Here is a 554970-nt window from a genome sequence, read left to right on the forward strand (position 1 = left end):
TCCAAAGGCAGGACCTCACACGTGCAAAGCAGCGCCCTGCTCCCCTTCCACCTCTCCCCGCCGTCCTGTGAGCCCTTGGGCCAGGCCCACACCTGTCTTCAAATCCTCTCTCAGCCTATGGACATGGTCACCGCAGCCCCCTCCTCAGCTGATCACAGCGTCCCCAGAACAGGGGCCGAGGAAGGACCACAGGAAGAAAAGATCTAAGACTTGAGGAAAGAGGGGGTTCTCCATAGGCTCCCAGCAGCTGTCGTCAAGCTGTCCCATCTCTCCCTTGCTGGGCACGGCAGGTGGAATAATGGCCCCCCAAATGTGCATATCCTAATCCCCAGAACCTGGGAGTGCGTGGCCTTACAGGGCAAAAGGGACTTTGCACATGTGGTTAAGGATCTTGAGATGGGGAGGCTGTCCTGGAGTATCCAGTGGGCCCCCAATGTCTTCACAAGGGGTCCTCATAAGTGAAAGAGGGAGGCAGGGGGGCCAGAGTCAGAAAGAAATTGAGGACATTATGCTGCTGCCTTAAGGGTGGACGGGCCCAGGAGCCAAAGACTGTGGACAGCCTCTAGAAGGTGGGAAAGGCAAGAATTCTCACCTAGAGCATCCAGAGGGGGTGCCTTGCCAAAATCCTTGCTTTTAGCCCGTGAAAGCTGTTTTAGATTTCTAACCTTTGGAACTGTAAGATATTAAATCTGTGTTGTTTTAACCCACTATGCGTGGGGTCATTTGTTAGAGCAGCGACAGGAAGCTAATACACCATGTGACCCAGCAAACAACTCCCCTCTCGGGGCTGCAGCCTCCTGGGCCCCGCAGTGGGGCCACAGGAGCACCTGCCTCCCAGGCCGCAGTCACGACAATGATTCAAAGTGTGTGAATGTGTGGGACAGGGCCCGGCACGGGGCAAGCGCCACATAAAGTCTTGTATAAAAGTCTCAGAATACGGAGAAAAGGCTTGTATTCTGCGTGCTTTTCACAAAGGCTCGAGGGGTGATGCCTGGTGCGGGGGGGTCCTCTCAGGAGAGAGAGGTACAATCCACACTCTTTTTAACCTTGAGACAACCCTGCTCCTACCTTTCAGAAGCAAGTGCACATCATTCAGGCGCTTTAAATTTAAAAATAAAATAGTGATGGAAATTCCCAGGCGGTCCAGTGGTTAGGACTCCACACTTTCACTGTCATGGCCCGAGTTCAATCCCTGGTTGGGGAACTAAGATGCCAAGAGCCGCGCGGTGTGGCCAAAAATTTAAAAATATATAAGTTAAAAAAAAATCAAACAGTGACAAGATATAGGCACTTCTGGTATCCTCTGTGGCTCTGTGAAATCGGCACCGGCCTCAGCTGTAAAACTCCATGATTTGATGCTCATAAAAATCATACTCTCTCCCTGCAAGGCTATCTGAAGCGTGAAGTATGGCGCTTTCCCAAATGTGTGCAGGGGTTTGCTGAGCACCTACTGTGCGCCAAACACCTACTGTGCGCCAGGCCCTGTGTGAGTCGGATGAGGCACAGTGCCTCCCAGGGCTCTTCTTGTGGACACCGAAGAGGAGAGAGGATGAGGCAGGCGTGTGAGGGGCTATGGACATGGGTGCTAAGGTTTTGGGTGGTGTCTTTAGGTGGAAGGGCCGGAGGGAGGGAGGGGCAGCCTGCTACTGGTCTCCATCCCCCCACCCCACCCCCAAGAAAGAACAATTCCCAAGCTCATGGGCAGGGAGGGCTTCCTTAGGAGGCAAAGCCTTCGGTGCAGAGCTGGGTACCACCATCCTTCTCGGGTCCCCCTGAGCCTCCTGGCACAGCCCCAGTGCACATTTGGGGCCCCATTCTGGCCGGATCTCACTCCCCACACTGGCTGCCAGCAGAGGGGACAAGGCTGACCTCACAGACTAGGCCAGGAAGCTGGAGCTCTGGGCACCGTTTTCCAAAGGGCCCTGGTGGAAAACAGCTAAAATCTGCCCCACCTGGGAACACGATACAAGAGAGAGAGGAAGCCTCTGAAAATCCAGACGCAGGCTGGCATCCAGGGGCCCCGGGGGCGACGAGACAGCTCAGGCAGTCGCTGCCGAGGCCTGAGGCTGCCCCCGCAGGGCTCCAGGGACCAGTGGCAGTTCCGGCCGTCCCGCAGCCGCCGGCCTCCGGAAGCTCAGAGCCGAGTCTTGCAGCTGCAGCGGTGTTTTAACATCAACATGGCAGCGCTGCGCGCGGAGCCCGGCCAGCCCCGGGAGCCGGCCAGGAAGGCACACCGCTGGCCCTGCAAGGGCAGCCCTCCAGCCACGCTGGACTCACATTCCCATCGGAGCCGCCGGCGTGGGAGGCGGGCCGAGGACGGGGCTTGGGCTCCAGCTCCCAGGGGACCCCCTGCTGCTGCCGCTGCACCTGATGGCCTGGCCTGGGCCACCTGGAGCAAAGAAAGCTCCCAGGCGCCCTGCTCCCCTCACCGACCCCCAACCCTGGGGCAGCCACATCCCACCTCGTTTCCCCAAAGGCCCTGGTGCTTGCTTCCCTCTGGAGAGGACCCGTCGAGAACCCACCTGTGCCAGCCACCTGCGCACAGTGCCTCAGTTTGCTCGTCTGTTCGAGGAGGCTGATGCCCGGCCGCGAGCTGGCTGGTGTCCGCGGGTCCCCTCGCAGCCCTGGGCTGCAGGGGCAGGGGAAGGCACGGGGAAGCTGAGAGCTGAAGGCCAGACCCCAGACTCCCAGACGCCCACCCTGGGATGGCGACACAGCTGGGCCAGCCTCCAGCCCCCAGCTCCTTCTAGGGACCGGGAGAGCCCTGTTCTAGCCTGGGGAGGGGGCTGGTCTGGCTCCCTGGTCTCCTGGGCAGGCATGGGGTGTGTGTAGGGACCAGGGAGTGCTTCTGAGAGAGTGGGACCCAGAGAACAGCGGGCTGCCCTCCGCCTACCATGCCCCGCCCCCCACCACCGCCTCACCCAGTGATTCACACGCCTTCCCTGGAGCTGCCGGGTGAGGATACATACTCCACGCCTGGGAGTAAAAATACACCCCGGCGTCTGGAGAGCTCCCCCTTCCTGGCTGTGGTACAGGGCACGGCCCACAGGACGGCAAAGAAAGATAAGTCCTCCGTCGTGAGAGCTCCGTGCCGCGCGGTGACAGCCCAGCCCCACCGGGGGTCCGGGCCTGGCTGGCAGTGACAGGTAGGGATGGCGCAGTGCTGCGACACACGGCGGTCCCCCACCTGCCACCGCACGGGACGTGGCTGAAGCCACGTGTGACCCACAGAACCTTCCGCTTAGGGAGCATCAAGCCCCCATCAGCAGAGGGTAAGTGGCAGGAGGAAGGGTCCGGGGAGACCCCACACTGACATGGGAGAGGGGCGTCCTCACCAAAGCCACAGGGAACCTTTGTAAGGGCTGAAACAGCCTTTCTCAGGCCACTGGCCTCACTGGCGGGGGATGGCTTCAACCACGATTGGAATTAAACTGAATATCTTCGGCGTGTTTGGGGATTTGAGACCAAAAGCTCCCATGCTGGGCTAAGGGGACGCTGACCTGCACCCGTGAGGAAAGTGATCCAAGGAGGGACATTTAAGCCCCAAGAATTCTTATCCTTTTTATGAAAGGCTTCGGGTATTGGTGGCAAATCCTGGGGTGAGGGGAGGGACTCCAAAAGGCTCGTTGCACAACACGGCACGACAGAGGCAGTGAGTGGGCCAGGCTCGGGGAGCCCAGGAGACCCCAAACAGCGCAGGCGCAGGGTCTGGCACTCAGAGCAGTGAAACTGAGCAAACCCATACATCACAGGTCGGAGGCAGGGCTCAGGGACGGGCCTGCTCCCCAAGATGCCCTTGGGTGGCCGATGGACCCAAGCCAGCAGGATGGTGGTGGGTTGGTTTGTGGCCTCCACAAAGATATGTTCACGTCCTAATCCCCAGGACCTGTGAATGTGACCCTCTTTGGAAACAGGGTCTTTGCACATGTGATCAAGTTAAGATGCGGTCCCACTGGACGGGGGCGGGCCCTAATTCAACATGGCTGGTGTCCTTATAAAAAGAGGGAACTTTGGACACGGGACACACAGAGGGAAGAAGGCCACGGGGGAACGGAGGGAGAGATGGAGGGGTGCATCTCCAAGGTAAGGCACACCGAGGATGGCCGGCCACCACCAGAAGTTGGGACAGACACAAGGGATGGATTCTTCCCTAGAGCCTTCGGAGGGAATATGGCCCTGCTGACACCCGGATCTCAGACCTCAGGCCTCTTTGTACCGTATCTGTTTCCCCCACCCCACAGCAGGGAGGCCAGGAGTCCCAAGGGCACAAAGGACAGACCAAGGAGAGTCCCTGTCAGTCCCTGCCTAGTGGCATTTTCCCAGGAAGGTGGCTCCTGTTCACTCCCTCGCCCCCAGAGCACCTGGCAGGGCATGGGCTTTAGTGTGACTAAAGCTACAGGTAGAACTTCTCACTCAGATGAGCCTTTCACAGAGACGCAAGGCTGTCAGACACGTTGCTGAATTTCTGCTGGAGGCCACTTCATCCAGGATTAAGCGGACGGGGGCTGAAAGGAGGCGCCAGGGTTTCTGGCCTCATGGCCTTCCTTTCCGCCAACAGGCTCCTCCCTCCGTGGCCTGACACACCTGCTTCTCTTGCACCTCAGCTTGCTCACAGGCATCTTCGCTGGTCAGGGACACACCGTGAGCCTGCAAGGGGGCCATGGGGGCTGACCCCTGTCTCCTCAGTTCACCTGTCCATCCATCCATCCATCCATCCATCCATCCATCCATCCATCCGTGTGTCCATCCATCCATCCATTCATCCATCGGTCCATTTATCCATCCATTTGTCCATCCATCCACCCATCCATCCTTCTGTCCATGCATGTGTTCATCTGTCCATCCTTCCGTCTGCCCATCCATCCATCCACCTATCCATTTGTCCATCCACCTGTGCTTCCATCCTTCCTAATGCCGGGCACTAACTCCCTAAATTCCTAACTCCCTTCCCTCTCTGCCCTCACCCTTGGTTTCACCATCATAGACCAGAAACAGAGAAATGAGAAAATCCAGGTGTCCTGGGTTAGGGGCAGGGGTGGTGACAGCCAAGATCCTAAGAGTTGGCAGTGACAAAGATTTCCAAGAGCTGGGCAGCCCCGGGAGATTTTCGAGAATGGGCAAAGACAACCCACTCCCCACCACCAATTCTACCTGGTTCCGGCCCCAAGGGCTTCCCTCGGAATCTGGGTCCGGGGAACCAGCACCTCGTCCTTAGGGAAATTCCCCAGTGTGCCACTCGGACATACACTCGATGTGTAAACAAACCCCAGGAGATCAGATGGGGGTGACGGGGCAACGCACGATGGGGCCCAGGCCACTGGCTTCTAGAGAACCCATATCCACATCTGAGGGGGTAACAGCTCAGATTGTCACCTCCAGTCACCACTCCACGGAGGGCCGAGCCCCTCATCTGCCACAGATGGGTGATCTGTCCTCATCTCACCCACCCCAGTGGTGGCTGTTCCCTCAAAGGTGCACCCCAGAGAAGACGACTTGTGATCCCAAATGCCATCTGTGCTCTCCCTGAGGGTGGTAAGAGGGGACAGGGCTAGTTCCCTGAACTGGCCATGTTAACCTGGGGAGATGGGTATCTGCCACACACACTCACTCATCCTTCCTGGCAGCACGACCTCTCCCCACAGCTCTGTCAGGCAGGACGGGGAGGGGGGAGGAAGGACATGGGGTGTTCCCTCAATCTGGAGCCGGAAGTCCAGGCCCCGAGAGCTCAAAGGTGACACAGACAGCGGCTGTCCTGTTCACAGCTGTATCCCTCGCCAGGCCTGGCTTAAATATTTGTGGGATGAATGCAGCTGACAGGCAAACCCTGGCTGGCCCGGCAGGCGGCCTTGGCTGTCCCGGTGTCCTGCAGGCGACCAGGGGCCCACTGCAGGGAGACAAGCCCTCCACAGAGCCTGTTCTGCACAGGCACTTCTCAGTCAAGTCTCTGATTTGGGTTTCTAATTTGGAGGGTCTGGGAGCTCATGAGACCTTTTTAAAAAATAAAAATAAAACAGTCACAAGTACATTTTGGAAAGACCAAATGGAATTTTACTTTCTGGCCTCAGCTTAGCCTACAAGTCCCTGCACTGCCCTCCACCAGCCTCACGGCTGCAACTCAACCACGCCTCAGGACCTTTGCACTTGCCATTCCCTTGGACTGACACTCTCTCATGTTTTCTGGTTTCCATTAAATGTCACTTCCCTGACCATCCAGTCTAAAGGCGCTCTACCTGAGCCCAGCTCTGTGTCTTACGGGCACTTAACAATCCACCTGGTGTTTTATCACATGTTTAAGTTGGTGACCGTCTCTCCCACTAGAATGCCAGTTCCACAAGGGCAGGGCCCCTGAACATCTTTTTCACCACTATGTCACCCATGGCCCAAAACAGCACATGGCATATAGCAGGTGCTCAATAAGTACCGGTGGGACGAATGACCGATTCCTAGATCTTCCTTTGGTTTGGGAATTACCAGGAACGGTACCATCGTTGGTCCACAGAGTGGGCCAGAAGAAAACCTATGATCAAGTTAGGGTGGGGTTGAGGAATTCATTTACACCCAGCCTGCTCCCCAGTGCCTTTTACGTCTTGGGGGGCAATGTCGCAGCCAGCCAGTTACCCTACATCCACGGGGTACTGCCCAGAAGTTAAGTCCAGCTTATTAAAACAAAGTGGGGGGAAATGGAGCCTCTTTCTAGAGGGTGAGCAAGTTTAACATGCACTTGCATCATAATAAATACGGTGACAAGCTAGCGAGGACCTCGGTGGCCAGGGGGCTGGGGACAGAACTGCAGCTCATCCCCCTGGCTGGGGTGTGCGCCACCAGTGTCGCCCAGGAAGGCAGTGCTGGAAACTGGGTGTCAGAACAAAGATGCCTACCCCAGGCTGAACCCCAGGCCCACATGGTCTGACAGGTGCCATTAAGGGTGTGCCAGAGCAAAGCGGCCCTGCTTGCAGCCAGCCACTTGAAACCATCAACTCCAAGACGCAGAAGAGCAGCCGAAATTTTGCCTACCTCTGCGCCTGGAAAGCATTGTCAGTGAGCCGCCCGCCGGCAGGGTTTTGTTAAACACCAGATTAGCAACATTTAACAGGAGTTAACCTGCAGGGGGTGGGGGGGATGGAGGCGGCCAGTGTGATGATAACTTAGGTGCCCGGGGCCCCAGCTGCAGGCCCCGGGGCTGAGAAGTGGCAACCATTCCCTCTCTTTTTATTAAAAGCAGCATTTCCAAATCCTGTAGGTTCAGAGGTATTTTGTTTCTTTAAAAAAAATCAAAACAAAACAACAACAACAAAACTCAGGTAGTTAATTAGCTGCACAGTGAAAGGTAGGATCACGCAAGGTTCAAGGGTAGAGACTCCGGAGCCCAATTCCCTGGGTTCTAATCCAGCACCGCCACTTAGTTTAGGCAAGTCGCTAACCTCTGTGCCTCAGCTTCCCCCTCTGGGAAATGGGTGTAATAAGAGCACCTACATACTTCTTGGGACTACTGTGAAAATGAAATGAGTTGATGCAAGTAAAGAGTTTAGGACGGCTCCTAGCACCTGGGAAGGCTATCTAAATGCAGATGTCATTACCTGTGTGGAAACAGCCCCAGGTCTTGCCTTCAAGCCAAATTAGAAAGATCAGAGACAGCTCAGTTCCATACCTGGCATCTAGTTAGCAAGGAGGGGGAAAAAATAAAATCAACTAGGACAGCCAAGACAAGTAAGCCAGGCCCACTGTTCTTATGGCCGCCCCTGGCTGGCCTGGCCGGCAGGGAAGGCCTCCAAAAATCCTTCTATAAGGGGGATTCCGGGTCATCCAAAGAATAAAGGGGAAGGCTGGTTCCCTGTCCCTTTTCTCCAAGGCCCACTGTGTAGGACACCACAGGGATTTATTCCCAACGCGAGAGCTCAAATACCACCCCCTCCATTCAACTGTGCCAAGTCTGAGACACTCTTTCAGGAAAGCTGGTACGTTCAGACAGTGGGAGCGATTTCACTGCCAACAGCCTGGGTCACATCTATCAATCCCTGGAAGTCCGGAACGCCTCTCCTACCCCCAGCCCCCAAAAGAGAGACCGAAGTTCAAATTCAACGCATGATTTTGGTCTAAGCCAGCGGTTCCCAAACTCTGCTGCACATGGGGATAACCCGGGGAGGTTTTAAAAATCCTGATGTCCAGGTGGCAGGCTCTACCAATCAAATGACACTGTCTGGAGGTATGAGGTGGGCATGGATATTCTTGAAAGATCTCCAGGAGAGGGATTTCCCTGGTGGTCCAGTGGTTAAGACTCCACGTTCCCAATGCAGGGGCCTGGGTTCGATCCCTGGTCGGGGAACTAGATCCCAGATGCCGCAACTAAGAGTCCGCATGATGAAACTAAGACTTGATGCAGCCAAATAAATAAATACTTAAAAAAAAAAATCTCTGAGAGATTCCCGAGCCCACTCAAGTTTGGGACCCACTGGACCAAGGAGCAAGGGAGACACCAGTGACTTTCCCATCAATAGGCCTGTAGGCAGGGGAACCATTCCTTTCTGCTCCTGGGAGGATTTCCAACTGGGGGGAAGCATTTACTGCCCTGTGAGGTACCAGGTGGGCATTGCCGGGGCCCCAGGAAAGCGGCACCGGGCTGCAGTCGTGCTAGGACACCCGGCAGAAACAACGTGAAGGCGTGCAGAGAGCCGCAGAACAGGGAAATGCCACTGGGATTGTTAGCAGACTCCGGATCTCAACTTGTCATTTCCTCAAGTCCAAAGGCGCCCGAGCCCGCCTGCCTGGCTCCCGCCTGCTGGGGAAGGGGTGCAGGGAACCCAGTCTCAGCCCAGCCACCAAGCTGGGTGACCCCCGGAGCCCACCTGAGGGCCCCACTAAGTCTGGCAAGAGGGAAAACTCTTGCGTCTCCTGCCCTGGGGTTCCAGCCTTCCCCAGGCACCGCCTCAGCTCCACGTCAACATACCTCAACACCCCGGGAAGGAAGGGCTCCTGTCTGCGTTTGGTTAAAAAAAAAAAAAAAAAAAAAAAAGTCTTTCACGTTGGCAGCACAGGGGGAAGAGTAAACAGGGAACCTGGGTACACTGCTTCGGCCAGGGGCTCCAGCTCACCTAGCCTGAAGCCAGCCTCTTGGAGGATTTCGGACAGTCCTCAACCCCTGCTCTTTCACTGCTGACAGTAAGACAGACGATCACTCCTTAGGCCCACAGCCAGGGAGAGGGCTGCTGGGGTCAGGCTGGACCATCCCCACCTGCGGAGCGTGGCTGTCACTTGGCCACCTTCTTGGCTGGGGGGATGGCGGGGGGAACCCAGTACCGGCTCCTGAAGTACCCCATCCGGGGGGCTGGCTCTGTTCCCGGTTTCTGCGCGAAGCCGCGTGCTTACCGCTTTGGCCTCGCCGGGTCCGGGGGCCTCCGAGGAGGCGCCAGAGGCCCCCGCGCGGGCGTCGAGGATGCCAGGCGCCAGGGAGTAGAAGGGCGGGCTGGGGCTGGGGCTGGGGGGCAGCCCGGAGTCAGGGCTGTCCAGCAAGCCCTCCCGGCTCTTCTCCTTGAGGCTCTCCTCCATGCCCTGCAGATGCAGGTGGCCCACCATGTCTGGGGGGCGCCGGGCGCGGGCCCCCGGCTCCTCGGAGGGCTCCTCCACCGCGCTCCGGGGCCCGGGGCGGGCGGCGGCGGGGCGAGGGCTGCGCGCCGGGGACCTGCGGGCAGAGCCGAGAGGCGGTGCGTCGGGCCCGGCGCCCACCCGCACCCCCCGCCCCCGCCCGAGTCCCCGGTTCCCCGGCCGGCCCGGCCGCGCGCGCGCGCCGCGCCCAGGAGGGGCCGGCGGTCGGGCGCCCGGCTCCGTGCGCTCGGGGCGGCTGCCCCTCCGCGCTGCCACGCCGGGCCTGCCGCCCGCCCGCCCGCCGCCGCAGCTGGCCGCGCTCCAGCCACGCCGGGCCCGGCCTCGCCTTCGCGCTCCGCCGCCCGCCGCCCGGCCCAGCCCGAGGCGCACGCCGCCGCCGGGCCCTCTCCGCACCTTCCCGGCCGCGCCTCCTTTTCTAGGCGCCTCCTCCCGGCCCACCCCGCCCCCGGCCTCCTCCGCGGTGGGCAACCGCCCCGTCTGGCGCCTCCACCCCTCCAGCCCGCGCCCGGGGCGACTGCACAGCCCGGCAATCCTCCGGAATAAACACCCCAGCGGCGGCACCAAGGGGTGACTCGTGGGGTCCCCAAGTCATCCCAAGTAACAGTAGTAGGAGTAGTAATGTCTGAGGTGACCTTTCGAGGTTTCTCCAGCTCACTGTAGTCCGAATAAAAGAATCTTCAGAGACCTCTGTTTTAGAAGATCTGTAACTTACAAGGGAGGGGGCGGAAACCAAAGGCTTCAATGCTCCTCAAGCTTCAAGACCTGTTCCTTAGCTCCCCTCTTTCCAACGGGCCGGTCCGCCCCTTTGTTGATGTTCTAAAACACGAACCAACAGTCCCGGGGTATTTGTGTCTCCATCATTTGGGTACCCAAGCCCAACATACTGGTCCTCTGGGGTGGAAAGCCTTGGGTGGAAATGGGGCTGGGGCAGGTGACAGGGAGATTAGAAACATTTCCTGAATTCTCCAGCACCTGGCTCTTTCCCCAATTTCTTCCAAGCAGGTTCTTGCGCACTGACGGTCTCTCCCATCTTTCCCTTCTTTTCCTTCCTCGGAAGGGAGAAGTCACTTGCTTCCGTTTCTTCAGATGATTGACAAGGAGGTCCTTGTCAGTCCAGCTCCCACCCACTCATCCACCCACACAGACACCCCCCCCCCCAGCCAGGTGATCCAGCCTTCCATTCTGAAAGCAGGGAATCCAGGGGTACCTAGAGGTTGCGCTGTAGAGCAGGAATGTGGGAGAGGCTCCTGGTCTAGCCAAGGGAGCAGAGGAGGCAGGGAAGGTGTGAGAGTGTGGACAGATATACTAGTTTGGTTTCCCTTTGGTGTCTGCTCTTCAGACACCCCCAAACTGAGGGCACCAGGCTAAAGCATGGTCATTCCATCAGGACTGATCAAGCCGCCACTGTGCCCCCAGCGCTGGGTCCACTTCAGAGCCGCCCACGAGCAAGATAGCCTGGCCCCCGGGGCGCCCAGTCAGATGAGGGGGGAAAACACACCAGGAAGCAAAGGCTGTGAGTTTCAAGGAGGGCATTGACAAGGCACTGCCAGCAAGAATCATCAGAGGGACAGTTCATTGCTGGGGTGTTCATGAAAGCCCGCTCTGAGGAGGGGACGTTTTAAGATGAGTCCTGAACAGCCCCACGTGAGCTGGAGAAAGAGAACTAGCCTTCCAGGCAGGGGAACGACAAGGACAAAGGTGCTCTCAGTAGTGAGAATGAGTTGCATTCCAGGAAGGGACAGAAGGGTTGGGGGGCTTCCTAAGAGTGCTGCGGGGGGGGGGGGGGGACACAGAAGGACATGTTATCAGGTGAATTTGCAGCCCATTTCCATACCAACCAGGAAGACCAGGGGAAGTCTGCTGCCCAGACAGAATTAGCCAGAGCTTTGAGTATCTGGAGCATTGTGGAGGAACAAAACAAAACAAAACCCAACACAGAACAGCTGACTCCGTTTGCTTCAGTTCTTAGGCAAGAATTCAATTCAATTCTTCCTCAGCCTTGGGTTCCGTGACCAGAAATACGTGGGTGACTTATCATCTCACAGGACAAAAGCGGGGGCTGTGATTTGCAGAACAGACACACATTAAGATGCTTCCCAAATGCTCACTCACTCAAGCCCCCAGAAGCGAGGTCGCCTTCACTGCCTCACTGCCGGGCTGCCCTGGGGAAGAGTCTTTGATAAGAACGGATTACTTCTCAGCCCAGGGAAGTGAATCTGGCAGCAACATCCACCGAAGGCTGGTGGGGAATTAGGTGGAGGCATGTGGGGCAGGGTTGCATCATTGAAGTGTCATCTTGACTTTATTTAAAATGTTGCTATTTTCATCATCTGGAATTTTTTGCATTCATTTTGGCCTTTACAGCACAGCAGTAAAATATAGTACGTGCCGCGATTTCCGCATCTGGGACATTTCCTTAAATTTTGGACTCCAGGTGAGGGCCCTACTCTCCTCACCCTAATCTTGGCCCCCTTGTGCCATTCATGCTTATCAGGGGTGCCTTCATAACCATGCCCACTCGGGTTCTGGAAATTTCCCTGCGCCCACACACAACTTCCCCTGAAATGGAATAACGCTGGAGATGTGTCTACACCCAGCAGCAGGAAAAACATGACCGCACTACAAATGTCAAACACGCAGTTAGTGGCCCACACAAATGACCCCAGTGACCATGACCTCTGACCTATTTGGATCCACTGCCACCGGCTGGGGGCTGCCCATCCACTGAAAGCTGGTACTGTAAAAGCTTCTGTTTCTCACTGTGTCAGATGGTCCGCAAATGTCAAAGAGGGGAGAAAAAGCCGAATTTCCATAAGTTAGCTTGAGCCGGGAGCTAGCAGTGGGTGGGGGGCTGTCTCGGCCAGTCTCTGGAGGAAAGGAGGCTTGACTCTCTGTAACGTGAGGCCAGTAGAGCAAGCAGGGCGGGGTCTTTGCAGATCCGAATGCCTGCTCTGGACCAGGTGCTGTGGGCGGAGGGCGAGATCAGGTCTGCAGAGACCCGTATGTGGGGCTAAGGTATTTGGACTTTATCTGCCAGGGGATGGGGAACCTGTGGAGTTTAGGAAAGATCTGATGCAAATTGCTTCCGAAGTTGGATTACGGAGAGGAGAGTGGAGGGACTTCCCTGGTGGTCCAGTAGTTGGGACTCTGCGTTTCACCGCAGGGGGCACGGGTCCGATCAGGGAACTCGGATCCCTCGTGCCACGTGGTGCAGCCAAAAAAAGAGAGGAGAGTGGAGACTGAGAAAAATCGGGCAGAGAAAGTCGATATTTAACAGAAAAGAAGTTATTAGGGTACCCCGACAAGGGGTCCTGAAGTGGGTGTCCCGTGCTGGAGAGAAGGGGAGACCCCCCCCATACCACACACTTCCGGGAAGGGAGACGTTCGTTCAGGAGCTCGTGGAGTCACCTGCTTTTAAGAAAGGTGACCTAGGGCTTCCCTGGTGGCGCAGTGGTTGAGAGTCCGCCTGCCGATGCAGGGGACACGGGTTCGTGCCCCGGTCCGGGAGGATCCCACATGCCGCAGAGCGGCTGGGCCCGTGAGCCATGGCCGCTGAGCCTGTGCGTCCGGAGCCTGTGCTCCGCACCGGGAGAGGCCACAGCAGTGAGAGGCCCGTGTACCGCAAAAAAAAAAAAAAAAAAAGAAAGGTGACCTAGAATGGTCCCAAGCTCCATGGGGCTCACCCAGCACCCCGGCATCAGGGGGGGTTTCCCAGGCTGCTTTGTGAGGGGGAGAGAGAAAGGCCAGAGGATGAAGGGGAAGGGCACAGAGGAGAAAAGGCTTTTTCATGGAGAGCCATTAGCCACTTGTTCCGAGCAGCAGTGAAGAACATTCATGAAGTGGGGCTGTGCCTTCAGGGACGGCTGACAAAGGCCTCTGCTCACACACTGTCTCACCCTGGAACCCCACAAGCTACACTGACACTCCAGATGCATGCGTATTACTTCTAATTTAAAATAAAGGAGATCAACCCATGGAGGCTCAGAGAGGTGAAGTGACTTGCCTGCGGTCACACAGCTACTAAGCAGAAAGGCAGAGTGGAGGCCGCGAGGATGGACGTGGGGGAAAGCTGTCAATGGGTACTAATGTATCGTGAAATGGGGGAGGCAAGACTCAGGTCCCAATGCCTGACAAACAGGCATTTCTGTGACCTGCACAGAAAGTACCAAAGCAAACGGCCCATCTGGGGAGCACGTTGAAGACCCCAAAGGACCAGGCTGAACTGGAGGCAAAGATCCTGGTCATGTGACATGGTGATTGTTCACGGATCACCTCCTGCTCTTGCCAACTGCACTGGAAGTCCCCTGAGGACAGGGCTTGGCAATCCTGTTTCTTGGTGGGCTGTGCACGCCACACACAGGAATCTGAGTAATTGTACTTACGTGACACACCCAGAAGGGCCCTAGTCACTCACATAGCAGTCCCTGGGGAGGTGGTGGCTGGTTTATTTAATCAGATCTGTATAGTTCCCCATAGTTCCTCAATGGTTGACATCATATTCTGGACAGATTAGCAGAATATGGAGAATTACATCACCTTTAGAGATGAGAAAATGGAAGCACAGAGAGGGTAAGCGTTTTGCCTAAACTCACACAGCAGAGCCCATTCTTAAAATCCTCATCTGGGACCTGTCTTGGTTATCATTCAAGAGTCTGTCTGAAACAAGGAGCTGTCCCTTTGCGGGGGCCAAAGTCAAAACCCACTGAAAAGCCCCCTTCTTTTCCCAATGAGAATGCAGGGCTGTGGGCAGATCAGAGCTGTCTGCTCTTATTTCAGGAGCCTCTGTCAAATTCCAGATGGGGAGCTCTTGCTGGCAGGAATGGGGTGCACCCATGGGTGGGGTGATGGGGCCCATGAGGCGCAGGTTCTCCTCACCGCTGGGTATGGTCACAGCTTTAAATACTGCCTACCCCCAGGGAGAGCTCCGACTCGAAGGAAAGGGGATCTTCTTGCTGTCGGCATGCTCAGCTGCATGGGTTTGAATCCCAGCCCCGTGTGATTTGGGCGATTTGCACGCCCTCTCTGTGCCTAAGCATCCCCGTCTATAAAGCAGGGATGTTAATAAAGGGATTAAATGAGGATTAAATCTACTGGGATTAAATATAACTAGAGTCTGCTTCCAGGCCTGCCAGTGCCAGGCTGAGCCCTCGGCACAATGCCAGCGAAAATTCTCCAGGCTTGGCCCGCCTGTGCTCTTAATCCCAGCACCTCACTTCCTCTCTAGGTAAAGTGACCAAAGTAATTAACATATTAAATACATATGTGTGCATGTATAATCAATATATCAACATATAATCAATATATTGAATATATATGTATATAAGCACACATACACACACACATATATATATATATATTTTTTTTTTTTTTTTAAAGAGAAGGAGGTGAAATGTGAGCTAAGTCTTTATCTTTTGTGTGCAAAGTGCACAGATATTGTCTACCTTTAGGGAATCCAGGAAATAACAGTAATCACACATTATTTAGTTTTTTTTTTTTTTTGCGGTACACGGGCCTCTCACTGCTGTGGCCTCTCCCGTTGCGGAGCACAGGCTCCGGACGCGCAGGCTCAGCGGCCATGGCTCACGGGCTCAGCCGCTCCGCGGCACGTGGGATCTTCCCGGACCGGGGCACGAACCCGCGTCCCTTGCATCGGCAGGCGGACTCTCAACCACTGCGCCACCAGAGAAGCCCCATTATTTAGTTTTTGAAGGTAGCCACCAGGACTTTAATTGAAGTTCAGAGAGGCAGAGGGCTGAGAGGTGAGAAACAGTTGCTTTGGTATCATAAACTCTGGACAAATCCCATTAGATTTTTTTTTTATTGAAGTAGAGTTGATTTACAATGTTGTGTTAATTTCTGATTTACAGCAAAGTGACTCAGTTATACACATAGAGACATTCTTTTTTTTCACGTTCGTTTCCACGATGGTTCATCACAGGATATTGAATATAGTTCCCTGTGCTCTACAGCAGGACCTTGTTGCTCATCCATCCTATATATACTAGTTTACATCTGCTGACCCCAAACTCCCAGTCCATCCCTCCTCACCCCCCTCCCCCTTGGCAAGCACAAGTCTGTTCTCTGTCTGTGAGTCTGTTTCTCCCATTAGATTTGTTCCCAAGGGCATGGGATCCAACGGAATAGGTTTTCAGTGAGAAGCACGGTGCCATACAATGACAATGATATTCGGGCTGTGAGTCCAGCCAGGCCCAGCCCTGGGGCCCGGCCAGTGGATGCCCTGCCCACCCCTGCTGGCCATCTGGCCTGAGAGTTTTCCATAGCGCCCTTGCTCAGTCCTCAGCGCAAGCTACAGGTGTCCCAGCCGGGACATAGCTTCACCAGTGACTCACCTCTTCATTTTTAGTACGTCCTCTGAGCCTGCGGCTCTGTCTCGGCAGCAGCTGTCTGTCTGGGGGTCAGGGCCTGCTCTGGCCTCACCGCCCTCGGGCCCGTGCACAGAGGGCAGGGACCGAGGTCCGCACCAGGACCAGTTCTTGACAAGCTGCCCCACTAGGAGAGGGAAGTGAGGACAAAATGCACCCAGAGTGTATCTGGACCCGGGACTGCGTTCTTCTGCTGACCTCCGAATGCGTGGGTCTGGACCAGCCTCAGGATCCTCAATGCCTTGAGCGATATCATTAAAACTCTGCTTTAAGGGTCTGTGGGCTGCCTTCCCAGCTTGGTATTTCTGCTGCTCTTCCCCTCTCTCCTTCCAGAAGGGGGTCGACCGCATCACTTCACAGCCACATGCAGAGGCGCCCACAGCTGAAAGGGTTTTTGCAGCTGTTAACTTACTGGTTCACACCTTCGGGTTTACGGAGCTTTTAGCTGAAAAGGCCTTTTCTGCCAGCCTCTCCCAAGCTTGAGTAAACAAAAAACCTATTTATGTCTTCAGAGCACTTAATTAAGGCAGGGCAGGGATAAAATCAGTGACAGAGTGTAGTAAAAACACAGTCCTTTAAGTCAGGAGAAGGGGGGGTGGGGTCAGGCCAGCTGCGTTCCTGGGGAAGCCGTGTCCCCTTCCAATCTTTGTTTTGTAAAGTTGAAAGAATATCATGAAAGCCCAAACACCCTTCTCCTCCACACCTCAACTGTTAATGCAATGATATTATATAGCCTTGATTTCATATCAAAATTCCCCCAATTATCCCAACGATGTCCTTGAAAGCTGCTTTCTTTTTCAATCTGGCGCCCAAGCATACGACGTTCTTAGTTGTCATTGCTGAGGGTCAGTTCTCCGGGGGTGTCTTGTGTTTCAGAACACCTTGGGAGCAGAAGCCCTGGCTGCCCTTTGTCTGGAAAGGTAGAGATAGTGTGTCCTTCCAAAGCAAAGTGTAGGCAGGCTTACTGTCCAGTATAAGAAAGATAATATCTCCCTCTGGTCCGGGGCGGGCAGGGTAAGATCAGGCAGGCATACTGTCCATTATAAAATACTTGGGTTCCTTCAACTCAAGGTTCCTCTGCTATAATGCAAGGCACTGTGTGTGCGGGTGTCACTTGGCCTTCTTTGAGTGGCCCTGTGGGACCTGGGGCTCGGGAAAAATGCTGGCACTCTGTCTACTGCGAAGGCTGTGAGTCACGACATCCTCTGTCTCTGACCCCGGAATCTCCTGTGTTTTGCCAGGGCCCAGGTGACAGTGGCAGACTAACTTCTTAGCTGGCCGGGAAGGTGAAATCTCACATCTTTATAGTGTTTGATAATCATTTTCAGACAAGAGCATGAGTCACTTCACACCCTCAATAGTCATTTCTCTTTTGTCCTTTCTTCTAGAATAATCCCTTGCCTTTCGGTCTGTCTAGGCACTGACAGTTTCAAAGCGTTCAGGCCAGTTGTTTTTCTGTTCGTTTTTTTGTTTGTTTTGGCCGTGCCACGCGGCATGCAGGATCTAGTTCCCTGACCAGGGATCAAACCCGCGGCCCCTGCAATGGAAGCACAGAGTCCTAACCACTAGACTGCCAGGGAAGTCCCAATACATTCATGTTTCTGTACCACTTTTGTTACCATTTTTTCAATTTAGGGGTTCACAGTTGTCTTGCTTACAAGCTGCACTTAAAAGTAAACGCAAATATCTTCAGGGTTTGACGCATGTGGACCCGGGGCCCACGCACAGGGGACTAAAAGCTGTGGAAGCGGCCCCTTCTTCACGCCTCTCTTTTGGCGAATCTACGCAAGGCAAAACGTTTTGGGGTTTTCCAAATGTGGCACACCATCCAAATGGGTTTCAAATGATTTACTCTGACTAGAAAGCATGATGTCACGTGCATTGGTGTGTATGTGTGCCTGGATCCATAATGCCAAAACATCACTTCTTGATTTAGAGGGTTTGGGGGATGAAAAAGTTGTTATGCTGAGAAAAAAGTCCTCCTAAAAACACTATGGCTTTTCAAGAGCCGGTATGGCAAACACTCTTTAACTGGACAGTCGTTCTCAGCTACATCTGAATAAAGAAGCAGACAGGATATCTGTGCACATTAAACATACATAAGACTAAGTCTAACCTGGGTAGAGCCAAAGGGAAGCCAGAGTAACTAAGAGGGGTGCAGAGGAGAGAACAAACTCGGAGCTCTTTCTCTGCACCTCAGAGGGACCGAGGGAAAGCTGCCAGGGGCCCTGTATCTCCCCCCGCGAGGGCCCCGGGGTGAGCACACTGCGGAGAAGGGCAAACAAATACCATTTCTATTCATTCCTGGAGGAAGACACAAGTCCGGACAGATTTTTTGGTTGTGTGGTTTGCGGCTGAAATGGAGACCAAGGGCATTGCGTAGGAAGCAATGGAAAGGCTCCAGGCTCCTGGCGTGATGCCCGGGGGCTCTGGGGAGGCAGAGTCTGGGTACCAGACTCGAGGGAGGGCATGGCTGTGGGCGGAGAGCTCAGCAAAGCTCCCGGTTCAGCCCCGAGACACTGAGGGAAAGGGAGAGGGCCTGTTGTCTGCTATCCCTTCAATCAGTAGTTATTAATTGAGCACCTACTGTATGTGTGGCATTGGGGATACAGTGCCATGGACAAGTCAAACTTGGTCCCCATTCTTACGGAATTTCCAATCAGGGCTGAGATGGGTGGTAGAGAGAATAGTTCATCAAGATAACTTCAGAGACTTATGAATGCTATACAAATACAATAGGATAGAGAATAACCAGTATGGAGCTGCTGTTGATGGGGTGGTGAGGGGAGTCAAGGAAGCCCCTTGGGTGGTGGGTTTGAATGGTGAAAGGAGCTGGCCCTGAGTAGAGCCTGAGGAAGGGCATTCCTCACAGAGGACACTGAAGGTGCGAAGGCCCTGAGGCCACCACAAACTTAAGGTGCTCTTTGTAAAGGGAAGAATGTAGAGAGAGACAACAGAGAGAAGACTGGGGGAAAATAAACAGAGAAAGGGAGACAAGATACAGGAGACGGAAGGGGTAAAGTGAAAGAGACCAGTTGTGAAGGACTGGAGGGAAAGGACAGGAAAATTCATGGAGGGTGTGGGGAAGAAAGCCACTGCCTACAAAAATGAATCGATGCATCGTGTGCACATGGGGGAAGGAAGGAGACAGGGTGCGTGCAAAGAAGGCCCACATCGCCTTCACTCCTGAATGATCCCTACTTGTCTCTGCCTGTGTGGACTTGGCATTTTTGCTGCCTTCGTGTGTGTTTAGTTCTTATTTCCCCAATTAGACTATAAACTTCACAAAGGCAGAGAGCATGCCTTGTAAATATTTTTCCCTCTTTCTGCACAGCACTTACCACAATGCTCTGTATACTGTGGGCTCACTAATTATTGTTTGAACAAAGGGATGGATAGATGGATTCTCAACCTAGACCGTGTCTCTCTGCAATTAGCCATGCTGTTTATATTTTGCAAAGGTTTGGATAAATATTTTGCACACGCACATGTGCCCACATGGAGCACAAGAATGAACATGCACTCTAGCTTAACTTAAAGAACATCTCTGGGGCTTCCCTGGTGGCGCAGTGGTTGAGAGTCCGCCTGCCGATGCAGGGGACACGGGTTCGTGCCCTGGTCCGGGAAGATCCCACATGCCGCGGAGCGGCTGGGCCCGTGAGCCATGGCTGCTGAGCCTGCGCGTCCGGAGCCTGTGCTCCGCAACGGGAGAGGCCACAACAGTGAGAGGCCCGCGTACCGCAAAAAAAAAGAAAAAGAACATCTCTGACACTTGAGATTAGCAAGCTGGCAAACTGATGCTAGGAGGTTTGGGAAGAGGTAAGGATTACCTGCTACATCGGGGTGAACATGGATGCCTGAGCCAGACACACCAGTGTTTAGCAGAGATGAACAAGAACAGGGAGGAGATATTGAAAAGAAGAGGAGAAAGTAGGTTAAGTGCAGCAAGATTGCTAAAGCTCACTAGTTTTGAAGTTTCACTCTTCTTCCAGGGAACAAGGCTGTACTATATTCCCCAGGCTTCTGGGCAGTTAGGTGTGGCCACAGGATTGAGTTCCAGCTACTGGAATGTGGGTGGGATCCACGTGTGCTACTTCTAGGCCCAGTCTGTAGAACTTCTCCTGCATACCTTCTCCAGCCACTGGCTGAAACGAGAGGACTCCAAGGACCTAAAGGAGGGAGAGCCACAGGATGGACAGAGCCTGGGTCCCTGAGTGACTGTATGGGGAAGAGCCTGCTGACTGACGGCTCTGCAGCCACTGAGATGTGGAGGCTGTTTGTTACAGCAGCTAACACTGCTTATCCTGACCCATTCAGAAGAGATGGGGAAGGTGAGAAGTAGGGCTTTTCCTTCACACAGAAGAATCCAGAAGAAGGAGCTCTCTACCCAGTGGTATCTAGAGGCCAGCTACAGGGACATCGCCCAGGAGCATGAAACGCTTCTCCCTGTGACACCAGGGTAGTGGACAAGCCCAGGAAAGGAAGGACAGAAGGGCTTCATTTCCCACAGGTAACAGGTAACAGAACAGGGGCATCTGAAGTCAAGCCACTTGACATGGGGGCCACAAAGTCCATATTTTATTTATTTATTTATTTATTTATTTGCAGTATGCGGGCCTCCCACTGCTGTGGTCTCTCCCGTTGCGGAGCACAGGCTCCGGATGCGCAGGCTCAGCGGCCATGGCTCACAGGCCCAGCCGCTCCGCGGCATGTGGGATATTCCTGGACCGGGGCACGAACCCACGTCCCCTGAATCGGCAGGTGGACTCTCAACCACTGCGCCACGAGGGAAGCCCAAATTCCATATTTTAAAAACAAGAGGAAAAAAAAGGTATGATAAACAAATAGGAAAAAAGAGGTTTGATTGGAACTTCATCCTGAAAAATAAATCTAAAATGATAAAAACTAAAAATAAGCCAAGTTCATTTTTATTTACCAAAGTGTGGTAACCGCTTTAATGCTTAGAGCAGACAAATGACCAAGGATGATTTTTTTCTTTTACTTTCTATGTTTTTCTCCCAAGAAAATTGTCTAAAAGCACGATTGACATCCTTCCCTTCACATTTGACCTTTTCACAGCCCTTGTGGTTCAGAGTTGATCTTTTTTTTTTTTTTTTTTAAGTTCAAGGGTTTAGTTCATTACAGCACTATTTACAATAGCCAGGACATGGAAGCAATCTAAATGTCATAGACAGAGGAATGGATAAAGAAGATGTGGCACATATATACAATGGAATATTACTCAGCCATAAAAAGAAACAAAATTGAGTTATTTGTAGTGAGGTGGATGGACCTAGGGTCTGTCATACAGAGTGAAGTAAGTCAGAGAGAGAAAAACAAATACCGTATGCTAACACATATATATGGAATCTAAAAAAAAATGGTTCTAATGAACCTAGGGGCAGGACAGGAATAAAGGCGCAGACGTAGAGAATGGACTTGACATGGGGAGCGGGAAGGGTAAGCTGGGACGAAGTGAGAGAGTGGCATGGACATATATACACTACCAAATGTAAAATAGCTAGCTAGTGGGAAGCAGCCACATAGCACAGGGAGATCTGCTCGGTGCTTTGTGACCACCTAGAGGGGTGGGATAGGGAGGTGGGAGGGAGACGCAAGAGGGCGGAAAAATGAGGATATATGTGTATGTATAGCTGATTCACTTTGCTGTACAGCAGAAACTAACACAATATTGTAAAGCAATTATACTCCAATAAAGATGTTAAAAAAAAAAGATGTGGTACATATATACAATGGAATACTACTCAGGCATTAAAAAGATGAAAATAATGCCATTTGCAGCAACATAGATGGACCTAGAGATTATCATACTGAGTGAAGTAAGTCAGACAGAGAAAGACAAATATCTTGATATCACTTATATGTGGACTCTAAAAAATGGTACAAATGGACTTATTTACAAAACAGAAATAGAGTCACAGATGCAGAAAACAAACTTAAGGTTAGCAGGGGGGAAAGTGGGGGAGAGAGGGAGATTGGGATTGACATATACACACAGTACTATATATAAAAGAGATAACTAATAAGGACCTACTGTAGAGCACAGGGAACTCTACTCAATACTCTGTAATGGTCTATATGGGAAAAGAATCTAAAAAGAGTGGATACATGTATATGTGTAACTGATTGACTTTGCTGTACAGCAGAAACCAACACATCACTGTAAATCAACTGTACTCCAAGAAAAATGTATAAGTAAATAAATAGCAAAAAAAGTTCAAGGGTTTAGTTGCCATTTCCAAGGGCTTATATTAATCCTTTCAAATTCCAGTCACAGTCCTGCAGGCGCGATTTAGTATCGCTGGGTGAAGTTGGATCAGCCACTGTCCCTCAGGTGACTGAGGATACAAGATGCTCTATCACCAACTTCATCCAGCAGATGGTTCCAAAGTGTGTGTCTTTCTTTGTTCCCTACAACAGCGGTCCCCAACCTTTTTGGTACCAGGGACCAGTTTCGTGGAAGACAATTCTTCCATGGACCGGGGGTGCGAATGATGGTTCAGGCGGTAATGCGAGCAATTCCGGGGGCGGGGGGGGGATGGTTCACGCAGTAATGCGAGCGATGGTTCAGGAGGTAATGCAAAAATGGGGAGCGATGGGGAGCCGCCGATGAAGCTTCGTTCACTAGCCCACCGCTCACCTCCAGCTGTGCGGCCTGGTTCCTAACAGGTCGCGGACAGGTACCAGGGATTGGGGACCCCTGCCCTACAGGACGCGCTAAGCCAGGCCTCTGCAATTGCCACGCCCCACCTGAGGGACTTAAAGAAGCAGCATCTTGCAAGGGGGATCCCCTCCATGGAACTTTAAGCCATTTTGGCTTTGGAGCCACTGGCTGACATGAGCTGAGTTTGGAATGCTGAACCTGGATCTTCTGGAATGTTCCCAGGCTGCTGTTTACCCTGATTCTGGCCATCCACTGCATTTCCTACTACTGTTTTTCCAGCCCACTTAGCTATTCATGGGGAAAATATCACAGTGGGTAGAAAGTTTTTGCTCAAAAGCCAAACAAAGAGAAGAAAAACCAGGGCAAAGGGAAAGCAGCTTATTAAAAAAGAGACTTTGAGAAATACCGAACGCTCTCGTTAAGCAAATAATTTCCCAGGGTTCCTTAACGTACAAAGAAACTCAGGAGCTGCAAAAATAATCCAAGTTCAAGAAAATACCCCCGTTTCAGATTTGCTTTCTGTACATTCGCTAGAGTTTGCCCATGGTGAGGCTCCTGGCACCTGCCAGGATCAAGGACCCCGGGAAGACTCTACTTTGAAGCCAGCTGGACAGAAAGCGGGACATCTGGAATCTCCTTAGAATCTCTCCTCTTGCCCGGACCCAAAAAAGTGGCTTCTCTATAGTCATACTTTTTGCCTAGGTTTCTAATCAAAGAGGAAGTGGAGGGGGAGGAAATGTTTTTTCTTGGAACCAACAGCTGGATTCTTCTTACCATTCAGGGCTCTGCTCAGATGTCACCTCCTCTGGATGCCTGCCCTGATTAGTCTGCCTAATCGCCCCACCCTCCTCTCCCAGTCACTCTATTCGGGTACCTTGCTTTGCGGTCTCCATATAATGTATCGTCACCTAAAATTATGAGGTTCACTGTTTTGTGTCTCTCACGCTATTAGCCAGCAACGCCATGGAGGAAGGAACTTTCTCTGTTTTATGCACCAATCAATCCCTAGCCCCTGGAAAAATGCCGGGCACATAGTAGATGCTCAGTAAAGGTTTGGTGAATTAAATTGAATCCTCACGTTAGAAACATTGAAGAAGAAATGGTAGAAAACATTATTGCATTCCAGAAGGACTGGACCCTACCTCCTGGGAGTTTCTTTACAGAAAAATGGATATATATATGCTTTTTTTTTTCCATAGGAGATGCAATGAATGCAACTCTTGTGCAAAGCATGGCATGAAATAACCAGGGTCATTGTGAAGAACACAATGAGATAATTGTGTAAAGTATTAATACTTAACGGAGTGTCTGGTATATTGTGAGTGTTCAGTGAATATTGGCACTTAATAACTCATACTGAGCTCAAGGTCAACTAAGTTCTGTCTTTTCCACAAGTGCTGTTATAAATTCATATCTTCCATTTCCAGTCCTTCTGTTTTTTTAAGGTGTGGTTTGATCTCTGTACAATTCATCTTACTATGCTTTGCTCAAAGCATTACATCATTCATCAGACTGTTCTTCCCAGCTTTGTATCATTTTTTAATGTGATCAGCACATCTTTGAAGGTCTTGTGAAAAATCACTCATAAAAATGTTGACGTGAATGAGACAATGGAATATTATTCAGCGCCGAAAAGAAACGGGCCACAAAAAAGACATGGAGGAACCTCAAAAGCTAAGTGAAAGAAGCTGATCTGAAAAGGCTACATGTGGTATGATTCTAACTATATGACACTCTGAACAAGGCAAAGCTATGGCGACAGTAAAGGGATCTGTGGTTGCCAGGAGTTGGGGGGAGGGGCTGAATAGGTGGGGCGCAGGGGAATTTTAGGGCAGTGAAGCTATTCTGTATAATAGTGTAAAGGTGGGTACACGACCTTATACATTTGTTAAAACCCGTAGAACCATACAACAAAAAAGAGTGGCTCTTAATGGGCTTTAGTTAATAAAAAGAGACCAATATTGAGTCATCGATTGTCACAAAGGTACTCCTCTAGTGCAAGATGTTAATAACAAGGGAGGCTGTGGGGAGAAGACAGGGTAGGTGGTGCACTCTCTGTACTTTTGCTCTATTTCCTCTAACCCTAAGACTGCCCTATATAATAGCTTTTTAATTTTTAACAAATGCCTTCTCTACCTAAGGAGTCTGGGTTTGAATTCTGTCTCTGCCACTGACTCCACCGTCACCTCTAGTCATCACTTGGACAAGTTACTTAGCCTCTCTGAGCCTCAGTTTCCTTGTCTGTAAGATGGGGATCATAATAGCATCTACCACATAGGGCTGTTGTTAGAACTGAGTGGGCTGGTACGTGAAAAGTACCTAGAACAGTGGTTGGTGCAGAAGCGTTCTGTAAGTGCTACATAAGTGTTAGCTGATATTATTATTATTATTATTGCCATCATCACAGGGATACACTAGAAGCGTCAATGGTAATTGTAACTTGAGTTAATTAGAGGAAGAACAGAGCTGGTTGGGGCACCACTGATCAGCACCCCCCCAATCAGACAGAACCCTAGGACACTGGCTGTCGACAGCGCCAAGTTCTCTCCGCCTGAAAAATCATTAAACGTGCGCAGTGCCAATTTCCTTCCGGGCTAAGCCAGTTGGGAAACCACTGGTGTCTGGTTCTCTTCACCAAGAGAGTAAGCTTTTGCAGTCCTCCTGGGGAGAAGGTTTGAGGTTAGGAAGCCCCAGCACCCCATTCCCTTTGGCTGAAGGGGGCCAAGCACTTGTTCACTTCAGAGCAAGGTTCCCAATGGGCTGCAGCGGTGGGAAGAGTAGAATCCCATGATGACGCAGGGCAGGCGGGCTCAGACACCATGACCCAAGCCGGTTGCTTTGCACCCCTCTTCTCTGCCACCTCCCATCACCTCGACCCACCGCATCACCTCGCAGGCTCCGCCCAGCTCCGCGCAGGCGCAGTGGGGCTGCTCTGACCTCAGGGCACTGCTCAGACGTCTGGATGCTTCCCTGGGGTTTCTCACACCTGTAGGGACCTGCCTGGCCCTCGCGCATTTGAAACCCGAGAGGGTGGGGCATTCAGATCCACGGGGTCACCAGTGGAGACAGCTGCTGATGCAGGAGCACTGCCCCTTCCCATCCTCCCGGGGGACAGTTGTGAGGCTGCCTCTCGTAAGAATGTCCTACAGGACAGAGCTCCGGCTGATAAGGACGGGACCCCTCCTGCCCTTCTCCCTCAGTTCTGTTCCCTGGGACCACAGTTGCAAACAAACCACCTTCTTGCAAGCCTGAAGCTCTGCTTTAGGACTGAACCCAGGCTAAGACACTGGCTGTCTGCAGGTGGCATCTAATCTATCCCCACCTTTCATGCATGAATGTGGTCCACGGACACACACACACACACACACACACACACACACACACACACTGCTGTGTTCCCATCACCCTCCCAAACGCCATCCACAGGGAGAGGCTCTCCCAAGCAACAGCCATGAAGAACCAAAGCACCCAGTCCCCAGGGGTGGAGTCGGGTGTGCTCTGTGCTGTCTGCAACACGCTAGCAGCACCCGAGGGGCTGGGTGCAAGTCAGCCGGGACACGGAGGTTTCTGGGGGCGGGGAGGGGTGATGTCTGGTGGAAGAGCTGCAGACGTGCACCCCTAAATTACAATATTTTCCTTCTCGAGGCGGAATGAATGCAGCCTCAGACAGAAGCTGCCCTGCAGCTGTTTGCGGCCGGGCCCCGGGGCAGGCTAGTGACTTTGACAAGGGGGATTGGGATGGAACCTGACAAAGGGACCACTGTCTCTGAGGGAACTTGACATGAGCCCGGCAGAGCCAAGCGGCGGGAGTTTGCACAGCTGCGGCTGGAAGCAAACATGTACTTTTAGCTGACCTGGGCCCGTGGCTTCGTGCATTAAACCTGACACTTTCCAGATGTACGGCGCCCTCCCTCTGGCACCGTCCACAGCACCAGGTCCCCGGGTCCACACGCACTCCCGACGCGGCCCTGTCAATGCCGCATTGTGCTGGGAACCCCGGGCCTCTCCTGCAAACTCTGCACCCCGACCTGAAAGCGAGTCCCCCAGGCTGAGCTGGAGATTTACAAGCTGGATTTCAAACTAGTTCAAGTTCAAAGTCAGCTCAACAGCAGCTGCCACTCTGACTGCCATCACCCTTCGTGCCTGGCTCCAGGTTGGGAGGTGAGGGGATACTGAGTATGCCTTCCAGAAGGTTCTTTTCAACCTGCCTTAGGGTGAACCCCAAGATTTCCACCACCAAGGGGGAGGCTCAGCTGGAGTTTGGAGGTACAGGCGGGTATCCCGACATGGCCACTGCCTCTCAGTCCCACCTGGGCTGAAGGAAAGCACGTGACCCTGATACATGGACACAGGCAGGCCACTTGGGGACCCCAGCTGCCGTGGGCGCCCCAGGAGAGGGGCTCACAAACCCGCGCCGCGGCACGAGGCTTCTCCAGCACCATCCGTTCTGGAAATTACGCCACTCGGCAGTGCTAACTGGAGGGTAGGGGTAACAGATGCTCTAGGGCACTACAGTGATGGAGGCCAAGTGACAGAGGCATGACAGAGGTGCGCGGGACACTTGGACATTCTCTTGGGCAGGAGGTGACTTGCTGAGCTGGGGGACTCCCCCGCCGTGGCGTCTCTGAACTCAGGCAGGAGAAGCTGGGCTGGACCCCCAAGTCCACGGAGGGTGTGGCCGCCCTGCTGGGTGCAGATACAAGAGGAGCCATTGTCCCACCTGCTCGTGGTTGACGAAGGGTAAAATGAGGTGACCAGTGGTGGGGAGAGTGCTTTGCTGAGTCGACAGGGCCGACTCACAGGGTATTTTTCCTCCTGGGACAAACCTGAGGAATTGAGGACACACTTGCTCAGGGGAGCCAGAAAGGGCACCCGGAGGCTCAGAGGCCCCAGAGCTCACCCCTCAGGCAACCCCAGGAAGCAGCGAGCACCCTTCAATTCCTTCCCTTATTAAAGCATTTACTAATGTGTGCTCTTCCATGGGCTCTGAGTGTAGAGCGCATCATTTCTCTGCATCTTCATTTTTATTGGGGTACAGTTTTCACATGCAGGGAGCACACATCTCAAAGGTCCAGCTCTGTGCATTCTTACATATGTGTACACTCTGTGACCGCCGGCCAGGTCCAGATGTAGAAGATGTCACCCCGAGGGCTCCCTCAAGCCCCCTCCCAGTCAGTAACCCCAGAGAACCCTCCACATGGACTTTTATCATCACTGACCACTTTTGCCTAAAGATGAACTAAGATTCATCGTTTTGTCTCAAGGCGGAGAGACTGACAGCTTGGTAAAATGTAAATGGTGTCATATAATATGTCATCTTGATTAACCCTTCATTTGTTTTATTCCCCTTTCTTCTTCTTGATCTCTTTTTCCATTTCTGACACCATGGAGGACGAGGCGATGGGGAAGGGGGCGGGCTGTCTTGGGTCTTGTCGTCTTGCGGGGTCATGTGCTGATGGATTACTGGGCCACGTAACAATCAGCCACAGTACCTCAGAGAGGGGCCAGCTGAGTGACTTGGCTGGGCTCGCTCACGTGTCTGGAGGTCAGGTGGCCACTGGCTGCTCTGGGTTGACCTTGGTGGGGAGTTGACCTTGGTGGGCTAGCCTGGGCATGTTCTGCAAGTGGAAATCTGCAAGACCCCTTGAGGTCTGGCCCGGGAACTGCTTCACTATCACATCTACCTCATTTCTATTGGCCAAAGCCCAGAGTTAGAATAGGAAAGCACCACAATGTTCCAAAGCGAAGAGCTCATGACCTAATCACCCCAAAGACCCCGCTCCTAACACCATCACATTGGGGGTTAGGGTTCCAGCCTATGAACATTGGGGGGACACAAACATTCAGTCTATAGCAGTCATGGTGCAAGGGAGTGTCTGGATCCTTGAAGATAATCATCAAAGAGGGTCGTTATTAACTGAGAAGGGGGGTTAAGCCTTTTATCTCCACTAACTTCTGGGGAAGAAGGAAGGGGGTGCCCTCAGAACTCACTGCAGCATTCCTGGGCCTCCCCATCGGCTGTGAGGCCCCCGGTTGTGAGTCCTGAAGCTCTGTTCCTTTTGTTCCGTGGTGCGGAGCCCTGGCGTGGGCTGGGTCCCTGTCCTCCCGGGGGAGACCGTGTCCCGGAGGCCCTGCGGAACCACTATCCCGGCTCCCTGTTCTGCACTCCTCTGGATTCTGCAGATCTGGCCTCATTTCCATCCGCCCTGTGAACTGGTCCATTCTCCTACCCACAGCCTGATCACACGCTCCACCTGTCTGGTTACCTCCACAGCTCTGAATCCTCCCTTTGTGGAGCTGGTGGGGAAAGGAGCTCTTTGGAGCACCAGAGGGATGCTCTCTGAGCCCTGCCTGAGGACAGCAAGTATGGGCTTGGTGTCTTCGGGGAAAGGAATGAACAAAAAGAAATCCGGAGCCGTGGCTCTCAGACCGGGAGAGGTCGGGTGGCCCGGCGCACTCCTGGCCACGGGAGGAGATGCCAAGGAAGGGCCCTGTGATGCGGCTGGCAGCCTGGACAGCATCCACGAGTGTGAGCTCCTGTGGCCGGGGCGTCTGAGAAGTGCAGCCCAATTAAACACTGAGGTTCTAGGGACTTGCCTGGCGGTGCAGCGGTTAGGAATCTGCAGGGGGCACAGGTCTGATCCCTGGTCAGGGAACTAAGATGCTGCATGCCGCACGGTGCGGCCAAAAAAACAAAAACAAAAACAAAACACTGAGGTTCTTGGAAGTGTAAGCTGGTGAGATGAATTCCCCATGAGTTAGTACACACTCACACACGTGCACACAGAGGGAGACAAGTAATAGGCAAAGCAGAGTCCTGTAGTGGATTGAATTGTGTCCCCCCAGAGAAAGGTCCTAACCCCAGGGACCTGTGAGTGTGACCTTATTTGGAAATAGGGTCTTGCAGACGTGACCAAGCAAAGATGAGGTCGCCCTGGAGTGGGGTGGGCCTAACCCTAATGTCAGGCGTGTTCAGGAGAAGGTCAGAAGACAGACATACAGAGGAGGAGGCCGTGTGCAGATGGGGGCAGAGACTGGAGTGATGCGCCTACCAGCCGAGGGGCCCGAGGATGGCCGGTGCCACCAGAAGCTGGGGGAGAGGCCTGGGACAGATCCTTCCCTGGAGGCCAGAGGGAGTGGCCCTACCCACTACCTTGATTTCAGACTTCTAGATTTGGAGCTGTGAGAAAATAAATTTTGTTTTAAGCTGCCTCGTTGTAACTTAGCCGTCCTAAGAGGCTAATACGGGGCCTTAGGAGGGGCAGGAAAAGGAAGAAACCCCTCCCATCTCCTGCCGCCTTTGCATACTGGCGTTTGAACACAATGTCCTATTTGCCCAAACATACATTTACCTGCTTAAACATTTGCCACATGGCCAGCGGCCTGGACTTATGTGAAGCACCAGGGTTACACTGCTCTGCTCAGAGGTGATACCAATGTCATTACTACGCCCAGAAGGCCCTGCAGGATCTGGTCCCACCCTCGTGCTCTGACTGAGGCTACAGCTCTGGCCTTTGCTCAAAGCTGCGCCAGCCACCCGGCCCTCTTGCTGATCCGTTTCTGGGAATTAGGATGTGGCTGTCTCTGCGGGGCCTTTATTCATCCTACCACACACAATAAAGCAGACTGTTGATACTTAAGATTTATTTGGGTGGCTGGGGAGGGGGGGTGTCAGTGGGGATGTTGGGAAGGTTGTCCTTGGAGCATCTCCAAGTCCGTGCTCAGTAAATGTTTGCTACCCTCGTTATTAATATTGTTATTGATGACCCAGGGAGATCTGAGCTCACCCTCTACAACTGGCGAGCTCTACAGACAAACCATTGGAAGGAATATCGACATACATACACCAACATAATGCATAAAATAGGGAGCCCCTCTGAAGATGTTCACAAGGGAAAAATCATTAGAAATCCCTTAATAGGGAAAATGTCACATAAAGGAAGTAGAGGTATGGGTCCTGAGCTAAGACGGCAGTTTGGAAAGAGCTTAAGGACTTTCTTCACGAGGGCTTCGTTGAAGCAGATAAAACAAAGATTCTTCTTGCCAGCAGGTTCAGGACATGCCAAGCTCCAGCCATTCTCCTGTCCCCAGGAGTACAGGACAGCCCTACCCACCCACCACGGCCCCAGTGCACACGCCAGCCCCAAGAAATGCAAATTCCAAGCATCACGGAAACATGACTTGCCCCAGGGTCTCAGTGACAGAGATGATGGGTCATGATTTCAAGAAAGCTGACCTCGTGCTTCTGAGATTCCACACAGAAGGAACTACCTCTGTTTCTCTGTGATGTAATCAATACGGAGGCTCTGCTTACTCTGTTTGGTTCCCAAAAGCCTGGTCCAGGAACTCCTGGAGGATGGGACGTGGTCGGTGGTGGGGAGAGGGCGGAGATAACGGCCATATCTTTGTTTCCTTATTTCTCCGCGTGGGAACCCACCTTCCCCGCACCGTCTCCCCTTCCCAGTCCCCACGCGGGAGAAAGAAGGGCTGAACATCCCTTCAACCCGGCCAGCCCACTCTTCCAAACCCGTCCATTTGCCCACGTGAGGCCCACGCGGAGGCAGCCGACACTGGGCTGGGATGTGTTAGGATTCTGCAGAGCAAACAGGCTGGAGGGGGCCCTGGATCACCGCTGGGTTCCTACTCGCTGGAGGCGGGGTCTGCTCGCTCCTGAGAATGGGGAGGGGGTGACTCTGATGACTAATTTTTTGGTTCTTGGTTTTTCGATAAATTGCTGCCCAAGGTTTCATGGAATCTGGCGCACGTGGAAGCGTGGAGCTCCGTACAGACTTCCTGGGATCAGGCGGGGGAGGCAGTGTGGCCACCGACAGGGAGACCTTTACGGAATCTGGCGCACGTGGAAGTGTGGAGCTCCGTACAGACCTTCTGGGATCAGGCGGGGGAGGCAGTGTGGCCACCGACAGGGAGACCTGGGGGTTGTCTGAGACCCCACTCTTGTCTCTCCCCTTGGCGTCCTAGGTCAGGGGCATCACCAGACCAGGTCCAGGCCCCCTCCTCTGCACACCCACCCTCTGCTTTAGCTCCAGCCCTCACACATAACCTGGATGATGACCCCAATTCCTCTCCCTAAATAGTTCCCGTTTATTCACCTCTTACCGTGTGCCAGGTGGCTGCTAAACCTTCCAGGTTTTTTGTTGTTGTTGTTGTTGTTGTTTTTGTTTTTGTTTTCTCTCTGCGGTACGCGGGCCTCTCACTGTTGTGGCCTCTCCCGTTGCGGAGCACAGGCTCCGGACGCGCAGGCTCAGCGGCCATGGCTCACGGGCCCAGCCGCTCCGCGGCATGTGGGATCTTCCCGGACCGGGGCACGAACCCGTGTCCCCTGCATCGGCAGGCGGACTCTCAACCACTGCGCCACCAGGGAAGCCCCCTTTCAGGTTTTAACTCTTCTAAGCCTCCTCATAACCTTATAACGTAGAGACTAATTTTATCCCCATTTTACAGGGAAGGAAACTTAGGCACAGAGAGTAAACTCGCCCAAGACCACATAACAAGGGGCAGAGCCAGGATGTGAACCCAGGCTGTTTCCCAGGCCTACACTGTAACCACTACCCTATACTGCCACCCTCTACTCTCATCCTGGTGTTTTGTTTTGTGTTGTAGTGATTTTCTTTTTTTAGAGAGCAAATCTATGCATGTCAGTTTCCTCCTTAAAGTCTTCAAAGCTCCCCCGTGGCTTTCAGGGTCTCACCTCCACGGCATGACAGGTGAGGCCTTGCGTGATCTGGCCTCCGCTGGCCCATTGCTTGTTATTTCCTCTCACGGTCCCCTGGGCGAGCCTCTGGGCCTTTGCACAGGCTCTTCCCCATCTTGGCAGTCCCTTCCCCCAACACCCACCTGGCTAATTGGTGCTGGTCTTTTAAGGCTCAGCCCAGAGACCACTTCCCTCCCCCACTGTCACCTCTACGGCCCCTGTCTCCCCGACCTCAGTGAGGACCCACCCTCCTTACGGTGCTTAGAACTCAGTGTCCGAACTCTCGTTGTCTCTTTACGACTGTTTTGCCCATCAGACTACCGGCTCTACGGGACAAAACAGTAGTTTATTCACCTCTGAATCACCGGAGGCTCAGAGAGTTGCTCCAAAAGGTTTGTTGATACCTGAATCGACGACGTTCCCCATCCCTCCCGAGGGCTCAGCTGCTCAGATGGAGCACAGAGTAGCGCTTGATAGAAGCTTGTAGCTGAGCCGGGAGGGAAAGCGGCTGGCCGACCGCCAAGACACCCTCCGCGAGGCCCAGGGCGGGTCTGCATTTCCCCCAGGTCTGTGTGAAGGGCTGAAACGCGGACTTGTCCTCACTCGAGCTGTAAGAGGAACACTCCATGCCAGTCACGTCCTGTCCTGGGCCTCGGTTTTCCTTGGAAAGGTCGGCTGTATTCGTTTTCCTGGGGCTGCTGTGACAAGCGACCACGAATGGGGTGGCTTAGAACAGCGGCAGCGATCCTAAGAGCAGCTCCCTCCAAAGTGCTCTCCATCAAAGTTCAACACACTCCTACCCCGAGCCCCGAAGCTCCACTCCCAGGTAATTACCCGAGAGGATGGAGCGAGGATGTTCACGCGAAGCTCTGTGTGTGAATGTTTACAGCAGCTTTATTTGTAACAGGCTGAATCTGGAAACTACCCAAATATCCGTCAGCAGGTGGGTGGATAAACCACCGGCGGTGTGTCCACACAATGAAGGCCTTAGCCAGTGATCCAGATGAGCTGGAGGCACACGGCGCGGATGGGTGTCCGATTCACGAGGCGTAGGGAGAGAAGCCGGGTGCAAAACAACCACGTGATTCCATTCATGGGCAATTCTAGAGCGGATGAGACCTGGCTTAGGTGATGGAGGTCAGCCTAGCAGTTACCTCTGGGGGGAGTAAGCGGAAGAGGCTGGACTCTCTCTGCGGGGGTGGGGGACGGGATGTTCTAGATCTTGACTGGGATGTTAGTGATCCAGGTGTAGACGAGTGTCAAACGCAGATCTGTGCATTTCATTATATGTAGATGACGCTTCACCTTTGAAAAAGCTCCTTTCCAGATTTAATCCGGAGGAAACTGCTGAGGTTGAAGCTGTGCCCCCAGGGCGCGCCTCCTCCGCCTAGATTGATCCTTTGCTCACAGCTCCGTGCGGGGGGTTTGGAGGCAGCAGGTGAAGCTCTGGGCTCATGGAATCGCCCCACCTCCAGCTGCCACCTCCTGGCCCTCGCTCTCCTCCCAGGCTGTTATTCCACTGCTGTAGAGATGCCCTGAACAGACTGTAGGCAGGAAGCAGGTTCGAATCCTGAGCGGGGTCTGCTCCCTGCTGCCCTGAGGCCCTTGGCACCCCCTCCCCTTCCAGTCTAGGATTTGAGTCCCTGGACCAGGGAAGGGCAGATTTAGCCTGTTTTCCCAGCCCTGAGCCCGCAGCGGGGTGCTCTGTGAAATGACACCTGTAGAGATGCTAAATCTTAAAATCCTTTCAGATTGCCACCCTCGGTGAGTCCAGCCTCCTCAGTTCAAACCAAAAGGCTGAGCTATTTTACTATGTTTTCACTCCTCTAAAAACTAAAATCCGAGTAAGGTCTATGCCAGAGTTCATAGCATCTTACTTGTGTGGATTCCCTACACTGACACGTGCTCTTGGTGTCAGAGGTCAGCACTGGGGGAAGCTGGGTGAAGGGTACATGGGATTCAGGAGAGCAGGCAGGACTCTGTACTTTTTTTTTTTTTTTAGCCACTTCTTGTGAGTCTTAACCTATGCTAAAATTAAAAGTCGTAATAAAATGAAAAAACAAACAGTAACAGCAGAATCTCTGGGCTCCTGCCATGCAGGTTGTCCAAGGAAGGAATCTTTTATTAGTGTGTGTGCTTGCATGTCTGTCTGTCTGCCCAGGGGGGTGTGCTTCTCCATGCTTTCCTCTGTGTGAAAGCATCAATATTTTGGGCACACGTGTAATGCAGGATTTTCGTGCACGGGCTCCCAGACTGCCTGGTTTTGAATCTCATATCTACGGCTTACTATCTATGTGTTCTTGGGCAAGTTACTTAACCTTTCTGTGCCTCAGTTTCCTCATCTGTAAAATGGGCGCTCACAGTGCCTGCCTCCTTGGTCTGTAGTGGGGATGAATCGACTTCTAATAATTGTAAGTGCCTGGCACTTGGTGGGCACTCACACGGCGTGTACGGTCACCTTTGAAGCACGATGCTAGCTTGCGATCAGTCCCCTGGGAGCTGAGCATGACTTGGTGGTGTCCTGGGTCCCCTACTTCATTCGAATCTTCAGGGAACGTTCATAATGAGAGCGCCTTATGTGCCTGGTGTTAAATTCCCAGAGTCGTGAGCACGGCGCCTACAGAATTACCCAGAGCCCAGCCCACCACACCCTTCTCTGTCTATACTGTGCAGAGACCTCCATGAAGTGTGTGGTTAGGGGGACAGAAGAGTCAATGGTGATTTCCAACCTCTTGAAAGCCCCCAAGCCCCTTCCTATAGGTTTGACTAAATGTGCCCACTTTCCCTCCGCCACAAAAGTTTCACAGGCCTCTATTTCTTAAAATGAAAATTATTTTGTTTTCAAGCCACCTGAGATAAAGAAGCAGGCAGGGGATGGGGTGGGGTGAGGGGAGCTGTCACCACAGAATTAAGGGGAGACTCACTGTTCTGGGGGCCCCAGTTAAGCAAGTTCGACCCCTTGTAGCAGAACCCAAGCCCCCTGCCCTAGCTGGCAACCTCAGCCCTGCCTGCGAGGAAAGACCCATCTCAGTGCTCAGAGCTGGATCCACAGTTGTTCCCGGCTTTGGTCCTGCCTGTTCTCCTGAGCCATCAGGCTGTGATTCCAGTCTTATGGGGGCAGGGGTAGGGTGAGGCTTTGCCCTGGAAGGGCCTCCATCTCCCCACTCCACGGTGGCTCCCGGTACAAAGCTCCCTTTGATTCTCCACAGCCTGGTTTTCTGGTTTCTTAACAGGAGGTGGGGATTTTTTTTTTCTCCTCTGGCAGCGTGGTGCTGAAATGTTTACACTCGAGGGGTAGAGGAAAGGGGTTCTGCTCTCCTTCAGTGCCTTCAGACATTCCCGGGAGGAAATGAAGTGAAGGGAGATCAGAAAAGGCTGCCTCTGTTCAGAGCCTAGTGGGAAAAGCACGCCATGAACAGCGTGCTCTCACTTGGTCTCCATAGGTCTGTGGTGAATCTACCCACTAATGTAGGGACCAGAAAGGAACAGGGACCAGGAGAAGACACAGCAGCCTGACAGCAAGGTTCACATGCCAGCGCCTCCACTTACTGGCTGACTCTGAGCCTCAGCGTTATCATCTGTGAAATGGGAGCAATGACAGTACCTACCGTGAGGGCTGCTGAGAGGTTAAATGTGTTCACTGTGCCCCGTGAACAGCAGCCACACAGGGAGGGCTCAATAAAGCATCACTTTGTGTGTGAGAACGGGCACTACTTGGGTAGATTTTACATTTTCTCAACTGAATATTGGGAAGAAAAACATTAGAAGGGGAGGGACAGAAGTAAGAAAGTAGAGAGCGAAGGAGGGAGGGAGGAAGGGGGAAGGGGTCCTTCCCATGCAGATGCCCATCAAAGGGGTGCCTGGGGCAGGGGTTGGGGGGGTGGAGGGCTGATAGAATGTCCATCACAACTACACACTGTCCACCCAGCTTCCTTGAGGGCCGTCCCCAGTGTGGAGAGGGGAGTTCCATACACCAAGAGCAGAAAGGCCACTTTTCTTCCCATTTAAAAAAATTGTCATAAAATACACATGACATAAAATTTACCTTGTAAATCCTTTCTAGGTGTGCAGTTCAGTGGCATTCACACATCCACCTGTCGTGTAACCATCACCACCGTCTATTTCCTTTTGTCATCATTGCAAACAGAAACTCTGTCCCCATTAAGCAATAACTCCCCATTTTCCCCTCCCCCAGCCCTCAGCAACCTCTCATCTACTTTCTGTCTCTATGAATTTACATATTTGGGGTATTTTATGTAAATAGAATCATACAGTTTTTGTCCTTTTGGGTCTGCCTTCTTTCACAGGACATGATGTTTTCAAGGTTCATCCGTATTGTAGCACGTGTCAGGGCTTCAGCCCTTTTTATGGCTGAATCATATTCCACTGCATGCATGGACCACATTTTGTTTATCCATCCATCCATCAAGGGACATGTGGGTTGTTTCCACTTTTTGGCTGTTGTGAAAGGAAGGCTGTACCGCTGAACACTTCAGCGTTCTCGAATCCCCAAATGGTGTGTTGGCTGGTTTCCTACAATGCACACAAGGATGAATTTATTTCTGATCCCCAGAGAAAGCTGCCTCTTCATGAATAAGCATGACACGCCTGGGACAGGACGAGAGCCAACAGCTTGGGGAAAACAGGAGTGAACCATGAAGACAGGTGTCAGGGAGAAAACAAGGCGTGTTGGGGAGTTTGGGGCCTGGGGCTGCCTCGGAGATGTTTATATTCTGAATTCCAAATGCCTGGAATGATTTCTGAATATCAGCTCCTTGGAGAGAGGGAAAGAGAGGTCTCTGAGTAAAAGACTTGAAAAATATTTAGCTCACTGTCAGAACGGAGGACCAGGGAATTGTGCTGGGGTGGGGGGGTTGGGGAGGGTGAGGGAAAGGAAAGGATGGAGATCAAATTTCAGGCTGGTTTCAGCTTTATCTTCTCAGCAGTGCGACCCAAAGCTGGGTTATTTGGTGCTAAGAGATTTTATCAATATGGAGGGACCGACCTGAGGCTTTGCCCTTGAAAAGTCTCCCTCCTCTGAAGAATTCAGTGCCTCGTCTGCTTTACTTGCTTTGTGTCCCTCCATCTCTCCCAATCCTGTTCTCTCTTCTGCATTTTCCCCCTCACATTTCTTTTTCTTTTTCTTTTCTTTTTTTTTTTTTTTTTTTTTTTTTTTGCGGTACGCGGGCCTCTCACTGTTGGGGCCTCTCCCGTTGCGGAGCACAGGCTCCGGACGCGCATGCTCAGCGGCCATGGCTCACGGGCCCAGCCGCTCCGCGGCACGTGGGATCCTCCCGGACCTGGGCACGAACCCGTGTCCCCTGAATCGGCAGGCGGACTCTCAACCACCGCGCCACCAGGGAAGACCCCCTCACAGTTTTGTCCCGCTGTATTTCTAACCTCACCGTGTCCCTTGTATACGGCGTGCAGTTGGATTTCGTTTCTTGACTCAGCATTACAGTCTGTCTTTGTGTGGCTGAACCAACTTGTGTTTATTTTTACAGCGAATACACACTATCTCCCTTCTCTCCTCTTGTTTTAGGTTCTGTTTCAGTCAGCCTTGCAATTTCTACTCTTTAATACCCTTTATCTACGGATACTACTGCCTTCTTTTTCCCTCTAGTGATGTGAAAGATGTCAAACGGTTTTGGTTACACTAATGTCAGCCTTTAAATAAAGAGGATTCAAGTCTCTGTAATTATCAAGATCAGGAATGAAACGGTCTCTGTAAAACGAGACGAAGAACATTAAACTAGTTTCCACTTTCTGCTGTCAGTTCCCAGCTTTTGTCTGTATGTAAACTGTGATTTTAGAATATTATTTCTATTTTCAAACATAATGAGATTTTCTTTCAATGACCATTTTTGACCAACATATGTGATTTTGTTGGCGGCCGTACTTTTGCCAGTTACTTAGATCCCGTCATCCGTCTCTACCGACATCCTCTTATCTGTTTATCTTTTCCTTCTGCAATCTGGGCAAACCCTTGTTCATTCTCTGTCTCAGATGCTGTCTCTCCTTTGATTTCTCCAAAACACTGGTTTTTATTTAAATTTTTTTCTATTTTTGGCCACACCGCGCAACTTGCCGGATCTTAGTTCCCCGACCAGGGATTGAACCCAGGCCACAGCAGTGAAAGCACTGAGTCCTAACCACTGGACCGCCAGGGAAGTCCCGCCAAAACACTGTTTTAACTAGTCATCGTAGTTTCCCTTTTCTTAAAACGTCCCCTTCTCTTACCCAGATCACTTTTTGTCATTTTGGTTTGTTGTCTTGCTTTTTATCTCTTCTCGTCAAGACTGTGGTCCTGTGAGTTATGCTAGAGGTTGGATTTTTTTCCTGTAGGCCAGTGGCTCCAAAGGCCTCTGAGGACGAGAAGCACACAAGTGATTTGTGTTTTACAAAGCACTGGGGCTGCAGTGGCGATGTACACTTCAAGGAGAGGAGAGGTAGCTGGCGGGGGAGCGGGACCAGCTAGGAGGCTGCTGAAGGGAAGGACATTTCTTTCTGCCCCTACGTGATTTTGCCAGAAAAATCACACCCGCTCCCAAACCCCTGTAGAGTTATCCTTTGTTTTTTTGGTTTTTTGCGGTATGCGGGCCTCTCACTGTTGTGGCCTCTCCCGTTGCGGAGCACAGGCTCCGGACGCGCAGGCTCAGCGGCCATGGCTCACGGGCCCAGCCGCTCCGCGGCACGAACCCGTGTCCCCTGCATCGGCAGGTGGACTCTCAACCACTGCGCCACCAGGGAAGCCCTATCCTTTGTTATTTTTAAGTCTTAGTGCATTAGTACAATTATCATCTGATAAACGTTTATTACCTTGTTTCATTTTTCAACATAAAGTCCCAGGCAAAAATCCCCCTCCTCTGCTCTTCTCTATTAAATTTGGTTCCTGGCTTAAGGAGATGACTTCAAGCAACTTTTATTGATACTGGTTTTCTTCGGCTAACAAGAAACTGACAACAACCATAATAGTAGCTGAACTTTTTGAGCACTTTTTACGTGTAAAGCATGATTCCAAGTGCTCGACCTGTATCAATTCATTTAAACCTCAAAACAATCCTATGAGGCTAAGGTTACACCCATTTCACAGATGGGGAGATAGAGGCACCGAAAGGTCACACAGCTTGAAAGCTGCAGAGCTGGGATTCCAAGCTAAGCAGCCCCTGTTCTTAACCAAGAGAACAAACTGTACAGACTAAATGCCCAACAGATATTAACTCTACATCATGTTTAATGTGTTGCTGTGGGTCCTCCCCTCACCCCCAATACCACCTCCTGGCAACGGTCCTGTGGGTGCCTCTGAAGGAAGGTTGCCAGATAATACAGGACGCCCGGTTCAATTTGAATTTCAGATAATCAATGAATACTTTTTTAGTTTAAGTGGGTCCCGACTTGTGGACATTTGGGTTGTTTCCAGTGTGGCACTATTAGGCGTAAAGGTGTAAGCCTTTGTGTGGATATGTTTCCATTTCTCTTGGGTGAACGCCTATCAGCGGGACTGCATCCCGACCAGCTGAGAACAGGCGTTCCAGCTGCTCACATCTTTTTAACATTAATCGCTCTAGTGGCTGAGAAATGGTGGCACCTTTGACTTCTGCCCCACCTACCTCCTTCCCCTGCCTCCCAGCCCCACTCAGTACTTCAGCAATTTGATAGCTGGATTCTTTGAGTCTCACGTCCACCCAAACACAGCCCATCAGGAACAAATACAGAGGGTTAGAGGGCAACCTGGGCTGCTCAGCGGAGGAAACATTAGTGCGTCCGCTCTCGAGATGAAGGATGTGCAGAAAGAAAGACCTAGACCTTTTTATTTTATGCCGGTGCTCAGGGAGTTGGATTCTCCTGGGAGGTAAGCTCTGGAATGAGCCCAAAGCCATGCAGCTTGAGTGTGTGTCAGACACTGGTCTGTGTTGAAGGGGAAAGAGGATGCAGAGAAAAACAGCACACCCCACTCCCGCCTCAGGGCGCAGACTCAAGTGTGAGGGGCACACTCCCTGCTGGCCCTGGTGCTGCCCAGCCTCTCCCCAGTCACTGGGGCCCCTCTGTTCTCTTCCAACGATAATGAAGCTGGTGTTTACTGAGCACCTGTTTACAGCCCGGCGCTCTGCTCAGGGCTTCAAGTCCGAGATCTCACTTAATCCTCTTCGGCCCCTGAGATGGGTACTATTATTGTCCCAACATACAATATGGCATACCGTAAATGCCCAAGGTTATACTTGGCCAAGGTCATCCTGCCAGGGCGGGGCATTCTGTCTCAAATCTCCTTTCTTAGCCATTTCCATGCTCTGCGTGTCCACCTCACCTTCCTCTCTAGGGACCCCAACCTCTCCTGCCTCTTACCTCGATGGAGGTCGTGGCACCAGTTCAACCCGTTATGGAGGCAAAGTTTTTGTCCCAGAGCTGATGTGACAGTTCCAGCATGATCAATATTTTGCCTGAGATAGGTCACCGGGGGCGAGAACCCAGGGTCTCAGGGTCTGTGCCTGCGAGGACGGGGCCTCCGAGAGTCGAGGTTCCTCACGTCACCCACCTGGGAAGATAGGACCACAGAGGCAGATTTTCAGTAAGATGAGGGTTGACTTTGCTGTCTACCAAACTGGGCAACAGAAGCAGGATGGAGGGCCAGCATTCAGAGATGTGTGCTAGAGACCAATCAATGTCCTAGGGAAATGGTGGCATTCCTGTGGGTCGCTCTGGCCGACCACAAAGAAGCCAGTGAAAGATGGGAGCAGAGACGGGGCCGGTTAAAAGCGAGATCGTTCCTGCCTACATCCACTCTCTAACCCCCTAGTTTTCCACACTTGTGGGGCCTTATTTCTGTTCTTGGAAACATTCCAGAATCCTCCCAAGCTGGGTCAGTGCACCACGTGATGCCTCCTGCCTTAATTTTCTCTCCAAGGAGACCCAGTTATAGCCACACTTTCCTCCCTGGTCCCTTTCTCAGGTGCTTTAGCTGCTCGGTCAGTAACTTACTCCACAGTACCTAGCTGTGCTGTTTATAAAGGCCAGCCTGCTCAGGATCTCTATTCATTGGTTCACCATGAAGCCTTTTATAAGAGAACTGGAAAGAATTTCTTGGAGGGAAAAGGGGTGGGGTCAGAGTCATAGTAAATTTAAGTTGAGGTCCCTCCCCCAGCCCCCTCTCCTTTTCTTCATTCCTTAGGCCATTAAAAGCACTAAAGACTGCATGTTTCTGAGCAGTCTTTCTTAGTTATGGGCCCAGGGCCAAGGGGCGTGCTGCAGATTTTCCCTTATAAATTACTGTATTTTAACATAGACAGTGAACTGAACATGGTGGAGCTGCCGTGCTCGCTGGGTCTTCCACGCAGCGTTTGTAACTTAAGATTTTATAAAGGGTTGGAGCAAATTCTTAGTTAATAAGGGTTGGAATGCAGCAGAAAATACTCAAACTGCAGGCAAAATGGCAACTCGGCAGCCGGAAAAGAAATGAACATCAGGTTCTCAATCCTGTTATCTTTTCTTTTTTTTCTTTTCCCTATAGGCTGTTACAAGATCCTGAATATAGTTCCCTGTGCTATACAGCAAGTCCCTGTATTTTATCTCCTCTATATACAGTCGTTTGCATCTGCTAATTCCAAACTCCTAATTTATCCCTCTCCCACCCCGCTTTCCCCTTTGGTAACCATAAATTTGTTTTCTATGCCTGTGGGTCTGTTCGTGTTTCATAAATAAATTCACTTGTGTCAGGTTTTAGATTCCACATAGAAGTGATATCATATGGTATTTGTCTTTCTCTGTCTGACTCACTTCACCTAGTATGATCATCTCTAGGTCCACCCATGTTGCTGCAAATGGCATTATTTCGTTCTTTTTTAGGGCTGAGTAGTATTCCATTGTGTATATGTACATCATCTTTATCCATTCATCTGTTCATGAACACTTTCTTTATCCCTGTCCAAACTACATATTTAACCCACATTTGCCTCATTGTTTTCCTTGATCATGTTAAAAAAACCCAAACACCTCAACCCTATAAAGTAGGAAGCAACCCTATGAAGCACTATGTCTTGATGGTCAAAATGTGGCTCTGAGGACAAACCCTTCAGCTTCACAATCTCTCCTCTGTAGTCTATTAGCTTTAAGACTTCAGGTGTGTTACTAAGAAGACTCAGTGTCACCAGCTGTAAAATCAGTCGATTTGGTTATAGAAGCCTGAACTAAGACAGCAGTTTTTCTCAAACTTGTCATCATGACTCACATTTAGGAAACTCTATATCTCAAACCAGGCAGCACACACAGACACACACACACACACACACTCACATACACACACATTTCTGATATAAAAGTTTCATGAATCCATGCTTAGTCTTACTATGTGTGATGCACTCTAATACTTTGTTTCCTCGTCCCCTTTCTTCATGGCACAGCGGACTTGGGCTCACTAACTTGATTTCAATCCTCTTTAATGGGCACCACCCTCATTTTGAAAAAATAACTGCCCTAGAGAAACTAGGAGACGCGGATAAGAGTATTCCTAGCAGCTTTGTTCGTGATAGGAAAACAAACCAAAGCACTGTGAACCAAACCAGGGAACAACTCAAGTATCCACCAACAGGAGGATCGATAAATACCTGATACTACATTCAAACAAGGGGCTATTGTACTTAGTGAAAATGAATGAACTAACATAACATGTATCAACGTGGATGAACTTACAAAGACAATACTGAGTCAAAGACACAAGTCATGGAAGAATAGATACAGTGCTATATATATATAAGCATATATATGTACATATTATATATGTATATATATAATAATATGTATATATATATGCTTAAACACAATGTATAGTGTTCAAGGAGATGTTCATCCATATGTAGAAATGTTTAAAAAATGCATAGGATTAACTAACACCAATTTCAGGATAATTGTTAACTCTGGTGAGACACCAGGATTTCAGCTGTTTGTTTGGTGATGTTTTCTTTCTTAAGCCAGTGGCAGGCATGTGGCTTTTGTTATATTCATCTTGAAATCTTCTTGATCATCTCTAGTTTTAATTTTTTCAAAAATCAAATGAAAGATAACAGGATTGAGAAGCAACCTAAGTGTCCATTGACAGATGAATGGATAAAGAAGATGTGCTATATATATATACAAGGGACTATTACTCAGCCATAAAAAATGAAATATTGCCATTTGTAGCAACATGGATGGATCTAGAGTTCATCATACTAAGTCAGACAAAGACAAACATCATATGATAGCACTTATACGTGGAATCTAAAAAATAATACAAATGAATCTATTTACGAAACAGAAACAGACTCACAGACATAGAAAACAAACTTATGGTTACCAAACAGGAAAGGGAGGGAGGAGGCATAAATTAGGAGTTTGGGATTAACAGATACACACTGCTATATATAAAAACAAGGATTAACTGTATAGCACAGGGACCTATATTCAATAACCTATAATGGAGAATAATCTGAAAAAATATATCTGTATAACTGAGTCACTTTGCTGTATACCTGAAACTAACACGATATCGTAAATCAACTATACTTCAATAAAAAAATTAAAAATAAAAGAAAGTTCCTTCTTCCCTGGAAGGAAGGAGGAAGAAACGATACAGTTGTGGTGCGTTGTGAGGAAATGCAGATTCATTGTTTGTCTACATTTACCCAACAAACAAACAAACAAAAAAGGAAAGTAAGTCTGTTAGAAAAAAAACATAAAATGCATCCCAAGAAATGCCTTTTTTAAAAAAAAATTAATTTATTAATTTATTTATTTTTGGCTGCATTGGGTCTTCGTTGCTGCATGCAGGCTTTCTCTAGTTGTGGCGAGCGGGGGCTACTTTGTTGTGGTGTGCAGGCTTCTCATTGTGGGGGCTTCTCTTGTTGCAGAGCACGGGCTCTAGGCGCGTGGGCTTCAGTAGTTGTGGCATGCGGGCTCAGTAGTTGTGGCTCACAGCTCTAGAGCACAGGCTCAGTAGTTGTGGCGCACGGGCTTAGTTGCTCCGTGGCATGTGGGATCTTCCCCGACCAGGGCTCGAACCCGTGTCACCTACATTGGCAGGCGGATTCTTAATCACTGAGCGACTAGGGAAATCCCAAGAAATGCCTTTTTAAAGATTCACCTTTGAACATCAACGTCATAACTCCTGTATTAGTTTCCTAGCGCTGCCACAATGACACACTAAGTGGTTTAAATAACAGGAATTTATCGTCTCACAGTTCTGGAGGCTAGAGGTCCGGGATCAAGGTGTTGGCAGGGCCCTGCTCCCACTGGAGGTGCCAGGCTCCTGTCCTGGCTTCTGGTAGTTCCTGGGCTTGTGGCAACTAACTTCAGCCTTCACAGGGCCATCTCCCTGTTTGCATGTCTGTGTCCAAATTCCCCTGTTTATAAGGACACCAGTCATATTGGATTAGCACCGCCCTACTCCAGTATAACTTCACCTTGACTAATTGCATCTGTAAAGACCGTACTTCCAAATCAGGTCCTATTCTGAGGTGCTGGGGGTTAGGACTTCAACCTACGAATCTGGGGAGGGGGACACAGTTAACCCATCACAACTTCTCTTTACTATAGAATGATATAGTGTCGACTTCAACCAGTTTTTCCAACTTATCCTTGTTGAGTGCCAGAGGGCCATGGAAACTGAGATGAATTCGTTACTTACAATTCTCTATGGTGCTAAGTTCCCAAGTTCCTATTCTCTGTCCGATTCCCCTGTAATATGTGTATGCAGACAGGCCTACCCATGCATGCACACACATGCATATATGCACACACTCACACACCCGTACCCACACAAGGTTAAAAAGCCCGTGGAGTTACGAATAAGGTTAAAGTGAGGGGGAAAAAGCATAATCTGGAAAAACTGACTTTGGATTTTAACCAATCCCCCAGTGTTTGAAAAATAGTGTGAGGATTTCAGGGAGTCCAGAGCGGCCCCCGAGGCCCGGGACCTTGCCTCTCGGTTTTGCTCCAATTCTCTAGCACAAGGGCCCAGTGTGGGTGGGTGGGATGTCTGGGGCAAAGACACAGATACTATTATTCTGGGCTTCTCCTCGTGCTGGCAGCCACAGCTCCCACCGCCCCCCGAAAAGCCAGACTGTAGGTTCAAACCAGAGGTGTAATTGATGGCCTGGAGTGGCCAAGATGCCCCATCGCCCTCAAAAAAATACCACTTTGTTTCTGCGCTAGAGCAGGGCAGACCAGACGCCGACCACACCAGCAACTTCCCAGGTCTCGGCTGGTCGAGGATCTGTTGCCCACCCTCCGTTTAGGCAAGGTGCCCCGGCGAGCGTTTGAAGAGCTGGGGGAAGAGCTCTAGACTTTTTCTCTCTTCAAAGTTCTGCTTCAGCTGGGAACATTCATTTTTAACTCGTGTTTTTCTAGTTGGTGAAACAAAGTGGGCTTTTTGCCAAAGACCGACTCCAACTCTTAATCTAAACTTCTAGAGATTAGGGACCCTATGCGAATTTTCTTTTTTGTTCACAGTATTCCTTGTAATTTTTTTTTTGTTTTTGGACCGGGTGGAGGAAAATAACTGGTGTCTGCTAATACCCCTTGTGATGGCTGGAATCATTCTGAAGCATCGTTCATGCTTGTCTAACTTCTCTCTCGGCCCCAGTTGCCATCTGTCTACACCTGGCACAAACTCCTCACTTTGGTCTCCAAGGCGCCCTCACGGGGTTCCCGCAGATTCACCAAGTGTGAATTTCCATGCATCACCTTCCTTGGCAGGACTTTTCTTTCTCCTGGGTTCTCAGTCCGCCAGCCCCACGCTAGATGCGGCCCCCTCTCTGTCATGTCCCATGTCTCGTTCATTACCAGGTGGTGATCATTTTATTGCCTAACCTGTGCCTGCTTCTCATCCCTGTCTCCACCCGCTGACTTAGGCTCCTATTATGTCTCGATCACAGATGTTGAATCAGACGACATATGAGATTAGCTCACTGCTCCAACAACAATCTCAAAATCTAAGTGGTTCGACAGCAATGAAAAGGTGTTGCTCGCTCATGCTGACATAGGTTGGTCTTTGCTCTTGTGATCTAGGGGCCCAGATGCCTTCAGTATTGTGGCTCCATCCAGCATCCTCCGTTGGATCTTCTGTGTTCAGCCGGGAGACTGGAAAGTGCTTGGAGCTTCTCTAGGGACGTTTTAGGGGCCAGGCCTGAAACTGCTGGCATCATTCTTGCCCAGAACTAGTCACATGACCCCACTGATGGGGCAAAGGGTTCTGGGAAATGTAGTCTTGTTGGGGGGGGGGCACCCAGGAAGGAAAGGAGCACAGGGATATAGGGGCAGCTGGCAGTCTCTGTCACCAAGCCCTCAAATTCACCCTCCACCACACAGAGTGACTCATAGAAGATGCCAGGATGGACAGCACATCCTTCAGGGACTCTCTTATCACTTGCTGGATGCTGAGCCAGCTTCTTAAAATGGCATAAAAGTCCCTCCAGACCCATATCCTGCCTCTTTGGTTTATGTCACAATATCCCCAACACCTCCCCACCCAAGAAGTGTCTCTCAGCCTCTCTTCTCTCACAGCACAAGTCCGGCCGCGCTCTGACCCGGCCCCCAGAACTCGGGTGGTCTTCACTGCCCCTTCACCCTCTCTCCCAGCGCACCCCACCTCCACCTCACTCACTCATTCGGGAGATCGTCTTAGAAGCTTCTGCTTCTCTCTCCAGACGGAGAGCTCCTGCAAGGCAAGGATGGTGTTTAATCCTTGTGAGTTTCCCTGTCTACTGCTCAGCACCCAAAATGCTTAATGAATGTTGATGGAGTGAATGGAGACCAAGAAAGGGCCCCCTCCCCGTACAGGCAGGGGATATCCAAGGTGGGGCCAGCATCACCTTCCAGGCCCCCATCCCCCCTGCAGCCTCCACTTCCCCGAGGCTCTGAGGTTCAACTTGCCTTTATTTCTAAATGCAAAATTTGAGAGGCTAGTTGTTGGTTGAGAAAACTGGTGCTGTGTGCTTTCATTTCTTAGGGGCCTGGGACCCTCAGATTTGGAGGTGTTGGGATTTGCTGACAGGGCCTGGACGGCTCTTTCTCCCTCACATTAAGAAGCCAACTCATGAGAAACCAACTTGCTTGGCTTGGCTTGCTGTAATCCTGTGGCCTTGCAGCTTTCGGAATTGGGTTTATTTATTCGTTTAAATTGCATTCTGGCATTTACTCGTGTTTGTTCTCTCCATAAAGACCTTTTTATTTTGGTCCCAGAGAGCTGTTTATTGCTTAGCACATGTGGCAGAAAAAGATGATTGGACTGGAGATGCTAATTTTGCTCTCCAGGGACCGTGGGCTGGAGGGGCCCCAGGATGGGGTTCTGCCCCCACACAGGGCACCTCTTGCCTCCAGGCCACTGGGAAGGGCTCCATCCAGAATAAAAACTGCCATCTGCAAACAGGAATGTCCTCATGCCCCACATGCAAGGAGGTTAGAGATGAAGATAGAGGCAGCCTCCACCACCCATCTCCAGGAAGTTGCAACCTCTCAGACACCCTTTGGGAGAAAGCTGGATTGCCGTAATAAAAAGTATGTGTAAAAAAAAGAGCATCCCTAAGTTTGTTTTTTGTTTTGTTTTTTATTCTAAAGGGTTGAGAACGATGGGACTGGGCAAGAGGCATGTGAGATAAAAGTCACTGGCTACGTTTTAAGATGGTTTTGGCCTGAGGGGGTGAGCGGAAGCTGGGTTTGCCAGGGATCCTGAAAGTGGGTAGATGGATCAAAAGTGGAGGAGCGAACCCACCATCCAGAAGTCGCACTCCATAATATTTACCCAAAGGAGTTGAAAACTTACGCCCACGTGAAAACCTGCACATGGATGTTTATAGCAGCTTTATTCCTTCAAACTTAGAAGCCACCAAGATGTCCTTCAGTAGGTGAATGGATAAAGAAACCCTGGTACGTCCAGACAATGGAATATTATTCAGTGCTTCCAAGCTATCAGGCCATGAAAAGATGCGGAGGAAACTTAAACGCATATTACTACGTAAAAGAAGCCAGTTTGAAAAGGCGACACCCTGGAAGATTCCATCTATGACATTCTGGAAAAGGAAAAACGATGGGGACAGTAACAAGATCAGTGATCGCCAGGGGTTAGAGGGTAGGGAGTGATGTATAGGTAGAGCATAGAGGGTGTTTAGGGCAGTGAAAATACTCTGTACGAGACCATAATGGTGGATACATGTCATTATACATTCGTCCAAACTCACAGAATGGACAACACCATGAGTGAACTGTAATTGTAAACCATGCATTTTGGGTGATAATGATGTGTCCATGTAGGTTCATCAGTTGTAACAAATGTACCACCTGGTGGGGATGTTGATCACGGTGCGGCTGTGCCTGTTGGGGCAGGGGGCACATGGGGAATCTCTGTACCTTCCCCTCAATTTTGCTGGGAACCTAAACTGCTCTAAAAAAAAATGAAGTCTTGAAAAAAAAAAAGTAGGGGAACGGAATGTAGGCACTCATGTGAGTTGCAAAAGAAAGGAGAGAAATTGGACAGTAAGTAGTAAAACAAGTCCAGATAAAGGTATTTTTCCCTTGAGACCTGGGGGAGACCAAGCATCTTGGAAGATGGAAGCGTTCACAGGGAAAGAGGACCAGGTGCTACCAAGGAGGGATCAGAGAGAAAACCAACCTCTGAAGGAAAGTAAAAGGAGTCAGACTTAAGAGTAGGTGAAAGGAAGGGGGTTCAAGATGAAAAACAACATTTTATTTATTTATTGAAGACTTGCAGTATGGCAGACAAGGCACTAAGCACTTTACACGTAACACTTCTTTTAATCCTCATAACAGCTCCCTGATGTGGACACTATTATAATACCCATTTTCCAGATGACGAAAGCGAGGCTCGCACAGGTTAAGGGATCTGTCCGTGGTCACACTGGGTGGATTCAGAATGGGATCTCATGTGCCTCCATCAGAAGGGAAACATCTCCCCCACCAAGGATGGAGGAAGGACCCTCTGGAGCAGCTCCAATAGAAACAGGATAAGAACCAAGGCGCAAATGCGAACCACGTGAGTATTTTAAATTTTCTAGTAGCCACGTTAACAAGGATAAAAAGGAACAGGGGAAATTCGTTGTAATATATTTTATTTAACCCAATACATCTAAGCTATTATCCTTACAACATGTAATCAATGTAGACAGATTATTAATTAGACACTTTACATTATTTTTTCATCCTAAGCCCTTGAAACGTGATGCACTTTACAGTGTGGATCAAGTACTCAACAGCCACCCGTGGCCAGTAGCTACCATGTTGATGAGTCAAGGGCAAGAGAATGAGTCCTGTAGAAAGTACTAAGCCGTATGTTGCGGACATAAAATAACGGGTCTTCTGGTTGGTTTCAAGTCCAAAACTTGTTATATACTTTTAAAAAATAAACTTTTAAATTTGAATAACTTTAGATTATGACGTTGCATCCCCGAGCAGGCACTCAGACTTGGTTTTCTCATCATCCTTCTTTCCTGGCTTTGTACCTTTCACACAGACAAGGTTTTGCCAAAACGGTTGGCTTAAGCCAACGGCTTCTGCTTTGGAGATGGAGACTTGCCTGGGGCAGGCCTTGCCGTTGTTTGCCTAGATCCCGGTTTGACCTGTGGTGTAAAAGGGCCCTGATGTAGTCTGTAGGTCTTCTGCCCACTGGAGGGGCACTTGGCAATGCCACGGGCATTACTGGCAGAGAAGTTGGGGAGGGAAATCGTTCTCTATGTTGATCTCTTGATTGTCTTTCCTATCCCCCCCCGCTTTGGCACTTGAACAACAACCCACTGCTTCCCAGGCAATGGCTACGAGTGTGTTTGTCTTGGCATCTGGATGAGAGCCCTCTGAGCCTTGGTCATGCTTCTATTCTTGGTGCTTGATGGGGACTCACTCACTGAATTCTGGGTCTTTTCTAAGTGCCTAAATTAGAGTAAGCAAATACATAAAAGGAAAAAGGAGTTTTAGAAAATGTATTTGTGGGCCACTCAAATATAAAATACAGGGGCTTCCCTGGTGGCGCAGTGGCTAAGAATCCACCTGCCAATGCAGGGGACATGGGTTCGAGCCCTGGTCCAGGAAGATCCCACATGCCGTGGAGCAACTAAGTCGTGTGCCGCAACTACTGAGGCTGCGCTCTAGAGGCTGCGAGCCACAACTACTGAGCCCACGTGCCACAGCTACTGAAGCCTGTGCGCCTAGAGTCCACACACCACAACGAAGAGTAGCCCCCGTTCACTGCAACTAGAGAAAGCCAGCGTGCGGCAATGAAGACCCAGTGCAGCCATAAATAAATAAATAAATTTATAAAACTATATATATAAAATACAACTTGCTCAGCCACAGATACTTTTCCTGGAGAAGTTGAGCAAAGCCGAAAGAAGATTTATCTTCCTGACAGGGGACAGCCCTGACCTGTCTGTTTCCAGCCTAGTGGACATTGCAGAAGGGGGCTGGTGCTTTGGCAAGATAGGGGTTCCCTAATGTTCTTGAGAAGCTTTACCTCTAACACTGTTTGTGGTGCCCTTGGGGTATTTCAAGCATTGAGGCAATTTCAGGTTGGCTCATTTATGTGATAGCAATAGTGGAGGTGATGGTGGTGATGGTGGCAGTGATGGTGGTAAAGACTGTGGTGGTGGTGAGTTCCACAAGGTGTGAATTGTCCACAAGGTGTGAATTGTCCACAAGGATAGGTCGTGTCTTTCATTTTTGTATCTCCAACTCAGAATTTAGCTCAATAACTGCTTATTGAATGGGAGGCAGATACTGTAATTAAATAATTAACTGGGAAAAGAGGATTGCTCAGAGCTACCAGAGGACTAAATGGGAAACCAGGCATAGGTCTAGAGCCTTAAGTTAGTAGAGAAAATTAAAGTCTAACCAGACAGGAAAAGAGAAGGAGAAATTGAACATTTACACCCCTGTTCCCAATACCAGCTGCCCAGAACCAGGGAAGGATACATAACACATGGAATTCCAGCTCATGTGGTCATCATAGCAGTATCTCAGGATGATAAGTAATCAGACAAGCAGACGTTTGGTAATTTTCTATGATTACCCAAGGCCCTGAAACTCACACTTAGTTTCATCAATAATTTCCAAATTTTAGCCCTTTGTTTATCACTTCCAAATTTTTTGCTCTATCAGTGTACCAGGGATCAGTGAACTTTTCCGTAAAGGGCCAGATGGTGCATATCTCAGGCATCGTGGGCTGGATGGTCTCCGTTGAAACTACTCAACTCTGCAGCTGTACTGTTAAAGCAACCAGAGCAATATAATGTGTCAATGGTGGGTGTGGCTAAGTGCCAATAAAACTTTATTGACAAAAAACAGGCTGCAGACTGGATTGGGCCCAGGGCCACAGTCTGTAGACCCCAATTCATACTACTATTTACAAAGTATATGAAGGACTCAGTGTAAGAATAAATAAAGTAAAATAAATTAATCTAAATTTCTTTTCATATCAATCCTCTAAATGGAAAACCATGCCATGCACACACGACTACAAAAGTAAATTCGATGAGAATGAAACAAGGTTATTAAATTCTAACCAGGTGGATGGACTGTGTAAGACTTGCAGCCCGAAGCCTAACCTTTCTTGTTAAAAAAAAAAAAAATTAGGAAGTTCTAGAGAGGCAAGACTCATTAGCGCCAGGCTGAGGTTTTTTTCCTTGTAAGAATCAGCTGGATTAAAGAGCATTGGAGGGGGGATAACTTTCTCAGGATGTGACTTAATCTCATTTAAGTCCGTTCAATTTTCCACCTGAAGTCATCTGCTCCCCTGCAGTGACTGTTTCTGAGAAACCCTGGTTTCATTTGCTGTTAAACTCTGACAATGAGAACCCCGCATTTAGGGAAGGTAACATCCCAAACCATCAAGGCTGATTATATTCCAAGAGGCAGGAGCCCCCCCCGCCCCCCAGGAGGACAGGCCCCCGGGCAGCAAGCTCTGCTGGGATGTAGGCTCTGCCCTCCCGGATCTCGGATCTCGTGCAGAGAAGGCAAATAAACCCTCCTGCTGGGTTATTACCCTTGACAGGCCCTGCTGGGGAGCTTCCCCCACTGCCCCCCAGGATGATCCAGGACAGGCAGGCCCTGACACCTGGATGACCAAGCAAGGTCCAGCGTGACTCACCCAGCCCCGCCTGGTCTGGCAGCACGCTCTCTGGACCGTGCTGGTGAACCGTCCATCAGTTGTCTCCAGACCAGCAGGGGCTCCATGTGGGAAGTGGTAACCCAGCAGCAGAGGTTGTAAAGCCTGAGCCCTGGGGACCCAGATGATCCCAGGGCAGGAGGGACCAGGGGTTTCCATAGGCAGCCCTGATGCTCTTAAGCTCCAACCTATCATAGATAATAAACGAGGGATGCAAACCAAACAAGGCCTGGGAGCCAAGTGGATGTGGGTCAGCTCGGGAATTATCAGCCACAGTCGCTGTGAGTCAAACACCTGATTCAGAGACAAACTCAGCTGCTGGGCTCACACGCCCTGCAGGAACAGCTGGGGTAGAGGTGGAGGGCCCAGAGATGCGTGGGCACCAGGCCTAGGCCCCACCCTGTCTGGAGCCTGGGAGGCTCCTGCAGGCCTCGTGGAGCTCATGAAACCGGGTATTGAAGATATCAGAGGGCGACAAAGGGGGATGGGGATTGGGCCTGAGGACTCCGAGGCCCAAGCAGGGTTCCCACCTACTCAGCATCCTGGTGCTTCCCTATTGTCAACCTCCAGGGACAGAAGGGGACCAAGAGGGGAGCAGATGCTCTGGATGCTACATACTCATGCCCTCGGCGCTCCTGGGCTGGAAGTACCGGGGAGTTCGTGCCCCTCCCCCAGGGGACGGTGTGACCAGGGCAGCCCCCTAGGGGGGTGGCTCTAAGGCAGGCTCCATCCTGGCTTCCAGGGCTCCCCAATGGGTACTGAACCTCAGTAGCCCAGCAGTGACCTGCCTGAAAATGCATCCTTTCCTGCAGCCTTCCGGTCCCCGTCTCACTGCCCACACTTCCCTCTGGCTGCTTCCTGGGCTCGCCTCCCAAATCCTTATCCCCTGGTACTCAAATCCTTGTCTCAGAATTTTTATGGTTTCACGTCTTATGTTTAAGTCTTTAATCCTTTTTGAGTCGATTTTTGTGTATGGTGTAGGATACGGGTCCAATTTCATTCTTTTGCATGGGGATAACTGGTTTTCCCAACATCATTTATTGAAGAGACTATTCCTTCCCCATTGGGTGTTCTTGGCTCCCTTGTCAAAGATTGGTTGACCACATTTGTGTGGGTTTTTTTCTGGGCTCTCTATTCTGTTCCAAGGGTCTATGGGTCTGTTTTTATGCCATGACTGTACTGTTTTGATTACTATAGCTTTATAATATAATCTGAAATCAGAAAATGTGATGCCTCCAACATTGTTCTTCTTTCTCAAGATTGCTTTGGCTATTTGGGGTCTTTGGTGGTTCCATATGAATTTTAGAATTATTTTTTCTTTTTCTGTGAAAATGCCAGTGGAATTTTGAAAGGGATTGTGTTAAAGCTATAGATCACTTTTGGTAGTATGGACATGTTAACAATATTAATTCTTCCAATCCATGAACCAAAAAGTTTCTGTACAATAAAGGAAACAATCAACAAAATGAAATGGCAAATTATGGAATGGGAGAAAATAGTTACAAACTATATATCTGACTGGGAGCTAGTATTCAAAATATATAAGGAACTCACACAACTCAATAGCAAAAAAGAAAGAAAGAAACACACACACACACACAAATAAACTGATTAAAATATGAGCAGAAGCTCTGAATAGATATTTTTCCAAATAAGACATACGAATTGCCGATAGGTATATAATAAGGTGCTGATCAATATCACCACTCATCAGGGAAATACAAATCAAAACCGTAATGAGGGCTTCCCTGGTGGCGCAGTGGTTGAGAGTCCACCTGCCGAGGCAGGGGACACGGGTTCGTGCCCCGGTCCGGGAAGATCCCACATGCCGCGGAGCGGCTGGGCCCGTGAGCCGTGGCCACTGAGCCTGCGCGTCCGGAGCCTGTGCTCCGCAAGGGGAGAGGCCACAACAGTGAGAGGCCCGTGTACCGCAAAAAACAAAACAAAAAAAACCGTAATGAGATATAACCTCACACCTGCTGTTAGAATGGCTATTATCAAGGAGACAAGGAATAGCAAGTGCTGGAGAGGGTGTGGAGAAAAGGGAAACCTCACGCACCGTTGATGGGAATGTAAATTGGTGCAGCCACTGTGGAAAACAGGATGGAGGGTCCTCAAAAATTAAAAATAGAACTACCCTATGATCCAGCAATCCCACTTCTGGGTATATATCCAAAGTATCTCAAAGAGCTATCTGTACTCCTACATTCATTGCAGCCTTATTCACAAGAGCCAAGATCTGGGAACAACCTAAGTTTCTGTCGACTGATAAAGACGTGGTATAAATACATATAATGGAATATTATTCAGTCACAAAAAAGGAAATCCTGCCATTTGCGACAACATGGATGAACCTGGAAGACATTATGTTAAGTGAAATATAGTCAGACCCAGAAAGACAAATACTGTATGATCCCGCTTGTATGTGGAATCTAAAACGGATGAACTCATAGTAACAGAATACGATGTTACCTGTCGGGGGCTGGGGATTGGAATAGAGGGTGACGTTGGTGAAAGGGTACAAAGTTTTAGTTATGGATAACTTCTGGATATCTAATGTACAGCATGGTGACTATAGTTAATAATACTGTATTGTATACTTGAAATTTGCTAAGAGTAAATCTTGAGTTCTCTCTACATGCACAAGAAGGTAATTACGGGAGGTGATGGATGTGTTAATTAGCTTCATGAGGTCATCATTTCACAATGTGTATGTATATCAGAGCATCGCATTGTACATCTTAAATATACACCATGTTATTTGCCAATTATACCTCAAGAAAGCTGGAAAAAATAGACTAATTGTTTAAGGCCATAAAGGCTCATACGGCATGAATTTGTTTATATGAAATTCTAGAAAAGGCAAAATCATAGTGACAGAAAGAGATCACCTGGGGTTGGAGGCTGGGATGAGGTTTGACTGCAAAGGGGCACGAAGGAACTTTGGGGGTGATTGGAAAGCTCTAAGTCAGGATGCCAATTTGGTATACAATTACCAAAATCTATCAAACCGTACTCTGAAATAAAGCCCAGTAAAGCTGGGAAAAGAAGTTCCAGAGCACAAAGCGTGGCTACAAAGAGAGATGAAGAATGGGAGCCATTAATGCAATCCACCGGCAGGGTGGGATGGGGATGCAGCACATCCTAAGATCTGCCGTGAGTGCCTGAGCCCCAGAACAGGATGGCTTTGAGGAGGGTTGAGTCAGGCCCCCGCCAAGAGCCCCCCACCATGGAGTCTCTCCTCCCCTCTGCGGTCCTGGAGATGGTGGTCACGTGCGTGTTGTAGGCAGGGGCTGGCTGGCTTGCAGGGGGCTCAGAGCTGGGGCACACACAGCCCCGTTGTTACCTGGAAATCCAATGTGCTGAGGTCAGAAGGCTTCCCGCCTCCGCCCTCCTCCCCAGCAAGTGCAAACGCTGTGTGGACCCGCACAAACCTATCCCAGCCCTCTTCTCTGACAGATTCAAATCAACAAAACCCTGTGGGGCGTCCAGAGAGCTGCAGGGGTCCTCCAGGTCACCCGTCCCCCGGACACGCAGCCCCAGCTCTTCGCTTGCTGCTGGTTCCCAGCCCACCGTGAGCAGAGCTGACCGCGGTCTCCCGCCTTTTCCCAGGCCTTTTGTGTTTCTGACTCTGCTCCCACCGATGCCGACTTACTCGAGCTGTGACAGTGGCCTCCCTGCCCCGGGTCCTCCTTGCTGCCTCGGGTCCTCGGATCACAAGCAGAATGATACAAAAGGGTGGTGTCACCTGGCTTCCCCATCACCACCGGGACGAGAGTCCAGACTCGGCTTTATCGTCCAGCATTTCTGTACTTAAACCGCCCCCGTTCCCTCTTACTCCTTGACTGCCAAACACACCTACCTCATGCCTCCTTTCACAATGATGATGATATATTTCAAACATTCAAGAAATATATATATAACAAGCCCTTCTGTGCCTACGACCCACGTTTAGGAGATAAAACATTTCAAATCGCTTGAGGCCCTCTGGGCACCCTACTCAGAGGGCACCCCAGCCTACCTGCCCCTCCCCCTCTCTGGCCACGCCCACCGCCTTGAATTGGGGGTTGAACATTCCCAGACGTGCCTTAGCCATTTTGCTACCTGTGTGTGTATCCCCCAAGCAATACCTATAGTACTGTTTTGCGTGGCTTAAAACCTTACCTGTGTGATATGATATCATGGGCGTTTGTCTTAAGTTTGGGTTCCCTTAAAAGCAGAGGCTAAGAGGATTTGGTGCAGAGTTTACGTGGGAGGTGAGGCCAGGAAGGCTGGTGAGGAACTGGGGGTGGGAGGAAAGGCAGTGAAGGCTGAGCCAGCCACGGGCGGCTAGGCAGCTGAGGCTGGGTCCCCGGGGGGCTCTGAGTGTGTAGAGCGACTCTCAGAGCGTCCGCTGAGGGCGGGGATGCTGGAGTACACATCCCCTCCCACCCCTCAAGGTTGAAGGTCACTCCCACAGGCAGAGAGAGTCCTTGGGGAGGGGTCTCAAGTGCCTGGGTCATGGGGAGCGGCAGGCAAGGGCCCAGGGAGGCCAAGGGGATGCGGGCTGCTGACTGCTCCATGTTCTCCTGCAGCTGGGTTTTTCCTTCCAAAGTTCTTTTGAAATATATTCATGTTCAGTGAAATGTAGCTCTAGTAATCACCCTCCCACACACTTTTTTTTTTAGTCTTTAAAAATATACATAACGTACAATTCACCATTAGTGGCATTTAGTACCTTCACAGTGGCGTGCAGTCACCGCTTCTATCTAGTTCCAGAACACTGTCATCACCCCAAAAGGAAACCCCATACCCGTGTACCCGTTAAACCGCCACTCTCAATTCCCCCCTCCCCCGGACCCTGGCAACCACCAAATTCCTTTCTATCTCTCTGGATTTACCAGTTCTGGACATTTCATATAAATGGAATCGTGGAATATGCAGCCTTTGGAGTCTGGTTTATTTCACTTGGAACAACATTTTCAAGGTTCGTCCATGTGGTGGCCTGTGTCAGTGCTTCACTCCTTTTAATGGCTGAATACTATTCCATTGTATGGATGGACCACGTTTTGCTCCATTTTACGTGCCCACCGGCAATGTACAAAGGTTACAACTCCTCCACACACTGACTGACACTTGTTATTTTCTGCATTTTTCATTTAGCCACGACATGGGTATGGAGGCTAGTATTCCTTTGTATGAATCCACCAACCAATCCCTCTGTTCCTCTGTTGATGGACATGTAGGGTGTTTCTGATTGGGGTTGCTACAAACCACAGAGCTGTGAACACTCTCCCACATGACAGCCTAGCTTGTGTGTCTTCATTTAACATTTTATCCTATACCGTTCTCATTTGGGAAAATCTTTCCTACCCTTTCACATCCTTCCTGCCTGATGGGTTCATCCAAGGCAGTGTTCAGGGCAAGCAAGCACCCATCACTTAGACCCACACTGTCCAATTCTGCAGCCACTCACTTCACATGGCTATAAGGCACTCACAGTGTGGCCAGTCCAAACTGAGGTGGGCCATGAACGTAAAACACACACTGGATTTCAAAGATGTAATCTGAAAAAATGTGAAATATCTCATTAATAATAATGGTAATGTTCCGTATCAATTAATAATGTTGAGATGATAATGTGTTAAATAAAACATTTATTAAAATTAATTTCACCTGTTTCTTCTCACTTTATAAAAAGTGGGGCTACTAGAAAATTTTAAATATGTGGCTTGCATTTGTGGCTCATATTATATTTCCAGTGGACAGCGCTGTTCTAGATTATTCATTTGCCCTGTCATGTGTTCCCTCAACAGGGTTCTTTTCTGTTTCTTCACCTGGATTGTGAACTTCTTGAGAGACAGGCCAGGTCTCATACACCTTTCTTTCCTCCAGCCCAGAGCAGCTTTGCAGTTGGTGGGAATTTAGCAGAGTGACCTTTCCAAGAGCAGATCTGATCATGTCCACACTGTTTCAACACCAGCTGTGTCTTCCTTTCACATCTTTCAATGATTTCTGTTGACTTTAGGATAAAGCAAAACTCTTCAATGTGGCTGCAAGGCCCTGTGGGGTCTGGGCCCCACCCGCCTTTGTGTACCCCCTGTGCCCCGACCACCCTGGGCTTCTTTCCTCCTTGCTCCTGCCACAGGGCCTTTGCACATGCCAATCTCTCTGCTGGTGATGCCCTTTCTTTCCTTCATCACTGGTACCTTCTATTCATCCTTTGGATCTGCGCTCAAACAGATTAGGCTGACTCTAATCAAGGCTCAGGACCACAGAGAGCTCCCGCACACCTAAAAATAGGCAAACTCCGCAATGCATCTTCTTGAGCTAATTTGTATGTGCCCTGAGAATCCCTGGCCCTGTGGACCATCCAGGTAACACCCCTGCAACATGCTCCCCACACTAGCTGGAGGAAGACACGTGAACTGGGGAATTCTATATCTGGGTCTCAAGTGTCTTTGAAACGAAATTTTGGTCCAAGAATAACACTGGTAACAAGATGCCTCATGTCAATTTTATGGGCTGCAAATACCTTCCAGTTAGACCATGAGGTAAGTTAAAGGCTTGAGCAGACCCCGAGAAGCTGCCAAAATGTTTCTCAGTTGCTCTTCTAAAAATGTCTTTGTCCTTGACTTTGGGTTGGCCACCCCTGGCCAGGGGGCAGAGGGAGTAGCCAGCGGTTTCCAGCTAGGACGTGACCGGGGCCAAACAATCGCTGTTGTCCAACACTGGGACATCTGAGCCACTGTGGGGATGGGAGCTTCTTTCAGGCCCATACAGCGTGCCAGCTTTTGTTAGAATTGATGCCAGATTTCACGTGGAGACAAAGGAAACTTTTCCCCTGAGGCCCAAGGGAAGACAGATGAGCTGCTTTCATATCTGTAAATGAAAGCAGGCTGAGAGGACATCACCCCAAATCAAGTCACGCGGCGGCACTGGGCCACCACAGCGCTCTGTGTCTCTCTTTTCACACTCCCTAATTTTTAAAAACGTTTAATTGAAGCATACCATATACATAAAAGTGTACAAATCAGATACATACAGTTCACTGAATTTTCATCAAGTGCACATACCCATGTAACCAGCACCCAGGTGGAAGACCAGCACCTTCCCAGTTCCCCAAATGCCCTCCTTGGGTCCCGTCCCAGTTCTAATGTACACCCACCGCAACCACCATCCTTGCCTCCTGACTCTGCGGGGACACATGCTGGCTTCTGACCTCAACATAAAAAGAATCAGACGGGGGCTTCCCTGGTGGAGCAATGGTTGAGAGCCCGCCTGCCGACGCCAGGGGACGCGAGTTCGTGCCCTGGTTCGGGAGGATCCCGCATGCCACGGAGCGGCTGGGCCTGTGAGCCATGGCGCGTCCGGAGCCTGTGCTCCGCAACGGGAGAGGTCACAACGGTGAGAGGCCCGCGTACCGCAAAAAAAAAAAAAAAGAAAGAAAGAATCAGACGGCACGTGCCCCGCCCTGTCCCACTCAACATCATGTCTGTGATTCTTCCACGTTGTGTGTAGGAGATGTTTGTCGATCTCACATACAGCACCTCACACAGAAACCCCATTTGTCCTGTTCACCTGTTGATGGATCTTTGGATGACCCCCAAGCTTGGGGCTATTTCAAAGAGTCCTGCTCTGCATGTTCCAGTACGTGATTTTTGGTGAGCATCCGTGAACGTTTATAGAATGACTGGATCATGGGGTAAGTGTATGTTGAACATTTGAAGAAATGCCCAACTGTTTTCCAAACTGACTGCACCATGGTCCATTCCCACCTGCACTGTAGGAGAGTTCCAGTTGCTCCACATTCTTGCCAACACTTGGTATGGCTGGTCCTTTTCATCTGGACCAGTCTTCCGGGTGTGCACTGATGGGTATGAACACTCAGTATCCCTAATACAAAAAAGCCCAAGGACTTGGAAAGTTTGGGGACGGGTAAGACCACTTCCTTTGTGTGTGTTGCGGGGGGGGGCAGTTAGAAAGACGCATAGGGCAGTTTCTCTTGTGTGTTTGTTTTTAATTCTTAGTTTATTTGAGCAGGTAATATACCCACATAGCTCAGACCTGGACAAGTATAAAAAGGATATGTTGAATAAGATGTGTCTCTGAGGAAAGCAGAAGGACAAGCTCCCCTGCTCTGTCCCATCCCCGGGCTCCCAGACCCAGGCGGTGGCTGTCTCCCTAGGGAGACCACGCTGGTGGGTTGGGCGAGCTCCCGGCAGGGCACCCTGCCGCAGTCTCCCATCCTGATGGGAGCGTGGGAGCCGTTCCAAGCCAGGGGAGGGCAGGCTCATTCTCAGCCCATAAACTTGCTCCCTGGCATTTACAGTCAGCGTTTGATCTTTCAAAGGAGTCCTCCTGACCGCTCACGAGGTTCCCCATTTTGCAGAATTGTTTATGGTCTGTGCCACTTACTATTACTTTATGCATTTTATTTAGTTAGTTATTTATACAGGCATATATTTTTACCAACTTCATTTGGAACCAGGGTGATGAAAACGAAATAGGCACGAGCTCATGGGCCGAAGGAGTCTTGGCAGCCGCAGGGGCCTCAGGGCCTGTGAGCTGACAGGCAGCCCTGCTTTGGTCGGCTTCTTTGGGGTCCTCTCTCTGGCCAGTGGAGTGGAGAGCTGGGATTTGAGTGCCTGATCAAGAGGCAGGCTGGAAGTGGGGCTAATGGCCTGGACTTTGGAGGTGAAGTGCATGGACTCAAAGCCTCTCCCTACTACCTAACTCTCTGTGCCTCAGTTTCCACAGCTGCCAAATGGAACCACCATGATGATTACATGAAGTGATTTATGTGAAGTGCATAGAGCTAAGTCTGGCATTCAGCAAGGGCCCTATAAGAGTTAGCTGCTATTATTACCAGCGTGGATGACAGGGCTAATGAAATCACAGCTCTTAGGTGGCAACCCTCCCTGTTTGCCAGAGACCAAGGACACTGGACTTTCAGTGCTAAGCCCGGGAAAGTCTCAGCAAACTGGGGCAAGTCAGTCACCCTACAGAGCCTTGTCATTGGATGAACCAGCTGGGACCCTTCTCTTTATTTCAACAGAAAGTCCAAATGAGGAAATAAATATTGATTAGGCATTCGTTCATTCAATAAACATTTATTAACTTCTGTCCTGTGTCAGGCACTGTTCAAGCAATGTCCCAGCTGCCCTCATGCAGTTGACATTCTAGTGGACAATGTAGGTAATGAGCAAACAAACAAATAAATATTATAACATCAGGTAATAGACAGCCGACACACAAAGCTAAACACGGTGAAGGAAGAAAGCATGATGGACGCTAGCTAAATAAGAAGCTTAAAGAAATACCCTTTAAGGAGATGATATTTGAGCAGAAAAATAAAGTCAGAGAGCAAGCCATGAGACTATCCAAGCAAAAGCCACAGCAGGTGCAAAGGCCCTGAGGTAGGGATGTGCTATCAATGAAATGCTTTGAGAAGGCAATAGTTTGGTTGGTTTCATTTCAACCAACCTTAACCATCATTTGGAAGCCAATGCCAGGTGTTGTAGGGATAAGCAACATCAGTCCCATCTCTGGGAAGTTAGAGGCAGTGCTCAGGAAAGCGTACCTGAGAAAGAGAGTATGGCATCATGGAAAGGGCAATGCTCAGAGAGGAGGGGAGACTAGAGCCTCCTCGTGGATGCTGGGTGACCCTGGTCAAGTCATTTACCTCTCTGGACTCCCTTTTTCTCAGGCTTAACATAGGGAATCAGAGAAAAGTCCTCACTCTGAATAGGCCATAAGACCTGATTTTAGGATGCCACTTTAGAGGACACAGCAGGAGAGACCTTGGTTTCCTAAGAATGTTTGTCCCTGGCAGTCACTGAAGCTGGGGCAGGGCTGTGGATCTGTGTTCATGGCCCAGCTCAAAGGCTCCAAGCTTTCTCAAGTGGGCCCAAGGGTGGCTATGCCCATTTGAAAAATGGGATAATTGAGGCTCAGAAGGGGAAAGTAGCTTTCTTACTACCAAGATGCTTCTATTTGTTGGGGTCTCCTGGGCAGAGTAGAATAAATTGCAAGTTGGTTTCAAAAATCTCCTTCTGAGAAAACCTGTAAACAAATATCCCATGGGCTTGATGCTCAGGTTCTAGATCTAGCACTTGCTGGTTCATCCAAAGCTGCTTTTTGTGAAAATTCATAGCTCTGCCTGTGTGTGAAGTGGGTAAGAAGTCTAATTTCCTGGCTTGGTTTTCACAATGGAATGGGAGCCCTGCCCCTAGTCAGTTTGGTTTTCAGACAAACGGATCTGTTGTCTGTCATTGCATGGCCTATTTCTGGCTCTACTTAGGGAGGTGAAGTGGGGCTGGCTGAGTCAATGATGTGCCCCATGATTCAAGGAGGGAGAGGCTGCCTCACCTACAGACCTTTTCCAGGGCAGAGCCTGTTTTGTACCATACACCTTTCACCTCATGGGTTCAGCTGATTGGACAGAGGTGACAACTCAGTGTCAGTGGTCAAGACATTAGCTGGTTGGCAGCCAATGAGGAAGCTGAGCATGAAGATTCTGCCCAAATAGGATAAATGAGACCAAAACGATTTTCCCTCTGGGGAATTTGAATTGGGAATGTGGAGAGGACTTGGTGACTGGTGACAGAAACAAAAAGGCACGAGGTTGAGAGAAGATGTGGGCAGGTGGGGTGCTAGAGAGCCACGAGCAAGACAAAGCTATGACCAAGATCACCTGAATAGAAGTCCAGGTTGTCTGAATGATAGAGAGAGGACACACAAGAAGACCCAGAGAGAAAAGTTGAAACAAAGAGAGTAGTTGAGTCCTGCCAGTGGGTGTGCCCTGGAGGGAAAAGCCTCAGGTCCTGCAGCTGGGGTCTTTGCACCTTCTTGGGAATTAGGGCTTTCCAGTTCCCATCTCCAAGAGGACCCAATACCCCATGGTTGCTGCACATAGCTGTGTAAGGTGTACAGTGAATGTCTTAGGAAGGGGAGTGCCGTACATAAGTGGCAGCACCTCCTGCAGTTGTTGTGCAGTGTACAACATCTACAACTCTACATGACAGCCTTGACCAGGGCTCACATGCTGGGCATGAGACAACCAAATATCCATTGTAAGTTTATTTATTCTTTCATTCAACACATCATTTTTAGGCATGTTTTAACTGCCTGGCACTGTTTAGGGCACTGGAGTAAGAGACATGATCCTGGGTCTCATGAGGAGAAGAGACAGAAAATAAACAAGTAAACAAGATAATTTCAGAGTGACAACTGCTATGAAGACAAAATGAAATAAAGTAATATGATGGAGAATGACTTGAAGGTGAGAAGGGCTGCATTAATTATGTGGTCAGGGAGGGCCTCTCTAAGGAGGGGACATTTGGGCACAGATTTAAGAATAAGTAGGAGCCTAGCAATTGAAGAACTGAGGAAGGGGTGTTCTGTGTGGAGGAACAGCAGGTGCAAAGGCCCTGAGGCAGGAATTGCCCCAGACAGGGCCTGATCATATAGGGCCTTGTAGGTTTTACTCTAATTGTGATGAAAAGCATTTAGAAGGCATTAAGCATTTATTGTAGGCTTGCAATGGTCATTACTTGAGAAAGCCAGTGTGGGTCCCTTTTCTTTGCAACTAAAATAGCTAAAGTAGCATGGTTTGTTGGAGTATTAATATCATTCCTCCACTCCTCAGAAAGGATCCATTTTCAGATCAGATGAGGTCACAAGGAGTCTTCACACATGCACCATGTCAGATTAGCTCCTTGAAGAATTACCTTCATCATACTGGCTTTCATCCAAGATTATTTCAAGAAACCATCATAGGAATTCTATATTTGCATTTGCTCTAAAATGGTTGTAAAGAGCACTGTAACTTGATATCCTTTATATGAAGCCCCCAATATAAGAAATTTATTTCAGAACTTGGTATCAGAAGTAAACTAAAGATTTGCTGTTTACCTTCTTTCTATAATGAGAGAGATGAGACTTCCTGTGTTTCCCTTTTTGACCTGGATACCAGGAAGCTCAGGGCTGAATCATATGCTTTATCACATAGAAACTGCTAAACCTTGTAGTTGGCATAGTCACTCCCTCTTTCAGTGGACCTAACTTGCTGTTTCTGTTATACTAATCTTTTAAATTTTATTTTTTTAATGATATCCTTTGCTGTAAGCTGTCTCATTCTTTTCTGGAGAGAAGTGGGGAGAGACGTAAACAAAGGCTTTATTCAACCAAGGTGAAAGCATATGCAAAGTCTGGTTGACCTAGTTCCCCAAGTCGTAAGACTTGTAAGTTCAAGCATACCCACCTAGAGGGGTGGGCTAGGGAGGATGGGAGGGAGATGCAAGACGGAGGAGATATGGGGAGATATATATATATATATGTGTATAGCTGATTCACTTTGTTACACAGCAGAAACTAACACACCACTGTAAAGCAATTATACTCCAATAAAGATGTTTAAAAAAATCAAGCATACCTAAAGAAAAGCAAACACGAATTTCATTTCTTACAATTAGCTTTCGTGTTAGAAATGAAAACAAATACACCTCCTGGAATAGCTCATAATTCACCCATGCCCTGACATTTGCTGCTGTTTGTGAGCTGATACAAGCCCACTTTATTCCTCACACCACCCCCCTGCGTGGCGTCTGTGTCCCAGCAGAGTGACGTGACCCTTCTAAAAGAGAACGGTGGACCCAGCAAGCAGAACAGATACCTTTTTCAATTAAAAAGTCACTCGTGCTCAGGCTGACAGCTCACCCGAGCTACCTCTGACAGCCTGGTAACCCGTAATTTTTCCACTTTGCAAGGACGATTATGTACCTTCAGATGGCAGCGTAATTAACCAGGTCTATTACAGGCTCCCACATTTGTATAGCTTTGCTGGGATGTTTCTCCAGAGCTGGGGCCAGCAGAGACCCATCACTGTGCCTGCTAATGAGCCCTTGCCTGTCGGGCACCACTCACCAAGGAGGTGAGGCCATGGGTGGCATTTCCTCTGGCACAGGGACCACCACCAGGCTGCCCCTCTCCTGCAGCATCTCAGTTCTCACCCACGGGGAAGAAAATAGCACAGCAATTCCATTCGTAGTCCCAAGGCTGCTATCTTTTATCCTACGAATGCTCCCCGCCTCCTCCAAATTAAGCAGGCAATTAAGATTGAGGAATAGTCCAGCAAGCAAACCATTGATGCTTATGAGTTCAAACAGGCCAGTGGTTCTCAGAATGTGGTCCCCAGCCCAGCATCATCTCTTGGGAACTTGATAGAAATGCAGCTTCTCTAGCCCCACCCCAGAACTGCTGAGTCAGAAAATCAGGCTTGGCCTGGCGATCTGTGTTTTCACAGGCCCTCCAAGGGATACTGATGTACGGTCAAGTTTAAGCATCACTGGAATGGAGCATAGCATCATTGGTTTGTTAATTTTGGAAGGTTCAAGACCTGTTAATCTAACCCATGCACAGAGCCGAAATGAGGATCCAGGAGGTACAGAAAAGATTGAGCTTTAATTCTGGTCTTCAGCTTGCTTTATCATCACTTCTCTCTACATTTGTTAAGAGAAGGAAAAGGCAGGGGAGGCAGGAGAAGGATTTGAAGGGATGGGGGGGGAAAGGATGTCGAAGAATATGCAGCCATGTTTTAAAACCTCCTCAGACAATAAACAGAAGACAAATGAATAAACAAAAGAAGTACTGATGATAGCAACTGCTATGAGGAAAGGAAAAAAAGAGGGGAAAGACCACATTTCATCAAGCAGGGTTCTCATCTAGGGTGATCATGCCCCCAGGGGACACTTGGTTACTCTGGTCTCCTTTCTGTTCTGATTTATGCCTTTTGAAGGTCACTTTAGTGGTTGGAAGGAGAATAAATGGAATGTGGGAGCAAGGGATGAAGTGGGGAGATTAAGGTGAGGCTGTCACTGCCACCCGGGTGAGCAGTGTTGGTGGCTTTCAGGAGAGGGCTAGGAGTGAATGCTTCTATTTGTTGGGGTCTCCTGGGCAGAGAAGAATAACTTGCAAGTTCATTTCCAAATCCCCTGGGCTTATGCTGAGGTTCTAAATCTAGCACTTGCCAGTTCATCCAAAGCTGCTCTTTGGTGAAAAATCATAGCTTTGTCTGTGTGTGACATAGATGGGTAAGAAACCCGATTTCCTTGTTGGGTTTTCACGATGGAATAGGAGCCCTGTCCCTTGTACACCTGCTACTCTGCTAGTAGCAGGAAAGATGGAGAAGGGAGATGTGTGACAGAAAACTTTCCAGGTTTCCTGATGTGAGGGGTGAGGGAGAGAGTCCCAGATGACTCCTGAGAGCAGCAGGGGTGGACATGAACCTATAAGGCAGCCCATATGCCAGGGACTGATGTCTGGGGCAACAGATGAGGGGGACAAGATGAAGGAAACCTAAGAGTAGACCCCCTGGAAGAGAAGTCACTAGGATGTTCACAGCTCCTGATAGCTCACTCACTCCCTGAAGACTAGGAAACTCAGCTGTCCCCACTGGAGCCTGGCATTCATTACCAAGCTTACAGACAGACACCGCCCCCCCCAGGGAGACCTAGGTCCCCTTCACACGCCAGGGAGGGTGTTGAGAGCACCCCTGAGTTTCACCAACATCCGACACAGACTGGAGAGCCAGCATGGCTGTCTGGCGCCTGCAGAGACCATGGATGAAATCCAACCATCATCCGTCATCTGTAATATGTGGAGATTAGGAAGCCAGTGAGGGCTGCGCGTGTTTTCACATTCATCCCGCAGCACGATGAGGCCCCCCTCTGCAGCCGACAACGGCGCCAGGAGACCTTTCACAAAAAGATGTGAGTGAGCGAAATTTTCCATTCCTTTCATTGCCCTAAAATCGTACGTACAGGCTCTGGTCCACATTTGAACTTTCCAGAATAAGGTGATTATTGTTTTTCTTGGTTACCTGCTGCTCGGTCTCTGGGCTGGGCTTTTTTGGAATTTTTGTAGAAGAATTTGTAAGCACGTGTGACAATTCTGGTTTGTGGTGACAACGGATGTGCTCAGGAGAGAAAGTTCCATGCCAGGGGGTCCTCCTTAGCCCAAGCTGGGCATGTTTCAGAATCAAACCAAAAGCATCTCCCACAGACCATCCAGCAGGCTGCCATTTATCCTCCGGGTCAAGTCAAGCCGGTGCAACTTTCATGTTATCATTCTCATGCCTTGGAGCCCAGAGAGGGTAAAGGGGTTGTCTGAAGTCACACGGCAAAACAGTCTACATACCTTCCTAATTCTAGTTTTCTGCACTAAGGAGGGAGGAATCCTTCTGCTCCAAGGAAGACATTAGTCAATTGTATTTTATATAAGTGTCTGGTAATAATGGGAACAGTTCAAAAATGGAATGAATTGTTTTTTGATTCTCTGAGCACTTCCTTGAGAGAGAGAAAGGGTGTCACGGAGGGCAATCAGTGATGTGCTAAAGCTGGCTCCCACAGCTTGGTGAAGGCCATCCTGTGCCTCTCCCAATGCCACATGTGGTGACATCTCATGGGTACCTTAAGATCAGTCACATGGTGAGAGCATTTACACCATGGAAACTGGTAAATGCTACAAACCAAAGCTTTTCTTCTTTTTTTTTCAATAGAGTCAGTTGTTCAACTAAATTTTACCAGCACACTCCTAGGACTAACTCATTCATTCATTCATCCATTTATTCATTCATCCCACAAACCCTGATCAGGCATCTACTGTACGCTTGATACTGGGTGAGATGTTGGGTCTCAAAGAAATGAAGGAGAGTCTGCTTTTTAAAGAGATGCACATGGGAGGGTGGAAGGGAGACGCAAGAGGGAGGAGATATGGGGATATATGTAGCTGATTCACTTTGTTATAAAGCAGAAACTAATGCACCATTGTAAAGCAATTATACTTCAATAAAGACGTTAAAAAATAAGTAAATAAATAAAGAGATGCACAGTATGGAAAAGTGTGTGTGGGGTAAATACCCGCCCCCTCACCTTCATTCAGGAGGCTCCTTATTTATTTGTTTGTTTGTTTGTTTGTTTAGGCAATGCCTAATGCTTGCAGGGTCTTAGTTTCCCCACCAGGGATCGAACCTGGGCAGTGAAAGCGCCAAGTCCTAACCACTGGATCACCAGGGAATTCCCCCCTTAATTATTTGTAAACAACAATCAAAAAAGTAGAACTGACAAGAGTTCCATTGTACTGCCCCAGCTATAGAAAGCCACCCAGCCCACCAAATGGATGTTTTCCCCCCTTCTCCTCTTGTATCTTACTATCAGAAGAAAGAAAACTCAGAGTGAGCCCTCAGCTAGGGCACTGGGTAATGATGGAGGGCAAACTGACCTGGGGGCAATGTCATGATCTGAGTGTAATAATATCCAATGAGCACTGATTCTGTGCTATCACTGTGCTAAGTGCTCTGCATGCAATATTATCTCATGTGCCCCCTACCACAGCTTGTAAGGTCAATGGAGAAGTGTATGATTGTAATACATGCTGCTCCCCCTTCCAATTCCCCCACTCCACACCCTCACCCCACCCCTCCGTGGAAGAACCATACATTCCCATGCTGTTGAACTTAGGTGCGGCCATATGACACATTTCAGCCAATGAAATGTGATTATCAGGGATGTGTTTCACTTCCAGGTGAAAGCCTTAAAAGACAGTACGGGCTTTGTCTCATAATCTGTTCCCTCTTTCAGGAGGCTGGTAATGTTTCAGATTGAAGCTCTATCAGCCTGGTCCTGAATTGAGGATGAAATGGAGCGAAACTCTCTGCCTCCCTGGAAGGACGCGGGTTAAAAGGGAGAAATAATCCTTTGTTATAAGCAACTGAGATTTTTAGGGTCATTTGCTACTGCAGCATAACCTAGCATATCCTGAGCGATACAAGGGAGGTAATAATTCCTTTCCCCACAATATACATGAAGAGACTGATACCCAGAGAGGTTCAGTTCTATTCCCACGCTCACACTGCTAGCAAAGAATAGTACTAGAACTTGAACCCAAGGAAGCTGATGCCAGAATTTGTGCTATAAATTACACCATGGAACAGTGGGAAAGGAGTCAGCTGATTTTTACTTCTAATCCTGATTGACACTTTGGGTCCTAGCAAGAACCTAAAACTCATTGCCCTGAGTCTCTTTCCAATCCACTATTCCTAAAACCCATGTTTATTTTAAAAGGAATCTATTCCATATGTTTCTGACCCTCCGTTACTTAAGCCACTCTAACTGCATTTGGAGAGAGTTTGATATTTGGAGAAACTTCTGGGTCATCTTTCTTTTTTCTTCAGTAAGAGAAAGTCAGATGTCGCCTAGAGGCAAAGTGGCCCAAGCAGGCTCCTGAGGGTGAGACAGACAGTAGGGTTTCTCCACTCACGTCACCATCCACTGCAGCTTCAGAAATGAGGGGAGAAAAAAAGAGTATTTTCAGACAAATTCTAAGGAAGCCAGAGTTATAGTAGATGCTAAAGGATCACACATATTCTGCAGGGGCACGGGGAAAATGTACATTTGCCTGGCGCTGAATCCTTGCTTGTTGATCCCATGAAGGGTGTGAGATCTTTATCCCTGACTGTCTTTTTTTTTGGCGGTACGCGGGCCTCTCACTGCTGTGGCCTCTCCCGTTGCGGAGCACAGGCTCCGGACACGCAGGCTCAGCGGCCGTGGCTCACGGGCCCAGCCGCTCCGGTCACGTGGGATCTTCCCGGGCCGGGGCACAAACCCGCGTCCCCTGCATCGGCAGGCGGACTCTCAACCACTGCGCCCCCAGGGAAGCCCCTCCCTGACTGTGTTTTGAAAAAACAAATGGAGGGTGGGAGAGGATGAGGATCAGATGAGGGCGTCCTGAGTTGAACAGGGCCCCTCAAAAGGTGTGTCAGCGTCCACACCCCTGGAGCCTGTGAATACGACCTTATTTGGAAAAAGTGTCTCTGCAGATGTAATTAATTTAAGGATCTTGGGATGAGATCAGGCTGGATTATCCAGGTCGACCCTAAATCCAGTGACAATTGTTCTTATAAGAGAAAGGCCTGGGGAGATTTGAGAGAGAGAAGAGAAGGCCCTGTAAAGATGGAGGTGGAGCCTGGAGTGATGTGGCCACAAGCCAAGGAACAGCAGGGACCACCATAGCTGGATTCTCCACTAGAGCCTTCGCCAGCAGTAAGGCCCTGCTGACACCTCGATTTGGGCCCAGAGATACTGATTTTGGACTTCTGGCTTCCAAGACTGTAAGAGAATAAACTTCTGTTGTTTTCAGCTGCCAAGTTGGTGGCAATCCATTATGGAAGCCCTAGGGCAGTAATACACAGGGCCTCTTTACATTCTTAAAACGTACTGAGGATTCCCAAAGAGCTTTTGTTTTCTACGTGCACTGTGTCTGTTGATAACTCACTGTATTAAGAATTAAAATTGAGAAATTAAAAGGAAACCTATGTATTAATTCATGTAAAAATAACAATAACCTATCTATTGCATGCTGACACAAATAATGCTTTTTTTTCAGAACAAATAAGTTTTTCTAAAACAAAAACTGCAGTGAGAAGGGTGGCATTGGTTTACATTTTGCAAAGTTCTTTAATGTCTTTCATTTCTTTCTACCCAAAGAAAATCTAAATTTCTTGAATCCAAAGAAAGCTGGATTCTTACCTCTGCTCCTGCATCTAATCTGTTGTGATACGTTGTTTTGGTTGAAATACGTGAAGATCCTGCCACACAGATAGGATGTTGGAAGGAGAAAGCAGCCTTCTTAGATAATCGTGCATGTGTTGTGCAGCCTCTGGAAGGCTCCACTGCACACTCATAAGAGAATGAGTGCGACACAGGCGATTCTCTTAGCACTATTACAAAAATGGTATTGACGTCACGGACCCCAGAGAAGAGTTCCCTCAAGGGTTCCCTGGACCATACTTTGAGAATCAATGCCATAGAGGCAGGAAGTAAAGGGATAGAGAAGAAACCAAGATTCTCCTACATGAGCTGTGGGGTAAACCAAGGGAAGGAAATGGTGCTGGCTTGAAGTCAGAGCCCTCCTCACCCTCCTGCCACGGAAGAGTGAAGGGCAGGCACGGAGCCCCAGCCAACGGGGAGGGTGTTTTTCCTCCAGCAGTTCTGGTGGAGAAAGTCCTCGGTCTTTGTTTTGGCACCAAGACTAATGAGCTATGCAAGCTTCTGTTACACATGGCAGGGAAGCCGAGGGTTCTGAGCCCAGCTGAGACCTGTATCCCAGGTCAACATGGCGGCCTGGAGTTCCCTCCAAGACAAAGCAGGGTGACAACACCTGCCCCCTCCTCCACAGAATTAGCAAGAGGGCCGCTGAGATACACAGGTGAAAGCACATTCGAAAAACATGAACATTTCCCCACATAGACGAGGCTCCCATTTTCAATCTGCAATAAATGGCATCAGGTTTCCTGGTTGGTTTTGGTGTTGGTTATTTTGCTTCTCTGGACAAATCACCAAGCCATTCTACCTTGGTTTCCTTATCCATAAAATAAGGCTGGTGACAAATCATCCTTTCTCCTTCCTCTTGCAACAATCCAATGAGATAAAATATGTTAAAGTGTTTTGAGGAGCTGAAGACAACAGAGAAATAAAAAACCCCTCCTTCCCTTCTTTCCAGAAACACGTGTGGAGCCCCTAGCACATAGGTGCAGTGATACTGAGTGAGTACCAGGTGCAGAGTTGAAATGTATGCAAATGACATGAAAGTAGACACCTCCCACAAACCCAGTTCTTCCACCTGGGAGTCCTGGCTTTCACCCAGCTGTCTGAGGCAAATTAGCAGAAGCATCAAAATAACGTGCTCAGCCAGAACAATCCTACCCATCCCAGCGACACAAGGTTATGCTCACTTGTAGTTCTGTTGCATGGGTGTTGTCAACCCTATTTGTGACATGGGATTCATGTTGGAAAAGCGAGAATCAAGTCGTGACAAGATAAGGACATTAGCCTCAGCTCTGGGGACTGGTCTCTCTGACAAAGCTCGGGGCGGTAAGGGGAAGAGGGAAATATGGCCAAGCCGGCTTGCCTCTCCGTCCTCACATCCAGAATTATCCTGCTCGGAATCCTGTCTCTGCTAAAACCTGTCTCAGGCTCCAAACCTTTAACGGCAGCAGCATTAAAGAAGAGAGGAGAGGGGATCTCCAGTTTTCCCACATGGTTGGCTTTCCAGATCTCAGGATGACCTAGATCTGCCTATTCAGCACCTCAGCAAACCCTCTCCCAACCCCAAACCTTCCAATGACCTTCCATCAAATTAGCATGTGGAAGAATTCAACTCAAGCCCTAGTGGAACTGGTCTTGTGGGATCAGCGTATTGATTACAAGGAAATCTGACTATTTGGGGAGGGGGGGGCGGTGGGGAAGCTGGCCCTAATGAAAAGTTTCTTTAGTAAAAGAAAAAAGAAAAGAAAGAAGGGAAAGGACCCAGAAAATGCCCAGAGGTCAATCCACCCATGAATCAGAGATCATCCAGAGTGAAGACCCAACAGTTTTAGGAAAGAATTATAATCCTTTCAGGGTCTTTGACTGTGTTCCAGGCACTGTTCTAAATGCTGTACGTGTCGTACCTAATCTAGTCCCTGAGCACAGAATTTCCACTGCTGCATTAACAAGGATATGATCACAGCGGGGCAAGGAGCAGACCAGGGTAGAATTACCAAAATAAAGAAATTCAAATCATTACAGAAAACAGTACACATGAGACCAAAGATGCAGAGAATTGATAAAATGGAAGAGCCTAAAAGCACAGACTAAGATTCAGGAAGAAATTTACAGAGATAAGAACGGGAGAAAGGATGAAAGTTCTTCAAACTCCCAAGTAGAAAAGACAGATTTCTCTCAAAGATGTCTAAAGCAGGATATTCCTGGGGACCCTCCTGCTGCAATGACCAAATCAGAAGTCAATCTTCAAAAACATTAAAGAAAAAAAAAAAACAAAGAAAGTGATGATAGCTAAGAAAGTGGTCTGCCTTGCATTATTCAAATGTGACTGCATTAGAAGGATATTCTCACCCTAGCAGACTTTCACAAAATTTACCACCTAAGTACCATTTCGTGAGACATCAGTGGAGAAGACATTGTCAAGAACTCCAAGGACTAAAGAAAGGGGAAAATAATTTTTAAAACTCTTGCTGTGCTAGAAAAGTATGTATGAAGACCAGAGTAGTTTAGACAGAATAATGTAAACTGGGATGGAGCATTTTGGGGTTAAGATGGTTGATGGAACATATACATCTAACTTTGTTCCCTCCCAAAACCGCACTAAAACTATAGAAAGGCAGTTTTTTGGTTTTGGTGTTGGTTTTGGTTTTTTAGAGTCTTAAACCTTCAAGGAGGGGAGGAGGGAACAGCAAGAACATTTTGGAAGTCGAGAGGTGGATGGATGAGTCATAACTGACTTAGACTCAAAAAAAGCCAAATCCTAAACCAACAATGGGAAAAGCTGAGAACAAAAAAGAGCCTACTTCTTATGGGTGATGTTCAAATGCAGGTATTTGCCATTTAAACATACTATTTTTGAAAACAGAAAGTTCACAAGTAAAAAATCATTCTAAGAATGTGAGACTGAAGAAGCCAACAAAGAGAAAACAAAATCAATTAATCAACAAGAAAAGAAAAACCATTATAACAATAAATGTAAATAGTCCGGATTCATTCATTAAAAGCATAGGGTTTGAAACAGGTTGTTCACAAGAGACACAAAAAGCAAATAGAAAGGCAGAATATAATGGCAAATGACTTTCAATAAAATTCATATAAAAGAAAAGGGATTAATACTCAATAATGTAATGTATAAAGCAAAATATTTGTCAAAATAAAAATTGGTTATTATTAAAAGTTATAGTTTGTAATGAAATCAAGATAAGGATTCATAAACTATCAACTAAATAATGTTAGTATAAAATGAATAGAATAAAAACTAGTAGTAACACAGGGACAAATTAATAAAAGGGAGTATGTTTAAAGATCTGCAAGTTCGTGCATAAATAAAGGAAATAAACAATAAATCAGCTGCACAGAACTTACAGACTTGCCAAACATATACCATATAAACAAGAATTAGACCCTCTTTTGAGAGTTCATTGCTCTTATATAAAAATTACCCACAAAGGCTCAATTTGTGCAACAGAAAAAAAATATGTATGTTCAGTGCAGCATCCTCTATAAAGTAAAAACTTGGAAACCATCTGCATGTCCCATCTGCATGAGAAGAATAGTTTCATAATTCATGTTCTAGCATCATGGTGAAATATCATGGAGCCATATAAGGTCACTCTGAAGACCATGTGGAAACAAGGGAAAATGTTTGCTATGCCAAGTTAAAAATGTATGAATAGTTTTAAAAAGTATGAATACAAAATGTTACGGACACTATTATTTCATAGTGAGTGAAAGAAAATGTCCCCAAATAAAATTAGTTTTATATAGGGTGATCAGATTATTGTGGCTCTTCTATATTGATATTATCATTATATTGGTTTTCAATTAAAAATAGATATAACAAGATAGGTCAAAATAAGACAAAAATCCAGGGCAAAGAAAATAGGACTTTCTTACCAGATCTTGTATTCTGTCAGTAGGTTTTTGAATGTTTTATAAAATCCCTGGGGGTGGATAAGGTTTTGGCACAAGGGATAATCTGAATGTTTTTATCTGTTGGAAAGGGTCAAAAGTTGCTGATAAATACTCCTTTGGGACAGAAATTAAATGATTTAGTAGATCTCAAACCAAAAGGTACAAATAGGAGAGATCCGTTTCCTCCAATCCAGGGACCCAAGTAGCTTGGGGATCCTTCCAAGCTAATATTCTCAGGCTGCTCCTGTGTATCCTGCTGTGTGTGTGTGTGTGTGTGTGTGTGTGTGTGTGTGTGTGTGTATGGGCCCAGACAGGAAAGCATCTCTGTTTCTTTGCATCCTCTGCCCCTGATTGAGGTCTGTTGTTCAATCCCCGCCTAAGCAGCTCATTTTGTATTCCACTTGGCGGACGCGAGTTTGATGCACACAGAGAAGGTTCCCTGGAACTGTTGACCCATTGGGAAGAGATTACAACTTTCCAGTGAAGACAATGAGAAATGTTATTTCTGGAAAAGGGGGCCTGTGAATATTTTGACATTTTCTTACAAGGTTATATTCTCCACAGACAGTAAAGAGGTGAAGGGGTAAGAGAAAGAAAAGAAACAGATGTTTGGCACCCACCGTTTTTTGGAACAATGTTTAAAACACTTTCTCTATTCTTGTGAAAAATTTGGGAGTCTGACAAATCTTCAACCTTTTTGAAGGTGGACTCAGTTTTTTGCAAACAGCCTAAAGTAATTCAGAGCTCAGTGTAGTGAATAAGTGTGGTAATTTATCTTGTTAATGATGTCATTATTAAAGCAGGTATAGCTCTATAAGATTGATTTTCATGTGTAATTTATAGGCTGCCTCGAAAAGGAATTTATAAAGATAATATTAATAGCAGAGCCGTTGCTGGAATAAGCATAGAAAAATCCAAGGTCATTCTTTTGAAGGAAAACACTTGTTTGAGTTAAAAGACTTCATATATTTGTTCAAAAAGTATGGATTTATTATTTTATAGGTTATTTCATCCTTTAAAAACAGAGCTATCGGTTTTTCTCTAATTTTAAAAGCGATACATGGAAATCATACATTGAAAAATACAGAAGAGCATGAAGAAGAAAATAAGATTCCCACACTATCCTCCAGAGATATTCATAGTTGAAATGTTGGTGTGTATCACTCCTTTTTTTCACTTACGGACTTTTTATTGGGAGGTAGATCTTAAAATTTAGACAGCCGGGGAAGCGACACTTGCTGCACCTTGATCCATCTATCAGTGGGATGACGTAAAATTCCTCCACGGCCACCTTAGGTGGCCCCAATTGCATGAAGATCCAGAGCCTACATGGTAAGGGATTTAATTAATCTTGAATGGAAGGTTCTAGAAGAATTCAATTAGCACTAAATCATTGGGAGGAAAAATTGGTTATGGGAGGAGTGTCTATACATCAGTGTTGACCCATAGAACTTTCTGCAGTGATGGAAATATTCTACCTCTGTGCCGTCCACTATGGTAGCCACTTGCCCCCTATGGCTCTTGAGGCCTTGCAATATGGCCAGTGCAACCGAGGAACTGAATTTCACATTTTATTTAATTTAAATGTAAAGAGTCACGTGTAGCTAGTGGTTCCTGTATTCGCACGGCTCAATGCAAATACCCAGGCCTGAGATAGCAAAGAGGAACGTCGGAAAATTATTAACTTGGGGATTTGTTTTCCTGCTGTAGATGCTTCCCCTTTCAAGTAATTTAACCATGAAAATATGCCTTTAAGTTCCCTTCCAACAGCTTTGACAGATCAAAAAGATTTTTACTTAGAGCTACTGTTATAGAGGATGCTCATTTGGACTTCATAAACACTGGATTCCCCAAGTTGGACTCATTAGTGCTTAAGACGTTTAAACCCATTGAGAGAGAGGAAACAAAAGCTTTAAATATTTCTAAAAATGTACACCAGCTTCAGTTCAAACAGACAATTGAAATATCCAAGTGACAAGGATGGTATCCAAAGCCGAATATTGGTGGCGTTAAATTCTTGTTTTGCATGCATCGTTCTGATTTTCCTTATGGAGGTTGCCTTTCATTTCCTTTGAAAGAAGAACAATGCTTAGAGGAAGCACAAAGCCACATCTTCCTTTAACTGGACCTGCTTTTCTGGGTTTCGTGGACGAGTTAATAGGAATTCAAAGCCAAAGGAAATGAGGCTCAGATCCCAAATGTCAACCTAGAACTATGTTCGCCTAAAACATTTCTTTGTGGGTTGAGGGAACATGGATAGTGGGTGATGGCGCAAAGGGGAAAAGTGAGACCGGTCCCCGGTTCTTTGGCCAGAAGAAATGCCTCAGAAAACGCACAGAGTTTGGTTGAAAGTGGGTACTGAGTACAAATGCAGCAACTGCTCTTCTTAGAGCCTTTTAACATCCCTTGTTGAGTTATCCGTGGTTGGTCTCAACAGCCTCACTATCCCCTGAAAATGAAAAAGAGTAAGACGGTCGGAAAAGCCGCGTAAAGTAGACAAGAGGGTCACTTGGATTCTAAGCCCGAGAGAAAGTCGAATCCAGGCATATGACTTTCCACTTTCTGTGTGTTCTCCCGGGGCCTGAGAGGCAAATGGCGGTATTGATCTGAATCCGTGGTTGGTTATATACAGGAGGGAAGCTGGCGGAAGCTTTCTTTATTTGTGGAGGAGACGGAAATGAACTTGGGATAGCTGGCTGGCCTGGGTTTAGAAGTTGCTGAAGTCGATAGATTTCTGGTGCCACCTCGGAGGACTTTCCACTGGGCGGTGTGTATTCTGCACCAGGCCACGTCACACAAGGTGACAGTCTCTGTTTGCGGGGCAGAGGCCGATGTCTCTAGAGCAGCCTGGGCAAAGCCCCAGGAAGGCAGGGCTTCAGCTCAGGACACAGTTGTTCCGTCCCCAGCCTAGCTCAGAGCAAATCAGGTGACTTCTTCAGGGCCCCCAAACCCACCCTACCCCCTTCAGGTAACTCTCTGGGGTGCTTGATAAGGAGATCCAGAAGATGGAGAGGTTTTTTGTTTTTTTTTTTCCCATAGAAGCAGCATCAGCAAGTGCAAATGCTAAAGCATATACCTCTAAGCCAAGTTTATAGCATTAAGATTAATTAGAGACGGTTTCCCCTGTTAACTTGCAAAGTTTACACTCTAAGATATTTATGTTAAAGAAATTCCAAATAACAATACCTTACATAATATAAACATATAATAGAAATCTGCAGTCAGGTAATTTAGGATTGCTAAGTTACCCCTGATATCAAGGACCTATACTCCTATCTTGTTTCTCTGCCATTCTTTGCACTGGACTTCCGCCTCAAGATACAAAATGACTGCTTAAGCTCCAGCCATCATATCCTTATTCTAGCCAGCAAGAAGGAAAGAACAAATATCAGAGTGCCCTCTCCTTTGAAAGATACTTCCTGAAAATTACACATAATTCTTCCACTTGAATCTCATTGGCCAGGACTTAATCACTTGGCCACATCTAACTGCAAGAGAGGCTGGGAAATGTAGTTTTTATTTCAGATGGCCATATGCCCAGCTGAAAATCAGGAGTCCTTATATTGGTGGAAGTGATACTTTCTTACTTCCAAGGCTATGTCAAGGATGCACCTTCCACTTGGCTTTCTTTGGATGCTCGCTCTTGGGAACCAGCTGTCATGCTGTAAGGAAGCCCAAGCAGCCATGTGGAGAGACTACATAAAAGTGTCCCAGCTCATAGTGCTGGCTGAAGGAGCGTCAACTCATAGAGACATGAGTGAACAAGACTTCAGGTTATTTCAGACCTGAGTCATCAAGTCACTGCCAAACTTTAAGTCCCCCCAAGCTGGAGCCCCAGATGTCATGGAGTAGAGGTAAGCTATCTTCCCTTTAATTCCTTGAACCACTAACTTTAGGGTGGTTTGGTCCTTTTTTTTTTTTTTTTTTTGGCCATAGCGAGCGGCTTGCAGGATCTTAGTTCCCTGACCAGGGATTGAACCCGCGCCATGGCAGTGAAAGCACCAAGTCCTAACCACTGGACCACCAGGGAATTCCCTGGGGTGGTTTGTTATGTAGCAAAAGTAACTGGCACAGAGGGCTACAGAGTTTGGCTATTTTTCTGTAAGTGGCAGATGGAGGGCTAAAATAGGCAAGGAGCCCACTGCAGCCTCTCCCCCACACCAGGCCCGCTTCCATCCCTCCCTCCAAGGGAGTAGCAGCTGTTGATCTGGTCACGAGCACTGACTCAGCTAACAACAAAGCCGATGCTAATTCCTCCTCTGATACCATATCCTATGTGTATAGCAGCCCGAGGGCACGACACCCATGGATAGGAGAGGTGGCTCCAAGGACACGATGCAGACATTCTTGGTTATAAGTCCAAGTAACATCATAAAAGTCTTTACTTCTTATCAAGTGATATTGTCAGGGTGTGTCTTACATGCATGCCTCTCTGGCGTAAAGGATGGGCTTACTGATTTAATGCAGGGTGTGGGAGGAAGGGGACAAGACTAGAGGTGGGGACACAAATAAGAGGCTGCTGCTCTGCCCAGCTGAGAGGCCGAAGGGTTTCCAAATGGAAGCAGTGTTAGAAAGGAGGTTAGAAAAATATTTTGGAGGTAAAGTTAGAAGAGCTTGGATATAGGCTGGATTGGGGGCGGGGATTAGAGGAGAGTGAAGGGTTTTGGATAATTCTGATATTTCTGGCTTGGGTAGGTAGCTGGTGATGCCATCAACTGAAATTGAAGTTTAGGAAAGTTGATGACTTCGTTCTGGGATATGCTGAGTTATGTCCAGCCAGACAGGTGGAGATGTCTTGTGTGTGTGTGTGTGTGTGTGTGTGTGTGTGTGTGTTTAGGTGGGATTCTTCACCTGGGGAGGGAGGAGGTAAGATGTCTACATGATGGCCTGAATCATATTTGTCATGATTTAATAGAATACATCAAAGGCTTGAGGAAATATAAGTGCCACTTTCAAGGGTGGCTCAGCACATCCCCAGCTGCTAGCAGAATTAGGGAAGTTAGGAGTTGGGGTGGGAATGGACAAAACAGCTCTTCCTATCCACACCTCCCTATCCACAGCCCTTGGCAAAGTCACTTTGCAGCTTCTCCCCTCAAGAAGTAGAGTCTATTTCCTCTCCCTTTGATTTGAGTTTAGCCATGTGACTTGTTTTGGCCAACGGGACACGGTGGAAGTGATGGTATTAACCTGCAGGAAGAAGAAAGACCTATGGAACTGAATCACGTCGTCCCAACTGAAGCCAAGTTCAACCAGCCAACCCCCAGCTGGTGTATCAGCTGCCCACAGATAAGCAGAGGTCAGCTAAACCCAGCCCAAATCAGCAGAAGTGCCCAGTTGACCAACAGAGTCATGATTCATAACAAATGACTGTTGTTTCAAACCATGATGTTTTGGAAAGTGTTGTTACAGTCTGTGTAACTGATACAACGACTCTAGGAAGTAAGTGGCGGGGGGCGGGGGGGGTTCTGTAACATACAGCTTGTTTACTTGGAAATGTTATACACAAAAAGGATAAGCCAGCTATGTGCACAAGCGTTAGTCAGCCTTTCCTTGCCACCTTCCTTCATACTCCCAGGACTTTGGTGATATCATCTATTTCTTGGTACCAGTCTCACCTGGGCACCTCAGAGTTGAAAGGACAGAATGGCTGGTGGAGTTTCTCAACCTCAGCGTCACTGACACTTTGGGCTGGGAGATTCTTTGTGCATTGGAGGATGTTTGGCAGCATCCCGGCCTCCACCCACTAGATGTCAGTAACATGCCTCCCCCGCCCCCAGTTGTGACAACCAAAAACGTTTCCAGACATTGACAAACGTCCCCTGGTGAGTAAAAAAGATCACCCCCAGCTGAGAACCACTGGGCTAAAGGATTCCAGAAAAACCATACGACCAGCCCTCATAGAACAAACTGGCAAATGAAGCCCCCCCCAAAATACGCCAATATGGCTGCTACAAGAGCTTCACGCACTCATTCACTCATTCTTGCAATCACTGCATGCCTGCCGTATGCTGGCTGCTGTACCAGGGGCTGGAGATCCCAGGCTCTGTCTGGGGGAACTCATAATCCAGTGGAACACGACCACTAGACAAGTGCAAGCCCTGAGAAGTCATAAAAGAGGCATTTAATGCAGGTTAGTGGAAGGCATTCAGGGACAACTTCCTGGAGGAGGTGGCTTCTTAGCTGAATGCTAAACACTGAGTCACACTTCTTTCAGATGAAAAGGGGAGTGTTTAGAGCACATGAGCAGGTTCTGTAGGGAATTGGGTATAACTGGTGTGTGGAGCAGTATCTTCAGGGAAACACGACTATTGTCCTCGGGAGCTGTGATGATCCAACCACTCCCAGCCACACGTCACTTCCCACGAATCTGCCACAAGACAGAAAGCAGACTCAGGCATCTAAGTCTCTGCAACAGAGCTGAGCCAGGCCCCGGGGAGGGCTTTGCCCAGCCGGCAGGGTTCAGGCAGAGGACAGAGGAAAACAAGGCTCTACTGTGGGTCCTGCCGTGTGGGAAGGCCCCGCCCAGCTGCTCCTAAGGGCTGGCACAGGGCTGCATCTGAAAGACGTGAAAAGCAACACTGTGGACGGCCAGGCAGGAGGGGCTCCGGGTGCCTCACATCCCTGCCTTCATCCTCCCTTGATCGGAAAGACCCATCATGCTGAGAGTCTGACATCCTTGCACCCCAGCTCCGTCTCCAGGTAGGTAAACAGAAATACCATTCATTCAGCAAATATTGACCAAGAGCCCGTGTACACAAGGCCCTGTATTAGGTGTGGCTGAGAGTATAGTCTCCAGGTTTATTGGGAGGCAGGCTGATAGTACAGAGCATTCAATAGTAACTTCCAAGAAGTATTTATTGTGCATCTGTTATGTGCCAGGCACTGTATTAGGGATCCGATGTTGAACAGACCCTGAAGTTTCCTGGCATCATGGCGCTCACATTCCAGCAAGGGGAACAGACAGTAAACCAGTAAGTCAATAAACAGGATCATTATTAGATAGCAGTAAGTACCTCTCAGGACACAATGAAATACCTCATTATCTCATTAGAAGGATTTGAATGCCAGAGAGTTTCAGTGGAAGGGCCACAGACAGCTTCTCTGATCAGGTGACAGGTGGGCTGCAACCAAGAGGATTTATTCATTCATTCAACCAATGTTTATTGGGCACTGCCCGGGTGCCAGGCATTGGAATACATCAATGAATGAAATTGACAAAGACCCCTGTTCTCAGGGAGCTATTATCCTGGGAGTGAGGAGAACTAAGGAAATAAAAATTACTTCATGAAAAAAATATCTTACATGTTAGAAGGTGATGAAATGCAATGAAACAAGAAAACATGGGGCAGGAGAAATGAGACTGCAGTGCCAAGGCTAAGGGCTGGGGTGGAACAGGGTAGGGCAGGGAGGAGCTGGTCAGAGTAAACCCCCTCCGGGTGACATCTGAGCCCAGAGACAAAGGACGGAGCCACATGAATATCTGGGGAAGTGTGTCCCAAGTGAGCCCAGGCGACTCACAGAACTGTGAAGGCAATAGCAAATTGTTTTTAGCAACCAAACTTGGGGATGTTTGTTACGCAGCAGTAGACAACAGGAAAGCTAAGATAAGCTCAGTACCTGGCCTAGAATCTGTCCCACCTCCAACTCCTTCCACTGTGCTGGGCTACGTCAGCTCTCTGTTGCACATGAGCAAACACCTAAAAGTCTCAGGTCAAATTTCCTTGACTTTTTTCTCTCCCTTCCAATCTGCTGCAGCATCTACTTCGTGAGCCCACGTTCCTGACTGGGTCAGCATCCAGACCTGTCCCACCTCTGGAGTGTCCCACTGGTGGCCATCACCTCTGCCTCCCTGCCCCCCTCATTGCTTCAGTTTCTTCTTTTTCGGACTTTTCACCTGCCCCTTCCAAGGCCCTCAGAGCCTCAACAACACTTCTCCTGTTGGTCACACTTTGTAAACCTTCACTGATCTCACCTCTTTTTCCATTCTCACCGCCCCCCTCGGGACGAGGCTTCCTCATTTCTCCCTGGGTTATTGTAGAAACATCCCTCTGTCTTCAATCCTCGCAGTCTGGCTTTCTCACAGCTGTGAGTGTGTACTCGCTAAGGCACAGGTGTGGATCACCAATGGGATACAAACACCAGTGCATCCCTAAGGCCCCCCCACAAGAGGCCCTTCTTACTGTTCCTGCCCTCATTCCACTTCCCCACAGAGACTGTGGTTTCTCTGAAGACCCAGAGGTCCCCAGGTGGGTCAGCCTCACATTTGCACAAGACAGCCCCTTGCCTAGATTCCCTTCCCCCACTTTGTCTTGGGTGCATGCCTTCCCCTCATCCAACATCACCTCTTCTGGAAAGCCTTCTTTGATATCACCAAGAAGCACTAGGATCCCCTAAGCAGAGTTGCCAATGCATTTGCATTATAGTACTGTCCATGTTGATTTGTCCCTGCTCTTTACTTGTGAGTCTATCCCATTAATCAGACTGTGAGCACCCTGAGGACAGAGCTCCTGCCTCATCCATCCGTAGCCTAATGCAGCACCCAGCATAGGGTAAAGATTTATCTGAGAGGTCAGCAAACACGGCCCACAGGACAAATCCAGCCTGCCTGTCCCACTGCCTGTTTTGTATGGCCCGTGAGCTAAAGATGGATTTTACAGATGAACATTTGCCATCAATCTGATGACAGGGAACACTAATTTTGTACTCCAGTTGGACAAAATGTTATCCCTCCCCCCAAAAGAACTCCATTCTTCTCATTCGTAGATTTGTTATCATAAAACATTGTATTCAATTGTGATGATTATTTTTAAAATTTTATCAATAAAAAATTTGTGGAAATGTGTTCTATCTCTTATTATATAAGAACCTGCATTTTATCCTAGATTGTGCCTCTCAGCTCTCAAAGTCTAAAATATTTATTTGCTGCCCCTTTACTGAAAAAAGTTTGCTGACAGTGTTTGTAAGACCTAAATTTTCAAGTGCTTCCTTGACATCTTTGAACCTCACAGAGCCCCAAAGCCCTGCGTGTCCCTGCTCTTAACCAGATACACTCCCCACCCAGCCAGCTGGTCCTCAACCTGATGGATTTCACCCCTGATCAACCTGTGAAATGATTCAAACAAGCCATCATATCCTCCTGTGGAAACTATGGATCATCTCATCCTCTTGTTACTAGGAAGCTTGCCACCCGCAGCCCTTGCTGCTTCTGCTGCCCCTGCGTACTGGGTGGCATCCTTCTCCATGAGGCTGTGAATATGTGCGATTCATAAGCTCCTGCCAACCTCCTCTGTCCGGGGTCGGGTGTCGTGTGTTTGGCCACCTCATACCATTTAGGGCCGGGGATCCCTCCTTCATCAATGGGGTGCATAAGAGGTGATTGGCACACCGATCCCTGGTCTGAATGAATGAATCTGCCTGATTCCGGATCCTGTTTCATCTCCTTTGTGCCATCTCGCCTCCCTGAGCCCCACCCCCAGCCGTCAGGCCCCTCCCGCTCCCTTGCTCTGAAACCCAGCCCCAGATTTCACCCCTCCTCGTCTTGGCCCTTTCACACCATCACACTACTTCTCCTGTGTGTCCTTCTGCCTGGAAGAATAAACCACCACATCCTGCCAGCTCGTTCTTAAAATCTTCTTGAAAGCTCGCCTCAGCCCCTCCTTTGCCCAGCTTGATCCAAGAAAAAGAAGTGATTTTTTTTTTTTAACGTTTTGAGTTGGAAGTGTTCGCCGGCTGGTCTGTCTGGACGCTGCATCAATAACCTTCATCCTCTTATGAAAAGCCCTGTATGTGAAGGTGGGTTGGGGGTGCTTTTTTAAGGCAAGGCTGCCAGCTCCCTTCTTATTAGAAGTCTGATAGGTTTACATGACACCTGAGAAAATAAAGCAGGAACTGTGCGTGCGGCATGTTGATAAAGTGATCCGAAGGGGGGAAAAACCCCGGAATGTGCCTCAATCCCGGGGACAGAACTTTGGACCCTTTGTGTTTCTTTACAGCTTGAAGCCAACTCAAAAGCAACAAACTTTGCTTTGCTCAACCCAAGAAAACCCAGTCCGCCACTGTGTTTATTCTAGAGCAAATCTGAAGGGACTGTTGTCTGAAAATTTGCAAATGTGGGCATTTATCAAACGTCTTTGCGTCTCCCTGAAAGAGACTGGGCTCCCCTGCAGCCGGGAGAGGAGCAGGGCGTGCTGTGCATTTGTGTGGGTAAAGCAATTCGAAAAGAAAACTCCATGAACGTGCCTGCCTGAATCATGGGAACTGGACGTTGGACGCTTTGGACCCTGTGTGGGTGGGTGGGTGTGCAGGAGGAATGGAGAGGGACCCCTCTGCTCTTGTTCTCAGGCATGGGGGCTCAGCTCTCTTTCACATACGGCAAGTATCAGTGCATGTAGTTGACCAGATGGCCCTTTGAGGTTCTGGTGGAGAGAGGCCAGGGCAGATGTTGGCTGAAAGTGGCCGGAGCTTGCGATTCCTGTGCCACGCAGAGAGCACGGGCTGGATCCTGTGTGGAGAGCGACGCCACAGACCAGGCAGTAAATTGTTCAGTGGCCGCAGATTCTTCGCCTCTCAGGGCACACGCCCCTTTGCGGTGTTTGCAATGTCACTTTGTCCCTCCTCCTTCCCAGAGGCAGAGTCTACTTCGCCACCCCCTTGAATCTGAGCTGCACATGGGACGTGTTTTAACCAGCAGGATCTGGTGGAAGTGATGCCATATTGGAGCCTAGGCCCTAAGAGTCTCTGCAGCTTCCTGTCTACTTGGAACGCTACTCTAGGAGCACCAGGCAAGGAAGCCAGTCTAGCCAACTGGAAGACGGGAGGCCACATGATGGAGACCCAAGGCCAGTGCCAGCTACCTGTGAGACCCATGAGGGAGGCCATCTTGGACCTTCCAGCCCAGCAGATCGTCTAGCTGAATGCACTTGAGTGAACCAAGTAAAACCAACAGGGAATCTCTGAGCCAACCCCCCAAAGCACAAGAAATTTGTTATTTTAAGCCACTAAGTTGTGGGAATGGCCTATTACGCAGGCATATCTATATCAGATGGATGGACAGTCAGAGACTGATACACTTCAGACCAGTGCTGTCCAATAGGTATATAGGGCAAGCCATATTTATCATTCTAAATTTTCTAGTCATGTTAAAAAATGCTAAAATGAAACAGGCATAATTCATTTTAATTATGTATCTTATTTACCCTAATGTACCCAAAATGTCATCACCTTCAATATATGATCTATACAGAAAATATTATTGGGTATTTTACAATTTTTTTTCATACTAAGTTTACGAAATGAATGTGTCCCTTACACTTATAGCACAACTCAAGTCCAACTAGACACATTTCAAGTGCCCGATCGTCACATGTGGCTAGTGGCTGCCATACTGAAACACAGCTTCCAAAATTTGGAAGATGGCTTGGAAGGAAAGAGACTAGAGGCAGGATGAGAAAGTGGGGAACTTCTGAGAGGCTCAGACAGAGACGATCAGGTCTGAACTGGCGTCCACTGGGGTGGAGAGAAGGTGACGGGTTCCAACGACATTCCTGAGCTGGAAGTTGATGGCCGTAGTGGGTTGAACGGTGGCCTCCCCAAAAGATGTGGCTGTGGATGTGACCTTATTTGGAAAAAGCGTCTTTGCAGATGTGATTAAGCGTAGGATCTAGAGATGTGGGGATCCTAATTTATCCAAGTGGGCCCTAAATCCAATGACAAGTGTCCTTATAAGAAGAGGAGAGAAGGGAGACACCAAGGGGGACACAGAGGGGGGCAGGGGAAGGTCCTGTGCAGACGGAGGCAGAGACTGGAGGGATGCAGCCCCAGGCCAAGGGGCACCCAGGTGCACTAGAAGCCTGAAGAGGCAACAGAGGATCTTCCCCTGGAGCCTTCAGAAGGAGCACCGCCCCGCTGACGCCGTGATTCTGGACGTCTGGCCTCCAGAACTGTGACAGAAGACATTTCTGCTGTTATAAGCCCTCAAGTCGATGGTGATTTGTTACAGCAGCTCCTGGGAAGCTCAGACACTGGCCTCTTAGATCTGGGTGGTTAGCGGACTCCGGGGCTTCAGGGACCAGCAGGCGGAGGGCGGGCGCTGCGAGGAGTTGCATCTGGAGCCACGGGGGCGGAGCGAGTCCGAGGGCAGCCGGAGCTATAGCTCGGCTGCGGAAATACAAACAGCTGGCGTTCAGCAAACAGGGAGTGTGCCACTACTTTAAATGCCTCTTTTTGTTGTTGTTGCGGTACGCGGGCCTCTCACTGCTGTGGCCTCTCCCGTTGCGGAGCACAGGCTCCGGACGCGCAGGCCCAGCGGCCGTGGCTCACGGGCCCAGCCGCTCCGCGGCATGTGGGATCCTCCCGTACCCGGGCACGAACCCGCATCCTCTCCATCGGCAGGCGGACTCTCGACCACTGCGCCACCAGGGAAGCCCCTAAATGCCTCTTTTTATGAGCTCCATTCATCCCCTCAACAGCCAGCCCTATGAGGCAGACGCTACTGTAATCGCCATTACACAGAGGACAAAATTGAGGCACAGAAGAGGTACTTCACACAAGGTCACAATCTGGTAACTGGAAGAGCCTGAATTTGAACCCCAGCTGTGTAACCTCATTTCTGCCGGGGCTGCAGAGAGGGACGAGGGACCGAGGCAGACGCAGGCAGATCTGCGGTAAAGGACAATTTTATCGATATTCACATCCAGGCCGTTTTAGGTGGATGAACTGTCCATCAGTTTTCCTGTGTCCACCCACTCAGAGGTCATCGCTGAATGACCGGGAGCCACACAGGACATGGGAAGTCTCCACGGCTGCCGGCAGAAATCAACCCAGTCAGCCCCAAATGGCAAGCAAGGCTGCATTTTCCATTTCCAAAATGCAGCCTGCTCCCCGGCTTGGCTCCCTCCAGGAAATCCTGTTTGTAGTATTTCAGGAAAATTGTTGGCTTTTTTTTTCTGGCCCTTCCAGAAGCCCGACAGATGGTCTCAGATTTTCATGCTGTCTCCAGGGTGGCGTCTGAGACACCGCCTTGATGATTCTTTCTACTGTCAGGCATTATAACAATAGGTGTTGCTTCAACAGATACTTTTTGAAAGCCTGCTTGTATGCAAAGTACTAGGTCTTGGGAGATGAATCAAAATGTATTGATTGCACATGTATATGTTCTGGGGCACGTGGGAGTCTGCAAGATTGTAGGGGAGATCCCAAGCCATTCCTGGGGGGGGGCTTGGGGCCTCCAACAAAGCACATTTATGTGCTCCACGCCTGTTACCCCAGCATATGTGCACACCCTCAGAACACTTTTATCCAAGCAAGAGCAGATTAAAAGAAATAACCATGGAAGCCTTAAGATGGAGAAAAAGTGACAGAAGAGCAAGTAGAGGGCTTGCCTTGGTGAGAGGAAGGTGTGTGTCTTACAAAGAGGAGTTTCTCGAACTTGCTGGAGATTTAATTCCTTTTCCTGTGTCTGGGGGGAAAAGGAGGGGCACCAAATAGGGCAGACAGGAGCCCGAAGGCACAGACTGCTTTGTGGAGAAGATGCTGTTCCAGCTCTCAAGGAAACTGTATTATAAGAAAGTCCAATGAGAAATGACACAAGTATTCCATGGCAATTAAGCCATAGACACTGCGTGGATTCTGCCATGACGGCCACCATACATTTTTGGCAGTAAGAGGGCTGGTTCTGGATCCCACAGACCAGATCCCACAGGTGAATGCCAGCTCCACCTGTCCATATGACTTCACATAAGTAAATGCTCTCTCGGGGCCTCAGTTTTCCCATCTGTAAAGTGGGGGTTATAATGGCGCCAACCTCATAGGGCTGGGGTGGGGTTGAATGTGATGACGCTTGTCTCCCTGGCCCACAGCAAGTTCGTTGCCAGCATTATGCTTGGACTTGGCCAGGTCAAGACTGATAAAAGGCAGCCTCTTCCTCCAGTGAATTCCATCGGGGATCGGGCTTCCTGGGGAAGATCAAATTTCCAAAGCAGAGTGATATTGTAGTCTAAGGAGAAATGGTTTCTGGACGTATGGAGCAGACTATGGCCTGTGTTGAATTTCAAGGTCAACAATCATCCTAGCTCACGCCAACCCAACATTTTGGAGGTGTTTAGGCAAAAGAGATCAGGAAGCAAGGCCGTGCTTGCTGTCCACGCTGGCCCCAGATGCCCAATCTAGTTCCCAAAGCTGATTCTTCTGCTACCTGCCTCAATGCCAGGCTGGCGCCAGGAGATACCAGAAGCTTCTATGATCTTGAGGCTCTACTTTAGAAAACCCCAAAGGATTTTTTTCATGCAACCTGTTAGATTTATTTTTTAAGCCGTTTCCCCCCAAAGCATTAAAAATATTTTTTTACCGTGAACATTTTCAAGCACAGAGAAAACCAGAAATACATCTACTACCGAGAGTCAACAGTTGTTAACATTTTGCTTTCTATATTCTGCCTCTCTCTCTGGCTAAACTGTTTTAAAGTAAATTACAGATAAATTACATGGCACTTCACCTTGATACTGTGGCATGTGTCTCTAAGAAGAAAGAAGAGGATTCTCCCACACATCTGCAGTTCCTTTATCATATGTAACTAAATTAATAATAATTCCCTAATAGCATCTAATACCCAGTCCATATTCAAATTTCCCCAATCTCTCACAAACTATCTTCCCAAAGGATTCTTAAGTGGGGTCTAGACAAACAGAGCAAATAAGGCTTATCAGCCATCGAGGCGCATTCTGAATCTGACATTAGCCTGAACGGCCAGGAGCTGTCCACCGGGGTCGACTTTGCCAAGAAATGAGAGGCCACACCACACCATGGGGCTTGGAGACTCGGGATAGAAAGGGGAGAATCATTCTATGTTTCTTTATGACTTTAGTTTCTGTGAAAGCCGTATCTTGCATAGGCGTTGGCCCAGCCCACTGGCTATGAAACTGGACCCCTTGGTCTCTGTTTTATATTAGGAAGGTAGAGTCCACAGCATGGGGTGCTTTTCTTTCCCCGCCCCGTAAGAATCCAGACAAAATTCTTTGGTTATCAACTTTCTTTTCTGTGGCTGAACTCCCTGGGTCCACCACGCTTCTCTCCCATCACTCCACACGGCTGCTCCCCAAGTCGGCTCTACCTCAGCAACACGCCCAACACGCAGACACACACACACGCATGCATGCGTGTATGCACTTGCACACACATGCACACACAGGAGTGCACACCACACATGCATTCAAGCAGTGCACACACAATCACACACACTGAAGGCACACACACGTGCATGCACTGCACACATGAGCATACACACACACCTACACGTACACACACATTGCACACACAGGAGTGCACATGCGTGCATACACACGTGCTCACGCATGCACAGTGCGGACACACTTGCGCACACACATGCATGCACACATACACACAAGCGGTGCACACTGAATACACACGCGTGCGCACACACGCACACCTACGCACACATGAGCATACACGCTCATACACGTACACGCACATACATACACACACACTGAATGCACAGGTCCTTCCGTCCAAGGACGAATGGAAACACCAGCTCCCAGAATGAGGCTTCCCCACCTCCTCCCTCCCCCTTCAACTCCACTGCCTCCAAGTCTCCCCCCAGCTTTTGATAAGCGCCCCCCACCCCCACCCCCCGCTCCCTCCCACCAGAAGGAAGGTTGCAGCCTGCCAACCTCTGCTTGTAAACAAGCTGACCTGGCATCCCCAGCTGGGCTGGCAAAAGAGAAGCCAAGCCTAAGAAACAGGAGGGACTCATTGGTTTCACGGCCCCGGGCGGGTTCCCTCAGCCTCTGCCCCCTTCCGGGCCCCCTCCCCTGGCAGCCCACTGCGAACAGCGAGAACGCAAGCCCTTAGCTGCAAGGAGAAAGCCCCATAAAAGAGGATGTGGACCCAGGCAGGCTGTTGCGGGGGAGGGTTTAACGAGAGGCCTGGGGCCAGGGGCAGGGAGGAACTAAGGGAAAGGAACTGGAGTGCACGCTTTTAACAGGAATTTGATTCAAAACAGTAAGGGTCTGTCTCTAAATTGGCCCGCAGCAAACGCTGGAAAGCGAGGGGCGCCTCAGTTTTATAGGCTTTTAACAGTCCGGCATCAGCCACAGGTATGCTGTGTAATCACTTCCCTCTTAGCGGGAGGTGGGGGGGGGGGTGACACTGGAGCCCCGAGGGAAGGAGGGCCTCTCGCAAACATGGAATATTTCAGTCCATTCCAGAAACCAAGCCACATGCAGCCTTCAAGTCTCAACTCCGACAGGTTTGCCCGGAGATCGTGGGCACCAAGGATCCACTCCACAGTCAGTAACGGGGTTTACTGAGCACTAGACCCTCGAACTTGACCCTGCGCTCCGGCATCCAAAAGCCGAAGAAACTGCGGTTCAGGCTCACAGAGAACCTGTAATTCGATTGGGGGCATAAAAGAAATACAGTTGATTCTCATTATTCCTGGAAGTTCTGTTCTATGAAGTCACCCCAAACACTGAATTAACAAATACCAAACCACTGCTCCCAGGGGAGGATCCGGGGTTGGGTTCCGGTGAGCCTCTGGTCACAACCGTTTCATCAACCAATCGGTGTGTCTCTGTTTAAAGATGATTTAATTACTATATATTATGGATTCATTAACACTGGACTCAGCCAACAGCACTGTCACTCACGCTTGAATGAAGCGTATGTAACACAGGTATTTTCTGCGTAAGGCACGTCACAGCCTTCTTGCACTCACGGACACTAAAGGTGCTTTTGGACTACACGTGAGGCCGTTTTAAACAGCAGTCACCAATAGAAAGCAAAAGACGTGACACTACACAGACTGCAAAAAGGATGCCGGTTTACAGCAGGACGTGAGACAAGGAGACAGAATTGCCCTGTTTGCCCTCAGCTGGAACACGCACACTGGGCAGCTCTGCACGTGTCTGCAAACGACCAAAAGAAATTCCACGAGCATCGACTTGGGGGTGACCGATAGATGTTAGCAAGTAGGTGAATTCGCAAATATAGAAACAACGAATGAGGATTGCCTGTACTTTAAAAACCGTGATGGAAGATCTACACGTGTGGAATTCCACCCCTGCCTACACATAGCTTTGCAGGGCTAACCAGGAGAGAAAAGGAGAGACCGGCCCCGAGCAGAGAGCTAGGGCCTTTTTGCAAAATTCACCTCAGTCCATGGGATTCAGGAGCCTGGAAAAAACACGCTTCCTAAAGGTCAGCGCACGTGGACCACTTTCTCTGCCATCTTGATGAAGTCCAAGCTGTGGCCGTGAGAACTGGCTTAAGCCTCAGGCCAACCTGAGCTTCCTTTACATGATTCTTGACCCATGGAGCCTCTGTTTCCTCATCTTGTAAATGGGTATAAATGATACCTCAAAATTCGGTTATGATTGGCACAGTGTTTGCTAAATGACAATTACTTCTATGATTGTTATTATTACTACTACCCAGGCTGCTATTAGTATTGTTGTTGTTGGTTGTTGTTATTATTATTATTACCATCATCAGTATTTACTACCCAGCCAGGCATCCGGCCTGTAATCCATCACTATCTTTGATGACGGGAGCAGATCCAGTTTGGGGGGAGTCTGAAGCTTATACAATTTCAGAGGAATTCTTTCAAAGAAAGAAAAAAATGAAACTGAAAATTAAAAACTAGATCCAGGGCCTTGGGGCAGGGAGATGTTTGCATGAGCAGCCAGAAGTTTAAGCTCCATTACCTTCAAAGTAAACCCACCTGTTTGGATCTTGTACTGATACATAAACTAAGTCCTTGGTCATCTATTTCTTTCTTAATCAGTTAAAATAATTAAGCATGTATTTTTATTTCCTACTCTGTGCCAAGCATAGCAGTGATCAAGACAAAGGCCCTGCTCTCATGGGAGAGGCCTTCTTGGGGTGGGGGTGAGGGACAGGAAATAAATATGTAAACCAATAAATGATATGGAAGGAGGAGAGGTCTGCCATTGGTAGAGAACTCAGGGCAGGTTCAGAGCTGAGATTTTTCCAGTGAGAAAGAGCAAGCCTTGTAGAGCCCTAGGGGAAGAACTTCCAGACAAAGGGAACAGGAAGTGAAGGGACAAGCGTTCTGCAATCATGGAACAGCAAGGCCAGTGGCTTAGAGTGAGTGACGCAAGACTAAATTGAAGAGATAGGCAAAGGCAGATTAGGGAGGGCATTGGAGACCATAGAGAGGAGTTTGGACTTGATGCTAAAAGCAAAGGAAAGCCCGTGGGAGATTTTAAACAGAGGTTGATGCAATTTATGTTTCTGAAAGATCTTTCTGGTTCCCATGAGTAGAATGGATCATGGGGGAACTTGACTGCTGTCTTTTGGCATCAGCAGCTCGGGAGGCTGATCAGGTAGGGCTGGGACACAGGAGTGGAACAATGAGAATGGAGACATCCACCCCCCAACCCCGGGGGCCACCCTCTCCCAGCAGCTCATGAGAATCAATACCTGGAACAAAGCCCTTGGGTTACTGCTTTGTTCTACTGGGAGAAAAGTAACAAAAGAACGGAAATGGCTTGGCCAACTGGGCCCCAGCGGGGCTTGCACAGCTGGGCCCGTGGGAAGCAAGGATACAGCAACTGTGAGGAGAGGTGTCAGCCCTCCCTTCCTGTGCCAGGGCTTCCCTGGCGAGGGCGCTTTATTACACGGCCTGTCAATGGGTTTTTGGCAGCGGGAGCCGACTGTCAGAAGGGCTCTAGTCCCATTTAGCGGAGTTAGGTGGAGGGAAGAGTTTGCCTCTGCGTGTTCTGCTTTCATTTGGCAAAAGGCGGCCTTGTAAGGGGCCCAAGGTTGTGGAATTAATTACAGCCAATTACCCTGCATATAATACTCAGGTTCCAGCTTGCTGAGAGCCTTTTAGAGGTGGGAGAAATTCACAGGCGAGCAGTCAAGAAAAGGCCTCCTCCCAACCATCTCACGGCCCAGCCTCCTGTGAGATCACCCTTTAACTCCAACACTCTTTTTAAATAAATGGCCCAGCTTACCCTTCCCCCTCCCCATGTCCTCAAGTCCAAAAGTGAGAGAGTAGCATGGACATATATACACTACCAAACGTAAGATAGATAGCTAGTGGGAAGGAGCCACATAGCACAGGGAGATCAGCTCAGTGCTTTGTGACCACCTAGAGGGGTGGGATAGGGAGGGTGGGAGGGAGATGCAGGAGGGAGGAGATATGGGAACATATGTATACGTATAACTGATTCACTTTGTTATAAAGCAGAAACTAACACACCATTGTAAAGCACTTATACTCCAATAAAGATGTTAAATAAATAAATATGGCCTCTTAAAAGCACTGTTCAAAATTCCCCCAAATAAGGATTATCGCAGTTAACACACAAAAATAAGATTCAGAGCTGCTTCAGTTTAAATGTCGCCTGTATTCACCTCCCTATACCTGTGCTTACTAACGAATGACAGAAGATCCCCTTAAAAAATTGACCTAAATCACAAAAATACATAAAAGATGCATTGCAGCCATCATAGAGCAAAGTAATATTAATAATAGTAATGAACACTATCTTCTGCAAATAATGACATGTGTCTTCCTTTCCGTCACTTGATCCCCTTTCTAATATTCATGTCGTATTGCATTGGCTTACTTGGCTTATCTAGAACATTAAATAGTGCAGCGATATCAGGCATTCTTGTCTTGCTCCTGATTTTTAATGGGAATGCCTCCATGGCTTCAGCATTTAATATGATGCCAGCTATTAAGCTTATGATAAATCATCTTTATCATATGGAGAAAAATGTCTTTTGTTCCAAGTGGGTTTTTTTTTTATTGGTAATTTATTTTTATATTTTTTCATATGAAAGGGATCATAGAAGGATATACAGTGAGAAATCACTCCTCTTTTCCTAATCCCCAGACACTCAGTTGCCCTCTTCACAGGGAACCTCTGTTATTAGTTTCTTTTGTATCTTTCTAGAGGTGTTTCATGCTCATACAAAAGTATTAGTCTGCTAGGGTCCCCATAATAAAATGTCACAGAATGTGCTCTATGCTTAAACAACAGAAATGTGTTCTCTCACAATTCTGGAGGCTAAAGTCTGAGACCAAGGTGTGGGCAGGGTTGGTCTCTCCTGAGGCCTTTCTCCTTGGCTTGGAGACAGGCTTCTTCTCACTGTGTGCTCCTATGGCCTTTTTCTGTGAGTGTGCATCCCTGGTGTCTTCCTCTTCTTATAAGGACACCAGTCCTATTGTATTGGGTCCCACTCTCATGATCTGCTTTAACTTTAATTACCTCCTTAAAGGCCCTTTCTCCAAATACAGTCACATTGGGGGTTAGGCTTCAACATAGGAATTTGGAGCGGGGGGGGAGCATAAGTCAGTCCATAACAACAAACAAATAAGAATACGTGTGTATGTGTGCATGTATGTGTGTATGTGTTCATTTTTTTCCACCTTTTTCACAAATGGCAATATGCTATTCACATCTTGCTTTTTTTTTTTTAATGAATATGTTGAAGTCCTAACTCTTAATTAATTTATTTTTGCTGTGTTGCGTCTTCATTTCTGTGCGAGGGCTTTCTCTAGTTGTGGCAAGCGGGAGCCACTCTTCATCACGGTGCGCAGGCCTCTCACTATCGCAGCCTCTCTTGTTGCGGAGCACAGGCTCCAGACGCGCAGGCTCAGTAGTTGTGGCTCATGGGCCTAGTTGCTCCGCGGCATGTGGGATCCTCCCAGACCAGGGCTCGAACCCGTGTTCCCTGCATTAGCAGGCAGATTCTCCACCACTGCGCCACCAGGGAAGCCCCACATCTTGCTTTTTAAACTGAACACTCTATCTGGGAGATCTATCCACACCAGTATACAGAAAGTTTTCGAGTTTTTAATGGAATGTAATTTATGGAACCAGCCCTCTATGAATGGACTTGAGGTTGTTGCCAATCTCCTGCTATATTAGGATCAAATTGCCCTTTGCAGCCTTATCTTTCCTCATTTTCCGCTGGTGCACATCTCTGTGGGATAAATCCCTAGGAGGGATGTGTGCATTCGTCATGTTGACAAATGTTAACAAACTGCGCCCCACGTGTGGTTGAAGTCCCTGACTTTCCCGCCAGCAGTGTCGGAGCATCCCCGCCGCCCACCCTGCCGACAGGATGCTTTCTCACTTCCAGTCTCTGCCAAACTGACGGTATGGAAATGATGGCACAGTCTTGGTTCCAATTTGCCTTTCTCTTACTCTGAGGGCAGCCGGGAATCTTTTCACAGTGCATGGGCCATCTGAACAGCATTTTTCTGTGGCGTCTACACGTGTCCTTTGTCCTTTTCCCAGTGCGTCACTGTCTTCCTCTTGTGGATCTGTCTGAGACGTTGACGTCATCTTCAACCCGGGATCTTTTCTCGGCTTCTATCGGGCCTTTCTGGGTTTTGCTCTGGTTTCTTCCCCAGGACCATCCATCACTCATTACCCGACTCACTTTTCTGTCATTCATATCCTATCACCTCCTCTGCGTGTGTTCTTTCCTCCTGCACTTAGGGGAGCTCCTCGAACTTATCCTAGAGGGGTGTTTTTAGCGACAGGGAGCAGAAACTCCCCCTGCCAGTGACTTAAACAATCGGAACATTTGTGGTCTCTTAACTGACATCCCTGTCCAACATCCCCCACAGAGACCACCTCACGAGTCACTGGCCAGCTGGGCACCCATGACCAGGCTTAAGACAATCATTGACGAAGGGGAATGACACCCCCGTGGTTGGCGTAGATCAACAAAGATTCACCTCCTGGGTCTCGGAGGGGCCAGTGCCTGCCCCCCAGAAGTGCATACGGCTCCAGGAAGATAAAGTAATAAAGGTTCTGTTTGTGTGGAAGAGATGGGGAGTATGGATCTTGGCCAATAACCATCAGATTCCCCCATTTTCCTGAGCATCACTGATTCAATTTTCTACTGTTTCCTGCTGCTTCCAGTGTCAATGTCCTTTCTTTGGGTGTCTTGTTAGTTCCCTCATGATCCTTCTAGACACACCCAGATCCTTTACTGCTTCTGCCTCATCTCTGCCTGCCCCCCTCCATCACAATCCAGTGCCCTGTCATCTCACGTTTACCTCATTTTAAAATCTCAGTTCCTCAGCCTATGGCGAACCCAAGATAGAGGCTTTCTACAACTCACTTCTGTTTCCTGCAGAAAATCTTTTTCAAAAGTGTGTTTTTCTTCTGAGGGGGTAAATTTCCCCATCTTTCCCATTGCAGGATGGTTTCAGCAAATACAGGGTTTCTTTTCTGGTGCTTTCCTTGGATCAAATGTCTGCTCAGGTCTGGCATTCGGCGGGTGCTGGCTTTTTGGTCCCCCTCCCAGTACACCTGGGTAGTTGCTACTAGAACCTTCATTTCGGATCCTTAAGCCTGAGCCTTGGCTGTTAAGACCCAGCCTGGAGCCAAGTTCCCCACATCTGGCAGCGGTTCTCCTGGAGGGGCTGTGCTAGCTGAGGAGGCATCTTCCATGTCTGCTGCCCGGTTGTCTGACGATCAGAGGGAAATTTATTCACAGATAATTTGAAACAATCTGAAGTCCTTCCAATGCGAGAGAGAGTGCATGAAACTCTACAAGCCCCCAAGGGCAGCACTCCCACCACTGTTCCTGTCTTCACCATTCCTTTCTTCTAACTTGACATCCCAGAAATGATGACCACCACCCACCCACCCACTTCTGCCTCGGGCCAGTTCACTGCTGGGAACTGAGTGCTGGATTGGGCATGAAAGAGAGGTGCTAATGGAGGAATGAGGTGCAAAATGTCTATGGTAACCTCCAGAATACAATCTCTGTGCAGCTGGGGGTAGCTACCCGCTCCGTGGTCAGAAATGGCCCTAAGTCACTGAGATGATCCATGACACAATGGAACCCACTTACTGCCTCTCTGCTCAGCCCCGCCATTTTGCCATTTGATGGCGCCATTGATGCTTTTGCCCTTGGGTTTGACAGGCAGGAGTCCATATTCCTAGTTGTCAGGACTGTTGCAACTCTTTCTAATTCTTCAGGAGTGAGGAACGCAAAGCTGGTCCCTTTGACTCTACATGCTTTTTAGTTTTTGTTTCTCAATAGTGCACTGATGCATTTTTCCCCTTTTGTTTGTTTGTTTGTTTGTTTTGCTAGCATGCTAGGAGGAAAGAAAGAAAAATCACCGGGACCTTTGTTTTTCTCCATATGAGTCTCCAGCTGGTTCCTATTCTGGGATCCCGTTCCTGTCAGCATAACCAACTTCTGATGGTTCCACAGGCAAAGCTAGTGGTATTTTTTTTGTTCCACTAAAAAAAAAAAAAAAATCTCAAACAGGAGCCCCAAACTTCCCCCCTCAGGATATCCATAATCCATATGCACAGGATCTCAAGGATGTGTCACCAGAAGGACAGCATGCTCACACCCACAACAGCTTGGTGGCAGCTGCAAGCTTCTCGTTTGTTCCGTACTCCTTGGTGGCACCCTCCCCAGCCAGCACCATCTTGGCTCAGGCTGGCCCCATCACTGGGTTGGGTTTATCCCCTCTTCCCCATTCTCATTCTCTGTTGGAGGATTCTCCAGGGCCGTGCAGTCAGGGTGGGTCCACCCAGTAACCTCCAGGAATAGATCTTCCCGTTTGGAGCTGGTCATTCTGGTACACGCCCCTCTGGAACCAGGTGAGGTGAGGAACCACCTCTGAACCAGCCGACCAGCCACCTTTTCTCCTCCTTAGTCAGGCTCCCAGCCCAGGACCCCTTGGGGAACATGTGTCTCTGCAGAAGGGAGCCTGGCTGCAGAGGCTGAGGCTGGGGGCATGGATGGTGTGGGTCTTCACGCTCCCTGAGTAGCTGGCACACACCCCAGGCTGCTTGATGGGTGTGCATCACCAATGGATGGATGATGGCTATTTGGGTTGATAATCAAGAGCAATATATTTCATTTCCATTCCAGCAAAAATGAGTGCCTTTAGAAAATGTATAATGTGCGGGTATCTAGAACACTTTAGGAAACTGATACTTTTCTTTGTCTTCAACAGTGGGTTTTCTATCATACTTTATTTTCCAAAAGTCATTGCCTTATTTTCTTGTAGCCCCTTATAAAGTGAGTATAACAGGTTGAATGTTTGTGTTCCCCCAGAAATTGTATGTTAAAGTCCTAACTCCCAATGTGATGGTATTTGGAGGTGGGGCCTTCGGGAGATGACTAGGGTTGGATGAGGGTGGGGCCCTCATGATGGGATTAGTGGCCTTATAAAAAGAGAAAGAGAGAAATTTCTCTCCCTCCCCCTCTCCCTCTTTCTCCCTCTTACTTCCTCTGTCTTCCTCTCTCTTCCCCAGGCCCCCAAGTGCAGGCCATATGAGCACACAGCAAGAAAGCAACTGTCTACAAGCCAAGAAACGGGTCCTCACCAGACACAGAATCTGCCAGCACCTTGATCTTGAACTTACAGCCTCCAGAACTGTGAGAGACAAATGTTTAAATCACCCACTCTGTGGTATTTTGTTATAGCAGCCTGAGCTGAATAAGACGGTCAGAATGACAGTTTTGTTCTCATTTTACAGATGGGAAAACTGCAGCCTAGAGAGGTTAATGGCTCATCAAAGAATACGTAACCATTTAGCATTAAAGCCAGGACAGAAACCTCCATTCCCAGTATTTCTAACAAGACTCACTTTCCCAGACCACCATGGCTCAATTCTGGTAAGACTCTACTGAGTAAGGGAGATACCTCCCAACAGGATGGAGAGAAACTAGCACTCACTGCTCACCTCCCATGTCCTAAGAGCACCAATAAGCACTTTCTCACCTATTTTCATTTTCTACAAGTTAGAACTCCGAAGATCAGAGAGGATAAGTAACTGGCCCAAAGTCACACAGCTAGTAAGCAATAGGGGTGGGATTTGAACCCAGGGGTGTCTGAACCAGGTGATGCTTTCTTCCTGAGCCACCTGGGCTCATCAAGGATCGCCAGTGTCAGCTAGCTCAGACCACAGGACAAGTCTCACTTTGGGGTCTATATGTTTCCAGCCCAATTCACAAGCAGCTTGCTGGTGGAGACATAGCACCCTGCCCTGCAGGCCCAGCCTGGAGGCCAGAAATCAGTCATTTCTCCTCAAGCAACAATTTCAATCCATTTCACATTAAATTCTTACGAGAAAACCTTCCCCCCCTTCAGTTTTTCCACGAATGTGGCAAGGCTTCGGTCCAGGAAACAAAAAATAAAAGTATCACACGATTTCAGAACACAAGAGAAACTAATTAAATCCAAGTTTTCACAGAACGTTAAAAGTTGAACACAACTCAAAACACACTTGAGATTCAGAGTGGATTTCAAATGCTTTCTGAGAATGGAACAACAACCCCCCAAAAAAACCCCAAAACAAAAAAACCCAATGACTTTTCGTTAGTAAGTTCTCCCTAAATATACAGGAGGGAGCCAGAATTGAATGGACCACAAAAGCACGTGGGAAGACTGGGGGGTTTTCAGGGGAAGGTGAAAAAAAAATCAGGGTTGTCTCTTCATTCTCAATAATCCTGGGGTCTAGACAGACCCCGTTGGGTGAAATGAGTATCAGGAAATACAGCTTAGAATGTGGAACCCAGGCAATTTGAAACGGGGCATGAATTAGGCAGCAAGGGAAGGGGTATCGCTCATTTGCAAAGTGCAAAGGAAAGAAAACAGAATGCTTTCACCCAGAAACTAGCTGAGAAGAGGTATTTGAAGGCTGGAGCTAGGGGTTTCTCTCTGGAAAGAACATCACCAGAGGTTCATTTTACTTGTAAAGACAAAATGATCATCTCAGAGTGTCTCCTGTGAGTGAAAGTTCTCTCCAGAGAACATTTAATCTCATAAAAATCATGCCAATAGTAGCCAATGTATAGTCGCTATTATTTAGTATAAATACGATGGAGCATTTATTGAGAATGGACCCCAGGTACTATTATGATCTCCACACAGCCACAAGGCATTGGCAAGAGGCCCTCAAAGCTTCAGGCTGCACTGGCTTTAAAGCCTACCTCGGGGGAAAATCCTGAAGCCCTGGATAGCGGGGGCAGCTCTCTTTCTGCCTTGGTAGGTCTACACGACTGAGGTGTCCTGCATTGTTTGGAAAGGAAGAGTTTCAGAATAACAGCTCTGACACATGCTAGCTGTGTGTTTTGGGCAAGTTACTCAACCTCTCTGTGCCTCAGTTGCCTCATCTGTATAATGGAATTGTGCCTATAACCACCTCTTGGGGTTGTCATGAGGATTGGATGAGATAAAGCAGGTGAGGGACTAATCCAGGGCGTGGCACACCTCGAGAGCTTAAACATGTTCGCTGTTATTGTCATCAGCTCTCCGGGACCCCCCATCCTAGACAGTGGACCCAAACTGTGCATCCCCAGCAGGGAGCATGCCCCACTGGACGCGTGGTCCCTCCATTCTTGGCTTCGTTTCAATTCAGCAAACATTATGGAGTGCCCATAGCAGCCAGACTGAGGATATGGGGGGAAGACGCCTCCCACAAGGGAATGAGATGCAAGAGTTAATAGTACAGGGCGTCAAGGATGACCAGCCAGGGGAGGGGACACAGGGGCAGCCTCAGGGGGTGGTCAGGGAAGGCCAACACCCCCCACCTCACCTGCCTCCCTCCTGTCCCCGTGTTCTTCCTCTGCCCTCCTTTTTCCCCTTATTTAACACCTACATACATACACCTGCCCTGAAGATGTGGGAAGAAGAAAATTGATAAAAAAAAAAAAAAAAAAAGAGAGAGAGAGAAGAATACCCCAAGTGTACACAGCACTTAGCAATTCCAGGCAACGTTTGAAGCCCTCTGCCGGTATGAATTCATTTACTCCTCACAACAACCCCTCAAAGTCATTACTGTTACCCCTGTCCTTTTAAAGACTGAGGCACAGAGAGGTTGAATAACCTGCCCTGGGTCACACAGCCATAGATATGGAACTGGGGTTCATGCCAGGACACTCCTCTCTATGGCTGGGAAAAGACTGAGGCACAGAGAGGTTGAATAACCTGCCCTGGGCCACACAGCCATAGATATGGAACTGGGGTTCATGCCAGGACACTCCTCTCTATGGCTGGGAAAACACAGGCCCCTCTCGGGGGCTTACACCAACACGTAAGAGCAGTGAACCAGAGCTCACACGGGCCCCAGGGGCACAAGGCGGACACAGGTTACCCCAGGAAAGCCTCTGGAGAGGTGAGAGCCAGGGCTGAGTCCGGAAGGGTGAGTGCGTGTTCAGGAAGAGAGGAGGGGGCGTTTCCAGGAGGGGAAGACTCCTGAGCATGGGGCAGGGGTATTCGAACACCTGGCACCCTGGAGCAAACTCAGGTCCCACCATGCAGGTCCCACCAGCGTGCATTCACGAATGTTCACTGGTCATGGCGGTGTGGGCAGGGCATTGCCTGGGGCCACGTGCTTTCTCCTGTAGGGGACTCACTGTTGCCAGGCTCTGTTCAAGGAAAGCGTTTAGGGGGAAGCACACATATGATGCTTGTTTATAAAAAGATGGATGTGGCTGCCTGTGGAGGACGGACTGGAGGGAGGTAGAAGGGTGGGGTGGGGATGCTGCCATTTCCAGGGCAGAAGCCCAGTGGCCGCACCAAGGATGGTGGAGTGGAGACTGGAGGGGTTGGAATGTGGGGTCCAGGGGTGCGGGAGGAAAAAGGACCTGGTCTGATGAAGTGGGTGGATCATGGAGTCACTGGGCCCCCCTGGGGGGACAGAGCTACAGAGCAGGGGAGGCTGGTGGATGAGGGGAGGGCCCCAGGCAGTCTGGATTTTATCCTGATGGAGGTGAGCTGGGAGTGTCATGGAAGGAAAATGGCATGGACCACTCTGTATATTAAAAACATCTCTCCAGAGGAATAAACAGTACAAAAACTGTTTATTTTATATGTACTAGGATCTAGCTCATATAAAAGTTTAATATACCATAAATGTAGCATTGCAAATCAATACAGAAAGAAGGAATTAGTCACTAGTGCTGGGACAATTGGTTAGTTATTTGGGGAAAAAATAACGTTGACTCCTCAACATCATAAACCAAAATAAAATCCAGACGGATGAAAGAAGTAAATGCAAAAGAAGAATAATAATAGAGCTCCAAAACAAGCAGGAAAAAAATAGAGGCAAATACTTATTTGATTTCTGGATGGGACACAGCTTTTTAAGCACCAAACAATGAAAGAAATCTGAGATTGATAGATCTGACTACATTAAAGCAAAACCTCTGAACATCAGAGTGTGTCACAAAATTTAAAAGCAAACACACTGAGGAAGAATATTTGCAACACTGCTGATGGATCAATGATCAATAGCCTTCATATATTAAAAGTTCTTGAAAACAAACAAGAAAACAGGCAATAACCCTAACAGAGAACAAAAGACCTTTGTAGAAGAAGGGAGGCACATGCTTAATAGGTGAATGAAAAAATGTTTGCCTGTGTAACTAAAGATATACAAAGACATACAAGTAAAACAACATTTTTAAAAAGCTTACCAAACTGAGAAAAAAAATGTTAAATAATAATTTTTAGAAAACCAGTGTTAGTGAGGATGCAGAAAAATGGGTACTCACACTGGTGGGGTTATAATTTGGCCTCTCCGCTAGAAAAAATCTGATAACAGCAGAAGCCCTAAAAGTGTTCTCACCCTTTGGTCCAGTAATTCCACTTCTAGAAATGTAGTCTCAGGAAATAATCAGAGATGTAAGCAAAGGTTCACGTAGGTGACTTATACTGCAACATAGTAATGTTAAAAAAGGAGAAATAATTCAAAACCCAAAAAAAGAAGAGTAGATAAATAAGGTGTGGTATATCCATGTGCTTGAATATTATATAGCAATTAAAATCAAGTTTCCAAAGAATATTTAAGGACACAAAAAGCCTTAATAAAATAATATTATGTGAAAAAAACTGAATATAATAGAAATTCCATATGATTCAGAAATTACATATTGCACATATTATATATTACATACTATATACAGCATATATAAAATTTTATATAGTATACCTACTATATATAATTATACAGTACATTATGCTAAATATTATATATCATATGAACTGAACAACGCAGAGGTTAGGGGCACCGGAGCCTCCACGCAGTCAAAAATTTGCATGTAACTTATAGTTGGCCTTCATATCCACCGCCCCTCAGTATTTACCACTGAAAGAAATCCATGCAGTTCAAACCCATTTTGTTCAAGGGTCAACTGTACTATATTATATATATTACATAATATATAGTATGTGTTATGTATATTAGTGTCTGGTCTACAAAGGGCTGTCTTCTCGCTGTGTTGTTGTTACTATTATTGAAACCTCTGGAAGTAGAACCTCCAGAAGCCAGCAAAACCAACTCCAGGGAAACTGAGTCTGGAGACTACCCCCTCAAAGCTAACCGAACCCATGGGACTTCCCTGGCGGTCCAGTGGTTAGGACTCCATGCTTTCACTGCCGAGGGCCCAGGTTCAGTCCTTGGTCGGGGAACTAGGATTCCACAAGCCGCTCGACATGGCCAAATAGAAAAAAAAGAAAAAAAGCTAACCCAACCCAATCCACACCCAGGGAGCCACTCATGATGGCAACAGCCCCAAGAGGAAGCCAAGACCTCCAGGGCGCCACCTGGTGGTGACAGAGGTTATACCCGCACACATGCCTAAGCACACCTCTCATTTATAATTCAAACCCAGGGGCATCCTTTAAATCAGCCACATTAGCTCTACTGATCGCCCCCAAGCAGGTACTGCGGGTGGATGTTGTGCTGGTCAGATTTCAGGATTTTAGCGTTTGCTTAATAAAAGGAAACTTTGCTCTTAATTTTCTTCTGTAAGAAAAGCAGACACACTGCCATCGCATAAAAACATTAAAATCAATTCAGGTATTATAGTTCCTGTATTTGGGATTTTCAGAGGACTCTCCTTCAACAATAGTTCCAGGGGGGAGGTTTCAGTACCTATGGTACCTGTGGCCACCCTGTAGCCCATTAATGTTTCCGCAGCTAATCTAAACACATCTTAAGAGAAGGGATGATGCATATACAGTACATTTCTAGAACCTCAAATTGAATGTGAGGCACATAATGGAATAACAATAAACACTTAGTATTACCACTCATTTATTATATAAACGTAGATTTATGATACTACGTGCCTATTGCTGTGTAACAAATTACCCCATAACTTAGTAACTTACAATAGCAATCAATACTTCCTGTCTCACCCAGTTTGGGAGGGTCAGGAATTTGGGGTGACTGAGCTCAGAGTCTCTCGTGTGATTGCAGTCAAGATGTTGGCCAGGGCTGTGGTCATCTGAAGGCCTGACTGGGGCTGGAGGGTCCATTTTGGAGTTGGCTCATTCATGCGACTAGCAAAATAGTGCTGGGTGTTGGCAGGAGGCCTCAGCTCCTCCCCATGTAGACCTGCCCAAAGGGCTGCTTGTGTGTCCTCCTGACATGGCAGCTGGTTTTCCCAGAGAAAATGATCCAAGAGAGAACAAGATGGAAGCTGCAATGTCTTCTGTGGACTAGCTTTGGAAGTCACACACCGACATTTCTGCATTGGTTACACAGCCCAGCCCGATTCGGGGTGAGAGGGGAACACCAGGAGGCCAGGATCACCAGGGCCATACTGGGGGCTGGCTGCCACACAGGGACCATATTGGGCACTTATGTATCTTGTTTCTAATCTTCACAACACTGCTATGAGTTGGTTTTATTGTCCTCACTGCACGGATGAGAAGACATCCCCAAAGTAGGTACGTGTCTTATGCAAAAGCAGAAAGCTCCAAATGATAAACAAGGCCTTTATAAGAGGGACTCCAAAGGCACGTGATGAAGGGCATGGGTTTGGGGTGCGGGGAGCGATGGGGGGTCAGATTCCAGTTGGATCGCTCAGTGGTAAAACATTGCTTTCCCCCAGCCACAGGGTTTCCTCCTCCATTGAAAAAAATGTACCAGCTATGTATTTTAACACCCCACAATCGTTATTTTAAACATCTCCCTGGTTAAGAATTCTTTTTTAATATCCAAATTGGTAAGTAATGACTGCATCTTTATAAAGACATGAACCTCCCTAAGTTAGAGGTTGTGCTACTGGAGAAATTAAACTTTTATAAAGTAGATATTATTTGATTTAGGTATGAAAGCTCTGCTATGTTGGTGAATCTTTTCCAAATTTTAAACAACTGCCTAAATTTATTAAATTAAACTCAACTTAGATGAGACACTTTAAAAGAAGAAAGCAGCAAGACTCCTGGAAGTTAGAATGAAGACCCAGGATACCAAGCTCTGAGGCTCTCTCCCCAGCCAGCCCCATTTCCCCACCTCTGAAACTGGAATCACAGCAATCGTGATGATGCTGGTCACGATGATGATATAATAATACTGCATATTATCTCATTTGAGTTTCCCCATAACCTCAGAAGCTGGAATGACTACTTGCCCTTAATTGTACAGATGAGGGAAATGAGATTCCAGAAAGGGTAAGCGATTTCCTCAAAGTCACACAGTTCATTTTTTTTTTAATTAATTAATTTATGGCTGTGTTGGGTCTTCGTTTCTGTGCGAGGGCTTTCTCTAGTTGTGGCAAGCGGGGGCCACTCTTCATCGCGGTGCGCGGGCCTCTCACTATCGCGGCCTCTCTTGTTGCGGAGCACAGGCTCCAGACGCGCAGGCTCAGTAGCTGTGGCTCACGGGCCTAGTTGCTCCGCGGCATGTGGGATCTTCCAAGACCAGGGCTCGAACCCGTGTCCCCTGCATCGGCAGGCGGACACTCAACCACTGCGCCACCAGGGAAGCCCCACACGGTTCATTTTTGAAGCAGAGTTGAGTGAGAACCTGGGTGTCCTACCTTCCAATCCTGTGATAGTTTTCACCACTCCCAGAATTTGAAAGCCAGCAAAATGATGAACCAGGGGTTGGGGAGGATGAAATGAATTCTCAGGGTGTTTGTGGGTTTCTCATTAGAAGAGTTCGCTGTTTCTTTCTATTGCTTTTCCACTGTGGGTGCTTTGTTTTTTGGGTTTTTTCCTGATTTGAACATGAACCACCTCATTCAGATAACACCCAAACCTAGCTTCCTGGAACCGTGCAGAAAAGGAACCCCTGAACCCACCTTATTCCCATTTTTTCTCTTCTCTTTTTCCAGCTTCAGCTGCAGGCTGAGCCCCCAGCGCCTGCTCTTCAGTGGCTGGGAAGCCCTGTCAGAGGGTGCAGTTTTGGGAATCCAATTGGCCAAGGCACTGCATTATTCTGTCAGCAGCAGACACTTTCCCTAGAAGTTCCGCCAAACCTTTGTAGGATTCCCCGACAGTCTAGCGCTGGGCTGGAAGAAACAACCGCAGAAGGCTAAGACTAATAAAACAGATTCCATCTTAAAAGATAGCCAAGTGCTCCAGAGATGGCAGAAATGGGGACAGTTGCCTCTTGAACGAAAACAGCACATCATCACTGGAGTACAAGGAATTTCCTGGTACTGTCATTGGAAAAGTGGAAAAAGGTCCCAAGCCACAAGCTGGAGGTTAGAAAGAACAGAACCAGAGAAAGCCAGGAACCCCAGGCCAGCTGCTCGGGGCCACCCAGCCCCGAGCAGTAGCTCCCAAGGCTAGTGTGCATCCCAGAGCGGTACAAGGCTGTGTGGTTCTGGAATCATCCGTCGGGGGACTGAGCCGGGGTGCTTGTGGGTAACATTGAATAATCACTCTCATAGTCTATTTCAGTAAAGAGCACCCTCGTTCAGCTCCTCCGAGCCTCCGTCCGCTGTGCTACTGCGACCCCTCTGGGCCTCAGTGCCAGCCTGGGACCCGCCTGGGTGAGGTTCTCAGTCTCCCAACACAGGGCTACAAGGGCTAGTCAACTGCATCAGTCCCCTGACTGAGTTTAGTGGTTATGAGCAATTTCCATTTGTGGGGCTCGTATTGAGGTTAAAGAGGGTTGGCTGTTTTTTCTTTTTTTTTTAATTAGGGTATAGTTGCTTTACAACATTGTCTTAGTTTCTGCTGTACAGGTGAAGTGAATCAGCTATATGTACACATATATCCCCTCTTTTTTGGACTTCCCTCCCATTTAGGTCACCACAGAACATTGAGTAGAGTTCCCTGTGCTCTACAGTAGGTTCTCATTACTTATCTATTTTATACATAGTAGTGTATATATGTCAACCTCAATCTCCCAATTCCTACCACCCCCTTCCCCGCCTTGGTGTCCATATGTTTGTTCTCTACGTCTGTGTCTCTATTTCTGCTTTGCAAATAGGTTCATCTGTACCATTTTTCTAGATTCCACATATATGCATTAATATACGATATTTGTTTTTTCTCTGACTTACTTCATTCTGTATGATAGTCTCTAGGTCCGTCCACAACTCTGCAAATGGCACAATTTCATTCCTTTTTATGGCTGAGTATTATTCCTTTGTATATATGTACCACATCTTCTTTATCCATTCATCTGTTGATGGGCATTTAGGTTGCTTCCATGACCTGGCTATTGTAAATAGTGCTGCAGTGAACATTGGGGTGCATGTGTCTTTTTGGATTATGGTTTTCTCTGGGTATATGCCCAGGAGTGGGATTGCTGGGTCATATGGTAGTTCTATCTATACTTTTTTTTTTAATAAATTTATTCATTTATTTATTTATTTTTGGCTGCGCGGGCTTCTCATTGTGGTGGCTTCTCTTGTGGCGGAGCACGGGCTCTAGGTGCGCGAGCTTCAGCAGTTGTGGTTCACGGGCTCTAGAGAGCAGGCTCAGTAGTCGTGGCGCACGGGCTTAGCTGCTCCGCGGCATGTGGGATCTTCCCGGACCAGGGCTCAAGCCCGTGTCCCCTGCATTGGCAGGCGGATTCTCAACCACTGCGCCACCAGGGAAGCCCTATTTTTAGTTTTTTAAGAAACCTCCATACTGTTCTCCATAGTGGCTGTATCCATTTACATCCCCACCAACAGTGTAAGAGGGTTCCCTTTTCTCCACACCCTTGTTATTTATTTTCTATCATTCATTTAACCAATATTTATTGAGCACCTTCTATATGCCAGGTGCTGGAGAGGCAGCAGTGAAGAAAATGACCAAGATCCCTGCCCTTCTGGAGCTGACATTCTACTGGGGGAAACAGGCAATATACCAATATACATAAGGTAGTAGTCAATGACATACTTTGCTCGAAGAAAAGGTAGAGCAGGGGGCTGGGCTGGGCAGGAAAAGCCCCACTGAGAAAGTGACACTGGAGTAAAGACTCAGGATCAGGAAGTGTGGCAGACACGTAATGGCCCCAAAGATGTCCACGTCCTAACCCTGACACCTGTCTGTAAATGGCAATGTGCAGGGACCTTATGTGGCAAAAGGGACTTGGCAGGTGTGATTCAGTTGAGGATCTTGAGATGGGGAGGTTATCTGGGTGAGCCCAATGCAATGACAAGGGTACCATGTGCTGATCTGATACACTTGCATTAAACAGCACCTCCATCCCATCCCATAATTACCATTTCTTTTTCTTTTTTTTTTCTTGGCCGTCCCACGCGGCTTGCGGGATCTTAGTTCCCTGACCATGGATCAAACCCAGGCCCTCGGCAGTGAAAATGCAGAGCCCTAACCACTGTACCACCAGGGAATTCCCACCATTTCTTTTTCACGGTGAGAACCTTTAAGATCTGTCTTAGCAACTTCAAGTATATAATAGAATCTTTTTAACTATAATCACCATGCTGTATGTTAGATTCCCAGAACCTATAAGTGGGAATTTGTACCCTTTGGCCAACACCTCCCCAATTCCCCCAACCCCCCAGCCCCTGGTAACCACCATTCTACCCTCTGTTTCATAAAACTCATAGAGTTCAGCTTTTTTCGATTCCACACATAAGTGAGATCATACAGAATTTGTGTCTGTGTCTGACTTATCTCACTCAGCGTAATGCCCTCAAGGTCCATTCATGATGTCGCAAACAACAGGATTTCCTTTTTTCTCATGTCTGAATAATATTCCATTGCGTATATACACCACATCTTCTCTATATTTATCCATTCGTCCCTTGACGGACATTTATGTTGTTTCCATATCCAGGCTATTGTGAATAATGTATCTCCCGTGTTTTCAACGCAGCACCTAAGACACAAGAACTGACCTATTATTCTATGTAAAGAAAAAAAAGTAACTTCCTGTGGCTTCCCACCTCTATAATGTTTTAGAAGTTAGCAGAAATAACTATCCTGCCCCCCCAAATATCAGCACTCCTATCACAGTGCCTGAAATTCCACTATTTGACATTAGCTCCTTTAGATACAATCCTCTATGCGTTCATTCATTCAATGCCTGCCATGTTGACCGAAGGCTTGCCGTGTGCCAGGCACTATTCTGTGTGCCGAGAATTTAGCAATAAACAAAACAGTCGTGTTTGGGGAAGACAATGAGGCTGAAAAGTCATAACTAGTGCAGTAGGAAGAAAACCCAGAGAATGGAGTCCAAGAAGCCAGGGAAAGGAAGAGTTTTAAGAAAGAGGTGTGATTGACAAATGCTGCTTGCTGCTAAACCGGGTAAGGTGAGGACTGAGAATTTACCTTTGGATTTCGTAAGATGGTTGTCACTGGGAACCTTGACAAGAGCTGTTTATCTAGAGTAGTGGAAGCAAATGTCTGATTAGATTAGGTTCGAAAGAGCCTGGTAGTTAAGGCAGTGGAAGCAGTGAGTATAGTCCAAAACTCCGATGTGCAGATCTGCAAGTTGCGCACTGCACAACTCAGAGGTGCCCTTAGTACAGGCCATGACGTGAATGCTGCTTCTTGGAGTTATCCAGCTAGATAGCCCTGGTACAGATGAATCTTTCTGGAATTTTTGCTATAAAGGGGAGCAGAGAAATGCGGCAATCGTTGTAGAGGGATGTTGAATCAAAGAAGATTTTTTTTTCAAGATTGGAGCTATAATGACAAGTTTGTCACTAATAGGAGTGACTTAGTAGGGAATGACAAATTGATTGAAACCAAATATCCCATAAGACGTAATGACTTATCAGCTGGGGGAAAATTACTTGACAGCAAACTAAAAGCAAACCAAAGCTGGGGGAGAGGGAAGAGACCAAAGCCTGGAAGGAGAGAACCAAACTCAGAAGGTTCAAAGATGAACTTCATCGGTCCCCCTGCTTCTACTTTAATATGAGTTGATGTGCCCATAAATGGCAAGCTTAACACAAAGGATGCATCTCTAGTAGGTGAATTCCATGCACAGTGGCAACTGGATAATAGAGAGGAAATTTGGTAGGTATGTCAATTAGGAATACCTTTGGCTGCAAATAACAGACAATCTAAACTATCAGTGAACTGAACAGGATACAAGTTTATTTCTTCGTCACTTAAAAGAAGCCTGTTAATAGGCAGCCAAAGGCTGGCATGGTGGCTCCATGATGCCATCAGACTCAGGCTCTTTCTATATTTCTGTTTCATTCTCCCAGCCTGTAGCTTCCATCCTCAAGGTCATCTCATGGTCCAAGATGGCTGCTGGAGCTCCAGCCATCAAGACTACCTTCCAGGAAATAGGAAGAACAATCAACCAAAAAGGGCTATCTTCCCAGCTGAGTCAGCGCTCTTTAAGAAGACTTCTTGGAGAATTAAAAAAAACACAAAGTTAGCGGAAGGAAAGAAATCATAAAGATCAGATCAGAAATAAATGAAAAAGAAATGAAGGAAACAATAGCAAAGATCAATAAAACTAAAAGCTTGTTTTTTGAGAAGATAAACAAAATTAGCCAGACTCATTAAGAAAAAAAGGGAGAAGACTCAAGTCAATAGAATTAGAAATGAAAATGGAGAAATAACAACTGACACTGCAGAAATACAAAGGATCATGAGAGATTACTACAAGCAACTCTATGCCAATAAAATGGACAACCTGGAAGAAATGGACAAATTCTTAGGAATGCACAACATTCCGAGACTCAACCAGGAAGAAATAGAAAATATGAGCAGACCAACAAGTAATGAAATTGAGACTGTGATTAAAAATCTTCCAACAAACAAAAGCCCAGGACCAGATGGCTTCACAGGCAAACTCTATTAAACATTTAGAGAAGAGCTAACACCTATCCTTCTCAAACTCTTCCAAAATATAGCAGAGGGAGGAACACTCCCAAACTCCTTCTACGAGGCCACCATCACCCTGATACCAAAACCAGACAAAGTTGTCACAGAGAAAGAAAACTACAGGCCAGTATCACTGATGAACATAGATGCAAAAATCCTCAACAAAATACTAGCAAACAGAATCCAACAGCACATTAAAAGGATCATACACCATGATCAAGTGGGGTTTATCCCAGGAATGCAAGGATTCTTCAATGTACACAAATCAATCCATGTGATACACCATATTAACAAATTGAAGGAGAAAAACCATACGATCATCTCAATAGATGCAGAGAAAGCTTTCGACAAAATTCAACACCCATTTATGATAAAAAACCCTGCAGAAAGTAGGCACAGAGGAAACTTTCCTCAACATAATAAAGGCCATATATGACAAACCCACAGCCAACATCGTCCTCAATGGTGAAAAACTGAAACCATTTCCACTAAGATCAGGAACAAGACAAGGTTGCCCACTCTCACCACTCTTATTCAACATAGTTTTGGAATTTTTAGCCACAGCAATCAGAGAAGAAAAAGAAATAAAAGGAATCCAAATTGGAAAAGAAGAAGTAAAGCTATCATTGTTGCAGATGGCATGATATTATACATAGAGAATCCTAAAGATGCTACCAGAAAACTACTAGAGCTAATCAATGAATTTGGTAAAGTAGCAGGATACAAAATTAATGCACAGAAATCTCTTGCATTCCTATACACTAATGAAAAATCTGAAAGAGAAATTAAGGAAACACTCCCATTTACCACTACAACAAAAAGAATAAAATACCTAGGAATAAACCTACCTAAGCAGACAAAAGACCTGCATGCAGAAAATTATAAGACACTGATGAAAGAAATTAAAGATGATACAAACAGATGGAGAGATATACCAAGTCCTTGTACTGGAAGAATCAACATTGTGAAAGTGACTATACCACACAAAGCAATCTACAGATTCAATGCAATCCCTATCAAACTACCAAAGGCATTTTTGAAAGAACTAGAACAAAAAATTTCACAATTTGCATGGAAACACAAAAGACCCTGAATAGCCAAAGCAATCTTGAGAAAGAAAAACGGAGCTGGAGGAATCAGGCTCCTGGACTTCAGACTAAATTACAAAGCTATAGTAATCAAGACAGTATGGTACTGGCACCAAAACAGAAATATAGATCAATGGAACAGGACAGAAAGCCCAGAGATAAACCCACACACATATGGTCACCTTATTTTTGATAAGGGGGGCAAGAATATACAATGGAGAAAAGACAGCCTCTTCAATAAGTGGTGCTGGGAAAACTGGACAGCTACATGTGAAAGAATGAAATTAGAACACTCCCTAACACCATACACAAAAATAAACTCAAAATGGATTAAAGACCTAAATGTAAGGCCAGACACTATAAATCTCTTAGAGGAAAACATAGGCAGAACACTCTATGACATAAATCACAGCAAGATCCTTTTTGACCCACCTCCTAGAGAAATGGAAATAAAAACAAAAATAAACAAATGGGACCTAATGAAACTTAAAAGCTATTGCACAGCAAAGGAAAACACAAACAAGACGAAAAGACAACCCTCAGAATGGGAGAAAATATTTGCAACTGAAGCAACTGACAAAGGATTAATCTCCAAAATTTACAAGCAGCTCATGCAGCTCCATATCAAAAAAAACAAACAACCCAATCCAAAAATGGGCAGAAGATCTAAATAGACATTTCTTCAAAGAAGATATACAGATTGCCAACAAACACATGAAAGGATGCTCAACATCACTAATCATTAGAGAAATGCAAATCAAAACTGCAATGAGGTATCACCTCACACCAGTCAGAACGGCCATCATCAAAAAATCTACAAACAGGGCTTCCCTGGTGGCGCAGTGGTTGAGAGTCCGCCTGCCGATGCAGGGGACACGGGTTCATGCCCCGGTCCGGGAAGATCCCACATGCCGCGGAGCAGCTAGGCCCGTGAGCCATGGCCGCTGAGCCTGCACGTCCGGAGCCTGTGCTCCGCAACGGGAGAGGCCACAACAGTGAGAGGCCCGTGTACCACAAAAAAAAAAAAAAAAAAAAAAAAATCTACAAACAATAAATGCTGGAGAGGGTGTGGAGAAAAGGGAACCCTCTTGCACTGTTGGTGGGAATGTAAACTGATACAGCCACTATGGAGAACAGTATGGAGGTTCCTTAAAAAACTAAAAATAGAACTACCATATGACCCAGCAATCCCACTACAGGGCATATACCCTGAGAAAACCAAAATTCAAAAAGAGTCATGTACCACAATGTTCACTGCAGCACTATTTACAATAGTCAGGACATGGAAGCAACCTAAGTGTCCACTGACAGATCAATGGATAAAGAAGATGTGGCACATATATACAATGGAATATTACTCAGCCATAAAAAGAAACGAAATTGAGTTATTTGTAGTGAGGTGGATGGACCTAGAGTCTGTCATACAGAGTGAAGTAAGTCAGAAAGAGAAAAACAAATAGCGTATGCTAACACATATATATGGAATTTTAAAAAAAAATGGTTGTGAGGAACCTAGGGGCAGGACAGGAATAAAGACGCAGACGTAGAGAATGGACTTGAGGACACGGGGAGGGGGAAGGGTAAGCTGGGACGAAGTGAGAGAGTGGCGTGGACATATATACACTACCAAATGTAAAATAGATAGCTAGTGGGAAGCAGCCACATAGCACAGGGAGATAAGCTTGGTGCTCTGTGACCACCTAGAGGGGTGGTATAAGGAGGGTGGGAGGGAGATGCAAGAGGGAAGAGATATGGGGATATATGTATATGTATAGCTGATTCACTTTGTTATAAAGCAGAAACTAACACACCATTGTAAAGCAATTATACTCCAATAAAGATGTTAAAAAAAAAAAAAGAAGACTTCTTGGAAGCGCCATGCCACACTTTCACTTCCACTGGTCAGAACTCAGTCACAAGGGCATACTGAGCCACAGGGGAAGCCAAGAAATGCAGTTTGTGGTTGGGCACATTATCCGGACTCTCTTTCTGATGAACAAGGAAAGAATGGTTATTTAGGTAGGCAACTAGATGTCACTGACTCACAGTTTTCCCAGAGTCATTCAGATGATGCCTTATCATCAATACCGAGGTTAACCTCAGACCAACCACAGGTTGGGGGAGGCAGACGGGGAGGCCCTTGATCTTGAGCTTGGAAAGGACAGAGAATTCACATTTAAGTGTGACAGCTCCATGCGGGTGGAGACATAGCTACTGCTGGGAATTGGATGACCCTCACAGACCAGCTGCAAGCTCCCCAGGGCACACCAAAGCCACATGCTTGACCTGGGGCTTGTAGCATTAACCCTAGGATGCCCATGGGGTTCTAGATTTTCAGGGGATGTGTTCCCAGGACACAAGCAGGAAATCCAAGCCTCTAGGCCGGCTCCCCTGTTGTGGCTGGTGCGTTTTACCTCATTGCAGCCTCTGAGCTTTGGCAGACAACGTGAATTCCTTCCTATTCCCTTCACTTTCCAGCTCAGGAAATGGTGGAGAGATATTGGGGTCCCAGAACATGCCTCATGTGGCCCAATATTCCTCGTGGCTGCTGAGCGGACATCAATTCACGGAATTTTTGACAACAGGCTTCTCTCTTCCTGTTGAGAAGTTCCCCAGATATAACGACAGAGAGAGACCTACGGGGGTTCAGCCGGAAAGGAAGGGCTATGGGTAAGTCAGACCTCATGGCTCCTTCAAACACTCAGAGGCAACATTAATCTGGACACTTGGATGAAAGGCCTAGCTCCCTGTGCCAGGCCATTTGTAAACTACATGTCCAGAAAGCATCTCTGGATGCAGAGACCTACTGCTCTCCTTTGCGGGGCGCAAGCACAGGGCTGGGAGGACTCATGCTTTCCCTGGCCATCTCACCGTCTTTTACTTCAGCTACAAATTTAGAAGCAGCATTTAATAAGAAAAACAGAAGCCACAGGAAGAAGGAGGCCCTGGAAACAATATATGTTGCAAAAGACCTTGCATCTCAGCTGCTCCCAATTAGAGGACATCCGGCTGCCTCTAGGGCAAGAACCCAGTGAGGGGCTGATTGATCAGGAATTAAAGATCAGTGATGACCACATCTGAACGCAGCCCCCCTCCCCCCCGGGAATGTTCTTTGCTAGCCAGGGCATGATGGTCCCTGTGGACCCCCTGCCCCCCTCTCCTTGACATTGGCTGCTTTTTCTTCCTCCCCTCCTTCCCTCCTGCTCTCTTTCCACCTCTTCTCACTCTTTCTTCTCCCTGTCCCGTTACCCTTTTCCCCTCCTTTGTCAAGGTCTCTAGTCCTGTTAGAAGACATCCCTCAAACATTACAGACTGACTGTGTGACGTGTAAGCTAAATGCATCCCTGCTTAAGACGTCGCCTGTCAAAGAGGAGAAGAATGAATAATAACAATAGGCACGCTTACTGACTGCTTATTATGTGCCAGGCAGTGTCCTCAGTACTTAACAATCATCATTAGCTCAGTCGTTCCCCAGAACAATCTCGTGTTGCAGGTATTTATGTTGCCCCCGTTGAACAGAGAAGGTGGCATTCAGATGAGGTTTGAGGGAGAGACTGAGTGACCTCTTCCTTTCTGCTGTTTCTGCGGGGAACTCCTCTTGAAACTCCCCGTGGGGTCCTTGTGAAGAAGCTCATTTCCTTCAAGGAGGCTGGAGAAGACGCAGGCTTGTGGCATGGCTATAAAAAGGCAGTGGAACTTCTCATTCTATAGGCACAGGTTGATGAGGCGGGTGACAGGGGGTTAACTGGTATGGTATTTTCCCTAGACGCAACTGGTCAACCAGTTGTCCCACCTGTTACTTCTATGCCACATGATTTGGAGTCATTGAATCAGTCGGCATGCGCTTCTTCGGAAGTAATGGGAAGCCCAAACAAAGTGTTTCAATGATGAAGCCATTGATCATCTCCCCTAACAAGACATCCAGAGGTAGAGTGGTTCCAGGGCTGGTTAATTCAACAGCTCACTGATGGCATCGAGGACTCAGGTTCCTTCTATCTTTCTTACCGTCATCCTCAATGGCATCCCTCATGGTGTGAAGGCGGCTGCCACAGCTCCAGGCACACATCCACACACAACATCCAGAAGTGGAAAGGGGGATATCTCCTCCTTGTGTCTCTTTATAGGAGCTAAGAATCCTTTCCCAGAAGCCCCCAGGAGACTTCTCACACCTCATTGGCCAGAACTGGTCACATGTCCATGTCTAAGCCAGAAACAGGAAAAAGGGATGGAGCCACATGTTTGCATCAACGGATCAGGATTTACCCACATCTGCGTGGGGGAGCAGTGGGCATGGAAGAGGCACACGGCTGTTGGGTTGAAAACCAATATGCTCTGCCCCAGGTATCTTCCTTAATGACACATTCCCATCTACCCCACCTTACAAAGTGTTGTCATGCCAATGAGTTCAATGTTCAGTTTCTTTGCAGGCTAGGGAAACTACCTGTTCTAAATGCAAAACATGTGAAATTCACCTTTTTCCGATTCTTTTAGTCTTTTGCCTGGACACACAGAGCTTTGCCTTGCCAGTGTGTATCTGATCAAACACCAATAACGATACAGTTAAAACAAGAAACAGGCCCAAATTCCTGGCTCGGCTCGATTCAGAGGTAACCACATACAGACTTTCTGAGTGTTTCTGTAACGGATTTTGAGCTCTGCCTGTGTTTAGAAGAGATTGGTGTCACATATAAGCAACGTGGAGCCAGGGAAAGTGTAGGCTGATTCAGGAGACTGTCCATCGCAGTCTCTCCTGACTCTCTGGCTCCCTACAGAGATGGACACCACAGAAAGATACGGACAGACAGCGAGAGAGCTCGTACTGAGCTTCTCTCATCTCCTTCCCATGCAGGATATGCAAAGACTGCTCCAAAGAAACGGACAGCTGATCTCTTAAGACGCAGAACATCTCACGGAATCCCCAAATACGTCACCCTATCATCCCATAAGCAGTCCTAAATCCTAGACCACAGGACCACTTGTGCAAGATCTCACAGCTAGCCCGGAATAGAACTCAGTATGCTTAGATCCCACCACCAAACCTGGCACTATTACGGAGTAATAAGAAAAATAACCCCCATGTGGCCAGCTTTCACCATGTGCCAGGGGCTGTCCTCAGCATTTTATATTCCGCACCTCATTTGCTCTCCCAGGAATGCTGGGAGGTGGGTGTGATTTTTAATGCTCGTTTTTCAGTTACCCATTAACACCTTGGTGAGGCTGTTCAGTGAACCACCTCAGGTTCCCTAGCTAGTAAGTGGCAGAGCCAGGAGTTTAAGCTAAGCCTGTCTCTCTAACAATAAGCTACGTATACCGCCATGAGCATTCCAAGCATCTCCCTAGCACTGAAGTATTTCTTTTAAGTCTTTGTTGAATTTGTTACAATATTGCTTCTGTTCTATGTTTTGATTTTTTGGCCCTGAGGCATGTGGGATCTTAGCTCCCCAACCAGGGATCGAACCCGCACCCCCTACATTGGAAGGCGAAGTCTTAACCACTGGACTGCCAGGGAAGTCCCCGGCACTGAAGTTTTTCATTAACATGGACGGTGGTGGCAATGAGCAAAGATTATTCTAGAGGCTGATGAATAGCACTCTAATTATTTAGAAAACGCTAATAATCCAATAAATGGCCATGCGTGGAAGTAACGCAGAAAACTGTGTGAAGCCACCAGGAAAAGAAAGGAGTATGGGAACATTTCCTTGGGGAGAGAGTGGTCTTGCTGACCCTCTGTCTCAAGAATCACTCCCAGGGCTTCCCTGGTGGCGCAGTGGTTGAGAGTCCGCCTGCCGATGAGGGGACGCGGGTTCGTGCCCCGGTCCGGGAAGATCCCACATGCCGCGGAGCGGCTGGGCCCGTGAGCCATGGCCAGTGAGCCTGCGCGTCCGGAGCCTGTGCTCCGCAACGGGAGAGGCCACGGCAGTGAGAGGCCCGCGTACCGCAAAAAAAAAAAAAAAAGAAAAAAAGAAACACTCACTCCTCAAACAATTATATGTATACAAAGGTTCATAGCAGCTTTATTCAAAATAACCAAAAAGTGGAAACAACTCAAATGTCCATCAATGGATGAACAGATAAATTGTGGTCTACCTATAGGGTGGAATATTATTCAGCCATAAAGATGAATGAAATTCTGACACATGCTACCATGTAGATGAACCTCACAAACATCATGCTGAGGGAAGGGAGCCAAACACAAAATGTCACATATTGCACGATTCCTTTTCTTGATTATTATTCTGTTTGGCCACGCGCGCAGCTTGTGGGATCTTAGTTCCTCTGCCGGGGATCGAACCCAGACCCTCAGCTGTGGAAGCACGGATTCCTAACCACTGGACCACCAGGGAAGTCCCAGTACGATGCCTTTCTATGAAATATCTAGAATAGGCAAATTCAAAGAGAGAGGAAGCAGGTTGTTGGTGCCCAGGGGCTGGGGGAGGGGGGAATGCAGAGCAACTATTTAATGGGTATGGGGTCTTCTCCTGGGGTGACAAAAATGGACTGGAACTAGATAAAGGTGATGCTTAGACAACATCACGAATGTACTAAATGCCCCTGGATTACTCCACTTAAAATGGTCAATTTTATGTTATGTGAATTTCACCTCAATGAAGAGAAGAAGAAAAGAATCAGTTATCCTGATTATAAAATCATCACATTCTCATCAAAACATCTGAAAGGGACACAGCCACTCTCCTTCCAACAGGTGGGGTGAGAGCTGGCACTCTAAGGACGGCTGAAGCTGCTACTAGCAACTGCTAATATAGGCACTGCTTGATAAAGTCAGATTGCTAAGTGCGGAGCAGCCCCATGGAATAACATAACAACATTTTAAGAAAGCAGGATGCATTGCTGATGGCTGAGGTCTGCAGGACCACTGCAGGGAAGCAGCAGTACCACTGAGAGATCTGACCACATATCAGAAAGGCTGGCTGACTCTGGGTCTGCCTGGGGAAACATCTCTGAAATTAGTATGTTAGAGAAAAATGCAATCATTAGGTCTGAAATCGCCTTTGTCCTCCAGGAGGAAATTGAATTGGCTTCCTCTGACATCAGTTACCTTTTAGACGAAGCCTCCTGTGTTCCTGATTTGCAATTTCATTGGGCAGGGGGGCAGGATCTGGTTTCTGTCTGCTTGGGACGGGAGGGGTGGGGGGCAGGTGGAGAAGAAAGGGGATCAAGCAGCAGTTACAGGGCTGGCGGAGGGAATTCTCAGCCACAAACATCCAAGGCACCTCGTCTGTTGAGAAAGAGAAAATTGCAGTGACCCTCAACTTTTGATTTTCAAAAGCTGGGTGACTGTCGAGTGCGTATGCAAACACTGACATCTCAGTGACAAAGCTACGCTGGAATATAGGCTCCAGATTTCCTAAGGGGTGAGGGTAGATGGCCTTCATCTAGTGGAAGGAAAGGGGAGATCCCAGCCCTCCGCAAGAAACAAAGAGCTTCTGGAAAACATCCGGATCCGTCACTTCTGCAGGACCTACCCTCCACCCACCGGGAGTGGCGTGTGCATTGTCCAAGGGGATGTTACAGCAGGTTGGCGTATCCCTTTGGAGATGGCACACGGTAACGTGACAAAAGACAGAGGCCTCCCGGCTCCCAAAGTTTCCTTCTTCTGTTTGCCCCTTTAGCGAAGATGTCGCTGCCTTACCTCCTGTGCCTGGATCAAAATGGGCTTTCACCCGGTCTTTCCCAAGGTCTTCCCCGTGGTCCACCTTGGCCTCACCTGACCCTCTCTGCATCCCACCACTTATAATAATTTTCTTTCCTCATCTGTGCTAAAGCCATAACTATGGCCCCATCATTCTTACAGTCCTTTACGTACTTCTTGGAAGGTTCCCCACTTGGCACCACTGGCCTCTGCTGACTCATCCTTCCCTCCTTGAAGGCTCCCTCTACTATCCAGCACTTCCCCCTGCACTGGGACCTCCCCAGCTTTCAGTCTCACCCCCAGTAAACATACGGGTGTCTTTCCAGTTCAACACACCTATTGGGAAGCACTCTTATCCAGGTATCGAGTTGAGAGCTTTCACATTATTTTCACATTTATATGAGAACTCTGGAAGACTTGAATGAACCCTGTTTCATCAACACTATGGAATATTATGCACCTGTTGAAAAGAATGCATGAGGGCCATGTGTTGACCTGAAGAGGTAGCTGATATACCAAGTTAAGAAACAATCAGCATGTGATCAAGGTTAACCTCCTCAGCAACAGGCTGATCGCACGTACTGCTGATAGGATGTGATGAGAATTTGCCTGTGTTCTTCCTCCCCAGAACCTATCGCAGAGTCTACGCAAGAGAAACAAATCAGACAAAGACCCACTGAGGGGCATTCTACAAAATAATTGGCCGGTATTCTTCAAAAGTGTCAAGGTCATGAGAGACTTAAAAGGACTAAGGAACTGTCTCGGATTGGAGGAGACTGAGCAGACATGAAGACTGAATGCAGTGTGGCGCCCTGGATGGGGATATTGGGGGGAAACGGGTGACACGTGAATGAGGGTGGAGTTTAGTTCACAGTAATGTATTGGAGTTGGTTTCTTGGTTTTGACAAATGTACCCTAGGAGAAACTGGGTGAGGGCTATGCGGGAACTCTTCGCAACTTGTCTGCAAATCTAAAACTATTCCAAAATTTGAAGTTTTTAAAAACAACAGCAGGTTGTAAGGTGAATAGTATACTCTCATTTGTTTTTAAAAATCAAAACCGATAATGGATGGACCTAGAGATGACCATACTAAGCGAAGTAAGTCATCTGTAGTGAGGTGGATGGACCTAGAGCCTGTCATACAGAGTGAAGTTAAGTCAGAAAGAGAAAAACAAATACCGTATATCCATATATTAACGCATATATATGGAATCTAGAAAAATGGTTCTGATGAACCTAGTGGCAGGGCAGGAATAGAGACGCAGACATAGAGAACGGACTTGAGGACACAGTGGGGGAAGGGGAGGCTGGGAAGAAGTGAGAGAGCGGCATGGACATATATACACTACCATGTATAAAATAGCTAGCTAGTGGGAAGCAGCCACATAGCACAGCGAGATCAGCTCGGTGCTTTGTGACCACCTAGAGGGGTGGGATGGGGAGGGTGGGAGGGAGGCTCAAGAGGGAAGAGATATGGGGATATATGTAGCTGATTCACTTTGTTATAAAGCAGAAACTAATGCACCATTGTAAAGCAATTATAATTCAATAAAGATGTAATAAAAAAAGAAAAAATCAAAACCAATAATGGATGGACCTAGAGATTATCATACTAGGCGAAGTACGTCAGACAGAGAAAGACAAATACTATATTGTATCATTTATATGTGGAATCTAAAAAACAGTACAACTGAACTTATTTACAAAACAGAAACAGATTCACAGACATAGAAAACAAACTTATAGTTACCAAAGGGGAAGGGGAGAGGGATAAATTGGGAGTACGGGATTAACAGATTCACACTACCGTACATAAAACAGATAAACACATGGATTTACTGTGTAGCACAGGGAATTATATTCAATACCTTGTAATAAACTATAATGGAAAAGCATCGAAAGAAGAATACAGATATATACATATACATGTATAACCAAATCACTTTGCTGTACACCTGAAACTAACACAATATTGTAGATCAACTATACTTCCATTAAAAAAAAATAAACATGCCCCTATGTACAAACATGGCATAGAAGGACACACGCTAAACGTGGGGTGGGGGTGAGATGAAGGGTAAGGGGCTTATTAACATCTTTCTGTTACTTGAACTGCTGCGATTAACAACCTGTTTTTATGCTATCTGACCTGTTGCAGAGAGTAAAATATGCAATCTTTTAAAAATCGAATAAAGTTTGAGGTGTGTGGGGGGGGGGGATGCTTCTCTATCTCCAAAAGCAGTGGCAGGAGAATATTTATTGGAGCTTTAACAAGGAGGGCCAAATTACACCCTCCCCCAACCCCTGAAATAGTTTCTCTCTCCAGACACACAGTGGTATTTCCACTGGCCCCGTTAGGCAGTTAAACTTGATGCCAAGTATGAGAACAATTATTACCCAAAGTTTGGCAGCTTGTAAATAACAGCCCTCAGTGGTATCCCGCAAAGAATTTTATATATTAAGAGAGGTTTATGGGAAAATGTCCACTTCATACTACCCATGAAACCTGAAGATGTTGAATGTGATTTTGACTCATGGAATGGAGGAGTTCTGGTAGGGGCCGGATGGTGTAGGATGAAGCAGGAAGAATAAAGAGGGAAAAGCTCTAAGAAGAGGTGGAGGGGACTGAGAATTAAGAAACCACTTACGTGCCATTTGCAGAGATGTGGGTGGGCCTAGAGACTGTCATACAGAGTGAAGTAAGTCAGAAAGAGAAAAACGAATATCGTATAATATCGCTTATAGGTGGAATCTAGGAAAATGGTACAGATGACCTCACTTGCAAAGCAGAAATAGAGACACAGATGTAGAGAACAAACTTATGGATACCAAGGGGGTGAAGGGGGATGGGATGAATTGGGAGATTGGGATTGACATATTTACACTACTATGTATAAAATAGATAACTAATGAGAACTTACTGTATAGCACAGGGGACTCTACTCATTGCTCTTTGGTGACCTAAATGGGAAGGAAATCCAAAAAAGAGGGGATATATGTATATATATAGCTGATTCGCTTTGCTGTACAGCAGAAACTAACACAATATGGTAAAGCAACTACACTCCAATACAAATTAATAAATATAAAATAAAATTTGGGAGAGCAAGCAATATGGTAATATTCATTTAATGAAAAAAAAAAGAAAAAGAAAAGAAACCACTCCTGAGAGAAGAGACTGAGACAAACTGCAGAGCATCTGAGGAGAGAAAGGGGGCAAAGATTCCCATGAGGAGAACCAGCTGAAATAGTGTTATAACTAAGAAGGTTTCATAGGGTGTCCAAATACAAGATAAAAACACAAACACCAGTAACTTTCTTTTATGGCAGCCTCAATCAATTACACAATGTCAGGGGCCAAAAGATCTATCCATGTCAACAACAAAAAGCAGACACACACACACACACACACACACACACACACACACAATACTGAGGCATAAAGTTACAAGAAATACCCAAGATCTATGTGGTAATACTTATAAAACTTCACTGGAGCACATGAGTAGACCTGAAAAATGGAAAGACTTAACTTGTTCTTTGGGTAAAAAGGCTCAACATTGTAAAGATGTTGATTTCACCCCCACTTTAATCCAGAACTTCAATGCAATTCCAAGCAACCTCCTAAGAGGGTTCATAATATAACTTGAAAGGCTGATGCTAAAATTCACCTAACATGAAAAGCCATGAAATTGTAAAAGAACAGCCATGAGACAGTAAAATATACTAAAAGCTGTAATCATCAAAAAGGTGTGGTCTCCGTAAATGGAGGTGTAGTTGTTTTTCGTTTGTTGTGTTTTTTTTTTTAATTGTTTGGCCACGCTGTGCGGCATGTGGGATCTTAGTTCCCCAACCAGGGATAGAACGCACACCCCCTGCATTGGAAGCACAGGGTCTTAACCACTGGACTGCCAGGGAAGTCCCTGGAGGTGCAATTGTTGATTCCTTGCCATCCCGAGCATCCAACCTCCCCTTCCCATTCCCAAAGAGCACCCTGAATAGCCAGAGTTTAGGTGGGATTGACCTTATCCCCACCTCTAGGGTGACATCTGATTAGCACAAGCCAGTCTGCATGTTCCATTCTCCTACCCCAGTGCTGGGTTCAAATCAGATCACAGAAGGACAACTTCACCTAATTCTGGAATGCCGATTTATGTAGACTCTCTCTTTTTCCTGTTGGATATGACCAAGGAAGCATGTAACCTTGGAAGCTCCTGGATTCAAACCAAGGTGGTGCCAAGACAAAGAAAGCAGAGACAGTAAATGCAGAGACAGAAGGCAGGTCCTGCCTACGTCATCTGGGTTGTGAGAGCCCGCCTTGCCTGAAGCCCCGGACTTCTCAATTATAAGTCAATCAATTCATTGCATTTTTTTAATCCGTTCTATTGAGTTTTCCTTGTTTGCAACTAAAAATACCTTCCCTGCTTCGATACAGATTGGACACATAGATAAATGGAATAACATAGAGTATCCAGAAAAGTGTGTGTGTGTGTGTGTGTGTGTGTGTTTCACATCCCAGTGTGTGTAACAGGGAAGAACAAAATCTGACTCCATGCTGGATCTGTTTACTTTAACCTTTGCTCTGTTGCTTTTGTTACTGTAATCGCTAAAAGGATGTTGTCTATAGCTATCGGCATACATAATGGCCTCCCTTGGGGAACCCTGCCCCTCTGCCTAAACGTTAACCTAAAGTACTTTTGTTCAGCTCACAGGGAAACATTCTGACCCTGCTTACCTGTGAATGGCTGCAAGAAAGAAGAAATAACACATCCCCTCCCCAAGGCTGGCCAAACCAGGAGATGTTTTGCGAGACTTATGGCCTTTTTACTTTACTTCCTCACCTCCTCCCCCTCTCGGCTCTATAAAAGAAACTAGGATCCAGACCCTGATAAGACGGTACTCTAGGACATTAGTCTGCCATCTTCTCGGAGACGGCTTTCTGAATAAAGTTGCTATTTCCTGCCTCAACGCCTCATCTCCTGGTTTATTGGCCTGTCGTGCGGCGAGCTTGGACTTGGTAACATGTGGTAACACGTGTGTTTTTGCACGAGTGGTTCTTAAGCCACCCTCGTCATCAGCATCGCTTTGGGGACTTTGGGGACTTCTGAAATGCAGGCTGCAGGTGAGCAGAATTAGAATGGGGACTCTGCCTTTGTAACAAGCTTCCCAGCTATTTCTCAGGCATGGGGAATTCTGAGAGCTACCAGAAAAGAGACGTGTTTCAAACTGTGGGTCATGACCCATCAGTGGGTTGTGAAATCAATTTAGAAGTTCTGGGTCGGCATTTTTTTAAACGAAAGAATGGGTTGGGGTGGGATGGAATGGAACAAAACAGAATAAGGCAGAACACGTCAGAGAGTGTCACAGCAGAAAAGGTAAATACTGCTCTATGGAATTTTTGTTTTAGTTATACATATGCAAAGCTGAGATCCAGCTGGCATTCAGCACTACAACTGTACCCGTGGTTAAAATACCAAAATGCATTTCTACTGGTTGGGAGACAGCTGTTGCCTGCCCACGTGCCCTCCTGCTGTCTTGGGATACCCTCTCCCCACAACCTCACTCAGGTTCAGCAACAAAAGGGTTAACTTCTGGCACAGCAGGGGGCTTCCAAAACCTGGCTCAGCTTTAAGACCAAATTCTGATGGGTCAGCCTCCTGGCCTTCCCAGATGTTAAATATTTTGACTCTCACCTCTGTACATGTGTGTGAGCATAACGGATTGGAATATTAAAATGGATTGCAATTACTGAGAAAGTTTGAAAAGCACGGTTAAGGGCCAAGGGTTCTCAGAGGGCCCCGGTGATGGGAAGGGGGCGGGGGCGGGGGCGGGGGCGGGGGTGGGGGGGGGTGCGGAGGTGGGCGCTGGGTGTATTCAGGTTCGTTTGTCCATCCCTTCACCTGGCCGGGCTTCACAAGGCAAAGCAAACAAGGAATGGCCTTTGCCTCTTTTGCACATATTTAATCTGAAAACAAACAGTGGGAGGGTGTGTAAACACGCGCGCGCCAAACCCACCACTGGAAGAGCGGTGGTGAGAACGGCAGATCGGACGCGACGATAATGATGTCCAACTACTAGCCAATGTCCAGAGGGGATCCAGAGACCGGGAGGAGACTGAGAGAAGACAGAAATGAAACACTGCTTCTCTGGTCCAGTGGACCAGCATGATCAGATTCCAGCACTGATGAGAATTTTAAATACATCAGTTCTTCGAGTGCTAAATAATAAACCTTATGTTTTGAGATAAGATTCGGCAAGAGACAATGTTTCCATGAATTCAACATGGCCAATATCATTCAAACCTTAGACTCCAAGTAAAATCCATTTCCTAAGACGCTGCCCATCTTGGGACTCTCTGTCTTCCTATCCCACTCGCTCACTTAAATATGATCTGCCCACTTTTTAAAAAACTGTTCATCCTTAGGAGCAGGACGGGAATAAAGACGCAGACGCAGAGAATGGACTTGAGGACACGGGGAGGGGGAACGGTAAGCTGGGACGAAGTGAGAGAGTGGCATGGACATATATGCACTACCAAACGTAAAATAGATAGCTAGTGGGAAGCAGCTGCATCGCACAGGGAGATCAGCTCGGTGCTTTGTGACCACCTAGAGGGGCGGGATAGGGAGGGTGGGAGGGAGACGCAGGAGGGAGGGGATATGGGGATATATGTATACGTGTAGCTGACTCACTTTGTTATAAAGCATAAACTAACACACCATTGTAAAGCAATTATATTCCAAAAAAGATGTTAAAATAAATAAATAAATAACTGTTCATCTTTAAGTCCACTCTCAATGACTTTGGAAATAAGTACACACCCTTGAAACCATCACCACAATCAATGCCATAAACGTATCCATCACTTCCAAAAGTGTCCTCCTGCCTCTTATTTTGGGTGTGTGATAAGAACACTTATTAAACTTACCCTCTTGGCAAAATTTTAAGCACACAGTACAGCGTTGTCAGCTACAGGCACTGTGGTGTACAGGAGGTCCCTAGGACTTACTATTCACCTTCTCTAACTGAAGCTTTGTGTCCTTTGACAAATCCTTCCTGTTCCCTCCTCCCCTCAGCCCCTGGCAACCCCTATGCTACTGTCTGCTTCTGAGTTCTGTTCTTTTATGTTCATCATGTGAGTGGTATCATGCAGTATTTGTCCTTCTGTATCTGGCTTATTTCACTTAGGGTAACGTCCTCCAGGTTCATCCATGTTGTCACAAATGGCAGTATTTCCTGCTTTCCCGTGGCTGAAGACCATTTCATCGAATTAGACACCACATCTTCTTTATCCATTTGTCTGTCAGTGGACATTCAGGTTGCTTCCATATCTTGGTTACTGTGGATAATGCTGCCCTGAGTATATAATGAGAATAACACGGCATCTTCGAGATCCTGATTTCAATTTCTTTGGATATATGTCCAGTAGTGGGATTACTGAATCGTACGGTAGCTCTGTTTTAAATTTTTTGAGGAACCTCCATGCTGTTCTCCATAGTGGCTGCACCAATTTATATTCCCACCAACAGTGCACAAGGGTTCCCTTTTTTCCACATCCTCACCAACATTTGTTTTTTGTTTGTTTTGTTTTGTTTTGTTTTGAAATAACAGATATCCTAACAGGTGTGAAGTGGTTTTTTCATCAGGGTTTTAATTTGCCTTCCCTTGATAATTAGTGATGTTGAGCATCTTTTCATGTATCTGTTGGCCATCTGTATATATCCCTTGGAAAAATATCTAGCCAAGACCTTTGCCCATTTTTAAATCAGGTTATTTAGTTTTTTGCCGTTGAGCTGTAGGAGTTCTTTAGATATTTTAGGTATTAATCCTTTATCAGATAGATGGTTTGCAAATACTTTCCCCATTCCGTAGGTTGTCTTTTCAGTTTGTTGATTGTTTTCTTTGTTGCAAGGATCCAGCTGTTGCCAGCACTTGAAAAAATGTTCCACAGGAAGACTGGCAGAATGAAGCTCACTGCAGTGCTCAATTTACTCCAGTAAATTCCTCCAACCCAGTCTCAGTTCAGCTAGATTCTTCTGACCCTCCATCCTACTGCTAGGGATTTACCCACAGATGTGCTTTGGGGAGAGGGTCTAGGCGGGGAAGGGATAGGACTGCCAGACAAAATACAGGATGCCCAGTTAAAACTGAATTTCAGATCAACAAAAACTTTTAGCATAAATGTGTCCCATGCAATATATGGGATATACTAAAAAAAAAAACATTGTTTATCTGCAATTCAGATTGAACTGGGCATCCTGTATCTTAATTTGCTAAATCGGGCAGCTCAAGGAAGGAGGGGCTGCAGGAAAGAGGAGAGGCGTTCATTTTCCACGTTGTACTTTTCTGTACTGTTTGAATATTCAAACATTATAAAATTTAGGATTTTTTAATGTAAGCAGGAATTACACGAGACCTCGACCGTTTCGGTGGGTTTGCTTTCCTCTTAATTCTTTGTAATTTTTATACATTTCTTAATGGTTAAAGACATCTTTTAAGATTTAAAAAAAAAAAAATCAGCTCCGCGTAAGTAGAAAAAGGGCAATAAAGAAGCGCTTTTCAGATGAACGGATGGGGGAAGAAAGGGTTAAAGTTAAATATGGAAAGTGACCGGAAAAGTCAGGGCCGTTTGAACAGTAAATGAACCGAAAGAAAATACCAGAAATGGAAGCAAAGCCAAAACACGGCAAGAGGGAGAAGTGGAAACAGCGGTGGGTGTCAGTGTCAGGTGGCCGCATTGTAGAACTCTGCGTCTTATTTTAACCAGCCCTGAACCCTCTCCGGTATTTATTTTAGCATGACTCTTATATGATAAACTACATCTCTCTCATTCCTATCATTCTGGTTTCAACACCCTTATTGCACAATCCATCTGCAGAATGCAGACAGTCCTGAATAATTTACACTTTGCTTTTGTGACTCTGGAATTCACACGTTTATGAATTAAAACGTTTTGCCCTAGGCTGAAAATAAATATTTTCTCTGTCCTTGACAGCATTTCAGTTCCCGTCAGGCAACCGGAAACTTTCCCCTGAAGGTTGGACAATTGTCCTTCTGCCCTCAGGGACTTGCCAGCCCCCACTGGGCCTCCAGAGGCAACTGAGAAAGTCGAGTGAACATTTTCCATTAAATCCTCCTGGAGCATCATTTATCTTGCTCAAACCTTCCTAGGAAAAATTTCCCTGTGAAAACCAAAAAAAAAAAAAGAAAGTCGTTTTGTAAACTGTGAAATGTAGCACACACCACACTGCTCAGGAGGAGGCTGGTCTCTCCAGGCCAGGAATTCTGGAAAGTTCTGTCTGCCTCTAGCCGGTTTGTTTGTTCTGTACACTGGCCCTTGTGGTTGGGAATTCGCAGCTGCACAAAAGGAGCTTTCTTGGAGTGAAGAGGAATAGCCACAAGGCCTGCATAACAGGTGATGGTAATGAAGCCAGTGGCCAAAGCAGCAGGTGGTGCTTGTAACACGCATGTCACGGGGTCGGGTCCCCAGGAGCCCTGGGGTTGGGCGGCCCAGCCCGGGGAGCTTCCTGATGCTTCCTGATGAGGTCTGTATTTATCTGGTCCCCGCTGTCTGCGGCTCTGAGGATGAGGGGCTAGGTGGGACACAGTGCCTCACATTCCTTCTAGCTCTGGTTTTCCTCCTTTTTTTTTTTTTTTTTTTTTTTTTTTTTTTTGCAGTAGGCGGGCCTCTCACTGTTGTGGCCTCTCCCGTTGCGGAGCACAGGCTCCGGACGCGCAGGCTCAGCGGCCATGGCTCACGGGCCCAGCCGCTCCGCGGCACGTGGGATCTTCCCAGACCGGGGCACGAACCCGTGTCCCCTGCATCAGCAGGCGGACTCTCAACCACTGCGCCACCAGGGAAGCTCTGGTTTTCCTTCTTGATTCAGAAAACACATTGACTCCATTCCCTGGAACCCAGAGCTTGGCACAGACTAGGCTGCTCCTACCGGGAGACCTCCACAGGCCCAGAGCAGAGACCCAGGAGGAGGGGATGGGGGACATCCTGTGACAGTAGACAGGCCTGGGCTCACCAGCCACGCCTTCTTTAGCCCAGCTCACCTGCAGAGGGAGCATCCTCGCTACACCAGGCAGACTGGCCCTCTGGTAACAACAGCAAGTGACAGGCACTTGAGGAAGGAAAGAAAATGACCTCTGGGTTGACATTCAGGACATAAAGGGGAAGATTGCACAGGGTAAAGGGCCCAGAACCTGAAGCCAGGTGGCCCCGGGTTCAAATGCTGCCCCATCACTCCTGGCTGTGACCCCGGGGAGGTGCTGAAATATTCAGTGTCTCCATCTGGGAACTGGAGGTGGAATTAACAGTCCCTGCCTCAGGCGGGGTGACAGGTTCCTCTCTGGGTGCACTTAGAGCAACGGCGCTGAGTGTTGAATATGAGCTGTCGCTGTGCTTACAGTCACACAGGTCATTCTCTTGGCAAACTTCCACAGAAAAAGTAGGAGGAAAATTGGGTGAGTGTCCACACTGGGTTCAGCAGACCAGGACCTCTGATGCAGCAAACGCTGCAGGGCAAGGAGACCGATAAAAACTTCTTTCCTTTGACGTGATCCTTCACGGCTCTCTTATCTCCTTCCCCTTGGAAGGCTTCCGCCCACCCTTGGGAAGTTAATGAAAGAGGAGGGGAGGGGAATTCCCTGGTGGTCCAATGGTTAGGACTCTGCGCTCTCACTGCCAGGGGCCCGGGTTCAATCCCTGGTTGGGGAACTAAGATCCCACAAGACACACGGTGTGGCAAAAAAATTAATAAATAAAAATAATAAAAATAGAGACGCCTGACGATAGCCAGTACTGGAGCGCCCACACACACACAAAAAAGAGCAGGGGAAAGACAGTGGTGCCCATTTTGTGCCACGCAGCTAACGGGGAAGCAGAACTGCCTCGGGTGACGCACGTTTGGTTTCCGCTGTCAACTTGAGCAGGTGCATGCACTTAAGTGCTGAACAAAAATGTCGGAAAAGCATTTGAACCAGAAACCGTGTGTTCACAGGAAGGGGTTAAATGAGGATGGACTAAGGTGTACCCAACGTACGAGGCATTTCAACCCCCCGCAGATACAAGCAGACGCTGAACATCCCTATAATATGGTGGTTCCAAGCGCAGGTTCTCGAGCCAAAGACACTGGGTTCAAACCCCGACTCTCCCACTTTCTAATTGTGTGATATTGGGAAAGACATTTATCCTCTCCAGCAGCGCTGCCTGGTAGAACTTTCTGCAGGAATGGAAATGTTCTGTACCTGTGCTGGGCTGTGTATGGAGCACCTGAGACATTGGCTAGCCCACAGTTTAGTTAATTAATGCTCATTTTAATTTAATTAAATGCTGTTCATTACGGTAGCCTCTAGCCACACGTGACTATTTATTTTACTGGAGTAGAGTTGATTTATAATGTTGTATTAGTTTCAGGATTCAGTTATAATACATAGACATAGATAGACATATATATGTTCTTTTTCAGATTCTTTCCATTATAGGTTATTGCAAGATATTGGGTATAGTTTCCTGTGCTCTACAGTAGGTCCCTGTTGTTTATGTATTTTATACATAGTCGTGTATATCTGTTAATCCCAAACTCCTAATTTATCCCTCCCCCACTTTCCCCTTTGGTAACCAGAAGTTTGTTTTCTATGCCTGTGAGTCTATTTCTGTTTTTTAAAAAAAGTTCATTTGTATCATTTTTTTTAGATTCTACATATAAGTGATGTCAGATGGTGTTTGTGTTTCTTTGTCTTACTTCACTCAGTATGATCATCTCCAGGTCCATCCATGTTGCTGCAAATGGCTTTATTTCATTCTTTTTTTATGGCTGGGTAGTATTCCATTGTATATATGTACCACATCTTCTTTATCCGTTCATCTGTCTATGTACCACATGTGACTATTAAAACTGAATTAGCTAATTCATTTGATTTCATAAGCCTCTGTTTTTCCCCTCTGTAACATGGGTATAATAATAGTATCCACCTCACAGAATTAAATGAGATAAAGTGTAATAGGCCAAGTTCTTGGCAAGCATTTAATAAATGTTAGCTACTAATATGGTGAATTTTATTGGGTACCCAGTAATCTCTCTCCTCCCCGCCCACAGCTTGCAACCCCTCTCGTGTGACCTTCTCACCCCACCTTGGGGAGGCAAAATAACGGCCTCCTAAAGATGTACACGGTACAATCCCCTGAACCTGTCAATTTGTTAGGCTACGTGGCTAAGAGGAATTAAGGTTACACGTGGAGTTAAGGTAGTTAATCAGCTGACCTTAAAATAAGGACACCATCGGGACTCCCCTGGCGGGACTCCCCTGGCGGTCCAGTGCTTAAGACTCCGCACTGCCAAGGCAGGGGGCACAGGTTCGGTCCCTGGTCAGGGAACTCAGATCCCGCATGCCGCAGAGCACAGCCAAAAACTAATAATAAGGACACTATTTTGGATCATCCAGTTGGGCTCAGTGTAATCACGAGACTCCTTAAAATGTGGAAAAGGGGAGAAGAAGAGACGGTCAAAGGGATGCAGTGTGAGAAAAACTCGAATGGCCACTGTTGGCTTTGAGGATGGAGAAAGGGGCCAAGGAATGGGGCAGCCTCTAGAAGCTGGAAAAGGCAAGAAATGGACCCTCCCCTAGAACTTCCAGAAGGAACCAACCCTGCCGACACCTCCACTTTAGCTCAGTGAGACCCATTTCAGACTCTGGACTTCCAGAACCACAAGATAATAAAGTTATGTTCTTATAAGCCTCGAAGTGCGTGGGAATTTGTTACAGCCGAGGCAGGAAAGGAATACAAGCACTGCCTTGCTGATTCCATGAAAAGATTGCCCGTCTGGCCCCGATGAACCTCCAGCGGTGTCCGCTTTGGATTTCACTGGTCAATGTCATGGTTAATCACAAACCTATAAATCAAACGGAGGGAAGGGGGGAGCCTGAAAGACCTCTCATTTAAAGTGTCTTTTCTGCAAGAGAAGGATCTGCGTTCCATTATATTTTCAAAGTCCCATTTATATGTTTCAAGTCAGTTCTTCTCTAAATGGTGCAGAACGAATTTTAGTCCCCAGTGCACACCCTTTAGAGGATTGTGGGGTTAAAATGAAAATAAATTGACAATGGGTGTATATTGTTCCTTGCAGTGAAGTATCTCTTTCTTTGCCAAACCGCTTCTCCGTTTCTGAGGCACCCTCCAAGGAAACAGGGCCATTTTGGGGTACCTTGGATGCCTTAGAGCTGGAGGGATGACAAAGGGCGGGGTTGTACCAGCTCCAGGGAATCTGGCCCGACGCTGGGGAGGAGGGAGGACAAACCCACGATGACTTTTGACTTTTGCTTATGTACCTCTCCAGCTCACCCACAACCCCTACCACAAAGGCATTCCTGCTTCTCTCCCCAAAAGCACAACTTGGCTTCCAAGAAACAGGGAAGCAGTGTTTTATACCAGATTCCACTTGGTTCGATCAAAGATGTTGATTCAAGCTTTTCCGACAAAGGAGGAATCATACTGTCAGCTTCTCGGGGTCAGCCTCATTTCTAATGTCAGGACAGGAGATACAGGTCCACAACCCCTTATGCACAAATCTGAAGTCCAGACAGGTCTGAACACCAAAAGTGTTCCCATAACTCCTCTGGCAGCAAAACCTGAGTGACTCACCGTGAGGTGATGTGATGTTTATCCAGCTTAGTGTCACTATTCCTAAAACTTACTGCAGAAAATAATGTGTTATTACAGAGTTCTTCCCCAAACCCTGCTGGCAGGGGGTTTCCATAAGATGCAGTATATGTAACAGATTACTGTTCAAAATTCCAAACAAATTCCGATTTCCTAAACACACTTGATTTGGGTAACACAGAGGTTTTGGATAATGGATTATGAATTTGTACTAGATTTGCATTTCTCATTGCATCATCATTTTCCCTCTCTTATTACACCTAGGAACCTAAAAATTTTGAAGTATCTTTTCCCTCGATAATATTTTTCATTTAAAATGACATGCAGGGACTTCCCTGGTGGCACAGTGGTTAAGAATCTGCCTGCCAATGCAGGGGACGCTTGTTCGAGCCCTGCTCCGGGGAGATCCCACAGGCCGCTGAGCAACTAAGCCCGTGCGCCACAACTACTGAGCCTGCGCTCTAGAGCCTGCGAGCCACAACTACTGAAACCTGTGCGCCTACAGCCCATGATCCAAAACAAGAGAAGCCACCGCAATGAGAAGCCCGCACACCGCAACGAAGAGTAGCCCCTGCTCGCTGCAGCTAGAGAAAGCCCGCACATGGCAACAAAGACCCAGCACGGCCAAAAATAGAAAAATTAAAAAATAAATTAATTTTTTTTTAAATGCCATGCAAATATCAACCTTGGGAAAAGGCACCATGGGGAGTCTGGATCACCTGCTGTTTTATCCATGTCCCTGACCCTTTACAATGAGGTGCCTGACTTAAGCTCTCACCAACCCCCAGTGACCTTGCTGGGGCATGGGACTCTCTAGTCAGCCTAGTCTTTGTCGATGCCCCAAGTTCAACAACACTATGGCACTCGGCACATTTACTCCCCCGCCAGCCAGGTTTTCTAGGAGCCAAAGGTGAAGATGCAGTACGTCTCTGCACAACAGCAACCAGACCTGATTCCAAAATCTCTTACATCCATGGATCCTCTAGCCAGGTGCAAGGTCTGATCACCTCCATTTAGCTCTGAAGCCTTTTATTTTTTCAACCAGTTGACTGCCTAAAATGTAACAGAAGGGAGGTCCTCTGGCTATCCATAGCTCCGCATCTATCTCTGCTGAACACTCTTGGTTCTCCCGGAAAACAGCCTAAGTGTCCAGCTGGGTGGGAACCCAGGGCTGCCCACAGGAAGCCAAATTTGTGCTGCCATCTGCCTGTGCAAAAAGAATCCCATTGCTTTGGCACATTCAGCTGGGTGTCTTCCAAAGATTCTAAAATATAATCTGTTAGGCTGCATTCATTAGGCAAACCAGGAGGGAAAGTTGAATTAACTAACCAGATTATTTAGAGAAAAGAGTGGTCAGCTGGGGAATAAGTGGAGTCCAGGGTTTCATGCAGATTTCATGATTCTACCCCAATCGATTTCACTGAGTAGCTGCTCAACTAACCACAGCTCTTCCTGGGGTCACTCTCATACCTGTCCCATCTAGTCAGTGGGGAGAAAATGTTTTTGCCGCGAGAGAAGCTGTCTTACTTTGGGCTGTCGCAGAAGCTGACCCTGGGTCAGGATTTGAGTGCAGGAATATCATTTGGAAGATGCAGGGAGCGGCACTAGGGAGTGAGGAAGGAGACGAAAGAAAGAAAGCCAATGAAGGATCAGTCATTTCAAGCTACCACTGTGGGCAACAGAGCTCAAGCCCACGAGGAAACTTCCAGGCAGCGGTGCAAAGCACATGCCCCAGAATAACCCATCCCGGAAGGGACAACTCTTCCTTAAAATCACACTCCAGTTAATACATGTACGACATTATGTAAGAAATAATTATGTAAATAAAATTAGACAATACATTCATAAATTCCAAGTAAATTAATGAAGGAAATACGAAATCACCATTAGGCAAACTACACTAGTAACTGCAGCAGGCAAGACCCATCGATGGATGCTAAAATCACTGGGCCAAAGTTTGAGGAGAAACAGGATATTTGCAAGGTCCTCAAGGGTCTCCCCCAAGAGCGTATTCATTGTAAAGGAAAAATGGTGATATTTCAAAGGAAAAATTTGACAGGTGCTACGTTAACCAAGGGAACTAGGTTAACATCACTAGTAGGAAGGTTTATCGACAGCATTTGTCCTGGCCATCGTGCCATGGAGAGTGACTCGACATCACCCCTGGGGCATTCTTGCCAAAAATGTATCTCATTTTTAAATATATCTCATTTTAGGGAATTCCCTGACGGTCCAGGGGTTAGGACTCCACGCTTCCACTTCCAGGGCACTGGTTTGATCCCTGGTCGGGGAACTGGGATCCCGCAAGCTGCACAGTGCTGCCAATTAAAAAGTAAATAAATAAAATAAATAAAAATAAAATGTATCTCATTTTAAATCTCTAAATTTAAAGTTATGTACATTTTAAATACATTTAAATTTAAATGTATCTCTGTTTTAAACATGGGAAAACATCAGAGAAACCCAAACTGAGGGCCATTCTCAGAAATCACTGACCTGTGCTCTTCAAAAATGTCAAGGTCTGGACTTCCCTGGTGGTGAAGTTGTTAAGAATCCACCCGCCAATGCAGGGGACACGGGTTCGAGCCCTAGTCCGGGAAGATCCCACATGTCACGGAGCAACTAAGCCCATGCGCCACAACTACTGAGTCTGCTTTCTAGAACCCGAGGGCCACAACTACTGAAGCCCATGCACCACAACGAAGAAGAGCCCCCGCTCGCCCCCGCTCGCTGAAAATAGAGAAAGCCCGTGTGCAGCAATGAAGACCCAATACCACCAAAATAAATAAATAAATTTTTTTTTTTTTTAAATGTCAAGGTCAGGCCAGGCAAGGAAAGAGAGAAACTGTCACAGGTTGGAGGAGACCAAAGAGACCCCCCCCAACTCACTGCACTGTGGGATCCCGGGAGGGATCTTGGAAAAGAAAAAGGACATTAGTGGAAAAACTTGTGAAAATGGAATAAGGTTTGTCGTTTGGTTAATCGCATCATATCAACGTCAGTTTCCTAGTTTTGATCTTTGTATTATAAATGTGTAAGATTTCAACATTGGGGAAGCTGGGTGAAGAGTATACGAGAGCTCTCTGTGCTATTTTGCAACTTTTCTGTAAGTCTAAAAAAGTTATTCCAAAATAGAAAAGTTTATTTATTTATTTAGAAAGAAGGGTTAGGCCACCTGAGGAGGGAGGGAACTGAGGATTTATACCTTAATTGCCCAGTGCCACTGGTTGAGGGCTTCCGGGATGGCTGGTGATGCCCTAGCATTTCCGGCTTGTTAGGTGGGCAAAGTGACTTCCCTTCCGGGATTCAGGGAAGAGGCTTCAGGCAGTGGTGGCTGGATGGTGAGCAGAGCTGATGACCAACTGAGAGGCACAGGTGGGGCCCTGGCAGCATCACCCACAGGTGTTCACTGTGAGAGGCAGCAAGGAACATTTCAGGGGCATGGAGATTAGACTCTATCTCTTCCTTCCCTGCCGGCAGAGCCTTTCCAGTCCATTTCCATGTAACCCAAATAACCATTCAACACCGACCCCTTCCCTTGTTGGAGGGGACCTGGTGATCTATCCCCCTCCCGAGTGACAGGTTCTTTGTCACCTTTGGGATGTCTACATCTGTGGGCAGAGAATGGAGTCTTCTTGGTATTTTAGAACAAAACTCTATATACAAAGTTCAGTAGATAATGATTGGTAAATTTAAACAAACAAACCACAAAACACTGCCATGTATGCGTAATTCCATTTAAGCATGTAAGTCCGGCCTAAATTCAAAGGAAATGATCTGGGACAAGGAATCGGCCTTTCTTTCCACTGTACATCAAGGAATTACCATTTATGTCATTCTAAAATCCACAGAAGGTAAGCTCACTGTGCTGTCAGCTTCCCTCAAACAGCACCTACAGGTCCCCGGCTCCCAAAGGTACAGTCTTTTCTTAGGAAAAGTAACCTCTTTGGTGGATCTGATGGTACATTTATTTTGGAAAAGAGGGGGAGTTCCTTATACACACTCCCAACCTCTGTTTTAAATTATTGCTTCAGGCCTTCCTGCCAAACCCATCATGTATAAAGGGACTCACAGCTAAGTATGTAAATAATTTTTAAAATTCCAGTGGTAGTGATTTGGAAATAAGGGGGGTTTTCTTTTCCTTTTCTTTCTTTCTTTCTTTCTTTTTTTTTTTTCCCCCTGCTAGGGTTACTAAAGAATTTAACATTGTTTTAATTTGGAACACAAGTCGAGTCTCTTAAAGCCTCTTGCTCCCTGTGTATAAAACTTGTGCTTTACATCATCATAAAGGTTTAGAGTATTAAGTAATTGATTTAATTAAACAAGCAACTTTTTTTGCCCTTGGGCCCAACCCTGGATGTGTAAAGGCTTATAAATTTCAAAGAATGTGGAGACATGGGATAGATCTTACAGACCTAGAAAATCAAGGTCATCATTTGTGAAGATGTATCGATGAACAAAGGCCTGGGGTGCCCCCAGGTTTAGGCAAATTTGAGAGTCTTTAAATATCCGTATTTTTCATAATAGGATTTGGTCAAGCAGACATCTGCTATTTTTGCTGCCCACCTTTTGTGCATTTTCTTTTGGAAAGGCTCTCAATTTCCCTCCAGGGAGTCAGTCCCTGACTAACTCAGATAACGATGGGTTCAGATGGGGTTGCATGCAGGGATCCAGGAACCCAGGACCACAGTGATTGGTTCAGGGGGTGGTCATGTGACTGAATAAGAGCCAATAAGAAGCCACTGGGACGTTGATGGGAATGCTGGGACCAAGGAGCTTGCTTTGTTTTCTTTAAAGCACTAGATCTGGGGCTGCCATTTGTGACCGCCAGAGGTGAGAGTTCCAGTGGCCAACAGGAAGAGCTCAAGGATGGACTCAACATGGAAGAGATGGGGCCAAGAATTAGAGGGAAAGAGAGAGCCAGAAACTGCATCCTGATGATATTGTTTAGACCCCTATTTCCAGCTATGCCCAAAGTCAGCAACTACAGACAAATGAGTCAAGAAAGTATTTTTAGTGCTTAACCCAGTGGGGGTTTCTCTCACTTGCAACCAAAAGGGACATAAGCCAATTTGTCTGGGAAATTAACAAAGCAGAGCCCTAGTAAGTTTAAAAGTTACTCCTGAGGGCCTCCCTGGTGATGCAGTGGTTAAGAATCCGCCCGCCAATACAGGGGACACAGGTTCGAGCCCTGGTATGGGAAGATCCCACATGCTGCAGAGTAACTAAGCCCGTGCGCCACAGCTACTGAAGCCCGCGCGCCTAGAGCCCGCGAGTCACATCTACTGCAGCACATTGCATCCATGCGCCACAACTACTGAGCCCGTGCGCCTAGAGCCCGTGCTCCACCACAAGAGAAGCCACCACAATGAGAAGCCAGCGCACCGCAATGAAGAGTAGCCCCTGCTCGACGCAACTAGAGAAAGCCTGTGCGCAGCAACAAAGACCCAACGCAGCCAAAAATAAATAAATAAATTTATTTTTAAAAAACACACACACATCAGTTAAAATAAAATTTAAAACAAAAGTTACTCCTGAGGTGTACTATGTCAACTACGCTCTTCAACCGCAGATGCTGTGTGAAGGACGGTGAGGATTCTCTCAGGGCTGGAGGGTAAGGGCCCTGGGGTCTGATGCAGCAGTGACTTTGGACAATCACTCTCTCACTCTGGAACTCAGTTGCTAAATGAGGAAGTAGATAAGGTGGTCTTTAAAACGCCACCTCCAGAATGGTCTAATCTGTGATTTTAGGGATTGTGACGAGCGATCACAAACCTCATGATACCTACACATGTGCACACACACACACATATACACTCACAGACACATGCACACATATACAGACGCACACATGCACACATGCATACACACATACATAAACACACACACAAGTCTCTTCCCCCATACACCCCTTATCCAACAGACCACTCAGGCTTCCTCTGTAGGATCCACTTCTCTCTGGAGCCTAAAGACTAGGTGCCCCGCTGGACACCACAGTGGTGCAGGGAAAGTGGGACACAAAAGCTGAGGCACCGCGTGCTTATCGGACCCCCACAAAATCCTCAACCCCATTTTAGAACGCCAGTGGGAAGAACAGAGACCGCGCACATACAGCATTCCACACCTGAGTTTCTGGGATGCCGTTGTGGAAAGTTAAAGAAACTTCAAGAGAAGAGTTCTCCTTCGTGACCAAGGGAATAACTGTAGCAACAGCAACACATTGCATCTTGGGTGATGTTCAATATCTTTCAAAGTGCTTTCTGGTGTTTCTACCCCGGTCATGTTTGTAGATCCAACTCTAATCCTAATACCCGCTCAGTTTTTAAACCATTGTGATGCATATAATGATCTCCAAAGATGCCAGCAGGGCAGTAGAAAAACCCAACTCTTGATCTAAATTTTTTTAAAACGAGGAAAGCGGGAATAGAAGGATATGCTCTCAACTACAGACACACACACACACACACACACACACACACACACACACACACACGGCGAGTACCTGTCCCGAATGGTGGGTATACGTCATATATTCTGCACTGCAAGAAGCCTTCTGCTCGCTCAGAGTGAGCCCCAGCCTGCACACCCAGCCCCACGCACAGTCCCCTGAAAGCTGCCTCTTGGCCACCCCTCGGGTCTGAGGACCAGACACCAGCAAGGTGGTCTACTCCAGGCTCAGGCCATTTGGGCAGGGGATCCCGGGGTCCCGGGTACCAGGAGTTGTCTGGGCCCAGGGCTGGGATGAGGGTGAGGCAGGAGAGGGGCTCACTCTCATGCCCAGCTCTGTACTTGCACCCTCGGAGGGGAGGGCACGGCCCAAGCCGGCTCCCTAAATCCCAGGCCTAGGGCAGCCCCCACCCCGGGCCAAGCTTCAGGGCATTGCTGGCCCCCAGAGGGCACCATCCTCCACCCTAGGACCCTCATAGAACACCGTTTAAAAGCCACAGCCCCAAAGCACACCTGTCAACCCTTGCCCCACAGCACCCATGAAATATCCCCTCTGGGAGCTTTATTTTTGGTCCCCTGAGCAGAAGCTGCCCCCCTTCCTCTGTTCTCCCAAGCGCAGCACCTTTCAGACCAGGCACGAAGAGCACAGTGGTTTCCTACTACTTGGAAAAACAGAATCTCAGCTTCCTCTGTCACAGCCAGCTTCAGAGGCATGGGGACACATTGATTCTTCCAGGGCTTCATTAATTGTCCCAGAGAAGCACTTTAATCCCTTCCGTCCTCTTCTATTTGCAAAGATCTGTTTCTCTAGGCACCTCTGACCACTTTCAGAGGCTGGGAAGGAGCCCTCTGCCACCCTGGGCTGACATGGCCTGAGATTCCAGGAGGAAGGGATAGGGGGCCGGGGTTATGCCTGCCATGCATGGCTCCCACCTTAATGCAACTAATCATGGTGCCTGGGGTTTGTAAAATTCTGTTCTTCCCAGGAACATGAAGCTCACTCCTCTGTTAACCTTACCTACCTGCACATCAGTCAGATGAGGGATAAGGCATCTTTAACAGCAAGACTGGGGGCAGACCCCAAATCTCGTGTCCCATGGGTCTGCCCCGTACTGTCATATCCGACGGGGGGAAGGACTGTGCTGCTTGGGGGTCAAGACAGAGACCCACCTTCCTCGGACACTTATTCGGAGGCTGTCCTGGGGAATGCTCCAGGTGAGTTAAAGAAGCCATTTTTTTCTAAGCCAAATACCAAAGTCACTTTCATGGGACTTAAAACAAAATTGTCCTATGACCGTGGAGAAGGGGGGATGATGCTTGCCTTGGAAAAGACTGTGATGAGCAGTTATGGGAGGAGACAGAAGAGAAATACCTGGGCACGAAACGGTCCAGATCTTCATTTCACCGTTTTAAAGGGAGCAGACAATTATTTCCACTGGAACCCAGAGAGGACTGAGATTCCCAATTTTCCTACAATGCAGGAAGGAAATTGAGACTTTCAGTTCTGGTTCATTCATTTCGGCTCAGAATCACTCTCTGGTTGCAAAACTCCAGTGGCCTTTTCGGGTTGAATTTTTATGCCTTCATTCCTGCCAACTTCCCGTGCACTTAGCTCCAGATCTTCCTTTCTTTTTCCTTTGGGCTCCAAACTATTGTTGCAAAATTATCCTCCTGTTGGGAATTTACGATGCCTCCATTTTTCAAGGGTCTTCCATCAGACACTTCAGCTGTGAAAAAATGACCATTGTTTCTAGACCTTTGGTAAAATTTCTTCATCATGATTTATGGACTTAAGGGGTATCCATTCTTATTGAGGTGTCCGGGGAACCAGGAACTGTACCCACATTTGCCCCTTGGTCAATTGTCCGTCAGACTTAAGTCAAGGGTGCTGTGTTTTAGGGGAGGAACAGGGTATATGACTGCCCTGAGGTGGGTTATTACATTTGCTTCAGATCGGCACATACTCCAAACCCTGAGACCATGGACCACCCACCATAAACCTCCAAACACGGACCCTCATGGAAACTCACAGACCACCAACCACTGGCCCTCATGGCCCTCCATCACCCACTTACACAGGGCCTCTCAACAAGGACACGTCAGTGTGATGCATCCTGGCCCCTGCCCACTAGGAGACAAGTGTATGATGGGAAAGACATAATTCATTTCATGCCAACTCTTTTCATTTCCTTGTTAAAAACATAAAGTAGGATAAGAGTCTTTTTGGAGGGAGGGAAAGAGATGCAGATGGGGAAAGTCAGCGTAGAGCCTAGATCTGTACTGCCAACATTTGCTATTTTCTGGAACGGAAGCTTGGCCCCATAATACTGTTCCATATATTTATCAAACTCACCCTTCTCCACATCACGTGTTCCCTGGCAGCCACCACCAGGAATACAGCCCTGTCCAGTCTTTGGAAACTTCCTTTAAAACACTCTCCATGTTCTACTTAAATGTTAGAAAGTCACAGCTTTCTGGAAGCCTGGAGAGAGACAGCTATTTTAAAAGGTTCATATGTCTCCCCACCAGCTATAAAACAAAGTACCTTTGTAGTTTGTACAGTGACAAAACAATGCACATAGTAGGTCCCCAATACATTTGTTGAAGTGATTTAACCTGTGTTAATTTCCTCATCTGGAAAAATGAGCATAAAAGTGTTTGCCCTGCCAATCTGAAAACGCATGGGGAGCAAAAAGGCCATTTCAAGGGCTTCCCATAAACTACCAACCTTCACGAGATACCTTTTTGTCACTAGCTCAGTCATAGTGTTTGCCAGTGAGTTACTGCTGTGTAATAAGTGGGTCCAAAAACATAGCCACTTAAAATAAGAACCATTTTATTGTATCTCACAATTCCGTGGGCAGGAATTCAGGCAGGGCTTGGCTTGCTAATGCTTCTGTTCTACATGGTGTTGACAGATCACTCAGTGGTACTCAGCTGGCTGATAGGCTGGTCCAGGAAGTCCAAGATGGCTTCACTCATATGCCGCATCTTGGTGGCGATGGCTGGAAGGCTGGACTCCGATGGACTGTCAACTGGACGATCACATGAGGTCTCCCCAGCACGGCAGGTGCAGGATAACCAGATTTCTTCCATGGTGGCTCCAGGCTCCAAGCATGAGTGTTCCAGTGAACAAAAGAGATGCTTCATGGCCTTTTATGACCTAGCCTTGTAAGTCATATGGAGTCACTTCCACCATAGTCTATGGGTCAAGGCAGTCACAAGGCTACCCAGTTTCAAGGGAAGAGAACCTGGACCCCATCTTTCAATGGAAGGAGTGTCAGAGCTTTTGCGAGTAGGTCTTAAAATTGCCTCCACAGTGTTAACCATCTTCTGTTGCCCATAGTGGGTTGGAAGTTCCACAGACTAAGAGCCGGTCCTTCTGGAAGATGGGAGAGCTTTACCTAGTATACCATGGCCCAGTTTGAATTTTTTTTACACCCTTCCAGATGGAAAGACGACATGGTGAGCTGAATCCCTGAAAAATCTGTGTGATGGGTGAGTTAGTTCCTGAGAACCGGCCCAACCAAGATGGGTAGCAGTCATACCACCCTCAATCCTGGACCCAATCATTGGCGTTTAATCCCATCTCTGCCCTCAGTCCATCCTGCTGACAGCTTTGCGTGAAGCCCAAAAAAGAAGCCGGAAATGCTGAATGAGAGTTCGTGAAAAGAGAGCATGACTACCTAACTCAAAAGATCAGGGTTTTTAGTATCACAGATAATCATAATAATGCCCAACCATTGTTCCTTTTTTTACTCTTTCTCTCTTCCTTTTATTCTCTTTTTAAAATTCCTCTCTTTATTTCCATTCATTTTCTTCCTTTCATTCAAGAATATTTACTGAGTAACTGCCAAGTTCTGAGCCCACATCTGGAAGATGAAACAGAAAATCACATAATCTTAATACCAAGTGCATCACTGCAAACCAAGATTAGCGCTCTGAAGCAGGGGTCAGCAAATGTTTGCATAAAGAGCCCGATAGTAAGTAAGGAAGTAGGCCACACGGTCCCTGTTGCAACTCTGCCATGGTAGCAAGAAAACAACCATAAGCATTATTCACAGTAGCTAAGACATGGAAACAGCCTGAGTGCATGGATGCGTGAATGGATAAAGAAAATGTGGGGAAAAAAAAATATATCTATCTATATTACACTGGAATATTACTCGGCCTTTAAAAAGAGGGAAATCTCACCATATGCAACAACAGAGATGGACCTGGAGGACATTGTGCTGAGTGAGATAAGCCAGGCACCGGAAGATAAAGACAGCGTGACCTCACGTGTACGTGGAATCTAAAGAAGAAGCTGAAGTCATAGTAACAGAGAGCAGAATGATGGTTGCCAGAGGCCAGGGGATGGGGAAAAGTGAAGACGTTGGTTAGAGAGTATGTTCTGGATATCTAATGCACAGCATGGTGACTATAGCTAATAATAATGTATTGTGGGGCTTCCCTGGTGGCACAGTGGTTGAGAGTTCGCCTGCCGATCCAGGGGACACGGGTTCATGCCCCGGTCCGGGAAGATCCCACATGCCGCAGAGCGGCTGGGCCCGTGAGCCATGGCCTCTGAGCCTGCGCGTCCGGAGCCTGTGCTCTGCAACGGGAGAGGCCGCAACAGTGAGAGGCCCACGTACCGAAAAAAAAAAAAAAAAAATAATGTATTGTGTACTTGAAATTTGCTAAGAGAGTAGATCTCATGTTTTCTCACCACACACACACAAAAACAGTAACTATTTGAGGTGATGGATTAGCTTGATCGTGGTACTCATTTTACAATGTATACGAAGAGTAAAACATCACGTTATACAATCCAAATAGATATAATTTTTGTCAATCATATTTCAATAAAGCTGGGGAACATTATTTTAAAAGAGGAAAGAAAATATCCATAAACAATACATAAACCAATGAACATGGTGGTGTGCACATAAAACTTCATTTACAAAATCAGTTGGAGGGACAGGTTTGGCCCAAAGGCTGTAGTTTATTTACCTCTATCCTGGAAGAAAAGAACATTGTTCTATGAAGATGTATAACAAGGCAACTTGATATACTTTGGTATGGGAAGAAAAGAGAGGAGTCTTTCCCTGAGGAAGTGACTTTTTAATAAGTAGGTATTTACCAGGTGAAGGGATGCACAGAAGGATGGTACGGACAAGTCAAAGGGGAGGCTTCATTGGAAGAAGTTTAAAAAGGCCAGTTTGGACAGAGGGAAAATGGGTCAAGGGAAATTAGCAGGAAATGAGATTGGGGAGAAGTTGACTGTGGCCAAATCATGCAGGGTCTTGGTAAGCATGTTAAAATTGGGGGAGTTTTGATCCCAAAGCAATGGAAAACCAGTGAAGGATTTTAAGAGTTAAGAAAAAAAAGATGTATGCATACGTATCTTTTCTCTCAACTAGGTCCCATATTGACCTATCTCAATCAGCTGAGGTTGCATTTTCTCGAAGTCCTCAAAGTATTAAAAGGCTATTCAAGCGTAAGGTCTTATTATTAGTCAAGGTTGGTACTCGGAGGGATTCCTTGAATAATTAACTAATTGGTCTCACACGTCTCACCATGGATTTAAAATTTGTTTCTAAGTATTTGGCTCCAAAGGTTTTTAAACTATTCTGTTTCGTGGTGTTAATTTTTCCATTGTCTAGACAGCTGGAGAGTCAGACAGGATTATCAGGAGGAAAGGGGCGATTTATGACCAAAAGTCAACCTTCTCAGCCAATGGAATTTACATATTAATGACCACTGTGGCAGCTGTCATAAGAAACCTTTAAAAACTAACACTTTTCATGTTTGTGCATTTCTGGAATTTGGCATTGGGTAGATATTTTGCATTTTTAATACACACGAAAGACCTTCTAATAAAACCACAGAAGAAAGATTGATGAGTGTGTACCTGGGGACTGGGGTGGGGGGGGGCGGAATCTGGGCTTAATTTTAGAGTATACATCAACTTTCTGGAGTCTTATAAGGAATAAGATGAATTCTAACTTCCTTATTAACAAGAGGAGGAACTCTAGGAGTCTTATGGCCACTCTGCTTTGACAGAATCAAAATGCAGAAAATGTGCCCATTAGCGCTGGGTCATAAAACTGAATTCAGAGTACGAGGAACGTCAGAGGTTACACTATTTTATGCTTGTACCCCTTTCCACATTCTCCCCAAATGGGTATTCCATTCCTGTTTGAATATCTCCGTTGATAAAGGAATTCAATGACTTCCTAATTGGAATAATTTCTTTCTACAAATAATATATTCTTTGTTGAAGTTTCCATTCATTGGTCCCAGATCTGGCCTCTGAAGCCAGTGGAAGATGCCCACCCTCTCAGATAGAATGTTCTTCTGCTTCCCCGTCCTTACTGGGAAATATCCCTTCAGGGCCCCAAGATGGCTGCTCCACCTCCAGCCTCAAGCCCTCAGTTGAAGCAAAATGAAAAAAAATAGCGAGGAAGAGGGGCGGTACTTATATAAGGAAAGCAAAACAATCCCAGAAGTCTCCACTGGATTTCCACTTAGAACTCATTAGCCGGAACTGAATCACGTGACCACCCAATATACAGGTTCTTTATATAGACATGGGGCGCCGAGACAGAAGTGTGACCGTGTGTGTCAAGAGCCTTTAAACTGTTCTTCGACTTGGCCATTCGCTTCCAAGCATCTACCCTAGACAAAACTTTGTGTTTAAGGATGTTCATCCCGACAAAAGAACCTAAATGCCCACAAATAATAAAACTGCTCGGGAAACTGTTAGAACCAACCAACGACATGAGACAGGCATTAAAAACTGCCTGTGAGATTATTAAACACATGGAGAAAATTTGTAATAGAACTCAGTAAGACATCCTTCAATAGGAGAACAAATGAATAAACTGTCTACTCATGAAGCATTCTGTTCATACTGCTATACGTTATTCACGCCATTGAACTGTAGAGCAGCAGTAAAGAAGAGCCTTGCTGGCTCATGAAGCAGCACAGATGAATCTCAGAAAGATAGTGCTGAGCGAAAGATGATAAACAAAAAAGAAAATACACTGGATGACTCCATCTATTTCAAGTTCTAGAACTTCAGAACCAATAGAAATGGACATCAGAACAGTGGTTTCCTAGAACGGACAAAGGGGAGACTGACCAAAAAAAGGGTTCAAGGGACCTTTCTGGAGTGCTGGAAATATTCTAGATCTTGACTGGGATAGAGGTTACACATGTTGTATACACGTGTAACATACACGGGTATATACATTTGTTAAAACCCATCACCCCATACATTTTAAATGGATAGATTTTATTAAATGTAAATTATAGTGCAATAATGTGGTATAAAACAAAATTTAAAACTAGGTGACAGGGCCTTCCCTGATGGCACAGTGGTTAAGAATCTACCTGCCAATGCAGGGGACACGGGTTTGATCCCTGGTCTGAGAAGATCCCACATGCCGCAGAGCAACTAAACCTGTGTGCTACAACTACTGAGCCCGCGCGCCTAGGGCCCGTGCTCTGCAACAAGAGAAGCCACCGCGATGACAAGGCCACACACCGCAACGAAGAGCAGCCCTGCTCGCCACAACTAGGGAAAGCCCGTGCACAGCGACGAAGACCCAACGCAGCCAAAAATAAATTAAAAAAATTTTTTAATTGTGTTAAAAAAAAACACAACCTAAGTGGTAAAATCAGGTGCCATCTTGGAAACAGTATTAACTATATTAACATAGACAGGTGGAAAAAAAGCCAGAAGGGACAATATCAAAGAGCTCACAGTACGGGGTTTTATCTCGGGGTGATGGAGAGGTTTGGGAACTAGATAGAGGTGTTGGTCGCAAAACACTGTGAATGTGCTAAATGGCACTGAACTGCTCATTGTATAATGGTTAATTTTACATCAAGTGACTTCCACTTCGATTAAAAAAAAGTTAATTACGGGTGTGTCTAAGGGGAGGGCTGGCAGAGAGATGACTTCTACTGATCATTTTTATCATCCTTCTCTTCCATTATCCCTTTTGAATTTTCTGCAGTGAGCACGCATTAACTTTATAATTATGCGATAACTGAGCAACTGATCTTTAGCAGGGACCCTCAGGAGTTTCAGAGGGTAGAAGCAGAGTCAGCTTTCCTATGGGACCCAGCTCCCAAGGGAGCTCTGGGCACAAAGGAGATGAATTTAGCGAGTGCTTTCTGCTCTCCTGCAGCTTACAGCCGCGCCCCTTGCCATCCGTCCCAGCACTGGAGTGAGGCACCTGCCCTTGCCCGTCGGGACCTTCTGCCTCACAGAGGCCACCAGAGAATTTCCTGATTGTGTATAAGGTGAGATGTACATTTCAGACATTTTCCGTGTAAAATGGAGAAGCAATGGCCCGACTCCCTGCCTGGATGGTGACGTCCGGGCTGCTTAATGGGGGGTGTCCAAGCTGTGTGTGTCACTGGAGCTTCGAGCAGAGTTGAGGCTGATGCGGGTGAGGGCTCCTGGTTCCGAATTAGGAGATCGGGGACTGTGCCTTGGATGGCCTTCCTGGGGAGAGTCCTTTGTAAGGGGTCTGAGCACCCCAGCTCAGGGCTCCAGTCTGGACTCCGTCCAGGCAGCCTTCAGTGGCAATCGGCTCAGAGCAGAAACTCAAGAGGGAAGCAGGCACCAACGGCAGCCCGGATTCCTGATTCTTGAAAGCTTTGGGGCGAGGCGGGGGGGAGCCGTGGTCTCAGGAGGGAACAGCTCAGTCTCAGGAAGCTGTAGCCCTGCGGTTAAAACATGAATTCCTACAAAAGGAGCATTGTGCGAGCCACAGGAAGTCTTTAAGGGGGCATCAATCTTGTGTCACCCAGAGATGTTTATCCTAAAGGCAATGCCGTGTGGCCAGGCGCGGGGGAGTCTCAGGCAGACAAACTGATCCAGGAGGTGGGGGAGGGGGACAGTGAGCCAGAAGTGGGCCAGGCACCAGCAGAGCCCACGCGTCAGATCCACCCACGACCAGCACCCGAGAGGTGCAGGTAGATGAAGACTGAGACAACTTCCCTTGGTCTCATTAGCAAGGACAACACCTGAGACCAGAACCAAGCGGGTGGCAGAAGGACCTCAGTCTGGCAGGAAATTAGGACCTTGGAGCAGTGGGTCAGAGTGCTGAGTGGAACCACATCCGCCCCCTACAGAGAAGCCAAGGGCAAAAATTCGCACATTACGGGGAGTTGACGGGACACTCCAAGGGCTTTACTCCGAAGCGAAGTCCCCGCAGGTTGGTAAGAAGAACACAGCTTCATCCACCCTCTAAAGACAAAGACACCAGGCTTATCCTCACATCAGAGAGCCAGGGTCACGATCTAAGATGGATAGCCTTCCCGTGCACAGAGCCAGCAACGCAGGCAGCTAAAGCAAACGTCAGAAAGGCCAGCTGGTAATGGCTGCTTGTGGATGCCTCTGGGCTGACACCGGCGGGGCAGCACCAAATTATGAGAAACCACCAGGGGGATCCAGGCCAGGGCATCTGGACCAGATTCCATGAGCCACAGGGCATCTGGACCAGATTCCACGAGCCAGGTCTCAAGAGACCTTCTTTCTTCTTCTTCCCTCTCCCATGGAAGAGTCCAGATAGCCCAGGCTGGTGTGCCTAGAGGCCAGAAGCCCTGGGCTCTGGTGCCATCACTGCTGCGTGCTGCCATGTGACCCTGGCCATCTAACCCTCTGCGGTCCAGTTTTCTCAGTGTGAGGATTCCATGAACAATGCGTGTCAGAGCCTTTCCTAATCCAGCAAGGATCCAAATGCAGGTGCCACCGTTATGGCCTGTCTCTGGCTTTGAGCAGCCATTTCCCCCATAGAGGGCAAAAGAAACCTCCAAAAGAACCTTTGGTCTTTGCAAAATAAAACTCATTCTTTCCCTCACTCACACGCAGCACCTTTCAGCCAGAGAGCAGCCAACAGGCTCATGTTTTGAGAGCTGGATTTTTCCATTTGGGGGCACCGAGGTTTATTTGGAAAGAGAAGCGTCCTCATTTTACATGCCTGGCTCCAAGTAGTATATTGTTTCAGTTCGACTGCTGGTCTCTTTAGCCAAAGGAGACTGAGCCACACCAGAGAGGAGAAAGAAGAACAGTGGGGAGAGAGAGAGGGACAGAATGCGTGAGGTATTTCCTGAAACGAAATCCAATCTGATTGAACTTAAAAATAGCTGGAAAATCAATACTTCAGAGACTGACTTTTTTAAAAAGTCGGGGGTGGGGGGTGGGGCGGGGTGAAGGCAGGTGGAGAAAAGAAACCTCCCAGGTTTGGCCCCTGAAATGCCAAGATCTTATTTGCCAGAGTGATGGGCTGAAGCCAGTAAAAGGAACACAGACTGTCTGTCCTTAATTTGGTGGCAACAGGAGAAAGGCGGGGTTTGGATTCTGAGAAGCAGAAAAGAAATAAGGCTGGGGCTTTCCCGTCTTTCTTGGAGAAGGAAGGAAGAAAAGGCTCCCAGCTGGGAAGGATTGTTACACGGTGTTCATACGGCTAGAAGGCTGGTTCCCCCAATTAAGAAAATGTAAGGGGATTCCACACAGAGGCAGGAGAATGGAAGAGACGGTCATGGTCACCGGAGGTTGTTCAGTCTCTTGATCTAGCCCACCAGGTAACCCTAGGGATGGTGGAACCAACCACGCCCCTCTCCTCCTCCAGGTGAGACAAAGATGAAGTGCTTTCCCCAGGGGCGGACAGGAATGAGTAATAGGGTCAAATATAAGAAAGCAATGGTGGCGACTTTACTAAGCCTCTGTCTGAAGCTGGAACAATAGGAGAAAAATGGTGATTTCTCACAGCGCACTTAAGAGATGAAGCAAGGGGACTTCCCTGGCGATCCAAGGGTTAGGACTCCGCGCTTCCACTGGCGGGCGGGTGGGTTCGATCCCTGGTTGGGGAACTAAGATCCCACAATCTGTGCAGTGCGGCCAAAAAAATATAAATAAATACCTTGACACTGTATCTAAAAAAACGAGAGAGAGAGAGAGAGAGAGAGAGAGAGAGAGAGAGAGAGAGAGGGACAAAGACGAGGCTGGAAGTAAGATTTCAAACAGGAGATGCAAATCTCTCTCCATGTATTGGTTAGAGACGGGGGGTTCTGGCAGTACCTCTCACCCCTGATATGGGAATTGATGATTTGCAAAGGATGCTCCAGCCCCAGAAGATTTGGGGGGAATTAAGAGAATATGAGTCCTTTCTGGCTTGGCAGGAACAAACACTGGGAAAAAAATAGGTTGATGAGGGTCAGAGAGCAAAACACGCTTATGTTTGTCCTTGATCTTGCATTTCTTTGGAATGTGAGTTGCAGTTACCTTTATCTTGGCATCTGAGGCCTTTCAAAATGCTGCCCCAGGTGGCCCGTGTCTCAGCTGGGGGAGCCGGGAGCCTCGCTCCACTCCTCTGGATGCGTTCTGCCTGACTGCATTCATTTTCCTCCCTGCAGCAAACACTGTCTCCCCTTCCTGACTGTTGCCACAGCACCCGTTAGCTGTCTCATCCTGTGGGCACCCAATTCTATTTCATTTGCCCTTTGAGGCGTGGTTTGGATGACTGTGCTAATTGTTTAATTTATTTCTCACTTGTTCGTTCTCTCCCGGCCCCCTCCAAGGTTACCTCCTGCCCAGCTTTTAAATCTTCTTCTCGCCTCCCTCGGTCAGTGATCCTCCATCAATTCACCCTGTCTCCTGTCGATCTAATCTCTCCCCCTACATCTGTTCCTGCTCCTTGGATATAAATTACCCAGGTCTCTGCAAGAGCACGAGTGATGATTCTCAGCCACGCCTCTATTCCTAGCCTGCGTCGTCAACCTTCACAGAAATGCAGTCCTGGTCTCGGTTTCCCTTTGCCTCTCTTTGGCCCTCGTCCCTTGCAATATACATTTCTGCTAAAATGATTCTATCTGTGCTTCCCAGCGACCTTCTGGCCACAAAACCCCAGGACGCCCGTGGAGTCACCTGCTTTTACAAGCAAGGAGACAGAAACCCACAGAGAACAACAGCCTTGCCCAAGGTCATAACCATAGTTGGTGGCATAGTCATTCTAGTGCTGTGTTAGTGCAAGCCACAGATACGGTTTTTAATTTTCTAGCAGCCACATTTTAAAAAGAAGAAAAAAAGAAAAGGTGAGATTAATTTAATAACTAGGTGTCCTCTAACTCAATATATCCAAAACCTTACCATCTCAACATGTATGTAATCAATATAAATTATTAATGAGGGCTTCCCTGGTGGCACGGTGGTTAAGAATCCACCTGCCAATGCAGGGGACACGGGTTCGAGCCCTGGTCTGGGAAGATCCCACATGCCGTGGAGCAACTAAGCCCGTGCGCCACAACCACTGAGCCCATGTGTCACAACTACTGAAGCCCACGCTCCACAACAAAAGAAGCCACCGCAATGAGAAGTCCACACACCACAACGAAGAGTAGCCCCTGCTCACCACAACTAGAGAAAGCCCGCGCGCAGCAACAAAGACCCAACACAGCCAAAGAAAAAAATTATTAATGAGATCGTCTACATGCTTTTTGTGTCCTGGGTGTTTGAGATCAGTGTGTAATTTACACTTGCAGCCCATCCAGACTCAGACGAGCCCCCTCCCCAGCACTCCAGGGCCACGTGTGATTGGTGGTTTCCAGGTTGGACAGCCCAGCTCTACAGCTCCAGTGCCGGGCTCCCGTTCCAGGGCTCTCTCCACGACGCCCAGCTAGGTGAGGCCGCTGGGGTCTCTGCTGTCACACCGCCCGCACCACTTGACTCTGGGCATCACCACTGCCTGCTCCTGCCTGCGGTGCTCCTGACTCTGCATCCTCTGGGTTTTCCTCTGCATCCCTCTTCCCACTCTGGCTCTCCCTTCCTCTTCACACTCCAAATGTGGGCATCCCTCAAGATAAGTATATTTAGGTCCGTAACAGTAGTAATGATCTTCTCCATCATCACCATCATCACCGATGTGATATTGACCCATGCACTGTTCCAAGTGCTTTCCATGTTAATAATTCACTGGGTCCTCATAGCTACCCTAAGAGGTAGGTACCGTGATTATCCCCCAGGTATTAGTTTCCTTTTGCTGCTGTAACGAATGACCACAAACTCAGCGGCTTAAAACAGCAGAATGTATTATCTTGTAGTCCTGTAGTTAGAAGTCCACCCCGGGTCTCACTGGGCTGAAATCACAGGGTCAGCAGGATACCTTCCTTCCCGGAGCCTCTGGGAGAGAATTCATAGCATTGCCTTTCCCAGCTCCTAGAAGCCACCTGCATTCCCCTGGCTTATGGCCTCTTGTTCTGTCTTCAAAGCCAGCCATGGTGGGCTGGTTCCTCCCCCCATTGCATCTATTCAAGCTCCTCTCCCGTCTCCCTCTTTGTTGGTTCCACCCGGATAATCCAGGATAACCTCCCCATCTTCAAGTCAGCTGTGATCTTAACTCCCCTTTGCCAGATAATCTAACATCATCACGGGTTCAGGGATTAGGACGGGGGCGTCTTTGTGGGAGGGGGCGTTATTCTGGCTCTCGCACTCCATTTTACAGATAAGGAAAGAGAACAGTTAAGTCACACAGCTGTAACTCCCCCTGACTTTGATGCTTTGACACTTTTCAGACCCAGCCCTTCCGTGTCACTCCCACTGCTGGCATCCCAGTGCGGGATCTCTGACCTTAGACTTTGGGAGATGCCAATCCGCCCACCAAAGCCTTTCCTTCCGAATCCCAGGCTTGTTTACAGCTGTTATTTCCTGGGTGCTTTACACCGTGTTACTTAAAACCAATGGATTAATTCAGAAAGTGTAAAGAAAGATGGATTCTCTGAAGAATCATCCATTGAAAGAAAGTCTTTTGCAAAAATTCATATTCGACGTCATGCTCTCCGTGGGCTGTGCACACAAGGGATTGGGGTGCTCATAACGTACGCAGGGGGATCGGGTCCATCTCTTCACCTTCGCCCCACCCCGAAAAGGGCAGCCTTGATTGAAATGTGCCTCAGAAAGGTCAGTTCCAATCAAGGTAACCATTCTCACCCCAGCCAAGAAAAACACCAGGGCTTGTTTTCAGACCATTAAGCACTGTCTCCCCAGTAGGCTGGTTTCCTTCGTTTTTATATACAGACTGTTCAGGAGGAGAAAGAAAACCTCAAATCCTTCCATGCACTGCAGCTGAATGCTCCAGAAAGGTCGATTTGGGACAAATCACCCGCGGGCTTCTCCAGCCTCTGTAGCTCCCCCCTTGTCGGAAGCCCCCTGAGCCCCATAGAAATGGAAGAATAAGGCATCCCTCTTCCCCACACCCCACCCCAGCTGACCCTGGCTAATTCCCAGTGAAGGACACAGAGACCAGCGGAAAAGGAACCAAGAGCAGCCGCAGAGCCTTCCCTGAATCTCTGACTAGTCAGGTCAGGTCCTCAGTCCTGTCTCCTTACGTTCTGCCCGGAACTTCACTCAAAGATAAAGGTCACAGTTTAAGGTTGAAGAAGCCTGAAGCTACACCCACTCAAATTCCTGAGAACTCACAGACCCACCTTCTACTCACCAGAATGTAAAAGAGTAGATTCCACCTCATGATGCTGCGATTTATAATAAGAAATATGTATTTGACCTTCATCCCTATTCCTGGCACAGGGCTCCTAAAACCCTTGGAATTTCCTAAGAGATAAGAGAGATACGAGTTTGTTTTGCTATTCTTCTTTTTTAGAATTTTTTTTTATTAATTAATTTATTTATTTTTGGCTGCGTTGGGTCTTCGTTGCTGCGCGCAGGCTTTCTCTAGTTGCAGCAAGTGGGGCTACTCTTCGCTGCAGAGCACGGGCCTTATTGCGGTGGCTTCTCTTGCTGCAGAGCACGGGCTCTAGGCGCGTGGGCTTCAGTAGTTGCGGTGCGTGGGCTCAGTAGTTGTGGCATGTGGGTTTAGTTGCTCCACGGCATGCGGGATCTTCCTGGACCAGGGCTCAAATCCGTGTGCCCTACGTTGGCAGGCGGATTCTTAACCACTGTGCCACCAGGGAAGTCCAGTTTTGCCATTCTTAACAAGCCCATTTTGACCACGGTTTATGTTAATGAGGTGACTTTTGGAAAGCCCCTAAGGATGGGGGCTGGTTGCCAAGGAAACCAACTATGTGCTTAGAGGGTTGGACCCGTCAGTCCCACCTCCTGACCTCCCACATCCAAGGAGGGGAAAGGGCTGGAGGTTGAACTGATCACCAATGGCCAATTATTTTATCAATCATGCCTGTGTAATGGACCTCCATAAAAACCCCAAAAGGACGGGGTTCAGAGAACTTCCGGGTTTGGTGAACACGCAGAGGTGCCGGGAGGGTGGTGCACCCGGAGAGGGCATGGAAGCTCCGAGTCCCCTCCCACAGGCCTTGCCCCGTGCATCTCCTCCATCTGGCTGTTCCTGAGTCGTATCCTTTGATAATAACCAGTAATCTAGTAAGTAAACTGTTTTCCTGAGCTCTGAGCCACACTAGCAATAATTGAACTTCAGAAGAGGCTTGTGGAAACCTTCGATGTATAGCCAGTCAATGAGACGCACAGGTGGCAACCTGGACTCGTGATTGGCACCTGAAGCTGGGGTGGGGGCAGTCCTGGGGGACTGAGCCCTTCACCTGCGGGATCAGATGCTGTCTCCAGGTAAACAGAGTGGGAATGTGAGTTCAGCTGCAGGACACCCAGCTGGTGTCAGACAGTTGGAGAACTGCTTGGTGGGGGGCGCCCCGCTCACACCTGGTCGCAGGAATGTGAGAACCGGCAGTCCCCATCTGGCCCCGGGACCAGGCTGAGCTTCTCCTCAGCACCGGCAGGAGCCCCTGCCTGGTAGCCTGCAATCACACACCTCACCGGCGGCTGCTCGTCTGACGGATGCATGCAGATGGCCCACGAAACTCACGTCGGGCCACAGTTTGAACAGCTTTCTCATCAAACCTGCAATCAGAGCTCTTCACCAGCAGCAAGGTGGGCCCGTTTCAATTTCATCTCCTTTCACGCATTAAATGAAAGTAAATGGAGACTGAAAGAGACAAGGTATGTGAGAGCACTTCCAAGGGTGCCCAGCAAGATCAGGAACACAGGCTACAAATTCATCTCCCCCCGGCCGTGGGAGTGCCTTGCAGGAGGGTCCAGGCCCCTTGGGGTGCCCTGGAAGTGAGCAGATGAGAAAAGACAGTGCCCCCAGCCCCCGGAGAATATAATTATTAGATGCGTGTTCTTTGAGCAGTTAAAAATCCTGAAATTAGGGACTTCCCTCGTGGTCCAGTGGTTGACTCCGTGCTGCCAATGCAGGGGGCCCAGGCTTGATCCCTGCTCAGGGAACTAGATCCCGCATGTGTGCCGCAGCTAAAGATCCCGCACACGGCAACGAAGATCTCTCGTGCTGCAACTAAGACCTGGCGCAGCCAAATAAATAAATAAATAAACGTGGGTTTTTTTAATGTTCTTTCAAAAAATCCTGAAAATGGAATAAACTTACATGAAAAAGTGAGCATTCGAAGATGAAAGGCTTAACGACATGGAATTAGACACAGACATTGTACCTGGGTCGATGTCCTGGTTTTGATAATGAGCTATTGTTATGGAAGATGGAACTATAGGGGTAAGCTGAGTACAGGGTACACCAGATGGTCTGTACTATTTTTGCAAATTCCTGCAGTCTATCATTATGGCAAGATAAAAAGTTTTGTTGTTTTTTTTTTTTAAAGGGGAAGGGCTTGTCGCTGAAAAAGAGGGGAAGGTGGGAGGGAGGGGGAGAGAGAGAGGAGAGCTGGAGAAAGAGAGGGGAGAGGAAGAGAGGGATAAGAGCAGAAAGACAGAGCCCTTGCACTGTATCACGGGGTAACAGACGACGCTTTCAGGGGGATCTGGCCATGGCGGGGGCGGGGCTGGCAGCACGGCTGCCTTCGGTTTTGACGCGCCCTGCTCCATTCTGCTTCCAACTGGTCTGAATTAAAAGCTATCTCCAAGAAGTGCTTGGAGGGGCAGATTTCTCTTTATTATTTATTCTGGACCCATACCCAGTGGAAAAGTGCCTTCGAAGGCATTCGCCTTAGCTCTGGGGCCTGTTTTATTTGGAGAACAATTGGAAATGATGAGCGGCATTAAATGCAAATTCTCCTCGGCAGCTCCTTGATGGAGGCTGGAGGGGATGCCTTTCCCATCTGCGGGCCCACGTGCGGGAAGGATGAGGTGCAGGCCTGGGCTCACGGCGTCCACAAGGCAGCCGGGCTACCGGGTCTCTGTTAGTTTCCTCCGAGGAGTCAGCGCTTTCCAACCGCGAGGTGGGTTATTCCAATGGCTCCTGGACTGACTTGCAGCTGCTCTGATCCTGGAAGATTAGTTCCAAATTCTGCCGTCTAAGGTCAAACATTTGGATGTTCTCGGCAGAAACTAGTTTTATTTGACTTAAAAGAACACAGACCATGGGGTGTGTGTGTTTGGGGGGGGGTTCATTGTGAGCAATGGAAAATTTATTCCAAAGCTCCATTTCTCATTTAAAAAAAAAATCTTTTTAACCAAAGAGACATACATTTTCCTGACAATGTGGAATAGAAAAAGGCAGCCGTTCCCCAGAGTTAACTTTCAGATCATATCCACAAGGTAAATAAAGCATAAATTAACCAATTACAATAAAATACCAGATAAATGCCTTTGACAACTCTGAATTTCCCAGGAAAACGCTTCCAGCTGTGACCCCTGACTTGCAATGCATGGGCTGAATGAGGCCTGAGTTTGTTTATAAAGGATGGAGTTGTGTCACCATCTTCCTGCTCCAAGGGGCCTCTACCTTTCATGTGAATGGAATCAAATAGAACCGAAGCATTTTAAAAGTCAGTGACAAGAAGAGATAAGCCTAGCTATTCCCAGGGCATCCCATGACGACACATCAATCAGAAATCTGCTTTTTATAAATTGGAAATAGACTCCTAAGGCTGGAGCAGAAAGAATGCCAAAGTTAGCAGCCTTGTTCTGGTGAGAGTAATGGTTCATCAGACAGAGGACCGGAAGTGAATGGGGTCTGAGGGCAGGAGGGCCCACAGCTTGTTTCTGTAAATAAAGTTTTATTGGCACACAGTCACGCTCGTTCCTTTACATACTGTCTATGCCTGCTTTCTTGTTATACAGACAGAGTTTAGTTGTGACAGAGAACAGGTGGCCCGCAAAGCTGAAGATGTCTGCAGCTTACCAAATGGGGAGCTGAAATGACACTCCCTGTGGTGGCTGGAATAAGAAAAGGACATGGAAGGTCATGGTTCAACTTGGCAGAGTGGCCAGCAGAGGGACTAAGGTAGCAGTAGCCAGGCTGGCAAAGGCACAGGGATGATAAGGAGTGGTGAGACAGAGCTCAAGCCTCACACCATCGTACACTGCTTGCATTAGCTGTCTACACTGAGTAACAAAGTATCACAAGCTCAGTGGCTTCAAACAACGTTTATTAGCCCACAGCTCTGTAGGTGGGCAGTCTGGGTTCCGTGAGGCTGGGGTCTCTGCTCAGCATCTCGCTTGGCTTAAATCAAAACGGCACTGTCTGGGACTTCCCTGGTGGCCCAGTGGCTGAGACTCCGTGCTCCCAATGCAGGGGGCCCAGGGTCGATCCCTGGTCAGGGACCTAGATCCCATGTGCCACAACTAAGAGTTTCCACACCGCAACTAAAGATCCCGTGTGCCACAACTAAGACCCGGCGCAGCCAAATAAATTAAAAAAACAAAACAAAACAAAAAACTGCACTGTCATCTGGAACTTGGGGTCCTCTACCAAGGTCACGTGGCTGTGTCAGAATTCAGTTCCTTGGGCTCGTAGGACTGACGTCCTCATGTCCTTAGTGGCTGGCTGTCAGCTCCCAGAGGCCACCCAAAATTCCTTGCCACACTGTCCCCTCCATCTCCAGCAAGAGAATCCTTCTCCAACATCAAATCCCCCTCATCCTTTGAATCTTTGACTTCCTCTGTCTCTGATTTCTAGACCCAGATGTAAAGGGCTCCTGTGACTAGATCAGGCCCACCTGGCTATCTCCCTAATATAAAGTCAATTGACTGGGGACCTTAATTACATCAGTTGCGCCCATAATCGTTTTTGAATAACTGGGAGAAGGTGTGTGTACACCAGGGGCTGGAATCCTGGCCCCATCTCATAATTTTGCCTGCTCCATCATCTTACACCAGCCAGCACAGCAGGGAGTCAACAGACAATGCTGGAAGTTGGTAAACCCAAAATAAACCACAAAAGCCTGTCATTCAGAGGCATGGGGTACCCACCAGAACTAAAACCCAAAACTGTTCAGTAGAGGTCGGTTCCAGGGCTATAAGAGGCCAAGTGAGAGGTGGGGCAAGGAGCTGTCACTCACCACTAGAACACTATTCTAGACTCTGATTTTTTAAATTATGTGCATACATTATTTTGATTGTGATTTTTTTTTTTTAAGAGGGTAAAGAAAAGAAATCAATCCCACTGGATTTCTCTCCCTGGAAGTTCTTATCTCAGTTTCCTCTGCGTTCAAGTTACCTACATCTGCAACCATCTTTGCGTTCTTTTCTCTAACCCTGAGGGTCCCTCCTCAAAAGCAAGTGGCCCACCTGTACCCTTGACCCCAAGCCTCCTTTGGCCTCTCCTGCAACCTCACTCCATCCGATGAGCTGTGTCCATCCACCATCTGCAAACTCTCCCTCTCTTTTTGGGCTCCCCTCGAGCCAGAAGTTGAATGTAAATGGTTTATTTGGGAGGGGACCCCAGGAAGCACCAGATGGGGAGCAGGGAAGTGACACAGAGAAGGGAGGGTGGCCCATGAAGTGCTTCCAAGTTGGCTACCATCGGGGAATCCTAGTGGCCACGCAGAGGAGCCCTCAGCCACCCCAACCAAGGGGCGAGATGGTGAGAAGAGACCTGTTAAAGAGCAGAGTCCCAGTTTTTAGAGAACCCCCGGGGTCCGCAGGGAAGGATTCGTGGCACTTGCTAATATTCCTTGGGAATTCCCAGAAATAGGTAGAACGAGGAACCTAGTAAAAGACCAGATTTCCTGGGTGAAGCGAATGGAAACTCAAACTGGTTAGCAGGGCATGAAAGAGAAATATGCTATCCAGACCCAGAACACTCAGGGGTATCCCTCCCTCCCCCACTCCCTTCTCTTGTTTTCTTTCCTGCCTTGTTCCAAAAGGGATTTGAGGCAACTTACGAGACAACATACAATTCACCATGGTGGATTATGAGAAGATGGAAAAGAAAAAGAGACCTGGTCCAAGAATGAGGCTCCTTCAAGACTGTAGCCCAAATTGCCCTGCACATTTGAACAAGCAGATGCACGAATTTGACTCAGATTTTTCTAGAAGCCCCAGTGAAAATCTGGTTATACAGCCTAACTCAGTGTCCCTAACAAAAGATGGGGCAATTGCTCAGTACTCTCAGGTGTTCTCAAGGAAAACGACCCAAAATGTCAGGGCTGACGTCATCCCAAACATCCTAAGTTTGGACACAGGGTGACTCTGGTGGGGCAGCTTCTCCAGCAACGCCACCATGGTCAAGGCAATAATTACAGGTTAACATACAGTAACCCCCTACACTAGGTCATCTGAGATAATTCTACAGCGGCTGGCACACGTCAGTCCCCGGAGAGCACTCTGTGCTGGTTGCCTTAATCCATCCAGTGTTAGATTTCAGACTGTCTAGAGCAGGGGTCTGCAAACTACAGCCCAAGGGCCAAATCCATCTCACAGCCTGTTTTTATAAATAAAGTTTTATTAGCACACAGTCACGTCCATTGCTTAGCGTATTGTCTGCGGCTGCTTTTGAGCTACAACAGCAGAGGTGAGTAGTTGACTATTTGGTCAACAGAGGTGACTATGTGGTTCAAAAATCGTAAAACTACCATCTGGCCCTTTACAGCAAAAACACGCAACCCCTAGTCTAGAGGAATGGAAGGACCACATGCCCTTCAGGTCAGCCCTCCATAACGACTGTTCTCAGCCAAGTTCCCAATAGATGTGGCAGAGCAGTGAGTTCAACGTCATACTTCCCGGCAAGTACCTGGCATGCAGCACCTGACTCTGACAGTTATAAATGGGATGATGTGCCTGAGCCAACATCGTGGGTTGACCTTCAGAATCCTGACAAGGACAGGTGCCTGCATAAGAACCTGTACACCCCAGGTCAGCAGTCAGAGAAGAGAACAGCCATGTGCCAAGTTGATCTTTAAAAATAATTAAGGAGCCCGCAAGCCGCAACTAAGACCTGGTGCAACCAGATAAATAAATAAATATTTTAAAAAATAATCTTGATAACTTTGCATCCCCACTCATGCACAGGTCGGCGAGCTCTCCAAAGCTCCCATTTCTGTTTCACCGAGCATGGCCATGCTAATTTTAGCCCAGAAATTTCTTAAGGTCCATGCACCCAACCCAAAGCCCTGGTGGACAGCCCAGCACTGAGGTCAGTGCTTTCCCGTGAAGGGTCACAGCCCCTTTGAGATGCTGCTCGGAGCCCCTCGGCCCACCTGAGTTTACCTGCAGCTGCGGTGAGCACTTCCAGTGCAGGCAGATGGCTCCTCTCTTCGAATGCCTGCCTCTCCCCTTCTCACCCACCCTGAGCTTACTCTGGGGTACGCTCAGCCTGTCCCCAGGGAAACCTGGAAGGGCTGGGGATTTAATGCCTCCAGAGCAAACGTAACCAATAAAGAATGAGGGACTTCCCCGGCGGTCCAGTGGTTAAGACCCGCGCTTCCACTGCACGGGGCACGGGTTCGATCCCTGGTGGGGGAACTAAGACCCTGAAACCGAGTGAGGCCTCCTTTTGTCCACCATTTCTTATAGGCAAAACTCCAGCCTCCATGACCCCCTTGAGTTCCAAAGGGATGTGAACAGTTGCTAATCAAGGGGGGAGCAGCTAAGAAACCACCTGAGGCGAGATTAAAGGGACCAGAGAAGCGCATCAAGATTAAGAGAGACCACTGTGTGACGAGATGAAGGGAGGGCAGGCCCTGCTGACACCCTGATCTTGTCAGAGACTCCACCCTTGAACGCTGCTATAAAGCCCTTCACCAAATCCTCTGGGGTGGAGACACAGTTTTTCGAGGCAGAAGCCTTACCAGAAGCAATAAAGCTATCCTTTTCTACTTCACCCAAAACCCTGTCTCCGGGATTTGATTCGGCACCAGTGCACGGAGAGGCCGAGCTTTCAGTAACAATCCCACATGCTGTGCGGCACAGCCAAAAATAAAATTTAAAAAAAAGTTAAAAAGTGAGAGTCAGTGGATAAATAGCCCAGCTTGCCCGCCCCTCAGTGAGACAACTCTGAGGCTGGCCCATGCAGTCCTAAAGGGGACCCCTGGCAGGACGGAGCCCCAGTGACCCACAGTCCTATCCACCTCCTTAACGCAGCCATTTGGGGGTTTTCCCCCCCCAGCCCCCTCATATGTGCTTCCCAGAATCACCTCCTGGATAACCTATCTGCCCCCAAGGGCTGTCTCAGCATCTGTGTTTAAGGGACCCAAACGAGCCGTGTACCCTCCGAAGATGGAGTGTTTACAAATTATACAATGAATCCGTTAACTCACATGACCCACTCCAGGGGACTGCTATTCATCATCCTGTTAGAAGTTGGAAAACATCCACCAAAGTTAATAACATGGGCTTTAAGAAAAAAAAGTGGAAATGCTATCCTGGTTTGCTCTGGAAAGAATTACAGAGAGGGGCTAATTGTCTGTTAGGACCCCTCGAAGATGACAACTACATCACCATATCCTGCGTATTAAAAAAATAATCTTACATGTGCAATCTCTGTGATGGCCCTGGCTATAATGTATGACAATTTTCGGAATATATATCTGTCTCCCTTGCCGTGTCGTGAGTTGTAGGTGGGGACACGGGAGGTACCCCTCTTTTACAGGGTTAGCAGGTGTCCAACAGATTCACCTTCTAAAAATGGTTTGTTTGCTCTTTTTTGCCTGTTCGGTGGGGGGAAGCTTTTCCTGGCTTTTCTCACTGCTGGGTTATTTCTCCCAAGAGTAGCCCTGCGGGACATCGCAGGGAGCCATCAACCAGAAGGTGAACTGCTCAACACGCAAAGCCTTTCAGGTAAAGTGACCCACACCCTCTCCTAGACCCACATTTTCAGCAAGATCTACATCTCCTCAACCTCTTTGGATTTCAACTTTGCTTGGAATATCCATAAATCTGTTTTCCTCCAAGGTTTAACTTAATTTTTCTTTCTGCTTCCCCCAAACTGTCTCCTCCCATAATCCTTGTCTTTCTTGATTTTAAGTCATTTTTTAAATTATAAAAGTCCTGAGGTTTGTGAAAGAAAACCTAGAGACTTATAGGAAAGTGCAAAGGAGAAATGGAAATTGCCTGTTTAGTCACCACGTAAGTCCGATCACTGCTAGTTCTCAGGCTGGTGAATTTCCTCCAAGCCTCTTGTAGGTGTCGCTGGGTGGGATCTTTTTTTTTTTTTTTTTTTTACCAATATGATCGTGCTATGGAGATCCAGCTCTTGCCCCTTAATATTATATTTTTTAGGTTAAGTTTTATGGCTAGGGTGGCTAGTATGCAGTTTGAGGTCATAAAAGGCACAAGTCTGCATTTGTTACCACGTAAAATTTCATCAAAAATATTTTTGTGGTATTTAATATCTATCCATCACAAACACCTTTTTACATGACAACAGAATAATCCATGGAACAGGTATCTTGATAAATAATGCTTCTACAAACGTGTGTGCCTGATAAACTTTATTTAGAACTAATTCCTTGAGCTAGACTCCCAGAAGTGAAATTTGAAGGTCAAAGGGCATGAACCTTCCTTTAGGTAGGCTAGTGAAGTATAATAGACTTTGCACTACTGCCTGGGTTCAAATCTCACCTCAGTTGCTAACTGGGTGATCTTGCAAATTACTGCCCTCTGCCTCTGTTTCCTCAGCTATCAAATGGGAGTGATAATAACAGGCCTACCGATAGGATTGTTACATTGTGAGGATGAAATGATGTGCTATATATAAGATGCTACAAAGAGCTGAGTAGGCCCTCAACAAATGTGGACTCTTATGATTGGAATTGTTACTCTTATTACTATTACTGTTAACCTCCTCACTGCTCTGATACCTAGTGCTAGATTGTTTCCAAAGTTCAGATCAAAAAGAACACTCTTTCATTAGAATCTCATGCACTGCAACAGTATTGCCTTTTATTTTACTTTCTTCTCTATTGATTTGATCAGATGAAACGTGATTTTAACTGGCATTTCTTTGAATCCAATTTAGGTTGACCTTATAAAAGGTGTTTTCTATATTTTCCATGGTATAGGTTTGTCAATTACCTGTCCGTATTCTTAGCTCACTTATATAGAGAGACCTTGGTGCATTTCTAACTCTTCCTGCATTTGCACGTTCACTAAAACGTTCCTGATGGGAGCACACCTGTTCTTTGCCACATGGAGTGGGAGACTATGGGGATAGATGGAGACAAGGGAGACATAGGGGTGTCTGTGCCCCCAGAGCTTTCAGATGGGAGGAATAAACTGATTATTGCAGCTTGTCACGGGTTGCTGGGTGTGTCAAGAGCCCCGTCAGAGGGATCGCCCTAGTCTAGGGGATGGAGCAAGGCTGCCCTGAAAAGGGGATGCTAAGCTGAGAGATGTGAAGGAGGGGAGACAGAAGAAGAGGTGTGAGAGGTGAGAGCCACGCCAGAAAACCGGGGCTATTTTTTAATGTATATATAAAGAGTAGAATTTTATTACCACAATCACAGAAACGTGGTTTTGCTACAAAATATGTAGAAGAGCTTCAGAGTCTTGGGCCGCTAAGCATGCTAAAGAAGTATCGTCGTCGTCGTCATCACCACCACCACCATCATCCAGCTCCTTCTCTGAGCTGTTCATGATCTCACGTAAAGACAAGTACTCCCAGGGCGGTGTAGCCTTAGGTTGCCCCGTCATCCACGCTCTGCTCTGCTCTGCTCTCTCTCCATTCCTCTTTAATTGTCTCGGTCAACATAGCATTCCCTTGTGCTTCCAACTTGCCCAGAAATGCAGCTTTTTACTTCTATGTTACACCTAACAATCTATTTTAAGATCACCCCAATGGCTGGAAACCAGCTCACACTGGGACTTCTAGGAAAGATTTACTATTGGCCGTGAGGAGAGGCAAGGGCTTTCAGCTCAGTGCACCACGCCAAAAGCTCCCTCTTTTCTCGATGCTCAAAACACTGGGCAGAAATCTGACTTTAAGGTTTTCTTCAAAATATGCAATGTTAATTCTATGCGTTATAAGCTTCCAAATAAATAATGTTGGATGTTCCCCGCTGTTGACTAGACGCCCAGATATGCAAAGGTTCCCTCCTGAAACCATTTCCAAGTCTCCTGGAATGTTCTAATTAACATAGGAAAAGAATCCAAAGACTCTTCCAACAGAGAAAACATGATGACCAAAGGCAGACGATGTGATAGAAAAGAGGTGGGGACTGGTATATGAAAGTCCCAAACCCTCCTGTCCTGGTAGCTTCTCTTTCCAAACAGACCCAAGTTCATTTATCTGTAAAAACCCTCCAAAGTGAGGAGGGAGATAGAAACCCTCATCCTAAAAATGGTAGTGAATTTCCAACTCAGAACACTGGGTGATTCAAAAGAATATAGTTGGGGGTGGGGGGGTTCATCTAGAGAAGAGGGAGGGTGTTTCCCTGGATCAATGTGTACATATGTACATAACATACATCCATGTACATAATAGACGTATGCTCATATGTATATACATGCATATACATATATGTCAATGTGTGTATGTGTGTGTGTGTGTATATATATATATATATATATATATATATATATGAATAGTTTTCCTTGTTGGAAACACAATTTTACAAGCACATACACATATAGATAGATAGATATGTATATATACATATATATACATACACACATATATATGTATCTATGCGTGTATCTACATCTATGTACGTATAATAGGTACATATACACATAGATAGGTAGATAGAAAGATAGTTAGCTAGTTAGATAGATAGATAATGTATGCACTTGTAAAATTCTGTTTCCAGCAAGGAAAACTATTAATAACATCTAGTATGAGACTCTTATCAGGGGGTCATATTATCCAAGTTCCTCTAAAATCTAGCTGCTCAGACTGGCCATGGGTGAGAAGAGTCAGCCTATTCATTTTTTTTTCCCCTCAGGGAAAGAGGTCTGTTGTTAGAGACGTATAATGACAACAACTTTGACCAACGCTCTGACATTTCTAAGCATTTCCACATACATACATTAATCATTTAGATCAGCTGTTGGCAAACTTTTTCTCTAAAGGGACAGACAGTAAGTGGCTCTGTGTACCAGTCGGTCTCCGTCACAATTGTTCAACTCTGTCCTAGGAGTGTGACAGCACCGCAGACACTGAGTAAATGAATGGACACGGCTGCATGTCAATAAAACTGGATTCACAAAATGGGGGGGCAGGCTGTATGTGGCCCCAAGACCATCGTTAGTCAGCCCCTGAGTTAGACGCTCTCAACGACAGCTAGGTGCCGTTTTTATTCCCATCTTACAGATGAGGAAACCAAGGCTTGGCAAGGTTGATTCTGTTCAGCCACTCAAGCCAGCATCAAACCCAGATGCTCAGGCCCCAAAGCTCATGTTCTCTTTCTACTATATCATGTTTCAACATCTCTATCTTAGAAATAACAGATGAAAGATGGGGGATGGGGGTTGGGGGGAGACAGTCTCTCTCTGAGCATAAGCTCATTCGTTTTGAGCTACTTGGGAGAGTTGGGGCTCCTGGTATTACTGCCAATGGAAGAAAATAATAGACATGCTTCTCTCAAGGGCCACAGTTATTAAAGGATGAAAAATCCAGTCCTCTGAAAAATGTCAACCAGGGAGAGGAGACAGCCTCATGATGAAAAATAAATGAATAAATACACTTCCAACTGCAGAACTGGCATCCATTTTGACACATAAATGTTTTAACTAAACATTTATATTTTGAGATAACTGTAGATCCCCACACAGAAGAAATAAAGCAGAAATTCCGTAGTGCCCTTTACCTGGTTTCTCCTATGGTAATTTCCTGCAAAACTGTGTCACAACCATGAGAGTGACACTGATGCAGTCGAGATACAGAATCTGTCCATAGTACAGCGTCCCACACGTTGCCCTTTTATAACCACCCTCTCTTCCTTTCCATCCCCACCCCCCAGCAGCCACTGATCCCTTCTCCATTTCTATATTTCTGCCATTTCCATCATATCATACAAATGGAATCATACAGTATGCAAACTTTGTGGACTGTTTTTTTCTTCCACAAAGCGCAGTTCTCTGGAGGTTCATCCAGGTTGTTTCAGACATCAGTATTTGCTTCTTTTTTTTAATTAAAAAATTTTTTAATTGAAGTATAGTTGATTTACAACGTTGAGCTAGTTTCAGGTGTACAGCAAAGTGATTCAGATAGATTAGAGACAGACAGATAGATAGATAGATAGATAGATATTCTTTTTCAGATTCTTTTTCATTATAGGCTATTACAAGATATTGAATCTAGTTCCCTGTGCTATATAGTAGGTCCTTGTTGTTTATCCATTTTATATGTAGTAGTTTGTATCTGCTAATCCCAAACTCCTAATTTATCTGCCCCCCTCTCCTTTCCCCTTTGGTCACCATAAGTTGGTTTTCTATGTCTGTGCGCCTGTTTGTGTTTTATAAATAAGTTCATTTATATCATTTTTTTTTTAAGATTCCACATATAAGTGATGTCATATGGTATTTGTCTTTCTCTGTCTGACTTACTTCACTTAGTATGATCATCTCTAGGTCCACCCATGTTGCTGCCAATGGCAATATTTCATGGAGGTGCCTTAAAAAAAAAACTAAAAATAGAGTTACCATAGGATCCAGCAAACCCACTCCTGGGCATCTATCTGGAAAAGATGAAAATTCTAACTCAAAAAGATACATGCGGGACTTCCTGGTGGTGCAGTGGTTAAGAATCCGCCTGCCAACGCAGGGGACACGGGTGCGAGCCCTGGTCTGGGAAGATCCCACATGCCGCTGAGCAACTAAACCCGTGCACCACAACTACTGAAGCCCGCGTGCCACAACTACTGAAGCCCACGTGCCACAACTACTGAGCCTGTGCTCTAGAGCCCGCGAGCCACAACTACTGAAGCCCACGCACCTAGAGCCCGTGCTCCGCAACAAGAGAAGCCACCGCAATGAGAAGCCTGCACACCGTAACAAAGAGTAGCCCCCGCTCGCCGCAACTAGAGAAAGCCCGTGCGCAGCAACGAAGACCCAACACAGCCAAAACCAAATTAAGTAATTAATTAATTTAAAAAAAGATACATGCACCCCAATGTTCACTGCAGCACTCCGTACAATAGCCAAGACTTGGAAGCAACCTATATGTCCATCGACGGATGGATAAAGAAGTCGTGAGAGAGAAAGATATATATATGCAATCGAATAGCATTTGTTCCTTTATTATAGTGTGTCCAACCACTCACACATTGAACTGTGAGGTCGCCTCCCGTCAGCCTCCGTCCCCACCACTCTCTCTGCATCTTCTCTCCTCCGCCCCTCCCCAGCTGTGCGGAGGCAACAGCAGTATCACACTATTTTCTCCTTTCTCCTGCGTGTGCCATACAGAGACCCTCTCTCTTCTTTTCAGCCTCTCACAACCTGCTGGTTTCTTTCCTCAACCTGAGAACATCCTTAGATCTTCCCTATCCGGAAATCACATCTCTTCACCCAGTTGTCCTTTCCAGCTGACAGTCCAGCACAGAATCTCTCTGAAAGGATAGTAAGAACATGCCTCTCGAAAGGACTGGAGGGCTGGGGACAGGAAAAGGAAGACTCTGTGCTGTACTGGCGGGACATTACTACCTTTTGCATTGTGCACCTGTTCCAACTGTACCATTCCACGCTCCCTGCCCCCGGGAGATCTATACTTCAACAATATCGTTTTTCATGTGCCACGTATTGTTCAGTTCTTGGCCCCAGATTATTTAATCAAATCCCAGGCGTTAGACGTTTTACCTGTTCCCCAATGTTTTCACAGTATGATGACTGGCACAGCAACCCTCTTCGTGCTCAAATCTTTGGCCACATCTCTGATTATTTCCTGAGGATAAATACTGGAAAGCCAGCGACCCGCCAGATAGGTTCCTAAAAGTGGACTATTGGGTCAAAGAGGCTTCCCATCGCTTGTGCCAAGCTCTCCCTGTAGAAGGTATAAACGTAGATGCCCCTGGCAGCTCCTTTCCCCACACAGACTCCCAGCTTTGCATTTAATAAGTTAAAACATGTGGTCTCGTGCTGTTCATTTTCATCTCTTTTGTTACTGCTGAGGCTGACAATTTGTTCAATTTTTCATTTGCTATTACAGTTGGCCCTCTGTATCTGCGGATTCTGCATCCGTGGATTCAACCAACCACGAAGATGGAAACTATTTTTTTTTTAATCCAGAAAGTGCCCAAAAGCCAAACTCGAATTTGCCACTTGCCAGCAACTATTTACATAGCATTAACTTTGTAGTAGGTATTATAAGTAATCTAGAGAGGATTTAAAATATGCAGGAGGATGTGCATAGATTTTGTGCAAGTACTATGCCATTTTGTAAAGGGACTTGAGCATCCGTGGATTTGGGTATTCACGGGAGGTCCTGGAATCCAATCCCCTGTGGATACCAAGGGGGTGTTTATTGTCTAATTACATTTCCTCTTCCATGAATTGTCCATTCACAGTCTTTGCTCATTTTTCTTTTAGGATCCTAGTCCTATTCTTATTAGTTTGAGTACTTTGTGCACTTAGGGTTATGACTCTAAAATATTTGAACAAGCATTTACTTTCATGGTTCATTTTTGGCTTTTCATTTTCTATAGGAAAAAAGTATACATATATCTATGGAAATTTTAAATTTTAGGTGGTCAATCAATTTCTTTCCTTAGGGCTTTCTTTCTGTTGTTTTTCACACTTGGAAAGAAAGGATTTCCTTATTCAGAGAGCACCTAAACACCATCACCCATATTTTCTTCTGTATTCTTCATTTTATTTATATATGTATTTCCTTGATGCAATTAAAATTTATTCGGAATATGGGATGAGGTGAGACCATTAACTGATTTTTTTCCCAGAGTCCATTTTTCCTGAAACTATTCATTAACTATTTATTAATCAAGCTTTCCCCTTCCGTTGTTTGGGAGTGCTTCCTTTAATGCAATTAAACATATCAAGTGATAGGTTTTTGAGTTCTCTCTTCTGTCCCTTGATCTTCATATTTATTCTTGATTTAAATCCACTCCCTTTAATTATTATAGCTTTGTAATATGTTTACTGTTTGGTAGGGTAAGTCCCCTCCCATTACTTTTATCAAAAATTCCCAGTTACCTTGTCTTTTTTCTTCTTAAGAAACTTCAGAATCATTTTGTCAAGTTCCTAAAACTCTAATAGGTTAATTAGTTCAACTAATCCTGTTACTGAACAAACTTGGGTCTGCTCGGCCGAAGAGCAGCAAAGCCAATCTACTGACACCGGGTTGTGGTGAAGGAAGGTACAGTGTTTATTGCAGGGCACCAGGCAAGGAGAATGGGCAGCTCATGCTCAAAAGACCCAAACTCCCCAATAGCTTTCAGGGAAGGGTTTTTAAAGGGCACACCAGGAGTGAGGGTTGTAGGGTGACTGATCAGCTCATGCACAATTCTCTGTTCGGTGGTGAGGTAACAGGATGATGTTTCAGGAATCTCAATCATCAACCTTCTGCTTCCAATGGTCTGGAGTCTAAGTGCCAGTGGTCAGCAGGCAGTTAACTTCCCCCACCTGCTGGGGGTTTTAGTATCTGCAAAACAACTCAAGGATAAGCAACAGGACATTATCTACAGCCCTTGAGGAGGAACTAAAGGTTCTTGACTTTGTTTTTTGGCTAAACTATTATTATTTTGTCTTGTTTGACTGCCTTCCTTTGTTTCTGCATCATTTCTCACTCCTCTGATAAAATCTGCTCCTTGGAACTCAGCAAAGGCCTAAGAGGCTAAAGCTTTTCTACAAACAAGAGGCAGGGGGACATGGGGGTGTATCTCTCCCCAGGAAGGCCCCACAGGGTCTTGCTGGCTTTCAATTCCACCCCCCCCAACATCTTTTCTATCCGTTCATGTCTTTTTCTTTCCACTGTTACTCTCTAGGTCTGTCCATCGCCTTCCTGGTAAATAACTGATTTTTCTCCTAGTGGACTTATAAGTTGGTTTACTTAGGATATCCGGAGGCCCCTGTTAAGAAAATCAGCTGGTACTTACAACAGCAGGTTAAACTCTAACTACACAATCAGTGCTCTCCACGCACCAACTGCGGCAAACTATATCATTGTTCCAAAATGTCCGTTGTCCCTCCCCGAGGGAGGACTGTGTTTTCTTGCCCCATGGATAACAGCCTTGGTCACATGAGTTGCTTTGGCCAATGAAACATATGCAGAGGTGCTAAGTGTCATTTCTGAACCAACTCCATGAAGCATCTCCTGAACCCCTGCAGAATGTCACATCTCCCTCTTAACACTTGGTGTGCACTTTCCTGGTGACGGTGACAGGCTTAACTTTCCTTTACAGCCATTTGTGAGCTGTTGGCTCCTCCCTAATCACATAGAGCCCTCTTGATGGCACAGACTGTGTCTCAGTCACCTCAATATTCCCTGTGGCAACTGCCACGCTCACCCATGGCAGGTGATCAGCCTGTGTAACTGCTGCATCAAGGATGGCAAACATACCTCTGGTTTGAACTGTAAGGTAAAAGTTGGGACGGTCTTTTTCCATTCCTTCTCTCCGGCCACCCTAAGACCCATTCTAATTCTAAAAATAATCACAGTGGTTTGTCAAGGGGAGATTTCCATATGCCTGTAAAACCCCATCATTGACATTTATACCTATGTCCCACTTCTTTCCACAATTCAGTATATTTTTCCACTCTTTATGCCCAGCCAATGGAAAATGAATTTAAAAATAGGCCAATGTATTACAGGAAACATCTTGATCCTAGACAAAAAAAACAGAGAGGGACCCTTCAAAAGAAATGGACGGTGTGGCTGCCCTGCCTGCTTGAGGACAGAAAGGGTCCTCGTGCCACATGTGTTGTACTTGGCTGCCCCCTTGCTGACGCTGTCCATAGCCATGTCATCAGCCTCATCCTATTCTAGCTGAGAGAGGGAGGGAGAAGGGAGGGAGGCTTTGAAGAAATAACCTTCCCAGGAAATGTCTCCTGAAGCTGTCTGCACAGGAAATATGTGCAAAGGAAGGAGGAGAAGAGAGAAATGTGGAACGGATCTAGTTTATTCTCAACTGACACATCATGGGGAACGTTTTCTATCATATTTCCTTGTTCAGAGTAGGAGATGGGGTGTTTTCCCTTCTCTCCTTCCTCTGTAACCTGCCTTTGTTTTTCTGAGAGAAGGCTTTTTTGCTCACTTCTACTCTCTCACCTGTAAGCTCTCCCTCTACTCTCTCCTTTAAGGCAAAGACTTGTTTCCGCCCTGCCTTCTAGAGTCGAAGAGACATTGACTTTTCAAGCTGGGAGGAGGCTAATCAATAGTCTACAGGGCTTTCTCATTTTCTGGAGGGTGAGCATCCTAGGAATTCCTCTCCTCTTATATTTCACATCTTCCATTAAGGATTTTCAATTAAAAACCAGGACTGTAGAATCCAATTCATGAAAAGGCTCCCAACCAGAGCCCCTGAGAGAGGGATTTCTGAGCTTGGAGGGTGTTTTCTAAGCTTGAGGCAATATTTACATGGCCAAGGGCACCTCAGAAGCAGTGAGGTGTCTGTAGGGCCCTCGACATCGGGAAATGACATTTGGAGGCCCCTCGTGCATTTCACAACGCCTGTTACTTTTCAGACTGTCTGTACATCTCATCTCCTCCCACGACATCAATAAAGGAACAAATATTTTTTCACTTAAAAAAAAAAAAAAAAACTGAATCCATGGGAGGTAAAATAATTTGCCAAAGGCTGTCCATCACGTTACTGCAGGGCTGGGATTCAGCTTTCCACATGCACGTATGCGGTCTCCATCCCTGTTCCTGGCACGGACTCCTAAAACGCCTGGAATTTCCTAAGCGCTGAGAGCCATAAAGGTGTCTTTTGTTATGTTAAGGAGGTGACTTTTGAAAAGGACCTGAGGGCGGCAGCTGGTTGCCAGGGGAACCAATCACGTGATTGGAGGGTTAGAACTTTCGGTCCCACCCCCTCCCACATCCATCCTGGGAGAGGAGAGGGGCTAGAGGTTGAGTCAGTCACCAGCTGCCAGTAATTTAATCAATCATGCCTACATAATGAAGCCTCCATACCCCAGAAGGACAGGGTTCGGGGTTCTGAGAGCTCCCAGGTTGGTGAACATGTGGAGATGCCAGGAGAGTCGAATGCCCAGAGAGCATGGAAGATCCCCACCCTTTCCCCAGACCTTGCTGTATGCATCTCTTCCATCTGGCTGTTCGTGAATTATATCCTTTGTAATAAACTGGTAATCTAGTCGGTAAAATGTTTCTCTGAGCTCTGGGAGCTGCTGTAGCAAATTAACCAAACCCAAAGAGGGGATCACTGGAATCTCCAATCTATAATCGGTGGGTCAGAAGCACAGGTGACAACCTGGACTTGTGACTGACATCTGAAGTGTGTGTGTGTGGTGGGGGGAGGCAGTCTTGTGGGGCTGGGCCCTTAACCTGTGGGATCTGATGCTGTCTCCAGGTAGAGAGTGTCAGAGTTGAGCTGAATTGTAGGACACCCAGCTGGTGTTGGGGACTTGCTTGCTGGTATGAGGACCCCTCCAAAACCCACACACAAACACACTGGAATTGGTATCAGAATTGACAGGCAGTGCCATTTAACTCTACTCTGAACAATGAAAAAATTAACACTTTTTAACCCTCTCCCATTTTCCTTCCTCCAAACTCTAATTGTTGTTGGTTGTATTTTTTTAGCTTTGTCAAGATTTATAAATATCTCCAAAATAACCATAATACGCCACCAAAAAAACCTCTTATTTAAGTGGATGATTCAGTGCTTACCACTATTTGTAAAACTGTATTTTCTCCATTCCTGAGTTCTTTATTTCAATTTATTTCTTGGTTGGTTTGATTTCAATAAGAATATTCCCTGCTTGAGAACACTTTTTTGTTGCCTTTATAAGCTAAGGACAACGTGTCTGGGTATAAAATTACTGAGTCACAGTTCTTCTCTTTGGAGTTTGGTAAACATTGCTCCACTGTGTTCCTGCACTGATATTGTATGAATCCTTTTGCTACCGTGTTTTCATTGCTGGGTTTTATCTTCAAATAACTTTTTCAAAATGAAATAAAACCTCAGAATCATTAGACTTCTCCAATATTTGAAAAAGACAGCCTGTTGCCTTTACATACGAATGCAGGGAGAATCAATAACCAGAAGAAATCATCAGATATACAGAAGATGTTAGGTGGTGATAAGTGTTAACAGAGAATAAAGCATTTAATAGATATGCCTCCTCTATTTTCTAGCACTGAATATTAATGTGGAGAAGTCTAAGGTCCTATTTTCCCTTCTAAATATTATTACCTTTCATGCCCAAATGCCTGAAAAATTCATTCTCCTTAATGCTCATTTAACTGAACTTAAAGCTCATTAACTGAACCCAAGCAGTTTTAGCATCAACCAAACTGTCTAAATTTTAGCAGGAACATAGTGTACTCCCTTGAGCTGAAATTCAGCACTTCCTCCATCTCCAGGAAAGTTTCTTCCAACTTTGAATACTTTTTGGTTCCACTTGTTGATTTCTCCACTCATCCTTATGTTGGATTGTTTTTGCCCTCCATAGCGCTTACATTCTTTTTAATTACCTTACTTTCTTTCTTCTATTTCCTCTGGGCCAGAGATGATTAGGGTGGACTGTCCAAAACTGTCATTTCTTTGTGGGTCAAAATCAGCAATTTCATATGGTTCAACCTAGTTTGGAGATTCATTAGAGCTTCAGTGGTAGCTGAAGTTATGGGAACAATGCTATTCTCCCCTTGTGTCCTAAAGGAAAATCATTCCCATAAGCTCCCATCAGAATTTGCCTTATGTCCCATTGGCTAAGACTGGGTCACATGCCCACCTCACTGACCAATCACTGTCAAAGGTAACAGCATGGACTTACTGACTTATCTCAGTCATGATTCATCCTATCTCAGGGCTGGACACTGGCCAGCCAAACAAAACCAAGATTTGGGGTTAGCAAGGAAGAAGGAAGGATGGCTGTTAGGGAGGTGACTTAGACGGGGGGTAGGTTTAGGTGACAGCATGGCTTTAGGGGTCAGTGCTCATACAGTTTTCTGGGAGACTCATACCAACAACCCAGGGTCAGGGAATGATACTTAACTAAACTTCCTGGCTCTTCAGAGGAGGCTGGTCGCTGTCAAGGATGAAAGGGATGAGGTCAAGGGCTCATAAAGCATGGGAGGTTCCGAAATAACATGAAGGAGCTGCATTTCTGCATTACTGGAAAAACGCTAGAAAGAAGAGACTGGATGTCTGGCTCTGCTGCCCCTTTAACTGGCCTCATATGAACCTGTTAAACAACAGATGAAGAACGAGAGTTTTGGCGGTTTTTTTGTTTGTTTGTTTGAAGGAAAAGAAATTCAAGGACTGAGTTGCGGAGGACACTTATTTCAAAACTCTTTTTTCCAGGGCAGCTAGCACCTTGGACATTTTTGCAAACGCAAAGACGGAGCCTTTGCAGTAGCTTTTTACTTTCTCACAGCAGCTCCCGAAAAGGGGAGCTGGCAGCGTGAAATGAAAAGACAAAGAGAGGCTTTTCCCTCTGCCTCCTGATGTCCTTTTGGGGATCCTGATCTACCAAAAAAAGAGAGAGAGAGAATTTCCATTTTGAAAACAGGCCAGCCTACTCTTGTGTTCACTAAACTCCCCAAGCCCGGATCCCAAGAAAAGCTCACCGCCTCCTGGTCTGTAAAATGCCAAGTTAGCGAAATCTCTGCCCTCTCAGATTTTGCATCTGGAAAGCAGGGGTGAATGCATCCCCTCCTGCCCTACGGGCCATGTGGTAGAGGATAAGTGAGGTCACCTCTGAGCCAGGGATTAGTCTCCAATCCCTCCCTCCCCTCAAAACTGTTCCACAGCGCCCTCTCCAGCAGGAGCTCTGAATATTTTTAATCACGCATCCCCAGGAGGAAACCACGCAAGCACTGTGTCGATTGGGTCCTTCTGGAAGTGGATGCTGAGTTAGGAGGGCAAGAGGTTCACGGGGGGGGGTGGGGGTGGGGGAGTGACACCTGTGACAGACAAAGGGGAGAGGAAGCAGGACCAGGCTGGGCAGATCTGAGGGTCTCAGCCAGCCCACCGGGGCTCCAGAGCAAAGACTGCCTATTAGGGAGGTCCTGCGTGGGGCACAAATGGCCAGCCCTGGGTCCCTGCCTCGCTCAGGCACTGGCTGGCAGGCTGCCTCTGCTCAAAAGCAAAGATGGAGCCTAGATGCACATGTAACAGCTGGAGGCTGCAGTGGAGCAAGATCTTTCTGGAAGGCAGGTCTGAGCGCGCGCCTCCACAGTGGCCATGCGTGCATGCGTGTGCGTGTGTATGTGCGACACCCTAGGAAACAGACAACCCCGTGCACACGGCCCGCGGGGAGCCCTCCCCCTCCTCGTGTCCAGCAGCTCCTGCTTATTCCTTAGACCCCCACGAGCTGCAGGGCCGGCTCTTTGCATTCACTTGTTAACAACTGGAGTTGCAGTATCAAAACCCTATCGCTTCAGTGGGGTTTTTTTGTTTTTGTTTTTTTTTGCGGTACGCGGGCCTCTCACTGTTGTGGCCTCTCCCGTTGCGGAGCACAGGCTCCGGACGCGCAGGCTCAGCGGCCATGGCTCACGGGTCCAGCCGCTCCGCGGCATGTGGGATCTTCCCGGACCGGGGCACGAACCCGTGTCCCCTGCATCGGCCGGCGGACTCCCAACCACTGCGCCACCAGGGAAGCCCCTATCGCTTCAGTTTTTACGACATCAACTCACAAAGGTCCGTGCCAAACTTAACTACATGCCAATCTTGTCCTTCTCTGGGTCCTGGAGTAAAGGAGCCCCCAGGAGACAAGATCCGTCAGATCCTAAAAGGGGAGAAATCCCTACTTTGCAAAACTGTCTCCAATCTGGCTCCACGATTATTTACTTCGCCCACGTGTTGAAAAATCCCCCAACGCGTGATTCATTCCAGAAGGGTGTGGGAAAGGTCGCACGCTCAGCCTCCAAGTGAAGCCCAGATACAGCTTCCGGTTCCGGAGGTTACAGAGAAGCAGAGCTTCCCCGACTCTTCAGGTGTGGATGCTCCCAGGACCAAGGAGCCCCAGGTCACTCCTCAGGTGCTTGAGAGGCACAGAACTGTGCGCTTGACTTACGTGCTCTCTGCTCTTCGCAAACTTAGACTGTGAAGCCAAGGAAAAGAGATAAAAGAAAACGCGGATGTAAAAGCTTGGGAGGAGAGTTGAATAGTTCTGATAGCAGCGGCTGCACAGTAATTTTATAATATCATACATAACACCGTGCTCACCACTGCTGGAGGACAAGTCCCCTGCCCCCAACCCCGAGAGCAGATTTTTGTCTTGTTTGTTCATTTATCTTTTCAGAGAACTTGTATCAGGGCCTGACTTCAAATGTTGCTTGAAATCTGCTCTCCTCCTAGCATTTAAGTTTCATGGAGGAACTGAGGCATCCACAATAAAAATATGAATTAAGGAATATGGAGAGCTGCTCTTTTTTCTTCTCTTGTGCTTTAGAAAGTCTGGCTCCTCTGTGTCTGGGGCGGGGCTGTGGTCCGCAGACTTGGTAATGTATTTGATCTGCCCGTCTTGTCCCTTGATGAAGAGCGGGCGGCAGAGACGGAGAGAAATCAAGACCTGTTGCCAACGAGCACAGAAGTTCTTCCAAATGCCTCGTGCACACATACTCTCTGCCCCGCTCCTACTTTTAGGGTTGAATCCTGATCAATCCCGTGGCCCAGAGCAGTGCTTCTCAACCAGGGACATTTTGTGCCCCCTCCTTCCCCCCAGGGGACGTGGGACAATGTCTGGAGGCATTTTTGATTGTCACAACTGGGAGGATGCTTCGGGCCTCTCATGGGCGGAGGCCAGGGACGCCGCTCAACATCCTATAAGGGCCCAGGATGGCCCCACAGCGAAGAACGACGCATCCCAAATGCCAGTGGTGCTGAGGCTGAGAACCCGTGGCCTCAAGTAACACAATACACGGGCAGCTTCTTATCTTTTTGTCTTGTTGCATTCTTCAACTTCATCATGCAAAAAACAAAAACCACACACACTTGAAAATAAAGCCTTTCGGCTGGCCCTCAGGCCCGTGGCATTTCAGGACGACAGTGGCCAGTAACAGAAATGGTGAGGCTGGGGGTGGCCTTTGCGTGAGGCATCTGGGCGGCCTCCTGGATCACTTGGGAGCCTGGCTACAAGCTCAGATAGAGGTGACTGGAGTGCTGGTTTTCCGAGAGCCTTTTCCCTCAGTCATGCCAAGGACCTTGTATACGATTCGTGGTGATTAGGTAGGGGCATGAATGTGTTTTCAGCCAGCCGGGTGCCCGTATCCCTCGCATGGCTACTGCTTTGTGTACAGCGAGCTGCAGGTATTACTCTTCTGAACGGCCGCACAGAGGGCCGGGCAGAGGTCAGGGAGGGGCGTAGAGGGCAGCCCCTGACTGGTCCTTGACTTAGGTGCTCTCTGCTCTTTGTGAACGTAGGACGTGCTAAGGAAGGGGATCTGGTCTCTTGGCAGCTCTGATGGTCATACTTAGGGATGCGGGAACCCCCTCAAATCTGCAGGCCTGGGAAGAAGAAATGCCTGAGAGCCGATACTCAGGGCTCTCTCCTGTGTTCATCGTCATGGGGATAAATGTTTCTGTAAGAAGAGTTCTTGGCCCCCGATGAGGGCAAAGACAGAACTTCTTATCAATCAGACGACTCAAGGATACCCACCACAGAAGAGAAACATGTCCTGGTTGCCTTGAGGGCCCTAATATGGGGAAAGATTCACTTCAGTTTGAATCCATCAATTCTAATAAATTCACTCTCTATTCATTGATGGTTGAAAAGATAATGAAAGTAGAAACAGGAGACAATTAAAGATAGGGCTTCCCTGGTGGCGCAGTGGTTGAGAGTCCGCCTGCCGATGCAGGGGACACGGGTCCGTGCCCCGGTCCGGGAGGATCCCACATGCCGCGGAGCGGCTGGGCCCGTGAGCCATGGCCGCTGAGCCTGCGCGTCCGGAGCCTGTGCTCCGCAACGGGAGAGGCCACAACGGTGAGAGGCCCGCGTACCGGAAAAAAAAAAAAAAAAAAAAAAAAGAATTAAAGATATTGCTAACTTTTAGGTTTATACTGATGGAGCTGGTGTAATCTCATTATTGCAATGAGGTCATACAGTTGGGAAAAGCCTCCCCTTTCTGTCAGGCATCCAGGCATCCCTTCTACCGGGGGTGCCCCCATCGTGTGGGTCTTGCTTCGAGACAGGCCCACCTGTGTTAGCAAAGGTGGAGACGCAGATATTCCTGCTCCCTGGTAGCCCAGGTGCAGGCACGTGGCCGAGCTGTGACCACCTAGGTACTGTGCTGGGGTGAACAGTGTCCCCCCCAAATTCATGCCCACCGTGAACCTGTGAATGTGACCTTATTTGAAAATACAGCAGCCATACAGACACCCCTGCTTGGGACCTTGAACCCTGAGGGTGTGATACAGAGCCCAGTGTCGGAGGACTGGCCGCCCAGGTAAAATGGCACAAACTTTTGGTTCTTAATTTCCTTTTCCTGCCCCACCAGGAGCAAAAGAAATCTGCTTGGTTTCATCCATTTCCCTCTTTCATTCTTTCGGAGTTTCCATCCCCCGATAAACCGTTCCATGGGTGACGATGTTTTTCGAACAAAGGATAAGGTCATTCTACCCTACTGCAAACTCACCCAGGGCCAAATCACGGGGCTGCTGAGTGGGCAGCACAGAGAAATGAACCATAGCTGATCATTTCCGACTGTGGGCTCCAGGGCCAATTTCCCAGCCACTTTCCGAGTTAATTCTATCTCTGCAAGCGCCGTGTTGAAGATGGAACTTGTTTCCTAGCTGTATACACCGCGTTCCATTTTTAACATCATGGGCTCAAATATGAGGGAGAAATGGATTTTTAAAGTTGGGCAATCCCATAAAAAAGAAGCATTAAACAGGGTCTTTTGAATTTTCTTGGATCGAGGGCGTGCTGCTAACTCAGCCTTAACCACATAATACAAGAAGTTCAGGGATGCATCACACTTCATGGGCAAGTTGGAAAAGTGATTTCTCTTTTAATTCACAAGGCAGAGTAAATTGGCTGGACTTCCATCTTACACCAAACTTGGGTCAAAGACTGTCTCAGCCGGAAACACGGACCGTGCCTGGGTGGATGCCAGGAACTGTGCCAGCCCTGCCTCACTCCTGAGAGGCTGCAGTATTATTACCCCCATTACACAGTAGGGCAAACTAAAGCCACATGGCCGGTGTGAGACGGTTCTTGATTCGAAGCCAGAACCCATGCACTTAACTGCCCCTTGCTGACGAAAAGGGGGAGTCTAAGGGAGAATGGGGGAAAAATATATAAATTTTCAGGGAAACATTTGTACCTTAAACTTAGTAAGGTGTGCTGGGGGAAAGATCAATATTTATGTAAGTCGGTATATGTGTGTACAGATCAGCCTATTAACTGGGGATCTAGCCATGACCAAAGATACCACCTTACTTCAATGGACCAAAAGCATCTTACATTTTCATTTTATTTAATACATCTATTTTCACTCACTAATACCATCTCTTTCAAAAGTATGAACGAAAGATCACTTAAATCCTTTCTTTATCTGCCGCTTCATTTATTTTTGTAAATCGAACAGACTTCTCCCACTGACTTATAATGTCAAGAAGGCTTTCTATTTGTATGAAAATGATTTCAGGTTTCATCTTGCTTAAAATGCATGTATTTCGGGGCTTCCCTGGTGGCACAGTGGTTGAGAGTCCGCCTGCCGATGTTAGGGGACGCGGGTTCGTGCCCCGGTCCGGGAAGATCCCACATGCCGCGGAGCGGCTGGGCCCGTGAGCCATGGCCGCTGAGCCTGTGCGTCCGGAGCCTGTGCTCCGCAGTGGGAGAGGACACAACAGTGAGAGGCCCACGTACCACAAAAAAAAAAAAAAAAAAAAGCATGTATTTCTTCATTTCACCACTATCATGCTCCTATTTAAATAATACAAATACCTCCCACTTTTAAAAAATACAGACTTTCCACTTGAGAAATACTTCCCACTTCACATATTGAAATTTGCATTTAGAGATCTGGGTAGCGCCTGAGGCAGGACATGGAGCCTCTCCTTTTCTAAACCTGGGTCCGGCTCCTCTGGTCCCTCTCCTCCCCAGGCCTCACCCATGGGCCCTGTCTTCTGTCTGCTGGTCTGGCTGTAGCAAGGATCCTGCTAAGTCCCTTTAGAAAGGATCTCTTACCCTTGATATCTGATCGCCTTGTCCTACCTTCAGCAAGAATCCCGCTAAGTTGGTTTAGCAAGAATCCCTGCCCTTGATGTTTCCTCTTCTATCCAACGACCCGACCCGTCATTGACTATAAATCCCCAGCTGTCTTTGCTGTATTCAGAGTTGACACTGGCCTCTCCTTCACTGAGACAATCTTGACACCTACAGTCCTAAATAAAGTCTTCTGTACTATTTTCACAAGTGTCAGAAAAACTTTTTTTTTTTTGTGGCTGTGCCACACAGCTTGCGGGATCTCAGTTCCCTGACCGCGGATTGAACCCAGGGCCACAGCAGTGAAAGCCTGGAATCCTAACCACTAGGCCACCAGGGAACTCCCCAGAATAACTTTTTTTTTTTTAACAGGCAAAACATCTCACCCCTTGAAATCATATGAGTGAAAGAGTATTATTAATATAATGCAATATATTAAAAACCCATATATTTAAAAACCAGTATTCAAAGTAAGAGTGCTCCGAGAGCATTCCAGAACATGCCTTCTTTCTCTACTCTCCCAGGTGGTCTTGTTCACGCCTACAGAATTCAGAGGTGATTCTCAGCCATTCTCCCCATGTCATCCCAACATAAGTCCCATCACTTCCGACTGGACCAATTGTTCTCCCCAACTCCCCCCCACTGTCCCCTCTCCTCTCCAACCCACCAACACCACCAGTCACTGCCCCACTGAAAACTCCCCCGTGGCATTCAGAATAGTGGATACGTTCCAGACCTCCTAGCTCTGAGCCACCCAATCCCTTCCAGCCTTCCTAAACACATCCTATGTTCCAGAACCTTCCGGCCTTTCCACCTTTGCTCTCGATATCATGACGTCCTGGAACATCCCCAGTGCCAGCTCACACCCACCTGTCTGAGCTTGACTCCTCTGACCTCAGGCTCGCGCTGAGATGTGCTGTGGCTGCCTTACCTTCCCTATGGGGGCGGGAGAATCACCAACCGGGAAAACGTTTCATTTCTTTGCCACCCACAGCGCCTAGCCCGATGAATCAGACGTGGTGGGTATTCAGTAAATGCCCATTAAGCAACTGAACAAACGTCACCATTGAATTCAGCAGGACAGAAAACACGGACGGAAAATCTGAAAAGATTTGTTTTCTAGAAGGACATTTGATCCCTGCTTGCCAGGCCTGACGAATTTAAATCATTCAAAGCGAGCAAGCGCCCTCTTGTGGCCACAGGATGACAGCACATCACAGAAAAGAGTTCAATTACAGAGTTCTGAGATTTCCCACCTGGGGGTTTTCTTCCTCCTGACCGTAGGCAGGGGCGCAAAGAAACCATTCCCGTGAGGAACCCAAGGTCAACGCAAGTGGCTCAGTAGCTCACTCGGAGCATTTAGCTCCTCCTCACGCCAACCAGGTAACAGGAACTGTGGCTACATCAGGGAATCTGATCCCTCCCGCTTGAAAAGCCCACCAACTAATTGCAACGTGGGGACCTTGATTGGATCGTGGCTAAAACAAACCAGCAGGGACTTCCCTGGTGGTCCAGCGGTTAAGGCTTCGCCTTCCAATACAGGGGGCGCAGGTTCCATCCCTGGTAGGGGAGCTAAGATCACATATGCCTCGGGGCCAAAAAACCAAAACATAAAACAGAAGCAATATTGTAACAACTTCAATACAGACTTGAAAAATCATCCACATCAAAAAATAAATAAAATAAAACAAACCAGCAGTAAGAGGCATTTGGGAGAATCAGCAACAAAAAAACCTTGTACGCAAATATTCGCTGCAGCTTTGTTCATTAGCGATGGAAAAAAGAAACAGCCCAAGGGTCCACCAACGAATAACGGTGGTATATCCATATAATGGGATAACACACGGGATAAGAAGGAGGAAACTATTGAGACACACACAACGTGGATGAGTATTACACATCGTGCTGCATTAAGAAGGCTCACACAAGAGTACATTCTATTTAACCGAAGTTCCAGAAGAGGCAATGGTAGGAAAAATTGGAACAGGGGTTGCCTGTGGTTGGGGGCGGGGGGGGGGCTTGACTGGGGCCTGGGGGAACTTTCTGGGGTGATGATAATGTTCTGTAACTTGATAGGGGTTTGGGTTACACAGATGTATGCATTTGTCTTAACTCATCAAATGTTACACTTAAAATGGGTGTCTATCATTATATATGTAAATTTTACCCCAAAAGGAACAAAAAGATGCTAAATCTTATAAATGATATGCTGATGCTGAAGTGTTTGGGGAGAAGAATACTGAGATCTGCATCTTGCTTTGAAATGCACTGGAAAACTAAGATGGATTAACGGACAAACAAACAGAGGGATGGCTACATGGACAGGCACGTGATAAAGCAAACAGCAAAATGTTAATTGCAGGACTAGTGGTGGTGGATATGTATATAGATGTTCACTGTAAAATTCTTTCCACTTGTCTGATGTTTGAAAAAAAAATATGATAAAATCTTGGGTGGAAAGATATTGGGGGATATTTGGATATAGACTGAGCAGTAGATGACTGAATAAATTCTGTTCATCTTTATGTATGATGGTGCTGCTGTGGTTAATAGGAAAATGTCCTTATTTTCAGAGATCCATATTCAAGTATTTAGAGTGAAGTGTCATAATGTGTGAAACACACTTTAAAATACTCCAGGGAGAAAATGAAGCTAAGGGCTTCCCTGGTGGCGCAGTGGTTGAGAGTCTGCCTGCCGATGCAGGGGACACGGGTTCGTGCCCCGGTCCGGGAGGATCCCACATGCCGCGGGGCGGCTGGGCCCGTGAGCCATGGCCGCTGAGCCTGCGCGTCCGGAGCCTGTGCTCCACAACGGGAGTGGCCACAGCAGTGAGAGGCCTGCGTAGCACAAAAAAAAAAAAAGAAGCTAAAATTGCAAAATGTTAATAATTGTTGTATCCATGTGATGGATGTATGGGTGTCAATTATTCCATTTTCCGTCTTCGAAGTGTTTCACAGCAAAAAGGAGACACGCTCTCTCAAGGAGCTTGAACTCCAACAGTGAGTGAAAGTCCTGCCCTTTTCCCTTGTCTGCTCGCATTGTCATCTTTCTCCTTTTAAAAATTAAGTCCATGATAAGGATGAAGAAAACCTGTTGATAATGTGTAATCTGGTGATGAGCATCTCATCAGAAGGGAAGTGTAAAGAGAATGAGTGAATGATAAAATAAAAGACAAAGTTAACAAGGAAGCAAGTAATGCAAAGGGAGAGGACAGGTGCCTGTGAGAAGGAGGGACTTTACCTGTTCCCATAATTCTAGACAGAATATTTGCAAACATGCCCCGCCCCCCAGGCTTCCTGTCTTGGTCACTGTCATTCCCCGGTATCTACCTCCAAAGTCAAGACCGAGATGCTGCTTGCCACATCCCATCAGCCACCAAGTCCAGGGTCTTCTGCCTCCTATATCTCTCTCTCCAGTTAACCTTGTGCCCCTCAATGACCTCGTCTGTAAACTGGGCATGATGACACCTGCTTCCTGAGTTGTTGTCAGGATCGAATACTATAGCATAGTGTGTCTGCTGCGGCCAGAATACACAACTGTGTGTTTATTTCCCTTGCGCACACCTCCCTGGCACTTAAAGGCCTCTCCCAAGCTCTCTAAATATATCACCCAGATGCTTCAACTTCCAGCAATAACGTCTTACTTACAGTTTCCCCAACGCACGTCCTAACTTCACGCTCCAGGTCGTCATGTAAATCAGCAGCTCTCAAAGTGTGGTCAACAGGTCCCCATGGTCCCAGCATCAGCATCCCCTGGGAACTTGATAGAGACAAAAATTCTCAGGTGCCACCACACACCCACGGAATAAGAAAATCGGGGTGGGGCTCGGTGATCTCTTTTCACGAGTCCTCCAGCTAATTCTGAAGGATGATGAACTGTGAGAACCATTGGGGTATTCCATCTCCTCTGCTTGAAGTATGCTTTCTCATTGTACCTGTCAAACTCCTATGCATCCCTTAAAGCCCTCCTGTAGGAAGCCTCTCCTGGATCCATAGCCCTAGATAAGGTTATTCATGCTTACCTCTGCACTAACGCTGTACCTTGATCCTACTTCTTCTGTAGGTGTTCTATGACCCCGTGCTATAGTTATTTGTTTGGAAGTCTTTCTCTCCAACTAGGCTAAACAAAGGTAGTAAGGAGCATGTTTGATATCATCCTCTGTATTTTCAGCCCTTAGCAAGTAAGTGCCTTTCACTCAAGGAAAGTTCACCTGCTTGAGCTGCCTGGGCCTGGTGGCCCAACTAGCTGTCCAGGTGAAGGAGGTAACTCCCTAGCCAATAGAGCAGCGGTTTGAGATTCAGGATACCTGGTGGAGGTGTTTGCTTTGAGTGTACTTTTATTTTATTTGAAAATCATATATATGCATCCTTCAATTTCATTTATAGGAAGAGTCGAATATTGGCAATGTTGTAACACCTTTAAATTTCTTAAATGCATTTTCTGATTATCCTTAAGCTGCAATGATTTCCCTCCAAAGATGGTAGCACTTTGCTTTCAATTCGATCCAATAACATGATGTGTGATGTGTGCACCCAGATGGTAGAAAAGACTGGCTGACTTGCCTTTTGCAGGAGATGCTGCTATTTACCAGAAGCGAGTCCTTGGCCAGGTTAAACTCTCTAATAGTAGTAATGACAGCCAATATTTACTGAATGCTCCATCTCTGCAAGGCCCTGTATTCATCTCCCTTCAGCTTTACAAGAGCCATATGCAGTAGGTACAGATCCTATTCCCATCTTACAGGTGAGGAATCTGAGGCACAAAGAGGTCAGGCAACTTGCTCAAAATCACGAAGCTAAATAGGGGACCAGGATCAAAGCCAGGAAAATTGGCTTCAGAATCCACTCCCGGGTTTCCCTGGTGGCGCAGTGGTTCAGAGTCCGCCTGCCGATGCAGGGGACGCGGGTTCGTGCCCCGGTCCGGGAAGATCCCACATGCCGCGGAGCGGCTGGGCCCACTGAGCCTGCGCGTCCGGAGCCTGTGCTCCGCAACGGGAGAGGCCACAACAGTGAGAGGCCCGCGTACCGCAAAAAAAAAAAAAAAAAAAAAAAACCACTCCCACTGTGATGGGTTTTTTGTTTTGTTTTGTTTTGTTTTTCTGACTCGGCATTCTAAATATTCCTCCAAGATGCCTTTCCTTCTTTTGGTTGCTTTTTTCCACTGTGTTTAAATATACATCATGTTTACCATTTTCGCCGTGTTTAAGCGCACGGCTCAGGGGCGTTAAGCACACCCACACTGTTGTGCAACCGCCATCCATCTCCAGAACTCTTTCATCTTCCCCAAAACAAACTCTGTCCCCGTTAAACACTAACCCCCATTCCTCCTTCCCCAGCCCCTGGCACCCACCCTTCTACACTCTGTCTATGAACTTGACTACTTTAGGTATCTCATATAAATGGAATCACACGATATTTGTACGATACTCAGCACAACGTCCTCAAAGTTCAACCATGTTGAAGCATGCCTCAGAATTTCCTTCCTTTTTAAAGCTAGTAGCCCATCGTGTGGATAAACCCCATTTTGCTTATTTGTTCATCCATCAGTGGACACTTGGGTTGCTTCCACCCTTTGGCTAGTATGAATGATGTTGCTGTGAACATGGGTGTACAAATATCTGTTGGCGTCCCTCCTTTCACGTCTTCTGGGTATGTACCCAGAAGTGGGATTGCTAGATAGTATGGTGATTCCAGGAGACCTGGTTTCTCGCTTAGCTTTGCCCCCTCACTTTTGCAAGTCACTGAACACTCTTTCCAGTGTCCCATGCATAAAATGAAGACGGAATACCTTTTTCCCTTTGAATTACTATGACCATGACAATGACAAGTATATTAAGACAGAGATATCAGCTTCTGAACTATAAAGGGGGTTTATGAGTTCCATATATTGTTGACTGGAGGAAGAGAAAAGGAGGCAAAGAAGGAATATATATATATATATATATATTTTTTTTTTTTTTTTTTCGGTACGCAGGCCTCTCACTGTTGCGGCCTCTCCCGTAGCGGAGCACAGGCTCCGGACGCGCAGGCTCAGCGGCCATGGCTCACGGGCCCAGCCGCTCCGCGGCATGTGGGATCTTCCCGGACCGGGACACGAACCCGCGTCCCTTGCATCGGCAGGCGGACTCTCAACCACTGCGCCACCAGGGAAGCCCAGAAGGAATATTTTTTAACCACCCATAACCTCAAAAGCTTTTCTGTTCTCTAAGCTAAAATCTGCCGTCCTGGGCTGCTGCACCATCTAACTAACTTTTTAGCATTCTTATATTTTTAGCAGAACTTTCTTTGGTCAGATAATGGTCATTGATGAGCCCTACAGGAAAATGAAAAGGGAAGGTAACGTTAATCTGCTGACACACATGCTTGGGATATTTAGAGCCAAAAGAATTGCTTTATCAATAGGCTGTCTTATCAGAGATGATTCTTGGCATGCTTCACCAAGCAGTTGTTTAAGGGTTTTTTAAAAACATTGTCATTTGTGGTATGATTTACATGCAATGATCTGAGCCCTTGGAAGGAAACCCACTTTTTCAAGCCACAGCACAAGTGAAGTAATGGTTTGTAACTCAATGATGTATACGCTAGACTATCAATTTTCATTTTATATTATCTCAGAGAAATTGCCTGATGAAATCACATAATGCTTCTCTTTTTTATAGACTGCTACCTCTTGTAAACGCATGCACACACGCACACACAGTCTTCTTAGCATTATTAATTGTATCTTTCGATCTTTTAAATCAGTGATCACTGAAGGACGAGCCTAGATATAATTAACAGAACTTAGAAAGAATTCACTAAACATATGAAACAAAGTAAATGGATTTGGAGCATGAGGTTCAACATTTAAATTAGATAAGAAAGGCATAAGTCAGAGAGAGAATGGGTTAAAACTTGGGACCATGAAGTTATACGACATGAATAGTGGTGGCTATCTTTTTTTAAAGTAATTCAGAGAACAAGTGGAGGATGGCAGTTTTTGGGTCTCCCCTCCCAGGGGTAAAAGCATTTAGAAAGTTGCATGGAAATTGGGGACCCGGATGGATAATCACAAGGAACCTGTTATCCCAGCTCCTGACCCGCCCCTTTTGACCACTAGAGGGGGCCATCTGTGCAGTTCAAGCCACATCACCGCTTCATTTTCCAAAGCGAAATGACTCCATTTTAACTTGGTGGACCCCAAATAATCAAGGACTTAATTTTTGGCCTCTCTAGTCATGCAGCATAGAACTGTCAGGTTTTTAATGCCCAGCAGCTCTTATTTCTTTATGTAAAATAACTTTGGCATTTGACTCTGCCATGTTAATAAAATGTATCTCAGCAGGTTTATTTTATTAATTTTGTTCTAAAATGTATCAACTCTAGAAACAGGTGAGGGAGATTAAGAGGTACAAACTTCCACTTACAAAATAAATGAGTCCTCCGGGATGAAATGTACAGCGTGCCGAATACAGCTGAAATTGTAAGAGCTGTGTACGGTGACAGACGGTAGCTAGACTTAACCTGGTGATCATTTTGTAACGTAAAGAAACCTCAAATCATTATGTTGTACATCTAGAACTAACATAGTGTTGCAGGTCAATTATACTTCAATAATAAATAAATAGATGTATCAACTCCAATAAAGGCAAGAGCGACACTATTTCCAGTAAAAAGTAAATAACAAAGCAAACTGTTCTTCGGTCTTAGAGGTTTTTTTGTTTCGCAAAAGGAAAATGAACATCTCTTACTATTTTTTGGTCTTAAAAAATACCCCAAACTATCCAGAGAAGATAAACTCTTCAGTGTATGATTAATATTCAACTATCCATGAGTGAATCAGCAACTTCTAGATGACTATTCTTTACACAGAGAAAAAAAAAAAAAAAAAAAAAGGACCCCAGGTTGGCTTTTTCCATCAAATGATTGGCTCTTTCCCAATCACCTACATAACTTGCAATTGCTCAAGGAATGTCAGCTAATTTGATTATATTATTCAAAACTAAATCATGAAGGCAAATGAAATATAATTAATTCCAAAGCAACCTATCTATTTTATTATTCCATATTCGCGGGGGTTATCCGAGTGATTGCTTCACCCCATCAGTCTGCATATTAAAATTGTGTCGATACTCAGAGGCAGTTATCAGAGGGGCCCGAGGACTCTGGGGGACTTGTACGCTATTCTGTGCATGTCCTCTGAGAGTGTGAGAAAAAGAAGAGAGAAGAGACCCCAGGTGATGCCACAGAGCTGATGAGGATCACAAGCCATTTCGCTGCCGGGGTCCCTGATGACAGCGGCCTCTCGAGCCTCCAAGGATACCCTACGCTGGGCACGTGAGGTTGACAACAATCTGTGTTTCCCAGGCATCTCGAAGCCCAAGGATCTCTTGAGGATCTTGATTAGCACTTCCGCTGAGATGGAAACTCTTAATGCTGGAAAGAGTTATTCACACTCGGTCTGCGTTAGGTCAGCACCTCGGCCGACGTGAGATCAGAGCAGGGGGGAAATTGGGAAAAGACCTGAGAATACCGACTGGCAAATGCCCTAGTGCGTGATTGAAGGCTGGAGTTCACGGGCTCTGGTTTCTGGTCCTTCCCCTCCTCAGAATGACTGTCCTGTAAGTACTCTTTTTGTTTATTCACACGGGGCAGAAATTTCCGTTGGGCTGGTCTCACCTGATACTGTCGATAACTCAATCTCTGCAGGTGCATGGTCTGGACGGCCCTTGGACCTGGTCAGGAGGGGCCCCTGCCCTGGGCCCCATGCTTCAGAGGGCTCCTCTCAGACCCTCTCGGGGGCCACGGGGATGTGCCCACCTGAAGCCTTGCCTCTACACCGTGCTCCAAATATCCACACACACACACCCCCACCGGATGTTCCTTCCCAAACAGCCCAGGCCTGCCCTCAGGGTCTACGTGAGGCTTTCTTCCTGTGCACCCCCCTCCAAGCGAGCTGCTGCTAGAGATACCCCAGCCCAAAGACCCACAAGGGGGGCAGCTCCAGGGTGGAGGTAGGGGATGGACAGCACTTGGACCGTGGGCTGGGGTGTCCACCCTCCTGGCCCACCACGACCAGCATGGAACTCTAAGGCTGAGCGGGCTTTCAGTAGGAGAAGAGAATATATTTTAGCGAACACTTCGTTAGCTTGATTTCTAACTTTTAAAGGAGCAGACACATGGGGTGTGGGTCCCCATTTGTACTCTTACTCCAAGCACCAAACAAATTAGGGGCTGCATTAGCCAGGGCTCTCCAGAGAAACCGAGCCAACGGAACAGAGACAGATGTATAGCAAGAGACTTTTTACAGGGACAGGCTCAGGGGATTAGGAAGGCTGCAAAGTCCCGTGATCTGCCATCTGCAAGCTGGACACCCAGGAGAGCTGGTTCCATCCAGTCTGACTCCACAGGCCCCAGAACCAGGAGCACTGGAGCTTCATTTGCCAGGTTTCTCTACGTTCTGCCCAGTGCCACCGCCGCCACCACCGCTTCCAGGCACAGCCAGGGGCGCCAGACCCTGCACTGGCTCAGCCCAGCTCTGATGGGCAGTGCCATCCTTCCTGCAAGATCCAAACACCACCAGGGACCGCTGCCCCCTCGGCACGGTGGGCACCCACTCTGTACCAGGCACTGAGCTGAGGCCGGGACCATCCTATGAGGGACAGACTCTCAGTCGTAAGTTCTGTTTTACAGATGAGGAGACTGAAGCTTGGAGGTAAATAAACTTGTTTGAGGTCACACTTAGACACGCTGGAGGCACCCTGAATCCAGGGTGTTTGGGTACCACCGCCCTCTGGCCCTGCTGATTCTTCTCACTTATGTAGCTCTGAGCACAGCACAGATGGTATTTTGTTGCTAAGTGACTAGATCCAGGAGAACCCTACAGTGTGAGCAGTATCAATTGAGCATCTACAGGGCACGTAAAGCCTAGTAGTATCTGCCTCTTAGGATTTCCGCCTCATCCCCCTTTGAATAATTCCAAAACGCTAAGACTTAGAGAATCCCGGAAAACCCAGACCACCCCCCAAGAGCTGTACCCCAGCGGGCTCTGCAGCCTACGGCTCTCGCTGCGTCCCATCACCTCAGGGCAGTGCCGGGACGAGAGCTGACCTTGGCGTAGATGGTTGGCCCCAAGTCGGTCCAGTTCCATGTGTCTACCCTGGGGAAAGTGGTCCACGTGGCCCGGGGTGGCCCTGGCCTTGATTCCTGAGCCTCACACAGTCTTTTCCCAAGGTGCAGATGCCCAGAAGCCCTGGGTCTGATTGTTCTTGTGAACCCAGGCCCTTCTTCCCTCTCCCCGCTCCCTGGGGAGCATGTCACCAGGGCGTGCAACCTCTCTTTAGAAACCAGCATGGCCTCCCTGCTCCCTGTGCAGCCCAAAGGTCTCCCCACCCACCCCAATAAGGGTCTCCTGCACTCCCCCTATGACACCCCTTCCCTGAACGCTAGAGCCCCTTCTCATCCTTCCCTCTGGCAGGTGTGCCAGGCTTGGCAAATGAAAAAAATACACGGCACTCGGCTAGATGCGAACTCCAGATTAACAATGAATAAACGATGAATAGGTTTTAGCATCAGTAGGTCAAATATCTGAAATTCAAATGTGACGGGGCATTCTGCACTTTATCAGGCAACCTTACCTAAGGGTGACTCCCCAGGACCCAGGGGCCCCACCCCCTCTGCCCGGGGACCTAACGGTGCTACATGTTGTGTGTTATCCTTATTTTTCAAAATGACTCAGCACAATGATAGGTGAGAGGAAAAGAACATATAATGGTCTTGATAAAGATCAAGCATGTAGGTTCAAAGGCTTGGTTTACTTTTAATAGTTCTTATCTAATAGATGAATTTAAGTCTATGAAAATTTTTACTCATTTTGGTCTCATCCGAGATGTGTTACGTGATACCATCACTGCCATTCATCTCTGAACAGTTTTACTGGTCTTGATTTCCTCTCTAGCTGTCAAGTTGAGGGAAAGGGGATGCTTTGCTTGTTCTGTTTTTAAATCTCCAAGTGGATAGGATTTTCGTCTCTTTCTCAGCAACTCTGATGTGTATGATGTTATAGTCAGAGAATGTGGCCTGTGGGATTTATGCATTTTGAAATCTGGTGAGATTTTCTTTCTGGCCTGAAACATGGTCAGTTTTTATGAATGCTCCAAGAGGGTTTGTTGGCACAGAGTTCATAGACAGCTGACACATCAAGTTTGTTAACAGTGCTGGTTGATTTTTCTTTGTCTAGTTGATTTGCAGATTTCTGAGACAGGAGGATTAACATATTCTGTTGTGGTTGGGAATTAATTTCTCCTTATACCTCTAAAAACATAAACTGTATCTTTCAAAGCTATGTTTTTAGCCGAACACATGTACACAACCATTTACCTTGACAAATTATTCCTCTGATAAACTGATGCTTTTTACCTTGCATTCTATTTTCATTGGCAAGGCTGCCACCACTGGCTTTCTTTCTGTTAGCATTTTCCTGGTATGTTTTTCCATTCCCTTATTTTCAACCTTTCGTGTCACCTCTGTATTGTAGGTGGTCTCTTGTAATCAACGTGTACACATATTTGTGGTGAAGTTTATCATTCAACTTGAAAATGTCCGTAAACAGCAGAATTTAACCCATTCACGTTTACTATGATGAATGCTATGTTTACATTCACTCCTGCCACCTTATACTTTTTTATTTCTTTTCCTGATGTTTACTGGATCGAGTGAGCTGTCTTTGCATGCAATACGTAGAGAATTCATTCCTCTCCAAACATGACCTGTTGTCAACAGTGACACTGTGTGGCCTGCTTGTCATCAGCCGAAATCTCCAGCTCCTTCCCCACAGGACATTAGAGGCCGGACTTACCCTCTGGACTAAGTCCCTGTGGGTCTTGAGTTTATCTCAGAAAGGGAGAAGGGGGGGCATGCGGGGCAGAGGAACGCCAGGGTAAAAAGGATATTTTGGTGACAGACCGGATGAAGGCTCAAGGTGGTTGATTTGACCATTAATAAGGAGATATCTCCTTAATTTTGTATGCCAAGCAAGTGGAGTGGACACAGAAATTAAACACAGAAGGACACGACACCAAGTGATGTGAATAGGTTTATTTGAGAATCTAAACACAACCCACACAGGCACTGGGGACCTTGCTCCAGTTTTACAGCAAGAATTGCCTTCCCTGCAACCGAGAGCCGGACTCAGTTGTGGCTCCAGCACTTTCCATGCATGGAGCCGACTCTTCCCACTTCCAGCCAGTCCCTCTGAAGGACCCAGCTGTTCTCACCCACACAAACTCTCTCACATTGCTCACAGGACTTTTCTCTTGAGCACATTACGTTATACTGTAACACGGCTTTGCACTGAGCCCAGGGTAACAGCACACACACACGCAGCTTTCATGTTACGCCAACAGCCTCTTCTTTCTCCACAGCACAGCACGAGGTCACTTTTTTTCCATTCATTACACCATTGCTCTCTGTTTGTCCCAGTGACCCACCACTGTTCTGACCTCTTAGATGCCCCTTTGCCCAAGGTCCCTGCACAATGAATAACCGTGTGGCTCAATCAGTGTTCTTTATCCATTAGAGTCCCAAATTAAATAGGAAAGCCCGCCTTCCTAGAAAAATGTCTATACCCACAGATACACAAACCCCTGCATACACTTTAAGAAGGTTCTGGACCTCTCTGAAAACCATCTACAGACGCTAGGTTTAAAAGCTCTCTAAACATGGCGCTCCTACCATAATTCATGATGCAGAGAAGATCTGGGCCAGGGCCAGCTTCATTTTCCAAAGGAGGAGGGGGAGACTGAGTGAACCCATTTTCAGAAGTGGCATCGAGGGAGCAGAACTGGCAGGGTACACACAAAACAGGCTATAAAATGTATAAATTCATACACATGCTATTATTTTACTTTAAAAACGTATTTTATTTGCATATACCTACATCTGAACAACAAAAGCACTTTGGTCTAACCGTCACCTTCCTCCGAGACCTCCGCCGACACGTTTAACAAACACAAGGCCCCGGAATCTCTGGAATTGCTCGTGTGCCTCTTAATATTTTAAAATATAACATGAGAATGACTTTTTTTTTTTAATGTTTTCATGTCCTTCTGACCTCAGAATTACTCTGCCTTATGCACACCAGGAGTGGGAACCAAGGGGTAACACACAGAGGCCTCCCTGCCCGTAGGGTTTGGGGGACCCCGGCCTGTGGGAGCCGGAAGCTCTCCCAGAATTTCTGTGCGGTCCTCGGGGCGTACGTCTCGGGGCCACCCTCTCTGGGCCCCGGCACCTCTCAAAGTGTTGTACTTACATGTTCTGCCCACTTCAGTTTGGACACAGCACCTGGCCCTTCCACCAGTTTCCATAAGAAAGCCACTCAGACCAAGCATCCCAAGCCTTTTGGGAGGGATTCTGTGGTCATAAGGGTTCATACAGGAAAGTGTGCAACCTGACACCATTCTACTCCGCTGGGTCCCTCTCTTCGACTCCCTTTCCAAGTCTACTCTGTATTTTCTTGTCTCAGACTATCCCAGGAGACTGCAGTTCTTCGCTTTCTCACCACGTGGAACAGTTCAGCCCTCTCCAGGTCCCACCCCAAACTGAGATGTCCTAACCCCCCACAGGGCTCAGCAGAACCAAAGAACTCCAAATAACACGATTCATCTTCCTTAATAGGCACCTGGGATTAATAATAATTTTTCTGTTGCATTACTAAAGGCTAGGCACTTGATAAGTGTTTACTTAGTTTTCTCAAATGTCTCACAGGTTAGGTATTTTCAAAACCATCTTACAGATGAGAAACCTGAGATTCAGAGAAGTGAAGAAACTGAGTAAGGTCACAGAGTAAGTGCTGTATCACCTTCGTGTTTCCTATCTCTCTTTATCTCAATCCATGTACCAACTCGGCAGTGCTACTTATATTTGCCTCCTGCCCTGTAATGGTATCAACCTCTTTCTCATCTCTTCCTCGGGGTTTGATTTTACCATTGAGTACTTTTTCCATCCGCTGATACTTGCTTTCACCTATTATTTTCAAATTCCTGAGGATAACAGCAGGTTGCACAGAAAGACTCGCTTAATAATTTTAAATCTGGGGTGGGGGGGGGGATAACTGAACCAAGAGGTGGAAGGCCCCTTGGAAGGCATCGTGTCCAAGCCTCACGCAACACCAAAGACACACCCACAGCTTCCTCCAGATGGCCCGCGACTGGCCTGGGCACCCACCTTCTCTAGGGCAGACCACTGCAGGCTATTGGGCTGACTTCTTGAAAGAGTTCTTCCTTAAGGTAAGAGACCGTAAAGATACAATCTGCCATTTACTCGGGCTCCCCTTAGAAACTGTGAAGTCGGCCCTGGCTTTTCTCTCTCACACCCTAACTCCCAGCAGGCACAGGAGTGACCCAGTGGGAGAGCTCAAGCCACGTGTGGCCCACGTGGGGTCTCTGCCCCACCCCACTCACATCGAAAGGGCCGTCTGGATGGCTTCCGCCTCAACTGTGGAAGCAGAGCCTAGACTCGCCCCGAGAGGCAGGTGGACGCCAGACCCACCCACTGTCAGAGACTGGTGTGTGGGGTCTGGGCCACCACTGCTTAGCTGAGAAGTGTCAGGCCTTAGCATGGGTGGGAGACAGCCATCAGGGACCAGAGCACAGCTTGCAAAGTGAAAGGAAAGCCTATGGGCACCATGCAGGTAACACAAATGACGAAAATGGGTCACACAGGGAACATGAATTCGTTGCCAACCTTTAAAAATCATTAAATTTTATGTAAAGATCTGGATGGTTGGTTTTTCCTTAAAAGAGCAGGTGATGCAGGACCCTAAAGCCTGTATCTCACATGGAAACAAACAGCTACCACTGAGCAGGCGCCGTCCTCTCAGGAGGGCAGGCGCTCTCCAGTCTGCCAGACCTCACGACTCCTTTGTCAATTGCTTGACCCCTGGGCCAGAGGGTCCTCGCAACTTGGTTTGCTGGGGCAGTCCCAGTGTAGGCCTATTGTCCTTGTTTAAGTATTAACAGCATCGCCCCCTCACTTTATTATATGGTCACCTAGACATAATGCACAAGCCACCACACACACACACACACGCTGACCACTGAATTCACACAACCACATGTCAAGCACAGAACCCTGTTATAAAGTGATTTTATTAAATTGATTTGGACATACTGTAGGTCAAATAATATTTTCCGAAGATAACAATTATGGACTTTAAAGCTCGACATAAAATTAGTAGCTTCAAAAGTGTTAGTCATATTCCCCAGCAACAGCATGATAAAATAATTCAACTATGTAGAAATATAGACCTCTAGGACTAGCTGGAAACTCAGAAATCATTTAGCCTAATGTCCTCATTTTGTAAGTGAGAAAACTAGACTCAAAGATTAAGCAATTTGCCCAAGCTCACATACCTAACAGTAATACAGCTACAAATCAAACCAATTTTTCCTAACCCTAAAATTCTAGCAGTGATATTTCAACTGGCTCTCTATCAACTAAAAGTCTAGGCTGTTCTCTAATGCCGCACATTACTGTGACTCGGAAGTGGGTTAAGACACTGCAGTAAACCATAGTCGAGGAATCCAGACCTGGAAGGGGCTTTATCAAAGAACTAAGCCAGCCCTCTCTTTGCGAAAATGAGGAAACGTGAGAAGCAACTTCCCAAGGGCTTGTTAACAGAGATGTCTGCATCAAAATTCAGATGGTAACAAATTTACCCCCAAATCCCACCTCCAGTTTCATGGCTCACCCAGTAAGTTATGTGCTCCTTTTAAATCTCCTTTACGCATTGAGGTTTTAGTTATACAAGAAACCCTTCCAGTCAAACAGAAGAAATTAATTCAAATATGAAGAGAAAATCAAGCTTCATTTCAGTATTTCGATGACTATTTCGGGTAGTTCATTTTCCAACCTCTCAGACAGTGGACAGAGACCGCTAACCTGAACACCCATTTCAGAGCTTTCAAAGAGCCTTAATTTCCCCAAAGACTTCCTGAGCAAAAGGACTACATGTGGGAAATCAACGAGAATAGGAATGAGAAGGGAAACAAAGTTAAAAATTAGTTGCTTTTTGTTGTCATTGGGGACTTTTGGTCTTCTAAACATTCCTTGAGTTCCTCCACATGAGTTTTTAATACCAATCTAGCCAGAAAAAAAAAAAAAAAAAAAAGAAAAAAAAAAAGGCCTATAAATGTCAGGATACTGAGCAGCTCAGTATCTCTCCCCCTCCCCGCTGCGCGCTGCCCTCACCGCCGGCCGCCACCTCCTGCTCCGGAAGCTCCCCGGCGGGACCGCGAGCCCCCTGCAGCCGCCCCTGTGCTGCCCCCGGAAAGGCCTCCCTGCCCGCTACCTACCGCTGCCCCCCGCCCCACCCCCACTGCTCTAAATCTTCACCCTAGGTTATTTTCTCCGTATCACTTAATCACTACCTCAAACTACATTATTTATTTGTTTACTTGCTTATCATCTGTCTCCTCCACCAGAAGTCAACGCCACGAGAGTAGGGCCCTTGTCTGTCTTACTCAGTGGTATTCCCGGTACCTGGCACAGTGCCTGGCACGTAGGAGGTGTTCAATAAATACTTGTTGAATGAATGAAGAAAGTTCATGCCTACAAAGGAACTGATATGTAATCCTCAATGAAAAGGTATCGAGGACTCCTACACATTATTGCCCCAAAATCACAGAATCAGAGACTATTATTAGTGAGGCCTCCTACCATCCGCTTCTCCTATGGTCTCCCCAAGCTAGTAAGGGGCTCCCCTTGTTACCAAAGGAGCCTGAGAGGGCAATTCTGGATGGAGAAGAGTTCTAACTTTGCTTGCTTCTTCCTCCCTATTTACATTCAGCTATTTCCAAAAAAATTCAAGTTAAAAATATGTGATGTAGCCACTAGAAAATTAAGTCTGACTAACAGAGACACAGTGATTAGCAGAATTCACAAAATTAAAGAAAAGTTCAAGGGCATGTATGTCTGCCAATGATTTCGCCAACAAAGTAAATGGAAATTATGAGTCACCTAAAATCTAAAATGAAATTTAATGCCATCTAGGAAGGGGTGGATATTTATGGGTATTTTGAGGATATACAGGTACAGTGAGTTCAGAAGTAACGGGATATATGGACAGATACGTAGAGGCTGAATCGAGTGGTAACCTCAGAAATACCAGAGCACTACTTCGTGAGAGCTGGCCGTTTTCAAATGCATTCACCAGTATGCTTGGATCAAGAGAAGGTCGGTCATGAGCTCCCGAAATGCGGGAGTATCTGGGGTAACTTTTAGGTAAAGTGTAGACAGAAGGTGACTCAGGAGGCTGGGCAAGGATCATGGTTTCCTGTGTAGTGTTTCAACTATGGAGGCATCGCGCCAGAATCCCAGGAAACGCACACCCACGACTGGGACCTCACAGCCTGTCCTGGGCAAACACGCGGAGGGATTCCAGATTCAAAGTCAAGCTGTGGAACACACTTGGCATGAATCCAAAAAAATCAACCTCACACGTGCCTCTTGGAAAACAATGTTCTGCTGGGGCTTGCTGTAAAAATTTCTTGGGTCAATGTAGGTATTTACAGGGTTTTCCTTCCTAGTGGCACTTATGGGTTTTAGGATTTTCATCTCTTAGCAAAACGCTTTATATAACTGATATTTTGAGATGGTTTCTCTCCTTTGTGTGCACTCTCTGGTGGATGCAGAGGCTGGTGCTCTGACTGAAGGCCTTCCCACACTCATCACATTTGAAAGGTTTCTCCCCCGTGTGCACTCTCTGGTGGATGCAGAGGCTCGAGCTCTGGCTGAAGGCCTTCCCACACCCACAGCATCTATAGGGCTTCTCCCCGGTGTGGACTCTCTGATGGATGCAGAGGCTCGAGCTCTGGCTGAAGGCCTTCCCACACTCATAGCATTTATAGGGCTTCTCTCCTGTGTGGACTCTCTGATGCATGCAGAGGCTAGAAGTGTGCCTGAAGGCCTTCCCGCACTCTTCACATTTAAAGGGCTTCTCTCCGGTGTGGACTCTCTGATGCATGCAGAGGTTTGAACTATTGCTAAAGCCCCTTCCGCACTCACTACAGACATAGGGTTTCTCACCTGTGTGAACTCTCATGTGAATCTGAAGGTGTGAGCTCCAGTTGAAGGCTTTGCCGCACTCGTAGCACTTATAGGGCTTCTCCACCGTGTGGATCTTCTTGTGTCTATTGAGCTTTGTCGTGGTGCTAAAGTCCTTCCCGCAATCATCACATTTATACGCCTTCTCTCCCGTGTGGTCTCTCCAATGGATATGGAGCTCTGACAGATGAAAGAAACCCTTGTCGCACTTGTCACACTTATGGGGCTTCTCAGCAGTGTGAACTTTCTGATGCATAAAAAGATCTGCTCTCTCAGAGAAGAATTCCCTACACATGGGGCACTTGTAGATCATGTTTCCTATTTGGTATCGTGATTTAGCGGAGAAGATTTCCTCACAACTACTACAGTTACAGGGCTGCTATTTCACAGAGTCTCTCACTTGGCCATTTTGGTGCTTATCTCAGGCTGGCTCTGCTCGGGAGGTTCGAGGCCGGCCTAAGCTCTCCCCTGCCTGTCTTTCTATGGAAGGTTCCTCCCTGCATAGTGCTCCTCACTCGGTATTATTATTGATTAGAAAGTGACATTTACTTCCACGTGGACTCTGTAACTCGTTAACACAGAACTTTCTTTGAGATCCTGAGCTGCCAACATTCCAAGGGGCTCCCAAGGTAGAAACCTTTGCGTTTTTAAGCCCCTGGAATCTTCCTCTTGCAGAATAATCTCGTACTTCTCAGTTGCAGGAAAAGGTCTGCACAGTGTCCCCTGTAGCCAAGGGTGTGATACTGCGTGCTGGTCTCGGTCACCAGGAGCCTCCCCTTGCAGAGTCACAATGACATCCTGCCTCCTGCACATCAGACAGGAGCCTCCCGGGAAGCCAGCGCCTTGGGTCCAGGTGTGTCAGTCCTTCCTGGTGAGGATTCCCTACGCAGGTGTCACTCCAGCAGTCTCCTATAACAGAAACATAAATACTTACACTGAAAATGCCTTTCTTGTCCAGAAAATTGCTATGGATTCCATAATTAATTTTATAAACGTGACAGCAGTAACACAGACCTTTTTTGATCTTGAGGAAGGAGCTCTTATCTTCCAGAGAGACGTGTCTCTTGGATTTGCAGGTCTGAAGAAGAGAATTTGTAGATATCATGCTCCTGTTCACAGCCCAAGTACATAATCCAATTACAAGCACTTACTGTAATTATCTGAGCAACATCAAGGGAATACTACTGAAAAAGAAAAGAAATCCTCAGAAGACCTACATGTGAGTATGAGAAGCAGCTGTCCTGCATAAAAGGCACACGAAGGAAAACGCACTCCACTTGGAACTTCAGAAGGGAAAATGTTGCTTCTGGAGCTGAAACATAATATCGAGTCACCTCCCAATCCACAGAAAGAATAAATATATGACAGCATCAAATGTCATTCCCTTGCTTAACTGTCCTCCATGGTTTCCTGATGTACTTAAAATCCAAATCCTTAACCTAAAAACCAAGGTCCTGCATGACCTTGCCCCCAAGCTCCCCGACCTCACGCGTGGCTTGGTGTGTGAGCCGCCTCTCCCCTACGTAAAGGCGGCCCCTGGCTAAGGCTCTATTTTAACCTCTTATTTGATTCCTTCAAAGCACAGAGAACTTGTAATTATCTTATGGTTCCTTGCTTCTTGTTCTGTGTCCCGTACTAGACTATAAATGCCAGGAGGGAAGAACTCTGTATGTTGCTCGCTGTTACATCCTGGCAAAGGGAGGTGGGGAGGTGTTTCAGTTAGCATTTGTTGAATGCATCTCCAGAGTACTTATGACACCGCCTCTCTCCTGCAGACGTGGCCTGCTTAAGAAAGCAGCAGATATCTTCTACATCTATATCTTCTACAGCAGATAAAGGTACATTTTCCAGTGCCTTGTTACCAGGCTTTTGATAACCAACATGGGACGAAATATATACCAAATAGAAGGAGAGGAAACAGAAGAAAATTCCAAAATATTCAATCTGAAATCTTTTGAGGTTTAGGATGCCGTAGCCACCTTTTCATGCCCTGTACTTTATACTCAGTAAGTGATACTTCAATTAATTAATGAAATTAACAGATCTTAAAATAACACTCTCCATAATATGTTTTATATAAAGATAGGGTACATGAGAGATTGAGATTTCTTCAACATTAAAATTGCAAAATAAATTGCACTGTTTCTAGATGGAAGTGTTAGAACAATGAAATTCAACTAGATAAACAAAATTTCAGCAAAAAAAATATAGTCAATGTCTGAAAAAGTATATATGCATCTATCCTCTGACCCAGTAATCACACTTCTAGAGCTCTATCCCAAGATATACTGCAACACAGGAATGACTGATGGCCCAGTTTATTGAGGCAGTACTTGTAACAGCAAAATTGCCAGCAACCCAAGGCCCGTCCACTGGGGAGTGGCTGAATCAGCTCTGGGACTTCATTCCGTGAACTACTGCTCAGCCATTTAAGACAGGGAATGAGGAAGAGCATGATGTACTGATGTGAGTGAACCCCGATAACACTGTTCAGTAAAAACACACACAAGGCATAGAATAATAGCTCAAACATGCTATCTTTTGTGCAAAAAAAGAGGGGAATATGAATTATTTAAATATTTCTTTACATGATGTATAAAAGTAAACATGGAGAAGGATAATACAAAATGAATTTTTTATTGAAGTATAGTTAATTACAATGTTCTATTAGTTTCAGGTGTACAGCAAGTGATTCTGTTATACATATATATATATATATTCCTTTTCAGATTATTTTCCATCAAAGGTTATTGCAAGATATTGTGTATAGTTCCCTGTGCTATACAGTAGGTCCTTGTTGTTCACCTATTTTATATATAGTAGTGTGTATACGTTAATCCCAAACTCCTAATTTATCTTCCCACCCCCATTATCCCCTTTGGTAACCATAAGTTTGTTTTCTATGTCTGTGAATCTATTTCTGTTTAATACAAAATGAATTTAAATGGGAGGAAGGAGAAAAGGATGATGTAAAGTTTCTCTGAATGTAACTTGTGTTGTAGTTTTGACTTTGGAGACATATGTATCTTTATAAATTCAAAAAATAAAACTAAATAAACAAGAAAAGCAATCCCTAAATTTTGAAAACAAAATGAAGAAAACGAACCTTAACTTTCAAGTTGGTGACATATCCACAAATGACTTTTGAGTACAGTAGACTGATCACACATACTCAGGGGGACATTCTGTTGATAAACAAAGCTGCAAAGAAGTCAAACGTCTTTCAATAGTTTAACTTAGTTATAATAACGGTGGTGTTTTTATAAAGTAGGATAACGCAAATAAGTCATTACGGTAATGTTGTTAGGAACCAAGATTCGAGGTGAAACAAATGAGATACAAATATAAAATCAAAGGTAAGGAAAAAAATCCTATAACGTAAAATTTGACTTAGAAACATCAGTTTGAATTCATATCTTTTTTTTTCTTAAGGCTGTCCATCAAAAAGGCCTGGAAGCAATGACAACCGACAGCAATGGTCCCTTCCCTTATAGACCCTTTTCCACCAAATGGCACAGGGACCCTTGCAGAATGCCTGGTCTCAAGAGCAGCACTTTATGAAGTGAGCCTGGGACACCTTGTTATGCCAGAATGTAAGAGAGTCATGGCAAAGGAACACAGATGCCAATTCATGAAGAGACTCCTGCAGGCCAAAAATGGGACAACTAAGCATCAAAAGGAACAATGAATGCAATCCACTGAAACACACTAAATAGACAAAACCCCCGAGTTCGCAATGACGACAAGGGTTGGGGAGGAGCGGAAAAAGAAAGAGAGGGACAGACAGAGGCAGAGAGACAGACTCAAGGCACTAGACTAAACTGAAAGTTACAGGACACCAATTTTTACCTTTTTTGACACTTGGCAACTAAAAGGAAAGAATGAAAAATCCTTCGTCTATGAACTATCTTTCAAGATGATGCAACAATCCAGCTAGGAAACACGCAACCCTAACGAAATGCCTGATTCAGACCACGGTAAGAAATGGGTGAAAACGTCAGATGAAAGGCTGATCAAGAACTTTTTACATTTTGAGGATCTGGCTGTCAACCCCTGAACCCACCAATCCATGATGTCAGCGTAACTCCAAGGGGCAACAGGAAACACACAGCGTCACCTGCAACATTCCTGCCAAACACGCCTCCAGGACTCATTTTTATTTGAAGGAACTAGGAGGGCTAGAGGAACTACCAGGATACCAGCAGAAAAATATCAAAATGTGACGCAGTCCACAGGACAGCTACCCATTTCTGCAACAAGTAAATGGCATGGAGCAAGGGGGAGGGGGCGCTGGGCTGCTCTAGATTACAAAGACTTGAGATAGAACCACCCTAACAGCCAAATGTAACTTGAAGACCTACCTTCTTCAGAATCTGATTCAAATAGGCCAGCTGCTAAAACGGACAACTGGGGAAGCACCGTTAGGGACTAGGTATCAGATGACACAAGGAACACTGCTCACTGTATTCCGTGTGACAATGCCTTTGCAGTTGTGTAAACAAATGTCTGTATTTTTTGAGATTTATACTGAAGTTTGTAAGGATGAAAGGACATGATGTCTGAGATGTGTCTTAAAATGCTTTGGCCAAAATAAAAACAACAGACAAAGCAAATGAGGGAGGATTGTTGTAACTGTTGCTTCTAGGTGATGGATAAATGATGAATAAGCTAATCTATCTTCCTTTGTGTATGTCTGTAATTTTCCATGATAACAAAACTGGTTCATGTTGGGAAAACATTCTTTTCCTGCTCCTCTTGCAATGACAAACTGATCCCAGAACCCGGCACATTGCACAGAGGTGAAACTGAACTAAACAGATGCAATCCTCCAATGGCTGTGACTTCCCCAATCAATCCTGAGCACGTGAGAACGTGTGCACCGCAGATGTCACTGGAGAGCAGAGGGAAGGTGACGGTGACAAGCAGGGGACACAGGGAGCAGTGCTGCACTCCACCCTCCTTCCCTCCTGAGCTAATTAACCGAGACGCCATGCGGTTCTCCTGGTGCCCTCCCTCAGAAATGAAGCAGTGAGGGTCAAGGCATCCATCCAGACTGGCCTCAGGAGAGGCTGACTCTGCTCAGAAGGGTGGAAACACCAAGCTCAGCGATGTGAAACTCCTACAGTTGTCGTACATGAACTCCCACCAGTTTCTCTGGACGAGGAGTCAGGTACTGCCATTCCTTCCAGGTAAAATGCCTGGACACACATGTAAGTCTCACCGCATGAGGGCAAGCTACATTCTGCAGGAAAAAGCTCAAGCAAAAGAACCTCCAGCAAATTTGCCATGTGACCAACCAAAAAACAAAAGAAGGACAAACCACCACCAAGGATCCTCACTGTAGCCTTTCCTAAAATAGCACCTGCCTCACTGCTTCCATCCATACAAAGGAGACTGTAAACCCAGTGAGTAGGTAGATGCCACAGAATTCTACAGATTCCAAGGGCACAATGTCCCCAAGATTCTCTCACTCAAGACGACGTCTCCTATCCAATGTCCCATAATGGCTTTCAAGGGGACAGCCCATTGTTTGACTGTGAGGCCACCTGGGAGACCTGAGGAGGAAGGAACCTTGCACTGAGGTCACCTGGCACTGCCACGAGTGATGTCCCATCTGTCCACGAGACCTCAGGGGCACCCTCAGCAGTACAAGCCTTCAATTTATATTTGAGGAGAACCTCCCAAACAGGAAGGTTAGAGTCCGGCTGAGAAGTGACAGGAAGAAAGCTTCAAGTAGCCCATCTGCCTCAAGTCCCCACCTTCCATGAAAAGAGCCCTCTTCTCTCCCTGTAGTTTGTCCATTAGCAGCTGTGCCTCATCTAAACCTTGTGACACCAAACAATACCTGAATTTGTACCCATCTCCCAGCACAGTCAGAAGTGAGGGATCAGCTAATAAACAACTGTGGCTGAAATGCGAGGAAGTAAAAAAATGAGTCCTAAATACAAAGAAACTATGCCCTGAGAGAACAAAAGCTCTGGGCCCTGGCATTGGAAAGGGTCATCTGGAAACAGAGACGCAGGATTAACGGGCTGGGAGAACGGAGCTGTTGCCCTTTGAGTGCTGATCCGGCCAAGAGCTCTCAACTCTAGACGCAGATTCAACCACCACTGCGCTCAGGAGGTAACACTACTACTGGACTGTGGTCTGAGGCACTGCGTCTGCTGCAGTGGCCTTGAATTTCCTTGCAGGCAGATATGCCTGCAGGGAGAGGAGCCCACTCTGGTCACATCTGCAGGGGGCAAAGGTCAAGAGGAAGGTACAGAGGGGGGGACGCTGATTTTCTCTCCAAATTTCGGCCTGAATCTGTTGCAGAACTTGAAGATAACAGTCCCTCCACCCTGGGAGGAAGCTCAGGACACTGTGCTGGGGAGGGAGATTCTGAATGTGGATTTTGAAAGAGGATTATTTAAACTACTTCTGTGTACGTCTTTCACGTATTACTCTCTTTTACACAGCTGTCCCCAGAATATGATTCTGCACAGGAAAAACGGGCGAACTAGTTTTTCACAGACTTCTTGTTAAAATGATCCGATGCTTGCAAAATAGAAGGACCCAGGCTGCACAGGGCAGGTGTTGAAGAACGAACAGAAGAGCAGGCGAGCAAGACACTGAGAGTCACTGTCCCACAGGGCCTGGTGCTGGGCTGACGGGAGGCGTCAGTGTGGCTGCACTCAGCAGAGCCAACCACCCAACACAGAGACGCAGGCCGGGCAATGGCGACCAGCAGGCGCTCCAGAACGCTGACTCGGATCTGGATCACACTCAGTACAGGCTGGACGTGAAATCAAGACCAACCACCCTGACCCAGCAGGAGAGAAATCCAGTCACGCTCGTCAAGGAGTTGGCACCAGAAGCCTCGCCCTCAGACTGCACCCGCGCACCAGGCCGGCTGCTGTTGTGCGCTGTACCGCGGTCCTTCTACAGTATGATGGCTCCTATAAAGCATTAAATATAAATAACCCCACCCTAGAGTAGCAGACTCTTTAATACATCAGTTAAATCTGTGTCAACAGAGATCAAACTAACTTCCTATCTAGAACCAGATCTGCCAGAACATGTGGTTTATAGTTCTGCCACTCGAAGGGATAAGGGCACACTTTCTGGGAAAGATAAAAATGAAACAGAATAGGAAAGAAGACATTCCTATGCCTCCAGCCTCAACCAAAAACCCCACCACCAACTGCAGTGCGCTGCACCGGCCATGTGACTCATCTCCCCCACTTGTAGAGCAGGCATTGTGTCATGGGGCCTGGAGAAGATTCTCAAAGATAACCAAAGTGCCGTAGCTCAGGTGATGATGCCCTAGACTAGTCACTGTGAAATATAAAGACTCCAAATCAACTTCCAGGTCTCTTAATTACTGGGAAGTGCTTTACAGGAAGATCCCTGTGTTCCCAGTTGCCCTAACACATGTTGGTTCATGCCATGTTGTTTAGTGTTTGATTTATAAATGATACTCAAGAGAATCCAGCTCACCCAGAAGCAGGCCTAGAAGAAAGCCACCACTGATGCAACAGTCCTGGAAACTGAACTCAGATGCAAGATCAGCACATGCATGCATGCAGGTATACGTTCCACAAACATTTAGCACCCAGCATTTGTCAGGCAGCGGGCTACACTCTGGAAGATCCTATGAAGAACAACACAGCCACGGCTTCTGCATTCATGTGGTTTACAGTCTAGGAGGGGAAGGAGACAGGCCCAGCATCATGCAAGCGGTGCTGTGGCCGAGCAGGCCCCAGGGACACAGCTGCACGAAGGGGGGCATCCTAACTAGTCTTTCGTGACAAGGAAGACTTCTAGTAAACTCTACTTTTAGACTGAAACCGAAAGGACAAACCGAGTTAACCACGAAGGGTAGGAGGACAGAGGGTCTTGGCCTAGAGAAGGGCAAGTGTCTAGAGACAACCAGAACCACCAAGCCTAGGAGCACACGTTCAGCATGTGGAAGGCAAAAGGGGGGCTCTGCCCCTCTCTTACCTCTACCAGATTATGATGTGAAAGGACACTTCCTTAGAATAAAACTCTAAGGTTCAAAATCAAAGGGGAGTGGGCAGCAATGGAAAAGAATATTCCGTCTGGAAATGAGAGGGGAGGCTTTCTAACTGATTTGTAGTTTCTGCTGTGGCCACCTCAGCCGTAGGAATCCCTCCTCAGGGCCTGGCCAGTGAGGGAGTGTGGCTCATTCCCACGGGACCAAGACAGAGCCTGCCTGCGTGTCACAGCCTGGGACAGGGTGGGGAGCATACAAAACTCCACTCACCCGTCCCTGCCACTCCCCTTCCCACAGCAACCGTGACTCCACATCTCCCGAAATCATCATAAACCCTGCCAAGGGATCACCTGCTAGAGCAGTCGGAAGACTACATGCCCCCTAATGGGCCAAGAACATGAAAAAGCTCCAGCCTCACCCAGAAGTCCTGATCGCTAGAAAACATTCCAAAAAGAAATAAGATTCCACTCTTCCTCTACACTCGTCAAAGCCAAGGAAAACCTACAGTCAATCCGACAGCATGATCCTGAGAGCGTGAGTCTCTGTGCAGCGCCAGTCCCGCGTCCCCAGCTGCCCCCACTCCTTCCAACGCTCAGCCCACTGAAAGCCGCCTCTCACCCCAAGAAGTAGCACTTTCTGCCAACCTTTTTTATCCTGCAAAAAACACACACTTGCCAGCTCTTCCACCAACAGTGTGACTTTAAGCAACTCACTTAAGCCTAAGACTCAATTACCTCAAACGTAAAAGAGAAATGGTACTCATATCCATCTCTCGGGGCTGTTACAAAAATGAAATGAGACAATGCACAAGCCTAGGCCCCATAAACTCTCCCCCGTCCTTCCCTCAACTCGTTGAACATCGGGAAGGCATGCTGTTTACTGGAGGGTGGCTTCAGGAACCTGCAGTGCTCAGCCGTCAACCTGTCACCTCCCAGCGTCCATACGCTTTCCTGACTGCACGCTCACTTCCTGTTCGGGATCACCTCTCCCTGTCTACGCAGCACTGATGGGCCAATAAATCAGGGTGCTCTATCCTCCCACAGTGAAAACCGAGTCCCCAGACCTTCCCCTCCTGAGTTGGGGAAAATGCTAATAAATACTGGCTACAGAATGACAAAGAAATTCTTTTCCCTAAAAGCTCCTCTTTTATCCAATTTCCTAGCTCAGAGTCAGCTGGGTTTGCCGTGGTATCCATCTCTTCCTTCTCCTCTGTCCCTGCTACGCACAGAAATGTTGAAGTATGCTCTAAAATACGTCCTTCACATTCTGTTTTCCTCACTCACTCCAGGTTCAAGGCCTCTCCTACAACACACTAAGCCAAGAGCCTGACAAACGGCCTGGTTCACCTTAAAACCATGCTCCAGCAAGGCGCACGAAGTCAGATGCCTTCTGGGATCCGATAGGGAATATAACCGTGTGCTCTTGTCCGGCTTAAGACATCAGGGGCTAGGGGGTCTCTCCCACCTACTCCCCTTAAAAGCATTCATTCCTACAAATAAAACGTCAGCAGGCTGAAATCAGTCCACCAGCCACAAGTTGAGTCTCTTGCAAAAAACCCAACTTGTGAACATGGGATACTGAACAACTGTCCAACCTCGGGAAGCTCAGTTCTTTCCAGTTACTGTCGCAGACCAGCAATTCTCAAAAACCAAGACTCTTGGGGGTTCCAAAACCCTTATAAAACAAGATCAAAATGATTTTCAAAATAACAGTAAGATGTAGTTTACTTTTTTCACTGTGCTGACACTTGCATGGAGGGTGCAGAAGTACTGGCTGGTAAACTGCCGACTCCTCAGGCCCCTCACACAGAGCCCTACGGCGGAGGCACCAAGTGATACCTGTAGTCAAAGTGTTCTTCACCTCCAGGGGCTCACAGTAAGCCAAAGTTTCACTTAAGAATATCCTTGGGCTTCCCTGGTGGCACAGTGGTTGGGAGTCCGCCTGCCGATGCCGGGGACACGGGTTCGTGCCCCGGTCCGGGAAGATCCCACATGCCGCGGAGCGGCTGGGCCCGTGAGCCATGGCCGCTGAGCCTGCGCGTCCGGAGCCTGTGCTCCGCAACGGGAGAGGCCACAACAGTGAGAGGCCCGTGTACCGCAAAAAAAAAAAAAAAAAAAAAAAGAATATCCTTGAAGAAGCAATAAAAAAATAATTTTACTAAATCTAGACCCTTTTATTATATTTATTACATTTATGTTAAACATATTATGTTTATTACATTGATATGAAATACATACAAATATATTTTCAATGTATATTTATCATATTCTAGATTAAAATGGAAGCATACCAGGTCGCATACCCAAGGGCAATGGTTGCCTAAAGGAAAAGCACTTGTATAAATGTAACTGTCTGAGCTGCAAGCTGAACCGCCTCTTCTTCTCGACAGAACATCATTTTTACTTGAGTGACTACACACTTGCTATGCAGACTTAGGTGCCGGACAGACATCTCAGATAACAGGAAACTGATGGTATTTACTGCCAACTGTCAAATCCGAGCTTTCAAGTGAAGATTGGGATTTTGGAAAACTCCTGTCACCATGAGCTCTCCAGCTTCCTGAGACTTGAAGACTTTCCTGATGAGACTGACAGCAACACTTACCGTGAATTTTCTGAAATTACATGTAATGGAACATATAAACATTCTCAGGATCTGCAAAAAGTGAACCAGTGTTGCCCATACGACCAACGTGTCAGGTAACAAATCATTGTGGGTAAAAGATCTATTCAAAGTACAAAAGAGACCAGGGATTTTTAACATAGCACAGTACAAAAGGTTCACTGATAGGACTGTACACTGCAACTAACCTGTAGGAACCGACCACTTGTCAAGTTTCGGTATCGTGTCACAAATGAACTCACAATTACCTGAAAAGGCTACCGAAATCCCTTTTTCAATTCTCTTGTCTGTGAGGCTGGATGTCTTCATCTACTTCAGCTAAAACAACATATTGCCAGAGATTGAACACAGAAGCGGATGTAAATATTGCCACTCTTCCTACTAGATGTTTTCTTGTTTTAGAAAATAGCTATTTTTCATACAAATGTAATTTGTGTTAATGTGTAATGAGTTTGTCATTATTTTTTAATTAATTTTTTTGTGAAGTTCTAGTCTTCATTTCTATTATAAGCATCGATGCCCATAACCCACACAGACAGAAAGCTCTTTGAGGTCCTTAAATGACACTTCTTAAAGCGTAAAAGGATCCAAAGACCAAAAAGGGGTTGAGATTCCATCTCAAACCGACTTTTTTTTTTAAAGCTGAAAGTATGTGAACAAACTGTAAGATGAACACTTACTAATAGCTAGTAATTTCCATCATCAGCCATCATTATTCTGGTTGTAAGAAAAATACCCTCCAAATTCCTCTACAATAACCCCAAAGTCAAGTTTTGTACATGAGAAGACTAAAAGATGAACACTACAAGAAATAACTCTTTACCCAGAGAGATGTTTTATAAAGGATTCAGAAATTATCCCATTAGGCAGAAGCCACTAATGTGTTCCTCTAAGACCTTGATTTCGGTTCCAAGGCCCTGTGATTCTTATTATCCTATACGGTTCCCCCTGGACATAATGGATGTCCCTGTTCGTGGACAGAGAACATGGAACGTGTCCCCAGCATGGCTAGGAACTCGTCCTCCTCACAAACCATCAGGAAGTCCCACAAATCAACTCACTCAGATAGTAATTGGGCAGTGGTTTGCTAAGGAACCTCTGCTTGGCCCTTTTCTACAGGCCTTGGCAACAAAAAATAAATGGAAAGGCTGTTCAGGTCCCTGGTGCCTGCATGCTGCAGAGAAACAGGGCTAAGAAGTTCAAGGCCATCCCCCGTGTGCTGCAGGGACCTGGGCACACGACAGAGGCAGCATCTACCTCCTTGTTCATCTCACTACACGTTCAGAAAATTCCAGTCTAAACTACACATAACAGGGTATAGCTGACCTAGATACTCAAGCTCCATAGGCCCAGTCCACCCCATCTCTGCTCGGCTACCTGTCTCAGAATAACTTAATTAGAGCAGTCACTTGTAACGCATCGATTAGGACTGTGAATGTCAAGCCCACTCTATTTTGCTCCTACATCACCATCGGTCCTTGAATAGAAGATATTAGCGGCCTGGAAGACACCCAGGCTGGCTGCCCAAAAGGCCCTTCCTATTTCCCACACTTTTCCCAGTACGTCACTTCTCAAGCTACCAGGGCCGCTTCTCCTCATTACGGTCCCTCTGCACGGGCCCCGGGCCACCTCTACGGTCACGGGTCACAGGGAAGGCCACCTTGTAAGGTCCTAGCCCTCTCACCTTGGTGGCTGGCTTCCCTCAACACTCTACAGCAGCCCCAAAGGCCTCCAGCTAGTCCGCTCCCCACACCTCATCTGCCCTCAGTGACAACCCCTGCAAGGCCCAACTGCGGGCCGCGTTCCTGAGGCGTGCTTCTCACTCACAGAGGTGAGAACGCAGGCTTCCTCATCTCCCAGGCTGACCTCCGGAACGGGAAGCTGGAGGCAGTCCAAGCTGAGAGGGGAGCCTCGCTTACAGCAGCTCAAGCACGCAGCTCTCTCCGGGGCCTAAATCTCCCGGGGCCAAATGCCCAGCCTCACAACACGGTCCAGGCTTCTATCCACCTAAGGGCCAGTTCAGGTGCTCACGTGCTGCACCTACTCACTGGCGTACCACACGCTTCGGAAAACCACAGTGGCCTCAAAGCAGGCTCCTGAAACGGTCCGTCAGTCACCAGCCACTGGCTGCCATTCACGCGGCGTCTACTCAGTAACCTGCCCTAAGCCCTGTTCCAACACTCCCCGACCTGGCGCTCAAGCAGCGCTTCCTGAATCCACCACGATAAGCTGCCTTGGTAATTTATAGGGACAGTTTGCCCGAGGGCACTGAGGCCAACTTTTAGGTCAAAGGAGTTTCTGAGTCTGAGCAGGAGTCTCCAACTCACCTTTAATGACAACAGTGGGTTTTACATCACTTCTGATGCCTTCCTCTCTGCTTCCCTGCCACCAGTGGGTGAGAAAAGACCCCAATCCAGTGTGACCCCTGAGCACTAAAAGAGAGCCCCTGCCACTGGCTTCCTCAGCCGCTCACCCAGGATCTCCCAGGGGGCCACCTTATCCCTACCCCGACCACGTTTCCTACTTGGGGCCCCACGTGTGTGGGCTCCTCTCTCCCCGCCCCCTATTCCTGCCCACACATCCTGAGGCCTTACACGCTAAAAGTCCTAGGTTCCCTGACCTCGCGCCTAATAAAGTTCTCAATGGCTAAGGATCTGGGCTCTGGGTTTTAATGATCCGTAGGGAAGAGAGCTGCTTTCCTCCTGTCCTTGGGACAACTGCTCTTCGTGTGACTTGGTTTAATGACTCCTAATGGAAAAAAGATAAAAGACAAAAGAAACCGTGCCGTATTTTTCTTTAACTAGAAATTATCTCAGAGGCTATGAAATTAGGTCTGGAGAAGGGCAACAAAAAGTATGGAGGGAGTGAGGCCAAGTTTTCTTCTGAGTCTGAGAAGGAAGTCTGAGAAGGACAACTGCCTGTGTGATTACGGTGATAAAGGATGACATAGGTATATACTCCTCAGCTTCCCTCCAGCCCAGTCCTCCCACAAAAATGACCTCTGGAATGACACAGCGGGGCGTGGGCCTGGCTCTGCCGCTTGCTGTGTGACCCCGGCTGATCTAAGACTGATCAGTAAAAATATGGATAATCGTGTCTACAACCCTTTGCTGTGATAATTAAAGAAGATAATAAGTGTGAAAGTACTTATCAGAGTGCCCACAGCTTGGCTGAAGCCAAATAAATGTGAGTTTCCTTATTTCCCTTATTTTGACTAGTGCATGACACACTCCTTCATTTGCCTCATCTCACAGGCAGAGGCCTCCCAAGACCCCACGGTGTGTCTCCCAGTAATTACGGTTCCTCCTCTGCTCCAAGTCAAACGCTGCTTTCACACCTTCGTGTCTGTCTCCTGCACCTCCCGCTTCTACCCAGCAGTTTTTCCTTCTTGACTCTCTATTCATAGGCTTGTCTTAAAATCCTTCTGACTGCAGTGACATTTCCTCACACTCTGGACTCCACCACCACACCACCTGTTTCCTGCTCTTCGACACTGTACACAGGAACGCCCAAGGAATGGGACACGATGTGATTTGCTTCACTGATGGCCCCTATGTGAGTACCACATATAAGGCCCAAGTTTACCTTATCTAGTAAATGTGTAACATCTATATACATTAGGAATCATAATAATTTGGTGGGTGGAACACTGGGCTTGCAGTAAGAAGTTCTAAGTTCAAATTCTTGATCTGACACTGAACAGCTGTGTGGCCACAGATCACTCATTCTCAGCCTCAACTCACTCATCCAGGAAATGGATGGTCAGACCCACTGTTAGTCATACAGATGCTCACTCTCGCTCTCACAGGGCTTAAGGGCCTCTGCCTCATTCTGTCCCCAGGAAGGAGCAGCAAAGACCGGGAAGCAGTGGGGGGTATGGGAGGGGGGACTGAGAACAAAAGCTTTTCGGGACACAACAAGGATGCTTAGAGAGTCAATGCACCTAAGCACTACAGCCTGTAAGACTGTGCCCTCGCCTGCATAACCTGCCTTTTCCTGTCCCTTCCCTTTGGCTGATTCCATTGGCTTTGTCTTCCTCAGGGGACCAGCCTTTCACAACTGGGCCAGGGGATTCCCCTGCTCCAAGGCCCGCAGCAGCGGGGCCGGGGCAGGGCCAGGACAGCAAGCACAGCAGGCTCAGGTCAGAGGAGCTCTAATGCGCAGTGAGAATGACTCTCGTTTGTCAGACTTGATTCCTCCTCGTACTGCTGGAGGAGTAAGACCTACAGGGACAAAATCCATGTTCAGGCCTAGAAGAAAAAGGCCCAGAGACTAGAAAGCTCAAGCCACCCTCAGGGAGAAGCAAAGGAAATACCTGAAGGTCACACAGGGCCTGGCCAGCTAAAGGAAGGATACACACAGACTGGGCCAGGTGACCGCGACAGAAATGAAAAGTGGATTTTTAACAGGACTGTCCCCAGTGACGCTGGGATTGGGAGTATAACGGTAGTTGGCAGGTCAGAAAATTAGAGATTTGGGATTCTGTCTTTTTTATGCATTTCTAAGATTGTGGTTAAAACTGCATAGTAAAATGTACCACCTTAGCCATTTTCCAGCGTAGAGCTCAGCAGTGTTAAGTATGTGATGTACACATTATTGTGAAACCTCGCCAGAACTTTTTCATCTTTTTGCAAAACTGAAACTCTGTACCCACTGAACAACTCCCCCTTCCATTCTGCTTTGTTTCTATGAATTTGACTACTTTAAATCTCTCAGATTCTGGCTATTTTTATACCTGGGTCACAACTTGTAACTTGTTCTGTTTGGCAAACCAAGGTAAGTATGTATGGGCATGACAGATCTGTGCAGCAGGCTCACTCAGGAAGCACGAACTGCAAGAGCAGCTAACTTCCTACAGCCACATAGAGACAAGCATAATCCTACAGCCGCACAGGCCATGGCCATCAGAATTCAGGATTAGCGTGGAGAGAAATGCATCGCCACCCCACTCTCAAAAAGAGCCAGGGAATGGTTACAAAACCCAGTGCAGAATGTCAGCGTTCAGGCTTTTGACCTGGTAGGACTAGCACCTGAGGGTGATCAGTGCCATTTTGGAAACGTACGCTATTAAAGACTACTAACAAATTTGGCCAGTGGTCCCAGCGAACACTCCTCACCTCCAGGAACTCTAGGCAGAAATGTGCATAGGACTGAACCAGAAATACAAAACACATGAATACGTCATCATTAGCTAGGCCTGTGAATCCCATTCCTGATGCAGCATTCCACAGTGGGGCTAGATCACATGGAGAACTCCTTTTCCCTCTGTTAGTGGTAACCTTGAGCTCGAGACCAAAGTAATTATGGGCAGAACAGGAATTCATAAACTACTAGGCCTGTATCTCAAGTCTTACTACTCATAAAAAGGAGGCTGGCTGAGGGGACCCAAGTCAACACCAGAGAGAATGGAGCCAGAAAGGGACAGAGAAGAGAGAAAGATCATTTGCCACCATGCCCAGGTAGACTCGCCCAGGCTTCCAGACAGGGCCGTGGCCTGGAAGTCAACCCAGCCAGCACCCGGAGGAAGAGAGGAGAGCAGCCTCTCTTCCCCTGGGCTGGTCAGGAGCAGCCCCAGCCTTCCCACCCTGCCAAGGAGAGTCAGGAAAGAGAAAGACACCACACCTCCCCACAGGCTTAACCTTCTCACTGTGCACGGTATCTACACCCACTAGGGCAAAGGCCACTGAAACGTCCTTTATCTCACTGAGTCAGTTCTCCTCGTGCAGGAGGGACATGAAGTCAGGGCAGGGAGAGGCCCAGAGCTGAGAACTCAACCTCTGGCAGTGAGGGGAAAAGATGAGAAGCCACATGCCCCAGGCCAACAACCACTGAGACAGGGTTCTCCTTCCTCTTGCTGCCCAGCCATGCATAGCAAGAATGTAAAGTTTTATCATGAAGGTAAACCACAGCGATCCAGACTGCGTGTTCAACTGGAGTATTTTGGATTTCAGCAATGACCAAATAAAGAGGAACAAATACCTGTCCTATGTAAAATATATGTTGTCTTCTTGAGTCAAGCTGAAGGAAAAAAAAAGTTATTAAAAAATGATCACAAATCCAAAGGCTCAAAAGAAAATGAAGGAAAAAAATGCTTGTGCTGGACACACGCTGCTCTCAGAATCATGTCTGCACAGAGACTGATGTAACAGAGTCCCCAGTAAGAAGACTTTCAGGAACTCAAATTTAAGGAGAAAGCTGCTGTTCAGACTTTGGAAGAAAACACCAGAAACTTACGGAGTAACAAACTCAGCTTAAAAACAAGCTGTGATATCTCAGTGAAGACAGGACCAATGGGAAAGAGAACCAGGAGGGCATCAGTCTAAAAAGCAGGTTTCTGGTCCCGAAGGCCTTCAGGACAGCAAAGGAATATGGAACAGAGAGAGCAAAGCTTTAGTAACCAATGGCTTACATGAAATCAAGAAAATCAAACTCCAGAGGTACAAAGAGGAACTCCAGATGGGACAAAGGTGCTTCTGCTGTCTTCAGAGTTAAGGAAAGTTGTCTAAGGCCTAGAGACCTCAAAGCCAGAGAGAGGCAAGAGCTTTCTTAGAAAAATCATGAGACAGGGAGACTTTCTTCCTCACTGAGTCCGAAAGGGAACATGCTTAGAAAAAACTCCAGAGACAGCCTCGGTTTAGAAATAGTTGAGGGCGATTCTCCATCAAGGAAAACGGTCAAACAAGGGGAAAACTTACCACAGTGACAGAAGTCAAAACCCCCAAGACATTCCAGAAGAAGAGGCAGAGGCAGGGCCCACAGTGGCTGAAGGGCAACAAAAGCCTCGGGATCCTGCTGGGTTAGAAACATGCAGAGAGAAAAGTAGAAGGTTTGTATTATGGAGAATTTAGGATCACAAAGTTTTTTGAAGAGCTGACTATTATAAATGTGGGGTCCCAGCTCAGAAGATAGGTAGACCCACTTATATTTAGGATTTATATAAAAATATGGAATTCAAGGCCTGTAGGGCCAAACAGAGGATGAGAAAGCCTGAGAAACTCTAGAAAGGAAATTCCAGGCAAGCCTGCACAACTTCCCTTCAAGATATAGGAATTCTAGTATCATAATTAGCCTCTTGATAGGAACTTTATCCAAATGGATTTTTAGGTTCACACTGGATACTGAGTAACTGACTCGGATTGGCTGGAATCCTAGAGAGTCTAAAATCAATACTGTTTTTCTCACTTATTTTCCAGGTGAGAGGCTGCTGAAGGAGCAGAGACTAGAGGCAGGGTGAACGAGTTCATACCCTGGTTTTACCACACGCTAGCTGTGCAACCTTCACCTAAGAGGTTAAGAGCGGGGTTAATGGAGATAATAAAAGGCAACTGACCTTGAAAGGTAACATTATAAGGTAGTTTAAGGGTTAAATAAATTAACGCATGACAAGTATTTAAAACAGTGCCTATGGTCTTCCCTGGTGGCACAGTGGTTGAGAGTCCGCCTGCCGATGCAGGGGACACGGGTTCGTGCCCCGGTCCGGGAAGATCCCACATGCCACGGAGCGGCTGGGCCCGTGAGCCATGGTCGCTAAGCCTGCGCATCCAGAGCCTGTGCTCCGCAATGGGAGAGGCCACAACAGTGAGAGGCCCGCGTACCACCAAAAAAAACAAAAGAACAAAAAACAGTGCCTAGAAACTGTTAAGGGCTCAACGAAGATTAGCTATCATTATCATTATTTTATTTATTCCATCTACTTCCTCCCCTCTCTGCTATATTCTAAAACTGCTAAGAGTAGTTTGGGTATAGATTCCAAGATCTATTTTAAAGTTCGGGGAACATCTCTTTTCCCCGGGAAGTGATGACACATTAAGGGAGTTAGGGATCAAACTGCTGCCACGTTAACGTTCGGATGCAACGTTCTCCTGAATCTGGGGAATCTAGGGACGGTGCTAAGTTACTATGTGTCTATATTAGGGAATCTAGGGACGGTGCTAAGTTACTATGTGTCTATATAGCTCCCCAGAAATCGGGGGGAAGGAAACATGCAAATGATACGAGGCTGGAGTTTAGCCAACTCTGCTAACATCCATCTGAAGCAGCTCTATCACTTCAGCAGAAACCACTAACATGAGAAATGGAGTCCTACAGACTGCCCTGAGCGACCCTGCAACATCTGAGACTGAATCAAATGGGGAGAAAAAGGAAAAACGAAAATGCTTTCAATATATTTAGGGATTTTAGTTTCTAAAATGGGAAAAAAGGGTTGACTCAGAATGAAGGTTGTTAATAGGATATAATTTAAAGGGCAGGAATTTCAAATGGTTGAGAGGGGGCCAGGTTTTTTCTTCCTTGCTGAATTACACATGCCAATCATGGTGCCTGCAAATCCTACAAATGGGAACGGCCTCAGCTTTAAGGATAGGCCCAGCTGCTGCAGACCATATAACCGCTCCATCTCACCTCACCACAGGGTCTTAGACTATGTGCAGACACCTGACCCATGAGCTTAACAGTGACCTCTGCTGTGGCCTGGAATGACAGTAAAAGCTGCAACAAAGCTGTATTCCCAATCTCTCTCTCTCAGGAATCTAAACAATATTGAAAATGAGGTGATTAGCCAGGAGACATGAAGCTGAAAGGTTACTATGTACAAAGGAACTGGAGCGGTCATGAGCAATCACAGCAAACCAAAGTCATGAGGAAGTAGAATCTCTAAGTAAGGTAGAGAAAAGATAGATGGGATAGGAAAAAAGAAAAAACCAGATGGCAACAAGAGGAAAAAGACACAAAGGAAAGACAGCTGCCTTGAGACCCCACTGTCGATAGGAAAGACTGCTTGTCTCCGAGCTGCCTTAGTTAACGACAGTTTTCTGGCCCAGGTGCATCCTTACGCCATATCCCGTTTCCTAAAATGGAATGGATCTCTGCTCCTTGCAACAGAAAATCGCTAACTAAAACAGTTACTTCAGCTCCCCTGAGGATGGAGTTTTCCCAGGAGGCAGCTCGGTGCCTCCAACAAACAGACTTCTGGCGAGTCCACCCCAGCCAGACGTGCCTAGATGTCGCAACAGAACGGGGGGGGGGGGTCTCATTCCCTAGGCTCCTTCGGCACAGGCCCTAGGGCTTATGAGCATCTCAATGGCCTACGAAAACGTTTGAGACCTGAAAAAAATATTTACTGGATGTAAAATATGAAAATAAAATCATAAAATCAAAGTTAATAAATGTTTAATGTCTACAACTAGTCTAATGAAGCTTAACTCATTAAGTTTTGTATAAGCTAATTTCATGTGGGATGTGGGTACATTTTTTTAATACGTTTGATATGTGACATGGTAAAGGCCACCGAAGATAAGAATGCTGAGGCCTTCTAAGGACTGCAAACCAGTCCCGCGGAAGGAGACATGCTTGGGTGTAAGCTGCAACCTGCCCACCCTGCCCTCTGCAGAAGTTTACACTTAAATATTATGCCTTAATACTCAAAACTGAGCAGTCTGAAGTTAGAAATCAACCCTCACCTCCCAAATTTAAACATACTGTAATTTTGGTAGTCCTGAATTAGGAGTCTATTATTTTTTCTTAATGTAATATTTTACAAAAATGAAGCCAAACAACTTCTACTAGCCATCCTATTAGTTTTACCAAAAAGAAGGGAAAACATGTTATTCAGGCTACAAATGGTCCTGTATGTTTGAAGGACATCTGTCAGAATAATAAATCAAAAATTGGTCACATTTACTCTCTCCTTGTGCAAGAGTCCCCATGAATGTCAGGAACAGATCCAAACATTCTCTCCCATTTGGCCAGATTCTTAATCTGAGAAAAACAGGAGGTAGTTCAGAAGTTATACGAGATTTAAATCTTATACCTGTAAAAGCAGAAAGGCAAATATAATTCTCCTTCCACAGTCACTGCTGATAAGGGCTCTCACTGGGTGAGCACAGAGAAGCTCACCGTCTGTTCCAGCTACGACCACTGCCCTCTCCCCACCTTCTCTGCTGGCCTTCCCTGCAGACCTCTACTTCCCGGTCCTGCCCCCCACACACCCACTCTCCCTTCTATACCCCACCCCCACAACGCCTCTTCTGCAAAACTGTTCCCTGGGAGTTCCCTGGCCGTCCAGTGGTTAGGACACTCTGGGCTTTCATTGCCGAGGGCCTGGGGTCCAGTCCTTTGTGAGGGAACTAAGACCCTGCAAGCTGTGTGGGGCAGCCAAACAAAACAGAAAAACCAACCAAACAAAACCATTGCCCTCCTCGTCAGAGCGCAAGGCCAGACCCTTGCTCCTGTTTCACTCTTTGACTCTAGGTTACACACGTCTCCTCCGTCCCCAGTTCCCTGCACTTTCTCACCTCTCCTCAGGCCTTGCTGAAGGCACTGACCATTTCTTTTATTCCTTCTTTCTAAACACCAGTGTCTGCTAAAGGTACATCCTGACTCCATTTTTTTTTTAGCTCAACCACCTGCCTGGCTTGAATAAGAACCATTTCCATGATGACAATTCCACATTCTCTCATAACAGGAATATTTCCCTATCATCCCACAATGAACTGAAAATCACTAATTCGCCATATGAAGTCCCTATAAAAGGCAACATCTTCCCCCAACAAGTCTCCCAGGCTGGGAGACTCTCTCCCCCTCCCCACCCTACACATCTTTCCATTTCATCTGATCTCTGCTTATTTTCTCCTCTCAGCGTTTAAACCAACGCAAAGCCTCTTCCGTCTTAAGGAAAACCCGTATTCAATCCTATGCCTTCTCTAGCTGCCATGCTCTCTCTCCATTTCCCCACCCAGGCTTATCTTCCCGACTTCTATCGCTCCACTTCCCACTTACTCCTCCACCCATCACTACGCCACTGAAGCGCCTCCGGGCGCAGCCTTCATCTCGCAGGACTCTCCCTCTGTGACTCCGCTCTCACCACCACAGTCTTATGCTCAGCCTGCTGGAGACTCCTGCTCCCCCTAAGCACCGGTGCTCCCGTGGGCTCCACCTCGGCCCTCGCTGCTCCCCACTTACACCCCTACCAGGCCAGCCATCCAGTCCACGCGTTCTCAACTCGAGCTGTTAAAGAGAACCTTTTGTAGGAGTTGTTTTAACCGTGCAGAATGCCTCCAGAGGGCGCTCAAACACTTGCTCAGAAATCTTCATGGCCATTTACACGACAGCATTAGAACCTGAAACGAATTTCACAGTGGATTACTACCTCTAACTCGTTGCTAAGCAGCATGAAGATTTGTACAACCTGCTTTCTGCAGGTTCCCTGATCGTAACTGTGAGTCTGGGGGCTTGCTTATCACAAGGTCCTAATCCTAGCATAATATAGAGATAAAGTAATGTTACTGCATATTGGTTAACTAAAAACCTGACTTACGTTTGCTGGCCGATGCCAAGTATTTTGAATCATTGAAATATTCTTAAATCCTATCAAGCTTAATCCTACACGTTTGACATGCACATCTAAAAATAATTTTGAAAGCCAGAGGGACATAATGGGGTTTACCCTGAAGGAAAGGGTTTCAGATTATTTTTATGAATTGTTTTATCATTTACCTAACCTCTTTGGGACAGACGTTTGCTCTGGCTTTAATAAGGGCTTCCTCACAAGATCTGTCACAATACTGTGGAAGGCGCTGCAAAATTAGATGTGGAAATAAGCTATGATTATTTTATGAACTTGCAGGTTATGAAAAATAAATGAGCTCTAGAATAGCTTTACTGAATTTCTTATATCAGGTGACACAAGAGACAATGCATATTCTAGAGTTAGAATAAAGCTGTAGAAATGCTTTCGTATTAGCAACACAAATGACTGCTTTTTAAAATCAAACTTTGAATTCTTCTGATACAACGCCAAAGTTAAACTTCATTTTTTTTGAAAATCTCCCTTCTTCCAACTTCTGTCCAAATGAGTATCTACCATAGCCACTGGTTATCCATCTTGTAGTTCTCCCAATTTGGATTAGCTGTGGTAATTCTTTAAACTTAGGCCAAACACTTTGATTTGCCCAATCTAGTTTCACTCCTTATCCCTTTATCACATCTGTGAACATTTAAAACTACTGCCCCTGCCACTTCTGGGAACTTCCTCCCCAGCTGCCAGGAACCGCCCTCTCCTGAGCCCCTCCTCTGCACTCACCGCCTGGCACATCTGCCCCTGTAGGCCCTGCAACAGTGAACCCAATCAGCTGGGCTGAACCAATCAGATGCTCTTCCCTGAGAGTTTAGACTTGGGACGTGGAAAGTCTGGGTCCATAAAGTGACCTGGCAGGGACAGTGACTCAGGAGGGACAAAGGCAGAGAGAGCAGCTGCACTGATTCCTGTTGACGTTCCAGCCACCACTGGGTCTCGGCCAAGAAACAGCCTTGGATGCCATGGTAGCCTCCTCAGAAATCCCCCTTCACTTAAGCCATTTCAAATGCATTTTCTTTTAACCAAATGTTCTCTAAGACATCCTCCTCCTCTCTGATGAATTCTTTTGAGAATTTAAAGGTCTCCCCTACCTTTTCCTTGATGGGTCATATGCCCCAGCTCTGCTCTGGGCTCCTCCTCATTCTGGTCTACACAATCTCACCCATCCACGGTTTCCATGCCAGCTGTGCGGTGAGGACACTGTGAATGATTCTCCAACCTCTATCCATACTTCTGCTACAGCCTGAATGTTTGTGTCCCCTAACTCCAGTGTGATGGTGTTAGGAGGTGGGGCCTTTAGGAGGTGATCAGGTCATGTGGGTGGAGCCCTCACGATGTGATGAGTGTCCTTATAAAAGAGACCCCAGAGAACTCCCTCGCCCCTCTGCCACGTGAGGACACAGCGAGAAGATGGCATCTATGAACCAGGAAGCAGGACCTCATCAGACACTCAATTTACTGGCACCTTGATCTTGGACCTCCCAGCCTCCACAACTGTGAAAAATAAATACTTGTTGTTGTAGCCACCCAGTCTACGGTATTTTGTCATGGCAGCCCAAATAGACTAGGACAACTTCTAATGGCCAGGTAGGCACCTGCGGATGGATCAGACCTAGGGCACCCCTCTGCCTATGTCCTGGCCCACCTCTGTGTGGAACGACCAGTTTGGAAACATCAGTAGAAATCGCTCCAATTATTCAGCAGTACTGACAACAGGATGACTGACTTTAGGACCACCACGTGCTCAAAGAGTCAGAGTCTAGCCCAAAAGGCAACCACAGTATTACCCAAAGTCAGGGTCATGAAGTCTTAACTCCATATAAAAGACATCAACAGTCCAGTCTAAGCTAGACAGATACCCCAATCTTAAACAATACATAGATGTGTAATCATATTCCAAGAAAAATTTACCACACAGAAACACTGATACATGTCCTACAAGCCCCATACACTCAGCATGTCCAAAACTCAATCTGTCATCTCTTCACCAAAGCCAACTCTGTTCTCAACTATAGCAAATGGGTCCACTAGTCTCTCAATTGCAAGTCAGAAACCTGGTTACCATCAACCCTCCTCCCACTCACGAAGTTCTGTCACCCTATCTCCTCAATTCCTCCTGAATTTATCCACCCACCTCACCGACATTCAGCTGTCATTCAGGCCACCATCTTCCCCTGGAACACTGCGAAGCCTCCAGGCTTGCCTTCCTCTAACCCATTATCCACTGTAAGGTAATCTTCCTAAAATGCAAAATGGATTATTACCCCGCTTAAAGTTTTTCAATGGGTTCCATTAATTCTCAGTGTAATTTCCAAATTTATTCATATGGCATACATTTTTTGGTTTGTTTCTTTGTTTTTGGCCATGCAGCATGCGGGATCTTAGTTCCCCAATCAGGGATCGAACACCGCGCCCCCTGCATTGGGAGCACAGAGTCTTAAACCACTGGACCGCCAGGGAAGTCCCAGGCTTTCAAACTCTGATCAGCGTTAGCTACTATTTACCTCTCCTGGTTCATCTCTCACAGCTGCCCATTCCGATTCTAGCTCCAGCCAAACCAGACTTCTTCAGACTCGCCAGGTTCTGTCTGCTCCTAGGCCTCAACCACTCCCTGCCCCGCCCCCCCAACGCTCCTTTGAACTCTGGGCCCTCACACTTGCTGTTCCCGCCATTTACCTTCGGGGCTCACCTTCTCTAGAAAGCCTCCCCTGATTGGCACCCCTACCCTCAAATCTGGGTCATGTAGGGTACCTTCTTATGTGCCCCCAGAGCCCTTCCATGTCCACAACGCTATCTCCACTATCACACTTCCTCGGCTTTGTCCTCCACTAAGCCACATGCCACTCCACGTCCACAGAACCTACTGCAGGTCCACAGTTAACCACTGGCAAGGGAACAAATGCACATGCCTTTAGAATAACCTCTTCAGCCTCACCTACACTGCATACCCCGAGGCACCCTGAGCTCCACTCTGCCGAGTCACTTGCAGGCCCTGTATGATAATCAGGCTCTCAATGCTTCTGCCCTTGGTCCAGCTGGCTAAGCGCTACTCATCCTGACTCAGTTAAATGCAACTTGCTCTGTGACTAGATCTGTGTGTTAGGAACACGAAGAGTTAACAAGAGTCAAACTAGGAAATTCCACGGCCCATGTTTTAAGTTTCTGCATTTATTCTACAGTTACAAGAAACGAGAACTATTTTTATTCTGCATATTGCTAAGAAGCAATTTTCCTCCTAAAGCTGGAAGAGACAAAATTCATTCAAACTTACTCCAAATGTATCACTCAAAAAATGTTTAGATATTAGTTTTTAGAGAACATTTTAGAGGACACTTTAATATATAAGACAGATCTATTTTTTTAAAGGGCACGTATCTATTAACCATGCAGCTAACACATGTTCTACATAAGATGTACTTTTTTAAAGTAAACGTTCCAAAATAAATGAAATAACAAATTATAGATGTAATAACATAATCCTGAAAAATAAAAAAAGCAGAAAATTTTAAATCATCCAACATCCTACTACCCAAAATCCACAACTTTTAAGATTTTCATTTAATTTCTTCTAGACATTTTTCCATCATAGGTTTTTGTGGAGGGTTGTTGGGACTTCTGTTTAACTAAGGGTTTTAATCATATCACGTATGCAATTTTGCATCCTGATTTTCCTTCAACATTGTCATAAGCACTTTAATACATTTTCTTCCTAAATATTTTAACGGCCAGTAATATATTATCCAGTGGATGTACCATAACTTAACCCTTAAAGTTATAGGAAATGCACCCTTAAAAATAATTCCACAATACATATCTTTTGTATGTAAAGCCTCTCTGTATTTAAAAATATTCCTCTGGGCTTCCCTGGTGGCACAGTGGTTGAGAGTTTGCCTGCCGATGCAGTGGACGCAGGTTTGTGCCCCGGTCCGGGAGGATCCCACATGCCGTGGAGTGGCTGGGCCCGTGGGCCACGGCCACTGAGCCTGTGCGTCTGGAGCCTGTGCTCCGCAATGGGAGAGGTCACAACAGTGAGAGGCCCATATACCGCAAAATAAATAAATAAATAAATAAAAATATTCCTTTGATGGCTCCTAGGTGGTTGCTACATCAAGGAATATGATTACTTTTAAGGCTCTTGATACATATGTCTAATGTAACATAAGAGTGTGACATTTTTGCTACATCCTCGTAAGCCCTAGGTCTTAAAATTTTTTAGTCTAAATTTAGGCCTTTATTAAGTGAGAAATTGTAAAATCTTCATTACAAAGTAAATCTCGTTGTAAAAAGGAAAAAAAAAACTTTAACAATCCAAAACATTGTGAAATAAATATAAAATCAGTCCCAGAACTAAAAATTCAGTCTCCCCTATTCTCTTCCCCTCAGAAGTAGTCACACATCTTTCTAGATCTGTCTCTATTTTTATTCAGAACACACACACACACACTATTTTGTTTTGTATCTTACAAAGAAATGGAATTAAGCCTGCTCAAAAATATATTCTAGACATCTATCCAGGCTATGTCAATACATACAAATCTACCTCTCTTTTAAAAAGCTACATAACATTCCATAGTGTACAGGCACCAAATTTTTTGTGTTCATCTTCAGTTTTTCCTCATTCTAAGTGATGCTGCAACAGACTTCATTCAAACTAACTTGTATCTTCTTATTAGAATATCATCAATTCCTTGAAGTGTATCTGCTAGATGAAAGCATATACGTGTTTTTAAAATTTTGACAGGTTTGGGCAAACTGTCATCTGGAAAGGTCGAACCAATTTTATGTTCCCAAGAATATATGAGGTACCTTTTTCTCTACATCCTTGGGCAGCTTTTAAATTTTAGCCTGAGAGCACCCTCCCCCAAAAAAACCTCACCGTTTTAATTTCCATTCCCCTAATCACAAGTGAGGTTGAATTTCCCGTCATTGCTTTGATATTTTCATTTCTCTCAGAACTATTCATATTCTCCATTCATTTCTTAATTGTGTCAATTCTATTATCCTTTGTTTATACATGTTACCAAAACTTTTTCCCCAGTCTGTCACCTTGTGTTTTTCTGTCACACAGAAATTCAGCTTTGATGATGTTCCAACTTATCATTCTTTTATGATTTGAGGCCTTGGTCTTACCTAAATGGTCTACCCCAAAAACATTTTTCCCAACATAATACATCCTCCAACATAATACTTATATTTTCTTCTAGTACTTTTAAAGGTGTTTTTGTCTTTGAGTTAGTTCTTTAATTCAAATGAAAGTCATTTTTGAATATGGGGAAGTAGAATCTTTCTTTCCAAATAGTCATTTTTCCCTATACAATGCATCAAACCATTGCCCAACTGTTTCAAAATACCAACTTTATTATATAATAAATTCCTATATATATATATATATATATATATATATATATATATATGGGTCTGTTACTGGATTCTACTGGTCCATGTACCAGCTTGTCTATTCTTGTGCTCACCATTTACATTACTGTACCATTACAGTATGTTTTGATATCTGGCATAGCAAATCGTTCATCACTATTTTTCCGCTTGAAAAATTTCTTGGCCACTCTAGCACATTTAGTCCTCTGGACAAATTTTAGAAGCAATTTATCAAGTGTCCAGAAATAAGTCTCACTGGGATTTCAACTGGAATAACACTGAAGTTACAGTTTAATTTGTAGAGTATTGCAATCTTTACAAAGATGCCGTCCCTTCCAGAAACATGTAATGTCTGCCCATTTATTTAGGTTAGCTTTTAAATTCTTCAGGTAAAGGTTTTTACTTTTTTCATAAAGCTCTTGTACATTTGTGTTTTACTCTTAAATGTGTTCTGGTTTTGTTGCTACTGAGAAGAGAATTTTACTTTTCTATAGGAGTAATTACCAATTATTTGATTATGAGTGAGATTACACACCTTTCCAAATGTTGAACAAATTATATTTCTATCCAATGAACTATCCACATCCTGCAACCACGTGTGGATTTTCATGATTTTCCTCATTGATTTGTGTGAGTTCTTTGCATGTTGAAGATATTAACTCTTCACTTATATTTGTCATAAATATTTTCCTACTTTGTGGTTTAGTTTTTGATCCTAGGGTTTTGTTTTCTCTTTCTTCTTAAAGAAGTTTTAAATGTGTACATAATCTAATACATTGATTTTAACTAGCAACAGATTTGAGTGCCCCATAGGTGCGAAGACCTGTATCTCTCTCTCACAAAAGCTGCACGGTGGGTATTACTTTCCTCACTTAAAATAATCCAGTTCAAGTCTGTGTGACTGCAAAGCCTGTCCTCTGTCCACCTCAGCGTGCATAACTCTTTTTTCCAGATGTTTAATATTTACTTCCATATCTTCTTCCTGATTTGAAGGGCATTCACGATGGTTTGTCATTTATTACATTCCCATATACAGTTTATCTCTGGGGTGCTGAATAGGTTCCAGTGACCTGTACAGAACAAACATGATTCTACAATATGTTTAGACAATCAGATAGGGTTTGTCCCACCTCATTACTCACTATTCTGTCCAGTTCACCCAAAAAAGGGCATCTCTATAACGTTTAAACATCACATCCAGGAATACGGCCTGTCCTTCTGTTTAAGACATTCTGTCTTATCTTTCAGGATGCTTTCTGGTCTCCTCCAGGCAGACAGCACTTGTCTCGATGAGGCTGTGCTTACCTGTTTCTTGTTTTTTGTTGCATTGTGATCAGAGCCTGCTGTTTTGGTTGTTTTTCCATTTAGTTTCTGCCAGGTTATTTTTAGTATTCAGAAAGCTATGACTTTTATGTACACATTGTGCGCCCAGTCACTTTCTCGATTTTTTTGTCTGTTTTTTCTGTTATTCTCATTTTTTTAAGCCAATAGCATCTACAAATGTTTCCCTTCTTTTAATTTTAGAGCCTCACCTCAGTCTTATTTCATGTATTCCTGCTTTGACAAAACTTACCAAAAACACGTTAAATACCCCAAATTTTAATTTGACTCTGATACTTTTCTGTTAAGCATAGTATGAATAATTAGTTTAACATATGTGTGCCTTTCGCATTAAAAAGTGCATTTTATGCCTACTTTTTAGAAATAAAGAATTATTTATTTTTAAAATCAATTATTTATTTTTAAAATCAAATACCTATCTTGACCTTAGTTTAGCTGGTAGTTTAAAGTCAACGTGAACTGGACGGGAAAGACCACTTCTCTTCTAGAAAGGCCTCTGAAATGGCCTACCTGGTCTCCCCCACTTCGACTCTCCACCCCTACATTCTGCACGCAGCTGCTGCAGTGGTTGTTTAAACATGCAAATCTGATTATGTCACTCCCCTACTTAAAACCGAACCCTTGTAATGGTTTCCCATTTCACTCAGGGTGAAATAAAACATCCTTAACCTGCCCTACAAGACCCTACACGATCTGGCCCCTGCCTAGCCACACTTGCCCCTCACCCACCATAATCTATCCACACGTCATTCTTTCAGTTCCCGGAATGGGCAAAGCTTCCCCGCTTCTGGGCCTGCCTACAGGCTGTTCCCCTGCCTGGAAAATTATCCCCCATCTCATTCTACACTGACGCCTACTCACCCTTCAGATCTCAGCTCAAATCTTATTTTTGCAAAAAAGTCTTTCCTGGGCCCTCTTTCTGCAATCTAAAATTTGGTCCCCTTTTTATACTCTCTCATAGGCAATGCTACTTCACTTTCATAGCAGATACCAGTTTATGATTCTACATGCAGCTGCGCGATTGTGTTTAATTTCTGATCTCCTCTCCCCCCCATAGATCAATTACAAGAGAACAGGGTCAAGTTGATTTTGCTGGCCACACTACAAACATTCATGCATATATGAATGAAAGAAAAACACCTACAAAGCCCCTAATGGTATCTCTTACATCTTAAAACGATACCCATCACATTATTCAATAAATATTTACCGTTAAAACTCTGATACTGCCTGCAAACTCCATAAGAATCCATTTTACTCAAAGGACATAAAAACTAACCTGAATCTGCTGCTGCTTCAGAAAAACACATACACAAATTTACATCACTAGGAAGTTAAGTTCTGTTTACATATTATGAGAGTTTTATGTAGTGTTCAAGTTGCTGATACTTTATTCTCAGGCAACTAATTTTTATGCCTTATTTTTAAGGTATGTAAAGCACTATGAAAAATGTGCTTTGTAAAATACTCTTTCAGAAGTCTAATGTATTAACAGTACTTGGTAAAAATACAGCAAAATCAGAAATTAAACAGCATTCAAAGTTGGCTATCTGTAGTATTCTGTAATATACATATCTGGTCAAAAAGAAAATATAAATTATATTGTAAATTAAAAATTCCTTCAGATCACAAAGGCCAATAAAATCAACATTATATACCGCTTTACACTCTACAAAGACTTGCACATACATCATATGACTGAACTTGGTGGGACAGAGCAGGTATTAACATCATTTGTAGAATGTCCTCCCCAAGGTCACAGGACTTGAAAGTAGTAGAGTCACAATTACAACGGGGGGAGGGGTGGAGGCTCCTACATGTAAATTTCTGAACCAAAGAGAACTTCCATCATAAAAGCTTAGGCTCTGTAATTAGTGTAGATTTGTGCTCCCTTCACTAAAATTTCACTTCACTAGAGAACGACAACCAAAGAAGCTGTTTAAGTATAAAGTTAAAACATCCATTGCCATCAATCCAGGAAATGGCTAAATAAACTATGGTGCACTCCAACTATGGAACATGATGCAGCAGTTCTGCAAAATGAGTGAATGCATCATAGGCTAAAACTGAAAGCTGGAGTACACTTGTACTTGTTAAAACAGTCAAAGATAATACAAGTACACACATTGTTTAGATCGTAAAAACATTTTTAAAGATCTGGAAGGATACACACCAAACATAATAGTTGTTATCTCTGGGGACAGAGATTTGTAGTCAAAGACTTTAGCCCATCTCTGTAATGTTTTAATTTTTACAAAGAAAATGCTTTACTTTGCTAATTTAAAACTAATTTTTTAAATTTAAATTAACCTGTGGGTTGAACAAGAAGGTCATTTTTCTGTTCTAAAAAGCTGTGCATCTACCAAGGAAGTAGGGCCCCCCCCAAAGAAAGGACAAAATATAGAAACAAAAACAGTTCGATCCTTTTAAAACAATAAACTATCACAAAACGTTCCTTAAAAAAAAAACCAATAGCTCAGAATTTTAAAAAAACATCTAGTCTCCTTTGTTGCAATAAGACAACCAATCAACTATCAACTAGAAAAGTCCGGAACAGGCTCCTCCTAGAGAGATTTAGTTGTTAGAGTTCGGCAAGGAAGGTTTCACAAAGGAGCTGAGTTTTGAGGGAAATGAGAGGTGACTTGGCAGAGAGATGCGGGAAGATTAAGCCAGATGGGGAAATGTCTGGGAGGTGGATATGTTGAGTTAATCAGAAGCAGGGCACGGGGAGAAAACTGGAGTAAAGTCCTGAAAGAGGAGAGGAGGTTCCTTTGGATGTGGGAGGTGAGAGGGAGCTCGACGGCGCTGCCATCCAGTTTACCTGGGTTGAGAATCCGGCCCTTGTTATGGTCAAACAATGGAGGCGTCCAGCGGCAGCAGCGATCTGCGCTGGGTGCCGGGAGGGTTCCTCATCACCTGAGTAGGATGCTCGGCTGGCTCTGCTGGGACGCGAGGCGCTCTAAAAAAAACCACAACATCACATCATGCAGCCAAGCTTCTCCGCGACACAGCCTGGCTCCCTGATCCCACGGCGCGGCCATTACCGCCTCTCCGCGGACCCGCCTGGAAAGGCTCCAAGGCGCGGCTTCACGGGTTTCTAAAGCTGTTTTGCTCCCCCTTCCCTCAGCTCCAACAACAATGGAGCCCGGCTCGGGAGTCCGGCTCCCGCGGGGCCTCCGCCCGGCCTCGCCCCTGCCGCTGCACCTCCGCCGCCGCGCACCCTGCCGCCATCTGTAACCCCCGCTCCCCGGCACTGCGGGCCCACGCCGGCTCGCCGAGGCCAGAGGCCAGGCTGCCCTCCCCGGGGCCGGCCCGGTGGCCGCCAGGCCGCCCAGCTGCGCGGTAGCTGCTCTGACCTTTCCCACCGATGCCCGGGCACCCGCCCCGGCTCGAGGCCCATCCTAAGTGATGGGTTGTTTTTCTTTTCTTTAATCCACTCATCCTTCTTCCGACCCCGAGCCCACTCCCCGGCCCCCGCCCCCCACCCCCGCCTTGACTCAGAGAAGAAATAAAGAGACTGCAGCTCGGCCGCCCCACAACTCACTCCAAGTGAGGGGTTGAAGCGCCCCAGGCCGCTGACTCCGCGCACCCACCCTCCCTCTCCTCAAGGGACACCTCACAGGTGCGCCTCCAAGCCGCGCGCGCGCGCTCCGCACACCCAGACGCCTCCGGGGGACAGCGCGCGTGCGCACGCACGAGGCCAGCGAGCCCCAGGGGAGCGGGGGCCACACGCATGCGCGCCGCCCGGCCCTCTCCCCTTCCCCCCTCCCCTGCCCCCGCCCCCGTTGGCCGCCCGCGCGTGCCCTCCCCCCAATCCCAGGCTGGTCCCGGGTACCCCCCAACCCCCACCGCCCAGCGCGCGCGCGCTCCCGCTCGCCCGCCTCGCTCCTCCTCCCCCGCGCCCCACCCGGGCCCGCGTTACCCCGGGCAACCGCAGTGCGGCCGCACCTGAGCTTTGCGCCTGCGTCCCACCGGCCAGACCCTCCCTTCCCCTCGGTCCGTTCCCCAACCCCTAACAGCTGCAGGAGGGGGGCGTCGCCCCCTCCCCGGGAAGTGAGTATCGATCGGCCTCCCCCGCCCCTCCCCGCAGACACAGACCCGCCGCCGCGCCGGCGCCTCTGCCGCCCTCCCGGTCAGCGCGGACAGGCCTCGCCGCCCCGGCCCCCGCTCCCAGCGTGCACCGCGGCGAGCGCTCGGGTGGGAGCCGGCGAGATGCGCTCGGCGGGCGGTGCCCACTGACCTCCCTCGGCGGCCGGGCCGGCGCAGGGCCGGAGCCGGGAGCCAGCCCCGCCCGCCGCCCCGCCCATGGACCGCCGGCCCCCGCTGCCGCCCGTCCGGAGGACCGCGCCGAGGGGGGGAGCCGCCTGAAGGACCGCGACGGCCGCGCCCGCAGGTGAGGCGGGGCCCGAGGTGTGACCGAGTCCAGCCCCGCTCACCTGGCGGTACCTGCAGTGAGGCTCTGCGGGCGCCGGTGGGGGGGCGGAGGCATCTGTCGCGGCAGAAACTCATTTAGGTAATTTTTAAAGCCCTCACTGCAGGGGGAGGGGTGCTCCCGACCCACGGGCTGCGGAAGGGTGTCCCCTTGCGGAGACATCTCGGGGGGAAAAACCAAGAGGTGGAAAGGAGGGCAAAAGTGAGGCGCAGCGACTCCCGCGCCGGCTGCCTGCAGGGTCTTCCAGCCCGTTATGGGGAGGGGGATGCCCTTGCCAGGGCTCCAGTCGAGCCTGCAGTCCGTCCCCACCGCGCACCCAAGCCAATCCGAAGGGGGAGGAGAGGACAGCCCAGGGGCCGCTTCTGCCAGCCCCGGGGTGGGATTGTAGGGTGAGGGATCCGCATTGCAGGTGCACCAGGAGCGCCCGAGGGCCTGGCCCTGCTTTGTTTGGGATGCTGTGGGGAGGAGGCCGTCTGAATCCACATCCCCTATTTAAATGCGTTTTACCACCTCGTGGACGTTAGAGACCCTCCCAGATAAGTTGCATTGTCTCCTGTCCTGATAACCCTTTACGTAAGTACTCTATCTTTACAGCCTCTTTCTAAAGCTTTGATATGGGCTTTAGTTTACCCTAGATAACGATTTGCTTGTGATTCATGAAACTGAGCATAATGCAAATATGCAGCAGAGCTCCAGGCTCGGCGACAGAGCTGCCGTCTGCTACAACGAGTTAGTCTAGTTTATCTGACTTACGTTTTCATGCTGACCTGTATTAATTTTAAGCTTTGATATTGAGCCGTATGATCTATTCCAATTATGCAAATGAAGTGGTCTGAGAGGAAGTATGATCGTGCTCTGTAATTTAGGTTGCAGTAATCGGTCTTATAACAAAATACAAGCTGTCATACGGTAATATATTACACATTTCCAGAAACCTACCTGTAAGAGTGTTAAAGCTAGAATTGACGTTTTAATACTTTTAAGTTTGACGTTTATTTAAAGAGCATTGTTATTGTTTTATTAAATGGGTTTTGTTTTGTTTTGCACAGTCAAGAATTCTCTTGCATTTTCTTGCTGTTGAATTATAAGGAAAAGAATGCTAACATTTAAAGTGACTTTTACCTCCAAAGACGTTCTGAATTTATTTCTTTAGGCTAAATGTTCCTCTTACGTGAAATATTTTTGGAGGTTTTAAAGCTTATGGTATGTTTATGTGTATATACACATATGTTTACGTATACATACACACTATTGGAAAACCTTAATATAAAATAGTTTTTATTGTTCCTCTGCATCACGTTATAATTACTCAGTAAATTCAGTTTAGGTATATTTAAAATCTAAAGTACCAGGCAATAATTTGTCTGTATCAGATTTTTACTGTAGCACATGTAAATACAACAGTCTAACAAACAAGTTTCTTGGAAATTAGATATTTTTATTGTTAAATTTTTTTTAAAAAATGAATCCTTTTACTTACGACAGAAAATCACTCATGTGGGCGCTTAACTCTTTCATCTGTCATTCGTTGCATAAATTCATTTTAACATCATCATTACTTGATGGAGTGCGTTTGCGGCAATACTGATGTTAACAGTGTTGAGGCTTTTAAGAAATACTTATTTTTATATTATATTTATAATTTTCTTATATTTCTGGGAAGAAAAGACATGAGCCTTTTTTCTTTTATCTGGAACAAGGTCAGCCATAAAAAGTTCTTAAGATACAGTGGGCACACTATGTTTATTAACTAAGATTAATTGTAGCTACTGGATTGGGTATCCTTAAAGGGCAGAAACTAGGCGCCTTTATAGGCTTCACACACCAAGGGTGCAATAAATGTTTGACTCAGATTGACGTTCCAGACTAGTTAGGTAGGTGCTAGCTTAGTGACACCAATTTTCACATCGCCAGCTTTGACATTTAAACCTGCAGAAAGGTTGGGTAGGGAAGTGAATGTGTCCTAATTGTCTTCAAGTATTCAGGGTCTGTCATGCAGCAGAGGGATTTTCTATTTCCCCGAGTTCCAAAGAAGACAAGTAGTACTTATAGGAAGACAGACTTCACTTTGACATAAAAGCACAAGTTGCTTACGATTAGAACCTCCAGTGACAAAAGGGGCTGCTCTTTCCCTGCGGAGTTTCCGGATAAGCTGGTCCCCCGCTGGGCAGGAATGGCTACTAGGAGGTGTCACACCGGCCTGGGAGAGGCCTCGTGAGGGGGGGCACTGAGGGACTCCAGTGGCAACTGGATTGGAGAGCATTGTGGTTCTTTTTTATTTCTTACTCTGGCTTCTGCAGTTGTGGGCATGACAATATCCCAGACACCTACTTCAACCCTAGGAAGACTTTTACTGGGGTAGAGGCCACCCTGATATCAGAGGTGATTCTAATCCTACTTTGCATTTGTGTGGGGCTTTACAGGTAATAAAGCACCCTCACATTCAGTGTTTTATTTTAAAAGGCTCTTCTTAATTACGCTGATTTGTATTTCTTCTTTTGGCTTTTATTTTCTGTAATAAACATTTAATCAAGAAGAAAATTACCCTTTTCTATGAAGGCAAGCAGAGGAGTCTTTTTTTTTAAGCTCTTTTTAAAAATGCAATGATGTCAGTCATTCTTTTGAGAGTCAGCATGTGCAGGTGAATAGATTCTTTTCTTAGCTGAAATTATTTTTTGAAAGATACTGATTAAGGGCTGATTCTTGTGCTTGCTGTGCATTTTAGCTTCTGTTTATTTCATTGCTCAAACATGACTCAAATTTCACAGCAAAAAGTCCATTCATATCCACTAACAGTAAGTTGCACTGGACTTTTTTCAGTTTGTCTACCTCGTTTTTAAATACATGTTGGCAGGTGAAACACAGCTGAGGAGAAGCAGCATTTCAGTGGACCGAACAGATTAGGTGGATTGGAGTTTTGTGTTTGAAGAAGAAAAAGACGTGTCCCATTTGTACTAAGTGAAATCTGGGAATGATAATTTATCAACAATAAGAATGATGCTCTATCTGTTATAACAAAGATTAGGCTATTGACTGTCAATCACAATACATGTATTAAGTGGATCAGTGGGGATAGGACTCTGTCTGTGGCCCAGGAGCAGAGCAGAGCTTCCTGTAAACAGCAGAGAACCCAATAAATGCTGTCTGCACAACGATTTAAGTGGAACATGATGGTAAGGAGGCCAGTTGAGTTAAACCAGATTCTGACCTCTCCAATTTAGGAAGAAGTTAGAGGGGGGAAAAACAGTTCTGAATTAATATATACGTGTAATTAATTTTTAAAAACCTTTAAAAAAATAGTTCCTCTCTTTTGTTCTCTAGCTGATGAGTTTGTCCCATGCTTTTGTGGCTCTTATCCACCAGCTGAATTTGGGTGTGATAATTTAAATAAGACAAAGATTTTAAAATTTTGTTTGAACCAGAGGTGCATCGTTTATTTATACTTTATGCACGAAAGGAAAAGAGAAGAATACCAAGTTCTTCTGGTAAACCAAAAAATAAAATAAGGAAATCTTACAAGTATTCCTTCAGGGAAAAAAAAAATCACAGATGCTGCTCTAAATATTATGAGCAGAACAGCAAATTATCAAGTAAGGCAACCAGTTAGAAAGTGGCCTTTTTAGAAGTGAAAGGTTACATTTTACAGCTCTTCACCATGCTCTCTGAAGGCATCTCACAGATGTCTTAAAAGACTTCTTTGTTAATCAGAAAACAGGAGTTTATGTTTTTATGTGAGTTTCCACACTGGGGAGCAGACTGAAATGAATACCTTAGTGATTATCCCAGTTTACCACTTTATCAGAAATAACTGTTTGAAGCAAGAAGTCTCTACTCCTCTGGAGCTGTAAGGGAAGAAGTGTTCTCCTCTTTTCAAGATTCTTTCTCCTAGCCAGATTCTCAGGATTGAGCAGTGAAATTCCATCGGCTAGCACAAAAGAATAAGCCGAGATGCTTAAAGCTTACAATAAAGGAGAGGAAAAAGAAGAACACTTTTAATAAATGGAATTCTAGGCATGTGATACTCTGCTGCTACAATGTTTCTCTTTGTTGCCTCTTTGACAACACTTAATATGTTACATTTAGATAGTATAGGATCCATTATCCTTTGCTCTTGAGATTTCCTTCCCACCCTACTTCTAAATGCACCCTGGACCCCTGTTATTTACCATGTAGGTAAGAGGGTTTATGAGGCATTTTTAAAAATAATTTTATTAATTAATTAATTAATTATTTAGTCTGCACTGGGTCTTAGTTGCTGGCACGCGAGATCTTTAGTTGTGGCATGCAGACGTCTTAGTTGCGGCATGCAGGCTTCTTAGTTGCAACATACAGGATCTAGTTCCCCAAACAGGAATCGAACCTGGGCCTCCTGCATTGGGAGTGCAGAGTCTTACCCACTGGACCACCAGGGAAGTCCCTATGAGGCATTTCTTATGTGACATTGCTCACACATTGCTGCCACGTATCAATTATAATTCCCAGTATTATTACAGTACTGTTTTTCTTAAAGTTACACATTCCACCTAGAAATGAGTGGCACCATACTCTTAAAGGGCCATCTTTGGTGCAACGTCGGTGTGAAAACATTAGCTCCCCAAGGTACAGTTCCATCACTGTCGTGGCTTAATAATCCAGGGACCGCCATATTTTTCTAATGGTTTCTATCTAATTCTTTTAAAGATGATCAAGTGTAGGAGGTTAGGTTCCTGCCATACTCCAGACATTGAAGGAGGCTTTCTTTTTGCCCCTGTCTCTCCAACTGTCACAAGTGTCAACTCAGGTAAAGGGCACTGGTATTATTTTTCCCTCAGTGGCTGTGGCATTTGGGAGCAGATCCAGTTTTTAGAAATATGTCTTGCACATTGACAAGAAAGATGAAGAAAGGCTTTGTTGTTTTTTAATTTTCTGTTCCCATAGATAAGTACATAGCAGAGGTTATTAGGTAGGGCCTATTCTTTCCAAGGAGGGGTCAATCCTTGTCTTTGAGAGTGAGTCATCTTTATCTTTTGGTTAAGTCCTGGTGACCAGACAAGAAATCCTGGTGGAACAGAGCAGCAGCTTTCAGCCACTGAGATACTTGCTCACAGACATGCCCTACTGCACCGGGTCAGGGGAGGCGGGGACATAGTCTTTGATGACAGAGAGAAAGTCTGTGTCATCCTTCTCAGCCTCTGCATTGTGTGATGGGTTTCAAGTGAGGAATTAGTTCCCATCAAGAAAGTGCTGGAGTCAGTCTTTGACAGAAACAGTGTCCTCAATATAGTAAGGCTGTGGTATTAGGACCTGGTTCAGAGATGAGCAAAGCCCAACTTTATTGTTTGAGGGCAAAGGCAGGGTTTTGGGGGGAAGACAAAATAAAAATCTGAGTTGGAACAAATATGGCCAGAGGTGAGACCTTCTTGGAGACAGTTAGGAGGTGTTCTCGTGTCTCATCCACAGTGTAGGATGGAACTCAGAGCAGTTTAGGATGATCATTGACTGGAAAGGTGCATTGACTTCTCCCCCCAGCAGGCTGCGGGTGGAGTAGAGCGCCTTCCCACATAGGCTCGGGGGCCACCAGGACTGGACCTCCCTGGGCAGCTTATCTGCACAAGTCTGAAACTCAAGTGGGAAGCAGATTGTCCATCTCTGAGCCTTAGAGGAAAACCGAGTGAAGGTAGAAGTTGTTGAGCAGTTGAGGCCAGTGTCTCCCTACCAGGGACGCTGTGAGTCTTTGGTACGTTAGTGTTAGTCGCCCACAGAACTGTAAATCCCTGCGGGAAGGTTGACATGACAGCGCAGACTGCTGAACCCTAAAGTGAACCCCGTCACTTGGCTTCTTGCACCTGTGCATGCAATGCGTCGACACCCTTTATCAATGCTGCCCAGTGATAGAGCACAGCTGCATCCAGCACATTAACAGTCTGCCTTTAGAAGTCTCATAAGCCTGCTCAGCCTTTTAGATGAAGGTTCCAGTTTTTTGTTTGTTAAAGCTCTCGTGTTCACAATCTATAGGTAGGGCGTCTGGCTGCTTCCGTCCAGTTTTTGCATAATCCTGCCAGGTTATTTTTCACAATTTCGTCTTGACATTTAACCACCTCTTCTGATTCTGAATGATACAGCAAATGTGTAGGGCCTTACAGCTTTATTTACAATCTGACCTGTAAATTGTGGACTCCAATTTATAAGAAGACACATTTAATGTGCCAAATCCAGAAATAAAATATTTCAGGAGTCTTTTTGATGGTCATTTGTCAGCCTTGGTACATAGGTATCTTCTACATCTGGCGAGATTACTAAATGGTCACATGGAAATCATCGCCCTGTTTGAATAAGACAAATTTGAATATATTTACAAATGCCACCCCCCCTAAAGGGGATAGCTAAGCTGCTCTCTTTGTCTACATGCCCCCCTGATGTGAGCCTGACAAATAATGTAGCTCATACAATGCTGTTGAACTACACTGGGGAAATTGGAGCATACCACTCCTGTCGAATCATCCCTAGCATCCCCTTACATGTGCATGTACAAGGGCATGGGCACAGGAACAAGATGGGAAATTAAATCCTTTGGAGCTACTAAGGTGCTGTCTGGGGAATGCCAAAATGTCTGGTTACAAGGACTCCCTTCCAGCCTCCAAACGACCTTATACCATGGAGGACCTGATCTGGGACAAGTGCAGCATGGATAAGAGCTGCCAGAAGGGACCGGTCAGTCTGAAAAGGATGCCTGGTCAAAGATAGCCTGCACCATGTTATTCACCAAAGGGAGAATGTTTCTAAAATGGCCCCAACGTAGGGTAACACGAGGACCATTAGAAACGTGAATTCCTCCCCAAGTGAGGCGCCCTCGCTATTTTCACAGTTGACCACAGTCAGAACGAGGGTCAGAAAAAGAGTAAGAAGGAAAAGCAGCATTACATGTTGCACTGGGGGCAATATGTCTTGCCTTTGGACGTACCCTACAGAGGCAAGACGAATACAGATCCTTCTTTGTTGACAACAGTTTGCATCCCAGAGAATAATTTTCTTTTCTGTGAGCTACTAGTCTTTTCTCCTCAATTGTACCCAAGTTTTTACTGATTTACTTAAATATACCTCGATTCACACATACATAACATGGTTCCAAACAGTATATATCAATGACAGTATATTATTTAGAGATTTTAAATTGTGGTTTTAAAATGTTATCAGACGTATCAGATGCCCATTATATATCGATTGATTTTACCTTGTTAATTTGGGCTTTAAGAATAAGTGTTCAAAAATACCTAGCACATGACTCACAGGGATTGTGAGGTGATAAGGTGTGTTTTTTCCTATTTGAATTTTAATCTCTTTACAAGTCTTTAGGTAAATATAAATTATTAACTAACTCTCAGTCCAAAGAGAATTAGGGATTTTAGAAAATAACATATAATTTACACTAACTAATGCAGTTGTTGATACTAAAAATTTTTCAGAGAAGTATGGCATCTTAAAACATTACTCAGCTAATGCAGGTCGTTTCATCGGCTAACACAGTGTAATATTGTCTGAGATTTGTAAAAAGCAAATGATGAAGGTACCAGTTTCTTACGATGTAACTCGTTCTAGTTGTATGCTCATGTTTAGGGTTACCCACTCTTAAACAATGGTCGGTAAGGAATTTAGGAAGTTCAGTTTAATGTCGCCTTTTGGCAGAAATCCCACTGCTTGGTATGAACTGATACGTGTAGGATCGTCTGTCCCTCCCCTGTCAGGTCTGTGGCGGCCGGGTTCGCATCTGTTTTATTCGTTGCCATCTCCCAGATGACCTCAGAGGCGCCTTGCTCAGAGGGGCTCAGAGAAAGGTGTTTTCTTCAGTGAAAGAGTGAACTGTGATCCTTTATATCCCCCAGCAGAGGGAAACAGAACCTTCATTTACATCCCCAAAGTCACTAAACAATATACGAAAGGATTTGCCCCAAGAGTATTTTAATAATTTAATTCTTCATGTGTCTTCCATGTTCTACTGGAATACCTTCTTTCTTGTTCTTAGTACAGAAGCTTTTTAAAGAAGATAAATAGCTTTTCAGTTTGCACCTGTATCTTATTTCCAAACTGGGATTTTATAACCTGAGTAATTGTTTTTACTCTGGAAGTGACCTTTTCCAAGCAGAAAACCATTTTTTAAATTGGCAGCTCAACACATTTCTTTAACTTCTCCAATATATTTCTGCAAATTACAAAGTTTAAATGATGGCCCTTTTTCATAAACAGGGTTTCCTGGGTGGCCATGGAGCCTGTACTTTCATTTCTCCCAGCCTGGAAATCTTTTCTTAAAGTGTCAGTACCTGTAAAATATTAAGAGTTTTGGTATGATTTCATAAATCTCTTAGGCGTCTTTAGAAGCCTCTTGAGATTTATGCAAGTATTCAGTGGTCCTCTTAAAAACAGGAATTCCTTTGCATTCAAGAAATGTTAAAGCCTTGACACATCATCATTTCCTAGAGATTCCCTGATGGTTTAGATCAGAGCACTCCTGCTGAAAGCGTATATTGGGTCAACTTCGATATATACATTTAATGTCTGCAGAAATATGCAGCTTTATAACCGTAAATCTGGAGTCCCTATTTGGGGGTTGCAGAATTCTCTTACATTCACCCTCTCCATTTCTCAGTTCACTTAAGCATTCACAGAGGAAAAGCAACATCTCATACCATCCGATAACAGGAGGAAAATGATTATATTCTTAGGCACGTTTTACCCGCAACCCCTTTCTTCTGAGCCAAAGAAAGGAGATTCACGTACCCTGACCCAGGACAGTGAGGCCGGTAAAGCAGTGCCTTTCTGCACACCTGCCTCACCAAGAGTTGAAGACGTGGAGAAGAAACCCTCTCCAGCAGGCAACCTGGTAGTCTCTCACTGATGGTTGCCTTTCCTCCAAGGTCAGGAGCCCTCTGTTATAGGAAGGAGACTGCACGTGGCTGGGACCTGTCCCTCCTGAGCACTCCGTCACCCACGGTTTACTAGCAATCCCGGAAACCCAAGGAGAGCAGAGTAAACCTCGTCAGAAGGCACAAAAGGCCTGCCTCAGATTAGGTTGACTCTGACGCAGTGCTGAGACACGGGGCAGGACCATTCTGCATTGTGAGGGCCCTCCTGTGTGTCGTAGGCTGTTTTGCAGCACCCTTGACATCTACCCACCAGGTGCCAGATGTGCCCCTTCCCCAGGTGTGACAACCCATAGTGTCTCCAGACCTCCAGTCTCCCCGGGGGTGCCACTGCCTAACTCGGTCAGACCCGCACATGGGGTTCACCAGCGGGATGCTCCCCCTCAAATTCTGACTGCCTACACTTGTCTCAAGTCATAAAATTACACACCGACTCCATGTATTCTCTGGACCAATATAACCAACTGTATCTTGCAGCAGCTGTAAAACAGTGACTGTGTAGATTCTCTGAGGAAAACGAGAATCTTCCGTGGAGGGTATTCCAAGCAGGTCAGTCAGATTGCGGAAGCAGGCCAGCTCCTCAGCAAGACCCGATGGGCGTTACCTTTGCCCCTCTTTGCTGGATTATATTTATCTCAGCAAGGAGCCCCTGTCCTTCTCTCTCTCTCCTCCCCATGCTGGTAGCTGTCCGGGTTGTCACACCAGTTGTTGATCTGAACGGGCAGACTCAAACTCCATCTGAATAAAGAATGTGTTAGTGTCTGCACTTAATTCAGCCTTCTGTATGAAGAGCAAAAGCCCCTCCTCTAACTAACCAGGAAGCCCTAAAATTTCTAGAGCAGGGAGGCTCAAGCAGGAGGGGATATGGGGATATATGTGTACGTATAGCTGATTCACTTTGTTATACAGCAGAAACTAACACAACACTGTAAAGCAGCTATACTCCGATAAAGATATAAGAAAAAAGGGAGGATTAAAGGTGTTTTAATAATAAAAGATTATTTTTTTAAAAATTAAAAAATTAAAAAATTCTGTATCTTCAAAACAGAGATATCTCTTTAAATTATATTATTACGATGATAAATTATCAAGTAAGGCAACCAATTAGAAAAGCAAACTTTTAGAAATTGAGTCACATTTTAAATGAGTCAGAAATAATCTCTGAAGTCGAAATGTCTTAAAATACTTGTTTGATAATAAAACAGAAGTATATATCTTTACACACATTTCCACACTGAATAGCAGAGTAAGCTTATGGTTCTTTACCAGAACTATAGCTTCTTAACCCAGAATAGTGTCTGCTTCTCTGCAGCTTTAGGAGCGAAGAAACATTCTCTCTTATTCTGAGATGTTTTCTTCACAAGCATCAAGAATAAGCACTGGAATTCTCCCGGTTAGCACTGAGCAAAAAAGAGTAGACTGGAGAAGCTTAAAACTTAAAATATGGGGGAAGGAGCAGAAAAGAGCGGAAGAGGAGTTTTAACAAGTAGAATATGGGGCAAAGGATGTTTTAACAAGTAGAATACGGGGCAAAGGATGTTCTGGCTCTGTAAGGCATGCATGCCTTTCATCTCCACCTGGGGAGAACAGTGGCGTTCATGGCTAAGGGCGTGGCCCTGGAGTCAGCCTGGTTTGGGATGAAGCCGCACCCAGCCACTTGCTAGCTGTGACTTAAAGGAAGTCCTTTAACCCTTTCAGCTTGTTTGCTAATGTGTGAGATAGGAGGAGGACGTCTAGTCGTCAGAGTGCTTCTACCATGCGTAGCTTGGTGCTCCCGGATATGTGAGCCTCAGTACAAGGCAGTTCTGTTGTTTACTATGTTTATGCTGATTTCCTGGAGCTTCAGGCTGTGTTGCTGCTGCACTTCCCTTCCCTTCCCTTCCCTTCCCTTCACCCTGCATCATCCCCACCAGACTCAATTCCCTCTGGTAGAGCTTTGGCTGTAATGGGTAAAAGCTCAACTTTTCCCATTTCCTCTCTCTTCCATCTCAACTATTCTGAGCGGCTTTTAATAAGCAACTCAAATCCAGTCCTCGCTTTTCTATCTGATTTTATTTTCCACCACTCCCCAGAATGTTCTTTCCATGTCAGACAGTGTAATGGTCTCACTGTGACTTCCAAAACTTCATTCTCACTTACCTCCTCCTGTGTAAACCCTGCCCATCCTTAAGGACCAGCTCCAGTCCCAGCCTCTTCAGACCATCTTGGTCACTGCAGTCCTTAGCCACTCGACATTTCTCAGGCACCTCCACGTGCCCAGCAATGTGTAAGGTACCAGGAACACTAAAATGACTGGGGCATGGTCCGCACCTGCCGGGGATTCACAAAGCCTCATATGAGAGGCAGGCAGGTAATTGAGAAAGAGCTTCAGGTGCTGTGATGGGTTACCCTTCCCCTAGCTCCTTACTGAGCATCCTCAGGAGGATTTAATTATACTTTGTTTTCTTTGTACTTTGGTGGCTGAGTCTTATATCCCCAATAAGCTATAGGCATAGGACTGAGTCACAGCTAGCACTTTAGAACATATGCTGGCTTGACCTTTAACCTCGAGGTGCATATGTAAAAGGAAGCTTGGTTGTTCGGCCTGTTGCAATGCGCCTCGTAAACTCCAAGACATAAATTAAAAAACAAAATCAATGATGATGTTAAGCTCCTGGCCATCACCATAACCTCTTGGCGACTCGAGTGGTTTCTAGGCTTGTGGAATTCATGGAACGGTGCGTTTTTTAATTGGGAGGTTCTAAAATGAACATAAAGACTTGTCCTTTGAACTGAATAAAGTTAGCTTTATGGAAAAGTCTCTGCATTGTCCTCTTTTTTCTCTCTCTGTCACTGACCAGGAAAAGCATCTTCAGAGCTCGGCATGCGCATTTCCTGAATTTCTGAGTTTCTGCCACCACCGAAAATTGAGAAAGCGCAAAGCCAGCCCAGGTCATGCTGGCAGAGCCACCTCTTGGGTTTGGTGCTGTGCGCATGTCAGCGCCAGGAACCCACACAGTCGGCCCCTAACAGGAATAACTGTCCAGGTGTATAAGCTGCACCCAGTGAGATCCCGTGTGTCACAGGCTCTGCAGAATGTCCTGAACAGGCGCACACTTTCCCTCCCACTGAAATTAAACTGTATCTCATTTTTACATGGCTTGATAGTTTTCTGGCCTTTTTATTTGCAAGCTTCCCAAAGGCATGCATGAACTAGCTCTCCTTCCTCCTCTGCCTTATTCCCATGCCAGTCAGAGAAGTATTTCCAAGTCCTCTCATGTCACTAATACAAAATACACTACCTAATTGCAGGGGGTGTCAGACCAGAGACTGGGTGAGATTACCACTGATTCTCAACTAGAGAGAACGCTTTCTTAAAGGGCCACCTCAGATTACTAGAGGGAGGCCTTCCCTGGGTGCTGGTATTATAGCAGGGAACAGACAGAAAGCCCTTCTTCTCATGGAGCTTACATTCTAGTCCTGTAAGAAAGAGCAACAAATGACCTCATTTTAGGTAGTGATAAATGCTATAAAGACGCAAGATGGGATGGGATGATGATAATGACAGAATAAAGTCCAGTTGAAGTGTTCTTGCAGTGCAGAGAGCAGCCACGGCGGGCTCCACAGTGGTGTAGCTGCGAGCCAGGGAGCGCTTGGGGATGGCTCTCCGTGTCGGAGCACCGACAGCAGCCAGTACGTAGTTCTAGGCACAGCTGTAAACGCTTTAAATCTGCGCCGCCCAATGTGGCCGCCCCTAGCCACGTGGGACAACGTAAATTTGAATTAAGTCAATTCAAAGTAAATAAAAAGAAAATTTCCTTTTCTCATACACACCAGCTACATACCAGGGGCTCAGTGTGTCATGAGCTTCACTGGACAGCAGAGAAGAGAATATTTCTACCACTGCAGGAAGTTCTATTGGATAGCGCCTCCTTATTTTTTATTTTTATTTTTATTTTTTTGCCACGTGGGATGTGGGATCTTAGTTCCCTGACCAGGGATCAGACCTGTATCCCCTGCATTGTAAGCACGGAGTCTTAACCACTGGACCGCCGGGGAAGTCCCGGATAGCGCCTCTTTAGATCAACTCATTTAATCTTCACAACAACTCCAGTAAAGTAGGTACTATTTTCCCATTTGGCAGTTTTCCCATTTGGGCAGTTATACATAACTCGCCCAAAGGTGCATCGTTAATAAGTGGCAGGGCTAGGAATCAAACTGCAGCACCCTGGCTCCGGATCCAGAGCCCGGGGGTTCATCCCTACCTGCTGCATCGCTCTGGCTCATCCTTGAGTACAGCTCATCTCTGCAGCTTACTTCCAGCTGGACTGCAGCCGATGGAGATAGTTACCCCTTGGTAAAGTCTTGTCACTGGATGCTTTAAGATTCAGCTAAGAGAAATTCTGAGCCAAGGGTTAGATCTTTCCTAATAAAAGTGTAGACCTACGTTAGCACAATTTCTCCCTCCTTAAAAAGAAATGGGAAGAGGGAGCTACAAAGCACCAGGAGGATACCCAGTTTGTGTGTGATCTCCGTAAGGCTCTTCTGAGCTCTCTATGCCTCAGTACATAAGGTTGGGAAGATAGCAAGTGCCTGACTCAGAGCTGTTGGATTTGATGAGAAGGCACGGAAAGCACTCAGCACAGTACCGAGCACATGGTACGCTAGGTAAGTGGCAACTCTTGTCACTGTCAGCATCGTCACTACTGCTGCATTCTGTAGCGGCCACACCGGGACGGAACGTTCCACAGGGTACAGAGAGCACCCAGAACTGACACCTTCTCCCAGAGCTGTCATGAGACCTTCTGGTTCCAAACTCCACACGTCTGGAGGCAGAGGAGGTGCCAGCCTTTGGAAACAGATTTGCATGTGGCTCATGTACCTCATGTACACTTAGGCAAAGGTCTTACTCCTCTGAGCCTTAGTTCCGTAAAAAATGGGTATCGTATACATATAGCTGATTCACTTTGTTATACAGCAGAAATTAACACACCATTGTAAAGCAATTATACTCCAATAAAGATGTTTTAAAAATATGGGTATCGTACCTCTCTTGTGTGATTGTTTCAAGAATTAGGTGGTTACCTATGAGCCTGGCACAGACACTTGGTAAATAATAGCCGTAATGTCGAATGTGAATGATTTTCAGCTTTCCACAATTAAAAAAAATGCCTTTGAGTATGGTCTAAGTGCCTTAGACCAACCCAGAGGCTGTGTCAGGGTAGAGTGGGGGAGATGGAACAGGTCTATCTATCACCAACACCATCTCCATCAGCAAGCTCACTTTAAACTGCGGTGGTCACACCCTAGAAAAGCAGGGTAAAGCCAGCGGAAAAGCATAGATGTTTCGCTGAGATGGAAGCTGCTTCACACCCTCCCACACAACCAGCAAGAAACCGTGTGATCTGAGGTGACCATCCTGCCCATTATGAAAAATGGGAGGAGAAACAAATTCCACTGGCTCCCAACTACCTGATAGACACCACCAGAACTGGATCAACCAGAAGAAGCTGAAACACCCAGCCTCAGGATTTTGGACTTCAAATGGAAAATCTGGGCACTCTAAACCAAAATTGCCAAGTTCCAAAAATACGGATACATCGTCTGCTTATTATTAAAAGTATCTAAATTAAAGTGGGCCCCAAAAGAGTTTCATGATTATAATTAATCCCATTGTGGGAGTATGAGGTCAAATACGAGAGGAAGACAAAACAAAGGCTGTCATACAAATGGAAAACGCGACAGAAGTGCAAAAGAAAAATAGTGTCAAGGACAGGAAGAGTGAGAAAATACTGAATTGCATCCCCTTCTTTGAAAATTCCAAATGAATATAAAATGCCGTGATGGTTTTCTTTCCCCAATTTCTTCTGCTGTCCTCCCACAGCTGACAGGTAATCTGTGAAAGACAATTGCCCTCCCTCTTATTTTACCTTTATTTGTTTTTAGTTATTTCTACTGGCTAATGTACTAATGGCTCGTTTATCTAATATGATCCAAATTTGGCTGCAAAGACAAACCCTAAATTACCTGCACAGCACCTGCATACCTTGCCTCATTCTCACTCTTGTCAGCTTCATCTGGATCTCAGTATTGCTTGTTTGTTTTAAATGCCAGACCCTGTTAATAGAGCAGTATTCTGTGGGGAGGTTTTCTCCTCCCCTGGAACTCAATGCGTGACTTACTAAAGAAGTGGAGTATAGGATTCTGGGAATTCTCCTGGCCCCTGACACAATAAAAGAATCATTGTGAGTAGAGAGAACTTTATGGGAGTCACCCTAAATGTCATCAGTAAACGTGCCTCATTTATTCTACACGGCACAGGAAGCTCACAGAAAGGAAACTTTTAAAGATGTGGATAATGTATTTCGGGACTGTCAGAGCAGTAGATGGGCAACCGAGAGGCCAAGCATCCTTAGGCGGACATGCTGCAGCCATCAAAAACGTTCTAGGAAGCGAAGATCCAGGTAAATGCCTTTTTAAAAGAATAGGTTTGTCTTCTTCTAAAAATATTTGTACTCCAGCTGTTATTCCATAGGGAAAAAAGTCCCATAAAAATATTTTATCCCTGATCACCAGAGGGTATGTAATTACTAAAACTGAATGCTTGGCCCTGGTTCCTTTAGTCGCTGAATTGACTACCGTTGGACTGTTTTAATGATTTCAAAGCTCTCTACTATCCTTCTTCTGTCAACTTGTCTGAAATAACTCGTGTGGGTCCCTTTTGTAGAAGGGCAAGTCGGGAGGTGTCTTGTTTTTGCTTGATTGCCTAGCCAAATTGTAATGCTGTCCAAGATGACATGGCTGGAACCGGGCAGAGTCCTTTCCAGAATAGCATGAGGATAAAGTCTCTTTTCTCTATCAGTGATCATCTTAGATGCTTAGTGAGAGTTTAGCTAAATATGTTGTATTAGCACTAATGAAACAACCGACTAGTTTACTTTAGTATAAGAAATAAAGGAAAAGTATGGCTAAATTAAAGTGTATAGAGCTTTGGTTAACAATACCTTTCTTTCCGGGGACTTCTCTGGCAGTGATTTAAGACTCCATGCTCCCAATGCAGGGGACACGGGTTCGATCCCTGGCCCTGGCTGGGGAACTAAGATCCAGCATGCTGCACGGTGCGGCCAATAATAATAATAATAATACCTTTCCTTCTTTTTGGGGCCTAATTAGTCAGGCGCACAAAATGGATAAAAGAAGCCCCTATCAGTTAAATCAACTGAAATGGTTCATCCGTTTGGCAAACCATAGAGAGAGAGATTTTTAAAGCAAGTGCACACATCTCAGCCTCGGAAATACAGTTTAGGGTAGTGATTGTCAAGCGCTAAGACTTGAGAAGTAGCTCCTATTTCGTCAGTGTAAGAGGATGGTTTGGCATTTGGGTCACCATACCTTTTCGTCATCAACCAGCAGACAATTAAAATCTGCAGTAATCACAGTCAGCTGTAGAAATGGAAACACTAATCAGATATGACCTGCTAATTTTCCTTTCCATTTAAAGGCAGATATCACTCGGTAGAGCTATTTGTGTGGGAAGTCTTGAGATTTTATATGTCCCTAAATTATTGGCTCAGGATCATCTTGGTAAAGGACAAGGTTGTCAGGAGCTCACAAATGGCATCTCTCTTTAGTTGCAAATGTTTCCTGCCCTCGCTTCTGAAATGAGGCGATTTGGGTGATCCCGGGCCGGGGGCGGGGGGCAGGGGGCAGGGCAGTCAGCTGGAGGCTGCCCAGGAAGGGCAGGAGGGGGATGCAGGGAGAGCAGGAAGGGCCAAGTGGCGCCACCACAGACCCGCCGGCCACCTGGCCACCCCCTGCCCTAGAAGCAACTTCCCTTGAAACAGGAAGTGCTGAGCCGACTGTGTGATGACGTGATGCCCGGGATGGCAGCCCCTCACAGCCAGGAGATGGGGTGCTGGTGCGCCTCCTGGGGTGGGGTCTGCCACAGGGCATGAGCATTCTGGCCATGAAGTCGCCCAGTTTTCTGGGAGGCCCTGGGCACTCCCAGAAGGTACTGTGTGATTTCAGGCCGTGGGAGTGCATGTGTTTCTCTACCTGGCCACGGCCCACTCGGAGGCACTTTTAGACAACCTGAAACACAGACTTGCTTTCTTCCTGAGACGTTTACACACAGAGGGACCGAGCCCCTACCAGTGTACAGACACGTGACATGGTTTTTAAATAGAAGTCAAATAGAAACTCTTAAAGTATGAGATAATCAGACTGCAGAGAAACACGGTTCATAAATCCATCACGTACGCCTCCAGTGACTGCAGCCTTCCCAGACAACCACATATCGCGTTTCCCTGTCTAATTGCTGATGCCTCTAATCACATCTATTACAACTTTAATGTTAGGCTGTACATTCTTTCAGAAGGAAATGGCTGTCAGTGTCTAAAGAATTGTGATGAGCCTTGTATTTTATGACGGATAATGTCAGAGAATTACAGGAATGTACAATGCATGGGGGTGGGGAGGTGCTCGAGGGCTCGTCATGATCATTTTCTGCATATCTCGGAGACACTAAACTGTTGCTTTTATAAAAATTGCCTTCCCGTTAATTCTTCGTGGTTCTGGTAAAGCATCCCAAGACTACCCTGGAACAACATCATTAAAACATGTGATACCACTTTGCTAGTGGGTAGTTAGTGGTTACGTTTTGTAAGAGAAACTGCTTTATAGTTTTTTCTGGCTATAAAGTAATATATTTTCATCATTAAAGAAGCTTTAGGTAGTACCAAAATAGAATTTTTTTAAAGTAAAAATCACCCACAATCCACCATCTAGAGATAAATGCTTTTAATGTTTCATTGTGTATACTTCTAGAATTTTCTCTACTTGTATCTACAAAAATATGATATATACAGCTTTTAATATACTCTTTTGACTTAACCTATTATAGATGTATTTCCTTGTCAATAAATATAGATCCACATTATCATTTTTAATGATATCATAGTTCAGATGTGCCACGCTAACTCCTCACTGGCAGACATTCAGATTACTCTGTGAGGTGGTTATCTTGCAAAAGATGCTTTTCTTCTTTTGGCTTCTACTGGCGTTCTCCTCTTTTAGCTTTTAGAGACCAACTATTAAAAGGTGATGTGCACTGCCCACCCAGACAGAGAACAGGACTGCAGAAAGCATCTCCATCCGAAGTTCCCACATTTGGACGAGTGCAAATTTAGTTCAGTTACCACTTTATCGCAGCAGACCAGACACATGCTAAGTGTTTTATCTAAGATAGCTCATTTCATCCCCCCAGTCACTGTGTCTTGTAGGTACTGTTATTGTTCCTCATGTTATGGGAGAAGAAGGTGAGGGCACAGAGAGGCTGCAGCTCGAACGTGGCTGAGTCCGAACCGGAGCCCAGGATCCTGACTCCTGTGCTAAGCTCTTGACCCGCCTATTGTATTAGTTTTAAAAATATCCCAATTGCTTAAGAATGAGTAATAAACAAGATTTTTTGTCACTTCAAAAAAATAATTGCATCTTTTGCTTTCAACGTTTTTTTACTTCCACTTTTTAATGGTGTTCATTCTTTTTACCGGAATGTTTTTGGAGTGACTGTTGAGTGCTTATGCTTCCTTGAAATGCTGTCCTTTTTCTTAGGGTCCTAACTCTTTGGGATTCTCAAATAACTTACCAGCTGAACTTCTTAAATACATGTGCAAGTAGAAATAACAGGGCCATGCAACTTAAAACAGTTTCTTTGTCCAGGATTGTTGTGAATTCAGAATAACATCAGGCTTCATTTTTCAGAGATGGTAAGTTTCCTTTCCTACAAGCAGGTATTTTAGATTGAGAGTTGATGGCCTAATTAGCCATCCACCTTTTTTTAGCTTCTTGTAGAGTACTATAGATTGATTCAACGTAGGAAGTAGGTTTTACTGTCCCTTAGGGTGTCTGATTCTGCCTGACTCTCTTTATTCGCTTCCCTGAATGGCTCCTCTCCAGTGAAAATGGAAAAGGCCAGCAGAAAATGCTTGTGTTTGCTTTTATGTTGCCCTCTTTGGAAGTAACTGGAATCCTTTGCTAGCTCATTTCCACACTTAGATGATGTTCAGGAAATACCCTAGTGTGGGAATAAGTAAACAGTATTTATATATTGATCAATATTTACATAAAATAATATAGGTAACAATTATTGAGCACTTACTACATGCCAGACACCATAAGTGATTGCATTTAGCACGTAACCCTTTAAGTTAGATATTACGATGGTTTAGGTGACAAGATAGGGTTCAGATTTAACCCCAAACACTCTAGCACCTCAAGACTTCGGCCATTCTGCTCTTTTTTTTAATCCCGTTGTGCTAAGCAAATCTTCTTTGGGCCACAGGTTCTTGATCTTGAAATAAAGAGGTGTTGGAATAGTTGATTTTGAAGGTCTCTGCCACCCTCAACATTTCCTGAGGCCACGAATCCACTTAGGACATCACCTCCCTGCTGGGAACCATCTCTTCTCCTCTTACATTTAATCACTACACTTGCCTTTGTCCTCTGGCCAACCTTCATTTACTCCGTGACAGTGCTTCAGCCAGAGGACACCAGAGCCACACAGACAGTTCCCACAAAACAGCCACAGAGGTCTTTGCGCGCAAGACGCTTGCTGGGTCCCAGGCCCTGCCGAGCACGCGCAGAGGCAGTGGGACGCCAGTCATTCTGACGGTTCACGGCATGAGAACCAGATGTGAATGGGTTATAACTTATTCATGACTAGGATCTAAAATAGCTTGTTATAACTAATTCACAGCACCACGTGAGTACTGGGTGTACTATTTTTTTTTTCAGATTCTAAAATTATTACCCTATTTCCACAAGCTTTGTGTTGAGAGAATAGATAAGTCTACTTTTGATTGCCCAGGAACAAAGAAGTGTCCCATTTTTAAATGGTGAGACCTTTTCCTATCAAAGATATTGCATTTCTTTTAGCCTAAGAAATGTGGTCCAGGGATACTTTAAAACATTGCTTCTGGCGTATGAAGAAATTACAGGATGAGGTCATGTCCGGATCAGTGCTGCTGCAGTGCTTTTTGATGAACGCCACGTAATTCTTGTTGAGACCTCCAGTCGGTACCATCGGGGAGCCGCATAAAAGTAACTGAAGCCCGTACGTCATTCAGGAGTTCAGACACGAAGGAAGAATGGGGGCTCGTTAGGCGGGGGGGAGGTGGGGGGCGGGAGGTGGTTTCCCAAGAGCCGTGCGGATTGCGGGAACCAGTGTGCAGAGGCCCCGTGCTGGGGCTGCGGCAGACGCCAGGGGTGAGAGGGCAGCAGTGTAGGTGGTATGGAGTGAGGCCGGGGCAGGGGTGGGCAGCTGAGCAGGCAGGGCCACTGGGAACGTGGGGCTTGACCCCAAGAGCATCAGAGGGACGAGGCAGCGGGAACTAAGATCCCGCATGCGCATGGCGTGGCCAAAAAAAAAAAAAAAGCAAGACTTGTTGGTGAGTCTTTCTGCCGTACTGGGTGGTCGGCAGGGCCTTCCTGGTCGCTGACTGTCCCACCCGGAGCATAGGGAGGGCGGGTCCCACCTCCTTGAGCGGTGCAGCTCCAGGCTCGCCCCGCGCTGCGCTGGGGGAACGCTGCAGCCCTTCCCGCCGAGAGGCTGCTGCAGTGGACTGCGCACATTCCCCCCCCCAGCTTCAGAGCGCTGGAGATCGTGTGCATGCTCTGTGGAGAGCATCTGGATTCCTGCCTGAAGGTGAAGTCCACCCCCGCCCTCCAGGTTCTCACCCACAGGATCTGAGGGCTAGGAGCAGCCTCAGGGCTCAGATGCAGCATCTCTTGATTTATGTTTTCACTTGTGGGTAGGACGTTCCTGTTTTTCCTTGGGTGTTTGTGAGAACAAACGACGTAAGTGATGGGGAAGCATTTTGTGCTCGCGCAAGCAGAGATGGTCCATAAATAAGATCACAATGTCATCATTTATACATTAATGCCCCCAAAGGGAGGAAAGGACATTACTTTGAATTGGGTTGAGAACTGGACGTGAGCTACTGACAGGCAATTTGTCCTCATGCGGATACAGAGCAGACCCAGTGAGGTCGGGGTCCTCACGTCTCTCTGAGAACCGTCATTAAAAGCATGTTGTCACCACGAGGTGATGTTAGTATCCCTGCCCGCTCCGGGAAGCCGTCTCGGCCAGGTGCCAACCTCTATAGAACTTGGCCCTTTTCAAGTGTTAACCTTCTGACCATATAGAGGGAACAGTAAATTCACAGAAATTTAATGTCTAGTGAATTTGCCACGGGAAAAAACATGGATGTGGCCTAACCTCCGAGTCACGATCAAGGTAACCTGCCCCACGGGTGGTCTTGCTTTGAGATGCCCACGCCCTTTGCTTCTGCCAGGGTTCCACGGGAGGAAGCGGGCAGAGTGGGGCTTGCCCTCTGGCTGCCGCCGTGGACGGAACCCCATCCTCCACAGTGAGGGCTGCATCTCCGGGGAGAGAAGAGGGCCCGTGTCCAGACCACGCTGCCTCTGACCGAGCAAATCACTGTAAAATTGCCGATGGCTCCTGATGACGCTGAGACACGAAATGGGATTGCCTCGAGACAAGAAGCTGCAGTACAGAGAGCCCACAACATGTAGTATATGCCCTTTTGACGGGGAAAGTGCAGTGTTTTGTCAGCCACGCTTTATGGGTGTCGCCCTGCACTACTGGCTGACACACGGCTGAGAGGGCCTGAGTGCCTTTTACTCAAGCAGGAAGCGTCATTCATCTGCGGCAGACGCCTGCACCTTACCTTCATCCATCACGCTGACCCTTTCAGGGAGGGGTCGTGAATGCTCCTTCACGTCTCTGGCTCCCATAGCCAGAGATTCTGAGTCAAGCCTCCCAGGACGAACTCCGTCCCTTCCTCCATATTATCTGCATCTCTCAGCTGTGTCTCCTTGGCCTGAACAGGATGCTTCTGTAGCTTCATTCACGTCAGCTTCTGGGAAGGACTGAGTCGTTGCAGTGATTCCATGTCATCAGTAACTAATGAGAAGGCATTAAACCATCACCTTGTTTTAAGCAGCAGCAACTCCCTGTCCTCAGCAAGTCAGTGATACTACGTACCCTTCTGAGCTGATGAGAAAATACTGTAGTAGTCTGGATCCCATCTGGAGGTGTGACTTGTTTCCTCGGACCTAAGTGGACCTGTCTCGTGCATGTATATCCAAGAACCAGAGGAGGCCCCACACAGATGGCATCTCCTCCTCCGGGCCTTTTAAGTCAGCATATAGAGTGTGGAAGAAGAGAGACCAGCCTCCAAATGGAATATCACGGGGCTGAAAAACCCTTGTCCTCTGGTTGTCAGGGCTCCAAACGGAGCCGTCAAAGCTCACTTGCCGGCTTTGCACATTATATAATCGCGCTCCTCTATTCACCTCATGTTCCTTCTTCCCCAGACTGCCTGCCCAGGCTAATGGGAAGCTTCAAGGGCACGCTTTTATTTCTGTAGTTATGACGGTGAATTAATGAATTACAGATTTAGTGCCATTCAAGTCGCCGACTCGCCAAGGCAGTTAGAATGTGAATACTTATTTAAATCATATTAAATTTGTTACAAATAAAATTTAATACCAAACTGTGATGGGACTGGGGTGCCTGCTGAGGCCACATTTCCCCTCCCCTCGCTGCCCCCCACGGTAGGTCACAGAACACATGTTTATTTCTGGTCTCGGCGACACCTCATTTTGTGCCATCAGTGCCGGACGAAACCGTTTTGCAGTTTTAGCACATCATGCTTTCTCTGTGCAAGGCATGCCTGTAAGTTAAGCCAGAAGCTCGTGGAAGCAAAGGCTTTTCAGCCCTGAGGGCCTCAAGCTCCCCTGGTGCCGCACCCACGCTGGACAACCCGGCGCTGGGGCCCACTGGGTTAGCAGGTGCTGGCGGTGGGCCTCCTGGGCGCCAGGCACCATGCAAGGGCCCGGGGTACAGCGGGGACCGAGCCTGCAGTCTGCACGTGGAGGCGCAAGACCGTTAACTAGTTGTGGGCAGGCCGTGAAGGCTTAGAGTGCGTGACCTCGCCCGGCCCGGGGGCCTGGGCTTCCGGGAGGAAGTGAACTTGGGCCGAGAAGTAAAGGACACGCAGACGTCGGCTCACGGGAACGGTGGGCCCAAGGGAGGACCCGAGAGGAGCACTCCGGGCAGAGGAGCCCAAGACAAGGCCCCGGGGTGCGGAGGCGAGGCCCAGCCAAGGCCCTGGAGGCTCACCGAGCAGCTGAGCACAGAGGGCACAGGGCCAGGCCCGGGCCCATGTGGACCAGCCTCACTCAGAGCCATGGGAGCCCTCGAAGATTCTGTGAAAATCACCCTGCTACGATGTGGGGACGGAATCGAGGCGGCGAGAGAGGACAGAGGGAGGATTCCGCAGCGATTCAGGTGAGGGTGGTGTGGCTTAGGTGTAGAGATGGAGAAAAGCAAGTGGACTTGAGAACTGTTTTCCAAGTAGGGTCACCAAGACGCAGCGGTGGACGCTCCAGGCCGCTGGGCAGCGAGGGGGCAACTGTACACCCGGCTCGTTCTTCACCCTTCCAGACCCACTAAGTTCTGGATCAAATGTAAATTGTTCTTTCTCGTCAATGGCAAACCCCTAAAACACAGGCTCTGCTTTCTCCATTAGCCACCAGGAGCGCAGATTTGGGTCCATCCTTTTAAAGAGGAGAACAAGGCATCTCCTCCGGCGTTGCCACTTGCGAAGCCCATCGTAGCGCCTAGGAGTTGATGTTCCCGGTGAGACAACGGAATTGATGCCAGAGTGACCGACTCAGGTCTGCTGAGCAGAAGGAAACATGGGCGTCTCTACCGGAAGCTCCAGAAGCGGTCCTGCATCTGCCTCCGTTCGATGTCGAGGCTGTCCAGCTTTCGGACACTCTGCAGCCCTTCACGGATCACGCCCCGGACTTGCCTTGTTCCGGGCTGGCTCCTTTGTTAGGTCAGCGTCCTCCTCCCAAGGCCACACGCTGACCACACAGGGTCAGGATCTCAGGCACCGTGGGGCTCCAGTTAGAATTAGTGTCTGGCCCGGCAGCCCCATACAAGGAACTTGTGGCTACAGCAGGGAGACAATTCGGGGGCGGAAACCTTCCTCGCTCCTGTGGAAAGGCTGCTCTCAGCTCCCCTGAGGAAGGCTCTGGTGGATGGAAACTCAGCTCTGGCATGGCCTGCAGCCAGCTTTTAGGTAGAGCTCAAGGCCTGGGGAAATCTGATCTTCCTTGCATAGAAATGATCCTGTATTTACTCAACCAGTTCCCTCTTGCTGGATTTTGAGTTGTCTCCGGTCTTTTCTGACTGTGAACTGCACTGTAATGACCGTCCTCCTATAGCTACACCTTCTCACACAGAGGCCATCATTTCCCCCTGGTGGATTCCTAGAAGTGGAACCGCTAAGTCAGGCGGAAGATAAATTCTAAGGGTCCAGATACACTTTGCCAGATCGCCTCCGGTAATAGGTGCAGTGAACACTCCCACCCAAAACTGCGCTGTTTCTTCTTAGTCACAGCTGTCTCTCGCCAGCTTCTCCCCTGACAGGCGTGTCCCTTCCAGGACGTGTCCGTGTGCACCCTTCGCCCAGGCTTTGTCCGGCACATTCTCTGTCCTTCTCTGCACTCCCTCACTCTCCCTTCCTCCTTCAGCCTCCTCGTGTGAATGAAAACGCGTGTCCTGGGTTCCAGGTGCGCGCCGTTCTTCGCTCCAGAGCTGGGGTGTAAATATCTGTAAGCTGCGGGGCTCACAGGTGACAGGCAGTGCTTGGTGTCGCCCGGCGTGTTGCCACCTCCAGAGCGGACCCTCGTGCCACCCTCCACACACCCGCTCACCGGAAGCCCTCTGAGGGGTGGTATTTCCTTTGGGGGCGCTCGTTGGCCCAGCAGATTAGGAAAAAGGCACCCGAGGCTCTGTATTCACAGGAATAATTTATAGGCAGATAATCCACATTTCATCCTCAGCCTGTTTCAGTGCCGTGCAAGGCGTCTTGAATTACTGGGCTAGCTTTTACAGAATGGCCAACCGACTTCGCCACATTTCTCGAGTTACAGCGAAGACCCTGAGCGAGTGGCTGGTGATGGAGGATGGAAGCAGGCGGCGGGGGCGGGAGGTGGCAGATGGCAGGGTCTGGGTCCGGCCTCCAGACGCCTGCAGCCACCACGTGGCCCCGTGAGATGGTTCTCAGGAAATTCCCGAGGAAAGAAGGACTTGGGGGGCTCTCAACTCTGTGAGGTCCCGGGGCTTCCCTCCGAAACGCCACGCTTGTCGTCCTCCTCCTGGCCTGCCAGCTCTAGGTTCCACTTCCCCGCGCCCGCTTCTCCTGAGCGGAGGCAGCAGTGCTTCACCTCCTCAGGGAAGTCTGTCAAGGGAGATTTTGCTCTCAGTCTGCTGAAGTCGGGTAGCCCATGGAGAGCCTAGGATTTGGAATCAGGGAGCCGTCTGCATCCGGAGCGGGGCCTCACACTGCCCTCCAGCCCGCAGAGCCAGGGAGGGCAGGCCCAGGCGGCGTCCTCTTCCAGCCCGCCACCCCGAGACCCTCGTTGTCGGGGACAGCCACCAGGCCCTGTGTCCCCCGCAGGTCATCTGGATGCCAGCATGGCGACCGCAAACCTGGAGAACCAGTTGCACAGCGCGCAGAAGAACCTCTTGTTCCTTCAGCGGGAGCACGCCAGCACGCTCAAGGGGCTGCACGCTGAGATCAGGCGGCTGCAGCAACACTGCACAGGTACGGGGGCCCCAGTGAGCTCCGGGGACCAGGGCGGGGGGCAGTCCCAGGCCTGCCAGGGCTGTAGAGCAAAGCAGGACCTGTCATCGAGGTCACCTCGCACTGGCTGGCCCAAAAGCTGTGCGGGGTGAGTGAGGAGGGGGCCTTCTTCTTCTCTCTCTCTGGTTAACCCTGTCATCTCTGGGGTCCATTTGAATGCGTCACCTCATCCTCTTTGCCAAGGCCACACGCACGCGCGTAAAGCTGTGAAGCCGGTTCTCAGCTTACTGAGGACCTGAAGGATCCAGGTGCAATGGTTAGAAGTTACCATGCGTCTTGGAACCAGTGACCAGAGTGTACTACACAGAGCAAGCCGCCTGCTAACTGTGGGTGCCGGAGCGTGTGAGAGGGAAAAGAAGGGCCCCCGAACCCGAGTAAGGACAGCGGCCACTGATAATCGCTCTTCTCGCTCTTGCCTCTAATGCTGTTCGGGCAGGACTCGCAGGCCGATCGTGCGTTTTCAGGGTTTGCCTCTAATGCTGTTCGGGCAGGACTCGCAGGCCGATCGTGCGTTTTCAGGGTGGATGAAGGTCTCGAAGTATACTGTAATCATACAAAATTAACACATATGATCTCCTTTTTAGATTTAACGTATGAGCTGACACTTAAAAGTTCGGATCAGACAGGTAAGAACTCCCTTCCCAAAAGCGGGTGCTTCCTGTTGTTTCCTGTTGAGGCACACGTTGGTCCACCTGTTCTCACTAATTACACACGTAGAAGAAAACACACTTGCTGTGAAGAGTTGCACGTGTGACGAGGGCTCTCTGAGAAAAGGTGGGAGGGCAGTTTGGACCCCTCGGTGTGTCGGTGGGGTGGGAGGGGTGAGCGCTTTTATTTCCTTCTGATCGACACGCGTACTTGGAATGCCTGTTCTGTGTTCTTCTGGGTTTTCTGATTTTTTACAGTGAGTATGTGTCCCTTCTGTAATCAAGAAATAGATGTGATTTAAACCGGAAGGAAAGAGGAGATGGAGCGGGGTCCCACCTCCTCTGTGTCCGTGGAGCTTAGCACAGGACCTGGCACAAAGTGTGTGCTCTCTACAGACTGGTTGAGTGAGGGGTCACATTTCTGGGTGGCCCCCAGAGCAGCGCTGAAGGTCTTTCTCTAGACTCTAGTCCCAGAAATGCTCCCCCAAAACCAGAATCCTCAGGGACCCCCAAACTATCAGCCTGATGGCAGCTGGAGCAGAGGAGACAGAAGCCGGGGCCTCTGCGGCCTGCCCCAAATGGCTGCCCCCCAGAACAGGGTGAGGCTTTTAAAAGTGCAGAAACCACATTTGAGTCGAGATGACTTTTTCTAAACAGGCCTCACACGAGCAGTAACTATTCACGAGCGTGCCTAGGTCCTCGTGACTGTTCCCGTGAGCCCGAGAGCACCATCCAGCACTGACTTTCCATCTGCGCTACCCGTGCCACGTCTCCTAAGTGTGCCTTCCGGGAGCCAGGACCCCCTTTTCCTGTGTGTGGTGGATGAGGGGCCTGGGGACGGGGTTCAGGAGAGCAGGATGGCCACCTCCAGTCGGGGACTCCAGCCCGCACCCCTGCCATCCATGTCACCGAAATCAGGCTGTCCTTACTTCCTGTCCCCTCTGAGCCCATGCTAATCTGTAGAAACACCATTCTTGCCCTATAGCCTCTCCAGGCGTGGTTCTCAGCCCTGAGTCCCAAGGCCACCCGCCCACTAACGCGGCCCCTCATCAGGGGCTCGTGGTAACAGCTGGCATGGGGCATCTCCTGTGGGGGGCAGAGCGCAAGCCTCTCAGGTGGGCCTGGTGCCCCGCCCAGGGGTGGAAGCACACGCAGATGCGGCCCTCAGAGGAGCCGTTCGGCCCGCATCCTCATCTGAGAGGCACCCACAAACACTGGTTCCGGCCTCACCACCAGGGCCTCCTACCTTCACGGACCACCCGCCCCGTTCAGCCGCCCTGCACCAGCGTGAGCACAGCCAGGGAGAGTCTTGCCGGAGGGCGGCCTGTGTGGTGTTAGGGGCAGGCCAAGGACCAAGGTAGGGCCTGAGCTCAGGCCTAAGGATGCCATGCTCTGAGAGATGCAGAGAGGGGACCCGTGTCGGGGGAAAGGTGGCAGCCTGGCATCCAGTCTCCTCCGCAATTTCAGAGCTTTGGTGCTCTAGACATAAAGGAAGTCTACATTTGCCTTTCCAAACCGTGCTTGGAATGGCGCAGACAGACGGCTCTGCTAACAGTTTAACCCTCAGCCTTTGGAGAGGTCTAATACTCTGAAATTGCCCATTTTAACGTCAGCATTTTTGAAATTTGGAGACATCCTTTTATGCGATAAGCTGGAGAGCTGGATGGGGCCTCAAAGACCGCCTGATCTCCCACCCTTTCCTGGGGGGAGAGGACACGGAGGTGGCACGAGCGATGGGGGTCCTACCCTCCGTGTGGCCTGTGGGCACCGCACCCACCTTGGCCAGGGGAACCGCCACCGTGGGGAGGGGAGGCCGGCCTAGACCCCCGATCCCCGCACAGAAGGTCTCCCTGCCCCCCAGGGCCTGGCTGCCCTGCCCTCGGGTTCTCACTCCACTCCCTCGGCTTGGCCTTCCAGGAGACGGATCTTCTAGAAGCAGCGAACTCAAGAAAAGATGTGAGGACCTGGAGGCTCAGCTGAAGCTGAAGGAGGACGAGAACAACGAGCTGCTGACCGAGCTGGAGCAGAAGAGCGCGATGGTCGTCGTGCTGGAGAACAGCATCAAGGAGCGCGAGAGGCGGTACCTGGAGGAGCTGAAGGTGAAGAGCCACAAGCTGGGCGCGCTGAGCAGCGAGCTGGAGCAGCGCGCCGGCACCATCGCCTACCTGACGTCGCAGCTGCACGCCACCAAGAGGAAGCTCCTGAGCTCCGGCGGCACCTCGGACGGCAGCCCGGCCGGCAGCCCCGCGCTGGCCAGCTACAAGCCGGCCCCGCCCAAGGACAGGCTGCCCGAGACGCCCCGGCGCCGCATGAAGAAGAGCCTCTCGGCTCCGCTGCACCCGGAGTTCGAGGAGGTCTACAGATTCGGGGCCGAGAGCCGGAAACTGCTTCTGCGGGAGCCGGTGGACGCCATGCCCGACCCCACCCCGTTCCTGCTGGCCAGGGAGTCGGCCGAGGTCCACCTCGTCAAGGAGCGGCCCCTCGTCATCCCCCCCATCGCCTCGGACCGCAGCGCCGGCGAGCAGCCCAGCCCCGCCCGCGAGAAGCCGCACAGGGCGCACGTGGGCGTGGCGCACCGCATCCACCACGCGACCCCGGCGCAGGCCCCGCCCGAGGTGGAGACGCTGGCGGTGGACCAGGTGAACGGAGGCGGCAAGGTGGCGAGGAAGCACTCAGGGACGGACAGAACTGTGTGAAGGCCCCCCCGCGACCCTTCCCCGCGCTCTCGAGGCACTGTGATCACTCCTAGGGAAAACTCAGCCGCACCTCCTCTGTTTCTTTTCTTTTTCAATTCCCATGCATGCCGAATTGTTTTCACGCCTGTCAACAGATTATTCTCCTGCTCCCCCTGCCCTCTGACCGACACCGAAACACGATCGTGTCCCTGCTACGGAATCCGTACTTACTAATCGCTGCGGCCAAACACCTGTGTGCCGACTCGCTTGCTTCCAGCCCGGCTCCGCGGAATCTCAGCGCGCTCGCGGACAAAGCACGGGCCGCAGGCTGCGCCGCTGCTCGACGTTAACGACATCAGATAAGTCACACGCCTAATTATAAAGTCGGAGCAACACATAACGACCTTGACCTCATCCCTCCCGTTTCCAGGGCGGCCTGTCCGGAGCAGCCCTGCTCCCTCCAGGGGACCCCCGTAACCTCCCCCGGGGGCGGCACGGATAACCGAGCAGATGTATGTTAAGTCACGGGAACTAAATAAGATGACGTCACTCCTCATATCACCACGACCTGAATGTGTGTTGTTTTTTGTTAGTTTCATCCAAAATGTTCAAGATCCCAACAAACTTTATTTTCTAAACCTGCCTTCTTTCTGTTCTGTGTCTTTTATTAAACCACCCGAGGGTGGGCCTGGGCGGGGGGGAACAGTGGGAGGGAAAGAAATAGCGCCCGCTTCTGCCCCTTGCCCCCGTAACTGCTGCCCAGACAGTGGGCTCACCCAGGGGTGGTGGGGTTCACTTCCGGAAAGACGAGTCCCCTGCTGTGTCTCACTGCCCTGAGCCATCCCTTAGAACGTTCTGCGCCTCGGAAGTTCTAGCAAAAGCCAGCTGTCCCCGTGACTGGCCTCGCCCTCGTGTCCCGCTAGCGCTCAGCTCAGCCCAGCCCCGTTCCTCCCTCGCAGGGTAAAGCCGCTCCTCGCCCCCCGGCCGGGCCTGGCCGGAGTAGCCCCAGGTGCGCAGGAGGAAGAGACGCCCGGTAGCCGCCGGTCCTTCAGGTTCTTCGTCTGCACCCAACCCCTCACAGCCTCACGCAGGAATCAAAACACCAGGCTCGGCACCCTCACCCACACGCTGCCAGGCCAGCGCCCGGGGAGCCGGGCTGGAGAGTTCTGGAAGGGTGTGGGTGAGTCGGGCCTCGTCAGCCCTGGGACGGGGGCCCTGCTGCCTGCGCGCCCCAGCGCGCGGCCCTCGCTCCAGAGAGGCGCCTGCTGAAAGAGACCTGGACCACCGAAAAGCCACCTTTGACAGTTTGCGTTAGAATTCTCACTTGTGCCATCGACATGCAGGCAGTTTTGCTTAAGTGGTTCCCCTGAGAAGGAAAAGCAAATTCGACACGTCTTAAAATGCTCTTGTTGGATTTACTTTTTGAATACCACAGAATCCTTTTTTTTAAAGTTAAAAAAAACAAAACCATTCAGGTTAACTTATATGGAAAGACATACAAACGGCTGATTTCAAATGAAAGAAAAAAATCGGTGTCAACCCCCCTCCTGCCTCGAGAGGCCCCAAGAAGTGACAGCAGATGGTGCGTCGTCACGAATTCCCAGCACATCCGTTGCCGGCCACGGACTTAGAATCTCGTGCCGTTTTCTTCACCCAGAGGGTTAATCAGAATTCAGGGTGAGGCACACCCCTTGCAGGACCCAGTGAGAAATGTGCTTCGTGGTAAAGAGATCAGCTTCAAAAACCAAGCCGACGCCCATGGCGTTCCTTCTCATGGAGGTGGTGTAGACGGGCGTCCGGAAAGTGTTCTGCACAGGAAAGGGGCGTGAGGTGCCGGCACGGGCAGAGGGGAGCGCGGGTCCCGGGGAGGGCGAAGGCTCGTCTAAGCGCTACGGGTGCGGAGGGGCCCCGCGAGGTGCCGGGCTCTGCTGACACCCATGAGAAGCGGGGTCGGCCGGCAGAGCAGGCCGTCCTGCAGGGGCGCCTGCCGTGCACACCGGATGCAGCTACCTTCCGATCCACGCAATGAGCGCAGAATTTCACCGGAAGGGAGGAGTCGCTCCTCAAGCTGGTCTGGGCCACAGCCTCCAACCCTGAACCCGTGCCGCCCCCGGAAGGTTCTGCACACACGCACACGCACGCGTGCATTGTTCCCCCGGGACGTGGCTCAAGGGCTTCCCCCAGACCTGAAAGGTTAAGAGCCCCTGTGCTAAAAGGCAAGACTCTTGGAAACCACCTGGTGTCTAACTCCAGTCAGAGGAGAAGAGGGGAAACGGGGCAGGCGTTGGCCTCTCACCTGCAGTTTGAGGCGATGGGCTTCAGTGGGGATGATCTTCACGACCGGCAGGTCGACGGCCAGCACCTTGGATTTGCTCTTGATAAGACATCCTTTTTCTACATCCCAGTCAGCGCCTTCTAGATAGAGTCCTGAGACAAAGCATCCTAGAGGCGCCAGGAAGAGAGCCGCACTTAGGCGGAGGCAAGTGTCATTCTGCCGAGCATGTGGCAGCTCTAGCAGATGCGCATATGGACAAACAAAAGGGTAACTAACTGATTCTCCTTCCCCACACACAGCCCCCGCCTTTTCCCAAAAGGGGTGGCCACCATTTCTACCCCGCCCACTTTCCTTTTGTAGAGCCCAGATGGGACACCCTGGAGACCCCGTGACCCTCCATATGGCCACAGCGCCACGGAAGAGGGGTGGTCGCCTCTCCCCAGCAATGTGGCATCAAGGCCCACAGACTTAACTGGCCTCGGGCCCCAGAGTCAGCTGGCACCATGGCCACCCCAACACTGCCGGTCCCTCTGAGACCTCGCTGGCCTTCTACAAAGAGGACTGAGCGCTCCACAATGTTCACCATAAACCCCCTCTCCCTAAGCTAGCTGAAGAGGGCTTTTGTGCTTGCAGCGAGATGTCCTCTAAGACACGACCCCCCGGGAAACCACAGTTTCCAGCCGTAGTTCACACAGTCAGTAACCAGTGTCTAAGGGACTTGACGTTACAGCACAGTTGAACGGTTCCCACCTGGCCCATCCTGCTCTCTGGCTACCATGCCCCCGGGCCCTCATGGGTTCCAGGGAAGCCACCTGGCGATCCAGTTCTTTCTAACCTCGTGGCCCATTTCCCACAGACAAGCTGGGCGAGCGTGGCTCAGCTCTCCCCTGACATCAGCCCACGTCTCAATGGAAAAACTGGAAAAGAAACATCTGGACTCACCCTCAGAGACGTCAAGCCCCACGTGGACGGCACACAAACATGGCCAGTGTTTGCAGCAGTCTGACTCTCCGGGCCCACACTGTGCTCAGCCCTTTTGAGGGTAGCATGGGGAGGGAGACCCTACGTGAGAGGCTGTGAATCCGTAGGGAGCTGGCCGTACCTTGTCCCGCCCGCTCATTCACTTCGTCTGCATCTTGGAACTTGGTCACTTGCGTGAACAAGGTGGAGCGGTCCAGCGGCCAGCCGTGCCTCCGGCAGGTGGCCTGCACCAGGGCCGTGAGGTAGGATTCTGGGATGTGCAGCCCCGAGAGCCACACCACACTGGGCTCACTCTTGGTGGCCTGGAGAGAGAGAAGGCAGCCGGTGAGCGCCCGGGGCTGCCGTCCAATGCCAGGGCCAAAGCTGACAAAAGATGCAGCTCACGCTAGGGGCAGGGAGATGGTGTTGGGACAACCGGCAGCCCACTGGGAAAAACAAGCTGGGTCGCCAAACTCCAGGTGCAGCCAAGATTTAAATATAGAAAATACACCACAGGCAGACTCAGCGCTTCCACTGCAGGGGGCGTGGGTTCGATCCCTGGTCGGGGAACTAGGATCCCGCATGCCACGCAGCGCGGCCAAGAAAATAAAAACAAAACTAAACTAAATAAATAAACCACAAAAGTACAAATCAAATCTCCAGTGAATGTTTTCAGAATCTTGGAGTGGGGAATACAAAACCTAGAAGCCATAAAAGAAAAGACTGATCTATTTGACTACATTAAAATGTAAAACTTTCCTATGGAAAAAATAGCACAGAATCAAAAAGCTTAAAGGCAAGCTGGGGAAATATCTGTAACACCAGCAGACAAAAGACTTAATTCCCTTGATGTACAAAGAGCTCTTAAAAACCAATTTTAGAAGGTGGAGAACTTGAGGGGCTTCCCTGGTGGCGCAGTGGTTAAGAATCCGCCTGCCAATGCAGGGGACACGGGTTTGATCCCACGGGAAGATCCCACATGCCGCGGAGCAGCTAAGCCACAACTACTGAAGCCCGCGTGCCTAGAGCCCGTGCTCTGCGACAAGAGAAGCCACCGGAGAAGCCCGAGCACCGCAACGAGGAGCAGCCCCCGCTCACCGCAACTAGACAAAGCCCGCGCACAGCAACGAAGACCCAATGCAGCCAAAAATAGATAAATAAATAATTTTTTTTAAAAAAAGGTGGAGAACTTGATAAAAATGAAATCAAGATACAAAGACAGTTCATAGAAAAACACAACATGTCTATAAACGTGTCAAACACACTCAGCCTCACTATAATTAAGGAGATACACAACCAACATAGTTGATGCTACTTTCTGCCTGTGGAGGAGAAAAAGATCCAAAGTATTAAGCGCACACCATGTTGCAGCGAGGTGAGGAAATAATCATTCTCGTACGCTGTGGTTTCAAGTTCTCTAGAAAACCATCTGACGAGCTGTCAGAATTTAAAATGCACCCACTCGGATCCAACTCTTCCATTGCACCCATGGAACATACTCACATGAGTCTCCAAAGGCATGTGCCCCAGAGTGTTGTTCGTACTAGCAAAACAAAAAATCCAAAAAGAGAACAAAAAAACCAATGGTAACCGCCTAAATATCCATCAGGGGAAAGGATCCAGGATATCTGTGAGACGGGGCAGCCTAGAAGGAATGACGTCTAGAGGTACTTAGATGGAACAATTGCCAAGACAGACGCTTAGATGGATAAATCAAGTTGGCCATAGTATGCTTCAAAGTCTTTCTTTTTTTAATATATTTATTTTATGTATTTATTTTTGGCTGGGTTGGGTCTTCGTTGCTGTGCGTGAGCTCTCTCTATCTGCGGCGAGCAGGGGCTACTCTTCCTTGCGGTGGCTTCTCTTTGTTGGGGAGCACGGGCTCTAGGCGCGCAGGCTTCGGTTGTTGCGGCACGCGGGCTCAGTATTTGTGGCTCGAGGGCTCTAGAGAGCAGACTCAGTAGTTGTGGCGCACGGACTTAGCTGCTCCGCGGCATGTGGGATCTTCCCGGACCAGGGCTTGAACCCGTGTCCCCCGCATTGGCAGGCGGATTCTTAACCACTGCGCCACCAGGGAAGCCCCCGAGGAAGGGAGGAAGGAAGGGAGGGGGGAAGGGAGAAAAGGAAAAAAATACAGATACGCTTGCAGAGTCCGAGACCATTTCCAGAGCACCCAGTCAGCTCCTGACAGAGGTACCGCTGGGGAGGGGAGAAGGAGTCGGGAAGTGGTTTGAGGGGGTCCAGGCCAAGCCTTGAACCAGCAAGCAGACCGCTGCCTCTCACTTACCCACGTCGTGTACTGGCTGAACCTCCGCAGGAAGTAGGGCATCCAGTTTCCGAGGGACTTTAAGGTGTCAGGGGCAAGCTTTCTCCAGATATTAGGGATTTGCCCAAGAAAGAGGGACCTGGCTACATCATCTAATTCACTGCTCATCCCAACTTCTCCAGCCAAGGCCTGTTTATAGAATCAAGAGCAGTCAGGCAAGACTAGCGGAAAACCCAGCACTCCACCGAGGCAGGAATTTGCACTTGAGGAACGGGCTTACCCTCTGAAGTTCAGCCAGGGACGTGGACATCCGTATGACAAGCTTGTTGAAGCGCTGCAGCTCCTGCAGGAGCACCACTGAGGTGGGGGAGGCGGCCATCCCCAGCTGCTTCCTGACCAGGTCCAAGTCAAAGACTTTGGGCATCTTGTTTGCTATGTCCTTGGCCACATGGCCAGTGTAATTATCCCGGCTGATGGCGGTGCTGCATTCCCCTGAAATCAGGACACGTTTCAGAGAGAGCAAGGCATCTGAGCGCAGGACTGGGGTGCCTTCTGGCTCTCAGAAGGGCACCAACAGTACGCAAGCTATCAGAACCCGAAGCAGCACTTTGCGCCAATGCCCTTTGTCCCCAGTCCGATGGGCACAGTCCTCTGCAGGGGACTTTACCCGTCTGAGGCTGCAGCTCCAGCAGCTGAGACCACATGTCTCGAGCTGCCTGAGTGTAATATCCAGTCTCAGCGTTGAGGTGCAGCCCAAACACTTCAGGCGTGTTGGCCAGAGGGAGGGCCTCAATGGCTTCTGTAACGGGAGAGAACAGCGGTTACACTGCCATGCCACCTCCGATTCCCGAGGGCCCACAGCCTCGACGTCCCCACACACGTTAGCCTACGTTCCACCTCTGAGAGGGTGACGTGCTTTTAAAATGAGAATTCTACACCACCATGCCCAATACAGTCCTGTGTGCATCTTGTTTTTTTTTTTTTTTTTTTTGCCATGCCTCGCGGCTTGCGGGATCTCAATTCCCCAACCAGAGATCAAACCCAGGCCCACAGCAGTGAAAGCGCAGAGTCCTAACCACTGGGCCACCAGGGAACTTTCTCTACGTGTATCTTTTATGAAAATGGCTCAGTGACTTTCCCAGGGGCCACTCTGCCCTTCCAGGGAGACTCTGATATATTTACCATCATTCCAGGACAGGAAGTCTGAACTAACTCCATCAGCTCTGAGGCTAGGAAGAGCCCACTGGGCCCCGCTAAAAGGCATAAGAAAACACCCCCGAGCTGTCAAAGAGTCCCACCAGGGGAAGGGGTCAGAAGAAGCATCAAGCCAACCACAGAAACCAGAAGAGCTGAAATGTACGGGCTCCCTTAGAATAAAACATCTACATACTTTCTGATGGCTGAGAAATCTCACCAACAAATTTTTCCTTGACATCCCCTGTGGGGATTTTGTAGTCCACTTCCTTGTTCCGGAAAAAGTGGAATGGCTGGAAAGTATCGAAAAGGAAGTCCCCCAGGTATTCATCCATGTAGACGGTCAGGATGCGCCGGTCAAAGCTGTCGATGGCCCGTCCTCCGTACATGACCTGACATTACAGGGAGTGAGAGCCGGCCAGGACCCAGAACCTACGGGGTGGGCCCTGAGGCCCCGGGCCCAGTGGACAGTCCAGGGTCAAGCCCGGATGCCCCCTTAGAGAGACTCCTGCTGCCCAGCCACTGTACAGCTCAAAGCGTGCTGACTTGCACAGGCTTCGGGCCACTCTATACAAGAGGGCTTGTGTGCAGACTCATAGAGCCCAAGGTGATAGCAGTCCTCATGAAATGCTGGGAGCCAGGGTGCAACTGGCCAACTCCCCAAAACATAGCGAACGAGCAAACAAAACAACCCAAGGAGCCAGCAGCCGCCTTTGTCTTTGGAACAGTGATGTCTCTGTCTGAGCCACACACAGGCCTCCGGGGAAGCTTTCCCACGAGTGCTGTATAAGGCCGTGGCCTCCAGACTGGACCTCCAGGCCCGCCGAACAGAAGCAGGGCTCCCGTGACGTGCCTGAGGCATCCTCAGCGAGGAACATGAGTCCCCAGGGCGATGAGTCCAAACGCCCAGGTGACGGTCGCTCACTTAGGACAAAGAGTAACAGGGTGACGAACCGGGGCGGGGGGCGGGGGATGTTTTACAGAGACCCAGGGGCCTTCAGCTGATGGGCAGCAGCAAGAGGGGAGTCCCAGAAGACTCGGGGGCCATGGACCAGGGACACCAGGCCACAGCCCAGCCCACCCCAGGGGGCCTGCAGCGGGTGCCCAGGATGCTCCTACCTCCCCGATTAGGTACTTGAGGCTGCCCCATGGGATCCGAGGGTCGTGCTGCCGGAAAGCTTTTGTTAAGTATGTGTTCAGAATTTCCATGCAGACCTGCAAAGAGGAGGAACAGGCCTGGGTATCCGAAAGCCCATAAGTCCTTCGCGTTCTGACTGTTTTCTGAAAACGTGGGCAGGAACAACGAGGGAGGGAGTGTCCCCCGGGAGAGGCAGCAGCCACCTCTTCACCTGGAAGTCAGACTCGTTGAAGTCGTAGTACACGTTCCACCCAATCTTCCCGAACTTTCTCCTCTCCTGCACCACAGCATGGAAGAACGCCAACACGTAGACCAGGGGCTTGAAAGCAGGGTGTGGACACTGGTCCAGCATCTCAGGAGAGATCTTGAAGTACGTGGCTCTCATGTTGAGTTTCAGCCCGTTGGGTGGCTCGGTGACAACCTGTCGGAAGCAAAGACCGATGGTGACGGAAACCCCAGGCCCCCGAGCAGGGCTCTGAAGGGTGTGCAGACTGCAGACGTCTTGGCTTTTCCCTCCGTCCTTGCAAAGCTATCTTCCCTATTCCCAAGGGCCCACGTGAATGAGTTAAAAACTAGACGTTGTTCCAGCTCTGCCCTGACTCATCAAATGACCCCAGGAAGGCTCTTTTAACCTCCTCTGATCCATGGGATCCTCAAGAGTAAAACAGAAGTAGCTAAGTTTTTCCCTCTCCCTGTCCTGGAGGAAGAGAGAGGTGATGAAACCATTCCCCAAAATGTTCCCAGAGACTAAATTAAACAGGGCAGGTAAACTCCTTGAAACTTACACACACAAGCACTCACTCCAGTTCTGCGGGCTGTGGGAGGGCCGATCATTAGAGTTAAAAAGGATAAATGTGAAGTCCATGAAAACTAACCCAGAAATTGTTTTGAGGACATGCAGAAGTGATAAAGACGGGCCTGAGAGTCAACACCATCACCCGATAATTGTCACCCTATCTGGACAGTGCTTACCTCTGAAGGGAGAGGGAGAAATGGAATTGGGAAAGGCGGGGGGTGTCCATGGGGTCCCAACTCTATCCTAAACACACACACGCACACAGCAAAACAGGAGTGAGGTAAGGAACCGAGCCGTGGGCACGTCTGTCTGTCCTGCTGCCAGACCTTCAAGGACTTCTGCAGGATCCCGATGGGGAAGCCCTCGGTGGGGTCCGTGGTGAGCCACAGGCGGAAGTCGGGGTGGGGCTTGGTGATCCTCTCCAGGGACTTCTCCAGATCCTTCAGCCACTTGCCCAGGAGATGGCAGTCCTGCAGCATCAGCCACTGCCCGCGAGCCACCGCCATCTCCAGCAGCTGCAGGGCCACCTGCTCCGACAGAGACCGAAAGGAAGAGTCGGCGTCCCACTGCCACACCACCCTGTGCTCTCCCAGAGACCCGCTGCAAGCACCAGGAAACTACTGGCCACTGCCGCAGAAGCCACAGAGGAGCCAGCGGTCCAGGAGCTACGGAGGGAGCCTTTGAAGAAGCAACCCTTTAGACTTCCTCTGGGGCCACCGGGGTCCGCTGGGCCGCACTCATTGGCCTCCCTCAGCCCCCAGAGCTCCAACCTCGGACTCAGTGGCACCTGCCCCCTGACCAGTTGGCCTTGCCACTGGGGCAGTGACAGCCCTGATCCAAGACGTGGCTCTTGCAAGGGCTGAGGGAGATAAAGACTGGATGTGAAAGGGCTTTGGAAACAGCAGAACACACCGACGGTACCAGGCAGGTTAGCTCTAGAACTATAGCACTGCTCACACAGTCATCGCTGTGACATTTGATTACTGCTCCGTAGACCGGAAATGCATGGCACTCTTGTGTGGGGGGGGGGGGGGCGGGACTCTTGGCTTAAAGCCAAACGTTCGTTAATTCATTCCTAACAGGGGCCGGTGACCTCACCCACGTTTAGGGCTTGTTCCCTCCAACAACAATTTACCTTTTCTTGACCTTGACCCATGGCAAGGAATTTGAGGCGGTTCCCTCCAAAACCACTGTGCTCGGCTAATTTCATAAGGTCACTGGCAGGGTCAGAGCCAGGACTCAGGATAAACACAATGGGCGAGTTGGGTGTGCTCTGCTCAAAGATGGCTTCAAAGCTGATCATCGGAGGCTGCACGTACCTGGGGAAAGAAACACGACTGGAAAACGCTCCCGGGAGGACAGCGCCAGGCAGGGGCCGGCCAGTCCAACCAGCACTCTTCCTCCCAGTGTCCAGAACCTTCTGACTGTCCCTCTGGTATGGCTCTTTGCTCAGCCTTCCTTGTTTTGGAATCCAGTTTTTACACACGTCTCATTCACTGGACGGTAATAAGCTCCTGGGTGATGGGGACCTCTCCGCACAGCCCAGTACATCCGGGTTGGGTGGTTCAGGAGAGACCTGTACTGAGCTGCATGCCTCCTGACAAGCCGGCCTTCCAGGTGGACATGCCCTGGGCACCGAACCCAGAGGTCCCACACCGGCGGCTCCACAGGCGTGTCCTGAACGGCCCGCATCTCGAGATTTTTAAAAACTTAGTTGCCAGCACATAACGATTGGGAGATTTCACGTAGAAATCCAAATTTCTAGTTTCCGTTGAAGAGTCAGAGATCTGGGTCCCTGCCGCCACCTGGCATCAGTCAGCAGGAGTTCAGGGGCTGCTGGCCAGGGCTTGACCTCTCCAGTGGGCCCGAGTCCTCGTCCAGCCACGCTCAGTCCTCTCCATCACCCGCCGGCCGTGCAGGCAGATTTGAGTTTGTCACCCTAAGTCACCCATCCGGCCTCGCCCTCGATTCCAGAGCTACCAATACGGGAGCCATGAGGCACGTGTGGCTACTGAGCAGTTGAAGTGTGGCGAGTCCAAACTGAGACGCGCTGTACGTGTGAATTCACACAGGATTTTAAAGCCTTGGTATCAAAAAATACGCAAAATATCTCAATCCATTACATGTTGAGATAAGATTTTAATATTTGAGTTAAATATAATTAACTATTAATACATGTTATTGATGTGATGTATTAATACATAACTTATGATGATTGTTATTGAAATTAATGTTGACTGTTTCCTTTTTTATAAATTTACTTTTCTCATTGACGTATAGTTGATTTACAATGTTGCGTTAGTTTCAGGTGTACAGCAAAGTGATTCAGTTATAATATAAATATATATCCTTTTTCAGATTCTTTTCCCATCTAGGTTATTACAAAATATTGAGTAGAGTTCCCTGTGCTATACAGTAGGTCCTTGTTGTTTATCTGTTTTATATATAGTGGTGTGTATATTTTACTCCCAAATTCCTAATATATCCCTCCCCCTCCCCCTTTCCCCTTTGGTAACCATAAATTGGTTTTCTATGTCTGTGAGTCTGTTTCTGTTTTGTAAATAAGTTCATTTGTATCATTTAATAATTAAATACAGTTACTTGTTATTAGTAAATGTTATATATATTGTTATATATTAATATATTATATTTTATATGCTTATGATAACTGTCATTAAAATGAATTTCACCTGCTTCTTTTTGAATGTGGCTACCGGAAGACTTGAAATGACATATGTCACTCCCATTGTATTTCTCTTAAACAGCGCTGCTCTAGAGTGGCTACCAAATCATGCTCAAAGGCAGTCCTCTCTGGCCACCCACTGCCATCCGTGAGTCCAGGAAGGGGTGACATTAGATATTCTACCCCACAGAAAGGGCCAAGCAAACACAAACAACTCACTTACTTCTCTCCCACTGTTACAGTCACATAGTCAGTCACGGCCCGATACACCCGATCCACACGGAAACAGCGCAAAATAAGCAACTTCTGGAAAGGGGTGATGTTGTCATCATAACCCAGGGGGAATGGAAACTGCTCAGGTGAATCCAGGTCATACCACTGGGAAAAGCAAAGAACATTCATGCTGGCGTCAACTGAGAAATGATATAGGCCCCCCTTTCTATGTAAAGGTCCCAAGAGCCCCTGTAAAGGGACGAAATCTACAGGCCACGTCTAGTCAGATCTGTCATTTTCTACCCCCCAAACTCTGAACTTTAGGAAGGGATGGACTGAGTCTTATGGACTGTTGAATTCCCACTGCCCGTCAAGGGACATGGTCCAGCCACGGATGCTCAAAGTTTCTTGAATGGATGGATGAATGGATGGACAGATAGACAGAGGCAGATGGACAGATGGATGGATGGACAAATGGATGGATGGACAGACGGAGAGATAGATAGATAGTTCTCCCACAAAACTAGCTGAACTAGATAAAGGAGAATTCCATCCAGGGAGTTAGAGGGCATTGGCTACACTCTGCACGAGCCACTCAGAGGCAGATCTTCACACTCATAGGGAGTTAGGCTACAGATTGAGTGTGGAGATGACTGACATGCGGGGAAGGGAAGGAGGAGAAAGAGGACACTTGCTCACCTCCTGCCAGACAGTCAGATGTTTCTCCACATCATCAGGAAGAGTCCCAAAGTTGTCTGGAAACATCTCTGATAAAAGAATGATATCTTCCCATCCCTGGTCGGACAACCAAGCACAGGGTTTTCTCCGTTTGCTTTTCTCCAGGGAAATGTTTCCTAATCACAACAGGAGAAGAGAAGTAAACAGCCGACACCAACACACGGGGAAGAGTAAGCAACTCCATTCCTGGGCTTCCCTCACTTTGGGGGAAAATCCACTTCTCAAAAGGGGGCTGGAAGGAGAAGCGGGTTAGGCTTCCCCTGTCACCGTCGGTAACTCCAGCCAGGAAGCTCTGCGTGGCTTCCAGCCTTGGGGCAGCCTTAAGGCAGAGGCTGGCTGCTCTGAGTTAACTGGAACTATCTCTGAGGCTGGAACTGTCAACTGAGGTATTTACTAAAGCGGCGCTATTGGAAGCCAAGTTTTAAGGAAGGCAAAATTTCTGCTGTTGTTTTGGTGAACAAATTCATACACATGTGCAACGTGGGTCCAGGGAGTTGGGAAGCATGAAACGAGGCAAATTCATTACCTTTTAAGAAGAAATCTAATTCTTCCTGGGGGACTCTCCCCTCTGCTTGTTCTATCTTGATAGTCATATTGAAAGAAAAAAGTAACTTGTGCCTCTCAAACAACCCTGAGGAGAAACAACAGACGGGTCTGGATAAAACAAATGCATTTAAACACAGGGTTTCTCATGCACACCACGCTTAAATTTCAGAGAAATGAACTGAAGCACCTCAACTGCACAGTCAGTTGCATTTAGCCGTCTTTGCATTTGGTGTCCGTGAACACCTGCGTGCAAAAACTATGAGCTCAATTGATACGTCATGCCCACAAGTGCAACGGGCAGTGACCCTCGCTCGTACGCATCTGAAATGGTCACGTCTCCGGGCGGCACCTACCACGCCCTCGTGGGAAGAGGAGGGGGGGTGCCCCCCCCAGCAGATGAAGGACCGTACAATGGAGGTTCAGAGCCACCTTCTGAATGAAGTGCTGGTCGTTTGCCTGACTCAAAGCAAAAGTTCTTACAGTGGAGAAGAGGTATTAACAAACTTTCTGTAAAGGGCCAGAGAGTAAATTGACTCGGCTTTGCAGACTAGACAGTCTCCGTCATAACTACTCAAATCTGCCATTGTACTGTGAAAGCCGCCATGGACGATCCGTATAGAAACGGGTGTGGCTGTGTGCCAATATAACTTTATTTACAAAAGCAGGCGGTGGGACAGATTTGGCCCATCTCTATTGCAGAGTAAGCCCACTCCATCAACACACTCTTTATGGATAGGAAGACGCAAAACATTAGAGTTCTTTTTTTTTTAACAGAAGAAAAAGAAACATCTAAGTCAAAATGTGTGATGTGAATTCTATCTTATACGTGTTAGAAGGGCTGGTTACTTAAGTGAGCCCTATAGGATAGCCCTCAACCTGTTTCCTGCCCAACACAATTTTGAGCTGTGTCCCCCTCAAAATCTATAAGTTGAAGCCTTAATACCCAGTACCTCAGAGCTGGAGACAGGGCCTCTAAGAGGTGATTAGGTTACTCAGCCATAAACAAGAACGAAATCATGCCACTTGCAGCGACATGGATGGACCTAGAGATTGTCATACTGAGTGAAGTACCTCAGACAGAGAAAGACAAATACCATATGATATCGCTTCTATGTGGAATCTAAAAAATGATACAAATGATCCTATTTACAAAACAGAAATAGACTCACAGATGTAGAAAATAAACTCACGGTTACCAAGGGGGAAAGGGCAGGAGGAGGGATAAATTGGGAGATTGGGATTGACATATACACACTACTGTATATAAAATAGATAACTGATAAGAACCTGCTGTATAGCACAGGGATCTCTGCTCAATACTCTGTAATGAATCTAAAAGAGTGGATGTATGTATACGTATAACTGATTCACTTTGCTGTACACCTGAAACTAACACAACTTTGTAAATCAATTATACTCCAATACAAATTAATTTTAAAAAATAAAATGAGGCTGTTAGGGAGGGCCCCCATGCAATCCCAACTGGTGTCCTTATAAGAAGAGGAAATTTGGACACACGGACAGAAGCGCACAGCGGTCCTAAATCGGTGCGAACAGGTGCTCACCTGTGCAGCCATAGTTATAGATGTTGAAGGTCAGCGTGTCCATGATGTTCCTTAATCGCTTCAGAAGAATGGAGTCAGGCAGCGACTTCTTGAGTGACAAGCGGAAGACCTCCAGGAAGGCGATCAGGGAGTGCTGGTACATGCAGCTCACCAGGGCCATCTCTGACAGCGCAAAGAACAGGATGGCTCCCCTCCGGGCGGCCGGCCGGTAGCCGTCCCGCAGCCTGTCGATGTCCAGGGCTGTCTTCTCCGCCAGCTTGAGCTTCTCTGATACCTGAAGAAGAGGCGCACGTTGCCACTTACAGCCGAAACCAGGAAGACATACGAAACAGGCGAGAAAGTAAGAAGGCGGAGGGCGGTGGGGGTGGGGGGGGAGGGCGGCAGCAAAGAAAGCCATGCGGCGCTCACAGGAAGGGCCCCCAGCCTCTCGCGAGATGCGGTATATATTTGTGGCTCGACCACCCCCCCCCCCGCCCCCGTGCCCCCTTCTTCTAGTAACAGTCCCTGAGTTTGATCTAGAGACCTACAGTTTCCTCCTTTCATTCATATGTGCCCTCAACCCCGAGGCCAGGAGGGGATCGGGTGAGTGAGGTCCAGAGAGTCCACACATGGCATCCCCAGCCCATGGGAGTGGTCTGGGGTGAGCATGTGACTTCAGTGACAGGAAAAGATTCTCATTTTTCTCTTTTGGACTTGAACCTCAGTGGGCACGAAGCCAGGCCCAGCTTGTGACCATAAGCGGAGCCTGGCTCCACAGGGAGACAGAGGATGAAGCCGACACAGCAGAAGGTCCAGAAACGGAGAGAAACTGAGCCCTGGATGATATGCTTGGAGTCCTGGATCCAGCCCTGCCTGAAGCCATCCCTCGACTTTTCTGTTTTCTAGGCCGATAAATTCCCTTTGGACTTGAGCCACGTAGGGCCAGATTTTCTATCACTCTCAATTAAGAGAGGCTGACTGGGTGCACAGGGGTCCCTGGGAACACCTCTGGGACTCCGTAGCAGGATCGATACACTTTTCCACACAGTTCATACCTCCATGGCTTTGGACTTGGTCTCCTCCAGGGTCTGCACCAGCTCCACATTGTCCAGCATGTTCCCCGTGGAGGTGGCCAGTTCCCGGAGGAGGGAGTCCTCCAAGCCCTTCAGCAGGTTCTTGTTCTCACTCGTCTCCTGGATGAGATGCTCTCTCTGCTCTTCCAGCTCTCGCCTCTCGTAGGCCACCAGGACGCTCAGCAGCTGGTCCTCCAGGCCTTTCAGCGTGACTGTGGGGGGACGAGGGAGGCCCTCACCACCGCCTCCCCCTGCCAGGCTGCTCACCATCTCGTCTCCCCCGCACAGCAGTGCCTGGGGCAAGTGGAGGGTGGACCCGGCATCCCAGGAACACGAGGACTCACTCTCCCACCAACGCCATTCTAAAGCCCCAGGTGACAAATATGGGACAGAGCAAAACAGAGATGCTGTTACCTGGAGTAGTGGACAGCAAGTGTGAAGATGCACTAAAATCAAAGCCAGGGCTCCCACATCTTGGGGGACCCTCGTTAGATATCTGGGTTTATACCCAAACTTTTTTTTTTTTTTTAAGCCAGGCGGCTTACGGGATCTTAGTTCCCCAACCAGGGATCGAACCCAGGCCCTTGGCAGTGAAAGCACGGAGTCCTAACCACTGGACCACCAGGGAGCTTCCTAACGCGTACCGAAACCTGATTAACCTACCTAGGAACCCGTGTGACCACCCTAGAAAATGTGGGAAGCGGCATTCAATTCCTAACCGAATTCAATTGAGAGGAAGAGGGAAATCCAAAATCACGCTGTGTATTTAAATCCACAGATACAGTATAACTTCCTGCTGCGGCAGAAAGGGGTCTCGCCTCGCTCCGCAGTCCAGACTCAGCACATCTCAAGACACACAACTCATTGCCTTCTAAAGGCCCCCAAGCCTTTTGGTGTTGCTTCCTCATTAAGAACTGATTGGTTGGGACTTCCCTGGGGGTCCAGTGGTTAAGACTCCGAACTCCCAATGCAGGAGGCATGGGTTCGATCCCTGGCAGGGGAACTAAGATCCCGCATGCCGCACGGTGAAGCCTCAAAAAGCAAACCAAAAGGAACGGATTGGTTGACTATGAAAGCTGTGACTCTGAGAATGATTCACCGAATGAAGTGACGTCCCTTGAGGGCCTTGAGCTCAGACTGTGGTCTCCACCTGAAATTCGGCACTGCGGCTCTGTATATGCTTACCAGTATAATTGATCACCATGGCTTTCCCAAACACGGATGGGCTATATCTGGGGTTGGCCAGGTTGGTGTTCAGATACAGCCTGAAATTCGAATCATAGCCCACTTCCTTGTCTCCCAGTATGATAAACTGCCGTCCTTGGGAGACCTTGATGTTTTTTTCTAAGACGTTATCAATCACAGGGTCGATGTACTCATCCACGTCGTGGAACAGGAAAGGCGTCCCGTACTTTATGGATATCTCCAGCTGCTTGAGGAAGTCGGGGTCATTGAAGGAAGCCACCTGGAAGGGAGGGGAGGCAGATGCTAAAAATCAGCTCACTCGCCAAATTCAAGGGGGAAAAAATCCTTGGAGGTGGCAGGGGACATGTCAGCACCTTGAAGGGAGGCAGAGGGGAAAACACAGAACAGGGAGAGAAGCAGGGCATGTAACCTGTATAAACCATGAGGTTCAGGCTCTGAGCAGCCTCTCGTTCAAAAAGCACAGGTCAGCAGCCAAAAGTGATTAGGAGAGAATCTCATCACATCTCTCAGAAGACCTCAAAAAGGGTCCAAACACAGAGTCCACAAAAAAAAAAAAAATTCACTCCCCTCCAAACCTTAGGATTGCTTTCTTATCTCCTTTCTCAAAACATGTGTAAAAATTCTTCCTCTCTTCCAGCCCCTGGGACCTCCTCTTCCCTTCCTCTCCACCCTCTTTTATTACATTGATGTACTTAGCCACTCACCCCATAAGTTGAACCCTCTCTCTTTAAGAGACAGGACGGGGATAGGAGTAGGACTGGGGGCTAGGAGAGGTCTGGCAATTGCAGAACTCTCTGGAAGGCTCAGGGAAGAGGGACGTCAAGGAATATTCCTGCACTGATGGTATTTGTCCCACTACAGTTATATGTGAATTGTGGGGATGGATGTCCCCCTCCCCCGACCTTGGGATGCTTCCCCTACCTGCATGTACATACCCGAAAGCAAGGACCAGAAAAAACAAGGAAAAGATAAAAATGGAAAATCATGAATTGTTAATTATTTCAGTAAAAGGTGACTGGGCCCCAGCAATTTCACCCAAGAAAATTAAAAACACACGCCCACAAAAAACTTACACGTGAATGTTCACAGCAGCACTGCTCATGACAGCCAGAAAGTAGAAACAACCCAAATGTCCATCAACTGATATGCAGGTAAACAGACTGTGGTCCATCCATGCAACACACTATTATTCCACCATAAAAAGGAATGAAGTACTGATACATGCTACAACATGTGTTGATTCAGCATTGGGAGACAATGTGATTACTACAGTACTTAATACATATCTTTGAGACAGAATGTGTCCCACAAACATTTATCGAGGCCCGTGTTAGATGCTGGGTTCTGCTGAGCCCTGAAATTGAACGAAGCCTTTGAAAACGTTGGATTCGCTAAGCAGGGAAAATGTATTTTGAAAACATGATGCTAAGTGAAAGAAACCAGTCACAAAAGGCCACATACTGTACAATCGCACTCATACTTAATGTCCAGCACAGGCAGATCTACAGAGACAGAAAATATATTAGTGGTTGTCAGAGGCTGGGGGTTAGGGGCAGGAGGGGAAATGGATGTTTTGGGGGTGGTGATGTCTAAAGGATACAGCATTTTTGGAGGAGGGTGATAAAAATTGATCCTGGTGATTGCTACACAACTCAATGTATAATATACTAAAAGCTACTGAACTGTATTCTTCAAACGGGTGGATTGTATGGTAGATGAATTATATCTCAATCAAGCCCCTCCCCTGCCCTCCAAAAAGAAAGTGACCGAGCATCTAAGGCCACTTGGCTCTGCACTGAGTAGAGGGGACGCAAAGACGAACACAGCACCGTCTTTGCCTTCAGGTGACCCACAGGGCAATGAATAGGCAAAGGGCAGAGTCGAATCCGAGGTGGTTCAAGCCGCCCTCCAAGACTCAACAGGTGGGCGGGCCAGGAAGGGGAGGGCTCTGCTTGGGGCCTCAGGGTGGTGGCATTTCAGCTCGGCCTTGTGGAGGCCTGGGGACACCGGGGAGAGCCGGACTGGGCCCCAGGATGTGGAGCGGTGTGGGGTGTGTGTCGGGAGCAGCCGTACCCGCAAGTTGTTCTTCTCCTCTTTTCTCTTTATCCAGTTGAGGGCCTGCTGCTGCGGGTCGATGCAGAGGGGGAAGCGGCTGGCCCGGGTGGTGAGGATGCCGTTCTGAACCGAGAGCTCGTCGGGGGGCAGCCCCTGGGAGCCCCACCTGGAAGGGGCAGCGACAGGGGAAATGGGCATTTTTCTGGCCGAGCTGTGAGCCGACGGGGAGCCTCCGAGGCAGGAGAGCTGGGCGGGCAGAGCTCCCTGCCGTCTCTGTGCAGGTGGGTCAGCTGCATGCCCCCCGGGCTCTGTGCCCCGTCCTCCCAGCCCAGGGTCGTCCTCACCTGCTGATCTCAACGTCGTCCGTGAGCAAGTTCTCGAGTCTGAAGGGCTGGCTCAGGGGGATCCCCCGCTCCAGGATGTCGCTCTGCCAGACCCGATTGACCATCTCGTCCCGGAACTCCCACGTGAAGGCGCCCTCATAGCTCAGGAAGGCTGCACACAGCAGGCAGTCGCCCAGCAACTTCATGCGCCGGTGCATCAGCTCGTCCAAATCGTTCAGCCACCTGGCGTGGGAGGTGGGGCCTGCCGTGAGCAGTCTCGTTCCGGCACAACCCGAAGGAACCTTCTAGAAGAGCCAGCCTGACACACGGCCGGGAGGGGGCTAGCCAGAAGGAAACCTTTTCTGAGATGTTCTTTGCTTGTAGAGGACAGAGGTCGCCAGCTCACGTTGCCATTTCCCTGCCTAGTGAACCCAACGTTTTCAAAGGCTTTGTTCAAGTCCAGAGCTCGGCAGAACCCAGCATCTAACACGGGCCTCGATAAATGTTTGGGGGATGAATTTTGTCTCAAAGATATGTATAAAGTACAATAGTAATCACATTGTTTCCAAACGCCTAATCAATAGCTTAAAAACACGCCCAGGGCTTCCCTGGTGGCGCAGTGGTTGAGAGTCCGCCTGCCGATGCAGGGGACACGGGTTCGTGCCCCGGTCCGGGAAGATCCCACATGCTGCGGAGCGGCTGGGCCCGTGAGCCATGGCCGCTGAGCCTGCGCGTCCGGAGCCTGTGCTCCGCAACGGGAGAGGCCACAGCAGTGAGAGGCCCGCGTACCGCAAAAAAAAAAAAAAAAAAAAGACATTGAAAATGATTTGTTTCCCATAAGCAAACAATATTTTCCAGTGCTTTCCATACCATTTTTACAGGTTCCAGGTAAGAAACTATTGTCACATCCAGTGGACCAGGTATGGCCCAATGGGCCTCTTGCCCATAAGCATCAAACAGCTCCACCTACTGAAAACTGAAGCTCAGGACTGAACCAGCCACAAGGGTCCAGAGACAGAAGTGGGCTCCTCCTCCAGATCCGTCCAGAAGGGACTTGGGGTTAAAGGTCATCAAGAAGCAAACATTCCCAGGCCCTAGGGCACTGGTTTCCCCGTCTCCACTGCTGCCATGCCTCCCCTTAACAGTTACTCAGTAAATAACACTCGATACCTATTTTTAAAAGAATCTATAAAATGGCCATTAGCCACCTTTAAACATGATAATAGTAAAATCCGAACTTTTTCACACGGTTTTCAGCTCAAAATGCAGCGTGGAATAAAGACCCCACGTGGCGAGAAATGGTGCTGTGGATGTTCACTCACAAACCACAAAGTCTGGCTTAGAGCTGCTTAGCGGGAAGGCCCATTACCCAGGCTGACCTGACATTCTCAGACCCCAGCCCCGAGATGAGCTTGTCGGCCGCGATCAGCCGTCTCTCCATGATCTCAGCTTCTTCCTGCAGCTTCTGCTTCTCCAGTATGGCCGCCTCGTACTTGGCCCCCAGAGCTTCCAGTTCTCTCTGGATCGCTGCCAGCTCATTCTGGATCCTCTCCAGCTCACGTTTGGTCAAGGAAAAATTCCGCTCCAGCCTGGCCACCTACGTGAAGACAATTCGCAGAACGATGGGGAAAAGCACGGCAGTGAGGTGGGAATAAGACAGTCAGTCTCACACCTGGGCTTATGTCCACCTGCAATTTTTTTTTTTTTTTTTTTTTTTGGGCCATGCCACGAGGCTCGTGGGATCTTAGCTCCCCGACCAGGGATCAAACCCGGACCCACGGCAGTGAAAGTGCTGAGTCCTAACCACTGGGCCACCAGGGAAGTCCTCCACCTGCATTTCTAATGCTGTCCCTACCCTCTGGGGCCAACCTATGTCAGAGCGAGGCACACGGCTTCTTTTCTTAGTGACCTCTTCAATGGTTTGATGCAAAAGCCCTACATCCCATTAGAAAAAAGACATCCTGCATCTGAGTTAGCAGACGGCTTAATTTTCGTGGGTACTAGGGTCCCAGTAAGAGGACCCTGTGATTCTAAGCCAAAAACTCAAAAGAATGCACTGAAGACTGTATTGGTCCTACTATGGGTTCTAAGTTTTCTGAGTGATAAAATCCTGACTTATAAAGCAATGTCAAAATATGGCTCAAAACGATAGAATCAACCTTACACAATTCTCTTTGTATTGTGTCTTCTGCATGTTCCTTTAACCCAGTGGTTCTCAACAGGGACCGACGTTGCCCCCCAAGGGACACATGACAATGTTTGGAAACATTTCTGGTTGTCAAAACTTGGGGGAAGGGACAACGGCATCCAGTGGGTGGAGGCCAGTGAGGCTGCTCAGCACCCTGCAGTGTCCAGGACGGCCTCCCCAAAAAGAAGGATCCAATCTAAAGTGTCAGTAGCACCCAGGGTGAGAAACTCTGTTTTAGCCCTCGAGAATGATTTTACCCTCTTTTCTTCAAAACTCTTTCAGACTTTGGTTCTGTCGGTTCACATTACATCTAAATTAGAGCTATAATTCAGGGTTATCATTCACTGGGGGAAAAAATGTTTATGCAGTTTAGAATCAGAACCTTGCCAGAATTTCCCCAGTAAAGCTGTGGACACATTCATTCTGACTCCAAAACGATCTCTTGGCAGAAGTGTGCAGGTCTTACAGATGGGCAATACCTGGTCTCTCTTGGGCTTGATTTCTCTAAAGACGTCACAGTAGCCCATCACAGCTTCCACAAATTTCAGCATCCCCAAGCCTGCCCTGCTCACGGCTTCCATTTCCTCAGTCGTGGTATTGAGGGTCTTCAAGAGGCCTAAAGGTCAAAGACGCAATGATTTCGATGAGCGGTGAGCTTCATCTTGGGAAAATAAAATGGGAAGTAAACTACCTACTAACAAAGTAAGTGTAACTAGTCCCTTCTCCTTGGTAAAGCCTGTGAGCGGGAGCCAGACAGCTTCCCAGGGACAGCAGGCGGGTCCAACCCCGAATGAGGCACCCAGACAGCTTTCCCAGGGACAGCAGGCGGGTCCAACCCCGAATGAGGCACCCAGACAGCTTTCCCAGGGACAGCAGGCGGGTCCAACCCCGAATGAGGCACCCAGACAGCTTTCCCAGGGACAGCAGGCGGGTCCAACCCCGAATGAGGCACCCAGACAGCTTCCCCAGGGACAGCAGGTGGGTCCAACCCCGAATGAGGCACCCAGACAGCTTCCCCAGGGACAGCAGGTGGGTCCAACCCCGAATGAGGCACCCAGACAGCTTCCCCAGGGACAGCAGGTGGGTCCAACCCCGAATGAATTTTGTGTAAGTGGATGTTTAAGATGTGAGTGAGGGGCACATGTTACTGCCACCCAGGACATCCTAGGACACAGGAACTTGCGTGTGACACCCAGCAGCCCCCAGAGACCCAGGGCATCAGTGGGGACCCCCCAACTGGGCACCAAGGTGGCTCAGAGCTGGCAGCTAACTGGGGTTCATAGGTCATTACAGGGCACCATCACCTCCACCTGCACCCTCACCCTGGGAGTAACTTCACATAAATGGAAACCCATCCAACGATCGGGTAAAGAGAGTCCCTTGGGTTTTTGTAGTTGTTGTTATCCTTTGGGTTTGATTAGCTTTGGGTTTGTTTTTTTTTTTTGCGGTACGCGGGCCTCTCACTGTTGTGGCCTCTCCCGTTGCGGAGCAAAGGCTCTGGATGCGCAGGCTCAGCGGCCATGGCTCACGGGCCCAGCTGCTCCGCGGCACGTGGGATCTTCCCGGACCGGGGCACAAACCCGCGTCCCCTGAATCGGCAGGCGGACTCTCAACCACTGCGCCACCAGGGAAGCCCCTGTTTTTTTGTTTGTTTTTTTTTTGCGGTACGTGGGCCTCTCACTGTTGTGACCTCTCCCGTTGCGGAGCACAGGCTCCGGACGCACAGGCTCAGCGGCCATGGCTCACGGGCCCAGCCGCTCCGCGGCATGTGGGATCTTCCCGGACTGGGGCACGAACCCGCGTCCCCTGCATCGGCAGGTGGACTCTCAACCACTGCGCCACCAGGGAAGCCCCTGTTTTGTTTTTTTTTTAAGTGGCTGAAAAAATGCATTGATGATCAAGTTCTGAACAAACCACCGTGATAAACAGTGACACAATGAACTTTTATTGCCTTTGAAAAAGACTAGCATCATTCTCACTGGCTAAGCTCTGGGGCAGGTCAGGAACCAGGCTCAGGGGGAACGCAGGCATCTGTAACTGAAATGGGGGCATAGGGCGGGTGGTGCCCCCCCACCCACCCACCCTCCAGGACCTACAGAAGACTTCATACTGGCAAAAGGCACAAGGGAAGTCAAGGTTAGACCAATTCTTGTTTTCTTCCCCGAATACCCATTTTTTAAAAATTGAGGTAAAATCCACATAACATTAAATGAACACGTTAAAGTGAATAATTAAACATGTTAAATAAACATGGTAAACGATAAACACGTTAAAGTGGCATTTAGTAGATTCACAAGACTTTGCAGGCCTCACCTCTATGTAGTTCCAAGACATTCTCATCATCTCAAAAGGGAACTTCAGAGCTGTTAAGCAGTAACAACCTATTTCCCCTCCCCAAACCCTGGCAAACACCAATCTGCTCTCCATCCCTGTGGATTTACCGATTTACCTACGGACACTTCATATAAATGGAATTACCATACGTGACCTTTTATGCCTGGCTTCTTTCACTTAGCATCACGCTTTTGAGGTTCATCTATGCTGTAGCACACAGCAGCACTTTGTTCATTTTTGTGACTGAATAATATTCCAATGTGTGGATATGTTTGTTCTTGTCCATCCATTCACCCACTGATAGATGTCTGGGTTGTCTCCACCTTTTGGCTATTGTAAACAGTGCTGTCAGGAACATCTGTGTATAAGCTTTTGTTTGAATACCTGTTTTCCATTCTTTGGGGTCTATACATAGGTGTGGAGTGGTTGGGATACATGGTAATTCCGTGATCAACTGTCAGAGGGGCTGCCAAACTGTTTCCCACACCATTTTACATTTCTGCAAACAACGTACGAGGGCTGCAACTTCTCCACATCCTCCCCGATACTTGTAGTTTTGTGTGGTTTTGTTTCAATTATACCATCCTAGTGGGTCTGAACGGTACCTCATTGCGGTCTGATCTGCGTTTTCCTAGTGACTAATGTTACGCATATTTTCATATGCTTATTAGCAATTTGTGTATCTTTTTTGGAGAAATGTCTATTCAAGTCCTCTGCCCGCGAGACCAGTTCTTGGCACCACTACGCCCATCGGACAAGATGCACAGAAGACCAGGCAGGGCGGGCTCCATAAGACAGTCATGTATCCTACTAGGGAAAACCAGACCCGTTGCTGAACCACACATTCAGCGGGCATCCACTGCCACTGCCCAACCACCAACCATCCTCCCTGCCGCTGTCTTCCTCTGGGGACGATCATTCCCCCTCTTCCATCGGCAACGCCACGGCGACACCATCCGACCACGATGGGCGGGTCTGCCTGCGACAAGCCCTCTCCTTACTCTCCCTCCCGGCCCCAGAGACTGAGCCGCCAGGCCGACAACCAGCCTGGCTGTTCCTACATCTGTCTACACTCACCTCTGATATTTTTAACTTGGCTCTGGGTAACTGAATCAAAGTCAATCTCCATCAGAGACCTCAGGAAGTTGGGGTCGGACATCATGCCTTTGGCGGTTTTCCAGTTGAGTTCTTTGTACCCCTTCATGATGAGGATGCATTCACAGACCGTCTGCACCTGCTTCGGGGGCTTAGCAAACGACCTGGGGAGAAACGGATGCACACACGGGTCAGACGCAGGATGTGGCCAGGATCTGGCCTGAATGAGAGTTCTGAAAAATTGGTGAGCCGTTTCTTGGATGCGATACCGCGTGGAAACAACGGAAGCCACATCTCAACACCGACTCGTGCCCCTGGGGGTGGGCTTCCTCAAGGGCAGGGACTGGGTCTCATCCATCACGTGCCACATCAGGCTCCTGGAATCGGACTGGGCACCAGGAACACAGCAGGGTGTCATTCAACGCAAACCCAGGCCACCCCTGAATCCGCAGCTCAGGGTGGAGCCTGAGAATCTGTGTTTTTAAGGACACCCTGGGGTGATTCCTCAGACTCTAGGTGGTAGCCGCTGTCATTATTGTCATTGTCATCATCACCCTATTTTCCACTTAGCAGATAAAGAAACAGAGCTCAAGTGTTTGGATGGCCTGCCTGTGTCCACATGGCCCATCCCGCACCCTGGCGTCCTTCAGGCTCTGGAAGTTGTTGTCTCTGTCTTTGATGAAGCTAGACCATCACTCTGCTGCTCCAACACTCGGATGTCCAGCACTCTCGACCCTCCGGAGAACTGGAAACCCAAAAGGATCAGGAGGCGGAAAGGCTGCATCGGCGTAAAGACCCAAGAAGGAACGAGTCGCACACTGACTGTACCCAGTGGGCCCGCTCGGCTGGCTACCAGCGGCGGCGGGCAAAGTCTATAAAAGCCATGGAGAAGACGATGAAGGAAAAGCAAAGGAAAGGAAGAGCCCCCGGAGGGCAGGGAGCCGCCTGGGGAGAGGCCAGAGTGCCCCAGAGGGAGGGGGAGGGAGACACGGAGCGAGAACGACCTGACCCGCACAGCAGTGTGGAGGCTCTGAACCCGGCAACCCCCGGACCGCTCCTGGGCCCGGGACCCCCGCTCACTGCCTGAGGAGCCCCACAGCTTAGGGACAAGCCAGGGCGGTGACTCCAGCGCAAAGCCCGAAGATTAGAGTAATGGTCCTGAGTCACCAGGGAAAGGTTCAGTGATGCGGAAAGCAGGCATGCTGCCAACTGTTTTTAAAAGGTCCCCTTCGGGGCTGCTGAAGGTCAGGCCCCGGCCACGCTCTCTGAATAATCCGAGGAGGAGGGATGATGACGACCATCAGTGAGATGTTTTCAGACACAAGTCAGGAAAAGCCTCAGGGTGGCGTCCTGAGCCCTCCGGAAAGTTAGGAACGGTCCGGGGTTCTCAGCTTTCCCATCTATCAAATGGGGACGCGGACCCGGAACCTTTCAGCTCCCAAAGCCTTTGAGTGGAGTTCTCTGTTACCAGTTTACAAACCATGCCCAGGAACCTCGTTTATCCAGAACACAGTGTTGTGGTGCCAGATAACCGAGGGGCTCGAAAAAGTAAGGTTACAAGTCTGAGAAATGAAAGCGTTTCTGTTTCACTAGATTCCTTTCTTCTATCACAAAAGGAACTCAGGGAGGGACTTCCCTGGTGATCCAGTGGGTAAGACTCCATGCTCCCACTGCAGGGGGCCCGGGTCCGATCCTCGGTCTGGGAACTAGATCCTGCACGTCACAACTAAGAGTCCGCATGCCACAGCTAAGAGTCCACATGCCACAGCTAAGACCCAGCGCAGCCAAAATAAATAAATAAATAATTTTAAAAAAGAAAAGAAAAGAGACTCAGGGAGAGAGAGACAGACAGAGGTGACGCCATGTTGCCTTCCCTGGAGGAGAATACCCATCAAAAGCCCCACTCCCCACCCCCTCACTCTACCCCAGACCCTCTGACTGTCTCCGCTTTTTCCCCCCCGAGTCAAGCTCCTTCCAGCTCCGCTCCAGCCTCCATCCCACGTCTCAGTTTAAATGTCACTTCCTGGGGGTCATCTTCCCTGACTACCCACCCCCCAGACTAGTTCAGGTTCCCCCATTATCCACAGTCATAGCAACAAAGACCCTCCCTTCCTGACCTCCTCCTGGGTAATTTTGCGGTACACGTGAGATCCCCACGTGCACACCCGTGCCTCCCCCAGACCGTGGGCTGGCTCCATGCGGTGAAGACCCCCTGCCTGGCCCATTGCCTCTCAGCCCCAGTGCCAGCACGGGGTGGGCGGGCGGTAGGCACCCAATGATACTGAATGAAGGAAAGGAAGCAAAGTAAAACTGCAGGCCAGTAACAAAGGGAGCCTTTTGTACTCCAGAGAAACATCCACGCTAATCTTCATTACTCCTAATCTTTCTGCCTTAACACTTAATGATCTCTGCAAAGGGGATTGAGCATTACAGAAAGGAAGTGCCATTTAAAGAATTAAAGGATTATAAAATTGTCAAGACCTAAATGCTGGCTCATCACTCTTAACATCCCAGTGGCCTAAACAAAGCCAGATTGTACTCATCTGGATCCAAACTCATTAAACCCAAAGAAAAATCCCAAAGAGATCAAAGATTTAAATGTAAACACTATAAAAGTATTAAACTATAAAAGTACAGGATGAAACCATGGGGAAATTATTTTACAATCTTCCAGTTGCAAGGCCTTTTAAGTATGAGGTAATAGCGAAAGCCACAAAATAAAATATTACTAAAATCTGCCACGCAAAACTAAAAATTTATACACGGCAAACACAGGCATGCACAAAAACCTCCTAAATAAAGTCAAATGGCTGATGACAAACTGGGAAAACTATTTGCAACTCACATCATGAATAAAAGCTAGTCTCCCATTATATAAAAAGCCCACAGAAATGGATAAGAAAAAAAAAAAAGCAACAGTAACAACAATCCAAACGATAAATGGGCAAAGCACATAAACAGTTCACAGAAAATGAAATACACAGGACTCTGACACACATTCTTCACATATGAAGAAAAGGCCAACCTCACTCATCAGAAGGGGAATGCACATTACAACTACACAAATACCATTTTTCATCTATAAAACAAGCAAAAAGCCAAGTGTTTAGTAGCGCCCTCTGTTGGTAAGGCCATGGAAAAGCAGGTGCTCGCACGTATTGCCAGTGGGAGTGTAAATCCGTTCCATACCTACGGGTGGGCATTAGGCAACAGCTACTGACGTTATAAACACACACACCTTGGAAGCCAGCAATTCCACTTCTGAAAATGTGTCCTTCCAGTGGACTTGTGCAGAGTGAAGTAAGGCAGGGTTATTCTTTGCCACACTGTTTGTAAAGGCAAAAGACTGGAAATAAGCTAAAAATTCATAAATTGAGGTGGATTAAATAAATGATGGCACAGCCATCCAATGGATTATGATGAGCTATTTTTAAATATTGAGGAAGTTCTCATATAACAACATGCAAAAGATCTCCAAGGTCTCAAGTAAAAACACCAAGATGCAGAAAAATATGTATAGTATGTTACCAATTATATTTTAAAAGGAAAGAAAACGGCTACAGAAGTATCGCTTGGTCTACAACCCTTAGGGTCCAACGTCGGGAACTGAAGAGACACTTGTATATCTGGTTGCCTTGAACATGTACAAAAGCTGTCTGAATGGATATGTAAGAAATGAATGGCAACAGTTACCTGTCGGGTGGGTGGTGAGGGGAACTAAGCTGATGGCAGACAGGTGAGAGGGGGCTTTTAATAGCACATCATTTTGATGTTGGAACCATGGCCCTAGCTAATGTTTACATGGCAGTGGCTCTGCTCAACCCAGTTCTGAGAGCTCTTTACGTAATAGCTCACTGGATCCTCGTAACAACCCCGATGCCATGGGGACAATTATTATCATCCACATTTTACAAACAAGGAAACTGCAGCACAGAGAGGTTAGGTGACTTGTCGAAGGTCACACAGCCAGTAAGAAGCAAAGCCATGCATCAACATATTACCTGTTCCAATAATTACAATTTTAAAAATTACTCCTTTTGGGCCATAGGCCACTTTCGTTTTCTCGGGGGTGATGCAGGCACCCCATCTAACTGCAGGGGACACATATCAAACTCTCCATGTGGTCCCATGGAAATCCACTCTTGGATTAGATAAATACTCCTTCCAAACAAATACTCAAAAATCCTTCCCAACTCTCTGCTCTCAGAATGTTTTTATGCTGCTGACCTGGGGGTAGTGCCCCAAATCTGTATAACCAGTGGTTGGATGTTTCCCTTGGAAATGTGCATGTTGAGGGTCTCTCCCACAACTCAGTCTAAACTCCCAGCGCACGCTACTGCAGTTTTAAAACGCCCATCCTTATACCTTCACTGCGAAGCTCTGAAATCATGACCTCTTGCTAAGAGCAGCAGCAGCTCCGGATGACCCCCCAGGAGTTACTAGGGCCCCTGCCCTGGAACTGGCTGAACGTTCTGTTCAATCCACATGTTCCACAAATGAGCCAACAGCCAGAGCACAACCCTTAGCAAAGGCGATGAGCTCCGAGAAGCAGCCCCACCCCGCCAGGAACGCAGAACGCAGGGCAGCTTCCAGCCTGCAGACAGGAGTCTCTCTCACAGGAGACCTGACTGCGGGACCAGAAGGATGGAACCCCTTCTGAAAACGAGGCCGCGACGGGGAGTGAGGAGAGAGCCGAGGTTCCTGATGCAGGGACACGCGTGGGGGGCCTGGCAGCACGATGACGGGCGGGGGGTGGTGGAGGGGGCAGACGGGACACCGTTTCTTCCTGGCTTCCCTCACGGTGCTAAACTTACCAGCGAGATCCACGAACGGTGCCCTAGGGGCACCACGCCCCGCGAGGGGAGGGGAGAAAGCTCCACACCAGACCCCTCTTCTGGACAGCAAATGGGCGCTCTGGCTGTGGGGGTTGGAGTCATCTTACAGACTGATTTGCAGAATGTCTGGGGCCACAGTAAAGACCCACTCTCCCAGGACTTCCCTGGCGGTCCAGTGGTTAGGGCTCAGCGCTTTCACTGCCAGGGCCCAGGTTTAACCCCTGGTCAGGGAACTAAGATCCCACGAGCCGCTCGGTGTGGCAAAAAAACAAAAACAAACAAACAAACAAAAAACACTACTCTCCCCACCTGTAAAAGGCCAGCATTTGGCTAGAAATGGATGAGGGCACTCTCAGCCTGTGGCACACCTTGCCTGCATCCAGGGCCCTGCCTCTTTTAGGGCAGACACTCCTCTGTCCTTCCCGTAAAAAGGACTGACTTACAAGGCTCCAGCTCTCCCACCAGCCCCTTCCGGAACCCAGTCTCCTTCTGTGAGTCAGCCTGGGTTCAAGGCCAGTGGGCCATGGCACCAACTGGCTGGGAGGCCCGAGGCAAGTCAGCTCGCCTCCCTGGGCTCCACGTCCCTCATCTGCGAATGAAGACGATGACAATCCCCACCACGGAAAGTGCCGGGCACAGCGGCCGGCACAGAAATGCCGAACAGCCATGATTATCTCATAATTACTGTCAAGAGTGACCCTGGTGGCCGAGCACGCTGGGAGATGGCCAGCCGTTACCTGATCTCGGTCACGTCTGACTTGTCCAGTTTCTGCAGCTCCAGCTTGGCGGCCTCCAGGATGGGCATGACCTCGGCCAGGGCCGCCTCGGCCTCAGCCTTCTCCGCCGCGATGATCTTGTTTTGCTCCTCTATCTCCGTGGCTTTTTCCTCCGCCAGCTTCTTCTTTTCCTCCGCTACGGGGGGGAGGGGGAGGTCAGTGAAGCCCCTGGGGCATGGGGAGGACGGACCACCGCTCCCGAGCCAAAGCAGCGCAGCCCTCAAAGGTGGGCGCGGGGCGGAGGGGGTTGAATGAGCTTCGGCCAATATGGCGGCCTTGGGCGTTCCCACTGGGACAGATGTCCTCACGGCGCCTGGGGTCCCCAACACAGGGGACCCTCCTTGACTGTGTCCCCCTCCCCCCGCCCCACTCCATCCCACAAGACAGCCTCCAGCTCTGCCTGGCCAGTGTTAGCTGAGGACATCAGAGTGCCCGCCCTGTTTTTCTGGCTCACAGACGTCTCTCTGGTTCTTCCTCAGCTTTTCCTACACTCATTCAGCCCAGCTCAAAAGCCACCCTCCCCTGAGGTCACTCTCGGTCTCGTCACTCTGTTCACTTGCTTCATGACACTAACCACAGTCTGAAATCTCACCTGATCACTGGCTTGCTGATCGGCCCCACTCACTAGAAACGTAAGCAGCGCCCGCCAGCTGTGACCCCAGCGTTTAGAACAAAGCTTGGCTCACAGCAGGTGTACAGGCTCGAATAGCGTCCCCCTCAAAATTCATGGCCACCCAGAACCTCAGAAAGTCACCTTATTTGGAAAGAGAGTCTTTGTAGATGTAATTAGTTAACACGAGGTCATACTGGGTTAGGGTAGGTCCTAAATCCAATGACTGTGTCCTTATAAGAAGGCCATGTGAAGACACAGAGGGGGAAAGGTCACGTGACAACGGAGGGGCAGAGATGGGAGGGATGCGTCTACAAGCCAAGGAGCGCCCAGGATTGCGGGCCACCACCAGAAGCTGGGAGAGGCTAGGAAGGGTCCTCCCCTAGAGCCTTTGGAAGGAGCAGGGCCCTGCCAAGACCTTCATTTCAGACTTCTGTCCTCCAGAACCATGAGAGAATAAATAAACGCCTGTTGTTTTAAGCCACCCAGTTTGCGGTGCTTTGTTATGGCAGCCCCAGGAAAAGAACACAGTAGGTATTCAATAAACGTACGCTGAATTCAGCAGTCTCTCCCTGATGGGGCGTTCTCTCGGGACTCATCCTCACAAGTCCACAAGCAAGCTTCAGGTTGGCTGATTCAAAATGTGAACTGCAGGAGAACGTCTAATTGATCCAGCCAGGGCTGGAACAAGCCCAACCCGGCAGCCCAGACTGCGGGTCAAGAGCAGACAGGGTGCCAAAGCCAAGTTGGGGTGCTGTGACCAGAGTAATGAAAAGTGGGTCCTGTGGATAGGGCCTGACATGATAACGGCTGGAATTGAACTGAACCGAGGTCATACGCAGAAGCGACACAAACGTGGGCTAGGAAGAGAATACCCAGAGGCAGGGAGGTTGAATGGCTTCTGCAGAAATCCGAGGATGAGCCGAGGAGGACACGCATCAGAACACAGGATTCTGAGAGACGACAGAAACGGGAGTCCCAAGACCCAGGGAGAAGGAGGGTTAGGAGTCGTGGCAGAGCTGCAGCTTAGGAGCTGTCCTGTGTGAGAGTCGTGTAAAGTAAGCCAGTTCCAGGAATTCCCTGGCGGTCCAGTGGTTAAGACTCTGCACTCCCAATGCAGGGGGCCTGGGTTCGAGCCCTGGTCAGGGAACTAGATCCCACATGAGTGCCGCAACTAAAAAAAAAAAAAAAGATCCCGCGTGCCGCAACAAAGATCCCGTGTGCCGCAACTAAGACCCGGCACAGACAAATAAATAAGTAAATAAATAAAAAAGAAAGCCAATTTCTTAGAGCAGAAGGGAACCAGACCAAGAGCAGCCGCCAGGCCAGGAAGATCAGGTGAGGGGCCCAAGAAAGAACCCGGAAACAGGCTCACATTAGAACCAAGAAAGTCCCAAGTGAATGATGCTCAGGCCGAGGTCATTTAAACCGACCCAGTTCACTAGCTCATTGAGGGTAAAGAGATGACTTTTCCACATCCTGGCAAATCCTCAAGCTACCAGCTGTGAGTCCTGCATATGGTAACGTCTTAGTGCCTATTATAGGGGGCTTGACGCTAACTCAGAAACAATAGCAATGCGAGGGTCAAAAGATGCCAGTTCCTACAAGTGGCTTCCCAGGGATGTCCCCCAGTGGAGCCCTGTCCTGTTTGGGGTTTTTTTTGGGCGGGGTGGGGCGTGGGGTGTCCCGACCCCCAGAGTTGGACCCTCACTCACCTATGGCTGTATTGGTGGTGATCTCCCCCAGCAGGGCCTCGCAGGCAGCTGACTTCTCCGCCAGCACAATCTTCTGCTCGGCCAGCTTCTGGTTCAGCTCGTCCAGCTGGGTGGTGGCCTCCTTCAGCTTGTCCAGCCCCCCCTCCAGACGCTTGCACTGAGCTGAGGAAAGGGAATACAGGTATTCACCCTCCAGGGGGCGCTGTTCCCAACACACCCAGACAAGCGTTCCAGTGCGGTTCGTCCAAGTTGGGCTCATCGGAAAAAAAAAAAAAAAAAAAATCATTTTCATGAGACGTCAAGCATCTATCAGTACCTCCATTGCCGTTTGGGGATGGCATCTTCCAAAATGAATGTATTTCTGAAAATAACCATTTGTTTGGCCAACAACCAGAGCCACAGCATTTTTAAAAAACATTTTCCAGCAGGGCACGTTGCTCTCATCAAATAGTATCTCTAATGCAATGAACATTTAGAGCTAAGAAAGTGCATGGCCCAGCACAGAAAAACAAAAATAAAAGCATGCCAGGGTCCTGCCCACACAGACGAATCACTCTGAAATGCAAAATCCAAAATGTGCTTTGCTTTGCCTCAATCCTGAGTGTGCCCGATCTTGCTAAGAAATGTCCGCTTAAGGAAAAGATCAGCTGTTGGATCTTTATTCGTAAGTAATAACAATTCCTGTTAACCCTCCCATTCCCAAGTCTTACCTATATTATACTGAGTTTTCTCATCCAGTAATTTTGAATACGTGTTAATAAAATCCAGGTAGTTCTTGGGAGTTACGTAGTTGCTGCGTCTCAGTTTCTGTAGAAACTGTTTACTGAATTCATCCACGGATTCGTGGACCAAAACAACGTGTTCTACCAGATCTTCCATATTTTCTACTGGGATCAGCGGATTAGTCCCTGAGGAGGAAGGAATGGAAAAGGGTGGCTCATAAAGAAAGGAAAGGAGCAGTTCCTCAAAAAGTTAAACATGGAATTCCCATGTGACCCAACAATTCCACTCCTAAGTTTGTACCCAAAAGAACTGAAAAATGGACACAAGGAGATTCTTGGACGCCAATGTTCATAGCAGCACTATTCACAGTAGCCAAAAGTGGGAACCATGTCCAAGTGTCCATCAACAGAGGGATGGATAAACAAAATATGGCCTGTCCATAAATGGAATAGTATTCAGCCTCGAACAAGAAGGAAATTCTGACACACGCCACAACATGAATAAACCTGGAAAACACGCTAAGTAAAAGAAGCTAGACACAAAAGGACAAATGTTTCATGATTTGACTTATGTGAAATATCTAGAGTTGGCAAATTCGTAGAGACAGAAAGTATATTAGAGGTTACCAGGGGTTGGGGGCAGGTCTGGGAGGACAAGCAGTGAGTGTTCAGTGGGGACAGAGTTCCAGTTTTAAAGATGGAGATGGATGGTGGTAGCAGTTGCACAACATGGTGAATGTAATTAGTGTAACAGAGCACACTTAAAATGGTTAAAAACGGTTAAAATGGTAAATTTTATATTATATACATGTTACCACAATAAAATACGATATAAAAATGTTTTAATAGAAAACAGCAGTTATCACTTGTCAGTGGCTTTTCTGGACCACAATACTGATCCACACTCAAAAGGCTGGCAATTTCTCTAAGAACACAGAAAGCCAATTCTCTGTCCCTACTGGTAGGAAGGCTAAGGCAGTGTAGTAGGAGGGACTTGAGATTCCAGGAGAGAAATTTGCTCAGTGTCCCTGCTGTATCCCCTGTACCCAGCACATACTGGGCACAAGGTAGGTCTTCCTGTAAGTCTGCTGAAAGAATTATTAATCACTCCCGGTGCCAAAACCACATCACTTGGATTATCTCACAGATTGCAAAGTACTTTCACCTCAAAGCAGAAAATGAAGGAAGGAAGTATGACCAAAAGCATGCATTCATCCAGATTCTGCATATTTGATCTTGAATTATACCAGGGATTAGCAAACCACAGCCATGGGCCAATTTAACAGCATGCATGAAAAGCTTTGCCTCACAAATATCCATACTTATGGGTAAACCTACAGCCTGCAGGACAAATCCAGCCTACCACCTGTTTTTGTAAATAAAGTTTTATTGGCACACAACCACGCCCATTCATTTACATACTGTCTAGGGCTGCTTTCCTGATGCGATGGTGGAATTGAGTAGTTGTGACAAAGACCATATGACCTGCAAAGCTGAAAATGTTTATCATCCAGTCATTTACAGAAAAAGTTTGCTGATCCCTGAGCTATATCATCAGGAAAGAGTCATTCTCTTAGCCCCCTTCGCCAAAAGACTGCGATCTGCCTACCAAGTGGGACTAGTTATTTATTTATTGAATACATATTTATAAGGCTGATGCTATTTACAAGGTCACCCAGTGTCATAAATCTGCTCAAGTTAGGTCCAGATAAAAAGTTTTTCCCTGAGGATAAACTGACTTGCTTTCTTATTTTGAAGATTAAAATTAATAATCAAGGCCTCAGGGCTTGGAAACTGTAGAGCAAAATCAACACTGATGGATAATCAGTTTACCGAAAGGTCCTTCAGGCATCCTTGGGGTCAGGGGTCAGCACACTTTTTCTGTAAAGAGCCAAACAGTAAATATTTAGGCTGTGTGGGCCGTAGAGTCTCTGTGGCAATTACTCAGCTTTGTGGTTGTAGCATAAAAGCAGCCATAGACAGTGTGTTTATTACGTGTGTTCCAATAAAACTGCATTTACCAAGACAAGCGGTGGGCTGAATTTGGCCTTCAGGCCAGGGTTTGCTGACCCCTACTTTGGACGATACCTAATCAATTTTTATCCCACGTTGTCCTTGTAAATCCCCCAAAATCTCTTTGGACTGAAACACAATATAAATCAAAACACGCTAACAAACTAAAACACCATTCACGGCCATGGGGGTTAATGGTGACAGAATCTACTGGACCAAAATTCAGAGTCAGAAAGAGGATAACAAATTGCTTTGTTATACTGTTAACATGGTCCCCACATTAGCTGTCACTTACCTAAAAATGACTTAGCCACTGCGTGCAGAGCTTGGGAAGGCCAGGGTGTGAACCAGTCGATACCAGTGTTATTTACTAGACCTTGAAAAGAGAGAGAAACAAAAGAGATGATCGCTCTGCAACTCCGCAATGCTCGAGAACATGGATACCGGCTTTGGTACCCAACACATTGGTGAATGAGCCGGGCGGGTCCAAAAATAATGATCAAGGGACTTCCCTGGCGGTCCAGTGGTTAGAACTCTGCGCTTCCAATGCAGGGGGCACGGGCTCGACCCCTGGTCGGAGAACTAAGATCCCGCATGCCGCGCAGCCCGGCCAAAAATTTTAAAAAATAAGTAAATAAACAAAAATAATGATCAAAAGCAGGGTTTCTCAGCCTCGGCACTATCGACACTTGGCCGGATAATCCTGTCTGGCGGGGCTGTCTGTGCACTGTGGGATGTTTGGCAGCCCCCTGGCCTCTATCAACTAGATACCAGTTGGATACGTGGCCGCCCCCCACCAGAGCTGTGACAACCAAAAATGTCTCCAGGCATTGACAAATGTCCCCCGGGGGGAGCAAAACGGCCTCCCTCTGCTCTAGGGGCAGGTACTGCACCTTCCATGAGGCTGCCAGAATTTTCCCTGATGGAAGGGCGTGGAGAGCTACACTGCACTCGCTATGGGCCTTGCACCTGAGACCGTGAGCATTTCCTCGTGTCAGAAGGACAACAGCCATCCAGCGGCAACACGAGAGCCTGTTGGCAGATGTGAGGGGCCGCTCGGGGCTCATCCGACATGGCAGGGCCCACATTTCAACCTAATGACCATGGCATGGGTCGCTTTGCTGGTGGAACCTCATATGTCATTCCCTCCCTAAGGCACGTGCCCTGCTGAAGGGGGAAAATGGATTTGCAGGCTCTGCTCAAGGGCACCTGGGAAATTTCTGCAGCGGGTCCTCAGGGTGTCCCCCACCGGCGACATGCCCAGGACGATGTGCAGGTTATCCGCACTCTTGTTCACGAAGTATTGCCACGTGGACTCCTTGGCCGGGCCCATCCCTTGCTCCAAAGCCTCTTGTCCAATCTGACTGAGGATAGACTCCTTCTCCTCTTCTGGGAAAAGCGTGGGCACGATTCCTAGAAAACAAAGGCCAGGATTTTGTTTAAGTTCCAGGGTTATTATCTCTCGCGGCACTGAAATGGCAAGAAGCACTGCGTCACGAAAGGGCAGTGGATGCCGAGTCCAGAGCGCAGGGCTTGGGTCCCAACTCTGAGACCCAAGGCTCACTTGCGGTGTGTGTAAATCCCTTTGAGCCTCAGTCACCTCATCTGTGAAATGGAAATAACAAATGCCTCCTGCTTACCTGGGCGGGTTATCGTGAGCATCAGAGCAGGGGTTCTCAACTGGGGACAACTCTGCCCTTCCCAAGGGACATTTGGCGATGTCTGAAGGCATTTTTGGTTGTCCCAACGTGTGTGCGTGTGTGTGTGTGTGTTGCTGTGTGTGTGTGTCGTGGGGGGCGGTACTAATGGCATCTGGAGGCCAGGGATGCTACTAAACATCCCATAATACCCAGGACAGCCTCCACAACAAAGAATGATCCCACCCCTAATGTCATCAGTGCCAAGGAGGAGAGGCAAAGCCTTCATTCTGCAGCAAAGCATAAGAGCTTCAGAGCTATTTGCGCTCGACCCTTTGGGGTACTATTAAATGAACCCACCGGACCCTACTCAGTCTTCATAGAAAATACACCCCGAGCCCTGCAGTGGGGTTTACAGATAGAGAACAGGGCTGACAATTACATCCCGGATTACAAGTTTGTGACCCATGTATGAAAAGTCCGCTGCCAACCCAAGGGCACGTGTGCTAAATACCACATCAATAGCGTAGACAGTAGGTGCCCCAGGCATTCAGGAGACAGGAAACTGGCACGGTCGAGGAGGCTTCTTGGAGGAGGGTGACCCTGCAAGACACTAGAGCTAAAACTGGGGGGGAAAGTTTCCTTGATGCTGGACTTGAAAGTGGAGTTCTGTTGTTTTTGCCCCCAGCCCCCATGCATTCCCCCCCTTTCTTGTCATAGGTCTCTCTTTTCCTTTGGAGAATCACTTCTCATCCATTCTAAGTCTGGATGTGGTTTTTGGGTAGTCATGACACTATCCCAGGCCTGACCAATCAGAACCCTGCATGACCCTGGCCAAAGTCATTGGCTCAGGGATGGGCATGTGATCTAAGCCAGCCAATGAGAGCCCCACCAGGCACTTTGGCCACAACTCCTGGGAAAGAGAAACCCTCATTCACTGGACTAAGAAAGGAGGATGCAAGTCTGCAGCTTCTAGTGCCATTTTTTAAAACTACTTTGGGAAAACCCAAGAATGCAAATAAAAGAAAAACAGTAAAGCCAAGAGCGAGGGAGAGACCAGTTCCTGATGATATCATTTGAGCACCTGAATCCAACCTGGACTTTTTCAGTTCCAAGAATCAATACCACCTCCTTCATTTCTCCCTAATTTTACGTAAGCTTGTTTGGGTTGAGCTCCTGCCACTTGCAGCCATGGAGGCTGATAAAGAGATGGAGAGAGAGAGAGTGTACCAGGCATGGGCAAGATGCAGAGGCAGGATGCAAAGAGTACACCTGGAGAATGAGCAGAGAAAGGCGGCCAGGCTGCAGAGACAGGAGAAGTCAGTCCACGGAGACCCGGAGCAAAGAAAACACAAGTGCAATGCGCCGAGAGTGGTATCTTAGGAGGAAGGGCGATATGGAGGTGTCTGCAAAAAGTCAAGGTCAGACACGACGAGGGTCTGGCTTAGATGATAAAGGGGACACAAGGGAAGGGACAGGCTTTAGAGACAGAAAAGCATTCGCAAATGTGGGAGAGGCTAAGAGTCGACACGCTCCAAGGTTTAGACCTGATGAGCGTTATGGAATAACTAAACCCATGGAGACGGGCAGGCGAGACGAGCCCCCTGAGGACGAGAAACAGCCAGATTGTGGCTCGTTGGGCTTTGTTGGGTTTTTTTCTTTTTTTTTTTTGTTCACTATTTGTACCGTTTCAAATTAGTACAAAACATTTTTATTAAATATCAGATGGGTTCCCTGAGAAAAGAGCTGACACAGCAGGTCCGAGGCTGCTCCCCTTACAAAAGCCTGCTTACAGTGTTGGCCCTTGGCTGGCTCCTGGGAACGTAGACTCCACGAGGGTTCTGACCACCGTTCACCCATCAGAGGGGCTTACCACGCCCAAGCTGTTTGTACAAACTGCAGTTTATGCTGACCACCTGCCTCCCCCCTGGAAATCTGGAATTTGGTACGTGCCAGGCAGAAGGCGCCGACCCGACCAGCCGCCAGTGAACAGCCCGAGTGCCGAGTCTCTACTGGGCGTCCCTGGTTGAGGATACTTCACACGTGTTGTCACAACTCCTCGCTGGGGGACTGAGTGTATCCTGTGCCACACCCCAGGGAGGGGGCTCTGGAAGCCTGTGCCTGGTTCCCCCAGACTTTACCCCACGTGCCTTTCCCCTTGCCGATCGTGCTGTGTGCCCTGTTGCTGTGATAAATCACAGCCGTGTGGATGACAAGATATAAAGAGGAACTTGCTCCTGGCTCTCCTCTGCGTTCTCTTGCTCTGGTTCATTCTTCCTCTTTGAATTCAGTCCTGGACTCGCTTTGCTTCTCACACTCTCCCCCGGGGATGACTGCATCCATCCCCAAGGTTTTACAAACTACAGGCCAGTGACTCTGAAATTGACATCTCCACCCGAGGCCCTTCTTCTGAGCATCAGACTCATCTATCCTTGGAAATAGGGTCTTTACAGAAGTAATCAAGTTAAAATGAAGTCATTAAGGTAGGTCCTAATCCAATATGACTGGTGTCCTTCTAAAAGGTGGGTATTTGGATAAAGAGAAAGACACAGGGAGAACGACAAGAGAACACGAAGACAGAGATTGGGGTGATGCCTCTACGAGGAAAAGAATGTCAAAGATTGGCAGCAAACTACCAGAAGCCAGGAGAGAAGCGTGGGACAGATTCTCCCTCAAAGCCCTGAGAAGGAGCCAGCCCTGCCGACGCCCTGATCTCGGACTACTGGCCTCCAGAACCGCGAGACAATAGACGTTTGCTGTCTAAGCCGCCCCTTTTGTGGTACTCTGTTACAGCAGCCCTCGAAAACAAACACACTACCTAACAGCCCGTAGGTGTAGCGGACTCCACAAGCCCCACGTGACACAGGCCCGATCTGGTCTTCCCTTCCTGGTAAACGGAATCACTCATCATTCACTCAAGCCAGGAACCCGAGAATCACACTTGACACTCTCTTCCTCACCTCGTCCGGTCCATCCAAGTCCCATCGGCTCTACCTCCAAAATATCTCGAGAATCCACCAGTTCTCTCCGTTCCCACTGTCCCACCCTCGTCCAAGTCGCCGTCACGTCTCACCTGCACCTGGGCAGCAGCTCCAAGCTGGCTGCCCTCTCGGGGTCTGATGCATCTCTAATCTAGTTCCCACAGGGCAGCCAGAGGGCTCTTTTAAAAATGGAAATCTGGGGACTTCCCTGGCGGTCCAGTGGTTAAGACTCCGCGCTTCCAAGGCAGGGGGCGTGGGTTCAATCCCTGGTCGGGGAACTAAGATCCCACATGCCATGCAGCACGGCCAAAAATAAAATAAAAATAAATAAAAATGTAAATCCGTACCACAGCACTGCACCCAGAATAAAATCTAGTCTCGGGCTTCCCTGGTGGCGCAGTGGTTGAGAGTCCGCCTGCCGATGCAGTGGACACGGGTTCATGCCCCAGTCCGGGAAGATCCCACATGCTGCGGAGCAGCTGGGCCCGTGAGCCACGGCCGCTGAGCCCGCGCGTCCGGAGCCCGTGCTCCACAACGGGAGAGGCCACAACAGTGAGAGGCCCACGTACCACAAAAAAAAAAAAAAAAAAAAAAAATCTATTCTCCTTTAAATGGCTCACAAAGCCCTGCGCGGTGTGGCCCCTTCACCTGGTTTGCATCCCGTCCACCAGCTCACCACGCTCCCGCCGTACACACTGTACCCTTGGCCTGTGATGCGCCTACCCACCTGTGAGAGCCTGAATGATGCCTCCTCTGCAGGTAGGAAGTGCTTTAAAAAGGTAACGCTTATCAGACAGCCTCCGCTGAAAGCTGAGCAGCGGGGACCAGCAAAGCCCGTGCGAGACCAGCGTCCTGGTACCTGAGGTGAGCATGTTGTTGATGAGCTCCAGGAAACCCTCCTCGGCCACGTGGGCATCCGTGAGCAGGAAGATCATCATCTTGTTCTCAATGCCAAGTTTCAGGTAAAGGTTCTTCAGATCTTCCCGGAAACTGTTCTCAGAGTAGCCGCGGCTCAGAAGGATCTCAAACACCTGCCGACACGGAGCACAGCATCCCCGTGAGACCACCGGCCCTAGGGAGGGTGTCCAGGTAAGTGCAGAGGGAGAGGACAGCTCCCAGCAGCGCAGCTCGGGCTGAGCCACCATCAAAGAGGGACCAGCGACAGCAAATCTGGATGACCTGGGCCATTTTCACAAGATACGGTTGAGTGATAAATGCAGGACACAGAAAACTGACATCCCTTTTTGTCAAACAAACCACAGCGGACGTCCTGTGCAGGCGCACACGTGTGCGAGGTGAGAGCTTATGCAGGGAACAAGGCCTGTCCAGACGGATTATGAATATGGCTGCAAGAAGAGGGGTGGGGGTAATGCAAAGGACACCCTTAGTCATTAAAATGAGTCATTTGATGGGAGTTCCCTGGCAGTCCAGGGAACTAGCATTGGCTCGCTGCTGGCCAGTCACAGCGCCATGGCCCGGGTTCCATCCCTGGTTGGGGAACTAAGATCCCGCAAGCCACATGGGGCGGCCAAAAAAACAAAAGAGTCATTTGAGTTACTGGGAGGGAGGGAAGGCAGAGGATAGCCAAGCAACAGAGGAAATGCGTGTGGGTACAGTCACTGTGCGAACTCATTTAAAATGTGATAAACTGGGGGAAGATGTGTAAAAAAATCCGAATAAGAAGCAATTTTAAAAATCTTAAATTCAAAAGTCCTATTACACACAAAATAGATAAAAATGGAAGTAAGGACACAAATGTAAGCCAAGTCTTTCCTGTTCGAGCATTTCCTCCGGCTCACATGTGTAGAAGTTTAACTGCGACCAACGGTTTAGAAAAAGCTCAGATTTATGGAAACAGAAAGATCCCTCATTTCCTCCCTCCCCTCTACCTCTAGTGTCTCTCTCTCTCTCTCTCTCTCACACACACACAGAGCCTCTTTCACACTCACAGGTACTCACACATGTTCACACGCAGCCACTCACACACTTTCACACCCACACACGTTCACAGTCACTCTCAAACATGCACTCAGTCGACACACTTCCATGTTCGTGGGCACACACACAGTTGCTCACCCACTTTCACACTCAAAGTCCCTCACACACATTCACATACAGTTACACACACGTGGACACCCACACACCCTCTCACACAGTCACAGGCACAAACTCAGGGCAACATGGAAGCCCTCCAGCCACATACAATCAGGTCTCCAGTTCTACCTGCCGCCTGCAGACCCCGTACATCCTCCCCGAGTGTAGCTTTCACTGCGCCCCCTCAACAGGTCCCGGCACCCCTGGCATGGACAGCTCTCTCTGGTCCCCCTACCCAACTGCCCCTCCACTTCCCAGGACACAGGGACGGCCCAGCACAGCCCACTCCTTCTCCACTTCCCTCCGACATCCTCTCCGCCATTCTTCGAGCCCAAGATGCACAAGCACTACCTCAAAGGAAAATGCATCCATTTTTGTTTGTTTGTTTGTTTCTTGGTTTTGTTTTTCTGGCCGAGCACCATGGCATGTGGGACTTTAGTTCCTCAACCAGGGATCGAACCTGCTCCCCCTGCAGTGGAAGCGCAGAGTCTTAACCACTGGACCACCAGGGAAGTCCCAAAAATGCATCAGTTTTACCTGGAATAATCAACAGAAAAGTCAACTTGCCCAGAGGGTAACATTATATCCTACAGAAAAATGTAGGAAACAATAGTAAAACAATTACATTTGAATAATGGATGATTTTGATTACATACTTTATCTAATTTTAAAGGTACATCAACCAAGTTAGTTTAGAAATACTTTCAACAAAAGGTTAATATTTGTGAAATACTGCAAGCTAGGTTCATTGAATTAACCATGACTGCTCTCCTATATAAAGAGTTCGCACAAATCAATAATCATATAAAGAGGCAACTCGTGAAAGGGAAAAGACAAATATCTAATGAACGTATAAAAAGATATTCAAACTGCACTATTAAAGAAATAAATTCTCATTTGAACTATAATAGTTTTCACCCATAACCCTGGCAGATATCAGAATGACAATACCTGGTATTGGCAGAGTAGGGAGAAAAGGACATTGCTGGTAGCATAAATCAGTTTAGTCCTTTGTCGTGGGACTGATTGGTTGTTAATGAAGACATTTAAAAAAATAAACCAAATACAGTGAATAATAGAATGACACTGTACCCCCCACCCATCTTTAACATTTGCTAAAAACCCAAAAGTCATATTTGCTTCAAAACTATTTTGAACAAAGTTATGGATAAAATTAAAAATCCTTTGCTTCTCCTCTGGTCCTCCATCTCCAGGCTTTTTTTTGTTTGTTTGTTTTTTTTTGCCACACCATGAGGCTTGCGGGATCTTAGTTCCCTGACCAGGGATCGAACCCACGCCCCAGCAGTGAAAGCACTGAGTCCTAGCCACTGGACCGCCAGGGAATTCCCTAGGCCCTTTTTACTCCTGATTCAAGGAGGCAAACTCCACCATGAATTCAGGTCCAACCTTTCTAATGTGAAATCTGGTGCCACGGATCAAAAGTCTTTTAAAAACATATACCCTTAAACCCTCCAGTTTCCCAATTTCAAAAGAAAATGTTTGCATGGAAAAAACTGACCGGTGTGCAAAGAACAAGAATGTTCATCACTGCACTGTTTATAATAACAAAACAAGGAGAAGGCTAAATGTCCACCAACAGAGAGGCTTATGTGTGGCATATCTACACAAGGGAACATTGTGCAGTGTTTCAAAGGAAAATGCAAATATATAGCTATTGACTTTAAAAGATGTCAGTGATCTAGAGTTAAATGGAAAAAAACAGATTACAAAAGTTCCATATAGATATTAATTATATAATATTGCAAAACTGTAATATTTCTAAATGTCCAACTAAAGAAGAATTTTTAATTAAAATATTGTACTACACATTCATCAAAGTTGGATTCTGAAAGATGTCAAATGACAAGGGATGTTGACATGTTAAATGGAAAAGGTATATATTATTGTTATACTCTGAACAATATAATTTGAAAATAAAATTTTACAAGACCCTCTTAAGAAAAAGTTACATATAACATTGACCCATGGCTAGTAATAAGTTAATATATTTGTAGACTCATAGGAAAATTCTGGAAGGATGTGCACCAAAACGTTACTAGGAACCAACAAGTGATGAGATTACAGATGATCTTTATTTTCTTTAGATGTTTCTGCATTTGCGAATAGCTGCAACGAGGACATAGTACGTGTATGTAGAGACCAGTGGCCCCATGACAACTGTGGTCACTCCGTGACGATGATAATGACGTTGAGCTCAATCTGATTCCAGAAGACATGAGGAGACGAATACAGTTTGTGCAAAAGAACACCTTCTAATGCTAGTAGAAGGATTACGGAAACCCAACAAGAGGTATCCCCTCCGAGAGGATGGATCAAAGGGATCCAGGGTAGGCATCAGGGGTAGCTGAGTGCCTGGTAATGACTGAGGCTGAATAACGACCCTGTTCTGCCCAGGAAGAGCAGGCAGGCCCGGGGGCGGCGGGGGGTGGGGGGCGGTCAAGGCACCTGGGGCTAGTTTTCAGCAAAAACAGAGACATTGAGGATAATGCAAGACCCTAGTAATGCACAGGATCGGATACCAGAGAACTAAGGACAGTGTGGGAGGGTGAGTTGTGGAGACGACTCCTCTTCAAAATTGATTCTCACTGCACGGTGCACGCCTCCACAGTGATGGGCCAGGCTGGCGAGTTAACCTGTGGGCACTGCAGGACTATCTGTAAGAGCCTAAGGACGGTGTGGAGAAACAGGCCCCTTCATACGGTGCTGGGGGGATAGAGAATGGTGAGGCCCTTTGGAAAACAATCTGGCACTTTCTCAAATGACTCAACAGAGAATTGCCGTTATGACCCAGCAACGCTGCTCTTAGGTGTCCACCCAGGAGAAATGAAAACATATGTCCACACCGAATCCTGTACATGAATGTTTAGAGCAGTGTAGTTCGTAATAGCCAAAAGGTGGAAATAACCCAAATGACTGTCAGTAGATGAATGGATAAACGAAACGTGGTCTACCACACAGGGAATGTGATTCAGCCACAAAACGGAATGAAGCACTGATACACGGATGAAGCTTGAAAACGTCATGCTAAACGCAAGAAGCTGTCGCAAAAGACCACATGCTCTGATTCTATTTGTATGGAAATACAGAATAGGAAAGTCGAGAGAGACAGAAAGTAGATTAGTGGTTTCTTAGGGCTGGGGGCTGGTTGGAAGGACAGGAAGAGAGAGGGCAACAGCTAAAGGGCTTGGGATTTCTTCTTGGGATGATGAAAATGTTCTAAAATTGAATGTGGTAATGGTTTCACAACCTTTTGAACATATTTTTATAAAACTATTGAATTGTACACCTTACGTGGATGAACTGTATGGTCTGTGAAATGTATCTCAATAAAACTTTTTTTTTAATTAAAGATTCTAAGAATGTCCCAGAACCACGCATGCTGGTTGTGCTGATACATTGCCAACCCTCAACACTGGGTCCATGGAGGTGTAGGGCAACCTCTCCTCCACACGAGCACAGGTCACAGGTCACGGGATTTGCTCGTGTTTGACTTTCGAACTTGATTTGACAGATTCTTCATTCCAAATACAATACAATAGTTAGATGCTTCAAATATTCAGTTAAAATAATATCAACCCCCCCCCCAACAAAAACACTTTATACTCTATGCAAACATCATGCTATGATCTGTTATAGATAGCTCAAATATTTGCAGGAACTACTAACTGTGGAAATTGGCATACCAAACCCATTTCTGGGGGGTGGGAGGGGAGCCCGGCTCACCTCATAGCCAGCTGTGAAGGCGGCCAGCCTGGCCAGAGACTGCTTCCCGGAGCCCCCGACCCCGACCAACAGGGCGTGGCCACGGTCCAGTCGAATGATGCGGTGCACACGGGTCAGGTGCTCCAAAGCATCGTCAAAGAGAACCAAGCTCATTTTGGTGTTGCTTTCATTATACTCTTCAAGAATTTCCTGAATTTTAGAAAAAAAAATTTTTTTCTTTAAGAATCACTGGCTTTTAAGAGACAGACTCTCTCCTTTTGTGCCAGAGTGATTAAGAACAGAGGAGAGATTTTTCTGAATGTCTATAATTGTTGAAATTATTCAATCATTCAGGTTTAAGAGACTAGCTTTTACGATCAAGATTTCGATCTGCTGGCCTGTGACTGGCCAGCAGCGAGCCAATGCTAGTTACAAGGTTCGACTCGTGAATTAAGATGAAGATGAATATTAGGGGGGCAGATGAGTGGTTCCCAAAGCTGGCTGTGCATCGGAACCCTGGCACCCTTCATGGGCTTGATGAAGGGAAATGCACAAAGATGGGCCCCAAGGGTCTGTGTGTTGGACAAATTCATCAGACCATTCCCATGCACCACTGGACATGGACACCACTGGATCAGACACAAGCCCACATCCTGAACCGAGAGACAGAGGCATGGGTGTTCTTCCTAGCTCCACCTCCTGGGCACCCATGCAATGCGCTCCCGGAAGAGGTGAGCCCTGTCCGCACCTGGAACAAAGCCTTGGCTGCCTCATAGTCCTGAACGTCTTCATAAATGCGCGTTTCCTCTTCGTGCAGAGCCATCCGGAAGTCTCCAAACAGGATGGGGTCCCTCATCACCACCTCCGCGTCATCCTTAAAATGTGCCGTGACCAAGTTGCCTATGTGCTCTTCAACCTGACAATACAAGACCACTTCAGGAAGCCAAACTCAACACCACAGACGTGCTAAGACTTGTCAGAAAAAGAGTGTATGCTAGGATTATCTGAAGTAATTTGCATTCGATTTTTTTCCCCATTGGCTGCAAGGTACTTAATAATCCACCCTACTTTACCTGTTGACTCTCATTATTAGTCTCTATTTTTCTGCAGTGTCCCATACAAAAAATACATTGAAAAAAATACATTGGGTTTTTTTTTGATTTGTAGCTTTTCTTTTCACCCAGAGAAGAATTTTGTGGTTAGAGTTTTTTTTTTTTGCATTTGCTGGTCCATATTCAACGTACTGACCAGTTGCTTGTCTGTTTCATTGATTAACCGGTCGTGGAAGACTCTCAGACACTCGTTCCTCCAGACTCTCACCATCTGGGTCACCGTCTGGAACCTACAGGATGGAAGGGGCAAAACCAGCCACAAAGTTATCTAGAGAAGAGCAGGCTGAATGCTACTATTTTCAGATGGGTACACAGGGTGCAGAAAAGGGCAACACTCCCATAGTCATTTTTCCCCCCTGGTTTCACATTAATTGAAATTTAATGTAAGCTAACAATTTAATTGTAAAGACCATAACGTTGTCATTCATAACTTATCCTGCTGCAGGGAAGAAAAAGAACATTGTCTATAAGTGACATAAATGACCTGAGAACCTGACAGGACTCCTACTTGCTGGAATTTATGAATTTAAAATCAGCAGCAGAGCCGCTGGCCGCTCCCTTTTCTAAGAACCAACTCCAACTGACCCCAATTCTGGGTCTTTTTCTGGTTTCTGGCAAAGAGCTCTCACTCCACCCTAAATACCTAGAGCTGCTCTCTCTGGAACTGCCATTCTGAAACCTTCAAGGGCACCCAAGAGTCAGTGTGGGTATGGGGAAAGTTCCTAATTCATTTTTCAATATTTTGTGGATTCATGACATGAATCCACAAAATTGGAGGATCCCTGCAAATCTACATAGATGAAAGTTTACATTAATGTAAATACACAAATACGTCCAGCTTTCATGAGTCAATCTCTAGACCCAGACTTAAATCCCTTCTGTCCTCCATGCTTAACTTCTCCCAAAGACACATATATTGATAATAGAACCAGTTAGCAACTGACAACAATGCAGGTGTATGAAGGAAAGGCTCCACGCGGGCCAATTTCACCTTTAGAGCTGAGAACAAATGGTTGTCACAGCAAGTCCTACCGCGGGGTTGAACACACCTGTCCACACGGCCACACACCTGCCTCTCCTGGCTCCACCTGCCTTCAACTCAAGGGCTCAAGAGGCATCAGGTCTTAACTCTGTTCTTTGTTTAACGTAAACAGAAAGACACTGGGTAATTAATTGACACATGGATTCACACCACATTCCTTGATAGCTCCTCTGTCTTAAAAGAATAAGAAAACCCATCGTACTGATGGGACACATTTTAGTGAGAGAAAACAAACTCACCGTTCTGGGTTAGTGAGGACGAGACCGTTAAAAACTCGCGAGAGATCTCGAAGGTTAAAGATGTAGTGGAACTTGGATGGGGTGGGCAGTAGATCCTGAACAATGTTTTTGTAAAGTGCCAAAGTGCAGGATGTCAGCTTGTCACTTACAGCCACAATGCTCTCATGAAACACCTACAGAATGAAAAGAAGCCCCCCCGAAGTGTCTATCAGTGAATGAATGGATAAGCAAAATGTGGTCCATCCATACCATGGAATCTGACTGGGCCCTAATAAAGAATGAAGCACTGACACCTGCTACACTGATGGATGAGCCTTGAAGACATGATACTCAGTGAAAGAAACCAAACACAGAAGACCACATATTGTATGATTCCATTAATGGGAAATTTCCAGAATAGGAAAATCCATAGAGACAGAACGCAGATCAGTGGTTGCCGGGGGCTGAAGGATAGGATGGAATAACTGTTTTTGGGGTGATAAAAATATTCTGGAACTAGACAGTGGTGATACTTGTACAACATTGTGAATGTACTAAATGCCGCTGAACTGTATACTTTAAAATGGTTTTAATAGCTAATCTTATGTTGCATGAATTTTACCATAATTTTTTGAGAGGAGGTAAGAAAACAGTTAAAGAAACAGAGAAACTAATCCTCTGATCTGCCTTTCTTTCCCTAGATTGTCTCATTAACTGACAAGTCAACGTGATAGGAAACCAAAGCCCCAAACCAGCCCTCAGTTTGAGGTTGATTTGACTAGCACAGACCTCACTGTTTTGGAAGCGAATGGCTTAACGTAGGGCATGAACACGCCAGGTGACCACTGATCCCACACCTTTATGTTTCCTGCCTGGCCCTTCAGGACTTTAAGTGTGCAAGCCTGCTTTAGAAGGCAAATGCCAGGATCAGAAGGTCATTATTTAAATGAACGGGTTCCATTTATGGGGGTCACGTAAATCACAACGATAACAGCAATAACTAGTATCTAGTGAGTATCGGACATGTGCTGGGCACTGTGCCGCACACTTTACACGCATTTCCTCCTTTCATTCTCCCAAACCCTAAGTGAGGTGGGTACCAGAATTATCTCCCTGTTCCGGAGGAGGATGGGGACTAAAAGCTCTCAAGGGACTTGCCCAAGGAGCAGAATGGGGACTGACTCCAGAGCCCAAGTCCTCTAGTTGGTTCCAAGTCCTCTAGCTGGTCCACTGCTGTCACTCAAGGTGGCCTATGTAACTCAGGGCCACATCACAACTTCCATGGGACCCAGGCACCTTCATGGGTCCCTTCCTCCATAAAAATACATTACCTATATATCTTATTATATATATTATATTCTTTATATTATTATATATATTATATAAATATATTACATGTTATTTCTAGAAAACTATATTTATACATCATTTTATTTAATTACAATTAAATATATTATCTTACATATATATTATGACTGCCTTGGTATAAAGATGAATATAATCCAGGCTGAATTATATTGATTCCTTTCTTCTGGTTTTGAAAGAAATGAAAACATGTTCACGGTCCCCTAGAAGCACCGTGGGCTGTAGGCATTGTGTTTGCTGTGCCAGATGCACACATTGCTACCACGTTTCTACCCAACACATGGCCCTCCGGTTTAGACTTCTAATTAAAATCAAATTACCGAGGTATGGCCTTTAAGGATGGAGGAATAAATTAAGTGCAAAGACTCCTCTGAAGGAAATGGAATGTTGAAGACACTGAACAGCGAAATAAATCTCGGGTCGACTTCGTTGCGGCCTCCCCCCGCTTTCCCCATCGCGGCGATAAAGCCAAAGTCTCGGATGCTTTTACAGTTCAGCTCCTTCCCCCGGTCGTACAGGTAGCCTTTTTCCAACAGCAGTTTCAGCAGGGCAATCGGCTGCTGTGTGCCATATTCGTCCACCTTGATTTTTTTTTTTAAAGAAAAGGAAGAACAGCGGTATCATAAAGCAGAACTCAGCAACGCCTCTGCTGCCCACCTAAACTAAATCTCATTTCTCCTCTCACTCTCTCGGAGCACTCTGGCTTGAGTTTCATTGGGCTTCTCAGAGTTTGCAGTTCTATACATTCATTTGTAATTTTTTAGAAATCTGTGTCCCTGTCTAGACTGTAAGCTCCCTGAGGGCAGGAACTATATACGTTTTGCTCATCACTTCACAGCACCAGTCCCATAGGAGGTGCTCCATAAATATATCAGTTGGATGGATGGATGGAAAAACAAGTGTGTGGATGGCTGGCTGGATGCAAAGATAGATAGATGCAAAGATGGATGGGTGCATGCATGGATGCACAGATGCATGGATGGGTGGATGGATGTGTGGATGGATGCATGGATGGATCCTGGCTTTGCAAACAGTCCATCTGGAAGATAGATATTTCAGGGGAAAAAAGGGTTCTGCAGAAAAGATATAAATCTAAATCCCAGTGCTAAGAAAACTTTGCACCTCTCAGGCTCTGGCCCCAGAAACACACCCATTGTGCACGCTAAAGTTCCCTTTCCTTGGTAAATCCAGAGGAATCCTGAGGAAGTGCCTGCCCTCATGCTTCCCAGGCTTCCCGAGGCCCATGCTTTCGGGCCGAGAGCAGCATTACTACCCGAAGTACAGCTCATTTGGAAATCTCTCGCTCAAACATATGCTGAATATAGCTCAGAGGCTGCCTTGCTACCTACTTCCCTCCTTTGAGAAACTATGGAACACAATCTAAGGAAAGGGTCTCTCTGGTTAAGAAGACACTTCCTGTCACACTGTCCCTTAAGCTGACTCCTCGTAACCTGGGCCCTGCAGACATTGTGCAGAATAAAGACAGACGTTCTCACGCTCACCCACTCCACGCACACACGGCCACACAAACACAGCACACTGCCCCGCCCCTGCCGTTAACCCCACCAACCTTTGGCATGTTCATGTCATCCATGAACACCAGGAGGCGTTTCCCCATGGCTGGGCCGTACGTGTCTTTGGTTCGTTTTTCCACATTGGCTTCTAAATTTCTTTGGATATCCATGGACGTGGTGCGGGAGGAGAAACTGACCATTAACACAATCTGAAACAGAAAGAGATTATTCCAAAGGTGGTCTTTCTTTTTTCACAGTACCTGCAGGGAACGTTTGATCGTAAGCTAGCATCTCTTTTGCAAATTCGTTGGTATCTGAACTAACTTTTTTATAACCCAACGTGAGCCTGAACTTCATTCTATTTTGTAGCGCTAAAGCAAGAATTCCTCTTCCCTTTTGGCAGGTTGTATGAAGCAATAACTGGTTGCCAGGTGTGGCAGCGTGGACTTCTAACCAGGCGACCTCAGAACCATCACTTAACCTTTCAGAGCCTCGTTTTTCTCATCTGAAAGATGATTTTAATGACATCTTCTTGGACTACTTCATAGAGTGACTTTATCATGTGAGATGAAATACACCAAGGTGTTTTCAAAACGACAAAGCAATATTCAAACATAAGTTACTATCATGCCTGCTACATCTTAATAAATAAGTCAAAGACAGCATGAACAATCACTAGTTAGTCCTTGGAAGTAACCACTGAGAGAAAGGTGAGGGAGGCCCCCCGATCCCTGTGTGGGGCACACATCCTCACGCACTCATACTTGGGGCTTCTCCCCGGCCCCTTCTTAGAGCGAGGGGTGAGAGTTCACTGATCAGTGGCTCCGACACTTAATTATGCATCAGAGTCACCTGGAGGGCAGCCTGATGGGGTCCCATCCTCAGAGTTTCCGATTCAGTAGGTCCCAGTGGTATAAGAAAGCTTTCAGGTGATGCTTATGCTGTGGGTCCAGGGACCACACTTTCGGAACCACTGCCTTAGGTAACACCCTTCTACAAGGTGTCCACAAGGGCAGCCGCACCTGAGCTGAACACCTGAAGGTGAATGTGCTTCTCTTTGACACGAACGTATCCAGGTATGTCTTGTTGGGCCGATAAGCACCAGCTGCTGAGTCCCGGTGGGAAGGGTCACAGCGCGGGGGCTTCTGAACCCGGGTTCCCTTTGCTCCATAAACTGGTAGGTCCTTCTGGCTGTAAACATCCTTCGTGTGCCCTCCACAATGGCATCCTCAGAGCTAAATAAGCCATGCCTGCACGTGCTGGTATGTGAGTGACCTTGACCATCCATTCGTGGGCAGTGCAACCCAGTCCCGCCCACATCCCTTACGTGCCCATCGCCAAGCTGGGCTGACCACTCCCCGGCCCAGAGGGCCACGTGGCTTCCCGGGGCCTCTTTGCTCCTGGAGGCACCAGCCTAAGGGAGAGTCAGAGGAAAGCAGTGGGGAACTGTCTCCCCTCTGAGGTTCCAGAAGGCCAGAACAGGAATTGGGAACTTAAATGACGGGCAACATTAACAAGGAACTGAGTGAGTGTGCGGACTGGGGACAAATCTATGACATCTGGAGATCCTGAGTCACAGGCAGCTTCTTGCAGGAGATAAGAGTCTTTACATGGTTATTAAACATAAAGCAGAACTTGTTTAAAGCCAAGAGAGCTGCAGTGGTGAGCAGGTGGGCCCCACAGGACCACTCTGAGTACGCAGAAAGGAGAAATGCCGTGCTCTTTCATAACGTCTCGGTGCACCCGGCACATTCTGCACGATCGTGTTTCATGTACTCATTTTCGCGTTTTGTCTCCCCTCCTAACAAGATCGGGCCTTAACAGCCTTGTTCACTGTCGTTTGCCCTGGGGCACCCAGACCCTCCTACGTTTGACATGTGGCTGGAGGAAGGAGGGGAGAAACCACAAAGTGGTGATGAGGAATGTGAATGCCAGCCTCCAGACGACTCCCAAGCACCGTCACCTCCAGGCACCCACACCCTGTGTAGCCCCCTCCCATGCTGTATCAGGGTGGGCCATGGTGGTTTCTGTGTGACCCACAGAACGTGGCAGAAGCGATGGTGTGTGATTTCCTGGGTCATATGAAGCATTGCAGCATCTGCTCTGATATCCTGCACATTCATTCTGCGGGGAGCCAGCTACCGTGTCAAGAGGACACCAGCAGCCCTTGGAGAGGCCCACATGGTGGGGAACTGAGGCCGACCATTTCGGAAGAGGGTCCTCCAGCCACAGTCAAGCCTTCAGATGACCACAGCCCTGGTCAACCTTGCGATCTCATGAGAGAGCCTGGGCTAGAACTACCCAGCTAACCCACTCCCAGATTCCTGACCTGCAGAAACTGACACTAGTGTTTGTTGTATGAGCTGCTTTGTGTTGGGGTAATTTGTTACGTGGCAATAGATAACAGATACAAATAATGACTTACATTAGTCTCGTCGTTCAGGTTTTTAAGAAAGTTCTGGGTAGTGGCTGTCTTGGAGGTGCCAGATTCACCAACCAAAAGAACAGGTTGCCTAATCTTAACCATTTGTTCCAGCGTCCAGGTAGTACGGGTCGTATCCACTGTGTGAACTAAGGAATATATGAAGAACAGGAGCATCACAGAAATGCCAACAAGGTGTGCATTGGGCAACCTGGAGCTTCACAGGATCCCATAAATCCCATAAAAAGCATCAGCAAAACCCCAAGAGGTGACCTTGAAAACGTATATATGGGTGAAATCATCTTAGGAGAACCTCACTACCCCAACCATTATTTTTAATAGCTTTATGGAGGTATAACCCACATACCATAAAATTCACTCCAATTTTAAGTGTACAATTTGATGAGTTTGATACCTTTCTACAGCTGTGTCATCACCACCACATCCAGGTGTAGAACACCCAAACGGTTTTAATATCCCATTCTGATTTATACTCAGGATATTAAAAACTCAGCTTCTCCACTGCATACGTCACTCACTTATCACTTATCAGGATTTGGTTTCCTGACCAACAATTTCCTCTGACGAGAGCATGAAGCCTCAAAGTCAGGTCTGGCTTACTCCTGCGTTGGCAATTTTTAATCCTGATTGGTTCCTGAGAAAATACGTACACCTCACTCTAAAAGAACTCTATACAAACCAAAATCAGATATTCGTTATGTGAAATGCTTCAGCCTCTATGTTATCCAAATAGCCAGAGGTGTGCACGTAAAATGCGACTCAATACACAAAGCCCATCGTACGAGACCCCTCAAGGCAGCATCTCTTACGAAACACTGCCTTGTTCATTCCACTTTCACTCCTTCCTTCGTCCCTCCCCATGCCCAACCAGCTCTATGGGGCAGAAGGGAGCCTGTGCAAAGCAACGGGAAGCAGACCAACACCCTACCTCTTGCCCCGACCTGTCAGGATCCGCCTGCCCAGGGAAAGAGTTGAGAGGCACAGCCAGCAGCACATAAGGAATCCGAAGTGCTGCCCTCTTGGAAAAGCCCATGGCTCACGTTCCTCAGTTTCTCCCAACCAGCACTCCGGGTGGGACTCAGAGTACCACAGGGACCTCAGAATCTTTTTCCCTTCCTCACAGAACGAGAACCAGACACGCTTAAACCGAGGGTTTGGTTCTCACTTACCCAGGATGTCAATAAATTTCCTCTCACGGGAATGAACATACTCTGGAACTAATTTATTCCATGGTATCCATTTCTTCTGTGTGGGATCAAAATGAAAGTCAAACAAGGTTGGAAGGTGACCTGTAACAAACAGTGGTCTGTTTCACTTCGATCGTGGACATGGAAATACAGGATCAGCTTTGGCTCATGCTTGAAATGAACTAATGCTATTTGCTCCCTGGACAGAAACTTAATTGAATAGATAGATAAGGATGGATGGATGGATAGATGCATGGATGGACGGATGGATGGATGGATGGGTAGACAGAGATAGATAAAAATGGATGGATGGATAAAGATAGACAGATAGATAGATAGATTTAAATATAACTGGGCTAGGGAACCCAGGAAAAGGCTCAGAAGGGAGGGGATTGGAAGTCAGAGCTGTGGACATGGTGAAAAGTCTCATTAAGAGTGAAAAGAGGGTCTAGGACCAAATCCCGATGTGAGGGAGGGGCAGAGGAAGGAGACTCAACAAAGGAGACTTTGAGGGCATGGCCAGGGTGGAGCAGGATGGAGGAAGAACGTTTTCAGAAGGCAGAAAGTGGTACCATGTCCAATGCTGGGACAAGGTCGGGGAAGCAAAGACCAGAAGGGGTCACCAGATCCGGTAACGAGAAGGCAGTGCATGTGCAGTTTGGGAGGAGCAGTTTGGGTAGAGATGTCTGAGAGCCTGTGGGATGGGATTGGTAGAGAGGGACAGATGGAAAATAGAGGAGAAAGAGGAGAAAACCAGTGAAGCCAGGAGCCTGATGAGGAGGGTGTGGGTAGACCTCAAAGCACAGGGCAGGTCCAGCTGGGAACTGGCCTCCTCTCCCCTGAGAAAGGAGACAGGAGAAGATGGGGGCTGGAAAAATTCCTATCTGACCGTGTCCATTTTTCCTGTTGAAGGAAGAAGGCAGGTCACCTGCAGAGAGAGGGGAGAGGGCCATGTGGAGATTTGGAGAAAAAGGGAGATGAACTGCCCCCGTGGGGACAGGAGAGGGAGTTCAAGTTCAAGACTGAATTTATGGAGGTGCCAGGCTTCGTGGTTGTGTGAATGTCTCAGTATCCCTCAGCCCCTGGAGAGGCAGAGAAAGCAGGCTTGGGTTTTCTCAGAGAGATTCGACAGAAGGGCAATCAGGCAAGAGGGGCTGAAGCGACAGGGCGGCAGGAGAGGATTCAGAAGGTTCAGAAGGTGGTAGGAAGAATGGCGGGGGGCGGGGGACAGTCCCCACGAGGCCAACTGGGGTCACGTGCGGCAGGAATCACAGAAGCCGACTGTGGAGCACGGAGTGGGAGGTATGCATTTATGATGCAGATAGAACTGTGCCAGGTGTTATGAGTTAGGATGACGTCGAGGGACCCGGATCCTGGAGCTGAGTGCAGAAGGCATCTGGAAGGGGGTTGTCTACACGGCCATTCAAGTCCCCAAGATGAGAGCAAACTAGGGAGAAAGACCAGACCGGGACCAGCATCGTCTCTGATGGCAGCAGCACGTAGCCGGCATGGTAGGCATAGCTGGGAAGCACCCCCCGAGCCTGCCGCCAAAGGAGACTCAGGGTCCCAAGAAAGTACAAGCAAACTACTCCCCAAAAGACCATAGGGTTTTTTTTATTGGGGTATAGTTGTTTTACAATGTTGTGTTAGTTTCTACTGTACAGAGAAGTGGAGTTCCCTGTGCTACACAGCAGGTTCTCATTAGGACCTATTTTATATATATTAGTGTATATATGTCAGTCCCAATCTCCCAATTCATCCCATCCCCCCCTTTCCTCCCTTGGTGCCTGAACAAAGACCAAAGACTTTTAAAACATCTTTTATTTGCTCAATCACTCTCCACTAGAAAGACCTACGATCCTTTTACTTTGCGCTTTAAAAAGAACAGCCCAGGTAATGATTACAGAATACAACTTGGGTCTCCCTGCCAAGCCATATTCAAATGTCATTAAGAGACAGACAAAGAAGGACCCTAGTGTCAGCTACAGTTCTTGGAGAATGCCACATTTTCATCATATATGGTTCTTTGAGGATGCACATTTTTCATGCAAACAGTTAAACCTTACTATAATGATTTCCTATGAATGGTCTGCAAATCCACACGTGATTGTCTCCTGTGCAAATACTCAGGAATAGAGCAGATGAATTAAGCGGTGGAATTTTAGAGAGAAAAAAAAAAAGAGAGAGAGAGAGAAGCCCAAAGGAGAAGAACTTCAAAGGCAAGCACAATGTGAAAACTTTAAAGAGCTTAAACAGAGTGAAGGAAGCAAGCGCCTAAGCTAGGGGGGAAAAGGGTAGACTCAGCAAAAAAGGCCATCCCAGGGAGCTGGGCTCTGCTATAGCAGTTCACGCATTTGAACGTCTCCTGACGGTACCACTGGGTGCTCTGACCGCTGCACATTTCTCTACAGGAGCAAACAACCTGGAAAACCCATACAGGCATACATATGGAAAAGCAAGGTCACGTCCTCTTAAAAACCTAACCAAAAACATTCTGAGCAGGAAAACAAGCTACCTTTGGTTCCTACCTGGCAGCTCCCCAGGGTTGGCCCAAACCCCTTCCGTATCAGCAGTAGGCAAAGAAGCGATGCGTTTAATACATTCATCAAATTTAGCCCTTCCATCCTCGAGCAGGGCAGCGCCCAGAGAGCAGCACAGAGCCTCTATGAAGTAGCATTCCAGAACATCGCGGTCCTCGATTTCTCCCTCTAGTAACGAATCCAGCATCTTGGTTAATTGGGTTACCTGGTTCACAAGAAAACACCTGGGTCCATCCATATATTCCACACACCCCCACCAGGGTCAGTTCTGGTCATAAATCCCGCGATCCCAGATCCCAAAGCGGCGGGAACTATATGACCCACCATATTGGTTTCAACAGATGGAGCCCAGTATCTTGTCTTGCACAGGGTCACAAAAGGCAGTATTGTGTCTTCCTTGTCAGTAGCTGGCAATGTTAGAACTTACCCATCTGGCATCTTTGCTCCCCTTGAAAGCCCACTGGGGGGGGTCCATCTTTAGGGAAGAATTTCTTTTTTGCCGACAAAGATCCTTACTTACCATATTTAGGCTTGTCTGCGGAACTATGGTCTTCAGCTTCTCTCCTTGTCTTCCAGCCACTATTCCTTCCGTTATCACATCAATGAGATAGGGTACATATTTCTCAAACAGACTCTGTAAATCACCTTGCTCCACCTATAAAAGAGCAGAATTTCAAAGCATTTTCAAGGGTTCCTTTATTTAAATGCAAGTTCGTGGGTGGTCCAGTGGCTACGAGTCCATGCTCCCAATGCAGGGGGCCAGGGTTCGATCCCTGGTCAGGGAACTAGATCCCACATGCCACAAATAAGAGTTCGCATGCTGCAACTAAAGATCCCGCGTGCCACAACTAAGACCCGCCTGGTGCAGTCAAATAAATAAATAAGTATTAAAAAAAAAAGAGGGGATGAGAAATATTTTCTGATGAATGAGAAATTTGGCAGGTGAGTAAACTCTGATAACTCATATATTTGTAGAGAAATTTGTCCTTTATAATGCTCTTTCATTTCATCATGAAGCCTTTGATTTCACTGACCTGGGAGGGAGGTGCCATAAAAGGTCCCATTTGATAGAAAAAGCACAGGTTATCTTAGAGTTCAAAAGACATGGCCACAGTCATTGAGCAAAGAGTGCAAAGCAGTGGAAGGTCCTCCTCCCTACCAAGGCATTGATGACCACCAGGGATTGCATGGGTGGTCATCCCCCATTTGACAGTGTGCCTCAAATGGTCCCATCATGTTTCCCTTGGTCTTCTTCGGGGTAATTATGTCCTGGTTTCCAATTCACCATCAGCCTAGTGGTCCTTCTAGAGATGCACCCTGTGTGGTCATGGTATCCCAGGTGTGGTCAAGCCACAACGTTCACATGACTGTCACATCTATCTCTGCAGCTTTCAATGAAGCCTACCATTAAGACAATACACATTTTTGAGCAGCCATGTGATACGTCACAGGGTTTGAGGTCAACTGAAACCATCGGATCTCAATTCCATGACAAACTAGGTCCTTCACACACTGTATTCATCCAACTGAGCAAAGCAGGAGAAGCTGGGCACCTAATAGAGACAAGTCTCCCAACGCCTGGGCTTGGCTGGATAAGGGGTTGCCAACTACAACGCATAAGCCAAATTTGGCCTGCCACCTGTTTTTGTAAATAAAGTTTTATTGGTACATTGCTATGCCCATTCATGTACTGTGGCTGCTTTCATACCACAATGGCGGGGTTTTGTATTTGCAAAGAAACCATATGGCCCGCAAAGCCTAAACTATCTACTCTCTACTCTTTCACAGAAAAAATTTGTCGCCCCCTGGTCTAGACTATCAAAATCACTACCTATCCCACCTGCTGTGAATTATCTGGAAATCTAATAAGGGTGTCTTCCATGTTTTTTATTTTTTATTTTTTTATTTTTATTTTTTTTGCGGTACGCGGGCCTCTCACTGTTGTGGCCTCTCCCGTTGCAGAGCATAGGCTCCGGACGCGCAGGCTCAGCGGCCATGGCTCACGGGTCCAGCCGCTCCGCGGCATGTGGGATCTTCCCGGACCGGGGCACGAACCCATGTCCCCTGCATCGGCAGGCGGACTCCCAACCACTGCGCCACCAGGGAAGCCCCGGGTGTCTTCCATGTTTTTATCCAACTTATTGATAACATTAAGCGCTCAAGATCCTGGGCAGGTCAAGGTCAAGGTCATGGCCTTCAACAACAAACATCCCTCTGAGTTATTTTTATCCAACTAGCCACCAATACTAGTAAGTTCATTTTGGGAATAATTTTCACCTTGTTTTGTATTCGGTTAACCCATTTCTTCCAGTACGGTTGATATTTCAAGTTTTTAGGATCCACATAAACCATTCCACATCGAGACACAGTCGCAGGGGAGGCATACTGTAAATCTCCAACCTGGAGAAATAAACAAAATCAGTGTTTTCTACAGCTACAGACAACTGGAATACATGTTTTAAAGCCGCTGCTTGTACAAAGTTTTTACAAATGCATAAAACCCAAGTCATACCCCAATTAACACAGCTTTTATGAGGTTTCTAATTGAACACTTAGGTTTATCACGGGAAGATTATGCATCTCTGATGTAGCACTTTTTAAGTTTCTTTTACCATAAAATTAATATGAAAATTAAATGCTGTAGAATATCTGGCCAAAATTAAAAAGTATAAAGAAGAAAATAAGTTAACCAAAATCCCACCATCAAGAAACAAACACTGTTTTGGGGTGTTTTCCTTTCAGTCTTTTTTCTTTATTTTTTATAACATAATTGAGATCAGGGAATATGAAACTTAATAAGTATGCATCTAACAGCAATATTAACACACCAGTCTCTCTTTATCTGAAAAAAAGACACAGTTCAGTCAGTCAATAAAATAATGATATGCATAAATACTCATACATCGACAAATTTTGCAGGCCAAGTTAGGAACGGTATTAGCACTAAGCTAGAGTGAAAGCAAGTCTCAGGACCACAGCTGTGAAACAGGTTCAGAGGATATGATAGAAAGTTTGAAAAATGAAGATAAGATAAAGGCAAATAGTGAGAGAGAGAGAGGAAAAAAAAAAAGGCAACTATAAACTCCAGCCAAAAGAAATGGCTCTAAAAGAAAGTAAATGTATCACAGTTCCTGGATTTCTTGCTTCGCCAGCAAGTATATCACAGTATACTAGTTGGCTCTACAGTAAGTATTTCCTAATTCATAATGATGTAAATATGTTTACTGGTTTAACTGACTTAGCGGTATAGTATTCTATGGAGGGGAGGTGGGCTGATGGTATAAAAGATGAACCCTCACTTTCATAGCCGTCAGTCAACAGATAATGTGTAACCTTGATAAAGGAAGAAACAGCACGCAAAGTGGGTTCCTTTAGACACTAGAGTAACCATCAGAAGAAACAACTCAAGTGTGAAATGTAGTTACCTCTGGGATACAGTAAGGAGGGATGAGGGCAGCAGGTGGAAGAACAGAGTTGTACTCATCATAAATTCTTCTGCATTGTTCGGGTTTTCTTCAATCATCTATATTTACAGCTATTTTAATAAACATTTTAGTCTACAAATAACAAATGCGGGAGACGGTGTGGAGAAAAGGGAACCCTCCTACACCGTTGGCGGGAATGCAAGTTGGTGCAGCCGCTGTGAAGAACAGTATGGAGGTTCCTTAAAAAAACTAAAAATAGAGCTACTATATGATCCAGCAATCCCACTCCTGGGCATATATCTGGACAAAACTATAATTCAAAAAGATACATGCACCCCAGTGTTCACTGCAGCACTATTTACAACAGCCAGGACATGGAAGCAACCTAAATGTCCATCGACAGACGAGTGGATAAAGATGTGGCACATGTATACAATGGAATACTACTCAGCCATGAAAAAGAATGAAAGAATGCCATTTGCAGCAACATGGATGGACCTAAAGATGATTATACTAAGTGAAGTAGGTCAGAAGGAGAAAGACAAATACCATATGATATCACTTATACGTGGAATCTAAAATATGACACAAGTGAACTTATTTACAAAACAGAAACACACTCACAGACATAGAGAACAGAATTGTGGTTGCCAAGGGGGAGGGGGATGGGGGAGGGATGGATTGGGAGTTTGGGATCAGCAGATGCAAACTATTATACATAGGATGGAGAAACAACAAGGTCCCACTATAGAGCACAGGGAACTCTGTTCAGTATCCTGTGATAAACCATCATGGAAAAGAACGTGAAAAAGAACGTGTATAAATGTATAACTAAATCACGCTGCTGAACAGCAGAAATCAACACAACGTTGTAAATCAACTATACTTCAACAAAATAAATTTTTTAAAAAATAAACATTTTAGGGACTTCCCTGGTGGTACAGTGGTTAAGAATCTGCCTGCCAATGCAGGGGACACAGATTTGATCCCTGGTCCAGGAAGATCCCACATGCAGCAGAGCAACTAAGCCCGGGCCCCACAACTATTGAGCCCGCGTGCCACAACTACTGAAGCCCGCACGCCTAGAGCCCGTGCTCTGCAACAAGAGAAGCCACCACAATGAGAAGCCTGCACACCGCAACGGAGAGTAGCCCCCGCTCGCCACAACTAGAGAAAGCCCACGTGCGTCGATGAAGACCCGAAGCAGCCAAAAATAAATTTAAAAAGTTAAAAATGTAAATAAAAAATTGAAAGTTAAAAAATAAACATTTTAAATTTTAATTAAAAGAAAGACATATTTGAAATTATTTTTCATCACTACTTGCCTCGAAGAGCAGGGCACAGTGTGCTTGAAGCCGAATACGCTCACCATTGGCCAACGTCAGCAGCTTGTTGTCGTCCATCACAGAATTCATGTTCTCCACCCACAGAGCGTCCACATCACCATCAAATAAAATATACCTGCAGCAACCAGAGAAAAGTGAGCCATGTAAGGCTTCCAACTATGCAACTTGGTGCGACCTCCCTGTTCATGTTGAACGTCTTTTCCCAGGGTTTCCTTTTCATTTTTTTTTCTTGCGGTACGCGGGCCTCTCACTGTCGTGGCCTCTCCCGTTGCGGAGCACAGGCTCCGGATGCTCAGGCTCAGCGGCCATGGCTCACGGGCCCAGCCGCTCCGCGGCATGTGGCATCTTCCCGGACCGGGGCACGAACCCGCGTCCCCTGCATCGGCAGGCGGACTCTCAACCACTGCGCCACCAGGGAAGCCCCTTTTTTTCTCTTTTAAAGATTTTTTTTTTTTTGATGTGGACCATTTTTAAAGTCTTTATTGAATTTGTTACAATATTGCTTCTGTCTTATGTTTTGGTTTTTCGGCCACGAGGCGTGTGGGATCTTAGCTCCCCGACCAGGGATCGAACCTGCACCCCCTGCATTGGAAGGCGAAGTCTTAACCACTGGACCGCCAGGGAAGTCCCACAGGGTTTTCTAACCAGGATCTGAGATAGAGCACCCTACTTGGTGCTTATAATAGTTATATATATAATATATATAAACTATTCGAGTTAGTCACCAACATTTAAGAATCAGGAAACCTGACCCGACAATCCGGATTCCCTGCTTCCCTGGCAAACAGGAAGGTCTGACAGTACAGACTTGCATTCCCACATGGGAACGATGCGCTGCTGCCGGTAGTAGCTGCCCACGGACACAGTGTCCCAGGCCACCTCATTCTTTTCTTAAATCTGAGCATCAGCTGCCACTTACCTGCTTTGGACACCTAGTCCTCTTATGGTCACGTTAAAAGGATTTCATATACCCACGTGTACGGGATTGAATGGTGGCCCCCATAAGATGGGTCTATCCAGAAGCTGTGAGTGTGACCTTATTTGGAAAAAAGGTCTTTGCAGATATAATTAAGGTAAGGATCTTGAGATGAGACCATCCTGGATTATCCAACAACAAGTATCCTTACATCGGGGGAAGCCACATGAAGACGGAGGCAGAGATTGGAGGGATGCGGCCATAAGCCAAGCAATGCCTGGGGTCACTAAAGCTGTCAAAGGCAAGGGAGGACCTTGCTCTAGAACCTTCAGAGGCAGTGCTGCCCCGTCTTTGTTTCAGACTTCTGGCCTCCAGAAATGATGAAGAATAAATTTCTGGGTGGTATTTTTTTAGCCACCCAGTTAATGGTAATTTGTTACAGAGGCCCTGCAGAAGCTAATACACCATGTAACTTGGCCCATTTCACTCCCTGATGCTACCTGCTGGGCCCCTAGGAGCATCTGCATTTGCAAAGCCCTGGTTTACGCACCATCCTTCCTGGCAGGAGATCTACTTTGGCTTCAGGGCCTCCGGTGTTCAAGCTACATGACACTTCAGTTCTGTGGCTATAATGGGTCACATCACAGTAAAGCCCAGCTCCAAGGGAGACTGTGTTGGACAGGGGGATTCTACTGTGTTGGAAAGCTGATTTCATATTGCTTCCATTTAATTCACTGATATGAGTAGTTGGATTTTTCCAGCATTAACCTTTTGGTTTATTTTCTTCCAGTATTTTTTTTTAACTTTTTTATCTTAAATAATTTCAAACTTACAGAGTTGCAAGAATAGACTAGTGCAAAGAAGTGCCATATGCCCTTCAACCAGATTCTCCAGTTGTTAATTTTGCCCCGTGGATGCTCTTTTGCTCTCTCTCTGTTTTCCTGAGTCATTTGAAAATAAGTTGCGGACATGACGCCCTGTATTCCTAAATGCTTAAGCACGTGTTTCCTAAGAACAAGCACCTTCTCTAATATAACCACAGTACAGTTATCAAAATCAGGACATTTAGCATCGATAGACTACTGTTAGCTAATATACAATCCATGTTCAAATTTCACCAACTGTCCCAAAAGAAAGTCTCCATTTTACAGCATCGTAGGAAGACTAGCTTCAGGCTACAATCAGTAGATGCTAAAACCGTCAGGTGAAGGTTTGATGAGGAATATAGGGTATTTACACAGTCTTAGGGTATCTCCCCACACCTTGCATATCACTTGCAGAAGGAAAAATGGCAGATACCACCCTAACCTGATGATCGAAGTTAAAATCACCAATAAGGGGGCAAACCAGTATCACGTGCTTCCGATGAGACGCTGAGAAGGGCACCATGTCCCTTCTGAGAGATTCCTGCAAGGACATGTAGCCTGCATCCAGTTACAAGGAAGCAACAGACAAACCCAAACAGGGCATTCTGTGCAGCACCTGGCCTAGAATCTTTCAGAACATCAAGGCCATGAAAGATAAAGAAAACCTAAGGAACTGCTTGAAATTAGAAGACGTCAAAGCGATAGGACAACCGAGCACAGTGTGAAATCCTGGACTGATCCAGAATCAGGGGAGGATTGCTAAAAAGAGGCTGTTCCAAAAGTCATCAGTTGAGACGTTAGACTCGTTATTTAAGGGATTTTTAATTAATGGGGTTGGACTAGAATATACAATCAGGATCATCCCTGGGCTTACTTGACAGGTGTCACAGGAACAACTAACACCGGAGAAGGCTTTTTACCGGATGTTCCAATAGAGCATTTCCCCTCCCGGCCTCACTAGACCCTCACCGCGGTGGGCAGTGATTGGAGCAGGGAAGGCAGCCTCAACCACGCCTGCAGGTGAGAAAGTGCAGCTCTGAAGGGTGTTCCAGCACTTTCCACGATGCTTTGTTGCCCTTCCTTGACGTACCTTGCCGTAGAGGCAGCCTGGTGTGGTGCCCGTTTGAGGGCTTGGACTCTGATGTCCCAAGTTCAAATCCCTGGCCTTGGGGCAAGCTCTTTCCTCCCCTTCCCTGGATCTCAGCTTCCTCCATGGTAAGCTGGGATCCATCGTAGTCAAGGAGCATGATTTAGACAACACATAAACAGCACTGAGGTGGTACCTGGCCCTACGTGAGCAGAGCCCCCTGAGTCTGTTTGCTTCCAAGCATGAAACTACAATACTATATACATCATTTGTTTCTTTGTAAGCTTCGGCTAACTCACTATGAACCCACCCAGGCTCTCCCCTCCCTACAAAGATACTCACTTTCGCTCCTTCTTATCCGTCGGCTTGTTGATCTCCCTGAAGATGTTGGACAGCACCCCATCTGTCCAGTCTCGGGTGGTGGGGTCCAGGATGCCGTAGAGCTCTATGACACTCATAGCCTTGGGGTTCAGGACATACAGCTTTGTCACCAGCCCAAGCCTAAATCGAAGGAGAGGCTTCAGCCGTGGCTCGGGCAGACTAAACGCATTAGGAGAACAATCTAGGTCACCCACGTTGGGGATCAGATCCCCTGTGTTTTCGATCCAATCCAAAATTTAAAATGCAAACAATCCAAACTCTGCACTGGGCTTCCCACTCCCTGTTAATGACTTATACTAAACACAAGGGAACCACCTTTCACCAGGAACGTGGCCCCAACACAAGTGAGGTCTGAACCGGTAACACGGCTTTGACTTCTGAGGGCAACAGATGCTAACCTTCATGTATATTTCATATTTGTGTATTTACATATTCATGCATATGGCACATTCATGTAAATATTTCACAACTAGTGTATAGGAGATTATAGTCACCAGGATAACGTAAAACCTTTGAACTCCCGATGTTCAATCCCTCATAGTTACAGAACGACATCTGCTCTGCGTTGCTGGCTCTACAAATCATGCAGACAGGGTATTTCCCAGTATAATGCCTGTAAATTCCCGCAGTGCCGTGGGATTAATTCATCTATAGAAAACTAAAGTTCACACAAAACATAGTTTATAATTAACAAAATAAATAAATAAAAATAATCGTGGCATACCTATACTCACATCTGTACGTGACAGTTCTATAAATTATCTAACAATGAATTAATTAAAGAATGAAATACAGGATGGCTATGGAATAACCCTCTTAAAATCAGTAAGCCACCGTCCACTGATTTCCTCATGAGAAACATAAGAAGAAGGAAGAAGGAATGACAGTCACTCAATTGGATTTTATAGCCTACTAGAACTGGTAAAGTCACAAAGATTATAAGGCTTGATTTAGATTTTTGCTGGAACGTCAGCACGCACTGAAATCTTTCCGGAATGCAGCTATTGCTTAGGAGAAAGGTGAGAAGTCAGAAAACCCATATTCAGTATAAGGGCATCGATTCACCACAGGTCTTTGTGATATCCTATACTAGGAGTGTGAAATCACTTTTTCCTTCGAGTAGTATAGCTCTTGCAGGGCTGGTGATGATAAGGCATTTGGGGAGGGGACACTCTTTTTGGCCACTCTGATACCATAACAGTGTCGCCTAACGGCGGGGGGTCCTGACCGACTTTACAGGAGCAATCTGAACGCCAAGAAAATACGGCCTAAGTTAATTTTCAAAACATCCTTATAAGATAGTTTTTGAAATACTCATTTCACAAATAAACCTATTCACAGTCTGATGCACAAAAGGCTAACTGCTTTGCCTTCTAAAATATATCAACTAAATCAGCAATAAAACAAGTTAAGATGCGCTGGGTTTGGGACTTGCCTGGCCGTCCAGTGGTTAGGACTCCGAACTCCCACTGCAGGCGGTACAGGTTCCATCCCTGGTCAGGGAACTAAGTTCCCGCAAGCCACGTGGCGCGGCCAAAGTTAAAAAAAAAAAAAAGACGCTCTGGGTTTAAAGGGGGGTGTCTGGGACAAACGTAACCTCCCAGGCAATCGGAGAGCAAAGTGGGACTAGGTAATACCGCCACCGACCTCACCGTGAAACCACCGTGGCAACAAAGCCCTCCCCGAGGATGCCATACTCACTTGGTCTGGGCCTGACACAGGGCATTTATGACCACGGACTTGCCCCCTCCCGTGGGCCCCACCACCATTGTCGTGTGGCGGGTCATCATGGTCTCGAACATCTGAACCACCTTATCCACCTGTGGGACAAGCAGTGGCAGCTGGGTTAAAACATAGCTTTTTGTTAAAAACAGCTTTATTGAGCTAGAATCTGCACACCGTACAACTCACGCATTTAAAGTGTTTCAACAATTCAGTGGTTTTCAGTATGTTTAAAAGGTTGTGAAACCATTACCACGTTCAATTTTAGAACATTTTCATCACCCCCCACAGAAAAAGACCTCTGTGCTCATTCGTCATGTCTCCCAAGCCCGTTGCCCCCAGCCCCTGGCACCCACTAATCTACTGTCTGTCTCTATGGATTTGCCCATTCTTGACAAAAGAATGGAATGATATAAATGGAATTGTGCAGTATGTAGTTTGGGGTGTCTGGCTTCTTTCACTCAGCATCATGTTTTTAAGGTTCACCCATCAGTGTAGCCTGTGTCAGTACTTCCTTCCTTTTATGGCCAAATAATATTCCATTGTATGGATGGACCACATTTTGTCTATCTCTTCATCCGTTGATGATATTTGCATTATTTCCACTTGTTGGCACTTATGAATAATGCTGCTATGAACATTTGTGGACAAGTTTTCATGTGGATAAATATGTTCTCATTTCTCTTGGGTTTATACCTAGGAATAAAATTGCTGTTCGTCATATAGTAACTCTATGTTTCACTTCTTGAGGAACCACCAGACTCTTTCCCAAAGTGGCTACACTACACCATTCTACATTCCCACGAAAAACACATCTTTTTAAACAACCACCTCTAGAGGAAACCACCAGGGCCAGGAAAGGTGCACAGAGATCTCTCATCTGTGGTCAGTACCCGCTGCCCCGGCCTGAGGCCTCTGGGTAGCCTGATGCCTCAAGGCGGCCCGTCCAGAGGCAGCCACCCCAAACCTGCAGCTTTGGGCATTTACGCCCTGAGCAGAACACTCTGGCCATAATGTATGACTTACAGACAACATATACAATCTCACAGGCTTCAGATGATCAAAATTTTACTTGTAATATCTAATTTAAAATTTTTTCAAGTGTGACTCTGGGGGAAAAAAAGGTGGGTTGGGGAGAGATTAGATGGTTGGGCCCCAAAACAAAATACTTAATTTATCTGATCACATTATGCCAAAAACATTTTTGGAAGGTGAGATATCCATACAGTGGAATATTACTCAGCCTCCAAAAGGAAGGAGGGCTTCCCTGGTGGCGCAGTGGTTGAGAGTCCGCCTGCCGATGCAGGGGACACGGGTTCATGCCCCGGTCCGAGAAGATCCCACATGCCGCGGAGCAGCTGGGCCCATGAGCCATGGCCGCTGAGCCTGCGCGTCTGGAGCCTGTGCTCCACAACGGGAGAGGCCACAACAGTGAGAGGCCCGCGTACCGCAAAAAAAAAAAAAAAAAAAAAAAGGAAGGGAATCCTGACACATGCTACAACAGGGATGAACCTTGAGGACGCTATGCTGAGTGAAATCAGCCAGACACAAAAGGACACACACTGTATGATTCCACTCATACGGGGTCCCCAGAGGGGTCAAATGCCTAGAGACAGAAAGTAGAATAGAGGTTACCAGGGGCTGAGGGAGGAGGAGGGGGAATTAGTATTTAATGGGGACAGAGCTTCAGTTTTGCACGATGCAAAACTCTTTCACAACAACATGAGTATATTTAACATTACTAAACTGTACTAAAAATGGATAAAATGGTAAATCTTATATTATGTGTACTTTACCACAATAAAAAAAAAAAAGAAAAAGAAAATGGGGGTGGGGAATGGTTAAGATGGTAAATGTTATGTGTATTTTACCACAATTATTTTTAAATGAAAAAAAAAAAAATGGAAACGACCCAGAAAAAGCCAGGGAACTCTCACCCTCAGTACCACTTTACCTGGACAGGTAAGACAACGTAGCCATTTTCCTGGAGCACCTGCTCCACAGCATCATTGAAATCGGGGTAGCGAACCCGCGGGCAGTCTAGTCCAGGAAACAGATCGGAAATCAAACCAAGGAAGAGAGGGACGTCTTCAAACACGAACTTGGGCAGATTCATGTCTCGAAGGGCCCTCATAAGCACCACATCCTGGATGGAACGAAACACAGACGTCTTCAAAGATGTTTCTGAAAGCCCCCAGGGCTAGTCTAGAAATCGTCTTATGAAGTAGACAATGAAATTTTATATGAAATATAAAACATAAAGCATTCCAAGTACAGTTTCTGGAGAGACACACGAGTCTATTGCCCACAGAGTGGCATTGATCAGACTCTGTTCTGGAGTAAGTCCCGTGTGAAAGAAACGTGACCGCCCCTCTGGCTTTTATTGCAAAGAGGAAATAACTCATGTTCGTGCTTTCTAGAGAATTTTGTTCATCCCCACCCCTCCAGCCCATCATCCTGCAATTGTAGACTGATTATTATCATTGAAGTATCACAAACATTGGCACCATGAAGACATTGAACTGGACCTTATGGTAATATGCCAGATTCAAAGAGAACAATGTAATGAAGAAGAGACCAAATGAAGGCCAGACAAGTAAATGAAGTGACAGCTAAGAATAAAACTTTCTCTTGATACCTGTGCTCCCCGTCACCTCCATCCCAGCATTTAGTCAATACACATGAACCAAATTAAAAAACCAGAGAACTTAGAGCATGTGGCCCCTACCTCCCTAAGCTCAGAAGAACCTCTCTTCAGCTCACCAGCCATCACCAACACTGATTTAACGGCTCTGAGTCCAAAATCATAATGATGTTGCTTGGAGAGCTGCTCCCGGGCCAGCTTATACAGAACGGTCATCTTTTTGGCCAGAGTCTTTTGTGATAAAAGACAACGAAAAATAAATGAAGAAAATGCCCTGAAAACACCAGAACATCATGACACAAAGAAAACTGACATAAAGATGTTCAGATGAAGTTGCTCTACAAACCAGCAAATCTTGCCTCCAACTAATACCAGGATGTGTCCTCCGTTTTTAACAGTGACAAATTACGACCTAATTTTAAGGAGCACCAGCCTTACCAGACAGAGTTGGATGACAGTCCTTGAAAGCCAAGGAAAATCTTAACCACCTTAAAGAACAGAATTCATACAACTTTTTAAATCATAGAGATTGCACTCCAGAAATTTGCTTCCTTTAACCTAAACATGTTATTAAAGTTTTCTTGTAACTGTTTTTGGGGACAAGTCATCCACCTGGTCTACATCAAGGATTCAACACTTGCTGGTCCCTATGGATGGCATGGGGATTTTGCTCATTGAAACTAAGAACCAGAGATCTCTCCACTCTGGCTCAAAATCCATAGACAATAGGATTGGCAATAAGAGCCTTTACCAAAAAACTGCAGAGAAGCAACCTTTATCCTTTATCTTAAAAATATTCGTGGGCTTCCCTGGTGGCGCAGTGGTTGAGAGTCTGCCTGCCGATGCAGGGGACGTGGGTTCGTGCCCCGGCCTGGGAAGATCCCACATGCCGCGGAGCGGCTGGGCCCATGAGCCATGGCCGCTGAGCCTGCGCGTCCGGAGCCTGTGCTCCACAAGGGGAGAGGCCACAGCAGTGAGAGGCCCGCGTACCGCAAAAAAAATATATATATATATATATATATATTTATTTATTTATTTATTTATTTGGCTGCACCGGGTCTTAGTTGCAGCATGCAGGATCTTATTTTTTAGGTGCTGCATGTGGGATCCAGTTGCCCGACCGGGGGTCAAACCCAGGCCCCCTGCATTGGGAGCGCGAAGTCTTAACCACTGGACCACCAGGGAAGCCCCAGTTTCCTGGTTTTGATGTTATCACTGCGGGAAGCTGGATGAGCGGTACCTGGAACTCTCTGGACTACCGCTGCCATCTCTTGTGAGTCAAATGATTCCAAAATAAAAGTTATAATTTTAAAAAGAGAGAAAGGGAGGACTTCCCTGGTGGTCCAGTGGTTAAGACTCCACACTTCCACTGCAGGGGGCACCAGGTTCAGTCCCTGGTTGGGGAACTAAGATCCCGCATGCAGCACAATGTGGCCAAATAAATTAATTTCATTTAAAAAAATGATGCACTCCCAGCTTTAAAAAAGAGAAAGAGACAGAGAGAGAGAGAGAAAAGGGAGAGAGATAAAGCAAAACAATTTGAAAAGCCACACGGAATGAAAATGTCCCAGGGCCCCCATCTGCGAGCAGACCCAGGCGGGTGCAGAGACGCCTGGCGGTAAGGGACCTCACCTTGGCCCAGAAGAAGCCCTCAGAGAACAGCATGATCTCACAGATCTGCTGCAGGTCAGGCACAATCACCACCACGGGCCGGAACAGGGCCTTCACTGACTCGGGCAGTTCCGTACGGCCTGCGTAGCCGGGGTTCATGGTGATGAAGATGCCCATTCTTGAGTCCAGGGAGATCTCCTGCCCTTCAAACTAGGGGACGAGAGGAAAGGAAGGAAGGGTTATGCTGCTGGCCAGCCTACCATGGGGCAAGGAGGCCTGGGGAGCCGCATGGCTCTTCCTTTCATGGGTACAAGACAGACACCACCATCTGTCTCTTGCCCTTTCCCAGTGATAAATGCAGAGTCCTCGTGCTTACGGCCTCAATGTTCTGGGGTGCCAGCCTCAGCCGACCCCCAAACTCTGATGTGAATCAAGGGTCTGTCCACTTGAGAAGTAGCTGATGTTGGGAAAGTGTGCAGCCGGGGGTTGATTCGAGGCACTGTGTGACCTCCAGCAGGTCACTCACCCTCTCTGAGTCTCTGTTTCCTTCTCTGCAAGGTTGTGGCAGTTAAACGAGACAACATATTCAAGAGCACCCAGCCCACTGCTTTGCACAAAGTGGACTTTCATTCATGTTAGCTGTCACTTCTCTCCCCATTCCCACCTTCATGCTGGTCTGGCTGCCTGGGTGTCACCTGGACCCTTCCGACAGAATCCTACCTCAGCATCGTTCAAGAAACCAGCCTGTGTCCTCCAGGGGCCCCATGGACCAACAAAATGCAGAAATCTCTATATTTTGAGTCTCTTTAGCCTACAGTTGAATTTCAACTGTCTTAACGTTCCTCTCTACTAAGATTTTACTATTTTATTTCTTTTCATGGTCCACCAGAGAGACAGACGACAGATGTTTTATTTTTATGAGGCACAGCCTGCCTCAGTGACAAGAGCGCAGCCCAGCCTGAGAGCTGATGCTCCCCAGAGATGGAGGCTGCTGTCTTGTCTCTCAAGTCTGCACTGAGACTACTCTCACCCACGCCTCAGTATCTCATGTGAGTCCCAGATCAACCTCTGGAGACAAGACACAGTCCTGCTCTTAAAAACACAGGCTTCTAGGGACTTCCCTGGTGGTCCAGTGGCTAAGACTCCACACTTCCACTGCAGGGGGCGTGGGTTCTGCCCCCGGTCAGGGAACTAAGATCCCACATCCTGCATGCCACACAGCACGGCCAAAAACACAAAACAAAACAAAACAAAACAAAACAGCTTCTAGAAACCCAAACACATTGCAGGCTCAATGTGTCTCCCATGGGAGTAGTAAGCTCAGCCCTAAAATGTTTCAGAAGAACTAATTAGTAGAAATCCATCCAGAATCCTCAAATGTTTAACAGTACCCAGTTTACATAATCTCTTGACCATGAGCCCTGAGGTCCAGGGAGAAAGCAGGTGGGGTGCAGGGCCGCAGAGGTGCCCACGATGGAATCCTCACCAACCCATGCTGAATTTGGGTCCTGAATTTCCCAGTGAGGCTCTGTGGGGCCTTTGAGGATGTACAGGAGTTTTCAGGTGAAGGAGAAAAAAGGACAATTCCAAGCAGATAGGGATGCATATGGTGTCCCAGGGCGTGGAATGTCTGTGGAGCAAGTGGCATAAAGTGACAAGTGTTCAGGGCACGCAGGGGCAAGGACAGCGGCCGGAGGAGCAGTAGAGCAAGTTGGGATCACAGTGTAGGGAAACGGTCCAGCCATTCTGGTCCCCGTTGACAGAGAACTCACTCTGGGCTACCTAAATTACGTAAGATCCTGTTTCTCCAAATTCTCAACCAGTTTAATCTGATGTAACTTCATACAGACAGCCCAAACTTGAGTCTACAAATGTGTTGTTGGATGGGGAGAGATTAGTAAATTCGCAACGATTTTTTAAGTTTGCCTTTTCACTTTGATAACAACCTTAATAATCTTCCTCGTTACAATGCCGTAATTTTACCAAGTGCGAAGGCAAATCTTCTTGTTCACTGTGGTAATTTCTACTGAAGATATTTTGATTGGATGGAACGTTGATTTTTCTTCTTTAAGTCATTTTTTCTCAAATTTGGGAAGAATATTTTTTGACCTTGAAAGGGGGTCTTACACATCACTTATTTGAGAATCCTGCCCTACCCGTCTATAACTATGAATCACATGTCTGGAATTATTTTGAAGTTCTTAGACTATTACAGTCCTTAATTATCAAAGATGTTGATAATTGGGGGAAACCCAATTATCTCCATTTGAAAGCAGAAGTTGGGCAAATCTTCATCTAGGGGGAACCTGGTCTGGATAGACGACTGTCCACCACCTGATGTTTCAGCAGGTTCCCAGCCTGGGGACATGATCCGGGCTGGCTTCACACTTATCCTCACCTGGAACCTGGTCAACTGATGGATCAGAGCGTTTCGGATCGTCTGGATCTGGGACGAGATGACTGAGAGCACGGAGGCATCGATGCGATTAAACTCGTCAAAACAGCCCCAAGCCCCACACTGAGCAATGCCCGAGAAAATCTTCCCGACGGCCTGGGATGAAAGAAGTGTCAGGACAAGGGCAATTTTCATCTTGAAAACTGCAAGCAATCCATGTATGGATACCATTTTCTAAATTAAAAGCGAACGACAATCAGAACCTACTGTAGAGCACAGGAAACTCTACTCAGTGTTCTGTAGTGACCGAAATGGGAAAGAAATCCAAAAAAGGGGGGATATATGTATATGTAGAGCTGATTCACGTTGCTGTACAGCAGAAACTAACACAACACTGTAAAGCAACTCTACTCCAATAAAGATTTTAAAAATAAAAAAAGCAAATGACGCTCATCAGATTGGCAGAGAAGAGCCACCCCAGTAGTGGGTCTTCCTGGCAAGACTTCCAAGGCCTCTCGTGGGCCAGCTACCACTCATAGGATTTCACAAATTAAGGATTTTTTAAAAAATTTGTATTGGACGATAGTTGATTTACAATGTTGTGTTAGTTTCAGGTGTACAGCACAGTGAATCAGTTATACATATACATACATACACTCTTTTTTAGATTCTTTTCCCATATAGGCCATTACAGAGTATTGAGTAGGGTTCCCTGTGCTACACAGTAGGTCCTTACCAGTTATCTAGTTTATATAGAGTAGTGTATATATGTCCATCCCAATCTCCCAATTTATCCCTCCTCCCCTTTCCCCCGGTAACTGTAAGTTTGTTTTCTACATCTGTGACTCTATTTCTGTTTTGTAATTAAGTTCAAGGATTTCACAAATTAAGGATTTTAACGTAAAAACCCAGGTTTCTGGCTTCTCTTGAGATGTTGGAAAATCTAACAAGAGTGGGTCCACTTTTCCAAGTGGCAACAATTTACCTAAGCTCAATAGCGGCTCCCCCCCTTTAGATGGAGCTTTGCTTTCCAGTTGGCCACAGTCCCCACCACTCTCTATCGTCTGTCTGCTGCTTTATTCATTTACACTATCTAGCTGACTCCAGTGGGCATTTAGTTTGGGACTCTTGCCCTACATGCTGCTAACAAAGAGATACAGCCAAGTTCCCAGACTGTGATGGTGAAACGTTTCCTACTATGTTCCTCCAGCTGTCACCATGTCATCTCATGGAAGCGTATGGAGTGAAATGCCTTCCCACGCTGTCCCCCTTTTAGCTCTCCGCCTAAGAAGACCGTACCGGAAGTGATGCCAGGGCCTTACTTGGTAATCCATGCCTTCGCCGCAGTTGGTTACAACACAGAGCAAGCCCAAGGCTTTGGCCAGGTCCTTGGTGGTCTCAGTTTTGCCAGTACCTGCTGGGCCAGCAGGGGCCCCACCCAGATACATGGACAGCGCCTGTTAGAAGCCAAATGCAAAACATACGTTGTCTGATTCACGGAAAGAAACAGGTGTCAATTCCCAGTTTGTGACAGTCTGTGCAGGAGTATATAAATGGCAATGGACCAGCTCACACTCACCTTTTCTGACAGTCACCATTTTTTTTTAAGTCTTTATTGAATTTGTTACAATATTGCTTCTGTTTTATGTTTTGGTTTTTTGGCCCTGAGGCATGTGGGATCTCAGCTCCCCAACCAGGGATCGAGCCTGCACCCCCTGCATTGGAAGGCGAAGTCTTAACCACTGGACCGCCAGGGAAGTCACATGACAGTCACCATGTTTAACATTTCTTTTCTGTCTTTCTCCGTTGACCTCCACTGACCACCGCCCACCCGGCCCCCCATTATATAGGAACCAGGGACTCTGCAATATGCTGGACTCTGTACCCACCCTGAGCACAGTGCCTATAGCAGTTCCCAGAGCTAAGGCTCATGGAAACATGGACATCTGTGAAGGGAAGGATTAATTGTGCCCAAAGAAAGGTTTGGCCCTTTGTCTCCAGATCCTAGGAGCTGACCTCTAAGCCCTCAGAATGCCCTGCCTGAGAAGGGTGTCCTTGTTTATCTGGGGACCTTGGGCCACGCTGGACAGTCTAACAATGTGATTTATGGTGGGAGCCTTGGGCCACATGGTATCATCAGGTCAACTTCTGCAGGGTCTGGGGACTAAGGTCAATCATTCAGGGGGTCAGTCATGTCTGCATGACAAGCCCCCAGTTAAAGCGCTGGCCACCAAGGCTCGGTGGGCTTCCGTGGGTGGCAGGACTTCACACGTGCGGCCACACAGAGCTGCCAGAGGAAATGATACACAGAGCTGCCAGAGGAAATGATGCTGTCTGGACAGCTGCATCAGAGAGGAAACTGAAGGCTGGAAGCTCCTGGACCCTGTCCTATGCCTTCCCCCATTGCTGATTTTGATCTGTATCCATTTGCTGCAAAAACCATAACCAGGACCATAATGGCTTTACTGAATTCTGTCATTCCTTTTAGCAAACTATTGAACCAGAGGGTGGTTTTAGGGGCCGCCTGAACTTGCAACAGCCCAATCCCAAAAGGTGGCACGTAGGTCATATTCCAGATGGAAACTCTTTTATATAGATTTTGAAAGTGTAACATCCCTTACTCTCAGCATTAACTTCCTGGGGCTGCCGTAACAAAGTACCACAAACTGGCTGGCTTGAAACAACAGAAATGTATTCTTTCACAGTTCTGGAGGCTAAAAGTCTGAAATCAAGGTGTGGGTAGGGCCACACTCCTTCCGAAGGCTCCAGGGGAGGATCCTTCCTGGCCTCTTCCAGCTTCTGGTGGCCCCAGGTGTCCCTGGCTTGTGGCCGCATCCCTCCCGTCTCTGCCTCCATCTTCACATCACTTTCTCTGTGTCTCTGTGTTCTCTTCTCTTCTTACAAGACATCAGTCACTGGTATTAGGGCCCTAATCCAGGATGTTCTCACCCCAATCCTTAACTAATTCGATCTGCCAAGACCCTATTTCTAAATAAGGTCACATCCGAGCTTCCGAGCAGACCTGAATTTGGGGCAGGGTAGGGGACACTGGTCAACCCAGTACACCATCACAATTAACATAGTCACCCTTAGAGAAAAACACGTAACCCCAGGTGAACGATCACCAAGAGACCCAGGCTGCCAGTCACCTGAGTGAGAGTCAGGTAAATCCGGTCCGTAAGGGGCGTGATAACCAGCCTCCCGTTCAAACCCATGTACTCGTAGCCGTAGCTGAAGGTCCCCGTGCACTGGCGGATGTTCAGCTCATCTGGTTCTCGGTCCCAGTAAAACCGCAGCTGACTTTCCCATTCGAACTCCCGGGCCTCGAGAATGCTGGAAGGTGAGCAACGGGGGATAAGTGAAGAGAGAAAGAGATGCAGCAGAAGGTGGACAAGGGAGAGGAAGGAGAGATGCTGAGAGAGGCCAGAGGACGACAAAAGACAGGTCTCGAGACGCCAGTGCCCTAGGCAGGTCCCTACCTGCCCCGTATGAAAGAGTCAACTATATCTCGGGCGTGTACGTCAATGATGAGGACGGTGTTGTATTTCTTTCTGTCATTTCTGCTTAAGGACATGGTGATCCGAGTGACCAGCTCATCAATCTGCCGGTGCATCTTCTGGCCGTAGTTCTTCATGGCCTGCTTCTCCCCTTGCTGCACTTTGCGGAAGACATCTTCCACTTCCCAGGTCCACCACACCTGGCTGGCGGCCAGCACCACCATCCCTTGGTACAGGAGCATCCAGTCGACCCTAAGGGAAAAGCACACCTTCAACGAGATTTTCCCAGGACTGGGACCAAAAACGGTCCTGTCAAGAATCTAATTCTTTCAAAAGGAAATCCTGCTGTACACTGTTGTAAATTGGTACAGCTACTATGGAGAACAGTATGGAGCTTCCTTTAAAAAACTTAAAATAGAACTACCATATGACCCAGCAATCCCACTCCTAGACGTATACCCGGAGAAAACCATAATCCGGAAGGATACATGCACCCCAATGTTCAGTGCTGCACGATTTACAGTAGCCAAGACGTGGAAGCAACCTAGTTGTCCATCAACAGAGGAATGGGTAAAGAAGATGTGGTCCATTTATACAATGGAATACTACTCAGCCATAAAAAGAATGAGATAATGCCATTTGCAGCAACACAGATGGACCTAGAGATGATCATACTAAGTGAAACAGGTCACACAGAGAAAGACAAATATCACATGACAGCACTCATATGTGGAATCTAATTTTCAAAAAAGATACAAATGAACTTGTTTACAAAACAGAAGCAGACATAGATATCGAAAACAAACTCATGGTTACCAAATGGGAAACTTGTGGGGGAGTGATAAGTCAGGAGCTTGGGATGAACATACACACACTACTATATGTAAGACAGATAACCAGCAAGGACAGGGAACTCTACCCAATATTCTGTGATAACCTATATGAGACAAGAATCTACAAAAGAATGGATATATGTATATGGATAACTGAATCACTTTGCTGTACACACTAAAGCTACAATGTTGTGTAGACACAACATTGTAAATCAACTATGCTCCAATAAAATTAAAATATTAAAAAAAGGATCTATTTCTTTCATATAGATGGCCAACAGGCACATGAAAAGATGCTCAACAATGCTAATTACTAGATAAATGCAAATCAAAACTGCAATGAGGTACCACCTCACACCGGTCAGAATGGCCATCATCAAAAAGTCTACAAACATAAACGCTGGAGAGGGTGTGGAACGAAGGGAACCCTGCACCGTTGGTGGGAATGTAAACTGGTGCAGCCACTACAGAGAACAGTATGGAGGCTTCTTCAAAAACTAAAAATAGAGTTACCGTATGATCCAGCAATCCCACTCCTGGGCAGATACCCGGAAAAGACAAAAATTCTAATTCAAAAAGATATATGGGGACTTCCCTGGCGGTCCAGTGGTTAACACTCCACGCTTCCACTGCAGCGGGCGTGGGTTCGATCCCTGGTCAGGGAACTAAGATCCCACAAGCTGCGTGGTGCAGCCAAAACAAAAAGATATATGCACCTCAATGTTTACAGCAGCACTACTTACAACAGCCAGGCCATGGAAGCAACCTAATACAATGGAATATTACTCAGTCATAAAACAGAATGAAATAATGCCATTTGCAGCAACACGGATGGACCTAGAGATTATGATACTCAGTGAAGTAAGTCAGACAAAGACAAACATCATATGATATCACTTATATGTGGAATCTAAAAAATAATACAAATGAACTTATTTATGAAACAGAAACAGACTCAGACATAGAAGACAAACTTATGGTTACTAAACAGGAAGGCGGGAAATAAATTAGGAGTATGGGATTAACAGATATGAACCAATATACATAAAATAGATAAGCAACAGGATTTACTGTATAGCACAGGGAATTATATTCAATATCTTGTAGTAACCTATAAAGGAAAAGAATCAGGAATGTATATATGAGTGTGTGTATATAGAATCACTTTGCTGTACACCTGAAACTAACACAATATGGTAAATCAACTATACTTCATTTAAAAAAACATCTATTTCTTTGATCTGGAATAGGGAAGGCAAAGTATGAGCTGCAGGTAAGCAAAGGAGAATAAAACTCTTCTGGTCAGATAGTAAAACACCAGGCCAACAGAGACATGCACATGAAAAAGTTACAGGTGCATGACTGTGTAAAAGATGCCAGATCACTTTAAAGATGTGTCTTTACAGATGTTTAAAAATTATTTAACATTATGGGCATACTGTAAGAATTTTTTAATTTTTAAAAATTCCGGGCTTCCCTGGTGGCGCAGTGGTTGACAGTCCGCCTGCCGATGCAGGGGATACGGGTTCGTGCCCCGGTCCGGGAAGATCCCACATGCCGCAGAGCGGCTGGGCCCGTGAGCCACGGCCACTGAGCCGGGGCGTCCGGAGCCCGTGCTCCGCAACGGGAGAGGCCGCAGCAGTGAGAGGCCCGCGTACCGCAGAAAAAAAAAAATTCCAACAAAAAAATTAATTATCTCTGACCACACACCCCCGTGGTTCCTTGTTATAGTTTCCTGAGTGTCACTCGGCACTCTTTTCCATTCTCATACAAACCTGTTCAAAGTTCAAGATACACAAATATGGGGAGAAGGGGTTGTGAGGGCTGTTTCTCCAAAATCGGCATCAGGGAACACAGGCTACACCGCACCTTGCTTTTCTCACCTATTGGTTCTAGTGGGCATGCGTCTAGGTCAACGGACATAGGTCTGACCAGGTCCTCGTCAAAGCTGCACGATATTTCAGAGCACCAAAGGATCGCAATTTAAGCAGACGTTTCCGCACTGATGTCTATTCAAGTTGCTTCCAGTTCTTTTGCCAATACAAACGATACCACGGTAAACATCTCTCTACATTGTCTGGCACTGTCTGGAGGCATTTTTGGTTGTCACAACTGGGGGAAAGGGTATTGCTGGCATCTAGTGGGTGCTAGAGACCAGGGATGCTGCTAAACATCCTACAATAAACAGGACGGTCTCCCACAGCAAAGAATTATCCGGCCCCAGATGTCAACGGCACCGATGGCGAGAAACCCTGCTTTACGCACATCCTGAGGAGTCAGAGTGGCTTCTAGTGTTATGGACCAGAATCCCAAGTGCAGGGCGACCAGTACAAAAGCAAAAGTCAAATTACTTTAAAACGTTGTAGCAATCCGTCCCCCCACCAGCCATGCATACTGCTGTCCTTCTCACCACACCCTCTCCAGCACTAGGCGTTATATTCTTTGGCATTTTTTGCCAATCTGAAAGGTGAACAAAACAATATCTCATTCGGCCTTAATCTGCAGATCCTGGAGGACCAGTGAAGTCTTTCCTCTTTTCACATGTTTATCAGCCGGTTGGATTTCCCCTACTGACATACTAATTTCCAAAGCTGGTAAGTGCCTTGAAACACATTAGGGCAAACTTTTCTTCTAAATCGTACCTAAAAAAATAATGGACCCAGAGCTATAAGTTCCAATCCAGTAAAAGTGACTGTAAATGACGAGTCATTATCTTGATGATGGACAATTAATGGCAAAATAAATTTTAAAGAATACTTAAAACAATAAAAAGTATTTGGCTTTAATGTCTTGTGTTAAAATTGTGCGGTGCCTCTAAAACCTAAATAGTATGTATAGTTATGTTCCCGACACACAAGAGAGATGTATCAAAGGTGATGGAGGTCCAGGCGACGGTACTGAAATGAACAAAGATGGAGCTTGCGAAAGGCAACAAACCTGGGAAGTAGGAATTCAGGAGAGGTGGAAACACTATAACCAGAGAAAATCAAGTGGTTCAGGGCAGAGCTAAGATGAACATGATGGTGTTTGGCAAATCCCAGGGCAGCGGGTGTGCTCTGGGGCTACATACACCTGGGCCTGCGCTCTCAGTGATGCTGAAACATGTCCGCTCACGTAAATCAATATTATCATTTCAGTGACTCACCCCCTTCATTAGGAGCGACAAGTTCGCTTTAGCAGAGCGGTATTTAGGTGAGGAAAGGGTGGCTCAGACATTTCCCAATTAATCAGGTTGAATTCTCTTAACTCTGTCTTCCACCAACCACACGTTGTCACACATAGCAACACCCTGGCAAAGTAGTGGTTATGAGGCAAATAAAATGAATAAATGCAGATATAAAATTCATGCGATTTGGGAACATCGTAGAGATTTTTAGATATTCCGCGATCTCTACTTCTGAAGGGCAGTGGTTTCTGTCTAGTTCAGTGTTGAAAGAGCATCAAGCACAGTGATTAGCCCAGAGCAGGAATCCAGTAAACACTAGTAAAATGAATGAATACAGCCCATGATGGGTTAAGGCCACCTCCTATCAGCTCATGAGAGGTAACCGACAAATATTCAGGAATTTTGCAAGTGGCATGTTAAACTTCTTACCATTATTCCATTCAGCGTTTTGTTTTTTGTTTTTTTTTTAATTTTGGCCACGGCGCGCAGCTTGCTGGCTCTCAGTTCCCCAACCAGGGACCGAACCCAGGCCCTTGGCAGTGAAAGGGTAGAGTCTTAACCACTGGACTGCCAGGGAATTCCCTCCACTTAGCCTTCTTGAAATCAGACATGTGGGAGTATTTACACCATGGGAATTGGGAAAGGCTCCACAGCAAAGCTTTTTTTTCCCCAGAGAGCTAGCTTACTAACACACCACTGAATGTATGTGTGTGTATATATATATAGACACCCGATGACATAAAGAGGTAAACCAATTTTTTAATATGGTGCAGAACCTAAGAAAAAGCAGGATCCTGATCAGACAAATATTATGCTCTGTTCTAATAATTTAAACAGACATTTTCAGTCTGTAAAATCAAAAAGGCAGCAAGCGAAACCAAGAGGACGGTGTTCTCATACAAATAAAGACTTTGTGTCTGCACAAAGGCCCTGCCAGATATACAGCTCTCCTGGAAGGTTACCCAAAGATGCTTTACGGGCTTTGAGTTCAGCCCTCTTAGCCACTAGGATCAGGCGTGGTTCAGCTCAGTGCTTGGAAGCTTCTAGGCCACAAAAATCAAAGAATGGTTGAAATTCATCAACTACGTTAGAAACAACTTTACCCATTCACCTACACATAGAATCCACCTTAATGAACACCTGGTTTCTGGTGGGTCACTAGGTTCTCACACCTGAGCTCAGAATCCCCTGGGATATTGTGAAAACCCAGATCCCTGGGCCCCACCCTGAGAATTTCTTTTCTTTTTTCTAATATTTATTTGTTCGTTTGTTTGTTTTGGCTGCACCAAGCCTTAGTTGCAGCACGCGGGATCTTAGCTGCAGCATGTGGACTTCTTGGTTGCAGCATGAGAACTCTTAGTTGCGGCACGCATGTGGGATCTAGTTCCCCAATCAGGGATTGAACCCAGGCCCCCTGCATTGGGAGCATGAAGTCTTACCCACTGGACCAGCAGGGAAGTCCCTTGAGAATTTCTGTTGGGGGCAGGTTTGGGATGGGGCCCAGGAATATGCATTTCTAACAGGCTCCCAGGGACCCTGATGCTGCCGGTCCGGGGACCACACTTTGAGACGTGCTATGTGAGGTGATCCTTACAGGACAGATATACATCAGCTGATTTAGCTACGGCAGGAAAAGAAAACCTCATTTGAAATGTCAGTTGATCTACTCCAAACCTTGAAAATTGATCCATTATGACCATAAATATGATAAAGTAACACACAATCACATTTACAATCTTACCTGGTTCTGTCTTCACAGTATCTAAAGATAGCCTCTTTGGTAATTAGCCTGTTAGTTCTTCGCATTTCATTCAAAATTGCTGTCATCCAGTCCTCCACGCGCCCCTCGGCCCAGATGATCTTCCGGAACTCCATGACCTCTCCTTCTGCTGAAATCATGGCAGACACCAGTTTTTCTCCACTGTCGCCGTCATTAAACCTCAGCAGTGCTATGTTGTCGTACATCTGCAATACAGTGGAAGAAGCCACCCTGTAATACCTTCCCTGGGTTCTGGAATCAAAGAACAGCCTGCAGTGCCTCATCACACATCAGTGCTGCCAGGATGCCAGCAATAGCATCAGAGACCACATGCTAAATAGATGTCCATTCATTCAATGACTAACGTTCATTGGGTACTTTCGCTTATCCTGAACTATGCAAAGGTCGGTGTAGATTAAACAAAAAGAAAGAAAGAGAAGACAGATTCCCCCCGCCAACACACACACTTGAGATTCTAGGGTATATGCTGATATGGAGCGGTATCTGGATATACGGACCAGCTGAAATCAGCATTAATCGAAGGAAAAGTATTGCATTAAGTACTTGATCCTTAGTGCTTTATTTATCTGGAATAAAGGAATTGCTCGAAAACACTGGTTCTCCACCACGGATGATTTTGCCCCCAGGGGACACTGGGTGCCGTCTGGAGACATTTTTGGTCATCATAGCTGGAGAGGGATGCTCCTGGCATCTTTTGGGTAGAGGTCAGGGATGCTGCTGAACATCCTACAATGCACAGGACAGCCCCCCACTCCCACCCCCGACACACACACATATACACACAGAGAGAGAAAAAAGTTATTTGGCCCAAGATGCCAATACTGCCAAGGCTGAGAAACCTTGCTCTGGGTTGATACTAAATATAGAGCTTTGATTAGTTGACCAAAGATTACTCCTGGCCCAGCTCTGACTCTCCATTACAAGAGACAGTTTTGTCTGTTGTGTTTCCTGCCATTCAATATCGCTCACAGATATACATAAGTTTATGTAAAAGTATGAAAACATGGGTTGGAAGGAATTACATCATAGCCATGATAGTGGCTGCCTCTTGAAAGTGGAGGAAGAACTGTGAACGGGGATGGAATGAAGAGTATGTCAACTTTATCTCTACAAATTTATTTTACAAAATAAGAGACAAAGCAAATATGACTAACTGGTAATAAGAGTGTCAATTCTGGGTGGTAGATAAGGTTCTTTAGCCAACACTGTAAGTCAGGCACTGTTCTAAGTACTTTACAAATATTAACCCATTTAATCTTTATCGTTATAAATTTTTATAATTGGAGTTATCTGCATTTACAGAGAAGAAAACTGATGCCCAGAGAGGTTAAGTAACTTGCCAAAGGTCACACAGCAAATCCATGTAGAGTCAGGATTTGAACTCAGACACCTGGCTGGATGAGCTATACCACTATCCTGTATTGTCTTTCTGCTTATTATATTAGTCTTTGTGTATTTCTGTATTGTTTTAGTTTCTCCAAAAAATGTTGTTTGGGGGACTGTGGAAAAAGCGCAACAGATAGCAGCTGAGTGCTGGTGTGACTTCAGACTACAGTGGATTTCATCAGAGTTATGCTTCAGATAAAAACCCCAGCAGCGGTTCACAGTCTTAAACCCCTGGGTTGAACCAAACTGTGTAGAAGACTTGAATACAGCAAGGTGCAGTTACAGAGCTTACGCCACCTCTCCCCTGGGAGCCCCGGGGGGCCGACCTTGATCATGTGCTCCTGGACGCAGAGGGGGTCACTGCTGCCCAGGATGCTGAGCAACTCGTCATCAGAAATGAAGAAGAACCTGGGGAAGGCGTTCCTCTTGGAATCCAAGTAGTCGTTCAGGCTCTTCTGGCACCTCTCCAGGCCCTCGCTGATGTTCTGCAGCTCTCTGAGGCGGTTCGGGGCCTCACAGCATCTCTTGATCACGGGGTCTTTCAAGGTCTCGCCCATGATCTGGACAAAGTCAAGAGGACAGCTGTCAAGCCAGGGAAGCGGGAGCCCGGCTCCTGTCCCAGGTGGGCATCTGCCAGGGTCCAGGCACAACAGAACAAACCCGACAAACCAGAACCCCCGCCTTCAGGGAGGCCAAATTGGCAAAAACTGTTAAGTGTTTAAATAAGCACCTTCAGGGACTTCCCTGGTGGTCCAGTGGCTAAAACTCCACTCTCCCGATGCAGGGGGCCCGGGGTTCAATCCCTAGTCAGGGAACTAGATCCCACGTGCCGCAACTAAAATCCCACATGCGGCAACAAACATCCCGCGTGCCACAATTAAGACCCGGCGCAGCTAAATAAATAAATAAATATCTACTAAAAAATTCAAAATAAATAAGTAAATACTTCCTAACGTACTATATATACATAACTTACTTATTTCCGATGTTTATTTTTTTTCCATCTTCCCACTAGAAGGTCAGCTGCCCTGCCTAGAGATCTTTCTGTCTTTTGTTCAGTGTTTCCCCAAGTGCCTACAACAGTGTCTGCACACAGCAGACCCTCCATCAGCATTTGCTGGATGAATAAAGCCAGCAGTTTCACTCTGAGCAATCTGTTTGCACCTGAATATTCCCCACTCTATATAATGGCAAAAACATAATGATAAGAAAGGAAAGGAAACAGTCTAAATGTCCAACGAGAGGGAATCAGGTCAAAATTTGCTGTGACAATTTAGATGTTTATTTATTGAAATATATGATGAGGATGTTAAATTTTAAAAAGATCATACTGATAAGAATGATCCTATTTCATAGAATAATTACATATTTATTGATATGTTTACATAGGAATTAACAAATTCTGGAAAGATACATGTTGAACTATTGAAATGTTTATCTTGGGCATGCGATTGTAGCTATTTTTTCCTTTCTTTTTCTTTCTTTCTTTCTTTTTGCTTTTTTATAATGTCTAAGTCCTTCTATATAATGAATAGGTATCTGTTGCATAATTTTTTTAAGTTTCAAAAAAAGCTTATGCAGATGGATAAGAAAAAAAATCATAAACTCTAATGGACAAAAGAGATCCAAAACGTGAGCTGGCTGCCCGTAACTGGAGAATACAACAGCATCGCTGAGTAGCAGAGTACCTGGGCTTTGAGGTCAGGTGGGCTGGGTGAAAATCCTCGCCCCACTAATTACCAGCAGCAGTGATCACTGGTACCACCCTTTCTGGAAGGACTTTAAAATGAGCATAGTCTCTCATGGGTAATTTACTTGTAAACAATCTATCGTAAGATACCCTAAATACGGAAAAAACTTTAGACACAAACTGCAAATTATTTATGAAAGCAAAGCATTTCGCTTCAAACAAGATGTCCAGTTACTAGACAATAATCAACTAAATTAATGTCAAGCCACTCACCAGAACATATAAAGGCATTAAAACATTTTCTCAGATAGTTTATAATATAAACTATGTTTCTTATAATATTAAGAGAAAATTATAAGATAGGATTATATAAAATATCTTTATTAGTGTGTTTTTAACCCATATACATAGAAAAAAGATAAAAGAAATATATATTAAAGGCGATAGAACTATGGAAGATACATTTTTCCCTGCTTTTCTACATTTTCCCAAGCTTTTTACAGAAGTACTATTTTTTCCTTTTTTTTTTTTTGCCATGCGTCATGTGGGATCTTAGTTCCCAGACCAGGGATCGAAACCACGCTCCCTGAAGTGGAAGCGCGGAGCCCTAGCCACTGGACCACCAGGGAATTCCCACAAGTACTACTTTTATAATAAAAATAAACATGAAAACCTTCTAGTGCCATAGGCCAGTGGCTTAAGATCAAACAGAAATTTTTACTGAAGAGATTAAGTTCATATATAATGACAGAAAAAATTGAGAAGCTACTAATAGACAAAATACTACATGCAAATACGTAAGTAAAAGTATCTCAAATCACTGTTCTTCTTTCAAGACTAAAATAGAAGCCAGTCACTTGCCCTTTTAAATACTCTATCGATGTTGTCAAACTTCTTTGCTTCATCTGGAAGTTGTGATCTGATATCTCCACCGATAAAGATGCTTTCCAGATACATCCATTTTCTCTGAACCAACATCCAAACCTGTAAATGCACAATGTTATCATCAACACAGGTTCCCAGGTACCTCGAGGTGTGTATGGCAAAATCCCACCTTAACACGGGACAGATTTAAACCAACTCAGGTCAAAAGACTTTCCAGGCAAGAGGGCAGAGTGAGTGCATACACTCCTTTCCAAATGTATAGGAATGATAGAGGAAGCATAGCTAAATATTCTAAAATACACAGCTACACTCAAAAGCAAAAGAAAACTCTCCACCCCAGCCTGGGACAGGGAGGAAGCTTCTAGTTGTGAGCAGGGATTGGAGCCCCGTGACCCAAAGGACAAACTGTGCAGAAGCCCAAGCAAAAACTGATCCAAATACTACATGACGCACAATTCCACTCCTAGGCATAGACCCAGAAGAACTGAAAACGGGGACTCAAAAAGTAGTTGTACACCAACACTTAGAGAAGCACTATTTCATGAACCAAAAGGTGGAAACAACCCAAATGTCCATCAACAGGTGAATGGGATACACAAAATGTGGTCCATCCACACAATGGAATACGATTCAGCCACAAAAAAGAATGAAGCACTGACACATTCTACAACACAGATGAACCTTGAAAATATGATGCTAAGTGAAAGAAGCCAGACACAAAGGCCACATACTATATGACTGCATTTACGTGAAGTACCCACAATAGGTAAATTCACAGAGACAGAAAATAGACTGATGGTTGTCAGAGGCTGGAGGGAGGGGAAGTAGGGAGTAATTGCTGTTTAATGGGCATGGGAATTTCTTTAGAGATGGTGAAAATGTTCTGGAACTAGACAGAGGCGGTGGTTGCACAACACTGTGAATGGACTAAATGCCACTGAACTGTGGACTGTAAAACGGGTAATTGTATGTTCCATAAATTTCATGTCAATTAAAAAATTTTGTCCTAACAAAGAAAAAAGGCAGTACTATATCCAGGCTAACAGATGCCACTAATAAAAAGTAATAGAAAATCGGCACAGCATTGTAAATCAACTACACTTCAATTTAAAAAAACAAATTAAAAGTTTAAAAAAAAGTTTCAGTAATAGACAAAAAACAGATTTAAAAAAGCAAGTGACGGAAGCCCATGCATGACCACACTCCTAGCCAGGGAAGCAGGCCTGGCTTCATCCCACCCCAAGCTCAGGGTGTGGCAAGTATAAGGCACTTGCCTAGGGTCTGAGGAAGAAAACAAGGCAGCCACACAAAACTGGTGAAATGAGCCTGGGTTGCTCACAGAGGTCTGGACACAAAGCAAGAAAGCCCTACACCCCCTAATATAAGAAAAATCAAAGTCACGCAGAGAAAAAAACCCTACCATGAAAGAGAGTCACCAAAAAAAAAAAAAAAAAAAGTGGTGGGGGGGATTCTGTCCTAAGAAAATAAAAAGTAGAAGGAAATCAGAAAAGGGCTTTAAATATGTTTAAATTCTTCAATGTGATACAAGAGGTGAAAGCATTCTTGCAACAAGAACAGGACAGTATTAAACAAGAATAAGGACATATGAAAAAGCACTGATTAGGAGTTGTGGAAATTAAAAATGCATTCATTGAAATTAAAACTCAGATTGATGCTTCTAATCATCCCTCCCCCCAAAATAAATCAAAGACAGAAAAAGTATGAAAGAGGATCATTAGTTTCTGCGCACAAAATATTCTCATACAAAGTTTCCTTCCTGCTATGAATTGGCGCCTTCCCATCTTTCGTGTGTCTTTTTTCTCACCTCAATGACTTCCCCTATTAGAGAAAGCATTTTCTCCCATTTGTGAACAGTCTGCAGAAAAGGCCCCACAAATCTGCTTCCTGAGATGCTTTGCAGGTTGAAAGTGTTGTCATCCAGGCACTGGATAATATCATCAACAGACCCCAAGATGTAGCCTCGCTCCTGGGTGCCTTTGTAATACTTGACCACGGTAAATTTCATATTTTCCCATGTGTCCAGGATTTCCTTCACAGCCTGGTCAGGAATATGAAAAGAATTATTCAGGCACAAGGATTGAAAAAACAGAACCCCAACCCAACAGCAACTTCCTGAGTTTGCCATGGATCAACTCAAACCCAGACTTCCAGTCAGTGTTCCAAATAAGCAGAGATTCTGGTAATCCTAGTCATCATTTACCAAGCACTTGCTCTGGTAAGCACGTGCCATTCACTATCTCCTTAGTCCTCAAAGCACCTCAGTGAGGGAGGGATTATTATTATGCACACTCTACAGAGGCGGGAACTGGGGCTCAGAGAGGGGTTGGCTTGCCACGTTCACTCAGCTACTGAGTGCCAGAACCAGGGTCTAAATTCTGTAATCTGCCTCCAGTCTACATCCTCATGAGATCCTGCCCCTCTGTTCACTCTACTGTTAAGCAAGAAAATCAAATTACAGGGCTTCCCGGGTGGCGCAGTGGTTGAGAGTCCGCCTGCCGATGCAGGGGACACGGGTTCGTGCCCTGGCCCGGGAGGATGCCACATGCCACGGAGCGGCTGGGCCCGTGAGCCACGGCCGCTGAGCCTGTGCATCCAGAGCCTGTGTGTCCGGAGCCTGTGCTCCGCAACGGGAGAGGCCACAACAGTGAGAGGCCCGCATACCGCAAAAAAAAAAAAAAAAGAAAATCAAATTACAAATTAATATGCCTATTTTTATGACATTTTCAAAAACACCCTGTCAATATTTATGCATATGTGTATATAAAAGTATGTGTGTATATAGGTGGTGTATATGTGTGCATATGTATGTATGTATATTATGGGTTATGTATGTGCATGTGTATATTGCGCCTGTGTATACATGTGCATATATGTGTGATACATATGTATTTATGTACATGTATATAGGTGCATGTTATGTGTATATATGTGTGGGCATGTATGTATATGGGTATACTACTCATGTATGTGGATGTGCATGTATACGTATTTTATAAATCTGTGTGTATGTGTATCCATGGATATATGTGTACATGTGTACCTATGTGTATACACGTGTATATGCACTTTTTTTTGGTTGTGCCATGCTGCGGCATGCGGGATCTTAGTTCCCCGACCAGGGATCAAACCCGGGCCCCCTGCAGTGGAAGCGCGGAGCCCTAACCACTGCACCACCAGGGAATTCCCTGTATATGCATTTTAAAGTGTTAAAGGAGGGAATCCCCTGGTGACAGCAGTGGTTAAGAATCTGCCTGCAGGGGACACGGGTTCAATCCCTGGTCCGGGAGGATCTCATATGCCATGGAGCAACTAAGCCCGTGAGCACAGCTACTGAGCCTGCATTCTGGAGCCCACAAGGCATAACTGCTGAGGCCAGCATGCCACAACTACTGAAGCCCGTGCACCTAGAGCCCGTGCTCCACAAGAAGAGAAGCCACAGCAATGAGAAGCCCGCACACCACAACGAAGAGTAGCCCTCACTTGCTGCAACTAGAGGAAGCCCGTGTGCAGCAATGAAGACCCAATGCAGCCAAAAATAAATAAATAAATAAAATAAAAAATTTAAAAGTTTGTTAAAAAAAATAAATAAAGTGTTAAAGGATACACCCTAAAATGTTAATAATTTATCTTCAGGGACCTCCCTGGTGGTCCAGGGGTTAAGACTCCGCGCTCCCAATGCAGGGGACCCGGGTTCAATCCCTGGTCAGGGAGCTAGATCCCACATGCATGCTGCAACTAAGAGCCCACATGCCACAACTAAAGATCCCGCATGCCGCAACTAAGAGCCCACACAGCCAAAAAATTAAATATTTTTTAAATAATAATAAAAATAATAAAAAATAATAAAGATAATTTATCTTCAGGTGGTAGAATTATGAATGATTTGTTTATTTTCTCAGTTTTCTACCTGGAACACCCATTATTTCTTTCTTTTTTCTTTTCTAAATATTTATTTATTTATTTATTTTTGGCTGTGTTGGGTCTTCGTTTCTGTGCGAGGGCTTTCTCTAGTTGTGGCAAGCGGGGGACACTCTTCATCGCGGTGCACGGGCCTCTCACTATCGTGGCCTCTCTGGTTGCGGAGCACAGGCTCCAGATGCACAGGCTCAGTAGTTGTGGCTCACGGGCCTAGCTGCTCTGTGGCATGTGGGATCTTCCCAGACCAGGGCTTGAACCCGTGTCCCCTGCATCGGCAGGCAGATTCTCAACCACTGCGCCACCAGGGAAGCCCCCACCCATTATTTCTTTAATAAGTAAGTCAAGAGTGAAACTATAATTAAGAACTAAAACATTTAACTGGGGCAGAAATTCTATTTCTAGAACAGATCATTCTTTCTTGCTCAAACATAACAGGTATCAGAGCAAACGGGTCTTCTCTCTGAATTAAAAAAAAAATTCTTTTTTTTCTGTACCGTTTTACAACTAAAAATAGTCCTACCTTCTCAATGGCTATCTCCTTGATGGCCGACGTCACAATCTCGTTGAGAACATCTGTGTGTGTGTGAAGCTCCATAGCAAACATGTTTTCCAAGGTGAATGTTTCAGTCATTTCAAACATCACGCCTGTTTTCTCCATAAGCTCTTTCCAATGCCTAAAGGTGCATCCACATTAAAACCTTTGCCTACTGAGTTTAGTGATGGATTCAATTATTCCCTCTTTAACCACAGGATAAAATCCCATTATAAACACTTCTTGTAATGGAACTTGGAAATACGAGTACATCACTGGAATTATCTGTCCGTAGTTTTCCAAGATCCCACTGGCTGCCGGAATTAAACCCAGGAAACAACATCTAGAAGATATTGTCCTAGATGGCTAGTCTTCACTACCACCTAAGAAAATACACAACTTTTCATTTGTTGGTAACTGCCTCTGCACGGTCTCTAGATGGGTGATCCCGACATCTCCTGGATCACTCAGCCTGTCTGAGACCCTGGTGCAAATTATGAGCACTCGTGTGATGGGTAAACATTCAGCAAGCACTAACTCTGTGCAGGCAGTGGGCTGGCTGCTGGGGGTTCAGAGTGACTCAGAGGCAAGGCCCCTGCCCTGGGGAACACTGCCAGCGACTTGGGGAGACAGTCAGTGACCGATAAAACAAATCTATAAATGAAATAACCGCACACTGTTTCGAGCACTGTGAAAAAAAACGCAGAGTGATAAAGTTAAGAAGGGGGAACAGGACAGACACAGCACCAAGCAGCACTGCTCTTGACCCAATCTGGCCTCCTTTGAAGGTTCACATTTGCCCACTTTTATGGTCCCATGTATATGGGATGAATGCAATAAGGCAGCTAAACATGGCGCTGGACCGGCAGAATGCCAGGTACCCAGCATACAAGCAGTAACCGTAGAATCACTGATTTTTGCTGTGCACAGAGATGGTCAGAAAGGAGAATCTACCGTTTTTTCTCTCTCTAGTCCCAGGTCTAGTGCAGGAGTTGATATAGGAGAATCCTTGTGGTTGATAATTTAATGGAAACTTTAAATAGAAGTGATATTATAGAAATATTACTTGCATATTTCTAGTACTGTATTGCTGTTGGCATCTTGTCCTTCATCATCAGAGCTAAGCAAAGACATATTTTAAAGTAAAAGCTCCCCCCACAAACCTGTCTCTTAAAGCCTCGTGCTTCAAGTCAAGCAGTAAAGGAATCGAGTCTTTGAACGCCTTCATTTTTGCTTCCAGATGGTAGGCTACTGATAGATTTCGGACCTGCCGGGGCAGCTTTCTGAGGGACCTGAGAAAACTTTCAATTCCTTCCTGGAGAAACTGAACATTGAGGTTGACCCAGAGTGTCTGAGACCATTCTTCCTTTGCAACCTGGAAACGGTCAAGAAATACTCCCATCAACAAGACCCCTTTGGAAACTCGAAGGTGGCTTGACCGGGAGAGCGCATTCTTAACCCTTGGTTATCCTCACTTCTCTCCAAATATCATCACCCAGCTCCCCACAACAACCTCAAATCCACAAAGGAAAGATCGATTCCAAGGCTCTAAAACGCAAACAGAACATTCCAACTTTTTGAAGCCCTCACAAAAATAATGCTGTATCCAAGGATGTTTACGATCCAGAAACATGCCTTCCTTTCCTTCAGGGAAAGGGAAGAAGCAGGATGTCAGAAACAGGTATTTTAAAATCAGGGAGTCACTTGGGTCTTAAATATGTACTTCATTCAGGCGCTGTCCTTTTCTGATAAAAGAAGCTAAGGTTACGAAATACCTACAATTTAGATAATCCTGCTTGGTTATCATAAAGAAAAGACTTTGTATTCCAGCTCCCTGAGACTTAATGTAAACAGGACCATCTCGTGTAAAATTTACCATCTTGTAGAACTGGCACTTGCAACCTGTGACATCCAGGCTTGACAGAGTTGCTTGAGTCATGAAATATATTTGACAGGAAATTATGTTAATTGATGAAATACGTGTATGATAATTTTTTTTTTTTTGGCTGCGTCGGGTCTTAGTTGCGGCGCGCAGGATATCTTTGTTGAGGCATGTGGGGTCTTCCATTGTGATGCACAGGCGCTTGGGCTCTTCGTTGCGGGGCGCAGGCTTCTCTCTAGTTGTGTGCTCGGGGTTTTTTCTCTCTCTAGTTGTGGCGTGCGGGCTCTCTAGTTGAGGTGTGTGAGCTCAGTAGTTGTGACGCATGGGCTTAGTTGCCCTGCGGCATGTGGGAACCTAGCTCCCCAACCAGGGATACGACCCACGTCCCCTGCATTGGAAGGCGGATTCTTTACCACTGGACCACCAGGGAAGTCTCGTGTATGATGATTCTTTAAAGTGTAAATGGCACTACATATGACGTATTTACATTTTTTCGTTTCTCTTCTTTTCTTGCCTTCTAGAAAGATACTAAAAGTTCCGTTTTTTGGATTATTTTGAGATGACTCCCATGGTTCATTACCTCCTTTTTGCAAAAATTTAATGAGAAACAAATTAGAAAGAAATCATCATGAAATTAAGTACTTCTTGGAGTTTCTACCCCTAAATATACAACCAGTCAGTCATTATCATCATGCCTTTCCTTCATCCACCCTCCATGCCTTTGCCTGACACTCTCTCCACTGAGCGCATTTGTTCAAACCACAACTATGGTTAGGCCCACAACCCCACGTTTATCAGGACCCAACACCTACACCCGGGCAGCCAACCACGACTGCTCAAAACTCAACCTTGCCCACGGCCTCAGTCGAAATCCAGGACCGTGTGGGCACCATCGGTCACCCCGCATCTCCTTGGCCTCTTGCTCCCCTTGCTTCTTCTAGAGGGTCATTTCACCCCCATTCCACCATCCTCAACCAGCCAGCATCCCCACCCACGGTCCCCTCTGCTGATGACCTTGCTGTGTACAACCCTGGGGAAGCGGACGCGATCAGAACAGAACATCCAACATCTCCTGCTAGAAGCATCTCTGTGCGTAGGCTCTGTCCTCCCCATATGACGGTCGATGAGTCTGCCTCTTATTTGAGGCCACCTCTTGATCCCATCCCTTTCCCACCTACTCAAGGACACCAGACATGAAGACTCCCTTCTCCCTCCTACTACCTGCATCCCCTCCTTACTGGATCACTCCTATTAGTGTACAAACTCACGCTGTAATGTCTCCCACCTTAAAAGAAATGTATCCCGACCCCACGTCCCCTCCACCCATCACTCCTCATCTCCCTGCTTCCCTCCGTAACAAGACTCACTGGAAGAGTCATCTACACTTGGCGTTTCTAATGCCTCTCTTCCCTTTCTCTCTGTTTTTCCTAAGCTTTATGGAGGGTTCACGGGTGTACAATAAGCTACACATATGTCAAGTGTACAGCTGGGTAAGTTTTGACATGTGCGCATACCGTGAGACCATCACCTCAGTCGAGATAAGGAACGTATCCATCACCATCACCCTGGGAGGTCTCCTCCTGCATCTCTGTAATCACCCCCTCCCACCCTTCTCCTTCCACCCCACCCCTAGTCAACCACTGACCTGCTTTCTGCCAGGGACATGTACAGTGGCAACCAGGACATTCACAATGTGGGGCAGCCTCACCTCCATCGGGTTCCAGAGCTCTCTCCACACCCCAAATGGAAACCCCGTATTCATTAGCGGTCACTCCCCACGACCTCCTCCCGAGAGCCAAAGTGAGAGTTTCTATGAAATCTGCCCCAGGCTCTGTATGATTGCGGCCTCAAAGTCCGCTGAGTTGCATTCCCTCCAGCGAGGCCCAGTCTGTGGGTGGACGCTTACCTTTAGTGCTTCATAGAGCTCGTAAATGGTCTTCAGCCCGCTCATTTCCTTCTGCACTTTTAGCAGCTCCGGGTACATCGTAATTGGAAGATCAAAAAGCTTCTCAGCATTAGCCAGCTCCTGACGGTTCTTTTCGTGTCTCATCAGCTCTTTTTCAAAAGTGGCTAAAAGGTCTACTCCTAGTAAATAAGCCGATAAATGAATGCATACAAAATTTTTAATTTAATTTTTATTTCATATTGGAGTACAGTTGATTTACAATGTGTTCGTTTCAGTGCACAGCAAAGTGATTCAGTTATACATATATCTATTCTTTTTCAGATTCTTTTCCCATATAGGTTATTACAGAGTATTGAGTAGAGTTCCCTGTGCTATACAGTAGGTCCTTGATTATCTATTTTATATATAGTGGTGTGTATAATCCCAAAATTCTAATTTATCCCTCCCCCCTCCAACTTTCCCCTTTGGTAACCATAAGTTTGTTTTTGAAGCCTGTGAGTCTGTTTCTGTTTTATAAATAAGTTCGTTTTGAATACATACAATTTTAAGGTATACAAAATTGAATAAGAAATCATGAACAATATGCAAAACTATCATCTCATCCATAGAAGCCAACCGGGAAGACAAACTTAGAATGACCAGACTTTATCTTGCCATCATTCTAACTAAAACCAGAGGGCCAGTTGCATGGGCAAGCTCCTCCAGTTAGGAAGTTCTGTCTCCTGAGCGCTCTCGCTCTAAGTGGTCTCGGCTTGGCCTGCAGATTAGAATCCCCACGGGAGCTTTAAAAACCTTGCAGTCCAGACCACTCCCCAGACCAGTGGAATCAACTCTGTGGGCCTGGTGCCCAGGCAGAAGTGGTTTTTAGAGATCCCCAGAGGAACCCAGTGTACGGGCAAGGTTACACACCACTGCTCCATCCCATCTTCCCATAAAATTCTTAAGCAAAACACATTCAAATGCCTCAGTAAGACCAACGTGAATACCCTTACCTCTATCAAGATCTTCACCAACAGAACCAGGGCCTTCATGATAAAAACGTCTTGCAAAGCCCTCTACCTGCTGTCTGTAGTTTAATATTTCACCTCGAGTGATCTGAGAAAAGCAGGGTTGCGTTAGTTTAGCCCACTGGTTATTTTTCAACATCTTTACTCGGAAAGTAAGGCGTTTCAAGGTACCTCTGTGAACGTTCTCTTTATACCTCCCAGAGTATGCTCCACATTCAATGCATCATTAAACAGATTTGACCACATGCTCTCAATCTTGTCAACCAGTTCTTTCTCTGCATCGGAAGGCTAAAAAAAAAAAAAAAAAGAACAAACAATAAATGATCAGCAGTTTGGAAATGAAACTTCCGGTCAAAGCTTCTGCTTTCCAGGACTTCCGCTTCTGCGTAATGGCAGGCTAGGTCATTTGAACAAATGCTGGTTGAATTATACAAATTAGATATTTATAATAAAAATAAAATCAGGAGAAAATAATTTTTTAAAAGAGATAGGTGACATAGGCATAAAGAGAGAGAAATAACCTAGAGAGATAAACCCTTCATAAAGTAAAACCAAGCTTCAAATCAACCTCATCTCTGATTAAAATAAGGTTATCTTGACCTGTTAACACACCCAGCTGTGTTGTCATAAGCAAAACTAAATCCCCTATGATGAAACATAACATCATCTGGAGCCTCAAATTCTCCCTACAATTTGTCATATATGATGTCCAGAACTCAATCAGAAATAACAGGACGATAAGGATACAAATGACTTGAAGGAAACCAAGAGATACACAGACAGTATAAGCAGACAGTAATGGAGTTCTAAGACATAGAATTCTAAATAATGTTACTTGATAAAGAAAACAAAAGACAGAACTGAAAATTTTGACTTTATTTTAATTATAAAAATATAAATTTTGCATACTGTGCATTTTTCTTTTTACCTTTGGAGGATGCTAGAGAACTAATTTATTATTCTGAAAACATGTAATTACAGGGTAAATAACCTGCCCTTGTTATATAAACTGTATCTCAGGGTAAACAGATAATTTTTAAGGAAAAGTTTCTTTTTTCATTTTTATTATTTTTTTATTGAAGTATAATTGACAATACTATGTTAATTCCAGGTGCACAACATAGGGATTCGTTATTTCTATACACTACAAAATGATCGCCACCACTGTGCATTTTCTGATGAAAGGATCTCTAGCTTTCAGCCAAGGCTAATGCTCAGTGAAGGTGATTAAAGCACTCAAGCAGTGTAAATTCTGAAATACAAATTTTATGCAAATTCAGGCTTATAACAGCTCTTTGTTTCTCCCTTCTACTTTGTTTTTCCAGTGGATTCTTTTCTAGGTATTATGTGATGCAGAGCACGCAAAATTTTGCATACAATTTCAAGGAGATCCCAGACACCCTCAAACTCATCCACAGACTTTCTAAAGGTCTTTGAAACACACATTTAACAACCCTAAATAAAGACAATTGAATTATTATCTTCTACCAGTTTCTTTTATCGTCTTATCTCTCTTCTTCCCCCTTATCATTTTTGCAACAGCCATTTATTTATAAAAGAAAATTAACATTAAAAAAAAAGAAAGAGGGGCTTCCCTGGTGGCGCAGTGGTTGAGAGTCCGCCTGCCGATGCAGGGGATGCGGGTTCCTGCACCGGTCCGGGAAGATCCCACATGCCACAGAGCTGCTAGGCCCATGAGCCATGGCCGCTGAGCCTGCGCTTCCAGAGCCTGTGCTCCGCAACAGGAGAGGCCACAACAGTGAGAGGCCCGCGTACCGCAAAAAAAAAAAAAAAAAGAAAGAAAGAGGGAAAACCAAAACAGTGTGCAGTTACAGACCAGTCGACAAAAAACACTATTTGATCCATGCAAGATCGAGAAATAATCTCTAAGTTGTCATTATTCTAAATAACCATGCTTTACATTTAAATTTTATTACTTAAAGTCATAAACAATTGACTTTATTGTATATTTGAGAAGTCTTTCTGAAAAGGGCCTTAGAATTCAACCCAACCATAAAAAGCTTCAGAAAAGAGTTCGCTTAAAATAAAATAAAAGCAACTATTAAAGAAATTTTGTGCATATCCTTTTGGGTGTATTGAGAAACAAATTAATATGCAAGTCATTTTTGGTGGGTCTATATACTACAAATTTTCTATGCAGTAAACATGGTTTATATATAAACTGTAAATTTATCCAACTAATTTATTGAAATAATTCCAGTGAATTGGAACTGCTAGGACTAAGGCTATCCAAAATTTATACTTTGAGTTCAAACTAGATTTCCCCTACTATTAATATATAGATGGGACCTCATCAATCTTGTCCCCCAGTGTTTATGTGGGTCTGTTTCCTAAAGCTGTATAAATGTTAGCTTTTTAATCTTTGGTAATATGATATTACAAAGAAATGGCTTTTCTTCTGTTATTGTTCAGCTCAGTCATCTTCATAGATGCTTAATCCTTACTAGTCACTTGTGTTATTTCATTTTCTTCCATTGTTTTTTTTTTTTCCATTTCCCTTGGTATATCAGTGTCTTTGTTACTGGTTTGTAAGAACTCATTTATGACTAAGGATGTTAACCATTTGTCATGCAATACAAATGAAATACCATATTTTACTGCCATCAATTTAATATGGTGTTTTGTATTTTGGTTGTATATTAAAATATAATCATGTTGTATTTTTAAAAAATAAAATAGGGCTTCCCTGGTGGTGCAGTGGTTGAGAGTCCGTCTGCCGATGCAGGGGACACAGGTTCGTGCCCTGGTCCGGGAAGATCCCACATGCCGCGGAGCGGCTGGGCCCGCGAGCCATGGCCGCTGAGCCTGCGAGTCAGAGCCTGTGCTCCGCAACGGGAGAGGCCAAAACAGAGAGAGGCCCGTGTACCGCAAAAAAATAAATAAATAAAGTAAAAAATAAATAAAATAGGAACTTCCCTGGCAGTCCAGTGGTTAGGACTACACGCTTCCACTGCAGGGAGCACAGGTTCGATCCCTGGTCAGGGAACTAAGATCCCACATGCCGCACAGTGCAGCCAAAAAATTTTTTAAATAAATAAATAAACAAAAACACACAAAGGAAGGAAGGAAGAGAGGGAGGGAGGGAGGGAGGAAGGAAAGAAGGAAGGAAGGAAGGAAGGAAGGAAGGAAGGAAGGAAGGAAGGAAGGAAGGAAGGAAGGAAGGAAGGAAGGGAGAAAAGGAAAGAGTTCACTTACAGAGAGACTGTACATCGCCATGGTGCGATACCTCTCCTGGACATCCCGGTATCTTAGTTCCATCACTAAAGATTTACTTTTAATTTCTGCAATTGTTGCAAGGACAAACTTGAGATCTTCAAGGGTACTGGGGCTCTTCTTCAGGTTTTTGGTCAGGAACTATAAAAGAGAGTTCAAAATGACACTGAATAAGCATAGAGGAAAAAAATATAGCGCTGAATGAAGCCCAGAAGATCATGAAACCCAGGGCCCTACTACCTCTATCTCTTCATGCAGATTATGGAGCTCCTCTCTGGCTGACTCATTAAGGAGCTTCCCAAGTGAAACCACCCAGGACTTGGCATTTTCCTGTACGGTGTTCGCCAGGGGTCCAAGCTGAAGGCGGATGCAGTGCTCATCCTTGATCAAGGAGTGATGCATCACTTCAGAGGCGATCCTGGAATAGAACTGCAACTTCTCATCATAGGCAACACAAGGGGGCTTCTTGGCTGCAAACTTCTCCATCACGATGGCTTTGTCCAGTTTCCAGAGCGGTCGGTACCGCTTCCATTTCTGCAGGTACTTCATAAGATTGATCAGAATCCTGTGGACGTTTTGGGGGATCATAACGGCCTGCTCAATTATCTGAGGGTTCTGAGAAATATCATTGTAAAAGTTGATTATAACAAGTTCTTCTTCCTCTCCCTTCTGAGGGGGGCATTCTATGCAGCTGCCATTCATCCAGCGAACAAAATTCTGGCAAAATAAGAATTGGGGGAAAAAAGACAGTCCTTCAGTATCTATTTTGCTTCCTATGTACATATCATGTTCAGTAATAAGTCTTGCTAGTAAGGGATCTCACTTTATTATTGATAAGCTGTGCTAGGTTGCAAAAAATCACCACAATCCTTTGTTCCTTCCATCAAGAGATTCTGTCTGTTGACAAAACGGTCTATCGGGAGTACCTGTTTTCCCACTCTGGGCTAGCCTGTGACTTGACCAACAGATAGGGGAAGTGGCATTATGCAAGGTCCAAGCCCAGGGCTCAAGTAGCCCAGCAGCTTCTACTCTCATGCTCTTGAAACCTTGCAGCCACCAGATGCACGAGCTTCAGCTAGCCTACGTGATGATGGAGCCCCAGGAGAACCGAGGCTCCCCAGGCAACAGCCAGCCAATCATCAGACATGTGCTTGAGCACAGCCAAGTTCAGGTGTATAAAACCACATTAGTTTCCAGTGTCCCAGCACAAATCTGTCATTGGACGTCTCCCTGCTGTATAGTCAAGAGCCCCTCTTCTTTCAAGCAAACCATGGGTGGTTATATGTAACATCTCTGAACCGTAGTCTGGCCACCTGTAGAATGGGAATAACAACAATTACTAATTCTACTGCTCACTGTAACACTAATACCAAAACTGATAGCTAACGTTTATTTAGAGCTAACTGCCAAGTACTGTGTTAAATGCTCTACGTGTTATGCCATTTAATTCTCCCAACCCACTCTAGAACATGGATTGTGTTATCATTTCCACTTAATAGATGAGGTAATTCGATCCTAGTTTAAAACTTTTGCTCATTGTTTTCAGTCATGAAATATGAACCCTGAAGCTCAAATAGTGCAGTCAAGCCGACTTAAGTCACCTTCGCCGTACGTGTATATCTGCAGAGATGTTTGTTAATGAAAGGCATTTCCAACACTTTCCAAGAGGACAGGTAAAAATTCTTTTCATTTAAAACAAAGCATTGATAAAAATATAATAAAAATAAATAAAAGAAAGCATTTATGAAGATAAAATAACAGTCTTCACCACAAAGCCTCAAGCCCATCTATGGCAGGGGTGGGAATAAATTGGCAAGAAAAACTAGGATTAACATCCATAATGTTTCACAAAGAGTCTCTCCTATTTATTTACCCCTTGGAGATTGTTTTGTTTTCCTGTTTAAAGACTTGGTAATGTAACACCTAAAAGTTAAGAGAATGTATATGACCGAGGTTTAATAAATGACCTATTTGCATAGATTATAAAACATGTGCAATTTATTCATTAATTTCCAAGTACAGTGAAATGAAATTCCCTATTTGTAATATCTACACTTAGTTTTATGCTAAAAAACATGCCTGAGGGCTTCCCTGGTGGCGCAGTGGTTAAGAATCTGCCTGCCAATGCAGGGGACACGGGTTCGAGCCCTGGTCTGGGAAGATCCCACATGCCACAGAACAGCTAAGCCCGTGTGCCACAACTACTGAGCCTGAGCTCTAGAGCCCGTGAGCCACATCTACTGAGCCCACGTGCCACAACTACAGAAGCCCACGTGCCTAGAGGCTGTGTTCTGCAACAAGAGAAGCCACCGCAATGAGAAGCCCACACACCACAATGAAGAGTAGGCCCCGCTCGCCGCAACTAGAGAAAAGTCCACGCACAGCAACGAAGACCCAATGCAGCCAAAAATAAATTAATTAATTTAAAAAAAATTTTTTTAAATACCTGAGATATGTTTGACTTTCTGAACAAACCAAGTGAAAAGAAAGATATTAGTGTCTTGAGGGGGTGTGACATCTCTTATGCACAAAGATGGCCCTATTTTCCCAATGTTGGTAAGACGTAAACTTTGGGTTATTTGCCAACTGACAGTCATTTGACAAGCGCTGACTGAGTGCCAATTATGTGCTAGGCGCTGTGCGAGGTGCTGGGGGCTCCAGAGTGAACAGACACACAAAGTTCATGGTATTGTGGAACTTGCATTCTGGTGGCATGAGCTAGTCAAAGCATGAACGAGCACGTAAATAAATAAGAAAAGGTCAGATAGTGATATGGGCTAGGAAGAAGATGGAGTAGGGTGATGTAATAGAGAAGGACCGGAAGGGGCCAGCAGTTCAAGGTCTGGGGGGCAGAAGGTTCCAGGCAGAGGGAACAGGGGTGCCGCTATTTCAAGGAGGAAGTGGTGTTACCTGCTGGAGGTGCATTAGGCTGGGGCACAGTGGGGTGTGTACAGGTAGGAGCTGAACAGAAAGGTAGGCAGGTGCTAGACTGCAGAGGGGCTCATAGACCAGAATGAGGAGTTTGGATTATGTTCTAAGTGCAACGTGAAGTCATCGGGGGCTTTTATACAGGGATGACATGAAACGATTCACATTTTTAAAGGATAATCCTGACCACCTGTGGACACATTACTGCAATAGTTCAAGTGAGGGACGATGAACTTGGGATGGACTGGTAACGTGGAAAAGGAGAGAAGAGGGGAGATCAGAGGCGTGTTTGGGGGAGCGAGTCAACCAGACTTACCGATGGGCTGGATATGGGTGGACGGGAGAAAAGAGGGATCAAGGATGGCTCCCAGGGTTTTGACTCAACCCCTTGGGTGGATGTTGGCGCCGTTGCCTGAAGTAGGGAAAATGGGGGCAGGACCAGGCTGCATGTTGGAAAGCGAAGAATTCCATCTTGTACTCGCCAGGTCTAAGGTTCAAGGGGAGACAGCCGGTCGGCGACTAGAAACATGTGTTGTGTAGTAGAGAATTCTGGGTTGGAGATGGAAATGTGGTGGGCTTGCCTCCATAGGGTTGGTAATAACGGCCATGGGACCGGTCGTGAGGATGCACAAAGAAGATAAAGAGAGGTGAGAAGGGAGCCGGCATCAAGCCTTGGGACACCCCCAAACTTCAGAGATTTACAGAGGAGGAGCCAGGAAGAGACTAAAGCGGTCTGGACAAAGGACAGGGTGGAGCCTGTGTTCTTGACCTCCTGGGTCCCCTGCTGTCCGCAGCTGGCAGGCCCAGCCCTCTGTGACAAGGGGTCAACCAGGAAACAACACACAGTTCCGATCCTACCTTGGTCACCTCCACACAACTTCGGACACAGTGGACGCACATCTTGTCAATCTCGCTTGCGCTGGGGTGCAGGATGATCTCGGGCGCTGTCAAAATGGTTTCCGTTTGGAACAAAGGGACGTTTCCAAGGATTAAAGAATTAAAAGACTGCAAATTCCTAGGAGGGGTTAATAAAACAGACTCAGTACTCAGCAGCGTGAAAGATATCCGACAGCGGGTGAAAATGGCTGAGTCCCAGCCGCCACCTATAAAAAGCCTGCGACAAGGAATAACACATTCTACGGCTGTAATGGACAGTGTGGGATGAGTTTCATTATGTACCCTTTTTATGGCCCAAATTTTACAAATAGTTCATTTCTACTTTGGGGAAGTTAGAATACCTATTAGTTGGAAGATACTTAGTAATGGTAACTCCAAAAAGCTGTTTGACTCTGGTTCAGGAAAAATGAACACTCATGTCCCCACTCCACCTGGCCCACCAGACTCTGTCCTTTCCAGGATTAAATCAGGGACAACACAGGGATGGACACTTCATTAGCCTGCAAACCAGTCTTCCTCTTCCCCCCATCCCCAATTCAGTGATTCCTACAGCCAGAGAGAGTGTATAAAACATGCAACTCGGGTTTCCCTGGTGGCGCAGTGGTTGAGAGTCCGCCTGCCGATGCAGGGGACACGGGTTCATGCCCCGGTCCGCGAAGATCCCACATGCCGCGGAGTGGCTGGGCCCGTGAGCCATGGCCGCTGAGCCTGCGCGTCCGGAGCCTGTGCTCCGCAACGGGAGAGGCCACAACAGAGAGAGGCCCGCGTACCGCAAAAAAAAACAAAACAAAACCAAAAAAACCCATGCAACTCTTCTCTCTCTGAGAATAAATGCAAGCTGCTTCCAGGCTCTTCACGATCTGGTCCCTGCCTGCTCAGCTTCCTCTCCCACGCACTCCCTTCACTCTCTTTATTCCTTCCTTCTGTTCCTCCCACGTGGCCTCCAGGTCTGTACACTGGCCTTTGCCTTCCCCCAGGAAGCTCCTCCCCTTCCAGCTTTGCTCCTTAGCTTCAGGGCTCGGCTACAGCATGGCCTCTCCGTGGCCTTTCTTGACCACCCAATCACAACAGCCCTTCCAGTCTCTCCCTGGAACATTATTCTGCTTTATTTCTTTCACAGAGAATATCTATTTCCTTGAGTCTTGCATCTCTCTCCTATGAGGATGGAGAAGCTCCAGAAAAAGAGGGGCTTTATCTGGTCCAGTGCCTGGTCCAGTCCAGGCTCTAATAAACCTTGGAATGAATGAGTGAGTGAATAGATGGATTGATGGGTAAATGGATGAATGGATCAAGGGAAAACGTAGTGTATTAGAAAGAGAAAACTCAGGAGGTAGCCCTGTACGAGGGGCTGCTGTTTTCTTTTCTCGGCTGTGCCAGGCGGCTTGTGGGATCTTAGTTCCCCAACCAGGGATCGAACCGGGGCCCTTGCCAGTGAAAGCGTGGAGTCCTAACCACTCGACCGCCCGGGAACTCCTAAGGGGCTGCTTTAAGAGTCAAAGTTAGAAGCAACATTAAAAAACAAATGAAATATGTAGAAAACAGATTTATTTAAAGGATCAATGAAGTGAGTTTGTCAAACTGCATCCAGGGGACTCCCCTGGTGGTGCAACAGTTAAGAATCCACCTGCCAATGTAGGGGACATGGGTTCGAGCCCTGGTCAGGGAACTAAGATCTTGCATGCTGTGTGGTGCAGACAAAACAATTTTTTTTAATTTTTTAAATTGAATAATAATAATAAAATAACAAAAATTTTTAAATCATAATGAAGAAGAAGTTTTTTAAAAACAACAAAAAATGAAAGAGGAAAGAGAAGAGGAAAAATACTTTTTCAGGAGGCTAAGATCAGAAGGGAAACTAGAGAAACTTCTTCTGGGGTTCTTCATAAAAAAAACATACGGGACTTCCCTGGTGACTCAGTGGTTAAGAATCTGCCTGCCAATGCAAGGGACACAGGTTTGAGCCCGGGGCCGGGAAGATCCCACATGCCACAGTGCAACTAAGCCTGTGCGCCACAACTACTGAGCCTGCACTCTTGAGCCCGTGAGCCACAACAACTGAGCCCACGTGCCACAACTACTGAAGCCTGCGTGCCTAGAGTCCATGCTCTGCAACAAAAGAAGCCATCACAATGAGAAGCCTGCGTACCACAACGAAGAGTAGCCCCTGCTCAATGCAACTAGAGAAAGCCTGTGCGCAGCAACAAAGACCCAAAACAGCCAAAAATAAAAATAAATAAATTTATTAAAAAAAGAAAACATATGATAAAATGAACACCACCCTTGTCAATATGGAGGTAATAGCAACAGTGATGAATTTCATAGGCCGGTTTTTTAGAAGGACCCTAAGCCAATGTGAAGTCCAGGCACTTAGCTCTCGGCCAGTCTGAGCTGCAGAGCTGTGGAGCTCCAGGAGGGAAGGGACAGCCTCCATGTGTCTGAGGTGGGCACACACAATAAGCATTCAACACATACATGATGCCCATTCTGGCCAGGGGTTACTTTAGACCTTCGGGAAGAGTTCATGCATCATATATCCTTCAAATCAGCCTCTCTCAGTGTAAGTGAAGGCATCATCTGGGATTTTGTTAAATACTGAGTGACAGCAATTCTCTGTTGCCCGTTGAACACAGACATGTGTATGTTTTTCAGACAGTAGGGAGAGGGATAATTTCCTTTTCTGGATGTTGAGGGACCTAACAAGAACATGAGCCAATATGACACTTTGTACTATAGTAACACCACAAATTACAATTCTGCCCGTAATGAACCTCTTATTCACCAGAATTTCCTATTATTATCTTTTAAAGGTTATTTGTTGGGACGTCCCTGGTGGCGCAGTGGTTAAGAATCCTCCTGCTGGGCTTCCCTGGTGGCGCAGTGGTTGAGAGTCTGCCTGCCAATGCAGGGGACACAGGTTCGTGGCCCGGTCTGGGAGGATCCCACATGTCGCGGAGCGGCTGGGCCCGTGAGCCATGGCCGCTGAGCCTGCGCGTCCGGAGCCTGTGCTCCGCAACGGGAGAAGCCACAACAGTGAGAGGCCCGCATACCGCAAAAAAAAAAAAAAAAAAAAAACATGCAATATGAACATTAACTTACTTCAGGATGAGCTTTGTCAAGACCTCGTAAATTCTATTTTCCCAGTATTCGTAGTAGGAGGCCAGCTTGGGGGCCTTGCCCGTGTTGGTGTGGATAACCAGCCCCTCGACTCTGGTCAGTAGAGGCCCAATGGCAAGATACCACCTGACCATGTGGTCCACATCTTTGGCCCTTTCTTGTTCAATGTGCTCAAAGAATTCCTTCATGCCTGCAGTGGAAGACACCTGTTACAGCTCTTCACAAACACGGGAAGGGACATTACTCAAGAAGCAACCCAAACATTAGCTGTATATCTTGCAAATATGAAAGCAGCCTCCAATCTTGACCAAAAGCAGAAAATAAATCAACACCACCCGAAGCGAGACACATCCAAAGCAAAAAATACATGACAACATGGGAATGAATGCCACTCGTGCATGCTTTGCCTTTGGGCAATCTTGCTTGTCTTAAATTGCTTGTTAACTAATCCTGAGCTCCTTGTTGATTCGTCCAAGACAGCTTAAAATCCCCTGTTTGAACAAGTAAATGTGAGCCCATAAAACACAGTTCACCGTACTGTTACAAAGTTATTGACAAAAGTACTATTGATTTTCATAGACTCAGGAATTTGTAAAACTATGTAAGCAATATATGAAACACGGCAAAAAGTAAGAATTACCCATGATCTTTTCAAGTAAATGACTGAGATCATGAGGCATGTTTTTATTCCATTTGTGGAATAAACTCGTGTGTGTGTGTGTGTGTGTGTGTGTGTGTGCACAACCATACCCAAGAGGTTTTTCCATTCCTTCCATAATCAAAGAAACAAGAAGTCAGATCTACCTGGGAGTTCTTCCTCACTTTTAGGTGCTGGATACTTAAAGAGATTTATGGATTCTATTAAGGTAAGTCTGGAAGAAATGTCATCTGCATTCTTATGAATCTGGTGGACGAGGGACTCAAATTTCCCAACGGCCTGTTTGCACCGAGTTATGTAGTCAGCAATACCTTCGGAGAAAAAGACAAAGAACAAAAGAAAGATAGCTGGCTTTCAACTCTTCCTTTCCATATCCCTCCCGCCAACATCCCTTCACAGGAAGGATCGTGCTCCTTCCATCCCCTTGGGTCTTTGAGGTGACAAAGATCCACGTGGTCCCTGGGGACTGGAACAAGGAGCCAGCGCTCAGGATCAACCAAACGATACATTTCTTCTGTTTGCTTTTTAGCATCATCGTATCTGAAGCGCGGTGGGGAGAAAAAGGAGGTACAACCCTCTTGCCTTCTCATTGCCATGGCAACACAAACCCTCCACTACATGCAACCCTGCCTGCAGTTAGGCAACCCTCTGGCCTGTTGCTTAGAAAAGTAAACAGCAAGAATGTGAACAGTAAACCCGAGTTAAGCACTTATGATCAGTTGGGCGATGGCCTAAGCATGTGACATTGATTACACGGTTGAATCCTTACGACAGCCCTATGAATCGGGTACTAAGATTATGCCCATTTTAGAGATGAGGAAACGGAGCCTCCGAGAAGTTGAGTCACATGGGTAGAAGCTGGACTTTTAATCCAGAGGTTTCACGCTGGAAGCCACAGTCCAAACACACATGTTCTCTGTACAAAGGAGAAGGGAGGAAGGGGAGAAAAGGAAATGACAACGAAAAACAGGGAGAAGATTTGGCGCAAGGGAAGGGAAAGAGGAAGAAGGAAAAAAATAACATAAATGCCTTGTTTATTTTTAAAAGTAAAGGAAGAAGAAGTATGTACTTTTCCTTATTACTCCTGCTAAATACAACTAAGAACCCTGCACATTAGCCATAAAACAAATATAAGACGCTGAAAGGGGGAGAGACAGCCAACCAGCGGGGACCCCAGGATCCGAGGAATGATGTGGTGATGAGGGCCCTGGGATCTTTTTCCTGGGATCTATATCCCAGACCTGGAGCTGAAGGAGCCAGCGACCCATAAGTTCCCATGGGTACAGACACACATGCACCCAAAAAAGGCCTCAAGAAAATCCTGTTTTCTCTGACCAAAGGACCAGGAAAGGGACACCCTAGCAAGACAAAATTTTAGACAATAACTGCTCTGCTCCAGCCAAACACCACAGATAAAAATGTGACCCTGCCCTCACCCATGCCAGAAGGGCCAGGTGGAGGGGGCCTAGACTTCCACCCTCAGAATGTTATAATGAGGTGCCCCAAACCCCTGTCCCCTTATGCCTGCCGTGGTGGCATCAGAGGAGGCCATGGAGGTAGATGGGACTTTCACCTCCAAGGTCCAGCCACGAGCACCGCCCCCTGCCACCCCACAGTGTCAGTGGAGACTGCAGGGGGGCTGGGACCCCCACCCCTCCCAGCAGTTATGTGGAGCTTCCCCTCGACTGTCAGTGAAGGCTGACTAGGGAACCTGGATTTCTACTTCCACCTGACAGTAACAAAGGGGAAACCAAGATATTCTCAGAAGGGAAACTAGGTAATTACGTCACCAGCAGACCTATGCTGCTACAGCATAGGATGTAAGGATGGCCACAGGAAAAAGGATGGCCACAGGGAGTTTTGTAAACAGAAAGGACCCAGTAAGAGAAAGACCCTGGGAACATCAGGGAGGAAGAACGAGCACAGTAGGTAAAAATATAGGAAAATACAATCGTTTTTTCCTTCTCTTCTTGAGCTTCCTAACTTAGGTTTGATGGTTGCAGCAAAAATTATAACACTGTCTGTTGTGGTCCAAAATGTATTTAGAAGAAATATTTAAGATAATTATATCATAAGTGGGAGAGGGTAAGGGGAGTTAAGGTTTCTATACTTCACTCAAACTGGTAAAATTCTATAGATTTCTATACTTCACTCAAACCAGTAAACTGTAATGTTATGTATATGTCACCTAGAGCAACCACTAAAAAAACGCTATAAGAACACTATAGATAAATCAAAATGGAATTAGAGAAAATGTTCAAGTGGCCCATGGAAAGGCAAGTAAAAGAAAAACAGAGAAACAAAAAGAACAGCAGAAAACAAAAAGATTGACAGACATAAGCCCTAACAAATCAATAATTACATGAAATGTAAATGGTCTAAATGCACCAAGACGGAGTAGGTTAAAAACATGACCCAACTATATGCTGTCTACAAGAAACTCATTTCGAATACAATTCCATCAGCAAGTTGAAAGTAAAGGATGGAAAAACATATACTGTGCAAACATTAATCAAAGGAAAACCAGAATGGATATATTAATATTAGGTAAAGTAGACTTTAGAACAAGAAAATTATCAGAGAGAGTTGAATATTATATAATGATTAAAGGGTTTAATTCATAAGAAGACACAGCAATCCTAAACTTGTATGCATCAAAACAACAGAATTGTAAAATATGTGAAGTAAAAAATGATAGACCTGAAAAAAGAAATAGGTAAATCCATGATTATAATTGGACATGTCAACATTCCTCTCTCAGTAATTGACAGAACAACTAGACAGAATATCAACAAGGATATAGAAAAACTCAACAACATCATGAACCAACAACGTTAATCAACATTTATAGAACGTTCTACTCAGCAAGGTAGAATACATATTCTTTTCAAGTGGCCACAGAACATAAAACAAGATAGACTATATCCTGAGCTGTAAAACAAACCTCAACAAATTTAAAAGAATTGAAATTATACTGAGTATGTTCTCCAACCACAGCGGACTCAAATTACAAAACAATGACAGAAAGATAACAGGGGAAATCTCCAAACACCTCGAAACTAAACAACACACTTTTAAATAATCCATGAGTCATGGAGGAAGTCTCAAGGGAAATTTTTCAAATACACTTAATTGAATAAAAATTAAAATACAACTATCAGAATCTGTGGGACACAGCTAAAGCAGTGCTGACAGGGAAATTAATAGCACCAAATGCATACATTAGAAAAGAGGAAAGATCTCAAATCAATGATCTAAGTTCCCACCTCAAGAACCTTGAAAAAGAAGAGTAAGATAAATCCAAAGCAAGCAGGAGGAAATAATAAAGATAAGCAGAAATCAGTAAAATTAAACACAGAAAAACAACAGATAAAATCAATGAAACAAAGAGCTCCAGTAAAACTGACTAGTCATTAGCAGGACTGAAAAGAAAAAAAAGAGAAGACACAAATTAACCATATCCAGAATTAAATAGGAGGGATCACTAAAGATGTACAGTCTTTAAAAAGATAATAAGGGAGCAACAAGAACAACTCTGCACAATAAATCTGACAACTTAGATGAAACGCACCACTTCTTTGAAAAGCACAAGCTACACAACTCACCCAATAGGAAATAGTCACTTGAAAAGTCCTGTAACTATTAAGGAAACTGAATCTGTAATTTTAAAACAAACAAAAAAAGAAGAACAAAGAAAAGAAATCACTACACAAAAACCTGCACATGAACATTTTTAGCTTTATTCATAATTGCCAAAATGTGGAAGCAACCAAGATGTTCTTCAACAGGTGAACAGATAAACTACAGTACAGCCACACAATGGAATATTATTTGGTAATAAAAAGAAATGCGCAATTATATGGAGGACCTTAAATTTTATTGCTAAGTGAAAGAAACCAATCTGAAAAGGCTGCACACCCTATGATTCTAATTATATGACATTCTGGAAAAGGCAAAACTATAGAGACAATAAAAAGATCAGTGGTTACCAGTCTACCCAATTTCAAGACTTACTCTGTAGCCACAATAATTAAGGCTTCAAGGCCCTGTGATATTGGGGGGACAGACACATAGATCAATGGAACAGAATAGAGAAGCCAGAAATAGACCCATACAAATATGCTCCACTAGTTTTTGACAAAGGTGTAAAAGTGATTTAATGGAAAAAGTTAGCCTTTCCAACAAACAATGCTACAACAATTGGAAAAAAAATGAACCGTAACTTAAGTCTCTCACTTTGTACAAAAAAAAAAAAAAAAAATCAAGATTGATCACAGTCTTAACTGTAAAACATAAAATTATAAAATATTTAGAAAAAATAGAAAAATTTGGGGATCTAGGGCTAGGCAAAGAGTCCCTAGACTTGACACCAAAATCATGATCCATAAAAGGAAAAACTGATAAATTGGACTTCATCAAAATAGCTCTTGCTAAGATGCTATTAGGAGAATGAAAAGACAAGCTACAGAGTGGGAGAAAGTACTTCCAAACCACATATCCAATAAAGGACTAGTATCTACAATACATAAAGAACTCTCAAAGATCAACAGTAAAAAAGCAAGTGATACAATTAGAAAATGGGCAAAAGGACAAAAAAAAGACATTACACCAAAGAGGATATATAAAGGCAAACAAACACATCATTAGCCATTACAGAAAAATGCAAATCAAAACCACAATGAGCTATCATTACACAGCTATCAGATGGCTAAATTTTTAAAAATAGTGACAATACCAAAGGCTGGCCAAGATCTAGAGACAGTGAAATGTATATTGCTGGTGAGAATGTAAAATGGTACAGCCACTCTGGACAACACTATGACATTAAAAAAAAAAAAGACTAAACAAACAACTAATGAATATAACAAAAAAGCAGACTCACAGATATAGAGAACAACCTAGTAGTTACCAGAGGGATAGGGAAATGGGGAGGGGCAATATAGGTAGGGGATTAAGAGGTACCAACTATTATGTATAAAATAAGCTACAAGGATATATTCTACAACACAGGGAATACAGCCAATATTTTATAATAACTATAAATAGAGTATAACATTTAAAACTTGTGAATCACTATACTGTATACTATACTGTATATATAACTTATATAACATTGTACACCAACTATTTTTCAGTTTTTTTAATTAAAAAAAAAAAAGACTAAACACACAAGTACCATACAACCCTGGGCATTTATCCCAGAAAAATGAAGGCTCATGTTCACATAAAACCCTGTACACAAGTGATTCTACAGCACAAATGTATATTCATAATAGTCAAACCTGGAAACAACCTATATATTCTCTAGGATATCTAGGTGAATGGTGAAACAAACATTGATACCATACTGTTTTTTATTCACTGATAAAAAGGAACAAACTGTTGAAACAGGCAAGAACTTGGAAAAATCTCCAGAGAATTGTGCTGGGTGAGAAAAGCCAACACCAAAAGGGTCATATAATATTTTATGTAACACTCTTAAAATGACAAAATTATAGAAACAGAAAACAGATTAGTGGCTGCCAGGGGTTCAGTAGAGGATGGGGATAGGAGGGAAGTGGGTGTGACTTTAAAAGGGCAACATGAGGAATCACTGTGGTGTGGAAATGTTCTGTGTCTTGACTATATTGAGGTAAAAATCTGAGCTGTGGTTTGCACTACAGTTTTGCAGAAGTTGCTGCTGGGGGAAAACCAGGCAAAGGGTACCCAGGATCTGTGTGTATTAATTCTTGCAACTGCATGTGACTTTGTAATTATCACGAAATTAAAATTTCAATTTTAGGGCTTCCCTGGTGGCTCAGTGGTTAAGAATCCGCCTGTCAATGCAAGGGACACGGGTTCAAGCCCTGGCCTGGGAAGATCCCACATGCCGTGGAGCAACTAAGCCCGTGCGCCACAACAGCTGAGCCTGCGCTCTAGAGCCCGCAAGCCACAACTACTGAGCCCGCGTGCCACAACTACTGAAGCCCGCGCACCTAGAGCCCGTGCTCTGCAACAAGAGAAGCCACCGCAGTGAGAAGCCCGCGCACCACAACAAAGAGTAGCCCCCGCTCGCCGCAACTAGAGAAAGCCCGTGTGCAGCAACGAAGACCCAACACAGCCAAAATTAAATAAATTTATTTAAAAAAAAATTTTTCAGTTTTAAGGGAAAAAAGCAAGTCACTTTATTTTTGGAGGAGAAAGCTCTGGGTCAGTCGAATGTCAAAACGGCACCCTGTCCACTCACCTTCACCCCTAACTAAAGTCTTGAGATGGATTCCATGTTCCACAAAGTGTACTTTACTGATGCTGAAAACATATTTGTTAACCATATCTACATACACAGAAAAATTATAATTCAACTAAGACAATATAAAAGAATGATTTTTTATATCCCAAAGTCTAAAAGGCAATAGATAGATGAATTATATTACCTAGTGAGTTCCAGTTTAACCTCTTATATCCGGACCTAAACACTCTTACTAATTCCTGGGAATGGTCGTCAAGGAGAAGAGCCTCTGCCTCATTTAAGGTTCCAATGAGCATGTGATAATGATCCAACATACGCTGCATCCCGTCCGTGTACCTGCACATTACAGGAAAGTCACGACGTGAGAAAAATACAATGGAGCTCATAAAAAGATTAATAACCTTACAGACAGGATCCAAAAGACCATTAACCGGACTAAAAATTTTAAAGAATGCCACTCTTCCCACTAACTTTCTTTTTGGAAAATACCGGTTACTTTTTATTTAAAAATGTTACTTACAGGGAACTCTACTCAATACTCTGTAATGACCTACATGGGAAAAGAATCTAAAGAAGGGTGGATATATGTATATGTGGAACTGATTCACTTTGCTGTACCCCTGAAACTAACACAACACTGTAAATCAACTATACCCCAGTAAAAATTAATTTAAAAAATGAAAAAGTGAAAATGTTATTTAGGTTAACATGAAATAGATTTATCGTTGTTATTTTTAGATGAATGAATAAACACATATTTTAAACATTTCTTAGTTTTTATTTCTAATTGGCAAATATTGGCGGTTATAAAATCCACAAAAATGAAAGCTCTGGCGTGGGTAGGGGGCGTGTTTTCAATAATTTTGAAGAGCGCAAAGGGGTCCCAAGACAAAAAATGTTTACTGTTGATTTAAGAGAAGAATCTTCTTACCTAAGAAATTTGTCTTCCTGGAGGGCAACATTCTTTGCTAATTCGGGGACAGGGAACCCCAGCTGTTCCAGGTACTTTGCTTCATTAATAATCTCCCTGAGAGCAGGTGAAAAGTTGATTGCAAAACCAGCCCCCCTGTCAGAGTTCTGGGCTTCATCACCAGCAGCAGAAGTCTGTGGGAGAGACGGTGTTTTTACAAAACATCGTGGGAAGGGCAGTCCAAGAAGCAATTAGATCAACGCAACCCAAGTTAAACGTGAATTTGAAAAAGATCAATGGAGGGTCCTTGCTGCCCTGACAGACTGGGGAGCTGGACAGAACTAGCTAGAATTCATATTTTGTTTGGTGAACAGAGTTTTTAAAGAATTCGATTTAGTCGCCCATGTTCGAAATTTGGGCAACTGAAGGTAAAAATCCAGGAATCTGGTTTCCCTTGAAAAACTGGAAAAGCTGATGATAAATGGCAAAGAACAGACTGAAGCTGGGTAGCAGCTGCCCCTTTTGAATAGGACACAAGCTGTCCAGTTCCTGACAGGCCCTACCTGGCCTCTTCACTCCTTTTAGTACCGAAGAGCGAAAACCGCCAGGCCCAGGTCTTCCCTTGAACCTCCTAGCTAGTGTCTATTTACTGAGCAATTGCTATGTGCCGGACCCTGTGCTAAAGATGCGGCTGAATCATGGGAAGTGACATTTTTCTGTAGGTTAAAAATGATCAACTGTCAGCTGTTTCATATACGGTTCAACTAATACTTTGCATGTTTCTGATCCAACTCACTTTACAAACTGGGTCACTGGAGCTCAGAGTTAAGCCGCTTGCCCAAGGAGTCAGGAGGGCTGCCTAACCCCAGCATGTTCCCTGACGGTGACATTTTGCTTCCTCCATCTATTCTCTTTCTGCCTCTCTTCTTCTCCCGGGTCAGCCTCTGCCCTTCTGTGCCTTTGATTTTGGAAATACCTCGCAACTTCATGAGAGTCAACACATCAGATCTCAAGGAAATAGTAGTCACCACCACCTTACGTGGCCGCCCCGGAATCTAGGACGCGGATCTAGAAAGACACACCTTAGTGAGCAGACTCTTCCTCATGAGAGTCGGCAGGACCTGTTCTGTCGTCTCTTTCCACTGCTTATACTTTTCATCTTCGTAGTCTTTCATTGTCCTACCCACTTCCAGATATTTTTGCTTTACCTACCAGAGAAGTCAGGCAACGGTCATTTTGTCATTGAAAATAACATTTTTTCGTCTCTCTTAAAAAAAAAATTATCAGTTAACACATTTTGCAAAAGGAAGCAGGCAGATTTGCACAAACGTCGGAGGGTTGGTCTGCCATGGTAGGGCTTGAAATCTAGGCTGATTAACTGGGCTCACAAACCTCAGCCCGTGGGTTTGCTGCAGCCCAGGAGCTAAGAATGAAGGAACTCAAAAAGAACACAGTGCTTCATGACGTGTAACAAGCATACGAAATTCAAATTTCAGCGTCCACAGTGATGTTTTATTGGAACACAGTCACACCTGTTTGTTTACGTGTTATCGACGGTCACTTTCTTGCTACAAAGGCAGAGCTGAGTAGTTGCAACAGGGGCCATCCGACCCTCAAATGCCTAAAATACTTACTCTCTGGACCATTAAAGAAAAGGTTTCCCACCCCCTGTGATATAACAGACAAAAATGCATGGGTGGGGGAGGGAGAGTATTATCAGAAAGTTGCTGGTCACCCTCTGCAGAGGCTGAAGATCAAGGTCAGGGGGAAGTCATGTGACTGCCACCTGGAAGATGTCACAGGTAGGTATGGAGAGGTGGTCCCCAGGGACCACAGAAAAGACCTTCTAAATTGCAGACATGGATTTGAAATTGAGCTGTTTTTATGTAGGCAACTCTGCGTAGCCCACTCCATGCCGGCAGCCACCTGGACTGAAGGATCAGCGCCCAGGGAGGCCGCCCATCTAGAATTGAACCGTGAAATACAAAAGGGGACATTTCCAGCAGAAGCAACATACTTCTCTTCCTCTATCACTGTTCAAGATCTCCTCTACTTCTTGAAATCTGAGGATGGTGTGCTTAATCCGGAAGAACAGGGACCGTTCCCAGTAGATTGCACCTGCTACGGGCGGGTGATTCTTATACAGCGGTGGGTTGTCAAGGTTCTGAACAAAGATTTTGTTAACAATGTCAATCTGCAAAGCAATCAAACGTATTCCGTAAGTGATAAGCATCAGTCTGTGAGCCAAGAAAAGATTTAACTTGAGATTTGTATCTTTAAAGAAATGAATATGGAACATCAAGAAATAGTCTAAGGTACAGAATAGGGTTTTTATACTACTTATTATTTGCTACGTTTTCCTATACTCTGTAGGAATTTTTTTGTTTGGTTTAAAACATGCAATAATCCGGGCTTCCCTGGTGGCGCAGTGGTTGAGAGTTCGCCTGCCGATGGAGGGGACACGGGTTCGTGCCCCGGTCGGGGAAGATCCCACATGCCGCGGAGCGGCTGGGCCCGTGAGCCATGGCCGCTGAGCCTGCGCGTCCGGAGCCTGTGCTCCGCAACGGGAGAGCCCACAACAGTGAGAGGCCCGCGTACCGCAAAAAAAAAAAAACAAAAACATGCAATGATCCAAACTGCCTTATACTTACAGACTGTGTACAATCATTTGACCAACCTACCGGAAATTCTGAAATCTGTTCTAGACATGATTGGTGGCCAGGCCTGCATTGTGTGTGTGTGTGTGTTTGTATGTGCACGTGCCACTGAGGTTTTATAATTATCTATCATGTAATATTTTTTAAATTGTGGTACAATACGCATGACATAAAATTTACCATCCTAACCATTTTTCAGTGTACATTTCAGTGTAATTAACTACATTCATGTGTTGTGCACCCAGCACCATCATCCATCTCCACAACTCCTTTCATCTTGTAAACCTGAAACTCTGGGTACACATTAAACACAGTAACTCCCCATTTCTCCCTCCCTCAGCCCCTAGGAACAACCTTTCTACTTTCTGTCTCTATGACTTTGCTCTAAGTACCTCATATAAGTAGAATCATAGAGTATTTGTCTTTTTATGATTGGCTTATTTCAATTAACACAAAGCCCTCAAGGTTCATCCATGGTGTAGCATATGGCAGAATTTCCTTCCTTTTTAAAGCTGTATAATATTCCATTGTAGGGATAGACCACATTTTGTTTATCCATTCATCTATCAATGGACACTTGGGTGATTTCCAGCTTTTTGCCGTTGTGAATAGTGCTGCTACGAACATTGATATTCAAATATCTCTTCGAGACTCTGCTTTCAATTCTTTTGGGTATATACACAAAATGGGATTGCTGGATCATATGGTCTGGGCTTGCATTTTAAAATAAGTATTTCACACTCTTATGTGAGTAATTAGGTGTCAGAGGCAAAACAATACCTGCCCCATTAACGGTCCTGATCCATTCCTGACAAAGAGGAATTAGGTAGCAGATGGAGTTAAGGTGGCCAGTCAGCTGACCTTAAAATAAGGAGATTATCCCGGATTATCTGGGTGGGTCCATTGTATAACAAGGGTCCTTACAACAGGAATGTGTATGTGAACACACCCGTGACCTTCACGCATAGGTAGCTATGACTACTACACTGTTGTTACTGTGATTATTCCTATGACTAACTCACTCAGGGTCCATCACAATGTGAGGCATACAATATTGTACTTCATAAATTCTTACTGAATTTCTCCACTAAACAAACAAACCCACTTCGTTTCAGTTATACGACATGCTTATTTGGGAAAAGTACAGTTTCTCTGAATTTAGATGAGAAAGACAACAGTGTGATCCAACTGTTTACATTTTGCCAAGTGTATTTTTACTGCTACAGCAGCCATAGATTTTTCAGTTACCTCTTTACAGTACTGTGCAAGAATGTCATTAAATTTCATCATCATTTGTCGATTAATGGCCTCCCGTGAACGAATATGCTTAAATTTTAAAAGCATGTCAAATGCTGCTTCAGCTGATCGAAGTGTCTTAAAAGATTCGTCAATAAAATTTTTTGCTTCTTTCTCAATAACCTGCCAAGCAAACAAACAAAAAAAGCCCAGAAAAAAACCCTTATGACCCTGTAATTACCCCGCAAAAATAACAAATTACCTCACAAAATACCAAATCAGTGCCTTGAGAAGGATTTCCATTGTGCTTTGGTGGAAGCTGAGATCTAGTTAAAAATGGCAGACTGGGGACTTCCCTGGTGGTCCAGTGGGTGAGACTCCGTGCTCCCAATGCAGCGGGCCCAGGTTCGATCCCGGGTCGGGGAACTGGATTCCGCATGCATGCCACAGCCAGGAGTTTGCATGCCGCAACTAAGGGTTCACATGCCACAACTAAGAAGCATGCATGCCACAACTAAGAAGTCCGCATGCCGCAGTGAAGATCCCCCATGCCGCAACTAAGACCCAGCGTAACCTAAATAAATAAATATTAAAAGAAAAAAATGGCAGACCGGCTGCATTGGTTTTCTGCTCTCTCTCCTCCACTAGTTCAAAATGATAGAAAAGGAAATCTTTAAAGTATTAACTCATACAGACAAAGAAACGGGAGAGGAGATAGTTCAGGAATTTTTGGAAGGAGAGTAACTAACTTTACAAAAGGCAGAGAATTACTACCTAACACTGGCAATGGGTGGGGGAGGCGGGGGGCACCTGTTTGTCCCATGGAAACCTCTGGGAGGCTGAGCATTCGAGGGCACCAGGCACCAGGAAGGGGAGGGGCAAACAGAGGATCCCTTCTCCACCCCACACAGCCAGGCCACTCAGTACACATACTCTATATCTCCATCCCCAGCCCACCCTATGCAGAGTGGAAGGTTAATTCCAGAAAAATTAAATCAGAGTGATATCAGACTTCTAATAACACTGGAAACTAGAAACCGATAAAGAACATCTTCAAATTTCTGAAGAAAAGTTATTTTCTACCTTGAACTCTATACCTACTATTTAAGAATTCACACATGCAAGACTCAAAAAAAAATGCATGTCCCATGAAACCTTTCTCAGGAAGCTACTAAAAAATGCGCTCCAGCAAAACAACAGAGCAAACAAGGAGAGGGGAAGCTGTGAACTCTAAAAAGTAGGATCCAACATAGATGAGAGAAGATAGGAAGTCCTAGGGCAACTGCTTCACAACAGGTCTGAGGAGCAAACAATCTAGACTGGAGCAGAAAGACAGCAAGCTCTGGAAGAAAGGTATCTGGAAAAATAATAGCACTGATATGTCTCAGCAGATGGAACCCACTCTTGATAGGTGTGTGAAAAAGATGTTAGGGCAGTAGGAAAAATTAACGGTGTATATGTAACTAACCAAGCAAATGCAAATAAAAGCAATGATTAACTCCAGGAAAAATGAAGGGTTGGACAAGAAAGGTTGTATGGTGGGACTTCCCTAGTGGCGCAGTGGTTAAGAATCCACCTGCCAATGTAGGGGACATGGGTTTGATCCCTGGTCCGGGAAGATCCCACATGCTGAGGAGCAACTAAGCCTGTGTGCCACAACTACTGAAGCCCAGGCACTTGAGCCTGTGCTCAGCAACAAGAGAAGCCACTGCAGTGAGAAGCCTGAGCACCACGATGAAGAGGAGCTCCCGCTCACCGCAACTAGAGAAAGTCCACACGCAGCAACGAAGACCCAACACAGCCAAAAATAAAATAAATAAATAAAAATTTTAAAAATAAAAATAAATAAATAAACATTAAAAAAGAAAAGAAAGGTTGCATGGTTATGATGGGCTTCTTGGCTCAGCAGTGAAAAATATCTGCATAGACATAATGAGTAAATGCTGACCATTAATGTAACCAAAAGTTATTTAAAACTGTGTTAGGGCTTCCCTGATGGTGCAATGCTTAGGAATCTGCCTGCCAATGCAGGGGACACGGGTTTGAGCCCTGGTCCGGGAAGATCCCACATGCCGCGGAGCAACTAAGCCCGTGCGCCACAACGACAGAGCCTGAGCTCTAGAGCCCATGAGTCACAACTACTGAGCCCGCGAGCCACAATTACTGAAGACCCCGCGCCTAGAGCCCGTGCTCCACAATAAGAGAAGCCACTGCAATGAGAAGCCCACGCACCACAACAAAGAGTAGCCCCCGCTCACCACAACGAGAGAAAGCCCGTGCGCAGCAACGAAGACTCAAAAATAAAATAAAATTAAATAAATCAATTTTAAATAAATTTTAAAATAAAAATAAATACATAAAATTTAAAAAGCTGCCTGCCAGGGCTGACTGTGCTGTTTCTGCATGTAGCCCCCTCCTCCAACTATAAAAGCTCTTGCCCACTGACCCTCAGTCGGGGGGAGTTGGCCTTTGGACAGGAGTCCACCCCCACTCCTGGTTGCCGCCAGCCAAAATAAAGCAAACTTTCCTTTCCACCAACCTTGCCTCTTTATCGGCTTTTGCGCAGTGAGCAGGGGATCCCACTTTCAGTTACAATATGAAAGATGCTCCGGGGTTATCAAAACACTTACTTGAAACATAAAATGGGGATGCTACTGATGGTGTTCCACACAGGAGGCCGAAAAGGTGAGCGTGGTGGGCCATCCTGTCCATGCCGTATGCAGGGAGGTCGTATTCTCTCTGATCGGCCCTGACTCACACACACCTAGGGCCACAAGCTCTTATACCACCTCCCCACCTCCTCTCCTTCCCTAGCTCAGATCCACCTATGCTGCAGCCAGAAAAACCCTCTTTGGTATAAGTCTGATGACATCACTGCCTTGGTGAACAACCTTCAATGACTCCCTACTGCTTACTAAATTAAGTCCCATTCTTCACCCCAGCCGCTCTACATCCTCTCCAGTTATACACCCAACCCACCTTGGTAGCCATTCTAGGGTGTCTAGCTCGCTTCAAACTTATTCCGCCTGGGGAGTAGGGGTGGGGACAGAAGACACTGAGAAATGTTCGTTTTTACCTTATGCTCTTCTGCATTGTTTCCATTTTTCACCAAAAAGCAGGTATCCCTTTTTATGATTTAAAAAAAAAAAAAACCAAAAACCCTAAACATAACTAAATAACCCAACAGATTTAACATGGAGAAAACATGGTATCCACTTCCAAAATCGAATCGAAGGATGTGTTACTTGCCAGGACTTCGATCTTGAAGTCGTCCATCACGTATTTCCAGTCCTGGGAGCACTTGATGCTGAAGGGGTCAAAGGTCAGGCTTTCCATGGGGGTGACCAGGCTGTCCACCCTGCACAGCACATTGTCGATGCGCTTGGGATCCCCAGTCACTGCTTTTAGCTCTGAGCCAAATATGTTGTAGAATTCCTCCATGACCTGTCCGATCAAACAAAACATGAGGAGGTCACCACTTGGTTTCTCATGCTTTTGCTCTAACGACCAGCGGGTTGCATATCTAGGTTTACCTGAGGGCAAGAATCTGGTCACACAGGTAGCCTCCTCCCTTTGGAGTACCAAAGCCTAATCCCTTTGGTACTATGCCCACTGCACAAAGGACCCGTTCCAGATGGCCTGACACAGCTTACAAAGTCTGCATGCTCAGGCCCCTACCTACTGCTTCCATGTCCAACCATACTGCTCTCCCCCTGCCGCCTCGCAGCCACCCCGGGCCTCTTTCAATCCCACGTTCCTTTCTGTCTCAGGGCCTTTGCACCTGCAGTGTGAAATGCCAGATACCTACTACTCATTATTAAATATGCCTTCATCAAGTCCGACCCTTTAGAACAGGCCATGCCCCTGTGCACACTTCCACAGCCCCCTCTAGTCTTCTTTCCTAGCACTCACCTCAGCTGTAGCTATGCATCTGTGCGATTATTGTCTACCATGTTTCTCTTCTACTGGACTGTAAGCTGCATGAGCCATAGACTACGTACAGATGGGGCTGGCTTCATAGGTGTGGGACCCGGGCAGGCGCACAGGGCCCCAGGCTCCAGAGGGTCCCGTGCTGGGTTTAAGGCTCTGCTGTTACCATCTTGAAATTCTCAATCATTTTATCTCTGAACTTGTGTTTTGTAAATGAAGTCTCAGGGGACAATCGGGCACATGTGTGAGCAGAGGCGATAAGTGAAACCTGCGTGTGTGCTGTTCACAACACCCCACCGACATGCAGCATGTGAGGTCCCATGAGCAGAGAATCCCGGTGGAGCCACAATGCACGAGAGTTCAGGGAGACTCAGAGCCAGTACCGGTCAGCGTGTGGCAGCTACGGCGAGTAAAGGAGGACACCAACAGCTCAGAGGGGCCACCTTCTCCTTTCAAAACAGAGCTCGCTTCCAACACAGAAAAAAAAGGCTAAGAAACATACCCGACCAAGGAACCCTACCTACCATATTGCTTTTCACCCCTGTACTTCACCGCATTGGCCAACTATTCACGCTGAAAATGACGACACAGAAGGAATGATGGAGATAGGAAAACCCACAACTCCTTTTCCTCTCAGCCTTCCTTCCCCATCAGTGAGCTGAAGCAAAGAACGCTGGTGGAACTGCACACATCAAGAAGTGAAATGAAACCAGCCGAGTTAGTCATGTGAAGCATTTACATCTGCACCTAAGAGCTGCGAAATAGGGACTTCCCTGGTGGCACAGTGGTTAAGAATCTGCCTGCCAATGGGTTCGAGCCCTGGTCCGGGAAGATCCCACATGCCGTGGAGCAACTAAGCCTGTGTGCCACAACTACTGAGCCTGCGCTCTAGAGCCTGCATGCCACAACTACTGAAGCCCACACGCCTAGAGCTCGTGCTCCGCGACAAGAGAAGCCACCGCAATGAGAAGCACGTGCACCACAACAAAGACACAACGCAGCCAAACAGAAATAAATAAATAAATTTATTTAAAAAAAAGAAAGAGCTGCAAAATACAAACTGTGTCATTTCACTGATTCCACACACCAGACAAATGCCCTTCTCTTTGCATGTTAAGCTGACACTGCACAATATAAAGAACCGTAAAATTCATGCAAATAATTTAAGTGTTTAATTTTCTTTTACTTTCTTTTCTTTACTTTGCTACAGTCGTAACAAACCAACAAACAAGGCCATGCCAAGGCGAGACATGTCAGAAGGAAAAGGTTTTATATTTTAAGACTTTTAACAGCATTTTTTTCCTGCTTATTGAATAAGGAGTCAACATTTCTGTTTGCGCTGGGCACTGCGGTCACAGAGCTGGCCCTGGTCTTTGCTCATCATTTCTCTAGCAGCAAGGACAAGTGCCTGGCACGTTGTGAGTGCTTGATAAATATTTAGAGAATAAATGAATGGATGGACCTTCATGAGACAAGGGCTGGCTAATTGAACCCATCAGCCACTAAGCCTTGCGGACATTCATTCAAAAGAGAGTGGGATCAGATCAACAGGAAGCACTGGCAGATAGACGGGCAGTCACTGTGGCCATGGCAGGGATGGCGTGGCTTCAGGGGAGAGAAGGTCTCTGATCGCCTTTGAGGAATTCCAACATTTAACTCAAAGACAGAGGGGGAAGATTTTGCAAAAGACACTGAGAAGGCGCGGCCAGAGTCAAAAGAAAACCAAGACATGGAAGCAACCTAAATGTCCATCGACAGAGGAATGGATAAAGAAGATGTGGGGGCTTCCCTGGTGGCGCAGCGGTTGAGAGTCCGCCTGCCGATGCAGGGGACACGGGTTCGTGCCCCGGTCCGGGAAGATCCCACATGCCATGGCCGCTGAGCCTGCGTGTCCGGAGCCTGTGCTCCGCAACGGGAGAGGCCACAACAGTGAGAGGCCCGCGTACCGCAAAAAAAAAAAAAAAGAAGATGTGGTACATATATATACAATGGAATACTACTCAGCCCTAAAAAAGAATGAAATTTTGCCATTTGCAGCCACATGGATGGACTTGGAGGGTATTCTGCTAAATGAAATCAGACAGAGAAAGACAAATACTACATGATAATCATTTACACGTGGAACCTAAAAAATACAACAAACTAGTGACTATATAACAAAAAAGAAACAGACTCACAGAGAACAAACTAGCTGTTACTAGAGGTGGGGAGTAAGAGGTACAAACTGTTAGGTTTAGAATAAGCTACAAGGGGCTTCCCTGGTGGCGCAGTGATTGAGAGTCCGCCTGCCGATGCAGGGGACACGGGTTCGTGCCCCGGTCCGGGAAGTTCCCACATGCGGCGGAGTGGCTGGACCCGTGAGCCATGGCCGCTGAGCCTGCGCGTCCGGGGCCTCTGCTCCACAACGGGAGAGGCCCCAACAGTGAGAGGCCCGCGTACCGCAAAAAAAATGATAATAAAAAAAATAAGCTACAGGGATATATTGTACAACATGGGGAATATAGCTAATATTTCATAATTATAAATGGAGTATAACCTTTAAAAACTGTGAATCACTATACTGTACGCCTGTAACTTATACAACATTGTACATCAACTATATTTCAATTTTTTTTTAATTAAAAGGTAAAGAAAACCAAGGGAATTCCCTGGCAGTCCAGGTAGTTAGGACCCGGCGCTTTCACTGCCGTGGCCCCGGGTTCAATCCCTTGTCGGGGAACTAAGATCCCGCAAGCCTTGCAGTGCAGCCAAAAAAGAAAAGAAAAGGAAAGGAAACCAAAAGCAGGGGGAGAAAGAGGGCTGTCACAAAACTCAAGGGAGAGCTGCAAAGGTCAGGTGTGCTCTGGGACATTCCGGCACATTCTGTCTGCTCTGCAGGCTTTTCTCCTGGTCAGACCCTCTCTGCCTCCCACCTGACACGGAGAGGCCCACTGTGAAAAAGACAAACTGCCTTCCATCGGGCAAATCCCAGCTCTAACCACCTTTGCATGCATTAAAGAGAACGCCACCACCAAGCCCCCCACCCCACCTGCAGGACGTCGTAGAGATCCTGGCAGATGGTGGCCATGTAATCTGTTCTCTCGAACAGCCGTTTCCGATCAAACTCCCACCGAGCTTCTCTCCCTGAAGCCTCGATCTTGGCCCGGATGTCGAAATAGGCCTTTTTCCACATGTTGAGGGTGTTTCTGGCCTCCAAGGTTTTGTGTTGCGCACTCGCTCGGTTTTCTCTGGGAAGCAAAGTGATGCTGTGATGGGCAGGAGGGTCTGAGCCGTAGGGGATCTGAGCCACGCTCCCCACTTCCCAGGGGAAGGAGGCTTCTAAGGGGACAATTCTAAGCAAGGAGCGGAGCCCCTCTGATGTCATGGTCTCACTGCAGAAACCTTCCCGGGTGAGCTGCTGTTCTGATGAAACTGGCAGGGATGTGATTGGTGGGGTTGCAGGCAGGATTCCAAGCCGCGGCCCAGGCTAACCTTTGATGCAGCTGCCCCAAACTGCAGTGTGCAAAGCCTGGTAAGCTTTCTGTTTGAGCTGGAAGGGGAGCAGGTGGACTTGGGTCCTAAGCCGGAAGCAACAGCGGAGTAAAATGATAATGCTGAGATTTTGGTACCTATTTCACTTATATAGATTGTTTTTCAAGAAAGTTAAAAAAAAAAAAAAAAGGGAATTCCCTGGTGGTCCAGTGGTTAGGACTCCATGCTTCCACTGTAGGGGGCACGGGTTCGTTCACTGGTTGAGGAACTAAGATCCTGCATGTCGAGCAGCCCGGCCAGAAAAAAAAAAAGAAAGTAAAAAAATGATCTGTGTCTCCTTCCACATTTGATCCTCAGAGGCTGTTCCACCTGAGGGGGTCTGGGGTCCAGGAGTAAGGTCCCCTTGGACGATCTGCCTCGGTCTCTCCAAGGATAACCAAGGAAGACGGTCCTGAGTAATCCACACCGTGGAGTATTATTTGGCCATAAAAAGGAATGAAACACCGATGCAAACTACACCATGAATGAACCTTGAAAACATGATGCTGAGGGGGAGGGGCCGGTCATAAAAGACCACGTGTTGTATGATTCCATGTGCATGAATGTTCAGAAGAGGCAAATCCACAGAGACAGACAGTAGATCAGTGGTTGCCCAGGGCTGGGGGGTTGGGGAGGGTGGGAGTGAGGCTAAAGGGGACAAGATTTCTTTCTGGGATGAAGAAAATATTCTAAAATCATTGATGGCTATGGATGCACATCTCTGTGAATATACTAAAAGCATTAAATTGTACTTTTTAAACAGGTGACTTGTATGGTGTGTGAATGGTATGGTGTTTCGATAAAGTGTTTTAAGATCTTAAGAAAAACACAGTGCCTTTACTTCTTACCTGAACAAAGTCCGAAGATTCACCACTTTGCAGACTCTCTCCGCGATTTCCCAGGCAATGCGCTCCATGAGCGGAATCATCCTCTCGTCTTTATTGTAGTGTCGGGAGATGATCCACACCATCCTCAGGGCACTCATCATGGAGGGGATTGTTTCCAAGACAACGTGAAAGCTAGATCCATGCGTTATGTTCTAACCGGAGAGGCACATGTAAAAGAGAGAGCAAAGCAAGCCACCTTCGCCTTGGGGCCAACAGTGTAAGAAAGCAAGTAGTGTGCAGGAAATTCCCCTCTTCTTTTTTCTTTCTTTCTTTTCTTTTCTTTTGTATTTAAAAGGTATTTTAATTAAACGCAAGTGTATTTCTGGGTTTTAGTACTTTCAGGAAAAAATGGGCTTCTGTTTAAGGTCTCTCAACTTAAAAAAAACTTTTTTTGCATCCTTTTTCATATTCTTTTCCATTCTGGTTTATCACAGCATATTGAATATCACTCCCTGTGCTGTACAGTAGGACCTTGTTGTTTATCCATTCTGTATATACACAGTTTGCATCTGCTAATCCCAAACTCCCACTCTTACCCTCTCCCGCTTGGCAACCACCAATCTGTTCTCTGTGTCCCTGATTTTGTTTCTGTTTCATAGATAAGTTCATTTGTGTCATATTTTAGATTCCACATATAAGTGATATCGTGGCATTTGTCTTTCTCTTTCTGATTTACTTCACTTAGTATGATAATCTCTAGTTGCATCCATGTTGCTGCAAATGGCATTATTTCATTCCTTTTTATGGCTGAGTGGGACTCCATTGTGTATATGTACAACATTTTCTTTAGCCATTCATCTGTCGATGGACACTTTGGTTGTTTCCATGCCTTGGCTGTTGTGAATAGTGCTGCTATGAACACAGGGGTGCATGTATCTTTTTGAATTATAGTTTTGTCTGGATATATGCCCAGGAGTGGGACTGCTGGATCATACGGTAGCTCTATTTTTAGTTTTCTGAGGAACCTCCATACTGTTTTCCACAGTGGCTGCACCAACTTACATTCCCACCAACAGTGTAGGACATTCTTCTTAATTTTAAAAAAGTCCTCATTATGGGAAAAAATGTTTAACAAACAAAAGAAGTTTGAAATAGGTCTGTAGGTGCTGACATGGAAAGATAAGATTTACAATTAAAGTTAATAAAGCAATTTGCAGACATGTATATGAAGTATGGTGTGTATATACATATTATATACATATATAATTATACTATATTTAGTGGCAAGAGTGCCACTGAATGAATCAAAGCTGGCATTCTAGAGGTGACCTAGAGGTGCCAGTGTTTTCCAGGGTATGTGTCCCCCAGCAGGAAGGGAGATGATTTTGACAGCACTCAAAACTTTTAAAAAATATAGAGACTACCCTGGTGGCGCAGTGGTTAGGAATCCGCCTGCCAATGCAGGGGACGCAGGTTCAATCCCTGGTCCGGGAAGATCCCACATGCCTCGGAGCAACTGGGCCTGTGCGCCACAACTACTGAGCTTGCGCTCTAGAGCCTGTGAGCCACAACTACTGAGCCCGCGTGCCACAACTACTGAAGCCCGCACGCCTAGAGCCCATGCTCCGCAAGAAGAGAAGCCACCGTAATGAGAGGCAGAGGCCTGTGCACTGCAGCAAAGAGTAGCCCCTGCTCACCGCAACCAGAGAAGACCCAATGCAGCCAAAAATAAATTAATTTTTTTAAAAAAATTTTAAAATATCACAAACCATATCAAAAGTCAAATGACACAAGAAAAATTTTTTTAAATAAATATATATATATATACTTATTTTACTGCGTATTAGAAACGACTGGTATATCAGACCCATGACTGCACAGGTATGATTGTTTGAGGCTAAATTACACACACACACACACACACACACACACGTACAAATTTAAAGTCAACTTAAAGAGGGACTTCCCTGGTGGTCCAGTGGGTGAGAGTCCATGCTCCCAATGCAGGGGGCCCAGGTTCGATCCCTGGTCGGGGAACTAGATCCCACATGCATGCCACAACTAAGAGTTCTCATGCCACAGCTAAGACCTGGCACAGCCAAAATAAGTAAATAAATAAAATACGTATTTTTAAAAAGTCAACTTACAGAAAAGTAAGTTTCAGATGCACAGAGGGATGGAAAAATTACAAAAGTGATGCATGAGTGATGTAAGTTTGACTCTCACTGATCTCTGCAAGCCACTCATTTTGCAGAGACGATAAATAAATCTCAGAGAAGGAGATGATGTTGCCACTAACATCAACTCCATGGCAGATTCCACTTGGACCTCAAGCCCTCAGATTTGATCACTTGTTGTACCACTTATACAGGACCACATAGATCCTTATCCGTGGACCACTCATACAGTTGTTGGACAGTTGCTTCCCCGATACTACTCTTGATGCGCTAAGTGCTTTGCAGTCATAAGGTCATTTGAACCTTCCAGCAACAATTTGAGGTAGGTTCTCTCATGATCCCAGTTTTCCAGAGAAAGAAACAGGCTCAGAGAGGTCACGTATGCAGATGTGGGATACTCGGGACCTGGGCCTGTACCTCTACAGCGCTTCACCACACACATATTAACCCCTCAGCAACACAAACAGGACTTTTACTGGTCTCGTTATTGGGACAAGAGTAAGGACTCCTGGCCTTGGAATATGGTACTGTGCATGATAAATCAGAGGGGAGGGGAATCCCGAAAAAGGAAATTACATTTGTGCACTGCTGGTGGGAATGTAAAATGGTGCAGTCACTGAGGAAAAGAGTTAAACATAGAATCTTCATAAATGGTTAAACACAGAATTATCAGACAGTTAAACATAGAATCACCAGATGTCCCAGCAATTCTACTCTTGGGTATATGCCCAAACGAACTGAAAGCACAGACTCAAACAAATATCTGTATACCCATATTCATAGCAGCATTATTCACACTAGCCAAAAGGTGGAAATAACCCAAAGGTCCATCAACAGAAGAATGGACAAACAAAATGTGGTGTATACATACAATGGAATGTTATTGAGCCCTAAAAAGCAATGAGATTCTGACATATAACTACAGCATGGATGAATCTTGAAAACATTATCTTGAGTGAAATAAACCAGACACAGAAGGGCAAAGATGGTATGATTCCATTTCTATGAAATACCTAGAACAGGCAAATTCAGAGAGACAGAAATTAGAAAAGAGGTTACCAAGGGCTGGCGGAAGTCGGGGTTGTTTAAAGGGATGCTGAGTTTATGTTGGGGATGGTGAAAAAGTTCTGCACATAGATAGTGATAAGGGGTACCCAGTTATGTATTTAATGCTACTGAACTCTTACAAGTGGCTGAATAATAAATATCATGTTATATATATTTTACTACAATTTTTTAAATGCTGAACAAACAAAAGGAAGTTAAATCCGTGTGAAATCTAGTTTACAGAGCTGACTTTCCAAAGTGCAGTGCACCCGGCATACTTTGAAATGACGTTCCACTGTGGAAAGAAACCGCACATTGTCTGAGGCCTCCATGTGGAGCTTGAACAATTCAGTTAAGACAGGCTGCAGGTTTGCCACAAGCATAGAATTGGATTCCTTGATCACATCCAAGACTTTTCTGACTACTGGAAGCTTTGTTTGTTCATGGAGTGCACTTAGGGTGGCATTTCTTTCTCGCCAGAATTCAATTTCGGCCAGAGGACCATTACCCTGAGAGATGACAGGAGCACACAAATAGCATCATCATTAGTGGGGAGTCCACACCTGTGGTTGCTCCTCCAGCATCCACGCCTCTCTTCCCAAATGCTCTAGTTAGGGGCTAATCCATACAAGGACTTCGGGGGTGGGCACTTGACCTAGGATGATCCAATCAGAGTGAAATCTCAGGACTCCAGTCGGGAATGGTAGACACTCAGTCTTTCTCTGGACAAGGTGGTATGTGGATGTGGGGTCAGAAACTATTACCAGTTGCCACCATGAAGGAAACCAGCCTGAGGAGGAAGCCCCCTCAGAGAGGAGTTTGGAACCAAGAAATTAACAGAGCAACACAGCTAGAGTGCCAGACTCATGATCAAACCATACCTGAATCCAGAATTGCCTCTAGACTTTTCAGTTATGGGAGCCAACAAATCCTCTTTCTTATTTAAGCCAGCTGAGTTGGGTTTCCTGGTTGGTTTGGTTTTTTTTATTTTTATACACAGTATTATCTTTATCAACAGCAGAGAGTCATCTATTAGCACACTAACATCAGAAAGCCCAAGAATGACATCTTGGGTATGTTTACTTTGATATTTTTAAGGAGGTCACAAAACAGTAAGAAAAGAGGCTAGATCGCTCAGATCCGCAGACTCCTGGCTCGTTCTCGGGATGGCAAACATGAACTGGATCAGGGATCTTCAAAAGCATTGCACACATTACCTGAGGCGTCTTTTTTATCTGGTCCTCAAGAGCTACTGATATCTGATTCAACCAGTTTATCACGCACTGCTCCAAAATTTCCACGGTTTCTGGGTCAGCTGCCAGGTCAGACACCTCTCCCTCTACACTGATGCTTGGCATTTCTAACTTGATCTCACCTAGTAGAATAAAAATGGTCAGTCAGCCACTAGTTTGGGGAAAATGATTACAGACAATGTATGTTCCAGTTAATCAGCTGGCTCGTCTCTCCAGACATCAGTATATGGCCTGGTACTTCCCTGTCCTAATATTTCTATATCTCATTCTCTTTCATTAGAATGTAACTAAAACACTTTAGATAATTAGATCACTGCTCCAGTGTTAAGCTCGATCAAAATGATTTAGCTATTTAAGATGGTCCTGAGTTTACAACCTAAGTGATGTCAATTTAAAAATTGAACAAACAGGGACTTCCCTGGTGGTCCAGTGGGTAAGAATCCACCCTCCGATGCAGGTTTGATCCCTGGTCAGGGAACTAAGATCCCACATGCCATGGGGCAACTAAGCCCACGCGCCGCAACTACTGAGCCTGCGCCCTATACAGCCCGTGCGCCACAACTAGAGAGCCCACATGCTGCAACTACTGAGCCTGCATGCTCTGGAGCCTGCGTACCACAACTAGAGAGCCCACATGCCACAACGAAAGATCCCGTGTGCCGCAATGGAGATCCCGCGTGTTGCAACTAAGACCCAATGCAGCCAAATAAAATAAAATTAAATTAAATTAAAAATTGAACAAACAACCAGAGCTCAACAGATGTTCGAGAAAGCCTCCAGCATGAAACAGACAGTCCAAGGATAAATCAGAAACAATGACTCCAGAGGAAATTGAGAGAATGTAAAGAACAGACAAAAAAAATGTTTTAATCCCAACTATTAGTCTCAGAGATTTGAGACAACATGGCATCCAGCAAACTAGAACAGAAGTTTGGAATGTATGGAAAAGGTACAATCACAGAATAAGAGGTCTTAAAAATTAAAAAGATGATAGCTGATGTGAAAAGTCTAATCAAAATTTGTGAAGGTAAAACTTGAGGAACTCTTCAGGAAAGTAGAATACACAAAGAGATGGAAAATGCAAGTGAAAAGACAGGAAACAGAATCAACAGCACATATCCAACAGGAATATTAAGAGAAAACAAAGACAAACAGTGGAGGAAATTATCAAGAGAATTTTTCATACTGAAAGGCTAGGTCTTCAGACTGAAAATACAGAACGCTTAGCAAACTGAATCTCATAGAGTACTTAGCAAAATGAATGGAAAAAGAACCGCCAAAGGTCCATCATTCTCCCTGCCCAAAATGCCCTTGCTCCCCAACTCCACCTACTCCAATGCCTTGCTCATCCTTTCAGATGAGGTCAAATGCTGCCTCCTTCAGGAAGTCCTCTTTGATTCCCCCACCACTTCTCCAATATGGTCTCACTCTTCCAAGCCCTAAAGACCCTAATATCTCTCTCAAGCTCCTTATTCTGCCATAGTTCTTTGGGCACCGGATTATAAGATCCTTGAGGACAAGGATTCGTCATTCTTCATTCCTCTTTGTGTTTCTTACAATGTCCAGCTTGGTGTCTTTCATATCACGAGCAGGTAAACAAGAACGATCATAAATTAAAACAATAAAAAAAACCTCCTGAACTCTAAAATTCTTCTTAAAGTAAACGTATCCTGCTTAACTAAGGAGGAGAAAAATAAAGCCTTACCTTCAAGTTGCTGCATTGTTCTTTGAATATTACTTGCAAATTTCTGGATGTTCATTAAAAATTCATCCCGTATTAATTGAATGCTGTGATATTCTACTGCTTCCCCAGGCATGCTGAGTAGGTCTATGTCGTACTCAAAGGAGTCCAAGACTTCTCCAGATGTGAATCCCAGGCTCGCATCCTTGTGCTGACTGAAGGACAAGGCTGGCAAGAAAACCTGAAAAGCCAAGTTTACGAATCAAATCATTTGTACCATTTTTTTAGATTCCACGTATAAGCGATATCATATGGTATTTGTCTTTCTCTGTCTGACTTACTTCACTCAGTATGACAATTCCTCGGTCCGTCCATGTTGCTGCAAATGGCATCATTTCGTTCTTTTTTATGGTTGAGTACAAATGAACTTATTTACAAAACAGAAATAGAGTCACCGATGTAGAAAACAAACTTACGGTTACCAGGGGAGAAAGCAGAGGGAGGAGGGATAAATTGGGAGATTGGGATTGACATATACACACTACTCCATATAAAACAGATAACGAATAAGGACCTACTGTAGAGCACAGGGAGGAACTCTTCTCACTACTCTGTAATGACCTATATGAGAAAAGAATCTAAAGGAGTGGATACATGTATATGTAAAACCGAGTCACTGTGCGGTACAGCAGACTAACGCAACACTGTAAATCAACTATACTGTAATACAAAAAAATTTTTTAAATAAGAAGCAAATCACACGTCATATTCAATAATTCATGCACTTAAGTTGCCTCTGGCTTTGAATATGCGATAATAGAAAGTAACAATACAGTGACAAAGTGAACTACTCCAGCCCAGAGCACAGATCTAAAGAAAGAGAAATTATATTTGACTGAGAATGGCCCAAGGGTAAAGAGTTTGAACCAAGCCTGAGGTGACTACCCAGAAGATAATACTGTATTTCTTTAGCTGCCGCCAGCCACAGGGCAGCTGAGTTAGAAACTATGGCACAGGGAAGCGAGAACTGTGTGTTAACCCATCAGCTAAGCTCCAAGTTTGTGTGAAGGTGAAAATAAAGAAGATACTGAGCACGCGGTCTTTGGGAAATTCAGTTGAGAGAAGCATGAATTTATGAAATCACTTGAATACAATTACATAACTTACTCTCACATAGAAAGTGATGTACAAATGCCCACAGGTTGGTTGGCTTCTTTGTTTGTTTGGTGGGTTGGTTGATTGGGCTGGGTTTTGATTTTTGGTTTTGCCCGTTTTTCTTAAAATTTGATACGTCTTTTAAGACTCTTTTAATCTACATGTACTTCCAATTTATTGAAGAACCCAGAATGTTTTGAGTCTCCCAGCTTGGATCTTGCTGACTGCACACTCATGGTAGAACTCTACAAGCTCCTCTTGTCTTTTCCTGCAAATTGGCAGCTGGGTCCAGAGACTGGCTCAGAATCCCTTTGCCAAGACTATTGGTGTTTCTTCTATCAGGAGACAAATAATGTTTGGTTTTTCTCTCTTTTGGGGGGGTTGTTTTTTTGGTTTTGGGGGGTTTTTCGGCCACCCAATGAGGCATGCAGGATCTTAGTTCCCCAACCAGGGATCGAAACTGTGCCCCCTGCAGTGGAAGTGCAGAGTCCTAACCACTGGACCGCCAAGGAAGTCCTCTCTCTTCCTTTTTTTCTTTTTTTTGATTTTAGCATCCATTGATGTTCAATACCTAGATCCTTCAACACACTGAGAGCTGCACTACTGAAAGAGTCTCATTCTAAACTTTCTTTTTTTAATAGCTGAAATGCTTTTATAAAGAGACACTTCTCTTATCTACTATTTGATTATCCAGTTCATATAGAGAAGGCAGAATAAACGGTTAGAGCCTTCCCTTTATTTGCCCAATTTTCAAAAATAATAAATTGGCCCCCTATCATCCCGCCCCCTAGTTTCCCTCTCATCTCATTCTCCTCCTTCTATACTCTCTCCCTTGGCTGTTTCATCCAGTCCCTTGGCTTGACACCATGTCAGTGGCTCCCGTTTTGCAAAGGATCTCTCTGGTTGGCATGTGGAGAATATAGTGTAGGGGCAAAAGCAGAAGCTGGGAAATCTATCAGGAGCCAACTGCAATAGTCCCAGCAAAAGACAACATTGAGGTCTTCCTGGTCACCCTATCCAAAATTTCAAAAGCCCTACTTTTACCACCTGCCAACATTTCCTAACCCCTTCCCAGCTTCATCTTTCTCCTGAACTCCTGTCACTATCTAACACACTGTATATTTTCTCATTGATCTTGTTTAACGTAAATCTTCCTGACTAGGATGTAAGGTCTGTGAGGCACAGACCTTGACTATGTTGATTACTGCTATAGAATACAGTAAATGCTCAATAAATATTTCTGGAAGAACCCCTTGAGCTCTCCCCTGAGCTCCAGACTTATACATCCTGCTGCACACCTCAACTTGGATGTCTAGGAGGCATCTCAAGCTTAACATGTGCAAAATAGAGTTCTGGGGTTTTCCTCCAGATCCCTCTACCCCACACCCCCATCTCAGTAATGACCCCCAAATCTCCCTGCTTGTTCAAACACAAATCCTAGGAATCATTCTGGATGCTCTTTTCCTAAACCTCCATATCCAAGTCATCAGCAAGTCCTGCTGGCTCCATGCCCAACACATTCTTTTTTTTTTTTTTTTTTTCTTTTGCGGTACGCGGGCCTCTCACTGCTGTGGCCTCTCCCGTTGCGGAGCACAGGCTCTGGACGCGCAGGCTCAGCGGCCACGGCTCACGGGCCCAGCTGCTCCGCAGCATGTGGGATCTTCCCGGACCGGGGCACGAACCCGCGTCCTCTGCATCGGCAGGCGGACTCTCAACCACTGTGCCACCAGGGAAGCCCCCCAACATATTCTTGATGCTGTCTGCTTCCCGCTCCCTCCCCTGATTGAACTCCGGAGCCTAAACAACCATCATCCACCACTTGGACGTTTCCACGGCCTGCTATTAGGTCTACTGGTCCCATACGCTCTTGCCCCTGCATATGTTGTTCACACAACAGCCAGAAGAAAAATGCAAACCAGATCATTTTATTCCCGTGCTTCAAACCTACCTTTCTTTCCAAACTTCCCTCACTACTCTCCAGCTGCACTGGTCATCCTTCTGTGGCTGGAGCAAGCTAAGTCTGCTCCTGCCTCAGGACCTTTGCATGTGCTGTTTTCTCTGCCCAGGATGCTCTTCCTGCAGATCCTCACGTTTGATGCCTTCACCTCATTCCCCCCTCAATTCAATGCCACTTCCTCAGAGGGAAGGGGTCTTTCCTGACCACCTCAGTCCCACCCTATTACATATCCCTAATAACTTATCATTAGTGAATAAGGCTGCTTATGGGCTATTTTATTGGTTGTCTATAAAGAAAGCTCTGATGTCACCTCCCCAGCAAGGTCGTCCCTTACCACCACCCCCTGCACACACACACACGCATGCACACACGTATGAACAGGTCATTTCTATCACATTACTAGGGTTTATTTTCCTAATGCCACCTGTCACTACCTGATATTTTCCAGTTTATGTGTTGGTGTTTGGTGTCCTTCCCCCAGTATAACCTCCCATAGCACAGGGCTGTCATCTGTCCTGCTCACTGCTCCACTGTCCTCAGGGGCCATGACAGCACCTGGAATCTAAGAGCTGCTGACCACTTCTGTGTGGAATCAATGAATTAGATGGCCTTACTCTTAAACAGTGCTGAGATTCTTTTTTCCATCCGTACTTACCTGACATATAATATCCTTCAGGAGACCAAGCACATGTGAATTTATAATTCCATACTCCAGTGTTTGGGGCATAATTTCCACAGCTTCCTTCACGTCTGTCGCCTCAGAGATGGTCTCTAAACAGGAACAGATTTGGGGAATGAAATAAGGAGGGAAGTGGACACAGATAACATTTCCAAGCGTACGGGAACCAGCTCCTCCTTCGCAAGTAACTACAAAGGAATGTTCCAGGCACAGGTCAGGATATGCGCTCATTGAGAAACAAATACATGCTGAGGGTCGTGCTGTGGTTCAGAGGTTCACATAGCAGCACCCAGGAGCCACACACATGAGCTGATCTAGTTGGAGCGTCTACAGCTGAACAAGGATAGAAATACTTTGGATTTTCTAGAAACGTTTCTTGGGCTCCTTGCTTGCTCTGTCTCCCCACTCCCAGCCATGCCTCCCCAATTCATCACCAAAGTACCTTTCAAGTCACGGGCTTTTGGGGGGCTTTTTTGTTGTTTTTTTCTTTATTTTTTGGCCACACCGCACAGCTTGCAGGACCTTAGTTCCCCGACCAGGGATCAAACCCGGGCCCCGGCAGTGAGAGCACCGAGTCCTAACCACTGGACCGCCAGGGAAGTCCCAAGTCGTGGGGTTTTAAAAGACAAGTTTGGGAACAGTCTACCTCTCGGCCAGGTTTTCTTTGATGTGCACTCCCTCCCTCCCCATCTCCCCACCGGCCCCCTGATCAAAAAATCAGTCAGCACCCATCAGCTCGGTAGACACTTTAAAGGTCCCTTGGACCCTTCTCTCAATCTAACTGGGAAACACAGCAAACATATCAACTGCAATTATTTCACAAGCTTCAGTCTACATGCCTTTCCCAGCATCTGTGTAGTCGCGCACTCTTCTTTGCCTAATAGGTTTCGTTCTATCAGATGCTTCTTTACTGAAATAAATTTACTTACGGGGAAACTGTAAAAACTAAGTATGAAAGAAGAAAGAAAGCTTGACATCAGTGAAAGATAACTGTAAAAAAAATATGATGAGAGTAAACAGTAATAAAGTCGGGGTAAATGCCGTTCCCGCCCTGCCCAAAGCTGGTTATTGCTGTTACAGTAAGTCCCCTACATACGAACCTTCAGGTGGAGAATTTTCAAAGATGCGAACGTGCATCTGGTTCCAGCAAGGAACCGGAACCTGTGCCATCAGCGTCAGGCGTGAGTGACATTGCAGCTCGCCCTCCGTCCCCTATTGCTGACGATCCTTCAGCTCTACCATCTCCCACCCCCTCCCTCCTCCAACAGTCAGTAACTCTTCCTGCCTGTTCACTCGATGCCAGCCCTGTGTGCCAGCTGTTGTACTGCACTACTGTACTTTTCAAGGGTACAGATTAAAACTGCTTTCTTTATTTTTTGTGTTTGTTTATGTATTATTTGCGTGAAAAGTATTATAAACCTATTACAGTGCAGTACTATACAGCCAATCGTGTTAGTTGGGTACCTAGGCTCACCTTGTTGGACTTACGAACCAACCGGACTTACGAACGCGCTCTCAGAACGGAACTCATTCGTATGTAGGGGACTTACTGTTTTGGGTTGTGATTACTGTTAAAAGGGAAGCATTGGGCTTCCCTGGTGGCGCAGTGGTTAAGAATCCGCCTGCCAATGCAGGAGACATGGATTCGATCCCTGGTCCAGGAAGATCCCACATGCCGCGGAGCAGCTAAGCCCCTGTGCCACAACTACTGAACACCGTACGCCTAGAGCCCGTGCTCCGCAACAAGAGAAGCCACTGCAATGAGAAGCCCGCGCACCGCAACGAAGAGTAGCCCCTGCTCACCACAACTAGAGAAAGCCCACGCACAGCAACAAAGACCCAGTGCAGCCAAAAATAAATAAATAAATAAAATTTAAAAAGGGAAACACTGAGCTGAGATTGGCCCCTCCCCAGACAAGAACTGTAACGGGAGTAGCTGTTTAATACTGAGCCTCTATCTGTCATCTTTCTTCTTATTCCCACTCACTTGGGAAGAACGAATTACAGAAGCTCAGAGCTTAGCGGTGAGGTCGTGATCCAAAGGGCCATCAAAGTTCAAAAAAGGAAAAGAAAAGCAACAGAATGTATGTTCTAGAATTTAGGGTATGCTATGCACAGGTTGGGAGGTAGAGGCAACGGCAGAAGAAATGGGGGAAGCGCAGTCAGAGAGAGCGGAGAGTCAGCCTGGATGGAATACGGCAAGAGGAAGAGCAAAGGGTCAGAAGAGACCAGAGAACAATCACTTGGGCAGTGCAGTGGGAATGCACAGCGGGAACATCCAGCCAAGAAGTTACCCTGAAGGATGAACTTGGCTTCTGAGTGGCACCTCCATCTAAAATCACACAGCCGAGGGAAGAGATATGGGAACATATGTATATGTATAACTGATTCACTCTGTTATAAAGCAGAAACTAACACACCATTGTAAAGCAATTATACTCCAATAAAGATGTAAAAAAAATAAATTAAATAAAATAAAATCACACAGCCGGGACTTCCCTGGCGGTCCAGTGGTTAAGACCAGGCTTGCAATGCAGGGGGTGCAGATTCGATCCCTGGTCGGGGAGTTAAGATCCCACCTGCCACGAGGCACGGCCAAAACATTTAAAAAAATGAAATAAAATAAAATCACAGAGCAACGTGGAGAAAGGCCACCAAAACTCGTCTTATAACTCAGGGTGACGTCATTTTGAATCTTCCTCTAATTGTTATAAATAGAACTAAGATGACATCAATACAGTCAATTCTCATTATTTGCAGTAGTTATGTTCTATGAAGTCACCACGAACACAGAATTAGTGGATGCTGAGCCACTGTTCCTACAGGAAATATGGGTCTAGGTTCCTGTGAACCTCTGGTCACAACATTTTCATCAACCATCAATATAAGCAGACCTCGGAGATACTGTGGTTTCGATTCCAGGTCACAGTAAAGCAAATATCGCAATAAAGCGAGTCACACGGATTTTTTGGTTTCCCAGTGCAAAAGTATGTTTACACTATGCTGTAGTCTATTAACTGTGCAATATCATTATGTCTAACAAAAACAATGTATATACCTTAATTTAAAAATACTTTATTGCTGGGAATTCCCTGGCGGTCCAGTGGTGAGGGCTCCGCGCTTCCACTGCAGGGAGCACGGGTTTGATCCCTGGTCAGGGAACTACAATGCCACATGCCGTGTGGCACGGCCAAAAATGAAAGAAAAGAAAAACTTTATTGCTAAAAAATGCTAACCATCGTCTGAGCCTTCAGTGCGTCCTAGGAGTAACTTCAAAGATCACTGATCACAGATCACCATCACGAATATAATAAATAATGAAAAAGTTTGAAATATTGAGAGAATCACCAAAATGTGACACAGAGACATAAAGTGAGCAAATACCGTTGGAAAAATGGCCCTGATAGACTTGCTCCACACAGGGTTGCCACCAACCTTCAGTTTGTAAAAAAAAAAAAAAAAAAATGCAGTATCTGCGAAGCGCAATAAAATGATTTCTGCCTGTATATAACCTTCCTTATGTGTGTTTCCGTTTAAAGACAAGTTATTTAACATTACTGTTGATTCACTAACATTGAACTCATGGCCAACAGCACCATCACTTACGTCTGAACGAAGCTTACGTTAACACACGAGTTTTCTCTGCCAGGCACATCACAGCCTTCCTGTTCTCTGAGCACCAGCCAGCGCTTCAGCACCTTCCTTGGGGACATTTTAAACAGCGAAATCACCCCAAAACCCCCCAAAATTAGAAAACTGTGGTACTAAACAGAGCATGATAAAGACACTTGTTTATAGCATTCAATGAAATAAGAAGGCAGTGCACGGCCTTGCCCGACCTCAGCCGGGTCCATGAGTGTTGGGTGACTCAAATTTTCCCCACTCTGTATGTGTCCTTAAATGACCATGAAAGCATCGAAATACTGATTGGGAGTTACAAAAATTTTGAGTGAGTCGGTGAAGTCGCAAATATGGAATCCGTGAATAATGAGGATTGACAGTACTAATAAAAAAGCTATCTTCTCAGGCTTCCCTGGTGGCGCAGTGGTTGAGAGTCCGCCTACTGATGCAGGGGACACGGGTTCGTGCCCCGGTCCGGGAAGATCCCACATGCCGCGGAGCGGCTGGGCCCGTGACCCACGGCCGCTGAGCCTGCGCGTCCGGAGCCTATGCTCCGCAACGGGAGAGGCCACAACAGTGAGAGGCCTGTGTAACGCAAAAAAAAAAAGCTATCTTCTCAAGGACATGTAAAAATTAAAGAGTCTCAGACATACGCACATGCACGCACACCCACACTCACACACGCTCGTGCTGGAAAGATACCTTTTGTATTTCTGAGAAAATATACCACATTCTGGTTCAGAAACTCCTCAGGAACAGGAGTACGAAGCACATGGAGATATGTCTTTTCCACGATTTGCTTAACAGTTTTCTGAAACACGGGGAACAAAAAAGTCATGTGGAGGTACAACCGTGCATCCAAATCACCTAATATTCACGTACACCTGAGCTCTCCACTCCACGCACTGCTGAACTCATTTCCCAGCAGACCACACACATGAGCTGAAATTCACCCAGACGCGGAACTCTAAGCCTGACTCTTTCACCAACCGGCCACTGCAGCTACACTTGAATAAAGTGACCTGGGAAATGTCCAGATCGAGCTTTTCTGGGCCACAAATTGCAACAAACCTGTTCTGAATTCGGGTATTTTGTGGGGAGGCATATTCACAGAGCAGCTGAACCTAATTGCATTTAGCACGGCTCAGGCCAAACGTCTGCATCCTAAGGTTATGCTCCCTCCCTGGGATCTGTGCAGTAAATGGTTAACTCAGCAGGCCTGGGTTGTCCAAACCCTGCACATTCCAACGGTTCTCAAGACTAGCCCAGAACCGGCTCCTAGGTGATAACCTCTAAGCTTTTGGAACATCCTGGCTGATCTGAGCATCTCTGTATACCTGGGGCCTTGGGTCATGCTGCAGAGTTTATACTAACAACATGATTTATGCTGAATGCCTGTTTTTGTTTGCCTGGGGCCCTGGGTCACACCACATCAGTTTGTCCTCTGGGGCGGCCGGGGGGCACTGCAGACTAACTGTGGGCACTTCACACCTACGTGATTACCCCCAGTAAAAACCCTGGACACCAAGGCTTGGGTGAGCCCCCCGTGATTGGCACAATGTCCTACGTGTTGTCACACATGGCTCCTGCGAGAATGAATGCTGTCCTTGAAGCCCCACTTGAAAAGGACAACTTGTGCCTATTTTCTCCCGGACTCTGCCCTGTGTGCCTTGTTCTCTGTTGATACTCACCTGCATCCTTTCACTGAAATAAACTATAACCACGAGTATAAAAGCCTTCCTGGGTCCTGTGAGTCATTGTGGCAAATCATTCAATCCGAGGGTGATCTCGGGGACTCCCAGACACAGGATTCTATCATCTCCACTCCAATGCAATACGTTCCTTGTATGAGCTGTGGCGGTTACCCAGACTCATCCGAGGGCGTGAAATTCCCATTACCCCACCCAAGAGGAGAAAGAGCCGTGCGTACTTTGACATGGAGGTTCTCTACCCTCTCTTGGTCCATTTCTTCATCCTCTAGGCCGGTGGAAGGCTGAGGTACGGAATACGTTCTCAGCTGCAAATTCTTAGCTGCAAAACATGATTCAATGCGTGAGATGAAATACTTGGAAAATGAGGTTTCCTACTGTTAAGACCAGACCTGCATCTTGGACAACAGCATGTTTCATTCAGTCGGCGTGTTATCAAAAAGCTGAACGTACATTTTTTACAAACGAATCCTACTGAAGCCTTGACTTACATTACAATTAGGAGAGTGGTGCTGCAGTTTTGATGGGTCCTCCGTCGGAAATTTAACATGTGCGTGTGTGCATGTGTGTGTGTGTGTGCGTGCGTGTTCCAGCTACAGGGTCCAATGAGTGACTTCTCTGAGATTTTTACTTAAAAGTGGGGGGTTATCCTCAGGATGAGACTTAGAGTTAACGTGTTAGCATCTACTCCTTTTTCACTATAAAACTTGGAACTGATGGGGGATGGAAAGAAAAGTAATCTAAATAAAATGAACGTATGTACGCCTTGCAAGTCGACGGTTATCGATGTGGACTGGAAACCTCACAGCCTGCCAGGAACAGCCCTGAGAGCTGCTGACGAAGCCTGCAGAGAAGGGGGAGCTTTCCCGAACTGTGTGGGTCTTCCTTCGAAAGGCACTGGACAAAGTCAGTGCGACTCTGGAATCAAATCAACGCGTGGGGTCGGGATCCTCTCTGCAATGGGTTTTCTCATCCATCAACTGGGACAATAACATCTACTGGGTCAGACTCAGGAGGACTCGATTATAGGTTGGCTGAGTGTCGGGCATGCTGGCTGGCAGAGGAAACAGTCTGCGGCCGGGAGAAGCAGCATTATTACAGCAAGAGCAACAGCCTGGACTCAAAACTACACCGATGGGTGCACTCAATGCCACCGAGCTGTATGCTTAGAAACGGTTAAAATGGTGTTTCATGTTACATGTGTTTTACCACGATAAAAAGAAAAAAGAAAAAAATACACTTGGAAGGAACGTTAATTTGCTGTGTCAGAGAAGTGTTTCCTGACCTTTTCCTCAAGCAGCCTCCTCTCTCCCAAGTCTTTCCTGATCACGGATTTATTGGTGCCAAAGCAGGAAGCCATCAGTAAACATGGCTGTGGCCCTCATGACCACCGTCTGTCTTATCAAAATCCAACCTAGACAAGTCTCAGTAAGAATGGATGGTCAGGCTTCCCTGGTGGCGCAGTGGCTGAGAGTCTGCCTGCCGATGCAGGGGACGCAGGTTTGTGCCCCGGTCCGGGAAGATCCCACATGCCGCGGAGCGGCTGGGCCCGTGAGCCATGGCCGCTGAGACTGTGCGTCTGGAGGCTGTGCTCCGCAACGGGAGAGGCCACAACAGTGAGAGGCCCATGTACCGCAAAAAAAAAAAAAAAAAAAAAATGGATGGTCTGTATTTCTAAACCTGTAGTTCTCCCTCTCCCCTCCCCCAATCTTTACTAGGGAGGGGATTATTTTGTGGTTAAAAATAAATTCTTCTGAAAAAACTAAGATGACTATAGGAAACACTGCACATCGCCCCAATCCTTTTTCCCCTCTGGTTTTCAAATACTCAGGATCTTGGTAAAGTGCGGTGTCTAACCCACAGCTTCTGCTGTTGTAAGTGAAGGTGAGTTACGGGAGAAAGGGGGCTGTTTAGCTCTGCTGGTGACGTGATGGTCTGGAGCAGGGTTTCAATCTCAGCACTTCCGGCACTTGGGGCTGGATCATTCTGTGTGGTAGGGCCAGGCCTGAGCATCGTAGGACGTTTGGCAGCATCCCTGGCCTCAACCCATGAGATGCCAGAAGCCCCTGCCCTCTAGTTGTGACAACCAAAAATGTCTCCAGACATCACCAAAGGCCCCTGGGGGCCAAAATCACCCCTGGTTGAGAACGCAGCCCAGGGCCAACGCAGGTAGCCACGGCTGCTTCATCACTACAGGAAAGTAACTCAAAGCCTGCAGGGGACCGAGTGTCACGGCCCAGCCAGGAGTGTCACAGCAAGCTCTCTAATGGAGACATTTCAATTCCTTAGCAGCAAAAGCCTTGACTCGCGCCTCTGATTCGCCCAAAGGGATGGCATCTGTAGCTGGCACAGTGGCAGCCTTCTCTACACAGCCCACACTGTGCGCTCTTGGCTGAGCTGTCGGAGACACTGCCGTACAAGCCTGGGTGTTTTTATGTTATGTGCTGTTCTGCGTGGAAGAGTGCCACCCCCACCCCCGCCCTGAATTCGTGTCCACCCGGAACCTCAGAATGTGACCGTATTTGGAAGCGGTGTCTTTGCAGATATAATTAGTTGAGATGAGGTCTGATAAAAGAAACGTTCATATATTGAGATACAGAGAAGAGAAGTCATTCTGGCTTCTACATGAGTTCACTTGGATTTGATGCTCATTTAAATAGCTTGTGTGTGGCCTATCAGACCGACATTGTATATCTGCTTTAATTATTAAAGAAAAGGGCGCACTGACCCGAAGTAAGGGATGTCCACGCGGGAAATGAAGACTGTAGAGGTACAGATGTCGAAAATAAACGTATGGTTGCCGGGGGGGTGAGGGAGGGAGGGATAAACTGGGAGGCTGGGATTGACACATACACACTACTATATATAAAACAGATAACTCATAAGGACCTGCTGTAGAGCACAGGGAACTTGACTCAATACTCTGCAATGGCCTGTAGGGGAAAAGAATCTAAAAAAGAGTGGATATACGTGTTTGTATAACAGATTAACTTTGCTGTACAGCAGAAACTAACACGACATTGTAAATCAATTATACCCCAATAAAAAAATTTTTTTTAATAAATAAAAAATAAAGATTAAACGCCTCCCTTCCTGGGACACCAATGCTGGTCCTCCCTTGATAATACGACTCCCTTCCCAGGTGCCAAGGCCTTGCTGTATGTGCTGTGCATGTACGTGCTGCTCTGTTGTTTTTTTTGTTTGTTTGTTTTTTGAAACCTTGAAGAAAGGTTTCCTGACTTGTTTAATGTTCTTTGTTCTGACAAGATATAAAACTGTGCTGAAAACCCTGCTTCTCCAGAGCAGCTTCTCAGAGTAACCTGGGAAGCTGGCCCCCAGGCCGTAGTCCTCAGTTTGGCTCGAATAAAAATCTTTTCTATTCTTATTATTGATTGTTTATTATTTTCGTCAACAGGTCATAGTGGAGAGGGTGGTCCCTGAATCCAATGACTGGTGTTGTTATGAGAGAAAGGAGGTGATTCAAACACACACACACACACACACACTATATATAAAAACACATACACATATATACACACAAACATACACACACGTATACACACAAATACACACGTACACATGCGTGCACACACATACATGCATACACACGTGCGCACATACACATACATGCATACACACGCGCACACACATACACACACACACACACACGGCAGACAGCCATGTGACAACAGAGGCATAGATTGGAGGGATGTGTCTACAAGCCAAGGAACATCAAGGAAGCCTACAGCCGTCAGAAACTGGGAAAGGCCAGGAAGGATCCGGCCCCAGGGCCTGCCCACACCTTGATTTTGAACTTGTAGCCTCCGGCACTCCTTCAAGGCAGTGCTGTTGTTCTAAGCCACCCAGTCTGTGGTCCTTGGTTGTGGCAGCGTCAGGTAGTTAATAATGAACCTATGCACACCCAGCGCTTTCTCCTTGTACTTCTTACCAAGTCGCAGCTTCACAAAAGTAAAAAGCAGGAACTGATTCTTGTCTGGGCATGCGGGCCCCTCTCCCCAGTGCCGCTCACCCCCAATTCCAGACCTGATGCTCTATCCGCCGACTGGGTCTCTTCTTCCTCTTCTTCCTCCTCAGACGGGCCAGGAATCTTGCCGTCTTTATAGCCACATAAAGCAAAAGAAACAAAAAAAACATAATTGTTCCACTGTTTTCCTTGGCACTGAGGGTTGGTCCATGGCCCCGGGAGAGTCGTGCCTATTACAGTCGGCTGGAGGAGGTCATCAAGAAGACAGGACCGCTGCCCGACCTGCGAGCTGACCCCGGGCAATCGGAGGCCCCTTGCCCCTGCCCTGTCCTGGGGATGTCCACCCTGCCCACCATGCCCAACGTGGAAGCCATTTCAAGAATGCACCTGGAGAGATCAGGTGTGGCTGAGACTGCCAGACAGTGTGGGTGCCTGAACCCCGGGAAGGCCTCTCTGTAAACTCTTAGATGCCGGCGGGCGGGCAGTGATCTCGGCCAGCCACGCCCAAGACCGCCACCTACTGATCCGGAGTGGCTGGCTGCCTCTTTCTCTGGTCTCTCCTTGCCCTCCGTTGTATGGGGGTGGTTTGCGAACCAACACACAGTCCCACAGAAACATCCCAGTTACTGGAAACAGCCTTAAGGGACATGAAAGAAAGATTTGTGCAAATTCCCCATGAGATGAAGGACACAGGATGATCACATAGTTACAAGCACCCCAAAGAAATATAAATGACCATCATGCATAAAAAAAGAGGCTCAACTCCACTAATTATGATACAAATGTACATGAGAACGAGGAAGTGCATCCACCTTTCGTCTATGGGGTTGGCAAAAACTTTAACGATAATACCCAATGTTGGCAAGGATGTTGGCAAACGGACACCTCATCACCGTTGCCAGGTGTGGAGTGGGAGGGCCATTCTAGAGAGCAGTTTGGCAGGACCCATCCAAACTGTAAATGCACACACCCGCCAAGCCCACAGTTCCACTTTTAGAAATCTCTCCCACGAAATACCGAAAGAGTACAAAGGTAGACGCACATTGTGACGTGTGTAAGATAAAATACTGTGGAAAGATAAATGTCCATTCATTAGGGAATGGATAAATAAAATATGGTACATCTATAAAGTTACATAGATCTATAGGTACTGACATGAAAAATTCTGCAAGATATCTTTGAGGGAGGACCAGTCACAACATACTATATAAAGAGTGATCTTATTTATGATTTCAGGAACTCTATATATATATCTACATATTATCATTATATACATACCATTATCTGGAAAGATATAAATGATGATAGATAGATAGACAGATAGATCTGAGAAGAGATCTGGCAGGATATACACCAAACTACCACTAGTGGTTACCTACAGGAATGGGAACAGGGCTGAGGGAAGAGTGAAGGATTATTTTTTCACTTTTTATTTTCTGTGTTTCTAAATTCTATGTTATGTGAATTTTTAAGAGAACATCTTTCAGTGATACTTACTGGAAGTAAGTATTAATTACTTAATACCGTGTAATTTTTAAATTACTGTGTAAGTGTGCCATTTCTAAAAATTACTGTGTAAAAATGTAAGCAAGTTATCAAGTGATATGGACAGGATGGTTCCATTTTGTTATTTCAAGAAACAACACATGCTTAGCTATTAGAACAGCATCTTGGACTAGCTGTTGCTGGTCTAGACACCCCTCTTTCCTCAAGACCACCCTGCCAGCATCTGTCTCCATTCAAACTAGGAGCAGAGAGAAGTCTTGACCAGGGGAGAGGCAGAAATAGAGAGAAAAGAGGGATGAAGGGACACGCATTGACCCCACTCCAGGTCCTCTGGACAAACCAGAGACCCCATAAAGGATCCAATAAAACTGACCAAGGGTCTTTGTGAGTCTGCAGGCTTAATAAGCACAGGGTGAGTGACAACTTGAAACCCAGAGCTGGGGAGGAGGTCCCGTCTCCCCACCTCTGTCCAGAACCCAACCCCCAACACTCAACACCATACTAGTGCCCCCAGGAGCAGTAGCTTTGAGTTTCTGGGGACGGCATCCTCAGCAGGGAATACATTGCCATTCTCAAGATGTGATGACAGTGAGAAGACCCAGAAAAGGAGGGGAAGAACGTTGGGGTGGGCTGAGGGGTGGGTTAGAGACAGACCAGAAACAGACATAGTGCTCGGGGGATTTCCGAGGACGCTTTGGAGGAATTAAGCAGGAGGACCCTCGGAAGTGAGACTAAATTCTCCTTTCACATAGAACAGGGGCATCCTGCCAGGAGACACTGGGCTGAACATGTGGTAGTATACACAGCACAGAAAACAGCCACGAACTATTAACAGAAGCCCTCAGAGGTCACAAGAAGTCCAAGTTGCATTCATTTCTTAGGGTCTCGGTATATATATATATGTTCAAGTATACAAAATCAGGGCTACTGAAATATGGTACATGTAAAAGTCAATCCTGTTAGTGTATCTTTGTATCCAGAATTTCACTTGGTGATCATGAGAGTCTAAATTCAAGGTCCTATTATAATGTAACATCCAGGTCCAAAGGTCTTCCGGGGAAGGGAGGGGGGGATAGAGTTAGATTCCAAATGTTACAAGGGTCATCTCTCTGGGTGTCATTTGCAATTTGTTATTGTTTGTTTATGGGCTTGGATTTTTCTACAGTGAAAGGTGTATTATTTTGTGCAAAGAATGTACATTTAAAATAAATGTGCCAACGGCCTTTTAAGAAAAAACAACTTCTGCCTGGCTCTGCCATCCCACCCTGTGAAAGGTCCTGTAGGGGATCCAGAAGCCTCGTGAAGATGTGATACTAGCACAGGAGACTGACATTGATGGGACACATCACACAAACCCGGTCCGTGACAGCTGCACTGACACTGGTGTTCCTACTGGGAGAGAACTTGTGTGTCTCTCAATCTCCTTTCTGAGTGTCCCCTGCTCTCTGTCCTGTCTCCCCCTCCCCCCCACCCCAGGCCGTCTCTGTGTCGGTGGGCTGGACCGGCCACCTCCACAGAAGGTTCTGGGCATCAGTCACTGTCATTATTTTTATTTAAAATGCTAAATTGTTCAACATAAACGTTTAAATCTACTGTAATCTTTTTAAATTGTTTTGGTGTTACTTTACAATAGCACGTCGGGAGCCTGGGAAGATAGGAAGGGGCACTCTTCTCCACCTCTGGGAGACCCTGTCACCATCTGAGTGAGGATGAACTGACCCTCTCAGCCCCTGGGCCATTTCTCTATCCTTCTATGACACGTCATTGGACAGCGACACATATTCTTCTGAGTCTTTACTATGTGACCTGTGTGGATGAGCTAGTTAACCCTCTCTGTGCCACAGCTTGCTCATCTGTAAAATGGGATAACAATACACCCACTTCATGGGATTAATAGCTGATATACGCGTTTGGAACTGTACCTGGCACAGAGTAAGCGCTAAATGAGGGTTTGTTGTGATTATTCATTCAAGGTCTGACTTTCCAAGTGGGCTTGTCCAGTTCACCCAGTGCCTGGACTGTGCCTGCACACGGTGGGCGACAATAAGCGTTTGCGGACTGCACGTGAGGCCAAGTGCGGGGTGGGCGCGGGTCTGCAGTCCCCGCGGTGGTGAGGTGGGGAACGGGGCAGGAGGGGGCGCGGCGGGAGGGCGGCCGCGGGGCTCACCGATCTCCACCTCCACTTCCTCGGGCACCACCTTGCGGTAGAAGAAGAGAGTCGAGGCGCCCTCCTCGTCGCTGGTCTGGTTGAGGAAGCACAGGATGAGGTCCTCGACCTCGCCGTCGTTGCGGTTCAGCAACTCCTCGAAGAGCTGGAGGTCTGTGATGCCGAAGGCGGTGTACACTCGGTCACGCATCCACAGCACCCGTAGGTCGTCCATGGCGCCGCAGAGCCGGCAGCACCGGGCTCAGGGAGTGTAGCGCCGGGCAGGCGTCTGTGGTAACGGCGCCCCTAGCAACAGGCGCCCCGGCAACGGCCGCCGCGGGCACGCGGCCCCACGGTCCCCGGGCGCCCCTGCACCCGGGCCCCGCGCTCTCAGAGGCGCAAAGCGGGACCCGGGAGGGTGGCGCGGAGCCCCTGGGAAGGGGCCGCGGCGCCCCAGCCTGCGCGCGGAGGAGGGTCGGGGCTCTTCCCCCGGTTGGGCGCCCCCTTCCTCCTGGGAGGACCGAGATGAGCTGGACAGCCGCACGCAAGCCCCGGGGACGGAAAGACGTGTAGGAAGGCAGCCGACTGCAGACCTGGAGGTGCGCCAGGATCCTTATAAGCGCTGCATGCGCAAGGCCTCCTGTGATTCTTAACCGCCACGGCGTCTGGGACTGTCCTGCCCGCTTTGTCGATAAGGAAACAGTGGCAAGATACGTGACAGACAAGGTCACGGTATCTCGGAGGTGGTAGAGGCAAAGTTGGACGCGAGGCAAAAGGACTATAGTCTGAGCCCTCGGGTCGCTATGGATCAAAGGGCGTCAGAAGAGCAAATACACAGCGAAGATTCCCAAGAAGGGGCAAGCTTCTTCCGGTGTACCAGGATCAGGGAAGGGGGAGCCCCAAGAAGGGACACTGGCTACAGAGTAGGAGAAGCCGAGCTCTTCAGCTCTGTAGCCAATCCAAAGCATAATAAAGCAAAACACCCACGTTTCAAAAATAGATAAATTTATTTTTCATTAATAAAGGGAAGTTCAATACTGATAGGAAGATGCAAATGTGTCCCTTCATACATCTGTGGTTCTTTAACTTGTTCAGTCGTTTTCCCTCACTGAGCCCCTAGATTACTGGGCTGACCCTAAGAACCTAGTCTTCTTATTGGATTTTCCCATCAAGGAACAGGTAGAATATTCTAAGTATTTCTTAAAATTCTAAACCAAAGTTCAGCATCATTGGCCTGGCTGTTGGAAAATTACTACTCCGACCTGTCTTATTTTCATCATCTTGAATAAGATTTCTTAATAACCTTGCTGGAGATATACCAGATGGCATGCAAGCAAACCTGGCTTTAAATTTTTAATAAAGTTGTTTTTAAATGCAGACTGCAGAACAGTTGAAGTTATTTTTATTTCTGTTTTCCAAAATGAATCAGGCCCTAAAGTGTCTGAATTTTTAATTTGTAAACATAAGTTACCTATCCTATAGTCTACGCCTTATTAAACTGCTGCAGAATGAAAATTCAGATCAGAATGTTGTTATAAAATACCCATTCCAGAAGTGAGGACAGAGTGGCACTCAGTGAAAGGTGAGTCCCCTCAAAGTCCTAGCCGCAATAAGCTGCCAGGCCACGGGCTCAGCGTAACCCCCATCAAACCCCCTTTGCACTCCTTAACTCAGCACAATCACATCACCACGAGGACCTTCTTCACCTTTGCAGGCCGAAAGCAAACTCTATTTTTCTGAAGAAATCCTTTGGATTTCTATTTTAGGATGCACACCTGAATGAAAACCGGAAGACGTGGCAGTCGTGACTTTTCGCGTTAGGAAAATAAACAGGTCAACTTAGCATCATCCAGACAACTGAGCATTCTTCCTCTGGAGGCTTGCTATCAAGGGCATGAAGTTATGTCTTAAAAACTGTACACATAATAGTTCTACCAAACAGCTTAACAAACAAAACAGAGCAACTGCTCTGGTAACACGACACTGGAACCAGCAGCTTTATACTAACAAAGAAAATTTACCTTGGTGCCTAAAAGACACCATCAAACTGTAATTCTAGAGAGTTCTTTCACAAAAATTAGGACTGACAGTCCGTCTTTTATACCATTATGTTCTGCAGTACTACATAGGTTTCAGCTGAAAAGTGACTCTTCACCCTCTGTTCTATGCCCTGAGAGAGGCGTTCACTGGAATTAAAAAGTGGCCCCCGTGACAACTGCCAATGGGGACAGAAAAGAATTCTAGCAGATCCTGTACGTCTCTTGTTTACTAGTCAGTTAACTAGTCAACTTACTAGTCAGTTAAAATGGTGGGTTTCCTAAGAATGAATTAGTTACCATCTTGGAGTAAAATAATAAAAATAAGAACTTGTGAGGGACACATTTGAAACCTGGAAGGCATTATTCAGATTTCATATTCACCCAAAAGAAGTGTCCAAGTGCCTTTCTGAAGAGACTTAACGTGGACAGCAGTATCATTTTTTTTTTTTTTGCGGTACACGGGCCTCTCACTGTTGTGGCCTCTCCCGTTGCGGGGCACAGGCTCCGGATGCGCAGGCTCAGCGGCCATGACTCACGGGCCCAGCCGCTCTGCAGCATGTGGGATCCTCCCGGACCGGGACACGAACCCGCGTCCCCTGCATCGGCAGGCGGACTCTCAACCACTGCGCCACCAGGGAAGCCCAGCAGTATCATTTTTAAGAGTTTCATCAGCATCATTTTATGTTTGATATTATGAGGGACAGCGTCTCATATGAGAGGAGTAACATGGAATCTTTACTACAATTTAAAAGGTTCAGGGCTTCCCTGGTCAGGCGCAGTGGTTGAGAGACTGCAGTGGTTGCAGTCTGCGTACTGCAAAAAAAAAAAGAAAGAAAAAGGTCTAATGTCAGAGTCACAGTTATGTCATGATGTTCAATTCATGCCTCTCAGCAAATAGGCCTTGAAATTACCTGAAAAGATACGCTTAAATTCAGGGCTACCATGATCTTAACTTGTAATGAAAACACCAAACTCTCTACCACCAGCCAAGGTGAAGGAGACAAGCAGGCCTCTTCACGTGAGTTACTCAAAATGTTAAGGAAGCGAAAATACTGCAGGTTTCTTTCTGAAAATAATTATCTAAAATCAGTTACAGTAAAGTATGAAAAACGAACATAATTTACAAGAATACAGGACAGATCAAAATGTTCAACAGGACTGACTCAAATGTCAAGTGAAAAGATGAATTTAATCTGAAGATTATATACATTAATGGCTTAGTAAGAATTGGTTTTCAACTGATCTAAATAGTTTTTAAAAGTTTAACTCTAAATGCCTTTATTAGACATTTATTTCGAATTAGTCTGAAACTGAATCATTATAATTATACTGTTCTCAAAGATAGGTGCAACCTCTCCATGGTAAAATACCTTAATTTATATTTTATTATAAAAATATACAAAATTCTACTTTTTACCTTTCCTTCACTCAGTATAAACCCCTTTTGGTTCAGGGACATCAGCCAAGCTGGTCAATAAGTTCGAATCATATCCATATTACATCGTCTACAGTCACACTGGATTTTAAGGCTCAGTACACAGTTTATCTTCCCAAACATACAATTATCATAATTGGTTTTATGTAAGGATAACAAGATAAGAGTCTTTAAAAAAATATACAAGTGGGATAACCATTTGTTGTATGTTATTTTATCCCATTTTCTCCAATTATTAAAACAAGACAAAATCGTAGAAACAATTCTACTTGTAATTCTAGATAGCATACGATAAAAAAAGTTTGCATACTTTTAACCAAGCAAAATAAATGTGAATCTTTTGATTAACCATCATTAAATTTTTTTAAAAACTACTTAACTTCAGCTGTTGGAAAATATTATCTGACAACTTCAGGTGACAGAATAACTCTAGTTTTTTTTTAAATAAGTTGAAAAGGAATCAAGTATTTAAGACCATTTTCAATTAGCCATTCAAAATTGGCTTCTCTCCCCCAAGGCTATATTTTTAAAAATAACTTTAACATAACTTTTGGCATTAACTTATATTTGCTCATCATAAAAACTGAAAGAAATTTATATATCTGAAATTGAGAAACTTTACAAAATTATTTAACATATGAGGAAGAGGTATATCTTACAGAATCATTTGGCTGTCTCATAAGGCAGTTAATGAAGATGGAATTTTTCCTATCATCAATTTAACATAAGGAAATTCTACAACATGATAATTCTCCTTAAATCTGAAAGCTTGTTGGATACGGCAATATGATCATGCCATGTCGTCACTAAACTTCGAAGAAAGTAATCTGAGTGAGAAAGGAACAAATTTGGTGCCTGCACCAACGTAGAATTTGTTCTGAAATTCTACCCTAAAAAAACAAAACAAAACAAAACAAAACCATGTATTAATGAAAGATTCTGAATAACACTTGCTACATTCCTTAAAACAACATTTATAAGTTAAAAAAGAAAAAAGTTCCTGTGCTTCTGAAGTTGCTTCATCGCATACATGCTCTTGGCACAAATACTTTTGCTTAGATAAAATACACACACACGCCAGCCCTTTGCTGGGTTTCTCATGAAGAAAATGCTGACACCTCACGTCACCTCCCACCCTATGGACATACACATGAGCATTAGGAACCTCTCTCACCCCAGTAACTGGATACACAGACAAGTAATCTGATATACACTGTAAAACATTAAGAAATATGGTTTACAATAAGATAAAGCAACCTGTCAGACCCAAAGTGAATCGAAAGTGTGAAATACACAAAATTATTCAGCAAGCGTAAACTTACTTTTATGTGTCGGCGACAAAAGCTCAGAAACAAAATACAATTTTAACTCAGGGGACCGGAATACAGATCCCAATCCCGGGAAGGGGAGAAGTAGCCTAAATAATATATGTATAAGTATACATATCACTGGAACTGTTACACATATATGTACGTACTGGGGGAGTAGGGTGTTAGATTTTTGTTAAGTAACAGTTCCAAAGCTAAATTCCAAACTCACCAGTGGAGGCGGATGGCGTGAAGAAATGCAGAAAGCCCTTCCATGATCAAAAGGATGAAAATGGTCAAAACCGCAAAGAGAGCGATGACCGGGAGAAGAAGCAAGACCCCGTAGGTCGTGTCTACGCGGAGGCCGACCCGCATCAGCATGGCCCACAGCACGTCAGATAGCTCTGCAAGGCAAGCATTTTGCAAAGTTAACTTCTGTTCACCTTCAGTGAGTCACTTCAATTAGCTAGCTAGACTGGGTTTCCTTCTGAAACAATTTTGAATTGTTATCCCTAAAATAAATACACACCCATATAAGACAGACGTAATCGGCTTCCCACGTTAAAGTTAACCAGCAACTTGATCATCTCAAACACGGAGGAAGACTTGACATTCCAGAGAAATCAGAGCCCTGCCTGCCTGCCAGTGAGAGATCCTGACCCAAATAGGGGTCCGGCTGGCTCTGTCCCAATGCGGCACTGGGCCAGGCAGCGGGAAGCTGGGCGTCAGTCCTGACTCGGCTACTGACTGACCAGGTGCGTGACCCTGCGCCAGCACCAACCCTCACTGGGCTTCAGTCTCCTCCTCTGTAATATGAAGATGATGGACCCCCTCCCGCCAGCAAGTTCTAGACTTGCAGCTATGCTTACAAAAATATCAATGTAACAACAACAAAAAAACCCTCTATCATCTGGTAGTTTTCCCAAGTACAGTCTTTGCACAGTAATGCAGGAGCAGAGCAATGACCGTCCAAAGCATCCTTAATGGTCAACGGGAAAAATTACAATTGTTCTGGGACCTTTCAAAATTTTTGTCAAAACATTAAAAACTCTCTTACTGTTGGTTATAAATGCACAGAGAAATGAAAAAAAAAGAGTAAATCTGTTCTTAAAACATTAGAAACATTGAGCATTCAATTGCTGGGGGTTTTGGTAAGAACTTATGAAGGGTGGTTTGAACAGCCTTCTTCTCATGTGACTTGGGCTTGCTGGGCACCTTGACACGGAGTGAGCATCTTCTCTAATGCTTGGCATCCTACTTGGCTGTCCGACTCTTTTCTGAGTTTGGATCAGCTTCTAACACAGTATGCTTTGCACCTTCAATGTCCTGAAATACCTCCTAGAGTTCCTGTGGCACCACTTCTGGGACACCTGCATCTTCTTTCTGTACATCACCAAGTTCCTCTGGCTGCAGATTTCGCCTCTCGAACGGCACCAGTGTCACCACTCCCGTGTCAGCTCTTTCTCCTAAACTTCCAGTTACATTCCATCTGCATTTCACTTCCAGCATATCACTGTCTGTTCCTCTGCTGCACTTTTTCATCTCTGTTGGCCAATTCCCTCGGTTCAGCAATCCGCTTTTAAATGCCATGTGGGTTTACCACCGGCCCACAAGGAGCCAGCACCACCATGCGCCTTGCTGTCTGCGCATGAACTGAGCAGCAGGTGCACAGGGTCCAATCGCAACAGACTCCGAGAGAAGTGATGCGGCTGGTCTCTGATCGTGATGTGCGTCTGTGCTATTTACATAGCGGCTTGCGGGCTGAAGGGCCAGCAGTGAAGCCTGCACGTTGCACCCATACACACAATTTTTACTGTAGTAACTGAAATTTCAACCATGTTCTTGGGGGACTGCCGAGACTTAACTAAACGCAGGTAACAAATCCACGCATCTAAACTATTACTCAGCATTGTTCTAGAGCTTGCTTGACGTAACTAGACATTCACACTTGGTAAGGCAGCACTGAATACAATAATAGTAATAACCAAAACAATAATGGTCAGAGCAGAGGGAGCGAAATGCCTACGCCAGACGTTCCCAAGCCTTCTCGGTCCTTGAAGCCCCTCGTGTGTCCCAGTGATTTTTTTCACAGCACCCTGAGGCCAAAAGAAATACCCAGGAGACCAGTGCAGTAAGCAGTCAAGTCCAAACAACTTAACAGTCCCTGTTCACACAGTATCTGAAAAATAGTGCCCTTTCCATCAAAATTTTTCAATGTCCCATAGTGCCCCCATGAGTTAACCGAGGCGCTGCGGGGTGTCTCGACACAGAGTTTGGGAGCTACAGGTCTAAGCAAAACTTACGTGCGTGAGCCAAACTGAGTGCCCAGAGCCTCAGGTACGAAGCGGTGTTGGAGATGCATCCCAGACAGTACTCGATGGAATGAATTACTTGGGTCATTAATATTTCTCCAAAATTAAACTGAGAGAGATGACACAACACGTGTTAGCGACTCCACCCGTGACATGCTTACTTCCACAAGCTACAAGTCTGCTCCACTTTCAGGATTACAGTGAAAGGACTGGCTTCTGGAATACTGGTGAGGATGTGCTGGCGTGTGAGGAACAGAGCTCTGCTCACAACTCCGCCACTAACCAGCTCCCCGACCCACAGAGCTCCCGCCCCCTTGTCCCCAGGCCGCGGTCCTGCACGTAAGGCGAGTGTGGCTGGACCAGAACTGTGATGGCACAATGCCCACGGCCCTCAGGCAGCCCAACGAGGTTCTTGAGGTACTCTTAGTAATTACAAAACGTGTAATGAGAAACAGACATCTACCAACCACAAGATTAGGAGACTGTGAACGCGTGTGTGTGTTTAATAGATAAGAGCATCTTAATACAAGTCTGACAAGGGGAAATTATAAAAGAGTCCCTGATAGTGAAAAGGCTGCAGAACACTGGGCAAGATGGCTCCCACATTCTTTCCAGCTCCGCTTTCTATTTCTTAATGATCTTAAGAACTTAATTATTAATTGTCCCAAATTAAAACACTAAATTACATAATAATTACAAAAGGTTGACTAAGAAATTCTGTCTCGTCCTCATCGGACAGCCAAAAAAGTTTCCAAGAAAATAAAGCAGACCACAGTAACAGACGTGCTCTGTTCTGTCTGCCAGGACTGTGCTTCCCTTCTTTGGTAGGAACTGCTTCTTCTGCCATCTAACCCTGTATCGCACAGTTGTTATGGGCTGAATTGTGTTCCCCCCAAGATTTGTCTGTTGAAGCCCTAATCCCCAATGTGACTGTGTTTGGATATGGGGCCTTTAAGGAGGTAAGTAAGGTTAAATGAAGTCATAAGGGTGGGGCTTATGTCCCAATAGGACTGGTGTCCTTATAAGAAGAGGAAGAGACACCAAAGAGGCACGCACAGTGAAAAGGCCATGTGGGGACACAGCGATAAAGTGGCTGTCCACAAGCTTGGGAGAGAGGCCCCAGGAGAAACCAACCTGGCCAACATCTTGACCTTGGACTTCCAGCCTCCAGAACCGTGGGAAATACATTTCTGTAGCCGAAGCCCCCGAGTCTGTGGTCGTGGCAGCCCATGCAGACTACTGCAGTCACTGGTCTAGGGATGGCAAGTGACCCCAGCCAGGCCAATCAAAGCACTTCCCTGGGATTTTTCCTCATGGTAACAAGCAGGGAAGTGCACTTTTCTCTGATTGAAGAAAATAAGCCCAGTGCTCACTGTGGCCACAGTTCCAACACCAAGGGGCCAATTGGCTTCAGAATATGAAGCAAACTTGCAAAGAAAAACTAACTCAGACTTGCTGGGATTGGAGATCCAAAGCCCCACCCTCCTGAGGCCCACTCTGCCCCATCCTGATGTGGGCCAGCAGATTCCCCTTGAAGCCAGTGTGAACTGGGTCTCTTTCTTACAACTATGGGCAAGTTCTAATGAAGACGAGAGTCTTCTCAAAGCAATGTTCATGGCACCTGAAGTCACTCAGCATCGCAACTTGTAATGTTAACACTATAAATCCCACTGTAAGACTGAAACTCACAAAATGTTAACCCAGAATCATTATATTATGATGACAATTGTATGACCAGAACAGCATGTGGAAAGCCTGGAGTAACGGTTGTTTTGTTTGAATTTTGTTTTCTAAGATGATTCTTATCACTCTCGTAATGACGATCATCTCTGTGCGAGCCTGGCTCCTTACCTAACATCACCAACAGTAACTGAAAAGGTTACCTCTTCACACGTCACTTCTCTACAACCATCTTCCATTTGGTTGTTTCCCTCTTCTATGTCTTGGCTTCCCAGCAAAGAAACTTCTTCCTCGCTATCTTTCCTTACAAGTGTGTAACCACTCTAAAAAGACAACCCAAAGAATACAGAGTCAGTGCCTTTAAAATCACAAAGTTGTGGGGCTTCCCTGGTGGCGCAGTGGTTGAGAGTCTGCCTGCCGATGCAGGGGACGCGGGTTCGTGCCCCGGCCCGGGAAGATCCCACATGGCATGGAGCAGCTGGGCCCGTGAGCCATGGCCGCTGAGCCTGTGCGTCCGGAGCCTGTGCTCCGCAACAGGAGAGGCCACAACAGTGAGAGGCCTGTGTACCGCAAAAAAAAAAAAAAATCACAAGGTTGTGACAAAATCAAAGTTAGCACCCCTTCGATTCTTTTAAAATGTCAGCTCTTTAGGAATAAAGAAAAAAGTCCTTTGAAAGAAAATAAGCATATCATACCCACTAGGATGGCTATTGTAAACAAACAAACAAAAAAGAAAATAAATAAGTGTTGATTAGGGTACGGAGGAACTGGAACTCTTGTGCATTGCTGGTGGGAACATAAAATGGCACAGCCACTGTGGAATGTTTGGTGGTTCCCAAAAAATTAAACAAAGAATTACCATTTCTAGGTATATACCCAAAAGAACTGAAGGCAAGGACTCCAACAGGTATTTATACACCCATGTTCTTAGGAGCATTATTCACAGTAGCTGAAAGGTGAAAACAACCCAAGTGCCCATTCATGGATGAACTGATAAGCAAAATGTGGTCTATCCATATAATGGAATATTACTCAGCCTTAAAAAGGAAGGAAATTCTGACACAAGCTACAACATGGAGGAATCTTGAGGACATTAGGCTAAGTGAAATCAGCCAGTCATAAAAGCAGAAACATTATATGATTCCACTTATATAAGGTACCTAAAGCAGTCAGCTTCATAGAGACAGAAAGTAGAAGGGTGGGTGCCAGGGGCTGGGTCGAGGGGAAATGGGGAGTTAATATTAATGAGTAAAGAGTCTCAGCTCGGGAAGACGGAAAGGTTCTGGGGGCGGATGGTGGGGATGGCTGTGCAATGTGAGTGCACGTGATGCCACTGAATGCGCACCTGAAAACGGCTAAGATGCAAAATTTATGTCATGTATATTTTACCACAATTTATAAAAAATAAAATAAAATGAGAAACTAGACACACAAGAAAACAGTCTGGAAAGAAACTCAACAAATGGTTAACACTGGTTATAACTCAGTAGGAGAAATAGTAGGCATTATTTTCTATATTTTCCACATTTCCTTTAGTTATGTTATTTAAATTAAACAAAAAAACCTTGAAAAATCAAGAGGCAAGAATAAGGAACAAAAATGCTTTATGACAAGCAGTACTGAGGGATTCAGTTCCATCTACTGATAGGTTTGTGGTTCATTACCAGAGGACCTGTCTCCCGTGCCCAGACACGGCAGGCTCTTTGCACCACGCTTCTGCAGAACAGGCAACGCAAAAGTTCTCAATAAAGGAAGCTTTGGCTTTTAAATCAGAGTCTGGGACCCCTTGGAAGGAGTTTTCTTTACAAAACCTTTCACAACTAAAAACAGACTTTGCTCACCATTTACAAACATGCAGCCAAACCCACACTTACCCTGCTGACCCCAAAGCAACTGCGCCCACGGTGAAGCCACAACAAGAAGAGTGGCTTTCCCAAGAAGAGCACAGGGACAGACAACGCTGTGATGACCAGAAGCAGCCTTTGGACGTGCTCCTGTCGGTGCAAAAGGGGAGGAAGCCAGTTAAAACGTGAAGATGTGCTAACAATGTCATTGGTGTACTTAAACTAGTGGAAACCAAGTAAAATGTCTCTTTATTGATTAACAAGGAACATAAAGTAAACGCAAGCTAAATTACATTTGCCAGGGTGTCTTTTCCTTTCGTTTCCTAAACTCACAGCTGACGTGCATGGCATCACACAAATGCACAGTTATAGAAAAGCCATTTTTGGAGAGGGCCAGCGTGCTGTGGTCCAAGTGCCAGTTCTCTGAGGACCTGGCTTAGTCAGGGGTTGATTTTAAAGAAACTGGAAAAATGGATGGATGGACAGCCCTCAGGAACCCTCCAGTAATACATTCTCTTCCCACCAGTTTTCACAGCTACTGAGGGGCAGCGAGTTTGGAATATACAGTCTGACCAGGGCCCCCGAGACAGCTCTCAGAGCAGGATGGCACCCTCTTGTGATAACACACAGAGGAGTAGAAAGCCCCTCTGTGCCTGGGAGGCCTGTGGAAAGCACCTTTAATCATTCTACTGATGAAAACAAAAAGGCCATCAGGAGGACTTCCTTTGAGTTCTTCACAGTGGAAGACACAACTGCTTACCTGCCCTGGGTAAAGACCACCTGTGTCACTAGCCGGGAATAAAAACATATTAATAAATTCAATCAGAATGCTAGGAGCGCCTCTGGAGGTTTCTGCTGAATAAACCAGCCACTTATAGACGATCATAAAGACAAGGTAGCCAAAGATGCAGAGCATGAAGAGAAGTTCCGGGATGGAGACCAGGTAAATGTTGAACTTCTTCCTGAAATGTCTAGGGAAAAAAAAACAAAGGAATCGATCAACCCATGAACAACATTGGACTAAGAGAAAAAGGAAAGAGTAAATTAATCTTAAATTCTCTGTGACAAAGTCTATCTCAGCATAACGTCATCTGTCTTACGATTCAGATGTAACCACGAAGAAAAGAGATGTGAGGACAGTAGAGATGACTAGTGTTTCACTGTCAGATCCGGCTAGAGAAAAAAGACATAATTTCTTTCCCCTAATATACCAGCTCTAAGAAACAAACAAAAGTTTTCTGATTTAGAAAATGAAAAAACGATATGACAAAAATCACCTCTGGAAATAAATATGAATGTACATGTTGCATGTCTCCCTCACTTGAAAGTAAACTCCATGCGGGCGAAAACTTTTTTCTGTCCTCCTCACTGTTCAATCCCTGGTGCCCAGAATAGTGCCAGGCACCTTCTATGTGCTCAACAAATATTTGCTGAATCAATGAAGCTGACAAAAACCTTACCATCAAAACAGAATTGGGGCCCCCTGGTGGCGCAGTGGTTAAGAATCTGCCTGCCAATTCAGGGGACACGGGTTCAAACCCTTGTCTGGGAGGATCCCACAGGCCACGGAGCAGCTAAGCCCGTGCACCACAACTACTGAGCCTACATATCACAACTACTGAAGCCCACGTGCCTAGAGCCCGTGCTCCGCAACAAGAGAAGCCACCACAATGAGAAGCCCGCGCACCACAACGAAGAGTAGCCCCCACTCGCCACAACTAGAGAAAGCCCGTGTGCAGCAACGAAGACCCAATGCAGTCAAAAATAATAAATAAATTAATTTTAAAAGAAAAACAGAATCATAGAACTTCTCTGGTGGCTCAGTGGTTAAGAATCCGCCTCCCAATGCAGGGGACACGGCTTCAAGCCCTGGTCCGGGAAGATCTCACATGCCACGGAGCAACTAAACCCGTGCGCCACAACTACTGAGCCTGTGCTCTAGAGCCCAAGTCACAACTACTAAGCCCATGCGCCGCAACTACTGAAGCCTGCGTGCTCTAGGGCCCACAAGCCACAACCACTAAGCCCGCGTGCTGCAACTACTGAAGCTCGCATCGCCTAGAGCCCACGCTGCGCAACGAGAGAAGCCACCACAATGAGAAGCCAGCACACCGCAACGAAGAGTAGCCCCCGCTCGCCGCAACTAGAGAGAGCCCGCGTACAGCAGCAAAGACCCAACGCAGCCAAAAATTCTTAAAAATAAAAATAAATAAAAAACAGAATCATATTAATACAACAAACCACTATGCTGGCTGCCTTTAAGATCCATGTAGTCTACCATCAAGAAGCAAAGTTTAAGAAATAACAAATACTTGGCTTATAAATACTGGTTTAAAAATAATCTGTACTTACAAGTGGTTAAATATTCCCAGAATGACTCCAAAAGTCATGTGAATAATTCCTAAAATCACAGACATTTTCATTTTGAAAGAGTTCAGAAAAGTGAGACGATTTGTGGCCAAGTTCCAAATCTAAAGACAAAACAAAAAGAAAACTTTAACTTCCTTCAACTGCCTTAGGAGAAAAGTGCTGTTCCTTAAGGAGACTGTTGTCAGGTTTTTTCAAGTTTCCAATTATATTCACAACATTAAATTATACCAATTATGTTTAGAGATGAGAATGTACATTTAGGAGAGAGCTACCTTGGAGAGCTCAGATTAGGGAATGCTAGACTTTTGTCACTGAGTTTTTTCCACTACTGTATCGCATCACTCCAAACAAATTTCGAGGTAGTTTCTAAGCTTTTCTTTTAAGGCTGAGATTCCTCGTGAAGACCCCTGGGTCTAGGGAAATGCTACCTGGGCCTCATAAGCAGCAGCCTGGTGAGCCATGTTGGGGGCAGGACAGGGGCAACCCCGGCCCTGGAGCCCTGGCTTCACTTTCCTTCTCCCCACACTTTTTCCCTTTCAAACAACCACCTCAATAAGCACCATGATAAGCCTAAGTTCCCTTTCTACTCTAAAATTCCATACTATTTCTTTCTACATCAAAGGGTAAAAAAACAGTTCGCCTGTACAAAGAAGAAATCGAAGAAACAGTGCACATTACATGGCTCCGGAAGTGCCACTTCTCACTAGAGTAAAACAGGTCAGGAAGTAGGACAGACCGTAGCCCCAGCTCCCTGTGGTCTTGTATTTGGGCACTGACCGTCAGCTTCTTCTGTACAGCAGCCTGACTCAGAACACACAGTGAGCCTCTGGCGTCCAGGCAGAAACCCCCAGAGTACCACCCCCTCGCGTACGACCACCTGAACCGTGCTGAGCAGTCTGAGAAACCTCTGTGACAGTTAAAGCGAGGTGGCACTGGGAATTCCCTGGAGGTCCAGTGGTGAGGACTCCGCGCTTCCACTGCTGAGGGTGCAGGTTCGATCCCTGGTCAGGGAACTAAGATCCCACAAGCCGCGCGGCATGGCCAAAAGTTTTTTTAAATTTTAATTAAAAAATTAGGTGGCAGCACCGAGGAACCCGAGATAATGGGGAGGGGGGGACACTCACGGGATCGATGCCAAGAGGATAAGGGCCTCGGAACACTCCGGGAACACTGGGATCCAACTGCAAAACCCTGTTGTGCCTGACGACGCTGTCACTGTAACAAAAAGCAGGGTGAGGGCCTCCTGCAGAGGGGGAAGGAGACTCGGAGAAACTCCCTCCACCTAAGACACTGTCTGGCAGCAGGACACTCACTTCCAGAGCATGCCCTTCCTCTGCTCCGCTGCGCTGTGACCGGAGCTGTACATGGCAGACACGTTCCACCCGGAGCCGAAGAGGTTGACCGACTTGGAGAAGCAGTCGTTGTAGATGAGGCCCGTGTACACTGAGAACAGCCCCATCAGCAGGAGGATGTAGCGGCCGTTGAAAAACATGCGCACGATCTGTGGGGAGCGAAGTGGGGCCCCCGGGAGAACGAGCCAGCGTGACCGACTGGGTTTGGGCACTTTCTTAACCGCTCCTCTCAGGGCTGCTCAAAAGCAAGCTCACGGCACAGACGCCCCCATCACACAGGGGTGAAGGCCCACCCGCCCCCGCAACCATGTCTCAGGTAGGTTACGGTTATCGCCCAAAACTGAACAGTTTTCTTTTGCGGTACGCGGGCCTCTCACTGCCGTGGCCTCTCCCGTTGCGGAGCACAGGCTCCGGACGCGCAGACTCAGCGGACATGGCTCACGGGCCCAGCCGCTCCGCGGCATGTGGGATCTTCCCGGACCAGGGCACGAACCCGCGTCCCCTGCATCGGCAGGCGGACCCCCAACCACTACGCCACCAGGGAAGCCCCTGAACATCTTTAAATGTCTCTTTTTCTAGTTAAACAGAAGAGAATCACTACTAATACTGTCCAAACAGATACAATGAGCCCGAGTGTTTATGTTTTTACCTCTTGTGACTGACTTAGTCTGGGATGATCTTCATTTAACACCAACAGGAGGGCAAATAAGAACATCACAAAGCCATGTCCAAGGTCTCCAAACATCACGGCAAATAAAAAGGGGAAAGTGACGATGGTAAAGAGAGCTGCGGGAAAAGCAAGCGATTTCTGATTCGCAGCAAAGGCAGAAAATTCTAGTTAATTCAAACATGACCACATACTGTATAATGATCTTGACTTTCTCCCAAATTCTCAGGAGAGAACTGACAGGTTAAAATTAACACTTTATACTAAATAAGATAACAAAACAGTAATAGTGGGCCTGTTTTTCCAAATATCTATTATATTCTTATAGGGAAAAAAAGCAGCAGTGATGTATAAAATGTATAAGACACAAAGACTGGCAAATTCAGGCTTCCAACCTGGGTTCACTTCTCGGTAGCTCCCAACCCCGTAGGCATCCACGATGTTCTGAAACCCCTCGGTGAATTTGTTGGTACGGATGAGAGTCGGGGGTGTTTCTTTTGTTGGGATTGTGTTCATGAATGAGGGGATCGAAGCACCGCTCTCTCTCTTTCACATGAAAAGAGACAGAGAAAGAAAAAATTACCACCCAAGAGCTCTTTCAACAAATCTTCGTTGGCTGCCATGGAAAGGCCCTGAGCACGTGGGGAAGTACTGACCACCCCGCTGGAGGTTCAAGTACAGCAGAAGTGACAGGAGGAACTGAGGAAGGCTCCTGGGGGACGTGGCCTTGGAGAAGGAAGAACCTAGCAAGGCTGAGTGGTGGGAAGCAGGCAGGGACAGGTATGCCAAGAAAAAAACAAAATTTTGCCGTACTGACATTTTGGTTTATTCTTGCCTATTTTTCAGTTTTATGAGGTAATACTGTAGCTGTCTCTAAATTCCTCTTGAACATTTTTAAGAGCTAAACCACTAAGTTCCAGTTGTATGTTGGTGATCCTGGGACTACTTATATATACTCACACACACAACAAGAGTATTAGCCATGTCCCTCAAAACCGATGTTACCTCAATAAATAAGAATCATCTAGAGCTTTAAAATATATAAATAAAATAGATGTCCCATACTCCAAAATAACTAATTTATGTATTTCCTTCTTTCTCAGCACTGCGTGTTTTACGTTTGTGCCGTAACAGAATTATGTAATGAGACAAGGTGGTTAACCAAAATCTCCTATGAAAACTTGTTTCCTTAACTGCCACTTGAAGTTTGTAAACCTGCTATTTCCAGTAAAGAACTAAGATTTTTTTTTTGTTTTTTTATCTTATATTGGAGTAAAGTTGATTTACAATGTTGTGTTAGTTCCAGGTGTACAGCAAAGTGATTCAGTTATACACATACATCTACTTTTTTTCAGATTCTTTTCCCATATAGGTTATTACATAGTATTAAGTAGAGTTCCCTGTGCTATACAGTAGGTCCTTGTTGGTTGTCTATTTTATATATAGTAGTGTGTATATGTCAGTCCCAACCTCCTAATTTATCTCTCCAAGAACTAAGTTTTGATACAGAGAAAACCCTCACAGGAACGTGGGAGACTGACCCCATAGCCCAGGAGTGGAAAGAAGCTATTATTCAAAGTTCAGAGGCTGTAAGAGCAGAGGTGGATGGGTTCAACTATATTTAACAAAAAACTTCTGCACGACCAAAGCAAACAAACAGAAAGAAACACCAAAAGACAAGGGACAAATTGGGGAGAATATCTGTTCTCGTATCACAGACAACGAGCCAAGGGAATTAATAAGAAAAAGACCAACAACCCAGTAGAAAATGGGCAAAGCATATGAACACAGCATTCACCAAAAAAGTGAAAGTTCAAAGGCTCTTCTTAAACGCACAAAAAGATATTCAACCTCACTCAAAATAAGAGAAATGCAACAACTGGCAATATTTGCCAAAACTGATCCAGCAATTCCATGCTGGGCATTTACCCGGAGATAGGTTTGTGCATGTCTGAACCATCAAAGGTCAAGTGCTAGTCACTGCACTGGTATTCATAAAGGTAGAAACCACCTAAATGACCAGGGAACTGGTTCAATAAGCCATGGTACATCCATTCAGCAGGATATTAAATAGCTATTAAAAAACAGGGAAGTTTTCTTATGAGAAAAGAACAGTATGAATAGCACACAATCTTTTGTGAAGGAAGGGAATTCTCTCCCTTTATATATTCCTATCTGCTTATCTATGATTAAGAAACTCAAAAACGTAAGAGAAGTAAAACAAGGGTTGTCTTTGAGCAGAGGAACTGGACATATGAGGCTCTGGATAGGAGGAAGACACTTCACTAGGTCTTTTATATTTTTTAATTTTTTTTTTTTTTGACTTTTAAACCATGAGACTGAATTCCTTACTCTAAAGAGCAAATTAAAAATGCCTGTGCAAATCACTTTGCTGCACACCTGAAACATTGTAAATCAACCATACATCAATTTAAAAAAAATGCATGTGCACACAGAGCCTCGAGGGACCAACTATCCATAATTTCAGTTCAAAAGAGTCAACGCGGTGTCCTCTCCTCCTCTATCTTACTTCCTGCGGGGAAGGGCTGGCAGAGAGGGGAGGGCCGCCTCACCGAGCCCTCCTCCAGAGCAAGGCGCAGCTCATGCAGATCGGCCTCGGGACACCAGACCTCGGCGATGAGGCACTTGTTGGTCACGTCGAAGCTGCACATGTTCAGCATATGGTAAATGGCTTTCATCTTCTTCACCTGGATGACACGGCTGTAGACTGACTCGGCGGCTTTACAGAGCACTTGCCTTAAGTAATCCTCGGTTTTGTGAAGCACCTGGGTGAGGACAAACATGGACTTTCAGCAGAGTGTCCACTGGGCACCTGACCTCCTCTGAGGGACTTTCTCCTCAGTGATGGGTGGGGGGGGTGAATTCCAGGCACCTGCCTCTCTGGGGACAGTTAAGGAAGTTCCGTCCTTCTCCTCCAGGCCCTGGAGCTGCCTTTCCAGAAAGGACCCCAGGGCACAGGAAATGGTTAGAAGTCGTGGTCCCTGTGGCGGCATGATGGCCTGGCTGGGTCCAGAGAGCTGGGGGCCTAGGTCTTACCCACTCCCAGCCTCGGCCCAGCTCCCTGTCAAAACCCGTGAGCCACCAACTCCCATCCCATCCCATCCTGCCAAGAAATCCCCTTTCACTCAAGTGGGTCAGAGTCCGCTTTTTGTTACCAAGAGCCCTCGCTGACCTAAGGAGAAATGGGAATTGAAATAGTGCAGGTAAAATTACAGCCAGCACTGTAAATGGGGCTCGCTTGTCCTCTCTGATCAAGAATTACACTCCGGGGCTTCCCTGGTGGCGCAGTGGTTCAGAGTCCGCCTGCCGATGCAGGGGACACGGGTTCATGCCCCGGTCCGGGAAGATCCCACATGCCGTGGAGCGGCTGGGCCCGTGAGCCATGGCCGCTGAGCTTGCGCGTCCGGAGCCTGTGCTCCGCAACGGGAGAGGCCACAACAGTGAGAGGCCCGCGTACCGCAAAAAAAAAAAAAAAAAAAAAAAAAAAAGAATTACACTCTGACAGATCAAAGATGACCAGACTATTCTTTAAAGCCCCATCATTTAGAAACCATCTCGGTTTCTAACAGCCTGCTAAAATAAAAATCCCACGAAGAGGAGGGAGGTGCCATTCCAAACTCCCTAAAACACCTTGATTTGTCCACAACCAAAATTTTCCACATTAAAAAAGAAAGTAAATGGATTTGTAAATGTTTTACAAACCCTTGGATAAGGAGGCAAGTTTCTGGTTTACTCACAGTATACAGATCTTGAATCCGGGTGTTCAGGCCCTCCTGAATCTCTCTCCGCTCCTCGGCAGTATTCGGGTAGGGGTAAACGTGGCAATGGTAACTAGAAGACAGGATTCAACACAGTGCCGCGGCTGTCAGAACTGCAAGAAGCTAGGTCAAAAACTAGAGCTAAATTCAGTCTACCGCCTGGGCGTATTTCCTCCCAAACCAGAATACAAGCAGCCCTCCGGGACAAAAAGGTGCAGACACAGGCACCCAGCCACGGTAAGGCCTTGCACACGGACGCTCAACAAATTTTCTACAGAATTCCACAGATTTAGTGAACTCTGTCGTGGCTCCACATTCCATTCCTACCCTCGATGATTCCCAAAAGCTCATTCCCAATTCCAACTTTCTGAAATTCACCACCACCCTTGGGCTGGAAATCATTAAACAAGTGTAAAATATAAATCAAAGACAAAGAACATACAACAATAATTACCTTTTACAAAAAAAGAGAAAATTGGGGGAGGAGAAAGCTCTGGATGCCTAGCAATCGCCTCTGACATGGGCTTCAGTAAACGTCCTCCGGGGCCACGTGTGACACCAGGACGCAGGGGAGGCAGAGCCACGCCCCCCCAGCTGCAGCCACACCCCCTCAGCTGCTGCGACTGCCATGCTGCCTTAGTGTTTTAATGCCATGCTTTATGCTCCTCTTTAAGCTCTGGCTACTAAAATTAAGTTCTTACTCCAGCCTTACCCTAAGCAATGATATCTGTGAAGTCACAGGTTTGTGTGCTGGCTATAGTTTTTCTAATCTACATAAAAAGTAAATATATACCAATTAAGTAAGAATAGGCTAGTCCACGTATCACCTAAAGTTACTTTCCATAACACCAGTGACTGAGTATCAAACTCTGGTGAACACTGAATCCGAAGGAAATAACCGAACCCCACCCTTACTTACCCCAGCAAGAAGCAAGGACAGCTAAAAGTTCCCCGAGTATAAGAAAACAAAAGGCCATTCTTTTGAGTTTTCATGTGGTTTTGCGTGTTTTCCCACTGGTGACAAGACTAAGCCACAGACCGATTCTTGCTGTGATACTGCTCCACGTTTACCGAAGGCTTACGCGGTACGGGAGCCTTTTACTTGTACCATCTCGTCTGGCAGGCAGGCCTCTCCGAGCCCACACTCTCCACCACCTGCCAGGCCCCCTTCCCCAGGCTGCAAAGAAGGTAACTGCAGAGGGCTGGGAAAGGATGAGCCATGCTCCATGAGGACAGATAAGCCTACGCGTAGCTAAAAGCAACAGAAAGGCACCAAATATTAAAACTGGATTCCTTCCCCAGCCTTCATTCCTAAGGGAAAAAAATCAAATCTGGGAATGTTCTTAACATGGTGTCTATTTTTAAATTATTTTAAGTATTACACTGGCAAGAGAGATGACAAATTAAATGTTTTAAAACATGGTATTACAGCAAAGAAATCATGTAACAAAACTCAGCAGCCTTTGTAACCACTGTATTTCTCTTCAGAGACATATTTTAAGAAAACTAGAGGTTACTGAGGATAAAGAAATAAATGAAATAAAATGTTTCTTTTTCTTACCAGTCACATATCTTCTTAACCTTGTGGCCAATCTGCTCTCCCCAAAAGGATATCAAAAACACATACCATTTTATGACTTCTCCCTACAAAGAATAAAGATAACTGTTACTTCTCTGTCTAGAACTTTGAAAACTCTGGCAGCTCGCACTCTGTCAGAGTTAGTTCATTCATTCATTCATTCATTCAACAAACACTAAACACTGTCCATCCTCATTATCTGCAGATTCCATAATTGCAAATTCACCCCAGAAATCATTCATAACCCCCAAATCAATACTCAAGCATTTATTCATTTGTGGACATGCAGAGCGACAAAAATTTTGAGTCACCCAATGTGCATATTCCTGCTGAGGTCAAACAAGGTGACCCTCTGCCTTCTTATTTCAGCTCATACTATAAACAAGTGTCCTTTTTGTGATCTATTTAGCGCCAAGTTTTTCACAGTTTTGTGCTTTTTTTGGTGATTTCACTGTTCAAAATGGTCCTCAGAGCTGTCTAGTGTTTCCGAGCACATGAAGGCTGTGACATGCACTTACGTGTGTCCCATAAGCTTTGTTCAGACAGGCGTGATGGTGCGGTTGGCAGTGAGTTCAATGTTAATGAATCAACAGTATATATTAAATAAGGTGTCTTTAAATAAAACAAGGTTATGTAGTGATTGGCTGACAAGAATGTTATGACCAGAGACTCACAGGAACCTAACCCTGTGCTTCCCCTAAGAGCAAGGGTTCAGTTCTCACGGAGACTGTACAATGTTAACTACTACAAATAATGAGAACTGACTGTATTTACAAATATTCTACAAATAGAACTGAATAGGTTTTTGGCCAATTTGCCAGGCACTGGTTCCCAGTGCTAGGAATACAACAGTGAACAAAACAGACAAAAATCCCTGACCTGGGAGGGAAGGGAGGGGAGGGAAGCTTATATCAAGTTAGCAGCAAGGGACACTAGGAAAGTTCATAATATGCCAAATGGAGAGGAGGGCGATAAAGACAATAAAGCTGGGAGGGGTGACAGGGACAAAGAGGCTGGGGGTTGAGCTTTTAAATCAGACGAGGAGGGAAGGCCTCCCTGAGAAGGGGACATCTGGGCCTAGAGGAGTGAAGGGGGTGAGGGAGCGAGCCACGTGGATCCTGGGGAAGAGCCTCCTGAGCCCGAGGAAAAGCTCGTGCAGAGGCAAGACGAGGGGAAGCGAGCAGGCCAGCCTGGCTGAAGAGGAATGGCCAGGGGGTGACAAGATGGGACGCCGTGAAGAGGAAGCCACAGGAGGGCTTTGAGGCGGGACGGGGGTGTGGTGGTGAGACGCTCTGACTGGTTTTACAGGGATCATTCTGGATGCTGGGCGGAGAAGAGCTGAGCTGGCGCTTACTGAGACGGGCCAGCCTGGACGGGCAGGTCTGGGCGGGAAGATGGGCAGTTCAGTTTTAGGTGTCACATGGAAAGGTCTTCCAGAAACTTCAAAGGTATGGAGGAGCCAGTTAAATAGAAGTCTGGTATTCAGGGGAGAGGTCCAAGCCAGATGTACACATTCGAGGGATGGTATTTAAAGCCATGAAGTTACACGGGATCCCTAAGGGCACAGAGGAGAGAAGCAATCCAAGAATTGAGCTCTGGGGCGGAGGGGATGGGGAACAGTTTGGGGAGCTTCAGGCAGAGCAGAGGCACTTGGGTCCCGAAGGGAGGGGTGCAGGGCGGCCGGGAAGGGGAGGCCAGGGAGGTGGCGGGCGGAGGAGATGGCTGAGGTGTCTGGGAGGCTGGTTACGTGGGATAAGCAAGCGAATCGCACAGTTCATGAACCGCACTGAGGATGAGGGAGGCCAGATTTCTCGCTGTCAGAAGAGAGTGCAAAACACCGAAAAAGAGACGTCCAGAATCGTAGGTTGGAGTGTGAGCAAACGGTTTTATAATAAATGTGCACAGGTGGCTGCAGGAGCGGATACAGCTCTGTGCGTGCGTGTGGGTGGGTGTGTCCATGTTTTGACTGCTGAAAGGGCCCAGAAGCAATGACACTCCAGTACATGATGAGAACTCAAACACCCAGATCCTTGTTTCTAAATTCCATCCTCTACTAAAAGGAACCAGCGGCCCTTGAAGGAATGGCTGGCTCCAGACAGAGGCAGGGACCATCCCGTGGTGCCAGGAAGGAAGGGGCTGCTCAGTGAATGCCGCAGACGTGCCAAAGGCCAGGGGAACACGCACGAAGGGACTCCCAGTGGCCAAATCAGGGACAATTTGGGCATCAAAGTAAAAAGGACTGGGACTTCCCTGGTGGCCAGTGGTTAAGCATCCGCCTGCCAATGCAGGGGACACGGGTTCGAGCCCTGGTCCGGGAAGATCCCACATGCCGTGGAGCCACTAAGCCCGTGCGCCACAACTACTGAGCCTGCACTCTACAGCCCGTGAGCCACAACTACTGAGCCCACGTGCCACAGCCACTGAAGCCCACGTGCCTAGAGCCCGTGCTCTGCAACAAGAGAAGCCACTGCAATGAGAAGCCCATGCACCACAACGGAGAGCATCCCCCACTCGCTGCAACTAGAGGAAAGCCCGCGCACAGTAGCGAAGACCCAGCGTGGCCAAAAATAAATAAATAATTTTAAATAAATAATAAAAAGGATCGTAACAGATTACAAGTCATTAAATAAATAGGAATGCCTAAGTCCGTGGATGAATGAGCGAGTGACTGAGAGGGCAGGGAAAGCACGGCCTCCTGCAGGACGGTAACTAGTAAGTACAGAAGGAAGGATGGGAACAGAGTAACCACCTGGCAACCGCAACAGAGGTGATGGGTTCAAGAGAGTCATCGTGGAGGCTGAGGCTGGTGAGCAGAGGTCTGCTGAGGAACAAGCCCCCAGTAACCTAGGAACACCTCCTCACCAGCTACTGATCAATTAAATAGAGCAAGATGGTGACATGAAGGTGGAGAAACCTGGACGACACCAACATGACCAGGCCGATATTACGTGCCTCCTGGTGGGAGGTGCTGAGAGGACCAGATAATTGACTCCGTGGTGTTCCCACCAGCAACGTGTGATCCGAGCCTGGTCAAGAGGAAGCACAGAATGGACCCCAAGGGAGGGTCATCCTGCAGAATGTGACGCCTGCCCCGAATGCAAAGCACAGTCCCAGGCAGGGCAGTGGACCAGAAAGGAAACAATGCAAACTGTGGGGAATTTGAGTGGCACGTTTGTATTGGACCAAGTGTTGCATCTGTGTTGATTTTTCTCATTTTGAGGGTTGTACAGTGGTTATATAAAATAGTGTCGTTATGAGGGGGCAACACACACATGTCCACGGCTTCCTCGCAGAAGGTCTGGAAGGAGCCTAATGAAAATGGGGATAGATATGCAGAAAGAGTGAGTGGAGTATATGTGGCAAAATGTTAATAATTGGGAAATCTGGGTGAAGAGACAGAAGACTTTGTTCTCTTCTGGCAACTTTTCTGTAAACTGAAATTATTTCAAAATAAACTATTGAAGAAACTACACAGGGGGGACTTCCCTGGTGGCACAGTGGTTAAGAATCCGCCTGCCAATGCAGGGGACATGGGTTCGAGCCCTGGTCTGGGAAGATCCCACATGTCGCGGAGCAACTAAGCCCGTGCACCACAACTACTAAGCCCACGCTCTAGAGCCCACGAGCCACAACTACTGAGCCCATGTGCCACAACTACTGAAGCCTGCGTGCCTACAGCCTGTGCTCCACAACAAGAGAAGCCACCACAATGAGGAACCCACGCATCGCAACGGAGAGGAGCCCCTGCTCGCCGCAACTAGAGAAAGCCCGTGCACAGTAACGAAGACCCAAAGCAGCCAAAAAATAAAATTAAAAAAAAAAAAAGTAATGTTTGTGAAATTCTTACCTAATAAACTAGGATATTCATGTCTAAAAAGTGTTTAAAAAAAAAAAAAAGAAAGAAAATACCCAGGGGGAAGAAAGAAATGGTATTTATAGTGCATCTGAATTTGAAGATTCCTTAACAATTTTAAAAATAGTACTGTGTCAGGGAATACAACCACCTAAGACATCATATGGAACACGGATGTATGCAACATAAAAAATACAAATCATAAAACCACATGAAACTGCCTGAGCCCAGCTCTGACAGAGAGACTGGTCAGCATCTAGAAACGATACTGACAAAGGGGAAAATGGCTAGAAATATGCTCTGGGGTCTGTAAGGACTTCAAGGGGTCGACCCAAAAGGTATTAAACATGACACTATAAATAAATCCTCGAACCTGAGTAAAAGTTACCAAATCAAATCTCATATCCTCCCCAGAACAAGGACTAACAGAATGCACACTGAAACATAAATAGCGACTCTCTCTAAGCAGGAGGATTACAGGTGACTGATTTTCTTCTTCATGTTTTCTATATTGTTCCCAATTTTCTAATAACGAGCACGCATTTCCTTTGTAATCATGGGGGAGGGAGGAGTTGTAGTTTCAAGAGAAAATCTGCCAATTATACTTCAACAAAAAAATTAGAAGTGAAAAAAAAGTAAAGAATTTTTTAAAAAAATATATATATCTCTAACCATGTCTCCATATTTCTTCACAGACATTTAATGCCCTTTAACAAATCCGGTAAAAACTCAGCACAAAAGAGCTTAGACACTGTATAGAAAAAAAATTTTTTTTACAGAGTAAATGCTCTGCATGAGAATGATGGATATGTTCTTTTAATTAAAGAAAAAACTCAAAGAACATGTAAATGCTACTTCAGAACAGTTTTAATCTTCACCTTTACATAGAGAGGTGTAATGGTCACAGGTGAAGGATAATCAACATATTGCTACTGGCAGTTTCAGGAGCCACAAAAAATATTACAGGTGTATGGTTAACGAACAGCTTGACTGATTAGATTTTCCAACCTGTGTGGTTTACTTAGGCTGAACCTTATGAAAATTATTTCACAGCCAAACTCCTTTAGGTGTCAAAACTATTAATCTTATAGCCAAAAATCCTGAGGCAAATCTAGGAAAGAAAACACGAACGCTTTTCTCAAAATTGAGAATCCCCAAGTTCCTTTCCTACCCTTAGTAGATCAGTTCATCCTCACTTAGACCAATATATAATAGTTATTTTTATGGTGAAGTCTTTAAAAAAAAAAAAATCACAGCTATTTTAAAAGGTAATGATGGCTTTGGCTGCCCTGCCTCCCTTCCTGAATAATTCATTCCTGAAGCCTTAGATGTGCATTGGGGATGGACCTGGGGGGGGGGGGAGGGCAACAGTGGCCCAGGGCAAAGTCAGAGCCCAAGCAAAGTGAGGAGGCCCTGCAGTCCACACTAGGGGACAACCCGGGCTGGGGGCTGGGGAACTCGGAGCTCCATGCAGAGAGAGGAGCGGGGCAGCAGAGATGGGAAATCAATGGGCAGACTGGTCACACACAAGGGGACTGATCAAATCAGTACATTAACAATAATGGGAGCCAAGTTTCCCACCACTGAAGAAAGGAGTTACAAACACAGAAAGAGAACAACTTAGAATGAACCCTGTGGTGTTGGACTGGAATTGGATGTAAACTCACAGTTTTCATATATACACACAGGTACAGAAATAAAGCTGTGAGTGTGTGTGAGCCGTGTGCGTGTGTGCGTCCTAGAGCTGTCCACTGACAGAGCTGGGAACAGCGACACCTCAGTCCCCACGGGCACACCCGGAGACCGCATCCTGGCTTCTAATTACCGTTCTCCACTAAAGAGAACCAGGTTCCTTGGAGAAATGGCTGATTCCAGAGCTGCGTGAGGGAAATTACAAGATGAATCGGGACATCTTGTTATGCAGGAAAGCAAAGAAGCATTCAAAAAATGATGGGAACATGTAAAAAGAAGATAAAAGCCAGCTAAATGGGCTCCAATGGCCAAATCTAGAGCATGTGAATATCAAAATAATTACAGTAACAGAGTATAACTCATTGAATAAAACAGGAAATAAATTAATGCACTGAAAATCTGATGAGAAATTGAGTACTTACAGAGTTTCAAAGCACCTCCCCCAAAACATGTACTAAATACAAAGGAAATGGAGTAATAAATTCACAGTGGAGAAGCTTAGGAGTCGCTACCTTGAGCAAGTGATCAAAGTGAACATCACTAGTAATGGGACAAAGGAATTGTGCACCCCTGATGGGAAGCAGCATCACTTCCTGCCCAAGACACATAACTTGAATCTAATCATGAGAAAACATCAGGCAAACCCAAACAGAGCGGCATTCTACCAAAATAAAAACCACTGGTCTGTAATAATTTTTAAAGGTCCAGGTCACGAAGGTCAAGGTAAGACTGAGAAATTATCCCAGAATGAAGGAGACCAAAGAGACATGACAATTAAGTCTAAGGCCTGATTCTAAACTAGATCCTTTGCTATAAAAGACAGTATTGTGGGAATTCCCTGGCGGTCCGGTGGTTAGGACTCCGAGCTTCCACTGCAGGGGGCCCGGGTTCCATTCCTGGTCGGGGAACTAGGATCCCGCGTGCTGCGCAGCCGCAAATAAATAAATGAATAAATAAATGCCAAAAAAAAAAAAAAAAAACAGACAGTGTTGGGACGGCTGGTGAAACCCAAACAGGATCTGAGGCTGGGAGGGTGGCGACGTATCCACGTCAACATCCCAGGCATACTATGGCGGTATGGGAGAGAGTCCTCCATGTTAAGAACTACCCCCCAAACGCATCCAAGGATGCCAAGGCACGTGGTGGACAGCTCACTGAAGTGCTCTGCTCTGCGCTGTGCCTCCAGCTTCAGCACAAAGTCCGCCACTGCTAAACGGGGAAGGGGTGCCCACTCACCGTTTCAGGGTCTTCCAGGGGCCCCTCCAGCTCTGCGTGCGTCACGATGCTGTGCCCTCTGCAGGCTCGCCACAGCGTTTTCCCGAATGCTTCAGCTTTCCCTTGGTTAATGAGGCCAGACACAAATCTGTGAGACACCAAAGGCTGTGGTCCAGTAAGCGCAATGAGGATTACCAAACCGCATGAAGAGGGCGGCGAAGCCCTTCACGCCTGCCCAAGTGCTGGCGATATCCTCAAAGCCCTCCAACTGCAAAATATCTGAAATGCTGCATAAAATATTTTTGAAACGTCCTCTTCAATGTAGAGCTGAGCCCATAATTTCGAGAAATTCTTGGATTCCAAAAATAAAACAGGACCTCGTAGCTGTGCCCTGATGTATTATACTGACCCAGTATCTTAAGGCCTTGGGTTTCAATGCCAGCAAGGGAGACAGGAGATGGGCTCTGGGTCGATATCAGGTGAAGAGATGGAACTGAACCCCCAATCCCCACAAAGTTGGGACTCTTGCCCCCCAACAAAGGGCTACACCTTAAGTGAATGGGTGGACTAGAAAAAAATCCACCTTGCAAAGGAGCCTACAAGCAAACTTGTTTATTTCGGCTTTGGTTTTGGAGAGAAGGGGAAGAGTGTTACTTGAGAATTTACAACCACACGTTAGGATGCATCAGGCAGAGAGAAAACAAACAGAAAAACAAAGAAACTCAAGCTGGGAAATTAACGTAAAATGATTCCAGGTAGGTAGAGTGCTCCCAAGTACCTGACATACATAAAAATAAGTTCTCTCTGAAAGAATACAGCCTCAAACTAAACATCATTGAATTCCTACACATAAGGAATAGAGGAACAGTTCATAATAAAAAGAAATCACAAATCACGTGAGGAAATAAGTTACCATTAGTTCAAGTAAACAGAGAGAGTGAACAGTAGAAAGACACCCTTAAAATACGATTAATAAATTAACCAACTCAGTTTAGCCCCTATGTTTCCACCAAACAAAACAGGACTTGACGCTTCAATGACCAATTATTTTAGGCTATGGAGTAACGAAGAATGGCATAACTGGCATAAATTCCTTCTTTCCACCTCATTATACTGAAAGAAGAAATTCCCATCGTATTTAGCTAAAAGGTCAATACAGCTGAGTGATTCAACTCAACAAATACAGGAGTACAGTGTTTTCTTAAATATTCACTTTCTTTCATTCCACCACAGGCTTTCAGATGGTGGCCGTGCTTCCACTCAACACAGCTCGTCTCCCACTGACAAGAAGGACAGTGTAAAGCTCGACCCGCCAGTTGTCACTTACCCCAGTTTTGCTCCCAGCCTCTGCATACAGCTGTAGTCCAACAAAGAATCGTTCTCCAAGGGAGGGAATTCTTCGTAAGTGGGTTCAAACTACAAAGAGATATGAAACCAAGTGTGTCTCACTGAAAGTGACACTTTAATTCTCAAGTTGTGTTTCCAAACAAGTTTGCAGGGCATGGGAACTCAGATCTGGGTGCCAAGGCCCCAAGGTAACTCAGACACGTAACTCAGCTCTGATAGATAAAGAGCATAGCTTCCCTGTCTCTTATTTGTAAGCTAGTTGAAGACATTTACTTAAAAGTATAGTTATAATTTATGTCATTGCCTTAATCCAAGACAGAGTAACTGTATCAGAGGTCACCGCTACAGGAAGTGAAACAAAGTTCATAAGGGACATACTTCTCCCCTCTCTGATACTCAGCTGAGTACTGTACTACTGCATAGGCTGTTCTTTATTCCCATACAGATTTTTTTTTTTAATTCCATTACTCTCAGCAATTTGAGAAGGAAAAAAAACAAACTAAATTATAGAGTTTGACTTCCAGTGTTCAATTTTTTCTCATGATCGTAAGATTTTTTCAACTGCAAACTAAAGCATTTCATGAATAGGAAGTGGTTATGTTTAAAACAAACCAACAAAGAAGAGGCTTAAAGCTTCTTTTAATGTCATATAATCCAACTGAAAGATAAAGGTAAGATCAAAATGTATCTCATTTTTTTTTTAATGTATCTCTTTTTTTTTTTTTTTTTTTTTAATTTTTAGCTGCGTTGGGTCTTCATTGCTGTGCACAGGCTTTCTCTAGTTGCGGCGGGCGGGGGCTATTCCTTGTTGAGTAAGGAGTATCTTTTCCAATGAGGAAGTCCCTCTATCTCTTTTAAAAAGCAACACCTCTACAGGAGTTGATAACAAAACCCGAAACTTTACGGGAACGAGAATTTTATAAAAGAAATATACTTCTGGGACTTCCCTGGTGGCCCAGTGGTGAAGACTCCGCGCTTCCACTACAGGGGGCACGGGTTTGATCCCTGGTCAGGGAACTAAGAACCTGCGTGCCGCGTGGCGCAACCAAAAGAAAGGAAGAAATGCACTTCCTCCCGAGCATCGCCAGCACCTGCACGTCGCGCCTGACGAAGGCCTTGCTCACTCGCAGCACGTGGGTGTACTCGGTCAGCTCCAGAAGGTTCTTCCTCAGCCTCTCCTTGTTCTTCGTGACCTCCCTCAGCTCAGCCTCCAGCTTCTGCAACTGCTCCTGAAATGAAACGGCAGCAGGGTTAGTTCCAAGTCTGGTTCTAATACTCTTTTCACAGTACCCCAGAACTAGTAGAGGTTTTAAAAAGCCATAATGTATGAGAGTTTGATAGGGATATGAAAACAGCCACAGGTTTATTTTTTTTTTTTTTTTTTTTTGCGGTATGCGGGCCTCTCACTGTTGTGGCCTCTCCCGTTGCAGAGCACAGGCTCCGGACGCGCGGGCTCAGTGGCCATGGCTCACGGGCCCAGCCACTCCGCGGCATGTGGGATCTTCCCGGACCGGGGCACGAACCCGTGTCCCCTGCATCGGCAGGCGGACTCCCAACCCCTGCGCCACCAGGGAAGCCCAGGCACAGATTTTTAAAGTCCATCATCTGCTGCATGTTAATCCAGGTACCTGTGACGACAAGCGCGCAGATGCCGTGATGACTATGAGTGCCCTACGGCTGGACCCAATCTCTAATCTCAGGTCCTGTCATTTCTTCTGGTTTCCCTTCATCTGCTTATCCATTACCAATACACCAAAGAGTTTTCCTTTTTCAAGACTACATTTCCTTTTATTTGCAACACAGAAAAATTTTAGGTAATCTTTCCCAAACATATTATTCCTGGTCTCTAGCTTAAGAGTTTCTATGCAGCTTCACTTAACACAATTAATTAAGCATAAAAATACTTGAGAACAAATCTTCTTTAACAATTAGTTATATACCAAGCATCCTTAACAATCCTTAAGTATTAAAATGATAGAAGCAGAAATCTGTAAAACAACACACGGTATTCAGACAAATCACCTGACACGCTACATTCAGTTCTTGTGTTCTGCCTTATATAAACGATAAGCAGCCGGTAATCACTATATTTGTAATTACATCAAAAGCAACACACCAAACAGGCCAAACCAGATGACTGCTCTCATCTGACTGTACAGTTCTCTCTAGAGTCCATTCATATACCAACTGTTAAATGACATCCTCCCAGAAAAACGAACAGAGCAGCCAGCAATGGAACGGTCCTAATCATACAGTACTAATTGTTTTAGAAGAGCTGTAAAGGGCTCTAGTCTATTTCCCAGCGTGATGAATTATCAGATGACTAGAGCAAAACCTCAGGAGATAATTCATGGGGGGAAAGGGGGGATGCTAATGTACAAGCCTGTGCTCTCACGGTGGTGGGGGACTCCAGAAGAAGGAATTTCATTCGCTGCCCATGGGGAACCACCTGGCACCTTCACACGAGCTTCTGAAAATTAGAGGGGGAAGGGTCAGGGTGAACTGGGGAGAATGCGAAGGGCACAGGTCTGAAGCCTCCGTGACTTGCAGCAGGAGAGGCTTGCTAAGGCCTGCACAGGCCCGGAGGTCACATCACATGAGCCCAGATCTCACAACCTAACTCTTGCTAGTCTCTGTTCAATACCACCTGTCTTACATTTTATTTTTTTCTAATATATTCTTTTTTTTTTTTAATTTATTTTTATTTTTGGCTGCGTTGGGTCTTCGTTGCTGCACACGGGCTTTCTCTAGTTGCAGCAAGCGGGGGCTACTCTTCGTTGCTGTGCGCAGGCTTCTCATGGTGGCTTCTCTTGTTGTGCAGCACAAGCCCTAGGCACGCGGGCTTCAGTAGCTGTGGCTTGGAGGCTCTAGAGCACAGGCTCAGTAGTTGTGGCACACGGGCTCTACAGCGCAGGCTCAGTAGTTGTGGCGCAGGGCTTAGTTGCTCCACAGCATGTGGGATCTTCCCGGACCAGGGCTTGAACCCGTGTCCCCTGCATTGGCAGGTGGATTCTTAACCACTGCACCACCAGGGAAGCCCTGTCTTACATTTTAAAAGAAAACCGAATTCCAGTTAAAATTTATCACAGATAACCTGTTACTGAGAATTAACCATAATACGGTCTTTTGCTTTTCATTCCACAGTTTTGAGAAGAAAGGCAGAAAAGCACAAGACAATATAAAGTAAGTGAATAAGCAGTCTCTGAGGTCAGTGACCTAAAACCGCTTCTTCAGAAACCAGTTACCTGCATTTCGAGCACTTGTTTCAGGGGTGGTGCAGGAGGACTGGTCTCTCCCTCAGGGAGGGGAATATCAGCTCTATTAATTTCCTGCACCAAATATGCTGTGGAAATAAAAGTTAAACAAATTAGACTCAAAAACTTACTACAGGACATTTCAGTGAGAACATTTTACATCCCAACCTTTCCCAGGTCATCTAAAAACTAATGTCTAAATGCATAAAATCTTGCCTGTCCCAACTGACTGATAGGATGCCTTTTGCAGCCTTGTTTCCAAAGATCTGCAAAATAATGCTGCCTAGAGAGATCAGCGTGCAGTGACAAAACAAACAGTAACCTGGATACACATTTTCTGAAATTCCCCACGTCCTTCATTTCTAAAACTCTAGTTAAAGAACTTTGGAGTCACAGTTGCCTCTGCACCTGTATAGGAAGCAGAAGGTTAAGGACACACTTGGAAGTGCAGGAATAATCCAATGATGGACCTATAATCGTCCCCACCAGAGACGTCAGTGCAACCTCCCTGCAGACACCATTAGGAGGAAATACACATCCATCAGGAAAAACACATCCTCTATCAGTCTCCTCTATAAGGAGGAGACCACAAGACAGAAAGTCAGGTTCTCCTGAGTCCCCAGTTAGCCGTGATGTTTTAACTTAGAGCAACTTACACTGCCTTCTCTACTTACATTAAAAACTAGATTCATGAAACTAATAATGAACCAGCCAAAAAAAACTTAATTTCTTTAGTTTACATTTTCAATTCCATGAAGCGTTCTTTTCCTTAGGATAAAAGTCATAATACCCGGTAAAGTCATTACCAGATATAATATTTTGGAGAAATGTTAACTAGTTATTTTATTAGAAAGAGAGAGAGAGAAAGAAAAAGAGAAAGAAAGAAAGGAAGGAAGGAAGAAAGGGAGAAAGGGAAGGAGGAAGGGAGAAGGGAGGAAGAAAAGCGATGATGTCTTACCCATAAGATAGCAAAGGAAGCACTGGGTTTAACAGCTTTCTGGAAATGGATGTAAATTTTTTTAACCTATTTTTTATACCTAAATTTACTTGAGAGTTCATTTTCTTTTTAAGTCTGCATTCTTTTTGAAATAGTCTAAGCTACAGGAAGTCCTGGACACGTCTAATGTGTTGTCACTCCTGCCCCGCCTTTGAAAACTCATTCCAAATATACGACCTGTCCAATGACTTATATATATGGCAAGGATGGGGATGTGGTATCACCCTGCCCTACATGATCCACACAAATAACTGGGACCTCAAACAATATGCAGACGACTAGACTTCAGATGACTAACAGGTTTCTTTCGATCTTAAAAATCCCCAATTAAAAAATATAAAATCCACAATAATTAACTGCTATTAGAAATCATTCCAAAAGTCATCTTCTCTCCCCTCCTCAACACTCTCACTCCCAGGTTTTTCTGTTCATCCCTCTAAAAACAAATTTGGTACTTTAGACAATTACTGGCATCGTTCCCCCCCCTCTCTATTTCAGTCAGAATTTCAAGGTTTGAATTGATACAGACTATTTTATTTTAGGCTAAGACGTTAAAGGTTTTACGGCTGAGTTTTAATGGTTAACAGTCAGAGAGCACTGATCTCTGCAAAGGAAGCCCTGAAAAAAAGGAAATTATAACCAATGTATCTGCCATTTCCTACCTCCCCTGTTCTCTGATATAATTTTAAGTAATCTATTAATGTGTATACAATGTTTTTAAGTTATAATAGATTACAAGGGATTGGCTAAATAAATTATAGCACATTAATACCATAAAATACTATGCAACCATTATAAACAATGATGAGTCAATCTGTTTATTGACATGAAAAGATGTGAAAGTACCATCAAATGAGAAACAAAGCTAATAACAAAATAACCTGACCATTATGTACGTAAATCCTTACTTGTATAGATGAACAGTAAAAAAATATATAAACCTACATAATAGTGAATACATGAATGGTGAGAATATGGACGACTTCTTTTTTCCTTTCTACTTGTCTAGATTTTCTAATTTTTCTAAAGTGAACAAGGTTTACTTATATAACAATAATTATTTAAGTTATTAAAATAAACTTACCCAATATTCGCTCTAGTTCTTCACACCTCTTCACCTCACCAACAAATTTTCTTTGGAAAGAACTTACATTCTGGTTCAGCTGAGAAAAAGATGAAAATTTTGCTTTGAATTTTCTACAGTTTAAAAATAAACTTGATTTTATAAATAAAATATGATAGTCAAGGGTTTGGGGGGAAGCATATCCTTGTATACTACTGAATAGGAGTATAAACTGACACATCTTTTCTGGAAAGCCATTTGGCAACTGTTACCAAAAAAAAAAGCCTGAAAAGTATCCTCTGGCCCAGAAATATCCCGTGAAGAAATTCAACCTAAAGGAACAAACTATGGATACGGACCAAAATGTATCTAAAAGAGCATCCACCTCAGGGATAGAGAAAAAATGCTTAACAGTGGAAAACTGGTTAAAGAAATCACAGTCTATATCCACACTGGGCAACACTACTCAGTAGTGAAAAGGAACAAACCGACAAAACAACAGCACAGAGGATGTTCAGAAACATGATGTGAATGAAAGACACAGAAGGCCACATATTGTGTGACTCCATTCCTATGAAATGTCCAAGAAAGGAAAACCTAGAGGCAGAAAGTAGGTTAGTGATTGCCTGGGTCTTGGGGTAGGGAGGGGGATGACCTGTAAATGAGCATAAGGGACCTTATTGGGATGATGTGACGGCCTAAAACTGGATTGTGGCAATGGACATGCTACTCAGAAAATTTTCTAAAAACCAACGAATTGTACGCTTGAAACGGGTGAATTTTATGACACACATCAATAAAGTTGGATAAAAATTATGGCTCAGTAATATAACTGATTACTATGCACTTATTAAAAAGTATGTTTTAAATGATGAGGTATTTGATTATATTAAGAAATTATTATTAAAATTTTTAGGTATGATAATGGTATTGTGGTTATGATTTTTTTAGGGTCCTTACCTTTTAGAGATATTTATGAGTGAAATTATACAACTGGGATTTGCTTCAAAATGATCTTGTCTGATGGGTGGGGTTTTTTTGGGTTTTTTTGGACCACACGGCTTTTGAGATCTTAGTTCCCCAACCAGGGATCAAACCCGGACCCGGCAGTGAAAGCGCCGAGTCCTAACCACTGGACCCCCAGGGAAGTCCCACCATTGGTTTATAATATGGGTCCACAGTTCACTGTTCCCATATACTCTCCCCTTTACTTAACATCTTATCAGGACTTCCCTGGTGGCGCAGTGGTTAAGAATCCTCCTGCCAATGCAGGGGACACAGGTTTGAGCCCTGGTCCGGCAAGATCCCGCATGCAGCGGAGCAACTAAACCCACGAGCCACAACTACTGAGCCTGCGTTCTAGAGCCCACGAGCCACAACTACTGAGCCCCTGTGCCACAACTACTGAAGCCTGCGCACCTAGAGCCCGTGCTCCGCAACAAGAGAAGCCACCGCGATAAGAAGCCCGCGCACCACAACAAAGAGTAGCCCCTGCTCGCCACAACTAGAGAAAGCCCGTGCGCAGCAACGAAGACCCAACGCAGCCAAAAATAAATAAATTTATTAAAACAAAAACATCTTACCATATAAAGCTTAAAACCATAAAAAAATTGTAAAACAATATTTAATAAAATGAGGAAATTAGTCATGCATGATTTGTGTGTGAAAAAAGACTAAAGATATTATCAGTGTGGCTCCAATTATCTAAAAATACCTATGTACATACATTTTAAAATATTACTAGAGGGATTCCCTGGTGGCGCAGTGATTAAGAATCCGCCTGCCAATGCAGGGGACGCGGGTTCAAGCCCCGGTCCGGGAAGATCCCACATGCTGCGGAGCAACTAAGCCCGTGCGCCACAACTACTGAGCCTGTGCCCTAGAGCCTCCAAGCCACAGCTACTGAAGCCCGCGCGCCTAGAGCCCATGCTCTGCAACAAGAGAAGCCACCGCAATGAGAAACCCACGCACAGCAACAAAGACCCAACGCAGCCAAAAATAAATAAATTTATTTTTAAAAATTAATAATAATATTAGAAAAATAATGTTTGATTGGACAATATGAACCAAAAAGGTAAAGTGTTTGTTTCTAGGTAATGGGATCATGGAAATTAGTATCTCATGCTTCCCAAATTTCCCACAATGGACGTATATTACTTTCACAATCTTTTAAATTACAGTAATCATTCATGTTGAAAGGCATTTGGGGCAAGAATTTTACCTTCACTCCGTGCAGCATTATACTGGGCACTCAAAAAGGAGAATTAGAAACATGCTTCAGCTTGGCATGAAGCTGCTTGAACAACCTGAGAATGTCTATCCCAAAGGCTTGGTTCTTGTTCAGTTTTTGGAAATTTTTTTTAAAGAGTTAACCAGAAGAAAGATAAAAATTTGAATTTCACTTGTTTGTCACATTCGCATTCATTTCTGGAAGTCATATTAATCCAAAGTAGTAACCACTTTCGAGTCCTAATGATGCAGACACAATCTATCTCAATAGAACTAAGAATGAGCAGAGGAAGCTACCCATCAAAAGCTGTCTATTAATGACATGACTTCTCAGTTTCACTGTCTTTTTCGTCAATATCAAACACTAACTCAAATTGGACACTATGGTTCCACATATAGAATCTTCACGAAGAGGCAAATTTCTGTGGCAACAACACACACGATTGGATCTGACATCCACCGTCACCATCTTACACAGTACGTTAACTGGTTTTTTCTGTTGCACGGTTTCTTTTATAAAGTTTTGCTTCTATTTTCTTTTTAGGGAGGCAACAGCACCTTTAATTCCAGGCTAACGCTATAAAGTACATTTTTTTAAATTTATTTATTTATTTTTGGCTGTGTTGGGTCTTTGTTGCTGTATGCAGGTTTTCTCTAGTTGTGGAGAGCCAGGGCTACTCTTTGTCACGGTGTGCGGGCTTCCCATTGCGGTGGCTTCTCTTGTTGCGGAGCACAGGCTCTAAGCGCGCGGGCTTCAGTATTGCAGCACGCGGGCTCAGTAGTTGTGGCTCGCAGGCTCTAGAGTGCAGGCTCAGTAGTTGTGGCGCACGGGCTTAGCTGCTCCGCGGCATGTGGGATCTTCCCAGACCACGGATCAAACCTGTGCCCCCTGCACTGGCAGGCGGATTCTTATCCACTGCGCCACCAGGGAAGCCCTATGAAGTACATTTTAATGCAGATTCGTTTTAACACTAACATTTAACCTAGAAAAACCAGCAGAGGCTGCCTGGTGCTGTTGTGACTGGTATCAACGCCACCCATCTTCCCACTCCAGCAGCTAATGGACAAAAGGTGAACGCTGTCCTCAAATTCCAGACCCTTAGAAAAGAGAGATGGACTTGCCCTTCACTGAGTCCTACTGGTGAGTTGAATAACCTTTCTTTTCCAGGTCTTCTCTTTGGCTGTCACTACAGAAACCCTTGCCCTGCCTCCTCTCCCTTAGAAGGATCACTAAAAGGAAAGGCGGAAACTCTCCAGCCTGTGCAAATCAGAAAAGACGGACGTCAGGGATCCCACCTGGTGAGCGCAAAGTCAGGAAGAAATTCCAGAAGAGCAGAAGTGTCAGGTGACAGAGCTTTCTGCACTAGCACTGGTGCTGCTTGACAGTCATCCCAAAGACAGACAGACAGACACACACACACACACACCCCTGAGCTCCGAAAACCTAGCATCACACAAAGAAGAGCTCACTTTAACACGGCAGCTTTATTTTACTTCTGGAAAAAGATGAACTGCACTTTCTTTTTCTTTCCCCAATTTTCAGTTTAAAAGAATCCCAAGTGTCCCCTACTACCTAATGTAATGGCACTCAATGAAACTTGCATCTTTGCGGTAATTAGGGTGTTTGTTCAAACCTCTAAGATTTAAGCTTGATTTAAGCCTCTTGGCCTGAGTACTAACAGGATGGAAGAAATCTACCTGTTATAAAGAAGGAAGCCCATTTCTCTCACAACTGTTTCCTGAATCTTTCGGGTGCTACTAAGTCACAGCTCAGCACAGCAGCACCTGCCAGCAAAGTGGGCACTGCGTGCTGAAGCCCAAATGGCTCCAGGAACCAGGAAGAGCTGGGCCTTCTCTGCAGCCTCGCCTCCCACTCAGGAGTTTCTCTCTGACCTGGCAGTTGCCTTGTGAGGCCAACCCAGGGATCAACGACACCAGATCTTAGGTACGGGTGGTTCCCTCTTGAAACTAAGGAGCCCTCAGAAAGACGAAGGGAAACCAGAGGAGATGAAAGCTGGGTCCCAGGAAATAAAATGTTCATCCAAGTGAATTCCAGTTCAATTAGCAAAGGTCCTGCTTCATAATCTCCCTTTCACACTGCTCTTTTCCTTCAGGGCACTTATCACAGTTCATAATCAGTGTGTCTCTCCTACATTGTGAGCAACAAAAACACAGGGACTTTGTCCACCCTGCTCACCCCTGAGTCCCCAGCACCAAACTCCGTGTCTGCAACAGAGCAAGCACTCAATGAAAGCTTGTTCATTCATTCCACAAAGGCATACTAGTGCCCACAAAGTCAGGGACTGTACTCAGGAATCAGGAATAAACCAGGCAGGCAAGGCCATTACCCCACACCCCGGGGGGGCTGACAGTCCACGGTGGAGACAAACAATAAATAAACAGATATATAAACAAGGGTTTTTTACTACTTGCTGGGAAGACAGGTCTCATTCAACAAATTCTGACTGCACTCCAACTCCTTCCTAGGCAGTGTTATGTACATCATCAGGTATCGGTGAACAAAAACGACAAAAATCCCGCCCCTCAGGAGCTTACACCAAATTCATTCCCAGTTCAGGCTCCTGGCTCTTCCAGTTCCCTCCACCTGGGACCTTGTTCCCCCACATCTAACCAGCGCCGGCTCCTGCCCATTCAGGTCTCAGCCCAAGAACACTTCCTCAGAGAGACCTCTCTGACCACCCCCAACTGAGGCACTATCTCATCCCCCCGTTTTATTTTCTGTATAGCAAACATATTCCTGTTTACGTATTCATTTACTTAATATTTCTCACGTTCCCCCTGCCCCGTAAGTCCCAGAAGGGCTCCAAGAGGCCTTATCAGATTTGTTCTCCCGCTTAGCCCAGTGCCTGGCCCAGAGTCGGTGCTCCGAAGCATCAGATGGCACGACCCGAGTGGACGAAGACGACGCGGAGCGTTCCTAACTAACCCGGCCTGGGCGGCCGCGGACCAAACATTCGGCGACCCTCGGCTCGGGCCCCGCTCTGCGGAGGTTCTGGCCGGAAAGTGGACCTCAGCTTCTCCGTATGGGAAATGGGCGCCCAGGCGCCCACGGAAAGGAGGCCCGAGCGAAAGCCTCGATGCGGGAGTTCCGCGGGCAGGTGCGGCCCGCATCTCCCGGGCGACACTCACGTCTCGAAACTGGACCAGGCCCTTCTCGCCCAGGGCGCTGAGGCACTCGTAGGCCGTGCCGGACTGCAAGAAGAGCTGCGCCAGGCACATGGTCTCGCTCCGGAACAGGGACCCCATGGCTGGCCGGCCCGCGCCCCCGCGGGGCCCGAAGGGCGGCAACGGCTCCGGGCCGCGCGGGCCCGCACGGTCAGCTGGGGCGGCCCAGAGCTCGGGCTTCTCCTGCGGCCTGGCCGTAGCCCCGCACCATGGGACTCCGGTCTGCACCAACCACCCCCGGTCCCGCCGCCGCGGACGCCGCTCCAGGCGCCGCCAGAGCCGCCCTCGAGGCCCCGCCCCCTGGCTACAGCCGGTTCCGGTTCCGCCCCCCCCCCCGCGCTCTTGCCCCCCCCCAACCACCACCCACCCCGCCGGCCGACCAATGGCGCCCGGAGTTGCGGACGACGGCGGCGCAGGCTGCGGGGCCAAACGGCGCAAACCCGGCGGCATTGCGGGGGGTCACGGAACCTGTCCGGACTCCGACCAAAAGCTGCCACTCGCTCCGCTGTTCACAGCTTTTTAAAAGGAGTTTTACTGAGTTTACGTGCCATAAAGTTCACCCGACTGGAGTATACAATTTTGTGATATTTAGTAAAGTTACAAAGTTGTGCAGCCATCGTCACGATCAATTTTAGAATATTTCCATCAACCCCAGAAGGATTCCTCCTGCTCGGCTGCAGTCAATCCCCTTCCCGTCCCCAGGCTCCGGGCAATCGCTAAACAACTTCTTCTCCATAGATCTGCCTGTTAGGATATTTCCTATCAACAGAGTTACACCCTGTGCGGTGTTTGCAGCTAGCTCCTGCCGCTGGCTTTTCTCTGGGGTCCTGGCCTGTGTGCGGACCAGAAAGCAGGGTCTGATGCCAGGCTGCTCTTGCCTTATACGCTCCTGCACACAGCAGCTACAGAGATCTCTGGCAGGACGAAAATGGGAATGTGAGCCTACTGAAAATCCTCTGGCTTCTCCCACCGCGTTCGGAGTAAAATCCAAACTTCTCACTACGGCCAGCAAGACCCCACCGGGTCTGGCCTCTGATTTCCACAAGCCCTGGTCTCCACCTGCCTGCCCTGGGCTCCCTTTGCTCCCCTACTCCTGCTTTCTTTCTCTTTCCAGGTGGGTGCACTTGAACTTGCTGACCCTTCCCCTGTCTCTGCCTAGAATACCCTTCTCCCGGACCTCAAAATTAGCTCCTACAAGTCTCAGCTCAAATGTCCCTGCCTCTGAGGGGCTGTTCCTGACCAGTAGCGGGAGTAGCCCTACCACCCCACTCCACCACAGTCCTGTTTTATTTTCTTCATAGCACCTACCACTGTCTGACATTATCTTCCTTTATTGCGGGTTTTCTCCCACTGGAAATGTAAACTCTGGACAAAACAAGTTGCCTGCCATTTCAGTAAACAAAGGATGTTGCAGCCATCAAGCCCTCAGCCACTGCAGCTGCCCCCAGTCGTTCACCCTGCGGGGATTCAGAATGGAGAGAAACAGGATACTGACCCTACATAGTTAAGATGCATATCAAAGGAAAAATTTCCATGACCCCAGACTCTTGCATCTTCCCATACATAGAAAAGCACTAAAATCCTTAATTTGTGACGACTGTTTTTTTATGATTAGCAGTAATCTTTTGATGTTCAACTACTTGTTTTTTTTTAAACAGAAACTCCTGGCTCTTCCTTTACCTCTTCCAAACAGCTCCTCAGCTGAGAGGCTGCCTTCCAGAGCTGTAGTCCTCAGTAAGATCCCCGAATAAAACAGAATTCTCGGGACTTCCCTGGTGGCGCAGTGGTTGCGAGTCCGCCTGCCGATGCAGGGGACACGGGCTCGTGCCCCGATCCGGGAAGATCCCACACGCCACATGCCGTGGAGCGGCTGGGCCTGTGAGCCATGGCCGCTGAGCCTGCGCGTCCGAAGCCTGTGCCTGCAACCGGACAGGCCACAACAGTGAGAGAGGCCCGCGTACGGCAAAAGAAAGAAAATAAAACTCTCAACTTTCAGATTGTAGGTTTTTTTGTTTTTTTCAGTCAACAGCTCCACTGGACGAGGGGCACTGTCTTGGTATCTCCAGTGCCCAGCACAGTAGCCACTCAATAAATACTTCCCAAATGCATATATGAATGTATAAGCTTAGAAAAGGCAAAACCATATAGTATGCTCCCCCCCTCCACCCCGTTTTACTGCCAGAGTTTTTCCCTTCTTGCATACAAAATCACCCTAACAAAGCCCACAAAATCAGGCTAAATTACCTGTCATTTGGAAATTTTAAGTTAACTTTCCAGAGCTAGTTATACTAACTGCCATAGAAAGACTTTCTGAATCTCTGCAATGAGTCAGTTGGGTATTTCGTTTTCTTTGACAAAAAAAGACAATTTCAACTCCTAGTGGGTGTAATCACCTCAACCCACAGAGATCCACATCAAAGAAAGAGGCAGAGGGGGGAGAAATCCAGTGTTTCCACGGTGTGATACAAACAGTGGTACTTGGGGGGAGGGATTTCTTATGTCATTTGTTACATGTTTAATATGAATTAGGAAAAAATAGAACTAGATCTGTAGATTTAGAGGGGAAGGAAGATTTGAAACTCCTCTGGGCAAGAATGCTGAGCGAAGATGCAACAGCCAGGAATTCCCTAGCGGTCCAGTGGTTGGGAATCTGCACTTTCACTGCCGAGGGCCTGGGTTCAATCCCTTGTTGGGGAACTAGGATCCCACAAGCTGCACGGTGCGGCCCCGAAAAAACAAACAAAATGCAACAACACAACGTAGGTAGCATCGGGATGTCAGGAGGCACTCAAAATTCAATCAAGCAGAGTGAGACGGAAGACACCCGCTTTTCAAAATTCAGTTTATCCACGGTGCACAAAGTCCATGTGAAACGATGACTACGTTTATCTGGCCCACAAAGAAACCTCACTGGACGTGGCCGTGTGGCCGCTCTTGGGCTGTGGTGGGAGACGTCCGTTCTGCTTCCCTGCTTCCCTCCCCCGGCTGCCTCGTGCTGTCTGTCCCCCAGGGGGCCCCAAGAGGAATTTCTCTCAACTAGGAAAAACTGTCCTTCCTTGAAAGCCAGCTTGTTTTTTAATCGATGGGCCCCATGATTCCTACAGCTAATCATATTTTGGTTTCTTGGCAAACTGAACATTACATGAGGGACCTGCCTTTGCTAAATGCAAGGTCTTGCGTACTGTCTCGGGGGCTTGTGTTCTCTCCTAGTTCTGTTTACTTACCTAGTCATGTCCCCCTCCTGCAGCCCCCCCCATCTTGCCTCATCCATTTTCTTAGACTTTTGCACTAATATACACTTTTAAAGGCTTTAATGCATTCTTAATCCTGTCTTTGGAACAGTGGGAACTAACCGGATCAACATAAATATATTAAAAATTAAAAGACTGACTCTCTATGGTGCAAGTAACATTTGGACCAAAACTCCTATGACTTTCATCATTTGTGAAAAAACTAAAGTTCCTAATAACGTTTATTGACTCGGTTGACCCTCTCCTGCATTTTGCTCAGTCTGGTATAGCGGTGAGGATGCCCGTTCTGCATTGCTTTGAACGTCTGGCTAGCTGTATATGTGAAGTAAATTTGCAGAGCACCTAACAAAATCTTCTATAAAAATAAAACATTTCATTTATTAAGATTTTATAGAGAGGCACACGGGAGGACAACAAACCCCTGAAGTAAAAGCTGATGATCTGTAAGAGGTCAGATGGTAGCTGAATTCCACGCTTTGCATATTCCAGTCCAGGGGTTACTGAGGAACACCGCTAATGTGATGAAGGATGCCAACAGTAAGCTCTTGGCAACACACTGAGAAAAAGGCTCCCCTGCAAGGCAGTGAATCAAATTAAGCAACGTTCCTATTTCTTAACTTTTTGGGTAATTATTTAGGTAGAAGTAAGCCAAAGCATAAATAGTGATCCTTTCTAAGTGGCAACATGATCAGTAAATGTTCTCTTTTTAAAGCTTTGCTATATGTTTTAAGTTTTCTGTGACATTTACACTATTTTTTAAGTTTTTAAATTGACACAACATAATGATAACCATTTCAGAAATGTGCTTTACCTTACCTTGATAATACTGGGTCAGCGGATAAAGAAGTTGCGGCCAACAAACCTCATTTCTGTTACAGTTGTACTCTGTAAAATTGATCTGGTATCTACAAAACATTTTAGGAAGTTACAGTAGCTACAGCAAAGCACATGCATTTGATGAGAAGCATCAAAACCTAATTAAAGAAATAAACTTCTTACTTTGGAACATATATTTTTCTGCTTCTTACTAATGTCACTTAGGTCAGCAACTGTATTACCTTGTAAGTGGACGGGGTAACTGTGCAGGTATCTTAATAAACTGGACAGATGCACTGATGGGGAAAAGGTTGACCTCATCGTCACAAGTCAGCCCACACTGGAACTGCCAGGTCACCGAGGAGAACCTGGGAGGGAAAGGTTAAGCAGACAACAAATCCACCGCTCGTTTCCGGTCTGTTAAGAACATCGGGGGACTTCCCTGGTGGTCCAGTGGTTAAGACTTTGCCTTCCAATACAGGGGGTGTGGGTTCGATCCCTGGTCGGGAAGCTAAGATCCCACTTGCCTTGCAGGCAAAAAACCAAAACATAAAACAGAAGCAATACTGTAACAAATTCAATAAAGATTTAAAAAAGAAAAAGAACTTCAGGTAACTGACAACAACAATATGAGCTGAGATTCTCCTAAAGAAGTTTCCCATATCCTGCTGGTGCTATTTTTCCCCCTTTGTATTATATAAATTTTCAAACGCACAGACAAGCAGAGACAGAGGTATAATGAACCCTCATGGCCCTATCACAGGCTGCAAGAGCTGCCAGCATTTTGCCAATTCTGTTTCATCTCTCCTCCCCCCCAACTCATTTCATACTGTGCTTTTAAAATTCATTTGTTTTATCACCTGTTTGTCTCAAACAATATTATAATAATAGTAATAACAACAACAATAATAACAACAGTAGAAGCTAATGATTTTTAAAGGCTTTCCATGTTATTTCTGCCTACCCAGCATGCCTTTGCCTTTCTTCTGGTAATTGCACCCCAGTTTTCCCTGGCGGAACTACCCCTCCCCACTCTCAGTTGAGTGGACAAGAAGGGACCCACCTGAACCTAGGGATGTGCCCATAACCTGCGCCTGGCCAATCAGAGCTATGCCCCTGGCCATAGTAATTGGTTCAGAAAGGAGCACATGACCAAAACTGGACCAATAAAAGTCTTCCCAGAACATTTTTGAGAAAGAAGGGGAAAGGAGGCACCCTCCATCCATTGGACTTGCTAAACTGGAAGAGTTTTTTTTTTCCCCTAACCACTGAATCTATAGGGAATTCCCTGGATTTGCTAAATTGATATAAGCCTGGATTTGCTGGTGTTCATCTTTGCCAGCTCTTGAGGAAACCCCCCCCCGAGAATGAAGCCCACCCAAAGAAAAGAGGAACCCAGAGATAAAGGGGGAAAGACCCTTGACCACATGGGAACCATGAACCATGAACTCACTGTGTATGGACTTTTCATAACTTGAACCAAAAAACCCACCTTTTGCTTAAGTCAGTGTCAGTTGGGACCCTGTCACTTAAAGGTGATAGAGGTCTGACATGTAAAGGTACATCACTATTTTACAGATGAGGAAACTGCAGTTCAGAAGAGGTTGAGTAACTGTCCAAGGTCACACAGCTCACACTGGAATAGCCATGATTTGAACCCACCCATCTGCCACCAAAATCTCTAACCACTGGGCAATATTCCCTGATTAGTATGCCAATGGTATTCATGAATTTCAAAATATGCCGAGCACTAAGCAGCCCCTTACTCATCTTTGTACTCCCTGAGATACCTGGCAGACCCCCTTATACGTAGCTTCACGGATACTTGTGAGTGAGAATGAGTTTCCATTACAAACACAGTTTATCCATATTCCATTTATACATGTAATCATTTGCTAATCATTGCAATTTGTAAATAAACCAGTCAGATTCTAAATTAGCATTCCCCTATTCTTCGGAGCGCCCTCAACTTTCCTGTCTCTAAACCCCACTTATCCCCGATATGATCAAACCTTGTTTCTATGCCAAGTATCTCCTGCTGAGTCATCCCTTCTACGGCGCCAGCATCCGAGAAGAGGATGCGGATATTCAGCTGAGCAGGAACACTCAGGCAGATGCCGCTCGCGTTGCTGACAGGTGGGTCTGCACCTGCATCGGGGGCATCTGCACCTGGAGGAATGGTAAGTTGTGCATATTGGAAAGAATTATTTAATTCTTTAACAGTTTAATTATTTTTATAACAATTTATATATTTTTTAAATAACATATTTTATATATATTTTATATATATATTATATATTATATATATATTTTTTATATTTTTTTTAAATAACAATTTAATTATTTAACAGTTTTCCTACAATGCTGTGATACTCCCAAAATGGGAAATATTATCAGACAGGAATCACAACGAATGAGGCTTTAATCTCTAACAGGCTCTAGTTACATGTCACTCTGTAACTGTGTTACCCCTCGTGTTTAAAATGTTCCCTTGGATGCTAGGTCAATCACTGGAACTTTAAAATCCCTGACCCACATAATAAAACCCTAAATCATGAATCAGTTCCCAAGCCCCTCATTGAAATCCACCCAGAGTTTTAACAGAAATACCATATACTTGCAGTAAAATGCCATGAGACTTATCCCATGCAGTCACTATTCTAGTAAAAGCTGTATAAGACATTTAAAGTCTATACTAACAACTTTAGTTACTACAGATTAAATAGTTCAAAAGCAATTTCCTGATGTGTTGCCACAGCAGTAGTACAAATGGAAGAGAATAAAACTAAAAGATTAATTTTCATTCATCTTGAAAACTGGCCCTTATGGGGGAAAAAACAGCAAGGTCAGTTACAGGATGTGGATGGCAAGTCCTATGAGGCTCTGGAGGGGATTTCTTTGTTCCTTCAGGGATTTGGAAGGTTGGCAACACTGTTTCTAGTTTCCTCCTCCTTGATATATGTGTTCAACATCATTTCTCTTCTATCAACCAGGATCAGGATTGATTTTAATCTTAGACATGAAATAGAAGCTAACAGCTTCCACCTTGAAGGCAACAAAATGCCACCACCTCTGATTTCCCACCTCACCAACTCCGGTTCTCTGTCTTGAAATTTCCCACGCTTTTTACTTCTTAGATGCTTTACTGACCCCTTCCCACCATCCCTCAGGCACTCCACAGCCCACCTGGCTGGCCTAGAGGTTCACAAGGGGTTGACAAGCCCAGACCTCTGGGTTCTGTTTCCAAATAAGGACATAACTCTGCGCCTAGTGACTTGAGCGCAGACTGTGCTGGCAAAGCGTGGCCAGCAGGACTCCCTGCCTGAGTCAGAGAGTGGTCGGGGCACCTCAAGCACACAGACATATCACGTGATCCATGGCCACCCCACGGGGCAGGGGAGAGGCCCACAGACCACAGAAAAAAAGGAATGCAAACTGACATGCCCTGAAAATCCTCAAACTTCATTAAGACTTCCTTTTCCAAAGACCGTCAGCTTGTAAAACAACTGGGCAATTTGAACTTCCTGTTGGTATCCTCTTTAAAAAAAAAAAAAAAAAGCCATCATGAATAAGAGGTAAAAGACATGAAAAGCTTCCTGCCCGGAAAGCTAACCTCTAAACAAATGTCGTTGGGCCACAGCAAAGAAAGACAACCTGTCAGGTCAGGCTGTAACACTACACCTGACGCTATGTAATCATAGCAACCAAGGTACACATTTTACACGTGTGCAGCTTTCACTTACGTATTATTTCAAGCCAGCCATCACTAAGATTGTCGTAATTGGAGTTGCCTCTCATTGCAACATGAGTCACTTGTATTAATGAATCAAGTAGTTCAACAGCATTCTCCCTACAAGAGAGGAAGACATTTCTCAGCGCATGGCCAGCAGGTCTCGTCCTGAAGTCCTTACAAAGAGTGTCCAGCGAAGTGAGAGAGTGGCATGGACTTATATATACAACCAAATGTAAAATAGATAGCTAGTGGGAAGCAGCCGCATAGCACAGGGAGATCAGCTCGGTGCTTTGTGAGACCACCTAGAGGGGTGGGATAGGGAGGGTGGGAGGGAGACGCAAGAGGGAGGGGATATGGGGATATATGTATGTGTATAGCTGATTCACTTTGTGATACAGCAGAAACTAGCACACCATTGTAAAGCAATTATACTCCAATAAAGATGTTAAAAAATAACAAAACAAAAACAAACAAAAAAAGAGTGTCCAGGCTGTGCTTGCTGGATGTCTAAACAAAAAACTGCCAGGGGATCTGGCTGGGAGTCTTGCCTCTTTCAGAGGCTTTCCTGGGATGAACTTACACAGCAAGGGGAGGACACATAGAAACAATCCTTCACTTTGGCCTTAAAATGTTAGTAACTTATGTTGGTATCATGTGGTTTACAGGTTCCTTTGAGTGTCACAAAACTTGGGAGGTGGGTAGATCACATATCAAGTTACCAGGATAAATTCATGGGACACAGTGACCCAATAGTAAAAGGAACCTAAATATTTAGTTAGAATTTTGAGCTATAAAATTAGGTGAGGGTTAAGAATTGGAACTTGGCACCTCTCTGTTCCAGTAACGTCACTGGAGGGTACAAATCTTACAAACCACAAGGGAGAGGCTCTGACTGCCCCGCACCCTGCAACCACGAGCCGCCGTGGGTGACGTATACCCACAGTTTTTCTTCCCTTCACAATGTGCCCCCCCCTTTTCCCTGCTCCCCAAAGAACTGCACCACTTGGGATAGGAGATACCACTTCACACCTGCTAGGATGGCTATTATTCAAAAAATGGAAAATAACAAGTGTTGGCCAGGGGGCCTTCCCTGGCAGTCCAGTGGTTAGGGCTCCATGCTTCCACTGCAGGGGGCACGGGTTCGATCCCTGGTCGGGGAACTAAGATGCCACATGCCAAGTGGCATGGCCAAAAAAAACAAGTGTTGGCGAGGATGTGGAGAAATTGGAACCCTTTTACGTTGTTGGTGAGACTGTAAAATGGTACAACCACTGTGGAAAACAATATGGCGGTTCCTCAAAAAAATTAAACCTGGAATTACCATATGATCCAGCCATTCCATTCCTGCATATATGCCCAAAAGAACTGAAAACAGGTATTCAAACAAAAACTGATACATGAATGTTCAAAGCACTATTCACGACAGCCAAAAGGTGGCAATACCCCAAATATCCATCAACTAACGAACGGATAAACAAAATGTAGTATATCCATACAATGGAATAAAATTCAGCCATGAAAAAGAACGACGTATTGACATATGCTACAACATGCATGAACCTCAAAAACAGGATGCTAAGTGAGAGAAGCCAGACATAAAAAGTCACATAGTGTATGATTCCATTTACATGAAATATTCAGAGTAGGTGAATCCAAAGAGACAGAATGCAGATTGCCTGTTGCCAGAGCTGAGGGGAGGGAGGAATCGGGAGTGACTGCTAAAAGGTACAGGTTTCATTTTGCAGAGACGGAAGTGCTCTGGAACTAAACAGAGGTGGTGGTTGCACCACATTATGAGTGTACTAAATGCCACTGAACTATTCACTTAAAATGATTATGTTGTATGAATTTTACCTCAATTAATAAAAATGCACATGCATATCCATAAATTTTCTAAATGCCACCCAGATAATTAAGTGGAAAATACTTTATACATCATGTTACACAGCTTAAGAATTCTTTAAATGTTAATCACTGACTATACTTGGCTCCAGCCCTCCTTCTGTTTCATGGGTTTCCAATGATGTGAACAAAGTTCCCAGAGATATCTACATAAATATGGATGAAATAGCTTTAGTCCCAAGAATGTCTATTTTCACTTATATTGATGTTTGAATCAACTCTAAATTGTATTGGAAGCTTGTATTATTTACTATCATTTTTATATGTTTTTATTCAGACTGAAATTTTTCACATTCATGTTGTTGCTAGTATTCATGTGAATTAAATTTAAGCAAACCACTCAAAATGTAGATAAATTCATCAGTGAGACACTCACCTGAGCTGAGTACAGTTTTCATTAATTCCAACTTCTAAAAGGCACCCAGACAGTGCATTTTCTCCAAATAAAATGGGTTTGAACGTTGCTGATATACACAAACCCCTTCCAGCTATAAAATAAAAAGATTATCCTATTTTTGCAAAATAAAAGTAAGTAAAATATTTACATTAAAGTTTTTCTTACAAAACAGAGAGAGAACAAAAAGCATAAATAAAGTTTCCAGGGACTTCCCTGGTGGCACAGTGGTTAAGAATCCGCCTGCCAATGCAGGGGACACAGGTTTGAGCCCTGGTCCGCGAATACCCCACATGCCACACAGCAACTAATCCCGTGCACCACAACTACCGAGCCTGCGCTCTAGAGCCCGCGAGCCACAATTACTGAGTTCTTGGGCCACAACTACTTAAGCCCGTGTGCCTAGAGCCCGTGCTCCCAAACAAGAGAAGCGACCACAATGAGAAGCCCGGGCACCGTAACGAACAGTAGCCCCTGCTTGCTTCAACTACAGAAAACCCCACACGCAGCAACGAAGACCCAATGCAACCAAAAATAAATTAATTAATTTAAAAAAAGAAAAGAAATAAAGCTTCCAATTTTCGAGAACTGAGGTCATTGTTACTCTAATCCTTTGAAAGCTGAACAAAAGGCTCTTTCTGTATCAAAATACCTGGACAGGGATCAAGGGTTTACTCTGAACCTGAAATTTAATGCCTTCTGGCAGATGTGGGTAACTACCACTGTTGCAAAGATTTTCCATAGTTTGGAATAAAACTATTCCCATGTCTCCGATTAGCATCATCTTGGGCTAATCAATAACTACAAAGACAATGGACTCTCCAGCCACTTTCATATTTAAATCTCTATTACTAAAAACCAGCACTTCGAGGGCAAACAATGTGAACATTTTTTACAAAAAAAAAAGAAAGAAAGAAAAGAAAGCTGCAGAAGGATGGAAAACCACCCCCCCACACACAAGCTAAATAAACAAACTCAGCTTTAAAGTAATTGGTTCCTTAATCGGATTCAAAATATGGTAATATTTCCAATTCTAGTTCACCAGAGAGCTAATCATATTACCAAACCAGATTACCGGATTGCCAAAGGTGTAAAGTCGTGACATTATTCATCCTGTTGGTGTTTAGAGCTCGAACAGGCTTGCCAAGTTGGTAACCTAGACAAACACAATGCAGGAGAGTCAGCATCTTTCCCTCTAAAGTTATTTTAATGCAACAGACGCTAGCTCATCAAATAACGGAAAGGAGGAATCCACAGTAAAAGGAAATATGCAGGCAAAGCTTTTTCAGAATACCCTCGAGAAAAAGGACATCACCTTCATTTGTTTTCGGTTTTATTTTGTTTTTTATTGAAGTATCGTTGATTATAATATTGTGTTAGTTTCAGGTGTACAGCAAAGTGATTCAGGTGTCACTGAATCAGATTCTGAAACAAAGATGTCCATGTGATTTTTTGGAACACATTTTTAAAGTAAAAATCTGAAAAGTGAAAAGCAGGCAGGAGTTGGTCTTGGACCTCTCACCCTGGAGAACAATTAGCTGCTGGGCAGGCCGGTTCATGCATACTTGCTGAGTGATTAATACCACTTATCACAGGGGCTCGTAAGGGAAACTTAAACCAAAGTTACCTTCTCAGGGAATGATTTGCCGGTAAACCAATTCAACCCCAAGATCTGATTTAGATCCTATTCCCATCCATCTCCTAGTAATCCAGTTGATTGTTTCCACCTTCTTTTTGTTTGTTTAATTTTAATGTCATCAAGTGCTTTTCTTTTCTTATCTATTTATTTTTGGCTGCGTTGGGTCTTCGCTGCTGCGCATGGGCTTTCTCTAGTTGCGGTGAGCAGGGGCTACTCTTCGCTGTGGTGTGCGGGCTTCTCATTGCGGTGGCTTCTCTTGCTGCGGCGCACGAGCTCTAGGCGCACGGGCTTCGGTAGTTGTGGCACGTGGGCTCAGTAGTTGTGGTGCACAGGCTTAGCTGCTCTGTGGCATGTGGGATCTTCCCAGACCAGGGATCAAACCCATGTCCCCTGCATTGGCACGCGGATTCTTAACCACTGCACCACCAGGGAAGTCCCTCCACCTTTTTAATATGAAAAAGTTCACAAGTACAGAAAACTTGAAAGTGAGCCTTATTCAATACAGCCAACACCTAAAATCAACAACTGTTAATATTTAGCCATATATGTCTTATCTATTATAAAAGCATATATACATTGGAGGGGAGGGGCAGGACCATGTGAAAATAAGTTGTAGACATCATGACACCTCACCCCTAAAACCTCCATCACACATCTCCCCAAATTAAGAACATTCCCCTACAGGGAATTCCCTGGCGGTCGAGTGGTTAGGACTCCACACCTTCACTGCCGTGGTCACAGGTTCAATCCCTGGTCGGAGAACTAAGATCCCACAGGCCAAGGGGTGCAGCCAAAAAGAAAAACAAACAAACAAAAAACATTCCCCTATATCACCATGATGCCAATATTTCTCCTAAGAAAATTAATAATAATCCCTTATAATCATATCATATCCAGTTCATACTCATATTTCCTTAGATTCCCTCCAAAAATGTGTTTTAGCGCTGTTTTTACAAACTGGGATGCAAATGAGGTTCATGCATGGTGTCTGTGTTTCCAGCACTACGCCCCACCGTTCCTGAACCAGAGGCCTCCCCTCTGGCCACAGGTCCGACCCTGCCCGCATACACATCACACTCACGTCTTCCTCCTTGGCTTTCGCCAGGTTATTCCTGTTCCCAGCACCCTTTCCAATTATCTGCTTCTCAAGGCGCAATCTCCTCTTTGCAGCCCAGCGAGGAAACCCGCCAGCGGCAGGGCTCTGACTCGCTCACTGCTTTTCCTCCAGCACCGAGAACAGAACCTGGCAAGCGCTGGACACTCAACACTGCTCCTTAGTGATGCAAAGTCTGGGAGAGCGGTCAACATTCTACTCCTCTGAATCCTGGAGTAACTGTTCCTAAGTCCCTCACCCATTTATTAATTATCTTGGATTGTTCACTGTTGTTTCCTGTAACTTGGTGCTGTCATTCCAAATGAGAGAGTGAATTCCTTGAGGACAGGGCCCATGTCACATAGTCCTCTGAAAACCCCGTCCTGCCTCAGAAAGCGCTAGAGACAGTGGCTGTATCTATCCAAGCTGTTTCGCTGCCTGATCAGTTCTGGCTCTTAATTTATTCGTTTTTGATGACAGTGTCAACATTTTTCACGTATTCTGATGGTGCTTCTCAGAAATCTTGTCAAATTAACTCAGTGAAATGAAAACCCTTAAATTCCAGGAGCCCGCTTTTAAAGCCAACAATAAATCCCAAGCTCCACATTAATAAGTACATTAAAATCCTATTTAAAAGAAAAAATATATATATATATATATATAATGGGTCATGTATGATTAAATCAGTATATATAAGTATTGAAGATCATGCAAAATAAAAACTTATTTAAAAGTAAAAAAAAAGGATAGCAAAAGGACGGAGAAATTTTTTTAAGAAACAATGACAGGTTTATCCAACAAGTATTTACTGAACACCTACTATGGTCTAAGCCACAGCTGTCCCATAGAAATATAATGCAAACCTCATATTTGATTTTAGAATAATATGTATCTTTAGAAATTTTTAGAAATTAAATTTTTTTCTAGTATCCCCGTTAAAAAAGAGAAAAAGAAATAGGTGAAATTAGGGACTTCCCTGGTGGTGCAGTGGTTAAAAATCTGCCTGCCAATGCAGGGGACACAGGTTCGAGTCCTGGTCCGGGAAGATCCCACATGCCACGGAGCAACTAAGCCCGTGCACCACAACTACTGAGCCTGCGCTCTAGAGCCCGTGAGCCACAACTACTGAAGCCCACACGCCGAGAGCCCGTGCTCCACAACAAGAGAAGCTACCGCAAAGAGAAGGCCGCGCATCACAACGAAGAGTAGCCCCCACTTGCCACAACTAGAGAAAGCCCATGGACAGCATTGAAGACCCAACGCAGCCAAAAATAATTAATTAAAAAAAAAGAAATAGGTGAAATTAATTTGAATAATGTATTTTATTCCACCCAATATATACAAAATATTATTATTTCCACATATGACACTGGCCACATTTCAGGTGCCCAGCAGCTCCATGGGGCTAGTGGCTAGAGTACTGAACAGCGCAGTCCGCATACTGGTTTAGGCCCTGAGAAGGCAGCAGTGAACAAAAGAAATAAACAAATAATTGACAAAGCGGGTGGTGATATATTTGCACATAAATACGAAATGCGCAACATGACCGGCAGTCCGCGGTCCCCCGGGAAGTCTCTCCACAGATTCCAGGTTAGGAACCCACCATCTGCGGCCTATTTCTTTAAAAATCAATTTTACCAACACTTTATTTTTTGGCCATGCTGTGCGGCTTGTGGGATCTTAGTTCCCCAACCAGGGATCAAATCTGGGCCCTGGCAGTGAGTGTGGGGTCCTAACCACTGGACCACCGGGGAAGTCCCTCTTACCAAGGCTTTAAATGCCTTATTTTCTTTTTCAAAAGACGAGAGTTCCCTGGAGATCCAGTGGTTAGGACTCCGTGCTTTCACTGCTGAGGGTGTGGGTTCGACCCCTGGTGGGGCAACTGAGATCCCACAGGCCGCACAGCACAGCCAAAAAAAAAAGAGAGGGGGAGGGAGGGATAAATTAGGAGTTTGAGATTAGCAGATACAAACTATTATATATATAATAGATAAAGAACAGGGACCTACTGTGTAGCACAGGGGACTATATTCAGTGTCTTGTGACAGACCATAATGGAAAAGAATATGAGGGGGAGTATATATAAATGTATATATAAATGTGTATAACTGGGTCACTTTGCTGTGCACCAGAAACTAACACAACATTGTAACTATACATCAATTAAAAAAAAAAAAAAGACCAGTAGCTAAAGAGAAAGGATGTTTTAGGTTTACAACAACTTGTTACAATATACACTTTATGTAAAAAATTAAGCTGTTATCAGGAAAAGAATACAGTCTCACAAAAGAAAAAACAGTCAGAGTCACAAACTGAAGTTGGAGCTATTTATAATCATCGTTATAGCACAGGAGTGTTGAACTAAAATATGTCTGTAAGATCAGTGACTGACATATACTATCTCACCTGGATTTCCAGACAATTCCTTTTCATTACCACTGTTATAGCTTAAAAATTTCACTGTAAATCTCTGTGTCATGATCCCTAGAAGTAAAACAAAATAAAAATATGTCACCACATCACTAGGAAAAGAAATTATCCCCCATGGTGTTTTCTTTACCTTATAATTGCATTTTGACATGCAAAAAAAATACTGTTTTCTGATTAAATCATAAATACAAATAAAAACAGGTCTGAATTAATCTGTTATAATTATGAAAATCATGAAGAAAGGAGAAAATATTTTAAACTGAAAGCATTCTCGCTGCCCTCCACCAAGTTACCTTTCTGGTGGGCATTAATTTTTGCCCTAATGATTTTGACATTTATTTCACTGATTGTATTATTATTCCATCTGAAAATATAATGTTCTTCCACATTCACATTCCTGGGGGCTGATCCAGTACTTAAAAGTGTTTCTGCAAAAAAAAAAAAAAAAAAAACAAGAATAGAATACTTTCATAAATTAAAGACCTAAAAAAAAGAAAATTAAAGACCTTCTTTGGGCTCAAGTTGGTGGTTTTCTCTGCTTGGGTGGCCTTCCCCCCACACCCCACCCCTGCCCTGCCTACCCAGTTCCCTTACACAGCAGGGTCACGACTTCCTCCAGAAGCCTTCCCCATTCCTCTGCCCAAGTCAGCATTAGCCACCTTCTCTACACCATCCTCACATCCTGAGTGAGCTCTGTCCTTTTCATTTCAGCATCCCTGGTCCCCGGCTCATAGCGTGATGCAGAGCACATGCTTGGAAGAATGTTTGTTAAATGAAAGATTACAGAATGTCAGCTTTTTAAGAGCAGGGGCCTGCTGTCTAGTTCACTAATATATTGTACTAATATCCAATGAAGTAAAGAATAAGTTCTAGAACTACAGCACGTTGAAAAGAACCACTAGTAGTATCCTTCATTAAAAACAAAAGTCCTGGAAATATCAGCCAAACTCTACATACCTTATTTGGCTGCTTCACAAATGCAAAGTTTAATGATCAGAAAAAGAAGAGCAAGCGAGAAGTGAAAATGCTAGGTCCTAAAGAACTTTTTTTTTTTTTTTTTTACTTTATTTATTTATTTATTTATGGCTGTGTTGGGTCTTCGTTGCTGCGCACGGGCTTTCTCTAGTTGCGGTGAGTGGGGGCTACTCTTCGTTGCGGTGCGCGGGCTTCCCATTGCAGTGGCTTTTCTCATTGTGGAGCACGGGCTCTAGGCACACGGGCTTCAGTAGTTGCGGCACGCAGGCTCAGTAGTTGTGGCTCACGGGCTCTAGGCGCACGGGCTTCAGTAGTTGCAGCACGCAGAATCAGTAGTTGTGCCTCACGGGCTCTAGAGCACAGGCTCAGTAGTTGTGGCACACGAGCTTAGTTGCTCCGCGGCATGTGGGATCTTCCCAGACCAGGGATCAAACCCATGTCCGCTGCATTGGCAGGCGGATTCTCAACCACTGCACCACCAGGGAAGTCCCTAAAGTACTCTTTAACTCTCTAAAAAACATCTAACAAAAGGCCCACAGGCCCTGAGAATGAGGAGGGACCGTGGAACCCACGTCATCCAGGACTGTGAAGGGTCTGGCTCAGGTCACAGATGTTACTCCAAAAAGCAAGACGGAACAAGGAACGAGCAAAACGGTAGTGGGATATCTTTCTAACGGTTGTGAACCTCCTAAAATTCTCACTAAAAGTGTATTTTACCCTGGGACTACATATTACTTGCAAGAAATGACATATATTCCCATAGAAATGATATAAAAGTGTAACATTAAAATACCTGTATTGGTGATGAATCTGTCTAGGTCAGTTGCTTCCTCATAGATTACTTTTGGTGTAACTATGCCTGAAAAGATACATAAATGAACTTCCACAGGAGTACATGACCTAACACAATCACATTTATCTATGAAAATGAAAGCTTGCCAAGCAAATATGGTAACTGTGCCCACCCTGTATGCCAACTACTCAGCTCCCCCCAACTCCCCAAACGCCATCAAATGGGAATCCCACCATTCTTGGCATCTAATTAGAACTGAGAAGGAGAATCTCAAAAGTCAGTGAAAATAATCTGGAGAGTCACTCTTGTATAAGAACCAATATGCAGCACACTGCTGGTTTGGAACGTAAAATGGTACAGTCACTGTAGAAACCAGCTTGGCAGCTCCTCAGAAAGTTAAATTACCCTGTGACTCAGCAATTCCGCTGCTAGGTATCTACCCAAGGCAAGTGAGAACGTATGTCCGCACAGACGCTTGAACACAAGTGTGCACAGCAGCATTATTCACGATAACCAATAGCTGGAAACAACCCAAATGTCCATCAACTAATAAATGGTAACAAAGTACAGCATATTTGTATGATGGAATATCATTTGGCCACATAAGGGAATGAGGTTTTTAGAAAAATGGTACAGATGAACCGGTCTGCAGGGCAGAAGTTGAGACACAGATGTAGAGAACAAACGTATGGACTCCAAGGGGTGAAAGCTGCGGCGGGGGCGGGGGGGATGGTGGTGTGCTGAAGTGGGCGATTGGGATTGACATGTATACACTGATGTGTATAAAATTGATGACTAATAAGAACCTGCTGTATAAAAAAATAAATAAATTTTTTTTTAAAAAAAGGAATGAGGCTTTGATCCGTGCTACAGTGCAGATGAATCTCAAAACCATGATGCTGAGTGAAAGAAGCCACTCACAAAAGGCCACGTACTGTATGAGTCCATTTATATGAAGCGTCCAGAACAGGCAAATCCACAGAGTGGCTGCCAGGGCTCAGTGTGGAGGGAGAAGGGGGAGAACTGTTACATGGGCGCAGGGTCTCCATCTGGGGCGATGAGAATGTTTCGGAACTAGGTAGAGGTGATGGCTGCACAACACTGGGCGTGTACTAAACGCCACTGAACGGTACACATTAAAATGGTTAATTCTGTGTTATGAGAATTTTAGCTCGATTTTTTAAAAAAAGAACAGATATGCAATATGCTGCCTTATGGAACTGAACTTTTTCCAAAGAAAACACCTTCCTCAGTTGGCAGGTGAAATGTTATTCTAAGTTGATCCAGTAGAAGTGAGATCAGAGTTTATCTCAACACTCAGGTCCATGCTCTTATTCTGAACGAACATCACTTACCTCCCATAGTACCATTCTTTACCTTCACGTTGGTGATTCTGTCTCGTTCTGGGTACACCTCCAGGCTAGTAACGCACTGAACGTCGAAATTCTGAAGGAAGGCCACCGGGGCATTCTGCATGCACTGCCCAGCCAGGGATACCTGAGGGCCAGGGGAAATCCCGACAGATTTACGACCTCCCTTCTAATCATAAAAAAGAGATCAGTGTTTTGTAAAAGTACTCTTTTTGCAGCCTGCTCCTACTGCTGGGTTAGCTTCAGCAAAGGCTAGGACATTGACTAACTGACCAACTTCAGTAAAATGTCTAGCTGACTTGCTACTCAAAGTCTGGAAGCCACTGGCTGAGGGGTCACAGTAAGTATAGTTGCTAAAGAAAATTCCCTGCTGTGTATCATTTACTTTGCAGAAACATGATTATACTCAATTTCATGTTCTCTCCCTCATCACAACCAGATTTTTGTTAAAACCATAAAAATGGATTCTGGGAATTCCCTGACAGTCCAGTGGTTTAGGACTCTGCGCTTTCACTGTTGAGGGCCTGGGTTCGATCCCTAGTCGGGGAACTAAGATCCCACAAGCCGAGCGGCAAGGCCAGAAATATAAATAAATAAAAATGGGGACTTCCTAGCGGTGCAGTGGTTAGGAATCCGCCAGCCAATGCAGGGGACACGAGTTCAAGCTCTGGTCCGGGAAAATCCCACATGCCGCAGAGCAACCAAGCCCGTGCGCCACAACTACTGAGCCTGCGCTCTAGGGCCCATGAGCCACAACTACTGAAGCCCACGTGCCACAACTACTGAAGCCCACGTGCCACAGCTACTGAAGCCCACGTGCCTAGAGCCCATGCTCCACAACAAAAGAAGCGACCGCAATGAGAAGCCTGCGCACCGCAATGAGAGAAGCCCCACTCACCACAACTAGAAAAGGCCCACGTGCAGCAACAAAGACCCAATACAGCCAAAAATAAATAAATACATTTTAAAACAAATAAATAAAAATAGATTCCTATGGATAGTAAAGAAAAATGGTTTAGCCTCCCATGTTTTCTTCCCATAAATATTTTCTCCTAATTTTGAGCTTTAAAAAAAAAAATAAAGATTTCACATAAAACTCTATAGTCTTAAAATATTTTTCAAAATTCTTTAATATTATATTAAATATTTAACACAACGTTGTAAGCCAAATATATTTCAATAAAAAATAAATAAATAAATAGGGCTTCCCTGGTGGCGCAGTGGTTTAGAGTCCACCTGCCGATATAGGGGACACGGGTTCGTGCCCCGGTCTGGGAAGATTCCACGTGCCGTGGAGCGGCTGGGCCTGTGAAACATGGCCGCTGAGCCTGTGCGTCTGGAGCCTGTGCTCCGCAACGGGAGAGGCCACAACAGTGAGAGGCCCGTGTACCGCAAAAAATAAATAAATAAATAAATAAATAAATAAATAAATAAAATTTTTAAAATATTTATAGCTTACTAGAAATTGGCTATTAAATTAATAGAAGTGAAAAACGACGGTTACTTCCATGGAAATTTCTAGAAAGTCTTTTGGCTTTATTTAGTAAGTTCACTCTGAGATTTAGCAAAGACAGATTAATTTAAGAGTGACTACTGGGGGCGCAGTGGTTAAGAATCCGCCTGCCAGTGCAGGGGACACAGGTTCGAGCCCTGGTCCAGGAAGATCCCCCATGCCACGGAGCAACTAAGCCCCTGCACCACAACTACTGAGCCTGCACTCTAGAGCCCACGAGCCACAACTACTGAAGCCCGTGTGCCTAGAGCCCGTGCTCCGCAACAAAAGAAGCCACCACAATGAGAAGCCCGCGCACCGCAACGAAGCGTAGCCCCCACTCGCCGTAACTAGAGAAAGCCCGCACGCAGCAACGAAGACCCAACACAGACAAAAATAAATTAATTAATTAAAAAATTTTTTTAAAAAGTGACTATTAAAAGGAAAAATAAAATCCAGAGGCCTTAAATATTTGAGTGCCTGAAAAATCCATAGGAGAAAAATAAGTAACTTAGGAAGTGATTTTTTTTTTAGAGTAATATGAGTTAAATTAACAAGAGGAAGGGGAAAACGAGAAAAGCCTCTAGCATATTAAAATTGAAATGATTACCTGCGGAATAGTAAAATATGCCTTATCTACAGTCATAACTGGATCTCCTTGTTTGTAACCAAAGTCTGATAAGTCTTTTAGATCAGTATGCAAATACATGTCAAAGGGAGCGTGTTGTCCAGAGGAACTGCAAATCAATGAGAGAAACCATCACTAATGTGCTAAAAACAATTCTTTTAAATTTTTTCTCTGTTTTTTTAATTATAAAAATAATATTTGTACTAAATGCCACTGAATTGTACACTTTAAAGTAGTTAATGGTTGATTTTATGTTCCATGAATTTTACTTCAATAATAATAATAAAGTTGTTGTAAAATTTCAACAAGACAGAAATGTAAAAGACAGAAAGTTAAAGTCCCCCATGAGCCCACCACTCTTTCCCCCAACCCAGAGAATCACTATTGACTATCTGTGGTATCAATCAATTTCTTTTCGATGATTCAATTGATTCAGTGACTCAATTTCTTTTCCAATTCTTTCAAATACTTAACACAATATAAACTTACTAACTGAAATCTAGAATTGAATCTAGAATGGAGGAATTGAAGCATGGAGCCTCTGGAGAGGTCCCGAGAAGGATGTGGCCCATATTCTAGGGTCACCTGGGCGCATGGCCCTCTCCTGGGCAGCCCCTTGGACACTTACACGGAACCGTGATAGAAGTACCCGAGGAAAGGCGAGTTGGCGAGCTGCACACACAGGAACGGAAACCAGTCGGGGACTCCACGTGCCGTCTGAACAGAGCAGAGCTGATCAAAGGGAGGATTAACGTCTCCTCCAAAAACACCAGGGAAACAGGACTCCCTGAACAGCGCTGTTAAATCTGATGAGCATTCCTGGAAAGAAGATGTAAAGGAGAAGTGAAAAGAGGAAAGTTTCCCCTGTGCCCGCCATCAGGATCTCCTGGCCAGTGTGATGAACACGCGGCTTGAGGCCAGCAGGACCCCCCCGTGGAAGCAGAAACAAACACAGCCTGCATCCAGGCTAAGGGTGCTTTGTGCTTTTTACAGGAAGTAAAATCATGCTAAAATTTTAGTCAGCGCCCTACAAGCCTCCAAGTCAGGAACCTCAAACCTTCAATGAAATCACATCTTAACTGGGGACCTAAGATATACCACACACACAAAAAAAACAAGATGGGAAAAAGAAAAGATAATATGGAATAGACAACAAATGGAGAATTTTCAGTTGTCATCACCATTCAAATCCCTAGCCCAGAGAAACCTAAGGACATTTAGAGTTAGGCCAGACAGTCCATATTCCATAAGAATCCTTGAAGCTCTCACTATTGTGATATCACGACCCAATTGATGTCAAGAAGTCACTTTATTCACGCTTTCATTTACTCATCTGTATTCTTCCTTGTTTCTCAAAGGACTGAGAGAGCTAAAAGTTAAATACGTTCTAAATCCCTTGTTTACTGAAGGTAGAAAAGTAAATGATCTGATTGTTTTAAACAAGGGCAATTCAAATTAAAAATTGATCATGTCTAAAGTGGTAGGTAAGTTGAAGCTGTCTGAAGATGTCACTGACCCAGAATCCTGAACGATTCCAGTGGTTGGTGCTATAAGTATACATATACACCATATATAACAAACATGAAGGAAATTAGAAATAGGGCACAGTGATGCACTCTGAAAGAAAGAGGGAGAGAATACATTTGACATTTCTGTTGATACCTGAACAGATTTATGATGTGCTGTATTTTTAAAATTAAACATGATTGTTATTATAAATACAATTGCTAGTATGAGTGCTCCAATATAGACCCTAAGCTTTCCTTTTCCGTTTTGTAAAACCAACCATGACATAAATAACTGCACTCATCCAAAAGTGGGAGTGACTGGGGTCCTCGTACATGTGCCTCTTTTGCATCTCTTATTCCCCTTCAATCTAAAATAAGGATTAAAAATATGTATTTGACCTGGGATTGGCCAATGGTTTCTTAGATATGACACCAAAAGCACAAGCAACAACAACAACAAAAAAAAGTGGGGTGGAGAGAGAAGGAACTGGATGAAGGTGGTCAAAAGGCATAAACTTCCAGTTATAAGATAAGTAAGTATTAAGGATGTAACTACAACATGAGAAATATAGTTAACATGCTGTAGGTTACATATGAACGTTGTTAAGACAGCAAATCCTAAGAGTTCTCATCACAAGGAAAATCTTTTTTCTATTTCTTTAATTTTGTATCTATAGGAGATGATGGATGTTCATCAAACTTATTATGATAATCACTTCATGATGTATATAAGTCAAATCATTATGCTGTACACCTTAAACTTGTACAGTGCTGGAGGTCAATTCTATCTAAATAAAACTGGAAGAAAAAAATGATAAACTGGACTTCATCAAATTAAAAAACTTTGGGGCTTCAAAGGACACCAACAAGAAAGTGGACAACCTACACAAGAGGAGAAGTTTTTTGCAAATCATATATCGGATAAGGGACTAGTAGCCAGAATGTATAGTGAACTCTTATAATTTAACAACAAAAAGACAATCCAATTGAAAAGTGGGCAAAGGGTCTCAACAGACATTTCTTCAGAGAAGATATACAAACAGCCATGAAAAGATGTTCAACATCATTTGCCACTGGAGAAATACAAACCAAAATCACAATGAAATACCACTTCACACACTCGAGGATGGCTATAATCAAGATTATTCTAACAGTTGTTGGTGACGATATGGAAAATTGCAACACTTATACACTGCTGATGGGAATGTGAAATGATGGAGCCGCTTTGAAAATCAGTTCCTCAAAAGGTTAAACATGCAGTTACCATATGACAAAGCAATTCCACTCCTAGGTAACATAACCAAGAGAAATGGGACTACACATCCAAACAAAAACTTGTATACAGATATTCAGAGAAGTATTATTCATAACAGCCAAAAAGTGAAAACAATCCAATGTCCACCACCTGATAAATGGGTTAAGCCCTATGTGATATATCCATTCAATGGAATATGATTCAGCCATAAAAAGGAATGAAGCACTGATGCATGCCACAACACGGGTGACCCTTGAAAGCATGACGCTAAGTGAAAGAAGCCAGACACAAGTCCTCCAGACAGACAGACTGTAGGATTCCATTTATATGCAATGTCCAGAAGAGGCAAACCCACAGAGACAGAAAGTAGATTAATAGGGGCCTGGGAAAACAAACTAGTGAATATAACAAAAAAGAAGCAGACTCACAGATGCAGAGAACAAACTAGTGGCTACCAGTGGGGAGAGGGAAGTGGGGAGGAGCAAGACAGGGGTAGCGGATGAAGAGGCACAAACTACTATACATAAAATAAATAAGCTACAAGGATATATTATACAGCACAGGGAATATAGCCAATATTTTATAATAACTATAAATGGAGCATAGCCTTTAAAAATTGTGAATCAGGGCTTCTCTGGTGGCGCAGTGGTTAAGAATCCGCCTGCCAACACAGGGGACACAGGTTCGAGCCCTGGCCCGGGAAGATCCCACATGCCGCAGAGCAACTAAGCACGTGCGCCACAACTACTGAGCCTGTGCTCTAGAGCCCGCGAGCCGCAACTACTGAAGCCCGCGTACCACAACTACTGAAGCCCGCACGCCTAGAGCCCGTGCTCCACAACAAGAGAAGCCACTGCAATGAGAAGCCCGCACACCGCAACAAAGAGTAGCCCCCGCTCACCGCAACTAGAGAAAAGCCCGCACACAGCAACGAAGACCCAACTCAGCCAAAAATAAATTAATTTTTAAAAAAATTTGTGAATCATTATGTTGTACACCTGAAACTTACATAATATTGTAAATCAACTACACCACAATAAATAACTAAACAAACTTAATTTCTAGTGAAAACTGAAAAAAAAAAAATAAGTGGCCTGGGGATGAGGGAAAGGAATGGGAGTGATTGCAAATGGACATGAGGTTTCTTTTTTGAGGGAGATGGAAATGTTCTAAAATTAGATTGTCATGACAGTTGTACAACCCTATAAATTTACTAAAAATCATTGAAAAAATATATTTTCTTTCCTTTTTATATTTTCTTAAAGGCTTCTAAATAAGACATTAAAACCATCCTCCCAGTATCATCACAATCAGGACTTTATCCAAAGAGATACATTTTTTTCATCCATAAACTAGGCTGAACAGGCTGGATAAGGAAATACTCAATTTCAGGACTTCCCTGGTGGTCCAGTGGTAAAGAATCCATCCTGCAACGCAAGGGACGTGGGTTCGATCCATGGTCGAGGAACTAAGATCCCACATGCCGTGAGGCAACTGAGCACCACAACTCACCCATGCACCACAACTACTGAGCCCATGCACCTCAACGAGAGAGCCCGTGTGTCCCAACTAAAAACCCGATGCAGCCAAAAAAAAAGAAAATACTCAATTTGAAAACAATGTGCAGCACAAAATACAATCTCAATTTTTTTTTGTTTTTTTTGATGTGGACCATTTTTAAAGTCTTTATTGAATTTGTTACAATATTGCTTTTGTTTTTATATTTTGGTTTCCTGGCCAAAAGGCATGTGGGATCTTAGCTCCCCAAACAGGAATCGAACCCGTACCCACTGCAATTGGAAGGCAAAGTCTTAACCACTGGACCGCCAGGGAAGTCCCCATTCGTTTTGTATTTTAAAAAGGTTTTAAAATGCTGTTGATGGGGAACTGTTGGTGCTCTTCACATGCCAGCCGGTACCATAGCTTTCGTGCCCAATAATCAGAAAGACCATACCTGGTCACAGCAGCAGCGAACGTCACAGGCCCCGGCTGTTAAATTACAAGGGCAAGGACCGAGGGGCTGATACACCTGGTTAGGAATAACAGTCACGTTCTCTGAAAAGTACAAACAACAGAGAAGTTCAGCAGTGAAACACTGACAAAACACTGCCACAGTTTTGACATTCAAAGAAAGCTGAATCGTTGTTTTACCAACCACCATTACCAATATTCCACATTAAAGAATCCCTGAAATGAGCTATGCATAGAGCATAACTGAGGCTTGTATCTACTCCTCCAACAAAAACCCAAATAGAAGAAAATACGCTAGTTATACGAATTAAAAAGAAGTCACAGTTGAACTTGAAAATAACCAAGTGACTAAAATTTACGAGTTAAGATAAATGTAATGCACTGCTTTTATTTTTCAGTACACTGAACGATCCCTTTCATAACACAGACTGATTTTAAGCATTTACTCCTTCAAATTCATTACCCCTTTCAGCAGATAAAACTGAAGCCATAGTGACATTTCAGACAGCTTATCAGGAAGCCATCTGACCACAAGATCACATTTATTTATGCTGCACGCTCAACCTCAAGTCCCACCACACTGTGAATCCAAATTTTCACATCCTGATTCTAGTTCACGTGTTTGGGAAATCAGTAATCTTTACATTGATTGGAAAAGGAATACATTATATCACGTTTCAGCCTCCTAACCGGGAATCCAGAGACTAATAGTTGGAAAACTACGTAGCGATTATTTGTTTAAACTCTATGTAACAGTCAACTTCAATGACACAACAGCTGAAGCATCTAAAGAACAACTATTATACATTCTATGCTATAAGGAATAAGAAGGTCCGAGTAACATACCGTGTCACAAGGGTAAGGGTCTGACCCTCAGTTTAATCAAACCCGTGTGACATAAGCAAGGCATTTTAGAATAGGGTTTTGCTATGTGATATATAGACAGATGTTTGTATATCTATCTATATGTCTCCCATGTTGTTTGCTACTTTCCTTGTTACCAGGCATACCACTTACCTCCTGGCTGTCCTTCCACCCTTTTTCTTGTTCTGAACTCTGTCTGACTGGGTACAAAATTTTTTATACCTTCGTGGGTCAGAGTGGACATCCCATAATTACCAATATACAGATACTCTAATTTTCCTAAGTTTGGCTATCTGTACAAAGACATTCCGAAATATTACCTAAATATAGTCAAGCATATTTTTTAAAAGAAAAAAAGTCACTGCCTTGAGTGATATAGCTACCATTAAGCCCTCCTGTCAGTTTTGGGTTTTTTTGTTTTTTGTGTTTTTTTGGCTGTACCGCACAGCTTGTGGGATCTTAGTTCCCCAAGCAAGGATGGGTGAGCCCCCTGCAGCGGAAGCACAGAGTCCTAACCACTGGACTGCCAGGGAAGTCCCCCTCCACAATTTCTTTATGCAAATATAAATATACATATTCTTATTCCATGCTATATGCACCCATCTGCACCTGCTTTTTGCACTTAGCAATACAGCTTGGAGATCTTTCCAAGCAAATACACTGAGGGCAGAACAGCCCACTGAATGTCATTACTGTAACTTATCTAATCCTTCTAAACTTCCAAAACCACAAGGAGGACCACAGTTACAGGATGTGATGTGCGAAATGGCACTGTGGGAGTCTCAAAGTGGCAGACCTTTGCTACTAAAGAGGAACACTTCTCCCTTCATCCCGGGTGACCATAAAGGTACGAGGTGCTAGCGTTTTTCGCAGGCAACAGGGGACATGGTGGTGGCACCTAGCGAAGTGGACCGATCAACATCAGCACACCTTTTGTCCTTAGGACACTGCCGTGATGTGAAAGGAAGAGCAACACAAAACCGTTTTCTCATGTCCAGAGATGTATGTGCACAACGATATTTGCTGTAGCACTAGTTACAGTATTCAAAGCTGGAAAACTTTTAATTAAATAAACAATGGTTATTTAGCAAATAAACAATGGTGTATCCACACAAGGGAATGCTATGCAGCTATTAAAAAGACTATAAGAATTACATTATATTAAAAAGAATAGAAAAAGAATGAGGAGAACTTACTTGCATTCCTATGAAAAATTTTCTAACTTATACTACTTTTTAAAGGTATAGAACAGCAAATTGTACATTATTATTGGGTTTGTTCTTAAAGAGAGGAAAATGTGCTCCTATAAGCATAATTAAGCAAGCTGCCTCTGGGAAAGGCAGCTGGCTGTCAAAAGCATTCACTGAAAATCTGCTGTTTTTCTATAAACTCATTCATCAGTCTCTCCCTTCCTTCTGTTTTGTTTTGAGATGGAGTCACAGGAATCAATAGAAGGAAAAACCTTTACTTTCTCCCAAAAAGTATTTAAAATGGCTTACAAAGATACAAACAGTAGATCAAAATACATCCTTTTTATTTTTTTATTTCTCTTTGGCTGTGCTTCAGCTTGTGGGATCTTAGGTCCCTGAGCAGGGATTGAACCCGGGCCTGTGGCAGTGAAAGCGCTGAGCCCTAACCACTGGACCACCAGGGAATTCCTAAGATACAATAAATCTTAACTAAAATAATACAAAGTGGAAAATTTTAAAATAAGAAAATTAAACAAAATGAAAATAAGTTTAGGAAAGCAAGACACTCTCATGATTGAAGCACACAAATTGCATGGCACACACAATCAAACAATGTTTGCAGGGACTTTCCTGGTGGTCCAGTGGTTGGGACTCCAAGCTTCCACTGCAGGGGGCACGGGTTCCATCCCTGGTCGGGGAACTAAGATCCCACATGCTACGTGGCGTGGCCAGAAAAAAAAATATGTTTGCAGTAAACGTTTTGATAGTCAGAGACTTTACTTGCCTGATGCATTTTGGGCCAGAGAGGAGTTGGCATAAATTTCCACTTGAACGAGTAGATGTGCTAAACAGGATGAATGGCGAGAGGCTGAAACCAGAAGAGTCTGGACAATACACGGGGCCTCCGGGAACGTATCTGTCTCATTAGACAAACAGGATGGCAGACCCCTCTTCAACCTCACAGTCACTTCCAAAGAATTCTGAAAGGAAAACATTGCTGTACTTTTTATAGTGACTCAAAATGGCATCTATAAGAACACATAACGGAAAGCGCAATCAGCCTCCGTTCATTTTACAAAAGAACCGTACATAAGAAAGACACCACTCTGCTCGATTCTACCCTGTAAACCTACAGCAATATGCAAGCCCTGATTCCTAACCCCCAACTGAACATAAAAGCAAGCAAGTTGTGGCTGCTTAGAGAAAGCTGAACACAGGTCTGATAAGGTAACTCAGTTTGTCTAGCACCTTTATCATCCTTCCAGCAGAAGATTAAACACACACAAAAAAGTCCATGAAAACAGGTCCTGGTTCCTGGGGTGCAAGCAAAGTTTGTCTTTCTCATCCTTTGTCTCTGGAGTTGATGCTATGCACATACTGGGCACTCAATAAAATATTCATTAAATGGAAAATATTTCATCTCTCCAGGCTTGAGTGTCCTTACACATAAGCTCAAGAGTTGGGTGAGATCAGTGGTTTATGAAGCTCTTTTGAGTCACAAATCCATTTGATAATCTGACGGAAGCTGGTAACGCTCTCACCAGAAAAAATGCACACACGCATAATTTTACACACAGTTTCAGAGGGTTCACAGGCTTCTTGAAACTCATCCAAGGACCCCTAAGAACCTCTGGGTTGGATGGACGACTATGAGATCTGATAGTCCACAGTTTCATGGTGGTTCCAAGCGCTCAGAAAGCTTTCTGTTTGCTTGTTTGCGATGCGCGGGATGTGGGATCTTAGTTCCTGGACAAGGGATCTAACCCGTGCCCCCTGTAGTGGAAGCACGGGAGTCTTAACCACTGGACTGCCAGGGAAGTCCCAAGAAAGCTCTGTCTTGTTCGATTAAGAGAACACTGCAGGGCTTCCCTGGTGGCGCAGGGGTTAAGAATCCACCTGCCAATGCAGGGGATATGGGTTCGATCCCTGGGCTGGGAAGATCCCACATGCCACGCAGCAACTAAGCCCGTGTGCCACAACTACTGAGCCTGCGCTCTAGAGCCCGCGAGCCACAACTACTGAGCCCGCGTGCCACAACTACTGAAGCCCGCGCACCACAACGAAGAGTAGCCCCAGCTCGCCGCAGCTAGAGAAAGCCAGCACACAGCAACGAAGACCCAACGCAGCCAAAGACAGACAGACAGACAGACAGATAGATAGATAGATAAATAAATAAATAAATGTGTGTTCTTAAAAAAAAAAAGAGAGAGAGAACACTGCAGGGGGAGTTCCCTGGCGCTCCAGTGGTTAGGCTTTCACTGCCATGGCCCCGGGTTCAATCAATCCCTGGTAGGGGAACTAAGATCCCGCAAGCTGCTCGTTGCAGCCAAAAAAAAAGAACAAAAAAAGAAGAGAGAGAGAGAACAACACTGCAGGAACACTAGATGTGGGCCTCCGCAAATGCTACCCAAACGGTTTTCACCTCTGGCCTTACCACAGTGGGGCTGACAGTCAAACTCCAGTCTCCGGTCTCATTGCTCAGCACTCCGCAGGCAGGAACTGGCAAGAATCCTACGGGAGAGAAGATCAGAATGCAAGGCACTATTGGCCAGCCACTAACAGGGTGCACTCTTGAGTCAGGAATCCCTTTCCAAGCCTAGGATTGGACCCTTTACAAGCTGTGTGACTTTGGACAAGTGACCACCTCTCTGAACTTCAGTGTCTTCATTTGTTAAACGAATTAAAAGGTATTACTGTTCGTATTAGGAAAATGAGGTGATGCATTTAAGTACAGCGGATAGCTCAGCGAAGGCTAACTAGTAAGATTTCAAGCTTTCTTTTACTGAACCTGTCCTTCGGTCCTCTGCTCCACAGCAGCCCGCCACCCCGACTTTGAAGTGGACTGCGGCAAGGGACCCAGGGGATGCCACCTGGCCAAGCTTCTTGGGCGGCCTGGACCTGACCCAACCTCCTCCCTCCCCACAGGAAGGGTCGGGCTCTTTACCCATCTCGTCCCGCAGCTGGGTCAGGGACACGGTCACATCCTCGGTGCCTCCAACCAGGGACGCGCTGACTGCAGGGCCGGACATGCGGATGACAGGTGGCATGAAAACTAGCGGGAAGAAAGGGACAAAATGGAGTTAATAGTTGCAGAGCCCCTGCCTACGCTGGGTGGTGGCTTCCTTTGGCGGGGTCTTCCGCAGCTCCCGGAGGAGTCCCAAATTTGGCCTCAAAAGCCTCGTCCCCTCCCTCAGCCCCGGTCCTGCAGGCCCGTGCCTGCAGGCCCGTGCCCCGCCTTACGCACCCAGGTCCCCCCACAGAGGCCTCAAGACGCTCTGCAGAAGAAGGAGCCTCAAGAGTAGAGGGACCGGCGGCGGCAAACGCATGCCTGGGGTCTCGCTGGGCCTGCACGGCAGGACCGCGCCCGGCTTAGAAGCCTGGAAGCGCGGGGACGCCAAAACGCGACCCGGTCTAACTGTCCGCCATCTTGTCAAGCGAACACCCGGAGCTATGGCAACCACCAATCGGTGGCCGGTCTGGCGGAGCGGCGCACCGTGATTGGGCCAGCAGCAGAGAGCGCCCACCCTCAAACCCAGCCGCCGCATCTCAGACCAGCCCACGGGCCTTAAGTTCTTCCGCCGCCTTCACTCCACGCAAAAGATCAAGAAAAAGTAGGAAAGCGCGTTCATTTTAAAAGCCAGAGTTCCTCCACCCTGCAGTTAATTCAATCAACCTGGAGTTAATGCAAGAGCGAGCCTGCAGACACTGGATTGTAAACAAGCAACTTAATAAACTTGATTTTTATGGTGATTTGGGGGGAGGGACAAAAAGGGGGTGAGGCTGCAGTGCTATAATTGTGTTGTTGAATTGTTTTTATTATTCTCCCAGTTTTTTGAAGGCTTTGTTTGTACCAGACAGAGCTCTCAGAACTCCGAAAGCAGGTCTTATCAAAGAACACACAAGAGGTTTTGCCCAGCATTAGGGAGATGCAAAAGCATCAAAATTCTGCCTGAAAAAAAATTCATTTTTATGTCGGTAGCCTCAAAGTATCTCAAGCGTTATTATAGTTCGGTAACTAAGGGTGCAGGCTCTGAGGTCGGACTGCCTGGTTTGGGTTTCACCTTCCTTCTACATTAAGTGACCTTGGGAAAGTCACTTAACCTCTCTAAGCTTGGACTTCCTCATCTTTATTATTATTATTATTATTTATTTTTGGCTGCGTTGGGTCTTCGTTGCTGTGTGCGGGCTTTCTCTAGTTGCGGTGAGCAGGGTCTACTCTTTGTTGTGCGGGTTTCCCATTGCGGTGGCTTCTCTTGTTGAGGAGCATGGGCTCTAGGCGTGCGGGGTTCAGCAGTTGTGGCTCACGGACTCAGTAGTCGTGGCACGTGGACTGTAGAGTGCAGGCTCAGTAGTTGTGGCACATGGGCGTAGTTGCTCTGCGTCATGTGGGACCTTCCCAGACCAAGGCTTGAACCCGTGTCCCTTGCATTGGCAGGCGGATTCTTAACCACTGGGCCACCAGGGAAGCCATTCATTCATTCATTCATTCATTCATTTGCCTGCACCAGGTCTTAGTTGCAGCACTCGGGATCTTCATTGAGGCATGCGGGATCTTTAGTTGCGGCATGTGGGATCTATTTCCCTGACCAGGGATGGAACCCTGCATTGGGAGCATAGAGTCTTAGCCACTGGACCACCAGGGAAGTCCTTCCTCATCTTTAAAAAGGAGATAATAGTCTCTCCCAAATAGGATTGTGTGAGAATTAAGTGAGGTAGCACATCTAATGAGCTTAGGCTAATGCCTGGCATATAGTAAGCACTCAATAAATGTCCACTCATTTTGTTAGCCATCAGAGCAGTGGTGAACCAATTCACTGCGAGAATCCATGTATGGTGTGTAAGAAATCTTGTGTTAAAAATTTCATACCAATCTATAATTGTATAGTATTTGTAACAATATTTTTGTGAGAGTTTTGGCAAGATTTGAAATTAAAGTTCTTCAAAGTTGAATGAAAAACCGTCTGACATGTGACCAAATCCAGGTAAAAAGTACAGAGTTGAAGATGAATTGAATGAGCATGAAATAAACAACGAATGAGAGGAAATAAGCAAATATGAAAGTTTAAATTATTTTATTATAAACATTTATACAAAATAAGCAACAAACACAACTGTTAAAAATAAAATTTAAACAGAATTAGGCCAGTTCATAAAACGTGTCAAATGAAATAATAATAACAAAAACCTTATCAGCTTGTTTGAAATTATTTTTTTTTTTGAAATTATTCATATTTAGATATATGATTCTTTGTTTCCTAGACTTAAAATAGAGATCTCCATTATACACAGTTAGGCTGTGAAATATTAAATATTATTTTTAAAAGACAAACAGATTCTTAAAGATTAGCAAATACTTGCAAAGTGATCGCCAAAATCTTTGTGTATTTGTTAACAAAATTGTAAATGCAGAATATAAAATCTGCTTGAAATAATCCAACCAAACACCAAATTGCTTAAATGAGACTCAGTTTCTGAGATGGTATCAAGAGAAAATTAAAATCTTATTTATACACAAGGTTGTATACACAAATAGGTCTTTGTCAATTTACTTTAAAAAAAAAAAAATTAAATTGGCCACCATTCCTAAAAACGCTTCCTACACTCTGCTGGAATTTAAAAGGTCTTTTAATAACTTCAAGGTTACGTAGAAAAATAAGTTTTTTATTGTTGCAAATAATTTTTCTTTTGCACTTATAGAATTTTTCAGTATTAAGTCCAAAGCTTCTAGAGAACAGTTCTCCAGTATTAATGCTTTCCCCCTCCTCATTAAAAAAGGGATGAATTCCATGTAGGGCAACACTTCACTGTACAGAATCCATGCTCCCCAAGAAATGCCCCCTCAGAACCCAGACCCTGGCTTTCACAAACAAGCTCTTCACACAACTGTTCTTAAGGAAAAAGTTCCCACCGGACTGCTGCACTCAGTCTCCTTACTCACTTAAAATCAGATTTGAGAGACATTCAGTGACAAACTATCATTTGGGTGACTCTGACCAGACATGCACTAATGTCAGCCAAAAGAATAAGTATCTACTAATATCTGGAGCTAAATCTCAATCTAGAAAACAAGGATTTTATTTATGTGACTACTGTTGAAGTGTTGACTCAAGTAACATGTTCCACCTTGATTAATGCCATTACTCCAAAAATAGTCACTTTTTCTAACACTGTGTTCAAATTTCACATCATACACTTCACGGTAAGAACCTAGACTTGGTAGGTGCTGACGCTTATAATCAGTCAGTACAGAATGGCTTTGACAAACGATCACCTCATTTAAAAAAAAAAAATCACAAATTTGTGCTTTCTTCCTCCATTTCTGGACAAAAACCAGTCAGAAAAAATTTTAGGGTATATTGCATAGAATGACTCCCTCAAATAAATCAGCCCCCAAGAAGCAAGGCATGAGGATGATGTTTTAGTATATTTCCTATAAGAAAGTTCACTAAAATTTGTCTTACACATATCTCTATTTTTTTCAGAGCCTTCCTAACAATGATTCTGCATATAATTTCTATTAATAGCTCTAAGTAATGGGGAAACAATTTTTACTGTCATGCGGACATTTTCAGTTTCTTTTTCTTGGCCTTCAGTACAGGAGGGAGAGAAATCTTAAAGGCTGTCCTGAAATAATACAGAGAAGGAAATACTTTTTAATGCTCTAAATCTCTATAAAGGGCAAGCCAGCCACACAGCCTCAAAGATACTTACTCGCATGTAGTGCAGATAGGACTGAAGTTGCAGAATACTGCAAATTGAAAAAACGAAAAATGAACAGGACGGTCTAACAGCCACACAGTTGGAGATGTTTTCTGCACACTCCTCCACAACATAGAAAAACTCAGCGCTACGTGAACTTACTTGACAAGCACACAGAACACACATAGCCGATTTCAATGAGATTTCGATGGCAGAAGCAAGCAGCCCGGTAGTCGACATGAACTGGGGGTGGGAGGGTTAACTGAGACCTCTGATCTTGATCAGGAAGAAAAACCCACTGTTTAAAAAAAAAGCAAGGAAATTTTATTTAAAACATGAGGGAAAACAACCCAAAGCCAGGACATAGATATCAGATATTAGACAGTAAACACTGAGAATACTAAATTAGATTTTCCTTGAAAGTCTATTAGAAATAGACTATTAGAAATGTGTTTCTAGCCATTCCACAATTATTGAGCACCACCACACAGGCATACAACATTCCGCATACAGCTTACAGGGTCCAAAGACTCCCTTAGGTTCGAATTCCCTAGGTCACCCCTCTGTTCCTTTCTTCCAGTTACTAGGCATCAGCCATCTTACTCCCGTTCATTCCCCAGGAAACAGGGGTCTCACTGGACTCAAGGCATTAGGTTCACTGTTGACATTTCCTTACCAGTAAATACTGCAGAAGGGAGGGCATCTGAGGCACCTTCAAGTACAGTCCCCCTGTGATGTCACAAGCCTGCAAGACAAAGGGCTCTCAGCCAAACTAGCACTCACTTAGCTTTTCCAGCAGGAGGTCATTCTCACCAGCAACTCTTCAGGTCTCCAAAAGGAGAGGAAGGTACGACACAGCAAATTAAAAGGGAATCTCTTCCCAGAGTGCAGGAGGACCAGAAACTTGCAGCTACCTCTTCAGATGTTCAAATATCTTGCGTTTTCCCCTTGGCCCACACCCTGTCACCCTTTGAAGACTGTAGTATAAGAGTACAAGCCCTTTTTCCTGTTAGTTTGCTACTGATAAATTTCTATTCTTGCCATGTTTATTCATTCTCATTGTGTCTTTTAGTAACAGTTTGAGATGTAACTCACATGCTGTTAAACTCACCCTTTTAAAGTGTACAATTTACTAGTTTTTAGAACATTCACAGAGTTGTGCAACTGTCACCGCTATCTAGTTGCAGAACATTTTCATCACCCTAAAAAGAGATCCCATCCCCATTAACAGTGATTCTCCATCCCTCCTTTCCCCTGGCAACCACTCATCTGCTTTCTGTCTCTATGGATTTGCCTATTCTGGACACTTCATACAAATGGAATCAGACAATATGTTTCCTTTTACTTCTTGCACTTAGGATAATGTTTTCAAGGTATATTCATATTGTAGCATGTATCAGTACTTCATTCCCTTTTATGACCAAATAATATTCCATTGCATGGACAGACCACAATTTATTTATCTGTTCATCTACTGATGGGCATTTGAGTTGTTTCCACTTCTGGGTTATTATGAATAGCACAGCTATGAATATTCAGGTACAGTATCTTTTATGGACACGTTTTCATTTTTCTTAAATATATATATCTAAGAATGGAATTGTGGGCTCAACTGGTAATTCTATGTTTAACTTTCTGAGGAAGTTTCAGACTGTATTCCAAAGTGGCTGTACCTTTTCACATTCCCAACAAACACCATGCACTTACAATCAAGCTTAAGAAATAGGATAATTCTAGAACCTTTGAAGCTGGTGTACTTTCTGGTTGTATCTCCCTTTCCCCACGCATCCCCAGCAGTAACCTAAACTCAAAGTTTTCTACAATTTTGTGCTTTTAACTAATCTTTTAGGAAATAATATTTCTTGCAGTCAAAAAACGTTTATCAAAAGTTTAGTAATTTCTTCAGTCTTATTTCTGTTTTTTTTTCTTTTCCCTTTTTAGTTAAAGTAAAATTCAGTTTCATATTTTGATTAAAAATAACATCTGGTGGCGCGGTGGTTAAGAATCTGCCTGCCTTTGCTGGGGACACGGTTTCAAGTCCTGGTCCGGGAAGATCCCACATGCCACGGAGCAACTAAGCCTGTGCGCCACAACCACTGAGCCTGCACTCTAGAGCCCGCGAGCCACAACTACTGAGCCCACGTGCCGCAAATACTGAAGCCTGCGCGCCTAGAACCCGTGCTCTGCAACAAGAGAAGCCACCACAGTGAGAAGCCTGTGCACCGCAATGAAAAGTCGCCCCCACTCACCAAAGCTAGAGAAAGCCCGCGTGCAGCAACGAAGACCCAACGCAGCCAAAAATAAAGAAAATAAATGTAAAAAAAAAAAAGGAACATCTGGGGAGTGGAATGAATTGGGAGATTGGGACTGACATATATACACTATTGATACTATGTATAAAATAGATAACTAGTGAGAACCTACAGTATAGCACAGGGAACTCTACTCAATGCTTTGTGGTAACCTAAATGGGAAGGAAATCCAAAAAAGGGGATATATGTATACGTATAGCTGATTCACTTTGCTGTATAGTAGAAACTAACACAGCATTGTAAAGCAACTACACTCCGATAAAAATAAAAAATAAAAGTAACATCTAACAGTGCTGTCCAACAGAAATATAATGTGAGCAACGTATGTAATTTTTTATTTTCTAGCCACATAAAAAAGGAAAAATAAAGAGATAAGAGACTTCCCTGCCGGCGCAGTGGTTAAGAATCCGCCTGTCAATGCAGGCAACATGGGTTCAAGCCCTGATCCGGGAAGATCCCACATGCCGCAAAGCAACTAAGCCCGTGCGCCCCAACTACTGAGCCTGCGCCCGAGCCCATGAGCCACAACTACTGAGCCCGTGTGCCACAACTACCAAAGCCCACGCACCTAGAGCCCGTGCCCTGCAACAAGAGAAGCCACCGCAAGAGAAGCCCCCGCACTGAAACAAAGAGTAGCCCCCGCTCGCTGCAACTAGAGAAAGCCCGTGCACAGCAAGGAAAACCAAATGCAGCCAAAATTAAATTTATTTTTTAAAAAAGCAATAAAATTAATTTTAAGAGCATTTTTATTTAACTCAATATATCCAAAATGTTATCATTTTAACATGTAATCAGTATAAGTATCATTAATGAGATATTTTACATTGTTTTTTTTCGATACTAAGTCTTTGAAATTCAGTGTGTATACTTATGCACACCTCAATTCAGATCAGACTCATTTCAAGAGCTCAACAGCCATATGGCTACCATAAAGAATAGCGCAGATCTGGAATATGATCCTATTTTTATAAAAGTCTTTGCTTAGTGACCTATTCTTCCATCTGTATGTATAGAGAGATCTGTCATGCTGTTCACCTAATACTTACAACAGTAACTTTCAGATGATAGGATTTGAAGGGAATTTTTTTTTTCTTTTTTTTGCGGTACGTGGGCCTCTCACCGTTGTGGCCTCTCCCGTTGCGGAGCACAGGCTCCAGACGCGCAGGCTCAGCGGCCATGGCTCACGGGCCCAGCCGCTCCGCGGCATTCCCGGGCCGGGGCACAAACCCGTGTCCCCTGCATCGGCAGGCGTACTCTCAACCACTGCGCCACCAGGGAAGCCCTTTTTTTAACTTTTAAAAAATACTTTTCTGTGTTGCTTGAATTTGTTTTAATGTGTAAATTACTTTTACAAATTCAATCAAATCATTGTGTAAAATGTAAATAAAAATATCAAAGAAACCAGAGAGATGTTGGTGCTCTAATCTAAAGCATCATACAGGCTAATCCCTAAAAATGTGTGGGGACTTCCCTGGTGGTCCAGTGGGTAAGGCTCCGAGCTCGCAATGCAGGGGCCCAGGTTCAATCCCTGGTCGGGGAACTAGATCCCGCATGCCGCAACTAAGACTCGGCACAGCCTAAATAAGTAAATAAATAAAATATTAAAAAATAAAAATGTGTGAAGACTGGTAGATGAAAAGCATTTAACAAAAAGTAAGAGAACACACCACACTTTCATAACCACCAACACCAAGCATTCATTTAAAATATACCTTTTGGGCATCCCTGGTGGTGCAGTGGTTAAGAATCCGCCTGCCAATGCAGGGGACACAGGTTCGAGCCCTGGGCCGGGAAGATCCCACATGCCGTGGAGCAACTAAGCCCATGCACCACAACTACTGAGCCTGTGCTCTACAGCCCGCGAGCCACAACTACTGAAGCCCGCGCACCTAGAGTCCATGCTCCACAACGAGAAGCCACTGCAATGAGAAGCCTGCACACTGCAACGAAGAATAGCCCCCGCTCGCTGCAACTAGAGAAAGGCCATGCACAGCAACGAAGACCCAACGCAGCCAAAATAAAATAAACAAATAAATAAATAAATTTATTTTAAAAAATAAAAATAAAATAAAATATACCTGTTGGAGGAGTCCTGAATCGGAGTCTAACACACAGGCATCAATCAAAATATTCTGAAATGAACATTTCAAAAAATATTATAGGAATAACAATGACTACCTTACAGTGAGAACCTACTATATGCCAGACTCTATTCTTAAAATGGCTCATTTAACATGAATAACTTTGCAAGGTAGATATTTGATTTTCATTTTACAGCTGAAGCACCCAGGCCTTGGCCGGGCGGTGGTCACAGAGCCAAGGGGAAGCAGTGCTGTCACCCCCAGTCTGCCTGTCCCCAAAGTCCATGGTCTTTTCACTATATCATGCTACCACTCCAAGATGGAGAATATTTTACATGGCTATAGTAGCACTTCAGGTTAAAACTGAAGTTTTAAGGAAGTTTTTTTTTTTTAACATATCAAAGAAGAAAATGTATTAGTGATAACTCATCTGAACACTTCGGTTATTTGCAAAGTAAAAATATCAAATCTTTATAAGACCTCCCTGAAGCAAAGAGACAGAGAAACTGAAGCAAGGTATGCAGCAAACTATAAAACCTAGAATTCTTAGCCTGGGGTCCAAGGATGGGCTAAACGGTTGCAGGAATACCACAAAAGTATCTGCAAAACTGCTTGAGCAGATTGTTCTGGGGGCCCATCAGATTCTCAAGGCTCCAGGACCCAAGATACAGAAATGACTAGTACTGTACAAAATATGGATTCCAGATTCCCTATCCCTTAATAAGTATCTAGTCAGGATACCTCTCTAAGTAGGTCATTCAAACAATAAAATTAACTCCTTCATTATGGAACCAATATTCTTCAAAAAGAAGGCTCTCAATTCACCTGCTTCTGTGCTGCAAAGATGACATTCATGAAGTTCATATACTGCAACGTGCTGTCTTCTGCAGCCTTAATAACCTAAAAATCACATCCATGTTAATACCTTTCAGCCACATCCTAGTATTCTCACTCAAATGTCATCACAGTATACTACAAATTACAACCAATACCATCTCTCTAATTTGTCTTTGAAGTTATTATTAAATAATACCTAAAACTGTAAAGATGACTGCAAAAATCTCCCCCAAATCCTATCCCTCAAGAAATAACCCTTGTTAATAGTTTCTAAAGAACACTTACGTGGCCATGTATATATACTCACACATACACCCCCCAGGATGATACTCTATCTAGTGTTCTGCAACCTGCTTTTTCAGTCCACAATATCTGGGGGGAAAATCTTACATCAATAAATTTGGATGTAACCATCCTTCATGCTGAGTTCATAGATTTCCACCGTTGAACCAATTATCTATAGAAGACACTGAAGCAGTTTCCAAACCTCGGTTTTAGACAATGCTCTAACGAACGCTCTCATCTACCCTTTGCACAACTCTCCCATTAGCTCCTAAAATCATCAGTGAGATTACTGAAGTGTCTGCACATTTAATTTTGACACATATTACCGAACTGCCCTCCAGAAAAGCTGTACCAGTTTATCCTCCCATGGGCGATGCAAGGGAATAACCACTAGTAGGGCTGACCATATTTCCAAATGCTAACTGGTCATTTTCATTTCCTCTTCTGCAGATTGCTCGTTTCCCACTTGTTTCTTTAGAGTCAACCCTGACTTTTAAAAATTAATTTACAAGAGCTCTTTTTTATTTTAGAAATATTACATTAATCCTGTCAGGTAGCTGTACTGAAAGTACTTTTTCCTAATAGTTTTTTTTTTCCCATCCTTGTTTTGGGGGGTTTATTTTTTTGAGGTCTTACGCTTCCTTTTAAAGTTTCATATCATGCTTAGCAAGATACTCATCAACACAAGACTATAAACAGATATTTTCTTCTAGAGCTTTTATGACTTGAATTTTTACATTGAAATGTTTGATCTTTACTAGAACGTGTTTAGGTATAAGCAGTGAGATCTAGCTTTGCTTTCCCGCAAATGGCCAATCAACTGGCCCAGTACCTTTTATTGAATAATCCATTTCCCTCCCACTAACTTGAAGTGTTTCGTTTATCATATGTCAAACCCCACTGTACCTGGTTTCTGGACTCTAGTCTTTTCCATTATCTGTTTGCCTACTACTATATCAGAACCACAGTTACTGTAGCTTTATAATGTGTTTTAATGCCTAAAGGAGTGTGCACAAAGAAGAACAAAGAGAACTGCTCACTACCCAGTTCTACAAGGGTTAACGGGTAACTCACTGCAGCTGCCCACCGACAGCGCACCCTGAGAGGAGTTCAGGATGAAAAACAGGATGAGGGACTCTGTGCTTTGGATAAATAGGCCTTTAGATAGTTAGATGCATATCTCAGGAAGAATTTCAATGACCCCAGATTCTTGCCTCCTCGCAGACAAGAACTGAAAAAAGAAATAGAAAAGCACTAAAATCACTAACTTGAGATATCTGTTCTTCGTGATTAGCAGTAATCTTTTACCAAGATATATGCTTGACTGCATGAATTTCCTAGCCAAAAAATCACATATAAACTGGCTTCTCCCCTACCTCTTTAGGGCAGTTTCCTCACAGCTGACTGGCTGTCTCCTGGGCTATAATCCTCAGTAAGACTCTGGATAAAACTTACAACTCACAACTCTTATGTTGTGTGTCTTTCTTTAAGTCAACTGGAGCAAGTTCCTGCCTACCATTTTCTTTCAGAAAGCTCCTGGCTATTCTCATTGATTTATTCTTTCAGATAAACTGTTGACTTTCTTAAATCCTCCCACTCTGCCAGGAAAAAAAAATCTGATTAATATTCTGAGATTGCATTGAACTTACAGTTTAATATTGGAAAAATTGACATTGAAGAATAAAGTATGGATCTCCAAAAACTAGTGGTTACCAGTGGGCAGAGGGAAGAGGGGAGGGACAATATAGGGGTAAAGTAGTAAGAGGTACAAATTATTATGCATAAAATAAGCTACAAGGATACACTGTACAACTGTACAAAAATATGGGGAATATAGCCAATATTTTATAATAACTATAAATGGAGTATAACCTTTAGAAATTGTGGATCACTGTATCATACACCTGTAACATAAATAATATTGTATGTCAACTATACTTCAATTTAAAAAAAATACAAATTTTATTGGAACCATACAGAGAAGATTAGCATGGCCCCTGCGCAAGGATGACATGCAAATTCATGAAGCGTTCCATATTTTTAAGTGAGACAGTGGCATGGACATATATATACCACCAAATGTAAAATAGATAGCTAGTGGGAAGCAGCCGCATAGCACAGGGAGATAAGCTTGGTGCTTTGTGTCCACCTAGAGGAGTGGGATAGGGAGGGTGGGAGGGAGGAAGACGTAAGAGGGAGGAGATATGGGGACATATGTATATGTATAGCTGATTCACTTTGTTATAAAGCAGAAACTAACACACCATTGTAAAGCAATTATACTGCAACAGAGATGTTAAAAACAATAATAATAAATAATAAAGTACGAATTTTAAAAAGAAACAAATATGGCTCTCCATTTATTATTTCATGTCTCTCAGAATTTTCGTTTTTCATCATAATCAATTTTACATATTCCTTGTTAATTAATTCTGGGTACTTAATAATTATTGTTTCTATTATAAATGGGTCTTATTTCCCATTATGTTTTCTAATTGGCTTTAGCTGGTATAAAAACATCATTCTGATATCTTTTTAATCTTACCAATATCCTTGATTTCATTTCCTGATTATCTATAAAGAGATAAAAACAGTGTACAATTTAACTGAATCTTATTAAACATATTACATATAAGGTTTTCTCACCAATTTTTAAACAGTACCTGAAAGTTATAGTAGTAAAATAAAGATTACAGTCTCATAGAAGAATGTAGGCGCCTACCTTTAACATCCTTGCTCATTCTATGAATGTCTTATTTTCTTAGCATTAAGGAATTTAAAAATATTATTTCATAAATACTAATAGTAAACAGAAAAATAACCTCAATTTTACTTAAATAAATCCAGCATCCACCCAGCTGAAAAAAGGAAAAGCTCCAAGGCCCACAATAAACACATAAAACAAGACTGATTGGGAGCTTCCAATTACTAACTCTGTAATCAAGTGGGCTTTGTAACCCGACCAAAATATGATCTTTATCCCAGAAAATTAAAATTAGTAGATTTGATTGTTCTTTGATTATCCACCTGCTTGTTCTATGATTATCCACCATGTCCTGGATTTGAATACTGGGAACACAAGTAAATCAATACACCATCAAATGAGATAATGAATTTGAAAAGCATACCCAGATGATCAGACACCCCCAATCAAGGTCTGGACAGACTCAATATTGTACAAAACTAACAAACTAAATTACTTAAGACTGAGAAAATATCACACAAACATAATCAAAATGCTTATAAAGGTGTGCAAAATAATGCATTCTCCCGTAGAGAAGCAGCTACTCATTTAATAAGCCCCAGGGTTAGTAAATGGCTTTTTAAATCAAACCCTGCTTCCAACACGAGAGACGAAAAAATATTGTTTTTAATTTGTCTAATAAGAAGCAAAGAAGCATCCTGAGGGACAATGCATTACGAGCAAGACATGCTGGAGAAACTAGAGTCTTCTTGTTCTTAGCTTGTCCTAAAAACATGTCAAAGCCAAGATAAACTGCTTTTTGATTATCTACCACTTTAGAATACACATGCCTTCCATTAACATGGGCACCCAAGGTTCTGAGAACTGTCACAAGTTCAGATCTCTTTATTACAAGAAAACACCTTCTGAATGATTAAAACACAAAGGATACAGCAAAGAGCTTTGGCAAGGGATCCTGCCAGCAGAGTTTCTGTATGTTGACCCTCTATGTCACCTGCAGATAACAAAAAACATTAAAAAGGGAATTTTTAGGTCCTTTCTTGACCTAAAATCATTTTCAAACCAAAGCATTCTTCTTCATGAATGAAATCAGATGACATTTTCAAACTGGGTTTAAAAACATAGATAAGCAATTTTTAAACATTTTCTCAATTTAAAATACCCCGGTGGTTGGGGGCTGAAGGGGCAGGAATGGGGGGTTGTTGTTTAATGGGTATAAAGTTTCAGTTTTCGATGATGAAACAGTTCTGGAAATGGACAGTGGTGATTTTGCGCAACAGCACGAATGTACTTAACGCCACTGACCTGTACACTTAAAAATGGTTAAAATGGTAAATTTTATGTTATAAAAAACAGATAATAAAAAATATCCTGGTGTTACTGGGGAAGGTTGTGGTTGCTCAATGACCTAAGCAGTAGCACAGGCCCTGTGCAACTGCAGGCAGCCTGGACAGTGGCCCCTGGCCAGGCCCCGAGCCCTTCCCACTGCCTCCCACCTGCCTGGGAAAGCTGTGAAAAGAGGACTGGAGAAAGTGCCCTGGCTATGGGAGGCAGCGACAAGGTTTACAACTTATTTGGAGACTTGAGTGAAAAACAGTCACTCTCATAAAAATAAAAATTCTATACCTTCAGCACAAGAAGGTGGGGAGCCCAGATTGACACGCTGTGCGAACAGGGCCTGCAACTGGTCCAGGAGCACTGATACCCCACGGGGAGGTCAGACCAGGAAAGGTCTGGAACACTATACTGAGAAGTTGGGACTTTGCCCTGGGGGCCAGTGGTTGCTCAAAACATGATTCGAGAACCAGCTGTAGGAATATCACCAGGGAACTCAATAGAAACACAAATTCTTGGGCCCTCCCTAAACCCAGTGAATCAGAAACTATGGAGTGGGGTTCAGTATTTCATTTTAACAAGCCCTCCAGGTGATTTTTAACATTTTTATTGGGGTATAACTTACAGATCACAAAATTATCTTTTTAAGCACACAAGTCAATGATTTTTAGTAAATTTATAGGGATGTAAATCCTCGCCACAATCCAACTGTAGAACATTTCCATCACCCCGAAAGATCACTTGGGCCCATTCCCATCACTTCTCTGCTCCTCCCCAGCCCCAGAAGAAATCATTAATCCACTTTCTGTCTCCAGAACTGCCTTTTCCCTACAGGTGATTTGGACACAGGAGACAGACTGAAACCACTGCCTGCAGGCAACAGGGAATCAGCAAAAGGTCTTTAAGGGCAGGAAGAGCAGCTCTGATATTTAAGATGATACCTCTAGATGCTGAGTAGAAAGACTGGAACGGAGAGAGACAGGAGTCGGTTAAGAAGTTAGTAACAACGATCTAGAGCAAAGGCTCTCCACCTGGGCAACTGTGCCCCACAGGAGACATTTGGTTCTCACAACCGGGGGATATTACAGCATCCAGTTGGTTGAGGCCAGGGATGCTGCTAAGTATCCTTCACAGCACAGGAAAGCCCCACAATAAAGAATTACCCAGCCCAAAATGTCAGCACTGCCAAGGCTCAGCTAGATGGCAGGTAATAAGGGGTCAGACTTTGGAGATACTGCTGAGGATAGATTAATAGGATCTCATAGCTGACTAGATGTTGGATGAGGAGGAAGGAGTCAAAACAGAAAATTTTGGAAAAGCAGGTGGCTGGGGGGGTGACAGAAATAGGAAATGGAAATGGTGGTCTGAGAGAAAAGACAATGAAACTGGTCTGGGCCGTGTTAATGAGACTGTGGGACATTTAAGTGGAGACATTTGCAAGTTGAAAGAAAGGTTAGATTAGAGACAAAAACTGGGAAGTGTTCATAAATAAATGATAATTAATGACAAGAGTGGATGAGAACACGCAGAGGGAGAAAATAATAACCCGGCAGAATAAAAAAATGAATATATTTTTAAGAAGAAAGAAGAAAAAGTCAGAAATGGAAGAAAGGATGGTCCAAAAAAGAGGAAAAATAGGTCAACAGGCTATCCTCAGAAACCAGAGTATTTTAAGAAGCGGAGGATGGCGAACAGGGTCAATGCTGCAGAGGTCAAGCAGCTAATGCACAGGCTTTGATGGAAAAGATTTTTTAAAAGAAAAGAGAGAATGAAGTAAATAGTATCGAGATCCTCAAAGTTTTGGACTCAAAGCCTCAAGGACCTCCACACTCAACTCCACTTGCAAACAGCAATAATGGAAGAAAAAAAAAAGCTGAAAGCAGTTACTCTTGGTCATTAGATCTTTGATCTCTTCAACAATAACTTCATTTGCTGCTGTTAGCAACTCATATTTTCCGTCTTTGCTTCCTGAGGGAGTAAATTCAGAAGAAGCGTTGCCAGGGTCTCCAAAGAAGTCTCCGAGTCTGCCATTCTTTCCAGGATATAAGAATCGGCTGAAACAGAAAAACAAAACACCAAAAAGAACCTAGTTACACCAGGACTTGAAGCCCTCACTAAACATCAAAGTGAAATCCAACACACATAACAAAAACCACACCAATTCCAGACTCTCAAGATTCCATAATAAATTTCAGTTTTAAAGAATGCAGAAAATAGGCAAGTGGGCAAACATGAGTCTACCACCACAGAATATCTTGATGATTCCACTGTTTTCTTAAAAAACGAGAAGAATAAAGAAGGTACTGGGTTACCGTCTCTTGAAATGCTTCATACCAAATTCTTACCTACTACTAGTTTATTATTTGAGGTATATTTATCTACCCCAGTAATATCTGGTACAAGGGTCCCTAAGCACTGAACAGGAAGAGTAATCATAATGGTCATACCTTTCTTGAATGTGACTTGCTATCACAGCAAGTTTGTTGGAACGATTCATGAATAAATGAGAATTTCCTAGCACCATCACTGCATCTATGCATTTTGATAAAGTAAACTGTTGAAAAACAGAAGACAAAAGAAAGGTAAATTAGCTATCCAAATAGCTATGTCAGGTCTTGAAATGATTAAGATTTCATTTAAATTTTAGACAATTATTCACTTCTAAAAATTTGCTCTGGAGCTCCCCCCCTCCAAAGTCATAAGCAAAAACATTTGAAACCTACAGTTTTCCAATACTGAACAGCACAGACTTGCCCATTTCTGACTTGCTTAGAAAAACAACACATGGTAGGTCAGATCCCACGGAGCAGAGCAAAATGAAGGAAGAATTGCTGTTGGGGGATGGGATTGAACTGGGGAAGTAAGGAGATATGGTCCTTTTTTATAAACATGATGACTGATTTGTGCTAGAGATGACCTAAATATAATTTAGTCAGTAGCATCAATCTTTACTAATACTGGTTATAGAGAATTGCCCTTACTTTTTCTCCTCCCTTACATAACTGTCTACCTGCTGCGTTTTCATCCTCCACGATAATGAAAACAGTCCAATTTGAAATATAAACCCAAGAAAGACAAAAATTCCAACTGAGACAAGAAATCATATGCAAAGACATTCATTTTCACTGTTATTTTTCCAGCTGTTATACTGTTAATTGATACAACCTATTTATTCATAAATAAATATATTCATAGCAAAAATATGGATAAACCTGAAAAAAAGAAACTATAGTTTTCTAATTTTACTTATGAAACCAATTCTACATCACTACAATATTCCACAAATGTTTTCTGCATAACATTCAGGGAATAGCAAACATATCACAACTTCTATGATAAAATTACTAGCAAACTATTGCTACACATGGAATAGACAATTAATATATACTGATTAAATTGGTAATTGTAAAACTTCTGAATTCATTCATTAAGTATCCTGAGCACCTATTATGTGCCAGGCGAAGACCCCTTCTTTCATGGAGTTTACATTCCGACAAGTACTAATATTACTAAAAAATCACAGGTGGATATTTTTATAATCATGTAATAAAGCATGTTTCTCTTAAAGAAATACTTCAAGCAGAAAATAAAACTGATAAATTTCACTCATTCTATTTTTGAAAATGTAAAACAAACCTATTAAAATTTCTGTATGGCAAAAAAAAAGACTAAACAAAAAAAGTGAGGGCTTCCCTGGTGGCGTAGTGGTTGAGAGTCCGCCTGCCGATGCAGGGGACGCGGGTTCGTGCCCCGGTCTGGGAAGATCCTACATGCCGTGGAGCGGCTGGGCCCGTGACCCATGGCCTCTGAGCCTGCGCGTCCAGAGCCTGTGCTCCGCAAGGGGAGAGGCCACAACAGCGAGAGGCCCGCGTACCGCAAAAAAAAAAAAAAGTGAGAGGCAAATTACAAACTGGAAAAAAATAATTGCAACGTATGACAGATGAGTTAACCTTTAATATAAAGAGTGTCCACAAGCCATTAAAAACAAATAAATAAAAGGAATATGCAAAGAGAAAAATGGGCAATGCCCCAGAGGAGAAATACAAAGGACCATTAAATATACGAAAAGCAAATTGAGATCATTTTGGTACATCATACTGGCAAAAGATAAAATAAGGAAACAGAGCATCTTGTGTTGGTACCAAAAAAAAAAAAAAAACCCAGAATCCTCATACACCACTGATGAGAGTTCAAAATAAGACAGTCTTCCTGGAGAATATGGTAATATGCAGTGATATACTGGTCTAGCTGTACAATGGAATTCTACTCAGCAATAAAAAGAAATGAACTACTGATGCATGTAGCAACATGGACAAATTTCAAAATAATTATGCTGAGTGAAAACACCAGACCAAAAAAGAAAAAAAAACAAAAAAAAAACAAAAAACTCTTTGATTCCATACATATAAATACCTAAAATATGCAAACTAATCTATAGTGACAGAAAGCAGATCACTGGTTGCCTCGGGAGGGGACAGGCAGAGAGGTGGGTGGGATGAATTCAAAGGAACAGGAAGAAACTTTGGGGGTGATTCACGGATCTACATGTTCATTATTTTGATTGTGGTGATAATTTCATGAATGTATACATAAGTGAAAACATAACAAATTAAACACTTAAAACATAACAAAGTAAACAATTTAAACATGTGCAGCTCATTGTATGTCAACTCTGGCTTGATAAAGTTATTTTTTAAAAAGACACCATTCAGAAAATGTCCAACTTAAAAATTTTTAAATTGGGCAAAATATTTGAATACAAATTTCACCAAAGAAAATATATGGATGGCTAATAAGCCTACAAACGAAAGACTCAACATCATTAGTCATTAGGGAAATGCAAATTAAAACCACAATGAGATATTACCACCTACACTAGAATGACTATAATCAAAAAGACAGACAAGTGTCAGCAAGGACGTGAAGAAAAGACTGGAACTCTCATACATTTCTGATGGGAATGGAGAAGAGTGTACCAACTTTTTTTTTTTTGGCCACTTCTTTTTATTTTATTTCATTTATTTATTTTATTTTTTGGCTGCGTTGGGTCTTCGTTGCTGTGGGCTGGCTTTCTCTAGTTGTGGCGAGTGGGGGCTACTCTTCATTGCAGTGCATGGGCTTCTCATCGTGGTGGCTTCTCTTGTTGCGGGGCACCAGCTCTAGGTGCGTGGGCTTCAGTAGTTGTGGCTCACGGGCTCAGTAGTTGTGGTGCACAGTCTTTGTTGCTCTGCAGCATGTGGGATCTTCCTGAACCAAGGCTCGAACCCGTGTCCCCTGCATTGGCAGGTGAATTCTTAACCACTGCACCACCAGGGAAGTCCCAGGGTGTACCAACTTTTGAAAAGTTTGGCAACGTCTTAAAAAGTTCAGTCTAAACTTACCATATTACCCAGTAATTCAACTCATAGGTCTCTAACTATTCAAGAGAAATGCGAACATATGCTCATACAAAGACCTGTTTGTGAATTACCAGCATTATTCATAATAGTCAAAAAGGGGGAACAATCTAAACGTCTGTGAACAGATAAACAAGAGGTATATTCATTCAAAGCAGCTTTTTTTTCTTTTTTTTTTTGTGGTACGTGGGCCTCTCACTGTTGTGGCCTCTCCCGTTGCGGAGCACAGGCTCCGGACATGCAGGCTCAGCGGCCATGGCTCACGGGCCCAGCCACTCCGCGGCATGTGGGATCTTCCTGGACCGGGGCACGAACCCATGTCCCCTGCATAAGCAGGCGGACTCTCAACCACTGCGCCACCAGGGAAGCAAGAGGTATATTCATACTATAAAATACTGTTCAGTAATAAAAAGGAACCACCAATATATGCTACAACATGGATGAACCTCAAAAATATTATGCTAAGTGAAAAAAGCCAAAATCAAAAGACTACCTATTACCAAAACTCACCCAATATGAAAAAATCATTCAAATAGTTTAATTACTATTAAAGAAATTTAATTCATAGTTTAAAACTTCACCAAAAAGCAATCTCCAGGTCCAGACAATTTCATTGGAGAACTATACCAAAAGTTTAAAGAACTGATACCAACTCTAAATGATCTCTTCCAGAAAACGGAAGAGAACGCTTCCCAATTCATTTTATGAAGCCAGTATCACCCTTAAGCCAAAATCAGCCAAACACAGTACAAAAAAGAAAAAAAACACTACAGACCAGCATCTATCATAAAATAAATAAAAACTGAATCCAAGTGGGGTTTATTCTGGGAATGCAAAGCTGGTTCGATATTTGAAAATCAATCAGTGTAATCCACCATATTGACAGGCTAAAGAGAAAAATCATTAATTGATGCAGAAAGATCATTTGACAAAACTTAACATCCGTTCATGATAAAAATCTCCAAGCAAAACTAGGAAGAGAACTTCCTGAACTTGATGAAGAGCATCTACAAAACAAAGCTACAAATTACACCATACTTAACAATGAAAGACTGAATGCTTCCCTCTAAGATCAGGAGCAAGGTAAGGATGTCCACTCTCACCACTCTTCCTGAATGTAGTACTGTAAGTCTTATTAGTACAATAAAGCAAGAGAAAAAAATAAAAGGTATGTGCATTGGAAAGGAAAAAAATAAAACTGTGCCTACTTGCAGATGACATGACTGTCTATTTAGAAAATCCCAAGGAATCTACAAAAACACTGCTAGGGGGGCTTCCCTGGTGGCACAGTGGCTGGGAGTCCACCTGGCGATGCAGGGGACACGGGTTCGTGCCCCAGTCTGGGAAGATCCCACATGCTGAGAAGCGGCTGGGCCCGTGAGCCATGGCTGCTGAGCCTGCACATCTGGAGCCTGTGCTCCACAACGGGAGAGGCCACAACATTGAGAGGCCCGCGTACCACAAAAAAAAAAAAAAACACTGCTAGGACTAATAAATAAGTTAAGCAAAGTCCCAGCATATAGGAGCAACACACAAAAATCAATCATATTTCTATATACTAATATTAAACAGGTGGCAACCAAAATTTGAAACATACTACTCATTTACAATTGCTAAAAAACATGTATTTAGGTATAAATCTACAAAACTTGTCTGATGAAAACCGATAAAACGCTAATGAGCAAATTCCTTGGCGGTCCTGTGGTTAGGACTCTGCGCTTTCACTGCTGAGGGCCCAGGTTCAATTCCTGGTTGAGGAACTAAAATCCTGCATGCTGCAAGGTGCGGCTAATAATAACAACAGCTAACATAAAAAAGTCACAACAGCAAATGCTGGTAAAGATACAAAGAACTGGACCTCTCATACTTTGCTGGTGGGAATGTAAAATGGTATAGCCACTCTGGAAAACAGTAAAGCAGTTTCTTATAAAATCAAACATGTGATTAACATACGACCCAGCAGTTGCACTTCTGGGCATTTATCCCAGAGAAATGAAAGCTTACATCCACACAAAAACCTGTATATAGATTTTCAGAGCAGCTTTTTATGTAATAGCCAAAAATTGGAAACCACCCAAATGTGCTTTGATAGGTGAATGATTATACAAACTATGGTACATCACACCATGGGCTACTACTCAGCAATAAAGAGGAGAAACTTTTGTACATGGAACAACTTGAATAGATCACGGGCATTATGCTGAGTGAAAAAAAGCCAGTCTCAAAGGTTGCATACTGTCTGATCTATTTACATAACAAAATTCTAGAGATGAAGAACAGATTAGTAGATTAGTACCAGGGACTAGAAAGTTACAGCAACCGTGAAGGATGCCCCCACCAGGGAGCTCCTGTGCGATGAAACAGCTCTGTATCTTTTTATTTTTTATTTTTTTCCAGCTCTGTATCTTGATTCTGGTTGGGGTTACACAAATCTTACATGTGATAAGACTGCAAGTACTAAACATACACACACAAGTGGATGCAAAACTGCTGTGATTTGAATAAAGGCTGTAGATGGTACTGATGTCAATTTCCTGGTTTCGCTATTGCACTACAGTTATATAAGATGTTACTACTGGGAGACGCTGAAGCCAGGGCACACAGGACCTGTCTGTACCACTTTTATAATTTCCTGTGAGTCTGTAACTATTTCAAAACAATATATTTCAAAATAGAAAGTGTTTTTTAAAAAAGACTACATATTATATGGAATCGATATATGAAATGTCCAGGAAAGTCAACATAGAGTAGATCAGTGGTTGCCTACAACTAGGGGGTAGAAGCAGTGACTGCAAACAGGCACAAGGGAACTTTTGGGGGAAATAGAAATGTTCTAAAATGGAATTGTGGTGATGGTTAAACAACTTTACTGCGATTTTTACTTTAAAAAAACACTGAACTGTACATTATAATGGGTGAATTTTATGATATGTAAATTATACCTTAATAAAAAGGCAACATAAACATATACTCAGTCAAACCAGAATTATCCAAAAGCCTTCTCAAGCAATCTTACCTGAGATTCCTTTAATGCTTGCTTTCCCCACCAAATTGGGTTGGTATCAACTATGATAACCAGAAGATTCAATTCATCTTCTGAAAATATTAACAAAAAATAAAAAACATTAGCCTCATAAAAGTGAAACAAAGCTAACATTCTCGATTTGTAAATTAGATCCAGAGCAAGAACCACTACATGCCTTTACATGTTTATCATCCTACAATCATGAAATTAACACAAAGCCAAGTTCTTTTAAAGATTTAAAGCTCTGGGGGCCCTTAGCAAGCTCTTGCTTGCCTCCTGTACATCTGTACCTTTCATGCACTAGAATGTAAGCTTTGTGAGGGGGGATTTTTGTTTCTTTTGTCACTGCTTATCCTCTGCTCCGAGCACAATGCCTAGCATGTGGTGGATGATCAATAAGTATCTATTTTATGAATCCAAAGACATATGCATTTTAAATGGCTGGTCAAGGACAGAAAGCACTGATTAACCAGTAGTTAGAATCACTAGTAGAATTTCAGGCATGGAATGGCGGGGGGGGGGGTAGATTTAAAGGGAGACACAGAATCAGTTTGGCTCCAAGTCCAACAAATCACCTAGCAGCAAGGCCAATTATACTTAGGAACCAATCTTTAAAAGGTGAAAACGAGGGGAATTCCCTGGCAATCCAGTGGTTAGGACTCCGAGCTCTCACTACAGAGGGCCCAGGTTCGATCCCTAGTCGGGGAACTTAAATCCCATAAACCGTGAGGCCAAAAAAAAAGAAAAGACAGGTGAAAACCAGAGTGGAAAGCACTTGCTATGTCAAGATTTTACTGTGAAAAAAATTAGGCTACTCTCTACAAAGTGACAGACACAACTAAAGAGGCTAACTTAACATATTATTATATTATATTCATTCAACAAACATCTACACTAAGTACCAGTGTTAGGTGTTGGGGATAGGTGTTGAGGATACTGAGTCCAAGCCCTCAAGGAGCCTACATTCTGAGGTGACAGACATATGAACCCATAAGCACACACTGTTACGAAAAACCCAGGATGTTCATTTAATAGCAAAAAGCAACAATGCCTTTCCTGCCCCCATACTTTCCACCCTCCAGTTCCCTGTTCCCTATATCAGGATAATCCCACCCCATCTTTGATGTCTGCTTACATACCCAAATCCTATTTACTCTCTAAGGCCCCAAACCAATGCTACGTCTTCACCCAGAAGTCCTCCCTAGGTCTTCCGACAGGTCCTGGCTCCCCCATCTCAGGAGACTGGAAATCTCAGCCCCTCTGCATCAGGTGCGGCACATGTAATCCTATCATCCCATCCCATGCTGACAACTCAGCAAGGGACTTATTGCTATCTTTTGCTATCTTTCACCACTTATAAGATGTACTCCTTCCTTTCTTTCCTTTTCTTTTTTTTTTTTTTTAAGTTTGACAGATGCTGAACTGAGGTATCTTACCCTTATGACTGATCACATTTTATTTTCTCTTAGTGGTATATTAAATAAAATAAAAGCACATTTCATAATCAGTACTATTAGATTAGGGGAAACATGGTATTTCTCTTTTGCAAGAGAAAGTAACGTGCTCTAAGTCACATGGCCTGCTAGCAAGTAGCAAAGCTAACACCCAACTTTGAAGACAGATCTGCTTGACTCTAATGACTGTGGCTTTTCAAAGCCCCACTGCCTACTTCTGAACACCAACAGCATCACTTCTCTTCTCATGACAGCACTCACTACCTCATTTTACACTTAGCTGTGTTTCTGATCTCTCTTCCCAGCTCTGCCCTAAACCGTGGACTCCTCAAAGAATGAGGAATGAATAACGTAATGTTGCATAAATCACGGAAGAAAGTGCCTGGCACAGAAGAGGCACTTAATTGTGTCTCCCACAGGCCCTCACTCCTCTACCCAAAAGCCTTTGGCCTTATTCTCCATCAGGTCCCACCTCCCAACTCTCAGGGCCTTCCTTGCTACTATCAAGCCTGAGAAAAACAGAAAGTGCCGCCTGTCAGGAGAGGTGTGTATCCATATACACATGGAATGTCCCTATGAATCTCCTTCTTTGGGTCTCTACCTCCGCATTTGTAGACAGGGGCCATACAAGGTCTGCGTCCCTCGCAGGGCTGTGATATTGATTAAAACAGATGAAGGATGCGTGCACAATTGTTATGGCCTCTGAAAGGACCTATTTCTACTCTTGCTCTCCGCAGTCCATTTCCCACACAGCAGCCAAAGTAATCTTTTAAAATCATAAATCAGGGACTTCCCTGGAGGTCCAGTGGTTAGGACTCCACGATTCCACTGCAGGGAGCACAGGTTCTATCCCTGGTCGGGGAACTAAGATCCCGCAAAATACTGCGTGGCCAAAAAAAAAAAAAAATCGTAAATCAGATAGTAAACCTACCTTGCTTAAAGCCCTAAAATGGCTTTGTATTACACTTAAAATAGAGATCAAGCCCCACAAGGGCCCTGCACCTGGCTAGCTCCCTGATCTCATCCTTCTAGCCCACCCTACTCCCACCACCCTGGCCTTTTTTCTCCCTTTAAGATATCAGGCTCTATAACTGGTAGCTTAATGTATGAACGAAAGTCTCTCCACCTTCCTCTACCCCCCGGGTGCCCCCTTTCCGTCTTCCCATTGCGATGTAGTGGCTCAACTTGCCACAGGGTCTTTATAAAGTCACTCAAGTCTTAGTTTCAATATCACTGGTCTTCCCTGGACCCCTATCGAAAGCAGCTCCTTCTTGATCATCTCCTAATCACAATCGACCCCATCATCACTTTATATTGTCGTCACAGCTCTTGTCACCCTTCGAAATTATTTTTATTTACTTGCCTACTGTCTGTCTCGCTCACTAGACGGTAACCTCCACGAGTCTGTAACGTTCTCTATGTATCTCCCAGGGCATGAAATAACGCCGGGCACACAAGAGGCGCTCCAAAAATATTTACTGAATGAGTACATTCGCTACTCCTCTAAAGACCAAACAAGCTCCACCCAGCCCCCAGAATATATTGATACTCCATTTGGCCGGTCCTGGCCGGGTAAAGTCTGCTCAGCCCCGGGGTCCGGATCCCGCCATCGCAGCCCTCACCGTCTGAGACCATGGCTGCCCGTGTCCCTCAGCGAACAGCCACTTGCAGTCAAGCGGGCCTCCGGGGTACTGCGCACCCCAACTTCCGGCGCCTCCGAGTGACGTAAGAGAATGCTGGGCTCGGGCCGCGAGCCGTAGCCACAGCCCCGCCCCCAAGGCGCCGGAAGTGGAGTGCAGAGCCGTGCAGAGCCGTGCTGTACGCTGTCGGTCACTGTGATTCGGAGCCCGCGCGGTCGCTGGACCCATCCAAGTGGCGCGAGCGGTTCTGGGCCCCTCGGGCCCCGCGGTCCAGAGGGCACCATGGACGACAAGGGTAAATTGGGACGCGACGGGCCTGCTGGGCCTAAAGCGGAGCCGCGCAGGGATCCCTCCACCTCGCACGCCCAGACTGGGCTCCGGGAGAGGTCACTTTCCAAGCTCAGGCTGTTTAGCTGGATGTGGTTCCTCTAGTCACAACTAAAACCACTCGCTGCAGGGAATGGGTCCTGGGGGTATCCCCGGACACCCCTTCTCCCCACGCTTTCCAGTGCCATCCAAAAAAGTGAGATTTCGGACGCATGTGCAGGTCTTCGCAGTCTTGATTTCCTCATATGTGAAGTATGAGTAAGACTCCCTGCCCTGTTGGATCTGGTACTAGAATTAAAAGAAAGGCGTATTTGATTTGCTTGTCTAATGTGGTTATCAAGGTGTTTTATTAAGTGAAGAGCAAGGGCAAACTAATGTGTATACAGTACCTTTCATGTAAAAAAAATGAGAGCAGGGTGGACCTCTGCATCACATACATGTACATATGTATGTAGGTGAATACGCTTGACTTGGCATAGACTGGAGGGTGCAGGAGAAATCGGTAAGGAGGCTGGCTCTGGGATTCTTTCCGGACTTGGGGTCTAGGATAAGGGGGAGAATGACCTTTCACTACCTTTTGATGGGGCTTAAATTTTATGCCATTGTACATGGCTAGCTTTTGCAAAATGAGAGAGAAAGAGTTTGCAAATAGTAGAGTGATGTCATATCTATTCCCGTCAACATTTATGGTGCCCCTGAAGCCAAACACCCTGCAAAGAAAATTTTTTTTTTTTTTTTTTTGCGGTACGCGGGCCTCTCACTGTTGTGCCTCTTCCCGGACCGGGGCACGAACCCGTGTCCCCTGCATCGGGAGGCAGACTCTCAACCACTGCGCCACCAGGGAAGCCCAAGAAAATATTTTTTAAATTAGTTTGCTTTTTAAAGTCAACAGTCATTGATAAGCTCTCTGGTCGTCTATCCTGCTAAATGAATTTGATGAATCACTTTTTTCTCCCTTCCCAGAGTTAATTGAATACTTTAAGTCTCAGATGAAAGAAGATCCTGACATGGCCTCAGCAGTAGCTGCCATCCGGACTTTGCTGGAGTACTTGAGGAGAGATAAAGGTAAAGACGGTCATCCTCCATCACTCCAGGTGTTAGGAAAGTCTGCTCATAACTGTTAGAAGTGTAGCAAGTGAGAGATGGATGTGTGCCTACATAAGGTAATGCAGCCCCAAGCTCAGCTCCTCCCTCTTTTTCTGTCCTTTTAATGTGAAGAGAGCCCTCAAGTTATCATTGAATGGGTCTCCTTTCAATGAAATATACTTTGAATCAAGAATGACCATATTGGCCTTTCTCACCTTCTGAGATGGCCCACGCTCTGTCTGTGGAGTGTGTTTCTCTCTAAATAAATCCACTTCTTATCCATCACTTTGTCTCTCACTGAATTCTTTCTGTGATGAGACATCAAGAACCTGAGCTTCATTAAGTCCTGAAGCCAGGTGTGTGATCTCAGTTGGAAGACGGTGCGTTTTGGCCGGGTTCGAGTCCCGGCATGTGGGTTCAAGTCCCAATCTGAGGTGCACCGTCTCACTTTGAGAGTAGCAGCTGAAATTGGGAGGATGCTGTGGTTCTACTCACTACAATAGCAGGTGAGTGCAGGGAGCCAGCCAGATGGACTGAAGGGGTTAGACCAGCATAGATCCTACATTTTCTCAAAACTGACCTGCCAGGGCTTCTTCCTGCCAGGGTCCCCACTGAATAGTGGGGAGTGGAATCAACATTGCAGAAGGTTGGGGTAATGAAAAGAAAAGGAAAAGAAAGAAAGAGAAAGTCCAGAAAAGATTTGGGGAGGAGAACAGAACCAAGAAATCTCAGAAAGCAAACTACTGTATTTTTTAACACTACATAAAACAATGGAAGAGGGAGCTCTGTGGGGTTAGAAAAGACAACTGAACGAAGTCATTTTCTAAAAGATCAGGAAAACTCATTTCACTTAAAAATGAAATGATTATGTCCAAACCCCATAAAAGTTACTGTAAGGAAGACAGAATGAGAATAACATCCCTGCAGACAATGAAATCACACCAAAACGTAAATAAATAAATAAATAAACCCCCCAAAAAAGAGCGACAACCAGAAAAAAAAAAACACCATAACACGCTATTTCACAATGAGCTAAATTTTTTTAAAATGGTACAAGACATGAGACATAATATAAATCAGATTTAGAAAAACAGAAATGTAGTGATAGAATTCAAGAAAGAATTAGAAATAAAAGAAAAAAACATTAAAAAAAAAAAGAATGACCATATTATACCGGTTAACTTTGAAGCTTAAATTATAGCAATAGTTGAGCTTTACAAGGATTTATTGAGCTTCTGTCTTGTGACAGTTTCTTTGCAGTTGCTGTAGAGAATGTTCCAGTATAAATTCTGGTTTTAATGTCATCATTGTGATTACTACTATTCAGACATCCTAAACGTAAGCATCTGGGTATAAACAAAATAATAATAATAACAATAAAAATAATAAAGCGTTCTTTTGTTTTTTGTTTGTTTGCGGTACAGGGGCCTCTCACCGCTGCAGCCCCTCCCGCCGCGGAGCACAGGCTCCGGACGCGCAGGCCCAGCGGCCACGGCCCACGGGCCCAGCCGCTCCGCGGCATGTGGGATCTTCCCAGACCGGGACATGAACCCGTGTCCCCTGCATCGGCAGGCGGACTCTCAACCACTGGGCCACCAGGGAAGCCCAACAAAGTGTTCTTTAATCTGAAGCGCTGGCCTAGAGATGCATGTCTCTAAGACAACCTCCAGCATCTTCCCATTGCACTTACAATAGCATCCAAACACCTGGGACTTCCCTGTGGTCCAGTGGCTAAGACTCTGCACTCCCAATGCAGGGGGCACAGGTTGGATCCCTGGTCAGAGAACTAGATCCCACAAGCTGCAACTAAGAGTTCATATGCCACAACTAAAGACCCGGGGCAGCCAAATAAATAAGTATTAAAAAAAAAAATCCAAACACCTAAGCCTTACCTACCCCACCCCGCAGACCTCTTCTGTCACTGCTACTTAATTTCCTTCTATGCTGTCCCTCACTGAGCTGTGCTTCACTCTGGCCTCTCTTTGTTTCTCATACCAAGTTTATTCCCTTCTTGGGACCTTTGCGTTTATAGTCTGCATCTGAGACTTTTCCCACTGGATCTTTACTCGGCTGGATCCTTTCTTACTCAGGTCTCTGCTTAGGCCTGCACTCCAAGAGACCACCCCTGTTAACTCTGTCTAAAGTAGCTCCACCTTTCTCATCATTCTGCTTTTTTCTGTCCTCATTTCAGTCTGTAATTAACTTGTTGATTTCTTTGTGTGCTTGTTTACTGTCTGCCTCTCCCACTAGAAAGGGAGTTCCGTCAGAGCTGGGACCCTGTCTGTCACGTTCACTGATGTATCTCTACAATCTAGAACAGCGCCTGGCATACAGCCTGCACCCAGTAAACACTGGTTGAATGAGTGAGTGAATCACAGACCCATCAAGGGTCAAAAATGAACGTCACATTCCTCGTGTAATCATTCCAGGGGAGACACTCCAGGGCCTGAGAGCGAATCTCACCAGTGCCATAGAAACCCTGTGTGGCGTGGACTCTTCTGTGGCCGTGTCCTCGGGCGGGGAGCTCTTCCTGCGCTTCATTAGCCTTACCTCCCTGGAATACTCCGTAAGCCCCTGCCCTCCTCGGTTACCTCTCCGTTTCTCTGTTTGGCCACAAATATTCTCAGCTTTATCTGGATCCTCCCCTTCACCTCATTTTGCTCTTTTCTTCCTAGGATTACTCCAAATGTAAAAAGATCATGATTGAGCGGGGAGAGATTTTTCTCAGGAGAACATCACTGTCGAGAAATAAAATTGCAGATCTGTGCCATACTTTCATCAAAGATGGGGCGGTGAGTAGATCTTGATCATGTGTGGTGATTGGGAGCAAGGACTTTGGAGTTAGACTCCTGGGCTGAAATTCTGCCTCTGCCACTTACTTGCTGTGTAACCTTGGACAAGTTACTTAACCTCTCTGTGCTGCAGTTTTCTCATCTGTTAAATAAGGGTAATAACAGCACCTACCTCATAGGGGTGTTGTGAGGATTAATGAGATGGTATGTGTAAGGACTCTGCACTATGCCCGGCACATAGTAAGCACTGTCTAAATGTAGATATTATTATCATAGGTGGTTGTCATTTTAAACAGGCAGAGAAAAACCCTGGGACAGCATGGATGATTCTTGATTTGATAAGGTGTCTTACTAAAAAAAGTATTTTTTATTACTGGATATGTACTAAATTAATCTGAATTAAATTAACACAGCTCTTGTCATTGGTTCATACTGACTGTCTTCCTGCTGAATGTTAGCACTGGATTGAGATTTTTCATCTTCATTCCAAACGCTCTTACAGAGATACCACCAAGTGTTCATAAGCTGAGTGAGGAAAGACGGGAGCTGCACATCAAGTCAGTCTCCCAGCAAAGGGGTCGTAAAACTTTTATGACGTCTCTCCCGGCAGCACGCCTTCTTTCTGCCATCTAAGCCTCCATCGACCATAAAAGTATTCACTTGCATCTGGACTCTTGTCCACTGTTTATTACCCCTTTCCCAATTTTTGAAGTCTTTTTTTTTTTTGGAGTATGTTATTAAATAAATGACGTAATAGATGCGAGTGGAACTTGTACACAAGCCAGCTGCAAACAAAGCCATCTTGGGGCCAAGTGGAGGCAAGCCTGTGACTGCCTCTCGCCGAGGCCTTCTCCTTCTGCAGACTCGCTGCAGGATTCGTTTGCTCTAGTGGAGTTGAATGTGTAATAACCACCCGCATCAGTGCTATTTTGGCTAAATTTCCAGCACAGCTGCTCAAATTTGAAAATGCAGATGAACCACCTGGGGATCTTTTAAATGAAGATTCTGATTCAGTCGGACAAGGGTGGGGCCTGAGAACCTGCATTTCTAACAAGCTCTTGGGCGAGGCCCAGAAAGGAGCTAGGGAGCTATGTCCCTCCTCCTTGCTTACACTGTCGTCTGCACTCTGTTCCCCGGAGCGGAGATTACATCTGAGTATCTGCAAATTGTATCCAGTCCACAGATGGGTTGTGTTTACCCCAAACAGCGTTTATAAGTTTTTAAAAATTAGTTAGCTAACATTGAAATATTGGATTTTCAGCGCCTCTAGAAAAACCAGATGATCTGACCACAGTGGGCCCACATGACAACAGCTGGAGCTCAGCCTTTCCACTCTGCTGCTGGCCCCAACCGGCCCCCTGCATTCCTTTATGCTACCTGCCTGGTGCCTGTATGCCCAAGCGTGCGAACCATGTCTTAGAATTAGGGAAGCCAACCCAAAGGAACCTAACAGAGCCTTCAGATATAAAGGCTTTTGTGTCTGAGTAACACCACATGGAGATGTCACTTCTGCGCTTGCTACGGGAAGAGGAGACCCATAATATATTCCTCTGGCAGAAAACTTTTTCAGCTTGTATATGGGCTTAAAGTCAGTGTACTATCAAGGATCTCCTTTCTGATTACAGCTGATTTGTGAGAAAGCATATGGAGAAGCTTTAGGGTACCAGGAACATGCATCAGAGGGTCACAGAGTATGGGTGATCGCCAGAAGCTTGCCCTTTTGACAGAGCTTTCTGTGCCCACAGAGAATATTAACTCACGCCTACTCCAGAGTGGTCCTGAGAGTCTTGGAAGCAGCCGTGGTGGCCAAGAAGCGTTTCAGTGTGTACATTACAGAGTCACAGCCTGACTTATCAGGGCAAGTATCCTTCCATTTGGTTATGAGCCCAGCAGTCCTTTTAAAGAGCAAACTGAGGATTAGAATCCATTGTAAGAGGAGTCAGAATAGGCCCCTGATTTGCCAATCAGTCAGCATTGCCTTTGACAGTGCCCATTCCTGCCCCTGGAAGAAAAATCACCGTGAATTTGAAGTAGGTCACAGTACAGGATCTAGGGGTTTTAGTTAGTACTTAAGTCAGAGGAACAGCAATTGAAAGATTTTTATCAAGGAATAGATAATTCACCTCATATCTAGCCAGAACATAGTAAAAGAAAAACCCTTTTTTTCTGAATTTACATATCTTTTTGTATCCCCAAGAGCGCAGTTCTCCTAAAACACATACTTCCTTCTAAAGGACCCAAATTCTTGTTTCCTTAGTCCAGAGTCTCAGGATGTGCCCCTTAATCCATTAATGTGGACTGAGTTTCCAGCTAAAGTGATTTATCATTGTCCAAATGAAGTGACTCACCATACACCACTAGGAGACCTTCCTGGACTTTTTTCTAATGTTCTCAAACTGTCACTTTCAGTGAGAAAATGGCCAAAGCCCTCTGCCACCTCAGTGTCCCCGTCACCGTCGTACTGGATGCCGCTGTTGGGTAAGTGCCTGGCTTCCCCCGCCACAATTACTCTTCCTCGCCCACTCCCAGGGGTGGCTTGGAACGGCACTTCCAGTTGGAAGGTTTGAGTCTCGTTCATAAAACTGGACTGGGCAGCGTCCCGCCTCTTAACTGATAGCTGGGCTAAACCAGCAAGCTCATTATAAGGCCTTGATAGTGTACAGACAGGGCTATAGGATGTCAGGGAGAGGGGGAGTCATTTACATGGCGGTATCATAGTGCATTTTAAGAGCAAGGTGCAGAGGTCAGGTCAGCACATGTGACCAGTGCTCCCTCTTCATCTGAAGACACGGGCTGCCCTCAGTGGCACTCTGGGATTCTTCGTCTCACCTGTGCAACTTCACTCCTAAAGCCCAGGTGACATGCTCCATGGATTGGCAGCGTGCCTCCCAAGAGAAAACAGGAGTAATAATCCCTTGGAAAGAAAACACATAAGGAGATGATTAAGGAAATTAGGAATGTGTTTAAGAGTAAACATTTTAAAGAATTCTACTAATTGCTCATTTTATTTTCTTTTAAGATCTATTTATTATTTATTTAGTTTGGGCTGTGTCAGGTCTCAGTTGCAGCACGTGGGATCTTTTGTTGCGGCACGCGGGCTTCTCTCTAGTTGAGGCACACGAGCTCAGTAGTTGTGGCGCACGGGCTTAGTTGCCCCGTGACATGTGGGATCCTAGTTCCCCGACCAGGGATCAAACCCACGTCCCCCACATTGTAAGGTGGATTCTTTACCACTGGACCACCAGGGAAGTCCCTAATTGCTCATTTCAAAAGGTAGATTGGCCTTCAGCCTACCTGCAAGATTCTTGAATTACATAACATTTTTTCCAACTTCAGATCACATCAGGTCTTTAAATTTTGTTTGTATTAACGTAGAAAGGAAAATAGAATGTGCCACATGTAGTAAGGATAAATGCCGGGTCATGAAATCCTTGCTTCAGCTACACACGTATGCATGTACATTACTGGGTGGCAGGGTGAGTTACACGTCTTATTGTGGTGTCGTGACCAAAACAGGTCTTGGTGCCCCTGTAGCAGAACCGGTAACAGTGCCAGCGGTTGTCTCATGAGTTCAGTGCTCTTTGGAAGACAGTTATGAGAGGAACTTACCTTGGTGAAAATGGAGTATTAATCTTTGCAGGCGATGTTGCTACTAAGAAGAGCAAAGAAAAGGGAGCATTAAAAAATTGTTTTTAATTTCCTTAGCTACATCATGGAGAAAGTGGATCTTGTCATTGTTGGTGCTGAAGGAGTTGTTGAAAACGGAGGAATCATTAACAAGGTAGGAGCATCAGTTCTCCACAGGCCCTTGCTCAGGGCGTGGAGCTACATCACTGACCTCAGACATCCAGCTAGCTCTGTATTGTTAACGATTCGTTCCTCTAACCCTGCTTAGCTTCAAGACTCCACCACTGCAGCCAATGGCTTCCCAGTTCCCATGAGCCATTGCAGCGGTCAAATTTTGTTCAGATTTCTTCCTGCTTTGGAGACTGATTTGTGTAGATTAGGAGAATGTAATTTATATTTTTTCAAAACATGCTTTAACTGGAATTGAGTTTTTGGTTGGTTTTTCTTTTTAATGGAGCATATTTGACATCAGTATAATGTTTAAAATTTATCTGTTGCTTAACATGGAAAGATTTCACGATAGTTTGTTGTATGTGGTAATATATAACATAAAAATTTGCCATTTTAATCATTCTTAAGTGTACAGTTCAGTGGGATTCATTACACTCACATTGTTGTGTGGCCATCACCATTGTCTGTCTTCAAAACTTTTCCATCACCCCAAACTGTGACCATTAAGCAAAACTCCCCATTTTCCTCTCCCCATCCCCTAATCTTTCTCCCTCCATGATTTTTGCCTATTCTAGGTACCTTATATAAGTGGAATCATACAATATCTGTCCTTTTGAGTTTGGCTTATTTCACTTAGCATGATGTTTGCAAAGCTCATCTATATTGTAGCATGTGTCAGTGCTTCATTCCTCTTTATGGCTGCATAATGTACCACATCACATTTGTTTATCCATTCATCTGTTGATGGATACTTGAGTTGTTTCTATCCTTTGACTATTGTTAACTAATGCTGCTGGGAACGCGGGTGTACGATTACCTATTTGAGTTCCTGTTTTCAATTCTTTGAGGTATATACCTAAGAGTGGAATTGCTGGGTCATATGGTATTTCTGTGTTTAGCTTTTTGAGGAACTGCCGAACTGTTTCCCACAGTAGCTACACCATTTTACGTTCCTACCAGCAACGTACAAGGATTCCAAATTTCTCTACATCCTTGCCAACACTTGTTCATTTAACTATAGCCACCCTAGTAGATGTGAAGCAGTATCCCATTGTGGTTTTGACTTGTGTTTCTCTCGTGACTAAGAATCTTGAGTATCTTTTCATGTGTCTATTGACCATTTGTATATCTTTGGAGAAACGTGTTTTCTTTTTTAAAGGTCTTCTGTAATTCCAAAGCCAGAAGTACATATATTACGTTCACTCATATACTTTCTGTTGCTTCCACTTCAGATATGCCATAAGATCTCACCCTTCTCCGCTTTTCTCCGACTTCCCAGATTGGAACCAACCAGATGGCCGTGTGTGCCAAAGCACAGAACAAACCTTTTTATGTTGTTGCAGAAAGTTTCAAGTTTGTACGGCTCTTCCCACTAAACCAGCAAGATGTCCCAGATAAGTTTAAGGCAAGAGTTTTACATATTTGAAGGGGTATTTGAGTCTAAGCTGAAACCTTTGAAGAAAAACGCAGTGCTAAGAATGTTCCATTAAGTTATTCACTTCCACTATTTTTTCCAATACTCAGGATACAAAGGTAAGTTGGTGGCTGTTGAACAGCCTAATTTGTCCCCAGAATTTAAGTCTTTGTCTCTCATTCAATTAAGCACTAGATACAGGCCAAGGAGGCAGGGGAAACTGGTTAATAGTCGAAGTTTTGGCTCAGCTGTCTGGGCTCACTTGCCATCTCCACCACTTACTAACCATGTGACCTTGGGCAAGTCCTTTCATTGTAAGCTCTGTGAACTTCAGTTATCTGTACAAGGGTTACGACAATTCTGAGATAATCCATGGGAAGAACTTAGCACAGTGCCTGGCACTTAGTAAGCACTCTATAAATGCTCTATATGGTTGTCTTGAGAGGTCTGGAGGAGTTAATCCAGCACACCAGTGAGGGGACACGTGGCTTAAGTTTTTCTTTAATGATCTGCTCACCCAAGCCACACTCGTCCCCCTCGCCAGCGTGCTGCACAGCTGGCCTCCCCCCGTTTCCAGAGAGCACTCTGAGGCAGGAGCACACTAATAGCTCAGGCCAAGGCCTCTCCAGTTCAGAGCCCTGAACACGTGGGGCAGACTAACGTATGCTTCCTGTCTCCTCAGTACAAGGCAGATACTCTGAAGTCCACGCAGACTGAACAGGATCTCAAAGAGGAGCACCCGTGGGTCGACTACACCTCCCCTTCCTTAATCACACTGCTGTTTACAGACCTGGGGGTGCTCACGCCCTCAGCAGTCAGCGACGAACTCATCAAGCTCTATCTGTAACTGCCGGGCCCTTTCCTGCCGGCGAACAGCTGATGCTGGGAGCAGCCTCTTGGCCCCTCAGTGAGCCAGGCCAAAACTGAATTGTTTTTTTATGAAATTTTATTGACTAAGGACTTAAAGTCATACGTCTTGGAGAATTTTTTATTCATTTCAGTCCCATCTAAAATATGTTCATGGTTCCCCTAGAACCCAACCTAAATTGTGCTTATGGTTTCCAGACACTTTCATTCATTTCCAGTTTCCAGAAATACAAGTTAGATTATTGGCTACTTGACTGATGAAAGAAGATGTGCCCCGTCCCCCTCCCTTCATCTTCCTCACACTCCAGACTTATCTGCCAGAAGCATCAATGAAAGCCATGCAGGCCTAAGAGAGCAGGGGTCCTAACTGCGGCCAGGCGCCCCTCCAGCAACCAACAGCCACCCAGGATGCAGGCTACACGGTGCCGTGTGAGAAAGGCAGGAAACACTTGCTGAATCTGCATCAGGCTTCCAGCAGTGAACATGAGAACCCAAGACAGAAACAGCGTCTTTGGCAGGAGTATCCTGCATGCCTCACCACTTACAAAGACGCCTTCCAGAATATTTGCAAACTTTAATTCTGTATCTGGGAAAGATGTGAATTTAAACATGTTTGGGTCCTGAACAGCTTTTTTAAAATTGTTCTTGGGAACAATTCAGCATCTTTTCAAATTGTATGAGAGATTTTGATATGGCGTTGCATCGGTACTGCAAGCTGACCCCAGGCCCAAATGTATTGTCCATCGTGGTAAAGACACTATGCAGCCACCTTCACACACTTAAGGCACAATTAGAATGAAATACAGTTTATTCAACAGAAGGCATAATAATTTTCTTTTCCAGAATGACTTGCTTCCTCTGTTTTTCAGATACTCATCAATAAAACAGTACTAGGGGCTGTGCAGGTGTTCTGCACAGTACATCAAAGAGAGAACTGAAGTCCAGGGAGAAGGACATCCAGGGAGATCAGGTGCCTGAAAACACTGAGGAATTTTAAAAGGCCTAAAATCAAGTCTACATCAGTATCTCTATGTTAAAAAATAAGTATAAAATAGCCACCAAACAATGAGCTCTTTGAGTAACCCATCAAAATAAATACTGACATCTGTTATTTACACTCAGTTAATTTACATTTTCTTCTGTTAGACTCCAAAAGCTGGTATGTTTTTCATAACATATTCATGAGCGTGAAACCCCTCACATCTCTGCCGTCTGCAACAGCAGCTTTGGGAGATGTGGTTCTTCCCGGACGTCTGCTGAAGTTCTGCTGTTCAGTAGACGCGAGCGCAAGCTATCTGCGAGCGCAGGGCAGCTCGTGGCATTGCCGTTGCTCTCGTGCACTTCGCCTGAGCGGCAGGAATCAGCAGTCATCTTCCAAATCTGAGATCCCCAAATCTGTCTCGACTGATCTTGTGCCACTCGTCAACAGCCCCTTCTCGAGTTCTTCTTCAGTAATTTTGCCTTTTTTAAACTTTTTCAAGAGCCTTGTGTCATTAAGAAGTTCTTCCATGTCCTCATCTTCGATATCAGAACCCTGAGTGCAGAAGAGATCAACAAGCTACTGAATTTCTCAGCAACAGTGTTCTAAGTGAAACCAGCAATTTTTAATCAGTAACTACTTGCTCTTAGATCAGCTTCCACAAACACAGCGCATTCCCCACCCAAGCCACCAAGGGAGTATAGAAATCTGAGAGTCCTATGCAATTCCTATTAGAAGATAACTATACACTACACTTAAGTGAAACTTGTTCAGAATTCTAAGTTGAGTATTTAAATAATAAAAATGCAAACTTTACCTCTTCCCTTTTCCTTTTTTCATTCCGTTTTTTCTTCTTTTCCTTTTTGGCCTTCTGCTTTGACCAAGCTTTATTTTTTATGAATTTTCTTCTCCCTTCATTTTCTGTTTTCTCTTTTCTTTGTTGCTCCAATAGCTTCTGCCTCTGCTTTTCTCTGATTTTTTCTTTAAATGGAATGGTGTCTGTATTGACATCCACAGGCACGAAATCTGGAAACTGCTTTCCTCTCAGCTCTGGCATCCTGGGCATCCTCAGCAGGCCAAAACCTCGAGCAAGACTTGCAAAATCGAGGTCTGATTAAACCGAAACACTGCGGTTAGCACGCCCAAAACAGGGTTACAGGCATCAACCCACAGAACATTCATAACAATATAATTTTGTCCACCTAAATGATCTAACGGGCTCATTTTAATTAGAATTAAAATAATTACATTTTTACTAAAAAGGAATACTCGGCAGCCAGCGTATTCTCTGTCTACTCAAACCCAAGGAAGACTGTCTTTTATTTTATTTTTTTTTTATTTTTTTGACTGCGCTGCACAGCACATGGGATCTTAGTTCCCCGACTAGGGATCGAACCCATGCCCCCTGCAGTGGAAGCTCGGAGTCCTAACCACCAGATCACCAGGGAATTCCCAGGAAGACTTTCTTTTAAATGTTTAGAATACATTAAGCCTGGCATAGGCCTGACTTTTTTCTTTTTAACATCTTTATTAGAGTATAATTGCTTTACAATGGTGTGTTAGTTTCTGCTTTATAACAAAGTGAATCAGTTATACCTATACATATGTCTCCATATCTCTTCCCTCTTGCGTCTCCCTCCCTCCCACCCTCCCTATCCCACCCCTCTAGGTGGTCACAAAGCACCGAGCTGATCTCCCTGTGCTGTGCGGCTGCTTCCCACTAGCTATCTACCTTACGTTTGGTAGTGTATAAATGTCCATGCCTCTCTCTCGCTTTGTCACAGCTTACCCTTCCCCCTCCCCATATCCTCAAGTCCATTCTCTATTAGGTCTGTGTCTTTATTCCTGTCTTACCCCTAGGTTCTTCATGACTTTTTTTCTTAAATTCCATATATATGTGTTAGCATACGGTATTTGTCTCTCTCTTTCTGACTTCACTCTGTATGACAGACTCTAGGTCTATCCACCTCATTACAAATAGCTCAATTTCGTTTCTTTTTATGGCTGAGTAATAAGGCCTGACGTTTTTATCAAACAAAGCAGTTTTCATACTTGTAATACTTCTAAAACCACCAGATGTTTCAGATGGAGATACAACTATGTGAGGAAGTCCAACTTACCCTTTAATCTGAAGATGAGGTTACACTCATGCTTTGCATAAGCCTGGACGAACGACACAAAAGCTTTCATGCCCTTTTCAAACACAGCTCTGTCGGCCAGGGCCATGGACTTGACCTTTGGAAGGAGGTCTACTGTGTTCTTCTGGACTTTCATCTCCTGCAGGGGGCACTGCACAGGGACCACAGCATCACTTCTGGCTGGAATCCCCTCATCCCCAACCAAGGCTACCCCATAAAAGCCAGTGCCAATAAAACCAAAGGCAGAACAATCCATTTTAATCTTAAAGCAGAGGCCTGGAAGCCCAAATCCAAGCAAAGTATTTTACTTGGTCCAGAAAGTATTTTAAAAATTTTAAAGCAAAGTTTAAAATGAGATTTTACCTAATAATCCTGATTTCTGGTTGGAAAGTATGGTAACATAGGTCTATGTTCCCAACTAGTGATACTTAGCTGGGGCCGAGCAGTGGCCGTACCCCAGAGCCTCTCCACAGCCATAAAGCCAGCCAGGTTCCCGCACGGACATCACCAGCCTGGCCCCTGTGTGTCTGCAACCCCTAATCTAAGTTCTGGACCCCACTTGCTGGAAAAGAACTTTTTCAACTACCCCAGCACTGGACATTCCGTAGGAAAAAGGAAGACAGCTTACTTTCTGGTTAATTGCAAGGAAATTGACGTACGACTCTTCCATGGGAAGGAGAAACACAAGTGCGCTGCCACCGTGGCCGATGCGGGCTGTGCGGCCACAGCGATGCACGAAGGCACTGTGAACAAGGGGCAGGAACACGGTTACCACGTGACGGTGGCCGAGCAGAGCACAGGCCTGCAGCCGCAAGGCTGATGCACCTAAAATGACCTGAGGAGCTCTATACCAACCCGCCGCTTATTAGTGCTATAGAAGAGCTGGCTATTAAAGTACACGTGCAAACCAGAGAGGGTTCTGTTAGACATTTACTATGAACTATAAAACTTTTAAATTTATGCCTATCTGACGGTACAGGTAGGAGGAAGCAGTCTCAGCAGAAAATTTGAAAAACAATGAAAAGCGTAAAAAAGAAAATAAAAGTGACCTATGAGGAACCGCATCCCCCCCCCCCCCGGAAGTAACAACTATTGCTTAGGAGTTTGTATTTACAGGTGCTTTCCTATGTTTGGAGGCATTTATCAGGAATATATGCTTGCTTTCAGAGAATAACTGACATCTTCATATATGGTGTATATATTGTTCTCCTTTAAACACTCTATCCTGTGCAGTTCTGCAAGAACTTTAAGGGACTTCCCTGATGGCCCAGTGATTAAGACTCTGCACTTCCAATGCAGGGGGCATGGGTTCCATCCCTGGTCAAGGAAGTAAGATCCCACATGCTGTGCGGCGCAGCCAAAATATTTAAAAATAAATAAGTAAATAAAAAAGATCTATTAAAAAGTATTTGAGGGGGCTTCCCTGGTGGCGCAGTGGTTGAGAGTCTGCCTGCCGATGCAGGGGACGCGGGTTCGTGCCCCGGTCCGGAAAGATCCCACATGCCGCGGAGCGGCTGGGCCCGTGAGCCATGGCCGCTGAGCCTGTGCGTCCGGAGGCTGTGCTCCGCAACGGGAGAGGCCACAACAATGAGAGGCCCGCGTACCGCAAAAAAAAAAAAAGTATTTGAAAATGACTGAAATTTCAGTGATAATACAGTGTCACTATTGACCTATCAATGATAACTCACCAGTTCCCCTATTTTTGCTATTTCGTAATGTTGTGACAACCACCATTATGTCTTCTTCCTCAGGATTCCTATTTCATTAAGCTAGATTCCTAGACAGAGTGGGTAACATTCTCTCATGCTGTACCTGGCATTGCTGGGAGGGTCGTACTGCAAAACCCAGTTTACTTCAGGAATATCTATTCCTCGGGCCATCACATCAGTGCACACTAAAATCCCACTAGAAAATGAGAAAACACCACACTGAGTAAGGAGGCCACTGTTTCCCTCACCATCAAGCAGTCTTTACTGAGGGATGACAGTAATAACACAGGTTGCAGAATCTCTCACAGAAGCAAATATATAGGAATAACATTTTGATTTTTCTTCCTCCTAAGAACCTCTAGGACTTCACAAGTTGTCAGTGAAATCTGTAAAGAGGTGGGGAGGAAACACTGGAAAGATTTTTTAAATTAGCATATTTCCATTGAGGGAAAAGAAAAAAAAAAAAACCACAGTATTTGGTCTAATCCTTTGCAGCCGTTTAAAAAAACAAATGAAATTTTCCCTCCCAGACTGTCATGTATCCATCAATTCTATCACTTTGCCTAAAAGATTGCTTTTAACATAGCCAGAAGGCTCAATGATTAAGAAACACAGAGAAGTATTATTTCTATGCACAAACAGAATCAAGTTATGTTCACTAGAGTCACAAGTTCCCTACAGCCTAGCCACCAGCTGACAATCTACAGCCTTTAATGGATTGCTCCTGTCTGTTCCGTCATTCAACAAACAGCTACCAAAGCCCCACTGGGGGAGCGAACACAACACACAGGTTCCCGTTCTTATGGAGCTTACAACCTAGCAGGGAAGTTGACAGATAAGTAAGGAAGTCAGTGTAGCAAAGTGTAATGGGGTCAGGACAGAGGGCAGGGGCTCTGGATATTTATACAGAGAAGATGTGATAACCAGGTTGGGGAGGAAGAGAGTTCCAGGCAGGGGAACACGTGAGGTTTCAAGGCAGAGCGACCTGCAAAAGAGCAGAGTGGCTGGAGATCCGCCATCTCCAAGGAAGCCAACCCACCTTTGCAATTTGCGGAACTCCGTGAAGATCTTATTGCGCTTATATTTCATCTTTCCGTGAATGCACATTACCTTCACGCCCTTCACCAGGGCCTCCAGAGCCTTTCCATAGTACTCCACGCAGGCGCAAGTGCTGCGAGAGGGGACAGAGGGCTTAGAGTCGTAGGCCGCCTTGGTCCTCCTGCGATGGGGGAGGGAGGCCGCAAGCACTAGATGCAGTGGGACCACCCAGTCGTCCCGGGAGACTGCAGAGGAGAATGCCTGTGCTTATCATCCACAACTAAGCTCTCGGCCAGGGGAAGGCCAATCTTTTGACAAAACCCCTTCAGCAGGAGTTAAAACCCAAACAACGTGTTCCTCCTGTCTAAAGCTGTTCTAGCAAGGGGATCTCCCTGGCTCCCGGAGGAACTAATTAAACGGAAGGAGTCCTTCACAACAAGAACGATGACATCTTAAATATAGCTTTCCTCCTGCTTTTCTTTCAGGGAACTGCTTCTTCCCCATTCAGTGCAGTTCCCAAGGGCTCAGAAGAAGTCAGACCTATCAGGTCCTCTATCCTGGATATTGGACTTGGAGTTGAGGACAAAAGGGGACTGGAGCAGGGTCATCCCAATGAGGCTGTGCCCTAAAGAGATGGCCATCTGGGTCCCCCAGATCCTGTCTTCCCTAGAGGCGGTGCACCCAACTTTCTCTTTGAGTCTGTGAGCTCCCTACACAGCCCCCTTCTAATAAAGTTCACCTTTTTTATTTGAGGGATCCCAAAGGGATGTCACATCCTTTTGTAGATGAGGGACCTGAAGCTTCCAGAGAGGCAGTACGAGTGAGTGGCAGAGGAGAACCAGAGGAAGGTGTGATTCCGTCTCCCACGTTCTCCCACTACACCAGGCTGCAAGATTCCAATTCGGGCTAACTCCTGTCTAAATCTCCTGTCTTAAACACCTGTGCTAACTGACTGCTGCCAGATTCCCCAGTTTCCACCAAGAGTCACATCAGTACATAATAAAGCAGTTTTGCACACTAGGGTCACAACCCACAGATCCTGAAAGCAATCTGGTGGGTTCTGAAATCAATTTAGTGAGTCTGGACCAGCATTTTTTAAAACTTAGAGCAGAACAGAACAGAAAGCATCAGAATGCATCCCACCTAGTCAAATGCAGTTTTATGAAATCTTTGTTTCAGTTTCGTGTGCGTGTGCGTATGTGTGCGTGTGTGTGGTGTGGGCACCAGGTTGTATTTCTAACTGTGGGACAGTACAGCTAATGCATTTTATTGGTGACATGATGGATGGAAAAGAAACATAAAATTATTTTGGTATTGCCAAAAAGACAACACCACAGGTATATCTGGAGGAGGAAAAAAACAGCCCAAAGGATGCACACAACTGTTCCTATCTTGCACTCTGACAACAGGACACACCCCAGTGTGGCAGACACTAGGCTGGCGGATCAAACACCCTCCCAACCACTTCCTCCTTCACCTCCCTCTACTACAGAGGCTGGGACAGCTACCCACTTGTTTTTTTCCCATCTCCTAAAGTGAGGGGCTGCTGGGTGACCCACCTTTGGCCCATACAATGAAAGCAGAAGTCAGCTTGGGAGGGGGCTGTCTGAGAAAGTCTTTTGCTTTTCTGATTAAAAGGGTCGGATATAGCAAGCACTGCCCTTCCCCCTCTCCCTGCTTTTCCTTTTATCTGCTTTCAATGCAAACGTGGCAGCAGGTGTCACAGTGGTCATCTTAAAACTAGGAGGTGACCTACAGGAAGGAAAGGCCAAGACAGTTAAAGAAACACTGGTCTTGACGTTGCTGAGACAGAAACCAATGTCAGGAACTGCCTACCTCTGGACTTCTTTTCACAGGAGAAAAATAAACCCCTCCAGCTTGAGCTGCAGAAGTCATTTGCAGCAAACACATTCCTGACAGACAAACAACCTGAAGGGAATTCCAAACCTGAAGGTTACACACATGTGCACGTTCTGGGTGTGGCTGAACCCCAGAAGTATTACCTGAAGAAGACCAGGTGTTTTTCCTGCTTATGATTTCGAAGAAAATGTACCAGCTGATTAAATTTCTCATCTGCCTTACATACCTATAAAATAAAAAGGAAAACCAATAAAATAAAAACAAATTTGCTGACAATAATAACCCCATAGCTATTTTCAGTTTCGGCCTTCAATTTTAAGGAATCTAATTTCCTCCATGAAAAGGGACAGACTTTCGTCAGAATGTTACTCAGTCTACCGAGATGAGAATAAACATCAGCCTGGGCTGCTGACACACGTAAGTCACAAAGTCATGTAACTGAGGACAGGGAGTCACCCAGTGCAGTAAGTACCTCCCAAACCCCAACATGCAGACAGCGCCATGCCGGCCATAACACCACCCCCGGGGAGGTCTTTAAAATGCAGATCCTTGGACACAGCATACAGATTACGATTCATAGCTGTGGAATTGGACCCAAGGGTCCGTATTACTTAAGAGTGCCCAGGGGCTTCCCTGGTGGCGCAGTGGTTGAGAGTCCGCCTGCCAATGCAGGGGACAAGGGTGCGTGCCCCGGTCCGGGAAGATCCCACATGCCACAGAGCGGCTGGGCCCATAAGCCATGGCCGCTGGGGCTGTGCGTCCGGAGCCTGTGCTCCGCAACGGGAGAAGCCACAGCAGTGAGAGGCCCGCGTACTGCAAAAAAAAAAAAAAAAAATGTGCCACAGGGTATCATTTTATAGATTTAGTTTCCTAGAAAACTGAAAGCCAGTCTCTAGAGCACTTATTTTTGGCTTGCTTGTTTGCTTTTTTTTTTTTGGCCACGCCACACCATGCAGAATCTTAGTTCCCCAACCAGGGATCAAAGCCGTGCCCCTGCAGTGGAAGCACAGAGTCTTAACCACTGGACAGCCAGGGAAGTCCCATTTGCTTATTTATTTGTTTTAATTGCTAAGAGTTAACATATATCAGTGGGAACACTGTACACCATATTGATAAAACTTGGAAAATCTAATAAGTTGTTAAAACAATTATTCTAGCTGATCATTTAGAAGGAAAAACAGGACTTCCCTGGCAGTCCAATGGTTAGGACTCCGCGCTTCCACTGCAGGGGGGCGGGTCCGATCCCTGGTCGGGGGACTAAGATCCCGCGTGCTGTGCGGCACGGCCCCCCAAAAAACGTAACTAAGCTTACTGAAAGCAGTTCAAGTCAAAAAAAATTAGTAATTTTTTTCAGTAAATTGCTTTTAATACTTGTTTTATTTTTTCCAGCTTTACTGAGGTATAATTGGCAAATAAAAATTGTATATATTTAAGCATATTTACACGTTAAAAATCCATACATGTATACATTGAAGGTGTACGAAGTGATGACATGTGCGTACACTGTGAAATGATTATCATAATCAAGTGAATTAACACACCCACCACTTCACATAGTTCCCTTTTGTACTTGAAGAACTACTCTGTTAGCAAGTTTCAAGTACACGACACTGTTAACCCCAGTCCCCACGCTGTACCTTAGACCCCTACATCCTCCTCGATGGCCTGCAGGAGTCAGTGAGACCACCCAGCACTCACCATGTAGTAGTTCTCCAGGCGGGAGGGGGTCTTCTGCGTGCTGCTGGCCGCCGCGCCCTTCTCCTTCACCGAGATGCGCACAGGGTTCCGGAGGCCTGCTCTCACCAGGTTCTCCACTTCTTGTGTCTGAGTGGCCGAGAAGAGGCCCGTTCTCCTCTGCTTCGGCAAAAACTCCAAGATGGTGTTTATGCTAAAAAGAGAGGGCTCATCTTAACCCCTCAATTAACAGCATAATCAACAAATGGTGTTTTATGATACTAAACAGGTTATTTTAAAAGACTGAAAACCATCACAATATTTACAGTAGCTACTACTGGGAGGTGAGATTATGGGCGATCTTCATTTCTTCTTTATACTCTCATTTTCCCAAGGTTTTTCAATGTAAGCATATAATTTTACTTTTACAATGGGGGGCAATTAAAAGAGTGAAATTAAGACAAAACTTTTTGAGACTAAAAACCATGAAACTGTACACTTTACATGGGTGAACTGTGTAACATATGAATTATATCCCAATAAAGCTACTTACTTTTTTAAAACTCACAGAAACTTTTAAAGAAGCCATGAAGGAAAACACTTCTTAAGAACATCAAAGACATAAGAAATGGAATTTAAATTGTGTGGTAGAATCTGAAGGATTAAACAACCTAATGATTTGAAATTCACATGTGGGGACTTCCCTGGTGGCGCAGTGGTTAAGAATCTGCCTCCCAATGCAGGGGACACGGGTTCGAGCCCTGGTCCGGGAAGATCCCACATGCCATGGAGCAACTAAGCCCGTGCGCCACAACTACTGAGCCTGCGCTCTAGAGCCCGTGAGCCACAACTACTGAGCCCGCGTGCCACAACTACTGAAGCCCATGTGCCTAGAGCCCATGCTCCACAACAAAAAAAGCCACCAAAACGAGAAGCCCGCGCACTGCAACGAAGAGTAGCCCCTGCTCGCCGCAACTAGAGAAAGCCCACATGCAGCACCGAAGACCGAAGGCAGCAATCAATCAATCAGTCAATCAATAAACAGAACCCGCCTGCCAGTGCAGGGGACACGGGTTCGAGCCCTGGTCCGGGAACCGTGCCGTGGAACTAAGCCCGTGCGCCACAACTACTGAGCCTGCACTCTAAAGCCCGTGAGCCACAGCTACTGAAGCCCACGCGCCTAGAGCCCGTGCTCTGCAATGAGAGAAGCCTCTGCAATGAGAAGCCTGTGTACCCTATGAACAGTAGCCCCTGCTCACCACAACTAGGGAAAGCCAGCACGCAGCAACGAAGACCCAACGCACCCAAAATATAAAATAAATAAATTTATTTAAAAAAAGAAATACACATGTGGCTAACAGAGACAGTCATGGAGTAACAAAGGAATTCCATCTTGAGCTCCCTTTCATCCTGTGTCACCCGAAGCCCACGAAGTCCAAACTCCAGTACCTCGCCTCAAACCCCATATCCAGAAGCTTGTCCGCTTCATCCAACACCAGGACCTCCAGGGACCTCACGCAGCTGGCCAGATCCAGGCCCTCTGCCTTCCTTCGGAACATGTCCTCCAGGCGGCCTGGGGTTGCCACAATGATGTTCCCACTATGAAAACAAAGTTAACATTTACCGCACTCGCTGGATCTCGGGGACCTCTGTGATTCCAAACACCAAGTTTTGTATTCCCCCCAGCAAAAGTCATCTAAAATGCCAGTGAAGAGAAGGGAGACCACCACAGCGGGAAGAGAAGGGAGACCACCACAGCGGGAAGAGAAGGCTGCGCCATGAGGGGACAGGTCTGGGTTCCAGGCTGAGATCAAGGGCAGGGCTCAGCAAACTGGCTCTTAGGTCATATCTGGACTCCGCTACTTTCGTGACATTTTATTGGCACGTAATTACACATCCTCTTTCATTCATGGGTTGCCTCTGGCGGCTTTCACACGATAACAGCAGAGGTGAGCTTTTATGACACAGACTGTGTGATCGACAAAGGTAAAATAATTACCATCTGGTTCTTTACAGAAAGGGTTTGCTGACCCCCTGACTTTACTCAACCACTTGAGGTCCCAGGTCACTCATCTATAAAATGAGAATGTGAACAGAACTAGAGATAATTTTATGTAAAGATCACAAACGCAGACTGAAAGCCAAACGTGGCCCCCACAGACCGGGTGGCCTGCAGGAAAGTTTTGTTGTTTTTTTAAAATGTGAATTACATGCCAACAGTTAAAACAACCTGGAGATAACACACAGAAATCTGGAATTCCATATTCTTTTTAAAACATTCAAAACCTGGAGAACTGAGCCCAGAGTTCTGTGGGCAGCGATCAGCGGGAGGTGAGTACTCAGGCGTGAACTAGCCAGTCCCTCCCAGTCCCCGCCCACCCCCTTCACACGTTTATATTATCCTCTGAGCCCTGTAGCAACTCGAGTCTGTGACCCCTGCTGCAAAGTATCTCCCATTGTAGCTGGACACAGCAAGTGCTCAAGAAAAATAGTTTTCTTTATGGAGATTCACTGACAAACTGGGCACAAATTCTATTGCTGCTCATTACAAACCTTATTCATCATGGGACAATAAAATGCCAAGGAGTGATGGCCATCGCGTATTCAAACACGCATTCCGAATGTTTATTAAACACCAGCTGTGTGCTCAGCGCCTCACTAGGCTCTGAAGGTAAAATGCTGCCGGAGAGACACCACCCCAACTTTCCCGAGCCTCCTGGAGACACGGAAGAGCCTGGCACGTGCAGTACCTGGGAGAACGCCAGCCCACTGTGGCAGCAGGGCGGGCTGTGAAGCAGGCAGCAGTGGAGAGTGGTGGCTCACAGGCCCTAGGCAGACACTAGGATCTACCCCAAGGGCCAGGAGAAGCCACTGAAGAGCTTTCAGTGAGCGACATGACCCGACTGGCATTCTGGTTGCTACGCGGAGAGTGGACTATTGGGGGCAATAGTAGACACACACAGGAGAGAGAGAGACAGAGAAGCCACTGCAGGAGTCCAGGGGGGAAATGAGATGGGAAGGTTGACGGTTAGAGACGCGCTCTGGAGAGAAAACGCAGAGGACGTGGTGTCAGCTGGCTGTGAGGGGGAGTGGAGGGGCCGGGACGAGCTGAGGCTGGGCCGCTGACTTCAGGAGAAGCAACGGGGGCAGATGAACAGGAAGCTCCAGACGAGGTGCAAGTCTGGGGATGAAAATTCCAAGCTCCTGTTGTAGACGCATTTGCAACAGCTGTGAGATGCCTGGGGAGATGCCAAGCAGACAGGTGGATCATCTGTGTGCCTGGGGCTCGGGGAGAGGTCAGGGACCACCACAGGAGGGACGAGATCACGAGCCCGTGAGCAAAATGGGAGGTTGGCCTGAAGAAAGAACTTTTTGTGGGGAGGGAGCTTCTGAAGCGGGGGGTTTCCGGTTAAGCCTAGATCATGTGTCGATTCCTCCTGGGTTCAATGCCAAGAGCAAGCAAGGCAACTTACCCGTGTTCCTTAAACCTCGCAACATCCTCTCCAGGATTCCTGCCTCCGATCCAGAGAATCTGGCTAAAACAAGAAAAGTGTCTTTGAGCAGGCCAGGCAAAATCACAGCCCATGGCTGACAGGGACCCTGCCTCCCATTTACCTGAACTGTGGGAAGGGCTTCGTGAAATGCGACAGGACCTCATCTATCTGAACAGCCAGCTCTCGCGTGGGTGTGATGATTATGGCGCCGACCTGCCCACGCGGGGGAAGGCACATGATTAGCAGAGCCCAGGGCTTGCAGAGCTGAACTCACATGAGACTGCACCCTCCACCTAACGGACGAAGGTTCCCAGAGAAACAGCACTTCCTGGGCTTTTCCAGCAGTGCCCGGTCATGCCTGGTCACAGTACACATCGAGAGTTGACCCTTGAATGATGTGGGGGTTGGGGATGTGAACCTTCTGCGTAGTCGAAAATCCGCAAACTATTTATAGCTGGCTCTCCATACAACCGGTTTGGTTCCTCCATGTCCCAATTCCGCATCTAGGGATTAAACCAACCTCGGCTGGTGCAGACCTATAGTTATTCACTACTGAAAGAAACCCGCATTTAAGTGGACCTGCACCATTCAAACCCCTGCTGTTCAAAGGTCAACTGTAGTTTGAATTATAGTCAGTCCTCGTTCTGTTCTACAAAGTGGCCACATACGCTGTTAGTGAACACTGGACCATTGCTCCTGGGGAAATGGGGTTAGGTTCCTGCAAGCCTCTGGCCACATCTGTGTCGACCTATCAATACATAAGCTTGTTTTACATATATTTCTGTTTAAAGATACCTTATTTTGTAAGTCAACTATACTTCAATTAAATTATTAAATAAAGACAGCTCATTTAATATATACTGTTGATTCATTAACATTGAACCCATAGCCAACAGCACTATCAAAAGAAGCTTATGCAACATGTATTTTCTCCGTAAGGCATATCACAGCCTCTCTGCACTCAGGAACGTTCGACAGCGCTTCGGCACTATGTTTGGGGGTCATTTTAAACAGTGAAATCACCAAAAAAAAAAAAAAAAATCACAGCAGTAAGTTGACCGGGAAAAGGACACGTGCTTACAGCCTGAGAGCTGGAACGAGAAGGCAGTATCACCCTGATCAGACTCGGCTGGGAAAGTGCCATAAGGCGACTCCCATTTGTCGCTGCCCCATACAGGTGCAGGCATGAGCACGACAGCACACTGAGTGCTGCTCTGGGGAGCTACAAATGAACGTTAAGCAGTAGGCACATTCATAAACACAGAGCCTGCAGGTAATGAGGACAGACTGTACTTTTTCCTTCTTATTTTTTCAAGCTTTTGACCAGCTTCTTCCTCAACTGTGAACTCTCCGATGACTAAGTGAAAATAAACCGTTTAGCTATCCTCACCTGACTCTTTTTTAACTTCTCTTCCCTTCTCAGGAGAATCTCCAGGATGGGGATGATGAAAGCGAGTGTTTTGCCACTACCTGTGACCTGCAAAGGGCAGAAAGTTTCCGTTTGCTTTTCCTCACAGTTCATTTTGGAAGGAAAACAGGAAGACAAGCTGCATTTACACAAGGTACTCACCGCTTCTGCAGCAACATCTTTGTTTTTCATGAACAGAGGGATGGTTGCAGACTGAAGAGAGAGATGGCAGAGCACTGGTTAGGGGATGCCGTGACTCCACCGATGAGGCCCAAAGCCCAAGGAACACAAGGCTGGCCTTGGTCACACTGGACCCCACCACAAATTGGACTCCGATTACAGTCACCCACAGGGGCCCCAGTGGGGTCAGCTCACAGGTAATACAGCAGCGGTGTCTACACAGATGGCATGGAGGGGAAGTGAGCCAAGCTGGGGTTTGGGGGTCCTGAGTTCTAGCCCTGCCTCGCCTACTCTTCCTCTCTGGACCAAGAAGGGTTTGAAGACACTGTGTTCCTTCCAGTTCTAGTATCACAAAACAACGATTTAAATAGGCCCTCTAATTATAAACACCGCAGAAAACCCACAGGGTTACAAGAGGCCTGGCCCTTTGGTTGCAGCAACAAGCAGCTGAACCTGAAGCAGACTCAGGTCTTGGCTTCAAGGTCGCCCCCTCCAGGACCTCCACTCCTGGTCCCCAGAGCCTGAGCTCACCCATTGCAGCACGTGTAGCACTTTTCTAACTGCTTCAACACAAGTAAGTCTCAGCCTGGGTGATTTCTGTGCCCGCAGGGAACATTTGGTAATGTCTGAAGACATTTGGGGTTGTCAAACAGGGTGGGGGGGCTTCCCTGGTGGCACAGTGGTTAAGAATCCGCCTGCCAATGCAGGGGACATGGGTTCGAGCCCTGCTCCAAGAAGATCCCACATGCCGCGGAGCAACTAAGCCCGTGCGCCACAACTACTGAGCTTGCGCTCTAGAGCCCGCATGACACAACTACTGAAGCCCACGTGCCACAACTACAGAAGCCCACACGCCTAGAGCCCGTGCTCTGCAACAAGAGAAGCCATCGCAATGAGAAGCCCGCGCACCGCAACGAAGAGTAGCCCCTGCTCGCCGCAACTAGAGAAAGCCCACGTGCAGCAAAGACTCAACACAGCCAAAAATAAAATAAATTTATTTAAAAAAAAAAAAGAATGAGATTTTTCATTTGTTTTTCACACTCAGTCCTCAAAATCCACTGTACATTTCACACTTAGAGCACATCTCAATATGGACTCACCATGTTTCAAGTGTTCAACAGCCACATGTGAGTGACTACCATAGTCGACAGCACCTAGACCATCGACTCCAGTGGCAGACACTGGGTCTTGTCTGCACTACAGTCCCGAGGCATGGCACAGAGCACTGCCTGCTTCCTCCACACCTTTCCTGAGAAGCCTATGGACATCTCAACTTAACATTTCAAAACAGAAACCTCTTGATTTTCCCTCTGAAGCCTGTTATCCTTCCCAGCCTTCCTCAACTCAATAAATGATACCACCATCCACCCAGCTGCTAAGTCAAAAACCTCAGGGTCCCTGTAGATTCCTTCTTCAAGAACCCCACATCTGGCCCCTCAGGAGCCGTAAAGCTATCCCAACATTGACTTTTCAATATCCACTGCGTCCTCTCTACTCCACGCCACCATCACCTCTAACTTGACAGTGGCCTCCTAATGGACCTCCTCACTTCTCCTCTTATTCCTCTAAAGTCTATTCTCTATGCCGCAGTCACATCCCTTCCCTTTCTGCACAGTTTCCCATGGAAGACAGCTTCCCGCTGCATTTAGAATAAAATACAAGCTCCCTACAAGGAAGATCCTGCACGATCCGGCACCCGGTTTGCTCACCTCTTACACTACTCATGCTGCTCCAGTCACAGAGGCCTTCTTTCTGTTCCTCCAAGCTCATTTCCAGCCCCAGGGCATTTGCACGGGCATTTCTCTTTGCTGGAATATCATGCCCCCAATCACCCCACAGCCAGGTCCTTCTCATTCAGGTAACAGCTTAATGACACCTCCTCCGAGAGGCCTCCCCTATCTTATCTCCTATCCTGCACCTTCTTGTCACTGTCTCCTCCACAACAGTTATCACCAGCTGAAATTACCTTATTCCTTTACCCCTTTCTCTCTCTCGGGCATTAGAAAACAAGGCCCATGAGTGGGGACCAACACTGCAAAATCCCTGGAGCCTAGAAAAAATTACCCAATATGTAGTTTGTCCTCAAGAAATTTCTTGAATAAATGAATAAACTGGACCAGGACACTTCACTTAGCCCAAGTAATAAAAACAATGACAGCAGGTAACATTTACTGAGCGCCCATGATGTGCCCCAAATTGTCTTAGGTAATCTCCACAACAACCCTCTGGTAATACTATTTTCGTCATTTCACAGAGAAAGGAAATGAAACACAGAGAGGTTAAGCCATTTGCCCAAGGTCTCACAGCTAGAGGGGGTAGGGGGAGAATACGAACCAGGCACTTGGGTCCCAGCACCTAAGGGCGGGGTGGGGGGCGGTGAAGACCCTGGCACAGGTGAGCCGCCGCCTGCCGCCTCTGCCTGGCGATCATTAACCAGCTTGGCATCACCCGAGTCGGCGCAGCAGAAAGACGTGGCAAAAGTCCCAGCCGGAGGAGTAAAAACTCCAGGATGCGAGTCCTAACACCTACCGGCCGCATCCAATTAAGCGGCTGCCGGGCCCGCCCTGAGCCTCCCCTTCCCCAACTGCCCCCTGCGTACCGAGGGCCCACCTCCCCGGCCCCGGGTACCTGCACCGGCGTCATGTACGGGAAACCCAGCTCCCGCAGGACACCCAGCACCCGCGGGTGCAGCGGCACCGGGAGCGACTCCCAGGAGCCCTCCGTCACGTGCTCCATGGCTAGCTCCGACACCGCAGCTACCAGTACTACGCCTCCCTGGCACACTTCCGCTTCCGCTCGCCAACAGGCCCCGCCCGGAACCGTGCTCCAGTCGCAAAGTTCCGGAGGGCAGGGGAAGGCGCCCTCGCCGCAGGAGAGTGGAAAGCCGAGAGCTGGCGGGTGAAAGCCGGCCGCGGGGGCCCGGCCATGGTGCCATTCGTCCAGCGCAGACACCTGGGCTCGGAGCGCCTTTCCACATCGAGCAGGCATTTGGGCGGGAGGGATTTTGCCCCGGCTCTCACACTTTCCCTGCCAGTCGGAAGCAGGTGGCTGCACAACACCGCGTCCTGGCCAAAGGACAGTAGTAGGTCTGGAGGGAGCTGACATAAACGTACCCCAGCCCGGGAGCCCCAAATATGCAAAACAGGGTCATGGTGGGGATCCACTGCCTACTACACAATAAATGTTGGTTTACTTCCGAGGAAGTGAGGTCAGAGACCTAAACAGGAACACTGCAGCTTATTCCTGTGTTCACCACTGGATTGACTCGTGCACGTGTCCATTCATTCAGCAAGCTTTTACTGACCAGCTATTATGAGCTGGGCCCATACCTTTAGCTTGGCTTGCTCCCTTACATCCATCAGGACTTTTCAAGTATCATTTCAGTGATGCCTTCCTAATCCACTTACCCTGCTTTATTTTTCCGCCATATCATTTACCATTAATATGCCATATAATTTCTAAAAGGTAAATCCTAGGATAATGGGAATTTTTCTGTTCTATTTATCTCAGTGCCTACAACTGGTTACACACAGCAGTCACCCAAGTATTTTAGGAATGAATAAATGGGGACAGTACTTATGCAAACTCCAGTCATCTCAAACTAGAAAGTGAAAGAGTAAAGCCTAAGGCAACATTTTCACTTTAATGCCATCATCACATCCTCAAAACGCCTTTGACAACTGTTTTATAAAATAGGACTTCCAAACAGGTCTGAGAGCAAAGACAGAAGGAAAACGCATAGCTGCATTTTCATTTTGGGGTCTACTTACTAATTTTCCGATCTGGGGACCCTTTCCAAGCCTGCCTATTTCCATAATGAGGATTATAATAGCACCCAAGGTAATAGATGTTTTGAGAAATAAATGAGGCAGACCATGTAAAGCGCTTAGCGTCGGGCCAGAACATTACACAGTGCTGGATAAGCCATAGTTTCTTTTATTACTAGCAGGCCCTTTGTGTAATAGAGGAAGAGGAAACATTTCTAAAGGCAGAGATCTAGATTCTGGTCCCATCAATCACTCTTCATCTGGGAGCCTTGGGCAAATCATTTGATCCCTTTTAAAGTTATTTCCCACATCGACAAACCAGGTGGTTGAGTGAAAATAACTCAAACTTTTTTTCCAATGAAAAAAATACTCAAGATGTTAATAACACTAACCCATCAAAGGAATCACACAGGGAAACCTAAAATTGGGTTCCTATTTACTATCCTCAAGTTTACAGACATAAAAAGTAACATATTTATAACAGGCATCATTACTCAGAAAACATGACATGTCTCATTTCAAATATGATTAGCAAGTTGGTATTTAACAAATGTGAATTAATCGTTAATATATAAAACACAGAATACCAAGACTGTTTTTAAAAAGAATTGTTTATTTACTGGACCTGGGGCAGATTAGATACACAACCAATTTTAAATGTACATCTTTTAACTCAATTTTGAAGTGTTTTCACACACACACGCACACAAATTGGCATGCAACAGTTGTCCTAAGGCAAAACACAGTCACCTTAAACTGTTGCAAGTATTTTCACCCAAGGTTGAAAAATTGTTTATCCTGAACATGAAAACCTGTAACAAATTTAAATTAATTATATAAAACTCGTTACTTGTAGTTTTCCCCTTGCAAAGATCCAAAACAAATGTACAAGTAATCAATATACATCAGTCACAACATAATCCTGGATCATCCCCACACCAAAACTAGATGCTCCTTTAATTTTAAACCCATCATCAGAGGCCAAGAGAAAGTCATTTCGTTTTATACAAAATTCACATGTGCCAAAAAAAGAAAGACCCTAGAAAAACAAACACCCTAGTACTGACAGTAATGCTCAGTACACTAATTAAACAGTGGCCAAAATGCCACTGATCAAAAATAAAATAGTGGCTGTATATCACTGCAAAGAAATCCAAGAGGCTTTTAACCCGTTGGCTTCAGAAATCCAGATTTTTCCAATTATGTGAATGCATACCTCCTCCGTGCCAAGAATAGAGAAAGTGGATGTGCCAGCATAGAAAGAAAAAGAACCACCGTTCACTGCAACACCCAGAGAATTGGCTTTAATAGAGACTTCTTACAAGGTTAGGCAGAAACCAAAAAATGGTTATTAGCTGCTTGTGTCAACAATTTTAAGTGGAGGTGATTGAGTTCTAAGCAAAGTAAAACTTTAAAGGGGAAAAAGGTTGTTGGTTTAAGTCTTATCTTTAAAGCAAAAACAAGACAGACAAAGTATAAAAGTACCAACCTGGTAGCATCCTCTAGTCACAGAGCTCTGCCATTAGGCTGGACAGAAAATGTCAAGATTCAGATTGTTGTTTCTGATAAGGACTCAACAACAAAATGAACCTTTAATGACTTGAACTGCAGGATAAGGGATCCCAAGAATGCAGTCATTTTTAGTAAAGTACTATCAGTAAAGTACTATCCTGAACAAACTGCATTTTACTATGAAAACAAAAGGAAAGAAGATATAATAAGGACTATACACCTAATTCCACTTACAGTGTTTGAGTTCTGGAAGGACCTGTATATGGAGAAAGAACTGAAATATGAAATCATGCCAATCACATGTCAAATTTTCACTATAACTTTCCTAAAAAAGTGTTTTCCCCCAATATCTATTAATCACAAAGAAACAGAAGCTGTGAATGTACAGTTTAGAAAATAAAAACATAGAAACTAATGACATTATTATGACCAAGATGTCTGGTAAACAGTGAATTATGAGTTTCAGATCATCAGGAAAAGGCTTTTTAAACAACCCTCCGGACTTCAAAAAATCTCTTCAGGTAGTAGATCTGTCCCAATGTCATGGCAACTAGAACAAGAGCTTCAAAGAAGGACCAAAGGACCACTCTGCTGTTTGTGTTGTCATTGACTGTTGAGGACAAACAAACAAACAAAATTTAACAAAAAGAAAGAAAGAAAAAAAAACAGCATAGGCATCATAAATTATCCCCTATCCTTAACTCCATGTGAGAGTAATACTTCACACAACACTCACAGTACTCTAAATACCTCTGTCTTTTGTCCCCAAGCAACTTAACGAACTTAGAAGCAGAGAACTTTAGATTTAGATGAGACCTTAAAGATTCATGGAGTTCAGTCAAGCCCAATCTGATTATGCATGAGAAAAGAGAGGACAAGTGACCTGCCTAAGGTCACAGTCTAGGGTTAAAACCCAATCCAACACATTAGAAAGTCCCTGCATTACAATCCTTTTTGCTGAATCAGAAAATTGACTTAAAAAAAAAAATCCAGAGATTATTTCAAGATCACAGAGTTAACCAAAAAGCACTACCTACCAAGTCAAAATGTGTCAGTCTAAGTGTCTTTCTCTTCAAGCATTTACCCAATAAATATTTACTGAGCACTATGTACAGTACTTAGCATCTGCTCTAGATGGTGAGGTTTCTCAGTTTCATGGACCAGTACTGGCAGCTACTACTAGACAAACTTGAACTAGTCTCATGATTTACCCCATTTTTAAGCTAAGAATTTGATCATCAAAGGAACAGCCGTGACTACATTATTTTATTCCACTCAATTTATATCACATTCTTTCCATTTCCTGATCAAATTCCTTAACTTTTTAAAAGCACTGGGTAGTTTCTGATTTTTCTGCAAATGGCCAATACTAAAAACAATAATAATGAGCAATACAGTAATATAGATGAAAAACTGTCCTATTTTTAGATGTATGTATACCATTTATTAAAAGATAAACTAGAATTGCAATAAATACTGGACTGATGATCACTCAAAAAGAAGTGAAAAGCAATTAAATGTTTCCAGAAAGATAACTTGTACTTATTCAAAAAAGTGGTTTTTTTCCCACAGTAAAAACAGACACATGCCCAAGAACATTAACTAGAACTCTAAAAACCACCAACACTTACATTTTAGTGCTAATTCCATGGCATGAAGTTTATTTCTGCTGCAAACTTAGTAACCAATTTCTAGCATAACTGAATGACTAGCATCTTAAAATTTTTGTCTAAAAGGGGGATGGCTGAGTAAACACTTCAAAATATTAAGCAACCACATAAAAAGAAGTATTTATCTCTCCCTTCACTTATAGAAAAATGCATCTTTAAGCTTAAATAGAACACACTGAAGCATACTAACATAGGAAAGTAACCATCTAGGAAAATGTGTGTATATAAGACGCTGTTCTCATGCCATTCACACATTAGCCTGATCTAAAAGCAACACAGAGCTATTACAATACCGTAGTGTAAAAAAAAGTCTCATTAGAGCCATCTCTGAGAAGCCAGTGTTATAGGAAGATGTACAAATAACAAACAACATTGTGGGAACTATTTGATTTGTGAAATTAAACTGAATGTCTAAAATTCTATTTTGTTTGTGAAACAAATACAAGAGTATCTCCATTCAAATTAACGACGAGAGAATAAGGTTGGATGTCCCCATAGACTGGAAGACTGGTGCTTCCTCTGGCTGCTGTGTTCCCAAGAACCTCCTATTTCCTTAAAGCCACCTGGCCTGAACTACTTAAACTACAAAGCAGTGAAAACTCTGAGTCCTCACGCTTTGTTCACTGCCCTTCTCATCCCAGAATGGGCTGGCCCCCACCTGGGAGCAAAATAACCAACAGGTGAGGGAGAGAAGGTAGGGATTCCAGAGGGTGAGGAGATCAAGAGTGCAGACAAGGAGAAGGAATCATGGAGGAAGAGGCAAGAGAGTATGCATAAAAGCCTTGGTCCATCTCAGGCCCCATTCCATCCCAAAAAAGGGAGAACAGAGGCACTTCTCCAGTCTGTTACATTTACTCATTATTCTACCAACGACAGGTGAAGTCTGCACTCTAGGTCTTAAAGGGGCCTTTCCATCAGCAGCAAGAATAGATGTAAGAGGGTGGGAAGAACAGAAATCACATCTTGAAGAAATTCAACCTGTTCTTATCTATTTGAGTCGCTCTTCTCTCCACTCCCTACCCCAACTTCAAAACAAAGATTCCAGGCATAAGCCACTTTGCATTTACAGACGAGCTTGCTCCCAGTGAGGTCTATCCCCAAGGACAACCTGGAGGATGAAGATACTGAATGGGTGTGGACCTAGATCTAAAATATGGTCATCTGGTCTGTGGGTCAATATGGTTATCTCTTAATTTTAAATGCAAAACCAACATAATTAATGCTACATCCTGGGCTAAAACAGGCTTTTGCAACCTAAGACGGGATTCCAATTATCAATGTTTCTGAAGACTAATACATTCTCAATTCCCAGTTTACAAACTTGGGAGCCCAAACTGATCTTCACCTGGTGAGTACCTCTATTCATGGTTTAATGCTTTCTATTTTAACTAGACTAAACATTAGGTTTTAGAAAAACAGCTAAGCCTCAGCATATAACATTTACCACACTGGCACAAAAGTTTCAGATGTGTGATTTAAAACCAATGCAATACCACAGGGAATTCTGTTCAATGTTATGTGGCAGCCTGGATGGGAGCGGAGTCTGGGGGAGAATGGATACATGTATATGTATGGCTGAGTCGCTTTGCTGTGCACCTGACACTATCACAACTTTGTTAATCGGCTATACTCCAATATAAAATAAAAAGTTAAAAAAAAAAAAGCAATATCCATTTTTCAGTGTTTTTCCCTTCTGCTTTACAAAAACCATTAGCTTACTCCCTAGCTTACCACACATTTTTTTAAACTCTTAAGGTTTGGTTCAGAATGAATGTCCCAATAATAAACTAGTCTAGTACAAAGCTCTACAAAGAAGTATGTATACTCAAAAAATATCTTTGCATAGATGTTTTTTTAAGTCAATATTTTAGTATGTTTATGTTTGCAAAATTTCCAAATGAGGAAAATACAAGCAAGCTCTTGGGTAATACACCATCACCAATTCACGGCCCCCAGTCAAATCATTAACTTACTTGCTCTGTGTATTCTCTCCCGAACTTCCATGTATTCCTGTTCATGCTTTACAGCTGTCATCGCCACTGCAAGCTCATTAATCATTTCTTCTAGCTTGTTCTGGTGAGCTACAAACGGATTTGAAAACAGATTAGCACATACTTGGCAATCTCTTTCTGAAAAACACTTATAAAGCAGTAAAAAAAAAAAAAAAAAAAAAAAGAACACCAAAAAATTCCTCCAGAGAAGGCATACAAAAGAAGCTATTTTTTAAAATGTTTTTAAATTTATTTATTTTATTTTATTTTTGGCTGCGTTGGGTCTTTGTTGCTGCGTGCGGGGTTTCTCTAGTTGCGGCGAACGGGGGCTACTCTTCGTTGCGGTGCATGGGCTTCTCATTGTGGTGGCCTCTCCTGTTGCGGAGCACGGGCTCTAGGTGCGCAGGCCTCAGCAGTCGTGGCACACGGACTCAGTAGTTGTGGCTCGCGGGCTCTACAGCAAAGGCTCAGTAGTTGTGGCGCACGGGCTTAACTGCTCCACGGCATGTGGGATCTTCCCAGATCAGGGCTCAAACCCGTGTCTCCTCCATTGGCGGGCAGATTCTTAACCACTGTGCCACCAGGGAAGCCCCAAAAGAAGCTATTTTTAAGAAATGGCTCAGACATCATTTTGGACCACTGATGACAATTTAATTCTCAACGCATTTTTTCAAGTTCATTCCCAGTAGAGAAACCCTTTTCAGAGTAGGAAACATACTATACAACGTTTACTAACTAAAGGACTACAACCCTAAGAAATGTCTTCCAAGGAATTCTTAACTTAAGTTCACTAAACTCACTGCTAACCATAGTGGAGAAAATAAAAAGACTGGCGGGGGGTGGGGGGATGGGGAGGAGGTGCCACAAAACATAAAATAAACAAAACCCTAATAATAATCCTATAAATAATGATATTTAAACTAAATCAAAATCTACTCTTAAAAAATCATATAACTCTAATGTTAATTTAGGAGTAGTATCAAAACTGACTTTTAATCTTTATGAAGCTGAGCAGAGAAAAACATGAAGATGTTCTGAGGAAAATCCACACCAATTCAACATTCTTCTATTACAGTCAAAGCAATAATTTCACTACAGTGGGAAACAGCAGGCACTGCAAGTGAAGAAACAAGCTCTCAGCCACGCAAGGTTTAAAAGCAGGTATTCTCTTTAGCAAGGTAAACTAACAGTTCTGAAACATAAGTGTATGCTTCTACGTAATGTTGTATTATGACAATGAACAAACAGGTATGAAAAAAATATACCACAAGGGAAGACTGCATCGGAGGGGTTTCTTCAGGACTGCCCAAGATTGGGCCTCATCTTGAATTCCAAATTGCCACAGATAATCCTACATTTCTTAAGAGAAACCAAGAGCCTCTACCATTTTAAGGTAGTTGGGCTGGAATCACAAATGATCTCTCACTAGCTTCATGTGAGAAGCCCATGCACTAGGTGGAACCTTTAGAGCAGGGTTTCTCAGGAGAAGCACTGTGGACATTCTGGACCACATAATTCTTTGTGGTGGGAAGCTGTCCGATGCATTGTACAACCACCAACCCAGCCATGAGAATCAAAAATGTTTCCAGATACTGCCGAATGTCCCCTGGGGGGCAAAAATCATCCTAACCTGAGAACCACTGCTTTACAGGAAAGCTTGATTTTATAGCTGCCATTCACTGATATAAACAAGCAAAAGTGAGAATTTTAAATATCATGTTAAAAGATTTAAGAAGAGTATTCACATTCATCAGCCAACATTTTCTGACTATTTAGAAAGGACTAATTTCCAGAAAATGAACACAGTCAAAGCCCTTCAAAACTCCTAATTCTCCTTGAGAATTAGCCAAGTCCTGAACTGCAAACGACCCTGGAAAGCAAGCACAGAAATTTCTTAGTAGTATGATTCTCTAAATTCTATAGATTTCAACACCTAAAAACAGCTCACCTTCTTTATGTAAGTACTCTACTAAGTGCTCACTATCTAGGGCAAATGATTATCACATTAATACTAGGAAGTACTATTAAAACTACTACTACTACTAGTTTCCAAAAATCCTGAAATGTACTGTGCCCAAAAAAAAAAAAAAAAAATCCTTACGTGCTGGTTCCTGGTAAGCAATTTATCCAGAAGAATCAATTTAGGGTTCACTGCTGGTCAGTTGAGGAATAAACATTAATCCAACTGCAACATATGTCTGACAAAGCTTTTGTCACCTTATCTAGACATGGCTCCTAGAACTGCATTTCACATCTAACCAAGTTTCAAATGACCTAACCTGTAACCAAATAGAAAACCACCAAAAAACAACCACTCCAAAACTCTAAATTAGCTGTAGGGTTTTTTTTTTAACTAAGAGAAAAAACACTCTCATGCTAACAAACTGAGGTTAGAAAGAAGGAAAGCAGAAATTAGACAGTAGCCAACAAAAATATGCAGAAAGACAGGATGCTGTCAAAAATCAATCCACATACCATCCCAGGTATCTCCACCACCTGAAGAAAAGTGTAAGATATAAACACACACATACAAAAAGTTTAGCTAAACTAGTCATGTATACAAATGAGCAACTAAAAATGTATATACCAGAATAAGCAAATTAACAGAACAAACAACCTAAGACACATGTAACCTACATGCTTACAAGGGCATAAGTGACTAAGCTGCCTGAAATGGCAACTGTAAAGAAGTAAAATATAAACATGAACCTCCAATAACTTCTTTTTGTTAATTAGGAGATTTCGATAAATAAAAAGTATATTTCACAAAAATTTGGTCATAAATACAGTCAGAGAACTTAAATAAGATATCAAACACTCCACTCAGGTGGATAAAACGTACAGAATTAATATTAACTCTTAGAATGTGTTATCAATCTTCTGAATGTTCATCTCACCTTCTGTTTCCATGTCTTGTCCTTTGGGGGCCTCCCCAATATCAATGGTGAACATCACTATCTTTGGAGTCATGGTGGACATCCTATTGCTAAAACAAAACTTATATGTTCCATCCATGTGAGCAGCAAATGTGTATTTCCCACTGGACTCCCGGTCTCCTTTATAAATTCCTTTATTATCAGGCCCTGTAATCTGGAAGCAGGAGAGAAACGCGTGAGATAGCTCAAAAGATTTAAGATCGTTAAGTGATGTCTGTTGGCAATAGAACATTCTCTAAGAAAATGTAACCTGCCGTTGGCTCCACTTCAGTTACTGACAGTAACCTCTTTGGGCTGCAGTTCTCCCATTTAAGAAACAAGGCTCTCTGAACACCTTTCAACTCTACATTTGTCTATGTGACAACATCTGTCTTATTTGTCCAACTTAAACGTAAACCCCTCAGAAACACACCTTACACTTGTCTTCAAGTGGCCCAACACCACCAACAAACAGGCAAATATGTAGCTGTTAATATCAAAACCAGAAAAAAAGAAACCTCTTTAAAACTAAGAATTTTGAGCAAGCTACACGTCTAGGTTTTCCTGATTGATCTGCCGGTAAAGGAATCTGCTTCATCTGAGATGCCTAAAGGCCTAAGGGAAAGGACTAGGTTGGAAATTGGGAGCCCCATGTTCTCATCCCAGTGTGTTACCCCACTGTTAGGCCTTGCTCAAGTCAGTTCCTCTTATGAAGCCCGTGCCACCTGTAAAACTTGCAGACTGAAATAGTTGATGTCTTAAGATCTTAGCTAATTTTAACAGTCATTCCTTCCATCATCTCCTTATTTCTGGACTTCACTTGTTTTGTGCGATTTATGGCCCACTCAGTTGATGGTCACTGTCAGATGGAAAATCCTTAGACCCAATTAATCATACTAACAGGTGAATTTAAATAGTAATTACATCTGGTTTCCTAAAAAGAAAGTCAGAGGCGAGTCATTCCCTGGACTTAAAAATAGACACAGGAGAAATTTTAGGGACTGCGTTTCTTAAAATAACTTTCCGTTTTCTCCAGATACTACGCTGCAGTCACTTCTAAACTGCATGACCCAACTCCACTCTCCTACTCATGAGATGGCTAAACGAGGTATCCGGAGGTTTGTGTAAGAACAAGTTAACTCGAGTGAAAAAAAATAAAGGCAAACACAACGTGAACGTCTGCCTAGCACTCCTCCATAGCTTCCGATTTACTTTTTCAGAAGTTTCCACGCCACGTCCCAACTTTAATTTGCTTTATGAAGGGAAGCAGCTGATGACCGGATCGAGACCTGCCACCAGCTAAACGCGACTGTGAAACGCCTCCTGGGCCCGGAGCTGACACGCGGCGCCTGGTCGACAAAGCTCGGCGAGAGGTTCCAAGGGGAACACGCCGTTCAAGCTGAGAATCCAAAGCAAGCACGCAACGGCTCCCTATCCCGAGCGGAGCCCGGAATCCGGGCGGGCGCGGGGAAAGGGACCGTTAGGGGGTCGCCGGGTGGCGGCTCGGGCCCCTCCCAGTACTCGGACAGCGGCCTCCGTGTCCCGCTCCCCCCGCGGGCCCCGGGTGCCGACAACCCCCGAGCGGCCGCGCGACCCCGCCTCGGCCGCGGGCAACGCGCCCGCACCTCCACGTCGATGTCCAGGAAGCCGCCCTCGGCCACCTCGAAGATGAGGCCCATCTTGGTGCCCGAGGTGACCCGCTCGAAGAAGCACTCCTCGGCATGCGCGTCGATGCTGACGAAGTAGCCCGAGGCCGTGGCCAGGAGGGCGGCCAGGAGCACCAGCAGCTCAGCAAGCGTCACCATGGTGGGGCTGGGGCCGAAGCCAGGACCGGGACTGCGGCCTCCAGAGCCGCCGTCGCCGCTGCCACCGCTGTCGTCTCAGCCGCCGCCACCTCCGCTCCGCCCCTTCCGGCTGCGCCACCCGAGGGGGCTGATGCGGGCGCCGTGGATTGGTGGGCGCCAGTTGCTGCCACGTAACGGACGCACGGCGGCCGCCGAGGGACAAGGCGGCTCTGCGCGGCTCGAGCCTGGACGGTGGCTCCGAAGGACCAGAAACCATCGTCCGTATCCCTATCCCCGTTCTCGTACAGCCTAAGTTTCCGTGAAGCACACTAGAAAGCGGTAGTATCAAGAAACCTCTTCCGCCCCATGCACGACGTTCTTAGGATTATCCATGAAGACGGCGAAAGATTTGGAGGCAGCAATAGGAGTGGAAGGAGGAATGGGGCTGAAGCCAAGGACTTGAGATTTTATGTTAGCCTCCCCTCACCTCGCAACAACCGACTGGGGAAGGATGGGGACAGGTATAGACTGGGAAGGGGCACGAGGAAACCTACCGCGATGTTGGAAATGTTTTATATCGCCACCTAAATGATGGGTACATGAGTGTTTACGTACGCTTTTTTTAAAACTCAGGAAGGTGTATACTTAACAGTAACGCTCCGTATTTTACTGTATGTATATAATACAACTACAAAAAAACAAAAAACAAAAAAACTTTACCTTGTCTACATCCTCCAAAATTAGAAGTCTCTCACCTCCCCAAAGTCTTGCTGACACCCCACACCCCTTTAGCTCTTGCCAGCTACTAAGACAATTTTTTTCCAGTCTTTGCCTCCTGGCATACTCCTACTCATCCCTCAAAACCCAACTCAGATGTCCTCTCCAGACCTCCTTCTGCCAAATACTAGACCCCTTCCTCTGTGTTTACAAGGCAGATTTGTGCCTACTGAGTTATCGTTATTTACCAGTCTGTGTCACTCTTGAGGCACTAGTCCTGGCATGTCTGTACTATGCTCTTAGGCTGTAGCATAGGGCCACAAAAAACCTCACTCATGACATGTTAGCTGACATATCAAGTTCACTGAACTGGCCTGAAGATGAGATATGGGTTGTTACTCCAGTGTTGCACATAGCTGTGTGACCTTAATTATGTTCCATCACCTCTCTGAACCTTAATTTCCCTATCTATAAAAAATGTGCCACCACATTCTTTGCTTATCTGGTAAAGTTATCATGAGGATCCGGTGACGCTATGTACATAGATGTGCTGTGCAAGTTTGAAGGATTATTTCTTCAAAGGCTATCAGGCAATAGGGGGCAGTAGTGGCCCAGTATCCAGTTTCCCACTCAGGTGTCAAGAAACAGGTGCAGCTTGGGTGATGGAAGGTTCCTGGCTGTGACAATGTGTTACTGAACTCAGAGTTCTAGTAATGGTCCCCTGATTCCCCACCTTGCAAAAGGCCCTGCTTTTCCTGGCAGGTCAGTTCCATAATGTTATCCTGGCAGCCTTCACTGGAGGGAGGCTCAGCCTAGAGCTTGCTTCTCCAGCCTCACCAGCCCATTTAGAAGCCACTATTTCCCTATAGTAAATCTCCTTCTGCTTGTACCTTAAGAGGTTTCCTATTAAAGTGAATTAAACTGACAAATATAGCCTTTTTTACTTCCCAAGCAACCCAACTCTGTAGAAAAGTACCAAGAACAATTCTGTTTTTATCTGGATGTTAAATGTTAATTTTCATTTTCAAACTGATTAAATAACATTCTAACTCCACTTGTCAGGGATTTAAAATGGGGACACTTAGCATCTCAGTGGACCACAGTGAATTGTATATTATGGGGGTTTTATTATGTAAGTCATGGGACCCAAATCCAAATGCCTTCAGGGATCAGGCAGTTTATATGAGATGGCATCAGCTTAAGGCAATAGGGAGTAGGGAGGAGTGTGGCAAACTGAAGCATAGATGCTGTATCTAAATACATTCAACTCCAATTTTTGAAAACATGGTGGTGGCCAAACCAAAGATGCAGCCAGAAGTCATCTATAAATTTATATGTTATATTATAAAAGTAATGGTGCTATCAAAAATTGGAAAAGAGACAAAAGTAACTCTAATCACAAAACTATAAAATCTATCAACTACATGGTATATTTTCTTCTTTGCCCAGGTTTTTCTTTTTAGCACCCTTGTCATAATTACTCATCAAGTATCTTTCAACAATATTTCAGGATCTGAAGACAAATTAATTCAAAGAACTACAGGCTCTCAGGATTTGTCAGGTCACCCGCAGAGTTGTTCAGCCATCACCACTGTCTAGTTCCAAAACATTTCATCACCCAAAAAGAAATGCTGACTTATTAGCAGTCATACCCCATTCCCCATACCGCCCCCCACCCCAGGCTGATCTACTTTCTGTCTCTGTGGGAGGAAATCATACAATATGTGGCCTTTTGTGACCAGCTTCTTTCACCCAGCATAATGTTTTCAAGGTTCATCCATGTTGTAGCCTGTGTCAGTATACCATTCCTTTCTATGGCAGAACAATACTGTATTATGTGGATAGACCATATTTTGTTTACCCATTCACCCATTGATGGACATTGGGTTGTTTCCACTTTTGGGCTATTATTAGGAAAGCTGCTATGAACATTCACGTACACATTCTTGTATGGACATAGAGTGGACAAGATAAATTATTTCTTCGTGGAATCAGAGGCTTGTGGCAGAGACTAGGAAGCCAGGTTAGAAAGTGATGAGGGATTTGTATCAGTTGCATAGTCAGTTCTCCAATGCTGACAAGTTTTAAAGAGAAGAACAAAGGCTGTTTCCACAGAAAGGCTAAATCAGCTTTCTCCTGTCTGGGCATTAACATTCCCCTTCCCTTCTGGTCCCACAGAAGTCTTTTTTAAAATTAGGAAAGAGTAAAGGAGACTGGAGAATTTTCTTTCATTTTTCTTTTCTTTTTTCAGTTTTTTTTTTTTCCACACTACATGGCGTGTGGGATCTTAGTTCCCCAACCAGGGATGGAACCCGTGCCCCTGCAGTGGAAGCACGGAGTCTTAACCACTGGCCCACCAGGAAAGTTCCTAATTTTCACTTTTAAAATGTCACTTTAGGGACTCCCCTGGTGGCGCTGTGGTTAAGAATCCGCCTGCCAATGCAGGGGACACAGGTTCAAGCCCTGGTCCGGGAAGATCCCACATGCCACGAAGCGACTATGCCCATGCGCCACAACTACTGAGGCTGCACTCTAGAGCCCACAAGCCACAACTACTGAGCCTGCACGCCACAACTACTGAAGCCCATGCGCCTAGAGCCTGTGCTCTGCAACAAGAGAAGGCACTGCAATGAGAAGGCTGCGCACCACAATGAAGAGTAGCCCCTGCTCGCGGCAACTAGAGAAAGCCCATGCGCTGCAACGAAAACACAACCAAAAATTTTTTTAAGTCACTTTATTAATAACAATATTGATATACAAAAATAATGAAAATTCAATACAAGTTTGACCACAACATCAGCACTTAATCAAATAAGCTGTTCTGGGGGACTCCGTGCTAGGCCTTTAATCTCAGACCCATCCCAGACCTCTCTGCTCACCTCTGCATCACAAGGAAATCTGTTTCCCAGGCTCCCTTTCACTCTGCTTCCTGGTAGGTTCAGCCGTTGCCAGGCACTGGCGGAAGATTAGAGGGCGGAGGAAGGAAGAAGCCAGAGCATTTGTCTCCCTCACTGCTTTGGGAAGCACCTCCGCTAGTGACTGCATGTTCAAGCCTCCAGCCCCTCTGAAGGTCCCGATTCCACTGGGTGGTCCTGGGTCCTGAGCTTTGACAGTCCTAATTCGTCCCTTCCTTTCTCTAATCCTAAATGGGTTGGTGTCTTTCTGCTTTTGTTAATCTGTGCACTGTCTCACCATCCTGTTGGGTTCCTCAGCTCTATCACTGCCTGTTATGATGGTTTCAAAATATATCCAGGAATTCCGTGATCCTCCGCCCTTCAAAAGGTGGAGCCTAGGGAATTCCCTGGCGGTCCAGTGGTTAGGGCTCTGCGCTTCCACTACAGGGGGCACGGGTTCGATCCCTGGTCGGAGAACTAAGATCCCACATGCTGCACGGCACAGGCAACATATATATATATATATATATATATATATATATATATATATATATATATATATATATTGGAGCCTAATTCCCCTCCCCTGGAATGGGAGGCAGAATTGACTTAGTGACTGACCTTTGCCTAAGAGAATGTGGAAGATGTCACAGTCTGTGACTTCCAAAGCTAGGTCACAAAAGGAACTGTTGTGCTTCTTCCTTGTTTTCTCTCTCTCTCTCTGTCTCTCTCTCTCTCTCTCGACTTTTTCTTTTTTTATTTTTTATGAATTTTTGAATTTTATTTTATTTTTATACAGCAGGTTCTTATTAGTTATCCGTTTTATACATATTCGTGTATATGTCAATCCCAATCTCCCAATTCATACCACCACCACCACCCACCACCCACCACTTTCCCCCCTTGGTGTCCACACATTTGTTCTCTACATCTGTGTCTCTATTTCTGCCCTGCAAACTGGTTCATCTGCAACATTTTTCTAGGCTCCACGTATATGTGTTAATATACGATATTTGTTTTTCTCTTTCTGACTTACTTCACTCTGTATGACAGTCTCTAGATTCATCCACGTATCAACAAATGACTCAATTTCGTTCCTTTTTATGGCTGAGTAATATTCCATTTTATATATGTACCACGACTTCTTTATCCATTCGTCTGTCGATGGGCATTTAGGTTGCTTCCATGTGCTGGCTAATGCAAGAGTGCTGCAATGAACATTGGGGTGCATGTGTCTTTCTGAATTATGGTTTTCTCTGCATATATGCCCAGTACTGGGATTGCTGGGTCATATGGTAATTCTACTTTTAGTTTTTGAAGGAACATCCATACTGTTCTCCATAGTGGCTGTATCAATTTACATTCCCACCAACAGTGCAAGAGGGTTCCCTTTTCTCCACACCCTCTCCAGCATTTGTCATTTGTAGATTTTCTGATGAAGCCCATTCTAACTGGTGTGAGGTGACACCTCATTGTAGTTTTGATTTGCATTTCTCTAATAATGAGTGATGTTGAGCAGCTTTTCATGTGCTTCTTGGCCATCTGTATGTCTTCTTTGGAGAAATGTCTATTTAGGTCTTCTGCCCATTTTTGGATTGGGTTGTTTGTTGTTTTAATATTGAACTGCATGTGCTGTTTATATATTTTGGAGATTAATCCTTTGTCCGTTGATTCATTTGCAAATATTTTCTCCCATTCTGAGGGTTGTGTTTTCATCTTGTTTGTAGTATCCTTTGCTGTGCAAAAGCTTTTAAGTTTCATTAGGTCCCATTTGTTTATTTTTGTTTTTATTGCCATTATTCTAGGAGGTGGATCAAAAAAGATCTTGCTGTGATTTATGTCAGAGTGTTCTTCCTATGTTTTCCTCTAAGAGTTTTATAGTGTCTGGTCTTACATTTAGGTCTCTAATCCATTTTGAGTTTATTTTTGTGTATGGTGTTAGGGAGTGTTCTAATTTCATTCTTTTACATGTAGCTGTCCAGTTTTCCCAGCACCACTTATGCAAGAGACTGTCTTTTCTCCATTGTATATCCTTGCCTCCTTTGTCATAAATTAGTTGACCATAGGTGCATGGGTTCATCTCTGGGCTTTCTATCCTGTTCCATTTATTTATATTTCTGTTTTTGTGCCAGTACCATATTGTCTTGATTACTGTAGCTTTGTAGTATAGTCTGAAGTCAGGGAGTCTGATTCCTCCAGCTCCATTTTTTTCCCTCAAGACTGCTTTGGCTATTTGGGGTCTTTTGTGTCTCCATACAAATTTTAAGATTTTTTGTTCTAGTTCTGTAAAAAATGTCACTGGTAATTTGATAGGGATTGCATTGAATCTGTAGATTGCTTTGGGTAGTATAGTCATTTTCACAGTATTGATTCTTCCAATCCAAGAACATGGTATATCTCTCCATCTGTTTGTATCATCTTTGATTTCTTTCATCAGTGTCTGATAGTTTTCTGAGTCCAGGTCTTTTATCTCCTTAGGTAGGTTTATTCCTAGGTATTTTATTCTCTTTGTTGCATTGGTGAATGGGATTGTTTCCTTAATTTCACTTTCTGATCTTTCGTTGTTAGTGTATAGGAATGCAAGAGATTTCTGTGCATTAATTTTGTATCCTGCAACTTTACCAAATTCAGTGATTAGCTCTAATAGTTTTCTGATGGCATCTTTAGGATTCTGTATGTATAGTATCATGTCATCTGCAAACAGCAAGTTTTACTTCTTCTTTTCCAATTTGTATTCCTTTTATTTCTTTTTCTTCTCTGATTGCCGAGGCTAGGACTTCCAAAGCTATGTTGAATAATAGCGATGAGAGTGGACATCCTTGTCTTGTTCCTCATGTTAGAGGAAATGCTTTCAGTTTTTCACCATTGAGAATGATGTTTGCTGTGGGTTTGTCATATATGGCCTTTATTATGTTGAGGTAGTTTCCCTCTATGCCCACTTTCTGGAGAGTTTTTATCATAAATGGGTGTTGAATTTTACCAAAAGCTTTTTCTGCATCTATTGAGATGATCATATGGTTTTTATTCTTCAATTTGTTAATATGGTGTATCACATTGATTGATTTGCATATATTGAAGAATCCTTGCATCCCTGGGGCAAAATCCCACTTGATCATGGTGTTTGATCCTTTTAATGTGTTGCTGGATTCTGTTTGCTAGTATTTTGTTGAGGATTTTTGCATCTATATTCATCAGTGATATTGGTCTGTAATTTTCTTTTTTTATAGTATCTTTGTCTGGTTTTGGTATCAGGGTGGTGGCCTTGTAGAATGAGTTTGGGAGTGTTCCTTCCTCTGCAATTTTTTGGAAGTGTTTGAGAAGGATGGGTGCTAGCTCTTCTCTAAATGTTTGATAGAATTCACCTATGAAGCCATCTGGTCCTGGACTTTTGTTTTTTGGAAGATTTTTTTTAAGCCATATTTTAAAAAATAAATTTATTTTATTTATTTATTTTTGGCTGCATTGGGTCTTTGTTGCTGCGCAGGGGCTTTTCTCTAGTTGTGGAGAGCAGGGGCTACTCTTCGTTGCAGTGCACAGGCTTCTCATTACAGTGTCTTCTCTTGTTGCAGAGCATGGGCTCTAGGCGCACGGGCTTCAGTAGTTGTGGCTCATGGGCTCTAGAGTTCAAGCTCAGTAGTTGTGGCGCACAGGCTTAGGTGCTCTGCGGCATGTGGGATCTTCCTGGACCAGGGCTCGAACCCGTGTCCCCTGCATTGGCAGGCGGATTCTTAACCACTGTGCCACCAGGGAAGCCCCTGGTGGAAGATTTTTAATTACAGTTTCAATTTCATTACTTGTGATTGGTCTGTTCATATTTTCTATTTCTTCCTGGTTCAGTCTTGGAAGGTTATACCTTTCTAAGAATTTGTCCATTTCTTCCAGGTTGTCCATTTTATTGGCATAAAGTTGCTGGTAGTAGTCTCTTAGGATGCTTTGTATCTCTGCGGTGTCTGTTGTAACTACTTTTTCGTTTCTTGTTTTATTGATTTGAGTCCTCTCCCTCTTCTTCTTGATGAGTCTGGCTAATGGTTTATCAATTCTGTTTATCTTCTCAAAGAACCAGCTTTTAGTTTTATTGATCTTTGCTATTGTTTTCTTTGTTTCTATTTCATTTATTTCTGCTCTGATCTTTATGATTTCTTTCCTTCTGCTAACTTTGGGTTTTGTTTGTTCTTCTTTCTCTAGTTCCTTTAGGTGTAAGGTTAGATTGTTTATTGGAGATTTTTCTTGTTTCTTGAGGTAGGTTTGTATTGCTATAAACTTCCCTCTTAGAACTGCTTTTGCTATATCCCATAGGTTTTGGATCATCGTGTTTTCATTGTAATTTGTCTCTAGGTATTTTCTGATTTCCTTTTTGATTTCTTCAGTGATCTCTTGGTTATTTAGTAACGTATTGTTTAGCCTCCATGTGTTTGTGTTTTTTACGTTTTTTCCCCTGTAATTCATTTCCAATCTCATAGCGTTGTGGTCGGAAAAGATGCTTGATATGATTTCAATTTTCTTAAATTTACCGAGGCTCGATTTGTGACCCAAGATGTGATCTATCCTGGAGAATGTTCTGTGTGCACTTGAGAAGAAAGTGTAATCTGCTGTTTTTGGATGGAATGTCCTATAAATATCAATTAAGTCTATCTGGTCTATTGTGTCATTTAAAGCTTGTGTTTCCTTATTAATTTTCTGTCTGGATGATCTGTCCATTGGTATAAGTGAGGTGTTAAAGTCCCCCACTATTGTGTGACTGTCGATTTCCTCTTTTATAGCTGTTAGCAGTTCTCTATGTATTGAGGTGCTCCTACATCGGGTGCATATGTATTTATAATTGTTATATCTTCTTCTTGGATTGATCCCTTGATCATTATGTAGTGTCCTTCCTTGTCTCTTGTAACATTCTTTATTTTAAGTCTATTTTATCTGATATGAGTATTGCTACTGCAGCTTTCTTTTGATTTCCATTTGCACGAAATATCTTTTTCCATCCCCTCATTTTCAGTCTGTATGTGTCCCTAGGTCTGAAGTGGGTCTCTTGTAGACAGCATATATATGGGTCTTGTTTTTGTATCCATTCAGCAGTCTATCTATGTCTTTTGGTCAGAGCATTTAATCCATTTACATTTAAGGTAGTTATCGATATGTATGTTCTTACTACCATTTTCTTAATTGTTTTGGGTTTCTTATTGTAGGTCTTTTCCTTCTCTTGTGTTTCCTGCCTAGAGAAGTTCCTTTAGCATTTGTTGTAGAGCTGGTTTGGTGGTGCTGATTTCTCTTAGTTTTTGCTTGTCTGTAAAGCTTTTGATTTCTCCATCAAGTCTGAATGAGATCCTTGCCGGGTAGAGTAATCTTGGTTGTAGGTTCTTCCCTTTCATCACTTTAAGTATATCATGTCACTCCCTTCTGGCTTGTAGAGTTTCTGCTGAGAAATCAGCTGTTAACCTTATGGAAGTTCCCTTGTATGTTATTTGTCATTTTTCCCTTGTTGCTTTCAATACTTTTTCTTTGTCTTTAATTTTTGTCAGTTTGATTACTATGTGTCTCAGCATGTTTCTCCTTGGGTTTATCCTGTATGGGACCCTCTGCATTTCCTGGACTTGGGTGGCTATTTTCTTTCCCATGTTAGGGAAGTTTTCGACTATAATCTCTTCAAATGTTTTCTCGGGTCCCTCCTCTCTCTCTTCTCCTTCTGGGACCCCTATAATGCGAATGTTGTTGCATTTAATGCTGTCCCAGAGGTCTCTTAGGCTGTCTTCATTTCTTTTCATTCTTTTTTCTTTATTCTGTTCCACAGCAGTGAATTCCACCATTCTGTCTTCCAGGTCACTTACCCGTTCTTCTGACTCAGTTATTCTGCTATTGATTCCTTCTAGTGTAGTTTTCATTTCAGTTATTGTATTGTTCATCTCTGTTTGTTTGTTCTTTAATTCTTCTAGGTCTTTGTTAAACATTTCTTGCATCTTCTCGATCTTTGCCTACTTTGCTTTTCCGAGGTCCTGGATCATCTTCACTATCATTATTCTGAATTCTTTTTCTGGAAGGTTGCCTATCTCCACTTCATTTAGTTGTTTTTCTGGGGTTTTATCATGGTCCTTCATCTGGTACAGAGTCCTCTGCCTTTTCATTTTGTCAATCTCTATGTGAATGTGGTTTTCCTTCCACAGGCTGCAGAATTGTAGTTCTTCTTGCTTTTGCTGTCTTCTTTCTTGTTCTCTTGACTCACTTCCTCTGGGGGAAGCCATCTACCATGTCATGAGGACACTCAAGCAGCTCTCGGAGATGCCCACACAGAGAGAAACTCAGGCCTCCCATCAACAGCAATGTGAGGGCACCATCATGGAGGTGGCTCCTCCAGACCCAGTTAACTCTTCAGATGCTGCAGTCCCTGCCAATATCTTGACTGCAATCTCCTAAGAGATCCTGTAACAGGACCACTCAGCCAAACTGCTCCCAAATTCCGGATCTACAGAAAGTATGAAAGATAATGATTATTATGAGCTTCCCTGGTGGCACAGTGGTTAAGAATCCGTCTGCCAATGCAAGGGACACAGGTTCAATCCCTGGTCCGGGAAGATCCCACATGCTGCAGAGCAGCTAAGCCCATGCACCACAACTACTGAGCCTGCGCTCTAGAGCCTGCAAGCCACAACTACTGAAGCCCACGTGCCTAGAGCCGGTGCTCGGCAACAAGAGAAGCCACAACAATGAGAAGCCCGTCCACTGCAACAAAGAGTAGCCTCTGCTCACCACAACTAGAGAAAGCCCGCGTGCAGCAACAAAGACCCAACACAGCCAAAAATAAATAAATAAAACAAATTTATTTATTTTTTGAAAAAGAAAGATAATGATTATTGTTGTTTTAAGCCACTTAGTTTTGGGGCAACTTGTTACACAGCAGTAGGTAACTTATTCATCTGTTTAACTGGTTTCCTACATTAAAACTTTCTGTTGGAAAGACCTCAAGTGAGTTCTATTTTCTGACTGATACAAACTCCTGTCCTGAATGGTGAACACAATGGCAAATTAACTTATGTAAAAATGAAAAGTCTAAATGTGAGGCTGTGGCTGAATGTGAAAGCTGGGTCACATGACCCTGGGCCCCTGTGATGGGT

At 46.0% G+C, this 554970-nt stretch overlaps 11 protein-coding genes and 1 non-coding gene across 37 annotated transcripts in view; 3 read left to right on the forward strand and 9 right to left on the reverse strand.

Annotated features, from left to right (window-relative positions):
- The window catches only part of RFLNA (refilin A), a 13965-nt gene extending 4305 nt beyond the window's left edge, over positions 1-9660 (reverse strand). Inside the window, exon 1 of the mRNA XM_030764387.2 lies at positions 9364-9660. Coding sequence (XP_030620247.1) covers positions 9364-9570 — 207 coding nt within the window. The 5' untranslated portion in view covers positions 9571-9660. The remainder of the gene's footprint in view (positions 1-9363) is intronic.
- Positions 9661-199348: 189688 nt separating this feature from the next.
- On the reverse strand, positions 199349-201163 carry ZNF664 (zinc finger protein 664). The gene has a single exon (XM_089894400.1). It carries the CDS (start codon positions 200742-200744, stop codon positions 199959-199961), a length of 786 nt encoding a protein of 261 aa, XP_089750526.1. The 5' UTR covers positions 200745-201163; the 3' UTR covers positions 199349-199958.
- LOC149747538 (uncharacterized) lies at positions 200947-233862 on the reverse strand. Of its 14 annotated transcripts, XR_016387459.1 has the most exons (7): positions 233218-233862; positions 231941-232078; positions 217745-217841; positions 203538-203616; positions 201649-201743; positions 201446-201509; positions 201293-201340 (listed from the first exon to the last, which is right to left on the reverse strand). XR_016387459.1 is itself a non-coding variant. In XM_089894404.1 (5 exons), the coding sequence occupies exons 1-4, from the start codon at positions 233626-233628 to the stop codon at positions 201472-201474; spliced, it is 681 nt and encodes a 226-aa protein (XP_089750530.1). In that variant the 5' UTR covers positions 233629-233708; the 3' UTR covers positions 201229-201340; positions 201446-201471. The 14 variants fall into 14 exon arrangements, 6 of the variants coding, with proteins under 6 accessions (XP_089750527.1, XP_089750530.1, XP_089750529.1 ...); XR_016387463.1 differs by lacking the exon at positions 217745-217841 and having other exon boundaries at positions 233218-233858; XM_089894404.1 differs by lacking the exons at positions 201649-201743; positions 203538-203616 and having other exon boundaries at positions 201229-201340; positions 217745-217838; positions 233218-233708.
- Positions 232616-263130, forward strand: CCDC92 (coiled-coil domain containing 92). Of its 5 annotated transcripts, none has more exons than XM_022597918.3 (4): positions 232616-233172; positions 258981-259127; positions 259751-259792; positions 261731-263130. In XM_022597918.3, the coding sequence occupies exons 2-4, from the start codon at positions 258998-259000 to the stop codon at positions 262507-262509; spliced, it is 951 nt and encodes a 316-aa protein (XP_022453626.1). In that variant the 5' UTR covers positions 232616-233172; positions 258981-258997; the 3' UTR covers positions 262510-263130. The 5 variants fall into 5 exon arrangements, with proteins under 5 accessions (XP_022453626.1, XP_022453623.1, XP_022453624.1 ...); XM_022597915.3 differs by having other exon boundaries at positions 232852-233512; XM_022597916.3 differs by lacking the exon at positions 232616-233172 and adding an exon at positions 233519-233632.
- DNAH10 (dynein axonemal heavy chain 10) lies at positions 263074-412467 on the reverse strand. Its single transcript, XM_022597911.3, has 79 exons — positions 411606-412467; positions 407992-408063; positions 404169-404269; positions 402941-403049; positions 398594-398709; positions 394851-395067; positions 393110-393267; positions 392171-392401; positions 388690-388880; positions 387360-387558; positions 383651-383845; positions 380414-380584; positions 378526-378702; positions 377591-377716; positions 376530-376702; positions 375783-375934; positions 369516-369680; positions 368694-368901; positions 365559-365715; positions 362013-362489; positions 361755-361913; positions 358710-358826; positions 358524-358626; positions 357532-357710; positions 354907-355118; positions 353732-353885; positions 351098-351331; positions 349249-349371; positions 347024-347257; positions 345273-345496; positions 339515-339784; positions 339185-339368; positions 337358-337492; positions 336039-336191; positions 333662-333850; positions 332114-332260; positions 331340-331531; positions 329365-329483; positions 327625-327783; positions 324393-324528; positions 321920-322042; positions 320163-320297; positions 319631-319847; positions 317085-317204; positions 315898-316043; positions 313529-313681; positions 312279-312539; positions 310615-310787; positions 309470-309563; positions 308970-309137; positions 308243-308431; positions 303264-303435; positions 298996-299199; positions 298082-298162; positions 295762-295959; positions 295052-295213; positions 292688-292862; positions 287098-287279; positions 284166-284302; positions 282878-283095; positions 281520-281741; positions 281194-281341; positions 279100-279379; positions 277897-278126; positions 276863-277136; positions 275278-275382; positions 274713-274867; positions 274024-274178; positions 272253-272436; positions 271444-271644; positions 270533-270742; positions 270303-270398; positions 269404-269575; positions 268657-268788; positions 268270-268481; positions 268011-268178; positions 265866-266046; positions 264785-264930; positions 263074-264296 (listed from the first exon to the last, which is right to left on the reverse strand). The coding sequence occupies exons 1-79, from the start codon at positions 411817-411819 to the stop codon at positions 264150-264152; spliced, it is 13758 nt and encodes a 4585-aa protein (XP_022453619.2). The 5' UTR covers positions 411820-412467; the 3' UTR covers positions 263074-264149.
- A 105-nt stretch (positions 412468-412572) lies between these two features.
- On the reverse strand, positions 412573-451051 carry ATP6V0A2 (ATPase H+ transporting V0 subunit a2). 4 transcript variants are annotated; one of them, XM_022597913.3, is made up of 20 exons: positions 450749-451051; positions 445391-445469; positions 443301-443398; positions 441147-441284; positions 440036-440124; positions 438730-438856; positions 431931-432013; positions 430349-430442; positions 429164-429376; positions 426986-427136; positions 426573-426709; positions 425885-426072; positions 425696-425786; positions 424554-424672; positions 422962-423172; positions 422232-422351; positions 420561-420680; positions 418669-418786; positions 416598-416769; positions 412573-414436 (listed from the first exon to the last, which is right to left on the reverse strand). In XM_022597913.3, the coding sequence occupies exons 1-20, from the start codon at positions 450863-450865 to the stop codon at positions 414298-414300; spliced, it is 2604 nt and encodes an 867-aa protein (XP_022453621.1). In that variant the 5' UTR covers positions 450866-451051; the 3' UTR covers positions 412573-414297. The 4 variants fall into 4 exon arrangements, with proteins under 4 accessions (XP_022453621.1, XP_089750519.1, XP_089750518.1 ...); XM_089894393.1 differs by lacking the exon at positions 450749-451051 and adding an exon at positions 450546-450563; XM_089894392.1 differs by having other exon boundaries at positions 414320-414689; positions 450749-451050.
- Positions 451052-451223: 172 nt separating this feature from the next.
- TCTN2 (tectonic family member 2) lies at positions 451224-481681 on the reverse strand. 2 transcript variants are annotated; one of them, XM_089894394.1, is made up of 18 exons: positions 481333-481681; positions 481033-481140; positions 480523-480599; positions 478873-479068; positions 476018-476118; positions 471929-472119; positions 471283-471409; positions 469166-469307; positions 467811-467876; positions 466336-466470; positions 466019-466096; positions 461956-462036; positions 460863-460974; positions 458595-458701; positions 456864-457020; positions 455094-455219; positions 454852-454940; positions 451224-452703 (listed from the first exon to the last, which is right to left on the reverse strand). In XM_089894394.1, exons 1-18 carry the CDS (start codon positions 481631-481633, stop codon positions 452516-452518), a joined length of 2382 nt encoding a protein of 793 aa, XP_089750520.1. In that variant the 5' UTR covers positions 481634-481681; the 3' UTR covers positions 451224-452515. The 2 variants fall into 2 exon arrangements, with proteins under 2 accessions (XP_089750520.1, XP_022453762.2); XM_022598054.3 differs by lacking the exon at positions 451224-452703 and adding an exon at positions 452712-454608 and having other exon boundaries at positions 481333-481674.
- A 1462-nt stretch (positions 481682-483143) lies between these two features.
- GTF2H3 (general transcription factor IIH subunit 3) lies at positions 483144-505946 on the reverse strand. 2 transcript variants are annotated; one of them, XM_089894398.1, is made up of 14 exons: positions 505839-505861; positions 504818-505098; positions 502754-502833; positions 496789-496895; positions 496229-496395; positions 493938-494000; positions 493025-493054; positions 492848-492876; positions 490006-490080; positions 489178-489231; positions 485464-485532; positions 484950-485085; positions 484800-484836; positions 483144-484712 (listed from the first exon to the last, which is right to left on the reverse strand). In XM_089894398.1, exons 2-14 carry the CDS (start codon positions 504840-504842, stop codon positions 484643-484645), a joined length of 942 nt encoding a protein of 313 aa, XP_089750524.1. In that variant the 5' UTR covers positions 504843-505098; positions 505839-505861; the 3' UTR covers positions 483144-484642. The 2 variants fall into 2 exon arrangements, with proteins under 2 accessions (XP_089750524.1, XP_022453717.1); XM_022598009.3 differs by lacking the exon at positions 504818-505098 and having other exon boundaries at positions 505839-505946.
- On the forward strand, positions 492238-492344 carry LOC115804119 (U6 spliceosomal RNA). Its single transcript, XR_004024971.2, has one exon. It is a non-coding gene; the product is annotated as a U6 spliceosomal RNA (small nuclear RNA).
- A 78-nt stretch (positions 505947-506024) lies between the features above and the next one.
- On the forward strand, positions 506025-517935 carry EIF2B1 (eukaryotic translation initiation factor 2B subunit alpha). The gene is made up of 9 exons (XM_089894408.1): positions 506025-506151; positions 507147-507248; positions 509699-509835; positions 509945-510061; positions 511807-511923; positions 512475-512539; positions 513767-513842; positions 515139-515264; positions 515956-517935. Exons 1-9 carry the CDS (start codon positions 506139-506141, stop codon positions 516118-516120), a joined length of 918 nt encoding a protein of 305 aa, XP_089750534.1. The 5' UTR covers positions 506025-506138; the 3' UTR covers positions 516121-517935.
- On the reverse strand, positions 516931-533623 carry DDX55 (DEAD-box helicase 55). 4 transcript variants are annotated; one of them, XM_022597780.2, is made up of 14 exons: positions 533249-533623; positions 530603-530653; positions 530423-530509; positions 529154-529245; positions 529012-529074; positions 526988-527137; positions 525563-525752; positions 524008-524090; positions 522006-522137; positions 521070-521162; positions 519886-520000; positions 519240-519408; positions 517937-518229; positions 516931-517674 (listed from the first exon to the last, which is right to left on the reverse strand). In XM_022597780.2, the coding sequence occupies exons 1-14, from the start codon at positions 533606-533608 to the stop codon at positions 517501-517503; spliced, it is 2052 nt and encodes a 683-aa protein (XP_022453488.2). In that variant the 5' UTR covers positions 533609-533623; the 3' UTR covers positions 516931-517500. The 4 variants fall into 4 exon arrangements, with proteins under 4 accessions (XP_022453488.2, XP_022453490.2, XP_089750522.1 ...); XM_022597782.2 differs by lacking the exon at positions 526988-527137; XM_089894396.1 differs by lacking the exon at positions 522006-522137.
- A 1357-nt stretch (positions 533624-534980) lies between these two features.
- Positions 534981-544361, reverse strand: TMED2 (transmembrane p24 trafficking protein 2). The gene is made up of 4 exons (XM_022597785.3): positions 544101-544361; positions 542458-542650; positions 539543-539650; positions 534981-536509 (listed from the first exon to the last, which is right to left on the reverse strand). Exons 1-4 carry the CDS (start codon positions 544278-544280, stop codon positions 536385-536387), a joined length of 606 nt encoding a protein of 201 aa, XP_022453493.1. The 5' UTR covers positions 544281-544361; the 3' UTR covers positions 534981-536384.
- Between the last annotated feature and the right edge of the window lie 10609 nt (positions 544362-554970).

Source organism: Delphinapterus leucas, chromosome 14 (assembly GCF_059928025.1).
Source record: "Delphinapterus leucas isolate spDelLeu-1000000601 "Yukka" chromosome 14, BTC_Dleu_Yukka2, whole genome shotgun sequence".
NCBI lineage: Eukaryota > Metazoa > Chordata > Mammalia > Artiodactyla > Monodontidae > Delphinapterus > Delphinapterus leucas.

Bases quoted from the DNA above. Each gene is read 5' to 3' on its own strand.
- ZNF664 (XM_089894400.1), bottom strand. From the start codon at position 200,744: ATGATCTACAAGTGCCCCATGTGTAGGGAATTCTTCTCTGAGAGAGCA.
- LOC149747538 (XM_089894401.1), bottom strand. From the start codon at position 233,628: ATGAGTTTCTGCCGCGACAGATGCCTCCGCCCCCCCACCGGCGCCCGC. The intron at 201,510-231,940 runs GTAAACTGGATG...TCTCTTCTTCAG, and splicing joins GGGCCGGATTCTCAACCCAG to ACCTGCAAATCCAAGAGACA. The intron at 201,341-201,445 runs GTCTGTGTTACT...TTTCTGTTATAG, and splicing joins CTTCCTCAAGATCAAAAAAG to GAGACTGCTGGAGTGACACC.
- CCDC92 (XM_089894397.1), top strand. From the start codon at position 248,774: ATGTGGATAATGTATTTCGGGACTGTCAGAGCAGTAGATGGGCAACCG. The intron at 259,128-259,750 runs GTACGGGGGCCC...TCTCCTTTTTAG, and splicing joins GCTGCAGCAACACTGCACAG to ATTTAACGTATGAGCTGACA. The intron at 259,793-261,730 runs GTAAGAACTCCC...TTGGCCTTCCAG, and splicing joins TAAAAGTTCGGATCAGACAG to GAGACGGATCTTCTAGAAGC.
- DNAH10 (XM_022597911.3), bottom strand. From the start codon at position 411,819: ATGGACGACCTACGGGTGCTGTGGATGCGTGACCGAGTGTACACCGCC. The intron at 392,402-393,109 runs GTAATGTGTGCA...GTCATCTCTCAG, and splicing joins AGATAAAAAAGACGCCTCAG to GGTAATGGTCCTCTGGCCGA. The intron at 358,627-358,709 runs GTACCTTGAAAC...TGCTTTTCTCAG, and splicing joins TAAAGAGAACGTTCACAGAG to ATCACTCGAGGTGAAATATT.
- ATP6V0A2 (XM_022597913.3), bottom strand. From the start codon at position 450,865: ATGGGGTCCCTGTTCCGGAGCGAGACCATGTGCCTGGCGCAGCTCTTC. The intron at 418,787-420,560 runs GTAACCTTTTCA...CATCTCTCTCAG, and splicing joins GAGAAGTGACGTGTGAAGAG to TTTAATTTTGGAGAAATATT. The intron at 414,437-416,597 runs GTGAGTTTGGAA...TTTTTTTTGCAG, and splicing joins CACGCCATCCGCCTCCACTG to TACGCAGACTGCAACCACTG.
- TCTN2 (XM_089894394.1), bottom strand. From the start codon at position 481,633: ATGCGGCGGCTGGGTTTGAGGGTGGGCGCTCTCTGCTGCTGGCCCAAT. The intron at 458,702-460,862 runs GTGAGTGTCTCA...CCTCTCTTGTAG, and splicing joins GAAAACTGTACTCAGCTCAG to GGAGAATGCTGTTGAACTAC. The intron at 454,941-455,093 runs GTAATACAGTTG...AATGTTTTGTAG, and splicing joins TTACCCCGTCCACTTACAAG to ATACCAGATCAATTTTACAG.
- GTF2H3 (XM_089894398.1), bottom strand. From the start codon at position 504,842: ATGGCCCCTGTCTACAAATGCGGAG. The intron at 490,081-492,847 runs GTAAGATTAAAA...TGTGATTTTTAG, and splicing joins AAATGAAATCAAGGATATTG to GTTATTAAGGCTGCAGAAGA. The intron at 484,837-484,949 runs GTAAGTTCACGT...TTCAATTTGCAG, and splicing joins GTGTTCTGTGTGCTTGTCAA to TATTCTGCAACTTCAGTCCT.
- EIF2B1 (XM_089894408.1), top strand. The intron at 513,843-515,138 runs GTAGGAGCATCA...CCGACTTCCCAG, and splicing joins ACGGAGGAATCATTAACAAG to ATTGGAACCAACCAGATGGC. The intron at 515,265-515,955 runs GCAAGAGTTTTA...CTGTCTCCTCAG, and splicing joins ATGTCCCAGATAAGTTTAAG to TACAAGGCAGATACTCTGAA.
- DDX55 (XM_022597780.2), bottom strand. From the start codon at position 533,608: ATGCCTGCTCGATGTGGAAAGGCGCTCCGAGCCCAGGTGTCTGCGCTG. The intron at 530,654-533,248 runs GTACCCGGGGCC...CTCTCTCTTCAG, and splicing joins CGTACATGACGCCGGTGCAG to TCTGCAACCATCCCTCTGTT. The intron at 529,075-529,153 runs GTAAATGGGAGG...TTCTTGTTTTAG, and splicing joins AAGCCCTTCCCACAGTTCAG to CCAGATTCTCTGGATCGGAG.
- TMED2 (XM_022597785.3), bottom strand. From the start codon at position 544,280: ATGGTGACGCTTGCTGAGCTGCTGGTGCTCCTGGCCGCCCTCCTGGCC. The intron at 539,651-542,457 runs GTGAGATGAACA...ATCCGTTTGTAG, and splicing joins ACAAGACATGGAAACAGAAG to CTCACCAGAACAAGCTAGAA. The intron at 536,510-539,542 runs GTAAGTTAATGA...TGTCCTCAACAG, and splicing joins GGAGAGAATACACAGAGCAA to TCAATGACAACACAAACAGC.